The 576,716-nt window shown below is 34.9% G+C and overlaps 1 protein-coding gene and 2 non-coding genes across 3 annotated transcripts; 1 reads left to right on the forward strand and 2 right to left on the reverse strand.

Annotated features, from left to right (window-relative positions):
• Positions 1-129,531: 129,531 nt before the first annotated feature.
• On the reverse strand, positions 129,532-129,642 carry LOC116158393 (U6 spliceosomal RNA). Its single transcript, XR_004142698.1, has one exon. It is a non-coding gene; the product is annotated as a U6 spliceosomal RNA (small nuclear RNA).
• A 93,893-nt stretch (positions 129,643-223,535) lies between these two features.
• Positions 223,536-479,311, reverse strand: LOC105095302 (contactin-6). Its single transcript, XM_010987428.3, has 23 exons — positions 478,876-479,311; positions 428,578-428,712; positions 375,194-375,320; positions 369,613-369,788; positions 326,934-327,029; positions 313,572-313,775; positions 311,219-311,321; positions 293,293-293,477; positions 289,494-289,630; positions 287,802-287,931; positions 285,377-285,527; positions 263,782-263,909; positions 246,018-246,193; positions 245,546-245,663; positions 244,746-244,904; positions 244,476-244,625; positions 241,742-241,812; positions 236,541-236,775; positions 236,312-236,427; positions 234,749-234,935; positions 225,480-225,592; positions 224,552-224,720; positions 223,536-223,696 (listed from the first exon to the last, which is right to left on the reverse strand). Exons 2-23 carry the CDS (start codon positions 428,630-428,632, stop codon positions 223,596-223,598), a joined length of 3,087 nt encoding a protein of 1,028 aa, XP_010985730.2. The 5' UTR covers positions 428,633-428,712; positions 478,876-479,311; the 3' UTR covers positions 223,536-223,595.
• LOC116158404 (U6 spliceosomal RNA) lies at positions 395,127-395,231 on the forward strand. Its single transcript, XR_004142706.1, has one exon. It is a non-coding gene; the product is annotated as a U6 spliceosomal RNA (small nuclear RNA).
• Positions 479,312-576,716: the final 97,405 nt, after the last annotated feature.

The following is a 576,716-nucleotide window of genomic DNA, read 5'->3' on the forward strand; positions in this document are numbered from 1 at the left end:
GGACCTTGATCTCAGAATTAGTCTCATATTTGCATTCAGGGAGCCACTACTAACCAATTCACTGGAGGTAGCATGCTGAATAAAATCTACTTTCCACCCTTGGCTACACAGAGGAATGGAGAAAAACATTTACCAAGAAAGATGTTTAAACATCTTATATGTTTCATTCTAAAGTTACACTAAATATTAGATGCATGATTCTGCTCTAACCATCACTGGAAGTTCTAAATAAATATAACCTTTATTTTTGAAGGGGAAAAGGATTCTATAAAGTCAACAAAACTGATGCTTCCTCTCCTTTTTGCATTGCTGTAACCAATCAAATTAACATTCACATGCATACATCGTATGAACTAATTTCAAAGTAAATGCTTACACATTTTATATCTGCTTAAACACATTGAGAAGCTGACTAAAATCACTCAATATGAGGAGTTAATTTTAGTGCTTCAAAATGCCCAATCCCTAGGTAAATAACAATTCTTAAAGATAGTTAAAAATGGCAAAAATCTTATACCTTTGGAATTAAAAAACAGAAAACATGGATAAATGCCAACAGTGCCAGGCCAGATGCAACTGACAAAACAAGGTGTGTGCTACATGGTAAGTGTAGTACACAATTGAAACAATGTAAATGAGGAAATAATAATAGTTATGAAGGAGAATTATGAGCCTGCCAAGAGTGTGGCCCTCAAATATCAAAAGATACAGTCAGGTTTTTATTCTTGATGCTTGAGCAATTTAGAGTAATTAGGGGATGAGCACTATGTATAAAATTGAATGCATGATTATCTTCTTCACTTGACAAAAACAATTTATTAATGACTTCCAGATATCTCTCTGTTTTGGGATTGCTGACCTCTTATGACTGGGAAATGTTCTTCTGTCCAGCGGACCTCAAGAGCATGACATAACCTTTGCTAAAATATACATAACCTCCAAAGATAACAATAAAATTTTTAACTGGATGAGAATACTAATAAAAAAAAACAAACCCTTTTAAACATTGATCCCTCTATAGAAGAGTTCTAATTAATGATTAAAAGGACCACTCTATTTAATTCCCTGAAGACCACTCAACCAGGAAACTCTAACCTTTTCTAGAAGGACAAGTACAGTAAAAGGCAATTCAAATGAACATTGCCTTCTGTTTGTACCACTTAATAGCAGTTTGATGTTGGGTAGATTACTTAACCCTTCTCAGGGTTATGTATCATTTCCTCATGTAACATGGACAACCTTACATTCTGGGGGCCAAATGGCTTATTTTATGGAAAGTGACTTGCACAAAGTAGTTTAGCAAATGCTGGTTCCATAATCACCCCAGTCATGGTTTACAGATGAAATTAAACCTATTTCTTGCTAGAAGTAGTTAACTTCAGCCCCGTAGCTTCTTTGTATATTATATTCTTCACTATCTTTCAGTGCAGGTCAAGAATCCAGAGCTGAAAACTACAGGGAGATAGATGTCAACTCTCTCTAAGAAAGAAATCTGTAGTTGCATCATCTTAAAATTGATGAGCTTTAGTTTGTAGTGAGTTTCCAAAAATGAAGCAAAAACTTTAAGACATTTTGGTGGGGATCTTTTTGAGGGCTACTGCTGTAAAGCAATTCCTAATACATCCCAGCACATCAATTCTTTAGGTTAGTTACCTGTGATTCCCTTCCTTCCCCAATTACCTACTGTATTACTTTTCAATTGTTGCATAACAAATAACCATAAGCTTAAGTGGCTTAAAACAAAAGACATTTATTATCTCAAAGCTTTCATAGGTTAGAAGTCCAGCTTGGTTTAACTGGATTCTCTGCTTAGGGCCTAATAAGGCCGAAATCAAGGTGTCATCTCGCTGGGCTCTTACCTGGAGGCTCTGTGGAAGAAGCCACTTCCAGGCTTACTCATGTTATCAGTAGGACTCAGCTCCTAGAGGTTGCAGGACTGAAGACCCCATTTATTGGGTCTTGGCCTGCAGCTGCTTTCATCTTTTAGAAATTGCTGGATTTCTCATCACACAGGCTTCTCCATCTTCAAAGCCAGTAACGGTGTGCAAATCCTTCAAGTGCTCCCAGTCTCTTTGATTTCCTTCTCTGGTGCTAGTCAGAGACAACTCCCTGCTTCTAAAGGGCTGACCTGACTGGGTCAGGACTGTTCTGATAATCTTAAAATCAGCGCACTTGGATTAATATTTAAAATCCCTCACAGCAATATTAGGTTACTAGTGTTTTTCTGAATAGTTACTGGGTGGGAGTCGAGGAAAACCATCTCTAGAATTCTGCCTACCATAAGTGCAAAATCCTACATCAAACTTTGTTGTTCAATATTTCATTTAAGACAATGCCACCAAGCACACAGAGTAATCTATTTGCATTTTGTATTTGCTTATAAGTATCCTATACCATTTCTTCATGGTTCTTGTCTCTGTTTGTAATTATGTGTTTAATTTTGTAATTACTTAACTTAGAAAATTATATACTCATTTGACTAAGACCATGTCCATTTTTTTTCTCACCAGTATATCCTCAATGCCTAGCATATTGATTGACCTGTGATAGGTGTTTAGTATACTTTCTCTAAAAAGGAGACTAAATAAATAAGCATATAAATAAAGATAGGATATTTCTGTTACTATATCTGGACAGAAAAGTCCTTCTTTGTAGCCAACTGGCTTTAGGAAGGCAGATGCATCTCTGCATCTCTTAAAGAGTTAGGCTATCTTTCATCTCAAGGGTTTTTGGACAGGCTGTTTACTTAGTGTCTGGTAGTTGTATGGGAATGCTTTGTGATACCTTGTCCTTATTCTGGGTTCTGTGTGACAGCCAGCATCTTTCAGAGGCCCTTAGTAAAGGATACCTCCACTCTGTAGACCTACCTGGCTCTTTCTCTGCAGTGTCTCCATGTATCTGCTCAGATGCTTCAATGATCCCCGCATTTCTAGGCTGAAGGAAGAAGGGAGATAGTGGGTAAATTTTCTTGTACCACCTTTGCCTCTTTTACTGAAAACTCTAGCCAAATGTGTCTTGGGAGAGAGCAGGTGATTTCTGCACATGAGCATATGACACTTATGTGATAAAATTTCAGAATAACAGTTGAATACCAAATCAAAGGCATCAAGTACATCTCTGTGAATCTCCTTTATTAGTAAAAGTGAGTTTTTGAGGCAACCACTTAGGCATTTTTCCTGCTTACTGCCTGTTTTATTGTTCTTGGTGTTAAATAAACACTGAGCTATTAGAATCTACCAGGAAAGACCACATGCACTTTGGGAGTTGGCTTCTAACATAAGGAATATTTTCTAATTTCCCCTACCTTCTTGCTGACTTCTCTCCACTCAAGTTTGGACATAGTTACCAATTCCTGGAGAAAGCTGTCCCTGATATCCCAAGACTGGGCTACTTACTTTGCTCTCATGCATCCCTAATATAAGGATTTTTTCCAATAAAGGCAACTTTAATGGCTTATTTAATTATATATCTTCTCTAACATACTGTAAGCACCCTTCCTGGGGACTGGAATACTGATAAAAAAAATAGTAAACACTAAACACAACTTGTTGTAAGGATAAAGAACTAGTCTGAGGTTCAGAATAATGGAAGAATGCCTTTGGCATTCCTATTTGTTATTTTCTATGCTACACATAACAGGATCTGGATAAACTGTTATTTATAGTGCTAATGCTGATTGAGTGTTTTTCAACTGTAGCTTCTCCAGATGTCTGTCTTTAAAATGACAATAATACCACTTCACACCCACTAGTATTGCTATTATAAAAACAACAACAACAACAAATCCCCCTCAAAATGCAAAATAACAAGTGTTGGAAAGGATGTGACGAAACTGGGAACCGTGTATATTTCTTGTGGGAATATAAAATGGCATACACTCTGTGTAGTGGGATAGTTTCCCAAAAAATTAAAAATAACGTTACCATATGACCCAGCAAATCACTTCTGTGTATACAACCAAAATAATGGAAAGCAGGGACTCAAATGGATATTTGTACACCCATGTTCACTGGAGCATTATTCAAAAAAGCAAAAAGGTAGAAGCTATCCAAGTGCCCACTGATGGGTGAATGGATAAACAAAATGTGCATACACACAATAGAATATTATTTAGCCTTAAAAAGAAAGGAAATTCTGATATACGGCACAACATGGATGTACCTTGAGGACATTATGGTAAACAAAATCAGCCACTTACTAAAGGACAAGTAATGTATGATTCTACTCATATGAAGTACCTAGAGTAGTCACATTCATAGCGACAGAAATTAGAATGGTGGTTGCCAAAGGTGAGAGGAGAGGAGAAATGGGAAGTTATTGATTAATGGGTACAGAATTTCAGTTTGGAAACATGAATAAGCTCTGGAGTTGAATGCCAGTCATGATCACCCAACAATTTCAATGTAGTTAGTGGTGCTGAAGGGTACACTTAAAATTTGTTAAAATGGTAAAATGTATGTTATGTATATTTCTCCACAATTAAAAAGTTTTAAAAATGTATCACAAAAAGGACAATAATAATGAATAGAATGTCACTAAAATTTCAGCTCTTTCAAGTGACTCAGGCTATTTGAAGGAAGGTACTACCTATAGGTATCCATTCCTAGCACTGAACTTGGCTGGATTCTCTGTATGTTTATAACATAATAAATAACAATAATATGATCAATTTATTAGTAAAATTGACGCAAGATACTGAGATGACTTGAACTCATCTTTGATGAGGTTATTGTACAAATAGGCATTGCAGAAATTGTTGTGGAATGAAATTACAGAGAAGCAGATCAGGAAAGTCACAGAGTTTCTAAATCAGCTCTCTCATCACTACCCTGCATATTCATATATTCATTAAGTGTTCTCCACATTGTTGGTAATATCTCAGTGCTGACATCCTATCATTAGATTGCTCAAGATGAAAAGCTTAATAACACTGAAATGTGAAGTTTAAGTTTCTTGATTTTCCACATGAAATAATTCCCTGAGTTATTTAAACATAAGCCAAGACAGTCTAGGGAATTATTTGAAATAAATATTGAGAAAGAGAATTCATTTAAATGGAATTAATCCTCCCAGCAATGGATAGCAACAAGATATTTAATCACCGCATATCCAGTTAAATCACATTCAGAAACTGCTGGAAATGGAGACTAGACAACTTCCTTAATTTAGAGGACAGTGTAATACTTAAGGCTTTAATCCCCTTATGATAGATACTTGTCTTAGGACTTTGGCACAGTTTTCATGATAAAACTCTTGCTCTTATTAATATACTTTACACACGAGTCAGTAAATGTCATCTGTAAATCAACTAAATTCACTACAAACTGTCCTCTAGTCTTCTATTCTTGAGGAAACATGAGTACTGACATTTTTATACCTGACATGACTATTTTTTGGTTTATCTGTTGCTTAGAAACCTATTTTCTAAGATACTTAAAAAAAAAAAAAACTAGGAGTAGGCCCTTTATCATTCAAGATCAGAGATGCTCTTAGTGTAATTTCTGTATGTTTGTTTTGAGCGCTGAAGAAGAAGAAAAAAGCATATCATACGGCAGTCAGACTAGCATACAGAAACCATATGGCTTCGGCTCTTAAACTAAATGAAATGGGAATAGTAAATTTTTATCTGACATATGTCATGTAAAAGTCACAAAGCATTCTCCATCAATAGCTCAGAAAATTAAATTAAAATCATGTATTTTATCCCCATTTCAGGAGAAAATAATAGCCTCAGTAGTGAAACAAAGTCCACAAACAGATTTTCATTTAAATACCTCGGTGTATAAAAATAAAAATCAGGGAAATAATACAATTTATTATATGATTTGTCATCAAAAATGCTATAGTAAAGCTTATATACATTCCCATGACTTAATAAATCTTTACTGTAAGCAACTTATAGAATTAAAACTCCTCTGTGAAAAGAGTACAGTAATTTATTGCATCCTGTAATACCCACATATGCTGAATATAAGTTACCTTTAAATAATCTATAGTCTCTAATGCATTTTAGAAAAGCAAAAAGGAAAAACTACTTATTCCTAGAGATCAAGTTGGCAAATATAACTGTAAATACATTTTATTCCTTGGGAACATATCTTTAAAGAAAATATAAACAAAGCTACAGCCTGACAAAGTGCATACTGGGTTATTTAACTAAGTAACCCACATACTTTTCAATAAACATAGCAGGATTTGCCAGACTACTTCAGAGACTCTTGCTTGTAGTCACCTTTGCATTTGGCTACTGACTACCCTTCAAGAGCACATAAAGAAGAGCTTTTATTTTAGTTTTAATTTATGAAACTGTAGACACCCAAGAGTATTTATGGAATAGTTGTTTTCTTTGGGCTGTGATTCATAAAAGTCACTTTACCTAGTGATTTATTTTCAAAATAAAATCAGTATTATTGTTTTAGTTTTATTGTAAAACACAATATGCTTATAGAAGTTAGAACAAATCAGAAGTATAAGGGAAAATGTGAAAATCATTTGTATTCACAATTCAGAGATCACCACTAGTATTAACATTATGGGGCATATCCTTCCAATCTTACTTCTATGCATAACTGCAAAAATATATGTGCATATAACACACATTTACTTCAACAAGGATGGGATTGTATAACAGCCGTGGCTTTGTACTTTATTTTTCTAACCTTTATATTTTTGGCATAATCCATGTCAATAAAAGACCTATGTCAAATTGTCAATTAGCTGCTTAATATTCCATTATAGGAATTATATTATTATTCAATGATTAATTATATAATTATTTCAATGATTAAAATATATGCTATCCATGATATATTTTATAGCAATACATAATATGTTATTTATTATGATCTATAATTATTTAATCATGATTTATTTAAGCAATAACCCACTGATAGATATTTATTTTGTTTTTCATTTAATAAAATACAATTGTAGAGGAAATATTTTTATCCATGTCTTTTAGAAACTGAAAGAGCAAGTAAAATAAAAAGAACACACACATAAGATTGTATATATAATATATGTATGAGATTATATAATGATTTAGATAATAGAATCAATCTTGGTATTTTACATCCATGAACACACACACAAATACATGCTCAAGTTGTTATTCCTTATAGGCAATGCATATTCCTAGTTTATGCCCATCAAACAATAGAAAATAAGTTAATAATGAAAATAAGTCATGTATTTGGCCACAAAGAAAACTCCTCAAAATAGAAATTTTGTAAGAATTATTTTGCTCATACATCTTCTACAAAATTAGCAATCTAAAACAGAATTAAATAACCCTCATTTCAAAGAACAAACAAAAATGCAAGTAGTGCTCTGTGCACACTCAGAATCAAAATACTCATATCAAAATCTATACAGGCAGAAATAGCTGTCCTTTGAGAAAAATATATAGTTCTAAAATGCTTTTATCATTAAAAAAGATAATTAAATAGTTATCTAAAAGAACTGATTTTTCGTGATTTCTTCTTAGATAACAAAATGCAAACTTAACTTTTCAGATACAACATTGTACCTTCACACATCCTACATAGAACTTTATACTTTCTTTGTATTTTTCCCTTTCCCCGTCTCTTTTCACACATCTCAGTTTCCGCTTCCTGTCTCAGTACTTACCAGGAAAATCAATTTCCAGCACTAATATTACATTTCTGATTTCCATACTCTAGCATTCTTTGTGGGATTGTTGTCATATCTTACATCTAAATACATTATAAACCTCATTTGTAGTGTTATTTTTATGAGAAACTTTTAGAAACTTGAATTTAAGTTTTATTTAAATTTCAAAGCTTATTTTTTAAAGATAAATTACGAGATAAAAAATATAACCTATAATATTTACCCACTTATTTATATTTATGATCCTTGTCATTCCTTGTTTACATATGGTCTATCCTATTTCTTTGAGTATTTATATTACACTTTTTTTCCTTGTTGCTTTTTCAGTTTAGGGAAGACCATGGATTATTGAGTAAAACAATTGTCAGAAAACAATAACTACAACTTAGAGGCACATGCTAGATTACTTCATTTCTCTGACTGGAGAAGCCATTTTTGAGATAATATAGAGGGAGGGTTTTAAGCATAGACAAAGCTGGGTTTGATTCCTGGCATGACCATTTACTTGCAGTTGGCTTTCAAGCTAATTATGATTCCTTTTAGGACTCATTTCTTGTATCTGCTCTGGTAGCCAGAATAACTGCTTCTCTAAGATGTCTGTGTACTAATCTTCAGAGCCTGTGCACCTTAGGTTCCCTGGCTGAGGGGAATTAAGGTGGCAGATGGAATTAAGATTGCTAATCTGTTGATGATGACATAAAGAGACTATCCTGGATCAACTGGGCAGACCAAATGTAAGCACAAGGATCCTTAAAAAAGTTAAGTTATAGGAAGATGTGACTTTGGGGAACCAAAGAGTTAGCAGCTTGAGAAGGACTCAGACTGATGCTACTAGCTTTGAAACGGAGGAAGAGGTGCCAGAAGCCAAGAAGTGCAGGCAACCTCTAAAAGCTGGAAAGGCAAGAAACAGATTTTCCTCAAGAATCTCCAAAAAAGGAACACAGCCCTACTGATGCCTTGATTTTAAGTGATGCTCATTTCAGATTTCTGACCTTCAAAACTGTAAGATAAATATGTCTTGTTTTAAGCCATTAAGTTTGTAGTAACTTATTACAGCAGCAGTATGTAACCAATGTGTCAGCTAATTCAGCATATTAAGAGTATGTTTGTAATGTTCACAGCAGCATCATTTACAACTGCCAAGATATGGAAGCAACCTAAGTGTCCATCAACAAATGGATACATTAAGAAGATGTGATATATATATATAGATAGATAGATATAGATAGATATAGATAGATAGATAGATATAGAATGGGACACTACTAAGCCATCAAAAGTAATGACATTTTGCCATTTGTCTCAATATGAATGGATTTGGAGGGTATTATGCTAAGTGAAATAAGTCAGACAGAGAAAGACAAATACTGTATGATATCACTTATATGTGGAATCTAAAACAAGACAACAAACTAGTAAATATAACAAAAAAGAAACAGACTCAAAGGTATAGAGAACAAACTAGTGCTTACCAGTAGGGGGAGGGGCATTATAGGGGTAGAAGATTAAGAGGTACAAATTATTATGTATAGAATAAGCTACAAGGATATATTATACAACACAGAGAATATAGACAAAATTTTGTAATAACTATAAATGGAGTATATAACTTTTAAATGTTTTTAATTATTATCTGTATAATACTGTACATCAACTATACTTCAAAAAAAAAAAAAAAAACCTGGCAAAGAAAAGAAGAGTATGGCTCTTATGAGGATTAAGTGACATGATGTGTGTGAAATGCTTAGCCCAATGTCTTACACAGGGCAAGAAATCAATAAATTTTAGTTGTTATTAATCTAATTATTCTGTAACTAGTAATACATTTTTATTATAATACTGACAAAACACTGGCTGAACTACATTCCACTAAAGACAGTTAAGAATGCTTGAATCCACTGGTATGTGATATTCCAGGGAATGATTGAAAATCTTAATATTTATGGTAGGCAGGATATAAACTGTGATAAGTATTAACATTTAGAGAAAACAGAAACCACAGGAGAGTCCCAGTATCCTTTTTATCCTACTGAGCACTTTAATGAATATATTTAAATACTTGGAATAAATCTCTATGTTTATTTCAACAAAACTTGATAGCATCAAAATTCCTAAGGGTTTAAGATACTTAGAATTTCCATTTTCATGAATAGCCTCACTTTACAGACAAGTGAATATCTCTAATCTCCACAGGTTGAATTTTGATGGAAATCATTTTCGATAGCTCCTTTTCCCCCAATTCTAAAGATGAGTGAAATCAATTTTAACAAAGAATTTTATTCCAAATGATCTCTTTCGTCTACAGTTTCAAAAGTCATTATTCCTTGATACAGATAAGGTTCTAAATTGTTCTGAAGTAGAACATCTTTAATGATATTTATTGTATTCATTTATACAAAAGAGTATTAATATACTCAGATTCCATCCTTAGCTTTTCGTTTCTGCTTTCTTAGATGCATGAGTCAATATTTTAAGCTTAAAATAGTGCTTTGTTCTGGTTTTAGAATCAGGCAAGAGTTCTGACCCCTAAGCTTATATTTTACATTTCTTCAATAACTCTCCTCCTTAGAAACACTTTTTAAGATATTTTTATGCTCCTGTTGCTGGGTGATAGCTTCTCTATTGCTCTTCTCCATTAAAAACCTGCATTAAGCACCACTCTGAAAGCCCCACAACTGAACTGAAACAACATGAGTAATATAAACAATATCTTACCTAAAACAGAGTTTTAATGGTCAATTAGATTTTAGTCAACACTTTACACAGAATATAATAGAAACTTAAGGACTTACATTGGGTTAAATTAATTCATTTATTTACATAAAATATCTATTTATAGTACATAAAAATATGTGTTTTAAGTATCACAGTAATATGGAGTTAATAAAAAGATAAATAAGGAGAGTCAGTAACTCAATGAGTCTGCCAGCAATAAGGCAGGATGAAAGAACTGATGCACAAAATCTACACTGTGAGCAAGACATGAAATAACTGAAGTACAAACTACAAAGTTAGAAGACTGTTAGGCAGGTAATGAGAAAGCTCAATTAACAGCTGAAGTTTCAAAAGATTTTGTTTGTGCCATATTTTCAGGTACTCAAGTTATTACTAATCATGTGAAGTCAGTAAAAGATTCAAAACAACACTTTGTAAAGTGATACATAAATACAACCATGACTACGGTGTGAAGGTGGTTTATAGAGTATTCATGAGCATTCACAATTTTTTTTTTTTTTTACTATTCTTGGTGGCCTCTCAGCAATGCAAATTTTCTGAAATAACTGTTTATGCCACAATTCCCTTGTTTACCTGTAAGAACAAATTCTTAACTATGTCAATAGTTATGTCTTTTTTGGGACTTCCTTGATGTCATATTCTGTTTACACTTCACTGTGTCATACACCCTGCTCAGCTATGGTCTCTGCTCTTGAATATGTTTTTTATTATATACTTTTTTCTTCCTAGTTTCAGTTATCTGCTTATCTATTTAGTCTTTCAATGTTAGTGGTTTTCCTCAGGTATCTGACAATTCTTACTTGTCTAGTCATACTTGAAATGAGGCACTTACAAGTTTTTTGGAAACTCTGCAGGGAATTTATGTAGGGCATCTATATAGGATGATGATCTGGCTGAGCTATTTTGTTGGAGATCTCAAAATGCATATTACCTTAGGCCTACGCTTTGGATTTTTCAGGTTCCCAAGAGAACAATCTTCCAGTCTCCTGCCTGATTTACAGCATTCTAGGAACTGAAGGTGCCGTTTCTAAATACTTATGACACAAACATACTCTTAGACACCTCTAAGTTACAGGACAGAAAGAGTAGAAAACGGGTGTTGCAAATTACTGAATGTGTTTGAGGATCTGTGTTCTTACCCTGTTCCTACCACTAATTTGAAATTATTTTTCCTCCTGCCCTCCCTTTTTTCTTCTTTCCTTCTTTCCTTCCTTCCTACCCACCTTCCTTCCTCGCTTCCTCCCTCACTTCCTTCCACAACACAGAACCATTGATTACTCCTTCAAATTACAAATCCATTCATTCATTCATTACCATTCTCTTTCTCATTTCCTTTGTTTCTATAATTCTATGCCTTATGACCTAGTGACAATAAAGGGATACACACATGCATGTATACACATATGCACTCAGTCACTTTAGTGGATTTTTTGGAGGCAAGAGAAATAAAAATAAATATTTAAGTACATTTTTAAGCTGGAAGTCTCCTGCAGTTTTTTTCATTAGATACTGATTTCACAGGCAGTACAAGAATGTGACTTTCCACATGTGGAATGGTGCAGTCCAGGGGTTCTAGCTTTTCATGGGTGCCTCTTTCCATTCATAAACTGAGGATCATTTTTAGAAAACACAGTTCTCTGTTTTCCTCTGATTGTAAGATGCAAGGACTTATTTCCCAGGTTTATATAGGTAGACCTTAACAATATAGCACAGTGTCACCCAACTCATTCAGTTTCTCTTGCTATGGAAGGAACTCACTTTTTTCTCCCTAGCGTTTAGATATTCTGTATTATAGTTCTGAATTTAGATCTATATTTACATATTTTGAAAAAAGATATACTTTATCAATCATTTATGTTTGTAGCGGCAGTAGAGGATTTTATGTCAGATCAATTCTCTATCTTGATTCCAGTCTTCTTGTTACCAAAATACATTAAATATTGATGCAACTTCTAATGCTATCTCAAGTATTTGGCAGAAAATAAATTAGGAATGAGGCAAGTTTGCCATATGTGAATAGATGGCACTTACATGTTCAACTTATACTTATATAATTGATGTTGCTCCTGGTAGCGAGGAGGTGCCCTGATTGCTAACAGACTGTGAAGTGTAATCAATTAAATCTTTCTAATACTTTCTTTTCCACTCTGCTAATAAGATTCATACCATTTTCTGCCTTGTATCTCGGGTTGTCTGTTTTTCATCTTAAATTATCATTCTAATCGGTATTTTTAAGCATCTTTACCCTTGTCTCTCTAATAAATACTTCCATCATTTGTTTCTGGATTATCTCCAATATTTCTACAGTTCTATTAATCAGCTGCCAAAACCAGAGTCAGACACATGGGTACACATTAACTAGAATGACAAGAGAAAATGGAAAGAGGGATTATCATATCCTTGTTTTTCCCCAGCAGCCTTTAAAAGTGTCTTTGTTTTTACTGACATACTTTAATGTTCAGCCAACAATGTTTATAGCTTTCATTATGACTGATTTTGCTTAATCCACTTAATCATGATGTATTAACTTTTTGTACTTATAAAAAATGTTAAAGATTTTTGCATATATGTATACAAGAGGTATTGGGCCATAGTTTTCATTTTTTATAATAACTGATGTTAGAATTCTGCTAGCCTACTAAAGTGAATTGAGAAAGTTAAATTTTTCCACTATTTTCTGAAAGAGATTGTGTAAGAATTATTTATTAAGTGTTTGGTAGAATTCACTGGTGAAGTTTTTGCAAGAATTTCCCTTAGGTGAAAGTTTTTGTAAAGAAATAATTTTCCTTTTTATAATTGGAAATACTCAGATTTTTATTTGTTCTTCTGTTATTTTTTGGAATTTGTGTTTTTCAAGGATTTGTGTATTTCATCAAAGTTATAATTATTGTCATAAAGATGTTCATTACTTCCCAACTCTTTTAGTGTCTAGAGGCTATGAAATGATGCTCTTTTATTTCTTTCCTGATATTTGTAATTTGTGTTCACACTCTTGTTCTCTTCATGAGTCTTGCTATGCTTTTATAATTTTTTTTGTCTTTCCCAAAGAACTAACATTTAACTTTGACTTTTAAAATATTTACCTTTGTTCTACTTTATTGGTTTTTGTTTTTATTTTTAGTATTTCTTTTCTTCTTGTGTTGTTTCCATCCCTCTGATGAAATTCTTCACCTAGGTACACAGTTGAGACTTTCTTTCCACTAGATCCTTTATTATACATATTATATTTATTTTAACATCCTTCTATGATAATTCCAATTTAAATGCCATTTCTCAGTCTGTTTCAATAGTTTTCTCTTAACCTCATGTCATGTATTTTTTTTTCTTTTCTTGTGCGTAATGTAATTTTTCTTGCATACTAGATATTTCATGTAAAAGAATATGGACTAAATGAATCATCCTTATTTCCCCCAATGGTAACCTCTTCTTCTCTCAGAACGCCAATGTGGAGAGCTATAATCTAGCCTATAGTGGAATTTGGTCTGGTCTTTGTTGCAGTTTTAACTATTTTCTGTTCATCACTTGCTTCAAATATTTTGAGGTGAGGAGAAGAAATTTTCCTTCAGTTGAGCCTGGGATACAATCATTTGCAAGATTCCAGAACCCTATTGTTTACAGTCGAACTGACACTTCTCTGAACTGTGGGATACATCTCACATCTTTCCAGCCAGTATCCCAGATTTGGGGTCACTGGGGATTTCGTCTTGCTCTTCAGCCCGGCTCCTAATTTCTGTGCCTTGGGAGATTTCCTGTTACTCTGCTGCCCTGCACCTCAGCTTTTAGAGAATCTCCGCATCATTCCTAGTGGAGACACAGACAGCCCTGAAGCAACTTCTCTTAGCTATTATGCCCTGAGCTCAGTCTTTGCAGGGTGACTGTAGGGCACAAAACCAAGGTCCAGAATGCCATAGAAGGATATTTCTCTCCTCTGCTGCCTTATGCTCAGCCTTTGATACCTGACTTCACACTCATTAAGGTTCTGTTTGCCTTGGTGAAATTTCTCTGGCTGCCTTACCCTTGGTGAAGACACTATGTCTCTCTCAGCAATTCCTTGAGCCAGCCCAGGCAGAGTACCCCTGGGTACTTTCTCAAGGTCAATGGGAAGAAATTCTCCAGATGGCAGATTGGGTTTATTTAGGCTTCTTTGTATTCTTAGCCTTTAGATTTTTTTAAAAAACTACAATTTTAGAGCTTTTACAGGTTGTCATTGTTATGGTGGATGCTGGTCAATGCAATTTTCTGCTTTCTAATCAGAAGGAGCAGTCTAATATAAATTTGCCCCAAAATTACATTTTTAGATTATTTTATAGCTTTCTTAGCTCACCTACTTTTTTTATTTTACCCTTTGCTTGTTATAATCTCAGCCGACTCTTAACTAATTGCTTCATACTTTTATTTCAAAGCAGCAATGTTTTCTGCAACTTATAAAGATGCAAGATAGTTTTATAAAAATTTAAAACAAAAATATTAAAGACTATTTATCAAGTATTTAGGTTTTATGTAAGGCACTTTACATGAATTACTTTTAATTCTAATAATAATTTTGGAGTGCTTATTATTGTTCTTGCTTTTCAAAAATGTGAACTGAGGCACAGAAACATTTAAGTAACATATGTAAGGTCATATCATTAAGCTAGTATATAATATAATTAGGGTCCTAACAGAGGTCTGTCCAATTCTAAATCTTGTGTCCTTAAACAGCATACTATATTTTCTCTTCGGATTCTTAATTCAGAGGTCTCCTTCAATATTTGAATACTTAGAATGGCATTCCATTTTCTATCTTATTTTTTCTCAAGTGATACATTAATTTTACTATTGTTATTGTTGTTTGTAGGGTTGTAAGGAATAATTATGGCACTTAAACCATACATTTAAGGGTTATTTTTTGACCATCAGTTGGGCCCAGACGGAATAACAGAATAACTGCGGGGTGGGTGGGGAGGGAAGTGGGGAGGCATGAATGAAAATGAAAGGGAGGCAAGACAACTGTGTAAGAGGCTCTATGGGAGAGGCACTGATGGAGTTAGTTGGATCAGGCTAGTGGGGAGATAAGAGAGAGATTGAGAGCGAGCAAGAGAGTCTGTGGGTATGTTTGTTGCGAGGGAGGGGGGTCAGTGTGGAGTACACAAGCAAAAGGCGTGAGGGGATTCCAGTGACTTATTTGAATGTCACTAGGGCACAGTCAGGGGAGGATCAGTAGGGGAACTTGAGGCAGTAACTAGCCTTATTGCACTGGTGCACCTGCTTGCCTGGGCTGGGTTCTCACAGTCTGCAGGGATGTTGCAGCATCAGGAAAAGAAGAAACTTACAGTACATTTGCTCACGTGTAATGCAGAAAAATGGATCCAAACTTGGTGTTTGCCAAAGATATTGAGAATGGATTTACCTCACTCTAACAAATTTTGTTTGAACCTCTTTCCCAGAGACTTCCTTGCTTGGCTCCGGGTCCACTTCTGATCTGATGGCTCTTTTTCCACTTGCTCTGCTTCACTCTCTCTTCCTCTGCACAGATGGAACACCAGAATATATTAATATCAAGGCTCTTCAGTCTCCACTTCTGCATACACAGCTTGACTTGCAGGATTTATACCCTGGCAGATGTACAAAGCCAGTCAGCCGCCTTTATCCCAATACGGTTCTTTTTGGTAGAGCAGTCTCTAACCACATCCAGACAGCCTATGGATTTCCTCAAAGCCCAGTGACCACTCACTAGAGTAAAAATGCTTAGGTATTTTAGTAGATACAGATGTACTGCTTCTTTTTTTTCAATTGAAGTATAATTGATTTACAATGTTGTGTTAGTTTCTGGTAGGTATACAGCAAAGTGATTCAGTTATACACACACATACATATATATGTGTGTATATGTGTGTGTGTGTGTGTATATATATACACATACATATATATCTATATATATATATTTATTTTTCATATTCTTTTCCATTACAGTTTATTATAAGATCTTGAATAAGGTTCCCTGTGCTATACAGTAGAAACTTTTTGCTTATCTACTTTATATAGAGTACTTTGTATCTGCTAATTCCAAATTTCTAATTTATCCCTTCACTTCCTATCCCTTTTGGTAACCATAGGTTTGCTTTCTGTCTGTGAGTCTGTTTCTGTTTTGTAAATAAGTTCATTTCTATTATATTTTAGATTCCACACTTAAGTGATATTATGATATTTTTTATGTTTAAAAATTTTTTTTCCTTTTTCAGTTTTATTAGGTAGACTTATTACAGTTTGGCTGCACATATACATTATATTACATGAAAATACATATAAACAATATATTGCATTTTTTTTTAGTTTACATGTAGGTACTGATCATTGTTTCTAAGAACAGATTAGAGCTTTAGCTTCTTAAACTTACATAGTTATTAAAGGAATAAAGCCAACTACAAGATAACAATCAACAGAATGTGGGCAATCCAATCATAAAAGACAGTGAAATGTGCTTATGCATATTCAAGCAATCAATCATCTAAGTTATAAATAATAAGTAATTCATTTGTGTCTTTATTATTTTTTATTCAGATTCCTCATATAAATGATGTCATATGGCATTTTTCTTTTCTCCTTCCAGCCCACTTCACTTAGAATGATGATCTTCAGGTCCATCCATATTGCTGCAAATGGCATTATTTTATATTTTTTTTATGGCTGAGTAGTGTTCCATTGTACATATGTACCACATCTTTATCCAGTCATCTGTTGATGGACATTTGGGTTGTTTCCATGTCTTGGCTTTGTAAATAGTGCTGCTATGAACATTGGGGTGCATGTGTCTTTTGAATTTTATTTTTCTCTGGATATATGCCCAGGAATGGGATTGCTGGATCACATGGTAAGTCTATTTTCAGTTTTTTAAGGAACCTCCATACTGTTCTCCATAGTGGCTGCACCCATCTACCTTCCCACCAACAGTGTAGGAGGGTTCCCTTTTCTCCACATCCTCTCCAGCATTTATCATTTGTAGACTTCTCAATGATGGCCATTCTGGCTGGTTTGAGGTGATATTTCATTCTAGTTTTGATCTGCATTTGTCTGACAATTAGTGATGCTGAGCATTTTTTCATGTGTCTATTGGCCATTTATATGGCTTCATTGGAGAACTTCTTGTTTAGGTCTTCTGCCCATTTTTGGATTGGGTTGCTTGTTTCTTTGGTATTAAGGTGTATGAGCTGTTTGTCTATTTTGGAAACTAGCCCCTTGTCAATTGCATCATTTGCAAATATTTTCTCCCATTCTGTAAGTTGTCTTTTAGTTTTATTGATGGTATCCTTAGCTGTGCAAAAGCTTTTAAATTTAATTAGATCCCATTTGTTTATTTTTGCTTTTATTTCCATTACTCCAGCAGCTGGTTAAAAAAAAATATTGCTGTAATGTGTTTTTCTTTCTCTGATTTACTGCACTTAGTATAATAATCTCTAGGTCCATCTTTGTTGCTGCAAATGGCATTATTTCATTCTTTTTCTATGGCTGAGTAGTATCCCATTGTATATATACACCGTATCTTCTTAATCCATTCATCTGTCAATGGACATTTAGGTTGCTTCCTTGTCTTGGCTATTGTAAATAGTGCTGCTATGAACTTTGGCGTGCATGTATCTTTTCGAATTAGAGTTCCCTCTGGATATATGCCCAGGAGTGAGAGTGCTATATCATACAGTAATTCTAGTTTTTAAAGAAACTTCCATACTGTTTTCCATAGTGGCTGCACCAATTTACGTTCCTACCAACTGTGTCGGAGAGTTCCCTTTTCTCCACACTCTCTTCAGCATTTATTATTTGTAGAATTTTGAATGATTGCCATTCTGACTGGTGTGGGATGATATCTCATTGTAGTTTTGATTTGCACTTCTCTAATAATTAGAGATGTTGAGCACATTTTCACGTGCCTAGTGGCCATCTGCATGTCTTCTATGAAGAAATGTCTATTTAGGTCTTCTGTCCATTTTTTGATTGAGTTGTTTTCTGTTATTGACTTGTTTGAGCTGTTTGCATATTTTGAAAAGTAAGCTCTTATTGGTCGCATTGTTTGCAAATTTTATCTCCCAGTTGTAGGTTTTTTTCTCATTTTGTTTGTGGCTCCCTTTGCTGTACAAAAGCTTGTAAGTTTGCTTAGATCCCATTTGCTTAGTTTTGCTTTTATTTCTATTGCTCTTGGAGTCTGAGCTTAGAAAATCTTGCTCTGATACATGTCAGAGAATGTTTTGCCTATGTTCTTTTCTGGGAGTTTTATGGTGTACTGTCTTATCTTTAACCCATTTTGAGTTTATTTGTGTGTATGGTGTGAGGGAGTGTTCTAACTTCATTGACTTACATGCAGCTCTCCAGCAAATATACTGCTTCTGAATGGCTTAACTACCATTTTTGGGAATGAGCAAATAGCTTTTGGATATCAACAATTCAGGTGAAGCAACAACTGCAATGTTGAATTAAGTTCTACTATGAGAAGTGGAAAATTTCCCATAATATTATTTAATAATCATGTTTTCTGTGTAGATCTAAGGTTTTATATTTTCAAGCATTATTATAAGTATTTTAGCAAAATGTATAGAGAGGCTGAATTCATAATTGCTAACCAGATGTTGTTTTAAACCAGAAGCTCTGATTTAATAACTATATGCTATTTTTCTAACCAAGGCTGAGAGTTCATTGAGGATCTCTGAGTGAGACATTTTAGCAATTCATCTTAGCAATAAACCTTATATTTGAATAACATCGTTAAAAAAGCACTTCTGAAAACTCATGGCTTATATCTAGAAGTCATACTCAAATTCTCAATTTTATTTAGTAATATGTAGCCTCATTCCAGAAATAAAATATGAGCCAACTTACAAAATATTTACAAATTCAGTAGAATTAGAAATATAAAACAACTGATGAGCTATTATAGCAAAATAAAAAGAGCATTAAACCCTGGGTAAGGTACACAGAAATTTACTTTAAATATCCTACACATAATATTGTTGACAAGCTGTGAATGTTAGTTGTTGTGACTACTGTGACAGTCAGAGTGTCCTTACAACAAATATAAACCATTTTCTAAGGAGAAGATTAGCTTTCCTTGCTACAGGAAAAAAATGAAATTTCTTTCCTGAGTTTCCACAGAGAAGACCTTGTATGATGTAGCGAACATCATCACATATTATCCTTCATGACAGGCAAATGTCATAATATCAGACCTGATTCAGTAAAGCAGATCCACAAGAAATGCAAAACAAACAGCTAAGTTTGAGTGTGCATCTTTATGAAGATACGGTTTAATGTAGGAACAACAGTTGTTAAAATACAGAGTAAGTTCAAGGCAGCAGATCCTTTAGGCTCCTGTTTCCCATATCCAAGATTTGGAGAGGAGTTATGAGAGTAAGATCACAATCTCTGGCAAAAACATGGAGTGCACATATTTTATGGGGATAAAGTCAGAGCTATAGATTTTTACCCCCAATAGTGAAATGGAGAGGGCTAAATAGAACCACTCCATAATAGAAACATGGTGTCCTAGAAGTTTGCCTAGGAAGTGGCTAGGATGTTTTCTTCCCTGAAAATTCTTCTGGGTAATCTACACACTGAAATGTGTTCATTTGCAGTTATTTAGACTTATTAATAAAGCAATATGCAACATGACTAGGGAAAAAGGCAGCCAACAACATCACCCACTAAAAACTGTACAATAAAATAAAAATCTCAGAAATATTTTAAAATCTTTTTTGGGCCACCTAAAATAATGTCAGCTTTTTTTTTTTTTTTTTACTAATTTTTAAATTTAATATATGTTAAATTTAAATATTATTTATAAAGAAATAATTTCTTTATTTATATTCTAGCTATAACCTGGCTTCTGTGTGCTTTACAGAGTCTTTAATCTTTAGTAATAGACCCGTACATAACATGTGCATTATTAATGTATTTTTATCTCTTCCCAAAATTCATATTGATTATGCCATATGTTGCAGAGAATCACCGATCACTTATCAATTCTTTATGCATAGAGATGAAGTCCAGTCTATAATTCCATGGCAGTAAATTTGTTAGTCCAATTTTTCATAGGAACTTTCTAGCATTCAAGTTAAATGAGGAACTTTACTGTGCCCATTTCCAAACACAGTACCATTTACTGACAGCCAGACATTGATTGGGTGTGTGTCCCTTTAAATCTTTGGATTGCCTGGAGTTGAACAATTTATGCATCAGCAGAGTGCACTTTAATTAGCCCTGAGAAAATCACAGTGGGAATGAAACAAGTTGGCTTGTTATTTTTCTGTTTGTACTAACGGCAAATAAAAGTATGCGATTGGATTTTTTAGAAGCATTGTCAGTCCTCTTCTAGAGTATACCCTGTTTACAGCCATGATAGCCTTATCTAATATGAGTGTCACAACTCCCTGTAAAGGGCCTTTTTCAGAGTCTGAAAGTTGTTGCTCCGGGAAGACTGTATTTAAATCGTGCCCCTGCTGTTTAGACCTGCACTTTTTGGACTTAAAAGGAGGGCCTGTCAGAGGACTCGGTATCCTGTAAGCTGACTGTCGCAGCTGTGCTGCCCAGCACTGGTATACCAGTGGTTTCCCACTTGGAGCTGCAATAACAGAGAAGGGGAAATCGATGATGGATAAAAGTTACAGGGGTCTATTTGAGAGAGTAAGTAATTTAGAGGCTTCTCTGTACTTCATACAAGTCACAAGGGTCTAGGAAAGAAAGCTAACTCTCTTATATCCTCTTGAGCACAATAGCTAGTATTATTTTCTTTTATAGACTATCAGTCTCAGCTCTGTAAGATTGAAGAGAATATATATATTAAACATATCTTAAGCACTTGGGGGAAAAATCATTCAAATTAGGAAAGAGTATTTTCCCCATTTCTGATCTCCCATTTCTAAATTAAAAACATAAACTACAGGTATATTTTAAAATCTTAATTTCTTGGCACAAAATATTTAGGCTAATATTTCTGTGAATGATTTCTTTTGGATTTGCTCTCATGAGTAAAAAAAAAAAAAGGACTTTTTTTTTTTTAAGACTCTTTGAATTTAATGATGGAAAAAGATCTTTGGGGGATTATTTTTATATATACAAAAACAAGACATAAAAGGACAAGAAAACTGCAGACCAATACCTCTTAAGAATAAACATGCAAAAATCCTTAACAAAATATTAGAAGGCAACATCCAGAAATATGTAAAACAGAAAATACTAAGTGATGGCCAAGTAGAGTTTACCCCAGGATTGCAAGTGTTTTTAACATTTGAGTATCAATCAGTATAATTCATGATATTTACAGAATAAAGCACAACGTTATATGATCAATAGGCACAATTTATTTGGCAAAATTCAAAATCTATTCATGATAGAAATGTTCAATAAGCTAGATGTAGAAGAAAATTCTAAAGTTGATAAAAGCTAATGTCATACTTTAATCCTGAAAGAATAAGACTGGGAATAAGAAAAGGATGTACATTTCCATCACTTATTATTTTACTGAATGACTTAGTGTATAAGGAAAAAGAGTAAGGGTTGAGGGAGTCATGGGCAAACAAACTGGAAAGAAAGAACTAAAACTTTCTTTATTCATAGACAGCATGACTGAGTATGAACAAAAGGAATCTATACAATAAACTATTAAAACTAAAACGAGTTTGGAAAAGTTTCAGGATACATGCATAATCAATATATAAAAATGATTGTATTTTTATATACTAGAAACATATTTAGGAAATAAAGTTTAAAAGCAGTGCCACTTATAATGGCACCAAAAAATGAAACATTTAGGAAAAAATTTCTAAGGCTTATATACTGAAAACTCCAAATGTTGCTGAGGAAATGAAACCTAAAAACGAGTAAAGAAATATGCCATGATGACAGATTGGAAGTTGCAATATAATTAAGACATCAGTTCTCCTCAAATAGATCTATACTTTGAATCCAATATTCTAGCAGATCTTTGTATTTTTTTTTAGAAACTGAGAAGCTAATTCTAAAATTTATTGAGGAATGCAAAGAATCTATACTGGCCTATTTTTCTTTTTTTGAAAAAAAAAACAAAGCTGATCAAAATATCAAATCACTACTTGATTTCAAGACTCTATTCTGCTATCGAAAATGTTATAGAAAACAAGATGTAAAGGGAGACATGTAGATTAGGGAACAGAATAGCGTACAAAATTAGACTACAAAGATATAGTCAATTGGTTTTCTAAAAAGTATACATGGTAATTCAATGGGATGAAGGTTAGATTTCCTAACTAATGGAGCTAGGACAACTGCGTATTGATACAGAAAAAATGAGCTTCAAGACATATCCCAGAAAATGAACAAAAATGAACTCAAAATGAATTATAGACCTGAATTTAAAAGCTAAAACTTTAAAACTTCAAGATAATCATAATAAACAATCTTTGTGACTTTAGGTTAGGTGACATTTTCTTAGAAAGGACACAAACCAGAAAAGAAGAAGATAAATTGATAAAATACACATCCTCAAAATTAATGACTGCTGCTCTTTAAATAATTAGGTACATATACATACCTCAAAGTTCTTGTATTTGTAATATATAAATAATCCCTACAACTCAATAAAAAGACATCCTCCTCACCACAATTAGCAAAAGATTTCAACAAACATTTCACAAAGGAAGATATACATATGGCCAATAAGCTCATGAAGCAATGATCAATATCATTATTTATCAAGGAAATTTGTGTTAAAATCACAGTGAGGTGTACCACATACCTCATTAAAATAACTAAAATTAAAAAGACATTTCCAGCGGGGAGGGCATGGCTCAAGTGGTAGAGCACATGCTTAGCATGCACAAGGCCCTGGTTTCAATCCCTGGTATATCCATTTAAAAAAAAAAAAACTAATAATAAATAGACCTAATAATGACCTTTCCCCCCAAAAAATTTAAAAAATGAATATATAAATAATTTTTAAAAAGACAGTTCCTAGTTTTGGTGAGAATATGGAGTAACTGGAATACTCATACATTGCTGCTGGGAATATATAATAGTAAAATAATTTGCCAGTTTTACAAAAAGTAAAATATATACTAACTACCACATAAACCAGCAAATACACTCCCTGATGTTTCCTTAGGAGAAATGAAAACATATGTCTACACAAAAGATTTCTATAGGAATATTCATAGCCACTGAGTCATAATACTCTTAAACCGGAAATAATCCATCAATTGATACAAAAGTCAATAGATAAACAAATCATGGTGTATACACAGAATTGAATCCTAATCAAGAATTTTTTTAAAAAAAGAAGGAAATAAGGAATGCAACAAAATAGATGAGTCTCAAAAGCATGTCAAACAAAAGAATCTAACCCCAAAGGAATTCAGGCCCTTTAGACATTGTTTACTAAAGTGACAATGAAGCCATAAAATTATTACAAATAAGATAAGGGATACATTGCTTATGGGGCACCACTATCAGTAAAAAGCTCAGATGGAGATGGAAATGTCTTCTCTAGGCCATAGATAGCCATAGGAGACACTGTTTTGGAACGGTTTAACCTACTAGCTATTAGGCGGATAGAAACTCAAACTAGTAGTTTTCAGGTGTAAATAAGATGTGTGCAATCATCTTAGTGAGTGGTAAGATCAGATGGGGTCACAGTGGCTGCCTGGCATGGAAAGAGCTATGGAGATGGCTAACAGAATATGGTGTCTTTAGGATGTCAGATCAAAGATGTATAGTTAACGGGTCAAGTTAACTAATCTAATAGAGGTTCCCAATCCTGAGTCACTTCTCAGATTAAGAACCCATTGATTGAAGGAGACGCCCAGTTCCTGGTGGAGGAACCATTCAACACCATACAAAGTATATACACTAATGATTCTTCTATATCTTCCCCTAATAAACCGCAGTCATTTCCTGGAAAAATACATATACTGAAGGAAAAAAAAAACATCTAGGCATTTTATTGGACACAAAATCCAAGCTGTCATTGATATTCAGGGCCTGAATGTATCCTCATAACCCCCTGGTTAGGGTAGTGTTATATGAGGACTATGTAAGAAATTGAGTCCTGACTTAGATCCAGCTCATTTTGGGGCCCATGGACCTAATCAGTGACCTTTCTCCAGTCTCAGTATAATTGAAATGGACATATTTAGTAGTGGGAAAAACTCATATTGGTTTTTTGGCTTTTAGGGTGTCTGACTGCACTATGGTCAGAAAGATGATAGTGAGAGAAAGGTTTCAAGCAGATTGAGCTTTGGGCTGGTCACTCAGTTTATTTTGATCAACCATTTGATCTGGAAAAAGATGTGGGCTAAAATAAGAATACACAGAGATTCATGGACTGTGGTAAGTACCTTGGTCTATGAGATAGGAGCTATTAGAGTGGGGAAGGCTACCCTTAAGATCGTAGATCAGAGTATCACATTCCAGGGGAATGTCTGATATCACAGATTAATGTGTTTAAAGGAGTGAGAGGATAGCTTTCATCACATCCCAATTCAGCCTTTAAGAAGCCTAAAAAAGCTGCAGCAGTGAGAGCTGTGATTCACCCCACACACTTTCCTCTGCTGTGTTTCCCTAGGAAAGGAGACTATACTGAAAACTGAAAAAGCAGCTCCCAAGGAAACTGAGCTTACTCTAAGAAGCAAGTTCATCCTAGAAGCACAAAGGGTAAACTGCAGTGGATGCTGTGGTGTGCTGACCAGGTTCCTTCCAAGGACTGAGGTCTTCATTTGCCCTGCTATTGGGAGTGTTGGCTGCTGCTGGCTCACAGACGTGTTTCTTTGAAAGCATTATCCCTAGCCTAAAGGAGCTGCTTACAAAGGTTATGACCTTTCTCCAGGGTTAGTCTGCATCCAATATGTGATTGGCATGGGGATACAAAGACTTGATACCCTTGCTTAATTTGGAACAACTCTGAAAGGCTATTCTAGCTCCAGAACTCTCTTCTTGGATGAACTGAAACCTCCACTGTAGGTGAACTGTTGTTCAACTTGTCTCACTGCCTGAACCTGTTTCCCTCATTTACTTACATATGCTGTTGCTGAATGGATGCAATATGTCTCCTGCACACGAATCTCCATCTTAGGGTCTTTTTTAGAGACCTGACCAGAGAAATAGAACACATTGGAGATAGCACTTCCCAGACCCTTGCAATTAAGCAGGGGGCATGTAATTAATTTAGCTCAATAAAAATAAGATTGGATGAAGTGTGTCATTTCCTTGCTGAGGCAACAAAGCCCAGGGTATGGGTCTTAGGTCCTTTGGGAGTTTGGTACTATTTGTATCTTTGGTACCATTAAGTTTTACCTGAGTATTTATGATACAATTCTTTTTCTATTTAAATTTATTTAGCTGGATTACTTTGTGACCAAAAGTGTGCAATCTGATAGCTGCCTCTTATTTTGAGGCTTCACTCAGTACCAGGAGATCATTTGTTCTGAAAAAGAAATGAAAATACTTATTTTCTTGTATTTTACTTTCTTGGATCACTGTATGAGGCAGACTGTCTTTTGGTCAGAGACCAATAGTTTGCTATTGACCAGATCGTTAAGGTCAACCTCTCCCATCTAGGCATTCCTTGTGGTCCTGAAGTAGACTGTCCAAGATAAATAATGAGAACACTTAGCCCCACTTAAGCTTGGTTTTACTTTGACCGAAGTTACTACATGAACTTAATGCCTTTTTTATTCTGTTACACAGAGGTCACCACTGTGAGATTTATTTGATTTCACAGTCTGGCTAATTAATTTGTTAATTCTGTGCACTTAACATCAGCACTGTTTTTTGGAACAGTGCTACCACAGCAATAGATTAATTTACATGGTACAATGCATCTAGAATAATCATTACCCCATAGAATTGTCATTGCTTGAATTCTAAAGAGATAGAAGATGTTTCCCCACTGAGATAAAAAGTTTCTATTGCAGTTTTCAGGGGGATAAAAAAAAGAATAGAAAAAAATGTGTACAAAATTTTTGAATAGCAGAGCTTTCTGAAACTTTTAACTTAATAATACTAGGTTCTAATGTGCTATTTCACTGACCATTCTGGACAAATATCACTCAGTTGCAAGGAGTAGAAACCCACCTAGAGGTGTCTTAAATAAAGGATACAGAGGACTCATCTTGAAATTTATGGAGGGAGATCAGTTTAGGTAACTTTGTTGGGAAACAAAGGACTGGACATTTCTGTTTACCAGTTCTCAAAGCAGCTTAGCTCTTTTCCATGCTATTCAGACCTCTCTATCACCTGTTTCATTTTTATCTCTGTGGGAATTGCTTCTTACTCTTCCTCATCTATTTGGACGTGTCCCATTATGGCTTACCATAAAATGGTAGCCTAAGCCCCTTAATCTTCAGTGTTATTAGCTCAGCTACCCATTGTCCTCAGATCAATCTGACTGGCTTAACTTGGATCCAGCGAATACTGCAGCTCCGCTGGCTGTAGGTAGGCAGGGCTGTGGAACTGGATTTCAGCAGACTCTAAGGACACTCCTTCAGCAGTGACATTTTGAAGGCAGGCATGCCCAAAATATATCTATAAAACTGATCCACAAGTTGTCAAATTTTCTGCTCTTTAGCTAGAAAAATAAAACTGCTTTTATAACCAAGTTTACAGCTGGATTCAATGACACTAATTAATTAAATTTATAGGGCCAAGTGAGAGTCCATGGTGTAGCACACACTAGACTAAGGAATTACATGCACTTCTAAAGCAAGTCAGGATAACAATATCAGCTGATGTACAATAAGTGACTGAATGATAAAAAAAAATGTAAGAGAAGTTGGAACAATGGCAGCCATCAGCTGCATGCAGATACACTAAGCTTTGGTCTTTGCAGTAGATATGCACAAAAAATAAAATATCTCTTTGGCAAATTTGACTTTTTTCATTCTAAGTAAATGTATACTTTGTCACCTAAATGTTAATTTGTAAAGAAAAATTCAGAATATAATTCAATTAGAAAGTTTGATGGGTATTTCTTTTTCACCCACTAGCACATTATTGGCCCAATATTTAACTATGGTATGAAAAATCTTTCCAGAATTTATTGTACTTTGAACTTCTGTAACTGTAAAAAGTGGTAATTGACACAGCTGAAGCAAGTCAACTCTTCCTGTCACCTGATGACAAATTGAAATGATAACTGAGTGATCCTAGTTTCCTCATACAAAAATGGAGTTGGGTGGCCATAGAGAATCTGGTTTCAGACACATCCCTGCACCAGTGAGAACTCGAGCCTTCTTTGAAATGTACCAAGCCCAAGGACACCATCAACTGTATTTAGAACAATATCACCAACTGCAACCTTATGATCTTAAAGATCCCCTCCTTGTAACCGTGCAACAATTTCAGACCCCAACCAATCCTTTTTTTAACCAGCACCTTTGCTTCTTGCCAGCTCCAATTACAATTCTTGACAAACAACTTACATAACTAACTGTGGCCTTGTAGTTTTGCCTTTATAAGCTTCCTCCATTGTGTAGTTGAACGGAAAGCAATCCAGGTGCTTCTGGAATCTGTGTCTCCTGGGCTACAGTCCTAATAAACCCCAAATAAGTGCCTCTTTGTTTCAATCAGGTCTCCGTTTCCGAAATTTTGGTTACCACACCAATACATGGTGTTAGCAGTTTGTATAGTCATTCTAATCGTGGCTTTTCCCTTCCTCATCACTATGTGAGTATGTTTATTGCATTTGTACTAAATTTATAATATTTTATGACCACTTACTGCTTAATAAGAACAAAAGCAGTAAAAGTGCCAAAGCTGCTGCTAAGCCATTGTTTATAATTAAAATAAAAAAATAAAAGAAGAAAACAGAACCAAATCTAATGCCACCAAAGTCTATACAACTTTTAGAAATTTAACTTTTCATTGGTTTGCATATATCTGTTAACTTCTCTACTAGGTTAATGAGATTAGAGACAACACATACTCACATACTTTGAGAACTTGTATGTTCCTAGAGGAATTTCCTCATGTGTATGATGCATGCATATCTCTGAATGAATTAAAATGTTAAATCTGAGAAAAAGAGCTTTTCCCTTTTGTCAAAATCATGTCTTGTCATCTTACTTAATTCCTCAATTTACAGCATTTTATTTAAAAATGCATTAAATACAGATGTAAGATTAAGTAGAAAAATAAAATCATAATTTTTATATTTATGGAAAAATATGCTTCAATTATCTGGCCATTTGTAGTAAAAGCTATTTTTGCATTATAGTATAAAGATAATTGCTAGATAATTTCCTAGCTTGGTTTATGCTATAAAGCAGACTAAATCAACCAGTAGAACATGAGAAATGTTACAGATGTTTGTTGTATGTGTAAATAGTGTAGAGAATGAAGAAAAGACTGAAAACCATTGGACAAAATAAAAACATATGGTTATTGAAAATATACTTTCCCATGCAAATTTGTTCAACTGAGCTATTTGTTATTACTTCATTTATTTAATAACAGCTTTACTGAGATATAATTTGTATAGAAATGCACACTTTTAAAGGGTACAAGTCAGTTTTCTTCAATGAATTCAGAGTGTGCAATTATCACTAAGATCAATTTTAGAGTATTTTTCGCTCTCTGGAAAGAAGAAAAACGACAACAACTATACCTGTTAGCAGTAATTCACCATTCTGCTCACTTCCCAACTCCTGGCAATCACTAATCTCCTTTTCTGTTACTTTGCCTATTTTGGTATTTCATATGAAGGTAATCTATTATACAATATGTGGCTTTTTATATCTGAATTCCATCACTTAGCATGTCTTGAGATTTTGCTGTGGTTTGGAATGTATTAGCACTTGATTTTTTTTTACGGCTGATGGGGTATACGTGGATATACCACACTTTGTTTACCTAATCATCAGTTGATGGATATTTGCTTTTTTTTTTTTTTTTCTACTTTTACTATTTAGAAAAATGTTGCTAGAAACATTCATGTAGAAGTGTTTGTATGGCACACATTTTCAATTCTTTTTGGTATCTATTTCGAGTAGAATTTCTGGGTCATATGATAAGTTCATGTTTAGCCTTTGAGGAACTGCCAAACTTTTCTCCAAATTAATTGTTCTATTTTATATTTCACCAGCAGTGTACTGGGTTTCCAATTTCCCCACATCCTCATCTTTGATTATTTTCCATATTTTCGATCACAGTCATCCTAGTGGGTGTGAAGTAGTATCTTTTTGTTGCTTTACTTTATATTTCCCTAATTACTAATGACTTTGAGAATGACTTTGACTTTGTGTTTGTTATCACATCTTCTTTGGAGAAATGTCTATTCAACTTATATTCCTATTTTATAATTGGATCATAAGTCTTTTATGGTTGACTTGCAAGAGTTCTTTATATACTCTGTATACAAGTCCTGTATCAGAGATGTGATTTGCAAGTATTTTTTTTCCCGCTGTGTGGATTGTTCTTTTAGTTTCTTGATGGAATAAAAAAATTTGTAGTGAACAAAAGTATTTAATTTTGATGTTGTCTAATTTACTTTTGGTCACATGTGTCTTTGTTACTGTAGCAAAAAAAACATTAATTAATCCAAAATCACAAAGATTTATGCCCTTTTTTTCTTCTAAGTATTTTATACGTTAAGCTGTTACATTCAGAGTTTTAATCCATTTCAAGTTTATGTTGTATATGGTGGGAGTTAAGCATCCAACTTCACTTTTTTACAGGTGACTATCCAGTTGTCCCAGCACCACTTATTGAAAAGACTACTTTTTCCCTATTTGATGATCTTGGCATCCAGGTTGAACACCAGGTGACCACAGATGTGTGGGTTTGTTTCTGGACTGTCAGTTATATTCTACTGATATGTATATCTGTCCTTGTGCCAGTACCACACTATTTTGATTGATGTTGCTTTGTAGTTGGTTTTGAAATCAGGATGTTTGAGTCTTATTTTGTTCTTAGTTTTCAATATGGTTTTGGCTATTCTGGATCCCTTGCATACCCCTTGCTATATTAATTTAGAGTCAGCTTGTCAATTTCTATAAGGAAATCAGCTGGGATTCTGATGGGAATTGCACTGCATTGATAAATAAGTTTCAGGAGTACTACCATTTTAACAACTTTAAGTTTTCTGATCCATGAACATGAATGTTTTTTAGAATTATTTAGATCTTTCATTTCCTTCAATAATGTTTGTAGTTTTCAGAGTAAAAGTTTTACACTCCTTTTGTCAAATTTATTCCTAAGTGTTCTTTTTGATAGTCTTTTGAAAGGAATTGTTTTCTTAATTTCATTTTCAGATTATTCACTGTTAGTGTAGAATTACAAATGATTTTTACAGGTTGATCTCGAATCTTGCAATCTTGCTATTCTCCTGTATTGGTTCTGTTTTTGTGCTTGCTTGTGTATATTCCTAAGTATTTCTTATATACAAAATCAAGTTATCTGCTAGTAGAAAAAGTATTACTTCTTTTCCAATCTGGATCCATTTTATTTCTATTTATAGCCTTATTCCAGTATTATCTTGAATAACAATGGTGACAGCACAAACCCTTGTCTTAATCTCGATCTAATGAGGAAGCATTTGGTCTTCCATCATCAAGTATGATGTTAGCTGGTGTCTGAGATGGCTTTTATCACATTTGGGAGTTTCCCTTCTATTTCTATTTTGTTGAGTGTTGTTATCATAGTAGTAGGTACTTGGGATCACTTTATATTATCTCTTACAACTGCATATTAATCTATAATAATCTTCTAAAGGTTTTAATTAAAATAGTAATTCTTTAAGTAATAGTTCCAAATATCACCTCCCTATGCATTTTATGGATATTACTATGGGTTACAATTAATCATAAGAATGTTTCTACTCTATTAAAAATCAATATGAACTCTTCACATTAAGTATTTATGCCAGATTCTCCCAAATTTAGTACCATGAAAGTTTGGCCAGAGCATTCTTTTTATAGGAATACTGATTATTAATTAAAGGGCATTTTCTGTTATGACAAACCCTAACTATTTAGAGGGCTTGGACAAGATACTTTCACTGAGAAGCAAGCAACAGTCCAGTATTTTGCCTCCATCGAAACTTATGACAATTCCCATAGTTGTGAATTCATGAATCATCTTTCTCTCTATTATTCAGTCCTGAAGCCTTCCCTCCTTGTCAGGAAAAAAGAAAATCATATAGGCCTCCATTATGCTCAGATTTCAAAATCACTCACATTAGGTTCCTTGTAAAATTTTCTGCAGCCTCTACCATTCTGATTTTCCCATGTTTTTCAGTCCATCTTCAGATGAGAAAAAGAACACAACCCTTCTCTATGTGCTATGATCAGACAAGAGGGAACTCAGAGTAGTTGTACCTGGGTCCCAGGGTTTTACAGCTTTTTAAATTCACTTAGCTGACCAACTTGCATTCACTCCACCCTGAGGCACTTGCACTTCCAGGGTAGCTATCTCAGGATAGTTTCCAGTACCAGCTACAGGCTTTCTATTTCTACACACAACATAGAAACCTGAGGTCTAGAGCACCACTAACAGAATCTGGAAGAATGTATTATAATCTTTTTTCCTTGTAACTCACCCTTGGTCATTTGACATGACCCTGTCCTTAAAGACTGAAAATTTTGCAAATGGATCCGCATTCTCTAATTATCATGTCTAAGGATATCTCTGTTGTCTTTTGTCCACATCCAGCTGCAGTAGATTCAAGCACACATACACCAGAATTACATCAGCCATCCTTATTAGCCATGGTCAAGGCAAAAGCCATACAATTTAAGAACAGAGAAAATGTAGATTTCCATTGATAGTTTCTTTAAATATGTAAGGAAACTGTGGGTGGGATCAGTACCTAATCTTGATGAAAATCACATATTAGCCATAGCAAAAGGGCTTCTTTATTAGAATCCCAAAAGTCCATAAGCCTAATTGAGAAAGTATACTTAATGAGTAATTGTCTCCACATTAGCCATTTTAAATAATCTTCCACATAACCCTAGGAAAAAGGAATTATCTATATTTTATAATTAAAGAAACTGAGGTTAAGGGTTATTATATAAATAATGCCCAGACATGTAGTCAATGGCAGAGTGGGAATGTGAACATAATTCTTTCTGATTTCAGTGTGCATACTCCCCATTACATCTCACTGACAGCCTATGAATTACCACCAAATGTAAAAATAGTTGTACTAATATAACTGAAAAGACAGTAAGAAAATGTTGAGTTCCTTAAAGAAAAAATGTTTACTTCCATTTTAAAGTCATTCAATTTGCATTTGTTTTCGAATGTTTTGCAAAAATTTACAAAGCTAAAAGAAGAAATTCAAGTGATGAACAGTTTGTTTACTAGAATTTGGGTTCTAGTAAACATTAGGGGGAAACTGTCTTGGAAAATGGTGCTATAATAATTGATAAAAATATGCAAAAAATAAAATAAACCTTAGCCCTTACCTATTACTATATACCAAAAATAACCTGAAAGGTATCAAAGATCTAAACATAAGAGCTAAACTAACAAAATTCTAGAAGAAAACAGAAGAGAAAATCTCCATGACCTTGGGTTAGGCTAAGATTTTTTAATGACACAAAAAGCACAAACCAAACAAAATTTGACAAATTGGACATCAAAATTTAAATCTATGAGTGAATTCTATTATATATATTTATGTTATACCTCAATAAAATTGAATTAAAATATTTACTCTAAATACTGTGTTAGGTTTATAGGTAGTGGGTACTCAAAGAAGGCAAGAAGATCCTTCTCCTCAAATAATGACAACCATCTAGACACATAAGCAATAGCTACACAATAGTATGTTCAGGGTTATAACAGAGATATATAATTGGAGTGAGGAGAGACTCACCATCTGCTTTGCCTTGTGACAAAGTATATAGTATCTCCACTTTATAGATAAGGAAATTGAAACACAGAAATGTGAGGTAATTTGCCCAAGGTTACATATGAAATTATAAAAATAATTAAAAGAAAAAAATGAGAAAATACTACATAAGAATAGAAATATCTTTCTTAGCCATGATAAAAATCTCAGAGGCCATAAGAATTAATGATGAAACTGAATATAAAAATTATCTGCATGATAAAATACTATGTAGAAAGATAATAGACAATTGATGAATTGTGGAAAATATTTTTATAAAATATTATAAGCATAGATAACTAACATTCTTAATCTGTAAGGAATGCCTATATACTGAAAGAGTGTATTCAGTAAACATTGGTAAAGAATATGAACCTCATTCCTTGAATAGGAAATGTAAAGCACCCTTAAATATATATATAGATATATCATATATATCACAGCATTAGCATTAGAATTAACATTAAATATAAAGTGGCATGCATAGTGTCAACAGGGTAAATGATTCACACATGTTTGCATTTGTTAAGAGGTAGAGCACGCTAATATCCTTAGAATATGGTTTCTCAAAAAGAAGGAGAGGAGGGGACACACTCCCTGCCACCAAGTGTCTTTCTGTCTTCTCATTTGAAGATTACTGGTATAAATACTTTTTCACAAAAGAGTGGAATGGAGGTTATGATTTTGTAATACTCTTTATTAATTATCTTAGAAGGAATTTTTTTGTTTGCCCATCTATTATTCTTAGGTATATATCATCTCATCATAGCAATACATAAAACATCACTGATGGGACATATTTGTTCACAAAAATTACTTTTAGCTGCTGAATTGTATTTCAATTAATTTTTTTTCCTGAGTAACTTTTTATTTCATTCAATTCCAGTTCCTGTGAAATTTCTAATTAGCTACCTGGGAAGAGGTCCTGCCTGCCTATCCCATTTTTTGGCCAGCTTATTAATCTTCTGGATTTTTCCCAATGAAGTATGAATTCCCAGTCTTTTCTGGTCTACACTTGGTATTTCAAGAGTTGGCATTTTCCTTGCTTATTTCTGGGCACTAATATTTAATCATAAAATCATGAGAATTGGAGATGGGTGAGACCTAACGGTTCACCCTCCATCTGCCTGCCAAACCTGCTGTTGTTTTCCCTCTCCTTTGGCATCAATTTTTACACAACTGGCAATTATCCACTAACATAGTTTTAAGTGCCATATTCTTACACATATATAAGGAATACCTACTATGCAAAGTTTTATGCTCAGTCCATGGCTGTTTCTTTTAGATGACTTCACTGCTTATGGTAAGTGGGAACCCATGAGAAGATATATATACAATATGCTCATATCACCAGCCACTGTGGTCAGTTTAGTGTACCTGTTATTTCACTGAGCAAAATATAAATCAAACAAATGGCTGAGACAGAGATGAAGAGCCTATTCAGTCAAAATTTCAGATCCAGCTTCCAAGTATCACCATCAGCACTCTGATTTTTTAACAGTAAAATATTTTCTCAACATTTAAAACTTCATTGCAGAGTCTTAGGGTCTTTTACTTCTTCTGAAGAATAAGTTCTTCCTTTTTAAAGCTTCTCATATTCTACAGAGATATGGTTCAGGTAGAAGGCTTATTAAATTTCAGATGCATGGTGGTAAATGGATTTAAAACATCAAAACCAATAAATATTATATTCATCTCCAAATATTTTCTTGCTTGTGACTCACTCCTGCCTCAAGCATTCATTTCATTTCTTAGGCTTCAGGCCACTAAGAAATATCACCACAGGAGTATTTGGAAAATTATCTAAAATATGGCTTTATGAGATTATTCTGATATTAGAATGTGGTTTTTATATGACACTTTCATGTAGCACTTATCATATATTCACACAGGTAGAGAAGATTCTAAATCCAAAGATGTATATTTGCAGACTGAAGCTTTATCCACCCCCACAGTTGTCATCTGCTCTATTCTTAGTCAAGGACTTAGAACGAGGGGTTAAAATGCCTCCTTATTATCTTCCATACAAATCCCTAGTATTCTGATTAGAAAGCCAGAAGATGATGAATCCATACTACTCAGCTATTTGCTGCTTTTGTTATACACACACACACACACACACACAAACACACACACACACACACACATATTACTGAAATTCAGGTTGATCTTATTCATTCTCTTGTTCTATTTGTGCACCAGTATAATTCCTCCACTTTACTGTAAAATGCTTTAAGTGCAGATGCTACAACTTGTACTTCAGCAACCCCTGCATTTTGTACACTGCATGTGCTTTATAAATTCTAAATGAAAATACAGTAAATAAAACACAAACCCAACACTGTCTCTTTATGAATTATAACAGATTATGACAAGATTTCCTGTAGTTCAGTGATACACCAGATCATGATTAACCAGTCTTTGGGAAGTTTTGTGTACTTTTAAGTTAGGCAAGGTAAAACTCACAGCTGATATTAAGATACTGGCAGAGATAACTGTGAACTGACAACTTTTTCACTAGCTTTCTAAGTTTATAATCCCCTCAAACTCCTAACCAACCATAGAATCCCAAACACATGTTCTTCAGACTAACATGTCACAGAATCTGTTTTCCTTTGAGGAATACTATTTCAATCCTATAATAGGGTAATGCACCCAACTTACATAACACAGATTATATTAAGCTTGCCTGAGATTTAGTGTGAGCACTTGGATAACATTTTGATTCTAAATCTTGCAAAGTATAATTCCATGTAAGAATCAGTTAACCTCTCTATACCTCATTTTTCTCATCTACAAAATAGGGATAATAATACTTGGTTATACTTACTTTGAGAGGTTGCTACAAACATAAGATAATAAATGCAACACTTTTATCCCATGTCTGGTACATTGTGACTGATCATTAATTAATAGCCATAATGGTTAATGTCATCCATCAGAAGAAATGCTAAGGTCTGAAAATGTTACCATATGTTCTCTCTGATTACTTCTTCTTAGTCTCCAAATAATTGTTTTACTTGGATGTGTTAGTGAAATTAAAATAAAACTTACTTATTTTTATTTATCTCCTTATTCATTTATGAAAGCAAGAATAAAAGCAATGCTTATTGAAGGACATAATCCAACACTATCCCTTAAAAACTGGTGAATTAAGTAATGAAAAATTAGTTGAAGAGTAAACAAAAAGAGCAATCACCAAACAAGATTTTCCATCTAACTGAGTGCTTTATCTGAGATCACATCAGTGCCTCCGATGAGGCTTTAGACAAAATTCTAGAGGTCATGCAAGAAAGGGATTCTACTATGTAGTTATAACTTTTAAAAAAAGTTTTTAAATTTCTCTAAGAAAACTCAGTAAAAGAAAGGGTGCAGGATATATATGTTGCACTATTCTGAATATCTGGCTTTAAAGACCATCAGCACTTATTGCCAGAGTAAATGCTATGTATTCAATAGCTTTCCCAAGAAACTGAAATATAGAATGCAACACTTTTCCTAAAGCAATACTCTAGATATACCTCTTTTGGAGAATCAACAAAAAATACAAAAGTACATGAAAGCATTTATTCTGGATAGTCAAGGACAAATACAGAGAGAAACAGAAAACCTCCCAGCAAAGGTACATGTGTGGCTTATTTTAGATCAGCAAAATCCACATATATGGGAGTGAGCAAGAAATGTGCAAAATCTTGTCTTGGAATCATATACAATGTGCTAATTCTTTGAATCCTTTTTAGAAACCATTTTTTTTTTTTGCCCCCAATCTGTCCAAAGTTATAACGTCGTTGTCTTTAATATATACTACATTTCTTCTGCAGGGACCAATGACAAATTTGATCTTAATTTGGTATTGACTCTTTCATGTCTGAAAACTTAAAAGAGAATAGCTCTGATAGTATATAGAACAAAATAATTTTGTTACCTTTAATATTTCCATATTTTTTATTTATTAGGGTGAAATTATCACCTTTTTGCTTTTTGATTATTCTAAACATTTGTTTTAGTTCTGTGTTCTTTCCCGAGAGGCTAATTTGAGGGAACAGAGGCACTTACCAGGCATAGAATATGACACATACGTTATTTGTATTCTTTAATACAAATTTCACTGCCCAATGAGTATATGATATATATTCATATATTCTGATCTGTAAACATATGGTAAAGAGTATGGGTATTTGTTGATATCATAGTTATACTGAGCATAACCAATAACATCTTATTACAGTGTCACTAATCCTAATTATCCACCGCTTGTATAATCAATCAATAAATGTCATATAATATTTGCTTATTAGAAAAACACTCAGTGGTCCACTATGAGTCAACTTCTATTCTAGGTACTGAGAGCATAACAGTGATGAAATTCATATGATAACTGCTCTGACCTCATGAAACCTATATTCTGGTCAAAAGAGAGAGTCACTAAATAAGTAACCAAATAAAAAGATAAAATCTCAAAGGAAAATGTGATGAAGAAAGTATTTCAGGCTAAATTGATAAGAATGATAAATAAAGGGTGCTACTTGAGATGGATGTGTGTGTATACGCATTTATCATTTAGTATATATACTCAAGTATATACTATTATTTAGTACTTATACTAAATTATATACTACTATTTAGTATATTATATATACTAAATATAAATGCATATACATACACACATATACATATGGGTGTATTTTTAGAAAAATGAGTGTTCTTCATATATTATTCTATGAACTTAAATTTCTCTATGTTTTTGAAAACTTTCAGTATTTAGAGCTTTTCACTATTTACTTTTTGTTCAACATTTCTCCCTTGCAAACAAGGTTGTCATAAATATGTACATACTCCTTTGTGCCTATGTATAATTGCTTCTCTGCAATACTCTATCAGAAATGGAACTGTAGAGTCCAAAAGGAGCCACAATTTAAATTTTAATAGGTATTGCCAATGGAGGTTCTGTAATAGAACTGTTTTCCTGTTTCCTTGGTAAAATGTGATGTTAAACTTTCAATTTTTGCTCCTTACTTAGGTAAGATAATGGACATAGCATCTCTTTATATTTTAATTTGCATTTTGCTGATTATTAGTGAAGTTAAGCATCCTTTTCTTTACTTTCATCATCATTTAATTTTTTTCTTTTGTGACTCAGGTTGTCTATTTGGATCTTTTGCCCATTACTCTTGGATTTTTATGTAATTTTATATGTGTGTGTTTGTATATGTGTGTGTGTGTATGTGTATATATATACAGATATATAATGCAAATATACAGGGGATTTATAGAAAAATAATCAACACATTTTATACATATACATGATACATATATATGTATTCATAGTACAAATATTTCCTCTACTGTTACCTTTAACATTGTTTCATTTTACCACAGAATAATTAAATCATATAGTTAAATTTATTAATTCCTTATGGCTTTTGTGTTGTTTGTCCATTTGTGAGTATGTGTGTATTTTTGTCTTATTCCTATTATAATATTAAATAATAATGACCTGTATTTTCTTCTAATGTATTTGTAATTTTGTTTCTTACATTTTGAAATTGAAATAACTGGGATTAGTTTTGTGAATTATGGAAGGTAAGATCTAATTTATTTTTCTTCCTATTGATAGACAATTTACCCAACACTGTTTATTGCCAGAGCATTCTTTTCACACCGATTCAAACTACCATGCTTTCATGTACTAAATTCTCATGGGTGTTTCTGGACTGCGATCTCTTTATTTCCATGCCAATATGACATTTTCTTATTCAATTTTTATAATAAGTTTTAAAATATGGTAGGTGAATCTCTCTCTACTTAACCTATTTATCTTTTTAAAATGTTCTGTTGGTTATTCTGGCATATTTTCCTTTCTAAGTGAAACTTATGAGGAGGACTTTGAGTGTCATGAATAATGTTATAGGATTTTTTTATTATACTGCAGTGTATTTACAGATTAATTTGGAGGAGTATTCTTATCTTTATAATATTGAGCCATCCCATTCAGAATATGGCTTAGCTCACCTTTTATTCAAATCTTCTTTTATGTACTTCAGTAAAATTTTATAACTTTCTTCATATAGGTCTTATTTTTATTAGTATTATCTTTATGCAGTGTATAGTTTTGTGGCTACTGTGTGGCAGATCTCATCATCTATTATATGTTCTGTTATTGCTAGCATACAGTAAAGCTATAGAAAATTGCACCTTTGCTTTCTGAAAAGAATGTCATTGTCTTCCTATTTTTGAATATGTATACAATTTATTTCTCATTATTCCTTTCCAATATTTAATCCAACTTAAAAAAAAAATCTTGGATTGGCAGATTGAGTACCACCAGTCTAGTCAATCAAGCACAAAGGTGATTAATAATATAATAGTAAATCTTCTTATAACTGATATTAAAGGGAATGCTTCTAATATTTCACCACTAAAGGTGGTGCTTGCTCTATAATTTTCTGGTAGATAAATTTTAATAAATCAAGGAAGTCCTCTTTTATTTCTAGCTTGCTAAGAATTTTACTTATTAATTTTTTAATCAGAACTTGGGGGGTTATTTTAATAAAACAGCTTTTAGACATGAACCTTTTTTTCTCCCTATAATCGTTTAATGGCATAAATTAGCTTGGTGCATTCTCTAGTGCTAAACAAGCCTTGTATTTCTTGGAGAACACAAACTTGGTGATGGTAATATTATGATTTTCAGGTTCTGCTGGAATTTATTTTCTAATACCTTCGCTAGGTATTTACATTTGTGTTCATTAGTGAGATTGGCCTATACTTTTATTTGTTCTGCTATCCTTGCTCAGTTTTTTCCACTAGTGGATTTTTCCTGTTTTATTTCTCTTAAAATGAACTTAGAAGAACTACATCTTCATCTATGATCTGAGCAGTTTATATAATATGGGGATTATATTTTGTTTTTTAAAATATTTTTTAGATAAATTAGATCTGACACTATTTTCAGGGATAATGGTTAGCACGTCCCTTAAATTTTTATTTTATTTACTATTACTCAATTTGTTTTCTATATTTTGAGCCATTTTTTATAACATAGATTCTCAGATTTTCAAGCATTTCATCTAAGTTTACAGATTTGTTATAAACAAAAAATTGTGTTGTCTTTGTCATCAATTTCTGGATTCCTCCTATAATTACATAAGCCCAGTTTTTCATCTCTTAACATTTTCTGCACCTTGCTTCTTTTTGTTGAAAAAGACACATCAAATTTTTGACTATCTTATAAATCATACCAAGTAACCTTTGGTTTGTTGATATTCTTTCCTTAGTTTGATTATATTCTCCCTATTACCTGTTTCTGTTTGTACCAACCTTCCCTTGGAGTAGACAATTAAAATTCAGTCTTTTTACTCTGTACAACTTCAAATTATTATCTCTTCAGACAATCTTTTTTGAGAAGGGGCAGAGGAAGAAAAATATCACCTTCAACAGGTTCATGATTTGCCCTTTCTGCTTTCAGAAGAGTCATCTTTAGTCCAAGCTCATACCTTTCTTTTAGAGTCTTACTGAACACTCTATTAAGGGCCAACACACCACAACAATGTGACTTTTCCTACCAAAGTTCCCTAATTCTGTAACTTCAGTGGGTAACTCACTGGTGTCCAATATACAAGACATGTGACAATGTAACCAAAATTTTTTCCACCATCTGAAATAATCATTAAAGTGTCAGTGGGTCTTCAATTACCTTGACCCATATAATATTATATTTTAGCATATTTTTTTGCAACCCTCCATTCCTAATACCGTATCTTGTAATTAAAATATTTATTTGCTTATATGACAAAGACCCTACATGTGTGGCAGCTCTGGAGCCATTATTAAGCCAGAGTTCTACTTCATATTCTCCTATTTCCTATTTTCACAGTCATCCATCTGTTGTCTTTATCCTTAGCCTGGTAGTGACATGGTTGCATCAGTTCAGGGTGTCATGTACAGTCACAGTCAACATGTTGGTCCTAGAACAATCTTGATTTTGTGGTACAAAGGATATGTCAACTTCTAAGACATAATGGTGGGGGTTGGAGGTGGAGGTGGAGGTGGTACTATTGGGAAGGGAGTGGGGAGAGAGGAGTCTGCTACTATCATCTGTTGAAATAATTTTATAAAATTAAATGAAAATCCATAGGATATCAAAGAGGACTGTATTTTTGCCTCTCATCAGAAGAATAGCATTATTTATTAACATTTCTATTACTGATTCGATTACTCCCCTATTACCTCCATTTAATAATGCTGATCTCAAAAACTGTCAAATGTGATACCTCCCTCTTAAAGTGTTTCTGGTTCTTTACATCGCCTGTTTTGTATGTGACTATACAATTTTATAACGTTTTTAATACCTTTGGTGACTTTCCATAGTTCTAAGCAGCCATTCATTTACAATCAAACCATAGTTTACATTTCTTGTATATTGCTTGTTGTTGAAAACATCAAGGAACAGATATCCTATTTTTTACTCAGCAATTCCTGAGTGATATAATTGCCTATTTTTCAAGAATCTGCCTTGATATTACTAGGACAGTAGTTGCCATCAGGCTCTCAAATTGCTCAAGTCAAAATTAATTAAGTGCACTGAAAGGTTTACTGTTTACTTAATGCCAAACATTTTGTCAGCCAGTGTATTTAAGCTAAAATATAATCAGTTATGGAGATGTTTTGGCTGTGAAATTATTTAAGAAAACAGATTTAGGAAATTCTTCCTCTAGCCTGCTCCTATCTACAAATTCTTCATTCCTTAAACCCTGAGAGTAAGTGATTCAACAGCACAGTTTCTGCTTCACAATGTTTTTCCCTGGCTCAGAAACCTTTCTGCCTAGATTAGATATGCTTATTATCTTGTCTTTTTTCTCAGTTCCATTGAATTTCCTGATTTCTGTCTGAGATCTCAGTTTTTGGCTGTTTATTGCATCTTGATTTTCATTTTAATGCTCCTGCCTGCCCAGCTCTTCTGACTTTTGTAACTTTTGTCCAAATGAGATGATAGAATGCATCCTCCAAGCCATGTGCTTAATTTCTAATCCCCATGCACTCTTTATTCCTAGCCTCACAACACTAATTTGTGCATGGGCTGCAAGGCACCTCTCTCAGGTCAGGCTGCTTCTATGCCTGAGTTGTATTCTGACAACTCCAGATATGTGTACTTCAACTCTACAAATCATCTGTATCTCCAGAACTGACTACTTCATGGTCCCATTGGACTGAATTGATTGAACACACTGAATGGAACTAATTATTTAGAGCTTTGATTCTAAACCCTGGCTATCAGTTAAAATTATGGGGAGAGCTTTAAAAAATTTTTAAAATAATAAATATACCAGCATCTCAGTCATGGGCATTTTTAGAAGTCTCTGGATGATTATAATGTGCAACCTCTGCTGAGGACCATTCCTTCAGAGTAAAAATGAAACAGGCAGAGTCAGAGACACAGCTGAATTCCCTGTTTATAGGGGCTAGAATAAAACCCTGTGATATCTTCCTCACCTTTCTCTGAGTGTCTATTCCCCCCACCTTTCTTTTTCTCCCTAGACCACTTAAGGACTACATTGGTAGCAGTCACATCAAAAAGAAGTAATGAGTGACAGTAAATGGAGGAGGGAAGAAGCAGAGAGGGTCCCTGTTTTTATTTCCTTCTGCCTTACCTGAAGCCTGGGCTTTACTAGCATGTCAGCTATAAAAGGCAAGCTCCTTAACTACAATATCCTGTATGAATAATATCCAGGAAGGAAATTTTAAATCCATCCCTGAATATAAAAGAGCATTACTAGAGAGAAATAATTTATGAGTAAGACACTGAGGGATACATACCATAATTTATTTTTATATCTTGATCTTTGTTCAGACCACTGCAAACTCCTCTTCAGAAAGAGTGCATCAATTATGAGCAAGAAAGAAAAGGGAGACTTTAATACTAGAAAATATATCTTTCATACTTACTGTATGCTTATGCATACACACTGATAATAGATACTTTGTTGGTTCAAATCATTACAAGCTGTGAACCATGAAGAGAAATGAGCAATAAATAAAGGTCCCTGTTTCTTTTAATAAAATGTCCCCATGTCACAGCCTAGGGAATGCCTTGTAATCACAATGAGCTCAAATATGCTTTACCTATTCTTGAAATGTAAATCCTGAGACTTCTTTAAATTGATTTTTGGAATGCCTTATTTTTTTTTTTTTTTTGTATGAGTGCCTTTAAAGTGCCTTACATATTCCACTGTCAGAAAATTTAGATGGTGACTGTGTATACAAAGTGAAATGATTGAATTGGGGGTGTATAATTAAATCAAACCTCCAGATATTTATGGAAAGGTCCTTTTAGCATGTATTAATAACTGTTAACTGTTAACATTTATTGAGTACTTTCTATTATCAGACACTTCTCTAAATATTTTAGACGGATTAATTTATTCCAAACTAATAATAACACAATAATACCAATTTTAGAAATGAGGAAACTAAGCAGATAGAGGGTGAGTGACTTACACAAAGTCACATAGCTCTAAGTGTTAGAATTTGGATTCTGACCCAGACAACAGGAGTCCAGACTCCTTGCTGTTAAGTACTGTGGTATACTAACTTAGATTCAATGCTACTATAAAAACAATCATTATATTAGGATATTTGGACAGGATTATTATTTAAGTAGTTTCTAACTCTGAGTAAGAGCTGCAAGAATTCCTTAGATATAAGTTCCTTGCATTATGGAAACTCTGATGGTCTTCTCACAGGAGAACAGACGATGACATTAAATAGAGGGTAACGATGTTATAAAGGGCATGAAATTAGTTACAATCATCAACACTCATTAAAAGTGGGTTAGACTTAATAACCAAAGAGGTAGAAGATCCAACAGTGCAAAAGATACCTTGACCTAATGGTTCTTGGAATCTAGTGGTTAGTAGACATTAACCAAAGATCACAAACATGTTAATTATAATAATGATACATGCTGGAGAGTGGGGTGGCTACTAAGTGCTAGAAGAACATACAGTTGGGCATTTAACCTAGTCTGAGAAGGATGGGACAGACTGAGAAAGTCATAGTTAAGCTGAAGGATAAGCAGAAAATAACCCTACTCACAGGGCAAGAGCATTCCAGGTACAAGGGAACAGCATGTAGAATCTTGAGGGAGGAAGGAAGTTGAGTGAAAATGACAAACTTCATTGGGTGGGGAAAGAGAATGTTAAAGCTTTCATTTATATTCACTTATTTCAACCTTTAAGATGTTTATTTTTACATAGTTTTTATAAATGCATACTGTATCAGTTTATTAGTATTTGCATGAATATTATAAATAAACATATATTAGGATGGCATGTTTAAGAAATTTTATTAATGGGCATGTAGAGTAAAAAAATGTTTGAGGACCACTGGTTTGAGCAAGTGCAAAGGGCACATGATGAGTGAACTCAGGGGTTGGTGGTGATGGGGAAATTGAACAGGAATTTATACTGGATGCCCTGGAGATCTTCCACTCTGGGCCTGGTGAGCCAGGTCAAGTATTCAGGGTTTAACAGGAAAGGGAAATAGCTGAAAGGATTTTACTCAGGAAATACACATTTGGCCTTCTGGAAAACAATCTAAGATGGCTACCAATTAAAACCATTTATAAATAGGTTAGATAAGACAAAAAGGTAAGTTTCAGCGTAGATCTGAAATCTTTAGTATTAATTTGTATGTTTATTCTCTCTCTTTCTAGATTGATCCATGTTCTATGGACTGAATATTTATGCTCCCCACAGAAATATATACGCTTAAATCTCTTTCCCCAATGCGATGGTATTAGGAGATGGGGCCTTTGTTAGGTAACTAGGTCTTGAGAGTTGAGCCCCAGTGATGGAATTAGTGCCTTGTAAGAAGAGCTAAGAGAGAACTGGTTAACTAACTCTCTCTGCTCTCTGCCTGAGAGAATACAAGGAGAAGACAGCTATATGCAAACCAGGCTATCACCAGATACCAGATCTGCCTACACCTTGATCTTAGACTCCCCATCATCCAGAAATGTGAGAAGTAAGTGTTTTTTGTCTAAAACATCCAGTCTCTGGTAATTTGTTACAGCAGCCTGAACTAAGACACCATGTGAAACATAGTTATTTTATCCATCACTTACCTCCTCTCCTTGCAAAAGCTGTTATATACCCACTTCCAAGTGCACAGCAGAGTACTTGGCCTATGATAAATGCTCAGTAGGTTTGGCATATGAATTAAAATATTACCTCAAGTTTATCACATCCTAAATGGGTTTAATTTAAATTCTCCAAAATATGTTTGTCCACCTATATTTCCTGCCTGGACAAATGGCACACATCCACTCAGGACTCCTGTGACAGCTTTATATACCATAGCTAGTCAGGCCCTAAATCCCAGCCTCTCCTTGTCATCTCACTGCCTTTGCCATAGCCCTCACAAGTCCTCCTATTTAGTCGTGGAATTCCAGATAGCCCTTTCCTTATACTTATTAACTAAATTTTATTGGATTCCAAGTATGTGCCACACACTATAGTTAAGCCCTTAAATGCATTATCTCCTTTAATCAACATAATCCAATGAGGAAAGTACTATTATTGCAATCAGTTTATTTTTGAAGAAATTAGAGTTTAGGAAGTTTAAGTAATTTTTCCAAGTTTGGCCAGCAACTAAGAGATAGAGTAGCCATTCACACAATCGGTCTTCTCTTGGGCTCTCAGTCTTACTAACAGAGCTGAACTCTATTTCTCTCCTCCCACCTACAGTTTGTTGCAACTGCAGAATATTCATCACAGTTGATTCACTCATTTCATTTGTTTATTCCTCTATTCACTCGTTTCTTCATGTATCCTCTTCTCATTCACTCACATGCACATATGATGAGTGATTGCTCACTTTCACCTATTTTACATGTTGAACAACTCCACCATCTAGTAAGGGACGAACATTAAACCAAAGTTACTTAAATAATTACGTAATGGCAATAAACGCTAAGACAGAATACGGTCCTTTTAAGTATAAATCTGATCATGGTATTCACGCCTCTGCCACTGAAGCAGTGACTTACTTTTCCTGAAATACCCTTCCCTTTTCTCCACTAAACTAACCCTCAGCATTGTTAAATGCTCGGATTTACAACTGTCTGTTAGTTCGTGGTCAGAATTCACAGTTTTCTCCTTTGTGTCGTCAAAGATAATACTTATTGATTCCTCTATTGCAGCAACTATTGTACATTACAATTTCTTAGGTTGACTGCTTGACAGTCTTCAATTTACTTAGGAGTTTTAGTGGTATTTCATATAGTTTTTGGTTAAAAAAAAAGATAATGCCTATATAGCACCTAGCATATTGTAAGTTCTCAACAAATGCTAACTATTATAAATGGTATCTGTTTTACCTATTGACTAAGCTCCCGGGGAAGCAGTTTCAGTGTTCGTTCACTAAAAAAAGAAAAAAATATTCTCTATTTTGCACATGACTCTACAGTGGCAGGTGATGTGGATAAATCTATGTATTCACATCTGGTGACTTATCTGTATTTTATTATCCATTCTTTCACTCCTTTTGTCTTTTCTATTCTCACATTAATGCTGGCGGCTGAAAGAAGACCACAGTTACCATAGAGGTAGAAATCTGATAATCCTTGAGTCCTTAATTTTTCTCTCCAGCCCCTTAAATCCATCAGAAAATCTTGTGACTTCTCAACAATTATATCTCACATCTTCACTCTAGACTGCAGAAAGCATCTGAAACAAACTGTTAAGAAGAATAACATAGATCCTAACAGACAGACATAAAAATAGGTCTAATATACATGATTAAGAAAACATCAATTTCAAAATGTTATGTGAAATATTCAAATTTGAGAGAATGCATGAGGAAACAGTCTCTCTTCTTTGCGTCTTGCTTGTACTCTCTTGGTGCACATAAACCAGTATTTTATTCCATCACTGATTTCTATCTCCTTACTTCTGCTTTGACCTTTCTTCAGTCTGTTCCCCACTCAGTGGTAAGAGTGATTTCAAAATATAAATTAGATTATGTTTCTTCATTGCTGAAAACTATTCTGACTCCCCATTTCATATGGAGAAAAAGGTCTACAAGCCCCTGCCTTGTGTGGCTTCTGCCTAGCCCTACTGCCTTATATGGTGCCCCTTCTCCTAAGTCACATCACTCTCAATTTCTTTCAGCTCCTCAAAGATGCTAAGTTCATTGATGGCTTAAGGGCCTTTGCCCTTGTTGTTACTGTAATTGTTCTGTGAAGTCTTCTGCCCTTCTCTTCATTTGGCTACTTCTCTTCTTCCCATGTGTCTTAAATGTCACCAACTTAGGGCTTCCCTAATCATTCCACCCAAGGAAGGGTAACTCTCACTTTCATTGCTTGTTAAAGGCTGTTAATTTGTTACCTGATAGCACTCAACACAGTTGGAAAATATTTAATTCATTCACTTTTGATCCTTTTAAAATTATTTGCTACTTATCTTAGTTTGGGTATTCCCAGAAGTAGACATACATTTAAGTAGCTTACTTTGGATATTATCCCAGGAAGTACCAGTAAGAAAGTGTAAAAATGAAGGAAGGAAGCTAATTTAAGTGCATCATTGAGCAGGCTACTGTTATGGGCAGCTGAGGCTCAGTCTCAAAAGAGAAGTCTGGGGACAGTTCAGACATGCCTCAGAGCGGTGCAAGGGAGCAGGGGTATTTATGCACCTAATCACATCTCACCGGTTGAGGGCTGATCCCCAGTGACACACGGGCCAAGAAGGCTCCAGCAGTTTTCAGCAGTCAGAGAAATTACTCAAGCAAATCTCTGCAATGCTTGAATCAGTGTGCTCAAGAATGATGTGTGGGGACAATATGGGTGAGGCATGAATGGTGTTCGCTACTACATCTCTCCAAGGTCTACCCTTGTACTTGGCACAGAGCTGATACTCAGCAGATGAAAATGAAGGAAGAGATAACAGGGCTAACAGATAACAGTTATGTTTTATATGATGCACAGTTTAATTGGATTAATAAGTTTATTTGGATTTATAGTTTATCTAGATCCTATTCACCAGAGGAGAATCAGGACGTTCAGCCTTGTGATGTAATAACCAGAGCTAAATCTAGTAATGACTTACTGATGTAACAAATCTGTATTCCTTTCCTAGGGCTTCCATATCAAAGTATGGCAAACTCGGGGGCTTAAAATTACAGAAATCTATATCTTAGAATTCTGGAGGCTAGAAATATGAAATCAAGGGGTCAGCAGGGCAATGCTCCTTCTAAAACCTATGAGGAAATCCTCCCTTGACTCTTGATAGCGTTTAATGATTTGCTGAAAATCTTTAGTGGTCCTTGGTTGGCAGCTGCATAATTCCAGCCCCTGCTTTTGTTGCCAAACAGTGTTCTTCCTATGTGTGCCTGTTTTATAAAAACATCAGTCATACTGAATTAAGAGCCCACCCTACTCCAAATTGACTTCATTTTTACTTAACTAATTACATCTGCAACAACTCTATTTCCAAATAAGATCACATTCAGTGGTACTAGGGTTTAGGACTTCAACATCCCTCTCTTATTTTTTTGGAGGACACAATTTAACCTATAACAGTATCAATGAAGTTAAAGTCTAGGGAAGAGCTTATTACATAGTGAAAAACAATGTTGTGTTCAAGTCTCAAATCAATCTTTACAGTCAACCAAGAAAAATGCATGTTTCAGGAAAGGGAGAAAAAACTTTCAGGATTTTGAAGGTCTGGGCTCACATATAATGTAGCGGTAGGTTGGTCGCATGTCAGCTTGCCAGGAGGCAATCTGGTAGGTACAGCGAGTTTGGTTCCAGAGAGACAATACAGAGTGCATGTGGAAAGAGAGGCAAGATTTGAGGGCAACTCTGGGATACCCTTGTGATCTCATTAAGGAGACAACTCCAGGGCTTTCCCAGAAAAAAAAGTAATAATTTCTTTACTCCTAAATCCCCACATGCTACTCAATAGGTTTTCATGAATCAGACATTCTAGCAATTATTTTCAAAAGCCATTGCTTCTGCTCATGATAATCTGTAGATAATTACTCTATGCTTGTATTTATCAACTGTGTCTGTGAGCCTTATTAGAGAAACAAGTAGAATATTTACCTTTGGACTTACTGCATACATCAGGTGTTTCTCTATCCTCACATGTAATTTCCATAAAATCTGACAATAAAAGACTATTTTGTACTTAGCTGCTAAGAACCATTTTGTCACTTTGTTTAATAGTGAAATGTTTGATCACAGATCTCAACTTCTTTTAGAAATCAGTGTGACACTTCAGATAAGACCCTCAATGTAGAAGAGACAAAACTCTACTTAAAATGCTAAAGTCCATTCTTATTCCGCATAATTGCTGTGATGATTCTAAGTGACCACTTAACCCATGATTTTCAGGCAAATGTCACTGTTTCACTTCTCTAAATTATTAACAGCAATATTAATAAGAATATTAATATGTGATTATATAAGCAGAATGAAATGATGAGTAAAACCGACTATAGCCATGAGCCAGGATTTATTTAGTTTTGTTTTTGTTTTTAAATAAGTGAGACTTGTTTAGGTCACGATGGCTAATAGTGTGAAGGAAAAGCCGGGCTGGTCTAACAAGACAACTCACAAGTCTAGGAATGTGAAGGAGAGGCTGGGCTGGGCTGGCAGGATAACTCACAAATCTAAGTATTGGAATACTGATCTGAGTTCTACTAGACTAACTTGTAAATCTAGGTTAATTAGTGTTGGTTTGCTGTTCATGTTTTTTGCTAGCCAGCTGGGTTTTCAAAGATACATATCTGGCTTTGGAATGTTGGTTTGCTGCCTCCCCGCCTCCACTTTTGTGATGATAATGCTGCTAAAGCTGTTCCATGCCTATTGGCCTAATACCCCAAGCTTGTACTTTACCCTATAAAACCTCATGCGCACATCTTGGAGGTGCTCAGAGCTTCGGAGCAGAAGCCCCTCTGAGCCCGCCGGCGTAATACATCTGAGTACTCCAACCCTCCGAGTGGTGCTTGTTTCTTGATTGGCCTGTCGTTTCCATAACAATAGCTCTTCCCACATATTTATTAATTTAAATTTTATGAATAAAATTATCTTGATTTTGAAAATGAATATAAAATCCTGTAATACTTTACATGTCTTCAACTACTGTAATTGTTTAAAAGTAAAACTTACATGGAAATAATTAATACTGTATTTCAACAAAATTTTGCAAGCAAGCTGAATCAGTTTATTCAAAAGTGAAATATTTTGCTTGTATGCCACTTAGCTTTAAATGTACAAAAGCCACAAAATGTTTATGAAAATTAAATAATTCTAAGAATATGCTGTACCAGTACATCTTATAAGAAGCATATTTTCTCCACTATCTAGAGTAACAAAAATTGGATGTTAGCAGGCAGAGAGAAGGGTGGAAAATCTATGTAATATCTAATGTTCATAAAAAAATTAATATCTCCTCTGCATTTTAAATAGTCCATCTTCCAACCCCATAAAGAATTTATATTTCATAGATAACTATAACATAAAAAGTGAAAAATCTCATTTCATCATTGATCCCATTGATAACCACAGGAATTGTTTGGTATATATTTTCTGGAATATATTTTCTTTCCATGCAGAGACTGAGAGGGATTATTTTGCAATCTTATCTTCCAGTGAAAATATTATATAGCATTCTCTTTATTACATACTAATTCTGACATGTTTAAAAATGTCTGAATTTCCCACAATATGAGGAGGTGAACACATAATTTTTTTTTGGCAATTGCAAATGGGAGTTTTTTTTTTTTTTTCAAATAATAGTTGGTTTGAATCATTTTCAACTTTTGTTAAGGTAGACAGAGTTTGCAGTGATGGCTGTGAATCAGAGTTGCCACTCATGGCTCTATTACTTCACTTGAAACTTATTTTATTTAACTCATTAACGAGAGAAATAGAAGGATGCCAAAGCACATTCAAAGAGAAGAGAATTTGAGAAATACGATTTTTATAGTCTGGGAAGGAGGAGGAGGGAAGAAATAAACATTAATGTCTACAAGGCAAAAACCAACAATAACAAACCATAACCTTTTGGTAAAATCATATCTAATGAGTTTTATAGAACAATACATTATCTGAGTCCTAACTTATTTTACAAACGAAGTTTCATTCCCCTAAATTAACAGATGGACCTTTGTTGTGGGTTTATAAGAAAATGCCCTAATGCCCAGTAGAAATGACTTACTGTCATCCTTTTGCCTTTTTTCCAAGTTTTGGATATTTGTCTTACTATCATTAATGTTTTATTTGTTTTTCTGAGATATGTTGTCTACCTGGCCTGGTAAAATTAATTGAAAACCATGGTTATCCCTTTTTTTGTAAATTTCTCTAAGTTTAAAGCCTACCAAAGGAAATGTGATAAACATTTTCTTGAAACGTAGCTGCATAATATTTCATTTTATGGATGCACTGTATAATAGGAAACTCATGTTTCACTTATGGACATTTAAGTTATTTTCAGTATCTCATCATTTTAACTAATTCTCAATAAATAGTATCATCATTTCCAACTTTGCACAACTATACATATATATTCATAGGCTAAATCCTAGAAGTGAAATTGCTGTTTCATAAGTTACATACATTTAAATATTGAAAACAAAATTGTCAAATTTTATCTGAAAAGGAGGGCATTTTTACACTTACAGTAAATCACAGATCTAATTTAAATAGAGAGTCCTTTGGGCCATCTGTTTTGTTTTTTCATGTATGTCTACATAATTAATCAATTGGCTGTCTTAAGATCTCTGGTCATTATCAAGCTACTTGAGAAAGAAGAGCAATGAGAAATGAAGGTGGTGAGTCCCAGGGAGTTCAGGAAAAACTGGATAGCAAAAAAACCAACAAGTAAACATTGAATTTTGATTGTAACTTTCCAAAGCCACTGCAGAAAAATTTCCCAGGAAATAACAGTGAGTTGTTATTTGAAACTCATGAGAAAATAAAAGGCTAGTAACGTAATTGCCTAAATGATTAAAGATGAGACTTGGGGCTAAGGTCCAAGCTGAAGAAAAAGAAGAGGAAAAATTACAGACTCTTTTTGATTGCTGATTCATTCAACAAGCACTTAGCTGCTAGCCATAATTGAAGGTCTCTGCCAGTAAATGATGAAGTCTGCAGTAGCTAGTTAAAGAAACACTGGACAGAGAAGAGAGGTAGTAGACCTAAATGTTAACTGGAGAAAAATATTCTAACTTTTGGTTCAAGAATTCTTCTAAGATTAGGAACTTACTTTGCTTAGAAAAATAATTGGTGATAGGGAATGGAAGATCATGGATTTAATGTCATAGGCTAAAAATGAACAGTAAAATAAAGAGGTAGATAAACTGATTTCATGTACAAGAAGAGGAATTGAAATATGAAGAGGAGAGAAAAGGATTCACTCTCCAGAGGAGACAAGGAGCCAGACAACATGGAATCTTGATTCTGCAAAAGAAAATGATCAAATCAAGGACGGACATTAAAGTTGTGACTAAAAGACTTTAAGAACTAACAAGTAATACCTATGATCCAATTTTAAGTTTCAGTTGACTAAAATCTTCAGAAAAGATGCTATATACAGAAACTGGCATATCTGGGTTAAAATAAGAGAAAAGCAGGGCTAGGAGATGAAAAGTAAGTGAGTCTAAAAGTTCAGCAAAAGCTTGAGCTCCAAACTGGAGATAAACATGAGGTTTTAAGGGGCTCAGAATTCTCAGAAAACACAGGGAGACCTTTTTCTGACATTTCTACATTCAATATTACTAAAAGTGAGGATGACCTTAGTTAGCACCACGATTACACATTCATCAAGATTTAAAAATGAAACACAAACGCAGGCAATAGTATGTTACAAGAGAGGGTAGTGAACTAAGAATTGGAGTATCTGGTTCCAATGTTTCATTGTCTTCCTCTGATAGCAATGCATTCTTGAGTCAATTTCCTCACCGGTAACAGAGATGTAGTAAGATGTGTCCATCATTGGGTAGTTGTGAGCAACGAATCTAGACGTATTTGTATATAAAGTCTATATAAAACATTAGTTACTTATATTAAAAATGTTACCACCAATAATAACTACATATATACTTGCATATCCTTATTTATAGCAAAATAATTTATATCTTCCACTTTGTCTAGAACTAAACCTTATTTTGACTTCCACTTCTATCAATGGGAGTTTCCAAGTTTCTAGAATAATTAGAAAAGTTTTTCTAATTAATACTTGCTTTTTTTTGCAGAATCACTGCCATGATAATCTGAGCTACTTTTGAAGCCCTTTGGAGAAGGGCATTCTATATTTATCTTCCAAACTCTATCCCAGGGTTAAGAGACATCAAATCACCAAGCCTTCCTCCATTAAACTCTAATCCCTTGGGAATTTTAAGGTCATTATCAATCATACTCTTTCAAAATTAGACTTCAGAACCAAATGCTTCTATTTCCCTTTTAATGCTATTTTACCTCTTCCTTAGTTTGAAAATCACGTGACAATTCTAATTAAGAAGGGGGATTTCTTTGTACAAATTCAATATACAATCCATGTTCCCACGAGGTAGCTTAGAATCCAGTTTTGTTTTCTAGATGTTTATATAATTGTCGCAGCTACACTCTTGAAACTTGTTTTATCCCTGTACAAATTAAACAGAAACTAAATAAGCTCTGTGAGGTAAAAAAATCCTTCAGAAATCTAAACACTTCCTGTGGGAATATTAAAAGATTTCCACTTTTTTCTTCAAAGCAGCATTACTTTAGATTACAATAAAAAATAAATGAGCGATGGGATTTAGTCAACACTATCACTCTTGAAATAAGGAAAGATAAAAAAAAAAAAAAAGGCAACTTGATCTCAAACTCCCCTGTACATTTCTCTCTGTAAGCTTTCTTCACCATTTCAAGAATGATGATAAACTCTCTAAGACTCTTTGGTCACCAAAGAGGGAAGATGATTCACACCTCTTCACAGCCAGAAGGAATTCTGAGGAAGCAGCACAGTTGGGGATTGCTCTTGATAGGTTTTCCACAACCCTGGGAGGCATCAAACCATAAAAAGAATGCTTCAGCCTATAATAGATGTGTCAGAAAGGTTGACTCTGGTTATCAAATGGGATAGGAAAAAAATATACCCACTATTTTTCTGGTACAAAGATTGTTTTCTCCATTACACTGATTTTCTACTTTCTTTGATGTCATTTAAGTTTTCCTCCATTCATTCACTGTTATTAATGAAGGGCAAAGGTGTTATCAAATATGGAACTGTCTGAATGATCTCTGCCTATCTTGTAAAGTCATATTTTCTGGAAGGTGACTTACATTAGTGCACAGTCAGCCTCACTAATAATGATTCCTATCTGTAAGGCATAATTCTTTTATACTACGGGAAATACGTTACATTGATCTTCTTTATCATTGATTGATCATTGATCCTTGCAGCATTTTTGTCAGAGGGGTGAAACATTTCCCTTTGGGCAAAAAATGGTGAAGCTCTGAAATGATAACTATAAAATGATTCATTGTACCTAAACAGTGTGATTTGTGCCCCATCAGTGTTGGTGATAACAAGAAATTCATGTTATTAAGGAGTGCTATTACTCACTGCTTAAGAGCTTTGTGTCAGTGTTGCTTTTTAACAAAGCCTCCTGGTCACCATTGATTTTAAACAGGAAGTTTATTTCTAAAGCAGATGTCTCCAAACAATCTCACCCAACCTCAACTGATCTGTTGTGAATGGAGTCATTTTAACAACTGCAGAAGTTGTCAAAAATTACAAATGCATAAGATCTGCTCTTTGCAGACTGTGATTTCTATTTTACCAGAGCTAGTATCACTATTTCAAGACTTATCTTCATTGTGGGACATTATTATTTCATGAATGAACCATTTCAAATGATAGGTGATAGCCATTTTGTTATGAAGTAAACATAGTGAATTAGGATATCTGGGTCAAAATACAGGGCTGTCTACTTGGCTGGTGTGTGGCTCTGGGCAATTTCAAAAAAGGTATTTTGAGGCCTTGAATACATGATCTCTAAGATTCTGTGCAGGTCTCAAATATCGTGACTGTGAGATTCAACTCACTGGTTCCTGCCATTGAAAACACCACTCTTTGGCATAATGCTTAAGTTTTGTGTGCAATATGTGGAGAAGATATAAGATATTGACACATCCTCAATCCAGTATACTAAAGTAGTCTCTGCCTTTGAATGAAAATTTAAAAAAAATGAAATAAAATAAAACAAACACACTGGGGCAAAGAATAGGTACTTTTTCCAACAAAATTCTTAATTTTTTGCCACATGCTAAATATCTCTCATCACTAACAACAGGGATTTCCATGATTCTTATATCTATTTGGAAAAGACCTTCTTTACTAAAGCAGTCCAGTCAGTAAAAGTGCCACATAAACAAAATGGAAATAATTAAAGAGCTGATAATTACAATAATTACACACTGCCTCTTTTGTTAAGCCAGGAGGGGTAAATTTTTAGACTATGTACTGGGGATTCAGCCATGTGTCACCCATTAAAGTTAATGAAAATCACAATCTAATCTTGCCCATCACATTGAACTTTAGTTCTAAAATTTACTCAGAGGGATTGTGAATGAGTTCCCTTCCTTCTCATCAAAATTTTCTTTAACAATACTAGTATACATTTTTAAACTATAAATATCATTTTGGTCATATTATTGAATATGAATGGTCCTTATTTATTTTTCAGTTACATATCTCAAAAGGTATACGGATAAAAAGAATTTAAATGTATAAAGAGTAAAACTTAAGGTGTTATTTTAGTATTTTAAAGCAAGATACTATAGGAGTTTATAACCCAGAAGCCATAATGAAAATGACTGACAAATCAGAGTATAAAAATTTTAAACTTTGATTATGATCATCATTTTTAATGTTAATAATTTAATCAATTTTAGAAAAGTTTGATGTGACAACTAATTTACTTTTTGTAACATTTCATAAAAATGTGACTTTTAACACTCAACAAAAAATGACTGTAATAATTCTGAGTGTTTAAATTGGAAAAAGCTACTAAGGAAATAAATTTAAAGAGTTTTCTAAGTATCTGTCAGGGTTTTATGCATAAATAATAAGGAATGCATGATATGAATGAGATAAACAAAGAATATAGTAAGTCCTGGAATCTTGGTGGTAAAACTGTCAGAGTTTATGCAAAAAAAGAAACATTAAACATGAAGTAACTTGCTGTATGCTAAAATATTTAGAAAAGAAATATGCACTGGTATAAATTGTTTACTGACATACTAAATTCAGATTTCTCTCCAGAAATTCACTGAAATTTCCTAGTTCCAAAAGTGACTAAAAACCAGGGAGTTACATAAGTACTAAAAGACTGAGTCAATGTGTGTAAGACTGAATCAGAAATTATAGGTTTATGTGGAAGTGGAGTGGTTTTTACTCTTTTGTTTGGAAAACGTATTTATGCATATAATAAAGTATATATATAGGTGAAGTATACATGCATATTATACATATATATGAATATGTTTACATTTATATATTCAAGGCACAACTGTTTTCACCATTGTAAAATCACATACACATGTGATTCTCTGACTCATCTACAAAGGTCATAATTGTGCAAAACACCTAAAGGAGCTTTGATTCTTATTAAAACAGTGCTAAAAGAGGCTGGAAAATTAATTAAAAATATAATGTCTTGAGAGACAGAGCTTGCGCTGCTTTCTCTTTGTTCCTTCTGTTGAAATCCCTACTACAAAATGTAAAAAGAGAAGCCACTCAAATTCCATTTGCATACAGAGTAAATAGAAATCAGCAAACTATAGTGTAGCTTATTAAATTTGCAGTGTCTTTTATGAACCTATCTGCTCATTGTCTGTCGTGAATAGCTTTGCATTTCCTGTAAAGGATGATAAATATAGCAGTAGTTTCCTTTTAAGTGTTTAAGTTCTAGAGACCAATAAATAGCTTATCTGTTTCCTGCTGGAAATTATAAAAGTAATCATCATACAGATATAAAAATGGCTGCATTTATTCCTCTGGATGGGTTTTACTAGATCAGCTCAGGAATTTGAAGACATGGCAGTAATATGGTGATTAATTTTTTTCTCAGTCTAGCTCCACACATTAGAAAATAACCTCAAAATTAAGTCTGTTAGAAAATTTAATATACATTATCAGGAATTCATATATATTTTAGATAAAAATGAAGAAAAGATGATTATTCATCAGTAAAGTTCAATGAGGATTTTCTTGATGGCAAAGATTGAAATTTTGGCAAGAATTCAAGGCCTCTGAACCCATTCATTAGACTTCTGTGGCAGGAGAACAAATGAGACTTTAAAGCAGTGTATCCCAAAGTAGGGACAGCAGCAATCAGGCTCCTACTCGTGGATCCTAAACTGGTATCTACGCCAAGTGAAAACAAAAGGCAATCCACTGATTCACACAGACGCTGTATGCAAAAGAGAGTACTGATTAAGAGGGAAGACTGCCATGAATCAGATTACCAGGTTTGAAAAATAGTACCACCAACACTGTACAAGTTACCTTTGGAAGGGTGTTTAATTTTTTCATATCTTTGTTTCCTCTTCTGCAAAATGGGAAGAAAAATAGTACCCACCTCTCAGAGATTTTATGAGGCTTAAATGAGATAATGAATATATGGTACCAATAGTCCACTGTCCAAAACATAATAATCACTCATTAAATATTGGTTGCTATTGTTATTACTATTATTACTACATAATAACATGTGGCTAATGGTTTCTTTCTAGTAACCTCTGAGTGAAATATGAGAATTATTAAAATATATTCAGGACTCACTACAGTTTATTGGGGACTTTTTTCTGTCTTCTTTCAGCAGTTACATTGTCGCACATTTTTAGCAGTATTGCAAACTGAACACTCACATAGGCAACTGCAATTTTTACAATTGCCAGTAACATTCTTTGTGATCATTGTTTGTTGATCATGGTTTCTAACTGCCATTTATTCATGTATTAATCTTTAGCCATCACTTGCTTTTAATTGTTGTGTTACTTTACCTGAATTGTTATTTCTACCCTCTCTATTCTTTGTGTAATGCTTCTTATTTCCACTAGAAACTGAAATCTTGTGGGACAGTGGTCCCTATTCCACTGTCTGTGTTAGGATTTTTGTTCTATCTAAAAAGATGAAGGTCAGAAAAAATTAAGAACCACTATTCTAGAGGCCTAAGTGAATCAATAGATATTTTCCAGAAGAATTTAATGGATTAACACAATGTGAGCTAATCAAGTACTCCTTGAATAGAGATCTGTTATAATTTATTCAGTTTTTAAAATTAATTTCACCTGCCACTGACTTTATATTTTTCCTCTTTATCTCTCTAAACTGAATTGTTACACAGCCGTATCTTCTTTTTCCATTACTAATCTCTGCCTTCTCCATTCTAGCCATGTTTTGCATTAGTTGTGTTTCCAAAGACCAAACACTAGATATTTCATTAAAAAAAAACAGTAAGTTTGATGGCTACTCCTCCCGTCTCTTCTATATATTCATATATGTGTGTGAGTGTGTATGTATGTATGTGTGTATATAAATACGAATATGGCAAATGTAAGCAGATATAAAGCCGCTGACTAATAGATTTTGCTAATTAATAACAGCAATTTTTACTCCTGAGCCCAGTATACTGGATAGTGCGTTGGATACTCTCAGCCGAGATTATCAGGTAACACTACTAACAAGAGTCTGTAAAGGAGATGAGATCTGCCTGCCATCCTTGGCTTATGGAATCACATTCATTTCTTAGAAGAAATGAATTAGGAGAGCATGAAGATCCTTTGCTTGGTGGTCTCAGACTACCTTTCTAGTCTTACATTAATTTACTCACACTGTACTACTTAACATCACTCTACCACATCACAGCACACTTCCTGTGATTTTAGGTCATCTTTAAAATATTGTAACATTTCTCACCTTTCTGCCTGTATCCTACTTGGGTTATTTATATTCCTACAATAATACAGACTATAGCATAACATCCATTGATCAATGTTTACTCTACTGGATGTCAGGCATCATTGTGCTTTACCTAGGCTTGGATGATCTGGATCGTGACATATAATACAGGAAACAGTACTGCATGTGAACCAATTTAACTCTTAATTTGAGCAAAGTTAACCCATTCACAGCTATGCTAATGACATTAATATATCTGAAAAACACCATATCCTTTTTTCTTCCTCAAGTGAGAGGTTCTGTGGTGACTAAGAGACTTTCTACAAGACGAGCCAGTAAAGGGGAAAATACCATTTTCAGTTCAGTTTCTACTCTTTTGAAAAAGGAATACAGCTATTTGTGACCACTGACATCTAAGTCTAAGTTTTTAAATACTCCCTAGACCAATAAAGTGAGATTCAGTTGATTTATTTTAGGCCAAATGGGTCTTCTTGAGCTGGGTTTCGAAAGTCAAGATACTTATATTCATTTTAGTCTTTATACAGACGTTAAGAACTGCTGAATTTGGCTTTGTTTAATTCTCAAGTTTAATCCTCTAATAATACACTATCCTGCCATTCTTGTTTTATAACATTTGTCAGCTAAATTTTTGAAGACAGTTATCAGAGTATGGCTTAGAAATCACAAGCATCCTATTTCTGCAAGAAGGGCCAATAATATGTGTGTAGAAAGGTAAGTCCCCATGTTCATGGAAGATGTAAGAAGTGAAAAGGAATGTCTGTCGGCTTCAAGATCGTGGCTTTAGTCCTTTATGTTAAAACAAAAAACAAAAAAACTTATCTCTAAGAATTGTCCACCAAAAGCCCCACTTTCTTGAGAAGAAAAATAAAATACAACAAACCAATATCAGGTATTAATGCCTTACTTGAAATTAATTTCATATATTAATCAGTCAAGTAGTAATATTCTGACAAAAGGAGTAGGATGTAGAGAAATATTTGATTCTAGAAAGTTTCATTCTTCCTTCTTTCCTTCCCTACTTCCCTCTTTCACTTCTCCTTTCACTTAAATTTTTATTTACATTTACCTAAAATATATCAGACATTTAATATGTTCTAGGAACAGTAGAGTTTTCATTTTTAAGGAATACCATATCCAAGTTATCGATACCCAAGAATTCTAGTCTCTTTTTCTGAGGCTGAGAAATAAAACAAAGATTACAGATTTTTGGAGGATTTCAGAGGGAAGGTGACATTTTGCAGGAGTCTTGGAAATTGGCAGAGTTGCCAGGTGGCATCAGGGTAATGAATATACCAGATAACTGAAAACGGCTATCAAATCTATAGACAATTCTCAGTCCTTATTGACTGGAACTGTTAGAATTTGACAGTTTATCTGTCCTTCACACTTGAGAGCCTTTGTTGACTTCCTGATTACTGCTCTTTCTTTGTTCTCCTCTTATGTAACTGGTTGCTCCTTAAGGATCTCATTCTCATTATCTGTTTCCTCCTAAATGTGTGCCTGCAGCCCAGACCTCTCCCCTGTACCCCCATCTATTATATCCAAATGCTCATGCAGCATCTCTATATGAATGTGTAATAGGCAACCCGAGCTTTATTTTTCCCAAACTGAATACATGGAAAGTCTCAAAGGAGAGAAAATGATCATTGCATTCAAGTAATAGCAAGAAATCTAGTTTTCTTGGAGCAAAATAAGTAGAGAGAGTGACAGCAGAAAAAGTCTGAGAGTGAGCCTACAGCATGATTCCCCCCCCCCCCCGCCCCCCGCCCCCCGCCACCTCATCCTGCTTAAATCTGTTCTTCGGCACTATCGTATATAGCACTTCCAAATTCAAGATGGTAAACTCTGGTGTCCATTTGTTCTAGGCATTTATTTGGAAATATCTTTGATTCCTTAGTTTCTCTCTCATAATCCTGCTCCTCTCCCTTCCAAAAAACCCCCACAGCATTGGTTCTTCCTTTAAAAGATATGCAAAATCCAAACACCTCTAGCCATCATCACTGTTAACACCTTGATCCAATCCACAGTCATCTCCTGACTGGACCATTGCAGTAGCCTCCTAAATGGTCTCCCTGTTTTACCTGGTTCCCTAGCACTCTATTCACTCTACTCTGATGGGAGAGATCCTTATGTGATCAGATCACGTCAGTATTCTGTCCAAAACCCTTTGGTGACTTTTCTTAAAAAATTCAACCTCCTCATCACAAACTACAATGTTCTGTATAAGATCTAGCCTTAGCTACCTCTCCAATCTCACTTCCTACCCTTCTTGCTTTACCCACTTTGCTCTAGCTTTTCTGGCCTCCTTGCTGTTCCATGACATTCAAAACCTCTAAAATGATCATCCTCTTGGGTATAATTCCTCCTTTTCCACATGTCCCCAGGTTTGCTCCCTCTTTCCATTCATGCCCCCTCTCAAGGGCATACCACCTGATGTTAGAGAACATGACCTCTGCCACTTTACTCTCTACTTCCCTTGTGCTTCTCGTTTCCTCACGCATCACTGCCAGCTGGTATACAGTTATAGTTATTTGAACATTGTCTGTGGTCCTGTAATCTATAAGTTCCTATTGATCTTGTAAAGTTCTTTTGGACATGTACTGTTGCATTCTCTGCTGTATCCAGGTCCTGGCTCTTTGTCCAGCTGATAATAGTTCCTGAAAAAATAGTTTTTGAATGAATCTGGAATAACTTGAGCACTGTTTTGAAGCAGAGGGGGGGTCATACAAAGCATATGGAGCTTCAGATGGGCAAAGGAAGCTATGTAGAGTTTTTGGTAGCTTGAAAATACATGTACAGTGGGAATTAGAAAGAAATAGAGGTGCAAATGTAAGGAAAACAAAAAGGCATTTTTTTTTCAAATTGTGCCCAGTATCAGCTCTAATTTTTCTTACAAATAAAACTGACATATCCATGACCATTTGGAAGGGCAGGCATGTTGTCCCTTTTCTTAATTTCTAGTCACCAAAATTATTCTTTTATACTAATGTGGAAGATGATGAGTAGAAGTATTTCCAAAACATGATTTTCATCTTCCAAACCTTAACTGAAGATTTACAATTGACTTGCCATAAAATTAATAGAGGAGATTTATTGCAAAATCCCTTCTTCTGTATTATGTTAGGCTGGTTATGATGGCTCTAAGGTCTTCGAGCAATTTACTATAAGTACCTCTTATTTTCCTATGGCTCATTTATTTCTACTACATCTTGCTTATGTTAGGAATAATTTGATTTTCTTCCTCCATACCTGCTGATCTTTTCACAATTAAAGCAGTTTCTTTTCTCTGTCACATCCCGCCCTAGGCCCCTTCTCTCCAGTGGTTATGCTGACACTCTTCCAAAATGCCCATAACAAAATTATGATGCTAATATATCCAATGAGTCAATTAATGTCAGAGAATTTTATTGATTTGTTTTTCTTTATCTCCAGATTGACATCAATTCTCATTCTCAAGAACAACGTGTCACTTTGAAAGAGTGACCGTGAAACCATGAGATCTTGTTTTGGTTTTGCATTTTAAAAATACCTGAAAAATTTATGTTTCAGCTGCTAAGAACTGCATACTCACTATGATACTTTGAAATAGTAATCTAAGAGAGTGAGAAAAGATCATTTAGACCAATGCTTCATTTGAGATATGAAGACACTGAGGCGTGAAGTAACTTGACTAGGGCCATATTACTAGAAACCTTGAAGTGAATACAGCAACTTAAGACACGATAGCAGATATGACATCTTTTAGAGAACAAAGTTAGTCACAGTGTTTTCAGATAAGAATTAGATCAGCTTAATTAGAAACATTATGTAATACATACACAAGTTTACATAAGTATACTGAATATTTCCATTACTATATGTATATATGCATATATTACCAGACATGTTGATGTGGGAGACCAGCGCTATATCTCCATAGGCAAGTGAAGAGGGGGTAGTGATCAATATTTAATCAATCATTCATTATGACTAAATCCCAAGTCATTGTTTTCAGACCTCTAGTTCACTCTGCCCCTGTAAATACATTCTGTATCTCATGTGTTGGTCTGCATGAGGGAGGTTCCCTGGGTGAAATCTAATTATACTAATGTTTAAATGTAAGCATTCCATGAAAAGAAAGTGAGTTTACTTTTGTAATTTCATATCTACTCAAGTCTTTTTTACAGCTTATGAAACTGTTAAGCATAAGTCACTAAAAACATGTTTATTCAAACATCCATTTATGAAATGCTTTTATATTCATCTTTTAAAATTTTAACTTTTAGTGCATACGGCTATAAACTTTATTTTAAAATGTATTAAGACTCTTGTGTATTTCAAAATGATAAGACAAAGATATGAAATATACTAAATTTAGCTTATATATACATTTAGAGGCACATTTGTTTGAAGGTAAAAGAATACACTAAATGATCTGTGATTCCTGAGATAGTACAATGTCCTATCTTGGTTCACATTCATGGACCGGTAGACTAGAAAAACAAACAAACAAAGAGCAGATACGGGCTTTGTTAAACTTAAAGACTATTTGAAACTGTTTTAAAGATGATTTTCTAAAACTAAAATGGAACAATACATGCAGGATGACTGCATAACTTGGAATTGACATATATTAATCTCTGCAGAAGTCATGAAAAAGCAGCTCAGCATAACCAAATAAGTAATTAAAAACTTTCCAATACATTCTTCCCTCAGTCCTCATTCATTCTTTTATATATCAACTTATTCTCAATCAATTTCAGTCTTTTTCCTTTCCCACCCACCCTTTCAATACCTGGTTTCCTGGTTTTGCATTATAAAAAATTAAAGGTTGTTTGCAAAGATAAAACCTTCTTATACTGGAGGTGGGATGAGGATATGAGCTGAAGTTATCCTCAACCCACCTCCAGGGTAATAAGGGATCAGGAGACCAGACTCTTTATCCCTTAGTAAATCCTATTCCTCTTTTATCAACTGGGCTTTCAGGTGCTTGAATTATTATGCAAAAGAAATGTTGTTTGTAATGTCACTTACAGATTTGCTAATTTGTTCCAACATAGCAAATACTTTACATGAAAGAATGATATTCCAGGAAAAGATTTCAATTGACCAAATGCAATCATGAAATAGGTAATAGGTAACTGTAAAGTTTGGGGTATAAAATAAAAAAATAGAACACTGCATTTATGGGAATAAGATTTGAGTAGGGGATAACTTAAATGGATAAGAAAGCATAATTCTTTGTTACTGGCCCATGGAACAATGTGATTGGCATTATGCTGCGATGAGGAAAAATAGAAAAAAGCAAGAAGCGATGGCTGCTACATGGGATTCCCTTTCACGAGCTACTCAGGCATTGTGTTCACTCCTGTGAAAACTTGAACACACTCAGTAAAGAGAAACAGAGATGCTGAATTGACTAGAAACCATGTTAAATTAGAAAGCATGTCATACAAAAAAGAGCAGACATGAAAGGGAGAAGAGCTGTAACAGCTGTTTTCAAAATCATATCTAAAGTTTTATCAGATGGAACTCAGAATAAATTCATTTTATATGGCTTTCATGATAGAGCTAGAATCAATTAAGAGAGGCAAGAGAGAGCATGGTTCAAAGAGAAGAGGCATTTTCTATTACCAGATATTTTAAGAAGAAAAGACACATGTCAGGGACCTCTGAGTGAAAATGGATACTTCATAAGAATATTTTGTCAAAATAAATGAGAAATAAGGTTGATAATATGAAGGACTAAAAATCTCTGCCATTTCTTGAGAATTTTAGATTAAACAGGCTAAAACGATCCAAATAAAATAAAGTCTTCTCTCTTTTAAATAGAATTACTCTTGAAATTTATGTGCATTTTCCAAAGACTTCAAAATTTTTAAAATTTTATCTCCATGAGATAAGCATACCCATTTTTATTATGTCATAAGCATCCAAGTGCATCATACTTAAAGGTACAACCATAGCCACAAAAATAATAATCAAAATGTATCCTATATTGAGTATATAAATACACATCAGGCACTATGCATTTTACATACATTTACATACATTCATTTAACCTCCACAACTTGTTGGGTAGATAGGATGGGATTCATGGATTTGACACAGCATACAGCTGGTAAGTAGCAGAGCTAGAATTTCAACTCAGGTTTGTCCGAATTTAATCACTACACCTAACTATTATACTATCATTATTCGTTGTTCCATAATGCTCCTCTAAATGAATCATGAATAAATGGAGCACAGAAGCCCATATTACACAGAATAGAACTTGTTATACCATTCAGATATCCCCAGGTATAGATCTGCAATTCGTAAATTTTCAAAAGGCACTTAGTACCATTGTGGAAACCTGTTTTTAAATAAGCCTTACAAAAGAACCAAATGGGCATTTTGCAATACAAGTCAATTCCTAAGATATTACCTTCTAAGCTCAATGCTGTCAATGCTTATATGAAAGATAAGGAATAATTTATTATAACTACCCAATGAGAGGAACTAGTTCATTATAATTCATAAATATAGAAAGGTTTTCATATCTTCTACACAAAACTAGTTGTTTCCCTGTATACCTGGGAATGAAGCTAGTCATGCAATAAAAATGTCTTTGTGAAACTGTATAGAATAAAGGCAAAGTGAGAGAGCAATGGTTTTGCAGTTTTTTCCTTTTCTTAAGCAGGGTTCTTGCTGAACTTTTAATAAGGTACAAGGGGCAGTGATTATGCCAAAGTAGTTTTTTCTTTTGAATCAAACCTTAACTAAAAGAATAAAAACAGAAATGACAAAAGCATGGAAACCAAACAAAACAACAGCCATTCAATAATACTTCATTCAAAGTAATTCTTCATATGCTGAAAAAAAAATAGTTAACAATCTGAAATGTCAAGAACACAACTGAAAATGATAGAGTAACAAAAAAATTTAAATGCAAAATATAAGCTCAAAATCTACCTACCAAGGTTGAGTCATTCTACCTAAAAATACAAAAACAAACAAACAAACCTGTCAGACTCTCTTTAAAGCTTGGATATTGATGCATATAAATTTGTGACAAAAAAGTAATTGCTATAGGCAGTCAAATCAACAGACTAAAATCAAGAAGGAAGAGAAAAATATGATTAACCAAAATAACTTTCATTTTGTTTGGGATAATGCATTTTTGGAACAGAGTATCTGAACTGGCTGATGTGAGTCTCCTTGGTCTCCTTGTCTCTTAGTAGCAGAGAGAAGTTCAAAACAAAGCTTTGAATTACACTTTCTCCATTCCAGGGCTGGAAGAGAGGTGGTTAAGTTACATCAGCAAGGTTACCTCTTTGCACTGTGAACATTGTCTGTACACCTGCTAGGACACAAATAAGTAGTCAGAAAAAAAAGGCTACCACTTGCCATCTAAGGTAGTCCCTCTTAGCCAGAAATGGGAACAAAAAGCAGCACAAGGAACAAATGCATCACAAAACTGAGCTGTAGGGAGAGATTGATGACAATGAATAATAAAAGTTATGAGGCCAGAGGATGTCTAAGTGTTGCAACAAAGAAAAATCTTAGAAATATATTGTGTGAATTTGAAAAAAGCACTAGTAGGTGAATAGAAAGCCAGCATGATAAGAAATCAGGGGAAACAAGAGCAAAAATAATCACCAAATAAGCTTTCCAAAATTGAAACAATCATAATTGCAAATATGTGGAGATGGAAAGACAGGGCTCTGACAAAGTTATACTAAAAATTAAGTTCAAGGATCAGATATGATAGAAAGACAAGTGGCTTCATTTCCTCATCTGAAAATAGAAACAATATCTATTCAGTCTACACTACAGAGTGATTGGGAGGATCATATGAAGACATCTCAAAGTGCCTTGGGGTGCAAATATTACAAAAATTTTAGATGATGATGATAATGATGTTGATGATAAAGATGATGAAGTAGAAGAAGGAGGAGGAGGAAAGGAAGAAGGGGAGCTGGCAAGGGAAAAGGAAGTGGGAAAGGGAGAGGGAGAGAGGAGGAGAAGGAGGAGAAGGAGAAGAAGACGACAACGACGACAGAGGAGAAGGAGAAGAAATGCCACACTGATGGGCAGGGCTCCCCATAGAATAAAACACTCTCTGGAAAGTTGAGTTATAATTATGGCATAAATGTAAGCCAAATTAATGACTTTATTTATGTATTTACCAGCCATAAATACTCAAACACATTCTACTTAAAAATAAACTATCTTACAAAGCAAGGAGAAATACATTTTAACAGTACTTTTACTAAATTGGGTTTTAATGTTGGTCTAAGAGGCAGGACCAGATGTCAAGAGATGTTTTTGTTTTTTAATCCAATTCAAGAAAATGTTATTTCAGTAAATGGAAGATGAAGACAAGTTTTCCTGAGAAATAAATTTGTTGAAATATGATACTTTTTTTCCCCTGAAGGATATGCTTCTTGGATATGAGAAATCCTGACAGAAAAAAATATACAAATTTGAATTTTCCTAGATGTGGCTTCTGTTTTGAGTCATAAGAAATGAGAAGAGGTCACATGATTATTCCCTATTCCTTTCTTTGTAAATTGCAATTGATTTTTATTAGTAATCATAAGCATTGGAAAGAGATTTTGTCTCTGTTAATGAACTGAGGTGTGCAGGTGCATATATGATATGTTCATAAAAATCAGGGCTTTAAAGTGCACAGATTCTCCCCAATTTCCTACAATATTTTCTGTTTCTTATCATTATGACTAAATAATGATGGCAAAACTAATGATGCCATTACCCTGTAATTGGGAAGTGAGCCTGTTTAGCAATGATAAAAGCATGCACTGAGCAGAGTTAATGGACCAGCCAAGCAGCCCCACTGGGTAGCTAGTCCACAGAGCACAAACACTGAACATTTGCAAGGTAAGGTGTTGTTCATAAAAGGCGATGAACATCGGGAAATGTTCTCTACTAATTATTGTCTACTGCTCTATCAGCCTAGGGAAAGTTGAGAGCTCAAATAAAAATTTGAAGTGATTCTTGATGTAAAGTGTAAAGAACTGTCCTTCTCAAGGATTCAATGTTTTACAGACTTCTCATTGACTTTACTTTCTCAAGATTTCCTTAATTTAATTCTACAGTACTCTATATTTTACCTCCTAATTTAAATGAGGATGATGTTATAGATTTTAGGGGCTATAAGAATAATACGTATATTCATATATGAATGAAAAATTGTGCTGTACACCAGAAATTGATACATTGTAAACTGACTATAACTCAATAAAAAAATGTATTTTTATTTATATTTGTTCCAGTTTGGTGCCTGCAATATAGCAGGTGCTTAGATATTTGTTCAATCAACATGCTTGAACCTCTTATTAAAAATATAAAGTAATATACCCACTCAAGAATATACCATAGCTCAATTCAAGGAAAGAAAACTAAAATTCTCACAGATTTTAACATCAAAAATTTGTTTTCCTCAGACTGGTGAGATCACAATGAAATCAGGATTCTGGCGGTTAAGAAATAAAGATTGGGAGGTATGGAGAAAAAAGCAATTACAAAGTAATATACCCTTGAAACTGTTCCCAGGATTTGGATACAGCAACAGCAGGACTTTTCCCAAAGAACCATTCCCTTTGTACAAACAAGACATATTGTTTTTTTCAAGTAGGTTAGGTAAGAAGTAAAATGTCATTAATGTTAATGAAACAATGCCTCTCATTTAATAATAATGACATTATTTATTCAGGTTTTATGCCAGGCATTATGGTAAATACTTTAGATAGACTATTTCATTAATTCTCACAATAATCCTTTGAGGTGAGTTTAACTTCCCCATTTTCAGAGAGGTAAAGTCAGTGTGCCCACAGTTATACTGTCAGTAAGTAGTAAAGTCAGGATTTAAAAGAAGCCTGATTCAGCTTCATGGTCTTCATTAGACCATACTGCATGCAGTACATCCTACAAACTGCTTTCCATTCATTGCTTTAAGTGAGCCACCCAAGGTTTTTTCAGTTAGGTTGAGCTGGTTTTGAGCTCCACTGTACAGATGGAGGTTTAAAGAAGTAAGTAACTTGCCTAGGATTTACACAGTCATCAGATGACAAAATGAGGTCATAATCCGTCCTTTTTCTCTCTGAAGCCAGTGCTCCCAGATGTGCCTCGCATTAGGTATTTCCTAGTCAATCCTCAAGTCAAGCCTTCAGCACTAAATGTTAGAGGAAATGCCTTATTTTTGGAACGTCTACATCTCTTTCTTCTTCTAAGAAGGGACACCTTCCCTGGATGTCATTCTTTCCTTACAAAAAGAGAGAAGGATGCTCCTGGGCCTAAGGCTACCTCCCTTGTCTCTTTAAATCTCTTCAGTGAAGTTCTTTTCCCACTCTCTGGCCACACACATCTGAATCTATACATTCAATTTTTCAGGCCATTTTAAGGTGGATCTTTTATCCCAGATTTTGATTTTACTGAATACAAAAGGACATTCTGCTCTCAATTATACCCACCAGAATGGTTGCTCTGCACCCTCTAATCCCTAGAAAGCATCTCTCCATGGTTTGGGGCTTTAGATATTAGAGGAAGCAATTGTGAGTACAGTAACATTCATCCAGTTGCCACTGTCAGTCTAATAATTATGCAAAGAAGCTACACCACATACCACAGAGGCAAAGAGTCACAGCACAGATCCTGGGGACCTCTGAAGTACTTGCCGCAGCCCAGGAACAGCTTCATTAACCTTCGCCAAATTTCTGATTTATTTTGTTGCTGCTGATTGCACTTAAGGTTACCTAAATTAAAATATTATGTCACACACTCCTCCAGAAATAATTCTGCTCAGCCAAATGTTACAGATCAGCATAAGTCTTCTGATTAAACATTACTCTATCCAAGTAGATTCAAACACATTTCCCCCTTCTGGATTTTTCAGGATTTAAAAAAAAAAAAAAGACCCTTTTATAGACATGTGTTGACACATTCTGGGCGTGTAGCTGAGGAAACAGTGACAGTTTAATCAAGTACTCACAAATGTGTATGTTTGTAGCTGGGTATACAGATACCACATAGGAGAATTCAATAGCGTGCTCCTAGAAACCTTTACAGATAGAGACCTGGCTGAGATCCCAAGCAAGCATTACAGAGTATGTAGTAGTAAAGCACTGTCATCGGTCCATGTAGACAAAAGCAAATCAAAGTAAAAGGGAAGAGGAAGACTGAAAGCGTTGTGATAGATGCAAGGAGCTGCATAGTTTTTTCACTTAATTTATTTTTTTTCTTCCTTCTTCCCTTCTATTTTTTGAGTTAATGTGGATTAGGAAATTTCTATCTCTTTCAACTCCTTCACTTGATGGAAAAGGTTCATATAAGTAAGACTTAACAAAATAGTTCTTTCTTATAAATAGACATTTTTCCCTATTCCCTTCCACTGAACTACATCAGAGGATCTTGACTCTAGTTTACTGTTTAGAGTACTGTGGAGTTTTGGTTACAACCACTCATGTGTCAAATCAATTTATTTATTACCCACTATCTGCTGAACAATTGCTGAGGACTGAATGATTCCTAAACAGACATCACTGATGATCGACTATCTTATTGGAAACTTGAATTTTTGTGCTTATTTTCACTCATGTGTTCCAGAAGCAACCAATCCTTTATTTACATTCTGACATCACAGTATGAAGATATTCCATTAAAAAAAAAGTAAGTCTTGCCATTAATTTCAGTGATCTGCTTTTCAATTGAAGAAGGAGTACTTTGAGTCTGTCATCATATTATATTTTGCTCAAAGAAAAAGTCTAAATTGCCAGTTTAAAGAGAACACTGCAATTAGGAAGTGTTCAGTTTAGGGCAGATGTTACTGTCTGTGATATTATAATATTTATTCATTGCCTCATCTGTTGAAAGTGGAATTTAATACAAAGTTCAATAATTTTTTTCAATGTTACCACTGGCCCTTGGTATCTGCTGATGTGGAACCAGCAGATACAGAGGGCTGACAGTGGTAAGTCATTTTCAACAAAGGACTTGAGAATCCTCAGAACTGGTATCTTCTGGGACCCTGCAACCATCCCTCAAGGATACCAAGGGACAACTGTAATTCACAATGATAATCTAATTTTTTAAACTATGGAGGGAAATTACCACTAGTCATAGTAATAATGGTGCTAGTAGTGATAGAAAATGGAAGCAAATGGAAGAGAACAAACATTCACCACCATATCTACCAACCTTAGCAACATCTGCACTTACCTTCTCTGCTTTCATTCCTCTAATTATAAGTGCACTGCCCATACTACTATCTAAGACCAATACTCCACATATGTACAAGATACCAGTCTTTTCCAGCTACTCAGAACCACCACTCCAGAAAATCCCTCCCCCTCTCAGATTATCACTGTTTTCCTCTCCCTGCTGAATCATCATCAATGTATAAATATTTTGGTATTTCTGAAATACCTCTCTTGACTATCCTTCCTCTGTTCTAGTTACTGCCATTTTGTTTGTTCCCTTATACAGTAAAGCTCTTTGAAACAGTTTATATTCTTTGGCTCAATGAGGTGTTTAACTCTACTACCATTTTCCTCCCGCAAAGTTGGCTAGTTACGGAAGCTGTGATTTTCATATTACTGAACCCAAAGTCAACGCTAAGGTGTGTTACTGATCCAACAAGAACATTTGCCACAGCAGACGTCCTTCTTCCTGGAAACACTTTCTTCTCTTGGCATCCTAGATCTCTCTCTCTCTCTCTCCCTTTCTGCCTATATCATTCACTCTTTTTCTCCTACCTTACTGGCAGCTTTCTCTAAATCTGTGTCTCTTTCTCCTGAATTGCTGAAATCTAGATTTCTTTGCTTCTCTGCTTACTCGATACCTCTTACATAGATGCTAATATGTATCTCAAGCCAAATATGCCTAAATCTGAGCCTCCAATCTCACTCTTCTTTCACAAGAGGTCTTCAAAGGTCTAGATACAGAGCTAGTTTACTGTCATGTCTGTTTTATTTTATTGATCCAAGCAAGTCACATGACAAAGTCCAACATAAAGGGGCAGGCACAAGTAAACACTACCATCTTTAAGCTGAACAAACTAGTTAGATGTCAGTGTGTTAAAATTTGGAAAAATGATGATCTGGACCAATAAAGCAATCCATCTCTGAGGTGTCCATAGCACACCACCTCCACTATTGATATGGTGGTATGCTGTGATCACCTGCTCCTCAGTGATTCTCTTTTTCATATTTTTTAAAATATATCAAGCCAGGAACAAAAATGGAAGCAGAAAGAAGCAAGAGAAAATTCCAAGCCTGTGTGAGGATGGAGGAATCCAAGTTTCCACCTGACTTGCTAACTCCCTTGAAGCAAACAGTGAGGTTTCTCTGTTTCAGTGATCTTTGCTCATTGCTCCTGCACTGGAAACATCAGGGATTCCCAACAGTGAGCCACTTGATTTCACCTTCTAACTCAAAGATGAAAACTTTCAGACGACATGGATTGTTATTCTACAAAAGCAATCAGTCAATCTAAATGTATTTTCTAATATTTTTTCAATATGTAGTGGCCAACATTGAAGATTCACTATTCCATTAACCTAGCTTTCAAACAAAGCAGCAAATAGTATATTTGCTTTTAATCTGTCTTCTTCAGATCTTAAATCTTAAAAAAAAAGAGAAAAAAGGAAAAGAATAACGAGTACAAACAATAAAAACTATCAGTATGACATTTTCTCTCAAATGAACAGCTCTTGCTAAAAATGCAAAAAGGGAAAATGTAATATTTTCATAAGACATTTGATATAGGACACAGTATCTGTTAAAAAAAAAAAGCAATATGTCTTGGAACTTAAATTCTTTTTCTAAAAAATCATGTAGTTGGATTTCAGCTTGTAGACGATGAAAATGTATGAAGGTTACTTCTGGTAGTCTTACCAAGTTTAAAATATGAATCCCTGAAACATTTAAAACATAAGTCTTAGAGAATCTCATTAAGAGCCCACTGTATACTTCAAATGACACTTTGTGTATTTGAAAGTGAACTGAGGCCCAGGCTACAGAGAAATGCAAAACTACCCATAAATTATGTGCGAATGTAGTTGAGTAAATGAATACTCAGCCTTCGATTATTTCTAGAGTCTTCAACTCTACAGTCTAACATAAAACCATGAAACAAAACACAGGAGCTTCCTAAAATATAACTATGTATAAGGTAGTATTTTAGCTATATTATTTTATGTCTGAGATTTCTCATCCAGATAGAAGATTCTTATCTTAATCTCCATTAACTTTGGTTCTGTATTTTTTTCTTAAAATTTTTACCTATATTAAGACACAGAGATGCCAATATTTTTGCTTAATTATGCAATTTTGATGATTAATGCATGCACACCCACACAAATGTAAGTAAAAATCTCTCCATATACCTATTTTATCATTTAGCTAGTTAAATAAATTAATTTATGGTTTACTAAGCTCTCTAAAATCAATTGGATAGTGTAAATTAAGAACAAAAGCATTTTCAGAGCTGGAAATATCTGTAAAGATTGTAATCTCCAACCCACTCATTTTACGATACAGAAATTGTGCCTACAGAGGGACAGTGATTTAACACAACACTAAGCCAGAACTACAATGGAAATACCCATGTTCCAAATCAGCTTTACTTTCATGGACAAAATTTATTTTTGGGTTAAGATTTTGTTTTTATATATCTTAATGCCTTTGGGGGTAACATTTATTAATGAATAAAATGACTTAAGGGTCATGATTAAAACCATGACTGTGGAAATAAAAACTGAAAGTAAAATTCCCTTCCCCTCCTTTAAAAAGATCGATGACAGTATATAACATTCATAATCCAACACTAGGCATTGGAGTAAGATATTAATTAACCACAAGATACATTCTAGAGCTTCCTTGTTAAAGTGCCATTTTGAACCTCCACTCTCTACAATAATTAGCCAACTCAATTACAAGTGACATTGCACCAAATTAATGATGGTTAGGTATGTAATGTCATTTTACTATTTTTATTATTGCCTACAGTCTATTTTCATTATTTTATCTATTCCCTCCACATACTGTAAATATATTATCAAGTTATTACAAACTTAGAAATTTTCAATTCTCTTTTTAGCTTGTGGCACTGTGTGATGCCATCCATGTTTATAGTTACTTGGTTCCAATCTACTTCAAACCTCAGACGTGAAAAGATGACATTTCTTACACATTAAGATAAACAGTGCATTCCTTCTATCACTTCAGGGAATATGTTAGTCAAAGTGCTATAATTTTTGCATTTTTCTTTTTATAATATTAATAGCTATGCAATACGAAGTGTACTATTGAACTGTCAGGAATGATTTGTTACCAGATGTTAGCATAATTTGCCAGCTGTCAAATTTTAGTAATTTTTATTTGCTTAAAATGTGACACTTAACTTTCATGGTAAATCAAGACATATAGCAGAACTTATTTGATATTACAGAAGCTGAGAGAAAGCGTGTGTGTGGCTAGAATTGAGCATTCACTTCACACATGGTATTCTGAATGCATCTTTTTGTGATAGACAGGGAAGTTTGTACTTTGCAGCATGCTTTTTAGTCACTGTGCTTTGTGCAGAATGAGACAACCTAAAGGTCTTCAATACTTATAAGCTAGATGCCACAATAAGAAATTACTTCTAAAAATGTTAGTTTCCTTATTTAAATGTATTTCACCTTATTTCCATCCCCTGATAATCTCATGCAGGAGCAAAACAGAAAAAATGATCCCTTAAAGTGAACATGTCTTAATGTCTAATTTAAAACTATTTACATTTTCTTCATCCATTATATGCATAAGGCTAAACTATATAAATTCAGTCTACCAGTATTTTTTTCCAGGGTCTATGAGATAGTCATCTTTGATACCATGAGTATTATTACCCTTGGACTATACTACAAACTTGATTTGGTCAGTCCAGTCAAGTGACTTGCAATCTAGTACAGAAACCAATAGTCTCCAATGGTATTGGCTTCACTTCGATTCCTTTGCCGTATTTAAAAATCTTCAGCCAGTTGTGTTTAGGGCAAAGAAAGAGAAAAAAAGTATCTATATCAATCAATTTTCCAAATCTGAAAAATTTTATTTTTCTCAACTTTATAATCTGTGCCTGGGAAACTTTAAAAATCTGCAAAGCAGGTTTCATTGAGTTCACATTCAACAAAATCTTTAATGCTGATTTAGTAAACTTAATGAAATTTATTATCACTAAAATATTCAAAAGGAATTAAATGATGAAGAGCAAATAATATTTGTATCCATACGAAGCATAGGACTGAGCATAACAAAATTATTACTAAGTAATACAAAATAACAAAAATAATCATAATACACAAATAATTCCAATCCACTACTTGTGTTCAATCTCCTTACATATCTCAAATTTGTCCACTTCTTCCATCTCCAACAATGTCATCCTGGATTCAGTCCAAAATTATCTCCCAATTGCACTACTATCAAGCTGCCTGATTTGTTTGCCTACTTCCATCCTATCTCCCCAGTCTGTTTTTCAAAGTGTGGCCACAGCGATCTCTTGGTTCTTTCTCCTGCCAAAGAGAATAAGGTTAGAAAACTAGGCTGTCTTATTCATTGCCTCCCCAGAACACATGACATATAATGAAGTTCAATAAATATTTTTAAATGAAGGTCCTTTGTTTCCTTTTTCCTATTTGATATTCATTAAAAAGAACATGGGGAGGTATGTTGGCTTTATACTAATTTTCTTGAGAGTTTTTATCATAAATGGATGTTGAATTTTGTCAAATGGTTTTCATCATCTATTGAGATGATCATACGATGTTTTGTTAAGGTGGTGAATTGCATTGATTAATTTGTGGACACTGAATCATACTTGCATCCCGGGAATAAATCCTACTTGATCATGGCATATGATCCTTTTAATGTATTGTTGAATTCAGTTTGCTAATATTTTGTTGAGGATTTCGCATTTATGTTCATTAGAGATACTGGCCTGGAATTTGTTGTTGTTGTTATTGTGCCTTTATGTGGTTTGGGTATCATGGTAATGTTGGCCTCCTAGAATGAGTTTGGAAGCATTCCTTCTTTTTCAAGTTTCTGGAATAGTTTGAAAAAGATAGGTGGTAACTCTTTAAATGTTTGGTAGAATTCCCCTGTGAAGCCATCTGTTCCTGGACTTTTGTTTGTTGACAGTTTTTTTTAAGACAGATTCAGCCTAGTTACCAGTGATTGGTATGTTCAGATTTTCTGATTTTTTCCTGATTAAATCTTAAAATGTACATTTCTAGAAATTTATCTACTCTTCTAGGTTGTCCATTTTTTCCCATATATTTATTCGTTCATAGTAATTTCTTATTATTCTTTGTATTCCAGTAATGTCAATCGTTAACTTTTCTTTCATTTCTTTTTTTTAATGCTTTTTTTTTCAAGTATAGTCAGTTCACAATGTTGTGTCAATTTCTGGTGTACAGCATAATGTTTCAGTCATACATGAATATACATGTATTTGTTTTCATATTCTTTTTCACTGTAAGCGACTACAAGATTTTGAACATAGTTCCCTGTGCTATACAGTATAAACTTGTTTATCTATTTTGTATACCAGTCATTATCTGCAAATCTCAAAATCCCAATTTATCCCTTTCCACCCTCTTCCATCCTGGTGACCATAAGTTTGTTTTCTATGTCTGTTAGTCTGTTTCTATTTTATATGTAAGTTCACTTGTCTTTCTTTCTTTTTTTTTTTTTTTTTTTTTTTTTTAGATTCCACATATGAGTACTATATGGTATTTTTCTTTCTCTTTCTGGCTTACTTCACTTAGAATGACATTCTCCAGGGCCATCCATATTGCTATAAATGGCATTATTTTATTATTTTTTATGGCTGAGTAGTATTCAATTGTATAAATACACCACAACTTCTTTATCCAGTCATCTGTTGATGGGTATTTGGGTTGTTTCCATGTCTTGGCTATTATAAATAGTGCTTCTATAAACACTGGGGTGCAAGTATCTTTTTGAATTAAGGATCCCTCTGGATATATGCCCAGGAGTGGAATTGCTGGATTATATTTATGATAAATCTATTTTTAGTTTTTGGCTGAAAAATTAGCTGATGATCTTATGAGGGTTCTCTTGTATGTAACTAGTTTTTTTCTTGTTGCTTTTAAGATTCTTGCTTTATCTTTAAATTTCGTCTATTTAATTACAATGTCTTAGTGTGGGTCCCTTTTGGTTCATCTTGTTTGGAACTCTCTCTGCTTAGTGGACTTGGATGTCTGTTTTCTTTACCAGGTTAGGGAATTTTTTAGCCATTGTATCTTCACGTAGGTTTTCCTTCCATTTCTCTCTCTCTCTTTTCTCTCTAGACCCCTACAATGCAAATGTTAGTATGCTTGATGTTGTCCCAGATGTACCTTAAACTACCCTCATTTTTTAAAATCCTTTTTTCTTTTTGCTCTTCCCATTGGGTGATTTCCACTACACACTGTCTTCCAGATTGCTGATCCATTTTTCTGCATCCTCTAATCTGCTGCAGATTCCCTTGAGTATATTTTTTATTTTAGTTTATGTGTTCTTCAATTATGTTTTGTTATTTTTTATATTTTCAATTTCTTCATTGAAGTTTTCACTGATTTCATCTATTCTTCTCTGTAGGTTAGTGAGCAATCTTTATTACTTTGAACTCTTTATCTGGGAAAATGCTTAACTTTGTTTCATCTAGTTCTTTTTCTAAGGTCTGTTTATTCTTTTATTTGGATCCTATTCCTTTGTCTCTTCATTTTTCCTACTTTCTGTAGTTGTTTCTATGTATTAAGTATATAAGCGATGTCTGACAGTCTTGAAAAAGTGTCTGAATATAGAAGGTGTCCTGTGGGATCCAGTGGCAGAATCTCCCCTGGTCACTAGAGCCAGGTGTTCAAGGGGTTCCCCCCATGTAGGCTATATGTCCCCTCCTGTTGTAGCTGAATTTTGATTGCTCTGCTCATGCTAGTGGTAGGATAGATCCTCAGGCTGGTTTGTTACATTGCATGGCCGTACACTCTGATAAGCAGAACTGGCCCCTGGCCCAGCTGGATAAGAGGTCAGGCAGTCAACGCTGCAAGTGCTTGCTGCTCCCCACCCCAAGTAGGCGCTTCTTTGGAGGGGTTCTGGTGATGGGAATAGTAGTAGCCTGCCAGGTGGAAAAGGGAAGGAGCCACCTTGAAGGGCCAGTGGAGATGGGCAAGTTGTGAGTTGTGTGGGTTGGGTCCTCAGGGGAATATACTCGGGGGTGGGTCACACAATTTTTGCTAGTTTGATAGAGAGTGACAGAAATGGCATCCACCATAGCTGGATCAGTATATTGCAAGGAGAGTACGAAAGTGCCTGAACTTCAAAGCCAGATTTTATGGGGCTCGTCTTTTCAATGAAGGTCCCCCTGATGTGGGGGACCTCTGCAGTGGTGATATCTTTCCTGCCTATGGGTTGCCACACCAGGATGTGAGTCGTCACACAGGGTTGTGCATAATGACTAGACTGCATCTCTGCTGCTCCTACCCATCTTGGTGTGGCTTTCTCTTTATATCCCTAGTTATAGAAAATCTGTTCTGCTAGTCTTTATGTTGTTCTCAGAGACAGCTGTATGATATATAGCTACAGTTTTGGTATGTCCATGGGAGGAACTAAGTTCAGGATCTTCCTACTTTGACACCTTGATCCAGACTGCCTCTCCTTCATTTTTGAAGTTTTTTGTATTTTTGTTTTTTTTGCCAATATTAAATGTTTGTTCACAATCTTTTTCTTTAGCACTTGACAATTTCATCCCAGTGTCTTCTGCCCACTGTGGTTTCTGAGGAGAAATCTGTGGTTAATCTTATAGTCATTTCTTTCTTGCTAATTTCAAGGTTTATCTTTGTCTATGGCTTTTACAGCTTGATTATGATGTTGTTAGGTGTGGATTTCTTTGAGATTATCTGATTTGGAGTTCAATGAGCTGCTGGTTGTACAGATTAAAATTTTTCATCAATTTGGGACCTTTTAAGATATTATTCCTGATTATATTCTTTCTGCCTCTTTCTTTCTCTCATATTTCCATTATTCATATGTTAGTATTCTAGATTGTGTCTTAGAGGTCTCCAAGGTCTTGTTCATTTTCTGCTTTTTTCTGTTCTCCATAATAGATAATATCAATTAACCTCTACTCAAATTTGCTATTATTTCTTTTGTAAGAAACAAAATGTGCTGTTGAGCCCCTCTACTGAAATTTTATCTCACATAATGTATCTTTCAAGTCCATAATTTTTATTTTATTTTTTTTAATAAGTTCTGTCTCTGTTGATACTTTCTATTTGGTGAGGAATTATTCTCATACATACTCTCTTTTAGATCTTTAGACATGATTTTCTTTAGTTTTTTAAACTAGCAGATTTAGTCTTTGTAATAAGTCCAGTAGGTGGGCTCCTCTGGGACAGTTTCTATTGACTACTTTTTTCTTGTGTATCAGCTATACTTTCTCATTCATTTTATGCCTCATGATTTTTAGTTAAAAACTGTATGTTTTAAATAGAATAATGTGCCAAGTCTGAACATCAGAATCTCCATCTTTACCAAGTTTTGTTGTTGCTGCTCATTGCTGTTTCTGTAGTGACTTTCTTGAATGAATTCAGTGAAATCTGTAATCTTTGTCATACATGGGCTCTGAAATCTCTGCTCAGATAGTCTCCTGGTCAACTAATGATAGGACAGGGATTTCCTTAAATGTCTAAGACAGAACTAGTAAGTCTACCATCCTTGTGAGGTACTCTTAGTACTTGTTGGGGGCATGCCATCAATAATAAGGCAGAGTTTACAATTCTGCCTTAGTCCTCAATTTTGCTTTCACAATTTCTCAAGATCAGACAGAGGTAAGAGAGTGGGCATTCTTGGGTCTTTTCTGGGCATGTGCACAGTACTATACATGAGCCTAGTCTACTAGATCTCCAGATATTTTGGAGCTCTTCACAGATCTCTATGGATAGGTCACTCCCCAACTTTTTCCTTTACATATTTGGCCAGCTTTTTGTTTGCTGCAACTGTTGTTACACCTCAGACAGCTGCAGTGCTACTGATTATTTTTAATAAAAGCTCTGTAAAAAGTTGGTTGCAGTCAGTGAGTTCTGAGTCAGGTCAAATTATGACAAATTCTGTGAATGGTAATTTCCAGGAAACTGGCAGACAGGTCAAACCATAAAAATTTTCTGGGAATGGAATGTTGGGGGAACTCAAAACTGTTTACTCTTTCTAGTGGCTGCTGCTATGGTTCTGTTTTCCCTGACTACAGTAATTGCAGGGCTGTTCATTTTCAAGGGAATCATAAAGCAAGTGAGTGGGTAGTAAGAATAGGACAAGCTAAGATGACACAAAGATGACAGTTATTACCAATATTCAACCATTTTTCTTGAGTGATTGCTCCTCATATTGCTGCAAGCCTTTGGTTGATTTCCAGAGTTGATTTTGACAATTTTTGCTAGTTCTCATTGTTTTTATGGATGAGTAGGTTTTTGGAGATCCATACTTTGCCTTTTGTGTTACATCTCTGGGTGGGTCAATTTTAATCCATATAAGCTTAATTTAGAGTGGTTGGGCCTGGAATATTCACTTTCAAGGTGGCTTTTTCACTTATTGGTCTGATACTTGGATGTACCATGACTTCTCTTTCTCTCATTTTCCCCCCAAATCTCTTTTCATGCCCCAGAACCTCTTTACATGGCTTAGGCCCTCCTCACAGCATGATGGTATCACAGTAGTTTATGCATAATGACACACTTTAACAACACCAAGTCAAAGCTGTCAGTCCTATTAAAGGAGATACCATAATTTCTACCATAGCTTATTGGTTAACACAGTTACAGTCTAGCTCAGACCCAAGATAATCTACCTTTTACTGGAAAAAACACTAAATAATTTGTGGTACTTCACAAATTTGCCACATATATGTCATCTATTTTATCTTCACAAAAATTTATGGAATACACATTGTTATTCTCACCTTACAAATGCTAAAACTGAGATTAAGTAAGTAAAATATATATAAAAAGTACAAAGCAGTATTTGAATCTGTTATGTCATACTAACGCTAAACTCATGTCTTTCAGTGATGACAGAGGAGACAAGCATTTTTCCCAAAACTTTTTCACAGAACCCAAGTAACGAAATTTTCTGAAAAAAAAAAAAAAAGGGTTATGAAATAAAATATTTCAAAAGCAAAAATAAAAACCAGTATATTTGAACCCCTTTTTAGACACAATGTATATTTTCATACAAGGTCTTTTCTCTGGAAAATAACTTTTCTGTAAATAACTGCTATTATAGTCAAATGAAAAATTCAAGGAATAATATACCCTTTGGGAAAGACTTAGTAGATGAAATCTCTTAACATTTACTGAATTTACTTTAACAGGGGAAATCATTAGCCAGCATCACTGAAATTTCAAGGATTAAGTAAATTGCTACATTTCTAGGCATAAGTTGAATCATGTTCTTTAAACAAGGAGATGGACAGGGTAGCACACATGCAGTTACTCTTCATTTACCTAGTAAGTATAGCAGAGCTGAATTACTGTGGAAACAGGTTGTTTTATTCGATGTCATGGAACACAGCACTTAGGAATATGAAGTCAAGACCCGAACTGCCAACCTTCAGATCTTGGCTCCTCCTCTGAATATAAATATAGCATTTGCTAAATTGTCTAAACTCTGTGCCTTTGATTCCTCAGTGTAGCATGAGGGCAAAAAATATTACTCAGTTTATAGAGTATTTAAAGTTAAAATGAGGGAATGCTTATAAAAACCCTTGGCACATTGTGGGTAGTCATTAAGTCTCTATGAGAGTAGTAATTACAAATTTGGGGTATTCAAAAGTCTAACAACGTCTATTGTGTTTACAACATGATTAGCCTGATGCATAAAAGTCAATAAACTGAAACCAGGACAATTTTTAAGGCATATCTCAACAAGTACACAGAGAGAAAAGCAAAGTAGTTTCCTTGCTGGGATTACACATTTCAAGATATGTTGAATAGATCAAGAGTTGCTTTCTCCGTGTATCTATAAGGATAAATAGAAGAGTTGAAATTACAGAACAGAGTCGACTTTTTTCATATTTAGAATACCCATGTAAGTCTCAGGCTGTGCTCAGACTAATTGAGTGTTTTTTTAATCCAATATATATTGAATTTATTCATAACTAACCTACAATATTGAATGAAAAGGATAAGTTGCAAACACATCAAAAATGTACATGACATTTTCATTAAAAAAAGAGATACATATAAAATCTGGAGAAATATGCATCAAATTATTCAAAGTGTTGTGTCTTTGAGGGGAATTGCAAAAAAATCCCTCTCTATATATTTCTGAAGTAATTATATTTTTAACAATTACATGAATAATTTACTGCAAGTTCAGGGAAAAACGTTGATTTTAAAAATTAAAATTTGTTCAGGTAAACAATTTAGAAAAAAAATAAAATAGTACTGCATGAATTCAAATATTAGCTAGCTGTACCCTCCAAATGCCCAAATAACTTCTCTGGTTAAATCCAAATGCCTTTTTCTAAGACTTTGAAAATAAAAACATAGCGTTAATGTCCAATTATTAAAGATGAAATTTTAAATTTCATATTTGTTATTATACACAGTTAGAAATATAGATACCCCAAAATTAGCATATTTAAAAATGTGTTATTAAATATTTTGTGAATCATATACCTCTTGGTTATAATTAGGCAATATAAAGTTTCTTCAGTTAGGAAATATGGTACAGTGCCTTCATATAAAAATAATTCAAGTAATTGGCAGAAATAATGTTTATTATTTTAAACATTAAGTTGAGAAACTATTATATTTGCAGATTCCCTACATAAAAATCATTGTGGAATAACAGAAATAAAAGAGAACTATTTAAACAATTGGTTGAGTTCTACCAAATTTATATGAAAATGATCCATTTGCTCCCAAAGATTAAAGGCTTATGAATTCAACAATTTAGCAACTTTGCTTCAATTAAATGAGCTTGGAGATTTGCATGTCATTTTGATTCATGTCTGAAATGCTCATGATAATGAAAGTTAAAAAAAATTCGTGGTGAAATAGTATCAGGAACATCAAACACATTTATTGCTTGCTGTAAAAATATGACATCATATAAAATGCAGTGAATATATTAAAAAGGCATCTTATTTATTGTAACAATTAAAATAGCAAAAGCTTAATAACTAATAAACCCTGAGAGAACTTTGTTTTCCAATAAATTTTTTGGTAAAAGATAAATTGACAAGAATGTTCTCCATGAAATACCTACAACAGTGGTAGCTATTTATTGGATTTAGTAAGTGATGAAAAATATATTTTCTCATATACAAGTAGCTTAAATATGCACTTTGAGAAATTTTAGCCAATTCTCATTAAAGGTTTCTAATTAAACTTGTGCAGATAGGAAGGAGATTAGTGGCTTTATTTGAACTATTTGTTTATTTCATCATCAAGTGTACCACGTATAATTGCAAGGCCAAGAAGAAATCATCAAAATTATTCTTTACCCTGTGGATTTTCTGTTATATCAGTTCCTTTCAGAATCTCCTTTTTTTCCAGCTTTAAAGAAAGCAGAGGTAGCTAAATATAAGACGCTGACCTAGGCGACTAGTAACCCCTGGCACTGTTAGTTAGAGACAACATGTATTGAACAAAATAAAGGTTAAGCTTCAATTAAGCATTCTAAATATATTAAGTGAGATGCTGAAAACTCACAATGCCTCTACCTACACAATTCACCAAAAGCTTTGAATAAAGTAAATTATAACAGAAGTCAAAAGAGTGCTCAGATGGTTACTGCATCGTGTGGCTTTCCGTGGTAAATTACAGTTGCCCTTACATTATATACAGTTATTTCTAGGAGAGGGGGAAAAATTTATATAATCCAAAAATAAATAAATAAATCTGTTTCATAAATGTTGCCGACACTGCAGAATGTCTTTGAGAGAATGACTGAAAGTAAAGTCACACACATACTTATTGTCTCCTCTCTGGATTTAAAGCTCTTTCCAGAGCCTAAAACTTAGGTGGATCTAGGTAGTCATCTTGTTACATTCAAGTCCATCGTTGCAGCTAGGACACTAGAGGTTTATTTGCTGCCAAAACTGGAGGGATTAAACTATGGCTTTAAAATCAGAACAAAATCTCAGCACTAACATACAGACGGGGGAGGACAGTTTTCCAAGGAGGAAGTGGAGATCATTCTGTGGTCCTGGAAGGAACTATGGTTTTTCTCTGCTTCTCTAATTCTGAGAAAGATTCAGTGCAGTGGCTTCAGTGCAATTTTCTGATTCCTAACAGTGAGCTGTCTTGGCATGTCTTTTTTCCCAAATAAAACTCTTCTCTTCATGGTCTGAAACAGGTGTTGGGAGCTCACAGAGTGTAGCACAAGGGCTTCATTAACATAATTGTCTGAAAACCTGGCTGAGCAAAGATCATCACCGAGGTTGCTGTAGGTCTGTCTCTGCCACTTCCAAAACTACACAACTCAGTAATTTTGGTGAAAATACTCAACACTTCAGTGGGGAAAATGATTGTTGGGAAAATGATCCAGAAAAGTTATTTGGCATCATGTATTTGTTCACTCCCTCTCTCATTCCGAGGAAGGTGTTGTGATGATTGTTTTAGGTGTGTGCAAACTGCGTTTGCAGAACTTAAGTCACTTAAATAATGAGAGGGACAGGCAGGAATCTAATAACCTGGCAAGTCTAATTTTATACCTACTCTCTCCTCAATACATTTTATTGACATAATTAAAGGTAGTTTTTGTGTGTGTATGTGTGTGTGTGATAGAGAGAAACAGGGAGACAGACAAAGGGAAGAGATTTTTTGTTTTACTAATGTTTGGAATGATTTTCTTTACTTTTTATAACAACATCTATCTTTATGATTTATGGAATTTAATTTTTAGAAAATGTGTTTATACTTTGGATCTTTGAGTTATCAGCTTTCAGGGATATCTACTTAGATGTGGCAATTAATAATACGCTAACACACTGTGGTGGATTTACATTGTGTCAATTTAGCCAAACTGGAACAATGGTTTCCAGATTCTCTCCCTCATATATGTAGTATCTGGTTAACATGGGCCAAAAGTGACAACTCACATGAGATCTGAAAGGCAAAAGTGGATGCATGGGAGAGAAGGAGAAAGAGAAAGAGAGCTCTCCTCCAGTGATTCCACTTCTCTGATTGTTCCCTGAATGATACAATGACAATCCTTCTTCCCCTTCCCCATTCTCATCTCCACCACATTCTTTGGTTGATTTTGTCACTATTCTTGTTTTGTCTATACATATAACTGATTATTTTTATTTAGTTTATTACTCTCAAGGGATTCAATTATTTGTATGTTGACTCTGCTTCATCTTATATTTCCATTATTTTTTCTCTAACACTGGAAGCATGTCTTCTTTTCAGTCTCATTTCATTCATTTTTCTGAAGGTGACTTTACTGATTTTTGCTGTTTTAGAGGGCTTTACATTTTGGTCTTTCCAATGTGACTTTTGCTTTCATGAATTCCTTTCAGCTGACTTTATAGTTTCTAATTCTGTTGCTTTTTCTCTTCTTTGAACACTCTGAGACTTCGACATTCTAATTTTCTTTTTTTTTTCATGTATTTTAAGTCATATTTATTTATAACTCATAATATAAATCTGCTTTGCTACACAGATACCATGATTTGAATTGTTTTTCTCCTTGCTGCTCTTCATGTAAGGAGCCTTACATAGTTTCCTTGTATTTGTCAATCTGGATACTCATTTTTAAATAACCAGATGATTTTTTAAAAAGTGTCAGAAAGTAGGTAAGACTGTGAGTTAGATCAGCATCTTGGATTTTAGTCTATCGTTTCAAAACATTCTCAGAAATAATCTGCTCAATAATGTATCTCCAGTCTGGCCTTGATCACAGTGCAACCTGATTTGTTAAAGGTGTCTATTCTGACTTAGACTGATTGCCATTCACTTTTATTTGGCACTCTGTCACACTGACATTCTGATTCTTGCTATGATGTCTTCTCTACACTTCCTGGCTTGGCCTTTGAGACTCTCATGCTGTGGTGTTTAGGAGGGCAGAGGCTAGGAAGGCTCTAACAGTACAACTAATACTTTGATGTTCAATGAAAGGAATTTCCTTTTCTCTTAAAGTTAAGAAAGATACTTCAGGAAAACTTTGAATAGTTGGTCTGAAATATTCATAATCAAAGTGTTTTCCTTTGTATAGTTGTAACTTTCAAAGCATTTTTAGCTTTTTCTTAATTATGATTCAGCATTATTTTTATTTTTTATTTTATGGAAAATCTCATTTACTTTTTTTTTCTTTTGTCCTTTTTATTATTGGTTGTTTTGACAGGTGAAAGCTAGACAGAGACTCTCTTTACTTCAAAATTTTCAGTAAAGCCTATGTTATTTTTAACCATAAAGTAGAAATAATTATATATGTTATTTAAATAACATAAATATGACAGTGTTTGACTACTTCCTGTCCCTACTAACTAGTAGTTACTTACATCCCTCAAACAGCAGTTTATGCTCCACTGAACCCAATTAGGATAAAAGCTGACAAAAAATGAGGAGCTCTAACTAACAAAAAGTTAGGCTCCTAAATCAAAGTCTATGATATGCCTGGAGATAAACTGCTTGACATGTCTAGGGCCTCTTTTCATATTTCTGATTGATGGCTGGGATTCTGTTTTCATCCAAACCAAACATGACTGCTAAACTGGTCCATCACAGAGTAGTTAAAGGGCATCTGAGCCAAATTAAGATGTTGCCATCAACCTGAGGAGTATCATCAATGTCTGGAATCTTCTGTTGATAAGTATTGCCAATCTCATCATTATGTCTTGAAGATCTACAATGGTTCAAACTGGACAGAAGTTTGCCAATTTGGAATTGTGACTTAGCGTGCTTGTCAACATCTTTGGAAATTCTAGTTCTATAGCCATGTTGTGTCTCTTAGTTCTGGCCTATTCACTCCTCCCTTTTCTCACCAGATATTTTCTGAGGTTCCTGGAATGTCCTACATTAAATATGAGCAAGCTATATCCACCCTATTGTAATGGGAAAAAAATCAATATCAGAGTTACAATCTTACATACAATGATAGATGCCAGAGGAAGAACAAATTCTCCACGGCAAGTGTCACTCCTGATGAGAAGAAAAATGAAAATGAGGAGTCTAGTCTGAGGTCCTTCTGTACACGTCAGGAGTTCAGCTACATCATTTCTCATGAAACGCTAAGGCGTCTAAATCAGTTCCCCTACTCTGCCAATGGTTAATTCAATCATTTGTAACTCCAATATGCAATTTCCTTTTTTTCCCCTAGATATAAGGAAAAGATGACAGAGGACTTTAAGCAGTGAATCTCATTTGCTTATGAAAGCATTTGAAACAGTATTAATTACACTGTTTGTATACATTCACATATATTATCCCATTTAATCTGATTTAATGGAGACTGAAGTGGGCATTGCTTACACATTCACCATAAGCCTTGTAGGAAGCTCAAAGAGGATTTCCATCAGCTACTTTAGTGTATAACTACTTCAGTAAGAAAGAATGCTGTGACAATATATATCTTCATCCCTTATTAATGATTTATGAATAACTGTTATTATTTACTAGGATAAATGATAAACCTGATATTCAAGGGTTGTTTCCACCATAAACATGTGACTGCATAATTCATCTAATTTCTCATCTGAAGTTTCCTTCATAATTGTACTGCCCAGGGCTATATCAACCATTAAATGAAAATGTCTTGTTTAAAGAATAACCAAGTATCATTAAGTATATATAAGTCACACATCTTGAGGGGTTAGAGGGGTTAGAGATCAAAATAGTAGAGGGTCATAATGATGCCTTATCCCATGCCTATTATTTTAGGCTATTTTTACAAACTATACTCAAATATTACTCTCTTTTTAATTTATTAGTTTTATATTGAACCACTTGCATAATACCAGTCTGGTGATTTGTATGTGTTTTCATGTGTGCGTGTTTCATTGTTCTACAGTTAGTACTTTTGTTTGTTCCAATTTAAAGATGTAAAAGGAATACTGTAGCTAAGTAGCTCTAGGCACTTCAAGGACCTTGTTTTCTCATTTAAAAAAATTCAGTTTAATGGTCTCTGTATTTTAACTGGGATGTTTTGACTATTTATATTTACTGTGATTATTGACAAGATTTCTTTTCAACATACCATTTTGCTATTTGTTTACTTTTTGTGACACCTGTTATTAATCCACTTTTTTTTCTCTCATTGATTCTTTGGGGTTAAGCATAGTTTTTATAATTCAATTTAATTTCTTTTAGTGGATGAACAATAATTTTTCAATGATTGTTTTGTAGCGTACAGTATACACTTTTAGTATCATAACACTTCAGTGTATTATTAAAAAATACAATGGTATAATTGCTTTACCATCCTTTGTGCTATTGTTTTTATATTTTACTTTTATATGTGTAAAAAACACACTATATATTGTTATAATTTTTTGCTTTAAACAGTCATCTTTTAAATACTTTTTAAAAATCAGAAAAGTATTATATATTTACATACAGATTACCATTTCCATTGCTTTTTACTCCACTGTGAAGATCTGGTTTGCTATATGGCATTATTTCTCTTCTGCCTCTAGGTTTTACTTTAACATTTCTTTTACTACAGGTATGCTGGTGATGAATGCTTTCTGCAGATTCATGCCTGAGGAATCTTTATTTTGTCTTCATCATTGAAAGCTATTCCTGCTCCGTTTAGAATTCTACATTGATAGACTTCTCTTTCAGTATATACTTGGAAGATGTTGCTCCACTATCTTCTGGTTTACTTTGTTTCCGGTGAGAATTTTTCTGCAGTCCTTATCTTTGTTTCTCTGTATGTTCTGGGTCTTTTTATTGTTGTCGTTGTTCTCTCTCTCTCTCAGACTGCCAATAATATATTCTCTTTATCATTAGCTTACAGAAATTTGATTTTGATGTGCCTTGCTGTAATCTTCTTTATATATTCTGTGCTTGGGGATGGTTGTGATTTTTAGATCTATTTATAGTGTTTATCAAATTTTGAAAAACATTCAGCAATTAATCTTCCAAAGTTTTTTTTTGTTTGTTTTTGTTTTTGTTTTTTTCCTCTTGCTCTTTCTCCCCATTCTATTTCAGGACCACAAATATACACGCATTAAGCCATCTGATGTTCTCACACAGCTTAATGATGGTCCATTTATTTTAATTTTTTTTCCATTTCATTTTAAATAGTGTCTGTTTCTATGTCTACATCTTCACCAATCTATTAATCTCTTACTTGGCCTTTTTGGAATCCTAGGTACATTTCCTAAACTCAGGACATCCACTGCCTTAGGTCTCTTCTCCTCTACAGCTCCCTGGAAACATTCTCCACATAGTAAACTGCTACAATGTAGGACCCACTTCACTTGTTTCCACTTTCTCAGGGGTTGCTCCCTTGCACTGCATAAAATTCAGCGCTGGAAACTGTTTCACATTTTTTCCAGTTTTCTAGTTGCTTGTAGTAAGGTAAATACCTTGCCTAGAAGTGGAAGTACTATTTTAAACCCAATTAAATATAAATACAATGGTTGGTTAATGGTAAAAAAAAAAAAAATGGAAAAACTGACACCATTCCTACATTCATCAACGTGAAACTGGAGGACCTATGTTGATGTTAGACCAAACAGATTTCAGAACAAATAATACTACCTGGGATAAAGAGGGTTATTGTTTAAAGATGAAAAAAAATCAATTCAATACAATGATGGAGCAACCCAAACATTTATTTATTTGGGTTGGAAACAACCCAAATTTCCATCAACAGTGAATGGATAAACAAATTGTGGTATGGGATACTACTTAGCAACAAATGTAAATGAACTATTGATAGACACAACAACACGGATGGATTTCAGAATAATTATGTTAAGTGTAAAAAGTCAGGCTGAAAACCCCTATCTACTCTGTGGTCTTATTTATATGAAATTCTAGAAATGAAAATTAATCTTTAGTAACAGGAAAAGCTACCAGGGTTTGTCTGATGATGTATGGGGAGGGAAAGGGAGAGGGAATGACAAAGATACTCTCATGTTCATTATCTTGATCACAGTGATGATTATGTCTGTATACATATAACAAAACTCATCAAATGTTACACTTTATGTTAGAACTATTTATTGTTAAATATACCTCAATAAACCTGAACAAACATTTAACACATATATGGGAACAGCTTCAGGATTCCACATCTCCGTGTATTCCCCCATCTCAGTGCCCTACCAGTAATGCCAACAATTCAGAATCATTGTGAGAAAATACTTCACTCATTCATCAAATATTTATTGTTCCTTCAGTGTGCCAGTCCCCACTTTATTGCTAGAAATAAAATGGAAACAAGATTAACAAGGTCTCTAAACTCATAAAGACTATGTTTGTTGGTGAAGGAAGACAAAATCAAGTGAAAATAAGAAACATAACTTAATGACACACAGAGAACAGTATTAGGGAGTAACAGAGGGATCTACATTAGAGTGATTGGGGGAGGGTCATCTGAGTAGACGATGTCTGAGTTGAGCCTGAGGTTCGAGAAGGAATCATTCAGACAAAGATACTAGAAAAGACAATTTCAGGTATAATGCTAGGATGTATTAAGGCTTGCCAATGAGAATAAGCTAGGTTTGTTCTAGAAATTGAGAGAAAGTAACAATTATGACTACATCTCTAGAAACAACACATACAGGACACTGATTCTATGCTCATTATTTCACTTTAATTTTGAAGACTCAGGCCCTCCTCTCAGAGCAGTCAGTTTCTCTAGCAACCTTTTATAATTTTTTCCAAAGCATGCATTCCAAGGTTAAGAAAAAAATCACTGTGAAAAACTAGAAAAATAAAGAAGATTCTAAAACTCTGAAATATGAATAAAGCCATATATTGGAATAGGGATGTTCTTGTTTTTAATCATTTTTGCCACACCTTGGTTTACAATCTTAAACTGGGAACAAGGATTATTTAATTGAAGCAAGACTCCTCTGGAATCAGTGCCACTCTTCTTAGATTTCTGTACAGCATCAGAGCCAACACCAGAAAGAATAAAACAGAGAAAGAAAGAAGGTAGAAAGGAAGGGGAAGAGTGAGGGATGGAGGAGAAGGAACATCAAGGATAGGATCAAAGATTTAAATTTGTTTAAAAATATATCTTTAAATATTGCCTATAATCCTTACCTTTCCATTACGTTTTCAAGAAGTGCTAGAAGGTGACAACAGTGTAAATACAGCAGTTTCTCTATTCTCTTATCAGAATGAAGGAAGCATCACAAGTACTAAAAATATCAGTACTCCTACCCTCACTGGAATAGCTACACATTCTTCATTTGTGAGTGTGTTCTGTGAAAGACGAGGATGCTAAGATTGTTTGCCGACACTGTGAGGTACCACTCAAGGATGCCAGGGAGTACTAGCTAATGTAAAGCAATCAGTAAAGTCCAAAGGTTGCCTTCAAGGAGCAGAAGTAATGATTATAAATATGTGTCCCAGCTGCCAGGAAGCAGAATCTGCAAAACCAGCAGGTTTGACATGAAAAGCAACACAAAGATTAATAAAACCAAGGAACTTTCCTGCAGAGGAATGAAACTACAAGATACATAATTTCTAAAAAGCTCCTAGATGTGCTTTCATTTGGTAAAACCTGGTCTTGAATATTGCCAAAATCTAAAGCAGCTGAACTGCAGTGAGAAGGCAGTTACTGAGGGAGAAATTTCTAAAACAGCCATATTGCCTTGTTTCAAAGTTTCTCTTAGGGATTAGTGCCATAAGAGCCTTCTTTTCCTGATAGCTCAAGAGGGACAACAGTTTGGAATTAGCCAATTAACTTGGACTGACCCAAAGGTCAACGGTCATCGGACCAATGGTCCCCAGTCAAAAGTGGTTGGAGGGAGAGTGCTGATTGATGTTATTCAAATGACTCCTACCACAGGTAAAAATAATAACCCCAGACTTCTCATATCAGAGAATATGAAGAATAAGTTAGAGTTTCCACAGGTATCAAAATAAGCACAGATGATGATGACAATTATGGAGAACCAAAGAGAAGCCAGAGGGTTCTGGCTCCACTCCTGCACTTTGAACAAATCACAGAGAGCCACATGTATCTGTTTCACCTCTAAAACAAGGCCATATTTTCCTACTTTACAGTTACATTGTAAAGATTAAATAAGATAAATAATATAAAAGGACATTGCAAATTGTAAAGCCCACACAGATGTTACCCATTGCTATGGCAATAAAGCCAGGATGACACAGTGTTCTGTTTCCCATTGCATTACTGTGAAGAAAAGGTTTTGGCTGAAAATACATTTGGATGACAACATAATTTAAGTCAACCAGTACAGTGGCAGAAAAACAACAGCTGGTTGTCTATATTAGTCTCTTTCATTGTTTTCTTCAGTACTGGGTTTCTATCACAGATAAGATAGCCCCTAATTATCAAACAGCGTGTGGCTTGGAAGGGCTCACTGGTTTGTGAAATGAAAACCTTCCTGAACACTCACCATGGTCATAAGCTCAAATGGACCCAGAGGGGCTTATCAAGAGGCGATACATGCTTTAATAACATTTTAATTTGCTTTTTTCTTGAAAGAACTGGATTCTTGTGTCTCATTGAGCAAATAAGACTCTGAAAGGGAATTGTGCCCACAAAAAAAAATGCATGTTAAGAGAGAGAGTAAAGGAACATGACAGGGTGAGTTATAAGAGGTTAACATGGCAAGAAAACTTGGATTGAACTCTTGGGATTAAGACTTAAAAGAAATCATGCTGTGGGCAATTATGCATTTTTATATATAATTGGGAGCCCAACATTTTACCACAGTAACATTTCTGAAGCTACAAAAGACGTGCCTTAACTGTAATTCCTGTGTTATTGGCAGATACAAGGTAAGAATAGATAGAAAGGCTAGGTTAGTACCCACCACAACCCACTATCTATTGTTTGCCCCTCTGTATTTTCTCTAGGAAACTTGTATTACTAAATACTAACGTCAATGAAAGAAGACTTAGGTGATTTTCACCTATCACATTTCATTAATTTAAACATATTTTGAGCACCTACTATACTGGGCCATGCATGCTTTATTCAGGGGTTAAATTTTTCAAATAGTTTCCAACAATAAAAACAGACAAAAGATATCACTGTAGGCTTTAGAGAAAGAGCTGATTTTAAACATTTTCTACTGTCACCTTGTCTTGGACTTACAGCTAACAAATGTGGAGCCAGGATGTGAACTCAACATTCTGACTCAAGTCTGTCCACATAACCACTAAGTTATACTGTTTCTCCACATATTCTGAAGAATACTACAGACTGTCTTCATGTGTGAAGTAATCATAGGATTATCCCCTTAGGAAAGCCATGGCCAAGGACAGCTATAAGTCATGAAGTCACCAACTGGCAAACATCACATAAACATAGCTTTCTGGTAGGAAGGCTACTTGTGAAAGAGGAACCCATGAAAACATGACACTGTTAAAAACCACCAGCATCTGGTGAATTATGCAAGAGAAGCTATACCTCAAGGACACAATGAGCTTAAAATCCGCATTGCCCCTTTCTAACTGTGTGCCTTCAGACAGGGCACTGCTTTAAGCTTCGGTTTGTTCTTGTTTAACATGTGGAGAACACCACCTCAGTTAATCATGAAGAATAATATCTTTGCAGTTATAAGTAAACAATTTCAATACAAAATAATAGGGATAAACACATAAAGGTACAAAGTGATACAGTAGCCTAATATCAGTTGTCATGGGTTTGTCTCAAGTCTGAAAATACCTAGATAAAAGTGACTTTAAAATAAAGATTTATTTTTCCTAAGTAACAAGAAGTCTGGAGGCAGGTGGCACTTGGATTGGTTGAGCAGTGCAATAATGACAGGGCTATGAATGGACTTCTCTGAGATTGTTTCAATTTCCCCATCAGAGTGGTGAATTGGTGACAGCTGATCTATATCACCACATATCTCGTTCTACAGCTAAAGCTAGAAGGGAGGGGAAGGGACTTTCCTTATGTATATTGATATTAATGAAGGGAATTCTTCCCTAGCAGATTTTTCCCTGTAGCCTGTTGGACAGGAGATGGTCACTTAGGCACATACCCTAGTGATAAAGAAGGTAAGGCAAGCATATATCTGGAATATTCAGTGTGTTTACACTGGCCCTACTCTCAATGAACAAAGATGGAATGACTGCTGTTGGAGAGGCTATGAAAGCTCAGAGAGAGGGAGGAGATACTCTTCATTCATTGTATAGCAGAGGCAAAGGCACAGATAGAAGGAAATGTGAAGGCAGGTGGAATACAGTGGCGGAATACAGGAAGATAAACATTTTGATTTGCTCAGAGTGTGTGAAATTTTAAGGGAAACAGCAGAATAAGATTTGTTTTCTTTCAGTTACCAATTGCTGAGTTCTTTTTATACATAAGAGGTATGTATGTACCTGGAGCCAGACTGTGGAAGACCTTAAATGCAAGGTAAAGGAGTTGAAACGACTGTGCTTGCAAATGTAGCATTTCAAGTTTTAAAACATTAAGAGTCCTAAATACTACGGCACAAATGTTGGGTGACTGAGGCCAGGAGGTCTACAGAAATTAGTGACAGATTCATGACAAAAACAAAATTTTTTTTAAAGGGGCAAGAAGGCTAGTATATATTTACAACCACTATTTTCTCCAAGGAGTTAGGATTCCCTAAACTTTCACAGTGTGCTGACATGTTAGACAGGACTGAGCCATGGGGCACACACTGGGTAAATTCGCTCTCCAACGCCTTATGTTGTATTTCCCTTTCCTGTTGTTTCCTGAGGATGAGCTGGCTTCTCTACATTCTGTGGGGACCAAACTGTACCTGTGGCTGCAGCCAGCTATTTTGCATATTCATGAACTTTATCTCAGGGAGGACCAGCAAGAGATGTGTTTGTACAAATCTACCCATACTACCAGAAAAATGCAAAGGATCCTGACTATACTAATGATAGAGTGTAATTTTTATAAGTGTGATGAGAACAGACTTTATTTGTCTTGTCCAATGCTACATCCCTAGAGCGCAGAATGTAAACGACACATAGTAGACAGCCAGTCGGTGAATAATTATTCTACTAACAGATATATTTACCATTTATTAGCTTCCAAATCAGCTACTTTCAGAGACAGAGAACTGCACTGGATTGTTATCTCAAAATAAAACATTACCTGGGAATTTGTTCTTTTCCTAGTTCTAATACAAATTCTTTGTAAACTTGGATCCATGATTTAACTTCCATGGACCTCAATATCCTCATCTATAAATAAAGGGGATTTGATCAAATAATTTCAACATTAGCTTAATTTCATCAAGCAGGTAAAATTTATAAGGACATAGAAAAATCTCACAACACTCAAGAGCAAAATTGCAACAGGGCTTCCAAAAGAAACCAAACCAGGGTTTGAGAACCTCAGCAAGAAATCTCTCATATTTGAACTTTGTTTCCCTTTTCTCTTGTTGATCTGCCATATTTCCTTCCCAGTCCATGTAAGCCAGAAAACATTCTGAAGAAACATAATAAGATCCAAGAACCTATAAAGGTGGGTTCATTCACTTAGTCCAAATTCCAGACTCTTACAAATGGGGTTATAGTCATATATAATTTGAATTAATTGTCCATAAGAGTAGCAGGAATGAAGGCTTGGAAGATAGAAGATAATATTGCATAAAATGGCAGCTTGGATTCCACTTGTGCCTCAGGAATAAGTAGTCACCAAAGAGGCACATATTGTTAAGAGCTGAGAGTGGAACACAGTAAGGTATCTTAACATTAGCAATTAAGACTGGAGGACAGAATTCTTCCTTTTGTGACAACCTACATCAGCTGGCACTGGAATGCTGTCCTTAACACTACAGAAAATTGAAAAGAAAACCATCTGATTGATGATTAGGAATTTATAACTTAAAGTTATGACAGTGTTAAGCATAGAGATTAGTATAGTCTTGATTATTGAGGAAATGAGCCTTGGGATTAAATAATCTAAAATATCTGTTAATACAGATAGGATACATTATTTATCTTTGAGAATGTATTAATTTATTTTAGAAAACATTCAGCCTTTTATGTGTTAGTTAAGACTAATAATAAAATTAGCATGTATTCCCTAATCACATATTAACTATGGGAACAGAGAGTGATATCAGATGTGTGCTGGAAGGAAAAAAGAAGTCAGCCTGAGATTAACCAGCTCTGAATAATTCATACATGGATAATTGAGAGATGATTGATAACTGGCAATTGACTGACAAAAAACTTTTGCAGGTATTTATAAAACTTTTCTTATGAACATAAAATATATTTGAAATGGCAAAGTGCATGGTGACACTTTCCCCATTTATCACCCATTGTTATCAGTCAGGATCTGACTGGTCCCTCAGGCATACAGTGTCTCCAAAGAAACAGAACCAATAGGATAGGTAAATGGATAATTGTTCTTCTGTCTTTTGTTCTACTCAGGCTGTAAATAGGTTGAATGATGGATCACCCACATAGGGGAGGACAATCTACAGAGTCTACTGATTCAAATATCTGGAAATACCCTCAGAGACACCCCCAGAAATAATGTTTAATCTGGGCATCCTGTGGCCAGCCAAGTTGACATATATAATTAACTTTCACACTCATGGTCCAGGTCTTCCAACACTGACTGAAGCAGAGGTTGAGTAATTTTCTATGTGCTCAGGAATCTAGGGCATAAAATAAACTTTAAACCTTACGAGACTTAATTTTGTTTTGTGTAGGTAAAACATTTTGGCAGGACTGTAAAGCCATTTTAGAGGTTGTATTAGTTCACTAGGGCTGCTGTAATAAAGTACCACAAACTGGGGTGCCTTAAAGAATAGAAATGTATTATCTTACAGCGCTGGAGGCTAGAAATCTGAAATCAAGATGTTGCCAGTGTTGGTTCCTTCTGAGGTCTATGAGGAAGAATCTGTTCTGTAATTCTCTCCTTGGTATGTAGATGGCTGTGTTCTCCTTGTGTCTCCTTACTCTGTCTTATTTTATGTGTTTCTGGGTTTCCAAATTCCCCCATTAAAAGGAAACCAGTTGCATTGGATTAGGACCATTCTCATAACCTTCAAAGACCTGATCTTCATGTAAGATCACATTCAGAAGCACTAGGGGTTAAGATTCCAACATATCTTCATCGGAGGGACATAAGTCAGTCTATAACAGAGGTGACGACTTGGGAATAATAATCAAAACAAATATTAACGCAAAGTATGTAGTTTAATGGCAAAATACTATCAAATATCAGCTGTTAGTGAAGCATGTATGCAATGCAGGGCACACATGATATTGTTATATTTAAACTTTGCCCATAAAGAGTTTATATATGTGAAAAATAAAGCAATAAGATTTAGTTTGTTGTTTAAGAAAAATCAAAGGAATTTCAGAAATAGATCAGGGAAGTTCATGTATAATTGACAAATTATTTAAATATGTAGTAGTGGCTGCCAAAGTTCAGAAAAGGAGAACTCCTCTGTAGATTGGGTGGTGAGATGTTCAAATACTTTCAAGTAGGTTACAAGCTTTGTCTACATATGTCTAACACCCACAGGAAAATTATCCAGATATTCCATAATTTATGTTTCTGCTATGCTAACCTGCTTTAGTTTGCTAGCCACTGTCCCACAAATTCACTCTAATTCTTATTTTCCTGCTTTGCTTCTATCTATATAGACTTAAGATGTCCTTTCCACCCTGTATCATCCCTTTTTAATTCTCTCTCAACTCTCTGTCTTCAAATTCAACCTCATTCTTTAAATTTAAACCTGTAAAACCCCAACTAATTTCCTAGTTTATGATATGAGGCCCTGTACCATGTATACCTCCCATAGGACTTATCAAATTATTAGATGAATAATATGATACTATATACTAAATAATATAAATAGTTATGTGTCTGTATCTCTTCTCAGTTTTTATTGCTATTTGACATGGGAAGTAAAAGTTCACTCAATACAAACTCAGAATAAAATTCTACTCACGATGTCCTGTAGTGGGAATGGAATCATCTACAGATTGCCTGAAGGAATCTGAGTATCTAACTGCCACGCACATGAGAGAGCTCAAATGGGAAAAACTCAAAAGTGCTGGTCACTGATCTCACAGCTATGCACATGCACAAAAACATCTTCCCTGAGGAAAAGTGATCAACTGGTTTGCTTTGTGACAATAATTGTTTGCACTTCCAAAAACTTAAAAAAAAAAAAGAATCTTCGAAAAATTAAAATTTCCCAGTGAGAGTATCGCATGTCTTAGCTACAATCAGATACATAGTGTGAAATATATTAAGCAAAGACTTCATAAAAGAAGAATAAATTTAGCCTATTGGGACATGTTATGTGGATCTAGTTCAGCTCCCCTATTTCACAGATAATAATGACAGGAATACACTGAACACTTTCAGTGAATGGAGAAAATGCTCAGATTTCATAAAGTGATTTGCAAGCATGTGATCATAAACTCAAACTGCAATTTAAAAACATTTTCCAATTATAAAATTTTCAAACTGCACTATCTTTTGTATATCCATTAATCACATGTGTAAAAGATGTAATAAACTAGATAAAATGCTGCCTGGTTTTTATGTATCATGAGATTCTATTAACAGAGTCTTTCCTGTGTTTTCCAAGGCTTAGATGACGTTTTCAATGGAATAGAAACAGTACTAAAAAGCCTAAATAAATGAAATATTTTTCCCAATATGCAAGTTACAGCACATTCTATCTATATTACTTTTCAATATTAGCAACAATGAACTGGTAAAACAGATCGATACATTATAATTGTACTGTAAATCTTTTCTCTGATGTTTTTGTTCTATTAAAATTACATAATGTTGTCCTCCCTATGTTTAGAATAATACGACATAATTAATTTCTCCAAATCAGGGATTTTATGATCAAAATATTTTAATGGTGAGACTGTAGAGAAAAAGGAATATTTACAATTTAGCAGACTCAGTAACCTCAGTGAAGATAACCCAAGAAATACCAGAGAAAATCATGAAATTCCATGTTTCCAAAGCAGATTTTTTAAACAAATTAACCTGACCCATGCTAAGGTATATATTGACAGAGACAAATTGAGAAACCAAGTCATCAGTAACTGAGTGACTCTACAGTTATTCTAATATTTTGATCTTTCACACAGCTAGTTTGTGTATTAAGTCTTACTGAACTAAAGATAGTTCAATTCTTTGATGACCATACCAGATTCAACTTAAACTAGAAAACACACTGAACTTGAGCACCAAATAAAATAGTCACTGAATGATTTCTCTCTTTTAAAAAAAATGGTTGACGTCATCAGGATATTCATAGACGTATTACATAGACATTTGGAGTGTGGAAGAATTTTCTTATATGAAGTCAGGAGCATTTGCTGGTCACAACATGCAAGAAAACAACAACCAAAATAAGTTGACTGAAAGAGCTAAAGGAAGTCCAGATAGAACAAAGGCCAAAACCTACGTGATTCCAGAGTGTGCTGCCATTAGAGTAAGTGTGCTGTATGTGGGTCATGTAATTACATTTGTGTAAGGGACTTCACCTCTTTCCTTTCCTCATTTGCAAAACACAGAGGCTCCGTTGAATAAAATCAGATTATCTCACAGTTTGAGGAGGCCCTTGAAGGTACTCAACCAATCTTGCAGCTAATATAGAAGACCCACTGTGCAAAACCATCATGGCTCAAGTTAAAGAGAACATATTACTTGGTGAGATGCCTTGTTTCATGAAGAGAAAGTTCTAATAAGTATAATGCATTTGAGCAGAACACTGAAATTTAGAAGAGGCTCTCATCGATATTTTTTTAATGTTCATATAAATTTTATGTAAAAGGACAAAGCTATTCTAGTTTTGCACGTCAAGAAATTAAGATTTAGAGAGAGTTAAGTGACCTTTCTGAAATCACAGGGCCATTAAGTGGTATTGTAGGCTCAAACCAAGTATCTCGATTCCAAGTACAGTGTACTTTCTACTATACTCTATTGCCTCTCCAAAAGTATCTGCTCATATTGAACTAAAATCTACCTCTCCAATCTCCACACACTGATCTCAGTATTGTCATTTGAACCAATAAAAATTTAATATATTTGAACATAGTCAATCTTTCAAATATGGGCTTAACTCACTGAAAGAGCTGTTTGAGAAGCAATTTTCCCACAACATGTAGATATTTGTTGATATGCTTATAAATATATTTGATGGAGGGAATTTGGTGGGGAAAGAATTAGAATGGAAATAAAACTTTTAAGTGTAATTCAGGCAGAGCCACTGCTAACTATAAATTAATGAGAAATTAAGAAGATGCCATCTTGAATGAGACAGTTAGGAAAAGAGAAGGTAACATTAGAAGAGTATTGGTTTCAGTTATCTTACAAAAACTTCATGGAATGGATGAGAATTTTGAGGGTTTTGAAACTAAAAGTATTCCATGCAGTTGCATGTTATATGGACTTTGTAGTCCTGTTGTTAGATTTCACAAAGAATTTGTCAGGCAGGGAGCAGAGCAGAAGAGGGACTTACAGTGTGATGAAGCTGGAAGGCATCTGACACCTTGCTCCTACCTACTGTCATTTGCAGAAGAGAGAAAACGTCGTAATTCGCATGGATGACCCTTCACCTTGATGAGTACTTTTCCTTCCAGAAAGCAGTCCAAATAAATGTCAACCTCATTCATTTATTCCATAAATATGAATGAAATACCTTCTATGAGACAGCTGTGTCAAACAGTTAACCATTCACCAACATTTATGCTGCTTCTCCACAGAATAGGTATTGGCCAGGAACCAGCTGCCCAGATAGAAAGTACATCTCCCAGACCCTTGTATTTAAGTGTAGTCATAAGACTATTTCTTGTCAATGGAATGTGAGTGAAGGGGGCATATGTCACTTCTGTAGTGACAAGACTAGAAAGTGTGGATGCCTTCTCCACCTTCTTTTTTTCTTTTATCCTAACTGGGCATAGTAACTCTAGAATACTAGAGAATAAGAGAGGCAGTTCTAAGATGGAAAAAATCTGATTCATAAATCTTCAGATTGAGTAGAGTCACATTCCAACTGGGAACATCTGCATCAGAACTGTTATCCAAGCAAGAAATTAGCTTCAATTGTGTTAAGTCAATGAAATTTTGAGGTTTATGTGTCACATTATCTTGCCTTTTTCTTGTTAATATAGGAATGTACTTATAAGACAGATACAAGCTGAGGTGAAGGAAAGTGGGATATAAGTTTTGTTGTTAATTTCTTACCCAACATTCATCCTAATTTCTAAGTATTAGCTTTCCAGTATTCAGGCCATTTCACATTACATTTTCTAAATTTTTGTTTTTAATTTTCCAAATCAGCAATTTTTTGAAAGTTAAACTCTTTTCAAGTTTTAAAGGTGGAAATAATTAAACATGTTCCATTATTTTATCTTGCTCAGGCCCTACTGAAATTTCATGAGCAAAAAAGCACTGGAAAAAGAGCATGAATTCACGCTTTTCTCACATTTCATTATTTCATTCAAAAAACATGTGTACAATGGACTATTCCACTAACTTTGGATTCTTTCCCAGGTTTGCTTTCCTACTGTTATAACACTGATTACTAGAACACTCTTCTAATACACTCATTATCAGAGAAGAGCAAAAGATTCTGAAACAACCCTTAATTGTGTGAGCATTTAAGGTTAATTTGGTCTTCATTACTCTATTTTAAATGAGACTGCATTTTCATACCTTCAATAAATTATTCATACCTTGATTTTACAACATAACTCATTCATCCCCTTAAAGGAAGAATGTTTCTTAATTTTTAAGTTTTTAAATGTATGATCTATCAGGAGATCAAAATGGTATAACAAATGCTATTTAACATCTTATTGGCCATCTGTCATTGTGTGAATGGTAGTCAATAATAATTTGTCAAACAATTAACAGAGTTAATAAATAGTCACAGAGTAACCTGATCTGCCTGCCACCAGTAGTAACTAGTGAGAATTAATGTACTGAAACTATTCAACATCACACCTGATACCCAACCAGATGGAAAGCAAACATGACATAACAGATGATGATTAATGATAAGGATGATATAATTCACTAGTAACATTTTAGGGCCTGGAAATCCTTCCTCTTCTCTCTCCTTGTTAAGTTTGCAAACATATATCATATACTAAAGACTCCTTTAGGCAGGACTGTATCAACTTTTGGCAGTTTTGGCAAAAACACATATATTAATACAAACATGAAACTGAGGTTGAAATTATTTGATTATATCAACTCTCCACTTGAGCTGTTCCATGGTAGGAAAAATTTTAATGTGTGTTGTTATAAAAATTAAAATGTTAACATTTATCAAAGTCACCAAGAGGCTGAGTATTCATGTTTATAAAACTAAGACTGCTTGCAAAAGCAAATAGTCAAAGGAGCCAATTCTGAGAACAGAAAACAGAATAAAATGAAATAATTAGTTAAGTCAGCTATTTCCTTCATAGTATAGAATTAGAATTGAAAAATACTTTTAACATTATCTAATCCAAATCATTCCCAATAAAATAATTTCTCTACTAGCATCTTTGATATAACTTATATACATAATATATATAAGCCTAATATTACATATATGATCTATATATATAGGCAGTATTGACAATTACTCAGAAATAGAGGCTTTCAGCCAACTATCTCAGGGCAAATCCAAGTTCTATCAGCTCTGCTGTGACCTTGGTCAAATTATGTGTACTCTTTACCTCCCATAAAATAAAAGACTAAGTTGGTAAATATATTTAAGTGTTAATAAGATTGTCTGACACATGGAAAATTTTCACTGTATTATTATTCAAACTTATCTTAAACATTTGTAATGGAGAGAACTTCACTTCTGCACAAGGCAGATTGTTCATTCCTAAAAATTCCAAGTTGCTAGACACGTCTATTTTGTTTTGGATTTAATATTTTCTCTTCATTATTTTAAATGAACTGGCCCATGTTTCATCTTTTAGTATAGTGGTTCTTAAAGTGTGATTCCCTGACCAGCAGTATGAGTCTCACTTGAAGACTTGTCAGAGATAAAAATTCTTGGGCCCCACCCCAAACTACTGTATCAGTCAGGGATCAACCGGAGAAGCAGGGTATATATGAGATATATCTCATATATATATATATATATAATAGAGAGATGAATTTAGTATAATAAGTTGGCTTACACAATTGTAGGTTCGCTAAGCCAGATCAAAGTCCTTGAGGCAGGCAGTTAGTTAGGAAGGAAAGATACCAAAGAGACTGGTATCCTGTGGACATGGGCTGAAGCTGATTTCTACAGGGGGATTCCCTATCTTTCTCTTTCCTCTTCTTCTTCTTTCTCTCTCTCTCTCTCTCTCTCCCTCTCTCTCTCTCTCTCTCTCTCTCTCAGGTCTAAGTGCTCTTTTAAGTCCTTGCAATGGATTAGTTCAGGTTCATCTGAGATAATCTCCCTAATTTAAAGTCAACTAATTAGGATTTTAATTACATCTACAAAACCCCTTCACAGCAGCACCAAGCTTTGTGTTGGATGCGATCACTGGGAAAGGTGTTTGTATTTGGTACAAAGTGGCTGCAGCTTCCCTCCTGTCCTCCAACTCTCGCGAGACTATCTCTTGTAACTCATCTATCCAGAAACTTCTGAGAAAGGGATTCTGTGGGGTGTAGTTTAGCATAGTCACTTTGACACACCTGTACAGATTCAGAAACTCGGGGGGTGGAGTCTAGCAGTTTTAACAGGCCCTGCAGGTAATTCTGATACCTGTTAAAATTTGAGAACAACTGCTCTAGAGCAACATAGAAATATTTTATTTTTATTTTCTATGACAACTACTACATCATTTGAATGTGGTTAGTGTGTATTCTTAAAATGTGTGCTTTGACATTCTGTGAATAAACCTTTGTGAGCTAGTCAAAAAAAGTACATTTTACTCTTACTGTTCCAAAAGCACAGTTTATCTTTTTAAATATGCTTTCTTTTTTTTTTTTTCATATTCCTCTCCCTGGTTCATTCTGTACTCCCTACATATTACCTATAGTATTTTAAATTTGGTCAAAATAAGTGTGTCTAAAAATTCATGATAGTAAAACTATTTTCTGTAATAAACCCATTATTTGAATGAATGAAATTTCACTCACTTTTCTATAATCAATGCTCCTATAGTCATGAATCCCCAAATACCAATCTCAAAAACAAAGATATATCAGTATATTCTTTCAAACTTTCAGCAATGACTGTGTGTGTTCCTATTATGTGCTAGTATACAGAGGTAGAGCTATATATTTAAAATTAGAATCATAGAGTCTGTTGAAAAGAAGGAGTAGCCTATAGCCTTATGGTCTATTAGCAAGGCTAATCTTATTTTAGAGATGGTTACATTAGGTTGAATTAGTTTTATGCTTTTAAGCATTAAATTCATATAACGGATGCCCTTTGCTTTATTTCTGTGTTCACCAAATAGTTCTGTGGTTATAATTTGTCATATTTTATAGCACTGCCTATGGAAAACATCATTTTGCCTACTAATGTAAGACTGTCGCCCACATGATAGTTATATTTAAATTTAACAATTTTTGTAAAGTAATGAACCAAAAGTTTGGTAAAAATCTTACAAGTGGGAAGTGACCTCAAATCTGTGGAGTTTATCAGTGCATTATTTGTAAAATCAATGGAAAATATTCATGAGCAAGTACATGTGTGGGCATTTCAGCATTGCTTGTGACATTGGCAATGGAATGATACCTAAATAGCTATCAAGACATACATGGTTTACATAGCAGTAATCCATACTATGCAATATTATCTTTCAGCTAAAAAGAACAAGATAAATTCATGAATAGATCTCCAAGACATGTTTTTACATATACATAAAGATATTTTTGCAAAACAGTTAATTTTATATCAAGGATTGGTAAGTCTTTTCTTAAAGAGTCAGGTAGCAAATATTTAAGCCTTTGCAGACCAAGAGACAAAATTGAAGCTGTCACATGAGTTCTTATATAACCATTTAAAATATAACAATTAAAAAAATGTGAAACCCATCCTTAGCTCACAGACAGTAAACGAACAGGTAGTTGACAAGTTTTGACCACCAGGATATGGTTTTCTGATCCTATTTTATATGATCCCATTTCTATACATACTTATATGATGACATAAATGTCTATGTACAGGTCTGGAAGAATACATACCAAACTGATAGTATGTGTATCTGGGGACAGAAACAATGTTGGAATGGGGATATGGTAGTCAAAGGGTTGTTGCTCTACCTATATTATTTAAATTTTACATGGATTTTACACACACACACATGCACACGAGAGGGACCAACATTCAACACTGAAGGGGATGATTCAAACAAGAAGAGCATTCTAAAGAGTAAGTTACCTGGACTTCTGAACTAGTCCTAGTCCACTTTATGTAGAGCACTAAACTTAAGATTTTCAGCTTTTCCTCATATATGGGGTATCATATGGCATCAAAAAGCAGAGGAGAAATTATGTGAAGAATCAAATTCCTTCTTTATTATCTACTCTGATTTGACAGTGTCAAGGGAGAAATCAACAGTTCTATAATCACCAAAATCTCTCTGGGGTACATAGCTTTAAATTCATCCCTGAGTACCTAACTCAAATTCTTCTCTTTTAAGATATCATTGTTTCTCTGGAGCATAACTTCCTTTCAAACTCTTCTCCAGACTTTCACTCAAGATGGAGCTAATTAGACTACATACAGCAGGGCTTCTAATTTCTGTTTATTTCACTTGTATGGCATTTTCCTCAATATATTTCCATTCTTATGACTTGGAGTCTTCACAGTGTAGCTTTAACGTAGATTTAACTCTACTAGGTCAGATTTCTACTATATTTTTAGTCTTTCTCACTTTTGTGGTTAAAAATATGCAAACTATCCCACAGTTTTGCTTGTTTTCTTGTTGTATTTTTCACTTCTCCATAAATTTGGCCTATATGTTTCCTCCTAAATTAACTGACTTGATCCCTCTTACTTCTAGAAGTTAGACACAATATCTTTTTCTCCTCTTAAACAGCAGATTTTCCCACTTCTTACCTTTCTAATCAGTATTTCACACTCAGCACTGTAAAAGTGGTCTCTTCTATGAAATGAGCCAAAAAAAAAAAAAATTAAGAGGTAATATTTCTTGGTTCTTCTAAGGTGTGAACATATACCATGGCACAATTCCACCAGAACATGACTTCAAGGGCTTTTTGTTCTTTTCTAATCTGTAATTTTCTCAAAGAAATATCAAGATAATTTAGTTGCAGTTAATTCTGATAAGCAGGCTTATCTTTATCCCCATTCAGCTGAGGTTACTCTAGTTCTTTTTCTAGTTTCAGCAGGATCCATGCTATGCATTCTTCCCTCAAACTACAATATGTAGAAAAGAATGAGACATACTCAAAGCAAAGGATTCTTTTCTACTACTCTCTTTTAAAATTACCAATCCCTATAATGATTTCAGAGGCACCAACCACCACAGGCCCTTGGAACCATAAAGAATAGAAGCTGAAAACCTCTAGATTATAACATCCATGTGCAAACAATCATCTAGATCAGTTCTTCTCGAACTGCTTATAGTAAAGAACCAGTATGTTGAGAAACAATTATCTGTGAGATTATCATGTCTGTATGTCTTATGGGTGAAATAGACACTCACTAACCTTTATTCCCAACTGTCTTTTCAAGTATGTTTGCACAGTTAACAGCCCTGGAGGATAAAGATAAGTTTCCTCTGGAACAAAGCACAAGTTTGCTTACAACCTGGAATTTATAGATAGCATCTGCCTTTGGAGCAAAGAGCAGGTATTCTTACTGTCCAGTGTAAGATACGTAGGTTTGCTAACTTCAGGGTTCCTCTCCTGTAATGCAATCCACTGCATGTACTAGAGTAACCTGGCACTCTCTGCATCATTTGGCAAGAACTGAATCAGTGAAACAATATTGTAAAAATACTGATGCTCTGGCTACTCTCACTATTACAAGCAATAAACTGTCCTTGGTCTCTGAGCCCAGAGTCTCTTGTCTTCCTACCAGATCCATGATATTCTGGCAGGCTAATTTGGCACACAGTACAAAGTAAAACAACAATCCCTTCACAAGTTTTAATACAGTATTATTTTCTATTCTAAAATTTCCATTTGGTCACATCCTGATAGGTTTATAAAATATAAGCCTGTGGTTAAGTAGCTTCTAAGATAACTCCTAGTGATACTGAACTCCTGCTTTTAATGCCCTTGTGTAATTTTCCTAAAAGGGTGAGCTAGATGCTGTGACTTACATCTAATGACCAGACTATCGCAAAAAGGATAGGGTGTGACTTTCCAGATTCGGTTACAGATAGACTCTGGTGTCTATTTTGATCTCCTCTTTCTCTCTTGCTTTCTCAGTATGATGGAAGCCAGATGCCATGCTATGATGTTCCCTATGGACAGTTTCACCCCATTAGGTACTCATGGTATCCTCTATCTCACAGCCAGTGATGAACTAAAGTCCTTAGTCCACCAACCCACAAGGAAATGAATCTTGCTTTGAACCATATGAATGAGACCAGAAGCAGATATCCCCTAGTTTAGCCTTCAGATGAGACAACAACCCTGGCTGACATTTTGATCACAGCCTGATCAGAGACTCTGAGACAGAAGACCCAGCTAATCTATGCCTAAATTCCTGAACCCACAGACATGAAGACATAATAAATATTTGTTGTTTTAGGTTGCTACATCTGGGGGGTCATCTGTTAAGCAGCATAGGCAGTTCAAGGGCTAGCATCAGCTTATGAAGCACCCATGCCCTACTCTAGATGGTAAGCTCTGTGAGGGAAGGAATCCAATCCCCCTTGTTAATCAGTGTATCCCTACATAGTATATGGTATAGGTTACTAATAAATTATTTTTGAAAAGATTAATGAGCCATTGGTCAAACCCAATGATGGCCAGAATATCTTTTAATAAGATACAAATTGAGAATTGAGAAGGATGAAGGTAAGTAAAAGTCATGTGGGACAGCTACTGTATTACTAAGAAGATGGCAGGTGACATGTTAATAGATGTAAGAAGAGTTTGGAAATAATAATTTAAATAATAATGTATGGGATCTACTCTTGACATATACATGAACAAAATCAACCTAAATACATATAAAAGAAATTTTGTACAACTAAATATTTGTATACTTATACAAACCCCTTATACTTTTCCTTATTATTCTATTATCTTTAGCTCTAATTCTTACATATAACTTAAAAAGGTTACCCTTTGGCTGTCATTTTGGTAACAAATTAGTGCTTAAAGACAACTAGAGTGCCAGACTATTGCTTTTGATTTAGTGACTGAAGTCATTTAAACTGCGTGGTCCACACTGACTGCAACTGTAAAAAGATCATTCAGTTAAATGGTCTCTAAGATCTCTTCTAAAAAGTAAAAATTATATGAATCCTGATTCTTCCTGCAAAAGTTAAAATGTCAGCATACACTGATCTGAAAGAAACATTTTATGAGATTCTTTAAAAAACAGGTCTAGTTCTAATTAAGGCTATCTCATAAATTTAATAAACCAGCATTAAAAAAATTAAATACCAAAATTATTTCTCAAGACTAAGTAAATAACTTTTCAAAGAGAAAAATAATTATTTGGGGTCACTACAATTTCATTTATTTTATGGAAAGATTTATAAGGGACAGCTTGCTAAACACGATACTTTTAAAAATACTATTAATAATTTCTAAAATTTAATTCATAATCTATTTTTGAATATTATAACTTTGAGGTGCTTTATATTTACTTTCAATTAAATTTTAGCTGACATAGGAGCTATCATTCTAGCTTGCAGTTTCTTTATTGCCTGATATCTCTTCAACTGAATTTATGGCATGTAAGTAATAAATCAAAGAAATTCCATTATGTATTATTATATTTATAGAGAAATTCATTTTTCATATTAATAAAATTATACCTTATTTTCAATTTCCTCTAATGGATTTTTTTATTTTATATATTCAAGTTTTCCCCAGTGGATTTCCTTAATGTAAAGTATAACAATACTTTACCATACCTGCTCAACCTGAAAGTTTTCAAAAAAAATTATAAAGTAATAAGACAGATAATTACTACACAGGGAATCAAACCTACTTAGACAATAGGCTTAATAACTGGCTGAAATTGACCAGCACATTCTAATTCAATAAGAAGAAACAGATATAATACTTATGCTTTAAGAAGTACATGGATGATTGCACATTAAGAAATATTTCAAATTACCAGTGAACCAAAATGTACAAATAAAGACAACAGCAATTTTTTACAAAATATAATTCACAATAGAAAAGAAAAATAACACACATAAAATAGACACATAAAAGTCTAAGAAAAAATGTGTTCCATTAGTAAAAGCTTATACATTTTTAAGACTTAATAAATCATAGAATAAAAAATGCTGATTTAGGAGTGATAAAGGGACTAGAGAATAAATTAAAGAAGTTTTTATGACTTCTACTTTTTTGAAAATACAGTTTCTTTGCTGATAAAAAGTAAATAAGCATTGAAAGTGCTTATCTGCATAAAATCGCAGATATTAATTGACCCTGTCCATAAGAGTCCTCAATATGTTGGCTAGGATTTACACAGGATGCTTTCATTTGGTCTCCTTACCTTTTACGGCAATGTAGTTATTTCTAACGTTCAATAAAATAACATTCTCATACCGGGATATAATTGGACAAACTGAATTTGTAACTGTGAACACAATCAGAAATGTCACATTTTAATTTAAAACTCAGCTAATCTGGTATGACAAGCTCACTATTAAGGAACCTTGTCTTAAAAGGCCCCTTAGGAAACTCTCATGTATTAAGTATTACTTCCTAGTAGACCAGGGTCATTGGCAAATTTGAGAGAACTTGAAGGAAGAGGGGAAACTCCTCTTGTAAATACTGAAGACCAAAACTGGTTGAGACAACCAGTTTTCTGTTCTTGGAGAAGATGACTTTAGAAAACTTACAAAAACAAAGCAAAGATAAGAACTTTCACAATGCTTATAGACTCACCATATGGCTATTTTCTAAACGGCTTCAGATTTTCTGACCATAGAACAAGGGGACTTCTGCGTGTCAATTAATGATGCAACATTAATATATTTTGTACCCATATAGATGAAATGGATAAAATACACACCACATAATTACACAATCCCACAGACTATAAAACAGCCAATGGGATTATTTTGGTAAGTATTTCCAAATGTGAAGATGTCTTTCAGAGGAATGATATCAGTATGCCTATGAAAATGTATTTTGTATTTTCAAAATCAGATATAAAATACAAGAAATGCTTTAAAAAGTTCTTTAACTTAGAGCAGACAGCAAAGAAAGAAATGCCCTGAAGAAATAAATTTATAGAAAAATCTAATCACTATCATTGAGTTGCTTCCAAAGCTTGGATTTTAACATTTCCAGATGGTTGAAGAGCAAATTCTGCAGTAGTTAGAGAAAAAAAATCTCCCTATTCGAAAAAAAATTAAATGCCATTCTGTGGATAGGCTGGCTTGTGTGAAAGAATTTGAAAAAGAAATTAAGACAGTGAAAAAAACATCTTCTTAGTTACATTATAGTTTAAGATACTACAAATGGTAAAAACTTCAGTTTTTAGATACTGCATTAGTTTATTAGACACTGTGAAAGTAGGGCTTGCTTTTACTTATTAAACTATAAAATGATCATAACATTATTGACTCAATGTTGAAATGTGTTAAGAATTGTACAGTTTATTAATTTAAAATTTAGCAGTAAAACTGTTTTAAAAATATGAGTAGCTCTAAAAATTAAGTTTATTACTAAACAGAACACAAGAAGTGTTTCCTGAGCCCCAGTCATGCCACCAACCCTGAAATGGATTCTTTGCTTGACACAAAAGAAAAATAAACAATTCTTCCTTTGGGGAACTCAAAATCTTGCTAAGTCTAGATGTACAGTTATAAAATAACAAAACACATAACAGAGCATTATTAACATAACACTGAAAATAAAATTATGATCATATTTTGTGGTATACTTCATATATCTGTCAATAAAAAACAAGGAAAAAATATAACTGTGAACTTGAGGATTACAATAATGGCTATTTGCCTCCACAAAACATTCTTTTATGAAGCCATTAAAACAGACTCAGTATCTGCAGGAGACACTATGGCTATAGTGTGCTTTGAGATATTTGAACGAAATACATTAAATCATCACCACTAATGGCCATTGTTACTATCTGTCCTTATTAAAAGTCTAGTACTAACCATGTGAGGGTCTAATAGAAAAAGAGAATTATAATGAACTATAGTGACCACTAGAATATGTGAAATCTCCCCACTTGTCTCTTCTGCATATTCAAACTAGGAATTGATATGAAGCTGAATGGGCTAATATTTACATGAGGAATGAAAATTTTTTAAAATCTTAATATCTTATCACAGCGGTTTCAAAGTCATGTTTCATAAGTTAATAAAATGATATTTTAAATGGGTTTTCTATAGGCTGAATGTTTTGCCCCTCAAAAATTCATATGTTGAAACCCAATATCCATGTGATGGTATTAGGAGGTAGGGCCTTTGGGAGATGGAGGCTTCATGGATGAGATTAATGCACTTATAAAAGAGAAAACCCAGTTCTTTTCTCCATGTGGCATGAGAATGGACCTCCATGAGCCAGAAACAGGGCTTCATAAGTTGTCAGATTTGCTTGCAACTTAATCTTGGATTTCCCAGACAACAAGACTATGAGAAATACATGTCTGTTGTTTATAAGCCACCTAGTCTATGGTATGCTATTAAAGCAGCCTAAACTGATCAAGACAGGGTCCACTGCAGGTATAAAAAAAAAAAAAAAGTCAAGTCAAAGACATACTCTGAGAATTAAAGGCATTTTTTTTTTTTAAATTTAACAAATTTAGCTCTATGGGTAAATTTCCACTGAAGTGTCCTTACTTTTCTGTTGGTCACAAATCTCTGACTCCACTGGGGCTGGATTTAGGGATTCTATTGTTTAAGAGTTCTTTCTCCTGTATTGCACATTTTAATTTCCATCTTGATCAGGTCCAGGCTCATTGCTTCCTAATTTTTGACATATAATAAACCACGTACTTACGAATGTGAGACAATGTGAGAATGTACCTAGACCTTAAAAATCAGCACCACTAAAAGAAACAACTCTAGGAGTCATCTTCATATTGTCCTCTATGGGAATACTTCCCCCATCCTGGAGAAGCTTGGAGAACACAATGTTAGTGATAACTCTGAATCTGAACAATTCGATTTGCCCCCTTGAAATATAGAGCGCTCTGGAATCTAGACAATATCACCTAATTGGCAGCGCGGTAGACAATGAATTGTTAAGAAAATAATACATTGCCTTAAAAGTACTAGAAATGTTCCTATTGTCTACCCACCCCCCCCCCCAGCTTCTTAAAAACGATATAATGGGACAAATGTTATAGGGAAACAAGAGAAATGCAACCAGGAGGACATTGTCGAAAATATTCTACAACTGGAATAATTTAAGATGTTAATTTTTATATTCTTTCTATCAGTCTGTGAAAGGGATATACTCTGTACTCATGATGTGCTCCTGTGTGTCATGACATTAGGGAATTCTCTAAGATTCTATGAACCAGAAAAGGTTTTATCACCTCAGTGTTATGTCAGTTGTCTAAAGACTCTGGTGAGGGCCAGAATAAATTCATCAGTATGGTCACTATTTACATATCTAGCCAGATAAGTATCATAACATGTCATACTACTAAGGGAGAGGGGTTTTGATGGCATCAAAATTGTCTGAAATAGAATTGTCAAAATTCTTATACCTAAAACCAAATAGTGTACCTAATCTGAAAACCTAATCTTAGAGTTTATATGTGTAAATGTAACTATTTTAGAAAGCCTAGGTGGCTTGGGAGATTCTCCTGCAATTTTCTAAGAAGTTCTAATTGGAAATTACTACTGGATAAGATTTAGTTATCAAAATTATTTAAATACTTAACTGAATTGTAAGTAAAACTCCAGGAGAGGAAAAGATTTAGGGAAATGGTTTATTTTCATCAAAAATACATAAACCCCTTTGAAATGGTACCAAACAGACTCTGAAACATTAATCTCTGAATGCAGTGATGAACTAGACGTCTGACTTGTTTGGTATACATTGACATTCGCTGTTAAATGAATGTAATTTTACCATCTTGTAATAATAAAGGTATCACTCACTCTATCTATACATCTTTCAATATAAAACTTTACCTGAAATTGGAAAGAATTGTAGGATATCTTGCAGGCAGTAAATTTCGATGCTTGCATGGAAGGCAAGTCTCTGCCTTGTACTCGTGGGTGTTTTTAATTGAAGGCAAAAGCCACCACTGAGGTGTACACAATTTGTAAAGCCTCATAAAATATTCATTTTTCTTTTTGAAGGTAGAGTATTAAGAAGCAGATTCTACAAATATTGCTGCAGTCATATGTAGAGAATTATCCCCCCCAAAATTTAAAAATACAGTTTAACTAATCTACCCCAAGGATGTCCTTGGTCACTTCATTTCATTTCCATTTTTTAACACTGATTTTTTTTTTTTTACACTTGTCCAATGTGATGAAAATGCATTGCTGGCTCGGTTGAAGCTGAGAAATCTCAACAGCATTCATGAATAAAGGGCCAACTTCTTGATCAGGAATAGTGTTTGACAGAAAAGGCTAGCATTTGGCATTAACTCCATAATTTCTCAATGAGAGAAAAGAAATAAAGATAAATAATCTCAGAATGAACCCAAAGAGGATGGAAGCAAATGATGTCAGATGACTTCTGAATGCATGGGAGATAAAAGAAATTGAATCCCATTATCCGATCATTGCTAAAGTACACAAGTGAGAGAAAGAGAATACTCTAGGACAAAGATGCCTCAATGAAGAAAGATGATTTGAGACAAACACTGTTGAATTGAATTGGGAAGAACTAAACCAAACAATGTCATACATCTGCTGCTTAATAAATGAGAAGTGAATGAGGAAGAGCCATGTCAGAAGGCAACTGCTGAGTAAATATGAATCAAACCAAGATAAAGAAGGTTCAAGGATGGTTACTGAGACCAGCAGGGTGAATTAAGATTAATGATATAAACTACCAATCTTAAATGAACTAGTGACAAACCAAGATCAATGCTTTTCCAGATGTAAAAAATTTAATTAATTAAAAGGGGAGTATTCTGCAGTGGAATTTTGAGGGGTACAATTACAAAAGTTGTATCCAGTGTCTACTACTGACTGACTACCCATTGTATACCTTCTACCTCCTTCCTAACATAGCCCCATTAGATTCTTTTAGTTTCTCCACTTCCAGACAGCCCTTCTCAGCCAGACTGGGAAAGAAAATTCCAAGTTTCCAAAAACACCCATACTATGTGATGACTTAATATCTCCTATTCACATACAATGGTACTAGCTACATCATCCTTGGGCAAATTGAGGAAGTTATCACTGAAATTACTTGTAGGATGTATCTGTCTTCCATTGGAATTAAACAAGAAAGCATACTGGTCCAGTAGGTATGGCAGCTGCCTCAAAACCCCAAAGATACCAGCCTTAGGATGAAGCCAAGAGTAATCATGGCAGAGTATTCAGACAGAAAGTATCATTAGCCTTTGAGGCTTTCCTAACTTTTCAGTTTCCTTTTGGGGAAGATAACCTTCCTTACTCTTTAAAGGAGTCTGAGTCTGTATGGGTTTTTGTTGGTGGTGGTGTTGCTTTCAATAGAAAGAATTTTAAATGATAAAATAAGTCTCTCTCCTGAAGTAAAAATGCCATCTTCTCCCAAACTCTCTCTCCATATAATATACATGTCATATATATAATATATATATTAACATGGCAGGCAGGGAACAGTGGCAAGGACACCTCACTGGCGCTGCCCAGTGGCAGGTCCTGCCTGGTGGGACACACAGCGGGTGGAGGCGCTGTAACACGGGGAGGGGAGATGGGGCAGCACCATGGACCCTGGGGGATCACAGAGTCTGGGGTCACCAACCAAAAGGCGGGTGGACAACCTTTCTGATAATGAGGCAGATATTGAAGACTGACAGATGCCAAAGGTTTATTGACTGCCTCCCCACAACTGGGAACCTTCCTTTAAGGAGGTTTTGGGAGCACATCTCCAGAATACACCTGTTGTATCAGTTTGTTGTACCTAATGCTTTTGCTGAAATTCTTCACACAGGTCTCTGCAACTGTTCAGTCTAAGTCTTCTACTTCTCTCATTCTCATGTTTCTTCTTTGAAGATGTCTTATATTTCTCAGGTTGGAATCCTCTACGAAGATAACTCATAATCTACATCTGGCCAATTTCCTGGGCTCTACTTCCATGTTGCACCTTCAATTTGATCCCATTCTGAAAATTAAATCTTTTTAACAATTCCTTCTCAGTCATCTCTTCTGTGTCTACGGGTACCAAATGCCACAGTAAACAGCCAAAAGATCTTCTCACCCCACATTCTTCCTCCTCCATCTACACTTTCTAACATGTTCTTCACTGGATTCCTAAGTGAATTAAGTTTTCCAATTTATTAGATTGACTTAAATGATCTTTTAGATCCTGACCCAAATCTTGACATTCATAATTTTCCTACAAAAATTCTCCCCTCTGATCATCTTTTACACAGTCTCTTGCCCTTCTTTTTATCTGAAATCTCTAGATATTCTTTTCTCCTTTTAGGAAACTTTTTGCCATTTATTACATATCTTAAAAATCACAATTTTGATACCATATGACATCATTTATAGGAGGAATTTTAAAAAAATAATAATAATAATGACACAAATGAACTACTTATTATTTATAACTAAGATGATTGGTTTCTTGAATATGTATAAGCACATTTGACTGTCCTTTATGATTGAATTACCGCATTCTGTTGAATCTTATTTTGTAGTTGGCTTTATTCCTTTGAAAACTATGTAAGTTTAAAAAGCTAAAGCTCTAATCTGTTCCTAGAAACAATAATTAGTACACATAGGTAAAGTAAAAAAAATGTACAGTATATTGTATATATGTATTTACATGCAGTATAATGTGTATGTGCAGTCAAACTGTAATAATTTCACCTAATAAAAGTGAAAAAGGAGAAAAAATAAATAATAAAAAATAAAGATCTGAGCAAATGTTTGTACTTATTAAAGCTATGTGATTGGGTCACAGATATGGCTATACTACTATCAATTATTGTACATGTACAATATTTAACCTTAAAAAATACAGTTTTTAATAAAAGAAAAAAACTGCATTTTTGGTGAGGCCAATCTTTACCCTTTCCATTTGATATTGTTTCTTTTTTTTTTTTAAGATTTAGTAGAATTATTATTCTTAATCATTTTTACTTTTTAAAATTTATTTTGTATTTATTTAAACATTTTTTACCGAGTTATAGTCAATTCACAATGTTGTGTCAAATTCCAGTGTAGAGCACAATTTGATATTGTTCCTTAATCCTCTGAATTTTGATGGTATTATTTTTACTACTCATTTGAAACAAAGTGTTTTGATTTTGAAATCAAACCCATATTTTAATAATGATTCTTTAAAAAAAAAGCCTATAAAATGACAATTACAGACCACATAGAATATTAGGCCTTAGAATGCTGTACACCACAAAATGACAGAACATTGTAGACTATACTTCAGTAAAAATATAAACATACAAGAAGATCAGTGAAAGCTTCCCTTAGGAGTTAACTATTGAGCTTAAATCTACTTGATAAATAGGAGTGAATTAGTTGAAAATGGGGGGAAAGAACAAGGGCAGAGAAAATCACATATGAAAAGATACTGTAACGGGAGATATATGAGACTTAGGAGGAACAGACAAGAGATTGGTATAGGAGAAGTGAAAGAACAATGGATGTGCGATACGAAATGAGTCTGCATGTGTAGGCAGAACTCAGTACAGAGAGTGCTTTGCGGAGGTCTCAAACTAAGGGCATTAGGAAGCCATGGAAGAATTTTAAGTACAGGCATAATAGCATATTTTCAGTGTATAAAACAAAACAAACTCACATCACCTCTGGCTGTGGTGCCCGGAATAGACTGACAGGGTGCAAAGATGGACCTAAGTAAACTACTTAGGAAACTCATACCTTAGGTCTGGTAAGAGATGGTGGTATCATGGCTTAGAGTGGAGGCAGTGGTAAGAGAGGGATACAGGTACATTTATGTCATATTTAGAAGGTAAAAACTCCATGGCTTGGTGTTCAGTTGGCCATGGGAGACGAGGTAGTGGAGATTAATCAAGGTAATGCCTTTGTGTCTGGTTTACCTAACTGAATGTTCCACTGCTATAGAAAACCAACAAAAAATAATCAGATTTATAAAGAAGATCAAGAGATAAGACATGTACTTATTAAATATACCTTTAAAACCTACTAGAAGAGATTTTAAGTAAGGCAGAGGGCATTACCAATATGGAGCTCAGAAGGGAGATACAGCCTAGAGATAAAAATTTGGGAGTTAACTACAAGCAGATACAACTTCAAAATTCAACTCCATTATTGCTGTGAAACAGTGGAAAAGTATGGAAAACTAATGCTCTTTCCAAAATGATTTTTTCCCTTATTCCTGTGCATACAGTCATGCAGCTTGTGATTACACTTCACAGACCCTCTTATATCGAGGGGTGGTGATGTGAATACATCCTCACTAACAGAATGTAACAGGATTGATGGGGCCAACTTCTAGGCTTTCTCCCTAATAATACTTTCCCTGAACTTATTTATTCTTCATATTCAAAGTGGCTTAAATTAGTTACAATGAGAACTAGAGCTGATCTCCTTACACCCAGTTGACTTTCTGGACAAGAGTCTGCTTAACCTGCCTAATACTACCTGCCACTTTAGAGAAATTAACTTTTATCATGTTGGAGCCACTTCATTTTTGAGTCCTTTGGTCACAGCAGATTAGTATTTACTTAAATTTTCAAAAGCTCACCTATAACACAATTAACATCTGGAGAAATTTACAGGTGATGTGAAAAATGCAACTACATTTTTTGGCTTATGGCATCATGCAAATAATTGTTCACATTCATATTTATCCTGCAAGTTAGGTTTCATTATTCCTATTATATAGATAGGAAAGTGAAACTCAGAGTATTTCAGTAAACTGGTCAATTCACTTAGATGATACAGGATCCAGGATTCAAATACAAGCCCAAATTCAAAGATTCCATTGTTTCTAAGATTTCATGTTACAGGTTTATATCTCTAATTGTTTCAGCACCTTGAGCATCAGCACCATGTCTTTTACTTTTTATTTTCCAGAGTGCCTAACATGAAGTCTCCTCACATATGCTTGGAACTTATTAAAGATTCATTTATTTCCTTAGAATACAAGCCTTAACAGTCCAACTAGAGAATTCACTTCCTTCCATAAAATCCAGTAGTGAGAATGAGCCCGAAGAGACTTAATTTCATTTCACAAAAATCTCTATTCGACACCACATCACTATATTTTATAATCATGGCCTATCTGCAAAAGGAAGGCTCTGTTCTAATAGGTCTGAACTCTCAGCTTTTTCCATTCTGCTCAGGCATGTAAATCAGCTTGCAAGCAAACAACAACTTTCAATAACCCACATAGTTGTGCTGTTGGATTATTTGTTTTGTTTTTATTTTAACTAGCCTGCCTTGTTCCCAAGGAGCACATAAACATTGAAATCAGCATTTCTCCAAACCACTCACTCAGTAAAAATAATTAAATAAATGCTCCTCACTTTTGAATAATAGCTATTTTCAAGAGTAAATCATTTACGTACTTAGTATTAACATCCAATCACTGTGTTTACTGGAAATATTATGATTCCATGTGGAACTGCTGAAAACCTCTCAGTATTAGATTCTGCACATTTACCTATCTTGACACTTGTTTCTTTCATTAGTATTCATGCAGTCTTGCAAATGGAGAAATAAGGTAATGAAAACTTAGCCTGAATCAGATCTGTATTCACATGGGCAGGCATGGATGAGGAAGTTCATTTTGGCTGAACCCATGAGCTCTCTGATTTGTTTCCTTATTAATGTTTTCCTTGTAATCATTAATATACTTTTACTGCATCCTGGGAACAGCGTGGGAGTTAAATATGGTCGTTAAATAAATTGAGGCATGTGGTTCAGCTTCCCTGCTACTGTGCATAAGGCAGGAGAAAGCACAGAAATAGATGTATAAATTACTCATGTGCAGTCATACCTACTTCTTTCTGCCAATATCACGACTTATCAACAGTTCATAGTTGGATATGCAGGAGACTTCCTTCAATAATGTACAGTGAATTAGTACATCTTCCACTCCCAATTACTAAAAGCACTAACAAAAAGTGTCCAGTTAACAACACACACAGGAAACAAATGATTGCTCACCGAAGCTTGAACACCAAAGGAGGCTTCCTCTGACATTAATTCTTTCACTTCTCCATTCATAAAAATGGAGTTGCTTTTCCAAATTACATAAAGGGTATCAAATTTTGCCTGACTGCACTGATCAACATGAGAGGTATAAAATATACTATATTTTCAAAGACTAATTATAATTAATTGTTATCTTCTAAATTTGAATTGTAGCATGATACTGTGTTGGTGTTATACTAACACTGATATTTTATCCTCTTAGGCTAAAGATAAGCTCAGAATCATACAGTATAATTATTCTAATAAGAACAGTCACCAAGTGACATAAACCTAGCTTATTTTATTAATGAGATCAAGACCACGCTCTTATGATAAGAACCCAGGAGGCAACAGATTATATAGTTGACTCTAGCAAGCCACCCTCAAAATCCATGAACTTAGTAAGAAATTATCATAATATCTGAAACTGCATAAATCTAAGGAAAATTATCAGTATATCAATTTTAAAACAATAAAATAATAATAATATTATTGAGCACTTTTATGTCAGGTACTTTCACAGTGATTTACATGTACTCAGATGTGGTCATTTGATTTCTAAGTCGACACAAGGGATAAGTATAACTGAGATGCCCATTTCACAGTGATGAAATCAAGGCACAGAGAGCTTCACCAACTTTCCCAGAGCTGCTAAGGGATGGGACCACAATTCAGACCCAAGTAGTCTGGGATTTGTGTTCTCACTCACTCTTTCATTATCTTTCTGGATAGTCTCCATCCTACTAGTGATTATAATGATGGATGCCATCCTCAAATATGACAAAGAACATATGACAATAGTTATTCATAATCTATTACAAATTTCAATTCTGAAGATAATCATTGAGAACATTCTTTTTTTAATATTTTATTTATTTATTATTGAATTAGTTATTTTTTATTTGGGGGTGGTAACTAGGTTTATTGATTTTTTAGAGGAGGTACTGGGGCTTGAACCCAGGACCTCAAGCATGCTAAGCACACATTCTACCACTTAAGCTATACCCTCCTCTCGAGAACATTATTAACTGCACAAAAGAGAGAGATGCTATAAGAGCAAGGACGAAACTTAGGGATGTATTTTTCAGTATAAACTGGTTTTAGTGAATACAGATATCAAACTATTTGGTTAGGACATTGAAGGCGGAATAAACTCTATTAGGAACAGGAAAGTTTTAAATTAAATGCATTTTGGAAGTGTGAAATTTTGACAGCAAGAAGAAGAGGCTTTATCTCCTATTGATAGGGGCAATGATATGAGGTAATCCACAAAGTGCATGAAAAGTAAAACAGGTTACCAAAAAAAAAAAAAGTCTACTTCTATCCTTGCCTCATAATGGCTCTTTCAAAAATATGATAGCAGGAGGCAGGGAGGAAGCAAAAAATGCAAGTTAAGGAGATTATAAAATAAACACCAAACCCAAATGTTGTTTAGTAAAGAAAATACTTACAATTCATTGTCCTGGCTTGAGCTAAATGCAGATGTATTAACACAATAAAGTTTTAAAATATTTACTTAAAGAATCTCTTATAAATTTTTAAAGAAGTATATTTTTCCATGATTTATATTTAACACACACTGATCAATCTATTCTATCCACATACTTAATAGAAGTTATCACAGTGTAACCTACAATCAGAATGGTAAGAGAGAAGTACCTTGCTAGACTATTGTTTTCTGGTACAATTCCACTTTTGTGTTGAATGAAATACTTGAAAGAGTCTGAACAGCAAATTGTTTTTAAAAACCTGTGCTCATATTTGTATACAAAAATATATACATTTATGCATTTAATGTGTGTCTACATGCATATGTAAATATTTATTTGTAGATGATGATATATATTATATATGTTATAAGGGATCTTATTACAATAAAAAAAGCTTACTCTCATTTACTGTTCACTCTAGTTATTGTCTTACCCAGGAAGATGGGCAAAAAGTTTAAATCAGGAACAACTAAACAGAACTGGGTAGATAAAAAATAAATGCTGCATTTATAAATTCTGTTTTGAAATATACTTTTCCTTTCTGAAATCAGAAAATATTTTGTTGACTTTCCTTGTCTGTTTTATGACCACTGCTTATCTTGATTCTTATCTACAAGAGTATTTCTATGAAGCACACAATGGACATCCAGCTATTTTTGGTTTATTTTGACCACTGTAGGTCCAGCAGGGAAAGTTGCATAAAATGGAAAGAACACTGGTTTTGGAATTAGACTATCTGGAAATAAAATTCCAAGTGGAACAATTATTAGCTGTGTAATATTTGCAAGTTATTTAAAATACATGAACTTCAGTTCTCCTTATATGAAATGGTAATACTCTGTACATCCAATTATTATTGTTAGAATTCTCCAAGTACGTGGAAGGAAAAAAAAGGAAAAAAAAACATCATTTTTCAGACAGATGATGTTTAATAAATATCCACTGACCAAAATCCAAACTAAGTAACTATTTGTAAAAGATGTTGAACTTTAACTGCCTAGGTGGCTGTTTCCATTTATCAAAGTGTTAGAAAGCTTTTCATAAGGTCTGTTGTGAAGATCTGATGTACTGTATTCTCTTATTCCCCTTGTAGGTGTCTGTCTCTAGTGGCCTGAATGTAGTGTCAGACACACTGCTCTCTTCATGCCTCATCAATCTCACAATTCTATATTCACCCTAAAACAGGAATTTCATTGGGTTGCTCTTTTCTTTGCTACTTTCCCCTATTGGCAAATTACTTTTAACTCTCACTTTTTATTAAAAATCTTAAATCAGATGCATGATTCCCTATTGCTCTATACCAGGACCTCAGCAGGGCTGCTATCTAGAGTCTAAATGAAGATTGAACAGTTTAACAAACATTATTAAGAACTTCACGTTTAAAACCACTCTTAGGAATACAGTGGCAGAAATGCTTCGGCAACATGATATAAAACAAAAACAATGTTGGAATAAATGTAGAAAAACAAAACTTTAAGATCAAAAGCGCCCCCTTATAACAAACTAGGTAAAAACAAAACTGGAAGAGAATAGAGACTGGGGATAAAAAGGTTTTTTAAAAGGCAAACAGAAATAAAAGAAAATTTGAAACTGCTAAATAGCAAATGGCTTTTTAGAAATGCACTCTCTGAGGATACGTTTATGTGCATTCTCTGCCAAACTTCAGAAGCACAGCATACTTTTTTACGCTTTTGAAGTAAGACCAGTGTTCAGGAATGGTTAGAATGTGGCCACAAGCAAAACTGCCACTTTGTTGTTGGTTAAAAAAAAAACCAAAAAACAAAAAACTGTAGGAGACCACAAAAGTGCATTAAAGTAGTTGGGAAAGTTTTTGTAACTGAAAAATTTTATAGTGGTTCCCTTGGCCCCACTCTACTGTAGCAAAAGGCGTAAGCAATTAAATATGATAACTTGTACTGTAGTCATAGAGGCCAAGGATACAATTTTAAATTATTAAAACAAAACACATATGGGTCAAAATTACACCTTGCTAGCAGTCTTGATGAAACTTCTTCCTACTTTCCGCTAAAATGCCTTTGAGGGTTCTAGAAAAGGTGGACACAAAAGCATCATAGAAATATAAGTATGACAGTCTTCCTAGAAAGAAGTCCCGGAAAGAACACAGGCCTACGAAATTTAATAGGAAAATATCAAAGGTGAGACCTCTGAAATACATATCCAGAAGCAGAGGAACTTTGACCATTGGAAAGTTGCAGGGAAGATTTTTGGATCAGGCACATTTACACAACACATATTGAGGATGTACTATGTGCCAGGCACTGCGTAGACACTGGAATGGAACAGCTGATGTCCCTGTTCTGAGACAGCTGGCATTCTTGTGAAGGGTGGCAGGAAATAAATAGATTGATCTTGAGTCAGTGCCTTGAGGAAACATCAAACAAGAGGAGTAGATACAGCTGGTCCAGTGAGAGTCATTTAATCCCTCAAATATTGCTCCAGAACCCAATTTGCTCCTTGGTCACTGATTCTTAACTTGGAAATCTTTAGTGTTTGTCCATGTAACATCGTCCTTATTTTCGAAGCAGTGCTCTCCTAAGCCTGACTTGCAGAGATCTCTGTCCTCTGTTGTCCATCAAAATCCCATTCTTTTTGTTTTCCATATGTTAATAAAAACTTCATGTCCTCTAACACCCCTGCCCCAGGCAGCAGATGTATTGTTCCTCTAATGGAGAGTGGAGGAGGGGAGAGGCTGGGGAGAGAGGGAGCTTACATGTCCCATTTACTCTCTGATACACAACGAGAGCTGATTGCTATGGTCTTACTCTTTAAGTTTCAATACAAAGTTATAAAAAAAAAAAGCCAAAAACTAAAAAATATATTTCCTCTATAATCAAATTAAACTGCTTGAATATTAAAATTTCATGTCTATTTCACAGACATTTGCTTTTCTTTCTGAAAGTAAAGCAAAAGACAAACATTGGATGTGGTCTCCTACAAGTTTTCCCAAAAAACTACACTTGTAAAATATTTTAAATAAAAAATTAAAGCCCTGCAAAAATCTAAGGCCTTGTAATCTACATATTGACAGATAGAACTATTAAATAAACACATGATATAATACTAAAGCTTGATAAGAGTGAAAATAAATAAAACAAAATGTTTTCATTTTAGAGCTTAAATGCTCAAAATGCATCGTCTAATTTTTAACTTGACTATTCCTATTTTTGACACTTATAAAACCCCATACTGTTGACTGGAAGTGCGATTTAATACAATATTTTGAGAAAGCAAAATCATTCAAATTATTTATGCCTTTGATACTATATTTCTGTTTTTTATTTTTTCTAAAATAAGTATTTTAAAAAGAAAAATAAAAAACAAATATATAAAGATATTTGTCACTATATCTGTAAGAATAACAATTATATAGCTTAAATATTTAATAACAAGAGAATTGTTAGGTAAAACATTCCATGATGTTTCACTTCATTGAATAATAAGTAGCCATTAAAATAATTATTGAGACTATACAGTAAAACATGGAAAATGTTTATAATACATTAACATCCCAAATTAACTATATATGTATGCACATAAATTTTAGGTGAACATGATGCATAAAAACAAAGAGTAAAGGATAAAAATGTAAAATTAATTTGAATTCCAAGAGTAGCAGCGTTATGGGTGACTTTTCATTCAATTATTGCCTGTTATTCCTGTTACTGTATCCTCATAATGTTTGTATAATTATACTTCATTAAAATGATAAAACAAATGTAAATTTATTCTAGCTTCAGGGTCTTTGCTCACTATTTTCTCTCTTGGAATCCTCATTCCCCAGATATCCATATAGCTTTCTTGTTCATTTTTTTCAGATCTTTATTCAAATGCCATCTTCTTATTGGGTCCTACCCAGGCCACCCTGTTTGCAATTGCAAATCTTGCTATCTGCCAACTGTTTTGACGTCCAATTTCCATTCTAAAGTTTCTCCTAAACACTTACTACTATGTAATATATAATCTCTTTCACTTGTTCATCTGATTAATTTTCTATCTTCCACACAAGAATACAAGATAAAATCCATACTTCTTAACCGAGAAAACAGGGCTCTTCATGATTTGATCTGTCTACCCCTCCAGCTACACCCCTCCTTAAAACATTTCTTACATCCTCCACTCTGGTCACATATTATTGGAAAGTTTCAAAAAATGATATAGATTGAATGCAGGGATAGATGGATAGATATTTGATAGAATATGTGTAATAAGATGTTAATGGTTGAATCCACTTGCTAAATATGCATTTGCTCTATTTTTTTATCAGCTTTGTAAGTTTGAAATTTTTCATGTGAAATGCTGGGGAAAATCCTATCAAACAAGTAAATGTCATGTGGGGATTTTTTTTAACCTAATTTGAACACATGAACTATAGTGATACTGTTTGAGATAAACCAGGGAAATATGAACATTGATGTGGTATCAGTTAATATTAAGTAAACAGTGCTATTAGCTTTTTAAGGCATGATAATTTAACAGGTATTGTCATTCTTTTAAGCACTCTTATTTTAGACAAAGATAATGAATTTTTTAATTGGTAACATGCTATTGGGTCTAGGATTTTTCTTGAAATAAAAAAGCAAAGGTTGAGGGAAGAATACAGGTAAAAAATATGAGTATGGAGCTGTATGATGGGTATCTAGGGGTTTAACATGCTATTTTGTGTTCATTTGAAAGTTTCCACAATAAATGTTTAAACAGTACACTGCTTTTCTTTTTCATTTATCATACCATATGGAATCATATTTAATCTCTTTTACCCGATCACACGTACAACAATTATTGCACCTCCCAGTTCCTAGCATAGTGCTCAGAACCATGAAGTAGATATTCAATGAATATTTGTCAATTATTAAATTTGAAATAATGTACAAATATTAAATTTCTAGGAAAATTATTTTAAAAAATTATTACTCTCATTATGTAACACAGATGAAAGTCAACTTTGATAACTAAGACTATCTAGCTATTTACAATCCTTAGAATTGTATGTGAGTGTAAATAGTATGTTAAGAACAATTACATAAGGTTCTTCTAGTCCACTACTTTTTCTAATGGTCCTCACTTTACTTCATAACCACTGTGTTAGCTTTCACAACATCCTTAATTATAACCAATTAAGTAGTTGTCTATAATTCTCTTGATATAATTAATTTTTTCTCATGTTTTGCTCTTCTTCCCACCTGCTAGCTAAGTGGTTAATGCATTGTTGAGGACGTTGCAAAAGTCAGAGTTAACAGAACTGTAGAGTCCTTTGCTCAAAATCTACAAATGAACAACTGTCCCTCTACTTCCTAGATCTTAAGCAGGTGCCAAAGTTCATAGGAAATATAATTATGTTTACTCTTATAACATTGGCTTCCTGATAGAGAGTTGCTGCTACAGGAACAGGTTAAATAGTGTGTCTTTATGATACATCTGATTCTTTATACTCTCTGAGTTTGGATATACCTTCTGCCCAGTACATAACTGAAGCTTGGAAAGAATTCAGGCCTGAATAGCTCTAGGGAAGCAAATATAAAGCAGATTGTGCAACTGTGTCATCTCTAATGCTATTGCACAAGCAAATTACATTAGTAAGCCATAAGCTACCTGAAGTATACAGTTGGTTGGCAGAAGAAACGGACTTTTTTCAGAACCAAAGACAGTGCATAAACCTTGTGTGCCTGTGTGGTTAGAATGAAAAATTCTAATATTAATGTTTTTGGAGAAAATAAATTTGTTTAAATCTCTTGTGTAACAAACAAATTTACAACCTGTAATATTTCCTGCAAAGTATGTCATTTCACTTTTAATTACACATTTCATCATTTGTCTCAGACGTGCAATTTTCTGAGACATATAACTTTAGTCCCTCAAAGTAAATCAGGAATTAACTTCATAGTGCTGCAAACTAGAAATTATTGAACCAGATGATTAATGAACAACAAGTAGTGAAAGTCAACAGAAAACCTTTATGACCTTCCTTATATTCAGAGGAATGATTTTGAAATGAGTTCTACCCTGAGGACCTTTATAAATCTCTAGTGAACAAACAATTGAGATTTTCATTTGATTGCTGGCACTTTTTAGAGACTTATGGAATGAAATGTGTTGTCTGTTCTCTCAACTGAACAATTCATAAAAATGCTCTTTTTACTATGCCCCCTCCAGAAAAAAAAAAAAAAAAACCACCAGAAAGATGAGCTATATGTTTTTAGCAAATTGCAACTGGGAAAAAATCATCTCTGTTCTGAAAATCATAACTCTTTCATCTACACCTTCAAATAACAATATTTAATATCCAGAGTATAAATACATTATTATATGCTATTATATTATTCTCATTCTATGAATGGAACTTGTCATCTATATACCCACAAAATTTAAAAATTTATCCCATTCATCATTTGGCTCTTGTCAAATGCCCAAATATTTTGGATCAAGCAAGAAAATATCAATATGATTAATGAAACTTGTATTTGTAATCAATGTTTGGCATTTTATAAATACAACTATATGTGATATTATCCTTATTGTACATACACATCATGTATAATTCATGTCTTTGTACCATGCATATATGCAAAGACATGAATACTTGCATTTAGGTTAAATACAATTTAAAGAAAAATTATTTTTTCTTACAGAGATAAAGTAATTTAATTTTCATTCAATTTAATATAAGCAAGAACATAAAGGCAATCTGAATGGAAGGAGGAAATTCTGTCACTATGTGTATTTGTGAGAATAAAAAAATATTATAATACATTAAACTTCACGTGCTTAAAGATGACAAACTCTTGATGACTGGCTTTGCAAACTTAGGAATATGACTATGTTAATTTTGACAATAAATACAGGAGATGTGGTTAAGAATTTTTTTGATGGGGAGGAAGAATATTTGCTTTTGTATTATATTATTACATAGATTATTTATTCCCCAGGTTTCAAAGACTTTGAAACCACTGGTAGAAACCATTGATAGATGGACATTAATTCATTCATTAGTTTATCAACAACAACAAAAAAGAATTCACACAAACAAGGCTGTAGCATCTCAGCCTTTAAATCTACAACGAATGCATAAAGGAGATTGTGATCACTAGAGTAAGATTCTTATCTGGAACTGTGACACTGGATGGAGCAAATTTCAAACTTATTTAAGGAGAGTTCAGAAGTATGAGTCCAGTCTGTCACTTTCCTATCATAATTTCAAACTGAGATTAAGGATTCAATTTCCTTTGAAGTAAGAGAAGGCATCAAGTTTGGATCATGTTTTCAAGAAAGCAAAATCAGAAAAGGGAAGGAACATGGCATTACAGAACACACACCAAAAAATGGACAATATTGCTTTCTAACATCTAGAAAGTAATAAATATTATACTTATTTATTAATGAAGTACAGTTAATTTACAATATTATACTAGTTTCTGGTATATAACAGTGATTCAACATTTCTACAGATTATATTCTATTTAAAATTATTACACAATAATGGCTATATTTCCCTGTCCTGTACAATATATCCTTGTTGCTTATTTATTGTATACATAGTAGTTTGTGTCCCTTAATTCCATACACCTATCTCACCTCTCCTCCACTGCCTTCTCCCCACTGGTAACCACTAGTTTGCTCCCGATATCTGTGAGTCTGTTTCTGTTTTGTTATATACATTTATTTTGCTTTATTTTTTAAATCCCACATATAAGTGATAACAAAGAGTATTTGTCTTTCTCTATCTAACTTATTTCACTATACTCTCTAGGTCCATCTATGTTGCAAATGGGAGAACTTCATTCTTTTTTATGGCCGAGTAGTAGCCCACAGTATGTATATACCACATCTTCTTTATCCATTCATCTGTTGATGGACACTTAGGTTGCTTCTATATCTTGGCCATCATAAATAATGCTACTATGAATATTGAGGTTCATGTAGCTTTTCAAATTAGTGTTTTGTTTTCTTCACATATATATATAACAGTGGAATTTTTGGATAATATAGTAGTTCTATTTTAGTTTTTTGAGATCTCCATATTGTTTTCTGTAGTGGCTGCAACAATTTACAATCCCGCCAACAGTGTACGAGGGTTCCCTTTTCTCCACATCTTCTCCAGCACTTGTAATTTGTAGACTTTTTGATGACAGTCATTTTGGTAGGTGTAAGGTGGTATCTCATTGTCTTCTGATTTGCATTTCTCTGATTATTTGTGATGTTGAGCATTTTTTCATGTGCCCATTGGTCATCTGTATATCTTCTTTGGAAAAATGTCTATTCACATTTTCAGCCCATTTAAAAAAATATATGGAATGCTTCATAAATTTGCATGTCATCCTAGGGCGGGGGTCATGCTAATCTTCTCTGTATTTTTCCAAGTTTAGTTAGTATATGTGCTGCCAAAGCAAGCACTCTTCTGCTCATTTTTTAAGTCGGGTGTTTGTCTTTTTGATATTGAGTTGTACAAGCTGTTTACATTTTTTGGATTTTAAACTCTTATTGGTCATATCTTTTGCAAATATTTTCTCCCATTCAGCACGTTGTCTTTTTGTTTAAAATATTGTTTAAATGGATTAATATTATTTTTAAAAGCTATCATTTTATTACAGATATATCTGTAAATATGAGCTATAATATCTATATTGTGACTTGACTAAGAGCAATTTGTAAGTTTTAAGTCTTTCTAAACATGAAATTGTTTAATTTCTGTGATTAATTATATTGACTAAGTCATCATTAAAGTAAATGTGAAAACACTTTAAAGAAGCTTGCAATGTAAAAAAAAAAAGTGCTTTAACCTTGTAACCTAGCAGCTTTTTGCTTTCTGTCTGAGCTGGTATTTTCAAAACTTGAAAAAATGTTGAAAGATGTAAAGGATGACAGAGAGAGAGAGAAAGAGAATGAATTAGTTACAGAAGAATGCAAGAAAGAAGTATAGAGTGCCTGAAGGCAATGTTGTTATATCATTTCTGGTTCGGTATCATACTTTTCAATGCCTTTCCATCTCTAAGGGACCATGACTTTCTCAATTCTTGATGGCACCATTAAACAGCTGTGCAACATTCATTCTAGAACAAAAACGCTCAGGCAGGAACACTGGAATTAACTGTGGAGAATACAAATTAGCTAACAGATTTATTCCTCATACTGACATAATAAACAAATATTGATGGCTTCCTGTGGTGTAATACATTCTTATTCATTGCTTCACAATTCACTCAGAGTTTCTTCATTTTCTCTTCAATGCTTCTAAATGGGTGATTCATCCTATACCTCTTGAAATATCAGTCTGTTTACCCTCTTCATATAGCTAACAGACTGTGTATCATTAAAGTGGCTCTGTGATGGCTTTCACTATAGATTGTTGTTCTCTTTCAACTTATTTGCTTTTTTTTTCTTTTTAAACTTTAAAAAAGAGAGGAAAATAAATGGTATCTTTTTATTTAGGAATAATGTTTTGATTGTACATAGTGGTGTTATGTTTTTAATAAATTCCAGCTTTCCAAATATATTTAGCATAACTAAAATATGAATTATTCAAAGTAAAAATCCATAACCAAAATAAGTACCTCTTCCTCCTTTTTTTACATAACCATTCTCCATCTGTATCATCAATTTGAATGGAAATCTTAAGAACTCTGTCCATCTTTCTATTAAGAGCAATGCTGGGATTGAGAAAATGCTACTATTCTCCTTAGGATATATTTTTTTTAGTATGAATGAAGTTTCCACATTTCTACATTATGTAAAAGACTCAGCACTAGAAATATGTTTCACACTGGTCATACCTGATTCTATTTTATAGTTTACTAAAGTCAAAACTACTCTTTTGAACATTGTTAGGCACAACATATAGGGATAAAAGGACACCAAAAAAGGGATAAAGTTACATATTCCAAATTGTAGAATATACCATAGTAAGCAACAACACAAAACTTAGACTGTACACACATAAATTTTGCTAGGTACATGCTAGCTGTATTTTAGAATCCTGAATACAGGCATCTTGAAATGGAAAACCCAACTCTCATGCCATTCTTTATAGGCTGCTTTTTTGTTGAACATACGTTAATGCCATTGTTTGCTATTAAATTAGTATTCTTTATGGATTCCACACTGGGAATCACAAGCAAATCTGTCCATTAATGATAATGGACACTGAATATAAATAACTGCATTCATAATGTAATGCATCCCTTAGTAGTGTTTATACTACTGTATTATCAAAAAATCACATTCTACAGCATTACTAGGTCTAAATTCTTATTAAAATGTGTTTTTGCCTTGGGGGAAAAATGACAAGATTAGACCTGAGATAGTAAAGGGCATGTCAGTCACAATTTAGTTGGAACTCATAAAGTTCCTATAATTATATAAGCAAGGACTTTACAAAGCACTGTACTTGCTTGCAATACAGTATTCTCCTCACTGCAATACCAGGATTTCAGCTTGATGATGTAGGAACATCCCATTGAGCTCCGTAAATATAGATGTTACATTGGAATGACATATATTATTAACTGTTTATTGATAACATGACACAGAAAAAAATCAATTACAATCTCTTTGGAAGGAAGTTTTCGACATGTCTGAATCCAAATGCCTATATATCCCCTGTCATTTATGCCAAGGAAATAACAATAAATAATAAGATAATTGATATAATATTTACGTAGGTAATAGTTTTGTAATAATCTAAATGTGGCATCTGAAATGATTTAATACCAAATATCCAAGACCAACATTGAGGGGACAACTATGCTCTGAGGATTGATAAGTGGTGTAATGAAAAGAACTAGATTTTGACTCAGATATCCTGGGCATATAAACCAGATCTGCTGCATACTATACTGTTTGAGCTTAGGCAAGTCATACAACCTTTCTGAGCTCTGCAATTTTAACAATTATAAAGTGCAAAATAGAATAATTCACAGGGTCATTATATAAAGAAATATATATGAAGCCCATTGCAAATCATACATACATATGTTGTTAGACAGAATTTTGGCACAGATACATCTAATCTTTGACACCTTTCTCACATTCCCCATTAACATACATTTCTTCCTTTCTATAAAATCAATCCTCCCTTTCATGTCAGTAATAGATTTACGAAAAGCAAATGAGTATGTCATTTTAGCATCACAGAGCATTGTATACCACACAGAAATACTGTTTAACAACATCTTATTGGCTTAATTATTTAACCTCTCTTCACCTCAATTTCCTTGTATATAAATCATGAGAAAAAAATCATCACTTATGGTTGTTGAATAGACTAAAACTAATATGCCATGATTACAAAGTAACTCCCAAATAATTCGTAGTTATCATAATTTTGTGCCATATTCTTGCTGAAAACTGATCGCTGTTAAAATACATTAATGATTTCATGTTTGATGTATCATCCATCATGTTTGCATTCAAGGCATAGCAGCTATCAAGATTAATTTTTTGTATGACCTCATTCTTTTAAATATAATCCTGATCATAGCAACTGATGTTGTCAGATATAGGTTGTGCTTCTAACAATTCCAACCTCATCTCCTATAGTCTAGGTATCCTGTGGGACAGGTACTAGACTATCTAACTGCTACACATTTAAAGGTTGACAGGTTCTACATATCTGCTAAATAATGTGCGGTTTTGCTACTATATTGCATACTGTCATAATTATCCTCTCTAAACACACACACACACACACTTTGTAAGACATGAATAAAGATTACAGCACTTACAAACTGCATTCACATCAATAATTTGATTGCCCTTAAAACAACTCTATTTTACAGATGAAGAAACTAATGCCCAGAGGTATTAACTAATTTGCTTAAGTCACATAACTGGTGAGCAACAGAACAAGATACAGGAACCAAATTATTTATCATTTAATTTTCCTGCAATCTGTTAAATATGTTACTAAAGCTTTTGAAAGATCCTCAAGATTTCAGATAGATAGATAGATAGATAGATAGATAGATAGATAGACAGATAGATAGATAGATAGATAAAGATACTCCTTGAACTTCCCAGGCATACAGCAGCATCAGGACTTCTATACTTGCTGTTTTCTATACTTTGTTCTTTCCCCAGATACCTACATGCCTCACTTCTTCACCTCTTTCCTGTCTTTCTTCCATAATGTTAACACCTTATTAAGGTATTCCATGAACACCCTACTTAAAATTGCATCTCCATTATTGCCTTTCTTCTTCCCTTTTTTATTCCAGCTAAAAGCCTCCTGGTATGTTTTTTGATTATTGTTGTTGTTGTTGTTGTTGTTGTTGTTGTTATTGTTGTTGTTGTTGTTAATTTAGGTTTTTTTTTTTTTTTGGCCTACTTCCATTAGAATGTAAAGAGAACAGAAACTTGTCTGTTATATTCACTTCTGTATCCCCAACAACTAAATCTAGTCCTGATGCATAGTATGCACTCAATTACTTACTGAATAAATGAATGAATGAGTCAATCTGGAATAAATGAGTCAACATCCATTATAAGTAATGGATGGGTCATAATACATTAGAAATAAGATAAGCCCTAATACATTGCTGGAGGGTACTAGCTAGATGAGTCCAGTCCTACATTTTGAGGACAAATTTCTAGCCATTACCATTTATCTAACCCATCCTTACTCTGGCTGCAATTTGGAGACAAACATTCCAACAGCTGTTGTGTAGACTCTGACAAAATACTTTCTAAGCTTCCCGATTATTCACTGGGAAGTTCCACTGTTCAAGTCATTAGATATGGTGGCTGGGAATCCTATTACAGTTGTTAGAATTCCACTGAACTGATTAGGTTTTTCGCCTCTAGAATTATGCTTATACAGCCATTGCTTGACTCAAATATGATCAGAATTTACCTAATGAAAACCCAGTTCATGATAAGCTTCCTCTGTCATTTCAATTTGCATGCTCATCTTCAGAGAAATCTGGAGCACACGTGCTCTAAGGCAATTTCCCTTACAGAGGAAACATCATTCCTTGTGTATCCCTTCAAAATCAAAGTTTGTCTTCAAAATCCTATAAATTATAGATAATATAGCTCTTGTGTTCCCTTGAAAGTTGGTTCAGTCATTGCTGCTCCTCTTTGAACTTCTAGGGTAGGCTCCAAATGCTAAGCCACAGATAATATCTCTGTAGCCCCAGCATCCAATTCTCTGGCAGGCATTTCTGACAATTGCCTTGGCAGTCTGCACACTCACTCCAGTTCTCCTCATAGCCTCAGCGTCAACAGAGGGTTGCTTTCTTGAATTAAATAATGCTTTATACCTTTATAGGCTCTCTAACATGAGGGACATCTTTTTTTCTGAGCCATCTATGAATGAAGCAAGTCCGTCTGCTCTTGCATACCACCCCGGAGTTCCTGTCCCCAGAACTGCCATTTCCTTCATAGGGTTCTGGCCAAAAATCTGCTCTGTGTGGAGAGGCACACATCACATTCTGGGCATGTTACATAAATCTGTCTCCTGGCTTTTGGGTCACTTTCCTGTTTTAGAAGAGGCATGGGGAAGCTTGCTTCTCTATTAAATTTAAGTGGTCCTCATCAAAGTGCAGAACCTCTGCTGTGAGTGAAATTAACAGCACATCTGACACATTGCTGGCACTACACTAATATGGATTTTTGACCACACAGCAGAGTGAATATGACAGAAATGTTCAGAACATAAGCCCTTTATGCAACTTCTGTTCTTGTGGTCAGATGGGATCAATATTCATCCTATAGGTTAAGCAAAACACTTGAGTTTGTGATTGTTATTTGTTTTAATTTAGGAGTATGATTTTTTTCCTCTTATAATAAACAATAATGTGTTCATTAACTGCTTAATATCTAAAACTGTGTCAGTCTCTATTTTTTGACATAATATTAGACCTCAAGGTGCTCTTGAGTTTTTTGGAAGTCACACAATGAACAAAGATGAAACAGTTAGAAATTGAGACAAGACAGATTGACAGATTGCAATTAAGGTGAAAATCTCTGTCGGATAATAAGACTGTCATAGAGCAGAGATATTATTAAGGGTCACAATAAGTGGAAAGCCTTTATTAAAGGTATAGGATTTGAATTGATCCTTGAATTAGTGACATACTGAATGCTATAATACAGGATTTATACTCTTTTGAAGTCAAATTATAATCCTGTCCCAACACTTGCTATGTTCTCAAACTGAACCATATTTTCATCTACACATACCTCTATCCCATGAGACTGCTTGCTGTCTTCCAAAGTGTTCTGTGGTTTCCTACTTTTGCATTTGCTCACAACCCAATGTCCATTCATTAAAGGTTTACTCTTACTTTGTCTCTGTCCAAATTCAAATTATTCGAAAATTATTTCTAGGTAATTTGGATCAGAATTAATTTCTTCTTATGTTTATAACATTCAATAATATTCCTTTAAGCCTCCTTGCATTCCTTTGGTACATACTATTTGATTTGTGTGTGTGCTTCTGTTTAGTGTTTTCATAGAAGATCAAAAATTTCATATATCTCAGTAAAACAAAATATAGTCTAAGTGCAAAGAAAAAGTAGGGATCTCTCATAATTGATAAAAAAGACAGGGGTTTTGTTTTTATTTTTCAATTTCTAACCTTTTGCACACAGAAGAATTACATACCTACTTTCTTGAAGTTGTTTTGGGAAATGGCCAGAGAGGATTGAAAGCAGAGGGAGGTTTACAAATTGTGTTACGATAAGGCTATTTCTCCTGCCTTTTCTAGTTCAGTTCCATTTTGTAGATGGCAAAGAGGAACAATTTTCAATAAAGATGAAATTTTACAGTGCCCACTTCTAATACCATCAAAACTTCTGCAGTCAGTAGCCTTCTTAAGGACCCATTTTCAACAGTAAGCTTCATTTCATCCCACAATAGACACAAGAGAATCTTCCCTTTTGTAGAATTCTCCCTCAAAAAGGCAGTCCCTCATTTTCCTTGTCAGACTCAGCCACTGGCACTGGAATCTAACTTGAAATCCTTGATGGATAGATCCTGTTCTCCCAAATGCTGGGGCAGGTTAAAGTTTATTCAGAAAGTTAGTCACCACTTTGGTGCACTCAGAGTGTATCAGAGGAAAGAAATGAGTCAAGCATGTAAAGACTTAAACATAAGACAAGACACGATAAATCTCTTAGAAGAAAACATAGGCAAAACATTATCTGACATAAATCTCAGCAATATTCTCCTAGGGTAGTCAACCCAGGCAATAGAAATAAAAGCAAAAATAAACCAATGGGACCTAATTAAGATTATATGCTTTTGCACAGCAAAGGAAACCATAAGCAAAACACAAAGACAATCTACAGAATGTGAGAAAATATTTGCAAAAGATGAGACTGACAAGGGCTTAATTTTGGGATATATAAACACCTCATACAACTTAGAAAGAAAAAAACAAACAACCCAATCCAAAAATGGGCAGAAGACCTAAACAAGCAATTCTCCAGTGAAGACATACAGATGACAAATGGGCACATGAAAAAATGCTCAATATCACTAATTATCGGAGAAATGCAAATCAAAACTACAATGAGGTATCAGCTCACACCAGTCAGAATGGTCATCATTCAAAAGTCCACAAACGATAAATGCTGGAGCGGGGGTGGAGAAAAGGGAACCATTCTCCACTGCTGGTGGGAATGCAGTTTGGTGGAGCTGTTATGGAAAACAGTATGGAGATTCCTCAAAAGACTAGGAATAGACTTACTATACGAACTAGAAATCCCAATTCTGGGCATATATCCAGAAGGAACCTTAATTCAAAAAGATACATGCACCTCAGTGTTCATAACAGCACTATTTACAACAGCCAAGACATGGAAACAAGCTAAATGTCCATCAACAGATGACTGGATAAAGCAACTGTGTATTACTCAGCTATAAAAAGTAATAAAACAATGCCATTTGCAGCAGCATGGATGGACTTGGAGATTGTCATTCTAAGTGAAGTAAGCCAGAAAGAGAAAGAAAAATAGCATATGATATCACTTACATGCAAAATAGAAAAAAAAAAAGACAAATGAACTTATTTACAAAACAGAAACAGACTTACAGGCATAGAAAACAAACTTATGGTTATCAGGATCGGGAGGGGATGGGAAGGGATAAATTGGGAGTTCAAGATTTGCAGATACTAATTAATATATAGAAAATAAACATGCAACAAGTTTATACTATATAGCACAGGGAACTATATTCAATATCGTGTAATAACTTATGGTGAAAAAGAATATGAAAATGAATATATGTATGTTTATGTATGACTAAGCATTATGCTAAACACCAGAAATTGACACAACATTGTAAACTGACTATACTTAAATAAAATATATATATATATAGTAAAAGAAAAAAAAAGAGTCGAGCATGTAACTTTTTTCACTTTTTTGTCTTTTTTAGGTCTGCGGTAAAATCTGTAACCCAAACTAAGGTTATAATACCTGCTACAAAGAGACAAAGATTTTGCAGCCCCAGTCCTAGTTGAGATTCTTGGGAGCCTTATCAGTGATACTAAATAAATAAAATTGCCTTTCCTTTTGTTAATTTTCAAAGGAGGCTACATTGACATAATAAAAGATGGAAAAAATACACAGGCACAAAAATAAAAGCACAAATGCACATGAGCTTCATCTTAACATTCCTCATGTATCTACTCCTGATCTTACAAAATAAGGACAGTCCCATAGTGGTTACTATGACATCTATTCTAGTTTGTACCTTGGGAAGGCTGCCTTGGCAATTGATAGACTTTTTCATGGTATCCTCTCCTTACAGATTTTTAAGGAAGGCCTCCAAGGCTCTGTAAACCCTTCACCTGCATTTGAGGAATGCTTGTGTGACAAAATCTATAGGTTCAATAATTGTACAGCAGGAAAGCCCCTGCTTCTCTTAATGTCAACCCCCTTTTTACAGAGATGAAAACCAGAGCTGAGTGATGAAAGGGAATTTTCCCAAGGACACCCAAAAGTTCATGACTGCCTTGGTCTGGTCTAGTGGCTCACAGTATGGTGTTATTCTGTCAACCCTATGGTTGCATCTTTGGAAAATTAATAAGGAAGGTTGGATTAGTCTCTTATTTTTCTCAAGAGCCTAATCGTCATTTACTTTATACTCTTTCCTTGTTGAACAAATCCCCAGGTAAGTAAACCAAGCAGATTCCTATATCTATCTGACATTTCTTTCTCTTACTCTCTTCAAAATTATCTAATTTGGGTTCCATTCCCTCAGGACATAATTAGGCAACCACTTAACTCATCTGGTCCACTATACCACTCATATCTCAGTAGGGTGAAAATGACATCTCTGGAAAAGCATCAAGCTTTTTAAAAAAATTTTTTTTAAGTATCAAGCTTTTAAATAGCTTTCACAGATACAGTGCCTTGATTTCAAGTATTAATATCACTGGGGAAATACTGAGCTGCTAATTTTTCTTTTTTCTACTTGATCATGCTTTGTCTAACACCAGCATGCAGTTATTAAGTTCCTCCTATGAGTTAGGCCTTAGGGATCAAGTAATGAATAAGACAGCTATTAATTCTTGCCTGCTTGGAGTTTATATTCTAGTTGGAGGAAATGGGCAATAAGGTGAGGGTGCAGCACATCAGCCAAGGTTGTTACTAAAACCTCTTGGTTCTGGTGATGTATTTCATTAGATATCTACTACTGCAAAGAAGGCAGCCATACAAAGGTCTGGAGTAAAAACATTCTGGAGAATAAAAATAGTTTTAACACCCTGAGCTAGAATGGAGTTTGATTCCTGATTGACATAAATGAGGTCAATGGAGCAGCAACATAAGAGTAGGATGTGACGAAGGTGCAGTGGGAGGGAAAAGCCAGGTGGAGAAGGGATGTTAAGCATGGTTAAGGGTGTAGAAGATATCCTTATTTTGAGAAGATATTCATTTTAAACATAAGACTGATTGGGTAAATTTTCTCTTAAAAGATCATTTTGATTACTTTGGAGAAAACATCCACTAAGAGGACAAAAGTGGAAAATTTATTTGGAAGCCTGTTTCAGCAATCCATTGAGGGATGACAGTGGCTTAGTGTGAGATTGTATCTGTGGAAATGGCAATATATGGGCAGAGTCATTATCTAGTCTGGACAAAAATCAACTGCAAAATCCCTGTGTTTTGCATGGATAGTGCATTTATGGATACAAGGAAGATAGACGTTATAATAATCCAGATGATAATTTTCTTACCCTACAGCCACTGACACTTAGTCATGTAACAGATTCTTGCTGAATAAGCTACTGTAAAGAGAATCATTCTTTATCTACAATTCACTGGCTCTTCATTAAAATTATATATAAACAGAGATATCACTTTGTAAGCATTTGTTATGTGTAAGCATTGTGCTAAGCACTTGGTGTGGAGTGCATTTGGTAGTTATTGTCTTTTTTCTGCCAACAATCTCTTTCTGGTATTTCTCTGATTATAGTCAGAAGTGAGCACGTGACAGAGAGTGAGACAACCAAAGTCCTTTCCTGGGATTTTTTAGCTAGATCTTGAAGAGAAGATAGAATCTTTTTCTTTGGAGAGCCCTTCTCCTGACATGCAAAGACTGAAGAAATGAAGCAAACATTTTAAAAAATGCCAAAATCACAGCCTGGAGAGACAGACTTGTTGGAGACGAGTTCAGAAATATCTGAAGACTCAGGAGGTTCCTTAAAACCTAGAGTTCTCTCTTTGACCTTTGAGCTTCCCCAGTTACAGTCCTCTCATCAAAGCATACCCTCTCCATATCCACTTATTCTTGCTAAGAGAGTTGAAGTTGTATATCTATCTCAAATAACAAAGGCAAGAAAAACATATCTCATTTCACCCAATAGCAACTGGTTAAATTGGAATAATTATCCCATTTCACAGAACAACAAACAGAATTAAAAAGCCTGAGTCATTGTCTAAGATCAGCCTAGCTCTTATGCGGTGAGTCAGGTTCTAAATTTTGGGTTTCTCTTTGCTTAGAGTCTATGTTACTGATACCTGCATGGTTTTATACTCTGGGTGAAAGAGAAAGATGAATATGTGATTATTTGTGTAGAGATCAGAAGAGAGAAGAAACAACTCATTCAGACCTAGGTCTTGTCATCAAGGACATTAAAATTAAAATGTCATGACATGAACATAGCATGTAAATAATAATAAAGCAAACATGAAATAATTGGTATAACAGAGGGACAATGAGAGTGAAGAGAAAGGATGGTTAATTCCCAGCAGGATATCAGGAGAAGGTCTTTGAACTGGACCTTGAAAGACAAATAGTTTGTTTACTACGCCTCCGCTGTCTATGCAAATCACCTATTATGCAGCTGCTTTGACTTATCTCATCAACTTATCCATCTTTATGGTTCAATTACAGGTTTTCCTACTAATTATTTTATTCTAATATGACCCACTCACTCGAATCTAATTGTTACGTTTGTAGACCCCAAATTGAAACTCTAGAAATTATCCAGTTCATTTGCTCACTGGAAACAAGTGAAAGGAAAACGTACTCTGATTCAAGAACAAATTAAACTGATCATCGTCAAAGCTGTGCTTTCTACTATACTAGAAGTTGAAATCTCAATTCCCTACAGACCTTTACAGATATTTCCCCCAAGTCAATTCCCTTTTTTCCCCTACTAACTGTATTTTTTCTTTGCCTTATTTTGAATCTTATTCTCTATTCCATCTCTTTTCCCAGTTCATGCCAACAATCTTGGCTTATGTGAAAATTGCTTCATGAAGATAGTGCTGCTTCTGCTCTTGAGTATCATTATTTAGTGCTAAGAAGGGAATGAAGAGCTCATGAATGAAATTTATTTGGAAATCTTTTTCTATTCCACATTTGACAGTTTTTGTCTTTTCAAACATTATCATTACACTCACTTTCTTTTGTTTGTTTTTGCATTTGTTAGTGATTGATAATAAATCCCCTTTGAACATCACTGTACATTTCACATTGCCTGTGACCTCCATGGATGATACTGCTTTTTATATATAAGCTTCAGATTGCCCTGAGGGAAAGTAAGGCAGATCAGGATATGAATTGCTTCTGGGACTTTCTGAAAGATTATAATTTGGAGAAAAACACTGTAAATATTCCATACCCTAAATGACCTTCTGTCTATACTCTGAGTTTTTACTATCCTCCTTTTTTCAACCTCTCCAAGGCCTTAAATTCCCTCCATCTTTTCACTCTTATTTCATGTAATATTAGTTCTCATCTTCTTGACATTAAGCCCAACTGAAAAATACTTTGAAGACAGGATCCTAATAAAGGAACAGAATAAGAAAAGGGCATTGAATGACATCGGGTGTATTCCCCAGCATCTTAAATATCACACTTTCATTTTGCTATGAATTTAATACAAAACTCATGCACAACTAGACTGTTCTGAAGCTTCATTAATAATCTTTGGTGGTTGTCTGACGGCATGAAAAAAGTTAACCTACTTTCCAAAATCTCCCAGCTTTCAACTAGCTGAAAGTACCATGTTTTCTCCTCTTTGCTGATTTTTTTTTGATAGTACTACATCATTGCAATGACATAAAAAAGAGTGCAAACTGAATTATTTTGGATTCTTTTTTATACATAATCACAAGCTAACACTTTCAGTATGCATTTCTGAATCCTTCAGAAATTATCATGAATCTTATTATCAACTCATTCAACTGACAAACATTTTCATGAATTTAGCTCTCCTTTGTCATGGTGGCATCAACATAAATGACACTTGTCAGTAGATGGAAAATAAATATTCCCTAAGAAAATTCATTTATAAATCTTTTCTAAAATATTTACTTAGTAATCAAACACAAAGGGAATATTTTAAAAAACATATTGGTCTCAGCCTTGAGTCCTCACTCTTCCTTACTTCAATCTTGTGTTTAACAGAACCTAGTATCAGTCCTCTCAAAAGGACTTTGTGATTATTCTGCCTCACCCAAGTATCTTGTTTCTTAGTATCAGCTGCACCCTGTCAATACTTTAAAATAGCACCCATCACAGAATGATATTCTCTATTTAAATACCTCTATGCTAAAGAGAATATAAGTATTAGAAGGCAGGAATTGGGTTTTATTTATTCACTTCAAAGAAAGTTGCTGACCTTAATTCACCCATTCATTTCTCACATAACATTTGTATTATTAATCCTATTTTAAAGAGAAGGAAGTTAAAAATGTGAGCCTCAACCCAACTAGGGTCTACACAGCTGGTAACAGTAGGGATAAAACATGAACCAGGACTGTCTGACTCCAAAGTCTACACTTTATTTACTACAAGGCATTACAACTTATCAGCAGTCAGGAGGATTAATGCTACTGTGGTCTGCCTCTGATTTGAAGTAATGATATCTGATAAAAGATATCTGATAAAAGATTTGTATCCAGAATTTACAGAACTCTAACAATTCTATAATAAAAAGATAAAAAATTCCAGTTAAATAGTGGACAAAGAATTTGAATAAATTTTCCCTAAAGACAACATATAAGCAGCTCTTAAGCATATAAAATAGCATTCATTGTTTATAGGGAAATACAAATTTAAAAAAAAAAAGGCCATACACTTTTGCATTCTCTAGGATAGTTAAAATAAAAAGAAAATAACGACTGTTGGTGGAGATGTGAAGAAATTGGAACCACAACTCACTTGTGAGAATGTAACATGTTATAGCCACTTTGGAAAACATTTTGGCAATTTCTTAAAAATGTAAGCATAAACTTACCTGATAAGTAATTCCACTCTTAGGAATCTACAAAAGATAAATAAAAATATATGTTGTTAACATAAAGACTTATTAGTGAATGTTCACAGCAGCAGCATTTTTCATAAAAGCCCCAAACTGAAAAAACCCATATGCTCATCACTGGTGAATGGATAAACAAAACATCATATAGCCATAAGATGAAACGTTGTTTAGCAATTGAAAGGAAGAAAAACTGATCATGCTTCTACTTGAGTGGACCTTAAAAAGAGAATCTTAAGTGAAAGAAGCCAGATGTAAAATGTGATATATAATACAATTCCATTTAATGGGAAATGTCTATAAAAGTCAAATTTATAGAGACAGAAAGGAGATAAATAGTTGCTTGAGGCGGCAGGTAAGAGCAGGGACTGACCTCAGACAGGTACAGGGAATTTTTCAGAGTAATAGAAATGTTTGAACACTGGATTTGTGACCACAGCTGTGCAACTCCATATATAATTGTTGGAGTATATTATTGAATCATATGCTTAAAATGGTGACTTTTATGGTATGTAAATTATGCTTCAGTAAAGCTTTAATAAGAATAAGTGAGGACTTTTGGATAATTTACTTTTCATGAACCATTTTCAACATAAATGTCTTTTTTTAAACATTAAATTTGCAGAGGTTCTTTGCAGAGAAACCTATTCCTAGAAATCACTTATCTTTCAAACCTTTCTCTAACTACTGCTATAACAAGGGTTAAGCAAACTCTTTCCGTAAAGGGACACATAATAAATATTTTAGGCTTTGTGGACCAGACTGTCTCTAATGAAACCATTCAACTCTGCTACTGTAGAGCAAAAGCAGAGACAGATAACACGTAAATGAATGGGTGTCACTGTGCTCTAATAAAACTTATTTATGAGAACAAACAGTGGACAGGATTTGTTTTGTGAGTCATATTCAGTTAATAGCTGCTATAGGCTAGGAACTTTTGACCTTGTAAAAACTGAAGTTGCAGTAAACTATATCCTAGAATTTGGAACATAAGGAAACAAAGCCCTCAAAGGATTGTAATTGTGCTTTTTCTACTTCTGACTTTGGCTTTGTTAAAAAAAAAATTACAGGATTTTAAACCTAGAACGATAAGAATTGAATTAATGATTGAATGCTTTCCAGTGGCCAGGTACTATTCTAAAAAAAATTACATTCATTGTCTCTTTTAATCCAATGTGGAAAACATACAGACAAGATGAGCTACTTTGCCCAAGATACAGGTAGAATGTATTAGACTCAGAGACATAATTCCAGAGACCACATTTTCTAAATTCCTATGCTTTACTGCCTCCAAGTATAAATTGGTACCTAACTGCTTTTGAAGAATAAACTGCGGTTTCTGCTTTGTTGGCTAGGGACGAGGTCCTTCATTAAAGAAGAGAAAGACATAGGCGGCTCATTATATCTGGAAATTCAGATTATGTACTATTTCCCCTTGGAACTAATAACATTTAACACAGGTAAGATTTCAGATAGGAGAGCTTTGTCCCTAATAAAGCACCTCTTATTTCTCTGATAAAAGAGAACTTAAGTTCAATTTTTTAAAAGAGATTGGATAGTGATTGCAAGCATTAGTTAGAATTGAACTGTCTCTTCAACAGACTTCTTTGGATTGACCTTTATGACTACTGATGTCATATTGTACCTTAATGACAGCCACTCCTATCTATAAATACATGTTATATACTATATATTCCAAAATAGTGATTCATTTTGCTAGTTCCATATGAATGAAATTCAAGAACATCTACCAAAATGTTGATTTACTCATTATGTTTATCAAATGTAATTGGGGCAACTACTTTGCAAGTCACAGGGGAAGTGAAGCATTTCTAATTCAGCAAGTTAATCCTTTGATTTGAGGGTTTTGAGGAGAAAAGACGCAACTGTTTAGTGCACTGAATTAGTAAGACAAGCATCCATGAAAATAAAAGGCTATTAAATTGTTCAAACTTAATATTAAAATAAAAAGCAGCAAGTTTGAGGATTAGGGAACAGTGATTTCAAAGAGAGCTGTAATGTTTACAAAGTATTACTATAGTGCTAGACGAGAACTAAAGTAGAAGCTCATAGGATATAATTCAAATTCATACATTTTGGAGGTGCTAAAGCTTCCTGTCCCACTATGATTAGCTGAGAAACTGGAGTAGCCTTAACATACATGGAATGCTGATTGGTTAATAATAAATTGTGATAGCATCATAATTCTGGAAATTACAGAGCATTCAGTATGTGTCAACTGGATTTCAGCTGGAGATGTCAAAGGGAAGGTGATAAAACAGGGAGAAATATTTTCAGCCCTGTCTAAGCTTCCATCATTTGACTCAAATGCTTGTTTTAAATTTAAATCAAAATGGAGCATGGTATAATGGAAAGTGTATTGCAATTAGAGCCGGGAGATTTGAGTTCTAATTTTGTAATCTTGAATATGCCAACTATCACTTCTAATGATGATTAGCAATAAAAGTTTTTATGTTTAATGTAAGATTTAGACTGGGTGATCTCCAAGATCCCTCACAGATACGTCATGTCAGAATTTGACTGTGCAGTATCATTTCTAATGCAACATGATTTGACAGACTGTCGTTTTCCCCATAAACACTTGGGACATTCCACATCAGAAGAAAAGGCTCCTTCCATTTTATTTATCATATTGTTTCTCTGTACACTCAGGATCTATAAGGACAACCCACTCTTTATTGGCCATAATTAGATTATTCTTTAAATGTTTAATTTCAGACTTGTCTCTTCCCTAACCTCATTAGAATCGACTGATAAATATTGGGGCAGAAAATCTCATATTTAAATATAACTTTAGACAACAGATTCATCCTGCTAAATAATATCACAATGACTTTGGAAAACAGTTTTTGAATGACTTGTGGAATTATCGATGAGTATTTACAACCATAGGTTGACCTGATATGATTCTTATGCTTAGGAAAGATACATTGTTTTTCAAAATAGATTAATATATAACAGAAAGACCTTTAATGTATTGCCTTAGTGTCCCACAGAACAAACATATTCTTGCATGCATCTAGAATATATAATAAAATAATTATAGTAAATAGTACAAAAAATAACATTTCTTAAGATCTACCTTGAATTCTGAAATAAAGACCTTGCCTATATCCCAAGAGACCCAGTGCTAATTGCATTAAATGATTAATTTTGCAAAATTCAAATACCACAAAGTGCTCTGCTGGCTGAGGAACTGTCAGAGCACTATGAAAAGATAACCTTCAATTACCTTGTACGATATTGTTATAACTAAACACTGGCAAAAAAAAAAAAAAAAAAAAAAAGAACATGTAGATTAAAAAGTATACAGGTTGATCTAGGGATGTGACATTTACCACAGCTTTTCTTATCCATTCTCAAATTACACCTTACTGTTGTTTATTTCAGTCAAAACTGTTACCACATCAACTTCCCACTTACATATTTTTACCAAGAAAATTCTACACTTTATTAATAAAATGTCAACTGCATCCATGCCAACATGACATGAAAAACTTCAGATTTAATGGCTTTAGAATCTTGTGATCGGCATGAACTTCTTTGGAGTCTATGTATCTTTTCTTTCTCATTTCAGAATATTGGGCCCAGGATATGGAAAATGCCTGGGACAAAAGCATGGGGATGTAAAACAAAACAAAACAAAACACAGACATAAATGTGACAGATTTAAAGAGCTGCCTCCAAGTTGCTTCCCTTCCGATTTTCTTTCCTATCTGTTAACCTTTTACTTGAGAACATCAAATAAAAACATTTGCAAACAGCATTTCAGTAAACGTGTTTAAAAAATTATTTCTTTCATTAAACCCCCCAATTGATTGTAGTTTCTATATCTGTTTGATTCTTTTTTGTTCTTATCATATGCTACAAGTCAAGAAGTTCCTAGAATCATGCCCCATATTGAATCTCAGTATCTAAGGCCCTAACATTTAGTCTTCTAGTTGTCCTCTTTTATAAAATGTGAGCTACAGTTCTTCTAATGACACAATACAAAAAAGTTTTTTAAAAAAGTAAAAATTGAGAGTCTCCATAAGACATAATTAGCATATCATAAGGCATTAATTTGGTTCAGTGCTGTGTGGAAAAGGTCAGACCTTCATCTGAACAGAGAAGAGTTCAGGAGACAAGGCACAGTGACAAAATCAAAGTGCTTTGATAGTTTTCATTTAGTAAGAAATGTAATATTTTTTAACTAAATGAAAACATTTTTTAAAAATGTATAATCACTAGGCATCAGTGTACACCTCTTTAGGGCAACTATTGAGCACTTAGAACTTGGTTAACTAAGAAGTTCTAAATATTTTATGATCTGAGTGGGCTTATAAAACTTGTCAGGAGATGCAGGTCACAAGTGGCACCTTTAATTCTGCTATATATCAGGCTTGACATTCCTCAGAAGTTGGAAATTTGGGAGTTCCTTTTCAAATGCTCCTAGGAGATATTTTTCTTAACTGTGACCACATTAATGAATGGGTGTTGCAGCCAAATTATTGCCTTTTCTAATGCAATCTAAATTTTAATTTATTGTATATATCAAATAGTATATTTATATATTACCCTGAGACACCAATCGATATAGGAATTACCGGAAAAAATGTTTCCTTAGACAACAATAATTTACTATTTTTGTTCCAGAGTATTTATTAAGAATGCCTAGTTTCACTCTCAAAAGTGCTTCATCTTAGAAAATAAATTGGTCACTTTTTTTTTTTAGACAATATATATAAGATATGCTTAGTCTTTGGCACTATGCAGGTCATTTGAATGTTTCTGTAGAATGAATCACTGAAACATCACTGTATACCTCCACTATGTTGATGATTTAGTCTATTTTAAACATTATATGATAATTTTAGAAGGGTGGCTACTACTCAAAAATAACAAAAATAAAACGTAAAAGTCACCTGGGATCACATCAACTATAGATAGCAGTTTGATATTATTTTTCAGAAAAGAATTGTTTAAATGTACACATATATATGTCCACATTCAGAATTTTATTTTAAAAATTTTGGATCAGATTGTATTTTCTGTTTTCACTTAATATAAAGTCATGAGCATATTCTCAAGTCACAAACTAGGTTTTAAAAATAAGCAGTGTGATGGCTGCAAAAGTGTTTCATTATCCAAATATATTATTACAGAACCACTCCCCTACTGCTGGAATCCTAGATTATTTGCAATAATTTATTGGAATAAATAATAACCCCAGAATAACATTTTCCCTGCATTTCTAATTTTCTTTCTAACATTTTAGAATTAGAATATGGAGTTATTACTATATAGTATCTGCAACCAAAGAATTTCTAATTCTCCCCAGATCATAAGCTTTATGCCCTAAATTAAGATACTGGAGAGTTGAATAGCATATATGAACAAGTAATAACAAATCTATCATACAACTTCATTAGCAGCTGAGCTATCTGGACTATATTTGAATCATCTGCTTCATATAATGAATTGGATAATTGCCTCATAACCACTCGTTTTCTGCTGTGGAGGCCAAAGAAAATAAACCAGAACTTCATCTAAACTGGAGGTGAGGCAGGTATAAGAAGACTTGACTTGTGGGTGCCAATTGCATTAGTGCCTGTGACAGCTGGAAAAGGGCCAAACTAAGCCAGATGATGCTCATCTCGATTTCAGGTCAACCATCTATTTCTCTCCTTTGGGAACAACTGTCTGTTTGCATCTTTTTCAGAATTATTGACTTAAAATCCCTATTTGTGAGCTTTAGAAGGATTCCTAGAAGGAAGATCACATAAAACCTATTCATTTGTTTCAGCCCTGTTTAATCAACTTCAGACCAAGTGACTAACTCCTAAGATTTTCAACACAGATAGTTTATCTGTTTTCCCATGAAAAATATTTTGGTTTTAAATTTATTATAGGCAGAACAACTACAAACCTAATATAAAAATATCAACTGTAGTCACTATGATGACAATGTAAATCAGTGCCTCTCCAAACCTCTTCTGCAATTTATGTATAAAATGAATAAGGAAACTCTTCAAGTTTCTTTGACCTAAAGAACTAGATGCTTTGCAAATACCAGTTGGAGACGTATAGACAGAAGTCAACGAACAGTCTGTTGTTATTAAAGGACTCTAAGATAAGTTGTTTCCTTAAACTCTCATAACTTTCAGAAACTGGATTCCAGAGATTACCTAATGATATACTCTCCCACAAGGTTCTGCTGTTTTCATTTACATAGGGCAACCAAACACAGGGATATTTTGCCATTTGTGAATAAGACCACAACAGAAAGAAACATTTTATTTTTCCTGGAAAAACATACCTTTAATCTTCTGAAGAAAGTGGTCAATGCTTCAGTAGCGAGCAAATCTCCACTTCAAATAGACTCAAGTTGTCTTATCATTTGAGATCATAAATTAGTTTTGAACTTTTTATCGGGTAAATTATTCATCTCTGTTTCATTAACATTTTGTTTTTCCTCCCTGAGGTTTTCTCTCCTTTCATTTGGGGAGAGAATTCCCTCAGTTCCCTCTAACTCTATGCGCGGGTTTCTGTGCGTCAGACGAACCCGCCCCCTTCCCAGCCCGGAAAGAGAGGCCTCCTGGAGACGAACCTCATCCTTCAGCCCCAGCTGGTGGTTGTCTCTTGGCCTTTGCTACCGTCCCGCAGCCTATTTTATCTTTCTTGCTCCAAGAGTTGAGGCTGCGCGGGACCCTCAGTGTCCAAAGGGGAGGATCTCGGTCAGGCCTGATTCGGGCTGACTGAAAGCCGGAGGCTCAGGCAGCAGCCTGGAAAGAATGTGCGTGTCTACACCGTCCTGTGGGACCTAGCGCAGAAGTCGCCAGAGCCAGGCCATCTGAAGGTGTCCCCCGAGCGGCAGTGGCAGATACTGGGGCTCCAGAGGAGAGTCTAAGCTCCCCCGCGGGGAACACGGGCGAGCAGTCCAGTCAGAGGGGCGCGAAGATGGCGGCGGCCCAGCTCCCTGAGGTGCGTCCGCAGCCTCTGTGAGGGCGCCGGACCTGAGCTGCCCCTCAGGCTGAAAACTCCTGACAAACAAATTGGCCTCTTTTTCAGAAAGACAGGACGCATTTTAGTCAGCTGTCTGGGCCGAGCCCTGTGGCGGGGAGCAGGCTGGAGAGAACTGTGTCTTCCGTGGTTACAGGTTACAGGCCCGTGGACTCACAAACCGCAGCACCCATCCCCGCCCCCATTTCCGGTGCCCGGAGCTCAAGGGGCGTCTCCTTGGCAACTGCTAAGCCTGGGTCAGCGGACGTAAAAACCAGAGCATCAGACGTGTGGCAGCTCCCTTCTGGGAGACACTGGTACACAGCACGTGACAGAGGAGAGCACAAAAAGGAACCCTCTGCGTAAAGAAAGAAAAGAAAAGAAAAACAAAGTGGGGGGAGGGGAGGAAAGGTGGCGCCTGTGGGCTTCGAGGCCTGTGGGCTTCAGCACCGGTAGGCTTCAGCGCTGAAGAGAAAAAGCGGGAAGATGGCGCCCGCAAGCCTCTTCAGCGTGGCGCCCTGGAGCCGGTGAGTCTGAGCGCCAGCCCTGTGAGTGTCATTTCTCAGTTCTCGTTAGCCCCTCAGTTCTTTTATGAGTGGGCCCCCTTGGTCTTCAAAGCCAGGTGTTTTGGGGGCGAGTCTTCCAGGCGCAGGCCTTAATAATTGTGGTGTCCTGTGTGGAGTGTGAACTCCTCAGCGAGAAGCTCCAGGTTTGGAGCCCACTCCCCATTATGGGTCGCAGCGCCGAGGTGGGGTCTATGGAGAGTTGTGTCAGTGTCCTCGTCCTCTTGAGATGTGGCTTGCCTCTCTGTTCCCCACTGTGAAGAGGTTGCTTCTCTGGTTTTTAGGTTTTCTGAGGAAATGATTACACAAATAGCTGTAGATTCCATGTGTCCGTGAGAGGAGGTGAGCTCGAGATTTTCCTATGTCGTCATCTGGACCTGGGGCCTAGAATATAGATTAGAGGTGTAACTGGCAGTACCGTTACCATTTCTGTCTGAGTTCTGGTTTCTTGGTTTGAAACCTCGGCAGTTTCCCCAGTGAAATCTGAAACCGGCCCCCATACATGGAGGGCAAGGAAAGAACAAAGAAAGTGGCAGAATGCTGGAGATTGATAGGCAGCAGTTTTAATAAGCAATGAACTTATATACAAGGTTTGTCTTGGGCGGTAGCAAGATGAGTGGATTTCTGCACCTGCTGGCAAGAATCCTAAAAGTTTATGCAGAGGCCTTGACTGAGTTCGGTCGTATACCTCCGTAGGGTCTCAACAACACATTAATCTCTCAAGGCAGTGTTCTTAGTGCAGCTTCTAGTGCAGGGAATGCAAATAGAATGCACATTCCAAGGACAGGGGAGCGATGAGGAGTCTGTGTCCAGCTTACCTGTCAACAGGTAGTTGCATTCTCTCCATGACCTCCTCCAACATGGTTACACAAAAAGTACAAGTATTTTCTTGTATATTTGTTTTCTCTCTCAAGCTGTAAGGAACTCTGCAAATGGAGAGTGACCTTATTCATATTTTTATGTTTGATTCATTTAACTGCAGGTCCCTTTTCAAGCATGTTTTGTAAAGTTTCCATATTAAAACCTAGTATGGCAGTTGGTACATAGTAAGTACTTATTAACACTTACTGAATGAATGAAATTAGACTTCAAGACAACAGTTACCAAACACTAACTTACGCCCCTCAATGAATGAAAAGTTATGGGATTTAAATAACTTACTCTAGACATTAAAGGGTACATAAGCATTCTAGTAGCCCTCTCACATAAGAGCTAGACTATGAGAATTCCCATTTTGTTAAGACAAACACAGGAAGAAAATGTGACATGAGTGACTCAAGGCATAGAATTTCCTGATAGAAAAATATTTTAAATTATGTTTTATTGAGATAAGACCCTTCTTTAATAGGAACATTCATTCATTGATTAAAAGTAATTCTGTATCAAGCTAGAAACAAGAGCATTGTCTCTCACTGTCCTCTTTATCCTTTGCTTCTATTATTACCACCCGATACTTTTCAACTTGAGGTTTTCACTCCAACAATTTAATGATGAGAAGCACTGATGTTTCCCATGACTAGCAGCGTGGATTGCCTCATTGGGATGTAATCATTTGCAATTATGCAAAAAAATTGAAAAGCAAGATCTACACTCAAATGTACTGTACAAATTCCATTTAATATGTAATTGCTTATATTGGCAATCTCTGTATTGACTTTCCCCAAGCAGGGCTCAAATTAAATGAATCTGTCTTTCTTACAAAATGATCATTCAACTCATTTAAAACAGTTTTATAGTCAACATGCATTTGTATGATACTCATAGCAAATATCTTATTACAGTACAACCATGAGTTTTTATCTGATAGCAATTATTTGTCTATCAGGCACTATGCAAAAAGTCAACATGTTGTAAAAACTGTATCCATCATACAAGTGGAATAGGGGGAATACATTAGTCAAATTTCTCAGCTAAGATTCAATTCAGGTTACCCCAGGTGGTATTTGTAAATTTTCATAAATCTCTCATATAAGATTTCTAACTAGATAAAGGACAACACTTTGCTCGTCATTTTCTGCAGAAGCTCTTTAATAAGAAAAACAACCCTCATTGCTGAAATATAAACAATTTAAAAAACTAAAATGAATTGGGAGAATGCTTCATAACCCCATTTAGAGAACAATTACTTAAGATGTTTTGGTGTTGCAGATTCTCTTTTACTAAGACATCTACTAAAAACTTGATTAAAAAATAATCTTAGGTATTTAACAATGTAAAATCTTAGTAAAATCACGAGAACTATTTTCAAACTACTTACATAATTTCTGCACATTATTCTTTTAAATATTGAGGTTTTCATTTGGAAATACAAATCAAGTTAATAAAGTTTTTATTGAGATTTATTTTTATTATATATTATATTATTTTTATTGCCACGTAACATTGTATTAGATTCAGGTGTACAACATAATGATTTGATATTTGTATATATTATGGAATGATCATGACAGTGAATCTAGTTAACATCTGTCATCATACATAGTTACAAAAGTTATGAAAACTTTTTAAGATCTACTTTTTTAGGAACTTTCAAATATACAATACAGTATTATCAACTGTAGTCATCATGTTGTGCATTACATCCCCATGACATTTATTTTGTAACTGGAAATCTGTACAATAAAGTTTTAATGCCCCTTGCATACTCCTCTAAAGTGAACAAAAAATCTCAAACCCTCTTCCATTCAGTGTAGGTCTTCCTTTAATCATATTGACCTTAGTTGCTTCCATACCTTAAAACAGTATTATTTTCCAATTCTGTGGAGTGCCTTTTCTTGAATTAGAAGCATTGCATAATGCTTTTGTTGCTTGCAGTTATTATAATAAAAGTTCCCCTTCAATTAACTTTTAAAAACCAGAGTATGTTAAATATGGCTAATTATTTCTTGGTTATTTGTAAGTTCTACAAATATTTAATAAATCCTTGACTAGAAAAGCATAAAGCCATGGTTTTCAACTGTCAGGTGATTATGACTCCTAGAGGACACTTAGCCATGTCTGAAGATAGTTTTCAATGATTGTCAGGACTGGGTTGAGGTTGCTACTGGCATCTAGTGGGTGCTAAAACATCTTAAAATGCACAGGACAAACCCCACAACAAAGAACTATTTATACCAAAATGTCAATAGTGTGAAGGTTGGGAAAAATCAGTATAAAAGAATGATCTATAAATCACTGTTAGGAAGCCAGACTTTAGCCCTGACCAGCCAGAGCCACTTCTGATAATTAGCATAACTATCTCATTATTATATTAAAAAAAAAAAAAAACAACCTTCTATCTCCTGTTTTATGAACTGAGAACAGTAACATATACCTCAGTGGTCTACAGTGTGTATTAAACACAACAAAACATACCACAATATTTTTGCAAACGCTAGAGGAGTTTACAAAAATTTTTGTAAATGCTAGAGGACTTTACAAAAAAGAAAAAACAAAACTTTCTAATAATGAGGCCTTTCTGATGCACTCATATCCAATAAAATATCCAGCCCCAAAGGATCATTTAATATAATATATATAATTTAATATTACGCTATATTCTCATATGCTACAATTTTATATTTAGATGTATATAACATATTCTTCCTTTGCCCTAGATAATACCTAGTCTTTCTCCCCAAATACTCAAAGCCTTGTTAACTGTATGTATCATTTTTGTATTGCTGCATAAAAATTACCCTAATACTTAGCAGATTGAAACATTACACTGTTAAAATCTTATTATTTGTAGGCCAATAACTTTCTATTTACTTTTGCTGAAATATAGTTTATGTTCAATATTATATAAGTTGCAGGTGTTCGATATAGAGATTCACATTTTTTAAGGGTTACAGTCCATTTATTGTTATAAAATATTGGCTGTATCTTCTGTGTTGTACAATAAGTACATCCTTGTAGCTTATTTAATTTTTATTGAAGTATAGTTGATTTACAATGATGCATTAATTTCAGTTTTACATTTATTTATATATTTCTTTCCATATTCTTTTTCATTATAACCTATGACAAGGTATTGGATACAGTTTTGTGTGCTATACAGTAGGACTTGGGTTTTTAAAATCTATTTTATATGTAGTAGATATTATCTGCAAATCCAGAACTCCCAATTTATTCCTCTACCCCCTCCTATCTTCCCCCTGGTAACCATAAGTTTGTTTCCTATGTCTGTGAGTCTGTTTCCATTTTGTAAATAAGTTTTCATTTGTGTGATTATTTTAGATTGTGATGCAAGTGATACTATATGGTATTTTTCTTTCTCTTTCTGGTGTATCTATTTCCAGGTCCATCCATGTTGCTATAAATGGCATTATTTGATTCTTTTTTATGGCTGAGTAGTATTCCACTGTGTGTGTGTGTGTGTGTGTGTGTGTGTGTGTGTGTGTGTGTGTGTGTGTGTATCAGTGTATCACATCTTCTTTATCCAGTCATCTGCTGATGGGCATTTAGGTTGCTTCCATGTCTTGGCTATTGTAAACAGTGCTGCAGTGAACACTGTGGTGCATGTATCTTTTCAAATTAAAGTTGCCACTGAATATATGCCCAGGAGTGGGATTGCTAGATTACACGGTAAGTCTGTTTTTAGTTTTTTAAGGAACTTCCGTACTCTTTTCTGTAGTGACTGCACCAAATTACACTCCCACCAACAGTGTAGGAAGGTTCACTTTTCTCCACACCCTCTCCAACATTTATCGTCTGTGGACTTTTTAATAAAGGCCATTCTGCCTGGTGTGAGGTGATATGTGATTGTAGTTTTGATTTGCATTTCTCTGATAATTAGTGATTATGAGCATTTTTTTCATGTGCCTGTTGGCCATTTGTATGTCTTCATTGGAGAAATGCTTGTTTAGGTCCTTTGCCCATTTTTGGATTGGATTGTTTGTTTTTTTATAATTGAGTTGTACAGGCTCTTTGTATATTCTGGAAATTAAGCCCTTGTCGGTTGAATTTTCTCCTATACTGTGGGTTGTCTTTTCTTTTTGTTTACAGTTCCCTTTTCTGTGCATAAGCTTTTAAGTTTAATTAGGACCCATTTGTTTATTTTTGCTTTTATTTCTATTGCCGTGGTAGGCTGCCCTAGGAGACTATTGCTACAATTTATATCAGAGAATGTTTTCCCTATGCTCTCTTCTAGGAGGTTTATGGTATCCTTTCCAGTGTTTAAGTCTTTAAGTCATTTTGAGCTCATTTTTGTGTATAGTGTGAAAGAGTGTTCTAACTTTATTGATTTACATGTGGCTGTCCAGCTTTCCCAACACCACTTGTTGAAGAAACTGTTGTGTGTTTTTTCCCCATTATATATTCTTGCCTACTTTGCCAAAGATTAATTGTGCATGTGGGTTTATTTCTGGCCTCTCTGTTCTGTTCCATCAATCCGTATGTCTGTTTTTATGCCAATATCATGCTGTTTTCATTACTGTAGCTTTGTAATGTTGTCTGAAGTCTGGGTGTGTTATTCCACCAGCTTTGTTCTTTTTCTTCAGTATACTTGACAATTCTGGGTTTATTTTGTGATTCTGTATAAATTTTACGATTACTTGTTTTAGATCTGTGAAAAATTTTCTAGGTAATTTGTTAGGGATCACATTAAATCTGTAGATTGCTTTGAATAGTATGGCCATTTTTAACAATATGAATTCTTCCAATCCAAGTCATGGGATATCTTTCCATTTCTTTAAATCATTTTTAATTTCTTTAATCAGTGTTTTATAGTTCTCTGTGTAAGTCTTTTACCTCCTTGGTCAGGTTTAGGCCTATGTATTTTTTTTTTTTTGATATAATTTCAGAAGGGATTTCCTTGTAGCTTGTTTTATACGTAATAGTGTGCAACTCTTAATCCCCTAACTGTATCTTGCCCTTTCCTCCTCCCCTTCCCCCACTGGTAACCACTGGTTTATTCTCTATATGTGGGACTCTGCTTCTTTTCTGTTATATTTACTAGTTTGTTGGCAAAGAATTTGGGAACATAATTTGAAACCATCATGTTCTCTTTCTGCTCTCTGCTTTCAAGACCTGACTTAAGGTCCATGGTCCACTACCTCTAGAAATACTTTATGTTCCCTTCTGCTCATGATAATTTGTTTAATTTCCCATACTATTTTCATATGTTTACCTTACAGAAGTTATCAACTGTGGTATAACCAAACTGCTTAGCCTACAATCCCAGATAATCCAATTCTGTCTTTCTGGAATATGACTCATTAATTTGTATTATTTTAAAATACTATTTGCTGTGATTTTTATGTATGGCCATATTTGGGAACCACTGATAATTATACATGAGCAAATTTATATAGGTCATATTCAGAGTTCTTTTCTAAAGGAAATTGTTGGAATTTGGACTGTTTGTTTTTCAGATAAGTCATTTAAAAAAACCCAGGAATTAAGTGTGGCTGGAATAATATTCTCATATGATAATTTCATACTATTGAAATATGAATAACTAAGAGAAATTACAGGGTTTTGATAGTACTAACTTTACTGTTGCCACCTCACTCATCATTGCTCTCATTAGCTGAATGATTGTAAGAAAGGGGATTTTTATTCCTCAACTCTCCAAATTAGAATGATATTTTTAGGATTTCAATTATATACATTTTTTTCTTAGCAATTTTTAGAGACAATGGCAAATATCTAACTTTTGCAGCTAAAAATGCTCAATGTTTAATCAGTCTTTAAAAAAATAAATCAAAACACCAAGGAAAGTCATTTTATTCTGCAGGGTAATGACCACATCAGTTGCAACTACTGTTGCTGCTTATTCCCTGAATTCCTCTTACGTGTTCTTTCTTAATTTCTACTCTATTCGTTGTACCCTGGCTGGTCACAGCATGATCATTTACTGCTTTGGAAAATTCATATCATTTTAATTATTACATGAAGAAACAGATAAGGGATCAAGTTTAATCTTACCAGAAATTTAGACTTAGGATTGAGTGGTATAGTTTGTAAATTTCTTGGTGGAATAGGTAAAAAATATGTTTACTTGATGGATAGTTGAATATGTGTGTCTGTGTATGTGAAATGTAGTAAACCGCAAATTCATTTCTAGTTTTATGACCAATTTTACCCATGTTGTGTATTTTTATTTTGTTAACACATTTAAAAGGGATAAACCAATGAATTCTTCCTAACACGTGATATTGACTGCATGTGTAGCAATGGGTTAATTTTTGAGATATTCTGGGCCCTTGGGAATAGTTTTTAAATTAAAATACTACTTTTTAAAATAAAGATTTTCATCAATATAAAAGAATAAATGCAAAAATACAAAACCATGTTCCTCCAAGTTTATTCATTGTAGCATTATTTTTGATAATGGAATACGAGAAATATCTAAATGCCCTTGCACTGGAGACTGGTTGTGTAAACTATTGTATATCCACACAGTAGAGCACTATGCAGTCATAAAAAAACAAAAACAAAAAATGAGTAAGCATGATCTCTGTGATCGGATAAGGGGTAATTTTCATTATATAATATCAAATAGCAAAGCAAGAGTAAGGTGCAAAAGAGTACATAGAGTAAGCCACCTTCTGTGGAAAAAAAGGAGAGTAGGAAGACTGTATAATGTATGTATATATAGATATATATGTATAATGCATATATAAAAATTACTAACTATATTATTAATATAAAATTACATTAATTGTATGTGTGTTTGTGTAGCTATATGTACATATTGCTTATTTTATAAAGAAACAGAAATGATAACGTAAGAACTAATTAAACAAGTTACCTGTAGCTGGTTCAGTGGGAACACTGTAGAAGGGATACGAAAGGACATGAGGCTTTTAGGAGTTTACCTTTTCATGCTGTGTTGACTTTAGAGTTTTACTATTTTTTATTTTTATTTTTAATATATTTTAATTGAAATATAGTCAGTTTACAATGTTGTGTCAATTTCTGGTGTATAGTACAATACTTTAGCCATGTGGGAACATACATATATTCATTTTCATATTCTTTTTAACCATAAGTTACTGTAAGATATTGAATATAGTTCCCTGTGCTATACAGTATAAACTTGTTTATGTGTTGACTTTAGAACCATGTAAATGTTTCACATATTCAAAAATAAAACAAAATCAAGACAAATGCAAAGAAGTACTCCTAAAATTGAATACAAACAAAAGCAAATGAATGTACATGTGTAATCCAAACACACAAGCATAAAGAATAGTTCAAGTTACATTTGATCAGAGTACAGCCTTATGTTCTTTAAAAAGAAATTTTGAACTTTATGTAGGAGGTTTGTTGTCAGCAGAGGGTATGAATACATTAATTTTGAAAGTACTTCATATGACTCAAGTAATAGAACAAAGGAATAAATACACTGTTGTGCTTTGGAAATGATACTTTCAATATTAGGGAAGAGGACAAAAAAACTGTTGAAATTGAATTAGCAGTGATAATATAAATCTGTGATTTTAGAAATATAAACATTTCCTAGCTCTTTGCACTGAGCATCTAGATAGAATTCAATTGCAGAACTTGACTTCTAATGTCATTCCCTGGGGCAGAGGGAGGGGGAGGAAAGGAGAGGCAGACCAGACCTTTTACAGAAAGTATTGGTTTTGGGTCTTGGACACAGAAATAACAAGCTGAGTCTGAATCAGAGACCGATGGGGACATTATCTGAGGACATAAGATCGCATCAAAAGCCACTGTTACAAAAATGAATAGGAAAGCCGTAGACTGGGAAAACGTTTCCTAATACTTACATATGACCAAGCATTCCACTCCAGTCCATCTGTCTGACACAGGAATGTCCATATATACCTGACTAAGAAGCTTCCAGATCTATGCATGGCTAAAGTATCCTTTCTCCTTTATAAATGTAGTAGAATATTTGGAAAGTATGAATTTGGGGTATTATTTTTGTTCTTACTATCATGTATTTTGTCATATGTTGATATAGTTTAATACTTAATATTGGTTGTGTTCAAACACTGGTTCACAAGACTCCTGATGATTAACAACTGGCTCTCATGAAGATGGATGGCGCCAGCACACTACCATGTCTATCTCAGTATGGTCCCAAATAGATAAATTATCAAATTACGTATTTTTATTATATTATAAAATTCTATATATGAGAGAGACAAAATCAGTAATTATAGTTTAGTAGTTATAATAGTGAATCTCACTTAGAATCTGCTATGTTCAAAGAAAAGTATTCACAGATGAAAAGTCTAAATAACATGACTAATTGTGTCATTTAATATGTGGATATCAGTTTTGGTTAGTAGATATACAGACAGAAAGGCAGACTTGGAGAGAATTATGTACAGTGGAGAAAACACAATATGTTTCTAACAAACCCATGGCCCAGTCATAGAAAAGTCATGCCTTTACTAGGCCGCAAATAAATCAGTGAATTCCAAAGACACAAAACAAAACAATACAACAACAAAAAGCTGCTCCATCACCGAATGTCTTCTTTTATCACACTGCAATAAAATTGGAAGCAAACAACAAAAAGATAGCTAAAATCAGATATAAATTTTTTAAATTATATTTTAAAATAATTATTGAGGTAAGAGAGAAAACACAAACTATTTCAGGCTGAATGACAGTGAAAACAGTAGAGACATTACATATGCAATTAAGTTAGTACTTGTGAGTGACAAAAATAGCTTTGAATACCCTAACGAAAAAATGTGAAACTTTTGATTTTCAGTTATGAAATGAATTCAACTTTTAAATTAAAACTGAGAGAAAAAAGAACAGAGAAGGAAACAAACAAAAAAACATATTAAAAAAGCAAAATTAAACTTATATAAGGTATTAAAAACAATAAAAGCAAACACTAATATCATAGCTTGCAATGGCAAAAACAATAGAGATGATTATGAATAATGTATTATAGGCAAACCTTGGACATGACCAAGCATGGAAAAATGAAAAGATGCAAATGTTTTGTAGAATGAAAAAAGAAAAGAAAATCTGTATAGATTAGAATATTACATATTATGAATAATTCCACATCAATAAATCTTAAAACCTAGAATAAATGAATAACTTGCTGGAAAACTATAAAGTAAAATAGTCTAAAATTTATGTCTTGAAAAGAATCATCAAGCTCAGATGGCTTCACAAGTGACTTCTACCAAAATTTCAAAGATCATATCTTATATGAGTTGCTTCCGAATTTAGAGGAATAATGGTTCATTTATCAGTTCATTTTATGAGATCACGTATCTCTGATACCCAGCTGAGATAAAGATAGTCTAATATAATTAAATTAAAAGACAGTTTTATTATAAACATAGATTTTTGAAAATTAAGTACAATATTGGTCAATATATGTCTCTATATCATTGATGTAGGTTACAGCACTGATGTTTCTATTCAGTCCTGCCTCCAGTGGTATTCTAAGTCTGTTAGTATGTTTTTTGTTTCCTTGCAAGTATTTATTACATTGATCTTCCTTTTAATCTCATGCAGTAGTATTTTCATGTCAATATGTTATCTCATTTTGGTTTTCTACTTCTATATTAGAAAGCATGTCTTTTGACTCATATTAAAGCCTGATTTAAATTTTTTCTTTCATTTCCTATAATAACTCCTAATAATTAACTGACAGAAGTTACATTTCTCACCTGAAGAACTAGTTCATGAAAAAATAATATGAAAATGTGATTGGAATTGTTCCAAGGAATTCTTAGTGTTAAACATAAGAATGTTTACACAATATAGCTTTATCTTTGGAAGGCATATATTTCAATAATATTATTAACTAAGTGCTAATGATTATTATTACTAAGATTTAACCCAAAAAACCCTACAAATTTTAGAATGCTTATTATGTTTCAGAAATAACTTTGATATTCATATTATATATGAAGAAAAGCAGAACTTAGTCAAAGATTTTGATCAAGATCAGGCAATTAGTTAGTGGCTGAGCCAAAATTCAAATTCATTCTGATTTTCCTAACATCACACATAAACTTTACTATTAAATATTGGGCTCTATAGTATTATTGGATATTATAAAGTACCTACTGTCTACTTATTATAAAATAATCAACATCAGTTTATATTTCTAACATCACTTCATCTTAATCTATTTTATAAATTTCTGTTTTCTCATTTTTCCCAGAAGCCTCTGACAATTTTGAAAATGAAATCTAAGAATACAACATTTTCCTCCTTAGGTTAAAAATGTATAGACTTTTTGGAGAGTGATTCCATGCATAAGGCTGCGTAATAAAGAAATGAGTGGTTATTTTTTTCAAAGATTATGCTATACAGATATTCATTTAAATATTGTATCTGAAAGCAAAAAATGATACCTACTAAATGTCTTAAAAAGTGGAATGAACTAATTAAGGTATTGGAATGCAGTCAGTAGAATACTTTGAAAGCTTTTTTGAAAAGCACTGATATCGTAAACATAGTCAGCGATGTGTTGTTAAACAATTAAGGATTTTTTGTTTGTTTAAAAATATTTTCACTGAATTATACACTTTCAAAGAGTGATTTTTATGGTATGTGAATTAATTTATATTAAAAATATTCATTCTCCTTTGGCACAAATTAAAACAATGGGGTGATTGGTTAAAGGATTTCTTTTCCTTACCTGTATGACACATATATCCTTCTCTTCATTTGTAAAATTTAAATTAAACAATATCAAACATAATTTTTCCTTTTTTTTATGTATTTCACAGCACATACCCTATCTGCGAAATAATGAAAAACACCAAATATTAACATTGGCTACCTATTTGTACCTCTACTCATGGATGATTTTCATTTTTTACATTTCACTTAAACAAATCTTACAATCTCTTTATATCAAGAAAATTTGAGGAACAGCTTGTTCAGAGACTAAAAAGATTGACCTTGAAGTCAGAGGAACAGAGTGAATGAGACTTTCTCTTGCACTGCTTTGATCCAGTTAATCTCTCTGGGTTTCAGTTTCTTCATCTCTAAAATGAAAACTCAAAAGAAGCTGAATAATTTGGTAACTAGGGGAATGGAATTAATAGATATAAAGTCCTTAAGATAGTACCTGGACAGACTATTTTGAATCAGTCCTTGCTACTACTATTATTGTTATTGTTACTTTTTCAGTGTGTAAAGAAAGATCACTGCCCCATTTTCTCTCCCCCAGTAGGTGTTCAGTATGAACTGTGCCATAATAATGATGGCAATTAAAGTTACCCCATCTGCGGACGTACTTTGATTTAAGATATCTCATGAAATATGTCCAGATGCCTGACTTTCTGCCACAAATTAACTCTTCTATGCTTATATCTTTAAAAGTTCCTGCAATTAATGTTTGCTAGTGGCTGGTCCTTAAATTATATTTTAAGAAGGCTGTATTGTACCTCAACTTCATCTGCAGAATCGTTTAAAACTCACAAAGCCTTGCATTATCACACATCAAATGTCACAGTCTGGCAGTTAATCTTATTGAAAGGTTAGTTATGTGTAGCACCTGCAAAGGTGTCTGAACTGAAGATTCCCAGGGTTTGATGCTAAAATGGGGATAAAGGTAAAATTAAATTGAGGATCAAAAAGGCAGCTGTGTATTAACTGACTTTTGGATATCTCACTGTCTTAAACCTTCCAGCGTATTTTTCACTGGTTATTGATGACAAAACTACAACATACACAACAAATATCAATCATCTCTTTCCGAAAACAAGGTAGTTTTTAGGTTTGCTTCTCTCTGTATAGCAGCAAAATAGGGTTGAAAAATAATTTTAGTGTTTTTGTTAATAGCAAACGCGATTTTTATTCGCTTACTAATCTAAGAACTTTTTTTAAATGTCAGATACCACAAATTCTCAATTAGACATGTGTAAATTATATTCAGTGTGCAGAAAATTTAAATATTAGTCTATTCCCACTAAGCAGAATGTCTATGATCAGTTTTTGCAAGGATGTGTGCACTGGGAATGTAATCTTTAATATTTAACTCAATCCAAATATAATTATAAAGGACAAACTACTGGGAAAAGGAAAGAAAAATGCAGCCCCATTTGGATTACACAGTTTCTGATTACTTCTTAGACATGTCTAGGAGGACAAGGCAGGTAACATAAAGGAGTGTAATGGGCCAGCTCAGGGGTTCGTGTCCCGTTCAGTGGGGCTGGCAGCCCCCTCTGCCACTTCAGTTCACGGCCAACTAGTGGGTATGCTAGGCCAGTATTACTAGTGCTTCTTGAAGTGACTCGTTCCTTAAGAATGTACCATGAAGGCCAAACAAAAGCTGTCTGTAGACAATGCGGCCCAGAGGCCATTAGTTTTTTACTTCTAGCAGAAAATGTGAGGGCAGATGCTTGACTTCAGTGAAAAATGTACTCAGAAGCCATAGGAAACTATTGTTTTATGAACACTACCATAGCGCGGTGTTCTATTTGGGGCTATTTACCATAAAAATTAATTTTATGACTTCATAATAATGCTGGTTCTCTCCTTATGTGATGGTAAGTGGTGTGTAACAGGTATTCAGAAATAGGGGTTTGTCTCACCACCTTGCAAAGGACCCACCATTGAAAGAGAGAGGTATGGAGAGAAATCTGAAGGTGTTACTGTTCAGTTTGACCAAGATAAAGGGTTTATTTGGTGGGTGGTATTTTCCTTCCAGACCAATGATCCTCCCAACCCCACCAGACCTATGAGTCTAAAGCCCTCGGGAGCAAGTTTCCTCAGCTTTCTGAGTAGGGAGGTTGCCTAATATTTAGGTGTTGGTAGACTTTGTAAAGACAGTGTGGGGGCAGCATTTCTATTAAAAGATCAAAATTCAAGCTGCTCTTATAGGGATTCCCTTCCTGGAAACCAAGGTGAGTATGGTTAACATATCTCATCTCTTGAGTGCAGTGTGTTGAATCCATGAAAAATGAGATAGATGAGTTTTTGCAGCAGGCTCAGCTCCAGCTGTCATCCATGATCCCATCTATGGAATCAGTTGCTCTTTTGAGGGACTGTTGGGTGGTTATGACTCAGTTTTTCCAGATCCAGTGTTCTACAAGCCTCTTTATCTTTCTTCTTGTCTCAGTTTGTCCAGCAAGAAACGTTTTCTTCTCTCTGCTTTTCAATGTAGTATTTATGGAATACCTTTGTATCCTGCTATAGCAAGAGTTTTCCGATTTGAACAGAAAGCTCTGGGGGGCTGAGGGAGAGAGAGTATACACCTGTTGAGGAAGCCGTGGAGCTGTGCCACTTAGATCTCTTTTAAGAGAACTTGCTGTGGGGAGCACAGTAGACTAACAGCCTCAAACTGCCACTCTAGAGAATTCAATGGCCTTGTCTACCACAGGTTGCTGCCAGCCAGTGACTAAAGGGGGTGGGGTTCTAGTGTCTCCAGGATTTCTGCTCAATGAAGAATTCTCCTAACAGACAACCTGCTTGAGGACTACCCATTGTTCTGGCAGAGAACTTTTCAGACCTAAGCTGTGGTCTGAGGCTTTTCCTACTCAAATTCTTCCTCCACGTTCTCTTTTCACAGGATTTAGACCTGCCCTGTGTTCTGAAGGCTTTGCCTCAGTTTGTGCTTTCTCCTTTTCTCCTTCACAGGCTTTTCTTCCAATAAATCTCTTTAGCCTGGCATCTGCTTCTCGAAAGACATATGTGACTGACATGTGTAATGTATATGTAGGTTTGTGTGTATGTATATGTATGTTTTTCTATTATAATGTGTGTTTCTATAATGTAAACTAGATCACATACAATTGGCATATAGCAGAAAAATACCAGCAAAATGTGGAAATTGCTTTAGTCTGTACTTGATTTTTCCAAAATGTTGATATTTTGAAGCCATCTGGGACATGCGTTCTCAGAATTAAAAGAGAAACCATCAGAAAGTAGGAAATGACTACAAAAGTGCTTTCTATTAGTGCAAATAGTAGCTGGTTTGGTGGTTTCAGGAACTGCTAAGCTTTCCACAGTGTCTCTGCTGAAACTACAGATGCAAATGAACCTGCAAAGACATTTCCCATGTGTTTAAAAAAAAACAATTGAGACGGAAATTCTCACTTAATTACATTTTAAATTTTGATAAAACTGATCTCTATTTGGAATGTATCCCTCTAAGGAAGTTTGTCTTGGGTGAAGAGGCATGAACCTTGGAAAAAAAAGGAATGATTATCACCTTAGGTACCAGGGCCAATAGAGATTTAACTCTGCTAATATTTATATAAAGATTATTATTGTTTTTATTAGGACTTTGGCTACAAAGTTTCATGGGTTTTAGTGTTCTACTTTATCTTATTTCCCAAAAATATGCTGTTATTTTAGTTTGTAATTTTGTATGTGTTTGTATGCATCAGTATAGCTGTATATTTGTTCATTCTTTTCAGAGAGCCAGGGTTTGGCAAACTAAAAGCTTTGTTTTTCAAACAGTATCCTCAAAATGAGCTTTAAGGGCCTGTTGTGGAACTCAGAAACTAAACACTGAATCTTTCTCATTCATTGGTGCTCAAACAATTCTCTCTTTTCATTCAGGCAATTGAAAATCCAGAATGGATTCAGAGAAGGCACACATTAAAAGTGTAAAGAAGAAACAAATAAATATGGTTGAAGATAAGCCTCTGTTTAGGTCTGTGGCTGATGCTAACTAGACTCTGACTCTTCCACGCTTACCTACCCTGAAGCACGTGGGATTCAGATTCATGCACCAGAAGAAAGAAGAATATTCACGGGTCATGGACCTTCAGGATCACCTGGTAAGTTAAAAAAAAGTAAACTCCAGTGGTTTGCTGTTTTAAGCACATAACAGAAAGGAAAAAAATAACTTAGAAAGGTGAGAATGTATTTTATTAAATGCTGCTCACTACAGTTGTACAGATGCGAAGTATTTTTCTCCTCCAGCTACGTATATAATGATCTTTCACAAGGAAATTTTCATTCTGATTGCCTAAGAGAAGTACCAAAACATAAATGTATTTTCAGGTTTGCATAGAAAAATAAATCTCATATATAGACTCTTTTGTCCTTCTATAAATTGTATGTCTTCTCTAGGAGGGAAGTTTGGAGTGCAACTTTGTAAAAGTAAAATCCAGTACTGAAGAATAGCTTTCCCCCTGCTCTAATGACAATGAGAGACATAAGGGGCATATGACATTAGTGGTTTGAAGAAAATATAAGGAAGCCTTTCCTAATAAGGCAGTCCTGAAATAACTACAATATTAAAAAGGATTACCAAGAACAACATTGAACATTTTAGTCTTTAGAGCAATGTGTCCTAAATGCAGGTGGAAGGAAAAAGAGCATGGTCATGGCTCACATGACCCTAGCATATAATAAATTGTATCTATTTTATTTGACTTTAATGATAGGTTAAGGTTCTTAAAATCTCTGCTGTCCCATTATTTTCAGGAAATATTTGATTCATGATTATATATTTTCCTATTCACACGATTAAGAGAACAGAAATATAAAGATGAAATTTATCTGCAATAATTAGTCTGTAGCACTGGTTCTCAAACAGTGGTAGATAGTAGAAAAAAAAATATGATTGGGCCTTACCCAGAACTTACAGAATCAGATTTCTTAAGGGAGCCCAAACATCTATCTTTACTTCTTTTTACAGTTTAAAATTATGTATTTTTTTCCAAATATTGACTTGAAATGCCTATCAAGAGCAAGATAGTCACTTTAATTTCCTCATGCAAAACTAAACAAAAACTACACCAAGAAAATTCAGGGTCATCTGGAACTTTTAAGTTGCATGATGGTCACCTAAAATCCTTAATGAAAAAGATAGGGCCTGAATCAAACATAGTGAAATTCAAAGTCATTTTGGTCTTTTTAAAAACAGACTTTAGAACAGAAGTGTCAGGAACAGATATTTTGGGGAGAAATACAAGATATTTTTAACCCTGTGATTTATATTGAATTAGGAGTAGGTTTCAGCAAAGGTAGTCACATGTCTTCAGGAAATCGGTGAGATAAAGTGTTACATTACAAAATACCTTGTGATTGGGTAAACTGAGCGTCTCTGGTACACTGATAAGAAATAAAGGTCATTTGGAAGGTGAGGTGGGGCCACTAATGTGAAGTCTCAGGAAATGAGCATTGCCAGTGCCTGCTAGAGTATAACTCCTTTCCCCAACCCCTCAATATAGTTAAGTAACTGTGGATAATAAAGGAAGATTTGAGGATAATAACTATTTAAGTAAACAGTGATCTTTGTATTTTGAATATCAGTTACAAGTGAAATAATTCCCAACATATAATCTGCTGTAAACACTGCCCAATTTGTTTTTACTTTTTCAGGAAAATAATTCTTGCATTCAAAAGCTACAGAGAATGAAAAAATATAAAATGTGAAATTAAAAAAAATCATAAGTTAGTTATACCATCATTTTAACACATATAGATTTTACACATCGTTATAATTATAAAAGGAAAGTTTCTGCCTTGTCTTTGGTTCTGATTATTAGAAGTAACACCCTCCAGCTCAAGCTTGGCATTCTATACCATCACTACACTGAACTTCAAAAGACATTTGTAAGATGGACAGTTGCCAGTAAGTAGCCTGCTTCCATCCTACTTTAATATTCGCTTAACAACTGGAAGGATCTGGCTATTTAAATATTAAACACATGTTCAATTATTAAAGAGTTAACATTCTTTTTCTGATTATTAAACCTGTATGGAAAGAACATTGAAACTAATGTGCAGTCAGTGTTACCAGTTTCACAGACCGCAATGTCACATATGCTAAATTGTTTCTCTACTGTTTTGACCATCAAAACAAAACTCAGCAACACCAAAATCTAATGAAAACACAATTAAAACTACTGTTCAAAGTTTCCAGTGGGCACAGTGGATCATTTCCAAGACGGATGTTCAGATTATTGCTCAAGGCAAGATGAATACAGATTATTATTTTGCCGTTGATCTAACAGGAAAGAATTGCCAGCTAATGAACCTCAGGAAAGAGATTAATTAAAGGAATAAAAGATAGCTCCTACTCCCACCCTTTTTCAAACATGAACAAGTCTAACAATAGGATGTGAGATCCATTAAACTGTGACAATAACAAAGGGAAAATAAATGTGATAAATACTGAATTTCTGGGTAAGTAACAGCATTCCATAAATACTAAGTCAAACAATTAACTAATGAAGTTGAATAGTTTATCACCTTTGGACATGTTACCATGAAGTTTAAATATTTACATATTTTAATTAATGAGTCTTAAAATTACTTTAATAATATAGGCTACCTCATTCCAGTTGCTGGTTTGAATAATTCTAGGGGTCCCCCATCCTCCTGAACAAATGATTTAGATCATTTTCTTTCTTGCTTTACTTTCTTTCTTGCTTTACTCTATTCTTATACAAAATAGGAAGGAAAAATATAAGGAAAATTTAGTAGAACTAGATTTAGGAATAAAATTAATTGATTTTGCTGCCCGGTATCCAGCCAGCATTTCATATAAGCAGGAGCATTCAGTTACCTTGCTTAAATTACTACAGATTTTCCTAAAATTAAGCTTTGTATGAGGTAAGCTCAACAAACATGAGGTCATATGTTTCACGATAAACATTAGGCTGGGCCATAACATGCAAAAAATGACATCCAGCTCTCAAGAGACTCTGCGTCTGGTGGAATATTCATGTTATGGAGTCTGATGTTACTGGTTCCAGTACTTCTACCATTGTGAGGTTATGTGACTCCAGACAAGTCATGTTACCTCATCCACAGAGTGAAGTGCTGGATTAAATGATCTCCAGGGCTCCTATTCACACCACAATTTTATAATCTATAAATTAATAAAGGGGAATGTGGCTGAGATAATGCATCAGCCTAGAAAAGAGGACGTCATTGACATTTAGACTTGAAATTTTTTTACTGTCATATTTATTTTTTGCATAGGCTAGTGTTAAAACTAGTTTCCATTCCCTGATAGCATCACATGATGTTGAAGTCAGATGACTCAGATTCCTGCTGGGAAGAAGGGTGAACTAGCCTAGGAATAATTCACAAGGGAGGTGATACGTATGTTGAAATGGCATTTTATGGGTAAATAAACATGAATTCTCTTGTGGTTAGTGGAGACTAAGACATAATCTATCAAGCAAATGTTTATTTAAAGTGCTTATTTTGTGCCTGCCAATTGTGTTTGAAACTGTGAGACCCAAAACAGGAATTAAAATGTATATTCTTTACCGTAAGCAAACTTGCATGTTAGTTGCAAGCACCTCAAATGACAGAACACCACCTCTTTCAAACTAAACTATAGTTAACTGAGTAAAAGTAAAATTGAGAAGCTGGACATTAAGTTTCTTAATGAACGTATAAAATAAAGTATAAAAGAGAAGATAGGAATCATTCTATCACTATCCAAAAGGGAATACCCTTCTGATACAATGGAAAATTAAGCAATTAACTGAAAATACGAGGAACCTACAAAAATGATTAGGGATTTTCAGATATTAGGATCATAGATCTCTCATAAGGTATGGAATGAAAGTACCTGATTCAATTTGAAACTTGCCTCTTAAAATTGCTTCTTCATGTGACTGTGGTGTGGAATTTGTTAGAAATAGGAAAGGATGTGGTATACCTTATATCAGAAATGGAAATATTACAGTGTCTAGGAAGAACATAACACTGTATGACATGAATTCTGAAACATTATTTGATAGCTTACTTACTTTCACAACATAGTCCAGTCATTGTTATAGTTAATACAGGATAAATTTCTGTTTCACCTCTGCATTGTTCAGAATGAAACAGTCTTTGCTATGGAAACAAAACAGTACACCTGAAATGACAAATATTCACTTACTTGCTACATATCTCCTCACTCTGGAGCCAAAGCTAATGAAGCATTCTCAGTCTCAACACAATGTTACATGCCATGAAAGAGGAGAAAGACAGAATGGAACCACATGTTGGTTCTGCAATGTTTATTACTCAAAGTGAGTCATGTGCTCAAAATTATAGCCAATAGGGGAGTGAGTGGAAGCAAATATTTGTAGAGAGTAATAATTTCTACCACAGTCTTCTGTTCATTTTCTCTTAGGGTCATTTTTTTTAATTAAAATTTTCTTCATGAAAGTAAGGCATGCACATACTTTTTTTCTATTATTGAAATATAGTTAGTTCACAACGTTGCATCAGTTTCTGGTGTTTTAGTCATACATATATATTCCTTTTCATATTCTTTTTCATCGTAGGTTACTACAAGATATTGAAAATCTTTCCCTTTGCTATACAGCAGAAATTTGTTGCTCATGTATTTTATATATAGTAGTTAGTATCTGCAAATCTTGAACTCCCTATTTATCCCTTCCCACCTCCTTTCCCCCCAAGTAAGCATAAGTGTGTTTTCTATGTCTGTGAATCTGTTTCTTTTTTGTAAATAAGTTCATTTGTGTCTTTTTAAAAATTTTTTTGATTCTACATAAGAGTGGTAGATGGTATTTTTCTGTTTCTGGCTTACTTCACTGAGAATGATGATATCCACGTCCATCCATGTTGCTGCAAATGGCATTATTCTTTTTTATGGCTGAGTAGTATTCCATTGTATAAATATACCACAACTGCTTTATTCAGTCATCTGTCGATGGACATTTAGGTTGTTTCCATGTCTTGGCTACTGTAAATAGTGCTGCTGTGAACATTGAGGGGCATGCATGTACTTTGAAAAAAGCAATGTTGTGAAAGATTCTTAGTGGTGAAAATAGAACAAAAACAAAAGACAAGTGTTCCCTGCCCAATTTTTCCTTCACTGAGTCTTTTCTCAGAGGTGACTAGCTTGTACTTTTTATTCACTTATTGTAATATATATCTGTGCTGTGTCTTTCTATCTTCACATTTTAAAATAATGAACAGCATCTTAATATGTTCATTTTGTTATAAATAGATGTATCGATTTTAAATATTGTGCATTTATCTTTTGTTTAATAGTCAGAGATTTATCATTTTTAGACCACCCTGTTCATTTTCTCTCCCTAAGCCTCTTGATATAGTTTTATCACAATTGTCTACTAAGCAGTCAGTGCATTTTTGTATGTATAAAATTACTACTCACTGTTGGATAAAGAAGTGACCTATTATGTTTATTTTCTATTTGATACATTTTTTAAACCTAGAGTTAATATTCACCTCTGTTTTTCACTTGCTTAGAGTACTATGTATGTATTGTATTGATTTCTTCCCAAATTCTCTAACAGATATGTTACCTGATTATAAATAATTCTTTCAAAATATTGAAACTAATCAAATAATATTTTAATTCTTTTTATTTCTTTTCTGGAGACCTTCTTTAAGATCCACTTAGAGCTGCTCTTGTTTGAACAATTTTTACACTGAAGTAAATCTTGCATTGTTACTTTGGGACCTCTCTTTTTTGCTCTCTGATGTTGGATTCTGTTTCCTGCATCCCATGTCATTCCATCTGTTGATTTCTTTTCTTTCTTTCTTTCTTTTTTTTTTTTTTTTAAACTCATCTTTCAGTTGTTTCCTAAAAGGGGGAACTTGGCATATGAGGTTTTCCTGGTTTTCTCTTCTTGCATTTCTGCAAAAAGTATATAATGTATCCTAACAATAATTTAGCTGGTTATATCTCTAAAAATTTGAAGATGCTGACTTACTATATTCTGGTATCCACTGTTACTGTTGGCAAGTCTGATGCTAGTCTGATCCTGATCTGGTATATATGATTTTGACCTCATGAAAGCATATTTTATTTGAGCTGCCATAACAAAATGCTATAAACTGAGTGGCTTAAACAACAGAAATATATTTCTTACAGTTCTGGAAGCTGGAAAGTCTAAGATCAGGGTTCCTGCCAATTTGGTTTCTGGTGAGAATGCTTTTTGTGGCTTGCAGACAGTCCTTGCTGTGTCTGCACATAACAGGGAGGGAGAGGTGGGAAGAGAGAGAGGGGAGGGGAGAGGGAGAAAAAGAGAGAGGAAGAGCGCTTTCTGAAGACACTTCCTATAAGGATACTAATCTTGTAGGATCAGAACCCTAAGTTTATAACCTCATTTAGCCTTAATTACTGCCTTCCTCCAAAGATAGTGACAGTGGGCATTAGAGCTTTAACATAAGCATTTTGAGGGGATGCAATTCAGCCCATAGCATAAAATATTTAGAATCTTTATCCCTGGAATTCTGGAAATTCATGATGTAGGCTCATTTTTGGTTAATCCAATCATTCTTTCACTTCTGGAATGTTTCCACTATTTGAAAAAAATACAATTTCCTTTACTGTAACTTTTATTATTCACATATTACATCTCTTGAAGTCATCTTTCAACTTTTTCATATTGTTCCACTATCTTTAATTTTTTTAGTCTTTTTACTCTACTTTGTAGAATATTCCTCAACTATTACACTATTATTCAACTTTTCTCCTTAATTTTTATATGATTATTCAGTATTTATAAGAGTTCTCTATTATTCCCTTTCTCTCTTTCTCTATCTCATTCTCTCTCATGCTTACCCAACACCTTTTCTTACTTATCTAAAAAAATGTTAATTTTGGTTTTTGTAAACTTTAAATTTCACACAGTTAGGTTTCTTTTTTGCCTTCCCTTTGTTTGTAGTTTGTTCATATCTCTAGTTTTTATAATTGAAGACTTTCACCAACTATCTGGTCATTATTCTATGCCTGTGCATATTTAAGAATGAAAATGAAAAATGATTAATATGTTGGAGGTTGGTGTGGATAGGTGGTTTTGTTGTTCGGTGGACTTCACGATTGAATTATTGCATGATCAGCTAGACCCTCCATGACTATATGGAAAGGTTGTTTCTCTAAGGCTATGCAGTTCTTCCAGAGAAACATTTTCTAATTATCAGTCACTTTAATGATTACACCAAGAGGAGGGCTGATGGGAGTGGTTCTGAAAACCTTTTTCTGGTGTCCCTAGAAACAAGGTTCTGGAGTTTGGCATTGAGACTTTCCTGTATTCTACCTTCCTCCCTTTTTTGAACCGTGCTTCACCCTGGACTTCCACTGCACATGGTGTCTCCAGACCAGAAATCTCTTTTAGTATCTCCAGTAAGTACACCTCCCATCTCCTGCTGGATGGAGATAGGCTGGATCATCATCACCTTGCTGTGTGAGGAGAGGACCATGTGGTCCATCCTTATATAACAATCCTGAAACCAGTTCTCTGTTTTTTAGCACCAAGACTCATCTCAATATCCTGTAGGCTTTGAGTTCTTAATTATTCAAACTTACTAATTCTGTTGCCACTCTTCCATTTATTTTCTTTCTTTCACAAATTTATTTATATTTCTTATCCATTTTTTTTCCTTTCCCCATCCTTTTCGTAGGTCTGTTTGTTATAAAGTACCTATATAGGTTGTGGTCCTTTTGTATGAGTTTTCTGTAGTGACAATAAATGAAGACATTTTCATTGTGTGCACTATCTGAAAATGCAGTGTTAGAAATAATGATTCCAGTGGTTCATAAAGAACCTATCATAAAGCAGTCTTCTACTATTGCAGTAATTTAACTTCTCAGTATACTGATAACTCAGTGTGTGTGTATGTGTGTGTTTGTGTGTGTGTATATATATATTGCTATATATATAACTTATTGGTATCACTCTTGCTCCTTCCTATTCAGTGAGCAATTGACAATCTTAAGAAATAGTTATCTGCTCTCATATAATGTTTGACTCATAATATACCTGACATTTCTTAATTATTTGAATGTCACTGTAGGTATCAGAATTTATAACTATACTAAAGGCATAAGATAAAAAGTAAATGTGTTTTATATTAGCCAATATCTGTGTGGTATTTTACTACACAGTTTTCCAAAGATAAGATTGACATCATATACATTGTTGATATGTTCTTAAATATTAAAACATGAAAACATATATATTTTATAGTTCCAAAAGTAAGTGGGAATAATCTGGTCAGGAGCAGAAGTTTTTGATATTGCACAATCCTGGGCTTGAAGACTTTGAAAGATGCCTGACGTTGGACATGATACTTAAATAGCCTTTCTTTGTCCAAGTTTTCTTACCTCTAAAACGTGGTTAAATATACTAAAATTTTTTTCTTCATAGAATCACTTTGAAAATTACCTGAGATAATTTAATTACACCCCAAAGCACAGTGACTGACATATAATAGTGCCCAATAAATTTTGCTATTTAATTTCTAATTAATATTAATGAGTTATTGATTAGTAGAAGTCTCCTGGGTCATGGAAAGAAGACCTAGAGAAACAGTCAAAGGGTTTTGAGAGTAAAACATGAAATAGAATTTAATACCAGAATGAATGTCTGATTCTTTCTAGAGGTATGTGTACTGAAGAAGTAGTATAGTTAAGATGGGACTCTCAGAACACCAAAGAAAAAGTGGGAAGAAAAAAGCTCCAAAGACAAAGTAACAAATTATCTACATTTTGCAGTTTATTAGAAATTTCTGAGGTCTCAATGATTTGTCATTTCACAGCTAAAATTAGCAGATGGGGAGACTGATTTTAAAAATCAGCTTTTCCAACTATTAAGTTGCTAGTTAAGATAAGCCAGTATTGGGTGTAAAATTCAACTTTGTATTAAAAAAAATGAATACCCACAATTCCACAGGAATACCAGGCTGTGGAACTCATATTATGTGGATAGAGTACCTGCATTCACTATGTAAAGAGAGTCTTTGTATAGTTGACACTTGCATTTATATGGAAAATCCAGTGCTAAAGTTCCATCTATTCATGTTCTGTCACCTTCTGATTTATCTCTTGTAGAAGTCAATATGTCACTATTCACTGTATGTCGGTGGAGACTGAAGTGCTGACTTTAAAGACAGGTCAGAAAGTCATTGCAAAAATAAAGGCAACAACCTTTACTGAGGCAGAATGATGCTAAATGTCAAAGAACAAAAGATTATATGCAATTTAAAGATTGACATGCAAAATGTTTAACTATATTGCCAGAATATTAGGTTCCAAATCATGTAAAACTGACCTAAGCTTATCTGACAGCTCTGCAGAGTCACTTTGGAATATCACTTCCTTCCCAGTTTCTCCTGGAAGGGAAGCGGAAGAAGAAATAGCCAGGTATTATTTTATGGAAGGAATGCCTGTCTACTCTAAGTCATGTGCGAAATCTCAACACAAAAGGGACAAACAATTCCACATTTAAATTCTGGGTTTTCTGCTCTTTCATCATGTTTTAAATGAAAAATGTTTATAACTCGAGGTGTGCAGTCTATTTTTCTTTTTATTGGATACTATACCCATCAGAGATTCATATGAAGAAGACATATTATTTCTAATGTAGATAGAATTATTCTGTAGAATCTATGACACCCTGAGGAAGCCTTCAGCAATTCATTTAACTTTCTTTATTGTTATTCCTAAAAGAGGTATTAATTTTAGATTATCCTTGGACCTCAACCCCTTCTGTAGACTTGCCCCATGTTGAATAGGTAAAAAGATTTGGGAATCATCTCTAAAGTGGAAGTGGATTGCGGATGAAATATGATGTTAGAGGTGAGCCAAGGTTTTGTCAGGACCAGACAAGACCAGCCAAAAGAGGTCAGGGATATCTATTGCTTACATTAATTTAAAATACTGAAGTGGGTATTTTGTTTAACACAGTCAAAAGGATTGCCTTTCCTCTTTACATGATTTATTACATTTTAACCAACATGTATTAGAGTTCTTCCTACATGCCACATGTTGTGCTTGGTGCTGACAGAACAACAAAGAACCAGACCTTTTGAGTTCAGAGTTTACTGTCACATAGAAAGTCAGGCACAAAACAGATAATTTCACCATTGCATGATAAAGTACAAGTAGGCACAGAGTGTCTTGAAAGCACTCAGCTGAACCCCAGAGTTCAGAGTTGCCTTCCTAAAGAAAAGCAACAAATTAGCTGGGTCTTCAAGAATGTACAGTGATTACTATCTAGAGATACGTGAAGAGCATTCCAAGCAGAAGAACTAGAATGAGCAAAGCTACAGAGACATGAGTATGTATGATTCACTCAGATCCTACAAATGGTTCAGCCATATTTTGAAAAAAGTTTGGCTAGTGAATACATATGAGGCCACAGAACAGCAATGTTTTGTTTTATTAGAACTTTCTATAATGATGAAAATGTTCTATATTTGTACTGGTCAATACTTCACCACTCATCACTTGTGGTTTTGAAGCACTTGAAATGTGGTTAGTGAGCTGAAGAAGTGAGTTTTAAATTTTATTTGATTTTAATTAATTTCGGTTTAAATTGTTATGTGTAGCTAGTGACTACCATTTAGTGCAGCACAGTTATAGAAGCGCATGCTATCCATGTTCAGCAGGCTAAGGCCCTTGGATATTATTCTGACAACATTTGAAAACCCTTGATTATTTTAAAACAAGGAAGTATCATGGCAGAATTTGTTTTAAACAGATTACGTTGTTAATAGCAAAGAAAATGGATTTAAGGGGCCATGTCATAAGTCAGAGACTAATAACACCATTGTTATCATCCAAGTGAGAGAACCAGTCATAGGGATAAATGGATTGTTTTGGAAAACCACTTAAGTAAAGGGCTTGGTGAGAATGAGGGATAACGCTAAAGTTCTGGTTTTGGTGACCACATGTATATTAGTGCTAATGGTATAAATAACACCAGGGTGAGAGTTGTAAGATGAAAGAAAGGCATTTATAACATTGAATTTTCCTGGGGAGAGTAGAACTCCAACCCTGATAGCCACTGATCCCCCAAAATAAGACTGTTATCAATCAAGAAATCAGGAAACGTTTGCATCTGCTGTTTCAGCCTGACCCACATCTCTGCCTTATTTTGGTCAAAATATTATTTTATTAGGGTGATGTTATTCCTTGATTCAATGGAGAATGCTCTGAAAATAAAGCTAACACAGACAGAAGTAAGACTGAGGAAGATTTCTAATGACAATTAAAAAAAATTAGACCTAATGTTGCCTAAAATCAGATGCTTCTAGAATTTTTAGTTACATGATGTAATTTTTTTTTGTTTTTGGTTAGATAGTCTGAGTTGGGTTTATGACATCTGTAAATGGAACAGTCCTGTCTAAGTTCTGACCCAGAATCAGTTAGGAGTGACAGTGTTGTTGACCCACTGCCATCAATGCAGGGAATGATGCTTCGGACACCAAAAGGTGTTTTGTGTTATCTTCCCTGTTTCCATTTGGTGTAGGGCATTTGGGAAGCAATTAAAGATGGTCATTAGTGTTGATCAAGGTTAGATGTCCATGGAGAAACTTTAGAGCATGTCTGTTTCACCAAGAATTGCTCAGTAATTGAGGCATTTGCAATTGACAGCAGGTTATTCCTCATCACAATGAAATTCAAGTTTTCCTGTCAAAATAAAAGAGGAGCACGACCAAAATAAAATCTCCTTTTCCTTCCTCTCTTCTACTTCTCAAAAGGCTCTATGGTCATAGGGTGACTTTTTCAAACATGAAAGTTAGACCTGAATAAATAATTTCTTTCAAACAGGAGTATTGATATTGTCTTCATATAAATAGGGTTCTACTCCTGCTTTCAAAATTGTTAACAATATTTAAAAGTTACTAAGTTGTCGAATGCAGGTTTGACATTTGGTAATATTTGAAAATTATAAATGCCACTTTATGATCACTCATCACTGGTTCTGAGGGTCCGATCTGGAAGTCTGTTGTCTAGAGCCACATTTCAGATCCACCACTTACTCTGTGGTCTTGCGCAGATTACTTAACCACTCCATGAATATATTTTAATAAATTGTTTTGAATACTGCCTGACCGATAGAAAATACTCAAGACATGCTAGTTCTTTTACTAGGTACATTCCAGAGGCTTGCCAACTAAAGATGGGTTTTTATAACTATGCAAGTTCGAAGCATGTGGATATTTTTATTTAACTACTTTGGGAGATAAATATAGTTTAACGAAAATAATTCCAGTTCAGATGATAAAATAAGGTGTCTACTGAGTTAAAAATAGAGGGAAAAAAACCCTGCCTTAAAAAAAAAAGAAGAAGCCAGAAGGATAAAAATCTCACATTTTTGCATTAGTGAATTTAAAAATTCCCCCCAGTGAGTTGCAGTTATAACATGACTAATGGACTCCCAAGAGAGAGAAGATTCTAGTACACCAGAGGGTAACAGGTGAACAAAACAAGGCCTTCCACCTTCAGTCATCAGCTCACAGCTGGTCTGGTTTTCTTTTTCTTTTGTCAAGAATCATTATTATCTGATGATCTATGTGATGATTGCTGGCTGCTGATTTCAGTGAAATGTGTTTGCTGGCTTACTCCTGGATTTAATTGATTGATGTTTCCGTTATAGAAATCTCGGCTGCACTCCATTCTAAGTGATGTACTGCTGGCAGTGTTTGTACAAAGGCCAAAGCGTGAGTGGGCCACAGAGATAGCCTTTTAGTCCAGACATTGCTCCATTCTTCCTGGGCAGGGAACAGGCTCGCAGGTGAAGAAACAAAGAACACATCTGGTTGCTGCAGCTGCCTTTGATGTTTATTTAGTATTTGGCAAATTTCAAACACAGTCATAGGTTAAAATACTTGCTAGAGTCTTTTCTCTGTCATTACTTGGCAGGTCCCAATGATTTTTTCCCACTACCTCTTATTCACATTTATACACAGAAAAAGTTGACTCACTGCATCATGTGAAAGTAGTTTGTTTATGATGCTGTACGTAAGTAGTTGGGCTGAGAACATGGGCTTGAAAACTTGGCTCCTATGGTTAGTCTTAGCACACTGGGGAAGTTATTTAACCTCCATAAGCCTCAGCTAGCTCATTTGTAAATGGATTTGTAAATGGATTAGAATTACAATACCTACTTCATAGAGTGATTGCAGAATTAAATTAGATAATGCATGCAGATCACTGGTACAGCTTTACAGATGGAAGGTAACAATTATTATTATTATAATAAATCATAAACAATTTTTATAAAAGTTTGTCAGGGGTTTTAAATAGTCTGGTTTTTAATGACATGGCTCAGAGTTTGCCATTTTCTTTGCCCCATTCCAGACAGTGAGACATAAGAATTAGTTTTTAAAAAATAAGCTATCTTGTTCATTTTTTCCCAATGATTTATTATGAAATATTTCAAATTTCAGTGAGATTGAACTTTACTGTGAACATCATTTGGCCACAAGCTATCCATCTGCCTTGTAGTTTATAAGTATTTTAACATGTATCTGGAATTGGGAGTTTCATTCTAGTTCAAGGAAGAGCTAAGCCTTGCAACTTAGAAAAGTCAGTGGCAAAATTGCCTGGCCTAGTCCAGGCTGAAGAGTGCTGTGGCAGAACCACGGAAGGTCATGTTGTTAAGTGTGGGAGCTTTCTGGGTTAAACCAAGCCGAGATCCACTGGAAGAGGAACTTCTAGCTGTGTGGGTGCAGAGAGGAGTAAGGGTTACTTGCACACACATTAGAATAACACCGTAGTTATTTATCTCCAGGGGAAATATCGCATAACTGAACACTAGAAGGCAAATCACAATCACTTTGAAGAATGAGAGGCAGCAGTCAGTCAACTTTATTTTTAAAAGAAGCATCTTCTCCTAGGTGTTCTCAGCTCCTGGTTACTCTATTCCTGATTACAGTCACTGCTGACTCCAAGTGGACATGCTACTTAACCTTTTTAATTCGGGTCCAGTCCTAAGCAATCCCTGCCTCTTCCTGTTTTCTGAAATAGGCTCACATTTTACTCTGTTGCTGTATCTAAATCTGTATCTATGCATATGTATTTATACATATGTTTTACTATCTGTCTAGACAAACCCACACAGTTGTTGAGTTTTTTTGTTTGTTTGTTTTAATTAAATACTAAGGGAGAAAATGAAGGAAGGAAAGAACTTGTTGTAATAAAATAGTTGCGTTAGTAAATACGACTATTGATCCTGTAATAGTTATCAAACACCCAGATAAATCTCAGGCAATTCCACACTAAATTTCCTGAAACAATTACTCTCCCAGATCAAAAGCCCAGTATGTTTTACTGACACCCTTTGGGCTTTCCTCCATCTTCATTTCTTTCCTGTTCGCCATAAGAGCCACTTTTTTTTTTCCCCTCCTAATGATGGTCAAAATTGTTTAAAGGACATACATCTTTTTTGGACATGTTAGAGGACTATCTTTTTAGAAGATACCACTCACAGATTTTCTTCACTTTTCTATCCAGATTAAAATTTAGCAAATTTCTAACATCGGCAGAGAACAAGTGCAATGATGAGTTATATTTCACCACTTATGTAATTCATTTCATATCCTTTTGGCAATTCTGTGACATTTTTCTGGGCCTGCAAATGTTTCTCTTGGAAGTTGATGGTGAGTGGCACACCAGACCCTATGCAGTCACAAATTATTTGTTCTTTCTCTTAACAACTTCAAAAGACCACTTTTTGCATCTGTCACACATAGTACCCTTTAGCTGAGTGTGGGTTTCTTGGAACCATTAGAATTTGTACAGAAATTGAAGTGGTATTTCAAATTCTATACAATAGTAGCTTTCTTTTTAACATGTCCTAAATCTCTTGTCTCCACCCCAATACATGGATAGTAGGGGATCAGTTTAGGCTTGTTGAGTGGATAAATGTGTGAGTGTTAAAATACCTTCAGTATGACCATTGTAAATCCATAAAGAGAAATTTCGGATATGGTTCACTGGAGGCTTATTCTATCACCAGTCAAAAGGAGGCTATTTACTCAAATGAGAAAAGAAGCTATTTTGGACAACCTAGATTTCTTTATTCTCCTTACTTTCATCTTCTCTGCTCCCCCAACCTTCTTTTTTCTGATATATGGTAAATATACCTAGAGCTTGCTACCTCCTTGATGATTTTGTAGAACTCCATCTCCCTCCTGGATCATATAGCAGCTTCCCACTCAAGTGTTTTCCTACCCTCCACAACTCCGTAAGTAATACCTGTGTTCCTTGTTCCTTTGAGCCTTTCACATTGCCTTACAATGTTAACAGCATTATCTCCACCTTAGTCTTGCATTTGAAAGTGAAAAAACAATACTTGCTGTCATCCCCAGACAGATGATGAACTCTGGGTAAGCAGCAGCCACTTTGTACCCAAAACATGATAAACCTATAATAGTCTCATTGGTCCTTTCCTCTGACCTTAATTTTCATCGATTTTTCTCTTGCTTTTTCAAATACCTGAAGGACTTCAAATTGTCTTGAAGATAAGGAGCATGATCTGGACATGAAGGCTTCTCTTTTCACTTTTTTATCTTTGATCTTTTTCTGAGCCTCACTGAATATCCTGATTTACAATTAAGTGGATTGGAGGAGATTGTCACTATTTTCTACATTGCAAAGTCAAACTTGATGGTGAGCACAGACCTGTTCTGCATGGACTTAGTAGAACAACAGAGGCACAGTTATGTATTTTCTACCCTTTTAAGTGCTTTGTATCCTTATCTCCGGTAAATTTTAGTGTTCTACTGCTGTTAGGCTGAGATAAGAAGCAAAAATTGGCCAAAAATAAAAATTTAGTCAAATTAGACCAGAGGAGTTGGTTAAATGTACTCCTTCAACCCCATTTTCATGGTGTTGAATAAATATTGATGATTGGTTAACAGTTACTGAATGAATTTCTTATATTAGTTATTTCATTTGTTTCAAGGTACAGAAGACCTAACTTGAATTGGCTTACATTATATAACTGAAAGGTCCAGAGATAGGTCTAGCTTCTGGTTAGTCTTGACAAAGAAGTCCCAGATATGTACCTGGTATGCAACATTTCTCCATCTCTTAATCTGGCTTGAAACAGTTTTTTCCCCTCCTGGTTGTAGGATGATTTCCAGTAACTTGCTACATCTATATAGTTACAGGTTTAAATCCTGAGAAAATCCCTAATACTTATCCTATGACCAGTTTAGGTCATGCACCTAGCCTGGGACCAATAACTATGGCTTAGAGAATGGGACACAAGGTGGCTTACAAACCAGAGTCACATGCTCTATCCTTGGAGTTTAGGCTAGGTAAACCCAGGTGGATTGAAATTGGGTGAAGATGGGAGAAAATGAACAAGAAACCTTCGTAACACTATTTACTATATTTTAAAATTCAAAATAATCTTTACTTTTAAATTTAACATAAGTTAAAAAGAGATAAATTTCATCAGAGAGATTAAGAACATATGCAGTGGAGACTTGGAAGGGGAAAGTTGAGAGGAAAATGAGATCAATGAAAGTTTCAAGGGAATAGCATTTCTATGGCCTTGAATGGATTTCTATGTTGAAGAATATACAGCAAAGTTGGGAAAAGCAGAAAACAGCTTAGGCTTAATCACGGAGTAAATGGGACACCACGTATAGGAATGTAAGGCAAGGCATTCTAGGCAGAGGGAACGGCATGAACAGAAGCATGAAAGGTGACAGCACAGTGAATTTCAGAAAGCCTTGGCGTTACAACTCCCATTTAAGCATGTAAAATGAAGGTGGGTTAGTTAGAGATAAGCTTGCAAAGGTCCCTTAAGACTAAATTATATGAGTCTTGGTAGCTCTGGATAAGGGGAGCTTAACCTAGTCTGTAGGCAGGAGGAATCACTGAAGCTCTTCAGTCACTGAAGAATAACATGATCAGAGATGTCAGTAAGACTAATCTAAAAGTAGAACATAATAGGTTAGAAGAGGAGACAAACCAGATAACAAATAAGAAATCAGGTAAGAATTAAAGAGAGCATAAGAGGATTATTTAGTATTTTTTTCATAGCCACTTATACATTTTGGAGACAGAGTGTGCCAAAAAGTATTACAGTGTGGAGATGTGAAGCTGTAATCACTGCTGCATGTGTATTAGGATAGATCTGAGTTTAATTAATTTGGGAACAACCTGGTAATGTGGCTGTTTTGGGGAAATGATCCTCTTTGTTCTGTTTGGGTCAAGATCAGTGGTTCTTGGCATTGGCACCTTAGAATGAAGGAGAAAGAGTTCCAGGTGATTTTTTTTGAAAAATGATTAGTGTGAGGTGAGGCTCCAGGTAAGTGTATTCTTAAGGTGGGCTCAGGTAGAGTTAACGTGCAGTTAGGGTTGAGAATCACTGATCTAGTGGGAAGAACATTTAACTGATCGCTTAGTGACTTTAATTCTAGTCTGGGCTCTGTCTAAATTTGCTATAACCATGCATGAGACATTTAACATGTTTCTCCATTGACCAAAAGTAATATGTAGAGACATGCTACATAAAGCAACTTCTTGATATTGTTGGGGGACAAAAGACCAATTTTAGTTTCTCTGCTTACTAGTCCTGTGACCTTGGATAGATTAATCAGCCTTTTTGAGTCACACAGAAAGATTTAGGAAATGGCTATAAGCTCACACAACAAATGCAAAGTGGAGCTGGAAGTTGAATTGAGGTCTGCCAGAAATGCCTGTACACTCCAGCTTTCTTCAGAGAAGGAGAAAGTAAAGGTAGACTAGGTAGACACTTAGGCTAGTTATTTTACTGCTGAGCCTCAGTTTGCTTATGTGCACAATGGTGAAGTTTTGCTGCATGACCTCATCTAGATTTAATGCAGCAGAAGTAAGCGATCTTTGACTGCTTAGTATTTATAGGACACTGTGCAATGTGTGAAGCATGTATAAAGTTGCATCATTCTCAGACAACTTAGAAGCTTGGTGTTTATTATTGTCTCCATTTTAAACATAGGAAACAGTGGTCAAAAAAGTCACCTAAGTTCACAGAGCATGTAAGTACAGGTTTTGAAGCCAGGTGATCTGTCTCCAGAAACCTCACCTTTAACTGCTACCCTATATTTTTACTGCTTCGGCTGTCACTTATGCTGGATCAGCTGAAGTCCATTTGAACTGGGAAATGGCATTAAGAAAATGTGCTTTTGAAGTGAAATGCTACTGTAGGCAACAAATGCCTCATGAAATAACCCAACACATACTGGCTCCTGACATGACAGAATTTCAGATCATTTTACAAAGTAGCCTATTTCCTCTTCCTGGAAGGCTGCCTCTCACTTTAAGGGGTCATGGAATCAGAGTTTAAACCAATATTAACAGAAGTGTGTAAAGAACAGTAAATCTGCCTCCTGTGCACACATATCACATGAAAAGCTAGTATGCAATGGCAATCTCATAAAAACATTATTAGAAGACACAACATCACTATGAAGTATAGTGAGATTAATGGATGAACAGTAAATCTGACAGATTTTGAGTGAGGAGAATTTGGATTTAATGTAATTTAGAATTTGCCTACATAGAACCAGAGTCCCTCTGAAAAATTACACTGATGTTAAATGAAGTTGATTCTCCTCTTCTCTTTAAAAGGGTCGATCAGAACGTTCCATAGGGAAATTTTTGTTGCTTTTTTGATAGGGGAAAGAAAGTAAACAGGATGTGACAAGAATAGAAAGAATTGCTTGCTCCATCTTTATGCTGCATGGCCCCAAATTGTCTATGGCTGTGGTGATCCTCTGGTTTTACAAAGAAAAACCAGGGGTAGAGGTCAAGACAAAGCATCTTAAAGACCTGTGTAAATTTTCTTCTCTGCTTCCTCAGTTAAAGGCAACTAACTAGGTCATTTAATGAAATGAGAGATATGAAGTAGGTGCCGTACCAAACATTACAGATTTAGAGCAGGGAATTCAATTCTATACTGTTCTTCTAAGAACTAAGTGTTATTTATTAGCAAAATTCACGGGATGAAATATTAATCATTTAACAAGAATGGATTTGGAAATATGTTATTATGCATGCCAAAAACACATACGAAGATGCCTTGCTAAACAGCAGGTATACCTCAGGTTCTTACTAGTTAGTGATACAGAAGAACTCTGCAGAGGTATTAAAATTACAATTATTTTCACCTTATTCCCATCAGTTAATTATATATAAACACTAACATGAATTATACACCATCCCACTTGGAAGACAGGTACAAACACATTGAATTTAAAAGTTTTCTAACAAAAGAAGAAAGGGATATTGATACATAATTCTTTGCAATTATAACCATTTCATGCCAGGGGTGCATGACCTATGCATCCTTATGGCCATATAACAACTTCTTAATGTTTTGTTGGAGTTTTGTTAAGTGGAGGCAGTTCATGTGGAATTAAATCTATAATTCAGTGTTTGTTTGAATATCGTAACTGCGCAGAAAACTCCCAAACTTTATACCATAATCACTGTCAAAGGTAGATGATATTAACCTACATTTAACACATTGGGCCATACAAAATGTAAATCAGTCAGAGAAATTTTTATATACTTTGACTCCTTCTCCTGCTATCAGTGCTAGCCAAGTGCATCTCTACTGAGCAGACTTTATAGCATTTCTACTCTAATTAGGTTCTCTCAATTTCCTCACACAGTGAAATGACCTTGAAACATAGAAAGCTCTTTCATTGCTAGCTTAAAAAATGCTTTCTTGTGAGATTTCAAGTTCTTCTTAATTTCTCAACCTAACATCTCCTCAGCAAGGACATTCTTAAGAATACTCTTTGCATTGAATATGCCACAAATAAACATGTTAAACCTTCACCTAGTAAAAAGTTAGTATTTCTGAGAAAAATGTTATGTTTTTGTTGTGAACACTAGAAATTTTTGAGGAGCCAGAAGGTAGTTATTTTGTCTGATTTGATTGACCTATCTAAATTCTCTTAAAACTGATAAGCACAAATAGGAATCAGACATATTATAAAATGTTGTTTTGAAATGAACTCTGCATTTCATTAAAACCATGATTGAGATGGTATGACTAAGTGAACCTGGACTAAGATCAACTTATTACAGATCTTTTTAGGTGGTTTTATTAATTCAAGGAAGAATACATTTATTTACTCAGAAACATAGTACTATGCTTTGTTGTTTGAGAAACATAGCTTTAAAATTCTACATAATTGTAAATGCCAAATATCCACTTGTCTTCAAAAGAAATCCAAAATAGTTTATTGTCATGGAAGAAAATTGAAGAAAACAGTCAAATAAACCTTTTCTTTTAAAATAGATATATATATTTTGTTGTTGTTTTTGTTCCTCTGTTAAGTCAGAAGAATAAGATGAGACTCACGAATGTTGGATTTATTCATACAAAGTGTAAAGTTGTTTTCTTTTAACTTATCAAAACATAGCTGGTTGAAAGCTCATGAGGCTTTCATTTTATATGATAATACACAGATATAAGGAATCATTCTTTTAAAAAAGAACAAAGGCACCTTGTTTCCTGTCTTTTAAGAAGAGACAATGACATCTTGTTCCCCAAATTGGATGTATACTAAGATGAGAACCCACAGGCCCACTCTTGATCTGCTGGAACAAATCACTGTGAAAGAGTTCTAGTGCTGCTTGAAATAGGCCCTTGAATTTGGGAGACAACACATGGGAACAGAGACTAGTGTCTGCTCTTGGTCAAGAGATTCCTGAAAGCAGGAAGAATGCTGGAGTAATTCATGCCAGTAAGATGTGAAAAGACCCTCTGTGTTTGGGAATGAAAAGGGAATAAGACCCACTACATCACAAATCTAAGTGATCCTTGGAAGATATGGAAGGAATACCTTAATGGCTCCAGTGATTCCATGAAAATTAGATAAGGAGCAAGATCTAGGTACAGCCCTGGTAGACCTTGGGCCAAGTTCCACCCTCATTCAAGAAGACAGGGAGAAAGTAGTTATGTCGAGACCAGAGGAAGACATTGCAGCTCCATCCAGGACATCCTCTACAGTAGATGGAGCCAGGAAAAGCTGAACACTGCCTTCCAAAGCACACACACACACCACATATACATACTCACAACCTATATCTGCAGGGGCTACCATTTCAGATGAATGCAGATCAAACTAGGAAAAAACCTCTTTACACTGGCTAGGAGTTTCCATGCTAGTTGGCAATTCATCAATAAAGGATGTTCAGTGCTCTTAAATACGATTTCTAGTCTAAGAAAGTAAACATATTCTTTAGTATCTTTTTAGGGTAATAGCATACGAGAATTACAAGAAATCTTGGAAACAATTTTACTTACATTTTTCCAGACTGTTTTATGAGAAAAAGTTTTGGGTTATGAGATGTTAGTAACTGTTTCAGAAACAAAATAGCTGTGTTTCTGTGGCCAAATCATTTCATTAAACTATTAATTAAACGAAATAAAAAGATTTTTAAATTATTAGGTTTTTTTTTTCTTTTTTTTGCTAACATGCTAGTATGATTTGGGAATCTCCAAGACAGTGCTTAAAGAGCTGTAAAATACATAGGAATCACTTAAGAATTTTGTTAAAGGGAACATTTTCTTCCACTAGTATGGAGTGGGGTCGCAGATTTCTGCATTTCCTGCATTTCTAACAGGTAATCAGGTTATGCGTATCCAATCTCTGGGAGACACTTTCTGACCACCAAGTTTCAGAGGGGTATGAAGGAAATGGTTATCTATTAATCATCATTTCTCAAATTAATTTTAGTACAAAACTTCTTACTACTACCTCGGTGAACATTAATGTTCCCTAGTACACAATCTGGGAAATATCCAGAAGTCTAATCTCCTGGTTAAAGCGGTGGCTAGTAAATCTCTTTTGTACCATTTATAGTGCAATGCTAAGTTTTGGTTTAATTCTTGTGAACATATTTGAATTCCAAATTTGTAGAATCTGAATGAATGAAGTGGTCTGTACAATTCTCTGAAGACAGGTCAATGAGAAAGAGCATAAGGTTAAAATGAAAATTTTGTATTTTAGTTTTGAAAGTGGGTGTTTTATTTTTTATCAACTAAGAAAGAGTTAATAGAGGGCTGTAGAGGACTTGTTCTTTTCTCTGATGGAAAATAAATAACTAGTATTCCTCAGGGCAGAAACTAAACTCTGAGGAGAAAGAAAGGACACACTCCTACTTCCTCATCTATGTAGGCATTCTGATTGATCCTTGGGGATTTCGCTTCATCTCAGCAACTTTAATTGGCCTCACTCAGAAAGTCTCTTCTTCTCACCTGGAAGAGAAGTGAGATCCCAAAAAAGAGAGAAAAAAATTTAAAAAGGAGAAGGAAACATTTTTAAAAGGAGATTGAGAGAGACAAAGAGGAAGGAGATTGTCCTTTTTCTTAGGGGATGTGTATTGTTTCCTAGTTCCCCATGATTACCCAAAGATCCAAGGCCCAACCTCTTTCATAAAAATTCAGGTGTGATAAGAACAAAAAAGGTCGGGGTAGGGTGGATGAGGGTTGTATATTTGACCTTGTTTAAGGATGGGTACTGTGTTTTGCATTTTATGGTTTTAGCATCTACATCAAAGAATTCCTCTGCTCTTTACTATCAGGTAGAGCATTGCAGGTGCCTTAGGTTCTAAGTCAAAATCACTGGGTCTCATTGACTTTTCATTTGTTATTTTAACTCTAAAAGGGCAAGAAAGATAAAAATAAACGTTCAAGAGAAGTGATCAACTCACTATTCTAGACCATGTCAGATTGCTCAGTAAATTTCTTGCATAATACAAATAAATGTGATTATTCATGAAAAGTTTATTGTCTAAAGCAGTGATTCTCAGTTTTGCCTGAAGAGTTGAATCATGTGAGGAGATTTGAAAGTTCATGATGTTTGGTCCATGACAAAGACTTACTGAATCAGAATCTCTGAGTGTGGATCCCAGGCATCAGTGCTTTTTAAGTCCCCTCAGAAGATGTCAATGTGCAGTCAAGGAGACCCATTGGTAAAGAGAGGTAAAATTGTATCAACAGTTAAATCAGATACATAACGATAGCGTTAGGCACTGTGCTAATAAGCACTTCACGTGAATTATTCAATTTAATCATTCAAAAGAAGCTTATAAGATAAATATTTATTATTATCTCCATTTTAGAGACTACAAAACAGGCTGTAAAAGGTTAAAGAATCCATCTAAGTTTACACATTTAGAGACCTGGTCTTGTCTCTCAACGCTGCATAGTTCATGGGGGCCATTAATTTCAAACAACAATTTGGAGGATGATATACGATAATCATCTTGATCTCCCTCGGTGTGTCTCTAATTAAGCGTGATACCTCTGTCTTCACATTTCAACTTAACAGTTATGCATTTAGATCACAAATCCTTCTAAAATCTCTGATTTTCCTGAAATTCAGTGTCTTATGAGAAGCCTTCAAATACCACTATAACATTGGTCAATGTCCAAAGATTCTAGACGAAAAATTAAGTCTTCTCAAGTGACATTTTAACTGTAATGGTGCCAGGTTTGTAGGATCTTAAAGTTAGTTCAGGTCACTGATGATCTTACCATCTTTCTTCTCCCCAACCCTATGCATTAAATACTTTCTTTAGACTTTGTACAATGTTAAATGAATTTCTTTAGCGTAATGATGATTTGAGAGGAATTCTAGAAGATCGATGTGAACCAACAAAATTGCATCTCCAGTGCTAGCTGGTTGCCCTGAAAATGATGAGCACCAGAGATGAATCTCATATGAGATCCTGAAATGTTGGAGTATTTGAAATACTGTGAAATTTTCAGTTTCTATGCTATTTCTATGATTAAAGAAAAACCATACTACATTTCCAGGATGTTACAGTGTAAATGGCCTCTTCTAAAACTCTGAGCAATTTTAGCCTTTGGCTGTCCACCCTAGTGTCCTCCAATGTTCTGTGTACATTTTAAAGTACACCTTTTCTAGTTAGTTTGGTCATCATTGAGGTTAACTGACTTCTGTTCTAAAACCCTCAATAAATTTCAGCCACCCTTCTATTTAAACACTTTAAAAAGAGAGAGATTTCAGAAGTGGAGACATTGAGCCAGTGATAGTTTCTCCTGCTGTTTAACTTGTGTTAATATTACCTCAGCTCTAGGGCAGCAGCAGTAGTCAGCATGGCAGCTAATCACCTGATTTTAATTTATGCACCTGTTTATTCACCAATTCCATGGTGATGTAGAGGGGGAAGTAAGATATGGTGAATAGAAATGTGCCAGCAGTAAATTTTCCCTTTTGGCTTACTCTACTGTTTTTCTTTCCTGCTGTTAGCTACTTTCATTATCAGCCTGGATTTCAGGCCGTCCTACTTAGCAGGTATTCACTTAACATTTGGCCCTTTGCTTGATTCATAGTTGGCCAGGGGGCTCAATTGTGGGAAATAATGACCGAGACATGAATCAAAGTTGTTTTTCAGCTACTTGAAACAAACTCCCAAGTATGCTACCTGCTGAAATATTCTGACTTTGAGAATAGGGATTCTTTGCCACTACATTGCACACCTTCTGCCATAGGGTTCTGCTGAGTGTCCCAAACTGTTTTCTGGGGATGACTAGTGGCTGTTGAGAGAAGAGAAAGGGAGTGGATTAATCCCACAATCAAGTAATGGATGAATAACTGAAATTCTGGCAAATTTCCTAAGGTTTCTGGGAGTGTGAAAGCAAACCTGCAGGTCCACCTGGGCAGCATTTCCCACAGTCCTGGACTGCAGGTTAGCCAGAGACCTGCCAGGAACATCCACAATGCCAGCTTCATGAATGTATGTGATGTGTGCAGTTGTATGGAACCCACTCTTAGAAGGGCCCTGCATTTGGTTTAGTGTCCTGAAATAAGTGGAATTCTTACTAATTTTTGAACAAGAGGCCTCAACTCTTCAGTTTGCACTGGGCTCCATAAGTGATACAGCTGAATACAAAGGGTGGTAAAATGTCCTAGAATAATTTAAAAATTTGATACCAGTTCATTCAGATTTCCTTATGTAGTGGGTGTAACAGATGGCACCTGGGGTTGGAAAGACAATAAAATAAAAACAGAAACAAATACTTCCTTGCTAGCACTGACCTATCTGATGCTGTGTTTACATTGGAGTTCTGCAAGTTGGATGGTCATATTATTGAATGCAACACCACAAATGTGTTAGTCTTAAAGTCTTATCCATAAAAATTTTGAAACTGAATAATGCTGAACAGGAATCATGCCCCTCATGCTCCCCTAGTCATTTCATTCAGGCCCCATCAGCTCCCCTCTAGGGTCCCCAGAACCCTCAATGGGGTTCTCTTCCAGGACCCTCCCTCCAATGACCCAATGCTTCTGAAGTACTTTCAGGACCTCCAGACACTATTACCTTCCCCATAGATTCCCTCAGGCTCCCTAAGACACACTCAGGACCCTCCAGGCCCCTTAAGCCCCCCTCACAGGCTCTCAACTCCCCACAGGCTACACTAAGATCCCTGAAGGCCTGCAAAATTCCCTTAGTCTTCTCTGGGCCCCTGGCTCCTCTGGTTACTCAGCAGAACCCAACGTGCTCTCTTCCTGGACGTGTCCTGGGTAGATTCACCCCAGGTGAGGTGCAGCCAAATTCTCTAGCTCCTTATCAAGTGGAATTACTGCTGGGGGCCTCCTGATAGCTCTGGAAGATGCTGTGTGGAGTGGAGAGCAGTTAGGGAGAAAGGGTCACTGTTCCTTAGTGCCTATTTGGGAAGGAAAAGTACTGCTGCCGAGTACTTGGGTGTGTGGGTGGGGGGTGGGTCCCAGAGGCTCTGTGGGCTCAATATTGCCTTCATGGGGTATATTTTTCTGAATCTCTGGAAAATTGCTCCCATTAAGGGGTTGGGGCCAGAAGGGGCTTGGGTTGGAAAATCTTCAATATCTATGTTTAGGTTTTTGAGATTTTTTTCCTCCAAATGTTTCGCCAATTATGAGTTTGTTGATACGTTATATGCAGACACTTAAAATACAGCTTATTTTTGTGTGTCCCGATTTTGTCATTTCTTCATTTGTAAACATCTACTGGGAATCTCAAAGCATAGATTTTTGGCCATTCTCCACATCTAAATGACTGACTCCACCAGTAAATTTCAGTGCTTAATTACCACCAATTTACTCTCAAAAGGGCCAGCTTCTATCTACTCACTCATTCATTCTTCCTTTCAACAGATAGGTTCTGAGAGCACAGATGTTAGCAGCAGTAGCAAGGACCAGTAAGGGTGCTGGCATTTTCTTACACAGGGCCTCGTGGTTAAGACTTGCTGTCACAGTGCCCCGTGTAACAAAAGCTGATAAGGGGCACACACTGCTCAGTGGGGACACTTAAAAAGGAAAGTCAACTCAGTTTGGGGACATTCGTCTCATCAGAGAAAGAGAGGTTGGGTCTGAGACTCAAAGGCTGAGTGGAAGTTTTCCAGGGGAATTAAGTGGGACTGTTACAGGAGGGAGAGAAGACTTAACAAGATTGACTCCTTCAGGAACATAGCACCTTCGTAAAACACATTGTTGATTATGTCTAGACCTTGGATACTGGCTGGAGGTTAGAAAAAAATTGGAATGGGGTCTTGTATATCACTCTAAGAGGCCTGGCTTTCTTTGAGGGCGATGGGAAGAATACCAAACATATTTCATTTTAAGCTGGGGATAGAAAATATTCTCAATTCTTTAATGAACAACTCTGAGCTCAGAGTCATAACTGTAAAGATTAACAACTATAAATACAGTGGGCTATTTTACGCCATCATTTTCAAAGTTGTATTGCATGCCTACTCTGGGACAGGGGCCAATGCTCAGTGTTGGGGCTTGCAGTGGTTAGCACCAGTTCTGCCTCCTGCCTTCATGCTGTTGCAGTGCAGGTAGCTTCTGCGCCTAGTTAAAATGAAAGAAAAATGACACCCTCTCAACGTGTCAGTGCTGATTGCCGCAGCTGGCTGTCAGTAGCCAATTTTGCTATTCTGTATTGCACAGATCAGTGGGAACCAGGGGACCCTACGCCTTAGTTACCACAGTCAGAATAAAGCGAAGGACAAATGGCATTCCCTGCTGCCTTTTTCAGTCTGGACGAAAATGTCCAGTGCTGAAGAACAGCTAAATGCTTCCTTTTGTGTATGTCTGATTGTGGACAGCGGTGACCAAAGCTGTGAAATCAAATAGAGAGAAATAGGCAGACTCACCAGTGAACTAACAGAACATTCACAATGGGTGCAGATGACAAAGCACATTTTCAGCACTACATGAAATCTTTACCTTCCACCCAATGGGGAATCTTATCTACTCCCTGAAGTGTTCCGTCACTTATTTCCCTTTGGTCTGACTTTGGAACTCAACTGTATTAGAAGGTTCCATGCTACTTTCTGAATTTTCTCAGAAGATACTTCTCCTGGGGTCACCAGATAAACAGGCCCACCAGATACACAGCAAAACAACTGTTCAACACATGTATGAATTTCCCCTTTTGTTATAATATTCATAGAAATACACCAGCTTTAAGAGAGCTCTGCTTATTTAATGTCGAGAAAAAATTCTAGGCATATACAGTATAATGATACATGAGGTAATATCAGAGCCCTGGATTTCAAAGAAATTATTTCAGACTTTTAAAAGAGAGGAAAATCATTACATGAATATGTAAATAGACCAGTAACTGAATCATAAGTACAAAAGAGTTTCACAATTCTATGTTTCCAAAATGCTACTTTTATTACGATTTTGGTGTTCCTCCAAAGCAGTCTGGTTATATGTATGTGCACGTGTATATGTGAGTGTGTGTGTTCTGAGACAACTGTTTTTCAAATTGTGAAGTACTCAGCCTTTTCACTCTAAGCAGAGGGGAGAATGGGGGAAAACTATCTGACAGATAGAAGGAGAAATATATTTCATCTAAAAATAAAGAGATTACTATCTTTACACGTAGAGTGTATAAACTTGGATTTTAAAAACAGGTTAACCACAATTTGCTTTGCTTGAGTTACCAGGATATTGAGAGAGGAAGAAAAATTAAATTGGATCTTACTGCTATTTATTAGCATTCCAGATATTGAGGGAAAAACATTTTCATTGAAATCTTGCTGGTTTATCTTGATTTTCTAGTGAGTACACTTAATGTTGCATTGATAAAATGTTTAAGTTCCCCATTTATTAAACTGCATTTTTCTATATAGCATATGCATGCATCATTATTTTCAAGGAATGATTATTTTAACAATAAATAACACAGTGATATTAAGAATAACTGATACTGACTTCCATAAATTAACTAATCATTTAAAATTCTAATATATTATCTTAGTTACCCAGAGGACTAAATCTTAGTTTATGTAAAATGGAAACATTATTTTTTGAAAGATCTATTCTGAGAACATTCATAAGCATGCTATAATTCAGAGAAGTAGATTCTTCAAAAGCCATACATAGAAAACTAGTTGTTTATTATTATTAGTTAGCTCTTCCTAACTAAAACTTTCTATCCTTTGTTTTACTATATCTCTTTAATAAAGACATTCATCAAGAAAGCATTTTCATACTGTTTATGGCTTTAACTAAAATTGTTTAATCACCTACAAATATAGATACTTTTATGTCTCTATCTTTATAAATCTGCTCTTTTTTGAATAACATGTTATTTAACACACAAAAGACACACAGATATTAAGATTATATTTAACTGAGTTTTGATAAATGGATATATGGGGCTTTACTATCACTGAAATCAAGATATAGAGCATTTTCATTATCCCACAAAGTTTTTTCATCGTCTTTACTGGTTAGTCCTACTACCTGCTGAGTCAACCTATAACCTTAATTCTGTTACTGCAGATTAATTTTGCTTGTTCTTAAAAGTCATAAATATTGAATTATAGTGTAATTACTAATTTGTGTTTGGCTACTTTTACTTACTATAATATTTTTAAAAAATTAATCCATATCGCATGACTGAGAAATGTGTTCCTTTTTTCCTGAGAAGCATTCTGTTTTATGAATATACAACAATATTTGTCTATTATGTTCATGGAAATTTGGGATGTTTCAAGCTTTGAGCTATTATGAATAAGTCACCTATCAACATTGTTGTATAAAACTTTTATGGACATACACTTTCAATTTTCTTGGTTATTGTTGGATCATAAGGTATTTATTATGTTTTTAACTCTATCAGAAACTCTCAGTTTTCTAGCATGGCTGTATATTTTACATTTTACCTTCCTTATCTAAGTGGTTCAGTTTTCCACATTCTTGTCAGCTTTTGTATTTGTCGAACTTTTTACTGTTAACCATTATAGTGAATGTGAAGCAGCATCTCATTTTAGTTTTAATTTGTATATCTCCATTATAGCTAATAATGCCAAGCATCATATGAAGTGGTCATTGACTTTTCATAATCTTCTGTAAAGTATTTCTTCACAAGTGTTTTGCCTACTTTTTAAATTGGATTGTTTACATACAGTTGGTTTGTATCCTGGATAATAGTCCTTTGTCAGGTGTCTATTACAGACATTTCCCACAGATTGGGGTTTGCTCTTCCATTTTCTTATCTGCAACATGTACAAAGATTGTCATTTTGACAAGGTCTGATTTATCAACTCTTTTTGCATTGTTATTGTTTAAAGAATTTTAAAAATCATCTCTGCCTATGTTACTCTTATAAAGATATTCTTCCATAGCTTTTATGTTTAGTTCTATGCTAAATCTAAAATTAATTTTTCTTCATGGTATGAAGCAAAATTCAGCTTTGGCATCAACTGTTGAAGAACTTTTTATTTATCTATAGAATTGCAGCAACATGTCAAAAATCAATTTACCATACATATATGTCTATTTCAGTACTTTGAATTATGTATCCTTGATTTATGTGTCCTTATATGAACACCATGCTCTCTAATTATTGTGGATTCAAAGTGAGTCATGAAATCAGTTATAATATGCCCTTCAAGTTTGTAATATTTCTTCAAGATTGTCTCAAACATTCTAGGTTCTTTGGATTTTTATATAATTATTACAGTAAGCTCATTCATTTCTTAAGCCTTTTGGGATTTTTATTGTGCCATATTAATAACCAATCAGTCTCTTAATACACAATCTTATAACTAATGTCCCCATCAATTCTCAAATCTGTATTTTGTCTGTCAGTAATATTTTGTCTATTTTCATATAATATTTTCAGTATATTGGTTTTCTTTCATGTGTTTCATTACATTTGCTCCTAGTATTTTTGTTTATTTTTTGATGTTATTGTAAATGGTGTTTTAAAAATTGTACTTTTTAATTGTTTGTTGATTCTGTGTGTATGTATGTGTGTGTATTTCATCGACTGTATTCTGAGCCCATGCCAAAATTACTTGTTAGTTCAGTTAGTTCCTTTGTAAATCCCTTTGGATTTTTTCATGTATGCAATCATGTTATCTTCTTTCTGTTATTTACATTTTTTTACATTTCTTTATCCTTTATATTAAACTAATCAGGACCTCCAACACGATGTTGAACAGAGATATTCTCGGAAAACATCTTTGTTTTGTTGTTGATCTTTTCAAGAAAAGTATTTGATTTTTTAAATTACTTATAATGTTAACTTTAGAATATTTGTAGATGCACTACCTCTTTAAAATTTTTTGTTTGTTTGCTGAACATTTTTATTTAGTATGAATAGGTGTTGAGTTTTGTCAGCTGCTTTTCTGCATCATTGTAATGATATGGTTTTTCTTTCTTCTGTTAATGGGGTGAATTCCACTGACTGATTTTTTAATATGAGTTCAGTCTTACATTCCTCAGTTGTTAGAAGTATGTTGTCCAATGTATATATCTCTAGACTAGATGTGCTTATATTTTTGAAGGAATTTTGTGTCTATGTTCATGAGTTGTATTGGCTTGTAGATTTTTCTTTTAATATCTATATTATATTTTATTATAGTATTATAAATATGTGCATATATATATAAACATTAGGTATTATCTATTTATATTATATTATATAATATAACCAATATTATTATATATAATTTATAATAATATAAATTCATTATTTTATATGTGCATGCCTCCTTTAATTCTTTGTTACTAGGTATAATACTCTTATCAAATGAGTGGGAAATTTTCACTTTTTCTCTATTGTCTGAATAAAATTACAGTTGATACGTCTTCTGTAAGTATTTGATGAATTTACCAATGGATTCATCTGAACTCACAGGAAAAAAAGAAAAGAAAAGAAAAATAAGTAACCAAAGCTATAGGAAGGTAGGTAACCAAAGAAGTTCAGGTGGTCAGAATTAAGGTCTAGTTGCAGAGTCATGGACAGTCTCACATCTCAAAATAACTTTCCACCCATTGAAAAAAAGAATTCTGTGTCACTTTGCTCAAGATCCAACTTCCAGGGAAAGCAAGCATGACTATTCATGTTTAGGGCAAGTGACAACTTTTGGCCAAAGGTTAGGATTGGGAGGTTAGTGACTGAGATGGGTATTCCCAAAACAAATACATTAGAAGTTTCAAGGTCAGTTCCTCTAGAGAAATTAAAGTGCTATCACAGAGAGAAGTGGATGAAGGAGAAAGAGAGTGGATGGATAGAAAAGTTGATGTCTAGTATAATGACCAATTAGATTGTAATTCTTCTATCAGACTATGTAGACTTTTATGATTATTGAATCTGAAAAGAGTGTTGAAATACAGGTTGTCGATAGAAGAGGGAATTCATTTTCTTAAATCCAAGATGTTAATGAATATCTCAGTCTTTTCCAAAAGCAGTTTTTGATGAGAAACAGTTTTGGGTCCCTGAAGAAACTACAATGGCATTACTTGTATATCTTGAATAGGTAAGTTCCTTTTAACAGCTTGTATTTTTTTAAACCTCAAAGGAACCTACAAGCATTTTAATTGCTCAAGTTTCTGGAGTTAATCCTCCAATCACTTTCTGGCCATTGTTACAAATAATAATCTTCATTAATGCAATGACAGCAAACTCTTCTGATTCACAGTAAAGTACAAGGAAAGCATAAAGATAGTTATTCAACAGAAACAAACAAACAAAAAAACAAGGAAAAAAGTCTCCTGACAATTTAATACCTTACAACTAAGGAGACCTTCACATATTATTTAAGATATTTAATTTTCACAACATGCATCAATGATAATCTTTAAAAAATCTATACACTAAATGGAATTTTAAACTCTCTTTCTTAGTTCTTTCTCTCTAGGATTGTAAATTAACTTTTCCACCAAGAAATAGAATAGAGACATTTATTTCCTTAAGCAATTTGGGTTGTTCAGCTTCACATGAAGTGCAAATTAATGGTCCTTGTATGATGAATAAAAAAACCTTAGTGGTAATGAGAAAGGCAGTTGATGATGTCAGCAAAGAGTGTTCTGATGTTTGAATGTAATTATTTGAAGTTCATATGTTACAGAAGTCATGGATTTAACTAGTCCTCAGTCCAGGATTCAGAGAAAATTCCTTCTAGGTGAGATTAAATGCTTATTGTGGGCAAGTACAGTTGAATAAAACATTGGCTTGGTGCTCCAGAATCATAGAATTTACGACTGAAAATGGATTCTCGTGATCCTTCTAGGTTAAACCTCTTGTAATCATCAATGAGAAAATAGGTCCAAAAATAGTAAATGATTTTTCCCTTTTACCTCATTAGCTACTGGGTTGCTTTAGATTCTCTCTACAATATTATTTCCACTCTATCTCTGTATGATTCATTGTTAATAAAGATTATATTTACTGAACTCCACTCCCTTCCAAATGCAATTCTTCCGGGGCCTCTTGTCCCCCACAACGTCTCTCCTTCTCCTCTTAGCTAAAATTTATCTCTTTTTATTCTCACCTCCTATGGATGACCGCTAACAAAGTTTGTTGTCTTTTTATATGATGATGTCATAGGAGAATAGCATGCAATTCTTTCTTTTTGTGGGAGGATTCCTTTTTCCACCACCTACAGTGTAAGCTTCCTGAGGGAGGCTAAGACTGTTGTGTCTGATTAATGATAACGTATTGTGCTCTCTCTGTATGCATCGCAAATGGTTCTTGTGTGGTTGTCTTGGAAGTTAGCACAGATCAGAGTGTCAATGAAATCAATGCCTTTCACTTGTTTTATGTTTGGTTTAGTGTGAGAGAGGTTGCTTTTCAAGGTCAACTTTCCCTTATTCCCTGGCATCCAATCCAAGGAGAAGAAACAGACAGCATCTTGAGGAACTTGAGGTGGTGTCGGGTGGGGAAACGGTTTTCTAGTCAATACCAGTGATAATTAACAAAATAGAAATATAGTTTAAGGGCATGATTTTATAAAAACAAATTCTAGAGGTCTGGGTAACATTGTACAAATCACTTAATACCTATTACATGGACTGGGAAATAATAGATTATTAAGTCTGGGTTTAGTCTTAGCACTAAATTTTTGTCACTTGGGTTTACTTACCTCACTGGATCTTAGTTTCCTCTGCTGTTAGATGAGAAATAAGAACAAGTGGGTCATAGCCTAATAGAGCTCCTTCTAGCCTGCCTCCACAAATCAAACCAGGCACTGCACTGAATGGGAGCCTTGGGATCGTTCTGTGTTTTTAAACCTCTCTCCACATCTTCACATCTGATCCTGTACTGCGTCCAGTCTTACTGGCTAGCATCCCTACTGCTTGTTTTCTCATTGTGCAGCACAAAGTTGAGGCAAGATGAGCGGTAATTGGCACTCAGTTGAAATTTAACAGGGTAGGTGATTACGTTCCAGGATGTTATCTGAACTTGAGACATGAAAGCCAATATTTAAGTAGAATCTCTTTGGCAGCCACATACTCTCATTTCATCAGAAAAGTTCCTTTGAATTGGAGTGTCTTTCAGATAACAACTTTCACATCACCTTGTGACCATCAGCATTTGGTAGGAATAAGTGGCTCACCATGTGAACTAATATGTCATAAAGCTAAGAGGAAAGTAAAATTTGCCTAGTAGACAGGAGTTCTGTTTTCAGTATAATTAGGCCTCCTTTCATTATTATAGCGTATCAGCACACAATCTCAGAACACAGTGCAAATCTGAATCATTCCTCGTGCAGTTATTTGGACTGTGACAGGACAATTATGATAGTATATGAATTTTACTGTCTTTTTTTATTTCTCTGTGATATTTGGAGAAAAAAATGTCATGCTTGGACTTTACTTTTCAAACTTTAAACTCATAAGATAGATGAGCAGTTGAACAATAAGACATCTGGTAAGGAAAGATGCTGCTAGCCAGGGAATCGCCATGGAAACCACCAAAGACATGGATTATGAAGATGAACAACTTTGAGTTAATGTCTTTTCAGGGTTGTGCCATTTTGGTTCATTGATTCATATGTTGAAGTGTCTTTTAGAGGAACTGCTTTCAGAGACACAGAACAGTCTCCCAAGATTCATTATGGAGTAAAATTCAAAACAAGTCAGACTCAAGTTCTTCAAGGAAGAAAAGCTAACAAATAAAATATTTCAAAGAAACATAAATCCTTGCTAAAGTATAATCACATATGACTTGGAAATTGAGCCACTAGATTTACCCCAAGTAGAGTATTATCATAGGACTGCAATAATTGTCTCATTTCAAGTGTTGTATCATGGAATTCCTACATGTAATTAGTCATCAGATAGTGTTCCCTGTTCGACTCTCCCTACTTATTAAATAGCAGTTGATGCTACATATAAGCTCTAGGTTAAATTCAGCTATAGAGCATTGTATCTATTTTGGAATTAAATGGAATATGACCAAGGACAATGTTTTTTAAGTTTAGAAATGATGTATACTTTAAGAAATATAGTGAGACCCTTTTAAAAAATGAAAAGTTGTCAAATGGAATGTAATTGATGAGCAAGAAAATGACTGGTCCAGCTGCAAGTATGTAATTTGCCCTCCAGCAGTTAAATGTCTCAGCCTTCTAAAACAGAGATGCCTCTTCTCTTCTTGAAGTTCTCCAGGGAGGAAATCTCAGCAACTTCATTTGATAATCCTTATCAGGGTTTTATCAATTTGACAGTCCAGAAGTTCTTCTTTATGTCCTACGGAAATCTCTCTTGTAGCCTGTTTTCTCTAGGTGGGTTTTCAGTTAAGCAAAAAGCAGAAAAAGTTCTGTGCTCTTCTCAGAAGCATCACTCACATACCCGAGTTGTTGCATCTTAATAGTATCTTCTCTAGGCTAAATTAAAACTGTCCTCTTATGTTTTGAACGCATAGGAGGCCCTTTGGAGTTGCTTTTTCCCTGACCATGAGTTTTTGAAGTAGGAGGTAGCTTCTCCCTTATGTTTAGCTCCAGGAAAATAGTAACAGCTACCTTTGTACAGTACTGCATAGTACTTTGCAATATAAAAATCATTTCATGTGAATTATTTCGTTAGATCTACAACATCAACCCTGTTAATTAGGCAGAGAATGAAATCTTCATTTATATTTTCAGGATTATGTGAACTAAGTATTCATGTAAATTAAAGTACTGGTAAATAAACCCAGCTGAAAATGTTGGGCCCTTGATGCATACCAGACACAGAGCTGCCTGCTTTGCCATATTACTTTTTTTTGCTGCTACTTCATGTGCTTATCAGAGACTATCACATGAATTTTATAGTTAGGAAAAACATATACAATGAACACAATAAAATAAATTTTGCTAAGGCTGTATAGCTGGTAAACAGAGTTGGGATTTGGACTCGTGTCTCTGCAATTAAGGACAGAAAATTTCCTGCTTGTAAACAGCTACCTCTTTCCTTGCAGCCTTTTTTTGGTAGCCAGGTATAAAATACAGCAAAAGTAACAAATTGCTATGGTGATTACATTAGGTAACGTTTTAATCAGTGCTTAACACGACACGTACATAGTAAGTGCTCAATTAATGTTAGCTCTTGCTATTACTATTATTAGTGTTAAATGCACAATAGAGGAATAAAACAGTTTGGTTCAGATCATTAAAAGCAATAGAAAGTGATTGCATCTAATCTAAGTTCAATAACTCTTTACTAAACTTTGCAAAAAAAAAAAAACTTATAACGCAATTCATGTTACTTAGGAAGAACTTCAGATTGACTTTCAAATCTAAAAGTCAACAGTGTAATACAGGATTTTCCAAGAATGAAAGAAACCTTGATGTGAGGAACAATCAAGAATCTGAGTGTAGTGCTGCAGATAAATTAGATAAATTATTATAGTGGACATTAGATACAAATGTCTACTGCTGTGAAATGTCTAATATTTAAAAATCAGTTCTTTGATTTCCTCTCAGAGAGAAGAATAGTGAATAATTTATCTCTTGACTATGAACATTATTATGTGATGCTTCTGAAATAGACTTCTCACTTTTAAGCTCCTTACTTTTACAAGTACTCAATCTAAGAAATTCTCGTTATCATTAAAGAAGTAAAAGTGCATTTTTCTTTCTAACTTTTCCCCCAAAGTATGATAATGCTTTCTTTCCTAGTATTAAACTATAAGTAGTTTGTTTATAATAAATCTACTCAGGGCAGTGAATCAAAGTTTAAGAGTTCTGGATTCTAGTTCAGCTTTGCCACTTGGTTGTTTCATGATCGAGTCATTTAAATTGTTTCTCAATTCCCTTGGTGTTATAAACTGAGTATTTGTGTCCTCCCAAATTCATATGTTGAAACTTAACACCCAATTTGAAGGTTTTAGGAGGTGAGGCCTTTGGGAGGTGCTTAGATCATGAGGCTGGGGCCTCACAAATGAGATTAGTGCCCTTCCAGAGAGTTCCCTTGGCACCCCACAATGTGAGGACATAGTGAGAAGACAGTGAGGAAGAGGGTTCTCACCAGATACCACAAAGCTGGTACCTGTTCTTTGAAATTCCCAAATTCCAGAACTGTGAGAAATGAATTTCTATTGTTTATAAGCTACTCAAGCTAAGGTATATTTTAGAAGCAGCCCAAATGGACTAAAACACTCACCAAACACCAATTTTTTCTATCGTAGGGTTATGTGAATCAGATGAGATAAAGGAAAGAACTTTAAAAATTAAGGCACTATCCCCACCATATATAGAGTTTTTATAGATATAATGCACTTTCTTATTGTGCCTTTTAATTATAAGATTCTCTGTAGTTTTTAAACATGAACATTTATTTTCTTGATCTATACCCCCTTTCACTATACCCTCTTTCCTTCCTACCTATCTTTTGTTCAACACTTTCTTTTTCTGCAAAACTCTTACACAATTTTCAAGTCCTGTGTCAAATATTTCCTTCTCTGAGAATCCTTGTTTAAGTTTCTAGGACTGAGATGGTCATTTCCCCAATCTGTGATCTCATCTCTGGCATAACAGTTACCCTGCTGGAATTCAAGTCATGTGTTTAAATATCTGTTTCATTTAGTGGACTGAGTTCATCACACAGATCAAATTACACCTCCCTCAAATACACATTAACCACAGAATCCTAATACTAGGATAGCTTCGAAGGAGTCATTATAAACCCTAACTACCATAATGATCTTTAGGAATGCACATTTGTATTATTTACCTCATCCTTACTCTTCTAGGAGAGATTTTGGGAGAAGGGATTGATACTTTCCTGAAATGAGTCCACAACCATGTTATCACAATAAACTTAAGGAGCCAGCAACAATCCCACTGCCCCATTCACCTCACCTCCAAGCCCTGTACCTGCCCAGTGATCTCTCAGAACTTCCCCTAACCCCTCTGAGAGATCCTCCACCCAGTGCTCTTAGTCACTAGGCACCAGGAAGGCTCATGTGGGCTCCAGAGGTCAGCTCACAGCTTTTGTGGTCAGATGGACTTAGATTTGAACCTTAACTCTGCCATATACTTTTGTACTACCTTGAACAAATTACCACTTTGAGTGTCTGTTTCCACATCTAGAATGTGAGGATAAGAACACAAGTATGTTCAAAAAATGTGTGTGTGTGTGTGTGAATGAGCCCTTTACAGAGGGCTCAGCACATAATAATCATTTCAGAGATATGAATGAAATGATTATTATGGGACTTGGAATTGGACAAATATGAAATTGAATCCTCATTCTGACTTGGCCAATAATTAGCTGACTGGATACATTTTAACCTCACTGTATGTGTCTCTCTTAAACACACATGCATAGGCACACACACACTGGTCCCTTCTATGCTGTGATATAAAGAGGAATAATATCACTACACTTAAGGAATGTATTTTCTAGTATATAGGTATAGTGTGCCTCCAAAGGCAGTGGGGTACACCACCCTCAATGTTTGTTCCCTACTAAAAGTAATCAATGGGTTCAGCAACCCATTGAGTCTAGGCCTAATAAATAGATAAGTTTAAATAACAGGAATTAGTTGTTTCATTAATTGTAAATAGAGATACACTTTATTTTTTCCTTCAAATATTCAACTGTATATAAAATATTTATTTTTTAGCCTTAAATGCCTTCCAACTTTGTAAGGTGTTTGCTTATTTATTTTGAGCCTTGTAACCACCAGGAAGGTGAAGTGAAAAAGGCAATAAACTTATGTTCACTTAAATAAAAAAATCCCCTGAGTTCAAGTGGTTTAATAACTTGTTAGAGTCACAGAGCTAATAACAAAGTCATAACAACTTTAGTTATTATTCGTTGAGTTTTTACCATGAGCTGAGCAGCATATTTAGTGTTTTACATATATTATCTCAATGGTAGGAGACAGATATTATCTACATTTTAAAGCTAGAGGAACTGAGGCTCACAGTTGTGAAATGCTTTGTCCAAAGGTCCAGAGGCAAAATTGGAAACAAGAATTAACTCCCAAACCTGTACTCCATTCTGTATCTTCTCAGGCAGTGAAGTCCAGTGGCTGGACGTGGGCTCTGGAGTGGGGCTGCCTTGGTTTGGGTCCTAAGTCCCTCATATTAGCTAAATGATTTGGGGAAAGTTCATCTAATTCTGTAAATATCTTTAAGATAATGATAAGGTAATAGCCTCAATCTTGGGGTCTTGGAATGATTCAGCACTATAATATAGGTAAAACTTTTAGTAAAGTGCATACCGCATTCTGAATAATACCTTTTATTATTAGTTCTGTCTGTTTCCATGTGAGTTCACCTTGTACATTTCTTGTTCATTTTCTCTCTCATAGACAAATGATTTTTCAATTCTTTACTTAAGTAAGACAGTAAGCTTGGAATAAAAGAGACAACAATGATATCATACTTCTCAAGGAGGAGGGGGCGTGTTACTTTTATGCATTGTTCTTCCCAGCCCACCCAAAAGACCATTCCTTCTCCGTAGAATTCCTCCAAGTCTGTGCAGAGTTGATGGTTCATTACAACTACCTGCCTCTGAGAAACCTTGCTTCTCTTGAAATGAAAAAGAGGAAGTCTATGAGAATGATAACAAATATAGAAAAGATTATGGACCGTGTCTCAAAGGAAAATATTCCTTTTATTAGAAACATATTAAAGGGAAGGAAATCAATCTTGTGAGATCATGAAAATCTGGGAGAGTCTAAAGTTGATTTATTTATTTAAGATTTATACCCAGTCTACTTCCATAAAGGATTCAAGGTGGCGGCAGACTAGGCTAAAATCATTTTCTTGTAATATGTCTCAGACTGGAATTAGAAGTTCGTTTTCTAGCAGATGAAGTTAAGCTGATTACAGCAAATGAGGTATTGAAAATCAATACCATAAAACCGTTCCGTTTAGTACCTGTACAATCATTCCAGGATTATAAGTAATATTTATATTCTCAAACATTGACATTTTCAGGAAATGAGATGCAGAACATTTGCACGGGGCATAGCCACCTGTGGTTGCTTGGCTTTGATGATTAAAGCATGTTGCTAATGAGGCCAAGGTCATGGGCTCGCTCCCTACATAGCTCAATTATCTCTCTTCTGTTCTGCAACTATGAATGGAACCGGACTCCTGCAGCAGCTGCTTTACTATGATGTGCAGGGGGTCACTGTAGCTGAGAGACCATTCCTGGGTTATGACATATGCATCCCCACTATTGGAAGAGCACCCCCAAGTGTGTAGCTTGTCAGTTGTGTTTTCTATGGAAGAGATCAAGACTCACACAGACAACACACAACATACACACACACATGCGCCACTCTAGGAGAGGCAGGGTGATGCAGAGGAACGGTACATGGAGGAAAATTTTTCGACTTTGTGCAGTGAGAGGGAGTTCAGATCAAGGTTGTATCAAGTCCCAGCTTTCACATATACTGGCAGCAAGGCCTTGGGTATGTAAATCACCTCATTTTCCAAAAAAAAAAAAAAAAAAAAAAAAAAAGACAATATGTTTACCTTGGAGAAATGGGAGAATGGTAAAGGTACAATACATGTATAGTAATTATAAAAGGCACACCAGTGATTTTAAAAAATCATTATTATTTAACCATTATGTACTAGGAGTTCTAGTAAATTCTTTATAAGCATTATCTCATTTAATCTTCACAGTTCCTTATGAGGTAGGTGTCATTGTTATCCTTTTTATTCATAGTGAAAGCAAGATTTAGGGATTCTAAGTAATTTGCCCAGTTCCAGACAATGAGAAGACATCATAACTAATGCCCAGACCTAAGCCAGGCTCACTCCCAAGGCCACGTGTTCCTGTACTGTATTATATTTATGCTGCTTTTCCTAAAATTGACCTGCTGTTATTGTTCTAGTCTTTATTAACTTGGCCTTTAACAATGTGAGCCATTCTCTGAGGCAAAAATACAATTTCTTCTCCTGTAGGCTGCCTACTACTTTAACACAAATCCTTTGTTTGGTACCCTTGCAGTCATACTTCAGGAACTTGCTGGAGTCACATTAGATGGTGTATTCCCTCAGGGACCTACGTGAACATAAATTCCTTACCTCAGGAGATTCTTACGAGGAACATAATGTTGAATATATAAAGTAAAGCAAATAAGGACCACGGATTACTTTCCTCTCTGTGTATGCATCTGTTTTTACCCCCAGGGGTCCAACAAGATGGATTTCTAAAGCAGATTTGCAAGGAAGCTGCATAAACTCTATGCCCTGGCTCATTATCCAGCTATACCAGTAACTCAGAATCTCCACTGTTGAAGGCCAAATAAGTTAATGCACTTGATAGTGTTGAAATATGCTTCTCTTGTTGTAATCTTCCTCTTTTATTTTCTGTGAGAAGAAATTACAGCTTTAGAAAATCTTTCATAGAATGGGAATCTGGAGATTACCAAATTGGTAGAATCTGTGCTTGAGATCTACTGCTGGTTAGCTTTTAGAACAAAGTTTCAATTTCTGAGACAGTTTGATGAAGTGGAAAGAACATGAGTGTTGGAGGAAGCTGAGACCTGGGTTTGAGTTCTCAACCTACTTCTTACTAGTAATATACAGAAGTGATTAATTTTTGGAACTTCTGCTTTCTTGTCTGTAAAATAAGGCTAAAAATACCTGATTCTTGGTCTACAGTGACAGTGGTTAGAAGTAATGCAAGTAATATTCTTGCCATGAAGTAACTATTACCTATAGCTAGTAGCTATTTTAATGAGGAATTCCTAGAGAAATACTTCTGTTGATTCAGGAGCATGTGGAGATAGAGCCTAGGTTCGTTTTCCAAATTAGTCTTTGATTATGTACTGAATTGTAATGGTAGAGGTATCAGCCAGGGTCCAGATGGCATACTCAAAATCAGTTAATTTGAGGAGGGTGTATATACAAAGAGAATATTCACAAAGGCGTGGGACAACGCAGCTATTGCTACTGCATAATCAAAATACCCCAGAATTTAGTGTTTTAAAACAACTATTTATTTTCTCATAATTCTGTAAGTTAGCTGTTTAGGCTGGGATATGCTGGGCAGTTCTTCTTCCGGTGTTGTCTGAGATTACACATTTAGCTGCTGTGATCTGGCAGAGTGAATGGGTTTGGATGGTCCCAGATGGCCTCATCCACATTTCTGAAGGTCAGTTCTGGTTGTTGGCCGGGCCAGTCTCTCCTTGTGGTCATTCATTGTCAAGGAGCCAAAACAGGCTTCATCATGTGATGATGTCAGGGTTCCAGGAAGGGAAGGGCAGAAGCTGCAAGATCTCTTGAAGCCAATGCTCTGGAACGAAAATAAAATATATCACTTACACTACATTGTCTTGGTCAAAGCAAGGGATTAGTCAGCTCAAATTAACAGGATGGAGAAATAGACTCCACTTTTTCATTGGAGGGGAGACAAAATCATGTTGCAAAGGGGCATTTATAAAAGAACAGGAGGAATAATTGCAACTATCTCTGCAAGCAATCTAACACACCAGCTCTCTTGCCTTAAAGGAAAGAGGGGAGGAAAGGGTTATAATCCTGAGAGAAAAAAAATCACACAGAATCATCTGTCTTCAGAAAAGCAAGGATAGTAGAAGAGAACCAGTCTGAAGGACCTTCCTCCAATTTCATGCCAATGGCCCCTCTTCTCTGAATTTAACTAGAAGACAGAGAAGGAACTCATTAACATAATCCTTGCACATCATCCTCACGGAACAAAGAAAGGGCAGAAAATGGTGGAGAATGGATCTAGAGTAGCAAGTGGAAGACGACCTACACAGGAAGAGAGGCAGAGTACCATAAAGGATATGGAGCACAGGTTTTGTGGTTGGCTAAAACTGTTTTGAGTTTCTAGTCTGACATTTATCTACGTGGTATTTGGGCAGCCATTTCTTCTCTCTCAGCATTAGTTTTTTATTTATAAAACCACTATAAGAAATACATTCCTTTGAAGATTATTGATTATTAGGTTATATATTATAATTATATAATATATAATTAGGTTATATATCTGTTACTTAGCACAGTAAACAGGCAGTCATGTGTCAGTAGTCTTTAGAAAAAGTTGATCTATATTGCTTTTGCTAAAGTCAACTTCTTGTGTCTTCCATAGGTTGCCTAGAGGTTGGGTCTTGATTTCCTGGTTAATTGTTTCATTTCTCTTTTGCATTTTGCCAGAGTAGACACATCCTAACTAGAAGACTCTAGGGCCCATTTCAAGGCTAACAACCTAGAGACCCCTCCTTTTCTGCTCACTGCCAGGGCTCACATCCATAGACTGAGGGAAAAGATGATTCCCCTGCAATGGAGAGAAAAACTGGGAAGCCAGGGCTTTCTGTAATCATATTTCTCCAAAACGCCATGTCTTCCATTTACTAGCAGTTTCTCTTCCCAACCCTTCGCTGCGCATGAAGTTAAGTGCATAATCCCCATGGAGTGGCAAATGCAGACGCAACAGCTGGCTAGAGGAATTGGTGTGTGCTGAGACAGAGAGAGAGGAGGCTCTTTCTTGAGAAAATTGGTCCCTCAGAAGCAGCCTCTTCCCTCTAGTCTATTCAACCTGCATTCTGGTCCCATACACTAATGGTCTAAGCTGTATCTAAGCCACAGATTGACTCTGTGAGGGTTGAACAGTGAATCAGGAAAGAAAGCCTCAGCACTGAGGATGCAGAGGCACCAAGCCATTTTTGCCTCCTCCAGGGGAACCATGTACACTCCAGGAATGACAGAGCTCTTGGGGACTTGGGATATCATCTCATCAAGCATGTCTCCCATGGGTGTGATGGGGTATTATTCAGTACAGGTTTTGTAGGTTTCTTGCATGTAATGTTTATCATGATAAAATAATTTTGGAAATACTGGATTAGACCTATTAATAAGTTTATTTGCTGCAGGACTTCTAAGATTCTTTATATTGATAAAATGCCTTGTGAAACAACAAGGACAGAGTGGTGTTTTTATAATTTACTATGAAAGATTCCTTTTGAGGAAGTGTCTCCTGGATTTAATATTTCACAGATCAAATGTGGGGGAATTTTTAAGTAAAAAAACAACAACCAATCTCTCTGCCTCTGTATATTTTTCCCTCTCTCTCTCTCTCTCCCCCTTTTTTTCAGTATTGAGTCCCAGACGGAAGAATATGAGGTTTCTCAACAAGATGAAGTGAGTTATGGGGCAGATAACCTTGTAATGAATTTTGTGCTATATTGTCATAATGGATTAAAATACAAGAAAATTTAAAAATTTTGTGTCTCTTATGCACCAAACTCTACCAGCTTTCTAAATGTAGGACATTTGTTTTAAATTGGACTATTTCTCACAGGGATAATTGTGTTTATTCATCCATGGTGTCTCACCTTCTGGCCTCTGGGCCCAATGATGTGTACTTTTTTTTTTCTCTTTCACTTTGACCTACTAAGGTCTTTAGGAACCATCATCTTCACATGATGGAACAAATGGCAGGTCAAATGGTGCAACAGTATAATACTAATTAGGCCTGTGTGGCGATTTTAACTCTACCTAGTCCTTGGTGTACTGTGTGCAATTTTATCCTCTCACCTCTCTGTAGAAGGGACAGTGCAGATAAAACAAAGTTCTTCAAATGTTAAATATTTATTTTCAAGTAAATACAACCATGAAACAGCAAAGATATAGCTCTGAGCTCTCATGTCCTGATGATTTATTCCAAGGTTTTCCTCTAAATGTGCACTTTATACAGTATGTTTCATTGAACTTGTCTCATATGATTCTCTATGAAAACGATTTTCTTTGTCAAACAAAATTTGGAAATGATTCATATTATTTAATGTGTGTCCCTCAAAGAATCACAGTACACAGTACAATACTGAAAGCTCTGCAAAGTTTTACAATAAAGGAATATAATTAAATTCATTTAATGCAGCTTATTTCAAAAAGGACATAGAACCCTATGTTGTATATCATTTGAAAGCAGCATTTTTAACAGAGCAGATTTTAAGATATATTGCTATAAAGCATATAGCAAAGTGTCAATGGAGACTGCAGGGAGGAAGAAAGGAAATAACATTTGCTGAACAGCTACCCTCTCCTAAGTGATTTACATGCATTGGTTCAGTTAATCATCATGATAGCCTCTTGTGATAGATACTAGTGTGTTTTTTTTACAAGATGAGAATCGGGTTTTGAGAGGTTAAGTGTATGGTTCAGTATCATCCAGCTGGAAAATGATGGAATTGCAAATTGATCTCTCTTCTTCCTGATTCTAGGAAGTGAATATCCACTCTGATCCTCTCCAAACATTTTTTAAAGATTCTTGCAAATTATTTCAAAGCCTGATTTTCAGGAGAGCTTCCCCATCTCTCCAATTACACTTGCTACCTAAGCTCATTCTTGTATTGACACACACTTCTCTTATTTCTTTACACGTTCCTAAGTACCTGGTTATCCCTTCTTGTCCATTGTGGTTAGTTTTGCTTTCAAGATTTCATATCTAAGTCATAAAGATTTGATGAGCAATCATTAGTAACAATTACAGTTATAAACATTCCCAGTGTTTTAAAAGAAGGTACACACACACACACACACACACACACACACACACACTCACACTCACACTAAAATCCATAATCCACAATCAATTTACAACCTGGGGATAATGCTGGTAGAACTGCAGTTTCTTTTGAATATTACTGTATGCAGTACATCTTCAGTATCTCATGAAACAGGCTAAATACTAAATAAATAATAAATAGTATTTAGAGATACTTTGAAACTGAGTTTATTTCTACTCTTTCATAATCATAAAGATGTGCTATTTTCAAATAATCAAAATGAATGAGGTGATATTGCTTTGGCAATGCATATGTGTATGTTTATATATAAAACATACACGTATGCATATATATAATTATATACTCATTTATACTTATGCTGTGTTTGCATATTCATCTGTGTGTGTGCATTTTTGAGTTGTTTTTACATTGCCAGTTACATAAAATGGGTTTTCTTGTCAGGCTGTCTGTGTTTTATTACTGACTCTATTCACTGAATGAGCTTTTCAAGTTTCTTAACCTCGCTGTATCTGCTTCCTATAACTGCTGTACAACAAACTTAGTGGGTTATAAAAACACAAAATAGATCTCAATGGACTAAAATCAAGGTTTTGGCAGGGCTGCATTCCTTCTGGAGGCTCTGGAGGAAAACCTGTTTTCTAGCCTTCTCAGCTCCTAGAGGCTGCCTGCATTCCTCAGACTGTGTCCCCTTCCATCATCAAAGCCAGAAATGGTCCATCTAATTTTTCTTACATCAGATCACTTTGAATTTGATTCTCTTTGAATAGCTTCCACCTATAAGGATCCTTTTGATTACACCGAGCCCGTCTAGATAATGCAAGATAATCTCCCCACACTTCAAGGTTCTTAATTTAATCACACCTTTAAAGTCCCTTTTGCCATGTAAGGTTCATATTCTTGGGTTCTAGGGATTAACTCTTGGACATCCTTGGAGGGAGGAAGCATTATTCTGTCTACCATGTCTACCATACTGACTGCTCTAAAACACCCTGTCATCCAAGTGATGGAGCGCACATTTCAGGATCTGTGTTTAAGTGATCTGAGATAACTGAGGCCATGTCTGATATATATTATGAGAAGAAAGAGATGAAACTGAATATTTATTTTGTAAAAACATTTTATAACAAAATTATAGAGAAGCAATTAACTGTGTTCTTAATATGTGATTGAACCCAAAGCAACATGGGTAAATTAGAGAGTGTGTTCTCCTCCTCATAATTCACCAGGAAAGGTTTTTATCTTGCTAATAAGGGTAAGAAGGAGAGGTTTTTTTCTTTTCTTCTTTGAGGGATTGCAAGTCAGTTTCATCTCATGATGCCAAAAAAAGTTAGTGATAGTTGCCTGTGGCATTGAGTTTAGAAGAATTCTCAAGTTCAGTAGGAAGGATTGTCTTGGTTATGGGATGATGGAGTTACAGATGTCAGATATTGTCCCTTTTGTTTCACTAAGTTGATTTTAAAAAGTGTAGGTAGATGTGAGATAAAAGAGGCATTATAAATATAATTTAGTGAAAAGTTCTCTGATTTCACATTATTTTCTTTTCCATAAAAATGATGACAAAATCTGAGAACTCTCTGTTGCTTTTAAGGTATAAATAGCATAGCAAAGTTCTAAGTTTTTTTTTTCTTTTTTTTTCTTCATAATCCTGAATGTTTGTTTAAAAAAACAACTTATTATGGTATAATTTCTGTATAGGAAACTACACATATTTCGGATGTATAATTTGATGAATTTTGATAGAGGTATACACCTATGAAACCACTGCCACAGTCAAGATATCTAATACTTCCATCACTCCCAAGAGATACAAATTTCAAACTCCCAATTTATCCCTTCCTAGCCCCTTTAACCTCTGGTAACCATAAGTCTCTTCTATATGTCTGTGAGTCTGTTTCTGTTTTGTAAATAAATTCATTTGAGTCTTTTTTTTTAGGTTCCATATATAAGTTATATCAAATGGTATTTTTCTTTCTCTTTCTGGCTTAATTCAGTTACAGTGATGCTCTCCAGGTCCATCCATGTTGATGCAAATGGCAGTATTTTATTCTATTTTATGGCTGAGTAGTAGTCCATTGTGTGCGTATATATATATATATATATTTCACATCTTAAGTTGAGTTCTGTGATCAGGGCAGTTTTTTATAAAAGTTATCAGTGATGATCATTAAGTCATTGATTAATTCAATATTTTGTAATTAAATAATTTGCATTTATTTTATTAGATATTTATTCAGATGTATTATTTGTTACTTATTTGTTTCTAAATAAATCTCATTTACTGAGAGCTTCCCACGTACCAACCCCGTGTTAGATACTGAGGATACAATGATTAAACAGAAACAACAAGGGCACTATACTCATGGATCTTGCAGTTTTTTGGAAAGTATAGGAATTGACAGAAAAAAAACAAGAATGAAAAAGAACTGTAGCTATGATGAATGTTAGGAAACAATGACATTGGTGCAATGGAGGAACATAAGAGAGTGGGCTTTCCTTATCACAGTTAATAGAATTAATTATTATATCATTTAATTATTTATTTTTTTACTGCAGCAGACTCACAGTTTGACACAGATGATGGCTGAGCCATAAACAAATCAGGAAGTACAGAAATGCCCCACCTGCAATGGCTGCAGAGTATACATAGCAGAGCCTCTGGTCCCACCTGTGTTAGAGGAAAGGAGCAAGAGTAGATTACTGAGGGCAAAAGGAAATTCCAGGACTAGATAACAGGATATACAAAGGTCCTATGGTGAGATGGGGGCACAGCTCATGGGTGAAGGGGAATGAAGTTCTATTGTGCTAGAACACTAAAAATCAAGGCTAGAGTAGTAACAGATGAGTTTAAAGAGGTTATTAAAAGGTGAGGTAAATAGCAGAAGGAGGTAAGGCAGAAAAATTCCTGACAAGAGTGGAAAAACAATATATGGATGAAAAGTATTTATCTAATAAAGGGGATTTCACTGACAGAAAATGCTTTTCTTACAGTGCTTTTAATTCCTCTAAATGGATCTAATGTTTTTGCTTCTCCCTCTTGCTTTACTGGGGCTCCTGTCTAATACCATGAGAAATACCGTCTGTCATGTGGAGGTCATGGAGTTGCTCTTCCCACTGTTAAATTGCACATGTGGGAGAAGGAAGATACATTTTCCATAAGCCACATCAGAATTCTAAAAGTGCTTTCTCAGAGAATCATGGTTTCATTTTAAGTTGGGCTTTTGAGTATCACCAAATGTTATTCTGTCAACCCATCATGAAGAAATAGGCTTTTGTGGGCTGTAGAAGGGACCATCTTCAGCAATATTTCTATGGAAAGACTGAATATTCATGTCTCAACAACCAAATGACAGATTTCCTAGGACAATACAATTTATTCACAAACTGATGAATGTCTGTACCTTGAAAAGTATCCTATTTCATCCTAGTCGGGAGACTATAGTTTGGAAATGGCTAGCATTATTTTTCACCAAGAACTCACACAATTCTTTGATTCTAGAGGTACTGACTACCAAGGCTATAGATGGGTTAAAAGAGTAAAGAGGAATCAATTGAATACAGTAAGTTAAACATTGATCTTGGTAATGAAAATGTCTAAATCATTTTACCTTTGGATATTAACCTGTCTTCTGGACAAAAGAGGCAATAGTGCTGGAATTTTGTTTGCCTTGAAATATAAGTTTACAGAAAAGATCTGCTTCTTTAATTATCACAAATCTAACAAAATTGTCTTAAATACAAATTCCAGAAAAATAATTCATGTACAGTCACTTGCCATGCTATCTTTAAAATGTTTGTTCATCAGCGTGCCTGAGATGAATAGAAGATTCATGTTGACAATAGGCTTTTTTCTTCCTATTCTGAGAAACTCTTTTTGTAAATGTTAGAAAAAAATTATTGCAGGCCAACTAGAGTATTTAATATTACCGTTCCATAGTCTTGCATTTAGATTCTTTTTGTTCTGAAATATATAGCTGGCAAAATACATTCAGACCTGTTTTTTTAAAAAAAAGCAAAACTTTATTGCTTCTCTGCCTCTTTGTCTTCCTTGTGCTCAGCATGGTAAGTGCTGGAGAATTCATAGTCCTCAGTTAGCTTGCTACTATGTGAGGGGAGCAGGAAAGTAAAGCAATGGTTGAAAAACCAAGTGCCAAAAATTGTGATAGAGATGTGTGCAAGGAACTCAGGGGACTGCAGAAGTGCATGCACAGTATGAGGAGGAGGATGGTTCAGGCTGGAAACTTTCTAGGTGGCAGTGGAACTTCCTAGGTGGCACTAGGGCTGGTTACTGAAGATGCTATTTCCCAGGTAGTCAAAGGAAATAAGGTATTCCATGCAGAGAAAGGAACATAAAGAAAGGCTAAAGGAGCAAAAGAAAAATGTCACAGAACAGCAAATCATTTGTTTCCCCTAAGCTTAGTAATTCAGACTTTGGTAATTTTTTTGGGGAATGAAGCCAAAGAAATAAAGAAAAACTAGATGATCTGTTGATTTCTGAGTTTGGATTTTAGCTTAACCTGAAGAATCTTTCAGGTTTCAATTGGTAATCAATCTTAATAGAATAAAGTACTCTGTAAATAGAGTTTTCTGGTTAGTTTTGAATTAGTTAATTTTTCTTACGAGCATCTTGGGGTTAAAAAAACATTTTTAGGCTTAGTAAAGTCAAGTTGGTAATCTGAATTTACCTATTAATCAAGATCTTGTTGTGGTTACGATTCTTCTTAAAAAACAGCAGGTTTGCATCATTTATACCACATATACTAATAAATGATTCAAGAATTTCCTTAGACATGGCAGTAAAGTAGTCTACTTCAGAAGTAACCTCAGAGGTCAAGGCTCACTACTGCCTTTTAATGAAAGAGTTGGAACCCTGAGGAAACCTAGAATTTCAATGAAATGCCCCTTTGACTTCTTCACCCAGATCTCTCATAGGTATTTCTAACTTACCATGCCCAGTAAAGAAATCTCGATTTCTCCCTACCTTTGTATTCCTAGGTGTGCCCCTTCTCTAGTCTTCTACGTCTGATATAATAATAACAGCAGCAACGAATCAAAGGCATCTCTTACCAGGTTATAGCCAACCAATTGGTAGTCCTTGACAAGTCCGTTCTCTGCTACCAACTTTGCCTAAGCCATTATTCATCACAGGGACTGTTAGAACCTCTGGTTCTGTTCTTGACTCCTGGCAATCCATTTATCACGCAGTAGCCAGAGTAATCTTCTTAAAACATACATAATACTTACAACTTAAAACCTAGCTGGAAGGGAAGTATGTCGAAGGGAAGAGCCTGCTTCTCAAAGGGACTGTTCTCTCCATTATCTCACTAAGTTAGCACCATACAGGAAGACAGGCCCAGGATTACCCAAGGAAAGCTGGCTTTACATGACGTTTTCTGACTTTCAAACACTGACAACTATTTCAGTCTTTGAATAAGTAGACACTGATGTCATCTAACCTGTATGTGGCTGGCTTTGACCTTTGCTGAAGGTTTGTAAACTCTTTAATGCCAAAAGATGACTGAATCTTACAATGTGGCCTGAAGAAGCAGCAGCTTAGAAGAGGATGTCATAACTTTGTGTTATATTTGCCAACTAAAAATTGTCTCCTGGCTGAATATATGGATTTAATATTGTAGCATGACAAGATGATTACATTTCATTATAGTGTATGGTCAAGTGTATGGACTTCAGTTAATTTCGCTGCAGGGAAAATAGTTACAACTTAGACCTTGGAATGATCCATATGGCTTCTTCACACCTGGGTGTTACTCCTGAGCTGGACTATACAATTCTGAAAATCATGTTTCTACAGACAAACTTTTAATTATTTTGTCTATTAAAACTCTTACAGGGGAAGTAGAAGAAGCTTTTGTAATACCCCATTGTATTTTCTATGAAGAACATTGCCCTTAAAATTTTATTTTATAATATTTTTAATTAAAATATTTTATATGCAGACAGAGCTACATCAGTTACATCATACTAAAACAATCTACTTCAACGTGGGAGCTTCACTTAAAGACAACATTCTTAGGGTAAACCTTGCCACTTTTGTAGGAGTGATAATGAGATTCTATCAAACCATTTATGTCCAGAATTTATGCACAGCAGTTTATGCTGTTTGGTAGTTTATTTATTCAAAATTGATTTTTTGGAGTAACTACTGGATTTTAGGCATTGCTCCGGGTATGGCTGATACAAGGGGCATAAAAAAATAAAGTCCAGCTCTTCCAGGACACATTTTCTAGAAAAGTGAGACAAGAGGTAACATAACATAATATAGTATATAAATATACAATATGATATATGATGTGATATGCTATACAGTTGGCCCTTCCTATCTGCAGAGTAGGCATTCTCGGATACGGAGGACCAATAGTAAGGAACTTAAGTATCTTGTGCATTTTGGCATCCATGGGGCATCCTGGAACTTCCTTTAATACTGAGACGATTATACTATAATATAGCCTAACATAACACAACATTAGACAGTGTGTTATAATAAAAACCATTGGAAGTTTTCTGATGAAGAATATCAATTTCATATAGACAAATCCAATATCTTAATTCTTATCAAAAGGTATGAATTTTAATTTCTTTCTTCTCTTGTCTGTTGATAACAACAGGTTGTAGTTTCTCTAAACTGTCTTTAACTAGTTACGACTCATACTTCTGTAATCATCTAGCTTGAAATATTAAGTGATTTTAAACTTTGCTCAAAATATCTTGATCCATGTCCTTTTATTTACGAGTCTCCTTTAGAAGCTTCTGAAGACTGCACTCCCTTAAGAATTTAAAAGAATGAAAATAGCTCTATATGAGTTTGTAAGTCTACATATAACAATAATTTAGGATGATAACACTTTCAGTTTTAAATAGATAAGGAAAATGATCTGATTTAGAAAGCTAGCAATATATTCAGTTACTCTTTGCTGTCAACAGGAAATAGGCTGAAATGAATCTACTCAAATTTGGGTTATAACTACTGCACTTAAAAGTAATAAAAGTTCCCTGTACCCATTATTGTTACTATCTGAAGCCCTCGAGAATACTTGAGGTTTGTTGAATAAATATCAGAAACAAATTCTGTAGTTAAGACATTTACTTCACAAGATGGAAAATCAATCAAAAATAGCTGTAGATTGCCTCATGTTTGAAATTAAAATGATTTGGTCCATACAGGCTGTTATGAATTCAGCTAAAATTTCAGTATCTCAAAATTATTACCTTTCAAACTTCCAAATTACTGTTTTCCTCTAGATACAGTACCTGCCCTAGTTACTAATGCATGCTTTTTCAGAGTTCCATTGCAAAAAGTTAATATACTTCTGGGGAAAAAAATCATCATAATAAAAATTATTAAAACTGATGAAGTGCTATTCATCTTCAAAGTGATTTATAAACATTAATTAATTATTGTCCAAGAACAGATACCTATCCAATACAGCATTCAGTATCAAGAACAGCATGGCAGACCTGCAGAGATTTCAGCCTAGCATACTTCCTAGTCTTTCACTGGCAGGAGGAGCAACAAACCATGTTAAAACATCAGGATTCCTTTCTCTCTAATTTAGCTTCAACTTGCTACCTTTATTTAAAGAGTCTCCAAGTTTGCTTCTCTCTTGAGTTTGCCTTGGACAAGATAAGTATTTTTTAAGATATACCCAGCTAGACTATGAAGTATATGGTTTTGAAAATAGGAAAATAATTTAGCATTCTTGATATTTTCTCAAAAACTACTGTAGTTTAAAAATTTTACTTTATTTCTTTTAAGAATAAATTATTTAGTCACCAAAATCTGCAGTTTAGGTTAGCTTACTATTTTAGTCAGGCTTATAAGAGAAAAATACTTATTTTCCTGAGAAAACTAAGGGAACACAAATTGCCTGACAGTTGGCTGTATAAATCAGTCCAGAAAGCAAAATACGTGTTTTAAACATCATTCTCTCTGCCCAGGCCTGTGCCAATCACTGTCAAGAACAGGAATATTGAAAATAATGAGGGAGACAGATAATAATTTGGTGGTAATGAGATAAAAGAAATAAAAGTAATTTTAATGGAAAAGATGAACCAATGATTTTCAGACTTTTGATTTTCTCAGAATAGTCTTAAATAATAATAATCATCATAATTGATTTATATAAAGTAATCTACTCTTGCCATTTATGACATTTTAAAACCAAACACATAAAACAAACTCATATTTACACTCAACTTCATTTCATCATAGTGAACACTTCACCACAAAAAGCTAAAGAAAGTCGTAATGTCCCAAATATCTCATGAATTGTCCATTATTAAAATCTCACTTCACTGTCTGAATTTTTCCCATTTTTTAACTGAACACCCAAACTTTATCACAGCCTTACACTTGGGAACTACTAAAACACTCCAGCAATTCTCAGAACCTCTAAGTTTTCTTTGTTGTTTGGAAAACATATTCAATTTACCTATTGTTTTAGTAATATAAAGTCAAATTTTAAAAGTTCCATGCAGTTATTTAGGCTAATGAAAATATAGAGAAAAACTGTAAAGCTTTGCAGAGTATTGTGTGGGTTTTGAAATATTAGGAAAGCTGTTTCTGTGCAGCTTAATGTAGAGTTACAGGGTTTTAAAGGAACCTGGAGATCTTGTAATCCTAACATTTTCAGATTAACAAGCTGAGGATAGCGTCTCAGTACCTTCATTTAAAAAGTTTTGGGGTTTAGAATTGAATTATTTAAAATCATCAAAAAGAGAACTGTGATGGTCAATTGTATGTGTTGACTTGATTGAGCAAGAGCATGCCAAAATATTCCTGGTGTGTCAGTGAGGGTGTCTGTACATTTGAATCAGTAGACTGAGGGAAGCAGGTTACCTTTTCCATTGTGGATGGGTCTCCTCCAGTTCATTACAAACTTGAATAAAATAAAAGGCTCAGTAGGAAATAATTCTTTCTCTTTGTCTGAAAATCTTCCAAGTGGGACATTGGTATTTCTCCTGCCTTCACATTCAGACCCAGAATGAAAAGTACACCATTGTATCTCTTGGTTTCCAGACTTAAACTGGAACTATACCATTGGCTGTCCTGGGTTTGGAATTCTTAATCTCCATAATTATATGCCAATCCTTGTAATATATCAATCTCTTTTTTTCCTCTGTCTCTGTCTCTCTCTCACTCTCCCTTTCACCTTCTCTCCCCCCCCCCCCCCAACATACCTCACATACTTTTGGTTCTGTGTCCCAGGAGAACTTGACTAATTCAAGAACTGAATTCAACAGAGATATTATCACCAAATTCTTGAATTCTAGGATAAAAAAATTAATTAAATACATTGTTGAATTAAATGCATAGTTTTATAGAAAATGAAATAACTATGGACTATAGGAAATGTATAAAACCTAACATCCCAAGATGGAGTACAAAATGATAACATGTGGAAGCTTAAAAATAGTAGATTTACTTAAGGGAAGTCATGATTATGTTACTGCATTTGGAGTCCAAATAGATTCCAGGTCATCTCTCACTGCATTTGCTATTATAGATAGGTATAACCTCTTGTAAGTCACCTTCTGGTATACAGTTAGAAAAGGGGCACTGGCATGGAAGGATTATAAGGTGAATTGCAAGAGAAGAGAGAAAATGGAGCTGAATTTGAAGTCAACATTATCTGAGAAGCCCATAATTTAATAGTGTCATATTTTCTGTGTCATGTCCTAACCCTTATTCTCTTTTTCTTATGTGGCCATTTCCTGGTGAAATCACATATTTTCTCCACCTTGTAGGAATTAGGGAAATTAGTTATCATGTTCATAACAGTTAATAACAGCAATACACTCAGTACACTCAGTCAGTAAAGGGATCTACTGGAAACCTTTCCTGAATGTCAGAGAAGTATGTATATCACACAGAGTATTTTCCTGAAATGGATTGATGGAACCACCATTGGTTCTGTTCTTTAGTGCCATGTAGTGTTGAATAGGTGGACCACTCATTTTCCTTGAAGCTGTTTTGGATTTTGACATTAACACAAGTTGAATCTGTTTTCATAGTCTGTTGGACACTTAAGTATAGTAACTTTTTTCATTAGGGGCTTGGTTCATAGCAGTAGATGACAGCAGCTCTGTTTGTTGATGACTTCAGATTTTCCATGCACCATACTCAATGCTTGTGTATATTGTGTCTTTTAATCCTAATGATAGTGATTTGGGGGGTGACAAAAGATGTGCCCAAGGCCTCACTAATTGTAAAGACTCAAATCAACTAGGAATCAAAGTACACACTCTTTAATATTAATGCTAAATTATATTCTGAAAATTTTAGTATGGATGGGTGAACATGTAAATAATTTGTTAGATATTGATTGATACAGACATTTAATACTCCAATGATTATGAATTAAAGTATACCTGCAAATATGTAAGAGTTATTGATAAGGACTGACTTAGCGTTTGGATTCATACACAAATGACTATGTATTTAGTTCACTTAGTCAGGAAAAGCACAAATCTCATAGTATATTTAACTCGCAATCTCCATTTTGGAGATGAAGACACAAATCTTGTCTCTTACCAAATTGAGAAAACCAGTAAGACCATTTGCCATCAGTGGTATATCGGATCAATACACATATGTCTTGTTTAGGCAGCTGTTAATAGGAGCATGCCAAGTGGTATTTTCTTTTACTTGTTTATTTTGCTCCATAAAAGCACAGTCAAGTCTTAAGGTGCCAGCATAATAAGGCTCATTGATTTGTACTGCATATTTGACACACTGTCAGGCAAGGAGCAAGTTCTGAACTATGCAAAGTCATTGTCCGTATGCTGTTGACTATGTCAAGTATTTTAAACAGCTGTGAAATACTTAAAGAATGAAAATGACAAAATCCAGTTTTGAGAGTTGTGTGACTTGAGGGTTCTAAGGAGAGTTCAAATATTTTCAACATAATTAAGAGGTTGCACCATGTTACAAAGGCAAAACTAGTGTGACCATTTCTCACTCCCATCTCTCCAGGACATGAAACCTGATTGGCTGGGAGCTAGAGCAGGCTGACATCAGGACAAGCCCCTCAAGGCTGTTTGTGAAGGAAGTGGATGATTACATAAAATGACATGGACCCACTCATTAACCTTTTCTTCCATTCTGCTTGCTCCACTAGTGCAATTCTAAGAAGTGAGACCACTGACTTTAATAGATTCATCCTTGAGAAGAATCAACCTATAAAAATCTTTCTGTATTTTGGACAGTGTAGAATTATTTTTATAGCTGCAGTAAAAATTGGTAAATATATATTATATATATTTATATTTTTATATATTTTATATATAATATATTTGTTGTGTGTATATACTCACACACACACATACACACACACACATATATATATATATAGACCAAAATGTCAAAAACTTGGTTAAGCAGTTCTGTTCCCAGATTTATTTATTGCATTAAAAATAAGGCCACACACATTGGTTACAATTTGTAATAATTACCTGGGACTTTCCATGGAACTTCTTCCTTAGGAGAATTCAGAATTGATAATGAAATTAAACTTTGCTATGAGAAATTGCCTACTGTGTACAAGAGTTGTTAGATTACTTTGGGGGTTGCTTATTTCCCTTTTATTTTTCTTTGCCAGAAAACACTTTTTCTGCCATTATTATTACTGAACCTCCTAGAAAAGTGAGTTGAGAAGAACATCAAGTATATGGATATATTACTGGGCACATACTATTTCTTGTCCCAACTTGATTCAGAGATAAAAGCATCTTATGCTTTGCAATAGCTCATGTTTTTAAAGAACCCCGAGTATACAAATAATTATATTTTATTTCCAAATAGTGTGACAGTTTTTAATACTGAAGAACATTGTCTGGAGCATATTAAAAGTGTGCATCTTAGCTATGGTAACTGCGATTTCTTTCATATTGACCATTGTTATCAAGAGAGTTATTTATATTCCCATATAAGTCACTTAAAAGCCACAGCAGTGACAAATCCGTGGATTAATTTGGCACCTTCTGATTGTACGTAATCATGTGTGAACTTTAAAATTCGAAAGAGTTTAAAATTGTTTTATTACTGTAACATGGATATTTACAAGAACTTAATATACATTTTTTTTTCTTTCCAAACAAATCTGTAATAAGAATGTATCTTATAACAGGGGCTGGATAGTTTATTTACAGAATGATTTGCTTTCAAAAAGCTCTCAGAGATTTATGGTTTTATTTCTCATTTAAGTGCCTGAATAGCAGAGCAGTACAAAATAATTGTAACAACTGACAGGAAATGGACTCTAGCTTCTAATACTGGTGCTCCTCTGGAACTCAAACCTGAAAAGTATAAAAATGAAACAATATCATGAAAAAAGTAAAATTACATGTTAGATTAATTATTCATGTACCAAAACACATACTATTATTTCTATTCTAATAACACATTTTAATACGCTTGTTTCACTTACATTGTATTTAATTTTAGGAAGTGTTTTTAACCCTGTATCTTAGGATGTTGATTTTAAATGTAGAAAAGAAAAAGAAAAATACCAAAATTGGCCAGGTCTGACTTAAGGGCAGAATAGGATTGGCCAACATGTGGCAGCCTGTGACTTAAAACGCTTGTCACAGCTTCAGGTACATAAAGGAGTGATTGTTCTAAAATGGAAATAATAAATTATCATTACATGCTAAATATGGCTGATTGGTGCTACCTGCCTAGAATATCACAATGAGAGGATTTGAAAGTGCTGACTCAGCTCAGTACAAATGCAGTACTAATTGGTTAGTGATGTCTGCCACGAAAACAGGAAGAGAGGTATATGTACGTGTGCTTCATATTTGCTGTCCCTGCTCTCAGAAGCCTGCAAGTACCCATGGAAAAACTTTCTGATTTTTGTTCCAATAGAATGAAGCATTTACCAATGACACACAGTTGTGGGTTTTTTTGTTTTTTTGAGATTCAAATGAAGAAACATAAAACTGTAAAATGTAAGCAGGTTACAAACTTGAGGGATTAGTTAAAGAAAAATGACTTATCACCTCTTGCTCACGATTGAAAATGGAAACACAGACCTTTTATTTTTTTCACCCAACATTTAAACAAGAATTGGAAAGATTCATAGAGCCCAGATTTCATGCTGGCAGCTGCCTGGATTCAAAATCTACAACAGCAATGGTGATTCAACTTACTTGACATTTTTGGAATCCTAATTTCCTCACTGCTGCTTCCATCCCCACCATCACTAACTGTTCTTATTTCAATCAAGTAGTCCTCTTCAAATGGAACTAGAAGCTCAGCAGATGTGTTGTTTGTTTCCAATATATGAGTTTTACTCTGTCTGTTTTGCCGGTATAGAATCTGAATAAAATAATGAACCAAGTTAAATGGACATCTTGCTTATCTAAGGTTCAGAAACTCTTATGGAACATTATAACACTGTGAGCAACATAAATGCTATAGTCCTTGGACAGAAACATCTGATCTATGCCTTTTCTTTAAATTTAGTTGTTAAGAAAAAAATATTTCCTTTTTGGCCAATGCTTCTGAAATGAGAATAGATTTATCTCTTGATTAAATGGCTTGAGGCCATTATCTTTGGAGCTTGCTATGAAAAGTACTGGTTAGTTTGGACCCATTCAAATGTCTGAATACTATATGCATTTGCCATGAGATAATGTTCATTACCACTGATGAAAATGATTTGCTCTGGGTATTTGACTATACTCTTGTTGGATTCCTTTTATGTTGTTTAAAGACGGTATCCAACTGTAGCCTAAGTTCTAGGAATTCTCTTTGAATATACTTTCTGACTTCATTCTCATCTCATATTTACTTCCCACATTTACCATCATCTTTTCATGTTGAGGGGAGTCACTTGAAGAAAAAAATGTTGCATACTATAAAGTTTTATTTCTTAATGTTCAATGACACATTACTGACCTCAGAATATAAAACTTTCAGTGAAGAGTTTAAAAGCAGAAATGCTAAATATTTTCAAAACGTTAGAAAAATATTACTATATTTCCATGTGCATAAACTATGTTCCTATCCGGTTCTGACATTTCTGGTTCCTTAGTAAGTTAATTGATATGATTAAAGAAAAAACAAAATACTCACCTTGTAGCCTAACACTTCAGACTCATTTTCCATGGTTTTTACATGCTCCCAGTTTAAGCATAATTTTGAATTGGTCAGTTTCCAGGCAATGTTAGCTGGTGGTTGGCTTGGAGCTTTAAAAAGAAAATCAAAGGTCCAAATGAATACGAATTAGCTCAAGGTTACTGTATGACCCATCAACATGACAAGAGAAAACAAGTTCTTAATAATTAGCATAGGAGAAGCTAAAATATTTTCAGTGTCATATGAAATATCATATTAATTCTAATCAGAGTAAGCAAATTCATTCAAATTCTGGTCATTTGGAAATATCTTTGTAACAAACTTATGAATTAATAATGGCATGCTGCATGTCCAGTATTAACTTATTAATCACTGCTGTTGAGTTTATTTCCTTTACCATATATACATAGATGGAGGGCTCCTTTATCTAGCATTTCATTTTCCCATTAATCAGTGAGCATCTCAGAAAAACTCAGTCTGCAAACTTTTTCCGTTTTTCAGCACAAAGCTGTTCATTCCTGGTAGCACTTTACTTTTTAATCTTGTGTTAGTTAGTACTCTGACTGTAAATAACACAACCACTTGAGTTTGTTTAAAACTCAAGACATTTTAAATGAAATATTAGTAACAGATTGTGAAGGACATAGGGTTATCTGTTAGAATTCATTGCAGAATGCAGCAGAGGCTCAGAAGGGACAAAAAAATGTTCAAAACCCAGGAAATTCGTCTCTCTATCCCTCACTGTAATGTTTGCTGCATGTCCATCTTGCCATAGACTACCTCTTTATTATTCTCAGTATATGTGGCAGAAGTCATGACTACCCACCACAGCTGAAGTTTCAAACCTCATTTGTTCAGAGATAGTCCAAGCTGGAATTTCCAGGTAAGAACTGATGATTGGCTTAATTTATCTTAGCCCAATCAGCTGGGGCTAGGCAGTGAGAAAGATGCATGTCACTTAATATAAATAGAGTTTGTAGAACCCTGAAAAGGGAAAACCATTACAAACTAGTTGATCATCCTAAAATGTATCTGCTCTAAATCCGAACTGTGACTCTTAGTTCCCTGAAATTAATGTTGTCTGGAAGAAAGGTGATGGGAAGTAAGGGAAAACATATTTAGAATCAGCCTTCCAAAGAAATGGATCTAGTCCAACTGGAAAATTTTACATGCAAGGAAACTGTAGTCATGGTTTGATGTCTACTTATTCAAAAGCATACAGCTAATGAATGACTAAGTCAAGTCAGAATCCTGGTCTCTTGATTTATAATACGGTTTTTCTCATGACAACATGCTGTTTCTCAAAGATTTGAATCCACATGATTATTTTTAAGATTTAAGAAACTGGAGAGATTAAAAATAATTTATCTGGATGGCAGAGGCAAGGATAAAACTACCCATCAAGATGTTTTTGGCACCTGATTTGAATTTGTGAGACTGAAAGACCGTAATATTTAACTCATTACAACACTGATGGAAATGGAAATGATTTGTTTTGGAGTTTTGACTCAGCTGCTATTTAATGTCTTAAGTGTCACTGAAAGAGTCACAGGGTGTCCAACATTTGATTTTCCAACATCTCTTGCCTCCCCAAAGCCACTGAGATATCACTATTGTTTACCCAGTCACTTACACCTCTGTTGGGACGTAGTAGAGAGATAAACGTTTCCTTCTCTGCTCCGATGGGGCTCAGTTCATATTTAATTATGGATTAATCACACTGAATTATATTGTTTTCCTTAAATTGTGTTTCCTTAAATTTATTGAGTGCATATGCCCTGTTCAGTATGTATCACCAACTACTAGCACAGTCCTTGTCACATAGTAGGAGCCATGCATTTTATATATGCTGAATAAATGACTTTCAGTAAGATGGCTAACAAGAAACTGCTCAGGGTCCTGTGTGGTTTTCTCAGGTCATACTCCTTATGTACTGGACTGTGGGCAGCTCCATAGGTGACACAGTGTGGCCCTTCCATTCATTACCCCATCCTATAATCAAGGCCATTTGACATGGCTTAGCCTACAGCAATCCATATAAATTTATAAGACAAACAGTTCAATTGGCTTGACCATGCCCTAGTACATTTCTTGCCAGTATAAACGAAATCATCATTAAAAGCCTCAGAGTTTTGCACATAGTAAAAACACAGTGAATGCTTGTCAACACTTTATTTCTGAAGAACTCATGGCAACAATTACAGTTTTGTGACTATTTTCCCTCAGCTTATCCCAAAGTGCCTTTTCTAATATTTTTCTCTGCTGTAAAAGGGATAATATAAAAATTCTCACAAGAAACCACAGTTTTAGTATCTAGTATACTCTTGTGACACATTTCTTTAATCTCTGTTCTTTAAAACAAAGTGCTTACCATTAACAACATCTACAATCAATACAGCAAATATATAAATTCACTCCTTTGATGTCACTGGTAGTGACAGATTCTGAAGGCTTCATCTGTTGCAGTGCCTGTTCTGTTTGCATGTTTAGATAAAAAGTACTCATTTTAACAATATGAATCCATTGATGAAGCTACTAGCTGGGAGGCAGAGAACTGTCTTCTACTGACTACGTGATAGTGACTATGCCGATGATATTGAAACATTTACATTTGTTTCATCATTTATCAAAGCAGAAGTAAGGCATCTCATGGACATACAGTGAGAAAAGTTCTATCAGGAATGAACTCTTGGTATGAATGGCCAATCATATGGATTATTTGGAATGCTTTGTCTCTTGCTCTCTAGAAGGTAGAAAAAGTTGGGCTTTGATGTCAGAGAGACCTGAATTTATATCCAGGCTCTTTCAGGAGTCCTGGTTTTCTAATCTTTAGAATGAAAGATTTTATATTTTACACACACACACACACACACACACACATAATATATCTATATCCTTGTATACAAGATTTTTAGCTTCCACGGAATAAAATATGAAATGTTCCTTGCTTGCTTAGTGGTAGATACTAAATAGCTCAGTAGCTGTGAGTTCTCTTCTCTGAGTGGAACTGTTCTCCACTGTGGTGTTATGACATAATTAATTTTTTAATTATGTTCAGTGCGGTTTGTTACTAATAATACAGTTCCAAAGTTTGCAAATGATTCACTTCTTAAATAAAATATATTCAAGATTTTCCTTTAATAATTTTGCTCTTATTTGGGTTCTTTATGTGCTTTTTTAAAGGCAGACAAAGCGTTAGAGTCTCAGATAATTGTTACAAAGTTCTCATAGTCTATAGTTCGTCTTATCTTTGTCCATGAGTGTGACTCTAATGCCAGTGCCTTTTGTTGAAGTATTTTTTTTAAGTTTCTAAAAGGTGCTTCAGAAGGCCGTGATCTTATTATGAACTCTGTTAACAGTTCTGTTTCCATGAATTTAATGTACTTGATTAAACTGGATTTCAAATATCTATGATGAAATTAAAATTTCTATTACCTTGAAAAACCAAAACACTGTTACATGGACAGTATAAATCACATGTCACGGATGTTTTTGTACCAAGTTGGTCAATGCTCAACTCGGCAAACAAGCACTTTTCAAATTTTTTGAAAAATTTTTGCAGGCAATTTCTGAAGACTAAATCATTTTCTATTAATCAAATGACAGAGCAACATTAAACTAGCCCTCCACAGCTCTAATGGCTTCCCTGTGATCAATTTTTCTGTAGATGGCATTTATATTCAACTGTAGTTCACACTGTGAACTCAATTCAAAAACAACTTCTTATGTTACACTTCTAAGTAACAGCATGGGGTTGACATTTGGAAAGAGAGAAAGAACATAAGTGCAAGATGAAATAAAAGCTTAATGTTTCCTTTATGTCTAAATATGGATTGATTGCATTATTTACAGCAAGAAAAATCCAGTAGAGTGCTAGTCAGTCAATGTCAGGGGCCAAATTGAACCAAAATTTGCAAACACTTTCTGTTGCTGGGTCTGAATACATCTGTCTACATAAGCAATGCTTTTCCCCTCCTTTCTTCTTGGAATTGATGTAAATATTTTTCTCCCATTAGTTGTAAACCTAAATTCATTTAAATGATGTCTGTGTGGATCACAATATATTTATATTTGCAGTGCTCCTCAGTTGTCTTTTGGAAAGACATCACTTTCACTAAGCTATGTATTTAATGTTAAACCACCGATACTTTTAAAAACCCTGTAAGGCTGTCATGATCGCCAGCAACAATAATAACAAAGACTATAGAAGCTTTGCATATGCTCTTCTTTTGTTTGGAGGTCTCTTTTTCAACTAGTTCCTTCTTATCTTTATGTCATATCAAAATATATAGTCTCCCTATAAAGGTACTCCTTATGTATATCTCAGCCTCTTATTTTATTTGTATTACTTTTCATAATCTATGATTATTTTATTTCTTTTTTTTTTCTCTTGTTTTTAACTTGTCTCCCACTAGAAGAGAAATTACCTGAAGGCAAGGATCTTGCCCATTTTAATCTCCCTTAGGAACCTAACCCTGAGCATGGCTCATGGGAGGCACTATTTTCTTGAGTAATTGTCTGAATCATTGTATTTCCACAAAAAAGTTCTTCCTTCTGTTTAGCTCATCCAATCAGAATAGGCAGACATTTCGGTAATTGTGAGCTCTGCTTTCTCAGAATTTGCAACTGGTCAAATATCAGGTAGAAAATCTAGACGGTGATGGTATGAATGTGTGATGGATGGAGAATTTTTTGCTGTAACCACTATTTAGAGGTAATCTTGATGTCATCTCAAGGACATGGAAAATCAAAGTTAGATCCAAGGTTAGCGCTTAGAATCAGAGCTATCATCAGTGTTTCATTAAAGTCATTTCTCATCTTTGCTTTGGATGTCCTTCCATGACCCTTGAAGAAAATTTCTGCAGCAGAAATTTATGAAGAGAAAGAAAGTAGAAAGTTGCTGTGCTTTCCTGCTTTAAGAAATGCAAAGAAAGTGAGAGCACCTCTAAAGAGGAAATATTATAATACTTGTTACCACCCACCGGACTGTCACTGTATGGCTGCCTCTGGATCACCTTAGTGTACATTATATCCTTTAGTTTTAAAGTCAAACTCTAGAGGAAAGTATAGCATCTCTGCTTTTCAGATAAAAAAATGAGTTCTGAATTATCAAGTAATAAGGCTCATTATGTAACTGAATCACTCAGAAAATGCAAATATATTAAAGGGGAAATTTGGTGCAATTTATAGACCGGTAGAAAAGACATTTGTCTGTTTATAGGCATGGTGAGACCTCTATAAACTGGGAGAATATGTGAAATCAGATAAGTAAATGATAAACTTTAGAAAATTCAGTAAATCTGATGCTGCAAGGACTATATGAAAAATGGAATGGAAAGGAATTGTATACCTTTCTCTAGTCTTTGTTCTCTGGTATAGAGGACACAATTAAATATTGGAATTAGAAGAGGGTATGATTCCATTTTAGGAAGAAAATTCTCAAGGCAGTTTGGACTGAAATTTGGGAATCTGGAGAGAGACTATTTAGATGGTTAGATGAAGGTTATGAACTAGCAAGATGTTCGTGGGATCAGAAGATTCAGAATCCATCTTCATAGTATGTCAGTCTAACAGATGCCACAGAAGAACTTTTCTAAGCATCTATTTTCTCATAACTAGGAAATAAAATACCAAACTTCTTGATATGTTGTAATAATTCAGTGAGATGGTATATGTAGAACATTAATCCTGGGCTTTGGGACATAAAAGTACTCAATATTTTGTAACTGTGGTTGGTAGAATAAGGGCCTCCCAGGCATGTTGAGATCCTAATTCCCAGAACCTATAGATATTTTACTTTATATGGAAAAGAGGACTTTGCAGATGTGATGAAGTTAAGGATCTTGATGTGGGTAAATAATCCTGGATTCTCCAAGTGGGTTGAATGTAATCACAATGATCCTTATGAGGGAAAGGAGGCAAGAGAGTCAGAGTCAGGGAGATTTGAAGCTACCACAGTGCTGGAGAGAAAGGGATCACAAGCCAAAGGGTACAGGTTGTTTCTAAAAGCCAGAAAATGCAAGGAAATGAATGCCCTTCCAGAGCCTCCAAAAGAAGTACAGCCCTCTTTACACCTTGTTTTCCAACCAATGAAACTAATTTCTGACTTCCGACCTCTAGAATTGTGTGATAATAAATTTTTGTTGTTTTAAAACTCTTAAGCTATGGCAATTTGAATATTAACAATAGGAGGCTTTTTTCACAATGTCAGTGTTCAAGAATGTCAAAAGAAAAAATCAGAGGTTTGATTGGTATTCAAATATGAGATGGAGTCTTGTAGGACATTCTTAGATTCTCAAGTCCTGTTGTGTGTTTTGATAAAACACTGAAGCATGCAGGCTGGTGAAAGGCAAATTTAAGAAATATTGAAACAATGTTTTCTTGAAAGAAATTAGAAATTACAAAGATTTTTATTTTGATTTAGTCAAGAAAGAAGATGGATGCTAAAGAAATACCAAACTCGGCTGTCACTTTCTCTCATCTCACTTTTCTCTCAGGAGATATATTCTAGCACTATATTTTGGATAAAAATTCTCCTTGTTAATTAAACTGTTTTCAAAGGATATATCTCCCAACCCTTTGATGAGGCCAATCATTGGAACACTCAGGCAAGCCACCAGTAATGTTCTTTGGCATTTAATACAAATTTCAGTCAGTTCCATTTCTAGGACCAAGTAGGTCAACAGAACACACCTGATTTGCCATGTCAAAAACAAGTTTTCTGCTTAAAAACATAGAATAGGTTAGCAAAAACTATCACATGGTCATATGGTTGATAAAGGAAAAAAAATATTTTTAAGGTTATGTACAATGTGTTTGTGTGTGTATGTTCATTTGTTATGTACAGGTTGTCCTCTATCTGCATATATGAGGGTTCTCCACATAGGCAGATTCAACCAACTTCAGACTGAAAATATTTGAAAAAAAATTTCAGAAAGTTCCAAAAAGCGAAACTTGAATTTGCTGTGTGCTGACAAATATTTACATAGCATTTACACTGTATTTGCAACTATTTACATAACATTTACATTGCACTAGGTATTATAAGTAATCTAGAGATGATTTAAAATATATAGAGGATGTATATAGGTTATATGCAAATACTATGCTATTTTATATAAGGCAGTTAGGCATCTGTGGATGCTCCAGGAGCCAAAACCCTTTGGATAGTGAAGGACAACTGTATATGTGTGTGTATATATAGATGTGTGTACATTGTCTTATGTATATCATATATATATATATATATATATATATACCTATAGAGATATATATTTTTGTCATTAGTTTATTGTTCAGCTCTCAGCCTACTTTAAACTGATCAGTGAAAATACATGTAATATGAGTAAGCTTGAATATTGCCTCACCAAATATACTGAAATATCTGTCACAGATCTGTCAGATCTATGAGGTTTTTAAATACTGCCTTTACATACTTCTGATCACCCTTGATTTTGCCTGAGATAGAAACTGAATTACACGTAGCAGTTTCTGTGAGTTTGGCAACCCCCATCAGCTAGAAGGAAGTGTCTGGGCAAATTTAAAACCACTGATTGATTGGAGATTTCCATCAAGATTTTCAGATTAACTGAAAAAGGCTAGACTCCAGAAGGGCCATGGAAGCCAGTCATTCCTACAGGTGTATGGCAGTGACTTCATTAATTTAGTCAACATGGAATAAAACAGGAAGAGGAATGGAACTACATCTCTGACTGGTCAGTTCTTGAGGATCACTCATGACTTAGTCTATTTCGAGCTAGTGGGTTGAAGGAGAGCTGGTTTAAGAATTGTTGATCCACACATGCTCTTTCCTTGAAATGGACTGATGCTAGAGGTTTTTGTTTGTGTGTTTGTTTCCTCCTTAGCAGTTCCACAGCAGTTTGTGTTTTCCAATGTGCTCCTATAATCAGAACCTCATTTGTTCCTCACTGATAATTTGGGAAAGTAGTAGAGTCAGACATAATTTCATTTAACATGTAAGAAAATTAAAGCATAAAAAGGGAATGTCCTATGTCAGGTTATAAGTCAGTGATGTACCCAGAATTAGAACACAGGTCTCTGCTGGCTGGTGAAATGGACATAGTGGGTAATGCACTCCGTAATCAAAAGCCTATTAATTGACAATTTCTAAGTTCTTTTCGGACATGGCAAATATATGTTTATAGGAAGAAATATATCTTTTGCTTTTCAAATTCTTTTCAACCACCTATTCTTTCCCAATACACAGGAGAAATAAGAATGCAGCATTTAAAGGCAAGCTCTATTTTTTCTGCTTGTTAGTAGCAGTGCATTCATGTCTTAGTCTTTCAAAATTCAGCAACTGTATTTGTTACTCTTTTTCATCAGGGTTCAGAGACCAAAGAATGTGTTTTTAAAAGCCTGTTAATAAAAATATTTTGTTTATCTACAGTATGTAAGAAATATATGACCATTATGCAATCATAAAAAGTACAAATTGCAGCTCTTGCGAAGTCCTATCTGATCAGACCATTCCTTCTTTACTACTGTGCCTCATATTGCAGAATATCTTTGAATACCAGACTCACTCATAGGATAAATGCAGCAACAATCAAATGTTCATCCTTTATTTAGTAGGTCCTATCTGTGTGAAAGACATTTAGCTTATTGTTAAAGGAGATAAAAAGAAGCAAAAGAGTTAATTCTTGGATTTCAGGGGCTTCCAAGTAAACTGCAGCGATAAAAGTACCATGGAAGAAAAGATACAGATATATGACAATGCTAGGATCCCATCAAGACTCAAATGATAAACCAAACCAAACAAAAACTGACAAACAAAACATTCACTAAGCATTTACTAAGGCATGTGCTAGATACTTTACATTAATTTATCTCTTTCAATCTTAAACAAAGCCCTATGAGGAAATAGGTACTACTTTTTCTTCATTTTACAAATGAGCATGTTGAAACTGAAAGATTAAATAACCACCTAACTGTCCAAGGATGGGAGGTCAGGTTCTGAACTCAAGTTGGGAGAGGGCAACAGAGTGTGTCCTTAAATGTGTTCTCTGTCTTTTATCTGTACACTTAATACACATTCTTCTTTTGCAATTCCAGAAAGATCAAAACAGTTCATTTTGATTGTTAACAGAAAGTTGCAACAGTTATCCAGATTTAAGGGACAAACCCACCGAACAAGGAAAGCAATCAGTCAAATGATGAGGTGGGAGGAATAAAATAGAAATTGAGCAAAGGAATGTTTTTAATTATAGGTGAATCTCGGTCCCTGGGATGTAAAGTATACTTACGAGACTTTTTGGTGGTAACATTGACTGGGGGGCTTGAGGGCCCTGTGCCGGCAGTGTTGTAAGCTCTCACAGAAGCAAAGTAGAGAGTGTTAGCTTTCAGTCCTGTGATGTTTTTGGTTGTGACATTTCCACTGACTCTAATTTTACCAATCATAGATTCTTTGAAGTCGTCTGTCCAGTACAAGACCTGGTCATTAAAAACAAAGAGCAAGCAATTTATTGTTTCCTAACAACTGTCAACCACAGTGACATATGGGAAGAAGTCAGGAGCATAAATGAGAGAATATTTTCTGATTAAAATGGTTATACAATAACAACAAAATAATCAAAGTCCAAAATTTATAGGGAAGCAATAAAAGTACAAATTTATAATGGATATTAGAGAACCTAGGTTCCTTTTTTTTTTTTTTAGATTACCACAATAAAATGTTTTGTGAGATATCTAAAGGTTAACACCTTTAACAAAGGGTATATAATAAGTCAGACCAAAACAAGATTTATACTATTAATCAGAGACTGAAGTTATGATGTTTTGCCGTTGACATTTCCTCAAGAGTTCTTTGAATCACAGATGAATTAATAATTCAGCTTATACTGAACTGTTCCTAACCATTAGCACTATTTGAGGCACACTGAGAAAGACAAGAGATAATATTGCTTGATGCCTGCCTTTGAACCCATTATAATCTAGTTAAGATGTTAGAATGCATATGTGAAAAGAAAGTGGAGGATGCATTCCAAAGAAGTGATACAGGGGGAAAATGCTGTAAGAATTTGAAGAAAGATAACATCAGGGAGTGATCAGAGAAGAGTTCAGAGAGCAGAGAAAACTGGAGATGAGCTATGAGAAATAAATAGGGTTCAGATAAGAGGTAAGGGCATTCTAGGAGTGGAGTGGCAGAGACACCTATCATACAGTAGAACTTTCTCTTTAGATAAGAGGGTTCATGTAAAAAGAAAATAAAGAGAACAGTACAAGGCAAAATCGTACTTTTATTCTAACTCCAAAATAAAGTAAACTGTGTTACTCATTTCGTAAATCATTAGATTTACAAGTCACAGGACAATATGTGGTTAATAAGTCTCACTCCTTAAGTTTGTGAGAATGAAGACCCATGAATATGAGGTGATTTGTCTCATTCTATATGGATTATATATGGCAGATTAGGTGAATGTAGAATTTTTCTTGTCACTTAACTGCATTTTTCAAGATGACTAACTTTTTTAATCATGTTCCAGAGTATAGAGTAGGTTTCCCATTGGAATTCTTCTATGGGTTAAGATCTCTGAAGATGAGATGTTTACCTATCCCCAAGAAACAAGTATGACTGCAGTTTGAATAATTAAGTAAGATAATCTCCTGATTACTTTTTAAATGCGACCAATTAGTAATTTGTTTGCTTAAGATTACCCGGAAAGATCCCTGCCATTCATTTCCCTCTATAGTTTTAGACATACACTACTATATACTAAGAACCAGGTTAGTAGTACAGGACTATTTAACAGACTATTGTACGGTAAGCTGGCATATTCATAGTGGAACATGAAATTAATGTGGATTACCTCATAGCCCAGAACTCTTCCAGTGTTTCTGTTCCAGGCAATAGCATTCCATGAAACCTCCATTTCTGAAGCAGAAAAACTTTGGACAGAGGTTCCCCTTGGGGCTAGTTGAGGTTCTACCATCCAGAAAAAAGACATAACCATCTTCAGCAGAGTGGTTCATAGAAAACAAGTGCAAAATATAAATATAGTCTCAAAGAGAACCATTCCAGCGCTGAGCACAACTTACCATCTTCCCCAGAGTATACAATGGACACAGTACTCAGGGATCCTTCTCCTTCGTTATTAAATACACCCACTTTGACTTCAAAAGGAGAAAGAGGGATGATGTTTTCATTTCTGTAAACAAACCTTGACGACTCTACAGACAGTACCCTTTCCTTGGTCCAGGTTGTTGAGCCAACTGGCCGCAGCATGATGATGTATCCAAATCCCTCTCCATTCTGTAGTTCTTCTGGAATTGACTTGGGCAGAAATGATCAATCACTTGAGTATTTACAAAAATATTTTGCATAGCTATTATAATGTTTATTGATTATTTGGCATATCTTTTGTAGAGATCAGCATGGATATTTACCCTAAATAAAGTATTCAAGAAAATAATATTTTTATTTAGAATGCCAATTAGAAAAATGATCCCAATTAAAGATACTCAAATAAATAAATAAACATTTTAAATGGAAATATAAAACAGGTTTTATGTGTTTATATATCCTTCCTTGATTATTCCTAAGTTGTAATAATAAAATGATTTAGAAGATTGCAAGCTTTTATAAGCTAAAGCATAATTTTGATATGAATTTTTAACTCAGCACAGAATTAACTTATTAACTGTTTCAAGGCTAGCCATGTTTTCCTTTCACAGTTTTCAACAAATTCTTGCGAGATACAAGCAGTATAATCACTGTTTAATAACATTTGCTTTAAAACATAGAGCCTATAACTCAAACACAAATATATAAAGGACCTCCAAGTATTTTTAAATAGATATCTCCATTAGTTGTAGCATCAGTGTGCAGTTTTTTTAACATTAAAAAACAAACAACTAAAGAAAACTTTGCCAAGTCCCAAAAAGACCAAATTCTTTGAGTCATTTAAAGCCTAAATTTATTAAAATTACAGAACAAAAATAGGTATAAGTTCCCAGACCTCTACAGGTATTAAACATTATAGTCACACAAACAAATGAAAATGAATTTGTGCTTAAATTTAGACAAATATTCCACCTGTTTATAAGAAAGTTATATTTAAAGAGCAATAGAATTTAATTTTTCTAAAGCAAAATGCTTTTTTATTTCTAAATATTTTCATAGACTAACAAAGGCATACATGATAGGGCATAATGCTTGAGTCTCTCATGCCCACAACTCCATTCCTGAGGTTTCCCTTACCCAAAGGTACCCATTCATTGTATCACATTATCCTGTGACTTGGACCACATGATGATCCAGCAATGGGCACCAGAACAAAAGTCAGTATCTAGTAGGGGTTCTGGTACAGAATCTATTCTGTAGTGACTGGTAGAACCAATTAAGGCCTGTCACTCACGGAGTTTGAATATAACACGTAGATGTGTTGGGGCAATAATAGATAAACTTAGGGCGAGCAGTAAGTAGAGAACATATAGTAGCAGGGACACTGAGACAGTAGAAACTAAGAGAACCTTAAAGCTGTAAATTATACAGAGAAGAGATAGAATTTAGCTGTTAGCCAAGTTGAAAACTGAAGTAATGGAAATAGAAAGAACTGAGGGGCAAGCAGGAGGAAGTGTTGGAGCTGGGGCTGGATTACCAGAGTAGCTGACAGCAAGATAGAGCTGCCGTTCTCGGAACAGTGATGAACGGTGTTCCAGTTCTTCTTTTGACCTGTCTGCTTGGTTACTGAGACCTTTTTACCACCCTCATTACCTTCCACGTAGCTTTAAAATAAATCCCCATTAACCAAGATGACCTAAGCTGGTCTCTACTTCCAGCCATGTGGAACAATCTAACAAATACAGTGAAAAGAGGAAGAAAAATTCAGGTCCTGAAATCTCAGGAAGGAAATTGCTTCCTTGTGTTAGCAGTTCTCTTTTACAGGGAGATCAGAATTAAAACAGTTAACTTAGAGTGTTATGGGAAAGATTTAAGACAATTTAAGCTACCTGCTAGAGCATTTGATTTATTTTTGATGTTTCTCTGAGCTCAGATTTAATCATGATGTTTAGTTCATCTGAGAGAGTGGAGGACTTTTGTTTTTGTTACTCAAATACAATTAATGTTTCACATGGTGCTCCCTCAAGAAAGATCTAAGTCCAACATGTTCCATTTAGAGGGGCGAAGAGACTTATTTAAGTTCTTGCTTTTATTATTCTCATATGGGCAGAGAGCCAAATGATGGAGAAATATATATATATATACTTAAGATGGCCAGAAGAGAATTTTCTTCTCTAAGAAGAGAAATTATTTAGTAGAATACAGAAATTTGGAAATTCCTCTGGTAATGAAGTCTATTAAAGCTGATAAAGAATAATATGATTTTCCCCCACAGTGTCTGTAAGAACTAAATCTTCAGTATATAGACCATGAGTCAGCAAACTATGGCCTTTTAACCAAATAGGGCCAATAGCTGGATTTTGAAAATAAAGGTTTTTGGAAACACAGTCACATGTGTTTATTTGTTTATCATACATGGCTTTTGAGTGACAATGGCAGAGTTGAAAACTTATGAAAGAGACTAGGCTGTGTGGCCTGTAAGGCTGAATAGTTTTACTAGCTTGCCCCCCAGGTAAAAAGTGCATCAGCTGCCAGTTTAGGTGCTTATCTCTGACTCTACAGTATTTTATCCTTTGTGCCTTATTTTATATTCATATTTTATATGAGATATTTACCACAAGCACATCAAACTTGAAAGTATTTTGGAGCATAAATTAAGATAGCATGTGAAAAAAGATACTCTTAAAAAAGGAGTTAGCAGCTACTACATCCCCAAAGTTAGATGCCATGTCTAGGTTGTGGGAAAAAATATACAGAGGGAATGCTTTTAATTTTATATAAAAAAAACTAGATCAGAAAAATATTTCTGTAGAGTGCCAGATACTGAAATATTTTAAGCATTGGGGGACTCATAGTCTCTTGCAATAGTATGAAAGCAGTAATACATAACATATAAGAGAATGGATATGGTGGTAGCTGAATTTGTTTATGAAAACAGATAGCAGACAAGATTTGGCCCATAGGTGATGGTTTGGTTCCCTGGCTTTAATGAAAAACAAATCATTGGAAGATTTTTTTTTTTTGGTGATTCATATCATCTCTATTTAAGAATAGTATACATTAGATTTCCCATTCTCCTCACACACAGAGTAAATACCGTTATTTACCAATCTTTCGTATTTTATGGAGGAGAAAAAATAAGGGATGAAGTCAGTCAAATGATGAAATGTTTATATGGCCTTCGAAGAATATTAAGATCTACATAACTTCCTCACTGTAACACAAAAACAGTTCTGTTTTAGATCACTTGAGAGTCAATGACTTTGCAGGAAATGTGTTCAATAGACAGGAATAACTTGATTACCTTACTATTCAAGGCAGATACACAAGAATTCTTGCCTTCCCTGAACCATGACTTTGCGCAGGGACCACTGGAATACAAATTTAGGACAAAATAAAAGAGCATGGGGTGAGAGAGCCCTGTGGTCAGATGCTTCTCTGCCCATCTCACATTTCTAAGCCTGTTTTCTGGAAGGGGCATTACCTACCTCCTAGCAATGTCATGGGAATTTAATAACCTGAAATGTTCAGCCCAGCACCTAAATCCTGTAGGTTCTCTTGTAAGTGAGCCCCTCTCCTTCAGGCCTCTAAGGGTTCCATCTCTTAGTGCACATCCATTCATCCAGCAGATACTTGAGGAGGTCATACCACATCCCAGGCACTGGGCTTGGCCCGTAAAGTCTACATGAAACTAGATGTCCAGAAGAAAGGACGGCTTTCATATTCGCTATGCCTTGGTTCTGGCTCTGTCATTTCCAACCCTTCCTTAGAAAACATCTGTGTTTCAGTTTTCTCTGTATGTATTCACACCCTTCCACCAAAGGGAAATAAAGGGGCTATTTCTTAACCCTCACCTAACCGAGTGAAGAGGCTTCAGAAAGAAAACATGGCACGTCGTCTCTGAAATTTTGGGGATGCAGATTCTTTTAATTAACAAATGCCTAGGAACCTTCTAAAGGAGAGAGAGACATGGACAGCATTTGGTGTCAGAGTGAAGAGAGGCTAAGTGGGTACACACTGCCCTTCCATGGACCATAGAGCAGAGGTGTGTGTTTGCTGAGGGCAGATGTGGAATCTGTGCAAGGCAGCTGTCCATGAGCAGCCTTGAAAGGGACTCTATCCACAAAAACACCTAGAGGGGGGAGGTAACCTCTACCAGAAGAGGTTGGCTTTGAGCCACCAGACTCTAGGAACTTAGGAGACTTTCCAGCAGCCATTTGGTCCTGCACCAAGGCATTACATCTGGAAGTCTTCAGTGAGGCTCCTCCCAGCACACTCCCCCTTGCTCCACCCTCAAAAAAAAAAAAAAAAAAAAAAAACAAACAAAACAAAGCAAAACAAAGCACCAGTGTATGAAATATTAGCATCTGGTCATTTATCATTCCTAGAGTATACCAAAGTCAAATTACAAGTTTACCAGCAATCAGGACCTTTTCGTCCTTTTTATCTTCTCCCAATACCAACCCACAGAGACAACTCTGGAGGAGCTAATTTGGGGCAGGAGAAATTGAATAGCAGGATGGAGAGAAGGTGGAGAACTGACTATGCATTTCCTTTCACACTGTAGAATTCCTTGGCTGAGGCAGAACTGAGCAACTGGAGAAATGAGAAACTTTGGTTGGTTGAAAGTGTAAAATTTATGATAATAAATCAGGTTGAAAAATTTAAAAAGTACAAGATCATCATACATAAACGTGTTAATACTTAATGGTAATTACTGCAAAAGCTATGCCATATGCTTAGGCGTTCATCCAGATACAGGGAAGAACAAATTGGAAGGATTTAAAGAGCAATGATAGGAAAATCATTCTTTTCTACCTGCACTCTGCTGAGTCTAATGCCTGAGTAGTTCTAGAGGATATAAATAAGGTAATTTCTAGTTTGTCAATTAATAACAAAAGTGCTACTGATTTACCTTCAGTAGACGTGGAAGTTGTTTTTCTTATTTTGGATGAGTATTGTGCAGAGTTAGTCATACTTTTCCACTTCAGTAGAAAAAATTTTTTTAAAGTGTCTAATACCTCCTCTAAATAATGCATCATCAGGAATCTCTCATACCATGATTTGTATATACTCAATAGTGATCAAAGAAATTTTTTTTTGGTTGTTCTTCAATATACTTCTTGGCAGGCCAAATCTTTTTCCTTCAAAATAACTCAGTTGGATAGAAAATTACCTCCCACGTAATGACGAGTTCAGAGCGACTTCCTCCACCTCCATTGATGTTTGTTGGTGCCACGACAGGGACTAAAAGCAACCAAGAGAAACAGGATGGCGATTATTAAAGTACCTCTTCATCAGGAGGAATTTTGTTTTTGGATTTCACCTTTCAGAATCTCACACAGGCACATTTATGAGAGACTCTTGAATTTTTAATGAACATAAATTATGTTTACACATACCCAAATTTCTAAGAGAGAGGACACAGTTGTGTTTGATACATGAGCACCGTGGCTCCAAAATTAATTAAAAATCGAGTAACATCATGTATTTGACATTATTATGCATCATCTACTAATTGGCAAAATGATGTTCCATTCAGATGGTAACAGCGACACTGCTGATTTAGTGCCTAATTATTATACAGTTGTGCTGTAAACAAGTTACTGAGTCAGTCTGTTAATTTTTTTCAATAAACAAACTAAAATAATTTTCCTTTTGTTAGTCATCAGGATATTTTAATATCTAAAAATAAATCCTTAAAGATAATATAAATTTAAAAATTCTTATTTTGTAACTGTGAATCTCAAATATCTCAGTACAGAATGAGACTTTTCTTCTAATTTTTCAGAGTAAGAAGATGATCTCAAGTCAAGGAAGTGATTGGAGGATTCCCTCAGTTTAACTCTAAGATCCTAAGTCTCAGTGGTAGAACATTCCAGACGCTCATCATTTTTGTGAATTAGGAAAAAAATATGCTCTTCCACTATATCCTTGTGAGGTGTAGTATAATGAATAATAAATAGTTCAAAGTAAACTGTAAAATTGATGACAACTGTATGCATGTGTAAGGTTTTGTAGTATATGATCAAAATTAAGTTTTACTTTATACATATGGAAGTGTTAAAAAACATTCTTTTTCCTGAAATAATAGCAAGAATATGCTAAATCTGCAATAATGGATAATGGATAAAATCTACAGGATATACTTTTTAAATGTTGAATTATATGAAATTATGTTTGATCATTTTGAATTTAAATACGTTTTTATTTTCAATGTTTAATTGCTCATTTCAAAATTTTCTCTGACCATGTCTACCATTCAGATAAATCCAGACTGCTTAGTTTTTCTCCTTTCATACACATTTAACTTTATAAATGATACAGTGATACAATAATCTCATTGTTCTTTTAAATAATAACACATGTAAGACACTATCGACTTTAATATTCAGATATACCCTAACTTTGTCTGTTTTGACCTTCATAATTTATTTAAAAGATTGCCTCATACCTGTAACCTATTTTCTGTCTTCCTATGCCTTTATCCAAAAGTAACATGAATCAGAATGGATTCTACAGTTCCAGGGTTTCTGGTACTTGACAGCTTACATACATATTTCAGGATGGTTAAATAGTTTAGATACATAATAATATTATTTAAAATGGTACTTTAATTGACTCTTCACAAAGTTTCCTGTATTCTAGGTAATAAAGTTCCCTCTTTTATTCAATTTTCAAATGAACCATACTAAACCTAAAGCCATATTGAGAAGAAATGCCTTTGATGATGCAGGGGAAAAAAAAAAAGACACACTTCATATGATTTGGAGCCTCAGGGAAATCGTTATGAATACCAGTCTCATTATGCTACTGAAACGAGAGGTTAACAGAAGATGACATTAAAAACATTACTGTAAGAACTTCAGAGTTAGCATCAACCTTGCCCAAAGCCACCATAATATAAATCAACTGTAAACAAATAATCTGAAGCTAAAGCTAATAATACCTAGAGTCATGGATCACACTTGTAGATTCTTACCCAGTTTGTCTACTTAGGGCCTGGAAATTTCTATATTTATGCATTTCCCTACATTAATCTTTATCTCATTTCGGTTAAGGTCCACTGTTACAAAGAATGCTAGTGGTTAAGTCTGAAAGTCTGTGTTAAAATTCAGACTTTGTCCAGTCAGCTTACATCTTGGTCTTCCGTTTCCTCTGCTGTCAAAGTAAAGACTCTCCTCTCAGCTCTAAACTTCTAGAATGATTTAATTTATCACTATCAAATCTGTTGTTTTTCAGCCCCAATACTATGCTAAAATTATTAACATTACCTTTAGTTTAAAAAATGATTTATTGACGTCTGACATTTGTACACACTTTCCTGTAGTAGTTTGTACTGATCTTTCATAGATGACTGAATAACAATGTGAACTTTGTTGCCTACATGCAATGAGCAGATCATATGCCACCCTGGATGTAAAAGTTGAAGAGTGGAACAAAGAGGATCTGTTGAAAAAGTGCTAAAGAAGGTGTGATTTCTGAGGCAGGTTCCACTTGTATTCTGTTCAGTGAACCAATTGATGCTCAATTAGAGCTTCTGTTAAATGAGGTTAAAATTCATCTCATTTGCATGTGGAGAAATTTATACTAGTGCTCAATGAAGCTGCAACTAGGTCAGAGTTGAGAAATAGATGAAAATGTGTGGCTAACTGCACCAGCAGAGTCTCAGTTGATTCTTGGCTACAGCATTTAGTGAAACAAGCAGTAACTCATTTGCATCTACAGATCTACAGCTTCTCTATTGGATTTTGGCTAGAAAATAGATAAGATGAGAGGATGGCTTCTGAAAATGGGAAATAAGAGCCCCTGATTTTAGACTGAAAATACTACAAGACTTCTCACTTGTTTTCTTGAAGAAATTTACCATAAAGAATCTTTCATGTTTTTAGAAGACATTGATATCTTACCTGATGCTTTAGTTCTTAACAGTTCTGATGGTTTACTTGGTTCTCCAATCCCAATGCTGTTCCCAGCAACAACACGAAACTCATATTCCACCCAAGGACTCAAGCCAACCACTGTCGCATTGTATGTCTTACCATTGAGAATTTCTGGAACTGAAAATTAGGGGACATTTCAGGTACCTAAACTAGCACTGGTTAACAACAATCATTTGTTCAATCAAACAAATCACCGTATGTTTTAGAAAATTATCCAAAAACGCTTGTGTCACCTACCTGTGGAAACAGCCTGCCAACCCACAGAAAATGGTGTCCGAGCCTGAATACTAAATATTTGAATGGGGCTGTTATTATCTGAGCCTGGTCTCCAGCTTAGTTGAGAAGTAGTACTGGAAATATGTTCCACTTCTACATCTTCTGGGGGACCTGGGGGACCTTGAAAAATATGTTTTATGGTAACTGTATTGGAAATTATTATATTCATTTACTTGGGACAGGGATAGTCTATCTGTTATGCTTAAAAATAAAATACTGAACATAATATATTTTAGCACATTATTTGAGTGTGTTAAAGCCCTATTAATTCACCTTACATGGTGAGAGATTAATTTAGAAATGTTTCCTTTGAAGATTAGAAAGTGCCAGTCATGGGATGGTTGAATATCATCCGATAGGAAGCTAATCTCAAAAATTGAGAACCACTCTTGTCCATTCCTCTCTCAAAAGCTGACTCAAATAAATGCAACTGATAAAGAGACCTTCAGGAACACGTGAATTTGACCCTACTCTGACAAGAATGGTTTATTATGAATAGAAAGTATAATAACATTTTAGGGACTGACACTGCTTGCTAAGTCTGACCATTCCTTATAAAGAGACAGAACCTACTCAATTCAATATCCATATCCATGCCCACAACCTAGAATCTTGGAGTTTAGAAAATAAAAAAAAAAATCTGCACTATTTACCTCACTTCTTTATTATAATATAGTTACTCAAAGATCTATCATGTACGTATTAACACTTTTGATTGTGAATAAACCATGTACTCATTTATTTTCACCATTTATGCTTACCTCTCACAATGATCTCAGCTATAGCTGATAAACTTTCTAGAGTTGTTTTTACTGTGCATAGATACTTTCCTGAATGATTTAACTGAATATTTCTTATCATCAAATCCCCAACAGATTCCTGCAGATAGAAAGGAAGCAGAGATAAAAACATAATCATACCCAGCAGCACCCCCTCCTTTTTTTTTTTACAGCTGGATAAATACAAAATATGAGGCAGCTCTGAAATTAGGAGATATACTAGTATCATTATAGTTTCTCATATTTGACCCCTTTTATTACCCCCTTTATTATAATTGCCTCTAGAACACAAGCACTTCTGTGAAAGACAAAACAAAAAAAACAGATGCAGCTTCATAAGCAGACAGTGATGATCCATGCAAATAAATATGAGGAGATATAATTATGAAAGATGTTGATTCATGTAAAAGACTTGAGTCATTTTATTAAGCACTTAAAAATTCCAGCAACTTACTCCTCCAATCCTCTCAAAATGAGCCACTCCTTTTTTTAAGTCTATGACATCTCCATTGAAAGACCATATAAACACAACTTGAATGGATGGATCATGGGACACCTGGCATGGTAGGACTATACTCTCGCCAACTGTAACATCCATTTTGGAAGGTGGAACAGTAATAACAGTCCTCTCTGTTGAGAAAAAAAAATTATTATTATAATAGTTTATAAAATGCTAGCATATGGCTATCAAATACATATTTCGAATGTTTTTGCCATTGTTTGAAATTGTATCTATATGACATGAAGTTTTTCTATATTTAATATGGAAAATTTTTTGCACTTTTCAAATATTTCTACATTAGTCAAAATTGCGTATTATTTGTAAGAAGAGTATAGACATATTTTTACTTATACTTTATATAAAATTAAATATTTCATACAAAACTGTGGACCTTCAAAGAGAGCCTTCCATACATAGAGACTGCATCACACTATTTTTATTATTTTTTTATTCTGAAATTCCAGCCAAAACATTCCAATCTGCACACTGAATATAGCTCAAAATAGTCTACATTAATTTCATAATGAATAAGACAAATTATGTCCCTAAAATCATAACTACTATAGTTTATATTAAAAAGAGATTTATAATCATAAGCATGTATATTCAATGTTGTACAACATATTTATTCTATTTCTTACATAGTTGTGGTAATTTTCTATTTTAGCTCAAGGTGTACAACATGAATAAGAAAGAAATGATTCTTTTTTTACCCAGATTTTGCAATGTTAGAGTTACACATCTATCATAAAAACTCTTCCCTCCATAAATATGAGTCACAATGTCAACAGTTGGTCTACTGGTCCTACCGTTTCATTGGCCATTTCCAAAGGACAATTCCAAAAAGTGTTCCAATTGGACTTTTGAGTCCTATGTTTCTGTGGTTAAAAGAGACTCATAGTGATAGATCATTTTTGACTACATATTTTATAACAAAATACATAGTTTTGATTTTAGAGGACTAAAATTTGACTAAAATGGCAACTCAGCAAAGAAAAAAAATGTATTTGGATTTAGATATGCACTATTTTACCAAAGTAAAATATTTTTAAAGAGATTGGCATTTAAAAATTAGGGGTTTTGGCAATTTATAGTGAAAAAATAAGTTTAACCCTCTAGGATATGGAGTAAAACTTTTCCTTCTAGCTTCTTCGTGCTGCTCAAGAAATCAAAGAAGCATTCAGATTTAATTTATATGTTCTTAAAGATGAGTGTGCTATTATACTTTATCAATAGTCTTTAAGTATTATTCCAACATTAAAAAGTTGTGACTGTTTTCTTACTGAAGATTTGGGAGTGAAAAGTAAGAAGTCGTAATCTTGGGCTTTTAAGGTACATGTTGATGAGTCTTTGAAAAATAAAAGTGCATGTAATATTTCTGAATGTAATGGAGAAAATCGAACTTATTCTACATCAAATACTTCATATTTTCACATTTTCAAGATGTGAAAATTTCTTTATTATATTAGACATATATACTTTTTATTCTAGTTATTTCTGAGGAAAAGTTTGAAGAATGATTTTTGTGGACTAAGTCCATACTTAATTCCAAGCCTTCTTCACATGTCTCCCTCAGAGGAAGGATAAGTAATAACCAGGATTTCAATAACACTTTGTAGGACTAGAGAATATTTTCCTTCGTGTAATTTCTCTGGAAAAAATGTATCACAGATATCTTATTTACACTTACAGGAAGATGAGTTAGCTAATTGAATGTGTTGGTAGAGCAAAGCTGCTCTTAAAGTTTTAGATCATGCAATTAAATTAATTTTTAGACATTAAAAATGACAGCCAATCCTTCCATTTATGGCACCACAAAATGGTAATACTAGGCAGATCATTCTCTATACACATAGCTCGTTGGTAGTATAGTAGTAATGCCTGAAATTTCATGAGTAAGTAATATTTGTATTATAATTTATCATAATGTGTACATGTTCTCACTAGTTAACTCATTTATTAACTAATATTGATAGAACACCTACCAAATTCCAGCTGTCTGCTAAGTATTGGAAATATAATGGAAGAAGGAAGAAAGTAGCACCGAATAAAAATGATGGATATGGTGCTTGCCTTCACAGAGATTTAAGTCTTAAAAGGGAGGCTGACATTAATCAAAGCTCAATCAGAAATACATACTTACTACCGTGATCAGTGCCGTATACTAGAAGTAAATTATTGTATTAAAATAAAGATTTTTGAGAGGTCAGTTCATTGAGAAATAGTTTTTTCAGCTGAGGGTAAACGGCAAATAGGAATTACCTAAGTAAACATAATAGGCAGGGAGAAATCATTGCATTTACTATGCAGGCAAGAGCATTTACAAAGAGTCTGTGTGAAGAAGAAAACTGGTGGCAGATGCAAAGCATTCATATTGCTGGAAGTCTAGTATTTGAGAGAAATACAGGAGTGAATTTGAGGAGTATGAAGCTTGATGATAGTCATAGTCAAAATGTAAGCCTTAGGTGTTTTTAGGGCCAACTACATAATTTTCAGGTCATAGTATGAAATAAAAATGTAGGGAGCCTTGTTTGAAAAATAGGGAAAATGTTTCTATTAAGGTTACTAAATATAAAGGAATTTGCTTTAAAAATAACGTATTATAAAATGTAACAGGGTAATAGTGACACGAGTAACAGCATAAACATACAAATTGCAAAAAATACATTTTCTTCAGTTTTATACAATACATCAATTTATAATACTTTATTGAAGTTATATCTTGATAACAAGATTTTTCCCACTTTTCTATAAATTTATGTTTTGAGCAACTTCATTTTCAAGTGATGTAATTGATATCAGTTGCTCATGGCAAATATAAAATCAATTTTTTTCTTTTTTTAAATTGAAGTATAGTTGATTTACAATTCTGTGTTAGTTTCAGGTGTACAGCAAAGTGATTCAGTTATACATATATATTCTTCAAATTCTTTTTTGAAAGATTATTACAAGATATTAAATATAGTTCTCTGCTATAGAGTAGGTGCTTTTTTATCTCTTCTTGATAATTTTTGATTTCTGCAAAGATCTTTCTATTGATGCAACTGTTACGGAACTGTTGAGAGAACTTTATAGGTTGTGACAACTTTGGGATAAGTTACTGGTAAATTATTTTGAAATGTGAATTTTAGATGTAAATTTAAATCGTGGAATTTTATATTCTTTGGACATACCCTGTAACTTGTAGAGGTTGCACAAGAAACTGAAAATGGCTTAATGGTTTGTGTACAATCCAAAATTCCTGTTTATGCATTCTATTGCTGTTATCTTCAGTTATAAGGGAATACTCCTTAATAATTGGTTTACCTGGAGCTTTATATAAAAATACTTTGAGTAGAATAATCTTTAATTTCTGTTTCAAACCTCTGGATATTAGTTTTGCAGTGTTGCACACATTTTCAAAATCATGTACGCTAAACTCTTGAGAATTCAGGTAACTGTGATATGCCTTGTTTCAATGTCCATGTATAGGCTTTTATTTCCTCATACCTTACTGACAAAACTTACTAGCTGGGCAATGATAGTTCCTATCTTGGTGCCCAGGGTGAAGAGTTAATTACATATGTCACCCAGACATCCTCTGGGGACAAATCGGGAAGTTGACCTCTCCCAGTGGATCCTGGCACTGACTGCTTTTAGAGTACCCTGTTCTTACCAAGCCCTTGCTATCATCCATTGAAGTTTCTATGGCTGCTGCCATCATCACCTCTGCTAATCTGGGCCCAGGTCCTGATGTGCCCACCTCCTCTGAGCCTTAGCTCTTTTGGCTGCCATGAGGCATGTGGGTAGACATGGTACAACCAGTTATGCATTAATGCTGCCTGCTTGGTGCACAGACCTGAGCTTGTTTTCACGCAACAGCCAGTGCTGCTGCTGAACCATAAACACTTGTGTATGCTACCGTCCAGCATATCTCCTCTGCTCATGTGCATGTTCCAGTGTCCCAAAAGATTTCACAGAGCACAAGTCCAGAGACAAAATGATCAAGAATTTCAAGATGGTGATAGTAGATCATTAGACCAAACATGGGGCATATGTCAGCATGTGGTCCTTTGTGACTTATTTGCACAATGATGAAACCAACCCTTGATGCCATTTTAAAAAAATTGCAGAAGAAAAGTGAGAAGTCTTAAAAGGGTGAAGCAGAGTTAATAAAGAGTATGAAGACATACTAATATCTTAGGGTAAAAAAATGAATTATATTTAAAAGAAGTAGCTTCTGTGTGGCAGACTTGTTATCCAAAAACATGGAATGTAAGATTACTTGAGCATAGTTCCCCCTGTAAATACCTCCTTTGAGGGTGAGGGGGTGCATGGACAAGGACACTTGTAAAGACTGTATTCTCTCCCCACACCATGCAGACTTGTTCTAATCCTGTGTTGGTTCCTCTGCAACAGCCACATGGCCACCAGCTGCTACCCTAGATGTTTCACTTCTGCAACCACACACAGCTCCAGCTCAGAACTAGAAGTGAATACCCACAGAGACAAAATCACACTTGCACAGAATGGGAGTGTGGTTCTTGAGCGGGAGAAACACACAATTTTTGATGCTTTTTTAGGGAAAGGACAAGGAGTATGCTGTAGTTCATCAACAAGTTCAGACTCCTCCTTTGCATACATTTTAACTTCTTAAGAAAGTCTAACATCAGAGAGATGTTTTTTCAAGCTATTGAGATCACTCTTAAGAAGTGGAGGGATGTATACACACACATCAGTCTACTCCTTACCTGTGGGTGCATATATACCAGTGGAGTAGGTGCGGTAACATGAGGCTCATTATTAACATGGAAATACATGTTGGTATTTATGGATAAGTAAGAACATTCTGGCCTGAATTATAACAAATTAAAAAGAAGGGAAGTCAACTTTACTAGATTATCATTTGTGAAACTTTGAAATTCTTTAAGCCTCTTTCTCTGAAACAAAATAGAGGGATAGTTATTCTTTTTCATTTCATATAATTATATTTGTCTTGCCTATTCCTTAAGTATTTATAAAACTTCTACTCCAATGTTAAAAAATTTAGCATGAATTTCCTGGAGAGTGATTTGAAAATGTGAATTTCTCTACTTGCAACAGAAATACTAATTCAGCATGTCTGCAGAGTGAACTTAATATATGGATTTTTAACAGGTTGCTTCTTCAGTTAATACTGATGTCAGTTTAGGCCCAGGCTTTGAGAAATATTGCCTTAGGTTTTCAAATTTGAGTCTGAAATTTCTGTTTAAGGAAAATCCAAGCTATATAAAATATATTGTCAGAAAGTCAGCAATGCTTTGGATCCAGAAAAAAGTCATATCCAGTAAAATGTTCTTGATTAGTATTGCTTCAGAAATAACATCAGAGATAAAGATGGACTTCCAAGTTATACAATTAATTAATTCTGCATACTGTATTTGCTTTTAGAGTTTCATAGTACATTTTGGCATATTAAAATCTCTGTAAATTCCTGTATTAAAGAAACTTTAAAGTTTATTTAATTCTAGATTTCCTACATTTACTAGATATGGAATATTTTTAATTCATATAATAGCTCTTAATACATCTTGGGATATAAAGAATTTTAAGGAGCAATGTTTAGAAATATGCCTTTCATGATTGAAGAGGGTTAACATACACAAATATATACACATATGTGTGTCTGTATGTATACATAGTACATATATAAATGAACATTTATGAGACAATCATGTAAATTTGAACTCTGAAAAATTTAGAAGTAATTGTTAGTTTTTTTAAGATAAGAAAACTGATTTATTGTTATGATTATCAATCCCAAGTAATGTGTACATGGGTGTTCCTCGTACTATTTTCTCTACTTTTTCTGTGTGTTTGTAATTTTCAATAATAATAAAAGACAGAAAGAAAGGAAATGATAGAGGTAGTCAATATTTATATACAGAATAGGAATCTTTTCCATTCAGCTTCTAAAGGGATGTGGACTGACCACTTTTGAAGATTATCTTCAATATATATGACATGCATACATTAATGAATAGTTCATAAAATTACAGATTTTTAATATTTACTATTTCCATGCTATTTCACTGAGATTCAATTCGTATGAAAACAGCTTTATCTAACAATCTCATCCTTAAGAAGTAGAAGGAAACACTGAGTAAAATAAATTATGCTTTTGATGAATAGCTTTACTCAAATTCACATTGTCACAATAGACAATGATGATCCAGAACACATCTTTTGTTACAAGAGCCTCAGGAGGCATAACAAGTAACATAAAAAATTTCTGTCTGTATTGTTTAGCATGGTTTCTTTACACACAAGTGGGACTTGTCCCCTGTATCCGAACCCAAACATACATTACATATGATGACCCACAGGTACATTTTTACAAGCCAGGGATAGCAATCCATCATGTCATTGGTCTTTCTTGAGCATCCAGAAAAAATTATTTTGGTCACTTTTTGTTTGTTTGTTTCTTCTGTGCTTTTAACTCAGTTGGAATCTCCATCTGTGAGTGATCATTGTTCAGTGTCATTGTTCAGAATAATAAGTGCTCAGGTGGTTCTGAAGTTATCAGCTCATCTCAAAAGATTGACACATGTTACAAAAAAATCACCAAACCTTTCTTTCACTGCATAAGTGATTCTGCCTTCATTTATCTATGTCATTTTAGGAAATATTGCTAAGATATCAATATAAAGTAAATTAGTGTGTAAATAGCACTTCAAACAGGTGACACAATTCTGTGATATTTTATCTCATTAGTTAACTTGCAAAGACTAGAAATAAAAACTTTTAAAAATTTGGTCCACTTTCTAATTCCTCGGAATCTCAAGTTAGCCTCAGATTAACAAATTAACTCTTCCCGTTGCTCTTACTTTCTTCCATTTATGTACTTCAAGCTGCAATCATATTCTTTCTATCTATAGAAACTTCCTTAGCTTTTCTTTTACTGCAGATTTATAGTGATGGGTTCTCTGAAGTTTTGTTTCTGTGAAATCATCTCTATTTTTCTTCATTTGAGAGAATATTTTTGCTGGGAAGAGAATTGGTATTATTTTTCAGTCCATCCAAAGGTCATTCCATTGTCTTCTGGATTCTCTTCATTCTGTTGTTGTATCAACTGCCAGTCTCATTGTTATTCTTTTGAAGATGATGTATTTTTTATCAAATGACTTTTCTTTCCTTTGACTTCACTGCTATGTGCTTATTCAAACTTTCCTTTGTGTTTATCCTAACTAAATGATTTCCTCAATAGATGCCTGCTGTTGTTTTCAGCTTTTTAAAATCCCTGCCAAGTATGTCTTCAAATGACTCATCCCTCATTTTCTTGATTCCCATCTCTGCTCCTTTTGGAACCACAATTCAATGTGTGTTAGAGGTATTCACCATAAACAGTATGTTCCTTATGTTCTTTTTTAGCTTTCTTATTGCATTTTCTCAGCCTATTGAATATTTTATATTCACATGTCCTCCTCTTTACTAATCTTCTTCTCTTCTATATCTAATCTACTGTTTATTCAATCCATTTTGTTCTTAATTTTAGCTTCTGTATTTTTCACTTCTGGAACTTCCAGTTGATTTTTAATATATGCCATTGCCCTTCTGAAATTCTCCTTCTTGTCATCTTTTTTAAAAAGAAATACTAATCACAATTATTTTAAAACCCTTGTGTAACAACTTCCATATTCATGCCAGCTGTGACCTGTTACTACTGTCTGATTTTTCTCTGGGTTCTGGTCATTTGGTCCTGGCTCCAGCTATTCTTTTTATGAAAAGCCAGGCCTGTGGCTCAAAATGTAAATATTTTCATTCTGTTATATTTTTCCCAAGATGATTTACTTTTTTAATCAGGCAATTGAAAAGGAGGAGAATCTAGTCAGGAATTGGTACGAATTGATTCTGAATCTCAGTGATTTTAAGTCCTGGTTAATTTTACTGTTTCTATTACTAGGACATAGTCCCTTAGGTGTCTTCTTTCAAAATTCAGTTGTTTAGCAGGCCTTATTCTACTTGGTTTACTCTGAGCCTTACTTTTTTGTCCATCTAGCACTGTGAGACTACTAAAATTTTTGCTTGAGAAATTTTCTCATTTCTCTTTGGATTCTTGTATTTCTGATTCAAACTGTTTAGAAATTGACAGGAGAAACTCCAATCTGTGCCTTTCCTTTTTCTAGAATATTATCCCACATATTGAAAACACCTTGGTTATTGTCATAATTTCTTTAAACTACTCTTTTTATTTAAAAAAGATTTTTACAATATTTGTGGTTAATATTGGTGTGATGGTGTGATAAAGCTACTTCAACTGGTCAAGAAAGAAGTTTCTCCAATATTATTAATGTTTAATAATAGAGTATGTATAGGATTGAAAATATTCAGTTGTCTGATAGGTTAAGTAAGATGAGAACTGAGAACTGACCACTGGTTTAACAATGTGGAGATTACTAGTTACCTTGTTAGAGTAGTTTTGATGAAATAGTAGGGGAAAAAGGCCTGGTTGCATGGATTCAGAACAGTTGATCAGAAGAATTGGAAAAAGCAACTTCTTATAGACAAATTTTAAAGGAATTCTGCTGTAAAGGAGTATAGTCAAATATGGTAGTAGCTGGACAGAAAGCAAGATCAGAAAAAGACTTTTTTAAAATGATGAAAGTAACAGTATGCAACTATGATGATGAGAATGATGCATTGGAGAGGATAACAGAGATTAAAGAGACAAAGTGAGGGAAAGGGGTGGGGGGAGAGAGAGAAAGTGTTGGAGTGATGTCCTTGAATGTGGGAAAGAATCATATCTAGCATACAAGCAGATTTGAGTTCATGACCTGCTATTTCCCAAATTGTGTTTTCTTGATTACATGATAAATTTTGTTCAAGCTAAAAATAACTGAAGCTTGACTTTTTCTGAGTATTAGTGGCAAAAATAACGTCACAATAAAAAATAGGACATACAGTATCCGGGTGAAGATACTTGATTAAACACAGTATATATTTTCAGTTCTTTATAAATATCTAATAAATGATGCCAAGAAGAATTTCTTTCTAGGAGTTAAATCTACCAAAACAGAGATCAAAAACGTAGAAAATATTTGAGAAACTGGAATGAAGCTGAAAGATTTCTATCTGACCTACCATAAAGCGCAGTCCTAGGCTGGCAGTGGGAAGGCTGAGGAGAAACTCATTTAGCATGTCCCCCTTTTATACTTTATGAATAGGATTCTAGTTGGTCTCTAGAGTGTTTTTCCATCTCAGAAGAAAACGAATTATTCTCCTGAGAGGATATGAAGCAGAGTGTCTCTGAACTGTTGGTCACCACGCAGAGCTGAGGGTGAGAGAATTCTACTGAAAACAGGGCACTTAAGAAACAGGTACATAGTGAATGTTGAGAGTCATATATTGTAACCTTATTCAGCTCTGAGGGTGCTGTCTGCCAGGTCTTTGCTCCCTAGGGAGGAAACCAGGGGTAGGAGGTAAGGGACAGTTGTCCTGGGGATCTGATGAATCTAAGAGAAAAGATCTAAATATGGTGACCTTAAGAGTCTCCCAAGGAAATATCCTGGCCAGATGACCTAAATGTGAAGACCAGTCGTTCAAAAAGCCCCATACTTGATCAGAGCTTTTTATAAGACTTTTAGTGCCCCACTGTTAAATATGAGCAGACAACTAAGATTGACAAAGTATTTTTAGACACTTCTTAATAAAGGATAAGAGTTAAAACAAAGGAGAAGAAAGCAGTATGAAACAACAAAGACTATGCACAAAAAATAAACTAGAAAAGAGGAAAACTATAGCAATATTTTCAGAAGAAGAGGAAAAAAAGCAAGATGATATATGAAAGAACAGCCAAAAAATAAAAGGACACTTAGGAAATTTTTTTTAAATATCAAAAACAAAAATACCATAAAAGATCTGGAAGATAAATTTGGGAAAACCTCCTAGAAGGTAAATAAAAGCCATAAAATGGATATAAGGAGAGAAAAACAAGCAAACAAAAATATATATAATACATATATACATGTAGATGAATTATATCTACTACCTAGCTATATATAATTAAATAAAACATAATAAATTATAGATAGGTACTTACATATACACATAAACTCAAAGTTATCAGTTTAAGAAATGTAAGTATTAAATAATAGGGATTTCAGAAAAAGGAATGGAATAAATTATTATTCAGGAAGGTATTCCCGAACCAAGCAATATGAGTTTCCAGGGTGACAAGGTACACCAAATGCCTGATATAAAGGTAAATGGATTTACACCATTGCACATCATCATGCAATTGTGGAACTCTGGGGAAAACAGACTTCTAGAGAGAGGGAGGAAAGATGTCACAAACAACAGGTCAGAAATCAAAATGGTTTCAGCTTTCAGAACAGGGTAACATGCCCAGGTTTCTGAAGGCATGATTTGCAATGCGAAATTCTATTTCCAACTAAACAATCAAATGTAAACATAGAATAGACATTTTCAAACACGAAAGATCTCAGAAAAATTGCATAACTCTTCATTGTTTTCTTAAAAATCCATTGGAAGATGCGTTCTACCCAAATGAAGGAATATGTCAAGAGAAAGTCATGGTACTTAGGCAACTAGGCTTCCCGCACAACCACAGATAGATATTGAAGGGAGACAGTTGAGATAGAATTGAGAAATGAATTGTTGTCAAATGCATTGAAAACTAAGCAAACAGACAAACAAGAAAATTACTAACCCTAGAGAAAGCAAGCACAGGAAACTCAGAGCTAATACTCTGAAATAAACCCTGCACAGATAAAACAAACCAAGAAGAAAATCAGTGTGGTGACATCTTTAATTCCCCATCTCCAGCAAGCCAGAGATGGAGGAGTTTTTAATGTTTATTTACTATGCTTTTCCTCTTTATACATATACTTGCATTAGGCTGGGCTGTTTTATATTCTCTTAGCCATAACAAGATAATCTGCTCAGACATGTATTTTATAGATTAAAATCTATATGCAGCACTTGGTATTTATATTACATTCCACCACAGACAGAATATAATTTAATTCCAGTGCACAAAGTAACCATGTTCAATATATTACAGTTTCCCTGCAGTTACCATTACCCATTTATCTTCCACTTCAATGTTTAAATGATTTAGAACAAATATTCAAAGGTTACCATGAACTCCAGAATAAAAGAAACAAATGAAGAAACATTTGGAGAAAGTGATTGTCTACAACTTGAGTTGTCTAAGTAAGAAAACAAGTCTAAATATCATGCAAGGTAACACTGAAAAATTCCCTAGCAAGTAATAATGTAAAATGTTAACACAGATCTTCTATATTAGCAAGTAATCAAAACAGGCCCTGACATCTATTTAAAAAGAGCATGCACTGTAGATTCTGCTTAATGAATTAAATATGCCAACTACTCAGTTTCAAGGCGGTTAATATATATTTGGTAATGACTATTTATGGCATCATATTAATATTTCCTATAAATAGATAATGTTCACTCAGTCCTCCAACTATAACTTTATGCTGGGTTGTAGTAAAACATCAGGTTGAAGCAGTCTGTAGTTTTGTAAGAGATGAAAATAGGAAATTTTATTTTGCTTGGCTCCAGGACCTAATGGAAAGAAAATGTTTTCTTCTGAACATTTACATTAGGATAAGGAGAGATGAAATGAAAGGGGGGGAAAAAAGCCAGAAGAGGAGAATCTGTCAATTCATCTGATTATTTTCTCCCGTCTGCACTCCTTTGTCCCTATTCCTATCCCGTTCCTTTTTTTGACTTGAAAGAATTTGCTAACTGCTTCCTTGAATATTCAGGATCCATAGACTAAAAAAACAGAGCTTGCATCTGAGGGTCTTTTATGTTGTAATAACATATATTATTCTTAAAAAAATGGCACTAGATCTTGAATGATCACTGTGTTAGTTCAGAAATAGAATGCCCAGGCAACAGAGGTGTCTAATTTCCTTTAGCCTCAGAGTAGAATCAAGAAAAAATTACCAAACTTCTAGTTTCTAACCAAATACTCAGGGCAGAAGTGTGTACAAGTTTGAGAAGGAAACAGGAGACAAAGGTATTTATAGTTCAAGATATTTTTACTGCACAGACTAAAGCTACTGTTGGCTAAAGTTTTGTTTACCTTTGTTCATTTTTAATAAAAACAGAAGGTTGATAGCTAGCGGTTTAAGCTGAATGATGGAAACCAGATACCAAAGAGTATATACTATATAATTGCATTTGTATGAAATCTGTGGCAGAAAAACAATCATAACAGTAGTTGCTTCTGGGGGAGGGGTGGGTTAAGAAGGAGCATGAGGCAAAGTTCTATAGGATGATGGTAATGTTCTATATCTTGGAGTTTGGGGTTACACAGGTGTATGTATTTGCCGGAATTCAGCAGAAGTCTTCTTTAAATTTATATATTTCATTATATATGTAACATTTACCTCAAATAAAAAGAGTATAAATAAATACTGAACTCTGTTTAATAAATGAAAACTGAAGTTTTAATGGGAAAATACTAATATCTGTAAATTATTTTTATTTTCTCTGAACTTTAAACAATGTCACATAAATGTGTCTTATGGAATTATTATTACATAAAATTACTGGAAGATAAAATAGAAGGAAAAAAGACATCTGCAACTTAATAACACAAGGACCTTGACAAGTACTTTTAGCAACCTATGCCTCAATCTCTCCTTGTATAAAATGAAAATTTTGATCATCTGCTTCAAAGTGTTGCATGAGGTTTCAATGACATGATATACATAAAGTTATCTATCACAGTGCTGGAACAAAGTATGTATTTAATAAAGGATACTTAGTAATGATAATAAACAATACAACATCAATCATAGCAAAAACACATTAAGATCTCATGCTTGTTAGTAATAGAACTAGTTAATCAAATTCCAAAGTCTGTGCATCCTGCTGCTTTGAGAAGTGGTTTGCACGCATCTGTCTGGCCTCTCTAGTTGTCATAAACCATGAGCTGTACACTCCCTGTTTTTATTAAGGATAAATAAAGCAAAACATTAACCAGTTACAGGTTTAATCTCTTCAGTGAACAACTTCTTGAACAATCAAAAAAAAAAAAGGTGCAAACCTATAATTCATTAATACCTGTCCTTTACGTTATATATTGTACAATGTACAGTTTTAAAAAACTGCTTAACATACCTTTAAATATTATGAGTGATATGTGCTACATTTTTAAAAGACTATGAACTAAATTGTTATGAAGACCAAGATAATATTGGCATTATTCTGTTAGCTTACCTGAATGCTTTTTGTTTGTTTTCTCCTTTATACTTGAAGAGATTATGGAATTCACATCTCAAGAACTCACTCAGCATTATGTTAAATATTGGAAGGGAAAGAAAATTTCATTTCAAGCCAGTATAAAAATTTACTATATGTATTTTTCACCTTAAAAATACTTCCATTAATCATTTATAAAGTCTCCTTTCTATTAAAATGCTTTAAATCATTCTTTGCAGAAAATTGGGTGTAGAATTAAATATTTGGAGAAAGATATTAGCAGTATTGGGAGACTTCTCTGTAGCAGTACTTGCCACCACTGCAATATGACAGTTATATTCCTTCGTGTCTTGTCATTTCTATGAAACTGAATTTTTGGTTTACTCAGTAAAGCTAGGCTTCTCAATACACCTGTCCTCAACACCTCAAATCCTTTAAACTGCTGTGTAAAGCCACAGAGTTTCCAATTATCTACCTATCTTGTTATGTCTCTTAGTGAATGTAGAACCATGTTAGCGAACACCGTCATTCTGCTGGAGAAAATGGATAGGCCACTCTCTATGCTGCTATAATAAAGACTTCTATCACAAAGAATAAACAACTAAATGAGCAGCAATAAACTTAATTTGCACATTAGATATGCTTTTCCAAGTTCCGACATTTCAGTTGAAAATAATGCTGAAGCAATGAGGCCTATAATTGAACATCCAAAACTTCTCCAGTGGGGAAACAAAAACAAATGTTGCCTGCAAACAAGATCATTTTTATAGCCTGCTGTTACTCTGCTTTTTAATAATTTTCCAAATGCCAGATCAAATAATTTCCTCTTTTATGCGATTTTCATATACCTCTTAGTGTATGTACACATTGTAATGTTAAGTCCTCCAAAATGAAAACATTTAAACTCTCTTTTCTTTTGATTCCGTGTATGCGCTTATGGAACATGTCCTGAAATTGCACTGGGCATCTTCTGAGGCTCTAGCAAGGCTAGTGCTAATTGCACTCCCAATGTTTGAATGGCAAATTGCTTTATCCTGCTGCATTAGTGAAAGAGAAATTTCTGACATACAGTGAAGATAACCTCAGAATCCTCTTAACACAGATAAGCCATATCAGCTAAAAACTAAGCTAGAAAATATCTTACTCTTGTAACTATTCTCTTTTTACATGTTATCTAACAACAACACTTCTTGCATGACTGGGGCTGATAAGTGAATTCAAGGAAAGATGATTGTTTTATCAGCTTTACTGAAATTTCTCATTTGTTCCTTACCACCCTATTACCAGTAAGGTCACTATAAGCTGATTTTAGTTTGAGAGACAAAATTACATTTGACTCTCTAATGACAATCAGATGATTATTGTAGACAAGAAAATACAGCACACACACACAGGTACCCGTCACACACACACACACATACATATACACAGAAGTATTAAGTCATTTTAACCATATGGTTGCAGTCTTAATAGTCAAGAAAATGGTTGAATCAATGCATTGTATTACGATTTCTTCTTAGACTAAAGCTTCAAATGTTTAGGTAATAAAATAATATTTTTGGCAATGATACATTCAACATTCCCACATGAGGGGGAGTTAGAGATAACAGTCTAGTTAAGAGGATATGCTAATGGTAGACTTATCTTAGAACTATACTTGTATGGAAATCCCCAGTTTAATAAAGATTATACACTTTAGACCAATAATAAAGCAAACTTTCTAAAGATGTTCTTATCCAACTGTACATATTTTATGTTTATGTAGTTTTTACACATGTGTGTGTTATTATGTATGTATGTTTTTATATCGCATGTAATGTTAATTGTCAGTGGCAAAGAAGCAAAAAATCCCCAAATCTCCTTAAAATGGCATGTGGCTATTTAATGAAGGTTAAATATAACAAACATGATTTCCTTCCCATTATTAAATATAAATGACGGAAAAAATAACTTGATATTCATGCACGCTGACATATGGCATTTTTGTGTATGTAAATCATCCTCAGGTATTGTGCTGAAAATAACAGAACAGTGAGCTCTCTCCATGAAGTCTTTAGGATTTTCATGTATCTTCATATTTGTCCCACGTTGTAGAGAATGGACTTCTCTATGTTTATTTGAATTAAATAACTAAAAACCCTGAAATTGGGAAAGTGAGAGCATTTAGAAGTTTGTTACTTTCTTTAGATGCTCTTTGTTGCAAAGTATTCTAAGTGGAAATACTGAAAAATTGAAAACTTTCAGATTTTAGAACAAAAGTCAGGATAGAAATTATCTCTGAGAACTAAGGGGGATAAGAAAAGACTCATTCACTGAATCAATAAATATGTACTGAACACACAGAATTCCCAGGACTGTATTAGGACTTGTGAGTTCCCTGCCTTCTTTATGTTTCTTTTCTAGAAAAAGGGAAAGATAGAAAGAAAATACACGTAATAAGTGAATTATATCATTTATAAAAGATGAAATGTGCTACAGAATAAGAAAAGAGTAGAAAACATGAAGGCGACCAGGAATGCAGATTGAGATAGTTTTGTTTCAGTAGCTCCAGCAAAGAACACTGTAAATAAACAAAAACACACCATTTTTTAAAACTTGAGTAACCTTATTTAGTTATTTTCTTACTCATAGAGAGAGTAGAGTACCTGAAGATGATGGATTCTTTTATGGACTATCCCAAAATGTATCTCAGCTTGTTTCTGTCCTAAGAATTAGCAACCTATCTAGTGAAAAACACAGCTAAGTTTCACTTCTGAAATATCCAACTGCTATCTTTAGAACTAAGTTAGCAGCTACTCCTGAGTTTTTCATATTTATGTGAGTCTTCTCCTTTTATGTTTCTTCCATTAATTACTAATGGACAGACAGCATGATGGTGCCAGAGGCTAAAGAAACATTTGAGGAAGAAAAACTATCCATATAGCTCAATCTACATTTTTTTTCCCTTAATCTCTGGGAATACATTATTGTATTTTAGCAGCAAAATAATTTGTCCCGCTCACCCATCACCAGTTTCTATGTAAACTGTCTTTGAGAAACTTCACTTCTACTGTTGATGCCTTCTATCCTTAGTATTTCATATTTTCATTCCTCTTGGATTTCTCCATACCTGGAAAAATTAACTGCAATGTCTTTTTATCCTTTACTATATTTTTATCTTCTCCTGTAATACAATGAATGCATTCCACCTGCACCTTCTTAATTTGAAATGAGATAATGAATCTCTTTTTTTGTTGCTTTGTTTTCCTTAATGGACATATTATTTCTTTAAACATAAAACATTCACACATTTCAGCATCTGGATATTACCAAAAATTTGCTGGAGAAATTCCCTATCATTAAATATAATGCATTTCCTGAAAGATTAAGTCCATCTCTGTCTTAAAAACCTGATGATAATACAATCTTAAGAAAGTGAGTTTTTCAAAATATGCCACAATAGTTGGATTTTGACACAAGTTCTATCAGTTATATTTCCCCTGGGTGTTTCAGACAATTGTTGACATAATGTAATAGACTTGAGAGAAAGTTGGCAGAAATATCTTCCAGGGATAAAAGGAGGTATTTATTTTCTTTGAGACATTCTAAACGATAGTTGAAGTGTAGTAGCTAACTGCTTTTTATTGAATATATTTATTTCTAATAGAAATGATGATAAAGCACCGATTGCTGAATTTAATCATTTGGGCTTAATTAGCTGCTCCAATTCCTCTATCAAGGCAATCATTTTTATCATCTAGGAGGCAATGAAATGATAAAAGTGACATGGCTTCCCCTAAACATACCAATTTTATGAGCTGAAATTTAATAAAGTGAAATAGCAAAGATGAGGAATAGATACGTCTAATACTAATTATGTCCCTTGGTGATATAAGTAGGTACATTTGGATTGATACTAGTTTAAAAGTTTGAAGAAGAGGATATTCAAGTTTATCATCCCAAACTGTGTGAGCTTATCTATGTTTTGTGATGGGAATATAATGACTTAGATGGACACTAATATTTTAATTTTTTCTCTTTGGAAAGATCTGCTTATTAAGGTGGATGCAAGAGAGTCTGCATTTTAGTAGTCATGCACGCGGAGTTTTATATATAAACTAATTATGTACTTGGCAGCCTTATATCCAAGTAAAATTTCCATACAAAACAAGAGTTTCTGAAGGAAATTTAACCAAGAAAAATACCCACTGATGTCTTCAAAACCATGGTCTCCCCACACTGAGGCATTTGTGAAAATCCAAAGATTTTAGGTGCAGATTTTAATTCTGACTAATTACCCACTGGACAGAATTTCAGCTGGCACGGTATTCACATCTACCATGCTATCCCACTGCCAAAGTGAAGCATGCTATTAATGAATACGGTAACATAACTCTTAAATTGTGAAATCAAATATTTCACATATGCTGTATGATACAGGATTGGCACTGTGATAGAGGTCATGATATGCATACATATCTCCAACATTCATCAAGTACAAATGAGGATAATAAAATACCTTTTACGACTAGGCTGCCCGTGTTCTTTGCAACACCAAACTGATTTGTAGCTATGCAAGTATATGATCCAGCATCCGACCTGGTAACGTTATATATCTTGAGGCTGCCATCCTCTAAGAGAAACACTCTAAAAACAAAATTTATAATTAATGGAAGTAAGGCTCTTTAAATTTGGTAAGTCTTAACTACTTATTTTCATTTTAAAGCATTACTAAATCATGGGTATATTTATTAATATGAATATTCCTTGCCTAATTCTGCTCTTAATTTGAGCAATCTCTGAATTTACATATTAGAATAGATGACATTTGCTTTTATCCTGACACAGTATTGATAATTATAATGCTATAACTCGAATTATCATTGCAGATTTCAATGCACGTTAAAAATGAAATGAGTGCTTGCTGTTACAATGCCCATTTGCTTGATTAATAACAAATGCGACTATTTATTATGCATTTTGAAAAGTCAGCTCTCTGGTGAAAACTGAACTTAACATTAGAGAAATGCCAATTTTCACATTGTGTATTTGTGGATTTATAAACCTGGTCTTACTTTGGACTCTTAGCCACCAAACAACAGGATTCTCAACCATGACAGTATTTGTCTGTGCTAGTGAACTGAAGGAACCCATCCATATGGTTCCATAGCCATAGGGCTAAGACCAATATTGTCACATGGTCTGTCTCATCGAAAAGAGTAAGAGGAGGAATAAAAAGGATGAAGGCCTCAAGAATCAGAGTGATTTAAATATTTCTAAAATACCTGAAGTCATATAGTACACAATGGAGGGATAGCTGTTTAAGAAGTTCCAGTCTTTCATGAAATTATTCTTACTAATTTTTTTCCTGAAGCTCAGAAATAGTTAAAAGCAAACATCAGGACACCATTGCAGTCAGCAGAAACCCTAAGATTGGTTTCTTGAGAAAATCACCATAAAATGTTTTAATCAGGAGAGAAAAAAAAATGCCCAAGTTGATGTCTTATAAATTTAATAATTTTAACAACCCTCTAAAATCACTAGTGAGTGGGTATTCAGGATTCTACAAAAATAAATGATGAAAACTCATTTGTAGCAACAATAGTTTTTAAGGAAAGAAAAGGAAGACAATTGGCATGCATAACACATTCATTAACAATAACAAGACAGTATTTTGTGTCATTACAAACATATCCTTATTTCTCTTGCATGTATCTATCAGCCAATTTTATGAAATTGGCTGAATTTTATGAAACCAGCTTCTGAAGTTGTATTTATTATTAGGGACCATTTCCATATTTGTCATCAAGTGAGTAGAGGGGGTCACAATGTGGGTTTAGAATGTTCCATGGCACATACCAGATTTTTTTTAACTCATTATCTTGGCATAGTCCCCAACAGTAGATGTTTGATATCTTATTTAATTTCTGAAATGTCTAGATTTCTTGATCCCAGTTTACATTAAGAATTGAATCATACTGTTAATGACACAGTGAAAAAGCTGTTCCAGTATGCAGCAAACTTCTGGCCAAAACCAGTTCTTTATCTATTTGAGTTTTGTTTTTTTTTTTAATCTCTATCTTTTGGGTGCATTATTTACCTCTAGAATTTACAAATAACTAAGAATTTTTCAGCAGTACAGAAACATTAAATTTTGCCAAAACATTTTTTTAAATGTTAAAAATATATGCTAAAGGCCATCAGACAAACTTCTCAGCTAGTAAAGCCAGTGTTTATATGTCATGTAATTTTTCACTTAACTTTCAGAAAAGGATGATTTATATAAACAGTGGTTTGATATTACCCTGAGTTCACCACCCTTTTCAGTTTCATTGTATATGTTCAATAATGCTTCTTAAGCTTAATTGAAATTGTCATCGCTGAAACTGATTATTTCTTTTCAAATCCTAATCAGTCATTCGACATTTGTCAGGGTTGAGATACTCAGAAGGCAAACTAAGACTAGGAAAAATTAAAATCTGCCCAAGACTTGGCAGCTAATAAGCATTAAACAGAGAGTGAATTGAAAGTTAAACTGATTATCACTAGCAGGTTTTAGAACCATCACTTTGCCTTACTCGCAGTAAATAATTCTGCACATTGACTATGATCAAGAAGCTTCTGTTGAGTCATCATTAGATGCCCTTAAGATAGTCTTATGTTTGCTTCTCAAAATACGTTGTCATTCCAGACCTACTGAATCAAACTTTGCATTTTAACGTGATTTTCAGTCATTGGTATGCAGAATAACATTTGAGAACTTTGTTCAATTCATTGTAAATCAAACTTTAGCCTGTAAAAATTATCTTCATATCTAAATAAGAATCCATTTTTCATAAGATCAATATGCAAAAATGTGTAAAATAATAAAAAATGAGATTTCAGTATTTTATAAAAATAACCAAACTAGTAACCAAACTGATTTATCATTTATTAAAAATAGATGATTAAAAATAAATTTTCCACAGTGACCTAGGATATAGAAAGCCATAGATTTAACTATAATTAGATATTTTATAACATGATAAATAATATGAATATTTCAATTTATCATTTTTTATTAATAAGAAATATTAAAATATAGTAGGAAAACTTAATCTGTAACACTGTGGATAGACCCAGACTACCTAATCATAGCTCTAAATTTATGAAGAACAATTAAAGAAAAACTATTAAATAAAAGAATTTCCAGTTCTGTCACATATAAAAACATGACTTAGCAGAAACAATTTAAAAAAAGGAAAGAACACCCAACTAACATCAAACCGTATTAAACAAACTGAGCGATTGACATTTTCAGATAAGGAAGTATGCACATGTAAAAATTAGCTGTAACATTTTAATTGATGGTTATGGTAACATTCACAGAGAAAGATAAAGACTGATTTTTTTTTCTATGCTTCTTTTGAAATATTCTAAAAGATACTTTAAAATGGTACCAGGAGAGTTGGAAAGGGCATATTAATAAATTGTATTAATGTATTCTATCTTTATTAAAAAAGAGACCTCTCTGGTATTTAAAAACAAAACATAGCCACAAGTATAGATAAGCTCAGCTATCTGAAAAAAAATAGGGAAACATTCTGGTGATAAAAATGGAGATTTTCATAAATAATTAGCAAAGAGAGTATAAGTTACAGAGAAGAAAGAAAAAGAAGAAAGTAATTGATTACATACTATGTATTTAAATTAAGACAATGCTAAGGTTATACTACTAATGAAAATAGATCATAAAAGCGTATATGAAAATGTCTGAGCACTATTTATATGGTAAGACTTCTAAAAATGTAATAGCAATTTTAATGCCTAATTGGAAATAAAGCAATGCTAAGACTTTTTTTTTCTTCTAAATTTATTCAGCAAATATTTACTAAATACTTGTTGTGTTCAAGGCAATAGGTATGTGAGAAATAGAGAACATTAATGTCAAGGATATTCTTTTCCACAGTTAAACTCATTGGTCGAAATCCAGTCAGATGGTGAACTATTATTGCAAGCTAACTCTGCACAGGTCCTCTATGAAGTGCATAGTAAGTGTCAATTGAATCCTTAAGTAAACCTCTGGGCTCGCTATTGTTATCATCCCCGTTTTCCAAGTCAGGAAAGTGAGACAAAGAAATAAGTAGGTACCTCAGGGTACCTGCTGAGTAATGTAGGGGAAAGATTCCAAACTTGTTTTTCTCTTTAGACCAGGAAGCACTTATTTTAGCAAGTAATCTTTCACTTCAAGTTTACAAAGTATAGTTTAATAATAGTATAGTCACTTAGAGCATAAACTTTGGCATAGTGTATGTATATATACATATATAAATTGTGTTTACATAGAATGATCTTTAAAATTAGAGATTTTTAATCTGACCTTCAGGGAGTCCAATAACTCCCCAGAATGTGCTAGAATATTTGTGTGTGTGCATATATGCACACTTTCTCAGGGTTCTAAGCTTTTGTAAAATCTTTAAGACAAGTTTGATATCCTCTACTATGGGAGAATTTTCACCATAAGCATGAGGTAATAATGATGGTGATACTAAGGATTATTTTTCTTCTCCTCTTACACTGTCCTATTAGTAGTGAGTTATTAGCAAACATGGAATTTGGGGTTAAATGCTTCTAACAATAAAGAAAGAAGGAAGTGTTTTGTCACAGTTCAGTGTGAGCACAGGGACCTGAGAGGTATATACCAGGTTTTTTGAAAGGAGCCTAATGCCTGAAAGATTGTCTCCAGCATTAAGTTTCAAGGCCTAATACCCTTAATTGAATTCATGCCACTTCCTGTCTGTGTACTTGGGAAGTCAATCTTTCCAAGCCATACTGTTCTCATTGTTATTTTGGGAATGGAAATAGAGTTGTTGTAAGAATTGAATTAATTAAATGCTAGCTATTAATCTTATGTTTATTCTTTGCTGATACTAGTATGTGGCCTTTACTCTCCTATGTGACTCAGAAAAGCATTTTTAAATCTTGCTTTGGTCTCTTTACCTGATATCTTAAAAAAAAAAAAAAAAAAGCCCTTTCATCTGACTGGACTCAGCAATACTTTTTGTGACTTTAACTAATACATGGTTATCAGTCCCTGGACTGTCTTGATTTTGGGGTCACCAAGTTCTGATATTTCACTTACAGTCCATGTAGGTTTCCTCCTTAACTCTTCCTTTATAATCATTTCACAGTTCTGTGATAACACTGTTCCTCTCTAGTATCTACTCTCAAATACCTGCTTAGTTAGAATATTTCACCTGTTCATACAATCAAATAGAAAATGTTTCTCCAAATTACCAAAGCTTAGTATTCTATTTAGATGATTAAATCACAAATTAAAGAAGTTGCATTTAAAATGTTCTGTAAAAATTAGAATTTAAAGACATTGACATGTATAGATATATTATGACCACTCAACAATAGAAAAATTACTAGTTAGCATTTGTAATATATCATGCTATTCCTCTAATTGCATTCTGGGCATAAAAAGTGGAAATTCAGACCTACGGGCTGTGTCTGACAGTCAAGTGACATTGGGAGATTTTATAGTGGCATTAGAAAAGTAGAACATGTAGAAAACTGAGCCACCAACACATGTAAACATTTCAAGGTTAACTGATAAGTTGAAGGCAGACTATATAAAGTGAATGTCCAACATTTCAATCTTCTCGCTGTCAGGGAATGTTAGTAGCATAAACGGAAAACAAAAGTAATAGATGGCCTACTTATTTGGCTTCTGCTTTCATACCCTTTGCCTTCTACTTGATGAGCTATTGTGAATAAAATACTAGGAAGACAGACATCACATCAAATGAACTCAGAGGAGTCTTTACCTGGAACGTGTGTGTCAATTATTGTGTCATTCTAAGGAATTAAAGACTAATGTCAGATGTTTTTACCCTTTCTTTCCTAAGTTGCATGTGATACCTGTTCATTATAACCTTTATACACATAATAGAGATTAGCACTCACATCTCATATATCACTACAACTAACCTAATTATATCTGATCTTTGATTTGCCTGCATATAGAAAACAGATCTATATATGTCGTCCCCATGTGCATAGAAAATGAGGGAGGCTCTGATTCTTTTTTTGTTTAGAATTCACCATAGCTTATTACAAAATTTGAAGACAAAGATTAGCAATAGCCGAATTTGTTAAACTCAGAGAAATTAGGACATTGGGCAATTAAAATTTCTTACTGCTGAAACTAGAGCAATACTGCTATTTTTATAGTTAGATTATTAACTGGAGTATTGCTTCCAGTTCTGTGTAAAGATAATACTGTAGACCATGAAATTTTAATTGACTAATTTTACTGATATCTAGAAAATGTAAAATAGATTGGATTAAAATGAATTAGATAAGAAGTAGAAAAGTATGTATAAATTTTGACTCTGCACAATTTAGGTTTTAGGTAAAATGTCTCACTGGAATCCATTTTAGATCAAATATTGATATTACATTTTAATAATTTTAGCACCTGTTTATCATAGTTAAGGTGTAATATCTATGCTAATCTCATTTAATAAGCTATCTTTTAAAAATTCCTTATTTTAACAAGCTACAAAAATGATCTAAAAACAAGTAAATACCAAAACTTCCTCATTTAAGACAAAGTAAAAGTTCTCTTTTCCATCTTTTTATGTCAAAAATTTTCAATAGCTCTAATGGCAGTTCTACACAGAAAATATCTCACACCTCTGACCAGGGCAAATTTAAATAATCAGTAGGTTATGAAACCTTATTTTATCATCCCTTATAAAATCATCAGTGTAGTAAAAAAAAATCAAAACAAACAAAAAACCCAAAGAATTCAAAAAAAGATTAAAAAAAGAAAAAGAGAGACAAAATGAAGTGCCATCTCAAGAGAGAGATGATTGGGCACAGGAAATAAAATCTAGCCTCTCTACTAAATGATACTGATCACCTTCAGGAAAGCACAACACACTTAAAATCTTTAATCAGTTCTAAATGAGAAAAACACATACCAGAAGTTTTATGGAAATAATTCTTAAATGTGTTATTATCTCTTATTTTGTCTGCTTTTTAGGAAAGAGCACAAATATTTTCAGGGAAGAGTTGCTAAGTACCAAAGAGAAAACAAATGCTCAAAATTTGCAGATCTTTCTTAGAGTACATCCTTCACAGACTTGCTAGACGAAAACAGAGTCTCTTCCTCAAGTATCTAGCAGAAGATTTGCACTCCAGTCTGCTTATCTGAATCCCATCCATCCTCTCAAGCCTGCTTTGATTTCCACTGAAACAGACACACCATATTCATGTCCTCAGGTTCTTTTGGCTGTCAAAGATCCAGGTAATGCAACCCTACCAGCAAAGGGGTAGCCAGCAGATAAATCCCATTTTCTTTCCTTGAAGGACTATTTATTCACAAGTAGTTTCTGGCTGGATACAGTCTATGTGGCTGACTGATGCCAGCCAACCAGTTGTGTGTCGCTGTGGCTTAAAGTGAGTTTGTGGCTAGTGTAATATCCTTCATTGCTGCCTGTAGTTACTTGCTTAACTCTTAGCTTTGTTTCCTAGGGAGACTGGGGTAAGATATATAGCTTTCTCTATCAATCACATCCTTCCTCTTAATTACTACAGTTCTTAGTACTCTCTCTCTCTCCAAATATTAAAGATGAGCATTTTTTTTCCACATCTATAAACTTATATGCAAGGAGGTTTAGTAACATCCTTAGCCACAGCCAGGATACAGGTCTTCTGATCATGATTTCTACTGAATCATTGTCAGAATCATTGTTGCCTTCAAAAAGAAAATTCTGATTTTTCTTCCTCTTTTTGAGACTTTTTTTTAGAGCAGATTCAGGTTCACAGGAAAATTGAGAGAAAGGTAGATTTCCTGTATACTCTCACACATGCATAGCCTCTCAGATTACCAACATTCCCTACCAGAGCGATACATTTGTTATATGTTTTTTCATGTCTTGTTAACTCATTTCTGTTAAGCACTGAATAATATTCCATTGCCTGGATGTACCAGTTTATTTATTCATTTGCCTACTAAAGAATACCTTGATTGTTTCCAGTTTTTGGCAATTATGAATAACTATGCTATAAATTTTATTGTATGCAGATTTTTGTGTGGACATAAGTTTTCAAGTCTTTTGGGTAAACATTAAGAAGTGCAATATCTGGAATGTATGATAAAAGTATGTTTAGTTTTTTAAGAAATTGCCAAAGTGTCTTGCAGAGTGACTGTACCACTTTGCATTCCCATCACCAGTGAATGAGAGTTTCTGTTGCTCCATATCCTCGCCGGCACTTGGTGTTACTGTTCCATATTTTGGTCATTCTAATGGGTGGATAGTGATACCTTATTTTAATGTACATTTTCCTGATGACATATGATGTGAAACATCTTTTCACATGTATCCCATCTGTATGTCTTGTTTGGTGAGGTGTGTGTTAAGATCTTTGGCCCATTTTTTACTCAAATTGTTTTCTTATCCTTGACTTTTAAGAGTTTCTGTTTTTCACAGATGTGTATTTTGCAAATATTTTCTCTCAGTCTGTGGCTTAACTTCTCATTCTGTTAACATTGTCTTTCATAGAACAGAAGTTTTTAAAATTTTAATGAAGCCCTGCTTATCATGTCTTTTCTTCATGTGCCTTTCTTCACGTGCCTTTGCATTGTATCTAAAAAGTCATGGCCATACCCAAGATTCCTCCTATGTTATCTTGTAGGAGTCTTACAGTTCCCTGTTGTACATTTAGGACTGTGATCTGTTTTGAGTTAATTTTTGTGAGGCGTGTAAAGTCTGTGTCTAAGTTCTCCTTTTCGCATGTGGCTGTCCAGTTGTATCAGGAACATTTGTTGAAAAGACTATCTATGCTTCATTGTATTGCCTTTGCTCCTTTGTCATAATTTTCTTTTTAGACGAGTTTTTACTCTCTAAATAGACTGAAAGCTACGTTTTTTGAAGCAAATGATATAGGTGTTTTAAGACCAAGGACTCTCAAGTCAGCTTGCTTTTGCTTCGTGTTCTGGTTCTGTCTTGTTGACTGTTAACTTAAGACGCATTTGCTTGATTTCTATGTAAAATTTACATGTAAATGTGGATAACAGTAGTAACAATATCAGTTTGTCTTGAGAATTAATTTTTTTTGATATGACTGTTACTAGTTCTCATTTTTTAATTTATTTTTGCAAGTACTTTTTTTTTTATTTGAAGTATAGTCAGTATAGGGCAAGGAGTGGGAGCAAATATTTGTAAATAATAATTTCTATCACAGCTTTCCACGAATTTTCTCTTAGAGTTATTTTTTTAATTAAAATGTTCTTCATGAAAGTAAGGCATGCACATACTTTTTTTTTATTGAAGTATGATCAGTTTATAATGTGTCAATTTCTGGTGTACAGCATGATATTTCAGTCATACATATACATACATATATTCCTTTTCATATTCTTTTTCATTATGGGTTACCACAAGATACTGAATATAGTTCCTTACGCTACACAGAAGAAACTTGTTTATCTATCTTACATATAGTAGTTAGTATCTACAAATCTTGAAATCCCAGTTTATCCCTTCTCACCCACCTTTCCCCCCTGGTAACTATAAGTTTGTTTCTATGTTTGTTTGAGAATTAGATTTCGAAATGTATTAAAAATGCTTGGATAAGCCTAGAGGATAATGAGTACCCTTCAAATGGTAGCTGTTATTTTTACTTCTTTGTATTTTTCAAGAATACCTGTAATTTGTGGGTACTTAATAAATGCATGTTTTCTGATTGTGTTTACCCCAAAACCTTTATAATCTTTTCTTTCTAGGCTAAGATATGTATTTGTTACTATTACCAATAAATTGGGTAAACTAACAGAAAAGCTCTAAGGCAAGTAATTTCTTTGTTTAAAACTAAAAGCTAGTCATAGATATAAATATGGTAGCACAGGAGTTGAGGTAAAGAAATAACATTCAAATCAGTCTTAATCAAGGATAAATTTTAGGATTTGGAGCAGATCTTAATCATTCATTAATGCCATTCCAATCATGAAACTGAAGTTTTAATAAAGGCTATAATAGCATTTTAAAAATTATTATGTTAATATGGACCCTGTTGAGGGCAGGTCCTAATTATTTAATTGAGTTACAGAAAATATAGTGATTATATCTGTTCTATTTCCTTAGCTTCTGTCTGAACTCCATACAAGTAATAGTGTTCTTTTGGTCTCTTATACTGTGTCATATCAAGCACAGTGTGTTTAAATTTATATGTGTAGTGGGAGGTGGCTGGGGTAGGAAAAGTAAACAAAAATAAAAACCTGCATGAAGTGGCATCGCCAATCGGTAGCACAAATAAATTCAATTTTGTTATGTTTTATCAGAGAGTTTCTCTCAAGTGACTAGAGGAAGAACAAGGAAACATAGATGCATGGATGACTTTAAGATCCCCCTTTTCCACCACTCTTAACAGTCTAGAAGAATATGCATTTTAAACAGATTAAATAGCTGAAGATATGTTTCCCATGAACTGATTAATCAAAGATGATTTGGGGGCCATTAAACACTTAACTGAAGGGGTTTAACTAGCAAAGCATTGTTTAGAAGTGTTATCTGGAGATTAAAAATTGACTCAAACAAATTTTAATTGGCATGGAAATAAAAAATATTACTGCCACCAATGTCTAATTTTTTTTCTATTCCTGCAGTTGCATTTTATTCCTAATTTGTAATTACTGGTGTGAACAGCCAGATGTTCAAAGTTCAGTTTTTTTTGTTCAACTGTCCTAAACTCCAAAGCAGAATTCAAGCATCAGATATTCAGACCTTAGAATTCATCAAAATGTGACTCCTTATTTAATGTACACAAATAATTTAAGCATCAGCTTTGTAGTGGCTAATATACAACACAAACGCAGATTCAGGGTGACTGAATTGTGACATAAATTAGGAAGTGGCAGATTAAAGTCTTTGCTAAATAATACAGTTACTTGGTGTTATGATACATCTTTATTTCGATGGCATGCCAAAAAGTGTGCTGCTAGGCTGATTCCTATAAAATGTTAAGGAAATGTGATTTAACCTTAACACAGAACAGTTTCAGATGGAAAGCTTAGCTAAATTAATCCAGTGAAAGAAGCCTAAGAGGAATATTTAGCTGTTCAGTAGAAGGGAAAGATAAAGAAAAGTGTCTCCATTTGCTGCAGTATTTTAGGATGCCTGAGAAAACACAAATGAGAATTAATACAGATTCAAATGCTAACACGCCGTACAGCCCAAGCAAATCAGAAGATAGGAGATTATAAAGTTGGCAAAGTACAAAAAAGTTTGTGAACACAAGGCTTAAAAGAAATGTTTTAAAAAGTATGCTCCTAGAATAACTAGAACAGAACCAATTGAAAACACAATGGGAGAAAGAGTTGTGCAGAACGGAATGGAGAAGTTTGAACATTGTGAGGACATTCTGGCTCCACTTTCATTACATTTATGATGATGAGCCTATTGTGTGATTTCCTCAAGGCTTTGAAATTTTGCAGATGTAAAGTTGTATCTGCAGCATACTTTGAGATAGAGAGATGAGATTCAAACATAGCCAGGTGAACTTAAACTAGTAAGTTTACCCTTGAAGTCCTTGGTTTCCCTCAACTATAAAAAGTAGGGCACTGGGCTGGAACATTCATGATTATCACCCCTTTCACTGCAGCTCCGTAATTCAGTGATTTCAGAACATGCGTATCTGGGAAATGCTTTACCTGCTATCTTGAACATAGGTGGTGTTTTGAAAGTGATGGATGCTCGTGGAATCTGGATCCCTTTTGGCTACTGAATTATTGTATTCCTGATAGTCTTTACAAAACTAAGCTTACAACCTAGCTGAGAATAGGAGACCAACTTGGATGTGCCTCCTTGTCTGCTAACTCTTATTCTTTCTTCTTAATTTTAATACATAATTCCATACCTAGATCAAGTCCTTTATGGAGCTTAGGGAGTTTATCCCTGTTTATTGAATTTTCATATCTGTGTATCACCAAAAATTATGTCGTATGTTACATTAAAAATCCAATCAGTCATTTGAATATTGTGGACACAGAATGCTAAGCCACTAAGAGGACTGATTTATTTTATTTTATTGACATAAATTAAAATTTCATCTATCAGTATGTTGACAACATATGGACTTATTCTACACCTTTTTTGATACAAACTCTATTTTTATGTATATCTGTTTTCAGAAGAGTTTTTGTCTAATTGTAAAAAATAAGGAACAAACGATCTGTATAGTATGGCAGTCTGCCTTTAGCTCCACAGATGGATACTATACTCCATCAGCAAGCAAATTAAAAACCTACAGTGTGGTGTTTAAGATTACACATGGCTTTGGAATCAGAGTCTCCTAGAATTGAACACTTTTCTACCATTTACTATCTTTGTAACTGTGGATGTGATGCCTTACTTCTCTTAGTTTTAACCATCTAAAAATATAAATAAGTGATAAACCCATAACTTGTAAACATTAAATGAAATGTAAATAACATCTTAACACTGTCTACTCATGATAGATATTCTATAAGTGGATATTATTATTATTATTATTATTATTAGACTCAGGGTCAACTATGAGAAAGGTAGATTTCTGGCTGTATTGGTTAATTTAATATGAGATGGAATTAAAACTGTATGTAATTATGTATATTTAAGTATCCCCTGAGTAGTCAAAGAGTCAACTGTTGGATGACTCACAGAAGATTTTGTTCTCTACTTAGAGAAATCATGGATGAAATATATCCTGAATTGAGGAGGGGAAGTCTATATCGAAACCATCAAACTGGCACCAAGTATGACACTGACTGGGGATTAAGGCAGCCACACAGTAAACCTGCTCCTCCTACCTTCCTCTTCAAGGAAGTTTCCTACCTTCCCTTCAGCTCAGTTACCCCCAGCCTGCTGAAGCCTTTTTCACTTCTGTAAGCTGCATTAGTGACTCTCTTCATCACCTTCTGAATGTGGTAACAAATGCCCCGCTGCACTGGAGCGATTGACCTGCCTGTTTCCTCCATGAGACTCAGAGCTCATTCAGATTTATAAACCTAGAATCTTTCACATGGCCTGTCAAATTGGTCTGCAACTATGCTTATAAATAAATGAATAGTTTGACAAGTCACACTTGAGAATCAGATTTGTCACTCCAAATCAGTGATTCCCCAACTATGCTCTCAGGAGATCCGATCCAGGGGATTCTTAGGGCTGCTTCTGGCAGAGAAGAAATGGTAGGGAGTGGGGAGGGGCTCTGATTCCCCTCCAGGACATTAGCCAGATTGGCTCAGTTTTAACTGTTCTATGAAAGTGGCTCTCGCATAAACTCTATTTGGAAAAAAAAAAAACTACTATGGGAAAAAAGGACAAAGATAAAGGAAATAGGGAAATAATAGCCAGTGACTTAAAAAAAAACATGCTCTGACAGCGTCCCTCTTTTTTGAAGATACTAATAAGACTAAGTGACACACAATTGGTCTGTCTTTTATTTCCTCAACTGGATCATAATTTCTACCAAAATAGCAATTCTATTTTTTTTTCTATTTGTCTCTATTTATTTATTTTCTGTACACCCACCAGTGTCTCTAACAAAGTGTGGGTGTAACAAGTACCTGTCACATAACAGTCTTCTACATAAGGAGCGTTATACTTTAAGCATATCAGGTAATCACTTCTTTCCTCCAAAGTCAAACAAGAACTAAAGGTCATTTGTATAAATTGCACTAATAACTAACCTTTTCTGTCCATAAAATTATTGCCGTTGAATATTTATGTAAACTTTGAAAGATATAAATGTCACTCAGATTAAAAGCCAGCACTTAAGTAAGTAGATGCCATTCCAAGGCCAATTGTATTCATATTTTCAAAAAGTAACTGAACTAAGAACTTTCATATCCTCAGCAATGAGATAAGATGAAGAGCTGAACATGTTGGTATAGGAAGTAGAGTTCTGGGTGGAAAGAAAGTAAAACAAGGGTTCTATTTTTTAAGTAATATGTTTGCACCAAAGCAGTGTTTTTCTAGGTTGTATTGAACTTTCTCAGCTCCTCGTGAGAGCAGAGCAAGTAAACTTATAAAAATTCTGATTCCCCAGCCCTGCTTTGTACCTTCTGACCCAAAATCTAGATCAAAGCTCTGGGATCTACATTTTTCACAAGATTCTTACACAAGCATGTATGATCTTAAAATCTCACACATAATCATCTTATGCATGATAATGAAACCTACCAATCTAGCCTATGAATTCACAGCAATTCTACAATGAAACTTACATATTTCCCGTGATAGGATACAGTACAACAATATGTAAGATTCTATTTACTTCTGGAACTCCTTTGCTTTGTCATGTTTGCCCTTGGCTTAAATCCACAATGTGTTATTACTATCATTAAAATTTTTTGAAGAAGGAACTAAATTTGTAATAGTCTAACTCAAGGCAACAGTGTAAAACAGTGCACACGCAGCTGGGTAGGCTGGGTTTACAGGCAGACTTTACATCTTTAACAGATTGGAGTTTATTCAGACCATGGCAAGTAAGTGGTTCTGCAAGAATTGTGCTAAAGGGTCAGTGCTCCAGGCTAGTGAAGGCCAGTGAGGATAAGAATTGGATGTCCAGAGAAAAAATAGGGCAAGACTGACAGGAGCACACATAGGATTTTAGCTTGTTACATCTTTGTGTGACACAGGCAGGGTAACAGATGACTCTTGACAAGTTTAGCATGTATTCCCTTAGAAAGGCTCACCTTAACAAGGCTCTCAGGATTTGAGTATGAACAATTTAAAATTTTATTACGAAGAGGCAGCGCAGAAGGGACATTGTAATAAACCCGGCATTATGCAGCCTGTCATTCTTCCTTAAACATGGAAACATATGGTTCATTTGCCTATTTGATACTCATGCTACCTGATGTACTAAGCACTATTACATTAAGTGGTGATGATACAAAATAAAATTAGGCCTACTTGCTTGTTCCATTAGGAAGCTCTGCAAGGAGGAAGGGATAGGAATGCCTGCTTACCAGTTGCTACATTCTGGCTAAAGTTGCATTAAAAAGGCATGAATGGAGGGGATATTTTATTAAGACTGAGCACGGGGGGTAAAGATTAAAAAAAAAAAAGAATAGTGATTTAGAAAGTAGTTATTGAAAGATACATAGAGAAGGGTCAAACAGGGAGGGAGTATCATATAATTGGCTTGCTTACATCCAGGCAGCCAGATCCCCATTAGTTGATACCCTGCAAGCTAAGATGACTGTGAAAGGCTCCAAGGAGTAAGTGAAATGGTAACTAAACATAGGGCAGGGGGCTCTGTAAATAAACGGACTTTGTCCAGGTAGCTTAGCAAGGAGGATGAAGACAGGCTCATTTCTTTTCTGTTCCTTTTCTGTGTCAATGTTAAGGGTAGGTTCTTCCAAGTGTACGTCTTTACACATGAGGAGAAGAAAGATCAAGTGACTTGCTCAACAACAACCAATTCTCTCTTGGCACAGAGAATGCCCTGTTCCTTCTTCTCATCCTTCTTTCTCCTCATCTCTTTCTCTCTCATTTCTGCTTGCCCTCTCTACTCTTTCCCTGCCATCTTTCAACTCCCTCCGCCTCCCTGGACCTTTCCCACAAGGTACTATTGTATATAAGAGGGGAGGTCTTGGAGTAGTCAATGCCATGCCAGTGGAAATCAAATGGGCCCACCAAATTGGGGGATTGAAGGCAAAACCATTGAATAAGCATCACTACTAGATTCCATGCCACCTAGTGGGTTCATATATTCCCATAAGGTACATGCATTTTGCCAGGTTCTCAGGGCCATGCAGGGTTTAATGGTGTCATTGTTTTAGGATAAAGCACACAAAATCCATGATTTGATAAGATCTGTTTATAAATAAATACGTATCTGAGTGGAAAGAGGTAATGAAATTGGCTCCACAGAGTCCAGCAGTCCTCTTATTTCAAGTCTGTGAAATATGATCATATCCTGAAACCCACTGCCAGTGGGTAGGGGTAGAATCTATATAACTGAGTGAGTTTGACTGTGAATTTCAAAGTGCCCTTTGTATTAAGCAGTTTGAGATTACCGGGTTAAAGTGGTACAAACATAACCATATTCTCTGTGACTACTTTGTCCTCCAAAAATGAATCAGAATATGAAAAAAGTGTGCTTTAATTTTTTTTCAGTTTTATTATGTAGAATTATTACAGTTTGACTGCACATACACATTATATTGCATGTAAATACATATATACAGTATACTAATTTTTGGGCCATATGAAATGCCTCATATACTGCCTGACATATAGAGATGATTGAAATGGTTATTTTCATTAATAATGATCATTTGTCTGGCATATAGGTGGATTTTATTTTATTTTACTTCATTTAAATGAAGGAGAAATATGGTGGATTTTTTTTTTTTTTTAAGGAAAGTGAAGAAGTAATGTGGTGGGTTACTTATTAATTCAATTATTATCTTTTCAGTAATAGAAAAAAATTGGTCCATTTCTTTGTCTTTGTTGTTCCGAGCTTGTGTGGCCCCTTTGAATGAAACTCAGGTGATTCTGGCATCTTATTAAATGCTGCCTGTCAGAGGACAACTCTGAGCTCTCTGTCCAGCAGGTTCACATTTTCTGCGTTTTCTATTAAATTCATGAGGTGATCCCTGACCAGGTAGCCAGCAGTCACTGGGCATAAGGAGACAAATCTAGGCCTTTGATTTCTGTCAGTTCACTTGCTAAGTGGACCCACAAGGTAAACGAAGCGATGAATCAAATTTAGCAGATGCGGAATTGATTCCCTCAGTTGCCTCAGAATGCCTTGCAGAGATAAGCTTAATCTGTATTCATTTTGACTTCCTATGGTAAAATCTGTGGTTTTCCCTTGGCTGGTGGAGGTAAGAAAGTATAACTTGGATTTGCATAAAGGTTAGTATAACAGCAATAAATGTACCCAGTGGTAACAGAGTGTATACAGATCACCCATCCTTTCCACACATGCTATATCATTTGAGTGTCACACAACTCCATGGGTGAGACAAGGATTATTTTCTCCATTTTTCAAATGAATCGACAAAGGACCAGGAAAGTTAAAGGACTTGCTAGACATTATCATCTAAGTAAGAAGCAGAGTTGAGACTGGAACCCAGATCTTTTGACTCCAAATTACTTAAAAACTTTCTCTTATGAAGGGATATTAGATATCACATAGTTGACTACCTTAACATTTATCCACAGCACCTAGTACAGTATTTGGGGTATAATTGTTGCTCATCAAATATTCACAGTATGGATGAATAAACACATCATGAGTCTATTAATTATTAAATAAGTTTTTAGTTTAACGGCAGAATCTCTTAATTCCAGTGGACATGAAGAAAAACAAATTAAATTTTAACTTTCATTCATTTAGCAAGGTAGAAGATACTTATTGGACAGCTGTTATGTTCCAGGTTTGTGCTGGGTGCTGGGCCTATAATGGTGAATTAATGAGTGGTGCTCAGTACCTTCATCCTGCTTAAGTCTAGATGTAACCTCTAAATCCATCCAACCAGCTCATTTTAGCTTTTTTGACAATTCATAGCAATCACCATTTTGGCTCAATCACTGATTTGCACTGTCACCTGAGCAAATCAGTAAAACCTATATAAAATTATTAGTATGATATAATCTGTAGTTTCACCCTGCCAAGTTAATGTTTTGCATTGATTTCTAACATATAATTTCAATTCTGGCAGTCACTGCATGGGTAGAGTATTTACTACTTTGAAAGTTGTTTTCAGATTATTTCACCTTAAATAAATCTAGGAAACACTTACCTCAACAACAACAAAAAAGAGTAGGCTAGTGATTTTACCCAAGGTTAGGCCACTCATTATCACAGAACTAGGACCAGAATCCCTGTTTCCTAATTCCCAGTGCAGGGGCTCTTCATGATACATCCCATTTTCACCCACAGGAACATATCATTGCTTCTCTTTAGTTTAGGTGCTATTTCTAACTGACTGGTCACTCCAAAAAGAATGTGGTATGGCTGCACATTCTTAGCATGGAAACTAGGCAGCCTCTGGACTCTGTAATGCCATCTGCCTATTTTTAGCTAGAAGAAAACTTTTCTCCTCTGACAGCCAGCCATGAATATAGACACTTGTAAAGATGGAACTCTTAAAATAGTCAAGACTTCAAATGTGACACATAAGCCAAAAAAAAAAAAAGTTAACTATATTCAGAAATGTTGCTTGACCTGAATTATCAACACGTGAAATTAGGTAAAATCATGTGACAACAGCCACGTTGTCAAAAAATAAAGACTTTGAGTATGTTCTCCATTATTTGTCAAGAGGAAAAGATCTGGAGCATAGATTGGAAATTTGGCATCAGTTCTAAGTTTCGTATTTACCAGTTATGTGATATATGCTGTCTCGATTCATGTAATACTGGAGGAAATTGTCAAAATATGTATATTGCCACCACTTTTTATAAGTAGGCCATACAGAAAGGTTATTTTGAATAGGCTTCTTCAGAGTCCTTTCAACCGTCTCTAGGTAGTTACACTTTATTGGAAGCAATTGCAGTGACAGTGAAGTTTCAAACTAGACAGGACCATATAGAAGTTTTATAACAGAGACTAAAAATGTACATTTTCCCACATAGGTATTTCCAAGGTCAAGAACTAAAAGCTTCCTACCTGGAATCAGTTAAGCTGTTTTCTACATCTAACTCTTTTAATCTTCCTATATATACAATTGCATCATGCTTTAACAGATGTATGAAAGAATATGAATTATATCTATTTTACTATTTAAATAAAATAATTAAACTGATGTGGCATTAAAAGCCATGTGCTGAGTCTCAGTGTTCTGTGTTTGAGTTTAAGATCTGACCCTAAACCTTTGGAAAATGGTCTAGATCACCTGTAATGTCCCTTTCAGGGATATCATTGAAGAGTGTATCTACTCATGCAATAAACCTTGCATTTTGTTAGTCAAATATAAAAAGTAATTCCCCACCCAGCCTCTGTGGATAATTAATTTCATTAGCTTTGGAAATTATGGCTACCCCTATGGTACACACACCTATGCACACACAATTGTGCGCACACACACACACACACACACACACACACACACATAAATACATATACAGACTCTAAGTCAAATGACTTTTATTCCTATATTCCAAATGTTAAAATAAATATTTTGTGGCATTACCTACTGTTTTCATATTCTCTTCCCCAAAGTGTCCTTCCAGTGTGGTAGCTATTTATAAGGTAAATGCAATTACTTTGCTAGGATTTGAGATCTGTCCTGGCAACACTGATTTGAGAAGGATTGTTCTGATCATGCAGAAAGGATTCAGTTACCCTCTAATGTCTCCGATCAAAGCTATAGAATAATCAACCTTAGTCCTGAATGGGCTTGAAGAGACCACTTGGCTTTCTGTCCTCCTTTAGGAAGATGAGATGCTTCCATTCCTTTTTGCATATTGTGGCCTATAAAGGACATATGACTTACTTGAAGTTAAGTGTAATCAGGATAGAATAGAGACTGGGCTGTCTCTTCATTATACTATACTGCCTCTGTAGTAAACAGTAATGTCCTTTACCTCCTTCCCTCCTACTTCCCTCCCTCCCTCCCTCCCTTCCTCCCTCCTTGCCTGCCTGCCTTCCTTCCTTTTTTATCACTGCTCTAATTTTTACCTTCAACCTGTTTGGAAATCACCATAATAAGACTACAAAAAAGCCGTGAGGCCCACACAAATAGAAGACTATCAGCTTCATTTCCCAACAAGCAGCTTGAAGTCATGCACTTAATGAAACCAGTCATCTCGGAAGGCAACAGAATAGGGGACAGGATAGGAAGCATGCAGAGACACAAAGTCTTACAGAGCCGGCTGTGTGTGACCTTTGCAAATTACTGCTTAAGGTCATCTATACCTGGCAGAGATATACGTCTGTAATTACTATGCTTCTGCTGGGGCGTGTTTTTTTTTCCCCCTAGCTTTTTAGGATGCATGTTCAGGGGATAATTTTGTTTGCTGTGCTGAAACCTGTAATAAAATTCTAAAGCAATGAGTGAATAGAATTATGAAAGAAGGATCTGTAAATAAAAATCACATGAGCCATTCCTTTAATCACAGTGAAACAATGCTGAATCTGATATAACTATTAGTAATTGTTCTGAGGCCAGTAAGATCCCAGATTCATTCTTTACAAGGCAAAACAAAATAAAACAAAAACCCAAAAACCTGTGCTGAAAAGCAGCTTTCCTTGTACCCTCCAAAACTTATTTTCCTCATTTTCTTATCTTCATCTAAATCCCCTCCCTTCTCTTTCTCCTCCCCACATACCTTGCATTAGGTCTTTAAAGGTTATGGAAGGTAAACAACAGTCATTCTTGCTCCTTAGGTGAAAACCTACAGTCACTTTAGTCAATGAGGCAGAGCTAATCAGTTTATCCCAACCCTCAGTACAGAGCCTCTGTTTGATGCTATGGGATCTCTTGAGTTTTCCTGTTCTACAGCAGTGTATTTAAACCTTGATTAGGATTTAAAGAAAATACACATCCAAGTCTGTTGGGAGTGCTTGCCATAATCTCCCCAGAAGTCTGTACAGAGGAAGGAACCCATGTGGAGCCAGGGAACCAGTTTTCCTATCATCTTTCTTTTTACCTTTGGTTTCCAAGCATCTGTTTTTAAGTCTTAAGGCATTTCTTTCCAGAATAGCCTTTCTCTAAAGCTGATAATGCCTTACATTTTCATCCTTTTTGATAACAGTCCTTCATTCTGCAGATGTTTATTCAGTGTGGGTTCTGTGGCAATGCACAGGGCATACAGGGATAAATTTGACAGAATCCCTGTCCTGGGAAGACTTTCAGTTGGAAACAATAGAGACCCTTGGAGACAGGAGAGAGTAAAGGAAGAGTGCCTTAGAAGGGGCTTTCTCTTATGTATCTCATCATGTCAGGGGAGGGTTTGCCAAGCAGCAGGTAAAACCATGATAATACTCTACACAATCAACAGTTTGTTTGTTTCAACATCTTTTTTTCTCTCATCCTTGATCACAAATGCCATCTGAGATCAGAAAGGACAAAATGGTTTTCCTGCATCTAGCCTGTGGACTTTTTTTCTGGCTCAGAAGATTCATTGCCAAAATTCAGACTTCTAACTTAACTTGAAATGTTTGAGGTTCTATAACCTAGGTAGAACCTTCCACCAGAACAACCATTGTTTGAACTCAGTGATGACTGTCTCATTTAGGTGTAAAACTCACTCTCCAGTCCTTCACTGTCATCCAGGATTGACAGATTGCCATTTTTTCATCACACTTTTGTTGTCTTTTCTTTCATTTGGCCTGTCTGTTACCTGCCTGATAGGTGTGTGAGTTCATGACACATATGATTCTGAAGAAGTGCTCACTGAACCATTTTCATATCTTCAGCACATAGCTAATTCATAATAGTACCCCCACTGTATATCTGATCACACAGTAACATACATGGGTCATTAAAATAGAGTGGCAACTGTAGTCTTGTCAGCTCTGGGTATACAGGGTTTTACAGCCCAATGGAGTGAAATGTATTGCAAGTAGAGAAAAACACCTGTTTTGCTCTGTCAGTAATCCCCTAGAAAGCATGCCAGTGCGACTCCAGGATTTCTCAGCCACATCCATAATCAAAGGAAACCTCTCTTCTTCCTCTACAGGAATCTCTCTACATTTTTTAATGGGGTGAATTCATTTTTTCATAGGGTGAACACGTGTGTGACTATTTAAAAACCACAATAACAGGTGTGTGAGTATGAGTGTCCCTCTCCTTTGTGTAATGCTCTTCTCACTAATTTCTCAGCAGGCTGGTTCAGAAAAAAGGCTTCAAGCTGAATATAGAAAAGAGGTCTTAAAGGATTTTAAAAAATATATCTGTTACAAGTACATGCACTGAAAATACTGCAAATTACAAACAGCTCTTAGCCTTATAAGATCCTTCTATTTTTAGCCATCATAGGAAAATGTTTGGTATCTCTGGATATGCAGTTTTAAGTTTACTATAAGGGAGGGAATTTTGGAAAACCTAGTAAACTCTAAAAATTTGGAAGATACTGTATTACAAAATTTTTCAAAATGTTAAAACAGAAGAGACTTTTTACCTTTTGCTTTGTCTCAGGCTCTCCATTCCTCTTTTCCAGGAAATAGTAGCCCTAGGGAAAGCATTCGGTTTGCATTCAATAGCAATATCTCCACCAACTTGAACAACTGAATTTTTTTTAATAGGATTTTTGGAGAAATCAGGAGCTGAAGCTAAAAACAAAATTACAAAATTGTTAAATGACTCAATTAACATGCAGTAACTTGAGAAGTAATGTGGTATACTAGATAGAATCTAATATCTGTAACCAAAACTCTTATAAGCTACTTTGCTCAAGGAATTGCCAGGCTAGGTATGGACTTGGCATTTTGGAATCACTCTTTCCATTTGTAAAATGAAAGTAACAATAGATATTATCTTAGAAAATTAGTGTAGGGATTAAATGAGGTAATAATCAATAAAGAAGGATAGCTCAGTGCCTGGCACAAAGTATGTGCTCAATAAACATTATTTTTGTTTTGGTGCTAGTTTTTGCAATAACAAGCAAAAAGCAAGCAGGTGTGAGGGAAGAAGTAAATTATATTAAAAAAAAGTCAAATTCTTGATAACATTTATAATAAAGAGGGTGAAGATAGCTCTGTAAGAGACAGAAGATGGAATTTTAACCTTGATTAGGGAAATTAGTAATCTATCCTAACCAAGGTAATGAGCCTAAACATGAATATACATATGACAATGAAATACTTCTGAAATAAATCAGAAATACTGTATTATTACTTCAGATTTCATCAGGCATTCCTTTAACTAGCAAAATGGAAATAGTCTGCCTTCTGTTGAAGCAGGCAAGCTGAATAGAAACTTAAAAAAAAAAAACTGAGTAGAAACTTAAAAAAAAAAATCTTTGTCAGTTTCAACTTTGTCCTCACTAAATAAATGTTGAACAAATACCAGTTCATGAGGGTGATAAGTTATTAGACTGTCTGAGGTGCATCCAAGTCTCTCCAGCTCCATGCATGTGGGAACCAGTAGGTCCAGTTCCCATTCCTAGGCTTAAGTCTATGTGAACTGAAATTCTTTCAGATATTCTATGCTCACTTGCTTCTGGGCATTTCAGGTATAGCTTCTGTGCCCTTTCACTGACCTGTGCATGCTTTTTCTTCTGTTCTCAGCTTGAAGAGAATGTCTTTAATCTAGGTTATGTTCAACTCACTATGAGGTCTGGTAACACTTTCTCAATTCTTGGCCATAATCATGATATTTTAAAGTTTAGCTTTTTTTTTTTTTTTTTTTTTTACCTCTGTGGAACTACAGGTTCTATGAAGGTGAAGGTCACTTTAGTATGTTTTTTTTTTTAACATTTTTTATTGATTTATAATCATTTTACAATGTTGTGTCAAATTCCAGTGTTCACAATTTTTCAGTCATTCATGGACATATACACACTAATTGTCACATTTTTTTCTGTGTGAGTTATCATAACATTTTGTGTATATTTCCCTGTGCTATACAGTGTAATCTTGTTTATCTATTCTACAATTTTGAAATCCCAGTCTATCCCTTCCCACCCTCCACCCCCCTCACTTAAGTGTTGATTATTATGTTTTAGGTGCTTAGTACCTAATAAATATTCAATAAATAGTAGTGATTGAATGAATAAACAAATGAATCAATGTCTGTCACCCATAAGCACATGAATCTTTGTCTTTTTGCTCGGTTCTTCCTATCATCTCTGGTCTTCGTACCACTAAGAAAACCTTAGAATTAAAGATATCAATTAATCATTTATGGTGACAGACACCGCTGGTTGGTTGTCCCAAAATATCATCCTAAAGCTGCTTCTGTCTCAACATTTTCCAACAGAGGCTTGTTTCCCCAGCTGCCTTGAGGTCTGGGTGATCACATGGCAGATTTCTAGCCAATGACCTAAAAGGGTAATTTTGCTTTTCTGTTGAAAGGGATAGATATGATCAATTCTGTCTCCTCCCTCTTCTGCTTTGAGTATGGACTTGATTTCTGTAGCTACAGCAGTCATTTTGGAACCAGGGGGTGACAAGTGTGAGGGAAAAGTTTAAAGAATAACATCAAGTCACGGTTCTGTTGCTTAGCCATCCCCCTTGAAGTTCTTGAGATAAAATAGATTCCTCTCTAAATCACTATAAATTGAGACTTTCTTTTTTTTTATGTTTTTGTTTACAGCTGAAAACATTCCTAGTGGATACGTTTTAAATTGTATCCAAAACTTTATACTGGGATCAACTTTATAGTAGCCTCTTCTGGTTTCAGTGCTCCTAATAGTGGGCTCCGCCAGTGCACTGCCCAAGCAGAATAATAATTCTCACCTTCCAAGTTTTAGCAGCTAATTTAGACATTTCTCATTATTTCAAGGAAAAGCAATCTCTAATTTACAGGAAAATTGGATTCATATTACATATAATCATAGCTTGCTAAAATGTCATTTTGAATTGGGTTATAAATGAATGACTTACCTAATACTTTCAATTCTGCATTTGCATAAATTATCTGATATTTGTTTTCTGCAGTACATTGGTAGATACCAGAATCTGACACATTCAGCATAGTTATGATAAGTGTCCCATTTTCTATTTGAATTCTTTCCTAATAAAAGAAAAGTCATGTAAAGATGCTAGTGTGTTAATATAGGCATTCTCTTAACCAGAATACATCATTAAACATTTTTGCATATCTGTGTGTTAATGATATTTTGGTGTATGAGAACTGTTGCTTGTAAAGATGAGCTTAATATACTTCAAGATCCTGAGCAGCTTTCTGAAGTTTAAAAAAAAAAGGAAATATTCTTTTTATAATTTTACTAGTTAATGTATTTTGTGTTATCCCATTTCTTTGAAAATTTGCATTCTCTGTGTAGAATATATGTTACCTTTCTGTTATATGGTATACAAAATAATTTGGAACACTACTATTCCAATTTTCCAGAAAACATAGTTGATAATAATGTTAGACATAGATATAATGATTAGAAAATTTCCTGGCTTTCTATCACAAGGTCTCAAAAAGACTTAAAATGTGATGACTTGATAATTTTTTAATTGAATAATAAGTTGGAAGAGCTAAATTCTTCTTTTCTGCAGCATACTATATACTTAAACAGCCAAAATCTGTTACAGAGTCCCATTTTGGGTATAGAAGTACAATTCTGAGCATATATAATGAAATAGTTTAATAGTGCAAATACAGTTTTAAATATTTCAGGGTACCTATTACCATCCTCTAAAGATAATAAAAGAAGTCTGGAGGAAACAGGGACTGTAATATGCAAAAGGCATGCAGGAATTAAATTGCAATAAAGCCGAAGCAAAGAATAGCATTCTATTCAGCTTCTAAACAACAGATGTTCTTTGTGTCTCTGCCTGTACCTGTAAGTGCAAAGTAAAGTGGAGAATTAACACAATTTTTTGGATAATTTTATGGAAAAAGTGACTTTGTCTTATTTTCCGTATACTCTAGAATAAAGTGTGCTTTAGCTTAAAAAATGTGGATAACTGCCTCAGTTTTCCACTTTCCTAGGTTTAGAGACAGTCATTAGTTTTCATAAAAGCAAGATACTGGGTAATGATTAAGAGCTTGAGTACAGGAATCAGACAGATTATGTTTAGAATACTAATTCTAATATTTACTAGCTGCTGCATGACCTTGGACAAATTACTTAACCTCTCTGAAACCAATTGTCTTAATCTATGTAAATAGAATATTCATATCTCTCTCATGAAATTGTCAGGAGGATACAGTAAGATAATGCATAGAAAAAATATTTAACACAAGGCCTGACTCATATGAGAGTTCAGTGGATGCTGATGGTGATGCTGATGGTGATGATGATGATGATGGTGATGATGACGACGATAATGATGGTAGTGGTGGTGGTGATGATGATGACATCTGAAAGTGGATCAGTCACTGACTAATGTGTGATCTTATACAAATTGTCTTCTCTATCTCTATCCTTAGTTTTCTCATCTGAAAAGTTAGGATAATGTTAGTGGCCACTTTGTTTAAGGACTAAATAAATTAGTGTAGGTAAAGTTTATACCTCATTTCCTGGCACCTACTGGACACTGCAAAAACCTTAGCTATTGCGGTCAGTAACACAGCTTCCCTAGCAGAGCAGGTGAATGTTCAACATCAGCATAGTTGCTTACCTCTGGATTGAGGCGTTCACCATTCTTTAACCACGTGTACCAAGGGTTAGGCTTTCCACTAGCTTTGCATTCCCAAAACAAGCTGTCATAGATTGACAGGTATGTATTGTGGATTTTTTGTTCCCATTCTGGAGGGGCTGTTTCAAACAGAGATAAGAGCAAACTATTTGGCAAGTGAGTTAACCAAGACATTATGCTACGTTCCGAGGACTGTAAGATATCAGAAGGACAAGGTTCACTGTGTCCACTAGTACTGTATACATGTGATTTGAGGGAAGGGAAATGCAGGACTCCTAATGTGGAGCAACAGACATCCTGGTGTAAATATCAATGGGCCTTTGGCTTTAGATAGATGTTTGCCATTTGTTGTTTTGCTGCACCTATATAACCACTTGGGAGTTGGGGGAACAAGGCCAGAAAATAATTCCATGCTAAATATTAGTACATAGATCACGTTAGAAAATAGGTGTCAAGTATGAACCCCCTATGGGCAAAAGGCCATTCATTATATTTGAATTGAACTAATGAAAATAATTGTATCTATATCCAATATAATTACAATCCAACAGTTTGAAGCATAAATCAATATCAACTTTATCACGTTTTAGTAGAATTATAATCCAGTTTTTTTCCCCCTAGATAAAATTCTTGAAAGGGAATAAGGACTTTTAGTGTTCTATATAGGTTAAGCACCTAACTCTAATCCTGGAAATGCATTTTTCAAAACCTTATTTTCTAATCTGAAAAAGTTTTATGCAGTACTGAAGCAAAAAGTAACTGGTATAAGTGGTGTTAAAATATTATTTAGGTATAAGGTAGTATTAGCCTTACTATCATTCATCGAAACAGGTAGGGCATAAATTCAATGTTTTAAAAATAATATTCCTTCTAAACTTCCTGGGTTAGCCATTTAATTCCTCTCCTTTATTTAGGTTTATTCTAGATAGGCTGGTGTGGATGCATCTTTCTTTAGAATCTCAGCCCATTACAAGCTAGATGCTTCACATGTGTAATTGCACATAATTCTTCCAACCTTTTGGAGAGGATTTTTTTGCACAGGTGTTAGGTTAACTGCTTAAGAAGACATAGTTAGAAAATAGGGAAGCTTAAATTTGAACCCTGAAAGCAGAGCCTAAGTCAAGGGTTTGTGTTTGGGTTGTTTGTTTAGGAATGCTGGCCCAGTATAAGGTGTCAGGAAAAGGGAGAGTTAACAGAAGTCGACGGGGAAGGAAAATGGCAATGCAAGGTTGAGTTACTGAGTTGACCACCAATATGGACCATTATTACTCCATCCACTGTGAGTGTCTAAGAAGTCTCTATAACTGCTTATCCAAGGAAAGGAAGAGGAAGTGTTTATTCACTGGTTCTTGTCCACAGTCATTCAGGGGCAGTAGAGGCATTCACTATTAGCACATAAAGGTTGTGTGTGCTCAAGTGCTTGATTAAGTTCTTGAAGGGGCCAAAAGACTAGAGCATGAAACAAGATTGCCTTAATGTGGTACCTGAGACAAGACTCTCAGGATATACCTGCAAAGCACAGTAATGAACTGGTCACTACAGCAGTGGTTGGAGCAAGAAGTGTTACTGAGAGTCTTTGAAATAGTGTACAAGTGTGTCTGACTTGCAGGATTCTTCCATTGTAGTATCTGTTTCCACAAAGATAGAAGGTCCTTCAGGGAGGTAGTCATTGAAAAGAAGGGATCATGATGCTCCACTGGTGAAAACTAACCCTAGAATTACATCTCCTGTGGAAATCAGGGCAACCTCCAGTTATAGAATATGCTTTTCTCAGCCTTGGGGGATAAGTCAAGGCAACACGTAGAAGCACTGGGCGTACTGATGAAATTGAGTCATGTTTCTATTTATTATTAACATATTTTATAATTTGTAGATAATTATTTAGAAGTTGTCCTAATATATGTTTGACCTGGGAGAAGAAATGCATACTCATAAAAATCACATACCTTAAAGGAGTTTGAGATATATATGGTTTGTTACTTAATGCAGTAAGTATAATGTTAAACCATATTTATGTATTTAATGTGTACATTCTTTGGATGCTTAGGATTCTGAAGAACAAAGTTTTAAATTTTTTGATTGTGTAGGAACCAACTATATGAAGAAAAAAAGGTTAGGATTTTTGCTATATGGGCTTGAGTTTTAGATTTTTCCCCCTATCTTTGGCTATATAACTCACTTAACTCCTCTGAATGAGTTCCATTTTCTATAATGAAAATAATACTTTATAAACTTACTTTGGAGGTTTTAAAGATGCAAAACAGAGGGATAGGGTTCTGAATTATAACACAGCAACAAATGAGACTGAGATTCTTCTCTTCAAGTTTTCAAATATTATTCAACTCTCAAATAATTGAGTCAATTTTCTGCTCCTTTGGGAACACATTGACAACTAAATTAATAGGTGACCAAGAAACATAATTTTGTCTTATTGACCAATTGTCCATTATTTCCCCACAAAGACCATTTTGAGTCATTAGAAGGATAATTTGATTGTGACAAGATGTCATGTGAATGGACTTAGATCACTATGTTGAAGAGCTGTGGTAGACTGGAAAGAGTATATTTTTCAGATGTTTCAAGGTTTTCATCTTGGATCTGACAAACATTATCTGTGAGTTCTTGTTCAACTCATCAAAAGTTACTTACCTATAATATTGCTTATAAAAGTCATATGAATTAATATTTATAAAATCTATGTAAGCTAACAGTTGCTTTATCAATGTGAGAGAAAGTACTTTATTATTGATTTTCAGTTTATAGGTACTTCCATTTTCTGATTTATCTTTTGGCTATATATTTGTCTAATAGAAATTTAAAACTAGCCAAAGCCTGTAGTGTCTTGGTGCCACTAAAAAACTCCCAGTTGCATCTTTACTATTTTTATTTACAAAGGATGCTAAATTCCAGATATTCTTTCAAAAGAATATGTATATAAACTCAATCAGCAGTCTTTCAAGGTAATTACAATACCTTAGACTTTTCTAGCTATCAAAATATTTTTTCCTCCAATTACTTTATCATTGATTATAATGTAAGCATGTCACATATAAACATATCACATGAAAAATGACTTTTGGCCATGTATAAATACAGTTTTAAAAAGTCCCCTATTACAGATGTAATAAATTTAGCAAAGGAGTTAAGACTATTTTAAAAGCACTGACCATTTGGATATTGTGAGGTGTATTTTATGGTTTATTTCATGCAAAAAAAAAAAAAAAAAAAAAGGAACTGTCATGCAAGTGTGTCTTTTTGGCCTGGATGAAAGAAGACATAAAGGCAATTTTTAGAAAATGTTTGCTTTTATCATTTCTCTTCATGAAAGATTCTGGTAATTGAGGCAAATGTATTTTTTAAGGGAAGTGATTACTTTTCTCTTACCTACATATGCGTAGACAAATATGGGAAATATAAACACATACTAAAAACTACCATTTAGCATTCTATTTCTCCTGTCATTTTCTCCTTCTGTTTTACAAAATCTACTTGGGATTATAATTAAGATTGTCATAGGCAGTTTCTGAACGTTTTAAGGGAAATATACTGAATTTCTTCCTACTTTGTGTTACAAACTTTTATGGGTTTTGTGTGACACTGCTGATATTTTCAAGGCAATTATAATAAACAAGAGCATACATAGGCTATACTGAAAAAGCCGTATTTAAAAAATGGTCTCTCTCCTATGCTACTTTTCCACGACATACTAATGACTTTCACTATCTACAGTGAACTATATTACCAAATATTTCAGATACTTTTTGAAATTCTCTTAGCTCACCATAGAAAATGAGTTGACCCTTTGCAAGATTTCGTCCTCGAAGGTTGCCTGCAATGCACTCATAGAAGCCTTCGTCTTCCTGTTGAAAGTTCGGGATTTCAAGGATAGCTTGGGATTTGCTGTACTTGACTTTCCCTGGCAACGGGCTTCCATCCAACCTCCTCCAACTAATATCAGGGACTGGACTAAACAGTTATACCTCATTAGAATAGAAGATGGTTTAGTCTTTATGACAGCAGGATAAAATAAGAATGTCCTTAAGCATAACTCTCAAGAAAAAAATTCAGTCAATCTTTTATATTATGACTAGTTTTCAGATCATGCAGTCTTTCGCCATTCACTCATCCATCGATTTTTAACACTTCATTAACTGCCTGCCACGTACAAGTCACAGTACTCTGATCAGGGAAAAAATTGATGTCTAAACTAAGCATGTTGTCTGCCCTTATGTTCCGTACAGACTAGTGGGGAAACACACAATAAATACATAATAATAAACAAATATATCTGCACATTGTAGTAACTGAATCAAAGGAAATATGGTCTAGTAGAGACAGTAACAAGATTATATCAATTTAAATATGTTGGTCAGGAAATTCTTTGCAAGGATATGACATTTAAGAGGAGGCAAGCTCTCTATATTTATAGATACTGAGATAAAAATACATATCCCTCTATAGCTAAATTAGTACTATTGAGTAACTGAAGACACGTGATGGGTGAGCTAGATTATCAAAGGGTATCAGTACTATATAACAGGTCCACATGAAGTGGGAGTATAGAATCTATCAACCTCAAAAGAATGTACTCGTTTATACCCAATCTTTCAAAACAATGACATACAACTTTACATTGTACTCTTTCTTGTCAGAAAGAATTTGTAAAGAATTACTTTATTTATATGAATTTAGATTAATATCTTAAATTTAGTATCTTTAGTCTAATATAATTATCTTTTAAAAGAACATAAATACGTTTTATAATGTATGAATCTCAGTGTCAAACAATGGGGATAAATTTAGAAATTCATGGTGAGGAAGGCCTCACTTTTACAAGTAGAATATAGATAAATGTGAGCTATAAATAAAGTTTCAACCAGAAAACATTCCCTAATAAACTAATCATTTGTAAAATTAATCAGTTATCTATTTTACATTAACATCTTAATTTTCTTACTGTCAAGTAGTTGTTCATTCCCTTATAGATTTTCAGCTACTTTAAATAGTTCTAATCATATTTCACATTAATAACAATACTAATAATAAAAAATCATTTGGAAAGCCAAATTATTAACTTTTTATAAGATTCAGAATTTGTTAAGTCCACAAAAGTAATATGGGAGAAGCATCTGATCACATACAAAGAGGTTGACAAATAAAGATCTGTAGGGTCTGAGTGTAAACAACTGCAGAAGATTGGTGGTGATGACTCAGAAGAGGCTTCAAATAAAGCAAGAAACTTGATGAAGCCCTAGGAATTTTTATTGGCAAACAATGATGGTCCTCCTGTGCAAATCAAAGATACACACAGTGTAAGAATCATGCATGTGCTCATTTCTCAGAAAACATACTCCACAATCAGTGTTTGATTCGTCTGTTTTTCTGAGAATTGGCATATTGTTACAGATACAACTTGAATTTTGTCAAATACAAAATCATTATTATGATAACTTTTGGGTTTGTCCTTTTAAAAAAGCCTTACCACTTTAGGTTGACATTTTAGTAAAGTGGCAGTCTTGCCAACAATTAACCTTAGATAACTGGTTTTCTTAATCATTCATTTTATGAAACACCAAACTAAAATAAAGTTCTACAAGAAAACATACTCATATAGAAAGATTTTCACCAAGTCTGGGGCAGGATTATCCAAATTTTAAAAATGCATGTGTTGCATATGTGAACATGAAAATTTAGTATCTATGGATTGTGAAGATATGAAGTTTTTATTTTCCTTTTTCTTCTTATTTCTGTTTTCCTTTATTCTCCTACAATGAGCATGCCTTTCTCATGTCATAGAAAAATTCTAAGAAAATTTATTTGCAGAGAGAAAAATAGAGGCTCTGATAATTGTCTGAATCCATGATCCTTTGTTAACTTTTTGTGACAGTGTGTCTCTGAGGTTTATGACAAATACATGCAAAGTATTCAACTAAGAATTTTTTAACCTAAAACATTCAGACAAAAAAAAATTGGTAATGACTGAGTATTTTCCCATTGTTATATTATTCTTTATTTTTAACTATGAAGATAGAAGTTAATTTTTAACCTAACTAAATATATAAATCTCTAAACCAACATTGAACAGTTTGATATTCAATCATAATAACTATAATAATGTCACAGCAAATATATATGGTTTATTAACCACATACTGTGTGCCAAGCACTATGTATGTGTATAACATGCACATATAATTTCATTTTCTTCTTCTTTAATGTGGCACAGCTAGGATTTAGTTCCAGGTTTTCTTTGCCTCAGAATCTATGTGCTTACAAAGCAATAAAGAATCCACAGCTGTTGTAAAATCATCCTCTGATAGCTTTGGCATTTGTGGTTTTACAAAAGTGAATTTCCATTTTTAAGTGCCCCAATTAAGTGGGGGGCAAAAAGAACAAGTCCCACCAGTCCCATCTATTTTGACTTTCCCTTCCAGAAGAACTCAGTGATGACAATTAAGTCTCTCTGGGAAAACACCTTTCCCTGGACTGGAGAAAACAGCACATCCTATATAGATACACCTTTCCAACAGGAGCAGTGTAGCAGGAAGAAGTGTCAGTGCTCCACCCACGTCCCTTCGGATCCTTTATCCACTCCAAATCCTGACGTGCTTTCACTTTCAACACTTACTACATGCATCTTTTTGCTGTCAACTACCCTCAAGGTGCTGTAGCTAACTTTTTGTTCACACAGAAAAGGAATTAAGAGCAGTTAGGAATTACATGCTCCCGGGGGCAGCTCTTAACCAATAACTGACTCAAGGCTGAGGTATAAATACTGCAGCTCCCCTGTCCCTGATGGTGGAATACCTCTAGGTGTGACCTGCACTCCCTCCAGAATATCCCTGTAAGAGTAAGGAAAATGTATCTTCTGTGAAATTTTCTTGATACTGTACTCTGCTTGGCTACTCTTTTCTTCCTGTCCCACTTTTCTATTCTCCTGTGAGTTCTTTGTAAGAACTCTTGTAAAAAGTCACTTAAGTATATATATATATATATCCTTTCAAGATCTAATTCTTGGAAAACCAATTTATTAGAATCCTCAATATGCTTTAATCATGTTCTACTTAAATTACAGTACCAACTGTAGGGAATCTTTAAATACTTCTCCATGTGGTACTTCTATATAGCCGTTTGATATACATGAAAAGGTATTCTGTGGAATTGAACATTAATGGTATGTAAGACCAAAAACTGAGCAGTAGAATCCTTGTGAAAAACCATGGCTGTGAAACGTATTTTGAGAATGGTGTTCCGTAGGGTCAAAATTACATTCGAAGGCAAGAAATGTAAAAGAAACAAGAGGAACAGAGACAGGTAAGTTTCTCACTTAAAGAACCTCCTCTAGATGCTTGTTGTTTTCTTACCTCAGTTATGTTTGGAGTGGTAAGTCTTTTCTCATAAACCACTCAACTGTGGGGAAGGTTGTAAGATTCAGTGTACTGGCTTCTAACATAAGAGCTTTCAATTCTGAAGAAGGATGTAAGGATTAGAGTCTAGTATTCTCAATCTGCAGTGAACACATTTTTGGTTTTTTTGTCTGCTTTTTTGATTTTTCCTTAGGAAATCTAGTGCCTCCTATTTTTAGTCCATCTGATTTGAATTGGGAGGACTATTCCATTGGCTACAGGAGAAAGTACAAGGTTCAGGTCTCAATTTTAGAAGCTGGTGCATCATGACCACCAAGGTTGATCAACTCTGAGAGCTAAGAGAACACAATCAGAGACAACTAGACTCAATTCTGGGACTACTTTTGGAAGAGCTATTAAAAACAGGATCTTTTGTCACTAGGGTTTCCTCAGACAGTGGGATATAAACTTAGAGCTTCTAGACAACAATTTCCCACCAAATGGAGAAAGTATCTTTGAAAGCCAGAAAGGAAAGAAACTTGGAATTCTTTACACGCCTGGATCAAGTCATGCCTGATCCAAAAACCAGAAAGTCCCTTTGAACATTTCTGTTTGTCAGTACAGCCTCTTTTTGGCTTAGGCTTGTTTCAGTAATTTTCCTGTTGCTTTCATCCAAAAAAGACTTGACAAATAGAGTCTGAATGTCTGGGTTCAGATGCTAGCTAGGTTATTTTCTATGTGTGTGATTGAATTATATGATATGGTAGATTCTTCAGGATATTTTATTTTATACTCTAGATATTTTAGAATTATCAGAGCAACTAAACTACCCAAAAATAGTCAATTGAACATTTAAATTTTTTACTTAAAAGTCTTATCAGGTGCATTTTGTGGCTACATTTCATGTTAACAGAATTTCTAATGAGAGAAAAATCAAGCAGTTCTATAAGATTTCACAGTTACTAATTAAATGCTGAGCTTTTTTCAGATTTATTATGTTCCTGCTAAATATGAATGTCATGAACCTCTTGATTACCACTGGTAATGTGAGAAATAGAGTCAGGAAGAATAAATGTAAAACATAGATTACATAAAAATGCACATATCTGGAAACTGCTTATGAAGACATTAAATAAACTGCTTTAGATTTCACACCCTCTCTTTTCTGAAGTCATCCCAAATGGACAGTGGGTGGAAAGAACTAAAATCAACAAAAGATGAAATTATTTTAGTAGTGAGCTTTAGTTTTTAAATGCAAGTTAATTTTTCCAAGATATACCATTGTATCTAAATAATAATGGTAATAATAATAATAATAACAAAGCTATTATAATAGAATGCTACTTACACAATACAGGGTAGGGTGCAGTCCTTACATTTATCAGGTATAATTTGTTGTATTTTTATAATGAATTTTCTCATTTATAGAAAAGGGATCCATACTAGTACATAATTCATAGGATTGTAGTGAAGATTAAATGATGTAATCCATTTCATGTGTTTAACACACTGTCTAGCACACAATAAACAGTATGTTTTCTGTGTTAATGACAAGTTAAAAAATTAAAATCATTATGTTATTGTTATCATTTCAAAAGCAAGAATTCTAGCTTATAATTACTTGTTTTTGATTTTTCTTTAAGGACTCCATATGACTAGGCATTTGACATAAATTGATTTATGAATCATTTGTAAACTAAAATCAGATGTCCACTCTGTGAATGAAATGGGTACACAAGCACGCACATATGTTTCTAGAAACAAATTTCCTGATTCTCACTGTTTAATATACTGGCTGCTAAGGAGATAATTGCCTCTGATCATAGCAGTCATGTTCATCTCCTCATCACAAGAGCAGGGATCTCTCAGGTGAGACACGACCTGATTTGCTGCGAAATACTTTTTTTCCCAACCTGACTAATCATCTAGGACCATTGTGGTAGGGAGGAAAGGAATTAGACAACATTCTCCAAAGAGGAAAAAAAACAGTGCTTTGTAAGAAAGCTGAGCACTTATTTATGAATATTAATAACCATTAATTGAGTGCTTACTATGTACCAGTCTTATGACAGATGGCTTCCATATGTCATCTGAGTTAAATACTCAGGTGGCAGCTGCTAAGAATCCTCAATCACCTTTTTGGAATGGTACTCATGTTTTGACAGGTAATTTTCTGCTAAGTTATTACCTGCCAGTTCTCCTCCATTTAGAATTCCAGTATAGGCTAATTTATTGTGATCCACCTACCAGTTCTTTGAGTTGCCACCCATTCAAGGTATTAGCACTAGTAGATACCTCCTTCTGTGGCTTCAGCATTCTTTGGTGATCTACCTGTTTGTTCACATTGATCATACTAGTTTAGTGATGCAGTATTTTCTGGCAGTTCATTTTGATTTAAATAAGTGGTCTATTTAAAATGCAAAGTTAATATATTAACATATGAAGAATGCTATGGAGCAAGGGGGATCTTTGAGGGGTCATTAGAATGGAGATGATTATTAAATCACTTGAAACTGTGCCATTACATAGGTTAAGTCAAAATAAATGATGCTATCTTCATCCTAACTACAGAGATCAGCCAGTTATGGCGACATTTCCCTTTCATCCTTTCAGCTCCATTTCCTCCCCACTTCATCTTTTTTTTTTTTAATCTTCACAAATACAGTGTCAAAATTGAGCTTAAATAAGGAAGACCAATTTGAAGCAATTCCCTCATCCAAAGTTTCCTCAGACCATAGATGAGACATTCATGAACCTTGTATTTCAAAAAGAGCTTTGCAAAAGCCTTTTCTTATTTTGCTTCTATATTTGCCTGAAATGTGGGTCCTCAACAGGTGTAAAATAATACTAGGTCGTAAAAGCAGAACTTTTTTCCTTTTCTTTCTTTCTTTCCTTCCTTCCTTCTTTCCTTCCCCCTCTCTGGTTTTGTGCTTCTTAAATAAGCATTGCCATAAGTAAGGACTTTTATTCCATCCTTTCCTGTCATTGTGCTTTTATGGAGTGAGCATCCTATTAATTTTATCTGGAGACAGAATGCATTTGTTAACCATCTGGCCTAGTTCAACCTGAATTGAAAGTTAAAGTCCTTCACACACTTGTAGGAACTGTGCTTCAATTCTATACTTTTAGCCCATAAATAGAATTTTTATTACTTGTGCTATTGGAGGAAGCTTATATTTCTCCCCTGGATTTCTTAAGCCTCTTTATCCACAGCTTAAATCCAGGCCACACCAAGTTTTTAACTCGAAACTGGTACAGAGAACCACTTTCCTAAGATGCTTATATTTGGGATTATTCTTAACTTGAACCTCATTTCAGAAAATCCTGTCGGTGGCCATTTTTCATCAGAGAGGGAATCAGAATAACAAAACCAACAAAGAGTGTCTTTTTTAAATTTTCAGACTGTTCAGCTAGCTACTCTCATTTCCTCAACTTGAAATATTCATACAAAGAGCTTGGTATATAAGATTGTCCTATGGGGCTACACTATGGATAAATTCATGAGTTCTGTAGGAAAGCAATCTCACTGTTAAAGAAAAAGGAAAAAAAAATTTTCTGAGTGATCTAAATGTAGTCAGGATCCTGTCCTACTGGTCATTGTCTATATCAGGTTTCCCTTGGGGGAAAAAATGTTACCGTGTGCGTGTATTACTCTGGTATTTGACACTACAGTTACTGTAGCCAATTGAAAAGCCACAAATAGTTCGGTCATACAGCAGTGATAGCAGAATGGTACTTGCATGTAGAGTAAAAGGACACAGACAAGCTGTTTGTAACTGAGTGCAAATTACCTAACATCTGTGAGTCTCAGCTTTCTCTTTATAACTAGAGATAACAATGGGTGCATACAGGGCTTCTTGAAAGGATCAAATGAGAGCATGTCATGAGAATAGTTCCAGAAATATAAACTTTGAACCAATAATACAGCTTACTAAATTGTCTTGTTACCACGATCGTCACATAGGGACAGGAATGTTCTGTTTTCCAAAGCTTCCCTAAGAATTTTATTGCCATTTTCTACTCCATAATATAGACACTAGTTTGCACATGAAACATAAACTGGAGCCCATCATTTCAAGGTGTGCTAGAGCTGAAAATGGCACCATATTTAGCAGTTAATTAACAGCTTCTTCATAATGTTTTATCAATACATAATAATAGCCCTAGATAAATATCTCACCAATCATGTGAGTGCTCTATTGCTCTACAGTAGAGAGAATGATAATTTGGTCGTTAGGTTCTTGAGGCCCATAATCCTTCAGAATTATATTCAGAAGTATAATTCCTTCAGAATTATAGTGCTTGACCTTAGCTTATCTCATAATCATGAACTTCCATATAAAGAAGTAAAGGAAACATTATATATGATTTATTAATAATTAACTATTATATCACTAATATAGCTAACATTTATTGAACACATTATATCCCAGGCACTCTGCTAGGTGCTTCATTTAAACCACATAGTAACACTAGGAGATACAGGACTATTGTTACTAACACTTTGTAGATGAGGACTACAAATTTTTTTGACTGGGACTAAAATAGTTAGGGTAACATGCCCAGTATCACATAGTAAAATTTTTTTTTGAAAAAGGATTTGAACTAAAGTCTGTCTTTTCATAGTGACTGAGCTCTAAATCACCATGTTTTGCTTTTCCTGCATGAACTAACCAGCTACAACATAAGAGTCACCTTATTAGGCTGTATAATATGTGCTTAGAAGTATATTCTTCATCCAGTGAATTGATGTGTTTTATAACCCATGGGTAGAATTCCTTTTGTCCAAGGGCCAGAAGACAAAATCAGAGAGTGTTTTGTAACATATTGAGATACCTCTAAATTTCGGTAAAGGTTCTAGAGATGGGTTCCAACCAAGGTCAGCTGGAAAAAAAAGGAGGTAACTTTTCTTCCTTCAGCTGAGTTCCAGCTTGGATTTGAAATCTTTCTCTCTTGGAATTGCCAGTTACCTAAAAAGTAAGAACTGTGGGTCTCCTGAGAAAGGTGGTGATAGACTGGGAGAGAAAGGATGAAGAGTTACTTGCAGAAGTATATATATATATATATATATATATATATATATATATATACTTCTTGGATGAGTTTTAAAGCCTTTACATTAGTTTAATTTTAGAAATGGCAGTGTAAAAATCCAAATTTGTTTTTTGAAATAGAAAAAAAATGAAAGGAATGTTTGACATTGGATTCAGTGTGTGTATAAGATGAAAGGAGACCCAATTTCTAGGCTGAGGTCCTGTTTTTTGAAAGTACACCCTCTGCAATTTTTCTTGAGGAGAATTTGGCAACACAAATCAGAAATCTTAGCTCTTAAATTCCTTTTATCCAATGATTCTAATTTTCTAGAAATATACTGAGGAAGTTCTCATGGCAATAGGCAAAATATAGCCACAAGGATATTCCTTACGTTATTTTTCATAATAACAAAAAATGAGAAAAAAGGAAAAAAATGTCCACAGTAGGAAACTGGTTGAAAATATACATTTGAATGCCCCACTGTCATTACAATTGAGGGTATAGAAGACTGTTTAATGACCAGGAGATACATTCATAGTATATATTTTTAAAATTACTTTACAAAAGAATATGCTGAACCACTTATAGCAGCCAAATAAATCAGTATTGGATTATAACGCAAAATATAAAACAAATTATCTACTAATCAATACTGATACAAATAAAGGATTGAATAAATTAATAGAGGGGGACGAGTGACAAATCTTATATGCAGAAGAATTCCAAATAAATTACATAGATTCAAAGCTCAGAGGAGGTGAAACATAACTCTGCTCACTGTGGACAGTACATATTGACCTCTTTCCAACAACTCAATGTGCAAAGAGGAAAATGAGGAAGTTTATTGTAGAGAATCCAGACAAAAACTACTTCAGGAGGCCAGTATCAGCAGGTATAGATCATTTTGATGGAACAGTAACCTCGTTAGGATGTGATGATGGCACTTTACCTTTGTGGTCCTCTTGTCCAAGACCCTTAACCTCAGTCTAAATATGAGGAAAATATTACATTCATTCCAGTAGAGGGCCATCCTACAATAAAACTGACCACCACTCCTCAAACTGTCGAGGTCACCAAAAACAAGGAAAGTATGAGATACTGTTAGAGCCAAGAAGAGCCTAAGAAGACAAGAAAACTCAATGTGGTATTTTGGAATTAAAAAAAAAAAAAAGCATTAGGTAAAAACCAAGGAAATTTGAGTTAAGTATGAACTTTAGTTAATTTTAAAAAGTATTCATGTGGGTTCACTCATTTAAAAAAAAGGTACTGTCTTAATGCAAGATGTTCATAACACGGGAAACTGTGTGTGGCATTATATGGAATTTCACTATACTATCTGCTCAATTTTTCTGTTCTAAAACTATTAAGAGTCTATCAATCAAAAAAAAATAGATGAAATGGGAGAAAAAGAAGCAAGAATCTTCTGATTCTCAGAGATAGAAAAAACTTCAATAACAGCCTAACATTAGTTCTACAAAAGAAATTGATAGTTACTCCCTCCAATCTCAATTTAACAAGGGGCAACCTGGGGAAAGGTTAATCAGTAAAGCTCCCAGAGTGATTACCCTTGAATCTTCCTTTTTTGAAAATTTGTAAGGAAAGAACAGATTCTAGGAAAAATGTGTATCACATGTTGCTACGCCAACCTATTTTCAGCAGTCTGCAAACTCCATAGGGCCTTTATGTAGTCATCTGTATTTCCCCAGGACCAAGTCCAGAGTCTGCTGCTTGAAGAATTTCTTGTGACTAAGTGAAGGAATAAAGAAATTAAATTATTGAATGAGGTATCCCATGCATATTTCTTAAGTTAATAAATACTGGAGCTTAATTTGCCAAATCAGTGAATGGGAGGATGTCAGTAATCCTTATAAAGATTAAACACATTATCTAGAAATGGTAAATCCATTATTCTGAGCAAGTCATTGAGAATTGTGTTTGCACCAAAATATAATGCAGAGACCCCTTCTCTCCCTCCTGTGTATTCCTTTTTACCTCCTCAGCCATTAGCAACACTAACAATTGCCATGATTAATAAACTTGTTGCAATTTATTGATTGCCTATTATAAGCCAGGAACTCTAGTAGTTAAATAGGGAAGTTTAATCCTCTTCTTACAATAATCCTCTTCTCTCTATCCTCCACTTATCATCTATCTATCTATCTATCTATCTATCTATCTATCTATCTATCTAATCTATGTTTTATCCTTTGTCTTACAGATAAGAAAACTGATCATAGTGGCCCTGCTATTGACTGGGAAACTAAGAATGTAAACCTTGATATCTTTGAATTCAAAGTCTGTGTTTTTCCCAGAACACTGTTGTCTTGAAATTTTAGTGAATCCAATGATAAAAACTTCAGTCCTGGGGTGAGTGTGTGTATGTGTGTGTTTGTTGAAGGTTAATGTCTTTCAGTTTCTTAAAGATTTCAAGGTTTGTCAGTTCTCAGATTGGCGTAGACTTTACCATATTATTTTATGCCAAGCAATGTAAAATCATGATAAAATGCAAAGCAGTTAACAGGAACCTAAAGAGTAGGTTTCAGTACACATGTGGGGCAATAGGACAGACTATGCCTAAGAAAATATTATTCTCTCTACCCACTCAACTCAATGAGGAAAAAAATATGTTAAACTACTTATTAGACATTCAAATAGGAAAATTTTAAGATATCTCTCTCACTTAAAAAAAAAAAGTGTTAAAAGCTTGAAAAATCACAATGCACCTAGTTTGATTTTAAAATACTGCTATCATCCTGAGGAACCTGAGCAACCTTTCTGTGGTATGATCTGTGATGATGTCCATATGTGTAAAAAGAAAAGCAAACATCAAATAGCTGCTCTGTCATCTGAAAGTTCTGGAATAGATAAAAAAACATCTTGCTGAGACTCCATATTTATTGCTTGACATTAATAGTCAAGCTGGATATCTTTTCCTACATAAACTAGAAAAAATAAATAAGATAGACATGTATACATAAATATAGTATGTATATTTACTATGCATGAAGGCTCCAGAAAAAGTAGGAACATTCAGTGCAGCTACTAATTTTATTTACATTCCAGACCACTGACAGCAAAGCTACTAAATTAAGATTCAAAAAAAAGGAAAAGAAAAGAAAATATGTTTGGTTGTTTATAAAAGCCATAGAAGAGTTATGAAGTTTATCAGTTTAAATTCTTTACTGAGAGTAAAAGCTTATATTTTCTTGAAAGGAGACACACAGATCTATCAGTCAGTCATACTATATTTGCATAGCACCTATCCAAGGAGTTTGTCAGGGTATTTCACAATACAATTAATTTGCAGCTTAGATAATTAAGAGTCTGCCATGTTAAACAAATGAGACAAAGCTGAGAGCTGAATGCTGTGATCATGTCAGCTCTGAAACTCCAACACAGAAAGTTAGTTACATATCCCCAAAGTCATAGCAATTTAAGTTCAAACAGGTATCTGAAATTTTGTCTTAATTGTTCCATACTCGCATTAGCCTATGGTGGTTTGGAGTCTATGAGTAAACACTCTCACCAGCCTTCTGTAGACCTCACTCTCTATACTCCCTGCCTGCATAATTGCAGCAGCCTCTGAGGTTGGTTGGTATGTTTCTTGAGCTCCTCCAAATTATCTATTCCAGATTTTTATAAATGGTATATATATGTCATCATCACATAAAATCCATTGGTGTGTATGCTCCTCAGTGACCCTGATTGATTTTTGGAAACACTTTTTTCTTCTTGATCAAAAACAACTTGAATTTTGAAAAGGTTATCTTTTGAATTATTAAAAATTCTAATATGAAAAATTAAACTTACTTTTTTGCTGAAATACTAGTAATTACAGAGAATCTAAATGGGAACTATATCCATAATTTCATTCCCCAGATAACATCTTTTTACCATTTTGCTGAAATTTTTAAACCTTCTTTTAGGAAGACATTCACAGAATTGAGGGCTAACTATATCTGCACATGGGTAATTAATCCATTTTTAAAATAAGTAACTTGATGTAAATATCAAATGGCTATGAGTATGAGTTTTGAAGTCAGAATCAGTGAGATTTAGATTTGAATCCCAAATCTGAATTTATGTTAGTCAAATTGTTTCATTTGTCTAAACTTCATCTTATATACCCTCAAAATTAGCATTAAAAAATAACCTGAGTTTTAGCTGTATGGGAATAAATGGAGCTACCTTTACCCTCCTGCTGGAAACAATTAGAAAAGTAGACGAATATATGGGCACAAATCTAATTCTAGAGATACAATGGGCAGCGCAAACCTGTGATCCCCAAAGGAGGGGAAATACGTGAAGTAAGCTGTTGGTATCCCTGGTTTTCTATCTATAGGGAATAAGGAGGCAAACATCAATAGGATGTGATTGCATCACTGAATAGAGGAGGCACAGGTGACTGAAGTAGTTGGGATGGCAGAGTAGAGTATGAGAGAGGATAGGAGTAGAAAAAGAAAAGGCCCCTAAAATCTACATAACAGTGACACTTGAGTCTAAGTGAGGAACAATATCCAGAGCTCAAACATGGCCGGGAGACTTTAAAGTTCCACCAAGCTAGAGAAGAGAGACTTAGCAAACATTTGGAGCATACAGTAGAGGGGTGCATCTTAGTAGTAAACTAGCCTTAAACTAACATCTACTCTATATCTACTCTAAGGATGCTTAATAATAAGCTACAGGAAGATCAAGCAGTTTTACAGGAACTTAATTGCTGTCAGTAAAATTCAGTACTTGATTCCACATACAACAAACTAGTGAGTAAAACAAAAAATAAGTAGACTGACAGATACAGAGAACAAACTACTGGTTACCAATGGGGAGAGGGAAGCGGGGGGCAATATAGAGGTCATGGGTAAAAAAAGGTTTATTACAGAATTATATGAAATCATGTGTGTGAAAATTTTGAACATTATAAAGCACTGCAGAATTTAAAGGATCTTTCACTGAATAAATTAATGAATAAATAATAAGCTGTATCAACAATCTTAAAAAAAAAACAGTACTTGAACTAAATACACCATAATCCAGCATTCAACAACATAACACTTATGTCTCGAATTCAATTTAAAGATACTAAATAACCTAAAAAGCATTTAAAAATAGGAATCATGATTAGGAGAAAAAACAGTCAACAGAAACATATAAATTACAGAGATGATAGAATTAGTTAACAGGGACTTTCATGTCATCAATAGGAGCCCTTAATAATGGCAGGGGATTATAGCTAAAGGAACTACAGACCTCAGACTCTAAAAATGAAAGAGTCTCTAGGGAAACCCAAAGACAACAGGGAAAACAAAAACAATAGAGGAAATTTTAGTCTCTGACACCAAGACTACAACAAGCAGTAAACACAGCCTAACCCCTTGCCAGATAAACATAAAAGTTACCACCATAATCTAGTGCAAAATCAATTCCTTGCACCTATTATTGCATCATATATAGGTTTTAACAACAAAATAAAAGTCCCGTTAAAGAGTACTGTCTTTAGAGACAAAGTTAAGTGTTAGAACCAGACTCAAATACGGCAAAATTTTTTAAACCATTAAACTGAGAATTTAAAATTACTAAGATTAATACACTAAAGGCTCTAATGAAAAAAGCAGACAACATGCAAGAACAGATGATTAATGTTGCAGAAAAAGGAAATTCTAAAAAAATCAAAAGAAAATGGTAGACATAAAAACACTGTAATACAATTGAGAGTGCCTCTGATAGACTCAACAGTGGAGTAAACATGACTGAGGAAAGAGCAAGTGAACTAGAAGAAATATCAATAGACACTTGCCAAACTGAAATGCAAAGAGAAAAAAAGAATAAAAACAACAAACAACATCAACAAAAGAAAAGAATATCAAAGAACTGGGGGCAATTATGCATGGTGCACCAAATGTCTAAAGGGAATACCAGGAGAATGAGGAGAGAAATGAATAGAATAAATATTTGAAGTAATAATAACTGGAAATTTTCCAAAATTAATGGCAGCTATCAAACTACAGACCCAGGAAGCTCAGAGAAGAACAAGCAAGATAAATGCCAAAATAATCTACACATTTAAGAGAAGGAGTATTCCCAGAGATAAAGGGCATTATTTCCTAATTACTCAGGAAATATTTCCACAAGTATTTAGTGAAAACCAGTCAGTATTTCAGGAACTGTCTGAGGTCCTAAAAATGAAAAACTAAATCAAAATAAGATGTGGCATTTATCTGTGTAATTTTTTCTCTTTATATAACTTCTTCTTATTAACCTGTTCACCTACTTATTTTCTTTCCTCTGTCCCTCCTGCCTTTCCTTTCTTTCTCTCATTTACCAAAATACATAAATCTTAGTTTCATGAATGTATAGTTTAAAGCATAAATACTAGTCAGTAGTTGGTTAGCAAAAGAGTTTATAAACATTGCTAATAAGAGAAAAAACAAACTTTGTATTCTCCTCTGAATCAGTTAGCTTTTTTCAGTTTTTGGTGTATGAAACGTATTACAGAGAAGTGCAGGACCTCAGAAAGTGAATGAGATTTAAATGGATTTGTACAAAGCAGTCTCCACATTTGGAAAAAAAAAAAAAACCCAAATGCTGTACAGCAACATTTTTATGAAGAGATGTCAGAGAACACTATTTATAATTATTGTTCAATAGTTTATAAAAACACTTGCAAATAAACCTACTAGTAGCGATTTATAACTTAAAAAGCAAGAAGTTTGATTTTTTTATTTTCAGATTGCTAATTATAACCTACCATATAATTAATTTTCTAGGGAATATGTTGTTTTTTATGTTTGTTAATGTTGCAAATTTAGAAAAATCAGAATAGTCTTTGGTAGATACCAAAGTTTATAATGAACTAAAAACACCCTTTAGTGTGTTTGCAATGTTACACAATGCAGCTTGTTTTCTGAAAACTGTTGGTGAGTGTATATAAAAGCTATTTGTTAGTAGCTCACATTTGTGTAATATTTTCCAGAGTATACAAAACATTTTCATATACATTCTGTCCATTTGAAGAAATAAATCTATATTTTAGTTACACAAAATATACTTTTCTTACACAAGGCATTTTAACATTATCACTTTGACCCCATGGATGCTTTGGACTTCCCATTTTAACCTGCAGGAATTTCAATTTTTATATTAATGGCTTAATACAATTTATTAATATAAATTGATTAATATAATTAATACAATGGATTAAATACATAATTTAATTGTAATTAATTTAATAAATATAATCTCAACATTTATTAATTTTTTCCAATAAAATCTTACAAAGTATACTCCAGTAAATCACTTATTTCCTTGACAGTTTTCTATGAAATTCAGTTCAGTAATTCTCACCGTTTTCCCATTCTTCCTTAATTTTATTTTATATGCAGTAAATATTTATGTATAAACTTTACAATGAGCCTATACTTTATCAGTTTTTTTCTGGTACATACACATGAGGTTTGCCATATTTTTACATGTATTATCCATTCTAATCTTGAAAAAAAACACAGGAGGCAGGTATCACAACCTTTTTGGATGAGAATATGGAAATTCATTGAGGTTAAGAAGCATGTTTGCTAATGGTCAGACAGCTTTTGAGAAAATGGGGAATTCAATCTGCCTCCTCTGGCTTTGAGAGCAATTATCTTAGCCATTTACTGAAAAATGTCCAAGTTCAGAACTTAAAATCATGTGGGAGTAAGTTTGAAGTGCCCTTTTCTCAAAAACATGAAATTGAACACATTACTTCTCCAACCTTAGCCTCATTTTCTGCATAATATAATGAAAATACTATATTTGCACAATTATGAAGATTATGTATATCACATAAATTCTTAGTTATAAATGATTAACAAGTGAAATTTATTTATATGAGATTCTTGGAACTAGCCTTAATCATTTTCAGTTATTTATTATATAAGAGTAAATTTTAAATGACAGGAATCCATATTTTCTAATGCCAAATATCATAGAATAAGCTATCAATATTCTTTTTAGATACTATCTTTGGTATTCTGTTTAAATAAATCAACTAATTCTCAAAGTACTGAGACAAACTTTTTTTTACGCTTTAATTTCTGAGGAAGTTTGAAAATGTTGAAAGTTCATCATATCTTAAAAGTTAGGCAAAGAAATAAAAACTGACAAAGCCTCTCTATGTCACTATCTTAAGAATAATTTGATCAATCAGTAATTATTTATTGGACAAATACCATCCAACCAGTATTGTATAAAAATGAAATGTGGTCCCTTAAATACATGAAAAATGGATAACTTGAGAAATTTAAAGATCTACAAGATTTCATACATAGAAAGGAAGCTAAAAGATTTAGTAACTGCCATTACTTGGATTGCTTAGTATATTTACTTAATAACAAAATGGAGACTTTTAAGGATGTTTTCCATAGTTTGGAATGTAAATCACTATTTCTAAATGTGATGTCCACATTAGGAATACACTCTGGATTTATAGGTAAGCCCTCAAAGGTGGTAATGAGAATCAAGTCTCTTACAAAAAAAAAAAATATGTTTTATAAATAAGAAGAGTCACTGTTACCTGGGAGCTTGTTAGAAGTGGAGAAATTAGACATCACCCCAGATCTGCAGAATCTCAATTTAACCATGCCCCCAGGTAATTCATATATACATCAATATTTAAAATGGCAAATCTGGTCTATCCATCTGTCTCTTCGTTACTTGGTTACTAGTGTTTATGGGAATAAAAATGAAATTTGAATATTGCCAAAAAAGCAGAGAGATGTGGATATTCTATGCAAAAATGCAGGTATTTGACAGCCTTCAAAGCTTTCCAAACCTGTTGCAGATAAACAGTTAGGTTAGTAAAACAAAATGCCTCCCCTACCAGGGCTGGTTTGGCTCAATTCTAATTATTGTCTGTGAACAGTGGCATTTAATTAGCCTTATTTTGGAAACTATCAGTGCAGGTTTTTCATTTACAAGAATGGTTGATTAATTAAGCAAGGAGACACTCCAGGCAACATATTTCTGGATGTAGAACGAGATGAAGTCAAGGACGTGTTGAAAATCTAGTGACCTGCTCACCATCTTGTAGAAGTGCACTTATTTTTTTTGCAATGTGCTGCCTAAATAGGTTTCATTACAGTCAATTGAGAGTAAATGTCAGCACATTTATTGGGGAATTATTGCCCCAATCATTTTCGGAGTATTATACGTGTTTGTTTAAAGTCCAGTCAAAAAGTTCCACTTTTGCCCAGCATTTGAAATCTGTTTGCTAATTTACCATAGAGCAACATTTGAACACCAAAATATTTGTTTGTTTAAATTAAAACAACCAGGAAAAAAAAAACAACCTTACTTTCCAAGGGCAAAGCATTCCAGTTTTACAGATGAATCCTTTGCAGCTTGTATAGTTTCAGGAAAATGCACTTCAATCTTTGGTTCATATTCCCCCATCACACCTGTTAAATACCAAAAGAACTAGCAGCATTTCTAGAGAATAGAAGTTTTCTCTGAAGTAAATGCTTTCTTTACCAAAATCTGATTATTCTGTCCTTCAATTAACAGTATTTTTCTTATACCTTAATGAGTTACAGAGAGCTGAGAAACTTCATGATGCTATATAAGGAATTAGTTTATTTCTCTCTCCCCTAAAAAGGAAATACCTAAGATATATCAAAGTATCAGAGTAGAGACATTCCAAATTTCCTTGTATTCCACAACAGCATCTTAAGAGGAATTAGTGTTTCCAATTAAGAACTGAATATACCAGATTTTAAAATGCTTCTGTATTATCAAGCAAGTTTCTTCTCTAGAGATTTCTTAGGTCTATCATCCCTTCACAGAACTCAAGGACCAGATCTATTTAGGAATAAGGAAGTTTTCAGCTAACACTGTGTAAGAGGTCTGATGCAGCACCTCTTAATTCAAAATATCAGCGCTTTTGCAACAAAACCTATGAGGTAACCAGTTGGGATACATAAGGACATAAATATTCTTATGTTGGTTTATTAAGGTTTTACTGCTAAATGAATTTGCTGTACACTTACAAAAACATTTCTGTTCTTATAATTTTAAACTTTTCAAAAGGTATTGTGGATATGGGCTAAGATAAGAATAAGACAATAGTCTAAGGTATTGTAAGTATGCTATCTACCAGATGAGTTGGAACAAACAGAACTATATCTCTAGGCTATCTTCATTAACATAATTAATTTAATCAATAACAAATTGAGATTCTTTAAATTTTTGAATTTTTTTTTTTAGTTATATACCAAACACTAAGAGTAATACATTCCTATAAATGATTTATTGGTGGCCAGTACAATTGCACAAAGCATGAAATTTATAAAATACATATAAAATAAAAATACATCATTTTTAAGACCTTAATCATTCCAGACATTCAAAGAGGCTATGGTTGAGGAGGTAGAGAGTACTACTTCATTCAACTAAATTAGTAAGTTTTATGTTTTCTATTTCCTTGACATTTGATATTTCTTGAGTGACTACTTTGGAAGATGTTTCTTTTTTTGTTTTTTAAAAATATTGTGTATAATGCTTCTGGTCTATTTTTACCATATTATGTTGAAAAGAATAGAAGGGATAGAAGAATGCAGAAATTGAGAGGAAACAGAAACTAAGTAGACAGGAAGAAAACAAGAGGGAAATAAGGTAGAGTTTCTATGTATATCTTTGGCTTATGAGTTCTTCCAGTCATGAACAGAGTGCTCACTGAAGGGGAGAAATAAGACTTATGAGTAAATCTAGTGGTTTCTGAATTCTAAATTAAGACCATGCAAACATCTTTGAATAGTTAGTGATTATGAAAGCTCTGTATAAGAACTCCCTGTGTGGAGCTAGTTCCATGATTCTGTCAGCCATTGTTAGCATTATATTTCTGCTTTTCTTAAACTCTTTGGAGAGGAGAAAAACACCATGAAGTATTATATTTCAAGTCCAGAATCTGGTCATAAAATGCATCAACAGGTTTTCTAACTTTACATTTCCCTCTGTGAATATTTAATTAAAGAATCAACTAGAGGGTTTTTTCCTACTTCAGTGACTTTCTTAGGTTTTCTAGCTCTTTAAATCTCGTGGCTTGGCTAAACTACAAAACTCATCAGAGACCAGTCTGAATTATGTTCCTTGCAGGAATATAATTAGTATGAATCTTGTATCTCATTTTTCTTTGGAATGCTCATAATTAACATTGATTTGATTTTCTTTCCTTGGATGTGAGTTGTTTACCTGTCTTGCCAACCAGAAAAATAAAGAGTGAACAAAAGAGACAAATATGAAAAAGAAGGCAGCATTAAAGAGAAGCTATATCATATGTTCATTGAAAATGTATTAATTCCATTAGTAAGTTTGGCAGCAACCACACATGTACATATATGCTGCCTATTGCTCCAAACAATCTTCGTTTTTTACAATATACTTCTTAAGCAAAGAAAAGATGATCTGTTCCAATGCCAGAAAAGACAGAGCACAGTATCCCCAGAATCATATATACTCTACCACATGGATAAATTATATAATTTTCTATTATTTTTGATAATACCTGATTTTCATCATATTTGTGAATTAAACCTCAACTAATAGATGATATGTCTCCACTGAGCCAGAGGGAAGCAGAAAGCTCTATTGATCTCCCCCAGGCTTCAAAAGCCATGAACAAAATATATTCTCAAGAAAACTCAGCATCTTACCATCAGTGCGCTGCACTAAAGGAGTAGGTGGCCCTTGAACACTTCTCTGGGCTTCTTTGTTTGTTATGAAGCAAGTGTAGTTGCCAACATCTGATGGTTCCACTTTAGCAATGTACAAGTTTCCTGTCTCTTGAGATACAAACCGCCTTTTGTCCTCTTGGACATATAAGGGGTTATCATTGAAAGTCCATGCATAAGATAAATCTGGAAAACAGAAAAAATAAGTATTAGCCTTACTCCATTCATTGTTATCTGAAAGTTCTGTACCCTACATCTCCATAAATAGATTAAAATTGTGCTCCTGTTTCTACAATTTATACCTGTTGTCCTGGTATAACTGTAATATTCCCTTATAGTCAAATATATCCCAATTTGGATGATATGGTCTCCCTGTCAGTCATAGGCTTTGTGTGAGTAAGGATGTGATGATGGGGTGTCAAAGGAATAAGGAGATGAACTTACTAAGAAAAAACTGTAAGATATGTAAAATACTGTTGGCTCAACACGCACACTTATTTTCTTCAGCAATACTCATGTTAAAGCAGTATTTCTCAATATGCAATCAGGAGGATGCTGACAATAATCATGCTTTGGTGTACTTGTTAACAATTTAACTTCAAGGTGTAAGTTCAAGGACTTTACCACTAATCTTGGAATTTATTCAATCATTACATAATTTCTGAGCGTGCCTATTTTGTGACCATTTTTGGACTTAGAGTACAAGAAAGTAAAGCCTATGCCCTGTAAAGCTCAAGCACTTACAATTCATTATAATTATTGGGAAGATATGTGCTTTGACAGAAATAACACAGGGAGCCTAGAGAAGGAGCCTACAATGAACTGTGGTCAGAAAGTCGTCTTCTGAGAAGAATTTCATGTTCAAACCAACAGAATTGATGAGAGCTATCCAGGCAACAGATGATCAAACAAACATTGCTCAGAGAGTGAAGAGTGTGAACAAAAGCTTAAATATGAAAAAGAGCACGTCCTTTTTTCTAAACAATAAACCTCTGGAAATATTATATATAAATATGATTATAACTATATATAGACACATACAATCAATACAGTGAACATACTATAAAATGCACAGATCCTGAGTATTCAGTTCAGTTAGTAACAGGCTAAATCCTATGTAATCACCACCTCAAAATAAAATATAGAACATTTCCATCTCTTCAGAAATTTTCTTATGCCCTTTTTTGGTCAAATTCTTATCAGTGTAACAACTACCTGATTTCTGTCATCATAGGTATATCTGCCAGTATTTGGATTTCATAAAAATGGAATCAAACAGAATGCACTGTTCTGTGTCTGATTTGTTAAACATATTTTTAATGTTTCCCTATGTTGTTTGGACTATCAGTCAAATTATCAGTTCTTTCCTTTCTATCACTGAGTGATATTCCATTTTGGTGACTTTCTTGTTGATGAGCATTCAGGTTGTTCTCAACTTGGGATCATCATACATTAGGTTGAAATAAACCTTCTTTTCTAAGACGATGGATATTTTTATTTTTCTTGGATAAGTTCCTAGGAGTGAGCCTAGGAGTGAACGTAGATGTATGTTCATAAAAAACTACAAAATTTTTTTCTAAAGCTATTGTACCAGTTGATATCTCCATTAGCAGTACATGAGAGTTAGAGTGGCTCCACATCTTTTCAGAATTTATGTTGTGTCATTTTTTATCCAGAGATCCTTGAGCAAAGGAAAATATCCTAGTGGATTAAGATTTTTTAAGTGTGGTACTATATGGAGGTTAAGAAATTACATGTATTGTGGAAACTAGGTAGAACTGAACTTATGTCCAGGAAAGTGAAAAAACATAACTAGTTCAAAACAGAATCACCACCTTCCCCCAGAATAAGTGGAAGGTGTAGGTGCTGGGGGTGAAGAAGAGGGATATGCTAACTAGGTCAGGACATCACAGACTTGGAGACCACAACTCACAGAAGAGCACCTGAAGCAACTAGGGGCCTATTGTCCAGACAGAGGTGGTAGGTCATATTTATCATCTGCGCTTATATTAAAAATGGGTGCAGAAGCAAGACATGGTAGAGACAGAAAAAAAGGCTATTATTTCTGGTGTGTTCTAGCAGTCTTCTCCAGGTAAAATCAGACTACTTAAAACATTCTTCACTAACTGTACTGACTTTAAATCCTCAAATGATTCAGAACCAGTGAAGATTAACAGTTATTCTGACCTTCAGTCAGATCCGTATCAGAAAACTCACGAGAAATTGAGAGTGTGAGAGTTTTGCCAAAAAAAAAAAAGAAGCATTTACAATACACTTAGGTAACCAGATTTATTAAAGAATGAAGAAAAGAAGACAGGAAGGAGAAACAAGAAAAGAGTGAGTCTACAAAAGACAAACTATTAAGAGGAGCTAAATCAAATCAAATCATATATATTCAATTATATATAAAATTCTGACAATAATTTATAAATGATTTCAGTAAAAATAAATTCATCTGTACAGACAGAACTCTGACATCATTCTCAGGAATGAAAAAGATACGAGGGAAATACATGACAAGGAGGAAAAACAGCAACAAAAGGGCCACTTAAGCATGAATTGTGAAAATGCACAAAATGGTATTAAACCTATAAAAGTATTCAGGAAGAAAACAATCCAAGATGTTATGTGAAAAGCATGCTGTGAATCAAGATGTATAATATGATCCCATTAAAAATTATGTATTTGTGCATGAAAACTTATGTGTATATATGTGTGTGTGTGTGTTCATACAAATTATTAAATTTAGAAACCTAGGAATGTATACGGTGGTTTTCTCAGGGTAAAGGGAAGGAATACTAAAGACTTTTACTCTCTACATAATGTATCTGCCATTTCAGAACCTTTAAATACTGTGTAATATTAGTGTAAATGGGAAAAAGAAACAACAGCATGAAAATATTATCAGGAAAGATAAACACCAGAATTAATTACAACTTACTAAAAAATTAAGATACATACCATTTTTTATTCTTATTCTAAACCATTCAGATTGGCGTATTTTATTCAGAACACATTAGGAAGCTTGTTAAAGTGCATATAACTAATCCTCCTCCTAGCAATTTGTTTCATTAACATCTGAGTGAAGTACCAGGGAATCTATTGTCAACACTACAAATATCTTGTGGTTGAACTATAATACTATGTTCAGAGCACCCTTTATTGATAGGAAATTAAAAATCACAAGTATATCAAGAGATAGATAACCAAATGTAGCAAAGGCCAGAAGTTAAGTCACAAAAGAAAGTGGTAAAAACTTAGCTTTTGACCCTTTGGTTGGGGGAAGGAAATAGGGAAGAATGATTGAGCTGTCTTCATAGGTTGAGTTGCTGTCATCTTCGTAAAGCACTCTCCACTGATGTCCAGAAAGCAAAAGTAGGACTGGTGGCTGTTGAGGGTTACAGCTTGCTGTTTTGACTGTATTAAAATACTGTAAAGTCCAGTTTAAACTTCAGAGTTATACTGGATGATTTATGAGGTAATGAGTCCTCTGTCATTAGAGATGACCAAGCAAAGGAGGGATGAGCATTGCTTGAGGTGTTGCAAAAAAAGATTTATTTTTGCAATGGTTGGGAGGTTAAACCTGTTTCATAAATGGTCTACTCTACCCTCAGCACTGCTTTGGTATTTCTAAGAGTCTGTGCTTTCAGATCAAGTATGCATAAATGCAACTTGCTTTTTATTTTTTAAAATATGCTTTGACATTCTTGTCCTGTTCCCAGGTATTGAATCCTCATTTTCTTTTGCAAGTCTCTACTGGAGTCTTTTATCATTTCGTGTGGTCTCCTGCTTCTAAGTTTCTTTACTGATGTCCTCTGCTGCCTCACTTCTAGCCTGTCTTCACCAAAGAGGTGCTCAAAGGATTTTTGTTTGAAACTGGAGAGCTATCTAGATAGTAAATTTTTCTTCATTATAAAGAAGAGGGGAAAAAATGTAGTTCAGATTTCCCTGTTGTCAGTGACTCCCGATCTTTAGAACCTTCTTTGAAATAAAGACAGATCTTGAGCAAATTCCCAGGTCCATGTCTCAGCTTAGGGATCTTTATTCAGTGCCTATGTGGGGAGCTCTCTGAAATCCAAGGTAAATCCTTTCACTTAACAGAAATTACATATTGCCACTAGTGCCCAGGAAATCTTTGTATTCTTTACGCTATAATCTTGGGACCAGAGATTGTAATTTTCATCTCTCCCTTTGGTGAATTCATCTTTATCTTAGTCTGATCTATTCCTACAGGGGGTGTTTCCTTCTTCCATAGTGGAACATTTAGAAGCTTCTGGAAGAATATGGTTCAGAAATAAGGACAATCACATAAGGAATAATTTTAAAAAACAAAGAAGCACTTTGATTTCATACATGTTTCACCATTCCAACAATTTGTTTGGTGAGGCTAATGGGATATTGCTAATATGCCTGCTTTACAGAGGAAGACACTGGAGTAAGGAGTATAAATGTAATTTCCCAGAATCATGTTGTTAACATGTGAAAGGGGTAGAACTTGAACTTAGATAATTCAGATGTCAAATCCTTTGTTCATTCCCTAACAGCACCTATCTTCTTTTTTGTGTATCTACAGCAGATCCTCTTTTTCTATATCAGTATATTCTTCTTGGATATTCTGCCTCACCTCAGACTTCCAAACCCCAGCTCCCTGCATGTCTGAGCCTACTCACATCAAGGACTATTGTCCCTCACCAGCCACTCCCTCCCCTATCAATACTGCCTGTCCTGTGTTCAGTTTCCTCAGAATCTTGTAGAACACATGATTAACCTGTTACCTGAATTACTCCAGTGTACTTATAGCTACTACTAGCAGGGAGTAGAACACATTTGTCAAACTTCTAAGAAGGAAATCTTCTCTCTGAAAAGGCTTCCGTTTAATTTTAAAATGTCAATGTGCATCAGAATCACCCAGAAGACTTGGTAAATCATAAACTGCTGGGCTCCACCCTCTGAGTTTCTCATTTGGTGGATCTAGGGAGAAGCCAGAGAATTTTCATTGCTAACAAGTTCCCAAGTGGTGCTGATACTGGGGAAACTCTGCTTTGAAAATCACTGCTATTAATGACAGAACTTGGTCTCCTCTGTTGATCATGCTAGAAGGAAATCTGGATTTTGATAAAATGGTGGCCACCTTGTATATTTGCCTTGGAGTGGTATGTGGGAGCCTGAAGAAAAGGATATTCCTCAATTCATAGGTTCTTGGAATGTCTGGGATGGTAGGGACCTGAGATTTCTTCCAGCCCAGCCTCCTCATTTCACAGGCAAATAAGCAAAAAGGAAGACTGCAGTAGCTCTGAGGTTACAATTCAGGTGTCATTTTGTGCCCCTCTGTGAACTAGTGAAAATATAAAGCTGCACGTCCTTCCTGTCACTTATTTTTCCTCCTGCCTCGCTCCCTTCCCCCCACAGGCTACCTCTTCCCATTCATCCAAACAGCCAGCCTGCAGTGGGGGCTTTTATCTATTTTGTTCCATTATCAGCCACTGCCGTGCTTAATTTGTGTATTTTTTAATGGGGAAAGAAGAAAAATACCTTGCAAATTGGAAGTTTAAAATCCTTCCCATTTGGCTTTTCTTAATTAAATGTATAATTCATGAACCACTTAAGTTGAAACCATTGAATTTTTAAATATTTTCTCCACCATCTATGACATTTGTCTGTTATTAATGATTGTGATGTTTTTTCTTTATGATGATTCAGCAGGAACATTAGAACTGAATGCTAATTGGTCCTCCCTGAATCAGTCTGTATTTTCACATTGACACCATCCTCTACAATTTCATTATTATTAGAAATGGCAGATTTGCAGTAAGCAGTTGAAGACTACGTGCTGCTCTTTCAAGCATACAACAAATCCCATTTTCTCCAGAGCGTGATTATGTTTTGACATCTTTTACAGCCCTATATCGTGTACTGCAGTATTTAAAATATAGACACAAAGATACATGCAATTATACCCATTATATGGGATGTAATTTTTATTAGAGGGGAAGCATCTCCTGTGAAAGAGACCAGTACTGATCAACACTGACATTGGGAACTTCTGTTGGCCCTGTAGAAAGGATCTCAAGATTGGTAACATGTTTCTTGAGGTAGAAAATAAATGAGCAGAATAAAGAGTCTGAAGCATAGTGCTCAGATTTAGTGGGTAAATTCCCCCCTTTGGAATATTCCAGTATGTGTGTACTTTACTGCAAACCTTGTGTAGTGCTCCAGGGTTAAATGTGGCTGGCTGTTAGCTGGTAAATCACTGTTATGTTAGCTCAGTGGTGAAAAGCTAATCCAAGAAAAATAATTTCTTTTCTGGGTTGAACTCATTGATATTTGTGGTGAGCAAGTTTATGATGCAAGCCAGAAAACTGCCCCACCTTTATAATCACTCCTATTTCAGTTCACATTTGTTTCACAATTACTGCTTGACCATCTAGTTTTTATTAGGTCCCTTTGATTTATAATACCTCCTGTTTGGAATCATGGAGATGGCTGCTTTTGTGGCCTACAAACAAACAATAAAGGTCCTCTGAGTTCTTGTGGTTGTTGGCTTCCAATGAACTCTAGGTCAGCTTCTGCACTGGCAAATCCTTCTTGGAGAAGCAGTAAAAACTAAGCCAGCTTCTGGGTAAACTTCAGGGAATCCTCCAGTTCTAAGGAAGACTGGGCAAGTCATGGGAGAAAATACACAAGGACAAGACTTCCTCTTTCTTCCTCAGTTTCCGTCCTCCATGGGTGAGCTTAATATAGTGAATGTAAGAGATGGGCTACACCAGTGGTTCTCAACCAAGGATGATTTTGCCCACGTGGGGATATTTGGCAATGTCTGGAGCCATTTTTCATTCTTGCAAGTGGAAGAAAAGTTGCTGCCAGCATCAAGTGGGTATAGTCAAGGATGCTGCTCAACATCTTTGCAATGCACAGGACAAACCCTGTAACAAAGAATTATCTCACTCTATATTGTCAGTCGTGTTGACATTGAGAATCCCTGGGCTATTTAAATGGTAGCAGACTATAAAATGAGAGTTCTGTTTGATGTGCTGAAAAGTAAGGAAAACATTCTTCCTGGGAGTGAACAAGATTCTGAATGTGGAGAGAGGAGATGCAAACCGTGGGATCTAGAAAAATTAACTCTGGGACTCTGGTCCTGCGTGGAGTGGGAGAGCCATAGTCTTTCTGGTTCTAATAATGTGCACTAATTTTAGACAAATCAGTCCACCTCTCTCAGTGGTGTTTACATCTTCTCCAGTAGAGATCAGAACACTTGTTATCTCCTGTTATACTTTCTTTAGTAATTATTAGGTGTCTGTTGTGGCCTGATTATGCCAGACAAAATTAGTCAGTAGACTAGAAGTAGTGGTGGTTAGACAGGCTCCTTTGAACTACAGACACGTGATCTTGTCCAATTTAACATTAACCTCTTTAACATAGTTACTCAGTTTGGAAAATGGAGATGTTTTTCTAGAAAGTATTGTAAGAGTTAAGGTATACCAAATGCTGAACTGAATGCCTGGTGTGTATTAGGCACTCCTTATCTTATCAAACCATCTACTTATGTATGGTAACTTCCAAATTTAGTTCTCCAAACCAGACTTTTCTCCCTAAACACATCAATTCAACTGACAACTCAAGAGTTTTCACTCTGCAAGCTAGACATCTGAAAGTTAACATGTCTTAAAACAAATTCTTGATTTCCCCTATCCCCAAATCTGTTCCTCCTCTATTGGCCTCATCCCAGAATGTGGCACGCCTTTCTTCCAGTTGCTTAACCCACAGGTTAATTATTATAAATTATTTCAGCTATCCCCTGTAAATATATCCTGAATATGGCTACTTATGCACCTGCCCACTGATATCATCCTGGTTCAAGGCACAATTTATCTCTAACCTGAATCGTTGTCATCACCTTTTAACTGCTAATAGCTTTGTCCCTTTATGGTCTATTTTCAAAAATAAAGTATTAAAACTGAAACTCAGAGAAAGCATGTCATTCTTGTGCTCAGTATCATACAGTGTGTTTTCCAGTGTGTCTCACTCACTGGAAAATTCAAAGACTGCAAAATATCTTCAAAGTAGTGCTGACATTTCATCTGCTCTCCTGTTTCCTCATTTTTCTTTGTCCACAAATGCCTCCCTGCTGTTCGTCCAACATGATACAGGCTTACCATGGGTCCTTTGCTCATGTTGTTCCCACTGCCCAAACTGCCTTTTCTCAATGTCTCACTCACTCCTTTAGTTCTCTTCTCAAATGTCTATGAAAGCTTCTTTTACTTTTGAATATATAAGAGCAACATCCATCACTCCTGTTCCCTTTATTTTTCTCCATGGCTTTTATTATCATCTGCTGTATTTTTAAAATCATACTTGTTTACTGTGAGGCTTGTGGAACTAAGGACTTTGTTGCTTTTACTCCGCCATATTCCTAAAACTTAATAAAATGAGCAGCACTTGGTAAGTACACAATAAATATTTGTTGAGTTAATACATAGTACAAATTCAATAATTATGGTTATTATTATTATTATTATTATTATTATTATTATTATTATTATTATTATTATTATTCCAACAGGCAACTATTGGTCCTATCTGCCTTTTACACATTTAAGCGACATTCAAGAGTCACATTGTCACTGCCAATTTGACCTGCCCACTAAGACAACACCACTGTCATTTACTCCAGAAACAGCCCAAAACAACAAACTAATTGGGAGGAAAGGGATATGAAAATTTAGCATGTTTTCTAAATATAATTTTCCTCTTTATTATCTAACACAGTTTTCAGACTTTACTGGGAATGATTTTCAATTTTAAGTTGAATTGTCAACATTTTTATTGACACAAATACAATTGCTACGCTCAAACAACAGTGCTATCTTTCTAGTATGGACATAGATGATCCAAACTACTGGCATAGATTCAGCTGTTCTACAAACCTAAAAGATGTATCTGAGGAGAGAATGGAACATTTCCTTTAAAATGGATTTTAAACCCATGATTTTTATGAGCTCAGGATTGAGAGTTTTATATCCAGACAATAAAGGGAAAGAATGCGCTTTACTTTCCATATGATGAATCTATTATTTCACAGTGAAGGTGATTTTAATTATTTTAGACAACATGTACCATTTATACACTCTGTCTTTTTAAACAAATTTTCATGTGAGGCCAGGCTCGCTCACTGCACTCATGAAGATCGATTGACTGCTTATTTTCATATTCATCCAATAGCTTTGGCTCCAAGGGTTTTATGTTCACTTCAGAAGTTTAGAGGAAACTCTGCCTTCAGTCCTGTTGCAGATGGCTTGTGCAGAATCTTTGTTACAAGTGGCTGAGGCTCTATGCAAAAGCTCACCCTTGCAGTGAGTGAGAGCTCAAGGTGCAGAGATCTCTCTACATCACATTTTGAAGTCCATGTCAAGGCTCAGTGCTCCCTCCCCCATTTGAATTAGTAAAATAAATATTATATTGCTTCTTTTTGTCACATAAACCTGTGTGTGGAGGAATGACCTTAAAACTCTCCAGAAACATATTGGAGGAAAAAAAAGGTCTTCATTTAGCTGACTACTAAATTTTAGTTCTGCCCGACACCAAGAAGCCAATTAGGAGAATTGTATTTTTCTGAGATGGGTATCCAAATTAAAAATAAGAACTATAATAGATAATGGAAGGGATTGTTAAATATAGGGTGAAGATCAGGGAAGTCATAAACTACCAATGAAAAAGTTGAGGAGAAGGAAAAGTGATGTCTAATGGGAAATGAAGTGTTTCAATCCAATGTGCATTTTAGCCTTCTCTGTGTTCCTTCCATAAAACTTGCAGTGAAACTTACATTTCTCTGAAATCTTTTTGAGTTATGTATTTTAGGATGATGAAAAAGAAGGATGAGTCTGGCTCTACTGGCATAGATTCAGTCACATTCACAGAGCTTATCTCTGGTTAGGAAATAGGATTAAGGAAGAAAATATACTTCTCTCCTTAGCATGTAGAGAATGGTTCCTGTTTTGTTTCCAAATATCACATTTCTAAGAGACACAGCAGAACGTGCCAGTTTTGTGTTCTGGCGTTATTGCCCAGGTTCCTTTTCTTCTCCACTGTGGGTACCTTTATCCTAGAATAACCTTTGTCTGTAAACATCCTTCCCAGAAGAGGAGTACATCTGCATCTGCATTTGTGGTTACTCTAAAAATTGTTTAGGAAGCATCTGCAGGAATGTCTGCTCTGGAGTCTGATCTCCTTTGGTTTATTGGAAAGGAAGGCCATCCATATAACAGAGCCTGTTCAGTTTGGTTTATGCTGATTATTCTATTTCACTGAGTTGTGACCAATCATTTGTGCGGGAAGTCCATTTACACATGTTTTTTTCTTTTGTTTTGGTCCTGGAGCTATTCTTTGCAGGGTAAGTGCATAGGATTCCACCTAGTTGATTTTTTTTTTTTCACTCTCTTATAGTTTTTTGTTTTTTAAAATATGAAATACACTGAAATGTATTTGATAGGCCTGCCTTGTTAAGAAAAAAAATTGCAAGTTTTTTGTGAATACACTACAGAGAAAGCATGAAGAATTTAGGATGTTCTGATAATATCAAGTTTAATAAATGATTTCTCCCCTGTTACTGAACTACTTGTGAGACTCATTGCTGCTGACTGGGTATATAGAAAAAGGCAACAGAACCAAACTGTCCAAAAAATGATGGAAGCATTTCAGACTTTCTGGTCTTCTATCACTGTGGAGTCTACAGTACTTTTCTTTATAAGGAGCTGTGTTAATATTTACAGTGAGTGTTTTTCACATATTAGATATAAAAATAGCTAGACCATGCAAACATTTTCTCCATCCTGCCCTGCTAACCCTATCTACACCAATTAATATACTTCTCGGGTGTGTCTTTCTGACTGCCGAGTGCATGAGCAAACATGGAGCCCTTGAAGAGATGGAAATAGAGGAGGGAACAGTTTTTGGAAAGTATACTATGGTTGATAGTATACTAAAATAAACCCCCTTTGACCCCTGCCCACCATCTGAGTGTGGTGTGACTTATGAATATGGTGAGACGTCTCCTTCACAATTACATTAGATTAGATGGCACAGTTAAAGTGACTTTATCTTTGGTGGAGCTGACCAAATCAGGTGAGCCCTTTATGGGATGGGATGCTTCTTGGCTAGAGAGATTTGAAGTATTAGAGGGAATTGATGCAAAGGAAATTCTCCGTTGCTGATTTTAAAGATGGAGGTGCATGTGGCAAGGAGTGTGGGCAGCTTTTATAAGATAAGAATGGCCCTTGACAGCTGGCCAGAAAGGAAATGGGGACCTTGGTCCTAGTACTGTAAGGAACTGAATTTAGCCAACCACCTGAATGCATTTAGAAGTAGATTCTTCCTCAGACTCTCCAGGAAAAAAAAAAATCCCATCTAGTTATGACCTTGATTACATATAATTACAAAGACAAATTACAGACAAATACAGAAAATTTCTGTCTCTAGAGCTGGCCCACTTTAAACCAGTGGTCTACTAATCCAGTTTATAGGTTATCTGACCTATATGTTCCTCTTCTTTCTTGAGGTCTTTCTTCACACAGTTCACCCTCACAAGAAGGTGAAGCAGGAAAAAGAAGAATAAGGAATTGTTTTAATGAGCCAATTAAAGACAATCTAAGGGCTGCCTTTTAAAAATACATAACATTCATTTGCAAATATTTTTACTCTACACTACATTTCTGTTTTTCCTATTTAGAGTAAACAAAGTGGAAAATAATCTTCACTTCTGTCAAGTCTCTTTGACCAATGCCAGAGCATAAAATGACACAGCCTGACAGCAAAAACAAATATGATTTGCATATCTTGTCATCTTAGATTATGGTCCTGAAAAATAATTTTCTTATGGTTAAAAAAACAAGCACCATCAAATTTTTGTGTGCTCTGGAATAATATTTTATCTCAGATAGTGTTGAAAGCATTGTAACTCTTCCCTAATATTTCAAGTGAGCATAATGACATACCACTCTGTAATAATAGTGAATAAAAATATTGTTAACTTCTAATTAGTTTTTTTTCTTTTTGTGTCAGCATTTCACAAGATTGTATAAAAATGAAAGTAATGGAAGAAATATTTTCAAGATTTTGAAGGATCATAAATAAGGTTTGGTTTAATATTAGAAGAAGAGTTGCTTGCATTTTATTTTAAATATTTGTTTTATCTGTTTCCAAAAATTCTCCCATTCCAGAGTGCAAATCAACTGTAGCAGAGGCAGTGGTGATTAAGAGCTTCTTAGGGTCTGGGAGCCAGACTGCCTGGACTTGACCATTGGCTTCCCTGCCTACCAGCTGCATGACCTTGGAGCATTACTTAACCTCTCTGTACCTCAGTGTTCTCATCTGTAAAACAGTAAGCATTATAGTATCTCCCTCATACTGTTGTTGTATAGATTTAAAAAGTTAAGAGTGTTTAGATCTGTACTATGCAAGTACTTGCCATTATTATTAAGCTAGCTGTAATATAGTCAGTATGATATTGGATTGTACTAAATAAAATGACTTTGTGGATATTTTATACTGACTCCTTCAGGTTCACTGTTGGTTGAGAAACTACCAAACTATACCAAACTGTATGGAATTAGAGAAAATGCAACCCCAAGTGGTTAAGAATCAGTGGGTGGTTTAGATCTCTGGCAATAGGCTAATTCACTGGCCCATCTCCAGATTCTACCAAAGTGGAGAATTGCATTTACTGGTTGATTTTCACCATTGCTAGGGGATATTTTGATTCAGTGCCGTCCAAGGTTTTCTTCCAATTAAGGGGTAACTTCCCTCTTCTAATAATTAATATGAAGTTGCCAAACAGAGTGCTGGAATTTACTTCTCCATAGAGCCCGATAATAAAAATAAAATAACAATCTTAGCTTTATTTTTTAAATAAAATATTAGCCATTAGATTAATCAGTTTACATTCATTAGCTCATTTAACATTCACAACAATAGTACGATATAGGTATCAGTGTCTCTATTTTACAGGTGAGGAAACCAAGCTTAAAAGGTTAAAAAAATTGTCCCTTGTATTTCAAGGTGACAAGCACCAGATTATGACTGTTTGACTACAAAGTCCCATTGCTCTCACATGTGTATAGTGTCATGCTGCACCTCTTTAAGGACATATCTGTTGAATGGCTGATTGAAGAAGTATTTTTAAAAGAAAATATTTGGATTAAGACGGTTTGGATACAACAGGATAACCAGAAGAACTTTCATTGTCCCTTAGATTTGAAGAAGGGCTACCATTGGCTTTAAGTCCTGATGTGCCTACTTTATTCTTCCAGTGATCCATTAATGGTGTGACCCAAAGTAGCCCCATCATACCTCCAAAGTGTGGCGGTGGGCCACAAAGAAGCACCACACCTTGACCTTCTCGGACGGACACTGTGCTTCTTGTTTTAGTTTCAAAGTCTTCAATATCTTGAACAACAAAGAAAAGCAGGTTACAAACTAGTTATTTTGCAGGAAAAAAAAATTTTGAGAAGTTTCAACTTACTGTTAACAGTAATGAACTCTCACGCTTGTCTGACCAGAAGATTTAGTTGATTATCAATTGATATACACTGATTATATGTCTCAAGATTTTGTCTTTCTTTCCTTCTGTCAGTTTAATACAATTAAACAGAGTATATGATAAAGACATTTGTTAACATAACTCATTTTCTGTTTACTTTTATTCTCCCAGGCAGCCTGTAGGCCAACAGGAAATTTTTTAAACTCAGCATATATTTACTTTTCCTGCCCAAAGAAGGTGCAATTTTTAAAAGGTATGTAGCAAATTTTCTACAGTCTTTAGTATCTTAGATTAATGGTAACCATTTTGATGTGTGGATGAAGTCTGTGAGAATTTAGCATGGAATATTGTGAGGGAAAGGGCTTTAGGTGGCTGAACCAATGAGAAGAAAGGTATATTTTCTAATTACTCTTGATCTGCTCCTTCACAAAGCAACTTCATGGTCTTATTTGGAATGTTGTCACTTCCCACAATACAAAAGAATCTTAGACATTCAGTGTTGGAAGAGATTTTGCTAGCTATCTTGTTAACCCTTCCATCTGAGCTATAAATCTTTCAACATTCCTGGAAAACAGTCACCCAGCCTCCAGGAAGGGCTAAATTGTGTAACTTCTCTGAACCTTAGTTTCTTCACCCATAAAATTCCTTTATTTATTCTTTCAGTAATTTAACAAATTTATATCGGATCTCTACTAAAAATTAGGAAGGGTATTAAGGGCAGAAGATATATTGGTAAATAAAGCTGTCATGTACTTTGCCCTTATTGTGCTTACAATATATTTAATAGGAAAGGTAGAAGATTAACGGAGGAGAAATGTGTGTGTGTATACACACACATATATAATTTATATATGTATATAAAATATATATATATATATAAAATTTTCACATTGTGCTAAGTGTTGTGGGGTGGAGACTGCTAGTTGTCTTCCAAAATCTACTTTCCTTTCCATAGTAATAGATTTATAAAACAAATACTATATCTTTTCTAACCAGAGGATACATTTCCCAGACATATTTGCAGCTAAATATGGTAAACAGAAACTTCTTACCTATTTTGAAACTTCCACCTATTATGTTTGAGAGGAAATATCCACACAAAAGTTGATGTTCTCCACATACTAACCTACCCTTACCACCATCTAGATTGCCAAGGACATGAGAGGTCTTATTGGAGATAAAAGACCATTAGCCTCAGTATTTGAATGACTGCTGGAGCAGAACCACAGCTGATATTGAACACCCACTTTGGACTACTATATTAGATATAAGTAAATGTCTATGTTGTTTGAGTCATTTTGGGGGTCTCTTTGTTACAAGTTTAACTTTTTACCCTAACTAAGATATCCTGTGAAGGAAAAAAACAGTGCAGATCTGATGGATGAGAGAAAAAGATAGCCATTCAATGATGATATGCAACACGGAAAGAATCCCTTGCAGAAAGAAAAGCAGGACTGAAAACCTAGATGTGAAAAATGGCAGGAGAGTTTCACGATACTGAAAGGAAGCACATATTGGGCAAGGTTTTATGAGACTGCAGTAGTAATGAGGACATTATGAGCTATTATATTACATTCAGATCATAGTAAAAATACAAAGGGAGTACATGGAAACAACTTAATAATATATCAATGCAAAAGTTGACTAATATCTGGAATATTCATAAATGGCATGCCATCAGTGATTACAGAAAATGTACTAAATTAAGGGGAATACAGTATAGCTCAGTGGTGGAGCAGATGCTTAGCATACATAAGGTCCTGGGTTCAATCTCCAGGACCTTCATTTAAAAATAAGTAAATAAATAAGTAAAACTAATTACCTCCTCCTCTAAAAAAAAATAATTAAAAAATATACTAAATCTAAAAAATGGACCTAGAAAGTTATTGGAAAGGAAGTCATACAGTTAAGTTAAAAAAAATGCTTAATATGATAATAACTCATTATGGAAGTAAAAAGTAAAACCTAAATATGAGCATCTCTTTAAATTGGTGTGGAGAAAATTATAGAGTGATTTTTTTTCACATTGGTTATCTCAGTGGACTGAATGGTAGATGTAGAAGTGGAGATTATTACATTTTTTACTGACACCTCTCTTTACCTTTTAAAATACTATAAAAATTATGAATTGGGTGTGCTTTTTTAAGGTTTGCTTAATTTTAATTAGTGTACTGTGCTATAATTGCAGTAAATTATTGGTGTGAATTAGAGGAATTAAAGAGTTATATTTTGGATATCTTAAATATGTATTATCCATGAACTATCTAAGTGGCAGTATCATGTAAGCTATGAAATATCCCTGCACTCAGAGAAGAGGCAAGGTTCAGATTTACAAGAGTAGAATTTGTCACCATACAAATAGAATTCAAAGCCATGGGAATGGATGTAATCCACATAGGATGACTCAAATTTTTGGTATAAGCGATTTGTAAATAGTCATCTAGGATTAAAGCCTGAAAATCGTCAATATTTACAGTTAGAATAGAAGACTATGGGGAAAGAAAGAGAAGGGAGGGAGGGAGGGAGGAAGAGAGACAGAGAAATACAAAGAATGTAGAAAGCAGCATCTAAGACATGGGATAAGATGTGGACAGAGAATTTTACTGGATTAGACAATATGAAAGTCACATGTGATCTTGATAAGAGAAGTTTCACTGGAGTTACAGGTATGAAGCCTAAGTGATCTGAGGAGTAAATAATAGATAGTGGATTAGGTCATGGAGATCACAGGCATGTAAACTCTTTATAGTTGGCTATGAATGGGAGGTAAAATTTAGGGAGAACAGGAGAGGGTTTGGAGAGTGAGGGAACTAAAATGATGTAAATGATCAAGTAAAGAAAGAGGTTGTTGATTTAGGACACAAATTAGGGTGAAGTCTGTGAAAAGCCAGCAGAGTGGTAGCCAGAGCCCTCATAGAAGGACTGACCTCAGTAAGACAGCAAAAGTCAAGACAAAGGTATATGTGCTGATAGACAAAGACTGCAGAGCTGTGAGTTGGTTACATGGCAAAGTTTTTGGTAGTCGTTTCAAATTTCTCAGTGAAACTGATAGGAGAGTGCTGGGTGGATCATTTGTAGAGGTAGAATATGCAATAAACATACCTACTTAGCAGCATTGTCATAGGGGTTCACTAACATAATGAGTTTAAAGTATGTAGCATACAGCCTGGAATACAGTAGGTCCTCTTGTTATGTGGTAATTACTATGATTATGACATACCAAGCAATTAGGGCATACCGTTACATTTTCCTCTGACCAATTCAACGTTCATATACACTAATGTACAAATACAAGTTGAAATAACACACTTCTAATAAAATAATTTCTAGATGGATGATTCAATTTATAGATTCAAAACACCCACATTGTTTATCTCTCCAAATAATAGTATTTCCCTTTCTTTTACACATTGCTTACTGCTCATGAAAAGTAAAAGAGTTCAGTAAAATAAATGCACTAGATCCAACACATAAGTTAAATAACTCAGACACACACACACGTGCACACACACACTCTCTCTCTCTCTACTTTTAATAATGAAAATATTTGTCCAAGATAGACTCTACTTACTCCCAACTAAACCCCTTCCCCTTCCTCTTTAGTGGTCATTAGCTTTATACCTGCTTAGGATCTGGAGCACCTTATGTATTTCTTCTAGAGGATTTTTAACCAAATATGCCCCTTTTCCTCTTTAGCCATAAGGAGAGATCAAATCAGCCTGGCACCATTGATGTAAACTATTGCCGTGTCTTGAGTTTGCACCATTGTACACGTGACTCAATAAGAATCACACTAACAAACTGTATTTAAAACTAAAAATCAATATAGAACTCATTGTTTCTATTTCTAGCAGTAATAACAGGTGAGCAGCTTAAGGGTTTTTTCCCCTTACTATTATTATTGAAAGGTTCCATTAAATTGTCATGACTTTTTAATGGTCACAAAAACAAAAACTGTAGCAAAGGAGTAGTGAGAAATTGAATGATTCTATGAAATTAACAAGCTTTTTATTAAATTCTCTCAGTGTCACATTGTCAGTGTTCCATGCTCACAGTAACATCAATCATGTTTTCAGTATTAATCAGAAGCCATTATAACACACTGTTGATAAGGCCATGGATCCTTTAATATATTCTGTGTTCACTTCCACTTAAATAGCATCTGCCTGTAACGTAATTTCTCCATGCCTTTTATGATTACAATGGGGTTTCTATTAGCTGACATGAAAGGAAATCAACTTTTTTCAAAAGTCGCACAAGCTCTATTAGCAATCAAAACATAGTCATTTGAAAATAGTACTGGCTCACAAGTTTTAATTAATAATTCAGATGTTAAAACTGTTTAATAGCACATAGAAGATAGAGAAGATATAATTTTGCCTTATTTAAATTAGATGCCATCTTTGTGAATCTACTTTGAACAAGATCTGTTTCAAGTATTCAACCTGTATTTGAACAGGTACCTCTCTGCTAGCCAGAAACCTGATATAATGGATTATTTTAAAGCAAAATTCACTGAATTAGGTAGACATACAAGCATCCAATGACATTTTCTTTGCTCTGTAATGCCTTTAAAGACTCTAGATTTATTCTTCTATAAGGAGAGGCCAGAGAGAACCGCTCTTTTCTATTTTTGTCCTATCCATTTTTGCTTAAGAGAAACATAGCTTGGCGTGAGATTGTTCCCTGAGACGGTCTCAAATTCTATAATATTTGGAGAAATTCCCGCAAACCACAAAGGTGACCTGCCCAGGCTGTCCTTGTGCTCAAGGTACAAGTCCTGCTGTGCTGGTTGCTATTAAAGACCCCAATTGTCGAGGTTGCTCTCATTAAGCCATTCTGATGACCAGGAATTATCGGATCCTGTGGTTTTATTGCTGGTTTTGGAGGAAGCATTTGGCAGGAGCATAAGCAAAAATGCAGTCACAAACAAGGCTCTGTTCCAAAGGCCAGCGGGAAATGCCTGAGAATGGCCCATAAAATGAGCTTTAAAGAATTACTGGGCCATATGCTCTCTCCTGGAGCAACCAAGGTACAGTGGAGGGACAAGGGCCACCAAAATGTACTTAAAATTAAGTCCAAGCAATGCTAAGTATTGCAATGCCTAATTGTAAGGAGAATACATCTTTGCAGCTGCCACGTGTAGGAATGAATCTCAGCCCAATTAAAGCGAGAAAACTGTGTAGTTGCTGCCAAGGCCTGAGGATCACAATCAGAGGATGTGCTTGGCGGTGCCAACCCGTCACAGAAGGAGACCAGTGGTTTGCCAACTCTCATAAGCTGGGAAGAAGACTGTGGGTATCCAGAGTTTATTGACCCTGACCAAGAGAACAGCACCTGAAAAGGCAGGGATGGGAAAAAATATTCACCAGGAAAACGTCCATGCTTCAAGTAGGACATAATGTAGTTGAGTTGTTCACATATAAGTCATACTATTAACTGAATCTTTCCTCATTTGCTGGTATGCATTATTTTATTTTAATGTTAAATATTCTTTTTCTTTTTCATATATCAAGAATAACCATTATGTGCCAGACACACAGTGAAGCAGTTTCATTGAATCCTCATCATCAGTGACCCTGGAATGTAGGTATCAACGTCACATTCATTTAACAAAGGAGGGTACTGAGATGCATAGAGGATCAGCAACTGACTGAAGAAGAACTGAAAAGGAGATAGTCTGGTTCCAGGGCTCACACTGTCAAACATGATGCTATTCCAGATGTTAACTGGGATCTCCCTGCCACTTACAACGTATAAAATTGGCATAAACTGCCACTCTATGTTCAAACAAACACATACAAAAGCTCAACGCCTTTCCAAAGAGTTCTACAAATTCCTAAGTTGGTGTGGGAGTGCTGTAGGTTTTAGAAATAGCTTCCTTTCTGATATCGTCACACCTCTGGATCCTTTTTTTCCCCCCTCTCCAGGTGTAGTTCTTGATTTATCTCCACCCTTTTGTCCCTGCAGACAAGGAACTCAGCCACTTATCTTCACCTACATACCCCTCCTACACACACACACAAATATGAAGCACCACCAATACCATACTTTGTGCCTGTAGTCAATCTTAGGGATTTAATAAGATGTGACCCAAATACCTTAAAATCAGATATTAGATATTTAATTCTTAAATGACCTTTAGCCCTTCTCTTCTGTTGCTTTTATCTGTTCTCTCTCTTCTACAACATCCTCACTACAGTCTTCTCTTTGAAGAGTGAGGGAAACCAAAATCTTCCCACTTTCCTCTGCACAGAAGTTTACCGCCCTCCAGCTCCTACTACCACACTAAGAAATTGATGGATCTGCCCTCGTTCACACAGCTTGTAATTAAAGGAAATAAAATATAATTCTTCATATCATAGCTCTACAGGGCATTTGCTTAACCACTAGGCTTAACTGCCTAACTAGTGCTTCACCCAAGATAAAGACCATATGATCTGCCCCCAGACCCAAGATGATGCTCATTTTCTCTTTCCTCACCTCAAAAGCAATTTAATTTATGTGTTTCTTTGAGGACATTAAATCTGATTTTAAATTCTATAAGATTTCTTTCACCCTGCTCCTGGCTTTCCACCAGTCAAATACTATTTTCCCCCTTTGCAGATCCTTTTGAAGAAGTCTCAGCGTTGAAAGCTTTTGCTAGAGTAAACAGGACTGAGGATACTTGCTCACCTTCGTGATGCAGTTCCCACATTGCAGGTACGTGCTTTGTTTTTGGCCTACGGCAAAAACGTCTTGCTGGGTGAGGAGAAGCTGATACCCTGCCCAGTGAAAGGGAAATGGTAAAAGATACAAAGGATAATTCTGTAGTTTTGCATTAGTCTTGCAGAATTCCCAGATAAAGTATATGTAACTTTTGAAATTAAAACACTCTTCATGCATCTCAAGATATTATAGTGAGGTAATTCTGAATTCATATCTCCATCAGTTTTCCCCTTCAAAGAGGATGACTCATGGAGAATGCCAAAATTGTTCATGTTACTGTTCTGTATTTCTTGGGTGGTTTTGAATAAGCTGAAGTTCTTGGTGTTGTAATTAATTTTCCCAGGCCTTTATTAAGTGTCATACAAAAATATCTCTACTTAGACCAGTTTCATTTTCTACCATCATTTTCAAGATGCTATATATTTAGTTACAGAGTTTGTGACATTATTATGCTTCCTGGCACAACTCAATAACATAACATGACATAACCTAATCAAGCACAATGCTATTGTCAAACTCTGTAAAAGAGGCAATAGCTAAGTCTTGATATTAGACATAAATTTGAAGTGGTAATATGCAAGCAGGAAGTAAAGAGGTATTTTTTTTCTTTTTTTTTAACATTTTTTATTGATTTATAATCGTTTTACAATGTTGTGTCAAATTCCAGTGTTCAGCACAATTTTTCAGTTATTCATGGACATATACACACTCATTGTCACATTTTTTTCTCTGTGAGTTATCATAACATTTTGTGTATATTTCCCTGTGCTATACAGTGTAGTCTATTCTACAATTTTGAAATCCCAGTCTGTCCCTTCCCACCCTCCACTCCCCTGGTAACCACAAGTCTGTATTCTCTGTCTGTGAGTCTATTTCTGTCCTTTATTTACGCTTTGTTTTTGTTTGTTTGTTTGTTTTTGTTTTTGTTTTTGTTTTTTAGATTCCACATATGAGCGATCTCATATGGTATTTTTCTTTCTCTTTCTGGCTTACTTCACTTAGAATGACATTCTCCAGGAGCATCCATGTTGCTGCAAACGGCATTATGTTGTCGGTTTTTATGGCTGAGTAGTATTCCATTGTATAAATATACCACCTCTTCTTTATCCAGTCACCTATTGATGGACATTTAGGCTGTTTCCATTTTTTGGCTATTGTAAATAGTGCTGCTATGAACATTGGGGTGCAGGTGTCATCCTGAAGTAGATTTCCTTCTGGATACAAGCCCAGGAGTGGGATTCCTGGGTCATATGGTAAGTCTATTCCTAGTCTTTTGAGGAATCTCCACACTGTTTTCCATAGTGGCTGCACCAAACTGCATTCCCACCAGCAGTGTAGGAGGGTTCCCCTTTCTCCACAGCCTCTCCAGCATTTATCATTTGTGGATTTTTGAATGACAGCCATTCTGACTGGTGTGAGGTGATACCTCATTGTAGTTTTGATTTGCATTTCTCTGATAATTAGTGATATTGAGCATTTTTTCATGTGCTTTTTGATCATCTGTATGTCTTCCTTGGAGAATTGCTTGTTTAGGTCTTCTGCCCATTTTTGGATTGGGTTGTTTATTTTTTTCTGATTGAGCTGCTTATATATTCTGGAGATCAAGCCTTTGTCGGTTTCACTTGCAAAAATTTTCTCCCATTCCGTAGGTTTTCTTCTTGTTTTATTTCTGGTTTCCTTTGCTGTGCAGAAGCTTGTAAGTTTCATTAGGTCCCATTTGTTTATTCTTGCTTTTATTTCTTCTAGGAGAAAATTTTTTAAATGTATATCAGATAATGTTTTGCCTATATTTTCCTCTAGGAGGTTTATTGTATCTTGTCTTATGTTTAAGTCTTTCATCCATTTTGAGTTGATTTTTGTATATGGTGTAAGGGAGTGTTCTAGCTTCATTGTTTTACATGCTGCTGTCCAGTTTTCCCAACACCATTTGCTGAAGAGACTGTCTTTATTCCAATGTATATTCTTGCCTCCTTTGTCAAAGATGAGTTGACCAAAAGTTTGTGGGTTCATTTCTGGGCTCTCTATTCTGTTCCATTGGTCTATATGTCTGTTTTGGTACCAATACCATGCTGTCTTGATGACTGTAGCTCTATAGTATTGTCTGAAGTCTGGGAGAGTTATTCCTCCAGCCTCTTTCTTTCTCTTCAGTAATGCTTTGGCAATTCTAGGTCTTTGATGGTTCCATATGAATTTTATTATGATTTTTTCTAGTTCTGTGAAATATGTCCTGGGTAATTGGATAGGGATTGCATTAAATCTGTAGATTGCCTTGGGCAGTGTGACCATTTTAACAATATTGATTCTTCCAATCCAAGAGCATGGAATATCTTTCCATTTTTTAAAGTCTTCTTTAATTTCCTTCATCAACGGTTTATAGTTTTCTGTGTATAATTCTTTCACCTCCATGGTTAGATTTATTCCCAGATATTTTATTACTTTGGGTGCTATTTTAAAGGGGATTGTTTCTTTACTTTCTTCTTCTGTTGATTTATCGTTAGTGTAAAGAAATGCAACTGATTTTTGAACGTTAATTTTGTAACCTGCTACCTTGCTGAATTCTTCAATCAGCTCTAGTAGCTTTTGTGTGGACCTTTTAGGGTTTTCTACATATAGTAACATGTCATCAGCATATAATGACACTTTTACCTCTTCTTTTCCAATTTGGATCCCTTTTATTTCTTTCTCTTGCCTGACTGCTGTGGCTAGGACTTCTAGGACTATGTTGAATAGGAGTGGTGATAGTGGGCATCCTTGTCTTGTCCCAGATTTTAGTGGGAAGCTTTTGAGTTTTTCACCTTTGAGTACTATGCTGGCTGTAGGTTTGTCATATATAGCTTTTATTATGTTGAGATATTTTCTCTCTATACCCACTTTGGTGAGAGTTTTTATCATAAATGGGTGTTGAATTTTATCAAATGCTTTTTCTGCATCGATGGAGATGATCATGTGGTTTTTGTCCTTTCTCTTGTTGATGTGATGTATTACATTGATTGATTTGCGTATGTTGAACCAGCCTTGTGTCCCTGGGATGAACCCCACTTGGTCATGATGTATAATCTTTTTTATGTGTTGTTGGATTCTATTTGCTAAAATTTTGGTGAGGATTTTGGCGTCTATGTTCATCAGCCTATAATTCTCTTTCTTTGTAGTGTCTTTGCCTGGTTTTGGTATCAGGGTGATGGTGGCTTCATAGAATGAGTTTGGGAGTACTCCCTCCTTTTCAATCGTCTGGAAGAGTTTGAGAAGGACTGGTATGAGTTCTTCTTTGTATGTTTGGTAGAATTCCCCGGTGAAGCCGTCCGGTCCTGGACTTTTATTTGTAGGGAGGTTTTTAATTGCTATATCTATTTCCTTTCTAGTGATCGGATTGTTCAAGTGTTCAGATTCTTCTTGATTCAGTTTTGGTGGACAGTATGTTTCCAGAAACTTGTCCATCTCCTCTAGGTTATCCAGTTTGGTTCCATATAGTTTTTCATAATATTCTCGTATGATATTCTGTATTTCTATTTTGTTTGTTGTAATTTCTCCATTTTCCTTTCTTATTTTGCTAATTTGTGCTCTCTCTTTTTTCTTCTTTGTGAGTTTGGCCAGAGGTTTGTCGATTTTATCTACTTTTTCAAAAAACCAGCTTTTGGTTTGGTTGATTTTTTGTATGGTCTTGTTAATCTCTATTGTATTTAATTCCTCTCTGATCTTTATTATTTCCTTCCTTCTGCTGCTTTTTGGGGCTTTTTGTTCTTCTTTTTCTAATTCATTCAGGTGGTGGGTTAAATTGTTTATTTGAGATTGTTCTTCTTTTTTGAGGAAGGCCTGTATCGCTATAAACTTCCCTCTTAGCACTGCCTTTGCTGTGTCCCATAGGTTTTGAGTGGTTGTGCTTTCATTATCATTTGTCTCAAGGTATTTTTTAATTTCAGCTTTGATTTCCTCATTGATCCATTGTTTTTTCAATAACATATTGTTTAATCTCCATGCTTTCCTTTTTTTCTCCTTTGTTTCTCTGTTGTTGATTTCCAGTTTCATGGCATTGTGGTCAGTAAAGATGCTTGAGATAATTTCTATCTTCTTAAAATTGTTGAGGTTTCTTTTGTGCCCAAGTACATGATCGATCCTGGAAAATGTTCCATGTGCACTTGAAAAGAATGTATATCCTATTTTTGGGGGGTGTAATGCTCTGAAAATATCCACCAAATCTAGTTTTTCTATTGTAGTATTTAATTTATCTGTTGCCTTGCTTATTTTCTGTCTGGAAGATCTGTCTAGTGATGTTAATGCAGTGTTAAAATCTCCAAATATGATTGTATTCCCATCAATATCCCCCTTTATCTCTGTTAGTAATTCTCGTATGTACTTAGGTGCTCCTATATTGGGTGCATATATATTAACGAGTGTAATATCCTCATCTTGTATCACTCCTTTAATCATTATAAAATGTCCTTCTTTATCTTTCTTTATGGCCTTTGTTTTAAAGTCTATTTTGTCTGAAATCAGTACTGCAACACCTGCTTTTTTGGCTTTTCCATTTGCATGGAATATCCTTTTCCATCCTTTCACTCTCAATCTATATGTGTCCTTCTCCCTAAAGTGGGTCTCTTGTATGCAGCATATTGAAGGTTCTTGCTTTATTATCCAGTCTGCCACTCTGTCTTTTGACTGGAGCATTTAGTCCATTAACATTTACAGTAATTAATGATAGATGTGTGTTTATTGCCATTTTGAACTTATCTTTGCAGTTGAATTGGTATATCCTCTTTGTTCCTTTCTTCTTCCTTTTGTGGTTTGGTAATTTTCCTTTGTATTATCATGGATTTTATTTAATTTTTGTGACTCCTTTGTAAATTTCTGGCTTGTGGTTACCCTTTTTTGTAAATCTATCAACCCATTACTATAACTGTTTTTATTAAACTGATAGTAACATGATCTCAAACCCATCCTACTGTTAAAAAAATTTAAAAAAGAAAGAAAAAAATATTCTATATTTCCCTGCCTCCCTCTCCCACTCTCAGTGATTTGTATGTCTTCTTTTATAATTTCATGTTTACTTTATTTGTAATTCATGAGTTATCACCTTTCCAATTGTGTGTTTCTCATTTCTGTAGCATCCTGCTGCTTTTCTATTTAGAATAGCCCTTTCAATATTTCTTTTAGCATGGGTTTAGTGTTGCTAAACTCCTGCAGCTTTTTTTTTTTGTCTGTGAAACTCTTTATTTCTCCTTCTATCCTCAAGGATAGCCTTGCTGGATAAAGGATCCTAGGCTGCATCTTTTTTTCATTCAGGGCTTTGAATATATCTTGCCACTCCCTTCTGGCCTGTAGTGTTTGTGTAGAGAAATCAGCTGAGAGCCTTATGGGGGTTCCCTTGTAACTTACGCTTTGCTTTTCTCTTGCTGCCTTTAGAATCCTTTCTTTATCCTTGACTCTGGCCATCTTGATTATGATATGTCTTGGTGTGGGTCTATTTGGGTTCTTCCTGTTTGGGACCCTCTGAGCTTCCTGTACTTGGATATCTGATTCCTTCTTGAAGTTTGGGAAGTTTTCAGTCATGATTTCTTCAGAAACCTTTTCAATCCCCTTTGATCTTTCTTCTCCTTCTGGGACCCCTATTATGTGAAGATTGGGACACTTTATGTTATCCCATAGGTCCCTTATGCTATTTTCATTATTTTGTATTTGCTTCTCTTGTAGTTCTTCTGAATGGGTGCTTTCTATTGCCCTGTCTTCTAGATCACTAATTCGTTCCTCTGCATTATCTAGTCGGCTTTGCACAGCTATTAGATCATTCCTCATCTCTGTCAATGAGTTTACCCATTCTACTTGGCTCTTCTTTATAGCTTCAATTTCATTTTTGACATATTTTATATCTCTAAACACTATCTCTTTTAATTCCTTCAGCAATTCGATCACTCCTTTTTTGAAATCTTGATCTAGTAGGCTATCGATGTCTGTTTCATTGATCTTTCTTTCAGGGGATTTCTCTTGTTCTTTTAATTGGGAAAGGTTTTTCTGCTTCTTCATCTTGCTCATACCTCTTTGGCACTGTGGTTTATGGAGTATCAGTTGTTTATTTTGGTCCTTAAGGATTTTATCTATCTGATGCCTATTTAGGAATAGAACTTAAGAAAAAAAGAAAAAAAAAAATAAGAGAGAGAAAGAATTTTAAAAGAAGGGAGAAAGAGGGTTTGAAAACAGTGTATAATGAATAATAGAAGAGTGAGTTGAAGCCGACTATTAATCGGGTTGAGACGTCCTTTTAAAACCTTTACCAAAAAAAATGGGGGGGGGGGGAGATGAATAGATGTATTTGAAACCTGTGTCTAATCAATAGCAGGACATCAAAACCCAAGAGAAGTAGAAATGAATTAAGAAGTAAAGATTAAGAGAGTAATAGAAAATAGAACAGGTAAAAACAGATTTAAAAAAAAAGGCGGGGGGGGTTTGTCGGTGTTCTCCTGGAGTCTGTGTGCTTTTAATGTGAAGTCTTTCTGTCTTCGTCCTGTTTTGGAAGCTCAGCTTGCTGTTTTCAGAGGCCCTCCGTTGGCGCCCTCTTCTGTGCTGCTCCCAGCACCTGTCGGCAAGCAGATCGCGCCTCCTCCTAACACTGGGTCAGGTGCAGCTCTCTGCTGTGGGCGGGCGGGTCGCTGCCCCTCCGGATGCCGCAGTCAGATGTTGCAGACTGGCCAGGTAGGAGGGCGGGTCGTGTCCCCTCCCAGCACCTCGGTCAGGGGCTGTGTTCCTGCCCCAAAGGCGGGGGGGGGGGGGGGCGCTGTCGCTCTACCTGCGCCGCCCATAGCTCCGCTGCTCTGTGCGGCTGCGCGATCCGCCCTGGTCGGCGCTCCGCGGGTGGGCTCGGGGAAGACGGAGGGACAGCCCTGTCCCTGCTCCGAGCGAGAACCCAGCTCCTTGTTTGTCTTTGTGGAGCAAGATCTCTGAGGGATCAGGATGGAAGGATCCTATCTGCCCCGGGCTGCAGGCCAGTCTCAGTCTGGCCTTTGAGGCTGCTAAGCCCTTCGGTGCGGATGCAGGTTTCGCCCCCGCCCCCGCCTTGGTGTTCAGCGGGGAGGATATGGCGGCTGTGCCTGAGCCCCGCCTCTCTTCCCCCGAAAACTTTCCGCGGGTTTTCAGAGATGGGGGTGTGCACCCTTCCCCCGAGAGCACATCAACCTTGCTGTTTTATGGAGGGCCCAGGTTGTTCTTCCCTGTGCACCCACAGCCACGGCGCGCAGCCCCTTGCGTTCCCCCGGGGCTGCCTCCGTGCAGCCACTTCCGTCCTCCGCCCGGCTTGGGCAGCCTGGCCCTGCCCGCCGCTGCCGGCCCGCGTCTCAGGCTGGGTGTCGGGGGGACACTCTGTGCCGGTTTAACTTAGTTCTGTTAGTCAAGGGCTGCTCTGTACAGATCCGAGCCTCGGAGGCTCCCCCTCCGTCCCGCTGGCCTCTCAGTTGGAGAGGGGAGACCCAGCGAGCGCGCCCCAGTCCTCCTTTGCCGCTCCCTCCCCGTGGGACCCGTCCGGTGCTGCTTTGTCTTTTGTTCTTTCTTTTTTCCTTTTCTCCTACCAGATTTTTGGCGTCTTTATCTTTTGAAGAGGGCGATGTTCTGTCGGAGTTCCACAGGTGCTCTGGTTGGCTGAGTGGGTCTGTAGATGTGGGTCTTGGTGTATTTCTGGGAGAGGGTGACCTGCGAGCGTCCTTCTACTCCGCCATCTTCTCCGTATTTTTTGTAAAGAGGTATTTTAAGAGATTCTGGTGTCAAATCTATTTACAGTACAAGTTAAAATTCCTTCTTATTTGGTATAAAATGATTGTGATAAAAATTCATAAATTAATAGAGAGCAAATGAATTATTTCTTGTTTTCCTGGGAATAATGAATTCACTGAGAATCATTTTTCTTATGGTGTTTAAGAAAAAACTATATAGGACAGTAATGAAGAGCGGGTGATACATTCTTATCTATCAGCCCAGCATCAAGGTTTTCAGAGAGATGAGCATTTGATGAATAGAACAAGTAAACCAATATGAAATACTTAATTGTTCTTTTATAATATACATGTAAGACTGGATGTAATTTTTCTATAATGGACTCATTTGTCTGACTAATTGTGGTAAGAGTGACACTTAACGACCAAAAAAACAAAACGACAACACAAAAACCCCACAATTTCTAGACATGGCCCATCTTCAATCTTGCTTCTTATTGAGTTTGCATATCCCTACAGTTAAAACTGAGAGAATGAAAAAAATAAAAAAGCGTAAGAGAAGGATGGAATGATGTAACTTTGATAACATAGGGTACACTGATATGTCCAATTACTGAAGGGTGCAGATCCTCGGTGTTTCTGAGAAGAAGCAATTTAAGGAGGAAGGCAGAGATTAAACAGCCCACTAATGAATTCTGTATGAGGTTATTAGTGACAGGACAAAATGATCAAGAGCACAGGTTTAGAATCAGACCGTGTGGGTTCAAGTGCTAGCCTCACCATGCATTAGCTGTTGATACGCGGCAGATTAATGAGTCTCTTTCTACTTCAGTTTTTGCCACTTTAAAATGAAGCTAACGATAGTACCTGTCTCAGAGGAATGATGATGTAATGTCTTTAAAATGCTTGGAAGGTGTTAAGTACTAAATAAGTGATGCTGGGGATTTTAATTATATTATTAATGATCTACATATATATCACTAAAAGGTGGATGTTCAGAATTTTCAAATGGGTTTTATTTTCAGTTCTCATCTCAGTGTCTGATGATGTAACAAAACATATTTTCTAGAGGACTGAGTCTGAACTCCCTTTCCTGCTCACTCAGTGGCCATTGCAAATGCTCAGTGACTAAATGAGGGGGGAAAAAAGGCCAAGTATGTGAAATTTATTTCAAGCACTGCCACATCACATTGTGTTTCACTACAGAGAATGTTCTGCCAACTTGACACAAGTTGTCAGATGAGGGTCTTGAAACTCTCTGCCCAGAAAGATACACAGCCCAGCTGGAGACAGAAGTAACCTCTTGGCTTGGCGTGTGAATAGCCAGAAGAATCCTAGGCTGCCGTCCTTCTTCCTGGTTTTGGGGTTGTACCCATTGGCAAACATTCATTTTCCCATCTTTTGTTCTCTAGGGAGGCCAATGTCAGTACCTTTTTAGTCAAATATCTCTAAAGAGATTTCTTAGGGCTATTTGCACTTCCTGGAATTAATGAATGATGCAAATATTGCTCAAGTGCAAAAAGAGGAGTATCTAGAACAGGTCACATCCTCAGGTGAAAAAAGGATACACCACAGCATGTGGGAAGATAACGGCTCAGGTCTGTACGTGTGTGTCAAAGCAGTCTTTTTTCCAGATGGAACATTTGAGAATTTTGCTGAGGAGCCCTTAGTGGCAGAGGGAACACATATTCCATTGTGAACACCAGAGTAGCTAATCCAAAAGACACTGGGGTTTTATTAGATTTTGGTTAAATATGGTTAAATGCAACAACAAGAGCTATCCATGGGTTCAGTGAAAGGGGCTTTCCAGCACAGGGGAAGGGAATTCTTATTTACTGACACACTTTACAGTTCCTGGAACTTTATTAGCATCATAACATTTAATCTTCACAGTGGCCATGAGAGGTAGGGACTATTACTCTATTTTGTAAATAAACACATCAAAGTTCAGAAAGATTAAATAATTTGCCCAAGACCACACAGCTAGTAGGAGGTCTGAAAGGGACTCCTTCCTAAACCCTGGTTCCAGAAGCATTTTCAGCTGTTCTGGATACCACTCTGGTTTCTTCACAGAGGAAGAGAGGGAAAAAAACAGAGGAAGGAGAGAAGAGCAAAAGAAGAAGGCAAAGCAGAGTATCTTTTTATCCAACAGTAAGTGAGCACAATCTGCCTTGCCTTCTCAGGGAGAAAGTCCTAGCCTCATACTTAAGTCTTTACAAGAGGTAGCAAAAAAGCCAACTGACCGCTGGCCACCAGGGGTCTGAGGGAGTTTGGCCAGAGGCTCAGTTGTAATTAGCGCTTGTGCCAATTCATCACCAAATGAGGCTGGAGGTACTAGTTTTGTTGTCAAATCAGGTGAACCTGTGTCCTTTCAGGAACCATCCTACTCATAGCTCCCTCTCCATCCACTTTAGAGATGCTCTTTAGAGTAAAAGGGAAAGATTTCCTTGGAGCAAGGCTCCAGGTCCCTTGATAAGAGGGGTTAATGCAAACCAACACACCTACCAGGGTCCTTTCTGACAGAGCCCATAAAAAGTCCTTTTATTATTCATTGTGATGGTTTAATCAGAAAGTCTGATTTCAAAATTTGCAACCTACTCAACCTATATTAGAATATAACAGGTAGTTTTCAAGATAATGGGGCAGAGCCCCTGGCTAAATGTGTACTACAAGGAGTGACACATGAGAGCACTTTTAACGAGACCTCCCACACACATTAGCTCTGAGTTTACCAGAGTTTTTATCCTACTGACTTCAATTTGAGAGAACTTGCACAACTGGAATTAGGGAGATTAACTTCATAGTTGTTGCTAAGTACTGGGTTTTTTGTTTTTTGTTTTTTTCTATCAAATTGTTTTACTCTAAGCAAGGTCTTTGGAGTCAGTTGCATCTACATTTCCTTTGCAGCTTTCACCAGCTCAACCTTCAGGGGAACTGAAGTTCACTGATAAGGACCTTTGCACGCATTGTCATTTAGAGACGGAAAGAGAGGGAAAGAAAAAGCAGGAACCAGAGTCGGAGTGGGCACCTAATATAAATAGAATTCCATTCTTTTCCCAAACACTTTTCACTTCTGTCATCTTTGTAACTACTTATATGGGAACGATATTTCCAGTGTGTAGGATAGGTAGAGTTGGTTGTATGGGTGTTTTGCTTAAGCATTATGCAAACAAATATTTTAACATCTTAATAGCTACGCATTGCTTTTTAAAATTCCCTTCTATTTATGATGAATGACACTAATTTTCTAAATACAGAGGTAATAAATACGTTCTTTCAAACAAATGTACTTACTGAAAAATCAAAACAACTTGATTGGAAAAAAATAATAATAGTACATGTGGTACCTGGATATTTCAGATTCCACGAAAGTAATATATAGATGCTTAAAATTTGGGACTGGTTTAAGAAAATGGGCCTTTTGAATTACCGAATATATGGTGGATCAGGAGACAGGACACTTTTGAGAGAACCAGAGTGGTTTGTTAGGAATGAACAGGGATGGGCTTGGGGCATCAGGGGAGTCAAGGAAAAAGAAGCAAAGGGAAATCAACTCACAGAATGCTGAAGGACTTCTTAGAAAGAAATCTATTCAACTTAAAATGATTGTGTTCTTCTTGGGTCAATACTCCTTTCCTTCCCCAGACTTCCACAAGTGTTTTGATATAAACCAAAGACTATGTGAATGTGTTTTAGCCAGTGGAGTGTGTTATATGGGACAGAGTTAAGAGTGCCATCCACTCTTGGATCAAAACCAGTCTGGAGAAAAGAGGAAAAGCTCTAAGAGCCAGGGTGAAGGCAAAGCTGGAGCTAGAAGTGATGGTAGGAATGAATGTCCAGTGGGAGATGCAGAAATCTAGACACTGATTTTCCCATAGAACAGTGACTAGATTTCATCTAGATTTTAAGATGCAGAGAGTGCCAGCTGGTAAGGGTTTCATGTAAATGAAATAGGTGTGAGTTATAGTACTCATTTCTGACAAAGTTGAAATTGGTGCTTTCAGTCTCAGGCTCTTTCTGCCAAGTCTCTCAGGCTCCCTTGAAGTACGTGCATCTCCTAGACAGGTGCTCAAGAAATACTGGTTGATTTAATACATTCAAAAAAGAAGTGAATTGCTTGCATTTCATTATAATTTATCGTAAGAATCTAATGTAGAATTTATTCATTAGTTCCTTTATTCATGGAATTGTTTATAGACCCTACTTAACTGCAATTGTATGGCTTCCTTTCACAAATTGAGTATATGGGCTTGTTTTTGTATTCCCAGTAAATAGCATAGTGCTGGCACACAGTAGTTAGTAAATCTTTGCTTAATGAATGATAAACTCAGAGAAATAAAAGATGACTTCAGATAGCTTCCAAGTTATTTAAACCGCCGTATGATATGGTCCTTACTACCTCTTTTCATCTGTAGTTCAGAAAACTACAGACATATAAGCAGTTTATTTTCATGTTTCTCAGAGCACACTAAGTTTCCTACCGTTTATGGCCCTCAGCCTTTTTGTTTCTTCTATTTGAAAAATCCCTCCCGGATCCCTGCATGGCTGGATTCTTTGATGTTCACATCTCAATCTACACTCTACCTTCTTAGGGAAGGCTCTCCTGACCAACCAATCTAAAGTAGCAGCTCCCTGTCTCTCCCTATTTTTCTGCCGAAGGTCTAATCACTGTCAGAAATGATGATTGATTTAATTTATTTCAGTTTTTCTGAAATAGATTATAATCATTAAGAGAAGAGGGGCCTTGTTTTCCCCATGGTGACTAGGTCAATGCTCATAAAAATAAGGTATTCAACAAATACATGTTTTGTGAATCGAATAATTGTAACTCTAAACTGAATGAGTGAATGCAAAATACTACTTATAAAATCCATGACCTTTTCTTTTTGAATTAAAGAGAGAATAAGGCCAATTTTTGTTGGATCATAGAAGAATTCACAGAGAAGAGGTTAGGGTTTATTCTGAAAAATCACGTTGTAGTCAGACTCCAGGATGGCCCCCAGTGAACCTGCTTGTGGTATGTACTGCCTCCTTCTGGCCACATTGTTCTAAGATCCGTCTGTGTGACCCTCAGGATGGCAGCAATTATGCACATCACTTCTGAAGTTTGGTGTAAAAGATCAAGACCGTGGCCCAGAGGAGAGAGACAAACCTATGAGCAGAAGGGAAGCTTGTTTATTTTATATAAAAAGAAAGAGTGGTCATATAGGTGAAAGAGAGTGTTTGGGCTTTGGATTCAGATAAGCCTGCATTTGAATTTAGTTCTTGGATTTATAAACTGTTCTTAAATATGCTTAATGTCTGATACATAAAGGATATTCATTCAGCAAACATTTGTTGAAAAGAATGGATGAGTGAATCTAATCTATAAAACTTAAAAAAATATATATTATTGGATGATTGTGAGAATTAAATGAAATGCTGCAAGTGACCTGTTTAATACACTATGTTAAATAGACCTTAATAGGTTATACGGTTATCTAATAAGTATGTACTTTTATTATGCATATTTTACATGAGAAATGCTAAACTCCAAAAGCTTAAGAAAACTTGCCCAGAGGTCACTGAACTAGTAATTAATTGGTGGAACTAAAATTCACATCCTGAGGAGTATGACCTTCAGTTTTAACCACAATACCACGATGCCTAAATGACCAACTAGTTGATTTTCTATTACAGTCTAATTTCTGCTACAATCACAATCATGTGTTCACTGTTTGATCTGGGTCTTTTTGCATGGGAGGGATGGAATTTACTTAAAGCATTCTAAACTAAAGGAGCGGTTAGGTTCAAAAGTATCAAGAGACATCTCATGCCAACAAAGTACAAGAAAGTTGTCTGAGAACAAGAAGGCCAGTGGCCAGCTGCTCCCTCCCTCATGCCCTCTTTTCCTTTGTCCGTGGGCGTCATGGTATCTGTCATCTCTGCTTTTCTTTGAGCATCTGCTCCATTCTCTTCTCTGCAGATCAGTCTCCCTGTGTTTACTTTATAGTTCATGCACCTGTAAAACCTCAGACTGCCATCATTTTGGCTTATCTCAGCCACTCTATATGCTTCTCAGCTCCTGAGCTTATCATGAAACTTGCCTGTGTCTCTTACTTGAGATTTTCATGATGTTTAACACCACATGTCTGTGATTATAAAAAAGAGGTTATCCATCTAGCAACCTAGGTCTGCTCTTTTACAAGACAGGGAGACACTGTAATTATCATCTTCACTGTAATGATTAATCAAGGAGATCACTATCCAATTGTCTCAATTAGGTATTTCATTTATTTTTAAGGATAGAATAAGTGCAGTCCAATCACTTATTCAGTATTCAGAAACAACTGAAAATAACCTGTTTACTCACAGAAATACCGGGGACAAGTATATGGAAAACATAAAATTCCTGAGCTGCTGTCTTTGAACTTTTACATATCCGCTTGCCTTATTAGATTAGTCTCGGTGACCTTTTTAATTAAAACTATGCAATAGATGTAAATATCAATTGATTTCTTGAATTTTCTCACATTATGGCTATCACTTAGAAAACCAAAAATGGTGTGCTTCTTTTAAGGTATGATTAGAGCAGCCACTGGAGGTGCCCCATATTCCCTCAACCCAGTTAGGAAGTCACCTGTCACTTTAGGGGACAGTCACAGTTGAGGACTTGCTACCTTTAGCACATGGTTCTCTTTACTTGAAACTGTTCTGAGGACTTTATGCCATGGGCATAGTATGCCTTACATCCTGTGTATGCCTGCTAGGGATTTAATGTCCTCAGGAGTGATCCTCAACCCAGGAGGTAAGGGAGTTGGTAAGTGCCTCAGCTACCTTACTCTGTAGGGGGCAGTCATGAGTTATGTTCTATACAGCCTCCAGGAGGGGCTAATGGTCCAGAGCCAAAGCTGCCCAAGGTGATATAACTCACTGGTTAGCTTCCCTGTCATGGATTTTCTCCCTTTCCTACATACTCCCCACCACCTTCACCATGCCTCCTGAAATTATCTTCCCAATACACTACATAATCCAAATCCTTGTCATGAATTCTGATTTTGAAGAAAGCCAAGCAAACAGGAGTCAATTATGGACACTAAAAAAAGTCTTATGTGCCAGTTTATTAAGGAGCTACTGTTTGCTAAGCACTGCTCTAGAAGCTGAAAATGCAGCAATGAATTGGATAGCCAAAGAGATGCGTCTCTGGTGGGAAATCCATGTTTCTCTCATTTTTTTTCCATGGCACACATAGCGTTTTCTGAAGTTTCACATTAACTTTGAACAGCCAGTTTCCTTATTTCTTTGTAAAGCAGAGAATATGATATTTTATGAAAACACATCAAGTTTTGTTTTTCTTTCTGTGAGTTATTACCTAAAGCTTCAATGATTAGGGGAATTTGGTGGTGGTGTCACTACTACTAAAATGCCAAAGAGAGGCAGATAAACTCACAATGGTATTCAGCAACCCAGACAGGCTGGAACATCAAACATCTGCCCTGAATCCATCTTTGGGACTACACAGTTAATAGTATAAAATATTAAGACTCACCTCTGGACCCTAGGAGGTGCTGTGCTGCATAGTAAGCACGGATGGAGACTCTGGATGCTTTGAGATTGAATCCCCATCAGGAAGCCTCAGGCAGGCAAGGCAATTGGTTCTCCGAAACAAAAATGTTTTTGATATTCCATTTTTGAAAAATTCTCTTGCTTGTCATCATAAAGTCACTTACAATCAGGGTGTCAATTTGTATTCAAGAGGTTCTTTTTCTGTCAGCAAATGGTTTAAAGACACTTTCGCTAAATTGCTTCTCTAAAAGTAATAGTCAGAATCTCATCTGCATTGGCTTAAGGATATCTCTGCAAGACAGAGGAGGGGCCTGGATGACCCTTAAGAACTCCTTATGCCTCAGAACCTATAAAAAAGAGCCTCTGAAATTTTGCTTCACATTCAAAACGTTTTTGGTTGAAATCATTGAAGTACACTTTCTTTACTTACCAAAAGAAAAGATGACTTTGTAACATATACTTTCATTAATATCATATACTTCCATAAGTGTATGCATATGTTTGGGTATGTATATTTGATTATATGCTACATATTGTATGTATTATGCTGTATATTATTTTTTATATTTTAATACACCTGTACAAGAATGTCTCTATCTAGTAATTCAATAGATCCTCAAAATAATTTTTAATATTGCTATAGAGGTAGTACTGCTCTAATTTCAAAAATGAGACAGTTAGTGCTCAAAATGAAACTTGCCTCAAATCATACATCTTGTAAGTGACAGAGCCAGTTCATTTAACTCCAGATTCTTGTCTCCTTCCATAATTTCATGCTGAGTTTATATATCTTGTATTTAGTCTCCTGCATTTTTCCCCTGCCAGTAAATTCATGGTTAATTTTCTCCAGATAAAAATGTAAACACTTAAATTTAAATAATAATAGTCATCTAGGATCCTGTGATAATAAGCTAGAGCATATGTCCCACTTCATTTTTTAAAAATTAAAAAAAAAACTTATTCACATGTGGAAACATCTCACCAAAATGGATTTCGTGGCACATTTATTCCTACTGATTAATTAGAGAAGTGCTATACCATAGTAGTTAGGGTGCTTGGACCCCAGAATGAGCTTGACTTCAAATGCTCCTGTACCATCTCCTAAGAAATTACTTGATCTTTGTCAGTTTCTGCTTATTTATCTGCAAAATGGGTTTACAACAGTTCCAGACTCTTAATTTTGCTAGATGATATGAGATTTTAAGGAGAGGCACAGTAAATGTTAGCCATCACCATTGGCAGAATATATCTTTAAAAAAATTCTGTCTTCTCCAGGACTCAGGAGATTATAAGGACCCATGAGCTAAATCTAGCCTACTGCTTGTTTTTGTAAATAAAGTCTAACGAAACACAGCTATGTCCATTTGTTCATGTATGGTTGCTTTCACCCTGTAACGGCAGACACCTTGGTCTGTAAGTCAAAGATATTTACTACATGGCTCTTTGTAGAAAAGTTGTGCCGTTCCCCTTGGTCTACCCTGTCACCAACACACTTTCAGACTAATATCTCAATCAAGCCTGGCTCATCTATATGTGACACAGCCAAGAAGAGGCTCTGAGAAAGGAAATTGAAGGTACCCTCAGACAAAGGTAACTGCACCATGGAGCAGATAAAATCCAAACCCAAGAAGGTCAAGATGAATTGGAGATACAAATTCTCAGGCATCCAGTGATATTAGGACAGTGGTACTGGGGGAAAAGTTGAGAAAGTTGACTTTTAACAGCTATGATCCCTTGGCACAAATGTAACTTCTTTTATTTGAAAAACTAAGCTGCTTCAACGCACACTTTTTTATTAAAGGTATTTATGAGTACTCTTCCAATCCCTCACACATAAACCATGCAACACCTGAGCCAGGCCACTGCACAGTCAAGCTTTGTGACGCATATGGAGTAAGATTTACCTGCATTACAACAGTGAAAGGGAAATAAATTGGGCGATTTCATTACTTTCTGTTCAGTGAAATCCTTATTTTATTGCTAAGCTTTGACACTTTTTTCCAGAACCTCAACTATCTTTTCTCTCGCCCACTACAAAGTAGCAGCAGCACCAAAAAATCATCCGGACACCTGGATATTGCATTCAGTAATTTATTGGAATCTCAGTCATACTGCTACAATGAAAGCAGAGGAGATAAAAAGAACTTCACCTGCATCACAAATAAAGGAGTTGGAATAATAGTCTTTTTTTCCCCTCCTTTCAAAATATTAAATTTTATCAATCAGAATCTAACAGCTCTGGGTCCAGAACATGCTTTGTTGTTAACAATATCTCAATCACACGTACTGCTTTTCCTATACAACTTGCAGGGGACTGATTTGTCATAAAGCTGATATGGGAAATGCAGAGGGGGACGGACATATAGCCAAATAAATCACGTTAAAATAAAATTGATGGAATGGAGTCAAAGGCAACTCCTCACTCTCTTTCTTCAGTTTAGACGCTGCATTTGGTCTTAATGGCTGCCTTTGAAACCGTTGTATCTGACTTGTTCATAAGAAGAATAAAGCATCAGAAATTGCTAAGATCTAAGCAGTGCTGCCATTTTAAAAGTTTGCCTTTAGTTTGATAAACAGGCTTTCTCCAGAGGAGAAATACCATCTTGTGGTACAGCTTTGGGCTTTGTAGAACAGTCTACCTTGTCACCAGTCACGTGTTACATTCTACCAGGAGGGGCAGGAAAGGGACAGGGGAGAATTATTTAGGATAATTGGAGACTTTACTCTTAACTACTACATTGTACTGCCTCCATAGGAAATAGCTACTTGGATTTTAAGTGGAAAATGGGCTCTGTCAACACTGGACTACTTAATAAACAAAAATAAGAACACATCACAGAATGGAGGTGGGAAAGCAAAACTAGGTGTTTACCTCAAGCTCCTTACAAAAATAAATTCTAGATAATCACAGATCTAGATGTAATAAATGAAATTACAAGATTACTAAAGGAGAATAGTTTTCTAATCCTGGGCATGAGAAAATGTTTTTCCATGTTTCACAAAACAAGTTTAAAGGAAATGAGATAAATTGAATTATTTTTAAAAAATCAATTTTACATGCTAAAATTTCTATAAGATAAAAATACCATAAACAAAGTTAAAATAAAATTTTAAATATTTTAAATAACTTATAATCAGAAAATATTAATATACTTAGAATAAATAATTTCTGAAAATTAGTAAGACAAATCTGAACCCCTCAACATAAAACTAGGCAAAGACCATGTTTAGAAAATTTGCAGAAGAATTTTGAATGTCCAATAAGCATATGAAAGTTAAATTTTATTAATAAGCCATGAAATCCAAATAAAAACAACAAAAATTTATCACTTATCAGATGCTAAGTGAAAAATTAAGGAATATGTAATATCGGGAGGGACTGAGGAAACAGCATACTCAGTGATGCTGCAAATGTAATTTGGTATGACTGTTTTTCAAGGGGTTGTTAATCAAGATGTATTCACATTTAAAATGTAAAACGTATTTTCCTGAGCAATTCAACTTTCTAGTATCTACTCTAAGGATATAATTGGTTGAATGAGTAACAGCGTATATAATAGATAGTCATTATATATCAGTGTCTAATGAGGCCTAACTAAATCCATTAACAGCCAATTATTTAAAATAATATGGTAAAGTTCATATAATCAGATACTATGTAGCCATTTAAAAGTGTGAGTATATCTATCTATATTCCTTGATGCCTAATAATTGGAATTATTTTGGATTTGTATGCGAGGCTTCTTCTTTCTTTTGAAAATTTCTCTCTTGGTGACTTCAAGTATTCTTATAGCTTCAAGCAATATTTATATGCAGACCACTATCAAATTCATAGAGTTAACCCAGATCTTCCTTCTGCAAACAGACCTTCATATCTAACTATAATGAAATCTATGAAATGGAACTCTTAATTCCTTCCTCGAAGTAGTTTTTCAAATTTTCCTCACAAAAACACAACCATCCATTTGACCATGTTTGGTATCCTCTACCTCAAAATCTGTGCCCCTTCTAACAGCAAGTGTTATTAGCATCCCAAATTTCTCAACAATATCTCCACTTTTCTCATTCTCCATTGCTATCCTATCATCCATGTTTTCCTCACCTAACATCTGAATGGCTGCATAGCCTCCCAAACTGTTTCACCACTTACACAATTACAGTCTTTAATATGTTATCACACTTATCAACCAAATAAATTTTATTTAAAATTAAATTATATAATCTATTATGTCATGTAATAGGTTAAATTAGATAATGCAGTCAATTAAACATGAGATCATGCAATTTGTTTCTTAAAATTGTATGAGGTCCTATTGTTCTTCAAACACAATTCAAAATCCAAAACAGGGGCAATGAGGCCAGCATGACCTGGTCGCTGCCAGCCACTTCAACTTTCTCTCATATCATTCTGAATTTTCTTCAGTAAACTCCAAAGTGTCCTTTTATCTAGGTTTTGAATGTCTTAGTTCCTTTCAGACTCTTTAGCCTTTAAATATGTTGTTTCTCCTATATGGAAAGTTCTTCAGCTCCATCCCTTGCATTATTTATAGAAGACAGATTGCAAATTAGCCCGAATTCCCAACCTTTCACTAAATCTATATCCTCCGGTTTAGCAATGTGACTTTGGAACACCTTTTATCACAAGTGTGGTCTGTTTCACCACTGCTTACTCTGGTCAGGCCTTACAACCAAAATGCAGCACAAGTGACAGTCTGCCAATTCTGAGCCTCTGCTTCAAAATAGCTTTGTAATCTTTTGTTCTCTTTCTCTTGGAACCCCACCCATCCACCATGGTAGAAGCTTAGAATAGCCTGCTGGAGCTTAAGAGATTGTGCAGAACTGAGTCAATCTTGTTGCCCCAGGCTGGACTGAAAGAGCCCAGCAAAATCAGCAAAGCTGCTTATTTGACCACCAATATATAAGTGATCACAGATGAGATCAGAAAAACCACCAAGTAACCCAAAAACTTGTGACCAAAAATAAAGATCTGTTACTGTATACCACAGGGGTTTTCTCCTTGTTTGTTTCACAGCATTGTTATGGCATTAGATACAAAAAACAAGACAAAATAAAACAAAAAACACAATAGATAACTGACATTGGATAAACTCTTAATTTTCATCCATTAGAGATTTCATACATCTTGAGTCCTATAACCCCCTACATTTTAGTCTCTCAGAGTTTCTTCAACTATTTTATGGCTTTTAAGCTATATATATTTAGATGATCCCTTCCCTGCTACCTACATACACTCATGATGACTGAGGACATGGCTGTTTTATCAATCACTTGACCTTCAACATATCATAGAATGTCTGACACATGACAGTAGCTCAATAAAAGCAAATGGAATGAATGCATAAATATATGGAAATATCTCTGTAATATATTCCTGAAAAAACAAAATTAAACATTTCCGTTCCTGTATGAAATAGAATAAACTTCATTTTATTCACGGGATGGAATACTACACAATGGTGAAAAGGAAAGAAGTAAGTCAACATGTAGAAATAGGGCTACATTTTAAAAACTTAACAGATTGGGGGAAAAAGTTGCAAAAAGAATTGCACTCTGATACTATTTATATCAAAATTTAAAACAAAGACAATAAAAACACAAAACCATCCTCAAAAATGTTACCACCAATTTTAGGGAAGGAGTAGTACTGCTGGGAAGGAAGAGGGAGAAGAAATGAAGTGAAAAGTGGCAGTGTCTGGAATACTTTATTTCTTTAAAAAAAGATCTGAAGCAGAAGTGGTAAAATGTTAATACACACTTAAATACAAATATGCTTATAATATTTTTCTGGGCATTTCTATATGCTTGAAATTTTTTGTAGTGTAAAATGTTTACAGGAAAAAATAGAGTACTTAGAATGATCCTATTTCTATAAACGTACATGTATGCATCTGGTGAATGTACACAGGTGGATTTTTTTGAAAGATGATGTGTATTGCAATTCTTTTCACAATTTAATTTCTTTAAGTTGTCTTCAATAAGCATGAATTCTTCAAAAATTATAAAAGTTTTATGTTCATTTTGGGGAGAGAGACAGGTTGATTGAAATAAAAATTGTTCCTTAGACCAGGTGGAAGCTCAGTATTTTTGGTAGGTCAAATCAGATGAAAATGGTGTCATGGAAATGCATGACTGCTTAAGTCATTTTTTGAGAATACCTTTGAAGGTCTTTATTTACAGTCTGCAGCTATTATACCATTATTTACCAACATATAATAATTATAGGGAGAATATAAATGCCAGTAATACTACTTATATCAAGAAAAAGTGGAAACCTACTTCAGTATTTATTAAGATCTCAATTTTATACAAAAAAAGACTATTGAGTTAAGAGAATAAATAATACAAACGTAAACATTCAATTCCTTGCTTTCAAAAATACAAGAGTAAAGGGTATGGCATCACAGTGCTGGGCTGGGTTGGGAGAGATGGTGTGAGAACTGACACTGAGGGGTTTTGCCAGCTGACAAAGTGGAACAGAATGTTTGAAATAGATGGATTAGATTAGAACATCCACATAGAATTCATTTCTTTACCTGTCTCTAAGTAAAATCTTAGCAGTCCAGAGGGAGAAAATGCAGAAATTAAGCATCCTGATTTCTCACATTTATCCATGCGATACTTTCTTCCAGCAGGGGATCTTTGTTAAGAAAATGCCCTGAGAAGATTACTTATGTCCTGGGCTGAGTCAGACACTGATAGGATTTAGAATGGCCCAACCTGGAGGTTCTCAGAGAGGCATCTTACCACTATCTTTCAGTCTCCTCAAGTCATTTTGACAAGGAGGCGCCCTCTTTGCATGCAGAGTTTCACCTTTAGTTTGGCATCTCCAAAAATCTTATTCCCCAGAAGTAAAATGCATCTTAGTCAGGAGACTTGAATTTTAAAAGAAAAATCATGACTAGCAAACTTTGGGAATTCTGAAATCTAATCATTTCAGTGAAATAAACTAGTCAGGCCATTCTATTACTGACAACTACTAAAGAGGAAAAAGGAACACAGAAAGAAGTGACACACGCCTCTATGCTTGTCCTTGAAGGGCAGCACACAGTCAGACTCAGAAAGAGTGAATTTCAATATAGTAAGTGGGTGATGATAGCTGTTTAAAGAGAAAGGCAAGCTGAGTGATGTCTAAAAAAGTGCGACTAGATTGTGAAATAAAAGCAAAAAGCCAGGACTTTGAAGACTTTGTGGTGAAAGAGAAGCCCAAAACAGTAACATCTTTGAATTTCATGATTACTTCCCTCCTTTATCTTAATGTTAAGCAACAATAAGTTCCCACCTTGGCATTTTAGATAGTGACAAGGTTTTGGAGTCAGCTTGGCAGGGTGGCATTTTGCTAAGGTAGGATTATAAATAAGGTTGATGGGAGATAAGAAATCAAGGAACCGAGGAATCAGGTTATTGAATACTGAATGCTAAAAGTAGTGAAAGATGAAATTGCCAAGAATATGAGAGGAGTGTTCTTGTGAGATTAACAACAGACTGGGAGATAAAATCTTCACGGAATGATGGAGTGATCTGGGGTGAGAACACAATGGTGACGTGGGTAGCATAGTCTAATGGCATGATCATAGTGACGGAGGCATTTTACCTGAGAGAGAGGAAGATCATCTGGAAGTGGCATTAAGAAGAAAGGAGGAGTCTATCCCTACTGACAGACTGAGTAACAAGAGGGCCTGTGAGAAAAGAGTCACCAGTTCTGAGGATACAAGAGAAGCGGCATCCTCCGATGACAGCCAAATTTCACTTGAAGCAACACAGTAAGGAAGGAATTCAGAGCAAAGGTTAAGTGTGTAAGGATTCGGATGACAACTATCTTTAGGTTTCATGATGTCCAGGGAAGAATTTCAGTAGTTGAGGAGGGTTGGGAGATGGGTTCAGAAATGGGAACAGGCAGAGTTTTGTATAGATGAGGGTTTTGGCAGTGAGAGGTGACCTTGGGACTCTGGGCTTATTACAGTGCCTTATGTGCACCATAGTGAGGGCCTAATATATCAGAGACGGTGATGTCAAGGCAACTACAAGTGCAAAGTGTGTGTTCCAGAGTGCGCTTGTGGGGGTCTTGCCAAGACACTCTTTCCACTTCTGCTGTCAGAATGTAGAGCCAGAGCCAGGTTTAGAATCCTGGCTCTGCCACACGCTTGCCGTGGTATTTTAAGCAAGCCCAGGAACTGCTTTTCCCAATGCTTGGCTTACTGGATAGATATTAACTTTTATTAATATTAATATTTGTATTAATAACAATGGTCAGGGCACTCAATCTGCTTGACTTGTCAAAAAGAAATGTCATAAATTTTGATGTTTGACTCAGCCAGATTTCATACCTTTTTAAATGAAAACACTAGAATTACTTTCTAAATGAATTCTGAGAGCAGTACAAAGACAAAAGCAGCCTTCCAGAAAGCTGAGAGGCAACTGGCAGGGGGCACAGTCCCATGTAATCAAATTACATTGATTACTTTTGCTTGAAGCTGATTAAATAATAAAAATAAACCCTTTGTGCTTGAAGGATAGAATCCTAGTAAGATAAATCCTAGTAGCGCTTATGGAGGGGGTTTCTGGAAGAATTAAACAAGGCTTATATAATCTCCATTCATAAAATAGAATTGACTTATGCAATATAACTCATTAATATGTATGTGAAAGTAGATCTCTTAACTGAAGTTTTCTCAAAAAGAGGGCAAAACACTCTGCAATTGACTTGTTAATTCAGGCCTGTGGATCTAGACTCTTCCTCATTTGCATTTTCTGGTGTCATGACTACAAATTTCTGACAGGGTACTATTATATGGGGTTAATGTGCAGACACATTTTTTTCGTGTTCTTTATTCCAGTGGAATTGAAATACTGTTTTTTAAAGTAAGTCTGTGGTTATATTTGAACAAATGCACAAATACAGAAAGTAGAATTTACTTTGCTCACTACTTCTACTGTGTTTGGCACCCAGTAGGAGCTCGATGAATAAGCATTATTTGAATGTGTAAATAAATATCTTGAATGGCCATCTTAGAGTTTGGAAATACAGGTTAACATTTGCTTTCCCCCTGGATTTGTGTAGACCATAGCAGAGCTTCCTTCTTGTGTCACCTTACGTTGACTCCTTTATGCTGCTGTTGGATTGTCTTTAGACACTAACGTAAGTCTTATTTTGAGACTTTATTTCCTATTCAGTCTGGTATTGAGGCCAGCAACATATGTGTCACCTAGAAGCTTGCTAAAAACATGACTCAGATCTTGTATTTAATAAGATCCCCAAGAGTTTTGTATGCACACTAACATTTGACAAGCACTAGTTGAATAATTAGGGAAGTAGGTTAAAATATCAGAATCTCTGGCATCGAATCTCACCTTCAGTATTTTCTAATATCTCTGGGCATATTTCTTCACTTCTCTGAAGTTAATTTTCCTCATCTATAAAACTGGGGTTGTAATAGTAACTTCTATGATACATGTGGTTTAAAGGATTAAACTAAATTTTTCTCTGTAGCTAGAAAGACCTGTTGAGAAGGTTTGTACTTCCTTTCAGGAACATGTATCGAAAGCATCAATTAAAGAGGATATACTCAGTATCATAAAACTTGAAATGCTTATGTGCCTCATTTCTATAAATTCCCATCACTCCCTTGCTCCTACAGGAATGGAGAAGGAGGTACTATAAATGTAACAAAGCCAGTTCAGGAACCAGAACAGTTTTCTTCCCAAAACGTCCATCTTGGACATATAGAAAGAGACACGGGCTCATGGATGCACACAGAAGAATATTCAAGGAAAACATTCTAACCTAGTTTTCTGAAACAGGTAGGCAGGACCTTTGGAGTAAGTGCTTGGTGAACTTTCCATCAAGAAAAGCCACAAAACATGTGAACAAGCAAGTATTGGATTCACCTGAAGTTTGAAAAAAAATTAGCAAGTCGTTTCTGTTACCTGTGCAGAGGACCTGTTGGTAGTGGTGTAATAGCTATAGCCAGATGCTGGTGAGATTTGCAAAAGCTAGTAGCACTGGCTACAGTAATAGTAAACTGGGTGCATCGCTTGGGAAGCCTCTTATATAATGTTGTGGAGGAGGCTTAAGGAGTACGTAGTAGATGTGAGCTATTATTTTTGAGATATGACATAAGAAGCCAGCATAAGAAATCCAGTGTTGTAAGCATTTGAGCAGGTTCGTGAAGGAGTGTCATCCACTCAGTCACCCACTTTGTTCCTGAGGATTCACAAGAGACACTTCCCTCAGGTTTTAGAGTCAGAGCAATTATGCTTACAGGAACAAATGGCATGTTTTTATGTCCTGAAAAATATGAACCCTTTTTTGTCTTGGCCACTAGAAAGCTCAGGTTTAGTTAATTGGACAGGATTTTATGATATGAATTCTTATTTCCTTTTAATTCTATTTGGGATTTTATTCTCCGTGAGTTTAGCTTACAAATAGAGCCTCATTTTTAATCCATATCATCTATTTTAATAATTCCCAGTTATTAAGACCTATTGTAAGACTGCCGTGATTAATAGAGTATGGCATTTGCACAAGATGGACAAATACACCAATGGAAGAGAGAGAGGGAGACTAAAAGCAGTCCCAAGCAGCGGGTATGCATACTTGATTACATTCAGAGATGGTACTGCAGAGCAGTGAAGCAAGGTCTGCATTTTTAATAAATTGGTTGGGTCACTTGGATCCCTATAGGAAAAAAATGTATACTGAACCCACCTTACATCATGCCAATAAATAAAGAAATAACTTCCAGGTTCATTGCAAATAGGAAAGACAAGACAGTAAATTATAGAAGATAATATAGGAGAATATCTTCATTTAATCAGGACAAGAAGACATTTGTTAAACTTTTTACAAAAAGTGTTATTATGTATAGGAAACAGTTGATAAATTGGACTATAGTAAATTCAAAAATTTCTATTTATCAAGAGACATGATTAAGAAAGTAAAAGGGCAAGTCACAAAGTAGGAAAAGCTATTTCCCTACATAAAAGCAACAGAGTGCTCCTATCTGGAGTCAATCACTAAGGAAAAGAAAGACAGCTCAATAGGAAAATGATGTTAAATGTTTTTTAAAGGAGGGGGGCATTTATAAGTAGCCGAGACACACATGAAAGATGCCCAAGTTCATTAGTTACCACGAAATGTAAATTAAACTCAAATGAGATACCCTTACGTATCCTCCCAAAATGCTTAAATTTTAAAAAGGCTGATAGCAAGTGTTGTCAAAAAAACATCGCTGGTAAGAGGATAAATTAATAACATCACTATAGGCAACAGTTAGTAATATATTTTAAAGTTGTAAATTCATACCCAAATGTCCTATAATTCTACTTCATGGTATATGCGACAGAAAAATGTATACATAAATGCACCAAAGATAGATACAGAAATATTGGTAACAACTATTAATCTCTGCCTCTAGAAGCATCCACATTTCCATTAAGAGCAGAAGTTGTTCATAAATTGTAGTATATTCATACAATAAAATATTATGTAGCAATGGGAATGAATGATCTACAACTACCCACAATGTGGATGAATCTCACAAATACTGTTGGCCAAAAAGCCAGACTCAAAGGAATATATAGTATGGTTTTAATCATGTAATATTCAAGAAAGCAATATTAATTATATATTTACAAGTCAAGATAGTGGAGAGGAAGGAGGAAGTCATAACTTGGTATACTTGGGTGGGAGGCGCTTCTAGGGTGTTGCCAATATTCTGTTTTCTGGACCTGGTTTAGTAATGCTTCACTAATCTATTTATGTTTTGTAATTTTCTGTATGTTTTTCACTTCTTGGAAAAGATTGTATAAATTAATACCTTAAAATATGATGAGTGTTTCCAGAGGTTGCCACCAAAACCTCTTTGTAATTTGAATTTACTTTTTAAACAATTGATTCTAATTTACTATTTTGGTAACATATTAATATATCCCAGAAAATATCTCGTCTAATTCTTCAGGACAAATATAAGAATTTTGCTGTAATTCCCGACCAAATTGATAAATCTCAAAATCATTTGTCAAATAGCATAAGAGTAATAAATAAGCATTTCAGCTTTGGGATTTTTTTCTCAATTTTACAAAACAGAAGTCCTCAGTTTTGATAGGATGAATACCTTACTTTCTTACATTTTCTTCTCTGACCCCAGCTCTTAGCCTGTGCAGCTTGAATGTGCAATTTTATTCAAATGGACCAAAAAGACTAGGTCCTGCTGAATGTGAGTAGACGTGGGGGGGTGAAAGAAGGCCTGCATTTTGAAAAAGTATCATTTCTGATAAGATACATAAATAGATGTCCAGCAGTGATGATGGGGAAAAAATGAGGCTAAAACATTGGATGATCTCCCCTGTTGATTTAAAAAAAATTAAATGTAATAGTGGCTTGCTATAATTCGACCATATAACTGCTCTGAGTCCATTTGTATAAGGCTTGAATCATTTTTTAAAAGCAAAGGTAAACTTTTCTCCTTTTAAAAGATACCCACTGATGGTTAAATTATTACTTTAGGATAAATTCAGAATATTAAATCCATTGCAACATTGTGTTGTGTTATTTCCAAGATGATCATGAAAAAACAATAATAATTTATCAACTTTCTTTTATTTAAGAAATTAAAGAAAAATATTTCTTTACCCAGTTTATTTAGCTACTTTTCTGATGTATGAAAAAAGATTAAAAGCCATCTATCATTTGCATTTATAATTAGATATGCATTACCCACTTAACACACACTTCACAATTATCAGAGCCTTTACAATTTACAAATGCATTTTTAAGTGTTATTTTTAAAACTCCTTCTCCTGAGTCTTAATTTATTTTTCAGATATAAATGCACTTTATCACTGTATCATCAGGATCATTTATACCTATTTTTACATTTCTTATATATGAAAAAAATTTAAAGATATTCTGAACTCATCAGTACCCATTAAGCTTTTTAAAATTTATTTCTAAATGTGAGGGTTTTGGTTTTTTTTTTTTATAATTGCTTGTACAGACCCTGGACAGGAGACAGAAATGAAAATACACACCACCTTCAAATACACAAATATCTTAGAAATCCTTCTCTAAAGAGTTGAAGACCTTTATATCATTTTGTTTACTTGGAGACCTTTTCTGTTGTGCTCTATGGCTTTTGGATTCATGTATATTCTTTTTTACTTCCTCTATCTACAAATAAATAGATATTTACAAATTATTTTGAGGTGGAGATGGAAGAAATTCTAGGTCTGTTGTAGGTTGGTGACCTTGGGCAAGTAATGTAGTTGCCCCAGTTTGAATTTCCTGAATTTCTCCATCTGTAAAACATGGTTTAGAACAGCTTACAGGAAAAGAAAATACAGTGATGTAAATGCCTACATATTTATAGCTCTTTCAAGTGATTTATTATTGCAGTTTAACATTCAGCCACCTAAAATCAACCCTGTGACACGGAGCAAGAATTCTTTAACCCCATTGTATAAGTGTGAGAAGTGAGGTTTGGCGCAGTCCTAAAGATGTGTACTGAGATTTTAATAATACTAGTAATATCCTTAATGTATCAGACTGATATTTTTAAGGGACAAGTATGTGGCATTTTCAATCTGTTCTATAAACAATTCAAAATCCTTAACATCATTGAAATTATTTCCATTAATCTTAAGCACTGAAGTCCCAAAGGTGGCCTATTAATAGTTGCATGACCAGACCTCTGCCACACTCTCCATAAACAACTCACAACAATGTATCAGGTGCCTTCACCCACTGCTCTACATGTAATAGTAAGTATTGGGGCCTTATAATAAACCTATATGAAGTAGGTACTATTGACACCTCCATTTTACACATGAATTCACACCTGTGCACATTGAGTGGGGAGTATTTTTCAAACATAGGCAGTTCATCTCTGGTGCCTCTGCCTACAAGCTTCATGATATGATGGATTTCTGCATGTTTCTTGGGCATCTCATAATTATCACCCAATCATTCCATTGTAGATTAAGCTTGGAAATAAAGAGCCTCCAAAATTTGGGTATACTTGGCTCCAAGTTATTTTTCAGCTGTGTCTGAGAAAACCAGTCATTTCTAAACTGTGGCCTTTCACATTCCATGTACCTCGCCTGGAGACTTGTTTGCATGTCATTTCCACTTGCTCTCCTGTTGACCTGAATGTTTGTCTCCAATCACATTCTGTGCCTGGAACACAGACTAACATTCCAAGGCTCAGTTCAAGCCCCACTACCATGGAAGGCTTCCCTTGACCTTTCTCCAATCCAGGCAAACTTGGCTACTTCCTCCTCTGGTCTCCCTTATAGGTTAAGTCTACCTCACACATCACCTGATGCTCTTTTTGAGAAGGTATAGTGGGCATTTGAATATTGACTCTGTCACTTATTGTATGTGTGAACTTATTGGGTGTGTAATGTTAATTATTTCTTCTCTGCCTTCAGTCTGCCGATCTGAAAACAGGGTAATAGTAATAGTTGGAGTTAATTTACATAAGGAGCCTAGAACAATGCCTGCTAGATAATACGTACCATGCAAATACCACCAACTTTTTTTTCTTCCTTTTTCTTTTAAATTGCATTCAAGGTTTCACCTGTCTGCTCTGAAGACAAGGAGTAGCTATTTCTTATCCATCATTTAATCTTTAGTCCTTAGCCCAGTGCTTGATGCATATAAATAAGGTGTTTTCTGGTTGCTTGGTGGATGAATAAATGAATGGCCATTTATTTATTCATCCAGTCTAGCTTCAGTCTAGCTAGGCTAGGAGGCTCCAGCAATAAAAAAACAAACTTACTTGAAATGGTATCTGTGATTAAATATTAAATAGTGCAGGATCGCCAAAGCCCTATTCGTAAGTAACTTTTATCCCAGTGTTTATCTATGCATTGGTAGAATTGTATATTATGAGTCTTCCAAGAAAATATATGTAGCTCAGTGAAAGCATAAGTTTCTTTCAAAACGACTATCTTTCTTTTCTCAAGGATGACATTTTAAACAGCGATGACAGATGCAGTTTTCTCTCACATAAGTACAGAGTAATTCATTAACATACATATGAAAGGAGGAAGTCTACATTCAACTTTTACCACCAGAGTCCTTGGGAAATAAAAGAAATTCAAAGTAGCTACAAGTGTAGCTTGTAAAAAGTCAAACTGGTTTTATCATTCAAAAATGCCAGAGTGATAACAGGCAGCTTTTGGTGACTGGACACCTGCTGACTTTGCTTTAGGGTTGAGATTGAGTCGGGGAAGAAAGGAAGAGCTCAAATTAGAATCTACCTGAGAATTTAGAATGACAGAATCCTACACAGAAGAACTGAAGGAGACTTTTTCAGTTAAATAATTCAAAACATACTTTTAATAAGTCCACAGAGATGACTGACTTGTCTGGATAGCATAGCTGGATTAAAGACAGATTTGATTTAGGAGGAGATTTTATGAGAGAGAGTTGTTTTCTTGTTTGTTTGTTTGTTTGTTTTGGGGGGGCACATTTCAAGATGGCTTCCTGGTGGGATGATTCAAGATGAGGCAGACTGTATCAGCCTGAGTCTAAAGTAAACTCCAAGGGTGCTTTTGAATTGCTGAACGTAAGGACAAAAGTTACAAACAAAAGCCATCAATTATCTAGAGGTATTTACCTACAGAGCCTCTCCCATGGACAGGTTAGGTTCTGAAAGGCTGTTTATAGTTCATTTGTTCTGAAGGTCAGAGAAGCACCGTACAATTGACTGCCAATCGGTAGGAAGCAGAGTTGTTGACACAATTTTATTTTGATGAATAGCTTGTTCTTACCTATGGAAATTCGTATGATTAGGGCTTCTGGACCTAATTTGTCTGTCAATAAGAAGACCAAATATCTTATATGAAATGTTTAGTGTCTTACTCTGAATTCTTTAGACGCAGAGCCTGATGCAGAGATTCAAGTATGTATGATTTAATGAGGAAGCACTCCTAGGGGGAAATGGGAGGCTGCAAACAGGATGGAGCAGGAGAAGGAGTAAGCAAGAACGGGTCTCAGCTGCTGTCCAGCTTCAGCCTGGTCACATGGGGATCTCTAGGTTATGAATTGAAGAACAGGGCAGCTGTAGTTACTCACAGCTGGGCCCACTGCCCATTAAGGGGGATGTGGAATGGGCACCAACAGAATCTACCATAAGGCTTAATGTAAAGGTTCTTGTCCTGTAAATATGGCTTATTATTTCAACAATTATTATGCCAATAGCAAATAAAAGAAATAAAGAAGATCTGCATGATTTGTGTGGGCAGTGTTTGAAAAGAACTGACTACCTTAACACAAAAGGCATGAATTTAGATACCAATTTTAGATTCTATACTCAAGGTACAACTGGTTCTCTAACGATGTACTTTAAAGAGATCCCAATCTCAGTGAGCCTTGGGCTTCTAATCTGTAAAATGAGAACAGCAATAGCATCTGTTGCCTGTAGTTGTTCGGTCGTTCAAAAAAGGTAATACATGTCAAATGCCTAAAAGTCCTGAACACAGGAAAACAAGGAACTGGTCTGGAGAAAGTTTTAAAATGTAAACTAGATTTTTCTGAGTAACTGCAGCAGTTTGAAATACGTAAATGTTTAGCCAACGTGTGGGAGGAAATGAATATATGAAAAGAAGGATTAGAGTTACCATTTCCCAAGTGCTGTGAGGGACCAGGAGCTTCATGTTTGTTATCTCAGTTAATCCTTGTCACTGTGCTATGATTCTCCCTGTACATGTCAGAGCAGAGGCTTACTGTTGTTAGAGATGGCCTAATTTCATACTACTGGATTGTCAGAGAGATAGAATTTGAGTTTAGATCTGTTCACATCAAAAATCTTAGCATTTAACTACTATTGTTACGATGTTAAGAAAGGTACAAAAGCTTTTCTAACAAAATAGGCAATGTTGAAAACTTATGAAGGTGTTGGTGAGAATTCAAATTAAGTTGAATTTTCTGTACAGAGAAACAGAAGAGATACTTAATAAGGACAACTTGCTCTTCTTTATTTTTAAATAATTATGATGGAGGAAAAAAATCCAACTGAACAATTACTTTTATTCCACTGAATTCTAATAATATCAATTTTTAAAACGTTGTGGTAAAATATGCATAATGTAAAATTTACCATTTAAACCATTTTTAAGTGTACAGTGTGGTAATATTAAGTACATTCCCATTGTTGTGTAGCCAACACCATCATCCATCTCCAGATTTTCTTAATCAACCCAAACTAAAACTCTGTACCCATTAAACAATAACTCCTCATTTTTCCCTCCACTTAGTCCATAGGAGCCACCATTCTACCTTCTATGAATTTGCCTATTCCAGTTAACTCATATGACAATAAGTATCCTTTTGTATGTAGCTTATTTCACTTAGCAAAATGTTTTCAAGTTTCATACATGTTGTAGCATGCATCAGAATTTAAAGTTTTTCCTATTTAAAGTTGAATAATATTCTATTGTATGTATATACTACATTTTGTTAATCCATTTATCTGTTGATAGGCATTTGAGTCCTTTCCAGCTTTTAGCTATTATATATAATGCCACCATTGGCATGGGTCTACAAACATCTGATGTTTGACTCCCTGCCTTTAATCCGCTGGGGCATGTACCTAGGGGTGGCATTGTTGTATCATGTGGTAATTCCACATTAAATTTTTTAAGGAGCTGCCCCGGTGCCTTCCACAGTAGCTGTACCATTTTACATTCCCACCAGCAGTACGCAGGAGTTCCAATTTTTCCACATCCTTGGCAGCACTTGTTATTATCTGCTTTTTATTTGTTTTTAATAATAGCCATCCTAATGAGTGTGAAGCAGGTTTTTGTGGGTTTTGATTTACATTTTCGTATGATTAGTGATGTTCAGAGTGTTTTCATAGGAAAAATCAAATTCTTGAATAGATGTTTCCCTTCTATTATGTTCTTTTTTTTCTTTCTGCCTCTATTCTCTGTCTCTCTGTCTTTCTATCTCTCTGCCTCTCTCCCTCCCTCTCTTTTGGAAGAGAAACTTCATTTCTGAGATAATGCAAAGATTTGCACGTGGATACAAATGTAATTTCTTTAGAAGAAATTTCAGAAAATCTATTTTACAAAATTAATATCCTGTATTCCTTAAATGAAATTGGAAGAAAAAATTTGTAAATGGAAGTGTCTGGACTATAAGTCATCAATACTTTTTGGATTCATCTTTAAGACCCTGTGCTCATTTGTACAAAAAGTAAGCCACTCAGAGTTGTGTAATAGTGGTGGCAAAGCTAGACCTGGTATTTTCAGCTTTTTAAAAGAAATTATTTACTACTTGTAATGAACAACTAACTTAAGATGACAGAAGTACTTATGAGAGACAGGAAATGGAGACCCTTAATAGGTAGTTAAGTGTGCTAGTTATGTTCAGCGTTGATTCAAGTCAACAGAGATAATTATATTCAAGTGAATCTCTCATGGACCCAACAGGAAACATTTCAGACATGATACCACTATAGGTGCTGAACAGAAGAGGCAGAATGATGTGGTTCTTTTTTTTTTTTTTTTTTTAAGTTTCAGACTTGGAAACTAAGATCCTTTAAGTCTACAGGAGAAAGATCAGTTAATGGATGTAGGCTATTCTACTTTCTGCATGAATAGTAATAGAAATGCTTTTAGGGACTCAACAGTCATACACCTTCAACCCCAAAAAAGGAAAATTTTATGAAGAGACAGAAAAGTTAGCAAGGACAGAATAATTGATTTTTCTCATTCATCCAAATGAAAGCATACAATTTCTTCTTCATTTAAGCTTTCCTCTTTTTTTAGCAAAGAGAAAATAAGTTTTAACTCGAACTTCTAGTTACACATATTTTTAAATCAAAAAAAGAAATGAGAAATAATAATGTAGGGAACTGAAAAGTATTTTTTGTTGTTAAATAAAAGGGGGAAACAAACAAGAGGAGGAAATGTATGACCATATAAAGTGCAGTGCATTAATTTTCATTGTAGTATTCAATTATTTTCAAGATTTGATAGAATCCATAGCTCTAGAGAAGCTCAAGGGCATATAGCAAATAAATGCATTGCATAGGTTTTCCTTTACCAGAAAGTCTAATTTATCTTTATGGAATCTGATCCAAATCATGTGTCTCTTTTAGGATCATGCCCTATCTAAGTAGGAGAAATAATTATTTTGGCAGAATCATTCAAAGTCTGTAACAATTGTTCACTTCTGTCACATAAGTTTCTCATCAGTATTTTACTCCCTGTTATTTTTCCAAGTGATGGTCTTAGCTGAAATGCCAAATTAAATATTGTGATTATCTTCAGCTGAGTTTCAAACAGCCATCGGCCTTTGTTCATATTCCATTTAGCTCTGTAAACATTTGCATTATCCTTCGATTTTTGCAGATATAAATACATTCAGATACAATGCTGGGGTGTATGTATACATGTGTGTATGTGTGTGCATACATGTGTATATATATACCTGAAATGTGTGTATATTTATGACAACATACATACACATGTGGTTGTATGTATATATTTCTGAATACGTACTATACACATATTCAGTAACAAGGCCACCCCTACAATGGTCAACTTAGGGGAACTGTGTGTTTCACAGGCCATCTTTGGAACACAAGATTTGCAACGAGAAACAGACCCAATTATTAATTTATATATCTACTGATGACAAAAGTAGTTCTAAAAGGTGGGCTTTGGACATGTATTTTATCTTTTAAATTTCAAAATAATTAGTTTGTCAAAGTAACAAAGCAGAGACCTTTTCAAGTGGGCCCAAAAGAGGAGCAGCTCACTCTTTAGCCCCCAATATGTCCTCTGAAGTGGGCATGGGTGAGGGACAGGGGGAGGAGGAGGTACAAAGGGAGACATTTAATGCTTCTACTTCATCCACATCAACAGATGTAATTACTTTCAAACAAGGCTTTCCCTGGATCCAATATGAAACATTTTAGTCCCTGGAAACACTATATAAAGGACATAAGAAGCAGTATGGCTATTGTTCATCTACTAATGTCCCCAAATGTCACCAAGGTAATTATTTGGATGACATTTATGTGACACAGCTGGACACTGTTCCAGTTAATATAAAGTCTGCCTTTGGCAACCACTTCATTTCCACCTACATCAGACTGCAGATGCATGATCACTTTTCCTGGGAGAATACCTTCCTCCCCAAAAGACATCTCTGCTCTCAGCTTTTTCTTCCTGTGCTCTGCACAGTAATACCCAATGCAAAAGAAAAGGGGCAAAAAAGTAAAAGTATGTATGATCATTATCTTAATGTTTATATCTGGAACTTTCAGAGACATTTCTAAGTATAATTCACAAAATACAATAACATTGATATTTCCTTCTTTTTTTGAAACAGAATTCAACTATCCACAGACTTCTGGATTCACAAAATTCACATTAAAAACTTTCACCTCTATAAATTCTTATTTTCTCTCAAAAAGCATATGATTGGCAAAGCTGAAATTTTTCTACTCTGAATATAGTAAGAATATATTTTCAGAAACAAAAGGATTATAGATTTCTCCCACAAACTCACATGCAAATTGGAGCTTTGCTTTCCGACTCAGAATTGTTCCCAGAGGGTTGGTGGCCAGACACTGGTATGTGCCAATATCTTGCTCTGTGTGAGGGCTACTGATTGCCAGACTGCCTCCGTCCAACCTGTAGTGATAACTCGTGGTAAAATCAATGTCTGTGCCATTTTGCTTCCACCTTCAAGGGAAAAAAAATCAAATTATACTTATAATACACAGAGTTGACCACTACTGTCTTAGACAACATGCACTTGTAATTTCTAACACTGGTAAAAAAAAAATGGGTACATGTGGATACCTTTCCTCCCAGTTTCACTGAAGATAGTTGTCTTCGTGAGCCCAGTGGTATCAATAACTATGTTATTTGAAAGTTCTTCTACTCTTTACAAATTACAAACATTCACCCAAATGTGTACAAAGAGGCAACAGAACTCTTGACATGAGAAATAAGAAGTAGACAAAGTAGTCACAGTCAATAACCCTGGCTGGTCCTATTCCTTTAGCAACTTTTCAAATAATATATACCATAGCTGAACACGCACAACTGATACTGCAAAATTGAATGTCAAAAATGATTTAGACATAGAAATCCAAGAAGAATATATTAGAAATAGCACAAAGAAAGCCAGCAAAGATATTACAGTGCCAATTTGAGGCTGATAACAAAAGAAAAATAACCTGACTACTTTAGAACACGACTGTCTCTGTTAGTCTCTTACTTGGAAAATTAATCACACTGAAAATATTTCAACAGTACTTAGAAATGCCAAACTAAAATTATACTTTAACAAAACAAATGCAGTTTGAGAGGTTTTTATTTTAGACTGCAAAAAGTTTCTTGGCTTACCTATTAGTCAACAACCTTTTAGTTCATAAATTAAATGTCAGAAGAGCCTTATAGTCATATTTATTTTCAAAGAACCATAAAATGTTGTAGAAATTGCATTTGGTCATTTTAAGATGAATGAATACCCAGTAATTATCTTTAACTAGACCCACTTCCCCAACCTTGCAGCCCTAACTTCCATCAAAATATTCAGACATTTTGAAATAAGAATATTGCATATGTAAGGAGATATATTCCTAGGGCATAAGCTGTGTATAGACACATAAGCCATTTAAAAAATACATATTTTAGAATACTGAATTAAAATAATCATTCATTTAGGAAAAATAGTGAATGGGCTTTTCCTATGGAATATGGCCAATTTCTAAATTATGTTTTTTAGGGTCTGTGCCAGCTTTGTTCCAATTCTGCCCTTCATACTAAGATCATATTAAAAATATTGGTAAGGGTGGCAAAATTTAAGAAAGGAATGGCATTTTACAGCATTATTCCAAATGTGGTTGACTTTTTTAAGAAGGATTCTGAAACATCCCATGGATAGAGTCTGGCAAGTGTCTGTCATAGTAGAAAAGATATATGGACTTAGGTAATTGTCTATCCTATTAAAGATGAGAAGTGATTGACTAGATACCAAATCATCCAGAGATCTTGAACCAGCTCTGTCTCTTTTAAATTATGTAGCCAATTCCTGTGTACCTCAACTTCTTTTTTTTAATAAAGGCAAGAATCTAAATTAGTATATTTCAACTGCCTGAACTATCTGCCAATTTTCTTTCTAGAGAAACTTGTACAATTTCTTGTTCTCGATATTAGAAAAGAAAATGTATGAAACTATTATATCTTTAGGCCTATCTCAAGCCTCCTGTGTTCTCCCTGCCAGCACTGTAATACTATCTTTCATAATTTGTTTACAAGGCATGGTCTTTGAACCTTTGTGTTCCCTTTCGTTTTCAAAGCAAAGGATATACCACACTTAGTTTGCCAGCTCTCTTTAATTTTGGAATCAATCCCTGAAATAACTGCTGTCATCATTACATGCTCCTAATTAAGCTCGGTAATTGTTTTTCAACACAAATTCAAAGTTGTTGGCTTAGCTGCAGCAAATGAATTTTTCACAGTATCCCTATAATCATTCTAATCACTATGGTACTATGATTATTAAACTGTGCATATAGATCAGGGGTTCAACTTGTGGTGTGGGCTTTGTCCTAATTAATATGTTTAAATCAATGGAGAAATAGTATTAATGAATTCAAGTGATTGTCATACACATGTTACTGATAGGATTGCATGCCCAGGAGAATTTTCCTGTGATGCAAACTAGGAAATATGCTATAGATGATTATTTTAAGCATCATATTTTATCTATTTTAATGCAGATTAATGTCATATTAATTCCTTGAAATATAATGGATTTGAACTAAAATCTTGACCTTTTGCTGGGGAACATCCTTCACTATTAAGTAGATAAGCCCCATGTCAAGAATATTCGTTCTTATGTGATAATGCATCTTTGTGGGTGTGTGTATGTGAGTATTTCTCAAAAACTGAGCTTTGCTTTAGAATTACATGGAGTCTTATTTCTGAGCCCATCCCTAAACCTTTGAAGAACTCGAAAATCTAAATTTTTAACGGTTTCTCTGGGTAATTGTAATATGCACTGAATTTGACTCCACTGACCCTGTGGAAAGAGTCCTAGGCCTACCTTTGACATTCCCTTGCCGTGTATCCTTGGACAAGTCATGGTTTCTCCAAAAGTCATATCCATCAGTTATAAAATTTGTACAATAAAAGTATCCTGCTTTATCACATGAGGTTGTTAAGATCAACTAAGGAAATGACTGAAAATAATAGAAGGGCAGAGTGCCAACTGCTACAATTTTGACTCAGAGGCCTAGAGCTTTACCAGACACAAGAATGTCTTTCTGGCTAGAGTAGCATAGATTAAATTACAGAAATGAACCACCTCTGACTAGGTCAAGAGGACTTGTGTCGAAAATCCTCTATGACATTCAGAGACCTTTTTCTGATAGAAAGTGTATCATATGTAAAAATAATTGATGTGTGTGCTGCTTTATTTTCCCAAGTAAAATTTATATTCTGAGCTGGATGTAAGCGCATCACTATCTTATTATCTTAAACTTTTTAGATGTAAGTAATTCTACCCAAGTGCTATTTTTTGGGTAACCAATTTTCCCTCCCTTTACAAAGCTTCCTGGGTAGGAAGCTTTTAATTCTTACGTGTTGTCTGGTCTTTAAAAGAAGAAAGAGCGATTCTTCCCGTGGGAAAACTTTTGTCCCAACTTGTCTAACATCTGTATCTTCTTGCTTTCATTGAAATCTTGTTTGTGAGGGTGCTGACTCTACTGGAAGTGACTTTAGACAAGTGACTTTTAAACTATTTCCAAAGTCCTGCTTTAAATATTGCTTATTTTCTCCCATGAGATTTCATTTGCTAAAGGGAATTTACTGAAAGAAATAAAACACATCTTAAAATCAACCACACCCTCACTTTATGGATAAGGAATCCAAGGCCAGGAGAAAGAAATGATTATTCCAGGGTCTACACATGGGATGACAGAGCTATCACTAGAAATAACTCTTGGCTCTTAAGTCAAGGGCTCTTAGAATGACTTTGTGCTGTATCCAAATAATTGACCTCAAAGAATGTTAGACTTTAAATCATATTGTCCCTCTATTTCACACACACATACACACCTACAATCTAAGGTAAATACAGGTATGAGGTTTTTTTAAATAATAAATTTAAGTTAGGAAGGGTCCCGTTAAAACTGAATTTCACATTTTGTTGCTAATGTGCATTGTCTGAAATACCTCTCTGCCCTTTGCTTCATTATCAAGAAAATTGGGTCTGAGTTTGACATTTAAGCATTAAAAACTTAGTTTTTTTCTCACTCTCTTTTCAAAGCCTCTTGCCTATGAGTATTTTATACCATGATATTAGAGATAAACTAAACCAGGTTGTGAGGATTGGAAATGAGAAGCTAAATTATCATTCTTAAGCCTCCTCATTTACAAGTATCTTAGAAACAGAGGTCATTTCACAACATTGGAATTTGCACTCTGTTCATTCAGTGTATTTTTTCATAGATGAAATAAGCAAATTGTTACAAGAACCACTGTTTTACATCTTTCTGCCTCTTACAAGCCAATAAATATTTTTATAAAAGCATATGATAGATTGATGATATATCTTATACTTAGCAAATGTGTCTTATTTTATAGGGATTCATACTTTTTTTTCCTTCTCTAACAAATTCTACCAGCCATTAGTACCAATCAAATAAGCTCTCAAAAATAAAATTGCAACTTAAAGTATTAGGTGATTCTGAAAAATGTGTTAATCAGATTTTTATATGTTTAAACAAATGTTAAGTTGAATAAGACAGCTCATTTTTGAAGGAAAACAAAACACTGACCATGAATTGGTTGAACCAATTTGCAGACTGAGTGATCTTTGTCTACCAGATAGGCTTCATTGGTTTGGGTATCCTAAAGATAGGGGAGCTTTAGAAAGTGTAATAAGACATAGTTTTTCAACTATTTTGTTGTAAAAAAAAAAAAAAAAGCTGAAGTTATTTTGACAAAGCACAAGATAAGGGAGAGTTATCTTTAACTTGGTGAATTTAAGTCATTTAGCTAATTCATCTAGACAATCTTAAGGTTGAAGTAATTATAAATATGGTATTTTTAATGCAACATAAGAATCAGGCAAAGCCAGCTTATTTTGCCTAAATGGACTGAAATAGTTACATTTTGTGTGTGGTAAGTTAACTTCACTACTAAAAATTAAGACTTTTAACAAGTGCTTTTAAACCCCAAAGCCATAATTGTCATTTTAGTATTTATTCTGCATTTCCTATATTCACACCACATATGCAGTTCTTACCAACAAAATCTTTATGATTTAAACCAGCAAAATATATACACACATACATATTTTTAATTCATGAATTCCACCCACAATGTGGATCAGATTCTGCCTTTACTGTAATATTGTAAGAACAGAAACAATACAGACCCTTCCTCCTTACTATTCCAAAGGTAATATGTGAGGAACAAATATATTTTTTTCTACTTGCCCAGAATAAAAAAATATATTTTTTGCCTTAGATAATACACAGCTATCTTGAATATATTTCTAAAATCAGTGCTTTTTGGGTGATGGGACATGCCAGTGGGGTCACAGAAATTGATCTGATAAAATAACGTTTCCATCTTGATTAATTCCTTTTAGGGGAACATTTTCACAGTCCTTGTATCTGGGGCAACTGAGGCAGGAGCCCCAAACTGGGGAAGGAAGTACAAAATAAACTTGTGCTTTACAGTCTTTCAAATTGGGGAAACAAATCCTTTCCTGTACTTTCCCTTTATTTCTCCATCTTCCTTCTTTCTTTTTCTCTTTTAATTCTCACAATATGACACCGTATGGCACCAATCTAAGCGAACCTAATCTATGAGTCATAATAGTGGTTGCCTGGGGATTAGAGTAGGATAGTTAATGCTTGGAAAGTGGCATGAGGGGACACTTCGGGGTACAGGAAATATCTGTATCTTCGTTTGAGTGGTGGGCACAGCAGCTGTTTACCTGTGTAAAAATTCTTTGAGCTGTACACGTCAAATGACGTCACTTTATTGTGTGTATATTTTACTACAAAGACAAAGACAAAAAACAAAAACAAAAAACAGTGTGGTGCTCAGAAGTAGAACTTCACCTGTAATGGGGTGAAGGGTAACCATTAGCAGCACAGGTCAGGATGATTTCAGATTTTGACAAATCCAAAGGAAAAATAACATCTTCTGGTTCCTGGGTAAAAATAGGACGGCTCAAATGAGCATCACCTGGAAAAAGAAAATAATTATACCACATGAAAAAACTTGACCATGTTTGAATGAATGTCCGAATTAGATATAAAGTCAATACATACTTTTTAAAATGTTTTATTTGAAACAATCTCAAACATACGGGGAATGTTTCAAGAATGATATAATTTTTAAGAAAACATTTATACAATGAAGTATACCTATTACTCTTCCACCAATAATCTTGCTACAAACCATTAAAAAACAAACAAACAAACAAGCAAATACAACTTTACACAGAGAAAAGCACCCAGATATTCTAATAAAGCCTGTATTGCCCTCAACCACTCTATTCCCTCAGGGCTGCAGGGTGTGGCTACTCGTGATATGAGGGCTTTTAGCCTCCAAAATGGAGCTAAGAGGAAGAAAACAAACAGGTCCCTGATATGATGAGAAGAAAGTTAAAAAACATCCCTCTCTATAAAGAAACAATTAATTGTCTGTACATAGTTTCTCAAGTATGAGCAAATGAAAAGAAATGAAATAGTAAGTATGAAAATGTATTGCAACAATAAAAGTGAAAAACAGTGCATGCCAAAAATAGACAAAATACCCAGTCTAGAAGAAAATATAATTCAGGGAACTCTAGGAAATTTCTCAAAATTGTTTCGCACTGTAGAGTAAGAACATGAATTAAAAAAAAAAAACAAAACTCAATGGCAAGATGAAGAAAAAAAGTATAGAATCAGATAAATTAGGGTGACTTAAAGAGAAAAATTACAACCAAAACAGCATTATTAAAAAATGAATAAATTAACTAAATTAGGCAAGAAACAAAACAGAAACCTACTAAATCAAATTACTGACATAAGAAGGTTAGAGATAATTGTAATGAATGCAATTGAAAAAGCATAGGTAATGAATAAGAAAGATGGACAAAGATGATACAACATAAAGATCATTGTTGTCACTGAGATTGATAGTCAAATGTATTGAAAGATACATCAAGAAAATTTCCTGTGAATTGAAAGAATGCACTATTTTCCAGAGACATTTGAGAGAGAACACTTAACATCAAAGCATGTGTAGTTAAGTGACTCAACTTCAAACTTAAAAGGAAGACTTTGCAAGAAGACTAGATTGAAACAAAATTATTTGAAAGAGTGAAAGAAAAACTCAGATTAATCTCAGATTTTGTAACATGAGCACTAGCATTCTATACTAGGAAACAGTGAGGGAAAGCCTACAGTATTCTGAATAAAAGAGTGAGATAACTGTTATCTCTGACTGGTGTATCTTTCAAATCTAATGACATTCAAATTCTTCAACATCGAAAATTACACAAATGAACAAACAGAAAACCCTCAGGGAATATAACAAATTACTACTCTTAAAGGAATGACTTAACAATTCAGTCCATCCAATTAAAAATGAACTGATATATAGATCTCAAGAATGAAGGAGGAACAGAATGCACACTGAATACATTTAAATATAAAACTACTATTTAAATGTTGGTTTTAGTTATAGAACAGAATATGAATGCCATAAACTTGAATAATGTAAAAGTAACAATATAAATAGAAAAATGAGGGATGAGTAAATATAGTTTGAAATGTGAGTGCTAATATCTTCTTTCATTGCAAAAATTCAAAAGATAACATACGTGTATGTATGTGTGCATATATATATTTATATTTATAATTTTTAAAAGCATAAGCATATTGACCTTAGCGTTATTCAATGTGTTTTTTACATTTGGAGGAAACTTTTAGAAACAAATCCTATCTTTGTTGATGCAAATCATTTATTAGATGTTCAAAATCTCTCCATTTTTACTTTATTGTACTTTTACATTTATTAAACTAAACAAAATGAATCCTGATGTTAAAAGTAGAATCTATGCTATGATCCCCTTTTTATGAAAGTATTTCCTCTTTCTGTGCATTTCTCTAGCTACACAATAATCTACTTTCTGTATTTATATGTATAGAAAAGTGGCTGCAATTTCACCAAATTTTAATAATTTCTATTTTTGGATCAGTTTAATTAAGGGTAAAGTTTTTCATTTTTTAATTTTTCATAATTTAAATGTTTAAAATAAATATGCATTTATGTTAAAGAAAAGATTGATTTCTTTAAAGAAGGAAATAGGAAATATGTTGAGATCGTAATCTAATTTTTGATGGTGGAATATTAATTCTTTTCTGATTTTTTTTCATAGATCTTTATAATTTAAAAATCTTCTCACCCCAAAAAGAAAATTCGGCTGAAATAATGCGTATTATGCACCGAGCACGATGCCATGCACAGAACAGGCAGACAACAAATGTTATGTAATACCTTCCTATACCTTTACTCAGAGAAAAACTCTCTTCAGTCATCATATACCCTAAATTAGGGATATAATTTGACTTAATAATATTTTATATTTAGGCTAGTAATTTATAGTTTTCCAAGGACTTTTACATACATCAAGTAACAAATTAAATTCCCGTGACACCTTTTGTGAGACATAACATTTCCATTCCCATTTGGTAGGTGAAGAATTTAAGGTTAATAGAACCAGGAATTTTTTAACAAACTTTGGTTCATTTTGAAAGACACAAAATCTTGGTTTTGGTGACTCATTATCAGTTGATATCTTATTTATTCATTTATATTTGTTGTCATCAAATTTCTAGGAGCTTGAATTCATACTAGTAGAAAATCTACCTTTTGTCAAGTAATTGTTTGGTCTCTTTTGGTAAATTCTTAGATTTTTTTTCCCATAGTGTAATGAAATGATTAAGTAATAGCAGAGTTTTGTTGCTTTGTCTACACTGTCAGAAAGCAAGGACAACGTGAGCTTTCTGTACAAGAAGAACTGAAAACATGGGCAATATAATATCAAAAACAAGAAATCCAAATTCGTTTCAAGTCCGTTTATTTTAAGAATGCACTAGAGGTTAGGAATAGTGTTGGTATATTGAAAAGTAAGTGGTTAAATGACGGTATTGACAACAACTACTGCTATAAAATCACCTATGATTATAATGCTATTCTATAGAAAATGTTTTACTTGACAACAAAGCGAAAACTTTGCAATAGACAAACACTGAAAAATAAATTCTTATAAATGGCAATCAAAGGCAAATTATACAATGTTATTGAAAATTCATATAGGGTTCTGCTCCATTTTTCTTCCTCTTTATCTTTATCCTTCCTTCTTTATCTTCCATGAAGTTAATAAAAATTAATTATATGGTCTAACTCCAATATTGGATCAAACTATCAGTCTCTAAAGTTCATTGTCGTGGAGCCTCCCCTCAAACTCTCTGCTTAGCAATGCCTCCAACCTCAGCTCCAGAATGGGGCTCAGGTGCAGCTCAGACAGTGTCAGGGTCTGCTAAAAGTGTGCCACTGTGTCTCAGAGCAGGTCATGGAGGTGGCCATTCCTGCCCCCGGCTAGCAGCACCATAGCTCATTCAGTGGTGGGCTGCTTGTTAGGGATGGGCCTCTTGACCATTCCTGCTCCAGGCACCTGTTGTGTCCTGGCACAGGGACTATAACACCCTTGAGGGTTGTCTGTCTGCGGGGTATGGCCAGGGCACAACGTGTTGGTCAAGCAGCTGGTGAGGGGTGGAACCTGGTGGCCACTGGCAGCAGGTGGGCCATGTCTGCACCAAGTAGTGGGCAGAGGCTCTCTGGGCCTCTAAGGATTTGCCTTACCCAACAATATTTCTGTGCCCAAAGTAGAGTGATGTTAAGTAGCAAATTAAAAACATCATACCAGATCAAGGGAAATGCCATAGAAGAAAAGAAAAGTTTTATTTTTAGTACTTGAAACAGCAATTCTCCCCTGGTATGTGAACAAGGAACCCTACATTTCCATTTTGCACTGGACTCTGCAAATTATGTAGCTGATCCTGACTAAAACTTACAGGAGTTGAATGATTTGATCAAGGTTATGCTGCAAGTGATATTCTAGAGCTGGTACTCAAACTGAAGTGTGACTTCAAGTCCAAGGTTGTACACCCTACAGCATATCCACTGGAGTTCTGTATAGTTCCAGGTCTGAAACAACTGTACTGTCTCTGCTTTATTTAGTTATTTTTTTCTTTTCATAACAGACCTACCCTAGACTAAGCTCAGTTATGTCTTCCTTGGAATTAAAGTTCTATAAAGAAAAATTCTCTCTCCGTCTCTCTCTCTCTCTTTCCTTTCTCATACTGATTTCTCTTGTTCTTTTAATCAAGTCACAAAATTTTAAGATAGAAAAAAAATCAGAGAAATTTCTACCTAATTTACAGGGTGGAGAAGTAATTCCAGGGAGGTCAAGTGCCTTACTTTAGAATTACAGGCAGACCTGAGTCTTAAATCTGACTATAGATCTCTGCATTGGAATTGCCACTATCTCTTGATGCTTGGCTTGTGGTAGGCTTTATACAGGGAAGGCATGTCAGGCTTATGTTTTTAGTAGGGAGAAAAAAAGAGAAAAAAATACTCCATCACCTATGTTGGAGAATAAAGAGGATAAAGCTAGAGTTTAAAAAATAGTTATGAGATTTTTGCAATAATTCAAACAGAGAGACACATCTTAAACCAAGGTGATGAGAGTGAGAATAGAAAGCAAAAATTAAAAAGTTGATTTTTCAAATAATTGAATTTGGGAGGATATTTAAGGGGAAAGAACACATAAAAATTGCACAGAGATTTATTGTTTTTCAAAATAGAGGAAAAAAGGAAATAGTTGGTTTATGTTAAAAAAAAAGTTAGTCAGATTTGCAGGTGTTGATTTTTGTGGCTCTTTGGTGCTCATAGGTTTAACTGTCCAATACACAGTTGGATATACTGATGTAGCTTAGTAGTGAGGCCTGGAGTGGAGAAACTAGTTTTTTGGACTCAATAGCTTTAAATTCTAATGAAGAGAGAATTTTGTTCTAGTAGTGGTTTGATAGCAATACATTCTACAGATATATTTGCAATTGTTTCAAGAATGTAGGTTCCCATGTTGACTGTAACATTATTTATAATACCCAAGACATGGAAACAGCCTAAATAATCCATCGGTGGATGAATGGATAAAGAAAATGTGTGTGTGTGTGTGGAGAGAGAGAGAGAGAGAGAGAGAGAACCATTCAGTCATAAAAAAGAAAAAAATACTGACATTTGTAACAACATGGATAAACCTAGAGGCCACTATGTTAAGTGAAATATGACAGGCAGAAAAACAAGTACTGTATCTTCTTATTTACATGTGGAATCTAAAGAACTGGAACTCATAGAAACAGAACAGATTGGTGGTTGTCAGGAGAAGGGGTGAGGATGAGTGATCAGTGGGGAAATAGGTAAAGTTTTTCAAAGGTACGAATGTCCTGTTACAAGATGAGTAAGTTTGGGGGATATAATGCACAGCATGGTATTGTATATTTGAAATTTGACAAGAGATAAGATCTTAAAAGTAGCACAAAAACATGTTACTACGTAAGGTGATAAATACGTTAACTAACTGTATGTGCTAATCATTTCACAATATATACGTATAACAAATCATTACACGTAGACCTTAAACTTACACAATGCTATTATATTTCAGTTGATTTACACAATGTCAATTATAGCTTAATAAAGTTGGGGGGGTGTAGGTTAAAAATTACACTAAGTTCAGGCATTAATTACATTCAAACCACACTTTGACGTTGGCATTTATTTTATACCTGGTTAGTCAAGTTTACTTATTCAAGTAAACATCAAAGGACTGAAGAGGAGGAGGTCAATAGTTACCTGGGAGTGTCCATGCTTGGTATTTCTTTCATGCAGCAGATATTTGAGAAGACGGTTCTTAATTGAGAATCTATTCTGATCATAATGGAGTCATTCTGGTTATTTTTATGTAAGTTACTCTAGCAGAATGAACTAATAGTATACACATGGTGTAAGACTGGAAACCTGCGTCATTTCAGTCCAGTCAGATGTCTACAGTGACTTACTGACTTGGAAGTTAAGCATTAAACCTGACTGGAAAGTGTATGACATACTTGAAGTGGCACATGGATCATAAAGTAAATCATAATAAGTGTGCCTTACCATATATTTCACATTCTGTTCATCTCTTCAGTTTAAAGCCAAACCAAAATAAAATTCTACATCATTGCTTATTTAGATTTTGCCAGCACATAGTGAAAAAGTCTACCATAAGTAAATTCAACCGTGTTTTGTTGGTTCTGATTATGTGTTGAACCTTCTTTATGCACTGACAGTGCAAAAATAAATAAATGAATTGCACTCAAGAAGGTTATAATCAAATAAGAGCAATCTGGGCATATAATAAGAGGCAAGGACAAAGTTGAACTCGTACAGGAATTATTTTATCCTTACATAAACTCTGTCACGTAAATTCTAATATTCCCATTTTAAGGGTGAAGAAATTGAGTTTGGAGAACTTAAGTAATTTGCTCAATAACAAAACAGTTAGACACTATTGGAATCCAATTTTGATCTAGGCAACCTGATTCCAGAACCCATACTCAATGTCACTATGATATATAATCCAGAAAGGGAAGCTAAAATAAAAGCAATTAACTAATTGCATGTTACATGATGAGTGTTATACCAAAAGCATAACTATAATTTTAAGGAATTCCAGAGAAGGAAGTAATTAATTTTACTTAGAGATTATGGACGGGTGACAAAAGATACAATAATTGAACTACATGTAAAAGAATGAGGAGAATGCCTTTGAAATAAAAGAATATAGTAAGGAAACTCTAGGAAGAATAGTTTGAGTAAAGATATGAAAATACTTGTCATTCAAAAAATGTAACCAGTCTGGAAAGGAGGAGAGTAATGAAATATAAGGATGGAATGGTAGATTTAGAACATTTTGAAGAATTTTCAGTGACATGACAGAGATTTGAACTTGATGTATAAAAGTTAGAAAACCTGGAAGTGTTTTCAGTTTTAAGCAGAAGTATGACACACTTAGATCCATGACTAACTGGAAGAAGAATGGAGAAGAGAAACCACAGATCAGGAAGATTATTTATCAAACATTTGAAAACACTGAGATAATTCGGGCATTGTTGGTATGATTGAAGAGAATTAGGATGGAGTGAGAGCTATTCTGAAGTATGTAGAGGTTCACTCTAATAACAAAATGATATAACTGATTTGATGTGAAAGATGAGGGAAAGAGAGCATTTAAGATTAATCTGAGCTAGCTATTATGGATGAATGCAAGAGAGCACATATGTTGAAGTCCTTAAGTGTTAAAGGGAAAAGAAGAAAGACTGAGGGCAGTGAGGTTGAAAGGAGTTAAGAAAGTAGATACAAGTTTAACTCACTTTTCATTCATTTAATGAACACACATTTATTCAGACCAAACAATTTCCTTATGTGTTATTGCCTGCAAACCCCATGTTTTCTGCAATCATGCAGATGTGCATGGAAGTTTGAGTGATTAACTAAATGAAACGTCCATTCACTGCAGAGAATCACTTTACAAGGCAGGCAAACTGGGTTTAGAGAACAAAATTATTCAAGAAATTTGGCATGTATTTAGGTTCATTTTAGAATCCAGGACCCTTAAGCTGTTCCTCCTTGACAACTGAGTTATGCCCTTGAGAAGGTGAAAGAGGAGAAATCTAGTTCACTGTGTAATAACTGGCCTTAGAAAGAAAGGTCTCTTCCAAAATAACAGGAAGGAAGGGCAGAGTAAGTAGAGACAGAAAATGCACTGATACACATTGGGTTGAAAACCTGTTAAAGTAATCTGAGTTTTTTCTTACTTTTTTAGAAAGGAGAAAGGAATATCATTAGCTAAGACAGATGGTGGGAGACAAAGTATGGAAAGTTTGAAAGAGATGATAATGTGTAAAAGGATCATCGGGAGAATGAAAAGGGGAATTGGCAAGAAATATGTGTTGTGACAGGACATACTTGGTATAATTGTGAAACATTTCAAAATGGACCTGAAAAGATTACTGGGTGTCCTGTCCAGTTCACTTTTTGGGGTTGACTTTGCCTTTCAAAGTCTTTTATCTATTTTACAACATAGTAAGGAAGAGAAAACTGTTAAGGATGAAAATGATTCTAACCACTGAAATGCAAATGAATTGTGTCCAGTGGAATGTCATTGTGCCTCCGCCCCCCTGCTTTTCCCCTTTATGGATAAATCAAGTTTTTGTTTTGGTTTGGTTTGGTTTTTTATAATAGCTTTCTTGTAGTATAATTCAGACGCCATACAATTCAGACATGGTAAACACTTTTGGCATCTATTTATGAGTTAATTTTACCATTTCTTATTGCCTGTGCATGTGTAGTTCTTTGCATTCTACTTAGAACAAGTTGCAACATTTTACTGGTTTCCACATTAATTGATTTGTTAAATGAAAATTTTCAGATGGGTTTATTTATATTTGTTTGAGATTCATGATTTCGTCATTTAAAAAGTGACGCATCAATTAAACATTAATGCATGTTAAATTTGAGTTGCCAGAGGGACTTATATAGATTTAGAACCAGTAGTTAACTATAAGCAAGAATTGGCTGGGGAGAGAGGCAGAGTTAAATGGCATTGCTTTGTAAAAGGTAGTAACAACATGGAATTTTAAAAAAGGAAAACTGAAAGTGGAAGACCAGCGATCATCAACATCTATAGAATTTATAGAATTGACAAAACAGAGAAAACAGCTGAAAAATTCTGTGGGAGATCTATGTGAGAAACACAGACTATTTTACCAAGATCATTGTATAAGTTTTCTATTACTACCGTAACTAATTACCTGAAACTTAGTGGCAAAAACGTACACATATTTATTATCTTACAGTTCTTTAGGTCAGAATTCCAATGTGGGTCTTACTGCTAAAATCAAGATGTTGGTATAGCTGCATCCCCTTCTCAAGACTCTAGAGTAGAATTATTTTTCCTGCCTTTTCCAGCTTCTAAAAGCTGCCTGCATTCCTTGGTTAATGGACCCCTTTCTCCATCTTCAAAGCCAATGACAGTACATTGAGTCCTCCTCACATCAAATTATCTGACTGTTCTTCCATCGTCACATTTCTCTGATTCTCTTGTTCTGTCTCTCTCTTCTACTTTAAGGACCTTTGTGATTACATTGGGCTCATCCAGATAATCCAAGATAATCTCCCTATAAGGATTAGCTAATTGACAACCTTAATTCTGTTCTGCTACCTCACTTCCCCTTTACCTTGTAATCTGATTCCCATGTTCCAGGGATTAGGGCATGAATATCTTTGGAGCCACTATTCTGTCCATCACACCCATCATATGGGAGACCAAGAAAGGAGAGATTTTAATAGAGGACATAGTTAAGATTGTCATATAATTCGAGGGTAATAATGAAAAATAAGAATAACAACCAAAGCATAAGGGTTGGTCAAGAGGAAGTCTCTTGTTTCTTCTTTAAAAGATATTTCATTTTCAAAGTCAAGATGGATTAGGACCTAAAGGCCAAGTTTAAAATAAGTTCAACACTGAAAGAAAACTATGGCATTGTATATATAGTACTCTACAAAGGAATCAGATGGCAAAGAGACAAGAGAGAGGTGAGCAGGAATAACAGCAGGGCCTAGAGCCGTAGGTATGTGTGTGTTTCAGTTTTGATTATTTATATTTTTAGGATGAAAGGGACAAGTATTTGTAGGCTGAGGGGCCAACTGAGAGGCAAACTCAGATTCTCTCTTTTGAACTTCTGGGTCTTTGACCCTATTACTTGCCCAATTTATAGCATTTCAACATTAACCTTTGAAAAATAACAGCATGCTGTCAAGTACACAAAGCACCTGAAAGTACTTTACTAAAATGTCCCAGAGTGAAGATGTTAGAAAACCCCTTGAAACCTATTATTATCATTGAGCTATTACAGTGGCTCCATTGGTTGCTCTCTGAGATAAGACTGCCTGCCTGAAATGGCATTGATTCCATGTGTATACCAACAACAAACAGAAAAAAAGAAAGAACATTTGGAAAAAAGAAAAATAAGGAAGAAAAGCACTCTGAAATCTGCAAATAGTAAGCAGAGTACCCCAAATGTATATTATTTGATGATAACAGATGCAATTTTGGTCACATAGTGTCACAACGAAGCATGCTGATCTATCAATCCTTTGTACTTGTCAGCATGAATATCTTAATGAAATCAATGGGTTGGGGGTTAAATGTCACCCAAGTGGAACCTTTGAAAAGGTAAAACAGTACCTCATCCCCATGTATGTCATCTATGCCTGTCTACTCTCTCACGTTGAATTCTGTCTCTTATTCTAGTCACGTACTTTCCCTGCTCTCCGTGCCACACAAAAATGCCACCAAATTTGTCAGAAAAGATTTGCCCTTTGTGAAACTAGCCTGATTAAGTTTTATCAGCTCATCTCTCTCTAGGTGTTTGGTAACCTCATTCCTTATTACTGTCTCAGAAATTGTGCCCATAGCCAAGGGCAGATCTGCTCATTTATAATTTCCTGGTTCTTTTTCAGCTCTTCTCTCACAGATTGGGCTGAGGTTTTTTGTGTTTTTGTTTTTTCTCTGTCTCCCTGTAATTGTGAAACATTTTTGCTAAGTTTTCCTGATTTTGATTTAAAATTTTTAAATTTAGAAATGAATTTATATTTGTTCCAATGTATCACAATGAAAACATCCCATAAATTTAAAATTATTAGTTGATTAAAAACTCCTTATGTGTTTTCTGTACTTGCCAATGTGATCTTTCTTATCAAGAAATGGTCCTTAGAGTGGATGAACTTTATTTCTCTCTTGCTACATCAGTTTAAACTTCATAAATGCCGTAATTACACTAGACCAAACTCGAATATATATAAGAAAATGAAACAGCATCCCCTGATTCATTATGCTATATTGTCTTCCTCCCAATATAAACATTAAATGACAGGGATAGTCTATAGAAATGACAAACATGAGTTCAATTTTTTTCAAAGTAATAATCAACAAAAGATTTTTTTTCTTTTATGAGTGGGGAAAACTGGTTGATTCCCTGTGTGTGAGAAGCACTTGACATTTTCTGTTTACTATGTCAAGGTTCAGCTAGTTTTGAATTTTGGCTCCTATTTTTTTCACTTCAGTGTTTGAACATAAGCAGTTTCTCTTGTGACACTACCTTGACTTTGTAAACATTTTAGAAAGATGAGTATGCATCAGGCTTTTCCTTCTCCTTACTCATTTTCCTTGCTTTCTTCATGTTCTTTATCAACCTGTTTCCATGTAGGGGAAATGTATCACATATCTCATTGGCAAGGACTGGTATGAACATATAGGATAAAGTTTTATTTACTCAACTAGTATTGTTTTAAGTTTAAAGTTTTAATTTGATGCCGTTATACAAATAATGGATGCTCATTATGGAGTATTTGCAAGACTCAGAAATATGAACAGAAAAAAATACCCAATTTTGCTGCTGCAAAATAACTATTAGGATATTAATAATTCTCAGATTTTTTTTTACTATACTCTGCTGTCAATTTTTAATCTCTGCTATTATTCAGTTAAAAATATATCATAAGCATTTTCCCTGCTAATAGCACTTGTGAAATTTTATTTTTAATGAAACTATATATTTTGCCATTTTCATAATCATCATGTGACTGGTATATATAAGTGAACATGTTTACATTGTTCCATATTTTGGTTTTTTATTATAAGAAATGAAATAATAAATGCCTTTCCTATACTTAGGTTAATTTTCTTAGCATAAATTTTTAGAATTGGAATTAATGAATATAAGAGAATTAATGTTTGGATTTTTCTGATAATCATTGTTAATTTTCATCTAATTTAATCTTGTATAGTCAATGAATGCTTTCCAGTGCAGATTTTATCGCAGCTAGAGTTTGAAAGCTGATGGTGATGAAGACATTTTTGACAGTTTACTTACTGTTACATGTACTAACTTGACATGTATTATCTTATTTATGTTTTAACACAGCTCTGTGAGGAAAATGCTAATTCTCCCCCATTTTACACAGGGTAGAATTTTAGACACTAGTCAATCTAACATCAGAAGCCATGATCTTAACAACTCATGAGTACAGGGCTTAGGGATGGAGAGATTTTTTAGGAGGACAGAGTAAGTAAATGCAATTGCCCTGAGTTGAGAGAAGTCAAGGAACATTTGAAGAACTCAAGTAATCATTTCTAAGGAAAGAGTTGACAAGGGATGGGGCTAGAGAGTTAGATATTCAAAGTGAAATCCAAAAGGACCTTTTAGCCACCTTGAACAATGAGAGACTAATCCTCAGGGCTTTGGGGAACCATAAACATGACTTCAGTTTGTGATCACACTTTAAATTTGAAAAACATGTCCAATTTCTGCATGCAGATGTGCCTAGAAGCAGTAGCTGCCATTGTTGCATTTAAGGAGCTTAACAAGGCGTCCAGATATAAAATAGAAGAACTAATCTTAGGACAAATCTGCTTCTTTCTTTATTTTCCTATCAGACCACAAAGAGTCCAAGTGCCTCTGGCTTCTTCTGATTACATGACCTTGGCTATTTCTTCTGCTTCTTTAGCAGTATCCTGTGTGTCCCATGGCCAGATAAATGTCGCATATACTGTTAGACTCAGTTCACATAGTGATGACTGGATGCTGCTCCACAAAAGGCTGAATTACAAATATGTGCTTTTTTTTCTAGACAAAGAAATAAAAACAAAATTCTATTCAGATCTTTATCAGTGAAAATGCAGACAACTTAATTTTCCAGGCTGATTCCAAAGCAAAGCAGGGAGACCAACTGACATTTAACAAACTTTGCTATAGTATATTGACTGTTACCTGTTTTGTTTTTTCTTTTATTTGTTTCTTTTGGAAGTAGCTTGGGAGAAGCTGTTTTGTGAGCTTTTCACAAACACCAATAATTCACAAGTGCCAAAGACTTTTGTTGACAAGAACACAAGTGATAATAGAAAAAATAATTTCACTTTTGAGCCATGAGTTAGCTTAGCAGCGCTTCTCTCCAGACCCCTTGTGATTTAGGGGTCACCTCATCACCTAAAAATGAAACTAATAAAAATGGGCCGAAGAAGGAAAACATTCTTATAAAGCTGTATTTAGGAACACTACATACATTTTTCTTAGGGCTACCAAAACAAATCACCAAAAACTGAGAAGCTCAATCCAACAAATTTATTCTCTCACGGTTCCAAAAGGCTTGAAGTCTAAAATGAAGGTGTTGTCAAGGTTGATTCATTCTGGAAGGTCTGAGGCTTTTGGAAATCATCCCATGCCTCCATCCTAGCTTCTGTTGGTTGTTGGTCATCTTTGATCCTCCTTGGCCCATCACTTCAAGCTCTGTGTCCATCTTCACATCACCACTTTTTCTGTTTCTCTGTGTGTCTTTTCTTCTTGTGAAGGCTCCAGTTGTTGGATTTAGGGCCCAATCAAAATCCATTGTGATTTCATCTCAATATCCTTAATTAATTGCATTTTAAAAAATTCTATTTCTAAATGTAATCTCATTCTTAGTTTCTGGGTGGACATAAATATTGTGGAAGAAACTATTCAACACACAGCACTTAGCTCAGAATTTTTTCAAAATTTGTTTTGTGTGGTAACAAATGTTATATAGGGTATTTGAGCAAAAACTAAAACAAGTGCTTTTGTTATCCCTTTATTTCTTTTATTACAGCTACTCTAGATTTTTCAGATCCTACAACACTAAAACAAGAATTGTGATTCTTGGAGGAGCAAAGGGCAATCAATCCATAATCAAGTTTTCCAAACTTACTTGAAGGGGCAGATCTTTGTTTTTTTTAAGAGCACCTCATGAAATAAGATGGGGCTTTTTTGTTTGTTTTTTGTGGACGGTTCTTTGGAAACATTGGGAATGACAAGCTTCAAATGTTTCATAAAGCTCATTTCTTTTTCTGCCTTTCAATATCTCTATGAATTCTGCCTTAAACTTAAGTATAAAGAGACTATACATCTCAAGAAGCCCAGTGGAAATAGCAAAACTCGTCTGTCTTTGCCTTTTCCTCTCATTTTCTGCAATCCCTGTAGAATTGAAGTAATTGCTTTTCAATATGAGTTAATTGTTTATTTGCATGAGTTGGGAGGATGGGGTGGTTTCCTAGGATAATAATAGCTATCATATAATCAGCAGACATTATAGAGCAGACACTGTACGAAACATTTTATAAAGTATTATTTAATGCATTTTAATCCTTACAACAGCCTTGTAGGTATTAATATTATGCCATTTGACATGTAAGAAGGATGACATTCAGAGACTGTGTGCCGATGTTAACACAGCTGATAAAATAAGGAACCTGTGCTCTTTGCCACTATGTTTTCTTCCTTTCTATATAAATACACCTTTCTCTATTTTATCACATTGTGTGCGTGTTGGTGAGGGGGGGAGGGGTTGTGCCTTGGCTTGTGTCACTAAGTGCTGTAGATGCTGCTTTTTATTCATTTTTTTAAACTTTATAAGCTCCTTAAGTTTCATTAAATGCACGTAATTGACTTGGAGATAAAAATGTCCACTTAGGTATAATCTCTCACAAAAATTTGGCTTTAACGATTTAAACAGTGGTTCCCCTAGCAAATCGCAGATGCTGATTAGCAAGGTTTCAGGGCTCTGCTTCGAATTGCTGGCACCTTTATCACTATTTCACACAGAAAATAGATGAGGTTAGAGGTAAAATGGTCTCATTAACCAGGAGTTGCTTCAGTATCCTCAGTGACCAGCCAGAGATTAATCAGAAACAGGAAACCTTGCTTTTCAGATGACCTAGAGATGAGATTAGATGTGTATCAAGAACAATGGCACCAAAATAACTAATATCCAATTATGTCTATAACCTGAAAGAACTAGTTGAGAAATTCTCTAGGGCAGACATTGGCAATAAAGAGGGGAGTTTATGAATAATCTCGTCTCAGAGAAAATGCTTTTGTATCTCAAGAATTTAAGAGAATCTGACAGATACAGAAATGCCAAGATATTAATAATAAAGTTAATAATTTGAATGCCATGTTTTCAAAACTGTCCTCTATATTTCTTGTCCCTCAGGGATGGTCATTGATAGACATACGTAAACTGTCCTGGGCTGGGCAGAGCATTTCATGGATAGCCTTTATTTTTGGCTATTTTTGTTTACCTCTGAATTTTCAAGACCTTCAGTAGTGTAAATGATAATTGCTGGATACATATTTGGTGAATAAATAAGGGACAACACAAATAGGAATCTAATATTGTAATTAATTAATTTTCTGTAAACCCATCACTGAACTTTTTATTAAGTATGAAGATTTAATCCATTTTTCTTTTAACTGTATGTTGTTTTAAAAAAATATCTACTGAGAACTTACTATGTGCTAGGTACTGGTCTAATGGCTTTGAAAGCGTGATGTCAGTTTATCCTCATCATAACCCTTTGCTCATTAAACAACAAATATTTTTTGAGTTCTTCCTCTGTGCCAGACACTTTTAGAGGCATAACATACAGCAGAAAACAGAATAGAAAACTAAACAATTAAACAAAAAACTCTTTCTTCTTCTGGATCTAAAAAGAAGAAAGTGATATTACTATTTGAGGTTATAAGTAGACTGGTTCCAGGGTAAACCCATGTACTTAACTACAGAGCCATACTGCTAATCAAAGCCTCTACACCAACCAACGTGCTAAAGGTTTTCTGCACCATATTCCATGTAATATTTCTCTGGTGATCACTATACTAAGGAAAGAAAGAAGATACACGCTCTCTGGATGATTTTTCAACCTGAGCAAATACCAATGCCTATTTCTAAAACAAATTCTTTCGCATTCAGTCACGAAGGTTAAGGGAGATACTTCCATAACCACAAACAAATTAATTTGGAGTTTCGCATCAACAATAATGAGATGAAGAATAAGAACCTAACCTTTCATTGTGTCTTTTTGCTTTATGACAAAGAGAGCACCTTTTCAGGCTGGGGAAAAATAAATTACTTGCTGCTGAGTTGTGTGTGAGCTTTTAATGCTGCTTATGAAAAAAAAAAATCTTTGGCTGCTGAAATTATGGGTATAGGTTCTTGCGTGAAATATAGGAAGTTATAGTGATACATACCCCAACAACATGGATATAAGATTACACTAAAGGTGAGGCTGGTAAGAACCAGTATACAATGAATGAGATCAATCATCTGTCAAATAGCCTCAGGGGTGGTCCATAAATATGTACCTGAAAAGATCTGGGTCATTCAAGGGATAATGTAATAAAACTAGGGTGAGTCTAACCAAAACTGTGAGTTTCAATTGGTTACATGTTACCATGAATAACTAAAAAGCCTGTTAACAACATAGAAGTGCCTTCATAGACCCAGAAAAGCAAAACAGAAAGTAAGAATCTGGACGTGTCTTTATAATACTCTTTAGGCTGGAGATATTCTAGCATGGCCACTAAAATAACAAAATTAATAGTTATGTGCGTTTACTGAATGTGTCAACTAGTATATATGCTTATTCAGTAAAGAATTAGACTTGCCCAGAGGAATGTTTGGCCCTTTGCCCAAGGAGATAATTTCTAAACCCTTGGGATATTCTACCTAATAAGAATGTTTCCCTGGGGCCTAGGTCATGCCAATCTATGCCAATAATGTGATTGATGGTGCAGAGGGTGAGAGTTAAAGAAACACTGGGCCACATGGTATCAGCTTGACCTCTAGTGGGGCTGGAGACCAAGGTGAGCCACGTGGGCAATCAACCAGGTCTACATGACTGAGCCCCAGTAAAAACGCCACATCCAGACTTAAGTGCATTTCCTTCATTTTATCATGCATTTTTCCTAGAAATAAGCACTCTGCCCAGCTCCACTAGGAGAGTATAACGGAAAGCTCTGCACATGGGACTCTTCTGGATGCTTGCCTATGTGTCCCTTCCCTTGGCTAATTTGAATCTGTATGTTTTCATAGTAGTAAACCGTGATGGTGAGTATAGTGGCTTTACAGATTTCTGTAAGTTCTTCCAGGGAATTATCAAGCTGAGGGTGATCTTGGGACCTCCTGAACTTGCAGTTAGTATCAGAAATGAGGGTGATGTTGGCAACACCTGAACTTTGCAGACGTATTATTTAACACTCATAGCAAACTCACGATGTTTAAGATCATGTAGCTGAGAAGAGAACCTAGGCAAAACAGTCTCTGACATAAATTGTAGCAATGTTTTCTTAGATCAGCCTCCCAAGGCAAAATAAACAAAAGCAAAAATAAACATGGGAAGTAATCAAACTTACATGTTTTTGCACAACAAAGAAAACTATAGCAAAACGAAAAGACAGCTTACAGACTGGGAGAAAATATTTGCAAATGATGAAATTGACAAGAGCTTAATTTCTAAAATATGCAAACAGCTCGTACAACTCAATTTCAAAACAGCAAACTACCCAATCAAAAAATGGGTAGATGATCTAAGAAGTCATTTCTACAAACAAAACATGTGAAGGGAGAATAAACACAAAGATGCTCAACATAGCTAATTATTAGAGAACTGCAAATCAAAACTACAGTGAAGCATCACCTCACACTGGTCTGAATGGCCCTTATCAAAAAGTCTACAAATAATAAATGCTGAAGAGGGTATGGAGAAAAAGGAACATCTCCTATATTGTTTGTGGGAATGTAAATTGGTGCAACCACAATTGAAAACACTATGGAAGTTTTGTAAAAAAAACTAAAAATAGAGTTACCATATGATTCAGCAGCCTCACTCCTGGGCACACACCCAGAAAAGACTAATTCAAAAAGATACATATACCTCAATGGTCATAGCAGCACTTTTACAATAGCCAAGACATAGAAGCAACCTAAATGTCCATCAACAGATGAAAGGATAAAGATGTGGTATTTATATACAATGGATTATTACTCAGCCATAAGAAGAATGAAATACTGCCATATGTAGCAACATGAATGGACCTATGGATTATCATACTAAGTGAAGTAAGTCAGACAAAGAAAGACAAATACATGATATCACTTACATGTGGAATCTAAGAAATAATGCAAATAAACTTATTTACAAAACAGAAACAGACTTACAGACATAGGAAACAATCTTATGGTTACCAAAGTGGGAGGGGGAATAAATTAGGAGTGTGGGATTAACAGATACACACTACTATATATAAAATAGATAAACAAAAAGGACCTACTGTATAGCCCAGGGAACTATATTCAATATCTTCTAATAAATTATAATGGAAAAGAATCTGAAAAAGAGTATATATGTGTGTGTGTGTGTGTGTGTGTGTATGTATAAAACACTGTGCTCTACACTTGAAACTAATACAACATTGCACATCAACTGTACGTCAATTAAAACAAGAAGAAAAAAAGATCACATAGCTGAAAAGTACCAAAGCCAAAGATTGAACCCAAAAGTCTAACTGCTAAAATCATAATCACTTTGCAGTTCTCCCACTAGCATAAAGGTCACTAAAGATGGTAGTTTGTAAGGGACTAGGAGAATTTACAAGACTTTACCATAACTCTAACAAATATGTCTCAAGGCTATCCGTATTTTATGCTGGTCAACCAACTTGCGATGTCTAGTTGTTTTAAAGTGTAGGTTTTAATATTATTCAGGTATAGTAAAGTCAACAGACTTCGGAGATGGTTGCCATTAAAAAAATAAATAGTTGTTACAGTTCCCAAGAGGAGAGGACATGCTGTTCCATGCAGGGCCACACAGTCATGCATCAGGGTCAGGAGGCAGAGAAAGTGGAGGAAAATGTAGGCAAGAAGTTTATTGTGATTTCCATAAGAAAAAACAGACGAAGAAGGCTCAGAAGGTTTAGAATTAGCTAGTTTGAATAATTTTAGCAGCCTCCGGGGTGTAGGGACTGTCTCTAGTTGTCTGATAACTGGCCCTGAGGTGATTAGGGCTGGGGGATAGCGGCCCCAGAGTGTAAGATCGCATTAAAGGAGGTAGTTGGGGATATGGACTCTGGATTGGTTTGCATATAAAAGACAGCTCAATGGTGAGTCCTCTACTATCTCTAGAAACTGGAGGGCAGACCCTCCAGGGTTAGCAAGGCCTCAGATGGCAAAGTAGTAGAATACAGAAAATGAGATGACATGATTAATACAATAATCAATACTGACCAAGTAGCAGGAATCAAGGAATAGGGTATACCTTCTCAGTGGGTCAGTATCACCCCCAAGGAGGTAAAACTCAGTTTTAAAGAATGGAAAGGGTGGTGAAATGTTATTTTTTATGTAAAAAGCACAGCAATACATATATTATATAATTGAATATACAGAATATATATGCTATTAGAACTTCATTGGTTGGGGACTAAAAGGGCTCCTTTGTGGCAAAAGGAGGGTGACAATAAAAGTTGAGAAAGACTGAAATAGAGTATTGTGGATAATGAATATAAGTAATCTGATAAATGAGAACAATCCATTATAACAATATGTTATTAATGTCCTGATATATTAATTGATATAAACTTTTTTCTGATTTATATATAATATCTTATAAATTTGCTCAGCAAGTGATTATCCATAAAGACTTGATCAACTCTGTGCTAAGGAAACCCAGTCTGTAGCACCACAGAGCTGAGAATCAGACTCTGAAATGTGACGACTAAAACTTCATGGTGCTCTGCTGGGGCACCACCATTTCTCTAAGAGATTTTCTGTCTTCTCCCTCTAAAATGTCAATAATGTTATAAAGACACCTTATAATATAGAGATTTGTACCTTAAAGTAGTCTGGGGGCGCCATGCTCACCAATAGTTTGCTGACCTTAAATTGGTTAAGAGTATTTCTGGATTAATTTGTTCTTTCTCTTTTTTATAATTTCTGCTGGATCTGAGAGATTAAGGGAGATAATCAGAAATGCAATGCAGAATGCCCACTTTGGCAAAATGAGGTAAAATTGGGCTGATACAGAGAATATTAGCATAGACCTTGCATAAGGATGGCACAAATGTTTTTGAGGCATTCCATTTTCTTTTTTTATTGAAAAAAAGATATGGGAAACTACCTGGGACAATGGAAATGTTTTATATCTTGTCTTGAGTGATGGTTTCATGGTGATTACAAGTATTAAAACTCATTGAACTTAACACTCAAGGTCACTGTATTTTATTGAATATTAATTACACTTTGATTCTTTAAATGAGTGCAGTGAGAAGACTGAATAATGATTTGTATCTGGGGTTTGCAGGGTTGACTGCCTCATATCCAACTAAGGTTGAATAAATAGAGCACTGACCATAGGCTCATTACACTTTGTATAACAGATGAAACTGCGTTAGAAAAATCACTTATTTTGTAAATTAAAGAGTTTTTGTGGTAAAATGGAGGCCCACAGACAAAATTGACTTTACAACTATGGCAACCAGAAGAACAGCACTGGAGAAAAAAATATCCAAGAACGTGCATGGACTACTTACTAAAGTCTAGGTACTGTAGTAGTATTTCAGATTTCTTATTTCATTGGTTGGTTATACCAGTCCTATGAAGAAACTGAAGAAATCACCACTATAATTCCATTTTGCCTTTTTGAACAATGTGAGTCTTGACAAATTAAGTGACCTATCGAAGGTCATATAACTAAAAATGGTAAAGCAAAATCTCAAGACTCTATTTCTGACATCAAAGTCTGTGTTCCTGACAACCAAGATGTATTACTTCCATTCAGCCATTGTAGGTTAGCTTAGGCCAGTTTAATTATGCACGATAGGTTCTTAAATGGCAAGTTGAATCACACTGGCTACTCCATTTAAATATGTGAAAGTTAGTTATACCAATAACACAGCCAAACTTGATTGGCTTCATCTCTTTAATTTGGTTAATGGCAGAATTTTAATGGCTCTATATGGTCAGCAGGTGGCAGTGGTATTCCATTAAGTCAACACAGCAACTTCAGGCAAATTAATGTCCATGTAAAATACAAAGCTGCCCAAAAAAGAAAAAAAGGAAGGGGCTGATTTGGTTTACTGAGGAATTTTTGTGATCTTGACCCTAGATTTTTATGCATTTGGCCTATGGGATTATACCTGATTTGTGAGTTGTTTGCATACCTGGGCTAATTTAATTGCTTTATGGGTGAGCTAAGCAAAGGAAGCAATAACAGGCACTTTGAAGAGTGAATGGTTTCAAGCTGTCTAAGTGAGTGTAGAGATAGAAAAAAAAAATTATTATTTGAGAAAAGTTCTGAAGCTTTCCATACAGTGGTCGTGTATTGGTGTGTATTTATTTGTATTTTTATGTATACATGTCATTGCTGTCGTTGTTGTTAGTGGTGCATAAATGAAACTCAGTGGCATATGCATCTGTGACTAGAAGGAATAATTTTGAACTTAAGCCAAATCTTTTTTACCTCTGGAAAAGTAAAACATATTCTTAAGCTAATACACAGCAAACAAGGGACATTTGCATCTGATGTTTGCAAATGATGTGTGTTATGATCCGTGTAGGCACCAATTTCCTACAAACAATACTGGACAAGGAAAAGCTTCCTGGGCAAAAAAAATATATATATTTATTTTGGGTTTTGAAGGATAGTAGTAATTTTTCAGGGAGACAAGTTAAGTGTAAATATTTTAGGAAGAGTCACTAGAAAGTAAAACGTGGGGAGAAATTAAAAAAACACAATGCCTTTATGAAGTATACACATTTTGATAAAAGCGGGAATTTGTTGCACCTTAAGGGAAAGAATCAGGCAAAGCCTTTTGGTCATAAAAGTATTTCGGATATTATCCTATAAGGCTCTTTTAGATGAGTTTGTCCATTATGAAAATATGAGACTGCTAACCAAAGTTAATGGGGGCCTATCTAAAAGGATCAAAAGAAGGTAGTAGATTGAAGAGTTATTTGGGATGCAGACTCTATACTACTATAGAGTGCCCCAATAAACTAGATTAGAAATCAAAATGATGCTCTGATTGCCTGCTGTTGTGATGAAAATATGAATTCTGAAGAACAGTGCTGCTCCACAAATCATGATTTAGTGGTAACTTCCTTTCCTCACACTGAGAACATATTAATGACCATGCTCTGAGATGGTTGAAAATAATGAAGGGAAAGTAATACCTATTAGTAGAAATAATAAAAGAAAGATAAGAAAAGTGACAGGTAATGACTTTTGGACTTGTATAACATGTACCTACCACCTGGGTAATAAACTGCCTTGGGCAGACTGACCCCAGCGTCTGAGTGGTAGGGCAAGAGAAGGGAGTCCCCAGGTAGTCAATCAAGCACCAAAGGGAAGCTTGATTTATGGTTGAAGGTGGGTTATGGTTGGTCCAGAGCTTATTTTATAGACAGTTCATGCCCTCCCTCCCTCAAGCAGCACTCTCTGAGAAATATTCCTCTTGTCATTATGCTTTTTCTCGTAACTTAGATTTTGCTCTACTAGAGACGTGATCAGGAATTTCCTAAATTTCTAAACTTTGTTTAAACATACCTCTGGAACGCGTTCATTTTGTAAACAGCCACTCTGTACTTGTTCACATTGTGCTTTAGTTGATCACCTGTCAAACAAGTCACCCGTGCATATTCCCTAAAGCCTGTTTGTAATCCTCCAAGGATTATATACCTATGATAGAAAAAGCATGGCAGTCTCAAAGGAAGAGAGTCAGCACAGTGGGAGAAGAGGTATTGTGATATAGATAAGAGTCTTAAGTCAGAGTTTGTACCGTAATTTTGCCACTGATTGTGTGGCATATGATATGTTTTAGCATTCTGAAGCCTGGTTTGTTTACCTGTAAAGCAGGGGTTGGAACACATCCTGGGGATCACTTTATGGCAGAGGTGATGGCTTTCTTTCTATTCTGTTGACTTGTCAGACATTATCATTCAGTCACAGAGTTCTTTCCCCTCGAGTTCAGACATATCCTCAAAAGGCTTCTCATTGCAGTCACTGCTAAATGCAGGTATCCATGGCTAATTGGTTGGAGTTAACATTGAGGAGACAATGTACCACTGGTTCAGGTTTAGATCATCTGAATTTCCTGGCTCTAGCAGTCTGAAATTGTTACAATTGAGTCCTTAAACAAATACTAAGTGTGCCAGAATGTACAAATCAGCATGGTAGTCACTTTTAAGGATACAGAAATGAACTGGTTAAGTGTTGACTTCAAAGGACTTACAGGTTAACAGATGTGGTGCTGTTAGGTGGTGCCTGTACATATATTTATGCAAAACAAGGTAGACAGTGATAACTGCAGTGAGGGATGTTCAGACATGAGACTGTGTGTGTGTGCATGTGTATCTTAGGGGAGGGGGAGAAATGAATTCATAGGAAACTGTAACTTGGGTACAATTTGTTTCTCATGACTCCGAAAATCATAAACATGTGTCACAAGCCTGTTCTGAAATCATTGATGGGAATAATATATCAACTCTAGCTACACTTGGCTAGATGATAGTTAACCCATGCAGAGTCTTGCTGTTTTCAGCAAATGCCTTTTTCAGCTTCTTCCCACATTACCTGTGACATTTATAAGCCAAAGGTAAAGCTCCTGCCAGATCTGTGATATAATGAAATGAGATAACTCAAGACTATTCTAGACAGATAAGCAATCACACATGTACCAAAACAAACAAATAAGCAAACAAGCCTTGCTTTAAGTACCAGGGGATTTGGTCAATAAAGGAAAACTGGATTGGAAGATCTTTAATAGAAAAACAATGGTAACACTTTCACATCATATTTTACAGTGGAGGCTTGGGAGAAAGCCCACTGTACTTTAAGAGATAATTGAATGTTCCATTTTTATGTATTTAAATGGAGAATTTTCACTGTATTTTGAGCCATTATTTATCTTGGTCATTGACAATATTCATTTTTATATAATGTATACTCATTTCTCATTTTTTTATTTTTAAGTTTATTAAAATAGAAAGCATTTGAAAACCTCAAATAATTTTTTTTAACCAAAATGCAGTCCTCAGAGACTATAGAAAAAAACAAATGTACAATGGATGGCTAATTCTGTGTATCTAGTAACCTTTTAAATTTTTTCTAATGTCATTAAAATGTAAACTTTAAAAAATGTTACTATATTATCAACTTCCACAAATTCAAAGGATGAAATTCTTGCTAATTCCATAATCAGCAATAAATGAATGCTCAATGTTTTTGGTATAAAATGTCCCTTTTTGGTGGGTGGGTAGGTTATAAGAAATTGTGCCTTATAAGAAGTCTTTCAGTCCCTGTATGTTGTAGGAGGGAAGACATCATAGGTAAAGAAATGCAAGGCTCTCTTTTCATTCTGAGAGCACAGATGAGCTACTGAGTTTAGGGAGACTGAATCTTTCTCACCCTTGAGGTGGGGAACACTTTTTCAGCTGCTATTGAGCATTGGTTGACTATTCACCTTGGGTTATTGGGTCATTATTAAGTATTTTGTGTGTGTGTGTGTGTGTGTGTGTGTGTGTGTGTGTGTGTGTGTGTGTGGTGTTGGTTGACTGTGGACTACATGCATATAAACAGGAGGATGAGGAAGAGAGGAAGGAAAATTGATGGTGGTGATTCCAAAAGACGTAAGAGTTGTTGAGTCAAGGAAATAGTATAGAGCTGGAACGTGCAGGGAGAACTTTGTTAAGGGCCACCATAGAAGGACACAGGAACCTCTTGGGATCAGACTTTGTGTTCTAAAAATAGCCACACACAGGATCTTTGCCATTCAGCTGCCCAGGGACTGGGACAATAGGGTAGGGTAGGGCCAGCTTCACAGGAGTCTGACTGTGCAGCTGTACAGTGCAACATGCTTATAAGGATGCCGTACCACAATTTATGGACAAGGGGGCCTGCATTTTCACTTTTCCTTTGGCCTTACAAATTATGTGGCCAATCCTGAGTAAGGGCAATGCTGGATCCCTGCTGTGAATCTTCTATCTTCCCATCCTTTCTACCACTGTCCCCATGAAACTACAGGACCAAGGGTAAAACCCAGACACTTTCTGGGCTAGAGGGAAGAAACTATTGGACTTATACTTTGGGGAATAACATATGGACTCCAGACAGTGGGAACTGAAGTCTTCGTAGCCTGTCACCACCAGCCTATAGCTGTGTATGTAAACACACTATACTTTCTGTAAAAGATCAAATGAAAACCGTGCCCATGGAGAAGGACTTTTGTACAGCAGACACACACATTCTAATTATTTCCTCTTCATTAGCTTCTGTATAGCTCAAAGGAATGTAAGGCAGGGGGTGAAGGTGTAGGAAAGGAAAAAAAAAGATATGTATAGATGGACCGGTTGTTGCTTACTAGAAGAGTGCTTTATTACACATCAGGCAGTTTTGTGAGCTTGCTTAGCTCCCTTTGGAAGGTTTTCACTTTAGGGGGCAATCGACCATTGGAATTGATCAGTGGGAAGCCTATGAATTGTAAAACCAATAACAACAAAGCCTTTTGCAAGTCATTCTATGTGGATAAAATAGGTAAAAATTATCACTTTGGGGGCATTTTTAGAACACTCTGGCCTTACCTCCCATTTCCCCTAATTGGCTTCACTCCTCAACTTTTCTTTTCCTCTTAGGCAACATGAAATAGACCTTTATAGATGACAGGGTTTCTTTTATATTGTATTTGGGCAGGGCGAATGGGGAGAAATCACACTGAAAAGGGCAATTTATCATACCTCTTTTTTCTCCCTATTTATTAAAAAAATAATAAGAAGAACACAACCGAGTAACTTCAGAAAGGCTGCCGAGTGTGGCTGACACCTAGCCACTGTAAAAGGGGCTCTGGCTGCAGAAGGTCTCCAGCCAACTAGATTGAGCAGCCCTCCTCACCACAGCAGAGTTCGGGTTGTCTTTTCTACCCAGAAAGCTAAATTAGGAGTCAGACACCAGCGTAGCTTTTCATGCTGCAAATAAAAGATGGAACAGCCCTAACTCGCAGAAAATGTTAAAGAAAAAACAAAACAAAACAAAAAATAGCTAAGTGTAAAGCCGTGTAGCTAAGTGACTTGCATTTGGATTTTATTTCGCCAGACAGTCCATAGGACTTGATATTTTTGGTTATTCTAAATTTATTCGAAATTAAAGATTTGTTTGTAAACGTTTCCCAAAATGGTCAAAATGAAACAGGTCATTTTTTCTCCTAGGTAATTTTGGGAGAGTAGTTAGAATTTGTGAAGCCATCTGTGAAACTTGGGTTTATAGTCACACAAATGTCTGAAGTGATGTTTTCATATATGAATGTAGGTCTACAAATCTCTTTTCAAAGTATAGGCAACACTTTAGTAACATCAGCCATCTCTGTAGTTCAATGCTGACACCATTCTCAGTATGGCTCAAAATGACTTCTTCCACAAATTCATAGAAATAACTCTTTTTTTTTTTTTTGAGGTTTTAGGATCTTGTACTATCCTTCATTGTCTTCAATATACTACTAACATACATGCAGAATCTTATCTTCTATGTTTAACAGTAAACATTTTCATCACATCTTCTTCCCTTTTATAGATTTCATATTATTTGGTGCAGTATCTTGAACTTGGTACATGAATCAATTAATATTTATTAAATGAATGAAAATAACAAAGGCCTAAAATTTACCGATAAGATTACATCTGTCTCTAAGAACTAAAAAAAAGCAAAAATTAACAAAAAGCATTACATAGTTCACAGTCTATTTGAGGCACTGTTTTATTAATTTATATAGTCCTCATAAAACTTCATGAGATGTCATTATTAATTTCTCAATGTTATACATAGGGACACTGAGGTACAGATATTAAGTCATTTATTCAAGGTGACAGAGTAGCAGGGCAAGGATTTGAACCAATGCAGCCTTCAGGCTGTGCTCTTAATTACTATGCTATATACAGCTTTCCTAACATTATATTTATTGTGTCTGTTGTAAGTGCTTTACAGAACTGATTCATTTGTATCATGAATTCTATTTACAGAAGCTGGCTATATGCCAGGATGGGATATATTAGCACTTTCCCTGGCCTTTAGCAATACCATAGACTGAGAAATTCATACTTCTGTGATTTTATTCTAATGCAGTGGCTATCAAAATGTGGATTGGAAAACCAAAGGGTTTCCAATACCCCTTTAGAGTATGTAGTCAAAGCTCTTCTAGATGCCAAAGAAAGTGTTTTGTATGTTTTTGTTCTTTTTCTCTTCACATCTTTTATAAACATTTAAAAAAAAATAAACATTTTTTTAAACACATGATATTCATTGTGGTAGAGATATAAGAATCCTTGAAGGTAAAAACAACAGCAAATAAGTGCAAAATTAAAAAAGAAATCATGAATCAGCTTCTTAAATCCAGTAATTTTAAAGAGAAGGGTTTCTGAATTACCTACATCCCATAGGGCTCATTCTATTAACTACTGAACCATCTGACATTTCTCATTAGATAAAGTTTTAACAAGCAGTGATTATTCTACAAATTTTAGGAATGATTCTTTACTGCATAACATCTCTTAATGGGATGCTGATATTTAAGTGTACATACATTTTATTTTTATCATCTCTAGTAGAGTTGCTCTTTCCTCTAATCCACACCAAAGTGATATCAATGTAATAAGCACTAGTTGTTCCTAATGCTATAAACACAACCAACAATTCTTATGTATTAGTATTAATTTTACATCCCCACGTGATCTCTGCTTTGAACTTCTAGTGAAAAATATCAGGAATGAAAATGTTCTAATAAAAAATATATAATTTTATAAGACTTACCATTCATACACATTCCTAGGCTATATAAGTTTTATTCAGTCTGCAGTTAGCTGTTTAATCATTTCCTAGGACCATTGAAAAAAGCCATTACTTATTTTCAGATGTTCATACAAAGAGCCATCACTATTCTGCAGTGAAATCAGTATATTGTACTAATGTAGTAGGATTAATTCCAAATTTGGGCTTTTTTTTTTGAAATTTTATTATGAATTTGTGTCCTTCAGATACGGTATTACTATTACATAAACTATAACTATGTTATACATACACATTTGACTTCAGAAACAAATGTCCACCATTAAGTTAAAGGCTGACATCTGTATGATACATAGTGATCTCAAATCATATTTTTTCAAAGAAACATCATTAGAATTTTTGTTACCAGCCAAAGCAAATAATTAATGATACAAAATTTTAATCTGCTGTATGAGCATCATCTTCCTTGAAATTTCTGGGTCAGACTTAGATTCAGTGATATATACTATCTCTTCTGTTGCACTTCTGTAATATTCATTTGGCAAAATTGTCAAACTGCCATTTACACAATAGAAAAAGGCCTAAAAATGACTCCCATTGACCCTGTCTCCTGGCACCCTTGTGTTATCCTCTGCCCTTGAGTGTAGGTAGGACCTGTGACTTGCCTCTGACCAGTAGAACAGAGCACAGAGGGTGAAATGTCACTTCCATGATTAGGTACACAAGATTATAACTTCCATCTTGCTAGAAAAGTGTCTCTGTTGCATCCTCAGTTTGCGTACTTTAACAAAGTAAGCAGCTGTGTGGAAATACCTGCGTGGTAATGAGCTGAGGGCATCCTCTGACCAATAGCCAGATAATGAGCTTAAGCTCTCAATCTAAGAGTATGCAATGAACTGAGTTCTGCCAACAACCACATGAGTTTGAAAGCAGATCCTTCCCCAGTTGGGTTTTCAGATAAAAATCTATTCATGGCTGACACCTTGATTGCTGCTTTCAGTTGAGACTTTGAAGCAGAGAACCCAGGTAAGTCAGTAAATAGACTACTAACCCTCAGAAACTGTGATATAGTAAAAATGTGTTGTTTTAAGCATCTAAGTTTATGGTGATATTATAATGCAGCATCAGAAAATTAATATAGTGACTCAAACAATAGTTTTCTTTGAAGCCAGAAACAGAATTAGAGCTTTGATTCCAAGATGTGCTCCTCTTACTAAAAAGCTAAAAAAAAAAAAAAGGAATGTGTCTAAAAATCCCTGGAAAATAAGTGACACTGAGGATTAGAAAAATATGGAACCTAGTTGTATACTGTACAATAAGTAAAATAATTAACTGATGCTAAAGGAAAAATATAATCATGACCAAGCAGCTGGTTGTATCAGCCTCTTATGAACCCACCTCTTTTTAAATTTAAATTTTCATTTATATATTTTTCATACATTTAATATTACCAGTTGACTAATAAATATTAAGCCATGATTTCTCTTTGAATAAGTGAAATTGTATTTTAATAGAAGAATTTGTTATATCTTTAAAATCACAGCTGCCTTTATGTTCTCTTACTCTGATTTTTATTTCATTGTTAACTTTTTTCTGATGATTATCTTGATGTTAGAATAGTTATATTTCTCTGAGAACTATAAGTTTCAATATGAAGTTAGCATTATGTTGCTTTTTAAGTTCTGTGCCTGTGTACATTGAGTATTTCATCTTGGCCTTTTAAAAAAAAAAAATCACACTTTTAGCTTACACATGAAGGAAAAAAAGAGACCATACCATTGAGAATTATACCAATGCTTTTCAGCACATTAAGTCAATAGTACAATTAAAATAAAATAATTATTTGAAACAATACAGTTTATGCATTAAACTTGGACTCCTACAGAGCTGATCTTTAGTTGTATCTTATGAAAAGCTATAGAATGAATTCCTCCAGGATTACTTTTAAAGTAAGAAATTAAATTGTCCATGCAACAACATTATATATGCAAGAAAAAATATTCACAGACGCATGATAAACATTTCATTTGGATTACACTGTTATAGCTAGAACTGAAATATAATTTTATGCCACAAGCATTCAGGCATATTACATCAATTTTCTGTTCTTTTGCCCATATGAAATGTGTGATATGTGATATAAATATATACACACTTCGTATAAGAGTTACATTTTTAAAGGTTAAAAACAAAAAAGCCAGAGAAAATGGCAATAGCAGATGAGCAAATGCTTGCCTTTATCTTAAGGCTGTGTTTTAAACTAAGAGAATATTTGCTATAACTACATATTTGCCATCCTTGCTCAGAATGATGATACTATTTTGAATTAAAAAAAATCAAGAAGACTTGCTCAAAATGAACTACTGAATAGCTATAGTTCTCTAGTGACTTCAGAAAACACTACACTTGTCTTCCATAACTCGCTTCTCAAGGACTGTGAAAACAAATATGGAAAAAGTCCATCCACTGAAGTACCTCTTTGAAAACTGGAGAAGGAAGATGATCATTGTCTGACTCTGGCTCTAATGGGGGAAATGTAATTACTAAAAGTACATACATGCTAAAGAATGCTAATGTTGTTTTGTCTCTCTGGGGTATTAGGATAAAACAATGAGTAGATTCTTCTACCATTCCTGAACAAAAATCTTAGAAGAGTAGCTTGGAATGATTGTTGAGAGATTAGTAGAATGAATGAATATAAAAATGTCTCAGAATCATTCAGTATATAGATTGACAGAATCATCCAGTATAAATTGACTGCCTTGAAAGTATAAAGCTTTGAAAAGCAGTAAGAAGATCTCCTGGGGTGATTACTGTGGTGATGGGCTTGATGTTGGTGGGGCTGTCGGGGTGATGGCTGATGAAGGGCAGAAAGGGTGTTTTGCTATGGAGTGTGTGGAAGGGCACGATTATGTGGAATAAGTACACATTGAATATTCTATTCAGTAGTCTTTTGTAAATGTTATTATTGTTTGGATTCTTTATAAAGAATAAGCCCAACTGAGCAGAATAAAATGCTCTCAAATATCAATTTTCCACACCCATGAATAGCCCAGCTATTTAAGCCATGAATCATTAACATGACACAAACAAATCACAAGGATAGAGTACCCTATGTGCAAGGCACACACCTAGCTAGAAATAAGTCACCTTGCAAACTCAGAACTGCATAAACATAATACCTGGAGATACACATATACACAATGCTTAAAACTTTGTATAAATTAGTGTCTCAGAAAGATGTAGCCTAAAAGTTTAAATGTTTGTATTATCAGAGCACTTAAAACACAAAACAAATATATTTCTTGTTGTAAAGACTTTTGTTTACATTCTTTTTTTTTCTTTTTTTGTAAAACAAGATGAAATCTCAAAAAGCAAAGATTTGGAATGATAAATAAAGCAGCTTGCATTATTTGATAATGCATGTATAATCACAATATTTGAGAACTCATTTCCTCCTAATATGACCTCCATATAGAGACAGCGGCTTCTATTTTTTCTCCCCCTTTGTAGGATAAGGGTAAATGAGTGTGTATGGGAATGTGTTTTATTCATTGTACATCTCTGGAGAAAATCAGGTCACCTTCATTGATCTTATCAGTCAAAGAAAATAGGACTACTTCACAGAACTATTAAAATGAAGAGAATTAAAATGTATAAAAAGCTTTCAGATGCCAGGATCAAAGGGAAAAAGGTCACAGACTAGTCAGGGATTGTTGCCTTTGCTGAAATTCATGGTTTTGATTTACATGAAGTTGTAAATGGCTATAATGTTGTAAGCAGCTGTAATAAAATAAAGTAGGAAACAAAGGCCAAGGACATTACAGAAATGTAGAGGAGAGAGTCAAAAGAATACTTATAACAAGTGGAAAAAAAATAAACTAGAAGAGAATTATAATAATATGCTTTGGGTAATTTATTTATGATTCACAAAATGCTTTAGCATCTACCAGGGAATTTAACCCTCACAAATGAGGTAGATATTGTCATCCATACTTCACAGAGATGTAGACAAAGGTTAAGATAGTATAAATTTGTTCAAGTTCAAACAACTAATAGGCAACAGACTATGGTTTTCCTCCAAGCTTCTAAGACAATCAATAGAATATTGTAAGATCTCCATAAATATTTGTTAAATGAATAAGCTTGCACTTAAGCCTCTTTTTCCTAATTCCAAATCTAATGTTCTTTCCAATTTGCTGACTCCCTCAATAAGTGATTGATCTATGCAAAACCACTTCTATTTTATTTGAAACATTGCTGAGAGAGAAAAAATAAAAGATTTAGTAGAAATCCATCTTTAAAATAGAATAAGTAGGAGTGGTATCTTAGGGTGACAATGTCAAATTAGGAAACAAATTGATTCACCCATTTTGATTGGGGCTGATATAATACTATCATTCCACAGATTATGTCTTAATTACATTTAAAGTAGTTAGTTGAGCACTTACATGTTAACACAGAAATAGAAAGATAAGTATGAATACCCATATTTACTTCCCTTAGATTTACCGATTATTAATATTTTGCCACATTTGTGCTTTCTTGCTCTCTTTTTTTGGTGTACTCTCTCTGTGTCTTTCTTTCCTTTTTTTTTTTTTTTTTTTTTTTTCGCTAAATCATTTAGCAAAGTGGTTTTGGCTAAACCATTTATCAAAGACCCCCAGTTTTTGCCTAGGATGTACAGAGCTAGAAAATATTATGCCAACTTTTAAAATAAAAAATAACTAGACAAATTGCAAATTTACAGCTTTCCTCTGACCAATCAGAGAGCTGAGATCCCAGAAATACCAACCAGCCCAAAATCTAAAAAATAAAAACATTCCTACAAGGAGAGAGGATAAGCTAGCATTTGTTTACTTGGTAACAGATTGGTAAGGAAGAATGTGGGCCTGGTGGCTTCAGAAAGAACAGAAATTCTCTCTCACTTTCTGGCTCTAATGTAGGTCTTCCATAAAATTGAAGTGACATAAGGTGAACTCCTAAAGGTGAAGGCTACCTGTACTACCAAGAGACAAAGTAATCAACAGAACCAGGATCAGATATGACGCAGATATTGGAACTATCACAAATAGAACTTAAAATAACTATGATTGATATATTAAAGCTCTAGTGGAAAACACAGATAATATGCAACATCAGCAGGGTAATTTCAACAGATAGAAGGAGAAAATCAACTGGAGATATTAGAAATGAAAAATACAGTATCAACGATGAAGGAAGAATCTAGACTAGGAGATTATGTGTGCTGGAAATGGAATAAATGAAAGTAAAAATGCAGTTCAAGGATTTTTTTAATTGCTCTGAAAGTTGCAGAATATCATATTTCATCTCTAAATTCCTCAGCATTTAGTTGCTAAGAAAAGGATATTATCCTTCAATGGTTATAACATTATCACTATTGAGAAATTTAATATAGATACATTTCATTACAACCTATATTAAAATTTACCCAGTTGCCCAAAAATGTGTATTTTTTTATATCTGATTTTGTTTTTTAGGATCAAATCAATGTCACATTATCAATACAATCTCTTAGTTCCCTTTAATCTGGAGTAGTTCTCCATCATTTTTTACTTTGATCACATTGATATGTTTGAAGAACTTGGGCCATGGAGAAAGTTCCCCAATCTGAACTGTATAGTAGTTTCTTCAAGATCAGTGTTAGGGGTGGATTGTGCACATTTTGACACTGTGGAAGTCTCTTTCTCTGTTTATAATGAAGAAGTAATCAGTGCAGTGTTAATTTGAGATAATGCATAGTATCTTTTATCCCCTAATAAATTATAAATTTTTTAACCCCCATCAAAGCTAAGCATTTATATGTTGGCTTCTATACTCATTGCTTCTGTTTCTACATTTCTCATACAGTAAATTCAATTTTATTCTCTATCTCTTAAATAAATAGATATAGCTCAATTAAGGTATCACATCACACACTTGTCATCACACCTGTAGGTTTCTGTTTTCTAAATTCTCCATTTACTTGATGAATCAATGGTCATACGTGATTGTCTCCCCTGAAACCACTCTTTTTCTATACTACCTCACCCTTCCATCTAGAAAATCTTGAACCAATATATTCTTTTGGGACAAAGGAAAAAATCCTTAATAATTTATAAAAGGACCTACAAAGTCCTGCTAGGTTTGGTCCTTGACTCTCCCTACTGTCTCTCCTGCTGTTCATCGTATTACTATCTACATTACCTTCTGTTGGCCTTGAGCTACCTGTTTCCTCCCCTGTAGTTTTCTTTGGTTTTATTTTTGCCTACATCACAAATGCCTTTTCTCCACTGTGTCTAATTAATGGTCAGTTTTTATTCAGATTTTAGATAGTGAATTCCTCAAAGTAGTCTTTGAATTTTCCAAAGTGAGATTTCCTGTGATAGGCTCTTAAAGACATGTGTCTCTTAGGGCACTAATCACAGGTGTGTGTGCGTGCTTCTCTGTTTCTGTGTGTGTTTTATAAGAATAAACAATCGTTGGACTACAGGCTTTGTAGGGATTGGGCCATGTCAGTTTTGCTCATACTTTATCAATAGCACAATGCTTGGTATCTTAGTGCAATTTTATTCATCAGGTTCATGCTGTTTACCCCTCACAGATTCAGGCACTGGGGAAATAGAAGTGAACAGCAGAATCCACATGACCAACAGTTGTTAAATGGATGACTGAGATTTCATGAGATTGCCGTGGACTCCAAAGTCCACACAAATACTTACTAATTACACTTCCTACCACAATTATAATCTGGAAAGGAAAAAGGAAAAAAGAGAGAAGGATTTGGTGGTTGTCATTACCATTGCTCAAACTGCTGGGTTGCATTTATGACAGAAAACCTGACAGGGTAATGTTTATGATAGGAAATCTTGAAAGTTCACGAGACATAGCTAAATAATGTAGCTTGGGGTAGAGTCCATTCTGCCGCACGTGAAAAGATTTGATCTGAAAATAGGTCCACTATATCTTTGTATTTAAAGAAATAATTCTTCTCATTACCTCTCAGAGGGTGTTCTGCAGGCTCCCATGCCAATTAAAAGACATTTAGTAAATTGGGTGCCTCGGAAGAGATTACAGATTTGTTAGCTTTTTACCTCTGGCTGTAGCTAAATGAACAGGGAATTCTTAGGAGAAAAAATAAAGCCTTTGCAAAAGCAAATGTATTGTGTGGGCACCAGAGAAATGCCTCAAGCTGAGACTTTCAGAGAAGACCCATTTTATAAAGGGCTATATTAAATTAAGTAAGTGCTTGGAATCTCTGGAGAGAGGCACTGTGGAGATATTTGAATGAGCACAAAGTTAAGTAGCAATGAATGTAGAATTTCCTATTACTAGTATTTCCTCCAGTAGATTTTGTAAGCCCTGTGTGAGGCAGAAATATGCTATGCAACAGAAAATCGTAGAATATCAGAGATAGAAAGGAATCAAGAATTCTTACGTCTAATCCCATCAGTTTACAAATAAAGAAACTGAAGTCTAGAGAAGTAACACAGTTTTTCTGGTGGGAGCAAGTAGTGTCATATCTGAGATTAGAATACTCATCTAGTCCGTTTTTCTAGGTGCCTTCCACAAGAACAATAATGAGAAATGGGCACTTTTAGAGACTATTCTGCTTGTAATCCAATTTCCATGTTTTTGAAGTTTCTGCAGATGTATTCATTTTGTCAACCACAAAGTAAAATGAAGATGGAAATAACATTAGCAGTCAAGCAATAAAAGATAATCCCAACAGAAATTCACAGGAAGGCAGTGTAACAAAGTGGAACAACTTTGGGTTTGGGGATTAGATTGATCTGGGTTCAAATCACACCTGTGTCACAGACTAGCTATGTGAAATTTAAGGGCTGTTGAAGTTCTCTTCATTGATTTCTTCTGTCTAAAATAGGGATAATAATACCTATTTCCCTTTAGAAATTTCTGAGAATTAAATGAAGTCATTCCTGTAAATCAGTTAGCATAATATTCGGCACATGTTGAAAAGGTTAGTAAGGGGAGTTATTTTTACTGGAGTTTTCACAATGAAGTCTATGCAAACTGCCAGATGAGGTAAGAGCATATAGGATAAGGGATGGATTTCTAAACAAGCCAGAGATGCAATAAACAGAACTGGACTGATTAATTCCTACTGCAAAGAAGTATATATAACCACTGCCTATAACTGTGGTGAAGATGTTAAACTCTTTCAGGATGAAACAAATAGAGTGATCCTTAAAAATGTCCTCTCTGTCAGATTTTCCTGGAGAGATGTCACAGCTGGCAGTAAGGCCAGAAGGAAATGAACATCTCCAGATAGGAAGACAAGTAGGTTAAATGAGCAATGGCACTGAGTCAGTTTGAGTGTGATATAAATAGTGCTGAGTTCTGTCTCTGTTTTGCAAGCAGAGACCTTGGCCTGAACTCATCCGCTTCTGGAGAAAGATCTTCCAGAAGGAAGACACGTACCTTATGTGAAATGGGCAGAGATTCCTGCCTCTGATGATGAATAGCCAAGTGAGACATTAACGGACTAGCAGACTGGAGGCCAGATGCCTCTAAATCGTTTTAAAAAAGAGACAGCTTGCCTCATGACAGGTCTGTAGATAGAAACTTGCCTTCTCTCCAAAGTGTGTAAGAGTTGCTTATTGAGAAATCTGACTGTGCTCTGTGATCCTCTGGGACATAGTTGATTCAGGGTTTTAGTGAGATGCTTAACATTTCAAAAGCCTGGGTTAAGTTGTTAGATACACACAACACACACATACACATACAACACATAAATATGGTCACCGCAGGCTGTCCCCACTTTTCACGAGAATTCCTAAACACTGTTAGAAATGGTACACTAAAGTAAACACAGAATATTGAGTCAGGCAGAACAATCTGAAATGGCTGCTTACTTACAGTACATTGTTACAATCCACCTCAGTCTCAGTTTCTTCATCTAAAAGTTTTACTCTAAGGATTAAATGAGATACTAAGTAATCTAGAAGCCAGCACATTGTACACGCTTAATCATTGTTAGTCCCCTTCTTTCTTATCTTTCCCCTTCCAAATACACTGTTTTTGTATTAAAAGCCTGCTTTGTTTTTTATTTGTTTGTAACTAGTAGTATCTGCAGAAGCCAATATAATCCTGCTGTTTTTAGAGGGCCTTAGAGAATTTATGGAAGAGTGAATTAGAATTCAGAGAAGTGAAAAATATTAGGCACCTCTGAGAAAGTAGGTGCATAGTTGGAAGGGAGAGAAGTGCCAAGTTTGTGTGGTTACTCTTCCCAGAGGCAACAAGGGGAGTGGGTTTGATGGGAGAAGTCCTGGAGCAGCTGTCAACCTCCATGGAGAGACAGTCCAATAGGAGGTGGGTAGGAGTTCCTGGATCAGAAGCCTCAACAACTGCAGTAGGTTTGGATGGTGTGAAATCAGAGGCTGAGCCTTTGCTGGAAGACAAAGTATAACTAACGGTTGCTTAACATTAGGAGAGTTCTCAAGTCAAGAGTATACAGAAGTCATCCCTAACTGGGGGCACTTTTGCTCTCCAGTGGGCTTTTTGAGTTTGGAGACGTTTTTTGACTTTCACTACTTTGAAGGGTGTTGTTCCTGGCACCTAGTGTGTAGAAGACAGGGATGGCACTAAATATGCTACAGTGCACAAGACTATTCTAGACAGTCAAGAATCATCTGGCTCAAAATCTGATTAATTAGCTGGTCAGTAGTGTTGAGGTTGAGAAACTCGGGTTTACAAATTGGAGCTTAAATGGTTCTGTAGCCAAAATTTTGAAGAGACATTTTGGGTTACTGTATTTGTATTTTCTCAGTTCCTCCCAAATCTTTCTGGCACCTATAATGGTTCCTTCATTTAAATTTTGTGTTTATTCTGTGGTCATCACAATCTAGTTATTCACTTTTGATAATTAAGATGGAGCTGGATCCCCTTCTCCATTTTAATATGGGATATTTGATTCAGAGCAATGAGGAGTAGCCATGCAAAGCCCAGGGATCAAAGAAAGACATGTGACTGAGTTTTAAGATCTCATCCTTAGAGCTGCAAACACAATCTAGCAGTAAGTGGTGTTGGCTATCGCAGCTACTTCAGCTGTTAGTATTAATACAGCTCTTAGCACTACGTTTACCATGATCCCACTAGCTATCATTTTTTGAGCACTGTGCTAAGCACATTGCATTTCTGCATATCTGTACAAATGAATAGTATTGTGTAAAACTCGCTCTATGAACTGTATGTTAAACCAATTATGAAGTGAAGAGATGGTGCTGAGAAAGGTGTGAAGCTTGTCAGAGGGCAGAGACAGGATTGTTACCCAGGTATGAACTTTTCCAAAGCCCGTGTTTAGAACATGGCATTGTATAGGAGGAAAGAGAAAGGAAAGGAGGAAAACATTGGAAAGGTCATGGGGTATGCAATCTTCGATGCTCTTAATTTGATTCTGTGTTCCCTTGTGTTAGGGCCTGGATAATACAAGTGATATAGAAAGAAAATACTTTCAGTTTTATACAGATGTTTTACGTTTCACTTCGGTTATTATGATCTATGATACGATCTCAATCTGTATCTTCCTAGGATATCAAATTCTTAAAAACAAAGGGCTCTAGAAGTGTTTCTTCTCCCAAGGAAGCTTTCAATCTACATAGATGTTCTGGGTTTTAGAGTCAGTTCTGTTATTGTTAATATTTCTGTTGTTAAGCCTACTTTACTCATTTTTTGTCTATGTAATGTTGAGAGTAACATCTTTCCTTTCTGCTTAACAATTTTTTGATGATTAATTATGATAGTATAATTAAAGAACTTTGAATAGTGTAAGTGAATAAGAATATTAAAAGTATTCTTTTCTAATAAAACTTAAGATGACTTTAACATATGCAATAGATGTAACTTGAGAGTTCTAAGAAAATAACATAAAATAGCTAAGTATTTGATTATTTATCAAAGTCAAAATTCTTGATGGTATCTGAAAATTTAGAGTGGTCAGGGTTTACCAAATAAAGTGGAAGGTATGGTTCAGCTGTCTGATTAGCTTGGTGAGGAAAATGCCTCAGCTTCTCAAGTCATCTATTTAATTAGCACAGCTTTTAAAATTTATCAGTTTTTATTTCAAAGATAATATAAACTCATGTAGAAAATTTAGAAAAGTACAAAGAGGAAAGAAAGTTCACTGAAATCCTGCTACTCAGAATGACTTCCAATTCAGCTCTGAAACTTGACAATAAAGCTTCTTTATATTATTTTTAGCCTTTTGTTAAATACAATTTATGCTAAAGAAATAAAAATAATTCTCATCATTATCTGCAGCATCTCTGAAGAGCTAAATATCCAGTCAAAATCTGAATCATCACAAAGCATTGAGGATTAACGTTGGACGTGGACAGAATCAGTGGTACAGTAAGTTAAGAGTGTCATTTCTAAACTCAATCTATGCTAAAATGCAACTTTTGTTACTTATCTGCTGTGTTTCCTTGAGCAAGTCATTTACCTTCTACAACTTTGATTTCCTCATCTCTAAAATAGGAATAATAACAATACATATCTCATTGTGTGGGGAATAGGTAAAGAACTAGCAGGAACTTGTAAGAACTTATCCCAAGCAGCCTAAGTGAGGGGTAAAGAGAAGAGAAAACAGAGTAATAAGAGTGGGAATGTGAGGAACAAGTGGTCTCATCTCAATAGAGTACCAGCGTGTTTCAGTGGAACAAACACTAGAGTGTGAGCACCTGGTTTGTGTTCATTTCCTTCAGGTTACACAAATAATCACGGGAAGGCACGTAACTCTGCCCTTCAATAACCTTAGGAGACGTCATGAGCAGTGAAGGAGATGATGTGTGAAAATATCCTCTATTCTGTATAGCACTGTATATGTCGCTATTAAAAATAAACATCCCTATAACCTTATTGCAGCTCGATACCCTCCTACACTTATTTGCGTTTTTCTTTCTTCGGGTTAAACCACTAAAAATCATGGTCAAATCAACAGTAAGTCAACCCAGAGGCACAGTGATATAAAGTACTCTCAGCCCTTTGTTCTTAAGTATGAAATAGCACACTCTCTAGTTAAAGCATGCAACTTGGGGAACTTTTGGGGATAGTGAAAGAGGTTAGAGCAGCTAAGTAAGGACTGCTACCTGAGAACTAAATGGCATGGGAAGACTGTAGGCTTCTACACACAGAAGCTGAGACAAAAAAAAAAAAAAATCACTACTCTGAGTATTATACTTTGATAATAGTTGCAAAGGATATATTCACTATACCAGCCACACTATATGTGGAAAATCTAGTTCCCTGAGAACCTCAGCATTCATCAGACATCCCAGGGGAAACCACAGTATAGTGATTTGGATGTTGTTCCCCCACCAAGCATGATGGATTTGAATTGTATTAGTCAGGGTTAAGTCAGGAAAGCAAACTCACTATAATAATATAGTACAGAAGATTTATTTTGGGAAGGAGATCTTGTACAATTGAAAAAGAAACTGGAGTATTAAGGTTCCAAAAGTGGGAGTTGAAGGATTATAGTAAAATCACCAACAAGCCCTCTTGGGCACCAGAGCAAGTGGACAGGTCAGATCTTTCAAGTGGATCTGGAAAGGTCACAAGTCCAGCTGCTGGAGTGGACATGAGGATAACTTTGTGTAGACTGTCTTCTCTGAAGCTAGAAGTGGGCCTGGGGTTGCTGTTCATGATCAGTGCCAGCAGCTGGGAGAAAAGCTCAATATGAAGAAGGAGACGGGCTAACTGTCAGCTTACCAACATGTCTCTCTCAGCACAGTTACTTCCATGTAGCTTTCAGGGAACCTTGTCACTTTCATCTTTGGAATCTCACCCAATTTCCCTTTTGTAATCAACTCCAATCTAGAGCCGTGCAGGGAAGGGAAGTCTCGGAAACGTACTTTTAGCTAAGCCAAGTTTGTTGGTGCTTCTTATCTCCGGATTTAGATTTCCCCTGATCATCACTCAGTTTTCTAATGAAAATAAGCAGTAGTGCACATCAAGAAGAATCAAACAATTATAGATTGGCTAAGTGTTTACATTCTTAACACATCAGCCACTAAACATGTATTTCAGGCTGTCTCCTCACATTAATAGTTTGTTTGGCGTGTCTGGGTGTCTCACTGAATTAACCAATTGACCACATTGACAGACAGGCAGACTAATCAATGAACTTTGAAAACTGGGCTTGGGAATAACACAACCTTAGCCATGGAATTGTAGCATTCAACAACTTGACGACAGCAGTAGAGCTTTTAAAAATTATTACCCATCTGTGACCAAATTCTATCAATGATATTCTTGAAAATAATTTCAAAATAACAATCAGAAAATGTGTGATGAAAGAATAGCACAGAGCAATTCACTCATAATTACCCAAGGGGATAGCATAAGATGAATAAATATAATTCATGGTGAGTCCCAAAGAGCCTTTCAGCTGAAAGAAGTGGTGTTGTCTTCGTATGTTATGTCAAAATATGGTAAAATTGGATAATGCTTTGCATCCTAAAATCATTGAATATCAGGACTGAAAGGGTTGTGGTCCTCTGCTGGTACAGAGATTGCAGACTCCAGTTATATCAAGGGCCAAACCGGAAATAATCTGAGAGGGTAGTCCCCAGGTATAGATTATAGTTCATGGTCTCACTTTTCTTCAGCATCTCATTTCTTTTCTATTCCTACATCCTCATTTGGAGTAATTTTGATGTTATAAAAATATAGGCAATGGGCAGATGCAAAGGAGTAGAATGTCCAGCTTGGAAGTAAACAGAAAAAGCTGGCAGCTGAATAGAAGATGATTTTTCTGGAACCAGTTCTCTGAGCAGCCCATCTGCATCATCAGTCCTCACATGCTTTGGGCTCTGGAAATGTGTTCTCAAACACAAAACATGATCCAGCTTTTACAGATATTTCATCACACAGCAACAAATCATTTGGCAAATAATCAGCTTCTATTTAAGATAGACTGTGAGTCTGGGTAAGAAGCAACATGAGTGCATGGCCATGAACTTAGATATATCAAATTACACCCATGGCCTTGGATTCAGTTTAGTGATGGGAACTGTATGAAGTGCAAGGACAGTTGGCACTTATTAAAAAATGCTGTGGCCATGCAGTTGATTTCAATAATTTGCTCCCAGAAAGTACTCTTCCCTCAATTATCAGTGATTCTGAATAAGACTTAGTGAAGAAGATGAGGGGCTGCACCTCTCTCCCTTTCCAGTTGTACCACTGCGGCTGTGTAAAGCTCTCATCATAGATATAGTACCCCTGTGTCCTTTGATGCAAGTGCTTTCTGTTAATTCTCAAGCATGCAAATACAGGTAAAACACACTATCTAAAACAAATATTCCTGCCCTTTTTTGAAATAGAAATTGTCATTGTTTCCTGGTTGAAAACTGATGCCAGAGCTGGTCAGAGCATTCAGGTAGAGTTTGTTTTTTATGCAAATACTGACTTTAGTTCTGTATATACCATATTTCTTCACTGTGAGTTTCTGGCAAAGTGAACAGACAACACCTGTTGTTAGTTGCAAGTTTTAGGAAATGCAAGTTTGATTTTTTAATTACGAAGATGGAAATAAATTCTGTTCATCTGTTTTTCTTGTGGCCTAATACGTATATTTTCAGATTGAATTTTTTTTTTTAGCAGAATCAAAATCTGATATCTTTGTTCCTGAAATTAGCACTAATTCTGTAGGGTAAACAAAATATCAAAATCTAAATTAATGCTAAAAACCCTCCAAAACAATTACAGTATCATCTCTCTCCGTCTCTGTAGAAAGTTGATATGTAATATATTGATATATAATTTATCTATTATGTATATTCATGAGGTCACCATGATCTGGGTCCCTAATAAATCTGTAAATATTGTATACTTCCACTGAAAAATGGCTAAAACGTTTTTTAAATGGTTCAGTGAAGCAGCATAGTATCAGATGTTTAACAACCACCTCTTTGGAAAACAGTTTTTGTGTATACATATGCATGTGTTTGTGTATCTATATACCTATGCACATGTATATATATACATATATGTTTGTTACCAGTTTTACTAATTCAGTGAGTATGTAGCAGACAATTTAAATAGAATAATACAATATACAAACCTGTTTACTATAAATTCCATAAAGGCAATTTATTCTCACAGAAGGCTTTTGTTAAGTTTTACTAAATGCTTATATCCCTAGCCAATCTCTTGTTGCAGTTCAACAGTGACTTGACAGCTGGAGTTGCATTCCAGTATACCTAAAATTGCATTCCAATACATTAACTCTATTCTAGGTCAATTTATTATCATTAAATCTGATATGTTATATAATCTTAAACTATTTGTTGCCCTCATACAAATTATTTCATTAGTGAAAACTCTTTCAGCATCAGCACTAAATCAAGCCCTGATTTGTAGCATTTGCCAATTTCTATGGTATAAATACTCCCATGGCTGATTTCAAGCTAAAAATGTGACATCACTGTGAATGAGGATTTGGGAAGAGACATATAGTAGTTCTTCTTCATGATAACAGTATTTCCACCATATAGGTATGCTACATATAAACCACTCAAGACCATAAATAATAGTAAAATGTAGTAAAGTAATTAGGAAGTAATGGATTTTGAATATTTATTACCTTTTTAAATATAATTATTTTACTTTTAAGGTAACATAATTTAACTTTGAAGAATGGCTGTGTTTTATAACTTGTTTACAATATTCCTGAGAGTAGCACTCAGGACTCAAGAGCTGCCATAATTCAGGTGAAGTACATCTCTAGCTAAATAAATTATTAGTAAGTATATATGATTATACATAAGTTTTGTATTGCATATAATTTACATATAAAATGAACAACTAATCTATGTGATTAGAAGTCGGATAGTGATTATCCTTCTGTGTCTCAACAGTGATTGGCAGGCCTTCTAGGATAACAGCCACAGTCTGCATCCTGATTGGAGTTCTGGTTACATTGGGTGAGTTCAATTTGTGAAAATTCATTGAACTTACATTTATACTCAATTCCAATAACCAAACTGAACGTGATTAAATCTGAATTGTGGAGTGTGGGACTTTGACACAGTATTTTGAAAGGTCCTCCATGTGAAGCTAAGTTTGAAAACCAGAATGTTTCCATATAGATTAGGAAGGTCTGTCAATTTACACTAGTTTAAAATATACTAAGGCATTTATTTAAAAAAGTAAAAGAGGATGGAATGAATTATAATACAGTTACCAAAAAAATCAGCTATAGGTAACTGGCACATATATCTACAATTTTAAACAATATCTGAGTAACCTATAATGAAAAAGAACATGAAAATGAATATATGTGTGTGTATATTCACATGCACACACATTATATATATTGTAATATATATATTGTAACACTGTGCTATACACTAGAAATTGATACAGCATTGTAAACTGACTATACTTCAATTATTAAAATAAAAAAAAAAGTTATATGCAAGGTGTCAGGGGACCACGGAGGAGGGACACATAGCCAATATGGGGTAAGGTGCAGAATTTGGAAAAAAAAAATATGATTTCAAAGATGTTCTTAAGGTTTGCCTATATTTTCATGAAATAAAATACATTGAATCTGTTTTTCCCAGTTTTACCTACTTTTGCTTGAATCATGGTTTTGCAGTTGTGACTGCATTTCTACCCCAAATTCCTCTGTTAATCTGGTGAGTTGAGAATTTCTGTAAATACAGATGGTTTTCTGTTTCCCTGTCAACTCCTCCACTAAGGAGTTTGTACCTGGAGATTATTCAAGATGAACTATTTATGGTGAGGGAAGAAAATATTAGAAATTCTATACCTGTTTTGTCTAATACTTTGGTTAATTTTTATTTTTTGTGTTTCGTAATGTATATAATATAAATATAGATATGTTGGGTTTGTATGCTTATAATTATTACTTCTTTATTTGTTGGTACTAAAATTTTGGAGACTCTTTAAGTCATATTACACTCTAAGCAGAAGCTAGCCTCTACACACAATGGATACCAACTTGAGTCAACTATTATATAAAATTGAGTTTATGTCAGAAAGCAAAAGTCTTGAATAAATACTGAATAAAGTTTTCATCTAAGTATTGAATTCTTATTATAACCTCTGCCATTTTCTAGTCCTATGGTCTTTGACGAGTCTTGCACCTCAGAATTTCAGATTCTCCAGTTATAGAAGAAAGATAATAATCCTCCCTCCCTGCTTTCAAGCACAGGTGAACTACTACACATAAATCACTTTATAAACTATGGAACACTAGGTATAAGGTATAACTAATCAAATATTAAAGCTTAGTCTGTTTTCCCTTTACAACATGGTATTCCATGATTATAAACTTATTTTCAATAAGAGCTAATACCATATACTTCTCAGAATGAGCATGTATTTGAGAAAAATGACCTCTTCTAAGCAAAGTGTATAGAATGACTCCTCTGAAGAGTTAAGGAGAAAGGGAATTATTGGTTAGTGGGAGGATTATTCAGAGTAGAGCTTACATCTGAACTTGGCTGAGAAGAGTTGGATTTGCCTTCAGGAAGGAGTAAATTGATCTGAAGGAAGACAGTGTACGTGGAGTCATTCATATGAGGAAAGACTTGGAAATTAAAAAAAAAATTCTGCCGAGATCTTACTAGTAGTACAATCTGACTTAAGTGAAGGATACGTGAAGGAGAGTAAGGAAAGACATGGCTCATAACACAGGTGGAATTGAATTAATTGGAGAACTTTCAATATTTGTTGAAGGAAATTGAATTTGAATGCTTGATTAGACAGTTTGAACTTCATAGGAAATGGGATCTGTGAAGGTCTTGACACAGAGTAATGACAAAACCAGCTGTACTTGATGAAGATCTGTCTGCCCAGGAGTCTGTGTCAATAAGCTATGTCTTGGAAAGGATGTAGAGGATGCCTTGAAGTAGGGAGAAGTCTTAGGAGGCTACTATAAAAGACTCGGGCAGAGGTAATGGGGGATTGACTTCACTGATAACCCTAGAACTGGAAATGAATGAACAAATAAATCATGATGTAAAACACAGCGTAGGTTTTCTTTTATTTGGGGGGGGGATTAAGTTTATTTTTATTTATTTACTTTTTTTTTTTTTAAACAGAGATACTGGGGATTGAACTCAGGACCTGATGCATGCTAAGCATGTGCTCTACCAATGAGCTATACCCTCCTCCATCAAACGTTTTAAATGTTTAGATTATTTGTGACACAATATCAATTGGTATTTGCTCCCCAATAATATAAAAATAACATTGGCTGTGTGTTAAATATGCTACTTCCTGCACAAACACTAAAATTATGCCTGCGTAGGTCAAGTGTGTCTGAGCGAAGTGTGTTAGTTCACTTTACAAATTAGAACTAGCTTCATGTGTTCATTTTGTATCATGATTTGTTTTAAAAGCAAAAAAGTACCTGAAACCAAATTACATTTTGTGATTAAAACATTTGTGCCTAAAAATGGATTCTAATAATATGCAGTAAAATTCTAAAAGTTTTTGCGAACATTGAATTAGCCCCAAGTAGTCTTAGTGGCTTACTTGGAGAAGTCAAACATATATTCATTTATTTTAAAATATTTATTGAGTGCTTATTATGTGTGAGGCACTGTTCTAGGCATGAGAAATGCAGTCATATATATGAGTAAAAATAGTGTTACCTACATAGAGCTTGTATTCTACTAGATGTAGAAAGAAAATGGACAAGTAATAAACAAATGTGTAAGTAAGTTAATTTCAGGTAGTGACAAGTGCACTGAAGACAGTGCAAAAGGTTGATGAGAGTGACCGGGGCCAGCGCTGGGACCAGGTGCTGGCTACCTCCAAAGAATTCTAAGTGAAGGCCATTCTGTGGAGGTGACTGATCTGAGGTGAATGTAGTGGAAAGAAATAGTTGTAGAAAGATTTGGAAAAGAGTGTTCTGGGCAGCTGAACAGCAGGTGTAGGGGCCCTGAGCAGAGAACAATCTTAATATTTCTGGGAGCTTAAGAAAGAATTATGGCTCTAGTGCGATGGAAAAAGGGGAGTTCAGTACAAGTTAAGATGGAAGAGGTTGACAAATCAGATTTCTGTCTAGTGTCTTGCTAGCCATGGTAAGGAGTTTGATTTTAAATCTCAGGAGTGTTTTAAGTAGAAGAAAAACTCTTATCAGTCTACCTATGCTATTTCCAACTTGTGGCATAGCTGTTTATGATACCCTTAAAATTAAAAAAAATTGCCTAATGCTATCAGCTCCATAGAAAACTTAGGCCTTTTTGTCAAAGACTTCAAGTTAAAAACACAGTTTCCCACATTCCCTTCTACTAAGGGCCTATATTCCCTATGAAATGTTTTGTCTGCATACCAATCATTTCCTTCCAATGCTGACAAAACAGAAAAAAAATTGTATGTGTTGTTACCAGTCTTAAAAAACAATTTCATTTAGAGTTTAAGAATCAATTACATTGGGGAAAGATTTGATAATCATACAACTACCTATATCAGTAGGCATTGCCTAAAAATGGTATTTTCAGCATTTCTAAATTGGACCATCTCTATTAGAAATTACAAAGGTGTCACTTGACTTAAAAGTATAGCCTGGTGTTCCATTCCTAAAGGCGCTATTATGCTAACAATAAATCTGAACAAGACCGTAGGCAGAGTGTGGGTTGTGATGTACTCAATATTCATCACACTCTGACCCAAAGGAATATCCATTATGTGCTTCTGGAATCCTTGAGCAAAGCAGGTTTATTACATCTGCCAATTTTCATGGGTTTGCTGTGTGATACATCGTCTTCTTTGAAGAAATCTTGGTCACGGTGCATATTTCCATTCTTGTGGCTTTCTTTCTCAGGTAGTTCAGTTACTCTGCTTCTCAATTCAATAGAAGGCTATGTTTCAAATAGAGTAAAATTCAAGCAATCATAAATACTTTTCAGTGTCTCCTTACCACAGGCCCCTGATCATGAGTATTTAGAAGGAAGTAGATTTTCTCCAGTGTCACTTTAAAGCTACTCCATTTGTAAGATGGCAAGCTTTGTAAAAGCACGACAAAAGAGGTTTTTTTTTCCCCCCATTGGTGTAATCCCTGAAAACAGTTTGATTCAAGTTTTAAGAATCAGTTATTTTGGGAGAAGCTTTGACAATAATATAACCACATTTATCAATAGACTTTACATAAAAATAGTGGCAGAAACAACATCTTATAATTTCTAGTCTCAGTTTATTCCTCAAAAGTAATTAATGCAGTGGGAGAAAGCAGCTCATTAGGCCCTGGTGACATAATACAATAGTTAAATGCCTAAAGGAGGCCTTTAATTCTTCTCTGTTAATAAATATGACTAGCTCTGTATTCACTTCCTTGAATTGTTCAGTTTCTCTATGGAAAAATCAAGTCACATTCTCATAAGTAGTACTTTTTCAGTACTAACCAAATAGATGTTCAGATCATAATTTTATAAAATATGGGTAGAAGTGTTCAGCCCATAGCAAAACAAATAGAAATGTCACACAGATAAGCCACTTGCATTTATGAACCACATGGCTTCATAAACCCAATCCAAATGGGTAATAAAACTACCATTTAAATGATAATATTTTTTTAAAAATAACAGACTTAAAGGAGAATCTGTTCGGCAGAAATTCTTAAGATGATGTAAGTACTGAATGTCATAGAAATAAAATTCCTTGTAACTAGTGATATTTGCTATTTCTTATTAGGTTTGAGCCAAAAAAACAGCCATTTGACCTTCATTGACACTATTCTTAAGAACTACAGAGCTTTAATTAGATCCTGGGTTTAAAACTGTGCCATCTCTAAGCCCGAATAACTCATAACATATATAGCACAAGATTTAGCTGATCATCGCTTTTACCCTATTAGTCAAGTGTTTAGTATTTTTTAAATTACCAAATTTTTAAAGATTTAAACTTAAATTTTGAAATCTTCTTAAAATTTACCAAATTTTAAGAATCACAAGTTTTTATCCATTTATTAATGTGGTGTCCAGTTATCCCATTAATGTATATGTTTTTTCCTACCCTGAGTCATATAGATGGTCCAGTAATTTGAGGGCTTAAAATCAACCTTCTGAGTCTGTATTAAACCTCTTGATGCTTTTTATCCTTCCAGAAAGAATTGTGCCTTTTTTTTCATTCCTTTATTTGCTCTGTTCCTCACTTCCAGCAGGGAGTATACATTTCTCCCAAGTGGAATTCTATTTCTAATCTAACTTCTTCACTAATCTTCTCCGATTTACATTAAAACAACTTTTATTTTTAAAATTTTTTATTGAAGTATAGTCTCTTTACAATGTGTCAATTTCTGGTGTACAGCATAATGTTTCAGGCATACATATACATACATTTATTAGTTTTCATATTCTTTTTCATTATATATTACTGCAATGTTGAATATTGTTTCCCTGTGCTAAACTTACTGTTTCTCTGTTTTATATATAGTAGTTAGTATCTGCAGATCTCAAACTTCTAATTTATTCCTTCTCACCCCTTTCCCCTCTGGTAACTACAAGGTTTAAAAACTAATTTTTCACCTGTATGAGACAAAATTCTTTCCACCACAACGATCAGAATTTCAAATTAGACTAAAATAGGAAAAAAGGCACCTTACTGGCTTATATTACTTCAAGTTCCAAAGATAAAGTTAAGAAGCTGTGCCTTTCTTCCCTTAGATATCCTGCCTCTGTGTTACTAAATTTCCAAGTGGACTTTTCCTCCATAGTGACCCCTGGTACATCTTTATACTAACTAGAACAGCAAAAAGAGATTATCTTTCTGTCATTTTATTTTCACAAAAGCCCAGGGATTTGTTCAGATGTAATATATATCCTGAACCAAATAGTATGGTGAGGGAGGATGGAGTATGCCTGTTGACTGATCATGAGATTGTACCAGTCTCACTGAAACCACATGAGTGATAGGAAAGAGTAGCTGCTCAATAAAAATCAAATATTCTTGTCAGAGGAGGCAGAAATGGATTGAGGGCTGACAAAAGCAGCAGGTGTCCTCTTAGAACATTTCTATGTTATGTACTCCCTACTATGTTACTCAAATAGCAACTTGTACTTTATTGAAATTATCGACTTGCTTGCTGGTTTCCATTTTTAGGCTGTTGTCTGAAGAGGGCAGGGACCATTAGCCCTCTTATTGGCTAATCTAGCTCAGTGCCTGGCACATCTCAATCAATTTAACACTTAAACTATCTGTTGAATTGAATGGAACTGCTTTATTTAATTCATTTGATAACTATTTACAGACCATCTGCTAGGTGATGGAGAAACAGGAAAAAAAACAGATGGAAATCTCTGCTCTCATGGAGTTTACATTCAAATAGGGCATAGTTTGAAACTTTTAAATGTTACTGGAGTCCCATATCTAAAATTCTATAATAATAACATCATAATAGAGGGGCAGTGGTATAGGGATAGAATGGACCAGTTGTTCCTTAGAGGAAATTATATGGCTAAATTTTCTCCACTTAATGATGTTACAAATAGTACCAAAAACACCAAATCTAATTCATTCATTTGTTCATTCAACAAATATTTACTGAATCTCTACCAAATGCCAGGAAGATACAGTCCTGGCTCTCCAAAGCTTGAAGGTTAGTGAGGAAGAAACATATTGTATTCATTTCCTATGGCTTCTCTAAAAATTGCTACTTGATGGCTTAGAACAACACACATTCATTTTCTCACAGTTCTGGAAGTTTGAAGTCCAAAATGAGTTTCACAAGATGGAAACCAGGGTATCCATAAGGCTACACTCCTTCCAAAGGATAAAACATCTGTTTCTTTGCCTTTTTTAGCTTCTGGAGCATCAGTCCTCTCATTTCTGGGCCCATGATCCCTTCCTACATACTTAAGGTCAGTAGCATAGCATCTTCAAGTCTCTCTCCTCTTTCTCTCATATAGCCTTCTGCTCTGTGTCAAATCCCCCTCTGGCGTCCTCTTGCAGGGGAACTTGTGATTTCCCACTCAGATATTCTAGGATAATCTATTCATCTCAAGACCTTTAACTTAATTACATCTGCAAAATCCATTTTGCTATTTAATGTAAAATTCACAGGTTCTAGCTATTAGGACCTAGATATATTTGGGGACAGTTATGTAGCCTACCACATACATTAATGCAGTAATTAAAAAGTATAACTAGCAACCATGTTTCTTAATTAAGTGGATCTTGATTTTCTTATAATATTTTAAAAATACTGAAATAGAACAATAGAACTCTTAATACTCATCATTTCAAAAATGTTCCAGAACCTTAATGTTTGTGTAGATAGATTAAAGCTCATGGTAAAGGTTTAAGGGCCAATGTCCATAGCAAAGATGTTAGAAGAAGTAAAGTTAATTAAAAGAAAAAAATACAGGAGAGACTGGGGGCAAAATTTTAAATTTTAATTTAGAATCTGAAGAGATTTAAAATGTCAACATTTTGAAAAGAATGTAACAGTAAAAATGGAAAGGAAAAAACACATAATTGTGAAAGATTTGGTAGTTTTTCAGTACAAAACAAAGCTAAGTCTTGGGAAAACAAAGAAGATTATACCTACACACACACACACACACACACACACAGAGAGAGAGAGACAGAGAGAGAGAGAGAGAGAGAAATAGCACTATATCATTAGGGAATCTAATTTTCTAAACTACCATAGTACCTGCAAGTAGAGAGAGACACCATGAAATCTCTAAAAAACAAACATTTAAAGCAATGCTCTCATGTTTATAATTATCAGCATCTTACCTCTGGGGCAATGTTTAACTCAGATTATGTTATTTAAATAGCTATGGCTTTTAAAAAAAAAGATACAATCTGTTCTTTCACAAAGAAATTGTACACCTGGGATATATGATTATTTTTTCCCTTTAGGATAAAGGAAAAGGACATATTGAATCACATCCAATTTAGATAAATAAAACTTAACAGAAGAACTAGAGACTTTCTCAGATCTGTTACATGCACCGAGAATAATAATTTATTTTAATTTAACATAAAATGTCTTTTAGGGATACTATGCTGATTCAATATAGATATTTAAAGAGCAAAATGTTAAAGTTAAATTTTGATAGGAAGCTGAAATTTGAGGGTTGGGATATAGTTCTTATTCACATATGTATAATTTGGGGGCACCTTGATGACTGCTGTTTTTTCATCTATGAAAAATACATTGTTATTTAACTCTGATTTTTTTGTTACAGAGAGTTAGAAGTGACTCAGATCAAAATAGTGTAATAACTTTGAATAAATATGATTAACACTTCTTGCCAGTGAATTCTCTACAAGTGAAAATACCTTTATTTATATGGTTTTCTGATTCTAATGGTTGATTTCTGCATATTTTAGCCTTCTCATAGCTTTTTAAGATTATTATCTTTCCAATTCTTGGAATTTCTATTAATATATATCTTATAATTACTGTGTTTCTGGCTTGTAAGTTACTATGGTTGTTCCTGTTTCTCCCAATATATTAGGGCTTTGTTATGAATATATGAAACTTCAATACTACTCATTACCTCAGCTGATGGAAAGCAGTATGATGTGGTAGAAGAGCTGCTCTTACAACCACATGACCCAGATGACATCCACAACTGGCAACTCACCAGAGGTAAGCTTTACAATTCAGAATAGAATTCTTCCATGTCCTTAACAGACTATGGTGGATTATTTATAAAAAGATCTGCTATTATTCCCATTTACACTGTAACTTTGTAGCTTTTCTATTAAGAGACTGAGTATATTTTCATATCCATTCAATTTGGATTGATCACGTGACTTGGAATGGGTAAAAGAATGCAGTGCAAATAACACTGTGTCAGTTACAAGCCTTGATATTAAGAAATCTTGCACACTTCTGATTTCTCTTGGAACCCTGATCAGGCACTATGTAAAGGAGCCCAATTCTCAGAGATTGAAAGAATACTTGGCCCAGAGCATAGGTATCCCAGTTATATCACTGAGAACTTCCTAGGCTAGCCTGATCCCATGTGACCCAGTAGCTAACCACAGATCTAATACACTCAGACAAAACCAACGGAATAGCCCAGTTGAGCCAATTTTAAATTGTCAAGCTACAGACTTGTCAACTAAATACAGGGTAATTTATTATTTTAATCCACTCAGATTTGGGATGGTTTGTTACATAGACGAAGCTAACTGATACATAGACATCAATATATTTAGGTTGAATGAATGAATGTATTGTTGAAATGGAAAGGAAAAACATTTCTGAAGTTATTCTAGTTCTGACATAACATTCTATATCACTTTTTCTTCTATATTAATACAGTTTTTCTTCCATACCGAATGCTAAATTTGAGGGAAAATATATATTTCAATTTTAATGTTAAAAATTTCACTGGAAAGGAAATAGAAAAGAAATATTCTTCATTGTTTACTGATGACAAAAATTATTTAATCACTTATTTTAGTGTAGAAATTTCATGTTTAACAATTTATAATCGAAATAATCTTAGTTTTGTTTAAAAATAGTGCTTGATATATTTTTTCAAGAATTAAGCTCCCTGTGTTATCCATAGAGATGACCTTCACAATTTTGTTGATCATTTAGTCATTTAAGTAACGTATTATACATTTGAAAATTGCTTCACCTGTAGAAAAAAAATAAAATGCCAATAGATTATCAATCAAAACTCATAATAAAAAACACTTTACCTGCACAAGCACTTATGAGTGGCAGCAGAATTACCAATTTCCATAGCAACCTCATTTCCACTTCTTAAGGTCAAAATTTCTCCCATACAGTCAGCCAGAAAAAAATGTCTGTCTTCCAGTCAGTATCATAAGAGTCTGAAAAAAACAAAATAGTCATGAAATGAGAAATATACAAGCATGCATATTCTAAACGTATGTGAATTATTGCATATTGGTTCAATTTAATATTAAAATATTAATAATCCAAATAAAGTAACCTAAAGGTCTACTTTTACATATACGTGTATTTTGCAAAGTTTCCATAATTTCAGCTCCTATTTTAATAATTTCAATTTACACCTTAGATATACATGTAATTTGCTGTAAAATTTGCTGTAGTGGTTAATGGATTGGAATGTGATCCAACTGAATCTATTCCATGTGAATTAACACTTTCATGAGTATAATTTTAAATTCATTTGTTTTTTGAAATGTTAGAGAGGTTTAAAAACATAATAACCTAATTCTCACAATTCTATTCTTGGCCTTTATTTTTTATTTTACACCATTAGGAATAAGATGAAATATTGTTCTATCTTATATATATTAACATTGATTTTATACATTTCATAGATTTTTTTTTGTAACTTTGTCAGATTTATTGCAACAAATTTCCTATTTGCCATTGTATCTAGAAGATTTTTTAATGTACAGAAATTAATATATTTTAAAAGTTTGTTCTTTGCTTTTCATGTTCCAGTAGTATTTTACTATTCTTAGGCCATAAAAAGATTCATCTGATTTTTCTTAAGTTTTTTTTATAATTGTGTCCTTCCATTTTACTTTTTAAACTGTGTGAAACTTCCTTCTGATATAAAATTTGAGTGAAGATATTTTCTCTGCTTTATTTGTTGGCTTAAAATTATTATCTTAGCCCTACCTAGTGAATAATCTTTTTTTGTTCTCTCTACTAATTTGGAATACAAATCATATAATATACTAAATTCTTATTAGCTTATGCCTTTAAGCTATCTAATATTTTTAGAATTATAGCTTTTTAATATATTTAATATCTGATAGGAGTTGCCTGTCATTGCACTCTGTTTTCAGATTTTACTTGATACATTTCATACATTTTTTTAAGTGTTTATTATCAATATTGTTGATAATATTCATTAGGAACATTATCTTTTCTAATGTTACTATAACTAAAATTAATATTGTGCTACAAAATTTCTACAGGAAATTAATTTCTCCAAGTCTTATTTTTCAAGTATGAGACATATATTTCCTATGTAATTACATCATAATTTTTTCTAATTTACTTTGACATTTAAGGTTTCCAATCATAAATGAAATCAAGATAAAGTGTTTGTTTGGCTTTTACTCCAAATGAGAAATCTAGTAAAAGGTTCATAAAAGTCATAATCTCAAAAAAAGTATAGAAAAAGTTCACCTTCATCGAATTTGATAAAATTATTGTATATCAAATGATAAGATGCTTTGTGAACTTATAATATAGTGGAGATATATTTTCTTGCAAGTCAAAAATATCTTCCTAAAACAAAGATTCAGTCCAATTATGCAAGTATTTTAAAACCTTTGATCTCTCTCCATTGCATCAACATCTGAAGTCTTCTGAATGGTGTTCAAGGTCATATAGAATGAATTTCTTTCTGTCCTTTTCCAGTCAGATTTCTCAGTAAATACTTCCAGGCTAGTCTCACAGATCTACTCTCTATTCACTTTGCATATGCATCGTACATTATCTCCATATGGATGCTTTTTGACTTGCATAGAATTCCCCCTTAGGATCTACAGCTCTCTGAAAAACCATGTGGTGGTGACATAACCATACATCCTTATTTTCCCTGAAGAGGATCTGTTTACACAAATATAATGCCACAACTAGAAACAGTACCGCTCTTCCCCAAAATTCCTAGTTTACAAGATTAATTATAACTTATAATTATCTACTTATTTGATGGACATTCATTATTTTTTTTTTTTTACAACTGAGCAGTTCTGCCACCCTCTTCTGATAAAAGCCCTGTCTTTTTTTGTTTTTCATTTTTCTTTTTCTTTCTTTTTTTTTTTTTTGAGGAACCATCTCCCTACACACCCTCAGTCCAAAGAAGTAGAGTGATATTTCTTCTCCCTCCTAGTGCCAGGGATGAGGATGTGACCAACAATACTTCAATCAGGAATTCATTCCCCTGGCTGCAATGTTTTTATGGGCATGTGACCTAAGCCAAACCCATGACAACAAAGCCAAGACTTTTGTCAATAATATTAGGATAGTAAAGTTGCTAAGATATAAATCTGTTGATCCAATGTAATATGACATTTCACAGGTACTGTCTTGACCCAATTTTGAAGACATGGCTAAAAACTCCCAATTCCCTTTGGTAGACAGTTTGTTAAGACCCCACCCCAACTACTTCCCTTATAAGGCAGTAACATTTCTGGGTTGTAATCCACAGAAGCCTAATTTCCAGAGGCCTCCAGTTATCTAACAACCAAGAATAGCCCTTTTTCCTAGAGCTGGTAGAATTATTCAAAATACCCAATGTCCTGGAAGTCCTCAAAATCCAGCTAACCCTTCCCTATTTGCCATACACAAGCTGATATTATCCTGTCCTTACATACTTGACATATGTAAGTCCCAGCTTGCTGTTATCCTGTCCCCAGGTGTGCTTCCCTGCATGCCCCATCTCTCAGTTGGCTCTATAGGAAATAGGAGTTTTGCTTCGTGCATCCCAGTTTCACATATCTGAGTGTTATTATGGCATGTTTCTCCATCTAAAGAACCTATACTCATACGTGGCATCATGAAATTATGAAATTCCTCTCCATGTTTAAAACCCGGAAATCCCAGATGTGAGTCAATAAGACAAAACTTTTTCCCAATCCAGTTTGTGTTGTATTTTTGTGTCTTGCAACCAGAATCATCTGACTGTTATATTCATTCTTCATCCTGAATTTATATGAACATTTTCTTAAAGACTCTAGAGCAAACTGGCATGATGTATACCCCATGAGCCTTGTATTTATCAAAGGCTGCATTATATTGCCAACATTTCCATAGCTTACCTTGAAGATAAAACCGTATGTAGCACTTGCTCACAATATATAGAGTGGTATGTAATGTAGAGCTCATAGGTATTCATTGAGTATGTGTTTAGTTTGCATTTGACAATCAAACAATCTAGTATTATGAAGAAAAAGACTAAACTGGGAATCTAGAGACACTGCTTCTACAATTGTCTTTCTCTTAACCAGCTTAGTAATTTTGGGTGTTTCATTTATAATCACACTGATTGTCAGCTTCCTCCCATGAAAATGGAAGGGTTTGACCTAGAAATCACCCTTAAATTTCTTCCAGCTCTAATATTCTAAGATTGTTTGATTCAACCCAGTGTATAATTTCATGGCAAATATTGCCCTTTACCATCTGATTGCTTATCAACATCCTGTAATGAGGGCAAAGCCCAGGAGATATTTTATTTGGCAGTGCTCTATAAAGATAGCCTAAATAGCTAATATTTATGCATCAGTTGCCATTTGTAGAAGTTCCATTTGTGAAAGTTTAAATTGCCTGAGGTAGGAGAATACACTGGCTCAATGAGAACAATCCAAATAAGAAGAGTCTGGTTATTTACTCACAGCAAAATGTGGTAGAAATTTAGTAGGTAAAATTGACATGCAAAATAGCCATGGGAATTATTTCTATTTTCCTAGAATCCTAAAGATTGCTCGAGGCAGAATAAAGGAGGAAAGTATATAAACTTAACTTAAAAGAACTTCCTGAAACTCTAAAAAAGTTTCAGAAATGCACCAGCAGCACTTGATTTTAGATGAAGTTTATAAGCCATGCAATCTTTTAAATTTCATTTTGGCCAAGAGAAGTGGGTGTCTTGGTTCATGACCAAGCTTCTAAGGTCATTGTTCTATAATAACTGGACAGACTTGTCTCCTCCAGACCATATGTGTTCCCTTTTTCTCTCATGGAATTTCTCAGTGCAAAAGTAACAATTTCAAACACTACAACTCAAGAATATGTATAGGTCTTATGATCCCTTCCGTGCAATTCCAAAAAAAATTTTTAAACCTCTGAAAGTTGAAATATTCTCCTAAGTTGTTAGGTGGCAAAATTCATTTTGTGGTAAAACCAGTTCTGAATTAATGTGAGGTTGTTTGGTCTGTTTTATCCAGCTTTGCACGAATACTTAGGTTTTGCTGCTAAACAAAAAATGTCGGTTGATGATAGAACTGTTGCTCACTGAAGGTATTGTCTAAATGCATGTAAATTTGTGCCACATTTCCTTTCTAAAGGCTAAATTAAGGATAAGCAAACTATAGTCTGCTGACCAAAATGAGTCTTCTGCCTGTTTTTGTAAATAAGGTTTCATTGCAACACAACACAACCACCTATTTATCTATGTACTGTCTGTGGCTGCTTTTGTGCTACAAAGGCAGAGTTGAATAATTGTGCCAGAAACCATATGGCCCTCAAAACTGAGAATATATACTATCTGGCTCTTTACAGCTTTAGAGCTTCTGGAAGTTCTGTTGCTGATCTCTGGTCTAATACATTCTAAACTCTAAAAACATTTGTCTCTGATTATTTCAGGTAGAGGAATGTGGAATTGTATTTCTCTAACGCCATGTCAGCAAGAATTGCGCATGTTTAGCAAAAAACAAAAAAGAAAGGAAGAAAGAAATGGTTCTTGATTTTGAGGTAACCTTGGACTATGAGTGGCTGGCCTTAATACAGTCTCTTTTTACCACGGGCCATTGATCAACATCTGACCCCAAAAGGCAGATGAGAGAAGAATTCAGAGATGATTGTCATGACTGTGAGATTACACTGGACACTAATTGTTCTTAACCTACACAGCACAGTTTCTTTCTTTGGTTCGGAATAATCCTTTTTAGAAATAGAAAGGCATCACTCAATCTATTTTCTGGCCATAAAACCATCAATCAGTCTATAAATGTGATACAAATGCTAGTAAACAGGAATGATTAAGGAAGTCAAGTATTGGCTAGACTTCAGGCCACAGAATAATTTTGGGAGGTTGTTGCCCTGTTAAACTGTGGTGTGCCCAGCAGACATGGGAGACAATGGGTGTTACCAAAAGAGAGATGCCATGCATCTCTGCTCTTTACCTTTTACAAAAGAACTTTCCAGTGTCTCTTTGCACTGAGAACTAGCAACATTTGCTTAAATAAAAAGGCAGGTGGATGTGCATGTATAGCTCTGTAGAGCCCTTTGAAAGATGCCCAAGAAGGATTCTAGTTGGAACTCACCAACTACACTTCGAAGTTAGAGAGTGCCTAGATGGCCTAACACATAACATTGCATGACAGAAGGAAAACATGGGGAGTTATTCTTGTCTAGCTCTCTCAACCTGATATATCTATGTGACACCAATTTGGATGCTGAAGAATTAGGTTCGTTAATGCATAACAGTTTATAAAAATCCTCATGTCAATTACAAATAATATCTGTTTCTCTCCCCTTTTGCACTAATTGAAATGATTTTCTCACTTTGGTAGTAGGAAAAAGAAGCTACTACTAATTGGTCTTAGTGATCACTGTAAATACAGGGTAATAGAATGACCAGTGTTGGAATATTACCTCATATTGTGGCCAACTTCTCGCTGTGTGTCTTAATTGTGTTGCTTTAGTATGAAAGGAAATCACTGCTGCAAGTGCATTACCCTTAATGGGCTTTATTCTTCCTGTACTTAACAGCAACATTGCTTTGACATTAAAGAATTCTGTAACAGAAATTAAGATCCATTTTCAGATGGCATGTTCATCATCAGAACAAATGTGCTCAGCACTAATTGCCCTTTTGTTTTTAATTGACCAGTTAATTAACTGCATTAGGTAAATTAAAAATCCCAAACCCATTTTCTTCAGGTAGCCCCAGTGTTTTATTTCAGTATGATAAAAATCCATGGCCAGATATAAGGGAGGATGCTTAATAATTTTACAGCATATTTCCACCCTCAGCATTCATGGAGTTATTTACTATCAAACTAATCAATAATAAATTTAAAAATGAAATATTTATGATCTGAAAATATGATTTAGACTAGGAAATCCCAACTGCCATTAAGTCAGGCAAAGTAGCAAGATAAATCGTGCCATCACAGTCTTTGTTTTCAGAATATAATGCTATCACTTATGATAATTGTTATGCCAGCTCTCAAAATAGGCAGTCATAATAGATGATAGATTAGTAGAGAGATATAACACAGCGTGTTTAATGCAATCACAGAAGAAGCATCACTTCTTTTCTTAGAGGAGGCATGATTACATGTTAAGTTGTTAACAGCATGAAATAAATGCAAATATGTTTGTTATGAAAATAGTTTGAATCATTTCTACATTTTTTTTTATTAGAGCAGCCAAGCTGGAGAAGTTAACTTAGTCATCAATACAGTCTGTCTCATATGCCTTTTGCTTGAGGCAGTGGAGTCTTGCTGAAGGAGACCAGCATGAAGAAATTAGTTTTTTAACTGATAAGAAATCGTACTTTCAATGAATTTCAGAATTGAAAAAAACGACAACCTTGCTTGACTTACGATGGGATTATGTCCCAATAAACCCATCATAACTTAAAATATCTGAAGTCAAAAATGCATTTAATGCACCTAATCAACTGAACAGCATAGCTTAACCTTGCCTGCCTTAAATAAGCTCACAACATTCACATTAGCTTACAATTGGGCAGAATTGTCTAACACAAAACCTCTTTTGTAGTGATGTGTTGAATATCTCTTGCATCATGCGGAATACTGTACTGAAAGTGAAAAACAGAATGGTTGTATCAGTTGTTTATGTACGTGATCGGGTGGCTTACTGGGAGCTGTATCTGCCCAGCATCATGAGAGAGGACCATACAGCATATTGCTAGCCTGGGAGAAGTTCAAAATTCAAAGTAAAATTGAAAAATTGAAAATTGGAAGTTGAACCATCATAAGTAGCAACCAATCAATATATAGATAATATTGCTTTCATAAGTGAGGAAACTGAGGCCTCTTGGAGCTAAATAATTATCCCTATTCAGTTTGTGACCTCGAGTGGGGCCTGAAGGCAGATCCCTGATAGAGAGTTCTCCTTACTAGATGTCTCTCTCGATCTGTGACACTGGACATGTCACCTAAGTATAGCTTCAGCCCCTGTGAGCCTAGTTTCCCAAGTAGAAAATGCAGGTAATTGTATCTCATAAAAATGCTCTCAGCATTTCTTTTAATCAGAATAAGAGAATCAGGGTGAGTGATAATATAATTTGGAAGATTTGTAATATTGACTCTCATCTCTGAAAATGGTGACAAGAAATATTTGTTCTTCAGGCAAATTTAGTTTATTAAACTTACTACAGAAAGGGAGAGAATTAACTTGAGACAGTCTTAGTACTATCTCACAAGGGGAAGTTATGGATAATATTTATAGGTTTTTATGGCCTGAGCTGAGTGATTTTAACGTTATTCTTGCCAGATGAGGAGCTGACTAGAAATGGGCAGAGTTTATGGTATAATAGCTTTAGATTGATGGGCATCACACCATGAGGTAAGACTCTTGATATAGGTCTTGATGTTGGTCTTGAAATGAAAGTTTTATCCTGTAGAAGCAAATACTTCTTAAAGCAGATAGCTAAATTATTTTGCTTTCAGTATTGTTTAACACGAGGATAGGAAATTATGCCAATTTCACTTTTCAATATTCACTCGAATAATAAGATGTGTGAACTACTAACCAACCACTAAAGCAGAAGTTGGGAAACTTTTTTTGTAAAGGACCAGATAGGAAATACTTTCACTTTTGCAGATCATTTGGCCTCTGTTGCCACTACCATACAGGACTGTTGTAGCACAAAAGCAGCTATGGACAAGGCAATAGCAAATGCAAGTGGCTATGTTCTAACAAAACTTTATTTACAAAAAAAAAAAAATCAAGGATAATATTTTATCCAGTGCCGCAGTTTGCCAGCCTCTGGCTAAAGAATGGCGTGGAGAATAGTTTTTAGTGGGCAGTTCTCAGCCCAAGCCTACTTTGTATTTGATTAACCTCTGGAATAATAGACAGTGGGAGGGATAGTGAGTATATCAGATAGCAAAATTCAAAAATACCTAGATTAAAAAGAATAGAGTGTATTTATTTGCTCTATTCTTTTTAATCTAGATATTTATGAATTTTGTTATAGATACATGTATGTCTATGACACATATGTGTGTGTGTATGATCTATATATCATATTTGCATTTATTTCATGCTGTTAACAACTTAACATATATATATATATATATCATACACACATAAGTTTAATAGTAAGGAACAAATTATTTTTCTTTTCATTCTTTTTGCTTCTTCATATATTCCAAATTTTAAAAAAGAACCAAACAAAACAAGAATATTTATAGCAAGAACTTACTGAAACAACCATGTGTGTGAAGCATTGTTTTATTTTGTTTGCAGGAAGTCTAAATAAACTTATTTGAGATCAGTATTAGAGCATCAGAGGAAAAAGTTTTACTTTTTTTAATATGCTTAAGAAAAAGCAGTCAAACTGGGAATTTTTTTTCCTACTTTGTTAAACTTTTCAAATTAAAGAAAAAGAAAGCAAAACAGATTGGTATAGTTCAAAACAGTTTCTAAATCTAGTAAGATGGTATTTAATAAGAATATATATTAAGTGTTAGGTTTGAAATGTTGATCTACTTATTCAGAATAGAAATAGGATATGGAAAAGTGACTACATAATTTCAAGTTAAAAAAAACAAACACAATATGGGGTGATTCTAGGCTAACATTTGATATTTACTTATTTTTGGTATGGTCGCCAAAATCACATGTAACCAAGGTTGCATTAATAAAAGCATAGTGGTCAAAACAAGGAAGGTGCTATTTCTACCTAACCTGCACTTGTGTAACCACATAGCAGGATTGTATTCTCTTCTGAACATCATGGTTTAAGAGAAATTTTGACAAATTGAAAGCCTCTTCTGGGGAGCAGGGTGAAGATGATAAAGTGGCTGGGAGTTTATGAGAGTCAGTGGAAAGGAGTAAGTGTGTTTAACCTGGGGAAGAAAGGATTTAGCAGACAGAGGAAAGCCATCTTCAGATATTTGAAGGGCTGTCTTGTGGAAGAAGGATTAGACTTATTATTTGTGTCTCAGGAGAGCAGAACTGTGACCAAAGGGTAGACATTTGGGGGCAGCAAATTTCAGCTTACTATCAGCCCAGAGCATCTTAACAAGTAGAATTGTTTAGCCAGTGGTTAAACACTAGTGCACTAGCTTTGAAACTTACACAGCCTAGGGTTTTTTTTTTTTAATCCTGTATATACATATTTTTATTGAACTATAGTCAGTTTACAATTATTGTGTCTATTTCTGGTATACAGTATAATGCTTCAGTCATACATGAACATACACATACTTCTTTTCATATTCTTTTCACCATAAGTTACTACAAGATATTGAATATAGTTCCCTGTGCTGTACAGCATGAACTTGTTTTTTATCTATTTTATATATATCTGCAAATCTTGAACCCCCAATTTATCATTTCCCACCCCCTTTCTCCCCTGATAACCCTGTTTGTTTTCTATGTCTGTGAGTCTGTTTCTATTTTGTAAATAAGTTTGTTTGTCTTTTTTTTTTTTTTAATTCCATGTGTAAGTGATATCATATGGTATTTTTCTTTCTCTTTCTGGCTTACTTCACGTAGAATGACAATCTCCAGATCAATCCATGTTGCTGCAAATGGCATTATTTTATTCTTTTTTATGGTTGAGTAGTATTCCATTGTATACATATATCACAACTTCTATATCCAGTCATCTGTTGATGGACAACTAGGTTGTTTCCATGTCTTGGCTATTGTGTATAGTACAGCCTAGGTTTGTATTTCAAAATCTACAGACACATGTAATAGCTTTGTGACTTTAGAGGAAGTAAAATACCTTCTCTGACCCTCAGTTTTATGATAATTACAATGGAAAAAGTGGTATCTACTGCATGGGATTTATAACGGAATCCAATGAGACTGATCCTACAAAGAAGAAAAGTGGTTTCTCCATGAGATACCAAGTTCTTTATGACTAGGCGTATATAAGGGGTAGCTGGATGACAACTTCTCTGAGGTATTAGAGAGGACATTTCTACATTAAATGGAAGGTATAACTACATGCCCTCATAGGCCCTTCTAAACCTGTAGCTCTTTATTTCTATATAAGAGCAGGAAACTGAAGATCCTCTGATGCAGGGATCGTTAGGTGGGAGTCCAAAAATGGGATTTCCCTAGCAGAACATTTGAAAGTTGGGAAACCCAAATAAAAATGAATGTTCTGGTTTCTCTTTAAATATCTGAAGATTTGGCATCACTGGGTTCACATTTCTACACAGTAACAAGACCATAAACCTGGTTCTGGGAAATTTAGTTCAAATTTCTGAGCAAACATATTTCTTCCCATCAGAGTTGCAAAGGGAAGATTTCTCCTTCATTGTGAGTAACCTGAACTGTTAACGAAGCTGTATGGCATTGTGCATGTTTTCCCACAGTGTGCTTTCTGGACTTTAAAAAAGTAGCATACAGTCAAATACTCTGCAAAATGCAAGATTAAATAAGGCGAACAAGTTCTTTCTTGCAGGATTTCTCAGTGTCTCTACTTTTTAACTTACATTATAGAATCTGAGGAGAAGAGCATAGTAATTCTGTTTCCTAGACTTCCATGAGCCTGGACTCCCTTTGCTACAGTGCTTGTCCTAGAGTGAACAAATGCTCTGTAGAAAATACTTTGGGAAAACCTAATTGAGGGGAAAGAGCCCTGGACCACAAATGCAGTGGTGTATCTAAGTCGCAGCTCTGCCAGTAGCTAGTGATGTAATCTGAGTAGAGTCTTGCAACCTGTGTTCTTAGGTTGCTCACAGCAAATATTGGGACAATAATATCTGTCCTACTGTCTGATCCATATTTTTATAAACTAAATAAAGGATTTAAAAGCACTTTCTAAATTGAAAAAAGCCCTATAAATACGTAAGAGATTAAATTGCTAATGTGTCTCTCTCCTGCATAACTCATCAGGAAAAGTGGCTAGATTTTAATCATTTTCATGCCAATCAGTGCTTTTCAGACCACACATAGTGGCATATCTTTTTTTTTTTTTAATGCATAGATCTGTGAGTTTTCTGTCCTACCTGGAAAGAATTATTAAAAGATGATCTATATTTTCATATTACCATGAGTACATTAAATCTGTGTGATTGTAAACTGTCTGCTGACCTACCTGGAAAGAATTTATTAAAAGATGATCTATATATTCATATTACCATGAGTATATTAAATCTGTGTGATTGTAAACTCTCCGCTGAGAAAGAACACTATTCCCAAGCTATCTATTAAGGAAGGAAAGAGTAGAAAAATAGTGAGCACTCATAGCAGGATGTACACTTATTCCATTCTGTTCCCTCTGGCTAAGGTTCACGGTCCCCGGCCCCTGGACAATTGGACCTTTTGCCTTCTCTTCCATCAACCTGTCCCCTGATAATGTGCTCCCGTTGGCAGTCCTGACCTCACCAAAATAAGAGTTATCTTGGGAGGAAAATGCAGTTGTCTGTCAACCCTGTTGCTGTAAAACTCTGGGGAACTCCTCTGATTTTGAGAGGATACAGTTTCTAAAATAATGCAAATAAAAAGGAGATACAGAAAATATAACTCATTTGGGAACAGGGAATGGCACTGCACCTCGGTCTCTTCAGTGTGCCATTCCCTGGCTTTTTGAAGCTGCAGAAATGTGAATTAGGCTTTCCATTCAGAGTGTGTTACTCTCGCTAAATGTTTGGTCCCTGAGAGAGGAGAGATGCTGTGGCCTGGGGGACGGGGACAGACCTCATTCCCTAGCCCTTTGCACATTCTGTATACCTTTAGAGATGACATTTGCAGGCAAAAAATAAATTCACCTGCTGACCTGATGGTATACTTCCCCAAGAGCAGGCTATTAAGATATTATCTCACATCTCCCCCAGTTGATGTCTGCTTCCTGCCTTCTGACTAAAAAGACTTAACTGCCTTCTAATATCTGGATTTCATGTTTATATAAATAGTACCCCACTTTTGTAAATTGATCTATAGTGTGCAAGGTGCTTTTTCAAATAAAATCTCATTTAGATTTTTTAAATTACCAAGAAAAGCAGAAAGTGAGGCTCCAAGAGACTAACTAGATTTCCTGGAGCCACAGAGGGTTAAGTGTGCATACTCTTCTAAAAGCATTGTTTTAAAATTTGTACCTTCTAAATTTGGGTGACTTTTGGCAAAACTGTGATCCTAATTTATATCCAGATCTGATAGAATCAAGAGAATTGTGAGCTGTTAACAGTGGGGAAGAAAAAAGGGAGGATGTGAAAACCACACTTACAGGGAGGAGCAGTGCCTTCTGCAGTGTCCCTAAGGACAGACTGGCCCAGTGAAAACAATACTGGACCAGGAATCCAGAGGGCTCTGAGACAGTCCACCCCAACCCGTAATCAGTTACCAAATTTCAGTAAATCCTGCAACATTTCTGGTCTCAGAATTCTGTATTTGAGATGGGATTACAAGTAATTCAACAGAGACAATTGGGAGACAGGCTTCCAAATAATACAACACTACTTTAAGTATTGGGCCAAAGGCACATAGATAGTATGTGGCCGGGCTGGGCCTTGTACCTAGATCTTTTGATTTCAAGGCTTTCCACATTATATACAGAAAGCACAGGATTGTTGTCATTGATTTGGACATGTATACTTGGAATTACTGTGAGAAAAAAAAAATTAGTTGGCTTCCAAAACGGTAGGCAGATTGAATTTAAAGGTAGTTTTAGGAAAATGTCCAAGGAAGGAGGGGCTATAGTGAGATTAAGGGTAGAAAGGTGTTCTTAAAACCACCTTTGTTCCAGTTTCAAAGGCTGCCTACTAGACCAAGCAGACCTGTGGAAGGAAAAAGAACACCCCCAAATAGTGACGTTTCCACTACAGTGGTTTACTTTCCCTGCATGACATTAAACAGAAGGCCATGTTTCTGGAGTATAGCTCCCATCCCAACCCAGCAGTCCATTTTGCATATAGGTAGATGCCCACCACTGTCCTGAACTCCCAGGTTCCCAGGCATTGGGTCTGTAAGTTCACATGTCTGAAGGGAAATGGAAACTGAAAGAGTCATTGACTCAGTGGCTCTGGGAGCTTCTCAGGAGGAGACGGTGGGAGCTGAAAGTCTGTGCTCTGTAACTGGGCTGCCTCTTTTCTATCCAGACTCGGCTCCCAGTAGGTAAGGAACTCAGCACAGGTTCCCTAAGTCTTCTCTGCCTTAATTTCCTCATCAGCAAAATGGGAATGATAGTAGTGCTACTTCTTCAGGTTGAGGTAAGGGTAAGTTAATTCATATAAACTGCTAGGACAGTGTCTCATATGAGGTCAGAGCTCACAAATACTATTATTATTGCCATCGCTATCATCGTCATCATTAGGTACAAAACAAATGTAAAAGATCAGGTTATTTTCAAAGATGCTTCTGTCTTTGATTATGCTGGACCATCTTTCTTGAATTCTCTAATTTTAGTATTCTGCCAAGATTCAATGACATTTATTCCATGAAGATTTCTGTTACGTCTTCATTTAGAAATACTTTCACTTTCCTTTTAACTTCTAATAAATTTATCTTTAATGAAGGAATTAATAAAATATCTAAGGTATGTCCTCTTTTCCATGACATATTTCACATGGCCTGTTTTTCAGGATTTTGTGTGTGTGTGTCCTTGTACATAGGAGGGATTGTTACATTAATTCACCGAGTGAATGGGTGATTAGTTGCTACTTAGGAGTGACTTAAATGTATTTCAGGAGTGTTACAGAAAAAGCCATCCAGAAGCAATAATAATTTTCAGAGTTACTGTTCTCTTTGTTACCTTATAGAATGCAGTGCAGTCTCCTTTAAAGGTGATACAGGAAACCTTTTAATTAAGGTGCATGAAGAGAAGCAAGTAGGCTTACCCTGGACTAACTCCCTTCAAGTGAATATTATCCAGTCTAAAATGAAAAAATAAGTGAGAAAATAATTCTTTTTGCACTAAAGTGACTCTAGGCAAGGATGATATCATGCTCCCTCCTCTTAACATCTTTTCCAACCTACATGTCTCGTATGTCATCAATGGGACAGCTGATCTTTAGGCTTCCAGAAGAGGTGTTCATCCAGAAAAGGACAATGGCTTTGGATTCTGCATCTGAATCTCCAGTGGCTGAACCTTGGCCTCCCAAGTATAAAGTGGTATCTGGGTACAACACATTGTTGGCTTATTGATTGCAAACAGATTTTAAAATATGCGTTTGAAAATGTATTGATCATCTTGCAAGATGCTATTCAGTGGTTTTAGAGGAAAAGAAATATAAGCAGAGCGGCATATTTTAGAATCTGCTCATCAATTCCCAGAACATACTAGTCTTTTTCAGGGGACGTACATGTATAAATAAACTAAATGCATATAGAAAAGCACATACATCTTTTCTTTCCAAATCGCTTTCCTTCACTCTACCTGACATAAACTCCCCGATGTTCCCCAGACAGAGTGATATTTTTGGCACAATATTGTTCCTGATTTCTATATTGCCTCCTGGGGACCTGCCTTTCAAACATCTAATGTGAGTTTTCTCATGAATGCCAATGATACAAGGCTACATTTTTCCTTCGAAATTTTCATCCCCCAGGCACTCCAAGTACTCAGTGACTACTTCCAAGATATCCATAACTAGATGAATAGCAATTACTTGTAATAGAGGGTGGATAAGGCAAAGGGCATTTTTATTGGTTCTGGGAAGATTTAACTACATTGATACAGCATTTCCTGAAAATCCCCATCACCCCAGAGCATGATGAATGGCCACGTCCATCTCAGCTCTGTCTCAGGAGGATCTGGGGTGCAGAGTGCCCTGAGGTCTTCTTTGCCACATAGAGAAGTTAGTCCCCGTTCATTCTTACGTGTTAACTTCACTTGAATTATGTGTGCAGGCAACACTTAATTCACTCTCAATTTAAATCAAAATAAAGGTTTAATTTGCTTCCCTGTCTTCTGGGGCTAATCTCCCTTCACTGAACACTCATACACCCATTAATTCAAGAAGAACAACCCCCTAAGCAGCCTTTGATTAGGCTCTCACGGGCTAATTGTTCCTTTGGAAGTTTGCTCGCAGCTCCCTTTAGTATCAAGAACCTCCCTTTGTGTACCCCATATCCCAGGGCAGAATTGGGTATGAGACATGACCATCAGAGTTTATGTGACTAGTGGCAGATAATTCACACTCTCCCTGCTTCTGAGCTTAAGTGCTAAATTTCTAGGATGCATACTATAGTGCTCATCTGCCCTGCAGACCTACCATTTGTAGGTAGAATACCATGAAATGAACTCTTGCTAAGTGTCAGGAACTTTTATCACATAGGAGATATCAGAATAGGCTTTAGCAGGAGTTAGCTTTATGGAACATCTCCAGGGTCTGCCTCTATTGTTATTGGTCAACCTCTCTGTTGGGGAAAAGTGTTCTCAGTTCTGTTACTATTCTTTATACTCTATAATTTCAACTTTATTATTTACATTCAAACAATCTATGGAGACAACTTAAAATAATAAGTTCCATCTTAATTCAGAAAGGATTCAGTACCCCCAACTCTAAGCTGAGCTCCATTTGTAACAGCTCTTATAAACCAGCTTAGAAAAGGATGAAATGATTTGTATGTTGACACAGAGAGACAAAGGCTCACCTGTGTATGTGTGTATTTTTTCATAAAAGCGAACTAATTTATTTATCAAACAGTATTTTCATGTTCTGAGTTCCCCAAAAAGTAAACTGTGGGTCAAGGATTTTAATGCCAAAGTTTGATTGGGAAGTGATCCCAAGAAATGTAGGATGGGAAGTGGCTTAACTCAGATAGAGAATGGAACCAATAAAGATTTCTGATCAGGCCAGTTATCAGTGTGGTCTTCTGGACCTCGGTCTCTCTGGGGAGCACTGGGCTCAGAACAATGCTCAGTTATCCAGTTGAGGGGCAGAGAAGATGAGTACTTATTTACCAATTTCTCATCCATTATTAATGGTTATTTCTGGGAGCACTAGCTCTCAGGCACATTTAGTTTGTCCTACAAGGAGAAAAGCATGTTTCCCAGGCCAGGAAACAGTCAAGCAATACTAAGGTTTTCACAATACTACCTAGTCATCAAAGTTGTGGGTGTGAATCCGAGTGGTGGGAACAGGAGTGGGAGACTCACTGAGAGCAGGGACAGCATCTGCTACCAGTTTTAAACCTCTGCCATCTATTACACAATGGGCTAGACACTAACCTTGAAATGGAATCAGTGCCTTTTATAAAGACTGGACTTCAGCAAAGATTTTTATTACTAGAACACCAAGATTATTACTACTAATCAATCTTCTTGTTTTGCAATTGGCTTTTTCATTAAGTAAAGAGAAGACAGAGAAGACAGGACATTTAATGGATAAATCACACTGAAAATTAAGGTTTGGACTTTGAAACCAATTTTTAAACTCCATATTAAGGAAACATCCTTTTTTTTGTTCAAATGGATTCAATATTTATTAAAAGTAATGATAAAAAATTAATGAAAGAAAACAAAAGGTATTTTATACTAATGAACATTGGCTGATGCAAATACTTTTCAAAAGCATGAGCTTGGACTTTAAATCAATAACTATTGATAATTACATAGAAACTCATATCTAAAACCAATTCTTGTGTATTTAAATTTAAGTTTTAGTACATAGGCCTCTAGCAGTTGTCACTTAGAAAGTGTTGTATGTCCCAGCATTGATGCTGCAAACTTGCTGGAATTAACAAAAGCGTCTTATGTTTATATGGCATGTTGAGTATTAAAATGCATCTCATGTTTATATTTTTACTTAACCTTCATAAATATATGTGAAAAAAATACTACTCACATTTTACAAAAACTGGAAAGTGACAGTGCAAAAAGTCAGGTAATTTGCTATCGGTCACAAAACTAGGAAAGACTGAAGCCAAAAATCAGTCCAAACCTTTTCCCAGCTTCTGTCTACATGCATAAAGACAATGCAATTCCATCTACTATTTCATTTGGAACTTTTGGTCAGACCAGCAGGACCAAATATCTTGAGTTGCCTGGGAGTGGAAGGTTTCCTGGGATGAAATACTTTGAGTTCTATTATCAGAACCATCCCAGGCAAACAGGAGAAGTTGGGCCCTCTACCTAGTACTTAAAATATGCTACTTAAAATTTTAGAAACATATGCTGCGGTCTTTGGTGCTCATACTGCTCTGTAGATCTCTAAAATTACAATTCTATAGTAACACACTACAGCTCTCTTAATACTGATAATATTCTGTGACTTTCCATTTTAAATTAATCAACTTTTCCTAAGTGGTTCCCAAGAATAGCATTAGCTGCATTAGTATTCTAATATCCTTCCTGAATTATGTTTTACTCATTTTTCACTTATATTCATTTACATAAATACTAAAAGGAAAACCATACAAATAAAATAAGGCATATACCTAACTGTTCCAATATTGAAATGAAGATTAGATGAATTAAAAAATGAAAAAACTGCCTATCCAAAATACCTTTATGGAACTTAACAATACTTGGAAGGCTTAAATTGTTAAAAGTCCAATACCTTTCATTTTGTAATTTGAATATATTTTGGTTGCTGAAGGGAAAGTCAGAAGTTCTAACGTTGTCATTTATTTGATCAAAAACTTTAGAAACAAACAGCTACTGCAAACTTGTTGCTCTGTAGAAATTTGTGTATCTGTAGGAGTTTGTTGATTTTCAGAAGCAACACAAATTAGGTGGATAGTTAGTGACTTTATTTCCCTGAAATAAGCATAACTAAATTTGTCACTTCTAAATTCAGTGATTCCATCCCTGGAGGCTTCTCCAGGACAATCACTCATACATCTGCTTACACACCTGAGTTTTGGTTGGTACTGTCTCTAATTTTCTGTGAGATTTTAAGAATGTACTGCTTGTTTGAATGTCACATCTTTATCTGCCAAACTGTGGAGCACGAAGGCAGTTGGGCTAGCTGATCTCCAAATTATCCAGAGAATGAATTGTAGAAGTTGGCCTGGTGACAAGAAGAAACATTACAGATGATCCTGAATTAATGTAGACACACATGAATGGAAGTGGTGCCCATTCTGTATCTTGTCCTCACATGTCATCGTGGTCACTTTGGGATGTCATCATGTGGGAATTAATGCAACAAAGTAATCATTATGTAACAAAATGTCAAAAACATTTACGGTGTATAACATTGAAAGTTGTAGTCTGAAAAATTATATTCAGAGATGAAAGTTAGCGATTTTAAGAGGATAAGATAATTGATTCAGATAGGGCTGTGTTTCTAAAATTCAACCAACAAATAGGTTATAAACCAACTCAAGGTAGACATCTAGAAGTAGCTAAAGAGAAGCCAGTTATATAAATCTGGTTGGTACAAACTTAATTTAGAATGTTTCTTATAGACAGCCATTCCCTACTACAAAAGTTGAACACCTAGGTCATGCAGTGGGTACTCACTCAATTTCAAAAAATATCCTTTGCTTTCTATCTCTCATACTCATAGTTTTTTTTTTTTATTTTTAACAATCTATGTTTTCTCTCTTTTCTCTCTCTCTGTATGTATATATACCTACACGAAATTGAATGGCTACATCAAATATTGATGTTTTATATTCTGAGAATATCACTTCAACCATTTCTTTAGCCTAAAAAATTCTGGAAAAATAGAACTTAAAAAATAGAATAGAAATTAGAAATAAAAATAAAATAGAATAAAAAATTATATGTTAGATTGTCTTTTCCTGGTGGATAAAAATTCAGAGAATCGAAGTAACAGATTAAAAACTGAAAACTCAATCAATTACTTTTGTATGTAAGACATCAAACTAGTTCACCGACTTCACAGATTTCTTCTGCTTGAGTCAGCTAAATTATTGGTTTGTATTATTTAGCCATAGCCCTAATTAAATCTCATAACTATAGGAGAATCAAATACTGTCATTCAGAGAGGTCTATGTGTTTACATATATATCTGATGATATGTATCAGTACAGATAAATTTGACTTATAAAGTTCAGAACTTGAAGAATTTATGTATTTGAAAATGGATTTGGCTTACAAAACAAAGTATCAATCTTATGAATTTTCTTTCTGTGTTCATTATATAATAACATTGATGATACATAATAGAAACACTTTTGTAAAGTTACAATATTGAGAGGAATTAAATTCCCTTTTTTGTGGTTGTTGTGTAATCATTACAGAATTGTGCCAGGATATGTCCTTTAAGCAACAGTAGTATACCACTTAGTAGAGGGAAATAGGCATTTTTAACTTTTCCATTTTAATTGCAAATAAACAAATAAATACTTTTACAAAGGTATATGCATATATATAGTATATATAAAATATATGAGAAACATAGAATATTATATAATTTATATTATTTATACATATGTATGTATGTTTGTATATATGTATGCTATAGGATTGTTAAGGTACCAGTGATAGATGATGACCGATAAGATAATTAGGAGGTAAGTGCATTCAGGACCAGTCAGGAAGGTGCTAACTCTGCAGATACTTTTCCTTCTGTCTTTCCTCTGGTCATGTAGGAAGTTCCTAGCTGGTGATGGGAAGAAAAGGCATGTGAAAGAGACACAGGAAGAAGCTCTAAACTTAAAGATTATGCAATCTTTGTGATTGTGAAAGCCTTTCTCATGTCTTCTGTCTCTACCGAGGGCATTGTTTCAGTCCATAGAATGTGATGTCTGCAACCAAAAAAACTTATTTAACAAATATGGATTGATAACCTCCTAAGTGCCCTTCATGCCAGTGATAAAAAATTGATCAAGGCAAACATGGTTTGTGTTCCCTCGAGCTTTTATTCTAAAGGTGATGGTGCCAGAGACAATAGAAAATAGAGCCACAAGAAATAAATATTGTGACAAGTATGAAGAAAGAAATGAATGGAATAATAAGACAGTGACCTGAGGTATAATGAGATGGGGGAGTTATTGCTGCTACTTTAGATAAACTGATTGGGGAAGGTCAAAAGTAGTGAAAATCCTTCCAGCTAAATGAACTCTCACCTTATTACATGATAAGCCAAAAGTGGAGAATGAGACTAAGGATCAGATTTATCTTAACAAGCATCTATAATTAGCATGCATTCATATGCATGTGCTTTTTTTTGTTTTGTTTTGTTTTTTAAATATCAAGTACTGATTTAACTCTACAAGTCTCCATACTGGAGATGAGGAAATGGAAGCTCAGAAAGCCAGCAAGCAAAATAAGCTAATGAAATCTGAAACTTTTCCAAACAATTTTCAATTTAAATATTTAGGCAGGCATACAAGGAAGATGGCAATATACTGAGGGACATAATATTGGTTTGGAAGACTATTAGGCTCTAGAGAATCCTGTGATTCCAGAGGTTATGGAGTGTACCTAATGGTAAATGGAGATATTAGAATTTGAAAAATGCTATGAAATACAAAAGCAAACAAACTGAAAACTACAGTCCTCAAAAGGCAGAACACATCTAGCTCACCATAGAAACATGGTGTTGGCTTTTGTTTCAAATCTTTTCTCTTAAGATGATACTACCTCAGTGTATTGGGGCTTGTCAAACAACCATTAAGATATAGTATCGGTTCCTTGATTAGATTAAGTGAAAAAGTAGGATTTGATTTACAGAAATTCATATCATAGCCAATTCATACTTGAAACACTTCTAGTCCATAAAGCAACACTGAAACTTGAGGCATCTTGCTGACACTATGACTTATTTTTTAATATTTGTAAAGGACAGTAAGTAAGAATGAGTTCTTATATCATTTTACAAGCTGGATGGCTGGTTGGTAGTCATTTTTATTCTGACCCATTTTGAACTTGCACAATACACACATTGCCTCTGGCATTTGACTGTGTGTAGATTACATTTTGTTTCTTTCTCCAGAAATTGGACTCTGCCTGGGAAAACCAGAAATTCCTAGAAAATCATGCTTCAAGCCTATTAATTTAAAACGTGGAAATAAACTGCTTTCTTTTGTCTCAAATTCCACTTTCAAATCTTGCTTGTGTATCTCAAAATTTATTTAAGAACGAATCCTAAAGATCGGTGCTCTAAAACTCTGGATTTGAGCCTCAGTCTTTGTGCAGATATTGAATAAATAATTTGTTAATGTAAAATAATCACATATATTAACAGTCAATTATGGGTAAGGCAGAATAGTAAAGATTTAGGCAATTAAATTAAAAATGTTTTCATTGATTATTATTTTTTCCCAGAGATATCTAAGGTGTATACACACAAAACACTAACTTACATTTCTTGACTGCTACATTTCCTGAATGTTACAGATAAAGAAATAGAAACGTAGGCTGATTCATTCAGTTATTCTTGTGCTCATTCTATAACAAAAAAACACAGGAAGCTATCGCATAAATGGCAATGACCCAAGTCTTGAAGATACAGTATTAAGAAATAGGATTGTGTATAATTCTCCAAGATCTTATAGAAATTAACACATGTGATAAACTCTGATAAATGTCATGATATAAGCAGTGCTTGGTATTGGGGGAAGATATTACAGAAGTACCTCTCTTAGTCTAAGGAGAATCAGAAAACCTTCCTGGAGGAAGTAGCTGAGAACTAAAGAATGAGTAGAAGTAAAACATGTCCATGTGTTGGGGAGTAAGGAAGGGGAAAGGATGTTCTGATCAGAGGGAAGTAAATGTGTGGAAGGTGAAAGCAAAAGATAACTTGGCTGATAAACTAAATGAGGTTCAGTATGACTTGAGCATGGAAAGAAGTTATGAGAGGGTAGGGTGATTTGAGGAGGCTGAGGGGAAAGGGACTAAATGATAAGTTACAGAGATAATGTTAAAGGAATCTTAGCAGATTTGATGAAACTTAGATTTTCTCAATCGGGGCAATATTGACACCTTGGAATGACTAATCCTTTGTTGTTGGGGGGGTGGGGTAGGAGGAGAGATGTCCTGTCCATTGTAGAATATTTAGCAGTATCTTGGCCTCTTCACACCAGATGCCAGTACCACCCTCCTCCAGTGTGATAATCAATAATGTGTTGATATTGTCAAATGTCTATTTAGGGGGCAAAATCATTGCTGGTCCAGCAGCACATTAAACATATTATATATCACTACCAACTGAGAATTATCTCTGAGATGCAAGGATGGTTTGACATAAGAAAAATCAAGCAATGGAATATACCACATTAATAGAATGAAGGTGGGGGGAGGAAAGAAAAAAAATGATTATCTTAAATGGTGCACAAAAAAAGGATTTGATAAAATTCAGCATCCTTTTATGATAAAAATACTCAGAAAATTAAAAATAGAAAGAAGTGTCCTCAAAATGATAAAGAGCATTTAAGAAAAATCACAGCTAACATTATACTCAATAGTGAAAGACTGAAAGCTTTCCCCTGGCTTCAGAAATAAGACATGGTTGTCCTTCTTTATCATTGCTATTTAATATTGTACTGAAAGTTCTAATGAAAGAAATTAGGCAAGAAAATGAAATAAAATAAATACAAATTGAGAAAAAAATACTCTATATGTAGATGGCATGATATATATATATAGAGAGAGAGCATATATATATATATATATATAATTTATACTTATTTTATATATATATATAATCCCAAAGAATCTTTGAGGAAGCTACTAGAGCTAATAAATGAATTCAGCAAAGGTTTAGGGTACAAGATCAAAATACAAAAATCAGTTGTGTTTCTATATACCAGAAAGGAATCATCTGAAAAGCATATTAAGAAAACTATTCCATTTACGATAGCATTCAAAAGAAAACTCTTAAAAATATTATGTTGAGCTAAACATCAAGCATATAAGAGTACAATACTGTATGAGTCTACCAACACAAAGCTCTAAAGTCAGAAAAAAACCTAATCTGTGGTGATCAAAATCAGCTCAGTGGTTGTGGTAAGAGATGTGGTAGGGATGACTCAAAAAAAGCAAAAAGAGCTTTTATCAGTGATAGAAATGTTCTACATCTTGATTGAGGGGTGGGCAGTTACACAAACACAGACATTTTTCAAACTCATTGAACTTAAAATTTGTGTATTTTCATTATATTTAAATTATATCTCAAGAAAGTTGACTAAAAATGTGTTCTGGAGGGAAGTAAGATGGAATGAAAGGAAATGTACAAATAAAAAAATAGGTAGGAGAATAAGGAGAAAAATATGTGTATTTAGTATAAAGTTTGTGTGTTTTTGCACATTTGCAGTTATTTTTTAGACTTTTGTTATTTTGCTACTAGCTTAACATTTTTTCAGTACACTCTGTTCTACTGACAGTGTCTTTCAAAGTTCCTTAGAACCCAGTAATAAGACAACTCAGTTTAACCATTTTTCAGAACTTTTGATAAATAATGTAAAATACCTGAATATGTATAAATACCTCTTGTTATCATGGAGTTTTCAAGTTTTGTTCTAAGAGTTGAACTGGACCAAAGGAGCATTTTCCTTGGACTCTTCAACTTTTAATTATACACAATCACACAAACACACAAGAGTTTTTCTAATGTTACTTTCTCTTTCTCAGATGTGCCTAGACATTAATGTTCTAAGGACTAAAATCAGACCATCAACAAACCAATAAAATGACTTAAAAAGCACTGAGATAATCACTTTACTAATAGTTCAGCTTAAGAACTCATATTACAGTTATTTGGAAAAGGGAATCTGAAAATGCCTGTGACACACTTACCAACAGGTCCCTCCTTCACTTCTGCCACATTGACTGCTTTTCAAAATTCTTCTGAAAATGGGTGGAAAGATTTGAGATGGATCAGTGAATTTGACCCTTTATATATGAGCATATAAAAAGCTAGCCACTCACCATTTCCACCTTATGAATTTATGGATCACAGATTACATTTGTAAATAAAAGGAAAAGGAGAGTGGGAAATGGTATTTTTTATAGAGGAACTGGAAAGCAGCCATTTTATTAACACAGAGGTCATGAATCTGGCAGGAAACATTAACAACACAAATGATGAACTTAACTCTCAGATGTCTCTTGGAGTTGCCAAAATCATTTCCATTAAATTATGAATTAGAGTGACATGAATGTATGAAAGACCAAGTGACCAGTACTTGAATTGAGGAAAACAACATGAATTGAATTGGTTTAGGGAATAAATAAATATTCATTCTTTTAGCATTTGTTACCCATATTTACCACCTATCCACCAACCATAACCTCAAGAAGAGAGAATAATAAATGACAATTTATTTTAAAAAATGATGGGCATTATTAAGGGTGCAGAGACCTTTGGATCAGTGAATTGTAAAACTCTGGGCAAGTCACTTACCCAGAAGGTCTTACTTTCTACATTTACGAAAGCAGGACTTTAAAGTCCCTGCTCTCTTGGTTTTGGAGTCAGCGTTCACTCTGACGTCCAATTTTTGACCAAATCTTCTCACTTTTCTTCACTGAAACCTGTATCAAATAAATATTTTAGTATCTCAAGAATATTCTTCTCAGTAAATTTTACACGTGGGATATTTTTGTGATAATAAGTTTTCCTTTGTTTTCCACACCACTTTTTTTTTTTGTCTATGTTTTAGAAATTCCCTAGGATCTTGTATTTCACAGATTAATTCTCTACCTTCCTTATCTTATTGCTACTACCATCAACTTATCTTTATTTCTGCTTTCCTTCCTGAATAATTCTCTCAACTTTATCTGATAACTCTGTGTTTAATGTAATTATGCTCTGTTGTCATTTTTGTTCTTTTCATTTTAGCTATTATAATGTAAACTTCCAAAAACTATTTCTAATTCCTGTAGTGTTTGCTTCTTTTATTTTTTCAACTTCCTTTTCCTCAACTTCCTTTTCATGGATGAAAAAGGTTTTATGATTTATGTTGAAAAAGTTAGTGATTTCTTTGAAATTTTCTTATTTGTTTCCATATAATGCCATTTTAATAGTTATTATTTAGGTAGAGATCTTATCCTCTTGTACTGAGGGCTTCCTCAAATGACTGGTAACCCTAGCTATTTATTCACTCATACATTTGTATCCATGTGATGTATTGGCTCGTGGTCTTCATTCTTAGGTTATTGAGGCTAATAGCTTTTTTTTTTAATTAAAGTGCATAGCTTAATGAGTTTTTATAAAGGTTTTTACCCATAGAAATAACACAGTGATGAAACTACAGACTGTTTTGGTCACCAAAGATTCCTTTGCCCCATCCTAGGCAACTGCCTTCACACTGTAGGTCTTAAGCAACCTTTGACCTGCCCTCTGTCATTATAGATTAGGTTTGTCTTTTCTAGAGTTTCAAATAAATGTAACATTATATGCTTTTTTGAGCCTGTTTTTTTTTTTTCACTCTACATGGTGATTTTGAGATTTAGTGATGTTGCATGTATTTGTAGGTTGATCCTTCTTACTGCTGAGTATTATACCATTGTATGTAGATAAGGTACCATTTATTTATCCATTTATTTGCTCATAGACTTTTGGGTTGTATCTAGTTTGGAGATATTATGAATAAAGCTGCTAGGAACATTTGTGTGCAAGTCTTTGGACATGTACCTTCATTTCTCTTGGGTGAATACCTAGAAGTGGAATGACTGGATCATATGGGAGGTATATGTGTAACTGTTAAAGAAACTGCTAAACTGTTTTTCATAGTGTTAGGACCATTTCACATTCCTACCAGCACAGCTTAAGGGTTCTGGTTGCTTCACATCCTTGTCAATATGTGGTATGGTCAGTCTTTCTAATTTTAGCTATTTTATAGATATAAAATGAGAGCTTATTATAGTTATTTTGCATTTCCCTGATGAATGATGAGCATCTTTTCATGTCCTTATTGGCTACTCAAATTTCTTACTTTGTGAAATGCCAGTTGGAATCTTTTTGTGCTTTTTCATAAGTTGTCTGCTAATAAAGATGGAAGATTTCTTCACATTAAAATTTTTGTTGTTGTTGAAGCATAATCAGTTTACAATGTTGCATCAATTTCTGATGTACAGCATAATGTTTCAGTCATACATATACATACATATATTCCTCTTCTTATTCTTTTTTATTATAGGTTACTACAAGATATTGAATACAGTTCCCTGTGCTACACAGAAGAAACTTGTTATCTATCTATTTTATATATAGTAGTAAGCATCTGCAAATCTTGAACTCCCAGTTTATCCCTTCCCACTCCTTTTTCCCCTCTGGTAACCATAAGTCTGTTTTCTATGAAGACTGACAGTTTTTTATTGGGAAATTCCTAAACATGAATATTTATGAGTCTATATTTGGGGTCTTTACATTTATACACAGAAAGGTCATCTAAAGTCTGTTTTCTACCTCAAGACTTATGCTATTTTCTTTTCTGTCTTAAGATCTAAAGTATGGAGACCCTGTAGCTCAATTTCTCTGTAAATATTCTCCAATCTCCTATAGGTTGTGTGTGTGAGAGAGAGAAAGAGACAGAGAGAGACAGAGACAGAGACAGAGAGAGAGAGACAGTCCACTTAATCGAGAAGGTGAAAACATGGGAGCCAACCTGAAAGCCTTTCAAATAAGCCTTCTATTTCAGTTTAAGCATCCCTGCCACAGCCTTCCAAGATACAAGGTAGCTTCAGATCTTGGTCCTTTTAGGGAATTTGTAAGGTATTTCATTTACTTCTTGCAGTTATCTTCCTGTGAGAGTATTTTAGTATGCCTCTTTCTGCATTCATCTTTCCATTTTGTGCTCCTGTAGTTCCTGAGGTTAAAACTTGTCTCTGGGTTTTATTGACAGTGGAAATTTGAATTCTGTTTCTTGTTGTACTAGTTATTTGTGAGTTATTTTAGAGAGGGCAGAGGGCAAGAAATGTCTTTTGTCAACATCTTGAGACTAAAAACATCACTTTTGTGAAATCTTCTTTCATGGTCATCAGCAATTATCTTTTACTTCTTCTGAGTTACCATTTTACTTTGTCTATATTTATGTTGTTTTATGTTTTACATTTATTATGAGTCTTTACAGATCCCTGTATTCCTACTGACCTGTGAGACAGGAAATTTGTCTTTTATTCAATTAGTATCTACATAATTTCACATAGGACCTAGCACATAGAAGCCACTTAATGACCAATGGCTGGACTGTGTTAATAATGGAGGAAGTACGAGAATGTTATTCTGTGTCATTACTTCTATTCATTTCTCTCCTCCTTCCTGCCACACACAGAAACTCAGCTTTCACCATTTCCAAGGCATGATCCATTGGATGAATAAAGCTGCAACTAAAAACAACCTAAATTCAAGTTATACAATAGCTAAATGGGAAAGAGGCTCACACCAGTGAATGCAGATAAAGAGCTTGTCAATGGACACTACCAGACATCTTGCCTTTGTAATCATTCTCCTTTTCTGTCTCTCTCTCTTTTTTTTATTCTACCTTCCTGACTTTCCGAAGTCTGTGGCTGGAATTATAGATACTCTTGGAACCGTACATAACTGAAAAGCCTATTCTCTAGGACATGAATTGTATGTCACCACCTTCATGAACACTTCCCTAGTTTCCCAGCTGGAAGTCATCTCTTTCTCTTTTGAATTCTGTAATTCTTTTGCTATCTCAGGGACTGAAATATTTCTCTATTGAAATAACAAATAAATGACTGATGACGATATGTGAGAACAAGATGGGTCTAGCTGTGTGCCCATACCAGAGTCATGGAGAGATATTTTAGAAAAGATGATTCTCTTAACCCATTGGGTAGGTGAAGGCTTTTGACTAATAATAGTTACAGTAACATGATACCATTATGTGTAATTATACATGAATTGCTAAATGCAACCTGAGACAGGCTGCAACTAAACAGAGGTCTCCAGCTAACACTGGAGTGCTGTCTAGGATTAACTTGATGACACAGGAGAGTTATTATCGCATCTTAACCACCTGAGTCAATCCCCTAGGACAGACAGGGCTATACAGATTCATCAGTCTCATTGTGACAGAGTCACTGAATTTGTTTACTGAATTTGAATACTACATCCTGCAAATGTTTTAAATTATCTCTTATAATCCTTAAGATTTTTTTGATGTTATTATCTTTCTTTAGAAATCAAACCCTTGTCCTAGAATTTACAATGAAGTCATTCACGTATTGAGCAATGCATTTTATTGCATTAATTACTACCAGCCTCACATTTTTCATATGATAATTTGGTATTTACACATCTTCTCAACCAATAATTAGACCATAAACTGAATAAGTCATGATTCTGGAAAAATATACATATGCCTCTCATTTATTCACTAGGAGGGTATAAAAATTCAGCATCTTTTTCAGTAAGATGAAGCTAATCTGAATAATATCAATATTTGTGAATGCATATGGCTACTAGTTAATCCAAAGTAATTAGACCATATATTTGATATTGCCGCTTTAGAATTTAAAGACAATATATTATTTCCACTATGTTTTTCCTTTCTAATATCACTTCTTACCACCCTCCTGAACTCAGTTTTCTAGTCAGGAACCCCAAGAGATATCAGAGCCTGAGGAAAGGTACTTTGACTTTCATCTTCACAACCCACTGCCTATTGTATTGCCTAGGACCTAACAAGTACTTAATAAGTGATAACATAATTAGTGAATGTTCCATTATTAGCATACTCATTATTCTATAAATGCTATACATTTTGACCTTATTCATTCTCATTCATTCATCTCATCTTAGAAATTTATTATGATTGCTTTTCCACCCAGTAAAATCCCCTTCCATTTCTCAATGTCATGGTCTTTCTGAATCTTTATGTGACCTGCCTGGGAGGATCTGGTCCCTCCAACACGACACTGCAGTCTCTTATGAATCTTTGTGTCTGTTTTCCCTGTTTTGCTGTGAGCTCTTTGAAAAAGGAATTTCTAAGTACCTGAGACATTGTAGGTGCATTAAGGTTTAATTAAACTGATAAGAGTTTTCCCTGAGGAGCCGAACAATGCAGTATAGAGGTTCTACAATTTTTCTGATCCTACTGTTCTTAATGTCTCAGTAATTTTCTCATGGCTTCCCTAGGCCAAAAGAAACACCTAACAGTTGTATGTATAAAGTACCTTGGTTCAAACTACTTACGTTCTAACAACCTAGGGGCTGTTGGAAAAATAATATACATATACAGGCCGACCTCATTTTATTCTGCTTTGCTTTAGTGTACTTCAAAGATACTATGTCTTTTACAAATTGAAGTTTATGACATCCCTGCCTTAAGTAAGTCTATTGGTGCCATTTTTCCAATAGCATTTGCTTACTTCATGTCTCTGTGTCACATTTTGGTAGTTCTTGCAATATTTCAAACATTTTATTGTTATTAAAGTTGTCATGGTGAGCTGAGATCAGTGATCTTTGATGTTACTACTATGACTCACTGAAGGCTCAGATGATGGTTAGCACTTTTTAACCATTAAATATTTTGTAATAAAGTGTGTAATTTTTTAGCCATAATGCTATTGCACATTTAATAGATTATAGTATAGGGTAGACATCACTTTTACATGTACTGGAAAACCAAAAAGTGCATATGATTCACTTTATTGCAATATATGCTTTGTTGCAGTGGTCTGGAACCAAACCCACAATATCTCTGAGGTATGCCTGTATGGTAAGAAAAATACAATATTCTATTTCATTATTAAATAACCACTTTAGCTTATGGCAAGTATGCTCCTTTCAGCCAGAGCACATTTCAAATAAGTGTGCCTAGCCTTATTTCCTATTCTACGTTGATTTTCATGAAGTATTTGCTTTTTATAAACAGTCACCTCTGGAAACCCAGCTCCAACAATGATATGATACCAAAAGCAAATAGTGCAATTATAATGTTGGAACAAAACTACCTCAAAGTAGTAGTTCATACAGTAGCATTATCTGTCAAGATGTCAGACATCACTGTGTTTCTCTGGAACATTTAATTACATCCTGTGATGCCTGTGTGAATTCATTGTGGTGCTCTGAGGTGCCTTCATAAATTTCAATTTGGAAATGGAGAGTACGGTGTTAAAACACAGTGATTTCAGTGAAAGACTGCCTGGTTTTGAATTCTGGTTCTACCATTGAATGACTGTTTGATTTTGAGCAACTTACCTTTCTGGATATCAATTTACTTATCTGTAAAATGTGGAATGATATCACTCCTCTCTTAGGATATGTAGGAGAATTAAATGTGTTAATCTAAGTAAACAGTTTAGGAAAGTGCCTGGAGCTATATAACATGGGTAGCTATTCTTTCTGTAATTAATACTAATTTGAACTAAATGCCTTGCATTTGTAATAGAGATCAGCCCCAGATGCTATATGGGGTTACTATACGTCCTCAGGGGGCTACCACTTTCCCTGTACCATCTAAAATATTTCTTCATTCAAAATGAATATAATGCATCGAATGATAACTTGAAACTCACTGAGTAATTACTCTGTATCAGGCACTGTGCTAAGACTTTTAGATTCAGTAATATAAATTAATTCTCCAAACAATCATAAGAGATCTTATTTCCCAGTTTTACAAGTGGGAAATCTGAAGCTAGGAAAGTCAGAAAGTATGTCCCTAGTTCAACCAGCTAGTAAGTGGCTCAGCTCACCAGTATTCAAATCCAGCTGTGCCTGACCCCTACTGCCCTTTCTGATAGACCGAAAGGGAAAGGGAGTTTCCACTACTAGACTAAGGATCTCAGGTCTTCTTAGGACAAAGCAGAGGTGGTGAAACCAAGTATACATGGGGTCAGGACCCAGGAGGACTTACAGTGCACATCATTCACAATTCACACTTCATCTCAGTCACAGTCCTGACAACACTGTCAGTCTGCTCTTCATTTTTTCCTGAAGTGCTGATTTAGAGTAGAAGACATAGGGAAATCACCAGGGCTGCTGAATATTAAATGGAAATCTTTACAAAGTCATTATAAGATGCATCACCTTCCTTCAGGATTCATCTATAAAAGGAATTTTTTTTTTCCAAACTTACCAGCTTTGAGAGAGACTGTTTTAGAAATGTTCAGAGACTAGAGTACGTGCATAGTCCACCATCCAAGGAACAATGGATGGTATTGATTTTTTCCAGCCACTCAAACCTCTCTATGAGTTTATGATGTCCTAAATCAAGAAGCAATTTTTGTTTTTTGACAATGGTATAGAAGGTATCCACTTTCCCCATGATGGTATATCTGCTTTATGTGGTTTCTTTGGGAAAAAAAAAGTTTCTTCTCTGTAGTACTATTGTTTAGCAGAATTGGATATGTTTTAAAGTCAATCTTTTAATAAGAGTGAATATTTACATATCTTAAATCAAAAAACAATTCTATTTTTATGACATTAATATTTTAAAAGATGATTTTTCTCTCCCTTTCATAAGACTTGGTTCACAGCTTTTTGAATGTCTGTGATGTAAATGTCAGATTTAGAAAACATAAAGGCCTTTTCCTGAAGAAAGACACTGGTCTTGTACGTTTTTGGGCATTTGAAATATTCAAATGTAACACAATAGCTGATAAATAAGTGCTACAATACCAGATAACAATTTTAAAACACCATCCATAAATAGGTTAGAATTGACCTACCAGTGAAAAGAACCATACAAGCTATTTTTGGAGAAGAAATATATAAAAAGGACTAAACATTTAAAAATTAAAAGAACAGAGTGAGAGAAGGCATTAAAAATCTGAATCTTTTTGTAATACCTTTTTAAAAAGCTGTATACAAATACAAAGCATGTGTGTGCATGTAAATGAAAATATTGGTCTGTTTGCTTTCCATTTAGATTTATCTCAGAGGATCATCATCAAAACTGGTAAAAAACGGAGAATGGAAAAATGATACCTTTTTTTAGATATTACTCAGGTCTTCTTTTCAAATCTGTTCAGAGGCAGTAAATAATGTAAAACAAATTACTACATATTCTAAATAAAAATATGGTGTGAATATGAACTCAAAATAACTATACTGTTCTAAAGAGTCAGCAGCAACAGAATACCTGCTGGCTTTGTTTAGAGTTAAAAATCATAGCCACAGAGATAAACTTATTTTTTAAACTGAGGAGAGAAAAATGATAGCAGATAATATCTTATTTACATTATTTTGACTTTTAAAAAATGTACTATAGGTTTTAATTTCTTTTGGCTTTGGTAGGTTTTAAACCAGAGGAGTGGCAATAGAAGACTACACACTATTTCAGAGCATTATTTTATTCTAAAATTTTGCACAGATCCATCAAAAGGTAACTTTTTTCTTTGATAATGAATATGGAAACCACAGCCACTGGATTTGAATATTAAAATCTGAGTCTTTGTGTTTGCTCTGAAGTCTTGGGCTAGTCTCTTGATCCACATAGAATTCAGGGTCTCAGTTCTCTTCAGGGATCGTAATCTTAATACACAGTTATTAGCGTTTCAAATGTAAATGCTGTTTTTCTCTTAAAATTGTAAACTTAATTTATATGGCTGCTATTCTTTGCATAATGTTAGTAAAATAAGAAAAATCTTCTTCACTTTTGCTATGATTAATGTTCAGTTATTTCAAGTTGAATGGACTAAACACATAGTTAAACAATCAGGGCCATTGACAACTTAGTTTATTACAATGTCCTCAAATATTTTAAATAGCATTTATAAGATTAAAATATTTTCTTCTCTTACATATTTTAAAGGTCTGTCTAATCAACATTAGGGTCCTAACAAGGAAAATCTTTCCAAGTATTTAAATCTTGTATATTACCTTCATAAAATAGTAAATCTTTATTTTAATAATTTCAAAACTTCTTTTATCAGTAAACTTTTGTATACTTTTCAACTTAAACTGTTATGTTGAAAATCATTTATTAGATTACAAAGGTAGAAGTGCAAACACAAGTCTTAATTGTGCAAAGGCTTCTCAGAGTTTTAAGTATTATAAGCACTTTATTCATCAACACACAGAAGTGGTCCTAAGGAGCAAAACTTACCCCAAAATTAACTCAAAGGTATTAATACCATGGGTTTAAGTCATTATCTCTTTAATTTATTCTTAAAACATCTTCATGTTAAAATGAGTTAAAACTTTTGAGGGGCAAAAAAAATGAGGCTAGGATATAGGTTCTAAGAGCTAACTATGCCTCAGGTAATTTTCTGCATAACACACACACAAGAGACACGCTGAACCTTAATTGTAATTATATTTACTATCACAACTGAAAACTCTAAGTTTAAACCCTTCAGATGGAGGTGGATTTTTGCAGTCTTGGTTACACTCTTAAATAGCTTTGCATGATTCATTTTTGCAACCTCTGACCCAGGTTACAGTTAACTGCTTTCAGTAAACTCTTTCCAGTTCAACTAATTCCATATCCATTTCGTACTACTCTCATGTGTCCGGACCACAGCTTGTATAGATATTTGTCTGTCTTGGGATCACAACTCTGAAATCCTGCTAATTATACACATTAGCACCTAACATAAAAACTGAAAGGTGTTAGAACAGAGAAGCACATCATCCAGAAATTTTGCAGCACACCTGGAAGTATGGTCAAACATTGCTAACTTACTCAGCATTTATTGCTCTGAAAAGTTTAAAATTCTAGACCATTTCATTTTGATCTTTTGGATCGAAGTATGATTGATGACACATTTAAAAAGCAATCTAATTTTAAGCAGGAGAGGTTATTTATTTTGCCCTCTCACAATATACACAACAAAAAGTGGCATTTGTGACATATACATGAATGGCAACAGTGAAGGAATGTTCTTGAGTTTGCTATGAATAAATATACAGTCATCTCATAATTACAGAGAGAACTGAATCAATTTAACATTTAGTCCTCAAACAAACAATGGAACTTTTAGGAAAATGGGTATGTAAAAATTATAATTTTAAGACATACAACATACTCGATGGTCATTTTTCTGGCTTTCATGTGAAAAGTTCTTGTTTATTTATCAGACAACTGAGTTTTTTGTTTTTTTTTTTAATCTTCTAATATTACAACACTTGAGAATGTCAATATTGTTTTATTATTATTATCATTGGGACCCAAAAGGATGTATGTTAGCAAAACAAAATAATGATTCTACAAAACAAAAATCCACTGACACTCATTGTAACAATAAAGTTATGCTTAAAATATACAAATTTGGTACAAATTGATCTCAAAATTGTTCTGATTAACCATGAGCCCAGAGAAATGGATGGTATTCATTGGATAGACTTCTAAACAACAATATTTATAACTCGAAATAAAACTAAGTCAAGTCCACAGTGTGTTAAAAAAAATTGCCTAAGGAATTTAAAAAGATTTTCAAGAATGAGAACTCATCTATATTCTTAACTCTAAGTATATGGGTATCTGTGAATTTTTTTTTTTACTCTTTTATTTCATTTTTTCCGTCAAAGGCCAAAATCAACACATCAGTCTTATATTTTGATCTTCGTTCAATTTCTAACCAACTCTTCACAAATAGTCCACACTGAGGTGAAAATTAATCTAACAGAGATTTCCTATCTTTTTTATTTTTAATTTCCTTGGTCTGATTTTACAGTTTATAATTTTAAAGACTTGAAAATCCAAAATTAACTACACACAGCTTTTAGAGACATGTTTATACTATGTGAGCCTTGATGTATTTTTCATAGGGTTGCATAAGTTAGAGGTCTGCAATGTACAAAATGGGACATTTGAAGTCACTTCATAACTTTTGATTTTCCTTGTAAAATCTGACCCAGTGATTGTGATTGTTTCATTTATTCAATGCTCCATTAACACACCACCTCAGAAATTGGTGGTCAAAACATCAACAATTTGTTATTTCTCGAGAGCCCCATAGGTTCACTGGACATTTGTTTGGATCTGTGTAGTGTCACCTGATGTCACTCACACGCACCTGAACTGAAAGATACAAGAAAGGCTCTTTCCTGCCTTGGCACAGACCCTTAGCTGGGAAGCCCATGTTTTCATCCCTGCAGCCTCTCCCTTTGTGCAGTGTCTCTACAGAGACTCCATACACCTCCTCTGTCAGCAGATACCATGACTTACATAAATCATGGGGTTTAGCTTCCAAGAAAATGAAAGTGGAAACTGCCTGGACTCTTAAGGACCAAAAACTGTCATAGTTTCACTTCCACCTTTGGTCAAAACAAGTCATGAGTCCAGAGCAGAGTCAAGAGGAAAGACACAGACACCACTTCTTGAAAGAAGAGTAGGAACATATATGGAAGCAGCAGGTTTATTAGTGACATCTTTGAAGATTATCTACCATAGTGAGAGTCTTACATGTCTGTATATTATTAATAAAATAAATATTTTTAATAAAATTTTAGCCTAAGGTGGAAATATTAGAATTCTTGTTATCCTGGAAACATAAAGATTTAGGGAAATATTTAGGAGAAATGTTAGGAAGAATATACTATTTGTGATTTTGTTTTTCTATTTTGTTATTTTATATTTTTTCAAACTTTCCACTTTGGACTTATACTTTAAAAATTAGTCAACTTTTTTTTTCAAATGTTTCAGATGACTATTCTGTGAAAAATTCACAAAGTGTGGAACAAACAATAAAATTTTAGAATTTGTGAAATTCAAAGCAGGTTTTGCTTTGTTGTCAAATGAGAGGAGACCCTAGATAGGTGGTTATTCTCTCCCTTGCCTATGTCCCTCTTTCTTGATTTCCATGTCTTTGTGATGCTTAATATTTAAATAGTGAAGGATGAAGTTTCCCGCATTGTGGAGAGGATGATTACTTCAGCACCTAAGTCTGATGGTATTATTTTATTCTCAATATCTCCTCTATTAGAAAGAAAATTCAAAGCCCTAACGTGAGATGCAGAACTTCTTGGTCAGGCTGTAGTCTACTTCTCTAAACTCCTCTGGTACCGGGACCTTGATCTTGTTGTCTTCAGTTTCTCATTTTTGCCATGTCCCCTCTGCTCACCTGTGCTTCCTTCTAAATGAACACTTTGTACCTACATCCAACTAGTCAGCACCTAATCAGCACTCCCCCACGGAAGTCTTTACTGGTTTTTCTTATTTTAGCACATGATGTTCTGATGGCATCCTGTAGTTGTTCTTCTGAGCACTTAGCACATGGGCGATTTTATGTGGTAATCTAATTCAAATAAGTCTCCTCAAAATTATCCTAAGATTTCATGAGTACAAGGTATGTTTCTCTAAGCCCTAGCACTCCAAAAGAGTCTTGGACATGGGGAATAGATGATAAATAGCTACTGAATGAATGAATCATTGAAAGAAAACGCAATGAATGAGGTGGCTCCTTAACGCATAGCAGACAAAAAAGTTGATTGTAATGTGTATCACTCCTGACAAACAGTGAAAATGCATCTTAATAAAATAAGAGAAAAGTTATCTGAGGTATTGAGTGAGATAACTTAACACAACTGAAGTAAATGTATATTCACTGGCAAAAGGGCCAAGTAAAATATTTTTTGTTAGCCAACGCAAAGTGGTAGATATTGTTGCCATTCACTGATGTTCTTCATCCCCCTCTATCAAAGTGCACAAGCAGTTTAACTTCTTCACTCCCTTGAGTGATTTGCTTTAGCCAACGAAATGTGAATGCAAATATATGTATCATTTCTGGTGGAAGCATTTAACTGCCACTGCAAGACTCTAGACTTCTCTTTTCTGAAATTGTGGAAGTGCGTGTTCATGTGAAATTGTAACACTGAACTTTCTCATGGAGGGTAGTTTCCCCAGAGATGCACACAGAGAAATCTTTGTTGATTCAAACTCCTGAGACTGAGAGGTTGTTTCCCTCGTATACTGTTGGTAAGATTATATATTGATACAGTCACTATGGAGAACAATATGGTTCTCAAAAACTTAAAAATGGAACTACTAAGTGAAATCACTGTCTTGAAGAGTTGGCTACACCCCCATGTTCACTGCAGGACTGTTTACAATAACCTGTGTCCATTGACAGATGAGTGGATAAATAAAATTTGATTTTTATATATACACATATACGTATATATACTAGAATATGTATGTTAGAATATTTTTTAGCCATAAAAAAAAGAAAGAAATCCTGCCATTTATGACAACATGGAGGAACTTTCAGGGCACTATGCTAAGTGAACTAAGCCAGAGAGAGAAAGACAAATACTGTATCATCTTACTTAACATGTGAAATCTGAAAAAAAAAAAAAAAAAAAAAACCAACATAGAAACAGAGAGCAGATCAGTGGTTGCCAGAGGCGGGGTGATGTAGAGACGGGGGAAATGGGTCAAGGTGGTCAAAGGGTACAGACCTCCAGTTTTGAGATAAATAAGTTCTGGGAATGTAATGCATGCATAGTGACCATAATTAACAATACTATATAGTATATTTGGAAGTTGCTAAGAGGGTAGATCTCAAAAGTTCTCACCATAAAAAAATATAATTGTATGAGTTGATGAATATGTTAACTAACCGTACTATAGTAATCATTTCACAATGTATAGATCTCCTTCAACTTATGATGGGCTTATGTACTGATAAACCAGTCATAAGTTGAAAATATCATAAATAGAAATACATTTAATACACCTAACCTATTACACATCATAGCTTAGCCTAACCTATCTTAAACATGCTCAGAACACTTAGCCTACAGTTGGGCAACATCATCTAACAAAAAGCCTATTTTATAATAAAGTATAGACTATCTCATGTAATTTATTGAATACTGTACTGATGAATAACAGAATGGTTGTAGAAATCCAGAATGGTTGTAAGTGTATCAGCTGTTCACCTCGTGACTTTGTGGCCCAAGAACTGCTGTTGCCCAGCATAATGAGAAATTATCATACCACATATATTAGCTCGGAAAAAGATCAAAATTCAAAATTCCAAGTACAGTTTCTACTAAACACATACCACTTTTGCACCATCATAAAGTTGGAAAATTGTGATTTGAACCATTGTACTTTGGGGACTGTCACTATACATTTATCAAATCCTTATACTGTGTAACTTAAACTTAACGTTACATGTCAGTTATATCTAAAAAAGCTGGAAAACAAAAAACAAAAAAACAAGTAAGGAGAACACTCAGTAACATGCATACAATGATATTTGATGTCTTGCTTGTATCTGTGTTGTCTCTGTTTAAAGTAAATTATATTGACATTTACTTAATATACATCATTGAATGAAATAAGCAAGAGCTCTTTAGGGAAAAAGAAAAGATTTAAGAATTATTAGTTACTGCAGCATAATCTAATTTATGAATGTCATGATTTTAAACTTGAAGCAAAACATGTTTGGTTTGATGGCTTTTACCTTTATCATTAAATATGCCAAAGTATAAATACATTCAGGTCTAAACCAAACCAAAAAAATTTTATAAAATGCTGTTTGGCAAAGCCAAATACCTCATTACTTTTCTCCAAAATAAGATAGCATCACATACGAACACAACAAGTTATACTAAGTTAAATGCAGGTTAACACAAAAATAAGAAGTTTTTCTTCTGAGCATCTGGAGAAGAAATTTATGTATGTTATATCTTTTTGAGATAACTGAAGAAGAAATTATTATATATCTCACATATACTCTTGCTGTGTAATGTATAAATTGTTTATGAATCCAGGGAAGTTTACAAGTTTTACCTTCAAGTCTATTTCCTATTACCTGTATATCCTTCTGAATTGCCCTTTTATCCCAAATCCCTGTAAAGCCCACAATATACATTAACTCCAAAGTCAGACCAAATACAATTTGTAGTGATGTAATAAATAACTACTTAAATTTCCTGATTGCTTCATCATGGAGTGGATTATAGTGGTTGCCAAGGGTAGAGACATAAATTTAAGTTTAACATTAATTATCATTTTAATATGTGCTATTTTTTTACACCTTTCGATTTAGATGACATTCTAACAGTATACTTGGAATGAGCACAGATGTATTTGAATTTATATTTCTCTAGTATATTTAGAATCTACATTCATTAAGCATGCATTTATTGAGCACCTACCACATGGCAGACACTGTGCTAAGTGCTAGAACTAAAAAGTTGAAAACATAAATCCCTATCCTTAGAAGAATTCAAGCTTATTAATTTAGACTTATTTGTGATCTGATGAACAATCTAGGTCAAATAGTAATTTAATCTTAATAAGCCTGAGAACAGTAATTGAATATCACTTATAAATGTACATTTGGAAACATTAACTCATTCATTTTTCATGTATTCCTCTGAATTCATGGAATCCAGGCCAGATATTATTGGCTCCATTGTAAACATATGGAAACTGAGGTTCAGATAGCATTTCAAACATTTTACAAGGTTTCACAGTTAAAATGCAGTAAGTTAAATATATTATAAACTTTGAAAAAAGTTTGAGACGTATGTGAAAATTAAGGGTTATCTCCTTGTATGATTAATTTCTTGAGCATAAGAAAAAAAATCCCAGTGGAAAAATAAAAAAAGAATACAGGCTGACTTTAATAAAAGGCACTGATACAAAATGCTTCAAACACCCATGATATATTCAGTTTATATTTATGGGGGGAAAAAAAGATGAGTTAGAGAAATCTTGAAATCAGTTTTATTTGTGTGTTTGTTTTGCCAATTAAATCAGAGAGCTTTTACAATTAACAACAGGAAACGTTTACAAATATGTGGGCAATGGGAATTCATCCGCCCAGAGAACAAATAGAATTGTCTTCCTAAAGGACAATTTAGTAATAAATACAGTGACATCTTCAAAATAGTGCACTAGGGTGTATAATTTGATTTTGAAATTGTAATACTAGAAACTTATTTTTAAGAAATAATCAGACACACACACACACAAAAAGAAATAATCAGACACATGTAAAAGATTCAGGTACAAGGATATTTACATCATATCATTTTTTAGTGAGTAGTTAATGGTTGGAAAAAGCTAAATATCTGATGACAGTTTAGTGGTTTGAGTAAATTTATGGCATAGCCACCTGGGGAAATATCCTTTAGGTTTAGGAGAATATGAGATTTAAAATACCACAATATGTTAATTAATGAAAATTGGTTATAAAATAGAGCATATAGATTCATCCCAATATTGTATTTTACACACAAACACACACACAAGATGACTTAAAGGATGCCGTTATCTTGAGTGACAGGATAATGAATAATATATATTCTTCTGCATTTCCAATTTGTATAATAAATTATGTGTAATAATTTATGTATAATAAATGTGTATGTTCAGAATCAGTAAGAAGAAATTAAAATTAGTGATATTCTGTTTGTTTTCAATTTCCTTCATTGCTATATAGAGTAATTTGCTGAAGTTATTTAGGAATTTGGTGTAGTTTGCAAATTTTGAAGATATTTCATCATCTTAGTCAGTCCGTAAGTACCATTTACTTGATGAAAATGAGCAACAGTCAGGTAAAGGAGTTGGGACGTGTGATTAGAAAATTATGTGAATATGTAATATGAGATGTTATTTTTTGTTAATCCACTCTTTTTAGTTTATGAGTCCTATGGATAACCTAGAATATATCACTGTCTGTAATAATAAAGGAATAATTATTATTTCAAGCAAATACATATCTCTTTTTAAGTAGCCCTTTCAGTATTTCTCATTCTACAAGATTATTTCATTAAAAATTATTTTGGAATTAAATAATTTATTAGCTTCTAATGCTCATTCCTCAGGTAAGATCTAAAACTAATAATGTTAGCCCCCCAATTGGTAGAAATGAATATTTAATTGAATTCAAGAACACATGTTAGAATTTTGATTTCACAAGAGCAAGACTCTTCTCTGTCCTGTTCATAGTTGCACTTCAGTGCCCAGAATAGCATCAGTAACATAGAAAGTATTCAGTCAATACTTAGGAATTAATATATTAGTGAAAATCATAATCTGTTATGAACCAGGCCCTAATATACAAAGAGGAATCAGTCAGGGCCCAAGCCTTCAGGAACTTAGACTTTGGGGAGAACAAAATCACAGTTAATAATAAAGCAAGTTAAAATATGGCCAAACTTCATGAATACAAAGTATTTTTTTAAAAAAGGCTTAAAACTGTGTTCGTAAGACTATAATAGGAAATAAATGTATCACATTCTTTCAAATATATATAAAGATGATATTGACAAAATTTAGTGTTCTTAAATGTTACTTGATTAAACCTGAAAATTACTTTTATGATTTACTATCAGTACATTTTATTGAATTATAATATTATTGGTGCTATAGTTAAGTATATTATATCATTAACCCAAATTAACCCTAATTTTTGGATAAATTGACATCATCTTACATACAAATAAAAGCATGAAAGAAAATATTACCCAGGGGCTAAAACTCTGAGAATAGTAAAAAAAAAAAAAAAAAATTAACATCCAAAGATATATTTATAAATCTTGAAACTTCAATGGCAAAAAATGTTTTTTTTGTTGTTTCACATTTTGTTGTGAAAAATGACTTTTATCTTTTAAGTAAAGAAGCCCACTAATGGTAAAAGGAATTGTTTCAGGTATTGTGCAGATATTGGATGTGTGTGTGTAAATGTAAAAAAACTTGTATTTGGCATTCTCTGTTGAACCACACAAGGCATATGAATTACTTTTCTTTTAAATTCCCTTCTCTTTTTTTCTATAAAAAAGCTGTTTCTGTCTTTGCATAATCATTCTGAACATCTTACTGCAGTTGATGGATGCAGAGCGAAGTCAGCTAAGACAGAGCTTTCCCCACTAAAGAGCCCTATAGCTGACTTGAAGAAGCAGAGAGAGGCCTCATTCTCTTGTCTACAAACCATACAGACACAGTTGACACAAAATAGCAACTTAATAAAGTTGGCGCCTCTGAAAAATACATATATTATATCACAATGCTAATTTTAAGACAACTCTTTAATATACACTTTTTGTGTTAATTTGTATACAGTAATGTCAGGCTTATCATACCTTGTCAGCACCACAGATTCACAGTTAAGCATGTTTAAGAATTTGTTGATTAACAACATTAAATCCCTAAAAAAATCTTCATGTTACACATTTGAAAAAATAATCACCTTCTTTTAACTCTTGAGTAATTGTAACCTGAATTTTCATCTTGATAAAGTTTTAAGGACTTTCTTTAATTTACTCTTGTAGCAGCTGATAGAAAATTAGCAACATATCTGATTTTGGATCTACTCTTTCATTTGTTGCTCTTTACTGATTGGAGGAATTTGACAGATGCCAGAGAGGAAAATTATGTTCTTTTGCTAAGAGCTCTATTCCAACAAGTGTAATGCACTCCTGTTGTTTACAAAGATACTACAGAAGTCTCTGTACACAACTCCCTACACAGTCTTGTTAATCATGAAAATATAAGAGAAGCCAAATAAATTAAACTTTAAAATAACAAACAAAAGCATTGAAAATAAAACATCCATCTTGGTTTTTACAAGCAATAATGATAAATTTCTAGAAATTTTGCAAAATATATTTGTCTCCCCTTCTTGACTTAAAAGGTGACTTTAAAAAAGCTTTTAAAAAATCCTTCCAATCCAATATTCTCACTTTAAATCAGCAAAAGCCACCTAAAGGAAGAATGGTCTGTTTAGCACTCAGCTTTGTTACGTCATTAGGAATTGCTTTGCAAACAAACATTTTGAATATTGCTTCTACAGTTTAAGAATTTGCTCATCATTAAACTTAAAGAATTAATATAGCTATCATGCCCAAAGATTTTTCTAACTAAATTTTAGAGTGTTATCGAACATGTTTTCTCATTGAATGAACTGTCCTTTTGGACTGAATTAGGCACTTTTGTTTGTGGACAGTGAAAACACAAATACAATTGTCTTTAACCATTTCTTACGAGCTAATGTGAAGATCTAGTGAATTACTGAAATATTAAGGAAAGTAACCTTTAATTTTGGTGAAAAATCTATTTTCAAACCTTTGAATTAGCTTTCAGTTCAGTATTTTGGAATGAGTGTATACCTCCACTCTAAAGCACCACTGAATTGATACCAAAACATACCAAAAGAAACATATGAAATCATGAGTACCAGAAAAAAAAAAAAAATACCAGCAAGCCAGAAAGTTTGATGGCTTTCTGAAAGATAGGAAGCAAATGGGGAAAATCCTGGTCAATGTGAAAGTATATGATTTTATTCAATAGGATAAAAAGGGTATCTTTTCCACCGCAGATACAAAAAATGCTGTATAAGTATAATATACTTTTTAAAAAATATAAAAATATATGTAACCAGGGTTGTAAATGAGAATGATAAATGCTCAGGGGCCCAAAATGAAAAGGAAACTCAAAGGTAGACTGGTGAGGAGGTGGCCTAAGGAAAAGAAGACACTGTATGAAACAGAGGATCTTAAAAATATTCTGCTTATCTGGTAGGAAAAGAGTCTCCCCAAAGTACCCAGAACGCCAAGTTTACTCCAAGCCTTTGGTTGTAGGGCTCAATTTACTCCATCTGCATGGTGAGATAATTTTAGGTCAAAAATTAACATAGAAACTCATCCAAAATGGGGAAATTATAAAGCCATTCTAGAGGCAAAAGTGAAACAATGCTATAGAGAAGCATCTTCTACTCATATAATGCTGATCTCCTCGAATGCAGTATCTGCTGAAGGTAAATTTGTCTTAAAGGAAATCAGGATTATGAAAACAAATATTTGTATGTATATTCATGACTGGGACATTGTGTTGTACATTAGAAATTGACACATTGTAACTGACTGTACTTCAACAACAACAAAAAAGGAAATCATAAACACCAGAAAGAATGAGCCACCATGAGGGAAATCCAGCAGGTACAAGTAATGGAATAATTAGACTCTTAAACATTAAAACTAGCCAAACAATCAAATTTCAACTTTAAAATAAGCTTACTTAAAGTTTTGAAGATGTAAAGGATGGAAGAGACACATTAGGCATATACAGATAGGAAGATAATTTTCTTAAGGAAAAATAGAAAAAATTAAAAATAGTTTCAGAAAAGAAAAATAAATATGTGAAGTATAGATCAGAGAAAATTACACAGAATGCAACACAAAAACAGATGATATAAAATATATAAAATAAGGCAAAGAACAATAGAAGAAACATCAAATACTTAATGAGTATCCTGAAGGAGAAACTAAAAAGATAGAAAAGAAGTAATATTAAATATTTTTTAAAATAGCTGGGAATTGAGGAAAAACAGATTTAGGAGCTTGTGGAGTCTATAAATTGGATACATTTAAAGCAAATCCACACCTAAAATTGTAGAGAACCCAAACATCAATGCAAAGAAAAATTCTTAAAATATACAAGTTTGAAAGACAGATATATCTTCAAACATGTTATAATTAGACTAGAAGCAGTCTTCTCGTGAGCAGAATTATATTCCAGAAGGTCATGAAACAATATGTAAAAAACGTTAAACGAAAAATACGGACTATTGGTCAACATCAAGTTCTGTAAACAACTATACTATTATTTTAGAATGTAAGTAAAATAAGTAATTTTCAGACATAAATTTTTAAAGAGTTTAATACTGTTGCTAGAATTACCTTCAAATGATCTTTAGTATACAGAAAATGAATCCAGGAGATATATGTGTGCAGCAAGAAGAAATCATAAATAAATGACTCAGGAAAAGATATCATAAATGTAAATAAACATTGACAAAAAATATCAGAAGCAATTTAAAAATAAAGTAAAAATAAAATAGTAGAAACATGGACATTGGGTGAAATATCTAGGAGAAAATTTAAACAAGTCATTGTCCTGTTTGTGAAGAGGACAGATTTATTATCTCTAGCTTTACTGAAAAATATAAAATTATATTTTATGTTAGACTATTTATGTTCACTAATATATAATAGAGTGTCTATTTTTTAAGCTAGTAAAAATGTATAAAGAATAATTGATCAATCTAATAAAAGGCACTAAAAATATATGTACAAAGAATAATTGATTGATCCAATAAAAGGCAGTAAAGGATAAGTACAGTGAAATAAACTTGAAAATATCTCTGGAAAGTGAAACTGGAAATGTGTGGGAAGTTTTTTTAAATTATTTTAGCATTTCTCCTGTAGTTTAAAATTTCAATGATGTTTCAGATGGATGTATTACTTTTTTAGGATATTAAAATTTTAATTTAAAAAATAGAAGAAAAGAATAAAACCCAAACCTTAGTAACAACAGGAGAGAAAAGCACAAACATTTTTGTGGTGGCTTTCTTTGATGAAAGGAAATGGCTTTTTTAAAAAAAGTGCTTTTCTGTGCATTGCATTTATAATCAGAAAATTAAACTCTTTTAAAAAAAATCAGATCTGATTGGTGTCTGTACGCAAAAATATCACTTCTCTTTTTAAACCATATGGATCTGAGGGCCAGTGTCTCTAAATCTTCTCATAATGTTGTTCCCTGAGCTCCATTTTCATATCTAATTATGATTTACACCTCCAATTTTAGGTCTCCACTATATACCCAGTATAATTGATTAGATGATGATTGTAATTTTCATTCTTTTCATTGTTTTACATTATTTTTTCCCAATTGATCCCAAAGCTTGTAGGCAAATGTTATAATAGTGATACTAACATAAAAAATATTAAACGTATGCAAAGTGCTTATTAATTTCAAAGCTTTCTTCCAAGGTGTTTTCACATATTAATCTATTTGATCGTCTTGCTAATACTATAAAATCATTACTATTATTATCTCCATTAAGAATGGGGAAATTGAGGTATAGAGAGACTAAGTAACTTGGCTTAAGACCACGAAGCTATTCCGTGCTGGTTATAGAGAAAAGCAGGTATGTAGCTGACAGATCTCTAGGGACCTGCCCCTACAATCCTGTCTACCACATCATACACATGTAGAGAACAGAACTTAATGGACCTTGTTTTACCAGTAAGATCATTCATTTTGTACTGCACAGGATACATGATTCTTTTATTGCCTCTTTCAAAAATACCAATATTTAAGTAATTTCATTCAGTTATTCATCTATTGGGAAACCTGTTATGTGTAAATTTTATACCCACCCTACTGCTATAAAATATTTGAGACTGCTAATTTTGATTAATGTTTCTAGGACCCAAATCCACTGTAAATTACCTTAGGATTCATTGCAAGATAGTTAAGTAGTCCATTGACTTCAACATAGAGATTAATAGGAGATCAAAAGAATGCCCCATGACTCTGATTGTTTGTTTGTTTGTTTTTTGGAGTTTTTTCTCTCTAGTATGTTCTGTGTTATGCCTTCACCATAACAAGTATTTAATACTAGAATACATAGTGCACACAAACTCAATTTTAACTAGAACAGCTCTTGTCAGTATGAATAATGAGAATAATTTAATTTTCTAATGAAATTTCCATTTAAAAGAATTTTCCCAAACAGAAAGATTTTTACTTACAGCTCATTAAAGAGATTTGTATTCCTCTCTTGTTCTGCAGAAACAACAAAGAAGAGAGGAAAAAAACATGCCGGTAGTGAGATGCAAAAACCCCTGTCTTCAGTGAAAAATGTGAGTAGACATTACTCCAAAACACAGACTCTCAAGCACATTTCCATCGCTGTCAATGCTAAAAAAAAATCATGGATCTAAGGTGGGGGAAACTGACAATTACTTTCTCCTTTTCTTACTTTTAGATGAGATCGAGCGCATTCAGGGTGGTATGGCTGTAGACTGCTTGTCTTACTTTTAGGATACTGTTTGCCCCCCAAAACCTGCTAGCTTATACTCCTTGCCTGCATGCATGCACAGATTCCCCCACTATCAACATCCCCTGCTATAGTGGTACATGGTTCTACAGTTTATTACAATCATTGAACCTACATTGATACATCCCTATCACCCCAAATCCATAGTTCATATTAGGGTTCACCTTTGGTGTTGTGTATTCTGTGGGTTATGACAAATTTAGAATGACATGTATCTACCATTAAAGCATTATACAAAATCATTTCAGTGTCCTAAAAATTCTCTGTGCTCTGCCTATTCATCTCTCGTGTACATTTTGAAAGAAAAAGCAGATCAAAGAGGGAAAAAAAGGGAAATGCAGCTGAAAAATGTAAATCTCAAGAAGAATCAGCCACAGTTGAGGGAAAATGCTTACAAAGTTACTCTTACATAGATTGAATGTCTCTAAAACACATTATTCCTACATATATATTTTAAAAAGAAAAAGTGAACTGAAAGAGTATAAAATTAAAAATAAATTTGGATAATATGATAGATATTGAAGACAGACAAATGAGATACAACATGACCATAATTGGTGATCCTGAAGAAAAAGAAGCAGTGTAAAAACAATCTCTCCATTCCCTGAAAAAAAAATTCAAATACATAGTGTAGCAACAAAAATTTTTGAAATTAAAGAATCTCAAATCAATGGGGTACACTCTATTCAAGCAAAGTTCAACAAGACTGACCAACTTCAGAACATAATCTGGCCAAAAAAACCTAAAAACAAAACCAAGATTCACATGGACATGCATCAGAATAAAAACAAGTTATATACAAGGATGAAAATTTCAAATATATCTAAAAACCACTGGACAGCAACATCCAATATGGGAAGTGTCCTCTGCATTGTTCATAAATAGTTACAAATTTCTGAAGGAAAAAATAAGTTTGAATCAAGAAAAATAACTTGTCTTCCATGTATAAGGCAAAAGAAAGAAACGTTCTAGCCAAACACACAGAAAATACAGCATCTATGACTGCTTCTTTGGTGGAGGGGTACGTCTTAACAGTGAACTCCAACAACCCAAGAAGTACTTCAAAATAAAGAATACAGGAATAGTGAGTTGAGTAGCTGGTAAGGACTAAATCCTTTCAAATCTGAAATAAGTCCAAACCAAGACTGTGGGAATTAAGCCAGGATATAAATGCTGTAAATCTCAATCATGTAAAACTGATAACATAATTAAAATTCAGGTGGTATGTGTAAGGGAGATAACCATAAAGTACATGTGCTAATTTCTTTATCACAACAAGGACTTATAGGAGATTATTTAATATTCAAACATACATCCTAAAAATTACTTCAAACTATTAATAGTTTCATAATTGTTATTCTTAACTCTAGGGTAATTTTTCTGGAACTAATCTCTCTCTTGGAAAGAAGCGAATACCAGAAATTTAGCCATTTCTTCAGTTTCATATCAGCTTCTTTTTTCCATTTAATCCAAATCTAAAATTAAATTCAATAACTTTTTTTTAAGAGTCGGGTAAGATCATATTCTTTTAAAAGAATAACTGTCTATGAATCTCTTATCAAACATATTATCTAAATACTTATTTGTAAAATAAAATGAAATAAAATACGTATGGTAGGAAACCATTCTTACCAAAGTCTTTCTCATTTTTTTATTTGAATTTAGGCATTGGCATTGGATGTATCCAATGACAGTTGTTAAATTTCATGGTTATTATTTATCGGTGTTGAGATTTCTTTTTTAAAGTTTTATATTTAGTTATTTTTAATGAGTATACCTTATGCTGCTGCATTCTAATTAATATGATGTTAAAATAAATAATAAGTGAGTAAATAAGCAAATATTTCAAAACCTTCCTCCTTCCACTAAAATAATTTAAAAGGTATGAGTTTTCTTTTGTGTTATTTTTGTCAGAAAAATAAAGCATGCAAACAACTTAATACACTTCACATTATTTTCATAAGATTATTATTTTTTTGTCTAAGCTTGGACCAAATATATAATAGTTTCTAGAAGATAATATAACTTTGTTTTTATTAAGGAAAGTTCATGGAGAATTCTTTTAAAAAAAAAACTGTTCTGGTACTTCACTAGAAATGTTCAAAGGAAGTAATGCTCTGTGGTTTATAAATGATGGGCTTTTTTTTTTTAGCTAAGATGTGATAAGTTATGCATTTATATAACCTCATATAAAGTCTTATATAAAAGTTTGCAGATTTATATGTTTGAAATCTTTGGACTGCATAGCCAAGATGTTGCTTTAAAAAAAATCATTGAAGCATCAAAGATGAAATGACTTTGTATTTCTGTTTGTTATACAAATCATGTCAGTGTTTGTGTGTTTGTGTGAATTTGTGTAGGTTTACACATGTGTGGAAGGAAAGGGCAAAGGAGAATATGCTCAAATATCTCCTTTTTTAATAAAATACAATGCACATAAATTGGTAAAACCTTTAACAACAACAATAAAAAAGATGATAAACAAACCAATCAGACAAATGAAAATTGTTCAAAACAAGCAATTCGATATTCAACATATGGCTTCTTTTTTTTTTTAACAAAGATCTTTGAAAAACATTGCCACTGTAGATAAGATTATGACTACCTTATTTTCCAAATTGATTCTGTGTAATTCTACTGTTCTCTCTGTTTTTTTTTTTTTTTTTTCTCTTAGTATAACTTCTATTTAGTCATTCTCTGCATGTTCCTCAGAGGACATAGTTAGGATGCTGGTTATTTAAACATAAGTAGTTTACAATTAGAGAAGCAAAACTATGAATTCCAATTTCCTCCCAAACCCCCAATGTTGACAGTATTCCATTAACATAATGGGTTATATGTGGCTAATCTCAGAGCTCTTAAAAGTTTTGTTTCCAAGTCATCAACTTTTGAAACTTTTCATAAAGTATTATACATATCTTAACACTTACAAGCCTAACTATCATAAATGCAAACTCCAAAAGCTGTTAACCAGAAGCTAGGTAAGAGGCAAAATGCCAGATAAATTTGGTGAGCTCATGTGACCTCCAGTCTTGCTCTGCTCCCCTAACTAAAACCCTCCCCCAGGAAACTTTTTATAACCATTCCTTTAAATCATCCGTTGGACACTGTAAACCCCACCCCTCCCACCCTTTGATGAAAAAAAAATTTAGCAATCATATTTTCTCATTTGCCGTTACAGAAAGAGCATGAAATCATCTGAAAGTACCAGAATTAGCACTGTCATCCCCTCTTGCCCATTAGTTTTACTGCAGCAAAGACTAGTGAAACACTGAAAAATATACCTGTAGTCTCCTTCCCTGGTTTGATCCTAAGCTCCCCGGAATACAGATTCAATACATTTTCTTTCACAGGAATAAATGTATATTAAGCATCAGCATCATAGAAACACAGCATAAATAAAACAGTGACTTCTCCCCCAACCCCAGCTTTTACCTGTTATGCTAATACAAAGACATTGAAAGGAAGAAAAGCTGCAGCTTGCCCAGCAATATTCTCATTGCAGCAGACAGCACAATTTTGTACTTACAGATCTTACCAGGGAAATGTCTCGGGATCTTTACAATTTTTCTGCAGAACTCTGTTTCAAGCTCTCAGCCAGGCATGCTGTGCATCCAGGCAGAACCAAGCCGTATGGAATGTCTATGCAGCTGGGAGATAATGGGACTCTTTTTCCCAGCTGGGACTGCAAGCCTTTTATCCACTGAGTACTGCGTGGCTCTTCTCTGGTCTTAAGCATAAAATACGCTCCTCTCCTGCTGCATTCCTGACGGAACCCAGACAATTAGTTCTTGAGGCACATGTGCAAATCTCCTGTTTGGAATATTCAAAAGGAAAATTCTCCCTACATTGAAAAGCCAGCTCTATCTTCATCATCCTTCACAGAATCAGGGAGAGCTGAGAGCAGCTGCCATTCCAGTGGCAGGAAAGATTAAATTCACCCTCCCCTTTTTTTGACTGGAGATAGTCACTCCTGTTGGGTCATCAGAAAACCTCTCTTATTGAAAACTGGGTCATGCTAACTACTTATTAGGTTTCCAACAGGAAAGGAAGTAATTTTTTTTCTTCGTCTGGTTTCACTGCATTTTCATTTGCAAGCAAAGATTAAGCTGGTCAAGGGTCTGCCCTGATTTAGACTGTATTCAAATGTGTGTTTTCTGAAGCATGCCTGTAACCCCAGCAACTAGTTAGGGTGAAAAGAAAAGGGAAATAAAATCAAAGGATCTTATGCACTGTCACTAAATCCTTTCTAAATCATATTTTTCAAAACATGTGCATGAGGCTTCTAAAAGACAGGTAAGCACATGTAGAAACTGGAGTCAAGTCCGAAAGAGTCTTCCTGCTCTCCCAGGTAACAGATGTATTATTTCCAGAGACTGAGAACCACTGTGTATGTGCTTGCAAAACAGCTCTGTAAGGAAAAGAATGTTGTTTGTGTTCCCCACCCAGCCCTTCAACGAAGCTTTTTAATATGTTTCGGTCTTGCCATTGGTTTTGAAGGAAGTGACAGCTTCTTGAATAAAAGCTAAGAAGTAGGAAGAACACCTGCATTCAAACAGACACACTAACACATGCACACATGGCTACAATTTGAGAACAGAATAATTGCTTGTACTTATATTCAGGTTGTAATAAAAAGAAATTACATTTTTAGCATCTTAAAATAAATGAATTCTAGGAAAAGCAAAATCCACAAATTAAATACAGATAACTCTCAGATTCAGTTTGCTTTTATCTGATGAGCCAGGTTCCTATGATCTCATGTTATGACTACATTATATGGATTTCTATGATTACATTCTTCTGTAAGTATGTCAGTCACATAACTCATTTCTGCAGAGGGACTAACCACCGTCATAGGAGTCTTTTAGAGTGGAGCCCATGCTTCATAACACTAAGTAAACTCAAAATGGGCTATACTGTTCTTCTTCCAATTCATGGGGAGACAAATTAGAAGAATTATTTTATAGAGATTTGTCTTAATTGAGCCTCCAAAATTGTTTTTAATTTGAAGGTATCTGTCCTTCTTTTGAAATAAAAATACTATTTATTCATAAAAATGTTGACATGCTATATTTTTCTGAGGATGTATGAGAAAAGTAGTCAAAGTGTAGTGGGTTTTTTTCATGAAAAGGAATTCATTTAATTTAAAGGATAGTCCTTTACCCAAATCTTCAATACTTCTGCCCCATGTACAAATAATAGCTGGTTGCTTTGCTTCCTATTTCCCTGAGAAGGGCATAAAATCAGAAGAGAACCCTAGTAGCTCCTACTACTGCATCTAGTCACATAATTACCCTTGTATCCCTAGACCTGCCTTCACTCCTGGTTCTCTGGGTGAACCATGCTCCTTCCTCAGGCCAAGTTCACCACTGTACTCTAGTTACTGTGCTCTTACATACTCAAGACACTCTTCCATCTACTTGTCCTCCTCTTCAGAATCACCAGTTCTTCCTGTCTTCTGTATCATTACAGCATGATTGTTATTTCAGCCATCTTAAAAGTCAACAATCTTTTAGATCCACATTTGCCTCCATCTATCTCTGTCATTTCCCTGCAGCTTTTTTTTTTTTTTTTTTTTTTACAGTAAAGCACCCTGAAATAACTGTCTGTACTCACTGTCTTCAAATCTTCCTTTCTCTTTCTATCTTGAATCCAGTTTAACTGGTCACTTGTCCTTACTGCTCCATCTCAGAAACTTTGGCTGGTATCTTCTTATTTTCTTAATCTTTAATCATTGGTGGCACAAAAGTTCTAAATTAAGGTCAGTACAATAAAAACTACAAAGAAGTGCTGAGAGAAATCAAAGAAGACCTAAATAGGTGAAGAAATATACCATGTTCATGGACCAGAAAACTCAATATTTTTAAGAGGTCAGTTATATACAAATAGGTCTTTAAATTTGAAATAACTGTAACCAAAATCTCACCAGGTTTTCTTTTAGCAGTTGTCAAATGATGCTAAAATTTACATGGAAATGAAAATAACCAAGTAAAATGAAATCAAAATAATAAAGAACGAAGTTAAAGGACTTATATGTTGATTTTACAATTTACTACTACCCTCAATTGATCAAGGCAGTGTAGTATTGGCAGAATAGGTCAATAGAACATAATAGGGCATCTAAAAACAGAACCACACTTATATGATCAGTTGTTTTTAGATTAAGGTGTCAAGATAATTCAATGATAAAAGCATCATATTTTAGGAAATGGTATTTAAACAAATGGGTATTTATTTGGAGTAAATTAACTTTGACCCAACATACACACACACAGAATTAATTTGAAGTAGATTACAAGCCTAAAAGTAAAACTTTAAAACTTATATAAAATAATATACAAGATATTGGGGTGGACAGAGTTTTCTTAGGACAAACACATATACACGTTTATACAGAATAACACAAAACATAGAGAAAAATAGAAATATTGGGCTTCATCAAAATGGAGAATCACTGATCTTTGAAGTACATCATTAAGGAATTTTTACAGCTCAATAACAGGAAGACAACCAACCATTTAAAAATTTTAAATATATATATGTATGTATATATATAAACAGACTTTTCATCAAAATATATGAATAACATATAAGCACATAAAAAAGATGCTCAAATCACTATTCATCAAGAAAATGCAACTTAAAAGTACAATGAAATACCACTGCACACCTATTAGAAAGGCTAAAATAAAGAACACTGAAAATACCAAAGCATGTTGAGGATGTGAGACAACTGGAATTCTTACACCTGACTGCCAAGAGTGTAAAGTGTTAAAACTACTTTGAAAAACAATTCACTGATTTCTTAAAATATTATTACCAAGGAACTCCACTCCTATGTATTTTATTTTCTCAAAAGAAATGAAGTCATATTCCACAGAAAGGTTTGCAAAGAAGAGTCAAAGAAAAATTTTTCATAATGGCCAAAAATTGGAAATGATGCACATTTCCACCAGAAGATTAATGGATTAAAAAATTGTGATACTTTCATAAATGTAATAGTACTTAGCACTAAAAAGACAAAAATTACCAATACTCATCACTTGGATAAATCTAGAAGATAGCACGCTAACAGAAAGAAATTCCAGAGAAGGCACAGCAATTTTATACCGACAGAACACAAAGAATGGTTATTTAAGGCAGAGTTGGGAGGAGATTGATTGCAGTTCAGCATCAGGGGCTATTTTAAAGTGATGAAAATATTGTTTTTGACTGTGAAAGTGGCTACATGAGTATGTGCTAATCTTATCATACTCTACAAATGGGGATATTTTACTTCTTGTAAAGTAGGCCTTATAAAGTTGAGTTTTAATAAATTAAAATGATGATGATGGTAGAAAATAAAGCCTTTGGAAAAATAAAAATTGACAGACCTATCACTCCGACCAAATATTATTATTGTTGCTATTATTGTTACTATTGATTTTAGTGGACAATGAAAATTGTCCTCTCCAATCTCTTTTATGATTGTTAGTCGTTTCAGTCCTTTTTTGATCTTCTTGTATCAATTTGATTCATTTCTATTGTTCTAGGGGACAATGCTGGTATTGGTGATGATGATGATACTGAAAGGCAACTTTTATAGCCCCAGATATGTGCCAGGTAATGTCTTAAGTACTTTATATTAGTTATTTATCTAATCCTCCCAGCAACCTGAGTAGTGTTATTATTTCCCACGTTTAACAAACAAGTGCAACTGAAGCACATAGAGGTAAACTAAATTGTCCAAGAACATCCAGCCAGGAGACAGTAAAAGGAGGGGTCAAACCCAGGCAGTCTGGCTCAGGAATTCATATTAATACTGATTTTATTATTCAAATCTTTATATTCCTTTTTACATTTGTCCACTTGATGTGTCAAATTCTGTGAGAGGCATATTATATATTTCCCACAAAGTTTTTTTTTTTTTAAATCAAGTAATCCTTATTTTTCAGGAAGCTTTTGTAGTATATATTCTGCTGCTACACTGCTTAATGGATAAAGGTTATATATGTGTGTGCATGTATACACATACATCACTATGTGTATCTCACTGTATAGTGATCTATATATTATCTATCCATCTGTACAGTGAATTACATCTTTATGAGTATATATCTATGCATATATAGGTATGATTATATCTTTATGATACTGTAACATCTCTAGGAGTCCTTTAATATTTGTTTAAGTCTCTTAGATTTGAATTCTATTTGGCATCCCTGCTTTCTGGTTTTTATTTTCCTGTACATACTTGCACATTAACAAAATATTTTGCAATTTTGTTTTAGATGTCCTTCTCATAAGCATCATAAAGTTTTTGTTTGTTTGTTCTTAACCCAGTTTGATTCTGCTTTCTGATAGGATAGCTTAGTGCACTTGCATTTAGTGTGGTATCCGGCAGTTGCATTGAAATCTCTTTCTTCCTTCTCAGTTTTGCTGACCCACAGAGCTGGGAGTCTCCCCACGTGTAGGTATTCACCACATGCCCACATGGTGTGGGAGACACTGAGATCGCAGTTCAGGTTCCACCCAGTGCCGTGGGAGAGCATCATCCAGCAGGACCCCTGGCGTTAGACACGGGCTGACAGGCGTGGAGGCTCTTGTAAGGGATTCTGTCACCGAATTCCTTCAGCAGTGACACTAACTTCAGGGAACTAGGAAGCACTGCTTTTTTTCCCTTCAGGGCCTCAAGGAGAATCTCCCTTCATGGCTGCTATTTCCTCTGCTCTCCTGGTACCAAAGAGAAAAAATATCCAGTGTCTGTCTTCTTCCCAGCACTTCCCAGTAGAACACATAGGCTCCAACTTTTGAAGTGGGTGCCCCAAATTTTATAAGCATCAAGCCCCGGAAAATCTTGACCTGTTTCTTCCTCTTGCAGGAAAAATAAAACTATCACTTGTATGTAGTTGCCTTATTTTGAAGAAACCTCTCATGAAATTCTTTCTCTAAAGGAATTAAAAGAAAGATTAACACATAATACCTTACTGAACCCATTTACACCATTATTTAAAGATATCTGATATACCAACATAGAGGTATTGTCTTGCTGATGTTACTGTTATGTCTGTTTCCTTTATTTTTAATTCAAATACTTTGATTGGTATGCACAACTATTCTAAATAACACTTATTTACAAAATATTTTTATGAGATACCTTCCCCCGCCCACCTTAGGCAATTCTCGTATTATTCCCAAAATATAAACAATTTTCTGTCATCTTCTGAGTGCTTCCTGTGGGCCAGACACTAACTCTAAAATCACTGTTAACCCTTACAACAACCCTATGAGGTAGTTACCATCACCTCTGCTTTATTGGCGCCTGAGATTTGTAAAGATTAAACAGTATGCCAAGATCACACAAATAGTAAAAGACCAAACGGATTTGAACGCATTACCCCCAACATCTGTCTCCTGAACCTCTCTGCCAGGAGCTCTTTGCCAAATCCAAAGGCATATCAAATGGAAGGCAAAGATAATGGCTATGATTTTTATGGTTATTTCACTCTTAAAGACATAATAAAAGGCTTCTCTTGAACACAGTTGTTTAAGCTGTAACTGCACAGACTTCGACAATTAACTAGATAGTTTAGCCTTATATTATTTATAGAACTGGTTATTTGTTTGTTTTTTTCCACATAAAGATGGTCTGAATCTAAATACTTGGCTTAACTCTCCACTGTGATTTGAAAAGGATAGAAGTATTCAAGAGTCCCAAGAAATCTCAGCTACTTTTTCCTTTACCTTTTTCTTTTCCTTTTTGGTGAAGGAGAGGTAGAGACTAGTGTGCCATGAAGGAAAATTCAGTCCACATACCACATTTACTTTCCCTCAGGAAAAAGCACATCGAAGGAAGGGTGATAACAGTTTTCTTAGTCTTTTGCCCCAACACAAAATTGTTTTTTCACTTTATACCACATATGTATAACTTCACAGATACTCAAAAATTCACTTTTCTCTGGAAAAAAAGGAACATCATTTTGTCTTGAAATGTATTGCCTTCAAAGTGAAAATAGTCAGAGAAATGCACATATTCTCCTCAATGACATGGTAAGAAAAATTATATTTTAGAAAAAAATATATTCCAGTAATTCAGTCCAAATCCCCTGAATATATTCATGTGAATATAGATCTTTCACACAATGACAACTTACAACAGGGAGTAGGTAAGACCCAGTATCTTATGACATGAATTGTTTTGCCTCGACCATTGAAGGACACTGCAGAATTGTTCCTTGGGACTGCCTGCCACCTGCTGCTTCCAACACTGAATTCTAATGAGCACCAATTGCTCTGCAAGACTCACTATTTTAGGAGTATTATTTACCATGAGGCCCATCGTGATCTTTCTAAATTATAGGGTAAATTGCTTGGGCCCCAGTGAAAATAAATGTATTCCATTAATGCAGCTCCTCTCTTAGTCTAATCTTTTTAACCCTGAAGATTGAGAGATTTTTCCATGCATAATAATTATGATTGTATCCTATTTCCTAGACACATTGAAGAGGTCACAGAACAGCTCTAAAATCTGGAGTTTAGCTACTTAAACGACTATTCTGGCTTCCCACTCTTATCCTTTATTTATGAAATATACACACTATTGTATTGAGTTTAATGGTGGTGAGACATAGAAAACATGAGTTTCATCAGAGTTTCCATTAAACAGAATTTACCTATTGGCCCATGGGCATCATTACCAGAACTACTGCACAGGTTTTCCGTTCACTGACAATACACTGGCATTTCTTTTATAATCATGTGGTAGACTGATTTACTAGCTTAAATCCTTTACCCTTCCCTGTATTTACATAATTGCTATTGCTTCCTTGTAGGTGGAGTATTCTTCCCTGCCCCTGATTTTGGACTTTCTAAAGGAAAACGTGCTTTGGCTAGTCTGCAGTGCAAGGAGAACGAAAGAAACTTGGAGCAGAGCTACTTCAGCTGATTCACAGACTCAAGTAATAAGCAAGCTTCCCAGCTAAGCGCAGCTCAGGTGAGCGGAACCTCAGCTGTCTTGTAAATGAGAGATAAATTCAATTTTTATTATTTTTAGCCACTAAGTTTTGGGGTGATTTATTATGCAACAATAGCTAGCCATCATAGATATTACCACTCCTTGAACCTAAGTCAGCATAGTCTGGATTCTCCTTCGTGCAAAGCCTGGGATAAGGACTGTTTGTCTTTTGTCATGTATGACTAATTTATTTGAAAATATGATCTCAGAGGAGTGAAGGACGGGACGAGGTAAAAAGGGAGCAAGGAAGGCCAATACAGGATATATCACTGAGTTTTCCAAACTAAGTATGAATGCTTGTTCAATAGCATGGGAACATCTAAGAAGTTTATTGTGTCTAATGCCTCTCTGGACCATTCACCTAGGTAGAACATGAGGGAAGCATTTTACTTACTGGCTTCTATACCCAGTGATAAGGTGATTAAATGCTTCATCACGTAAAATAGGACAGTTACAGCAGTGAAAGGAGAAGGTGTCAATAACAGTGCTAGCACAGCCAGTATAACTCAACTCTATTCTGGGCCATGTGATCACCCTACATAATGGTCCAAGGTTGTCCTAGGAGACATTATCTCTCCTACGCATCCAAGGTACAAATACACAATTCCAATCAGGTTTGTGTGTGCACTTAATATTATAGGATCCAAAAACTGCTGAATAGGAAATGAGAGTTGTAAGAGAAGAAAGTTTGTCGGGTAACGTCTGTGTTAGGCTTGATAAAACATTGCCTTGAATATTTGGTCAGACTGAGAAGATTTGAAATTGTGCAGAAAAAGGCATCAAATTTAGTTTCCATTTTGCACCACTCAGATCTATTCAAAGCCTTCATTAAGTCCCAATCAGTAACAGAGTGAACTTCTGGATTAAGCCAGACAAATTCTCTGAAATCACTTAAAAACAAGAGACTTAGAGAAAGATAGCTACAGCCCCACTGAAACTACACTTGGGATGGTAATTAATACCCGTTATCTCATTTCTTTCCCACTAAATCTAGATTCCCCCTACCTTCAGCTAGCAGTTCGGCTGTCCTAGACTGTCTGTTGACCTAAGCCAGACCTACTTCCCTGGAGAGAGTGTACCCTTAGAACCCTTTCCCTAGCAAGACTACGTTGCCGCACTTGACTTTTCACAACTATTATTTTACAGTAAAACCCAGGAGATATTCCAGTGTATAGTCAGCATTACAGATACACTTCTCCAAGACTTCACTGTGTAGCATAAAATTTTGCTCCTAATCCTACTAAGGGTTAAATAGTCCCAGAAATATATTAACTTCTTTCTTTGTCTGTGGATCACTAGAATAGGACAATTAAAGAGATCAGGTGGAAGTCATGGAATATTAATTGAGTCTGCTAGGGAAAGTCTTCTTCCCTTAGGATTTGGAACCTCTAAGCTAAGGGATCTGAAATTGCAGGGATGGGAGCACAAATTCTGCAAATGGATAAGTGAGCAGGATGGTAAGAAAGAGTGACTGTACTACTGTCCTTCATTTCATAGATCTGCATATTCTACTCACTGTGGACACCACTATATATCAAATGCAGGTGCAGTGCATATATCACATCCTAGATGACTGGGCTCTAACTCAACAGGGTGAGTTCCTGGAGTTGTCAACTTAGCTAAGTCTTGAATAGTTCATTCCATCATTATATTTGACTGGCTGTCTCTGAAGGGCACGTAGCACGAATGTTGAAAATCCTATTGTCATTCACCCATTGTCACTCATACTTTGACATAAAATGGATCCCTTGGACTTAGGTGATGATATACCCAATACCACAATGATAGCGTAGGTATTCTGTAAGTTCTCATTGGTGGTGCTGGCAGAGGAATTGCAGGCAGGGAAGGAAAATCTATATCCTGAGTAGCTTTCAATTCTGATAAGAATAAATCAGTTTTCTTCAGGGCGGATAATGTCTATTTTAATCAACTTGCCATCAAGTGGGTGCTTGGATTCCTGACGAATGGTGCAATTTTGGGAGTCATGACTGGTCTCTATTGCCATCAGACTAGTCTATCAATAGTGGCAGTAGCTAGTCATCCACATACTGAAGAAGTATGTGGTGTTGAATTCATATTTCCATTCATGAGGCTGTGGCCACTTAATTCATGGGCTTTTCCACCAACACTTGTATGGCCAAGAAGACAGAATGACTGACATTCAAGAATAAGTTATGCTCTCCAATTTTGTGGTTGAGTGCCTCTTTGCAGCAGATGCCCTCTATTGGGCATGAATATGAAATGCACAAATTATGCTTGCTCCCATGAGTCTATCTCCAATGTCTTTTTGTTCTTACTTCCTGATTTTCTATTCTTGTTCTCTCCAGACTTTTTACTACCTAGGCAAACCATTCACTACTGCTCAAGTGTCCATGTATATTCATAACTCAATTCCCTGCTCCCTCCCTACAAAGAGAATAATAAATGGACTGTTCACAGCTCACTCCTCCGGAAAGATTTCCACTTACCATTTTGTTTAGAGCCACTCCTGAAATGGGATATAATGCCATAGTAGTCCATTTTGGGCTCCACCAATATGTCACACCAGCTGAACTATTATATAGCCTTGATATATTTTCCCTCTTCTTTCAATTGATCACTATTTCCAGGTACAGTAAATTTATGTTCCTGAAAAATGCAGAAAGCCTGCCAAATGATGTGCCTCTTTATTAATGATAGTGAGTTTATGATGAAATAAACTGTCCTATCTTAGAAGGGATATCTCAGGATGCTATAGATATTTGGAAACCTAAAAATGTTAATGCAGCAGTCCCAGATGCTTTGTGAGCTCATCTCCCATCATTAAAATTTAGCATTTCTTTATAAGGAAGATCTGGTTGTGATGAACTCCCTCAGCTTTGTTTATTTAGGGAACTTTTTATCCCTCCTTTGTTTCTGAATGACAGCTTTACTGACTATAAAATGCTTGGTTGACAGTTACTTTCTTTTAATATATTGAATGTGTCACCGTATTCTCTCCTGGCCTGAAAAGTTTCTGTTGAGATATCTGCCTGCAGTCTTACGGTGGTACCTTTGTATGTAACTTCTCTCTTTTCTCTTGCTCCTCATAAAATTCTTTCTTTGTCTTCGACCTTTGACAACTTAATTATAATGCGTTTAGGTGTAACCCCCTTGAAGGCTCAACAATTTGGGATCCTTTGGGCTTCATAGACCTGGACGTCTATTTCTCTCCTCAGGTTTGGGAAATTTTTAGACATTATAGCTTTAAATATACTATCTGTCCCTATCTCTTTCTCTTCTCCTTCTGGAATTCCTGTAATGTGAATATTGTTTTTTACATTGTGTTCCCGAAGTCCTGTAGGCTTTCTCCACTCTTTCATTCTTTTTTATTTTTTTTTTCTTTTTGCTCATCTGGCTGGTAACTTCCAATGTCTTAGCCTCCAGGTCACTGATTCTTTCTTCTGCCTGGTTATGTCTACTTTTGAAACATTCTTTTGAATTTTTTAGTTTAGTTATTGTATTTTTCAACTCTAGGATTTATGTTTGATGATTGCTATTTCCTTGTCAAACTTTCTGTATTGTTTATGAATTGTTTTCCTAATTTGGTATAGTTTTCTGTCTGTGTTTGCTTATAGTTCATTAAACTGCCTTAACAGAATTGTTCTGAATTCTAACAGTTCATAGTTCTCCATTTCTTTAGGGTCAGTTATTGGAGGATAATTACTTTCCTTTGGTGTTACCATATTTACCTGATTTTTCACGATCCTTGATTCCTTACATTGTTATCTCTGCATTTGAGTAATAGGGCTCCTCTTCGAGACTTAAAGATTTGCTTTGGCAAAGAGTGTTTCACCAGTCAGCTCAGTGTGGGTTTCTGGGCATGTCTGATGATGTGTCTTTGGGCAAGTAGGGACTGCTAAAATAGTCTGTTTTTGAGCAAAGCAACTATTCAAGCTTTGGGGATGGGGATGGGGATGATGTCACTGGCTGAGAACTGTTGACTAGGATGGTTGAAGTGGTTCCCTACCCAAATGAAGCTGTAAGAAGGGCTCCAACATTACTTGAAATCTCTGGTCAGCCTTACCAGATGGTCAGGACTGGGTACTATATACAGCAGTATATGGAGTTGTGAATTAGCATCCCTGCCCTGGCAGGGCAGCAGGCCAGAGCGTAGGACCTGCACAGTTCACTCTTTGAGGGTCGAAATCAGACCTGACTGTGCACAGACTTTCCTGATCAGGTGTGGCCACTGGTGTTGCTCTGTATTTGTAGAAAGGCACATGCTGTGTTCTGTGTTCAAGTAGCACCACATGTAGGGTTCTTAAATGGCCTACACACCTGCCCAGGTGCTCTCACTGGGTTCCCTGGTCAAATAAGCTGAAGGCTGTATTTAGCATGATCAGGGCTATGAATGATATTCCCTGCCTGGGCACCATAGGTTAAACAACTATAAAGACAATAAAATTCTTTGTCGTCTTAACTCAAGCCAACCCCCACCCAAATTCCCTGTCCAAACATGGCCACTGGCTTTGCTCTGCAAACTGTTGTCTCTGTCTGCCCTTCTCTTGGCCTGAACACTGCTGGCCCACGCACCTTTCAGGTATTTTCACCAGCCCTTTCGTCACATGGAGTGGGAAGACACTCTCCACAATGACTGAGGCTATGTGTGTGTCCCCTTGCCTGTGTGGAATGGTGGGGCACCCCAGGCTATTATCAATTTCCCAAACAGAATCTCCAGCTGGGAGGAGCTGCAAACTACCCTCAGCCTTGTGTATGAGTTAATCCCCTTCCTGTGCATAGCCTGGCAGCCCAATCCTAGCTGTGCGCTAGGGGTGATCAGTTCTGCCCACCGTTCTGTTGGCTCGAGCACCACTGGGCTACACAGCTTCCAGGGTTTGTCACCAGCCCTTCTGGTCTTGTGTGGCTGGAAGTCATCTTACACAGCAAGTGGGTCTGTGACTCAGCACCTTGCTTGGGTGTGTGCAAACTGGGCTCTACGGCAGGCAGAGCCACTTACTCAAGGATCTGAATCAGGCAGATCTGCACCCTGCCAAGGTCCTTGGTCAGAGTGCTCGCCCAGTGTGGTCCTGTAAATAAGCAAAGCCACTAGTAGGGATTACTTTGGGGACTATAGGTATAAGCTTGGTCACTCTCTCTCTGCCATGAGTGGACACAGCAAGAAAGCAGCTGTCTGCAAGCCAGGAAGAGAATTTCCATCAGAACCTAGCCATGGTGGCACCCTGATCTTGGCCTTCCAGCCTGCAGAACTGTGAGAAAATATATTTCTGTTGCTTAAGTCACCTAGTCTATGGTATTTTGTTATGGCATTCTGAGCTGGCTAATCAATACTTATCTTTTTTCTTCTTTAATCATGATAACAGCAAATACCATTTGATTATTGATTTATAAAACCATACCTTTCCTGCTGAGTCTTTTAGTCCTAAAGAGAAGGGGTACTATTTCTGTCTCTATTTCCAACATGTGATATACTGCTTAGTCAGTGCTCACTAAATATAATTCTGTTGTATTGATTTTGTTGACCAAGCATAATGTGTGATAGTTTGTTTAAGCAAATCCTGAGACACGATGCTATTCAGATGAGGCAAACCTATGCCATGGTAATAAATAAACCTGGAATTTACCTGGTGTAACATAATCCAAGACTAGGGCAGGATAGGTGGCTTGTGGCAACCTTCCAACAAGTAATTCAGAGGCTAGGCTACTTTAAACTCTCAAATTCTCAGAGCCCTTTGCTTATACCTGTGCTGAGGAGAGGAAAAAACTTGGAGAACATACACCCACATTTGTGTGTCAAGACCAGAGGGACACGTCAGTTCTGCTCCTTCTCCACTGGAGGAGTGAGTCATTTGATTCTATGTAGATTAATGGGGCCCTGGAAATGAATGTTAGGTGAACACTAACAGTTTATGCCAGATGCCTTCTGTAATATGCTGAGAGTTTGGTTTTATAGTCTAAAATCATCATGTACACTTTCTGAAGAAACTGCCAACAAAGCTCTTGAGCAGTGGTTCACCAGCAGCAAGAAGAGCTTATGATTTTACTTCCCTTTAAGTCAAACCTTAGATGTGTTTTAATATAATATGTCCCATAAATTCCTGTAAAAATATTTTCTCATTTAATTAATCTAATGTAATCTAACATATCAATTAATTAATCTAAAAATTGGAAGAAATAGAGCAGTGACTCTAAATGTCTATGTGATTGTGCACTAAGAACAAAATAACTTTCAAACATCCCATATAGTTAATATCTTACTTATCTGAAATAAGCATTATTCCTAGAAAAATTCTGTGATATTTGATTGCTCTATAAAACAAACATTATTCTTATTATCTTAGATAGTTTAAGTGAGTAGAGTCATTAGAAGAAATTAAACTTAAATTAAAAGAATTTACTCTAAAGAAAAATAAAAATTACTTCAAGGTAGTTATCTAAATTAGTAATTCACACTGATGGCATTAATTAGACAATTATTCCATGTTTGCTTTCAGTTATAATACTACTTAATTAATGATAAAGCCTGAAATTTTCAAATCAGTCTCTTATCAAATAAAAAACTCCTAAATTCAAATTAAAATAATTAGTAGAAAATAAAGAAACTGATTATTAAAACTGGAATTCAAGGAAAACTCCCTTAAGAATAAAATGTGTGAGACAAGGCATAAAGGATGAGTAAGAATTAATTGCACTGAAGGGAAAGAAAAATATGACTAACAGTGGGAACAGTAGGTACAAAGGTCCTGAATCAGAAAGGAAGCACTGAATATTCAAAACATCAAAGATACGAGTGACTGAGAGGCAGCAGGATGGGCGAGAGGAGGGCAGGCAAGGCTAGAACAGCTTCCCAACATTTGTGACCCTCATACAATGAATGCCAAAGAAATACATAGTAATTACTCTAAATGTACCATTCACTCATTCCCTCACTCACTCATTTATTCATTCAACAAGCATTTTCTAGTGTTTCCTTATGATATAGATTTCTGAGAGTAAGGAGACAAAGATGAGTATTTGTTTATATATTTCTTTGTTTTACCCCAAGGAGCTCACATTAAATCTTTTATACAACAAACTCATTAATTTGCATGACTGTAAATTAGACATTGGGAATTGTCTCGCATAATATTTCCTTCCTACTGACTGCCAGAATGTCAGCGGCACTCTCTGAGGCTGTTTTACAGACACCTTACTTTATAACCAGATTCTGTATGCATTTATTGAACATTTACTGTGTCCCAGAGCTGCCTTCAGTGCTCACACTTCTGTACTTCTGTCTTCTTTGGACCCACATAGGCCTAGCCTACACAATGTGCAGAAGTAGAAACGTAGCAAATGATTTTGTGCCTGTTACCTGAGATCTGTCTTTCTCTGGAGCCATTTCTTTTCTACCATGCAGCAATGGATGTGGATGTTTTCAGCCTTGCCATGATATCTCAGACCAAGGAAATAAAAGGTACAAATCAATATTTGGAGTTTATCTGTAATGGAATTGAAAGCTCTTTAACAGGACAACTCACTGTCAAGACTGATGGGAGATAATTGGATGTTTGGGGAAAAAATGTGGGAAGGGTTAAACTCTGAAGTCATTTCAGCAGGTTACATTTTTCTGACTAGTTTCAAATGAATAATCATTTGTAAATTATAAACTACAATGTAACTGAACCATCTTAAGCTATCCTCAATATCTTTAAAAGTAGAGGCCTTGTAGCTAGTCTGTTCCCAATTTATTCATAGCATGTATTTCACAACTTTTTCTTTTAACAATCTATAGACTAGAACAGGTGGTTGTGTTAAGTCCAGATTTTTTTTTTCTTTTTTGTGGTTACTGTTGTTACTGCAGGTTGACTTAATCCTCTTAAATTGACTTTCTCAACTGCAGAAAAAAACAGAACAAAACAAAACAAAATGACAATGTATTTTCAATGCTGTACTTCATGGGTTTGCTAAATGATCACAAATTTTTCTTTCTGAACACTACAGTGTAGACAGGTCTGTCTAGATATATATTCACCGATAAGCCAATAGTCCTTGGTATCCCTTAATGGTGAATACCATGCATGTAAACATCATTCAGCATTTATTCAATTATCATTAATTATCATTTCCCTGGAAGAAAGCCTGAGATAGGAATTCTTATTCAGGTAATTTGTAGGCTGAGTGCTTTCTGGGTAAAGGCAATGAGGAAAGGAGGATAGGGCAGAGGAAGATGTAAGAGGCTGTAAACTAACCCATCTCAATGGAAAGCTCAGGGGTATGGGCTGCATCGCAGAGTTGATTCCACTCTGCAGAAAGCAATACAGCCTCTGTACCCTCACGGCCGTCAGTCTTGGCTGTGGGCTTTGGAAGAGGGTGGGTGGAGAGCAGTGCATTCTCCCAGGCACAGCAGCTCCTGTTAACTGAGGGTGCTTCTCTGAAAAAAGACACCATAAGCCTTCAGCAACCCACTCTCACCTCAGCTGAGGGCTGCATGCACCGGCCTGGAAGAGTGATCTGAGCAGGGCAGTAACAGCCTCCACTGCACAAGCCCGGCCTTGGGTCACCATTTGACAGCAGACTTTTAACCTAACTGGTTGCACAGAGTGACTACTCAGTCTTAAGAGATTATCAGAGGAGGGGGGAAAAAAGCCTTAATGAGAATACCTTATAAAAGTAAGTAAACAAGTATATATTTAAAGAGAAACCAAAAGTTACCATTAGTATTTTTCAAAGATTCTCAAAATTCTGCTGAACACTGGAATTTGACACAACATTGTAAAATGATTATAAATCAATAAAAAATGTTTAAAAAAAAGAAAAGATTCTCCTAAAAGAAACTCCTTCAGACTCTCACTACCAGTATCAAATTTTGGCACTTAGAATCAGTTTAATTGTTTCATTGTCTAAATTGTTTGTTCTTTGGCTATAGAACAACTTTGAAAACCCATTTCCTCCCTGCACTACCAGGAAAACAGAATGAAACACAAAATACATGTAGAAATATCTATTTGCTTTTCTTTAAAATATGCTAGTAAGTATGTAAATTTTACCAATTTATTCTCTAATTTGCATAATCTGACTTCTATTAATAATTTAGCAAACACAATGGAACTCTAAAACTCCGATTTATTTTAATGCAGAAATCATAAATAGTTTTTCTTCTCATACCACTTTCCAACTTTTTCATGTTTTGCTAGCACATTGGAAATTCCAATATTAAATCATACCATTTTTCATTTTGATACATCTGTACAATTGAGACAGTCACTCCCTAGAAGGAGCAGTGTCTGATTCTTCATGTTTCTCCATGGAGTAGAGCCTTGATATTGGGAGGTGCTCAATGAATGTGCATTGAATCAGTGAATAGAAACTGGAGTTACATTATAGGAGAGAGTCAGGTTCTGAAGACAGCAGCTGAAGCAGGAATTTCATAAAATTGAAACTATCCTTGAAAAGCTTATAAAACTCACTTTAAGTAATATGTGTAGGTCTTGTGTATATATCCCTGTGTCTGTTCTTTTAATTCCTTATTAGTCAATATTTCTTTATGCTTCTCAATTGTTCTTCAATTTCCTTCCCACAGATAGTGACAATTTGTCACTATCTACTTGAAGGTCACTTAAGCAACACATTTAATATTTTCCAGTGATGAGGAAACTCTAAAACAACCTTTACATATACTTCTCCTAGATTTTGATAGTTTGTATTTGTTGTTTTGGGTGATTACATCTATTGCCCATTTAATACGAAAAAAGAGAGGCATATCCTGTGCATAAAATTAAGTTTGCATAAAGTAAGTGCATTAATTATACAATTTCATTGCATTGCTTCTTAAGTGGATATAATTAACTCATTAACTTTTTAAAAAGACTCATTCCCATTGATTTTATTAAAACTTCTAAATTCCTTCCCATCTTCTTTTAGTTCACATATATTCATCATCTTGAAAAATATTGAGTAAATGGTTTCCTTTAGACCTTTACATTGTAGTCATAACCAGTAGCCACTGCATAGTACCCAAATCTCTCCTTTAACAGTGACTTGCTTTACTATGTGCAGATTATCACATTGTTGTGTTTACAGACTTGCTTCCAACAGCTAATTATTGTAAACAACATAATGCTATATGGTACTGACTATAGTAAATATGATAATAACCATGCATACTCATCATAGCTTCATCTTTGGGATACTATTTCTGAAAGGAAGCAATTGATGATCATTGGAATACAAAGTGAAGGAAAGGGGAAATTTTGATTACTAGGTTTTAGAGATTTCAATTTGCTGAAAAAGTAAATCTCTAACATAATGACATGCAACAATGTGAAAGAAAAGGCTCCATCACCACTTGGACAGCTGTTTACATATTCTTCCATCTGGAACTCAAGTGAAAAGAATAAAATTTTGTTTGATTGGAGAGACCCAGGTCAGGGAATTAAAAATGCAGCAAAATTCCCCTAAAGCAGCATGGTCCGCAAACTGATTTCCCCTAAGCCAGCACACATTTATTTCTTCTCCAATATAATCAGCATTCTGGGCATTAAATAAGATGGAGATTTTCCAGCAGTTATTTTCCCCTTCTCCCAGCCGCTGCTGTCATTCAGTGTTTCCTTCTGAGGTACCATTTTAACCAAAAGTCCCATTTCCATGTCGTAGAATCAAACAAGAGGACATTCTTAATCATAGAGAGAGAATAATACAAGGTTTGGGAAATTTTAACAGCTCTTCTTTGTCTGATCATACACAATAAGATACACACAGGTTCCTGGGACATAGCTTAAAACAACATTACATTAGTAGAGAAATATAACCATCTATAGTTCTATAGGTCTGTAGTGAAATCAATTTTACTATCATATGGGAAACAAATTGAATCTTTTCTAAAGCTTACATACCATGCTAACCATAAAGATATTAACATCTACAATTAATTCCAAATTAACAAACATACAGAATAGAGTTAACTTCTGCTTGAGTTGAAGTTTTGATAGATTATGGATCTATTGTTTGAATCTAGATCTTAAATCAAAAGAAGGCTCCATCAGTAGAAATGGCTAAATTTCATTCTGCAGAGTATATCATTGATGTAGTTTTAGGCAGTGGTTATTTTTTAAAAGATGTTCTTGTATATACATATTCTAGTCTGGCTTCTGGGTTCTGTTATGAATGAATACTTTCTCCATAAGTCTACAAACAAGTTTACAAAAACAAGGGAATAATAAATGAAAAGCCTCATAACATGAAGTGGCCTTCAAGTTTCCATAGACCCTTGAGGGGAATTTATCTGCTCCTTTGTCATTCTTTTTTTTCCCTGGGGGTCTTCAAAGTTTGTTTGTCTGTTTTTCATATGTCATTTCCTCTAGAAGAATGTCCCTGACTTCTCATCTTTGAACAAAGTTAGTTGTCATTCCTTCTGTGCAGTTTCGTGGCCCTGCCCTCCATCATCTCCTCACTGAGCAGACAGAATGCCACCCTTCCTCTTTATCCCCCTGCTTTAAGCTCAAGGAAGGAAGGACCTTACCTATCTGGTTTAAAATCTGCATCACCTTAACCTATAGCTTGGATATTAGAAGATATCCCATAGGCACTAAATTCTGGTTGGTCCTATTTATATAATTGATGACAGAATGGATGAATGAATAAATTAATGAAATGTGAGTTCTGTAGAAATTTTTTAAATAATTGCTAGGGCTTCATATTGGATTAATAGTTAATAATGTCCTTCTAATTTTTCTTTTGATTTTCAGTCTATGTTCAGCATACCCTGACATGATGCTGTATTGTGTGTAAAAACCTGTCCAGTTGGGCTAACATGCCTAAAGACTTAGAAAGAAAGAAAATAAACATCCATTCAAAAAAAAAAAAAACAAAAGGAAAGAAAGAAAAGGAAACAAAGTTTTACCTCTAGCAGTATTTCATATAAAACTTTTAGTGATATAGAAAAAAAAAACCCACACCTTTGGGACCTTTTAACAAACATAGCAATTATGTGGAACCTGTATTTTAGCAATTGTATTTACTCTGAGGGAAATAAATAGCCATTTTTATTAGAAAATTATCAGATAGTTTTATTAAAATTCTCAATTGATAAACTGATTTTTTAAAATTCTAAGTTAATATTTATGTGTTCCCCAGAGTATAAACTGGATCACACTATCTAAAGTTCCCACAGTTTGGATTTCTACAGGAATCATTCCTACATTGTCTTTATAAAACTACAAACTCTTATTCTAAAGCAAGTATCTGGCCCAGATTAATCTTTTTTAATAAATCAATGTTTTCATAGATAAAACTTGCTTAAGGCAAGCTACACCTGCATAGGCAAAAGCCATTTAAATTTTACAGCACTTTCTTAATGGAGAAAAATAGCTAAAGGGCATTTCTCAAGGGTTGGCAATTTATAGATTATTCATTATTGAACTACTGCAATGCAAACAACTGACTAAGTTGCTTTCCCCCACCCCAGACAAGATCAGTTAGATTCTTCTTTCAATTGGAAAAAAATCCATTTGTCAGAAAAGAATTAAAACTAACCCTAGTAGAAACTGTGTACCCATGTATTTTTATGTGGCAAAATCTCAGTGTCCTCGAAATAAATTTCCAGTATATTCATTGGTACTTTTCCTTTATCAAGTTGTCATTTCAAGAAGCTTGGTTAAATTTTTATCTGAATCTGTGCTCAACCCAGAGGCTGGCCCAGATTTTTTAACCTCACACTATTGACATTTGGGTGGTGAGGGAAGGTCCTTGGTCTTCACTCACATGATGTCAAGTGTGAGGATCAAAAATGTCTCCAGACATTGCCAGATGTTCCTTGGGGAAGAGGGAGGCAACAAATTCACGTGCACTCAGGGACTACTAGCCTAGCCAAATGAAAGAGCCAAACAAAATCAACGCCGTGTCTATTAACCAGAGAAACATACTCTCTGGTATTTCTGGACAGTACAGAACGAAGCACTTCATTCAGTAATGATCAGGGTCACTGCTTGCGTTCTAAACTGTGGCTTTTGTGCCTGACTTTGAAAACCCAGGAGATACATTATACTTGGAAACTGGGCAGAGGGCATGTACAGACATGCCCTGGAAACAGAACTAACCCATTTGATTATTTCTACTGCTGAGATTTATGACTTTAGAGTCAAAACCTCCACCTCCCATTCCAACCCTTAGTTAGGACAGCTAACCTAGTCACCCAAGTGAAAGCATGAAGTGAATTCAGTCCTTCTGACCCTGTTGCATGGTTCCTGCCTTCTCTCAACAAATTCCAAAGATTGCTGAACTGAAAACTGCTGGAAGTATTAGAAACTTACAGAGTGAAGGAGAAAGAACAACACATACACACACACACACACACACATTTTGAATAAGAAGTTGTATATCATCTGACCTTCTAAAATTTATTGCACACCTACCCACACAGACTGGTTTTAACTTTCTTTCTCTTCATGATAGCATTAAATTGAATGGTTTAGATTTTGGTCTAGTGTCCTTTCTGAATTGGAAAAATAGTTTTCTCCTTGCAGGTCCATTTTTTCTATGTGTGCTGTTCCTGAAATGCTCACAAATATGGTGGCCTTTTCCAATTTGTCTGTCTCCTAGGTGAGGAGCTGCCTGTCTTTCAGTGACCTAATTATTTCCACTAAAAGGGAGAGTTCTGAAAGGACTAGCACTTCAGCGCTTCTTGGTTTTATTTTGTTTATTGAATTTTGTTTTGTTTGTTAGTAAACAGGGAGCTGGGAGGAGATATTTACCTAAGATTTCAAGTAGGATCTCAGGAAATAGTATTTCCTGAATCCTGTTACTTCGTTCAAAATAAGGCAGTAAGCATGTTCACAGAAGATTACCAAAAGCCGTTGGAAGTAAAGAGCCTTCACTGTTAAACTAATTTGATAAAATGCAGAGATAATAATTGGATTATGGATTAATTGTCTATACACACTAAATTATGGGGTTTTGATCTGTTGTAGCTGATTTCTTCGATTGTATAAAGTAAGACATGCCAATTGTTTGTGGTGCCAACTGATGCCTGCTGAGGTCCTGCAACCCCCAAACTTCCAGCCTTTAGGCATCTTCCTACTCATGCTTCCCTGATGTGTGTTTACCGTAGCAAAATGCACTGCCCTGGGTAATGTCTAAACACACAATGAAAAATTCCAAACCAGTTGGCCTGTCTCAACCCTGTGTCTTCATCTTAATCAGTCATAAATCCCACTATCCTCCCATATACCAGAGCCTCACTTATAGCCAATCAAAAATCCCTTTGTGTGCACAGCCCCTTCATCAATATAGCCAGTAGCACCGTATCTCTTAAACTTTCTTTGTGTCGCCCAACTTTGTTCTTTTGCAGTAGACTGGTAGTGAGAATGAGGCCAAAATTCTGCCAAAACACTTCAGAGGATTCACTAAATTCAAACAAACAAAAAATCTGTGTTTAGTCATCTCCTTAAATCACAGATACTTTGCTGTGGAAGGCATATAGTGTCAATTTCTCTTCTGAGGACTTACAAATTCTTGATATTCAACTGGGGACTTTCCAACGCATCTGTTTTTGAGTCAGTGTTGATTCACAACTTGGTTCAAACTCTGAAATGGCTTCATCATCAACGTGTGGGTAATATTGATCCCCTAAATGTCGTGCATGGTAATTATCTGGCACTGTGAGGTTGTCTTGTGAAGCAAAGTGTGTATCCAGTGTTATAAAGGAGTTTTTATAAAGGATGCAAGTTAGAGTATCATTTCAATTAAAAAAAATTGGCTTGCTTACATCATCTCATTTATTCCTTACAGAGGCTAAATGGGGCCCATTAACCCTTACAGAGGCCCATTAACCCTATTAGATGGATGAGCAAACTGAATCTTAGAGACATTTTTATTAATTGCACATTACTTGGAAGCTGGCCCCAGTTTTTATAGCTACAATATGTAAAACTAAGACTTAGAACCATGTTTGTCTGAATTCAAAACCATACTCTTCTCTAAAACTTTCTTCTTTACAAACTATCCACCCATTTCTTCCTTTTGAAAGTAGGTCAAGGTGCTTATCTTTCACAGTCCTTAATAGAATAGAGTTCTATGCTCAACTATTAATTTTTACCTAAGAGAGATTTATAGTCTGTTTAATAAATCTGCACAAGAGAACCTCCTACTTATTATACACATTCCTGTAGAGATTTGAAAAGAACAATGCTTGCAATTCATTTCCATTGAGCAAATATTTATTGAGAGATGGTTAGGGACAAGGTAACAAGGACCACGAGGCTACAAACATGCCGAAGTTTATAATCTATCAAGGAAGCAGAGACAAAGCAGAATGAGATCATTTTAATAGGGTATTCAAAACATTGCTATGTGTTTTCATAAAAGTATTAGACAACATAGGAATTTTTTGTTTTGCTTTGTTCTTTAATAGTGTTAGAGTGGGAAAGACCTTTTTACTTAAGATATCAAATTCAAAATTCATAAACAAAAAATTGGTATATTTATGTACATAAAAATAAATTCTGCATGACCAAGAAAATCAAAATCAAATTACATACTTGGATAAAAATATCTAGAATTTATTGACAAGGATCTAATTTCCTTAATATATAAATTATTCTTAAAACTTAGATGACACATGATACATATATACACTGTTATTTATTGCAGCATTACTGACAATAGCAAAAATGTTGGAAATATATGCTCATCAAAGAGGACTGGTTCTATGTATTATGTGAATGGATACTGTAGCATATTATGCATCCATTTAAAAAATCAAGTTTTTTATTTTAAACTGACTTAAAATATTCTATATATTGAAGAAGATATATTGCAAAGTATTAAAGGTAGGACCCCAAACAAAACTTACCTTAGGCTAAAGTAAGTTTATATTTTTGTATGCATACACAAACACACATATGGTTAACTTACAGGAAATTCATAACAATGTTTGACTACATTGGATCTAGGCAACCAGAAGTTAGAAATGGAAAGGAACCTTTTCACTGTTATAAGTGAATTCAAGCCCTCATCAAAATTTAAACACAAAAAGAATATCTTGTCAAAGACATTTTAGGGAGGCTTCTAAGGGAGGACTTATAAAGAGTTTAATAGAAAGTTAGAAGATAACTGACTTGACAGGAAAGAGAAGCAGTTCAGCCTAGGACACGGTGAATGAGTTTAGCTTTAGAATAATTGAATTCATCATGCTAGGGCTTGTGTAGATAAAGTTGTCTGGTGGCGAGTTGGCAACATGGGGTCTAAAATTTTGATGTTTAGCTTCTCGTTTCTCCAAACCTACCGCACTAAGCTGCCTCCATTCCATATTCCTCTTCCACAGACAGGAAGACCATAAGACAGGTGTTGATGTTATGCTATATAATTTCCCCTTTAATTTCTTTCTCCGCTGTGTTTCTTACCAGCTGTGGACACTGGTTCGATTTGCTTACAGTTTCGCACCCTTCTTCTGAAATCAGCATGCTGACATCTCCTGTGAGCCATCTATCTCTATTCTCATTCTCTGTGGTTTAGGAAAGGCTGACCTCCATCCTTGGAACCAGAGGCAGACCCATGATGTCTGCCAGCCCAGTCCGTCCCCATGAGCCACAGTTAGGGAAAGCAAGTGAGTTAAAAATAAAGTATCTCAATACTAGAACCGTTTGTAATTATTCAAAGCAGAGATGAGCCCTCTTCCACAAGGGATACTTGCTAAGATATAAATGTGTAAGCCTAGAATTTGGGGGTCAGCTACATAAAGTGAGTGAGGTATTGGAGAATAATGTTAACACCAAAGAAGGCAGAAGTGTGTGTGTGCAGGTACGTGTGTGAGAAAGAGAGTAAATCAGATTACGTCATTTGAGTTTCTGGATCAAAGCCAAATTCCTTCTGAAACTTTATTTCCTGAGGCAAAAAACTCTATTTATCTGTCTATCATCATCATCACCACTACTCTACTTCATAATCCTTCCCAACTGAGGTTTTATTATTTAAGAGAAATCTGGCTTACATGCTATAATACTTGCCAGTTTGGTAGATACAATTATAAAACTCCATGATTTGAATTGTTCGTCTATTTAAGACACAGTTTTATAAAATTTGTGAACATGACTGTATAGTTTTTTTACCAGGCACTTCTAAAGGGTTCAGTAAACACTTGACTGATTGCTCTCATGTCTCTTTATTTCAGTACACTGCAACAAATGTTTCGAACAAGTATGATAGTCGAGGCTTTGCTTCACTAAAATAAGCACTCATATTATGCAAAGTATAGAGTCAGTTAACTGACTTTGTAAGGCTGGGTCCAAGACTATAGTGCTTGAATTTTGATATGGGACAGGAAATCTGTTTGAAAAGTAGCCAGATTTCTTGTGAATAACCTTATTTCATTATTAGCATATGTGTTATGCTAATCTTTCTTTCTATAATGTCTGTCTTTCTATAATGCCTATCTCTGAGTTTCTCTTTAGCTTTAAAGGAGGAGAGAAATCTGTAATGTTTTATAAACAGTGTATAAATAACACTTAAATTGCAGTCAAAATAACAGTATATTTTAGGTCGCATGAATCAGAACTATGTACCTCGTAAGTTCACTTTTTACAATGTACACTGGATATATTACAAATAACATACTGTTATGTTTGGCTCTCCCAGAAAGCAATAAATAAAATCCATGTTTAATGGCATTTACATATTAGTAGTAGCTGAAATTTTATAGCCGGAGCTTTACTGCAAAAAAAAAAAAATGCAGTTATTTGGGAATCTGTACAGCTATAAACCTGTACATAGATTTTTACAGTGCTGAGTAAGCTTGTATAAAATTAAAGCATAAAATTTCCCCACATGGCTACTTTGGTTTTCTTTGGGAATATTATTCATTTGAGGATTTTTATTTCAAATAGCAAATGTATGGAAGTCCTTTTTTTTTTTTTTTTTTTTTGCTTTTGCTTGATGCAGACCAAATTAATGAAACTAATATAACAAGCAGACAGAAATCATCTGTCAAAGACACTTACAAGACATTTTGCATAGAAATGTCCTTGTGTTTTGACATTCTGATTTCTTATTTTCTGACAGTGCTATAATTTGCTTTAAGAATTGTTTTAATCAGTTGCCAAATGTTTCTTATGCTGCACTAGATAAAAATAATTGAACTTTGTAAAGATGTAGCAAAGTAGCTGGGGTATGATTCATTTTTTTTTCACTGACCCTTCCTTCTTTCAAATCCAGGGTCTAATTAAAGACAATGCTTCCTAAAAGAGCTGATCACCAAAGATGGTTTTAATAAAGGTTTACAGGTTGGTTTTGATAACACTGTCGTTTTGTTTAGCTAGAGGACTAACATTGTAGCTGCAATGACCAGAGTCAGTAATTAAATGTCTCTCAGTCTCTCAGCTAGCCCATGATAAACCTGCAGCTTCTGAGAGCTTATAAATCCATGAAAATTAATGTCTTTGGAACTATCTCAACTCAAGAAGGATATTTTTTCGATGAGCTATAGAATTGAACCTTGCTCTTTCCCTAAAGGATGTAGTGGATTGCAGAATGGTTATTTATAGAACTACTTTAAATACAATCATGGCCTCTTCTTTTGAAAAAAAAAATATGTCCACTAAATTTTTTTAATTTCACTTTGAGATGAAAGCTGTCTTCCTTTATTTATGAGATTCTATTCACATAAGGCAAGGTTGTGTATTAAAGAAAGTACACCAAAAAAATGGGAAACACCAAATCCTGATCTTATATTTATTTGTAGGATTTTTATAACTCATTAAAGGCTTGGAAATCACCTAAAGAATAAGAGGTACTTGGGGGACAAACATTTCCATTTGCCTGTTCAGTATCCATTATCTTTTCTGTTTGTGATTATTCAATTCTCCTTTGTAAAATCTCTCCTTCCCTGATCCCCACAGCACGCAATCCATTTTCTCCTAGTTCCTGTTATCTACTTTTTGGAACTCTTTGGTCTCTAATCTTTCTGAAACCTGAATTTCCAGCTACCCCTTCAAGTCTGTCAGCCTACCCTGGGTCCTTCTAATTAGGTCATTTTTGGCTGGTGGGAGCTCAGGTTGGTTTTTGTTGCTTGCTCTCAAAGAATCCTTGCTGACTTTAGCTCATTAAATGAAAGCACAATTAGGTCATGAACTATGTCTATCATTGCTTCATGCCCCAGTGTCTGAAGACACAGTACGTACTCAAGCAATGTTTGCAGAATTAATGAATAAAACCTAGAGGAATGGAGTGGCATGTCAGTCCTCACAGCCAGATTGTACCAGTGCCTGAGCTAGAGACTAAGTTCTCCTTGAGTTTTTCTATCATTATTTCTTCCTAACACACAGCCTTCTGTTAAGCTCTACATGCCCTTCTCCAGTTTTTCTGAAGGCAGAGCTTCCTACATTGCTGGTTCTTGACATGTGTACTATTTCTTGAATATTTCTTTCATATGGTCAATTTATACTATCCTGATACTTCTGAGCAAAAACATATTCCAGGAATACCATTAGATGACAGATTTATTAAAGTCATAATCATTCAAACCCTCTTTAAGTCATAAGTCCAAAATTATGATGTAAAATTGAGTACAGATTGTAAACAATTATTTTCTCATTCCTATATATTCAACTACACAGTGAACTGCATAAGGTTTGCATAGGAAAAATAAAAGATCTTGCAGTTTAGGTGAGAATATAGATAGAACATAAATAACTTCTTGACTTAAAAGATTATTTTACAAGGGTAGAGTCAAACTCTTGAACACATCCTGTAAGGCTGCCCACTGTCTGGCCTCATGTTTTTTCACCTCAAATCTCGCCTGCTCTGAACAACCAGAGCCTTCCAACCCCACTCTCATTTTACCTCATTTCCTCCATATACACTGGCATCTCAGAGAAATGTCTTGGACTCTTATTTATACCCATATGCATATTCTTGTTCTACATCTAATGCCATTCCCTGGGCTTCTTATTATCATCCTTTAAGGCCCAGAAAAAAATATTAACTCATTCATTACCTCTTTTCCAGTTAATTCAGTCTGGATGATTCAGATGCCCTCCCATATGTCTTACAACATGTTCTATAAACATTTGTTCTAATATTAAATGCATTCAACCATAATTGTTTTTACACATTTATCTCTCCCAATATTCTACACAGTCTTCAATGGTGAGACATGAATCTTGTCCATTTAATTATTTTCCCCACTTCTATCCATGCTCAGTGGCACATTTTGGACTCAACATATATTTGACAAAGAAAATCATAAATGAAATAAGATACAAAGTAAGAACTCAACCCTCAGGTCAGGATTCTTTCCATCTCATCAAGCTGACTTTATCCATAACAGACAGGACAACAGATATTATATTATGATCTAACTATAAATCCAAATGATTTTCTTTCATTTCAAATATATTTATGAGTAGATTGTGTAAGACTGGAAAGGGGAACATAGACAATTATGATGGTTTAAGCTATACATTTTCTAATTTAAATATCTATAGGTTTTAAAATATATTCTTTTGGTTAGAAAGACCATTTAATTATTTCACTTCTTCACTTTACTTTGTGTGGTGTATGTGTCACCGTTAAGCTCATCATAATATTGTGATTTATATTCACTCAATTCCAATTATAAATGTGACTTAAACTAAATAAATAAATAAGCACGTAATCACATCTCAACCCTCAAGCTTTGCTTTTGTTGAATAATATGACATGAACACAGTTTGTAACCCTGGTTGACTGCGTAATTGGTACTGTGTAGACTTGGTCTGTATTTGCTTCATAGTGTATCTTCATTCTCAAGCCATGGATTCTATTAGACTTAATTATGCTCCCCCGCTACTTTAAATTGAGGGTATCCTCAAAATGAGGGTTGTGTCTATTAAATTTAATTACTTCCCTCTGTGGATCAAGTGCCAAAGATGCCAGTACTAAAAGAAGGTTGTTGTTAAGAGAGGCTGCTTCTAAACTGAAACACACATTTATAAAACAGCTCCCAATTTCTTAGTGTCATGGTTGCAATCAGCTGTGTGCAGTTCTTCCATAAGTTTATTCTTCTTTAGTAATATGCCTTATGGAGTTAAATATCCCAAATGAATATGCATGCATCTTCTCCGCCTCACCCCAACTCCATCCCCAGCATGTCTTCTGAACATTGATTATTTAGTTCTACTTGATTGGTATTTCAATAGGGAAACAGCATATGTACTGTGGCATATTGTGGCTAATGGCTACCAGTACATAAACCTAGAGGCTATATGTGCTTTTGCAATAATTAATTTATTACTAATACTCCTAAGAGTGTTGTAATAGAAACAAAAAGGTGATGGGAAGAGGAAACACACAACAGAGAACTTTGCCAGCTGTATACCAAGATCGGTTATTACAAACACTTTTAACTCAGATAACTGAACTCTAGGGGATACCAGCCCTTGAATGTTCATTTTAGAATTGTCCCGGCATAGTTCTGTTGATCTTTAGATGCATTTATGAGCAACCTAAATACTGATGCTTTGTCTAAATAATCTCAAACAACATGAGACAAATAGAAGGAACACATGACACTATTTTCTACTAATAAGAACCCTTGCTTGGAGTTATAATATTTGTGTGCAAGTCTCTGTCTGACACCTGCTATCTGGGTGACTTTGAGCAAATTACTTTGTTAAAATGAGGGTGATAATTATAATTCCTGCCTTACCTATCTTCTGAGGTTATAAGGATAATTAAATAAGAATTTCCATGTTGAATATCTATGTTAAAATTAATTTAAGATATCAGTATTCATAAAAGTATACAAGTTCAAGAAAGAAGAAAACAGCACAGAAAAAAACAAGCTATTTGGGACAGGCAATGAAAATGCCTGTCTCACAAACAAACTTTATCTACATGATTCTGAACTAGTTTGACTGAATTTTTGATTCATCTGATGGGATGTTTTGGCAATTCAAAGACATCATTTAAAATAGCAATTATTTTTTCACCTTTTATTTCCTTCTCTCAGACAATAGCATATGCCAGAAAACTAATTATCAAAAGCAGTTTTCATCACGCAAAAAAAGGTGATCAAAGTACTTGGGTCAGTTCCCGTAGAAGTACTTTTATGTAATCTAGATATTTAAGTGACCTGTCTGTGCTCAATTATTTGCTTCTACAATCCCTAAATCCATGTTCTCCAGGTGCCTTTCACCACTACTTTTAAAAAAATTTTTTTATGTTATCTGTGGATTATAAATTATTCAAAATACAATTAAAATGACAGAGCAGTTCATCTCTGACCTTGGACAACTGGAAAGGAATGACATCTGTACCCTGTATGGAAGTGTTGAAGAGCCTATTTACCAAAGAATAAAGAGCTATGATAAAGTAGGAAGGACGGGAGACCAAAAAAAAAATCTAGATCGGTCTCATCTAGAGACATTCTTTAATTCTGTATGGCTCGTGAGAGCAGGACTAACATTAGTTGTTGGAATTTTTTTTTTTAATGAGAACAGTAATAATAGTTATAGCAATGAATAATATTTATTCAGTACTTATATGTACTACGCACTTCACCAAATACTTCATATACATTTTCTAACTAAATTCTTTGAACTGCCTTACCAAGTAGTACAGTTATTACCCTAACGTTACAAATGAGGAAACTGATACAGAGACAGATTGAGTAAATTGCTCGGTATCACATACCAGGGTTCAAACTCAAGGCTATGTGACATCAGAATCCACTCTTAATCTCTATACTATATTGTAAGAGCCGCAAAATTCAGATCAATAAAACTTTGAGTCCTCCAACAACAGAATGTGCTTCTCAGGAGTAGTAATTTCTATTTATGGAAATTAAACGTGAGAGAATACCAAGCTTGAAGCTACCCTACGGACGAGGAAAATGAAGTCCAGAAGCTACAAAATGGCCTTTTTATCATCACAAAGTTGTTCAGAAGCAGAGATGAGATGAATCTGGGTCTTCTGTTCCCCAATCTAGTGATTTCTTCAACATACCCAGTGTTTTTCCAATTTGATCCTGGAGGGACCCCTGTAAGGATGTTATACAAGTGTTGCAGCAAGGAATAGTGCCTGTGGCTGTGTTAGCTATTTCTGTTCCTGTCCAGCTAGATTTTCTGTTCTTACTCCTATAATTGACACTAGTTAGTACCCTAGTTATAGGGATCAACAATAGAATTTGGCAACTGTTAGAACTTATATCCCAAACAATGGTGATTGGCCCAAAGGATGGACATATCAGAATCCTTCCTCAGTATTTATCCATGGATTTAGAAACACCATGTGCTTTTTTTTTTTGCACTGGAGTTCCTGATATGTGGTTATGGTTAATTTATGTTTAGTAGAAGGAAATTTGACCAGCACACAAAAATAAATAGAAATGAGAGAAGAAAAATCCTGGAGCCATTATACCCAGGGTTCTAAATTTTGAATCCATCAGTCTTTTGGTTCTTTATTCATTTCTATGAACTATCCTCATATCCCTCCTTGACTATATGAGTCAATTACTTTCTCTTTTCTTTAAGTTAGTTAGGGTTAGATTTAAGTTTCTTGCAACTAAAAGAGGCCTAACTACTCAAGATGAAGAAGGTGAACTCCATTTTCTTTAAGGTGTCTTTCTGCATCAAAGTCACTGGAGTCACTAGTCCCTATGTCTACTATGTTTCAGCACCATTGCCTCTTCACCACTTGTTCATGAACGCATCCAGGAAGTCAAGCTAAGACACTGAGAAGTTAAGTGAAAATCTTTCCAACACATAACCCTGTTTTCAAATGACAGAATGGAAAGAGAGTCTAAAGATGAATCCCAATCTTCATAAAACACTTGACTTTCTTTGGTGGAATTGAAAACTCTGTAGGTAGAAACCTTTCTTTTGCACCACTAGAGTCATTTGAATGGAGCATTCTATTAGAAAAATCTTGTTTTCTTGAAGATAAACTCCTTTGTGATCTTACACAATAGGTTATTTCCTACCAAGCATTTGTTTATTTTCATGTAGACATGGGAGCTGACATGGCTATTTGTTGTGCCTGAAGTGTAGTTATAATTCTCTTGCTGCTTCTCAGGAAGTTTTTGAAATTCAGAAGCCAATGGTTGACACACTCAAAAGGGATAAGCCTTTCAAAATCATTGCAAAATTTCTTATTCAGGACACTTAGTTACTTTGGAGACTAATTTGTAACTATACTGGTTACCAGCAACTTACGTAAAAACAAGAAACAATAACCAGGATTCACAGACAAGGAAGACACAGTTAAAAATATCATTGTGACTTTCTCATTAAGCATAAAATTATTGAACTTTTAGTATTGCCTATGAATTCAAAAATCCCAAATGTATGTTGCTAGTTCTACATTAGTTTTCATATGGAATTGACAAGAGAGATGTTATGGTGTGAAGATTGTCATTAGAGGCAATAAAAACCAGCTAAAATATTAGAATCTTAATAGATATTGTATTATTAGTCTTTACATTGAGTTGAATCACAGTGTCACTTATATACTTAAAAAGAATCCCAAGTCTTTCTACCTCTAATCATTTTTAGAGAGAAGCAAGAGAAACAGACGTTTCAGGAGCTGTCAGATATTAAAGAAGTGACCCTCTTTAGGCCACTGACAAGTTGGTGATTTGGAAATTTTTCAAGGTCAGGTTATTGAAGAAGCGCTTACATGGGTACCTCCGTTACATGCAGTGAGCTTATCCAGCTGTCTGTAACTTTGAATCACTGGCTTTGTACCAAGACCTATCAACAGTGGGGTGACCTTATGAGGTCAAGACATAGAGGGAATTATTGAAAAGATTGATTATGCCTCAGGCTTAGAGTGGGATTATGTCTAAATTTCTTAAGTGCCACTTAGACAATAAACAAGCTCAAAAGAGGCTCACAACATGTTAAATATCTGAAATGTCTCTAAGCAGCCTTCAAAATATATGTAGTCATATCAAAAACATTAAGTTATTTTGAACCGTGACTGAGGGGATAAAATTCTATTTTCAGGTGGTTTACTGCACCAGTGTGACTCTTTCTTCTCTGTAAATGATTAAAAGTTATTATTTTTTTTAAATTTGTAAACTAGAAAGAAAATTAAAAATCACTCTCTGTTCCTCATACCTCCCTTGGCATTCAGTAATTAAAAACAAGATTCAGCAGCAACATGTCTGCTGCACTTTTCCTGTGAATTTACTGCCTTAGAATAGTGGTATCCCTTCAAGAAAACCTTATTTAACATGGCAAGGACAGGGTATCACTAGGCAAAGAACCATTGATGTTCAGCCTTTCCCCTCTTCTAATGTTTTATGGAAAATATGGTAGAAACAGATAATTAATCTGCCTCATTCTGAGCCACTCCTGACCACCTAATCTACCCTTTGGGGGAACCTTTCTTTCCCCAACCTTCACAATTTTGTATATCTCTCATGCATAGAGTCTCTTCTGACTTTAAGTAGAGATTCATATTTTTAGAAATAGAATGGTCAAAGCAAATGAAAAATATGGACTTGGATGGGAACAGAATCTAACAAAAACTTCCATCAAAAATTTTAAAAATGATGAAAATGTACACACCCAAATAACTTCACTTTCAGTTATGAGGATGGTCCAGATGTTTTTATCCTTATAAGATTGGTTGCCAAGTTGTCATTCATTTGGATGACAATGAACATGATATTATTAGTTAAAATGTTATAAAAAAAATTAGGGACAGAGGAGGTTATTATATAGGTTGGGAATGTTGTTCATTTTTGAGGAGGCTTGAGGAGTAATGAATGTTTTCCTTGATACGCAGTTGTATCACCACCATCCCCCCTTTCATTGTTGTCATCATCATCATCCTCATTATCAAGTTCATTAGTAACTATAAAAGTCCAAGTCCTATGCTTAGCACTTTATGTACATTAACTCCTTAACTTGTCAAAGAAGTAGGAAATAGAAATGGTGACAAATCCACAATACAGACAGTAAAAATCACCTGAAATTTGCATATGAAGTACAAAGAAGTTATTAAATGTTCAGACATATAGTGAGATGTGATATAGAATCCAGGATTTGGACCCAAGCAATCTGAGAGTCTTGCTTTTAGCTCTTTAATTCAGTTCCATCAAGTTTTATATGGCGATGTCTTTCTGTAAAAATTCTGCAGTAGTATTTGAATTAAATGCTACCCAAAGAGTAAAGATGACTGAAATTTGAAAGATTTGCAGGACTTTTGGAAAGTGTTCTGAAGACAGGCTTTATTCTTAACATACATCACAGTAGCAAAGTACATATAATGGTGTTAAATAATTTTAATTAAGTAATATTTTATCAGAGTAAAACAAAGTTTTTTACAGAATTAAATAGTGCTACCAAGAGCTTAGAATAAAATCCATAAATTCCTGCAACCCTCACCCCAACCTTGAAAGAAGAAACTTTCTTCTGGATCTTGCTTCTGTATTTCCAAATAACATGCTCGTATTGCTGTCTCTTAGTGGATTATCTGTAGCCTGATATTTGTTCAGTTTTGTACTGTGCCAGGTGAGGATTTTAGCTCTACTATGGTCTACTTTCCCTATCTCTGTTCTCCAAACATGGCTGTATCATAATCTTTAGTTAATGCCATATTTGATATTTTAATAACCATGACCACTTTTGTTCACTATTAAGTCATAGGGTACTGTGATTATACTTACTTTTTGTTACTGCTTCTTTTGTTTTTCCTGGAGTTAAGTGTTCCTCACTTTTATTGCTTAATAGTCTTTGAATCTTTTGCCAAGACTTCCCACGCCCTCCAAAAGATCTGAAAATGCTCTCAATTCAATATTCATATAGTCCAAAAATCTCAATTTGCCTTTTTCATCCTTTGTAGATATCTTCTCTGGAGTCACTTTCTCATTGCTCCAAATTATACTAGTTGTTTTTATTAAGGTCTGTTGTCCAGATATTATCACAGGTTTTCCTTTGACCACGTCTTAGAAATTCTCTTGATGTTGCTCCTGCAGTAGATCTTCTCCTTTCTGGATCTAATGCCTTCACTGTCCTGTTTTTTGTGGGGTTTTGGGTTTTTTTTTTTTTAATTACTTTTTCAGTGCATCTTGCATTCAAATCCAATAACAGGGCATAGAAGGAAAATTTTTGATAACATTGACTATCTCAAAACATTATTCTTGCTCAGTTTATAAATCTATATTCAGTCATATTATTCATTAGGATGAATGAATGAATCAATCAATTAATCTGATTTTTAAGACATTTGATTCAGTTATTGTATAGCTTAAACAGAGTGGATGTTGGGTCTCTTTCCCTGCTGATTTACAATTCTTTGCATGAAATTTTCTTAGTATTTGAAAGATTTTGGCATCTTCTTCTTATAAGCAGTATTTTGGGGAAAAAATCATGACCATATACCACAGAAAGGATTTTTTGAATTCAGTCTTGTGGATACTTGGTGGATCCTTCTAATGTGGAGAATTATTTACTTCAACTCTGGGATTTTTTTCCTATATAATTTCTTTATTAATTTCTTATTCTTTTCTCTTGTCTTTTCTGGAATCTCTCCTACAGTATATTGGACTGCCTGACCCATTCACTCAATGTTCTTATATATTCACCATTATTATATAGATCTATATCCCCATAATTTCCAAAAAATACTACAGACTTATATCTTTAAAAAATAAAAGATACTTTTAATTTTATTTAATCATTTATTTAATTTAAAATATCTTATTTTATTTTCTAATTGCAATTTGTATAGCTTTTGCAAAACTTCCTTGCTCTTATTTTGGGATTTACCTGAGAATATTGATTATACATTTTTTGAAATATTCTACTTTCTATAAAATCTTGTTCATCCTGAGTTAGTTTTTTTTGTTTTTAAGTTTATTCATTTAGTCATCTTCCACCTTGGAGAGGTTCTTAAAATGGCTATTTGTTTATATTTCATTCAGTACTCATCAGTATCAATATTTTGATGTACCTTCTCTGGAGTGGTTCAGTTTAGCCCAAAGAGGATGCTCTTGTATCCTTCATTGAAGATCATAAGCCTCTCTGCTAGTTTATAAAAACTAGGAAGGAAAAAAGAGCTCAAATATCACAATTCTGTAAGCAACATCCTACCATCCTGGGATCCCACAGTTGTGGGGGTAGCTAATTCAATTACTTCAGATATTAGATCTCCCATCTCTTGGAGTATAGATGGTCTGTCTACCTGACTATGAGTAATAGAAATGGTAATCTTGGGTTTGTCTTTTTCTGTATATAAACTGTTTTTTAAAAAGTACCTCTTTGAAGCATATCCACAATCCACCTCAACTACACCTTTATCAGTAATATGTACATTCAGACTTCCAGCTTTCCAGCAGTTGGCGGAGTAAGTTCAAACTAAAATCCTGCTAACTATAAGATGGCTTCTATAAACTAATAAATAGATTAATGGTTACAAATATCAATGGAAGTGTTAGTTTGGTGATCGTTGTAAATATGCCTCAAATCCTTATTGAAAACTGAGGCACAGTAAGATAGTAAAATCAGCCTGATAACATTTTTTCTAATAACAAAGATTTTTTCCTTTATAATTTTGCAGGAGATGCTGAAATTGACCAGTGGGTATGGAAAACTTTAATGGGAAATTTTAAAGAAAGGAAATCAATGGCTAAGTAAACATAGTGCTTAAATTAAAATATATGTAAGAACTCAGCTGTTATTCTTAAGTACCTCAGCCATATCCTCCAAGTCTATCCATCTGGTTATTCAGAATGCAAAAAGATGCCACTTATTCCACTGTCTTCAGTGGATAGATGATTACATCTATAAATACAAAAATGCTGTTATATAACCCACATCACACTCTCTAGGAATTTACTTGGCAAATTTGAATGACTCAAGTGGTGATGCTTGCTAATTGGTCATAATTGCTGATTGGCTGATCCTTCAAAAGAGAATCTTGCATTAGGTTTCTCAAAGATTGAGAATCTGTAAATTTTATGTGGAACAAAGATATTATAAAGACAAGACATGAGTTTTAGAATTGAATATATAAAGCAATATAACGAGCAGGTGAAGACTGTAATATACACACTGTAGTTTAGGAAGTACTCAGATTTAGAGAGTCCAAATTAAGCAGGTGTTAAAACTTACAGGCATATGTCGAGCCCAAACATGTTCTTCGATGTTTCAAAACTTCAATAACATCTATCATAACTACTTCACATTGTAGTATACACACAGTTGGTTAATGTTGAATTCACTAAAATATCACTATGTAACCTATTAATAAGTCAAAACTAACTTTTTAAAGAATACATGATAAATGAGAACACTATCTTAACAGATTCCTACCAGTTTCTCAGAAGGGGAAGATCGTAAGTTGAATATTTACAGAACTTTGTCTGAATTCAGATGTTTTAAAGCAAGTCTTTCAGACAGAAAAATTATTAGGATAGGAAAAAGTTTGTGATAATAATTTAGACTAATGGGTATAGTGAGGTAAGTGTCTTTGAATGGTGCTTGATAAGTAAAGTTGTTTGATAAACAAGCAGTTTGTTCAGGTAAATAAACTCCTACTTCAGATGAACTGATTATCAAGAATTCCCTGTAGAAAATAGTATTTGTACATAGTTTTATCTTTTTGGAGCAAAGGTTTTCCAGAGAACACATCTAAGACATTTTAACTTAAGTGGTCTAAATTCGTTTCATTCCTGGACAAAATTTCCTGCACACAAAACTAAGTAATGGTGATACAGGTGGTCTCTGTTATACTTCTCTTTAAAACAATGTGCTTTTGGGTTGGATGGCCTTATCTCAATCTCTAACAAATAAATTCTGGCTTTTCTCAACCACTCTGATGCACTTTTGGCCAAATAATAGAAAGGGGGAGGGGCATCAACAAAATGGCAGCTCTCTTCTCCAACTGAAACATCGAAATCCAAAAACTTAGCTCCAACTTTGTCAGAACCCTGGAAAAGAGTCAAAAGTTTACACCAAGCAAGCATTGAGTAAAGAAAGACAACTTCAAATTGGTAGGAATATATTGTGGAATTTTTATTTGCATTTGTCCTTCCCAATCCCTGGCATGGCACCACTGCGGAAGAGAGAAGCCTGTGTTCCCAGTGTAGAAACTGTGATCTCTCGTTCTGGCAGGAAGAGAGAAACCCTTAATCACAAATCATTATGTATGTCTGCTCTGAGCTTTGTATGGACTCTCTGAACAGTTAATACAAGGCACCCATCTTTGTTTTACCTAGCTTAGAATTCAGGCTGGGAAAGTGGTGGGCATTGCTTGAAAACATTGCAAAGTGAACTAACAAACCACAGATATCTGGGGCAAAAGATTGTAATCAAAACATACAACATTCTGCCTAAGGCCCAGAAGAAAATGTTGGAGAGAACTTCTTTGAGAAATTAAGAAATTCAAAAGGACTGTACGTGCATGGGGAATTTAGACAGCCAATTTTGAAAGCTTGCCCAAAGCAAGATGCACACTCAGAAAAAATTGGTGAAGACATTAAACGTTTACCTTAAACTAAACCCTAGGCTCAGTGCAAGACTGGCTAAGTGTTAAGGGAGTGCTCTGGCACAGAGCTGAGATATAAAGACTGAAACAGGTGTTTTTTTCTTTTGCATATTTCTTTTTATCTCCTTACATTTAAGAAAATCCCTGTCAAAACACTACATGAACACAAGGTAAGAAACAGAGACTACGTCATCATACACAACAAGAAATACAGTCTTTTAAAAAAAAATTAAAAAGCAAAATAAAACTGCAAGTTGATGAATTAATAGCTAGAGTTTCTTCATTATAATATTCAAATGTCTAGTTTTCAGAAATAAACTGTGGCCAGTTGATTTTAAACAAGGATATCAAAACCAGTAAAGAAAGAGTAGCCTTTTCAAGAAATTGTGCTGGAACAGTTGGATATTTGCATGTAAGAGTGAAGATGCATCTTCTGCTGTATACAAGAATGAACACAAAATGGACCTAAATGTAGGCATTGTAAAACTATAGAAATAGGGTTAAACTTCATGAACCTGTATTTATTAATAGATTCTTAAATATGACACCTAAACCATGAACAACCAAAGGAAAAAAAACAGATAAATAGGAATTTATCCAATTATTTTTCAAATGTTGTGTTTCAAATGACACTACAAAGAAAGTAAAAATAGAACCTATGAAATATAGAAAATATTTGCACATCATTTATCTGATAAGTGTCTAGTGTCTAGAATATACAAAGAAAACTTGCCATTCAACAATAAAAAGGTAACAATTAAAATATAGGCAAATAATTTATATATATTTCTCCAAAGAACATATACAAATGGCCAATAAATACATGAAAAACTGCTCAGTATTATTAGGGATATGCAAATTAAAACAATGTCACTTTTTCCCACCAAAAAAATTAAAAATTAAAAATTGCAAAAAGCAGACACTAACAATAATTGGCAAATACATAGAGAAAATGGAACAGTCATGTATGACAGGGAAAACATCTTGGCAGTTCCTCAAAAAAGTATAGTTACCCTGTGACTAAGAAATTCCAAATCTAGGTCGATACCTAACGGAATTAAAAACTTAAGTTCACCCATAAACTTCTATGCAAATGCTCACAGAAGCATTATTCAGAATAGCTAAGACATGGAAACAGGCCAAATGTTCATCAATAGATGAATGGATAAACACGCATCTGTTGAATGTACTGAATGCTGCTGTTCCTCCCCCTCTTCCTCCTATGACAGCCTTAAAAAATAATGAAGTTCTGGTACATGAATTAACCTTAAATACATTATACTAAGTGAAAGAAGCCAGAAAGAAAAGTCCATGTGTTGTATTATTCCATCTAATGGAATATCAAGAATAGGCAAATCCATAGAGATATAAAGTGGATTAGTTGTGAGTAGGGGATGGGGTTGGAGAGACTGGATGTGAATACTAATGTGTATAGGGTTTCTTTGTAGGGTAATGAAAATGTTCTGGAATTAGATGGCTGCCTAATCTTGTGAATATAATAAAAAAAAATACTGAGTTTTATACTTTCAAATGGTGAATTTTATCATAAATTTTATGAGATGAATTATAGTTCAATAAAAATAAATTTTATAAAAACAAAAAGAGATGGACATTGTGCTGGGTGCTTTGGAACAAGACCTTCATTCTTAGAAAGAGGTGCATATAAAGTGATAAGTCTTTCTTAGACTGGGCATAGTTTCAATTATGAGTTAATACTGTTTGTAATCATTGGATTACTGGACGGAAGGCAAACTCCATCTGCTAAAGAAGCAATAAACCTCAGAAATTTCTGGTGTTTTTAGCTTTTGAATCAACCATTCCTTTATCCTTTATATGAGATAGTGAATCTCCTATTGTTCAAGTTATTTTAGTTGGGGTTTTGATTCCTTGATGCCCCAAAGCATCTTACTACGAATTAAGAAGAATCGATAGTAGAGACAAGATAGGTTGCTCTATTAGATTCTAATATATAGAATTTCAGTATACATTACAGCATTCTTTCAACACCATGCCATTTAAGATATTGCTGATCTGAAAAATATGTATGATTTTTTTTTTAAAGTTTTGCCTTGATTTGAGATCTATGCTGTGTTTTCTTTGGAATTCATCATAGATCAATCATTAAATCGCATTAATTACTCAAATCATTTGTCATTTTCAGCAGATGTTGTCAGTGCCCCACTCATATTCCTCATACCTTACTATTTTGGTGCACTTCCAGCAATTTCCAACTGCCAGTAAATGTATCTCTGAGCCCAAGGCATTTTGCTTAACCATGGAAAGCTGTTCAGCCATGCTTGTGTTGTAGAACATAGTGTCAGAGAATCAACACTGTCTGAGAGCAGTTCTCAACCAGTAAGTCTTAGAAGTTCACATATAAATATCCAGCCCCCATTCCCTTCTGGTGAAATGATTCAAAGGATTGTGTTTTGCACCTTATTTCAGAGTTTTCTTATAGAACTGAACTCCAAAGACTCATTGTGGTTCCTAGCTTGTCACACTCTTTATTTCCTCTGTAATACTTCCCTGTGACCATACCACTATTGCCTGCATCTGCCACATTAACTATTTGCTTTCAGTTTATTAAAAAATAATCTTTAGTCTTTATTATTTCTATACTTTATATAAATGGTGTTATACTCTGTATTCTAAGTTCATTTTATCCAGCAACATTTTTGATACATTGTATTCACATTGATACATATAACAATTGTTCATTCATTCCCAAAGCTACATCAAAATATACTTCAACTTATTATATATTCTTATCTCATTGGACATTTAGTTTGTTTTCAGATTTTGCTGTTATAAACAATGCCGTTACAGACAGTGTTTATCATGTCTTTTGGTACACTGATGCTAGAGTTTCTCCAAAACATAAATACCTCCTTAAATAGAAGATTCTGAAAGAGAACTATCTTTCCATCTGGGTCTCGTGAAAAGGGTAGTAGTCTCGGAGTCTGCTTCCAGGGAAATTCAAACTAAAGTATTAGCATGCTTCAAAAAATTAAGGCAAAATTTTCAATACGAAGTTATATGACTTATTCACAATTACCACTTGGCACTAACATTTTCATCACAGTCTTGACTTTTTTGTCCCTGGAAAGCCCCAGAAATGAATGAAGATTTAAGAGTAGTACTCGGTGAAGCCATTAACAGTATTAACATGGCCTTTCTCCACTTCTGCTTTATGAACAATGTGATTACCAACAGCTGTTATTTCATACTGAAGCCAATTGGACTTCTCATAGAAAAGTTCTTATTAATAGTTTTTGTTTGTTTGTTTGGAGAAAAATCATTTAGTATGTTCACTTGCAGAATTGCATTATTAAGATAACATATGTTGCTGATATATCTGGTCATTTGAAAAACTGAAATTAATCTGTACAAAGCAAGCTTTGTCAGTATTCAGTATATAAAAATGTGAATGGAAAAACTGGAGCCATGCTTCTCATGCTTAAACTACCATGAATGGGGTTGATATGGTCATCTGAAAACAGAGCTATTAATTCATTCAGTTAATTTTAAATCTTTTAAAGTCCTGTGTATTCCCTTTGGACATTCTTTCCCAATATGAATGACAGCAATGAATAGATAAAATACACTTTTTTCCTGAAACTTAAAAAAAATTCTCCACAAACGTGATGTGTTCAGAGAAAAATCAGATCTTACATTGCTTCAAACAGCTTTTGTAGTAAAGTGTTACTGAATAGAATGCTATCATTCTGGTTAGAACTTATATCATAGTAGTCAGTCCCAAAATAATAATAATAACAATAATAAGTATAAAAGTATAAGTATATAAATGAGGGCTTGGCATTAAGACCAAGCTAGAAAAAGAAATCACCTTGTCAATTTACTATTTCATCATTTTTACAACTAAGATCAATATGTCAAGTGTATTGTTCCCACACAGTTATATCCTTTTCATTGGGGACTTTATTTTCAGATACATCTTTTGTAAATTAGATCATTACTTATATTTACTTTTTTATGTTACTTGTTTATGTTATATTATTAATATAATGTTATGTTTTCATTGTATATGTTTTTACATTTACCTTTTATTTATGGCAAGCAGGGATTTTCTATTTGTGTTAGTGATATAAAATCTCCATTTGAAATAAATTTAAGAATACTAATTGTGTCAATTTAGACAGAACTGTTAGATATATTAGTGCATAGAAATGGCAAAATGGATAGGATGTGACTACAGCAAAAGAAAATCTGTCTTAAAATTGGAATCGGATGCTGTTAAAATTGAAAGAACATAGTTTTGGAACTATTCTTTGCTACCTGTATGGACTTACTTCACTTTGTTCTTCTGGGCTACAGCCCCCTCTTCAAAACTATTACCTCTTCTAACCTAACATTTTATTATTTTAATTGCTATTCATAAACCTTCCTATTTTTCAGAAAAATGTAGCATGTATAAAGTATTATTTTAATATTTTTCTACATTTCAGCCTTGGGTTGTGGGGTACCAAACTCCTAGTGTTTGATTCTGCTAATTATGCCTCACAGTGGATCATACTTTTTGGTTATGATTTTTACTGTAAACTCATCTTTAGTGGGTCCTTTTTTCCTACTATGGGAGACTCGGAGCAATGGAAACTTTTTACCACTTGGAATAATTTCTTTGTTACTGGCATCATCTTGAAATTCTCTTTTCTTTCCTTTCCTTTTCCTTTTCCTTTTCCTTTCCTTTCCTTTCTTTTCCTTTCCTTTCCTTTCCTTTTCTGTTCTTTCGTTCTTTCTTCTTTCATTCTTTGTTTTTCTTTCTCCTTTCATCCTCCTTTCCTTCCTCTTTATAGGTAGACAATGCCACTACTCAGTTGTTTTTATCCAGAATTTCTATGAACTGTTAGGGGCGGGGGATATCATTCCACTTCAGCCCACCTGCCGTATTACTAAAAGTTTTTAATATTTATGTAATACAGTGGAGGCCTAGGTTTGTGTTCATATTAGGGAATAGATGTTTTTAGCTGGATCAACTTTTACATTTTTTCCTCATAACTAGATTCTGCTATAAAATCTAATCTACCTATTCACATTAGAAGATGTTAAAACAAGTAGAGAAAGCTGTTTATCATGGAATTCTGTTTTTGGTTACTTACACTTCAGCATTTAATTCTTCTATTAAAATCCAATGTCTCAAAAAAATCTAAATAGTTAAAAAAATTCACACTCCCATTTAAGATTCTTTTAATTCTTTTCATTTCTAAATAATTCTTTTCATTTAGTTATATAATGTGTTTTCTTGTCAAATGTGATTTACTGTGTAATTGAATAGATTTTCATTTCAACATGAAGCACTTCCTAAAAATCACTGACATGTGAAAATGGCAACAGTTCCCCTTAAGCTTTGAAAACAGTTATGTTAAAGGACCAATTTTGATTGGCTTTGAGAAGTTCAAGAGTTCAGTAAATAAAGTAGCTCAAATGTTAGTCATACTCTTATGCTGTAGTAAATGAGTGTGGCACTTAGACACATTAATAGTTCACGGAGTTCAGTGTCCTCAGTCACACTCAATCATTATCTTTTGGTTTCTAACTATAAATATTTGTCCTTCAGAACTTAGCTTAAACATTACTTCTTACAGAAAGACTTCTATGACCACCTAAATTGGGTTATGGCACATATTTATATAATGCCTGATCATAGTGTATATAACACTCTATCAGGGTTATGTGTTTAACATCTGTCTTTTTCCAATCACCCTATAAGCTCTCTGAGGGCAATGACTGTATAACCTGGTTTCCGTTTATATCTCCAGACCTTAGACTCTTTGAGGATGGGAGGTGCTCAAGAAATAGGTATTGAATGCAAGAATGAATAACTCAATATATGTTCAGAACTATTCCTATGCATAATTTCAAACTGTATCATGTTAAAAGGTTTTGAAAAAAACAATATATCATGAAATCAGAATAACTGCTACTTACAAGTACTGTCTGGAACCATGAACTTAACTGATAGTAAAGATCATAAATATCCTTGGACGTTTTTAATTATTCCCATGGTTGAAAAATAGGGGTCTTTGCTAATTCAGACTCACATGCTCAACTTTTTGTACTAACCTTGATGCTTGGGTCTCAATTTGCTTTTGTATAAAATGAGGACCATGCACTGGAATGATCACTACAGAAGAGCTTTCAATTAAGATACTAATCCAGATTTTTCATATTTGATTTGCATATTTTCTACAGTATACCTTGCTATTTTCTTTCTAAACATTCCAGGAAGAACTTAATACTTCTTTAGGAATTCCTGAATTCCAAATAAATACTAAAACACCATAAAAAAAGAATTAGCTATAGGTTTTGATTTTATTTATTTTTTATCTGTTGGCATCTTTATTCCAGGAAAATTGTTTGATTGATCCAGGACTTTTATACATTTTGACCATCCAGCCTACTTGATTACCTCTAAAGCAGCTGCTTATATAATCAATAGAAAAGGAGATCTGAAAACAAGTAAATTGAATGCTTCCATATTCATATTTATTTTATAAGCTAGAACCCCAAAGTTCACTTTTGCTAACAAATCTCACTACTCTGTTGGTGTTTCTCAGAAAGACATTAAATTCTGTTTACTTTTGTAGACTGTTTTTTTCCCCTAGCTTACAACAGTTAGATGGTCCCTAACTCTGTTTTCCATTATTTCCATTGTTGCAAGTTTGCAGCAGACAATTTTCTAGTCTATTTATTTAAAGACCATTTTTGAATACAGCAAAAAGAAATATGATGCAGTAATCTATAAATGATAATTTAGATAGACTATATAACATTTTCCAGGCAAGATTTTACTGATACATTAATTCCTATTGTAGCCTCAGATAATTGGGTTATAAATAGGCACATATCATAAACTATTCAACTCCTGCCAAGTTTAGTAATACTTGAAACAGCTTCTTCAGGGCCTGGTTTATTCTTTTGACTAAATCTGTAAGGTGCAGTTGCAAACTACGAATGAATCTGTGATACTACATTAAAAGAGAAGGAGCTGAAACACTTCTGCTTATGCATTCCTGGGAGCCAGTGTGTTACTTGTGTAATATTCTTTGTAGCTAAAATTATTACATGCATACTTTAGAGTTATTTGTACTATATAAAGCAGAATTTGAATCTTACTAATAATTCTCTCATCCATTTTTTTTCTTCTCTTACTTACAGTTGTTTGAGTCTGGTACAAAACACTTCAAGTTTAATTTGAATATTAAAAGAGTTTTATGGCACCATATTGGCTGCTTCTTGTCATGAGTTCCATTTGGAATCTCAGTCTTAGGTTTCATACGGGTTTTTAAGAAAGTGATTAATTATTTTGTTGTGGTAGTTTATAATGTGTGACTCTGATTACTTTACTGTTACTTGGGCTCTAGTGTTGAATTATTTCTTTTTTATTTAGTTTGAAGGATTTCTCTGCTATATTGTTTCTTAAACTTATAAAAAAAATCAGCCCTGGGGATCATATATGAAATTTGAGACCACGTTTAGATCCCAGAATTGCAAGTGGTAATTTTTAACTCTAAAATCTAGAGAGGTAACTCAGAGGTTTAAATAATCATAATATTTTAAAATTCAAAACAGCTTTAAATATCACCTTGTTCAATCACAATATAATTCCATTATGGAATCCATGCTTTGATATAACCTGTCTACCATATAAACTATAAGTTATGAACTAATTATTAATATATCTTCTATATTTTTCACCAAAGTCATGTATACCTAACATTCAGAAATTCTGACCAATATATAATAATTATTGTAACATCAAATAATTAATTCCACTTCAAAGCACAGAAACTGTATTTTTTGTTACAGTTTGTACTTCATTATTTAACAGTAATTTTTAAAATAAAAAAGCCTATACCTACCCCACTGCCAACTATCAAGAATTTTATTTCATAAGGAACAAAGGGCCAAAGTAAGCAGCCTACATTACTGTGGATTAATCATCCACATGATTAATTGATACCTTAGAAAACTGAGCTCTCAAGTCTGCATGAACAAGGAATGTTACAGAAATTCAGAGCTTGGGCCATTGTTGGTTTTAAGTTTCTTAATACTTTCGACTATTCTTGCATCCCCAGAATTTCACAATGTGCCTGGCATATAATAGGTGCCCAACGCAAGTTCCTTGAATAACTGAGTCAGAAGAACAAGAAAAATAAAACTGTGAGTAACTTTAGTATTGTGAATAGAAATTTGACATATCTCTGTTCCTGTATTGGGGGTATAGAAGGGCAATCTTAGAAACCTAGATGAAAATAAATTTTAAAATAATTTAATGTAATTTCCTCCTTTTGCAGCCCCAAGATACTGACATCATGTGACCAAGTTCATACAGCTGACTGACCAAGGGCCTAGGTAGGTCTTGAACTCAAGACATCCAAGTCTGATAAAAATAATTTTGCTTACTTCATTCTTTACCTACAGCCAAGGAGGATTGCTGTATTTACACAACAAGAAGATGGTATCCTCCACCTGGGAATCAATATCAGGAGACCCCTGTTTTATATATATTCTTCTTCTGTTTGCTTCAGCTGCAAGCTATAGGAAAGGTTGTTGGCAACCCTGATAGAAGACGTTGCAGTTGAATTTCTTGATCATGGTGTTTATAATGCTTCAAGCAGTTTCATTCAGCAGGCAGCTTAGTCGATATTGATTTTACTAAAGAGAAAAATTTATCTATATAACATTCTTGAATCATTTGTTGGCGGACTGGCTGTTAGTTATGATCTGTATCTATTAGATTTAACTCTGGTCAAATGGCAATGTAGGTGCAGCTGTTGAATCCTATCTATCAAGGAATGATGTGGGATATATATTTTTTTAATGTAACAGAACTCCTCTAGTTCGAGCCACAAAATTGAAAATTGGCTATCCATGCACCACATTTAATCTTCTGGTCATGAGGAGGTAACTTTGGTGGGAATTTGAAGTCAATAACATAAAATGCCAGATCGTTCTGCTACCTGCTGCTGAGTACCACTTGTGCCACTGAGGCCATAAGACAAAGGCACAATAAATAGCCATTTTTAACAGCAAGCAGAGAAAGTCCTACTCAATGAGATCGAATCAGTCAGAAACAGAAAACTTTATATCTCATATCTCCATGGCTCATTGCCCCATGTGTCTGGAAACATCTTTTAGATCACATGTTTGCTACAAGAAATGTTTCTCTATAATTGTAATAGTTTTTTCTTCCAATCTCCTTGGTAAAGAAGAATAGTAAAATCCACTTCTAGTCTCAGTTATGCCATGACAAGTGTGATTCTGGGTAAGCCTGTATTTCCTCATTTGTAACATCAGAGAGTTGAAACCTGTGATAGTGTGTACTATACTATTAACACCTATACATCAGATTTCATGAAAAGTGTTTAAGCTAGTTGACCTCACTTAATTATTGTAAAATCCTACATGTAGTTATCTTCATTTTATTGATACGGAAACTGAGTCTCAGGTAGAATTTGTTGCTTATCTGTATTATGACAGAGCTAGGCCCTGAATGCTGGTAGTTGTGGTTCCAAAGACCACACTATTTTTACTCTATCACTTGACATCCTGTTCATTAGAGATGTTTGTCTTTTATTAAGGTCTTGAGTGTATATTGTAGAGTGGTATCCTTGGATATCCATGGCAAAGTAAACTAAGTGACTCAGTAGTTCTGTCTAATTTACAGATGGAAACGGAACTCAAATGTTATATGTCAAGATGATGACAGAAGATGGTGTCTAATACATGTTTTGTACTCTTAGAGTTCTTTCTGAATTGACCATGGTATGTGTATCTGTTTGTGTATGCATGTGTTTAGGGAATCTGAGGGCCTCTGAGGAACAATCCTTGTTTCAAACAAGTTTTTTTCTGATTCTGATTGCAAAAAATATCTTGCTTTGGCAGGCTTCCTCAAGTTGTTTCTATGATCTCCCTCTCACATTGTTCCCCCAAAGAGATGACGTTAGAAAAATCTAGCTCACAATAATAGATGGCATTAGTTAACATCGATAGTTTCATTTTGTTCTTTAATCAGCATCAATTTTCTTTTTATTTAAACTTAAAAGAAAATAATATTTAAGTAGTGTAAGTAGCAAATAAAGCTTCCAAATCCATACTTTAATTATTAATGTCCCAATGGTGCTTTTAATTGACTTGAAGCTGTACAATTATACAAAATTTACTTATGTATAATTAAAATGGTCAATTTTTAGTATATTTTGTAATTAGATGATGTTTGATTTCACATATATATGCACACAGACACACATATATGCATTCATTACTATGGAATCCAAATTAAACAGATCTATAGCTTTAATGGGGTAATTTTAAGTTACACCTAAGTGTTATTGGCCTGAACTTTATGCAGACCAGATCTACAAAACAGTCTTAAGATTAAGTAGATTTTCAGTAATAAAAAGAGTCTCAGAACTAATCTGATTCTTACAGATATATCAATCCTATATATTCCTTTTATATGTCCCATGAAAAATAATGGATTCACTGATTGTTACAATATGACAGATCTTCTGATTGATTCAGCTGAAAGTTATACCTGAAAAGCATTCTCAGAGTCATGCAAATGTTGGCATATCTGGAACTTATATTGCTTTGAAAATTCTCTTTCTAAGCAATATTTCTTACTTTGTTTAGACATACAAGTAAGAACAGATAAAGTGTGATTCCACACCCACACTATCATCCCTGGAAAATTTCCCTTTAAATTCAACTGTCCATGAATGTGCAAAGAGAGTGAAAGTTTTGCCATCATACTATCTTTAGAAACCTGTATATCATTCAGAACTTAGCAAATTGAAAGAAAAATAAGATTGAATTTAAGACAGTATTAAAGGGAACCAGTCACATTGGTGCTTTCTTTCAACAAGGTTACTGGAAACCACAGAAATAAAGGAAAGGAAAAAAATCTCTTAAAGGATACAGCTTTAATCTAAATGAAAAGACTGAAAAGCATGCAATTATAGGTGTGTAAAAAGTCAGGAAGTGCAAAAGCTAAAATAATGAGAGATTCTTGTAATACCTAGTGTCACAAAGTTGCAGTGCTGTCAGAAGTTTTTGTCTCAAGAGGTATCTTGGAAAGGGAAAAAAAAGCCTCAGGAAATAATAACTAGAACTTGGCAAAGAAAGCTCCTTTATGAGAAGTGCCTGCAGGACAGAAATAATTGGAAGCCGAGGCTTCCTTTGCCTTGACAGATGCCCCTTGGTTCCACCAAGAGTGGACTCCCAAAAAGACCTGAAACAGAGTATAATAAAAAATCATCTAGGGATAATCTCAGTGTTGTATTTGGACAAACAGAAGGAAAAGGGAAGAGAGACATTAACTTAAGTGGACATTCAAACCATGTCCACCATGGAGCTAGGAGGCAATTATTGGGGTAGTTCAGGGCAAAACATGCTGTAGCATGAAGTATCAGTGAGTATTTCCTCGGATGACTAGGATAACTGTGTCCATGTCCGCAACCACTTTTTTGAGTGCTGAGCTGGTCTGAGAAACATTAGTGTTTAGTGGAAGGAAACTTTCCTCCTGGTGGCAGTGCAAACAGTGCCTTTTGAGAGTTCATTTCATCTACCAGAAGGTTCAATACTTACAAGAGCATATTGGTGGAGAAGGAAGTGTATCAACAGCTACTCATTTAGCACCAATGCTGGTTTAGCTGCCAAGACAGAACCACAATTTTGACTCAAGTAAAGCAAAAGACTGAAAGCACATAAAATTTACTTTTAAAATATAGTATCAGAAATTTAATATCATTATGAAATTAGACAGTTTAAAATTCTCTATCATCTATCTATCCATCCAAGCTAGCTAGATAAGGAGAGAAAAAGAAAAGAGAGAGACAGAGGGGCAGAGATATCCAAATAGCTGTTTTATGAACATCTTCACAGTAAGAAGCATTGCATATTTTTTAAAGATTTGGTTGATGTGAGATGTTAAAGAAAGGAACTGAGGTTCACTGAGACTCATAATATTATAACACAGAAATTAAACAATACTTAGAAAATGAATTCTAAAAATAATCAATTTAGTAGAATGATAGCTGAAGAATTTTATGCTTAGAGCAGGTCAAAGGATAACACTTGGGGTTGTTTTCCAGTGATGGCATTGTTGAATATATTTCCCAGAATCTCCTTTGCTGTATAGTTACAGGTTGAATTTGGCCAAAAGAGGAACTTGCATGAGCTTTGTAAAGTGTAAGTGAAGCAGTGACTAATACTTTCTGCAAGTTATCTTAGTCAGATGCAGTTTTTTGGTGCCCTCTTTCTCATCCACTCTGTGTCCACTGTTCTTCCTGACTGATGACCTGTTGACCACAGTGGCCCCAGATCTAGGCATGGCTGAAACCACAGAGGAGCCACAACTCCCCATTGACCTCCCTCCCTTCCCTTCATCATGCTGTAGAGAAAAAGTACTGGATAAGGAAGAAAGAAGGTCTCCATTCTTATCTAGTTTTGCCATCACTTCAGGACCTTGAGCAATCACTTACTCTGTGCCTCGGTTTCCTCAATTATAGGATAAACATATTGGACTAGACAAGCTCTGAGATCCTTTACAGGTCTAAAAATTGATCTGTGTCTCTGCTAGGCTTTTATTACCAGTTCTCTTTGTGCCGAAGGTGGATTAAGTGAATGATTTCATCACTTCCTCAGGTGTGCACACATGCTTGACCCCACAAAGACTGCTGCCTCCTGAAATCAATTTTGTGCTCCATGTTTTACTTCTACTCTGGTAGATACATCTCTAGAAGCTCTGCTTTAAAAAACTCACTTTCTGTCCTGAACTAATTTTTTTTAATGTATGAAAAGACAAGTGTAAGTGACTTCTTCCCAGTAGGGATGGAGTAATTACATTATGGGCTTAAGGAAACATAGGTGCAGCTGTTTTCTTTATTTTTAGCTATTTTCAAGCAGAAATAAATTATGCCACAGTTAACTACATATGTCTAGAGTTGGAATAGTAAAAAAGAGTTGTAAGGAGAGATTTAAAATAAGGAAAAATTGGACTATTTTATTGTTTGGAGTAAAGTTTAGATGTGAAAGTAAAGAAGATTCTAGAATGTCCTTAATCATCTGGATTTTTTTTTTCAATTGGAAAGTCATTAAATTACAATAATTTAATTATCATAATATACAAAGTACTGGCATAATCAATCAAAAATACTTCCAAAGAGATCTTACATGTTTTAATTTGTATGGTTGAATAATATCAAGCTCAACGTACAGCAGTTTTGACCCAAAGCCAAGCTCAATAGATGTGCAGTCTAACAACAAGTCAGGTGACTGGTCCTCAGTTCAGCTCAGAGTTTAGTACCCTACTCTTTCATCGTCCTTTAATCATAATATTTAGCTAATCAATTACTTCATATCTTTTAGGGGATACTGAGGTATCTAATCTAATTCATTTGTTCAGTCATTTGATGGCCAGTGTGAAAGTACCTACCACGTGCTAGAAATGTGCAAGAGATTCAATGCAATTTCCCATTTAATCTTTATAAGAACTAAGGTAGATTTTATTAATTACCTTCTTTCTACAAATGAAGAAATTGAGGCTGAGAAAGCTCAGGAATTAGCGAGAGAGCACAGAATAAAGATTTGTAAGTCAATGTGTCTAATTGTAAAATCCACACTTATTTGTAATATACTGGCTTTTAAATATACTCTCTTACGGCATCCAACTTTAACAGTATATAAGCCTCTTGCTCATGGGAGTAGAAAGTGAGTCCAGTAAAGTCATGTGACTTGTCCTTGGGTTATGTAGTCAGTGGCTACAGTGCACTCAAAAGATTGGGGATGCTTGTGTGTAGATACAGACAGAGCTCAATGCAGAGAGATAGTATCAATCTTGTTCACTCAAGGTCTCTTCTTTTAACCTCTATTATTTCAAATGACTAGCCTCTTGCTGCTTTGTGTACACAGTCTAAAAATGCTGCTAAATATGGAACTCTGATGTGAAGAATATTCCATCTCAAGTCAGAAAGATGAACCAGATGACCTTGCACATTTTTTCAAGACAGCCAAATTATCTTTATATTTTTCTAAGGTTATTGAATGATTGTAAGTAAAAGTTCATGATCATTTGTTTTCTCTCTATTTTATTTTATTTCTGTATTGATATAATCAATCATTTGTTGTTTTCTTATATATTAGGATGCTAAAACTCCTATTATATCTAAAAAAATTAGTGTGAAACTTGAGCAGGTGATTACATTGATAATTATCGATTTTTTAAAAAGAGGAATAAATTACAGTTTGATAATATACATCTATGATGTTCCTAACTGTGCTTGTCTGACATATAAAACCTTTCAGATTGAATCCATATTTGAATCCTTTGGATTCAGTTGTAGCTAAATATGGAAATCTTACAAATAGAAGATAAACTATATTAAAATTGCATTTTACATTGAATTAGTTCATAATAAATACAATTTCTTCTTTGCCTCATTTTTCAACCATTAACACTAAATAGAAATCTAAAATCAGAGTATTTTCTTCCTAATATTAATATCAGAAAGCATCAATTGTGTGCATGATTTAGTACTCTACCTCTTTATCTCCACATATGCCAAACCCTTCATTTTTTATTGTTGCCTGTATAACATTTATATAACTCTTGGGCTTAGTTCAACTTTGATCTGTTTTGAGAAATTTTCTGATACTTCTGAAATATTCTGCTCTGGTAGGTTAAAAACATGTCTTCAGTTCACCACACTTTCTATATCAAGCTCTCTGCACTGTGATTTGATAGCCCTTCCTATCATGAGTAGAATAGGTTTCTCTACCCCATGAATCTATGCTGGTTCTATGAATTGTTTTGTCAAATAGAATGCAGTGTATGCAAAACTACACCAATTCCAAGACCCCACACACTACTGCTTGCCCTCTTGATACACTGCTATTAACCACGAAAACAAGCTCAGGATAATCTGCTGGATAAAGAAAGACATAAGGTCTAGTCATTGTGCCAGATGAATGCCAGCCAAGTGCCAGGTGTGAATGAGGTCTATCCTAGGACACCTAGTCCCCAGCTCACATGCCAGATGAGCACAGACGCTTGAGTGAGCCCCACCAATATGGGACAAGCCCCACTCAGATCAGCAGAGCCACCTAGCCTACACACAGATGTAAGAGCAGTGATAAATGCATATTAGTTTAAACTACTATGTTTTGGGGGTGCTTTCTTATCCAATAATATGTGATAGACCTTCCTTGTTGATGCCAAGCACTTACTCCTCTTCCATCACAACTAACTCTTCTTGCACATGGCTTTAATCGTTTCAGCCATGCATATCTGGAATCCTTAAGTATGAAGACCATAGAAGAAGAGCTGTGTGTGGTTCTTATTAACCATTTATATATATGCAATACTCAACAAACCACCTATAATAGTGGGAGGTTTCATAGAGTAAAGGAAAGGATTTTGGAATAAGCATCTGCTAGGCTAACTGCATATACTGCGTCGTTCATGAAAGTGATCTTCGGGAGGCCTCTTAACCTTTCTGAACTCTCCTAGTTTTAAGCCCAGATTGTTAGCCACTACGCCACGCTTTAGAGAGAACAGCATCTAGACACTATCCTCCTACTTTGGTAAAGAAGCCAGAGAATATGCACTTTTAGTTTCCATTTTACATAAAGGCCCAGATTTGAAAGCCTTACTCACTCCAAATTCTCTTGGACATCTCTATCACTTTGTACCACATTAGCATTTCAAATCATCTCTCTTTCCAACAGCGTTTGCCTTTGCCAATATGTTGAACAAGATAAAATGTAAATGAACTGATTTTTTGTTAGGAATGTAAATAATATTAATATATTACTTGCAGACCTCATTAAATGATATACTTAATACTGTCTCCTCTCATGTTAAACATGTGTTTATAAACCTGGGTAATTTCACTCACTGGTTCCATCCAAAGGTGTAAAACCATAGTGGAGTTTAACTGAGAGAAACATACCATTTTGAGGACATTTGAAATAATCCACAAAAATAATATGTGGATATTAAAAGTACTCATATAAAGCAAGCAGAAAAAAATCACCTGATAACTAGCTAATCAGTAGCGATTATACTCGATTTTGAGAGAAATTTGCAGGTGTCACAAATCTCATCATGCTTTTGCTTGGCTGTGTTTAATTATAACTATTTACAGATTGTGAATAATTATATACATATAGATGGATCTCAATAGCGGATTGCAGATACAAATGATATAGTTCATAAATAGTGAGCTATCAGTAGAACTACATTATAAATCTCTTAGCAAGAAAAGTGCTTCCATGCCCTAATATGAGCTAAACAAATTTTTAAAAACAAATGTTTGGCTCTCATAATTCTGGAGCACTTGTTTTTTGGAACACTGCATTTGGTTTGAAATCAGGGTAATTAGCCAGAGTTGGCAGAGTTTCCGTGGATAAAGTACATGTTTGTGGTCGTTTGGAGTGCATAAGACTCTACCATTCAGTCATAGCTCTTGTGCTTATTCTTCAGGAAATTTGGAACTATAGAAACACAAATGAGCTTATAAGAATCTTAGAAAGCTATGCATGGTCCTCTACCTTACCAATTATTAGACTTGCCTGGTACCATCAGATTCAACATGTGGAGCCCAGACACTTATAAAAATTGTATTTATTTCCTTACACTAACTAGATAGCTTTTCAAAGCTGTGTTGAGCTAAAGAGCACTGGCACAGTATAAATTTTTATTAATGCTAGTTAGGGCTTAAGCAATGGAAGTAACTAACCAACTAGCTTGGTTTTTGATTCTCATTGAACTCACTCACTCTAGGAAGGCAGCGTCTAAATCTTTAATTCAGAAGGCTCTAATATGACTTTGGGATTACATTTGTAGGGAATAAAATGGATTCATTTTTAGCCTTCTGGATGTCAATCTTGGATCCATCAAGAAACCAAAGTATGCTTATTAAATTACTCTGGGTCTAGAACAATGTACACTAATTGAGACAACATAATACAATATTTTATTGGTTTTAGTACACTTATTTTTCCACAGTTTAACATCTCTAAAATAAAGATGTGTTACAGTCAGAAACATCTAAAAATTAGTTAGCCATACAGCATATGAGGTCATTGCTCACCTATATGCAAGTTTTATCATTTTTTTTGATATATGTCTAGATATAGCAACACTGTGACATATAAATTAATAAACCATTTGAAAAACACTGGGGAGGACTATGGATTCTAGATATTGTCTGAAAACCTCTAATTATTATCAGCTAGTAAAGTCAGGAAAGCAGGAAACTTGCAGCACTTGTGTCAAAACTTATAAGAGAATCCTGGAGAGAACAGTGAAGTAATCTTTTAAAAATGCACCCCCGCCCCCCCACAACCAGTGCCAACATTATGTTGTGGAAAACCATTGACATCAACAACTGGGGGTTGAAAAGTGATTCAAAAGTTTTGGACTTTAATGTTAAGATATTTGAGGAGTACTTTAACTGTTTTCAAAGTTACTTTCTTTTTTGCATACCCACGGAGTTAATTTTTTAATTGTCTTTACACGATCGTATTTAATGAGTTTAAATACAGATTTTAGTAAGAAGAAGACATAATGAAACATTAAGAGAGCATTGTGTCATAGTTATTCTGGAAGCAATTTTTCTTCTTTGGTTTAACAAAAAATATGATGTCTTCTCAACATCTTAGATTTAATAAGAAGGGAACTATATATTTGAGAAATCATAGTAAGTAATATTTACAGTCTAGGAATATGAGTCTGGCTTTAAACAGGTCATAAAATGGACACTTTCGACCTAACCATACTGTGATAAACCAAATAGGATATTCTATGTAGAGGAAATTATTAGTCTCCTCCACTATTGGACATTGTAAAAATACTGGTTATGACAGTAAAATCATGCCTTGTGTTTATTAACTTTGAGACTTTCTTTTAAAAATATAATATGCCTTTTAAACTCAGTAGAGAAATTTTTGTCTCATTGAACAATTCTCTTAAGGCGCCACCTATATACTTGTGGAACTTTAAGAAGAATATATGACCTTTCTCTGAAACACTTTCTCAATTTGAGAGTCTTGGAGACACTGGGAAGGGAGACAGTTGTGAATCTAGCACATCTTGGGTCTGCCTTATTTAATGTCTTTTTTTTTTTTTTTAGCTTATCCTCTTCTCTAATGTTTTATTATAAGCAGAAAGAACCCAGGAAGCATCTTCCACATCCTATCTAGAAATCTCCTTAGATAAATTATCCACTTCATTAGGTACATTTTATACTTGCTACTTTATCGCGAGTAGTTTTGCAGAAACTTCTGCCAGTACATAGCAATGATTCCCTTCCTTTCCATTTCAAATGTTCTTCCTTCTTTTGTAGGATCTCACTGACAGCCTCCTCAGAGGCCATCAGGCTTCTGCTAAGTTTATTCAAAGCCCTTCCAACTTCTGCTGTCTACCATTCATAGCCACTGTCAGTTTTTAAAGCTTTGTTACACAGGACCCCACCTGTGGTACCAAAAATCTGTTTTAGTCACTGTTCTCAAAATGTAGTGGCTTAAAACAGCAATATCATATATTATCTCTCACAGATCCTGTGGGTGAGGAGTTTGGAAAGGGTGTAGTGGGAATTGTTTATCTTGGCTCCACAAGGTTTGGGGTCTCAAGTAGAAGATTTGAAGACTAGGGGCTGGAAACCTTTGAGAGCTTATTTCCTCATTCAGCTGAAAGTGGATGCTGCCTGTTGACTGGCAGCTTCAGTTTCTCTTTCTGTTGGATTCTCCGTGTGTCTGGTTTGGGCATTCCAATAGCATGGTTGGGTTCCAAAGGCAAAATTCCATAGAGAAGATAGGGTGGGAGAGAGAGTGTCAGGCAGAAGAGAATCATTTTTATGACTTTACCATGAAAGTCTCATATGATCATTCCTGCCATACTTACTTATCAGTAAAGTTACAAAGCCCAAGCAGATTTATGGGAACAGAACATAGACTCTGTCTCTACAGAAGAGTGATGCTTTTACCCTAAGATGAGCATGTTTGGAAAATGCAGCCTGACTCCATGGGGTTCTGTGGGTAAATTCTCTCAATTTTTGTCTTATGAAATACATTTTTATTTCATCTTTGTCATTTAAAAGTATTTTCATTGAGCATTATATAATTCTAGGTTGGGAGTTAATTTTTTTATACATTGCTATTATCATTCCAGTGTTTGTTTAGCATTGTTGCTTTCTGTAAGTCAGTTGTCATTCCAGTTGCTGCTCCTTTGAAGGAACCCTGTTATTTTTCCTTTTTTCCTCCTAGATGTATTTTTAATTTTACATTTGTATCTGCTTTGTCATTTCTGTATAATGTGACTAGGTGTCAGTTTTTATTTATAGTGCTTGATATTTGTTAGGTCTATTCTTTCTGTGGATTCATGATTTTTATTATCTGGGGGCAACTGTCAGCGGTTATCCCAGCAAATACTGTTTGTGCTCCATTCTCTTTCTTTTTCACTCCCATGACTCTCACGTTAGAACTCCTTGCTATGTCTTTTTGTTTCTTACAGTTTTTAAAAATATTTTGTCCCTTTGACTGTATTCAGAAGTTTATTTCAACATTTCTCTCAGTTTATCACTTCTTTTAACTAAGTTCCCTTTAGCCAAATCTAGTTCTTAGCTGAGATATTCATTAAGTTCTTAGTTTAGATTATTTTATTTTTCTACTGTAGAATTTTATTTGGTTATTTTTTAGATATGCTATATTAAATTTTATAGTTTCCTGGTCATTGAAAATTTACTGAATTATGTGTTTTTTTTAATAGACTTTATTTTTTAGATTTGGATTCCCAGCAAAAATGAGAGGAAGGTACAGAGATTTTCCAAATACCACCCTCCTCCCTCCCATACATACATAGCCTTCCCATTATCATTCACCCACTAGAGTGTTACATTTTTTTACAATTAAACCTACATTGACACATCATTGTCACCTAAAATCCATAATTTACAGTAGAATTCATTCTTGGTGTTGTGCATCTGTGGGTTTGGACAAATGTCTAATGATATGTATCCACCATCATTGTATCATTCTGAGTAGCTTTACTGCTCTAAGTATCCTCTGTGCTTATTCATTTCTCCCTCCCCTCCACCCTGGGCCACCACTGATCTTTTCACTTACTTTTGCTTTTACCTTTTCTGGAATATTATATAGTTGAAATTACACAGTGTATTACCTTTCAGGTTGGCTTTTTTTCATTTAGTAATATGCACTTTAAGCTTCCTCCATATCATTTCATAGCTTGAGAGCTTCTTTATTTTTATTTCTGAATTATATTCCATTATCTGAATGTACCATACTTTAGTTATGTATTCATCTACTAAAGGGCATCTTGGTTGCTTCCAAATTTTGTCAACTGTGAATAAAGCTTCTATAAACCTCTGTGCAAAGGGTTTTATATGAGCAAAGTTTTCAACAACCTTGAGTAAATACTAGGGAATGAGACTGCTGAATCATATGGTAAGAGTATGTTTAATTTTGTAAGAAACCATCAAACTGTCTTCTCAACACCAAAGTGGCTGTACCATTTTGCATTGCACCAGCAATGAATGAGAGTTTCTCTTGCTTCACATCCTCACCAGTATTTAAGTGTTGTTAGTGTTCTGGATTTTGGTCATTCTAATAAGTGTGTAGTGGTATTTCATTGTTGTTTTAATTTGCATTCTCTAATGACATAGAGTGTGGAGCATCTCTTAGGCCCAATTTTAATTGAGTTGTTTGTTTTCTTTTTGTTCAGTTTTAAGAATTCTATGTATATTTTGGAAAATAGTCTTTTATCATACATGTGTATTTCAAATATTTTTTCCCAGTCCGTGGCTATCTTTCCATTCTCTTGTCTGCACCTTTGATCTGTCATTATTACTTTCCTTTATTTCCAATATCAGTAGCACCCATGCTTCTGTTTCTTCTATCTGTTGTCTCTGTTACCAGTTCTTTTATCTGCCTGAATATCTTTTATTCTGTGCAGGATATGTATTTGAAATAATATTTGTAGAAATAATTTGAAATCTTGAATGATGTTACTTTCTTTTAGAAATGATTTTTATTTGCTTCTTTTAGGTACCAGGGCACTATTAATCCTGTTTCTTAGTGAAAAAATATCTGTAAAGTACCTAATATATGTCAAGTGTTCTTCTGGATCCTGCAATTGAGTAGTAAACTAAGTAGACAGAGTCCTTGTCCTTGTGGAAATTATATTCTGCTTTGAATTTATCAAACTCTAAATATATGGAAAATTTGTTTCTTTTTATATCAATTCCACACTCCTTTGGCATAAAAAAAACTTCATTTTCCTTTAAGTGACTATTTTTATCTATTAAAAATATTTCTCATGGAACTATAAATTATGAGTCCCTTTTGCAGTTCCCCCATAGTGAAAGTGTTTTGTGGACACGGGAAGGGAAAATTAGAATAAATCAAAATATTAGTTGTTTCAAAAATAACTTTAATTGCTGAGGAATAAATATGATAAATAACCATTTATTTTTCAAATTATCAATACCTTGAATTTATCCTTTTAGATTGAAAATTCAATTATGTAATTTGTCTATTTATAGACAGACTACATTGTCCTTTCTTTGAAATGTAAATTTGATTTTTTACAGTAACTTTTCATAGAAATAAAAAATTAAATGGCTCAGGTACACTTAATATCTACTCAGTATTTCTTTTTGTTATATTTACAATTATATAGAATTTCATAATTTTTCAATTAACTTCTCTATAGGAGAAATAAGTTTATAATAAAAGCTATTAACATCCAAATTCGCTGCTCCCAGAAGTAATTGAAAAAATGCCTATTATAATTGCAAGTTCTTTGAATAAAACTGTGGTTTAACATTTGAGACATAATTGACTAGAAATACTACTGTTTTTATTCTGAAAATGTTAGCTGAATGTATGCTCTTTATGTCTCTATTCAAATTTATCCACTGAAGTTATGATTATAAACTTACAGTATAAAAAGCATACTCTACATTCAAACAGTGCTTAACTTTTTGAAAAATATTTTATAGTCATAATCCCATTTGATACTTAAATAACTCTCATATAGGCAATACTGATGTTATATATGCCATTTTATGGATGAAGAAAATGAGGCTCAGAGAAGTTACTTCTCAAAGCTTACATAGTAGGGTAGTATTTGAGTTCATATCACCAAACTTCTGACTTCTAGACTTGTCCCTTCCTTACACTTTTCTAACTATATTCTGCAGATCAGCACTCTGAGGGATGAAATATTAAACATATTTTTTAAGGCTCTATGGCAAATAAATCTGAACAATTCCAATTATTGCAGATTCCCAATGTATGTTAGCGTATTAAGAACTCTGAGAAGTCCATTGGTACTGTTTAACTTTGTTGACTCCAGCATCTCTCACATTTATTTGTGCATGGAATTCTTATTTTAAGAGACAAGTATTCATATTCTGTGTAAATGTGTTCTATAAAACATATTACCCAAAAAGCAATACTGTAGTATATGCTATTTTTGATCTTTTATCCACTGTCTCTCTTTTTTCAGGCCAAAAGCACTGAATTCCAGAATAGAATTCTGGAATTAGAAATAGAATATAGAATTCCAGAAGACATGCTATATAGTTTTTATTCTCAAATTGTTTTCAATTCTCCTAGGAGGCAGATAACTTCACTAACCTGAAACGTTTCACAAATCGCATTATGTCATGATGGACACAGCCAATAAGTGATATGGTTGCTGAGAAGATGGGAAGATGGAGTGATCAACAAGGGCAAAGATTTCTCAGGTATGTTTCATGGAGAAGGCTGTCCTAAAGAGTACTGAACTGACATCATTTTCTGTAAACTGGTATACTTGGCTAGATCATTACTTTTCAAACTGTGCCTGATAAAGTTCTTGAGACAATATGGCAAGGAGGAAGCTGGGAGCAATTTTGTGGCACTCAATTCCCTTCTGATTCACCCTGAGAAATTCCCCTGATTTCCATATTGCTCTTCTTCATCAGATTTCACGTGAACGATGGATTCTCAGGGTGAAATTGAAACCAGTTCCATTGGAAGACTAGTTCCTTTCTGTTTTAACATTCTGAGAATTTCAATCTATAGAAAACTGAAAGGGGAAAATCTGATCTATTTTAAATTTTATAATATATAATCAATCTGTATACAGTGTTCATACTTTTAAAAATATTTTAAAGGATGATGTTATTAATTAATGAACAAAATTTCTTAAATGATCTGTTTGGGAAACCACTGGGCACTCAATTTGAATCTTGGTAGATATTAATATTTTGCAGTAATATGTGATTACACAAAGCAGAATTGCAGAGTATTCACTTACTGTTCAATATAACATTATATGCTGATTTAGAAAGCAGTCTTTATATAATTTGGTTTCTGGAATTATTGATTAATCACTAGCAGAAATTTTAAACACTAAGGGGAAATTACTTTGACTATTCATAAAGATTAAAGTTCAGAATAAATTCCTCTCATGAACATGGATTTTTAGAAGTGTCAGAAACAAAGACACACACTTGAGCTTTGGAAGAAGAGCTAAGATCTGAGAAAGAATCTCATTTTTCAAAGACTATTTAGATATCCAAAAGTCTCTCTTGGGGTGAGAAAGTTTCCAAAAGGGAACCTTTCAAGATGAAGCAAAATGTGTTCATTTCTTTCTATCTCAACAATGACTCTAACTAAAATTATACCTAAATTGTGTTCCCTGAGATAAACGGAACTCCACCATCACCTTCAGAGGGATTTATCAGGCAGGTCAATAAAGTTAAGTGGGAGTAGATTGCCTCTTTGAGATATATTAATGAGCTTTTACCACATAATGGTTCCCTAATCACCTGCCTTAATGTACCTTCAAAAATTAAGCAATTTATCCCCTATCACCTGAGTGACTTAAATATTGGAAATTTTTCATTCCTATGTCCAACTTGTTTAGGATGACCTTTAAAGGAAGTGGTCAAGTAGGGAAAATGTACAAATTTACTGCTTAAAAATCCCTTTGTAATAAAAAAGTTGAGTCTATAAGGTACTGCCAAGAAGTCATTTAGTCCGTAGATGAAAAAAGCAACAAAAGTAATGATGGCAACTTTTAATTCTAAGGTTTCTTCTATATACGTGGGGAAAAAACTACCTTAAAATACCACATGCATCTTCTCCATTTGATTTCATTAATGTATAGATTTATCAGTTATCAGTGGAAACCCATACTGAAATGGGTTTCATAGGTATACAGTTAAACACAGCCTGATTGTATGCATGTCACCAGGTTTAAAGTGAGCTGTTCCCATTTTACTCAAATAGCAAACGGTCTCATACAGTCTACTGTATGGTATCCAGCAATGAGACCTACAATCTGGGCATCTTTGAGGCAATTCACTTAATTTAGCTGAATTTCTGTTGTTTAGTCTACAGGAAAGTTTTATGTCAGAAAACTCAAGTAAATGAAAGCACCGAGGATAAATATGACCCATATGTAAGCAAAATATTCTTACCCTCAGAAGACTTCACTCCCTGATTTTGGTATTTTTATGGTAAAGCAACAACAAATTTTTTTCTTAATGTAGTACAGCTTTCTAAAAGGGACTTAAGGTGGGGAAGTGGGAAGGAGAAAGAGTGAGATAATGTGTGTGTGTTTGCCTGTGTGTGGCATAGAGTACTGCAATGAAGAGACTGATATCCCCAAGTAATTTAAGTTCAAAATTGAATGAATTTAGTACCTGTGGCCCTATCATCACCTTGCTTCTATAAAATAGCATGAAACTCTCTAAAACACTAGTTTCTATTGCTCTTTTATAAGTTAAGTTTCAGTCTGATACAGTTTTTAAAGAAAATGAAAACTCAATCAGACACCCTGAGTAGATCAAAGAAAATGCAAATCTTTATCTTTTGTGTTTCTCTTCACAATTTAGCAGTGTTTAAGCTTAAAGCCTTCAATGACCATCTCAAGGAAGAATACCTCAATCAAGTGCTACCAGGTATCAATGCATCTTAATAATAATAATAATAATAATAATAATAATAATAATAATAATAATAATAATGAAATAGCCTCCTTTAATCTGGGTAAAGGTCTTCATTTGTTATTCCTTTAAGAGCTAAAATCTACAGTTAAAAAAGAACATGATTTTCTCTGATTGTCAGCCCATTTCAGTAGGTGTAGAGCAGGACAATGTGCCTGGTGAGATTGTAGATGGACTATCTGCTGCTTAAAACCATTTTCATCATTCATTCACTGGTTAAATATTTATTGAGTGTCTGTGAAGTGCTGGGCTATGCTAAGTGCTAAGATAAAAAAAAAGTGATTAGAAAAAGAACTCACTCTTGAGAATGAACCAGTGGAGGAGACAGATATGTATCTATATAGTGACAAGACCATTAATAAGTGTGTATAGAAAATAACCCCAAATAAGGTGATGGATATTCTGACTTAGGGCATTAAGATGGTCTGGGGTTCCAGGGACAGTTTTATACTTAAGGAAAGACTTTTAGGTGAACAAATCAGGCCCTACTTCGTCTGTTCTGTTTCTGGCTCTCTAGTAGGACTGAGATTTAACATTAGCTAAAGATCACACTACAGTATACATAACACTTTTGCAGACATTGTGCTCCAAATAAAGACCCTCTTGAAGTGGTCCTCCCGTTCTTTTACTGTGTGTAAGGGAAGAGTAGTATATCCTTTTTTTTTTTCCCTCCTCTCAAGGTCTGCATGGTTTCATGAGGTGGGAGATTGAGTCAAGTAGTTAGATTTTAGAAGAAATGAGTCTGCCACTCAGTTTTTTCTTTCTCTCCCCACCCCACAAGAATAAACAGTTGTTAAAACATTTTTTTTTTTTGTCTATAAAATAAAAACAAATAGAGCCAACGTACTCTGGTCAGAAGCAAAAGTTTTAGAGCCAGGGTTTGAGATTAAATTTGATAATTGGCTCTAATATTTATTGGCTATATGATCCTAGGAGAACGACTTAGTTCTTTGTGCCTTGGTTTATATCTTTGCAATGGACTAGTAACACTCTCTTCATTGAATTGGGGTGAGGAATAAATGAGCTACCACAGGCAAAGTGCTTAGAATAGTGCTTACTTAGCACATAGTAAGCACAACATAAATGTTAGCTACTATAATCCATACACGTAAATCAGTGTTGGCGGGGCTGAGATCACAAGGCAAATCATTCAAAAAATGAAGTAACTAAAATCTATATTGTTTAAAAAACAAAAAGTAACCACTTATTTGACTAAAGCAATGATTTTCCTATTCATGTAACCCCCAATAAACACGTATTGAGTTCTTACTGTTGGTACTGGAGATATACAAATATATACAAAATGAACAAAATGGGCAAAAATCTTGCCCTCCTAGAACTTAAATTCAAGACACTGAAGTTGCATAGGAAGGAGACTAGATGAAATGACTTTTCAAATCTCGTCCTACCGTAGGACTTTAAGAAAATATTTCAGGATTCTGTTTTTCAACAAAATGAGCATTTACTATATGGCACACTCTGTGCTCAGAACTTTTCCTATATGTTTTTTCCTTAGTGATGGAGTTGTAAGGAACATGTTATTATCAGCTTTTTCCTGATGAGAAAACAATGATATAGGAAAGTTATGACACTCAGCCAGGATAGAACCGTATCCAGTAGTAAAACTAAAATTCAAACTCAGGAGATCTGGTTCCAAGGGCACATGTTCCTCACCAATATCTGGTATTGTCTAATTTTAAAATTGTGTGGCAGGATTATAATAAAAATGGGACATAAAAACCTTTCAATATTTCATTCAGTATAAAAAAGGTATTAAATTTGTTTATTTTGTCAGAAAGATATTACATGTAGCACTTACTACTTTTTGGTGCTGAAAACATGGTTGCTTGTTATATGAATCTTTATAATGTTACTGAATTTTTTTATTGATGTATATAGTCAGCATAATGTCCCAGTCATGCATATATATGCATATATTCATTTTTATATTCTTTTTCATTAAAAGTTATTACAAGATATTGAATATAGTTCCCTATGCTATACAGAAATTAGTTTATTATCTATTTTTATATATGGTGTATAACCTTTGCATATCTCAGACTCCCAAATTTATCCCTTCCCTCCCCTTTTCCCCTTGTAACCATAAAATTGTTTATTATGTCCAGGAGTCTGTCTCTGTTTTGTAGATGAGTTCATTAGTATCCTCTTTTTCTTTTTTTCTTTTTTTTTAGATTCCACATATGAGTGATATCATATGGTATTTTTCTTTCTCTTTCTGGCTTACTTCACTTAGAATGATGATCTCCAAGTCAATCCATGCTGCTGCAAATGGCATTATTTTATTCTTTTCTATCACTGAGTAGTATTCCTTTGTATAAATATACCATAATTTCGATTTTTGAATGTTGAACACACACAGGGAATCAAATCATTTACTATGCACTTACTATGTATCAGACAGTGTTCTAAGCTCATTATATGTATAACCCATTTAATTCTCACAAGTACCTTGTGTGACAGATGCTGTTACTAAACCACAAATTTTAGAGATGAGGAAACTATGGTACAGAGAGATTGAGTAAGTAATAGAGCTGATACTCAGGTCCTGGCAGGAAGGTTCCAGAGCATGTGTTTTCCTTAAACTCTACCTGATACTCTGGCTTCAGATAACAAAATGTAACACTTGTGAAACATTTATAATGTGAAAAGCACTATTTCCCTCATTTTGCATTAATTAACTTGCTTAATTCTTTCAAAAACTTTTATAAAGTTGTAGAGTAATGGAACCTTGTATATTTCCCTTTTAAAGCTGAAAGACGTGGGCCACACAGGTTTAGTAACTCACTTGTCGCAAATGAATGTCATCATCAACAGTAATAGGTACCTTTGAGTATTCGAATGTGTCCAGGATAAGGATACCATTTCTTTTTAATTATTTTACTGATTTATCAGATTAAGTCTGCTAAGCAAGTACTACTCTTATTTTACGTATAAGGCTCAGAAACTCAGATAAATCACCCACACCACAAAGAAAGTAAATGTCTAGACTGCTATTTGAACCAGTATCTTGCTGACTCCAGAGGTCAGAGTTTTATCCAAAGTTGTAGATTGAGATATTTCAAGCAGTTCCATATTTACTCTCTAAAAAAGATAGGAACCCTTAAGGACTATCTTGGGAATAAAATACTATTTCTTTTGACATGTTTTGCATTCAGTACTTCACCAAACCCATCCCCCTAAGTTTTCAGAGAAGATGAAAAAAATTGGTTCAAGGTTGAATACCGTTCTTAATTTTGCCTTTTGAATATACTATGTAGGTCACCTCCTGAGTGTATAACTCTCTCCATAATTTACTTACACAGTGAGATAAAAGTTCCATTACACTACAAGACTGATTACCCAGGTTTTTTCATTAGATGAAGTTAAAAGCCCAGAATCTTTATCTAAAGACCATCTGACGGGAATTGTGCTGACATGATACTTTCATTTCTGGTTGGCACTATATGGTAAATTTTCATTACTTAGCAATTCCTTGCAAATATTGCTCAGGTTATGCTAGCGTGAACTGTTAAGTCCTCTGAAAGGATCTGATAAGATAAAACGGCTGTTTTCCAGCTGTTTCCATTTCAATGTTACCTATAAGCGACCAGAGTTCTGTATAATATCTGTCTGGGGCCGGAAAGACCCCTGATGTCAGCTCTTTCAGTTTCCCCCTAGACCAGTGTGATAGATACGAATGTGTACTATCTCCTTTGTTGTCCTTTTTGAGTAAAGTTTTAAGTTGTCACTGTTTGGGTTGCAACAATGAATTATCCACCTAGAAGTCTGAAAATAGCATTTCATTATCTGCTAATGGATAATTTTTTTTTATTGGTCAAGTACAGCTAAGAATTCTCTTACACTTCAGAGAGAACTATTTCAAAAACAGATTTGTTGGGGAAAAAAAGAAAAGTCCTTTGATAACCCAATCTTCATGTAGCTAATCTGTAGGTTAAAGTCAGACTTCAGTGTGTTTCTTAAAGAGAACTTGAGAACTAGCTAAAAAAAATCACCAAATAATAACTAACATTTACATTGTTATCTTAAAATACGTGTGAGTAATGTCGATATGTGGGTGAAAGCTATCATGAGAATATAATGTCCAGTTATGGGAATGCAGAGTTGGATTTCAGGGCTTATGAACTGTTTTATGTTGTATCTAATGTATATACTGACTCACTATATAACCTCATTCTTCTACATGGATTTTTACAAAGCTTGTAAAAATATATTTGTAGTTTACTAACTGCCTAATCGTAATCAAGCACATAGGATGTCTGAACAATGAGGGAGTGATAATGATAATGTTGTTGCTGATGCTAATGACCGTAACTTGCAGTTATTGAGTTATTAGTACATTCTGTCTTTCAACTTAGTGAAATACCTCATTTAACACTCAAGACAATGAGTCTTGTATGTACATAGGAGATATATATTATTTGTATTATCTCAATTATATAGAGCAATTGGTATTTAAAGAGATAAATATTTATGCAACTCATGAGGCCGAGGTGTGATTCAAATCCAGCTTTGTCTAACTCAAGAGACAGTGATTTTAACTCATCTTAAATTACAGGCAGCTATTAAAAATAAGACACAAGGACATGCCTTCTCATGAATCATGGTACTTTTTGTGGTATCCCCTCACATGGAAAAAAAATTCTTACAATTGTTTGCCGTTACAAATGTATGGTAGTTTCTCTGCATTCCCCAAGTTTGCTGTACTTGTTAATCTTCTTTCTTCTCAAATACAAGTACATTCAGATTGGACTTCCACTTCTGGTCATAATTTAATAATTGTTATGAAACTAGCCCTTCTACCAGATAAAACTTTATAATTTGACAAAATAGATGAAACCACTGGTTTCAAGAGTGGCCAGCAGGCAGCACAAGACTGTGCTGACTGAGAGAAGAAAAACTCATCATGTGAGCATTACAATAATCCAGTTCTCTGCCTGAGTATAATTTCATGACAATATTTCAGAGAGCTGTGATCCAAGCATAGCTTGGGAGTCCAACTGAGCTGAAGAGGCACGCAAGAGTTTAGGCAGCTATATGGTCAGAATCTGCAGGACAGAACAACAGAGAGGAGGTTTCTGAGCAGAACGAGGGCTTTGTAGTTCATAAGAGTATTCTCTGGCTCAGGACTGGGCTCTGCACATGCAGAGCAAAACCTCCCAAAACTTCTCAGATAATGTGAAGAGTGAAGGGGTACTCTAAATAGACTTTCACAAGTTAATGATATGTGTTGTTCCCCATAGCAAACCAGTGAAGACATAAAAGGAGAAATAGCTACAAAATCAGTAAGAGAAATAAAATGGTGTGCTGAAATAAATGATAATTTAAAAGAAAGCAAAAGTACAAAAGAGAAAACACTGAAGAGACAAATAGAAGACGATACATTTAAACCGAAAAGATCAATAATTATGTTAAATGTAAATATACTAAACAGTTCCAATTAATAGGCAGCAGTTTGGTAGGCTGAATGAAAATAAAACAGATCCAATTATGTCTTTTCTACAAGACATGATTTTAAAATATAAAACATTGTCAGACTGGAAATAAAAGAAAGGAAAAAAGCACACAAAGAGTAAAGTAAAAACAGATGACATGGTTATAGTAATACCAGGCAATGTGTGTTTCATGACCAAAAGTATTATAAGAGGTAATGAACAATACATTCCAAGAAAAGCAATTTATCAGGAAGACATAATTATAAATACATATATATATATGTAATAATACAGTATTAAGATGTATGACTCAATAACTGTCAGAAGAGGAAAAATAGACAAACACACAATTATAGTCAGATTCTTAACATCCCCTTCTCAGAAATTGATTGGACAAGCACAGAAAATAACATGTATATAGAAGATCTCAACACAATCAACTCACTTGACCTAATTGACATGTAACTGTGACATATAATATTAAACTCTAGAGTATAACCTATTTTCAAGTAAATAGGAAACACTCACTAAGATGGATCACACACTGGGCCAGAACATGACTCAATAAATGTCAAAAGTTTGAAATCTCACAGAGTGCATTATCTGAACAAAACAGAATTAAATGACAAATCAATAATAATAACATAATGAGAAAGTGCCTCATATATTTGGAAATTAAATTGTACATTTCTAAGTAATCCAAAAGTCAATAAGGAGATTACAAGGGAAATAAGAAAATACTTTGAAAAATAAAAATCAAAAGTATGTATCAGAATACATAAATACCTTCACATATCCTTCCCCTCTGCATGTCTGTGTCTCAAACCTTCTCCTTTCTCTTATAAGGATTCTAGTCCCACCCTGATTCCAGGAAGACCTCATCTCAAGATCCTTAATTATCTATAAAGACTCTACTTCCAAATTAGGTCATATGCAAAGGTACCTGGGGTTCGAACTAGGATATATCTTCTGGGGACCACAATTCAACCCACTACATCCCCTGTCTTACACCATGCAGCAAATGAATTATAGATCTAAAAGCAAAAGCTAAAATTATTAAAAATCCCAGGGGGAAAACCATAGAACATCTTTATGATATTAGGTAAGCAAAGTTTTCATAGATAGTACACAAAAAAGCTTGAAGCATAAATGTAAAAAAAGTTGTGCATTTATGTTATGAGGTTTCATCATTTTTTTTGGTACTAGATTTTGAAAGGATTAGCAAGGAGTTTCACTTATTGCTAAAAAGAAAACTACAGAAATTTTTATTTAAAAAAAAGACAATAAAGACAGAATGCTGTTTTTTTCATTGCACACAGGCTTCTTATTAGCCAATCACTTTTACTCATTTTTGAAAGAATGAAAAATGACTAGCATTACTCAATATTCTTTTGTTTCATCAAGAATGACAAAGGTTTATATGATTTCTGCTTCACACCTGAGTAATAATCACGCATTATATAAATTTTTAACGAACTGAAAGAAAACCATGTCTCTATAAAATATTCTTAAATACCTAGTTAAAATGGAGTGTTTTCCTTTGACTGGCAGCCTTATATGGGCTTTTTCTGAACATGCCCTTTGGAAAGCATATCCTGCTGGTACACACAGCTCCTTTTGGATCCACAGATTACTTAATGCACATCACACCAAGTAACACCACACACCTGTTGCTTTTTTGTGTCTCCTTTTTGTAAATTTAATTCCACAGACTAATTAATGTCTGTATCCAACATGGAGTTACTGGGGGGAGAGAGGAGTTCCATGAAGCATCTGGTTGGTTGTCAATGTACAGTTATGAAAAGAATCATCAGTCTATGTGACTATAGGAACAACCAAAAAGGCAGGAGTGAGATATGCCCAGTAATGCCTAGGTTTCAAGTGTCCAGAGCCAAATATCTCAAATCAAGAATGTGAATGAGTCGTGGAGAGATCTGTCAGAAGAAGAACCATTCACATTCACATTGTTTTCCAGGTTACAGACTCCTGGAAGGCATGACTGCCATGTCGCCTGAAATTCCCATGTCACTGCTGAGGCACTTTGGCCCCAGTGATTGATGACATAACCAGTTTTATTAGGTGACTTGGTTTGACCATTCTTTTAGGCAGTGTCCTGTCTTGCTATGCTGTATCCTTGCTACTCCATTCAGTGCCTTTAATAAAGAGCAGAAAGATGCCTAAGAATATATTCACTCTATTTGATTTTATAGATGAAGGAACAGGCATCCAATTTTTACAATATGAAATATATATCTACATATCCCTTTCATAAAAGTACCTCAGACTTTCTTTTATTTAAGAATTATTGCTGGAACTATGGGTTGGTGAACAGAATTGAGATATTCAGCCATTAGCCGCAAGAACAATCTTTGATTATACTTTTGCAAATACTGTGAAAATAACAATAAAAACAATAAAACTCTATAAAACAATAATTGTAATATACTAACATTTCAGAGTTAATAGTTTCTTTAGCTTGGGCTTTTATCCTCAAAACAGCAGCCTTAAAGAGTTTCCTTGATAAGCTATTAAAAAAAAAAAAAAAAGTTTACAGAATCACTAGTGTCATCTGTTGGTGAAACTGAAAAATACAACATACCTTAGAATTGGATTTCTTAAAAAAAAAAAAAAAACTATCATTCTTATAAGACCCACTGAATAAGCATCTGTGGGATTTTGGGACTATAAAACTCTTTGTGTCTCATTTTATCATTTCTTCTCATTAAAAAATTAGTGCTCTTTTAGCTCATGGTTGAAGAATGGCAAAACTGTTTCACAAAATGAGTTAGACATGTGAGTCTGTTTTAGATAAATGGATATATATTTACCTAGCAAACAGGGATGCTACTGTAGGATAAAATAACAATAATACCTCCCTCCTTTTCTATTACTAGCTGTATTGATATAGTAGGGCTGCTTTGAACTTGGGCAAGGTGACATTACGAATATTAAGTTTGGAGTATGGGAAGATGAAAGCAGCTAATTTAATCATTTCTTTCATTTGAGTCTTAATTCTTATTACCTGAAACAATCTACATCTTGTCTACTTTCTTGTCTTCCCTACTTTCAAAAGCTCATAAATAAGTGAAATGGCAGTGATTTTAAAATATAAAAAGCAATCAAGAAAACCAAGCCATGTCTTCCTGTAGTTTCAAAAAGAGTTAGAACAAGAAAGGAAGACAGGAGTAGAGGAAGGGAGGAGAAGGGAAGGGGATACAACTAGAACCAGCCCCTTCGGATGTGCCAGGGAAATTTCATCTTTGTCATTTAAGGTGGTCTCCAACCAGTATCATTGGCAATTAGTAGAGATTTTGCTTAAAATGCAGAATCTCAAGCGCCATTGAAATCTAATGAATAAGAGTCAACATTTTGATAGTATCTTCAGAGAATTTATGAAAATGTTAATATTTAGAAATCATGGATCACATCACTTGGCTTGTTTAAGTCTCACCATGCTAGGAGGCACATACTTTTTTTCCCATTTTACTGATCAAGAAGTAGATCCTCAGAGAATTTCTCTTTACTTTCCCATGTGTTCCAAATATGGCAAGAATCTCTCAGCAAAGTTTAATTACTGTGCTTATCAGAAATGACATTTTGTAGAAATTTGTTTGCTAAATCAATCGCTTTATCATTTATGTGTGAACAATTTTTTTCTCTTAATAGACAGAATAGAGGCTATTTAAGCATCTGTAATCCTAATGCCATGTTTGTCATGCCAAAAATATTTAACAATTTGAGAGTATGTATGTGTATAATTATATCAATATTCTCTGTACCTTTGGGCAAATTTTTCAACTTCTGTTAGTTTCAGAGTCATTATCCATAAGTAATAATCTGATAGTGAAATGGCGGTTCTCAATTCTAAAGGACCTTCAGCCCTTTTAGAGAACAAATAGTTCATAATGCCTCTTTTATTATCCTGAAATTAAATTCACAGACATTGTTGTCTATAATCTAGGAAAATGGAAAAGTTATATAATGCTCTAAATTGACATAATGGAGAAGCAAAAGGAAATCAACTGATGGAATAATATATTTTTCACTGCGTAATTGCTTTAGTATGACTACACTAGATGATAAAATACAATAGTCACCTGTTGCCCCTATGCTTCTAGAATTGCCATGATTTTTGTGGCCACAAATGCAGACTGATACAAGGAAGTATATTGGCTGTTCATATAGCACAAGTGGTGTGACCACTAGTGATGTGACTTCCCCAAAGAGCAAACAGTTTTTGAGTGCAGTTTTGAGAAAAGAACGTTGATTTGATTTACCCAGTTCATATAATTTGACCAATCTGGACAAAATGCTTGCTGACTTGACTGGGCTAGACTTTAGCCAGGGTTCTCCACACCTCCTCCGCCACCTTCCAGTTTCTTCCAGCTTTGTTCACGTCTACTTAGGAAAGAAGAACCATTCTCACTGACCTTTGAGTCTCTTGCAGATCTTAGAATCAAAGCATTCTCTCTGTTGCATTAGTTCTCCTCTTCCTATTGCAGTGGTCTTTTTAATAAAACATCTCTTTACCTAACTCTGAATTTTTTTTTTTGTCATACTTCTAGAAATTCAGAAAGATAGTTGGCTGATGAAGGTAATGGTCTTTGAGAAGATCTCACATTGTGATCATCTTTCCTAGGCCAGTTTTAATATGGTTAAAGCCAGCCTTTATAACTGAATTTTAATAAATTTTCAGAAAAAAAGGAGTACAATGTATAACAGTCCACAGTCCTTATCCCAGATCTTAGCACTTGCAGCTAGAGTCTATTTGGTAATTTTGAATGCGAAATATTTTGTGTTGAAAAGAAAAGCAGAACTATATTCAGGTGATTATGAACAGTTTTGAAAGTTGTGAGAGATATGAAAAGTTTTCTTCATTGTGGACGACTTTTCCATGCTTAGTAATTTGTAGCAATGCTGGCTACCAAATGCCATTATTATTCCCAATCGTAATAACCAAAACAGTTCATCAAATTCAAAACTGCTATCTACAAAACCATACTACTCCAGTAAAATCCTCTTTTCACTTGGAAAAAAATTCTCCAATTCTAAATCATTATAGAGCAAAGAATAAGTACTAAAAATGGTCTGTTTACAAGAATGTATATCTTTCATTAGTCTGAACTAATAAATCCCTGAAATATAGGAATATATGTGGGTGCGTGCGTGTGTGTGTGTATGTGTTCAGGTGTATTTATACCTCACCTCATCCCAAAAAGATTTAAGGAAGTAGCACTAGTGTTTTTATTTTTGTTTCTATCCTTTGATATATTTCCAAGGCTGGTGGATAAACAGGTCAACATAATCACTTTCTTTAAATAGGAGATTTAATCTTTGTAAAGACTGTGCCCATCTAAATTGTCTAATTAACGTTATTCTAAATATGTTACAGAAGCATATTATAAATAGAAGTTCTATTAGTTAAAATTATGGAAAATCATTTGATTTTGTTCCCATTCATTCATTTAGTCAGTCAAAAGATAATTAGATACTTAAACAGAAGCTATAGTCCTAAGTAATCTAGGAAATACTTGTGAAGCTTAGATTTTATTGGGAGGAGAAAGAAAAGTAAAAGCACACACACAAAACCACTAAATAAACATATAAAAGTATAATAAATGCTAAGGAGATCATTACAATAGAGCTATGATGAAAGACAACCTAGTTGCTACTTCAGACTTGGTAGTTAGAAGAATCATTTCTAATGATAGACCATGCAAGGTGACATCTGCATGTCAGGAGACTACTAGATGTGTGAATATTATGAAGAAAAGCCTGTTAGTCAAGGAGAATAGCTTGTGCAGTGATCCTGACAAAAAGAAGGCCAGTGTAACTAGAATTCAGTGGCTAAGGAGAGGAGGTTACAAGAAGTCAGAGGGTTAGGCAGGGGCCACACTAGAGATTACTTAAAAGTCATGCATTCTTAAAAACCTAACACACTATATTATGCAGAAGGGTCTGAAAATAAGTAGTCTAGTTCATCCAGCCATGATTCGATGCATCAGACTTTTCATCTATGCAGCCAAGCATGCATCCATTCATTTATCCATCCATCCATCCATCCATCCATTTATCCATCCATCCATCCACTTATCCATGCATCTATTTGCTCACAAACATTTATTATCTACTATGTTCTGTTTTTTTTTTTTAAATCATCAAGTGTAATGATAAATCAGTGACCTCAAAGAACTCATGGTCTGATGGAAAACAGTCTATTTTACAATTAAGAGAGAACCAGGACCCTTCCTTCTGTCATTTTTGTTGCTCTGAGTTCTGATGCAGAACCAGCTGAGAGTTTTACCCAGTTGAATTGTCAGCCTCCTTGCAGTCACACAGTAATGACTCTCTGTGGTTTCTGACAACAATCAAGCCCCTTATCTTCAGATAACTCACAAGATAAAGCCTGTGTCTGTGGCATCGAGCCAGACTAATGTGCCTCTCTCGCTATATGAGAACACATGCCTTTGGATATAGCTTTAGACAGATATGCTGGTGGTGACGATAAATAGATGTATTACATTGTCTGCCTAAGTGCAGAGATACACAAATAGATAAATTCAACAGGGAGGCGGGCAGGCCTTGGGATATCAGCCTCATCTCTGGGAAAGCTGATTGCCAGAGCCTTGACAGAAGGAGCCGATTTACTTGTAACAAGGACCATGCCAGGCTGATCTGACAACTTCTGAAGTAAATATTTTAAAACCATAACAGAAGAAGAAATTACTTAACCTCAGGTCCTTGTAAACCAAGGAAAGCTTGTCATATGACATCTTCCCCTCCGTGACTTTATGTTGTAGTTCCCTAAAGGCACAAGTGTTAACCAGATATGATGGCTTTATTATTTAGATTATATTTTGAGGAAGAAAAAGTAGGGGTAGGGGGAAACAGAGAACTACACAGCATGCTCATTAAGAGGTAGATTTGTCTAACTGTTTCCTAAATGGAATTTCTGGCTCATCTGACCTCTATTTTGTTGCCTTCTATATTTGCTAGAAAAAGGTTGAGGGCTTAGCATGATATCTTAACGGTGATGATTCTGCTGTGGAGAAAAAGTTTAAATGTCTTTAGCTGAGGAATGGAGAAGAGATTCACTAAAGATATCTTGCCGTGCAAATATAGAAATGTCTCACCCTAGTCTCCCCAGTCTTCTCTCAGAAAAAAAAGAACAATCTCCTAAAACTTTCACCTCAATCACCACTGTGTTACAAAATCCCACTGAAATGATGTAGTTGACTTTCTCGCCCAGGGTCAGTTAAGAAAGGCTGGCATCTAAATAATAATACAGTTTAGCTCCCTCTACTTAGAAACAAAACACCTAGGATTTACCCTTTCCCCCTACAGTGATCCTGAGATAAATCTTTCCCCCAAAAGTCAAGCTGTTGTTAAAAGCATGTCACCAGTTTGGCTTAAGGGTTTCACAGTCTAGGGTCAGAGTTAAATATTAGGTAGTTTGTAATCAAAGGCAGAGGAAGAGATGAGGTGAGGGAAACTTTCCTGAATCCTGGCCAAGCAAACATCTTAGGGACTGCAGAAACATTTGGGGCTTGACCAAGGAATTGCTACCTCTACCCAGCTACCTTAGCAGTCCTGAATCAATTCTGGAAGCCAGAGCTGTTTGATAGTAGATATTAATTTGTAACCAAGGACGAACCAATCAGATTTTTTTCCCTAGGAATTTGAAACTGGAGCAAGTTAACAATTAACCTTAAGTCTATGCAGGTGACTTTGAGTGGGTGACAAGTAAAATCAGGCATAATGTGACAGCCATTGACACAGAAAACAGCAGAGTTCTGTAGACAGAAAATAATAAAATTCACACTGAGAAAAGCAAAGATCTGTGTTTCTGTCGTCTCTGCCCTTGATGCCGTCCAATTTCCTTTCTTAGGTTAACTGAGTTTAAAAGGCTTTTATCATTGGAAACTAAAACAAGAGACAACTCAAATATTTTGGCCCCAAAGCTTATTTTCTCAGTTGCCAGTACTGCAGTTTACCTTGAGTATATGTGCATCAGAATATTAAATAACTAGTTTAGTATTCTTCAAAGTCAGTAAAACATGCTAGAAAATTTTGTTTAATCACCTAAAATGTACAAGGCTCTGATAGTTTGGAAGGAATAGAGAGATTAATAAGATGTCCCTGACCTTGTGAGTGAGTGGGTGGGGCTCCTTGTCACTACCTTTCTGTAATACTGTTGTGTACAACATACAAATATGTATATGGAATGAGAAGATAATCTAAAGTGAATGTGTAGACCACAATAGTCATGATTTTAACTGGTACATTCAGACAAATTCAGAGTCAGAGAAACATCTGTAGAGTTTTCAAGACTGTAATAAACCAAGTTCTCTAAGAAGAGACTGAAGTGAAATGATGTGATAAGCTCCTCTACTTATATAAACCTGTCCTTGGGGAAATCCAATTTCAAATGCTTGGGGAATCTATCCAAAGAGAACAGTCCAGTAACCTACCAGGAAATCTATAAATCCAAGATGCTAAATGTCAACCTACTTTAGTTGGATAGAAAACCTTGGCAATTAATCTCTAGAGGCAACAGTTGAATGTGTTGGAAAATGATTATGGAGTGAGGTTGTTAATCAGACTTACTTGGCAGGTGATTCATTAGATAAACTAAGAAACCAGTGATGAAAATTATCAGAGGACTGGGCTACACTCAGGTTTATTAACTTTTTCACTGGGGTACAGGGAGTCTAGTCCAAAAATAAAAGGACTTAAAATGTGTGGATATCCAGCATGCCATGGTAGTAACAGAGATTTGATTAGAGAAATGATTAAAGAAAACTAAATTGTAACTTCAGTACTCCTGGAGGTGCATTAGTTTGACACCACCCCGTATCACAGACTGCTCCCAGACTTCAGCAAACAAGTAACTATTCTTGGTTCACAAGACAGAATCCTCAAGCCAGCATTCAAATTCCATCTCCACCACTCAGCACTATGTAGCTTTGGACAAACAGCTTCACGCCTTTGAGCTTGTCTCTTTATCTGTAAAACAAGATTAAAAAATCACAGTAACAACACCAAGAAAGGTAATTGTATTTCTCCGAGATATTTTGGATATCAAACCAAATGAAATGAATGAAAATGTTAACTAAATGCAGAGTGCTCTGCAGGAGGTAGTGAGCATGTTTCCCCTCTGGTGTCCCTCATTTCTTCATCTTTGATCATCACCATTAACACATGCCCATTTATTCATCACTAGTCCAGCGTGTTCTCCATCCTCATGCCCAACCAGCCCTGCCCCCCTACCACACCACATCGTTCCATTCTCTGAACCAAACACCAATACCTTTGATATAAAACCTATCTATAATTTCCTTGATGGCTTCTCCCCTCTTCCTTCATTTGAAAAATGCTTTGTTTTGAGAACAAAATTACTTTTTTCTTTTTTCTTCCCTTGTTAGACCCAGAAGAAAGCTGGGATATTCCATCCTCCCCACTTTTACTTGCTCTTGAAAAAATGGGCCTGTTTTGAACTCCTCTGAGCTTCTAAATTGGTCAAATATATCTCAGGGCTGGGGTGATTACACTAGGTGATGCAGACAAAATAATCTGATTATCCTCCTTTTGCCACTGCCCCTCCGGTTCATTATTTAACTCTTATCTAGGATTGATCCCTGCAGAAGGTGTCAGCTGGGCTCCCTGGCCCTCAGGCTTCTGGGTGGGTTCGGCAGGTCAGGAGGGCCTAAGTTGAGAGCAGCCCTGCCCTCCCACTTGTCTGGCAGTGACAGTATTCCTCTCTGGCCAGAGTCTCTGTCAAGTACCCCTTTTCCACACTCCTCATCTGAACTCTGGTGATACCTTCCCACCCCTTCAGGCCTGGGGTGGTGACAGCTTCTCAGTTTTGCTAGATTTGGGGCACCTCACCAGCCACCAGTGAATCTCTTGACCTTGCCCATACTCTGTAAAAATGTCCTTTCATTAAATTCTGTTCAGTTAAACCCTTTTAATTAAGCCATCTTTTTTCTGCCAGAGTGCTGATTGATGTACAAAGGATTTAGCAGAGTGCATGTAATGTAGCCAGCATTCAAGAAATACTGACTTTTTATGTGTAACAAAATAATATACAGGATGATGAAATAATTATTCATTTATTGTTGTTATTAATCGGTGTCAATACACATCATTCCTGAAAATCAACCCTAAATAAGTAAATGCAGGTCTCTTCCAAGATTTCCATAGACAGAGAACTTTGTAAAACCTCATAAAGGCCTGAGATTTTTAGTTTGTCAGTAAACATAATAGGCAAAATCAAACATCAATTTTTTTTCAAAACTGAATTCATTGTTTTAAATCCTATTTTGATTGATGAATTTTATGTTCTGTTTTATTAAGCTGAATAATCAGTTGTGAGATTATTTTATTTTATTTATTTTTCTGATGGAAACAATTTTAGTTGAAAAGAATCTTCAAGTTGCATGTGGATTAAAGGCAGTGTAAGATTCAAAAGAAATGGACTGAGGTTTTAAACATGGATTGTACAGTATAAAAGCAATTGCATGGAATCCTATCAGTCACCTTTGCAACACTTTGTAACCTTACATGAGAAAGCTGTCATCTTTGAGAATCATTTGTTAAATAAGAATAATAATATGCACGCCCCCCAGATCACTGAGTAGTTGTGATTATCAGCTGAGTTAATATAGGTGCAAGAACTGAATTTTGTGTAAATTCAGTTACAAGTGTTGAGTACCCAGGATAGACCAGACACTGTGGAAGGTTCTGAGAATAAAGAAGAGTCAGCCCAATGCCCACTGGTGGTCAACAGGGTGGCAGTGAGGGTTGGCATAGGGGAAAACTTAAGTAATGTGTATTAGTTTTCCAAAGCTGCCTTAAAAAGCACCACAAACGGGGCAGCTTAAACACAGCTCTGGAGCATAGAAGCCCAAGGTCAAAGTTGGTTCCCTCTGAGGCTGTGAAGGAAGGATATGTTCCTGGCCCTTCTTCTTAGCTGTAGATGGTCATCTTCTCTCTGTCCCTTAACACAATCTTCCCTCTATGTGGGTCTGTGTCCACATTTCCCAACATTTTATAAGGACATCAGTGTCCAGTGACCCGATGACCTCTCTCTAACTTGTTTACTTCTGGAAAGACTCTGTTTGCAAACAAGGTCACATTCTGAGATACTGAGGGTTAGGACATCAATATTTAAAGGGGGCGAGGGGCACAATTCAACCTAGAACATCCTGAAAACAGGGTGACAATATGCTGTGACAGAGAAACGCAAAGGGCACTTCGAGAGCATAAAGATGAGAAGTCTACCTGAAATTATTAGAAAAATCTGTCCTCAGCCTCATTTTCTAATTTCCCTCTGTATTTAATTAGCTCTAAATCATTTTATGTTTTCTCAATATCCAGGGCTTTGCTGCATCAACTGAACGAAAATACTCCTATTCATTAACCTACAAGTCATTAGATTCCTCTCTTTTCAAGTGTTTCAATGGGGCTGAGCCTAGGACCCAAGTCTCAGGTAAGAAACTAACTAGCTAGCTGACCTTGGGCAAACACGTTAACTGCTCTGGACCTCTGTTTTTCTATCAGCAAAGCAAGGGATCAGGTGGTCTGCTTACTAAGATACCTTTTAGCCCCCACATTCTCAGGTTCTAATTACTGTGTGGATGCTGCCACATACTAACAGAAGGCCCTTCCTTTTTAAAGAGTTCAGCGCTGCCTAACAGGATAATAAATTGACCAAATTCTATACAAAAAAGCACAGGTTGTACTGAGTAGTTAATTGATTCATTTTGAGATAAAAAGTTAATATGAAATTTTTAATCTTCTGGGAGGAGACATTCAATTAGAGTGTGCCTGGTTTTGACTTTCAATATAATGCTCTGCTTAAGTGGAAAATAAAGTGGATACTTCATCACATTAACTTAGAGCCTTCAAACACATCCACCATGTTATTTGGATATTCTAGTCAGAAATTTTATCGCCCAGAACTATCTGGTCCTTTGCTTTGATTTTCCACTTTATGGTATGTAGCTGCTCATGAAGGGGTCCAGAAGTGTCATAAGAATAATGTTGAACTGAAGGCATTAGAGATTCAATAGATGGAGGAAGACACTCTCTGTGCACTCCCCTTATCTGCCCAAAAGCAGGGCCTCCCAGAAGAATTCAACTGTCATAAATAAACCCTACTTAAAGGACAGGGGAAAGAGCGACTCCCATCTCTGGGAATAAGAAATTGCATAAACAGACCTTATTGAAACAAACCTTATATTCCATTAGTTTTCCACATAAATTTCCCAGTCATTTTCTGCCATTTACTTTCCCTTAAAACTCTAGCCCTCTCCCCTTGTTAAGCTGATATACAAGTCCCAAATTCTGCTTCTCTGAGTTATATTTGCTTTGTCCTCCCTTACAGGTCTCCGTAAGTGAATAAAGTTTGTCTTTTCTCTTGCTAATATGTTGCAGTTTAATTTGCAGATCCCCAATTACCTAAGAGGGTAGAAGTAAGGTTTTTTTCCCCCCCTTTGGTATTTTCTACATCAAACTGATGATTTAGAAAGTATTTGTCTAGTCAACATATTAGTTAATTTAATAGCTAGAATGGAGATAATTCAAAAGTCATGCTTTTAAAAGTAGAAAGAAGCACTGTCCTCATATTGGTTGTTTGAGAGGCAGTTATAGAGAAAGAAACAATGCCGGTCTTAGTAAAATCAGTGTGGCTTATGAACATCACAGCATGTTCTTGTTTGGGCCTGACTTTAAGATATTCCCTGAGGAGTTGCTGCTGGTGTGGCTCTCACTGATAACAAATCAGCACTTTCAGGGGGATAGGGCAGCACTGCCTTGGGAAGCACTCCCTTCTGGTGATAATCCCACACATAACACTGAAATGTATGTTAGCATTCCTGGTGGTTCAGGGATATAGGTGTCCAAATGCCCCCCTACTGTGAGTCACCATACTATCCATAGGAATACACGTTACAATTCCAGATTGTCTTAACTCACACCAAATGGTACATTTGAAAAATCCAGTTTCTTTCCAAAGTTAAAGAATCAGAGGGAAATAGGACTACCTGATGAAAACTCTGCAGAGCACTAAAATAGCAGCTTCCTCATAGGAAGTTAGTTTGTGGAGTACTTTTGTAAAGCTAACGGTATGATTGGGCTCCTTGAGTGGCCAGATGATAATACAGAGATGGTTACAATGGAGATCATAGAAGGGGGCTGTTTCTAATCCTGCTTCTTCCATTTGCCGTGTACACTTGGTGAGACCTGGGAGATGTCAGTGGGGACCAGGCAGGAGGTATTCTGTCAAGTTTGCCCCAAGGCTCTTTTCAGATGCAAGCTCTTCACGTATCCATTCCTTCCACAGCTATTTCTTTGGACTCTACCGTGTATCAAGCACTGTGCTAGGCACAGAAGATAGAGAAGTGAACAAGAGATCCAGCTTTTCATATGTTGGGGGACTAGTGAAGTATGTCTGAAAAATAGAGTAGAGTGAGGAATAGGTGCAGGCATGTGGAAACCTCATGAATTCAGACCCTAAATGCTACACCCCAAAATTAAATTTCACATGGAAGTCAGTAGGGATTGTTGAAGGAATTTAAATACAAAGAAGACATATCTTGTTTTACATTTCAGAAAAAAACTGTCAACTGAAAAACAATGCACAATCTAAAAGTTAGAATTATGTTTTATTTGGCGGACTTCCTGAGGATTTCAAGCCAAAGAGGCAGCCTCTCATAAAAGCTCTGAGGGACTGCTCCAAAGAGGCAAGGGAGGAGCCAGGATACACAGGAGTTTTTGCAACAAAGACCAGGTAATTAGAACATCAAAAGAATACTGTTAATTAAAGAAAACCAGATATCTCAAGTTAAGGAATTTAGCACTTTACATGGGAAGGTACAAGAGTCTGTTCTCATTGAAATCATTCCTTAGCTATCTAGGGCCAGTATCTTGTTCTTTCCCATCCCGAGTCCCCTTTGGGTGCACCACTGGGCATGGCTGCAGTGACTGAGGGCTGTCTCCATCCTGAGTTCCCTCAGGGCTCACATCAGGGGCAGCAGTAGTGACTTGATGGCTGCAACATCCCTTGTTTACTGATATGGCAGGCAATGTTTTTTCATTCTCAAAACATTCCAGCAAGCCTGTGAAGGGTGGATTCGTGGACAAGGCAAAATAAAAATTTGTAAGCAAAGCTCTTTCTTCCCGTGAAATTCAATTAATAATGGCTAATAATGGCATTTAAATTTTCTATGCCTTAATTTCCTCGCATATGAAATAAGTCAGTTGCACTAGGTCAAAGGTTGGCAAACTATAGCTCTAGGGCCAAATGTGGTAGGCTGCCTCTTTGTGTAATTGAAGTTTTATTGAAAGATGTCATGTTCATTTTGCATTTCTATGGGTGTTTTTGTACTACAATGGAAAAGTTGAGTAGTGGCAACAGAGACTACTTGGCCTAAAGACCTAAAATATTTACTATCTGGCCTTTACAGGAAAAAAAAAAAAAAGCCAACTCTGCCCTAGAGAGCCGGTCAGGTTTTTTCCAGTCATAATATTATTTGAGTCTAATCAAGTACTTGACTAAACACCTATAAACCCCGCCTTTCCCTTTCATATGTGTACTGTTTACAAATTAATAAATACATATAATGATTTGGGGTGTTTTAGATAGTTGAATATATTGATTAACTAAGAGTTACTCATGCTCAAACATGGAAAAATTTAAATACTTAGCTAAAAAAATACATTCCATCTTAAATCTAGACTTAAGTAGATTTAATATCTGAGGATACAAGATAACTTTTGGGTGAGGTAAAATAATGAATAATTGGTATAAAGTACTAGAAAGTAAAGTATCTAAGATAAGGGACTGAACATAACATAACAAGATTGATATCTCAGAGGTGGTTTACTAAAGGTGTCCCTGACGTTGCCTTTTCCAGTTGTCACTCATTTGACTTATAAACATGTTGATCTTTTAATTGTATTATATCAAATGTGATGACAGTCACACGTCTACATAGCCATGGAAAGATGGAATTGCTCAGAGGCCTCATCTTCTCAGGGATGCACAGATTATTGCTATCGATAATGGAAATACATCATACTTGTATATATGAAATATTTCCTAGTTCATCCAGTTCCTTGGAAGAACTTGCCTTGGAAGAAGTCATTAGCCATTTATTCTCTCAGATTTTTATTTAAAATTTCATGGTTAATTCTTATCTTAAACTTTCCTTAGAAATATGGAGGGATAGATAATTTTTATGTATATTTTATCTATGGTGAAATTAAAGTACAGAAATCATTTATTTTCTCTTTCATTTTTTTCCCCTTATTTTTGTCACTTAGTGACAGACTAGTTAAGCATAGTATATCAGAAGTCAGATCATTTAAACTGGAATCTACCTTCTAACCTAGAATTGTTACGATGTTTCTTTGATAGTTCCTTAGTCAGATGGATAAGGCACCAAATGCTCTATGATTACAAAGTTCGTTTCTGAAAATTAAAAAAAAAAAAAAAGGACACCTGAGCTAAAACTAGATCTGGGACTGGTCTGTGAAGGGAGATCTCCAGCGTTATCACTTGCCATCATTTGCATGCACAGACCTTTATTGGCACATGGCACAGGAAGAAGTACACCCTGCACTCCCCAAAAATGGAAGTGCAGCTGCTTTACTATCTGGAAAGAAGAATTTCTCCTTGCTCAGCAATGCCCCAGACAATTAGAAATGCTGAAGCTTAGCCAGCGAGAAGCCCAGAACTCCTACTTAAGGGCAATGGAATTTCATTTAGAATAGCCCTTCTCAGCTTCCCTTTTTTTCCCCCCTCAGTAGAAGTTACTCCCTTCCTTTTTCCTCTGGACTTGTCTGTGATTGGCTACATCCTAAATTGCAGTTCTTTACTGTTCCTGAAAAAATAAATAAATACAAACAAAAATAAAACAACATGTTCTTAATAAAAATAACTTGCTGTTTTAATGTTTTAGGTCAACATTTCCTTTCTGACTTCCATGAATCTCTGAAGTTCTCTGAGTTTACTTTCCACTAAGAGGAAGTTGGATACAATGCCAATGTAAGTAAATCTCAGATCTATTCCAAAAATGAGTTAGACCCTAATAATTCTAAGTAAGAAAATGCCAAAGCTTTATTGTTTGCCAACACTGTACTAGCATATATTGACTATTTACTATGCTCCAGGCACTATACTAATTATTACAGCAATTCTTGGGCACATGCAATTAATTTTATTATCCCCATTTTATAGATGAGAAAATTGAGCTTGTCCAGTGTAGGGAAGAAAAAGAATTTTTCCTCTACCCTTCTGGGTTCTTGGCTGAAATCCCCCTGACAATGGAAAACAAATTAACAGGAAAAAGACAGACAGGAGTTTAATATCATGTATACCTCCTATATTCATGACAGATACCCAGGAAAGCTGAGAAACTCCCCCAAATGGCCCAATCCATCACCTTAAAAACCATCTGCAGCTAAAGACAAAAGAAGATGTTGGTGGGAAGGGAAGCCAGTTCTAGGAAGGTTACCAGGCAAAACAGTAAATAAGAGTATGGTTGCTACACAGATGTAAGTCATAGCCTCTCTATTAATGAGTGTCTAGAGATTTAGTCACCTTGGTACATAGAGGGAGACACCTTTACAAATAGAGATTTCCCTTATAACTGTAAATGCCTCTTATAAAAGGGTAACTTCTATTCAGTTTCCAGAGCTTTCCCTATGTCTCCTGTTTTCTAAAAATAATCAGTCTAAAATAATCCTTATGCCAAAGAGATGTTTTGTGATGGCAAACTCTGCTTCCCTTTGCCAGTAAGTGGTAGATACAGGATTCAAACCCAGGAACCCTGACTCCCAGGTCCTCACTGTTAACAATATTCTGCTTTCTAACTCATCAATCCTTGCATACCCTCTCATTTGAGGTGTTGCTCTTGTATATTTTAGCTAAGCCTTACACTTTTATTTTAATTTAAATAAAGTATCTTTTTCTCTCTTGAAAGTAGTGACTATCTTATTGGTATCTGGAAGCTAGGTAGGTGTTGCCAACTCAAACAAAAATGCACATCATAAGAGCTGTGAGTTTCAGCTTTATTCAGCATCTTCCTGAAAACTGTATTACAGGAGGCAGCCACTCAGCAGCTCTGAGAGAGCTGTTCCACTGAGGGAGGGGAGAAGTCAGTATATACATGGTTTTGCTGAGGGAATATGTACGTCAAACATGCATCTCAGTAAAAGGTCATTGCTAGTCGCAAGGAACAGGTATCTCAGTTAATGATGTAAGTATTTTTCTGTGGATGGGAAGATGCATGAATCTGGGTTTATTAAAATTCTCCCCAATATACATCTGATATGAATCTAACTATAGAAAGAGCCCCCCTTTTTTTATAGCACAGAGTGCCTCACCCTGGTTTTAGTCCCAAATTCCTTTTCTGGGTGTAATATTGATCAGCAACTGCAATAGCTCATGACTTCATCCTTGTAGAACTGGACGGTGGGCAACCTTCTTTGTTTTATAGTGTGCACACCTATCTCTGAGGTGACTGAAATAAATGTGCATGTACCAATGTGTCTGTGTAGAGTGTGTACCTTCAAAGTGTAAAGCAAATGTCAGATGTTGTATGAAAGTACTTACAAGCATTACCATTCCTAAAACCAGGAATTTCTCCTACTTTAAGCAGGTGTCTCATGTTATGTACATCACCCTTTCAGAATTTTTTTCTACCACCATGGATATTTGGGTATGTTTTATTAGCTTCTTGAGTTTAGGACTGAAGTTATGTTTTCCCCTTTATCTCCAGAGTTCTTTACTACTGCCTTGTATATGATCTGCAAAACTATAAATCTCTGCTTAATAACTGAATAAGCATCAGTTGATTTTATTTGTTGATTTGTTATTTTTTTTGATGTGTTGATCCAAAGCACAATCTTTAGTTTTCATATTTAGACCCTGTTCTTAATCTGGAAAGTGTTGCAGACCATATGATATCTCAGAGTCCCAGTAACATTTTAATGGAAGTTCTGGTTTTGAGATTTAGCCTTGGGGCCTATAAGGAGTTTCTCAGATTGGTTAAATTTTTACATCTAAGTTACAAATTTGACTAGTTTGAAGTAGCAAAGCATTACTGGACTGAGGCCACCTTGAGGTCAGGAACGTCATCTTCTTCCTTTGGGAATGAGATTATTTTAAATTGAGCAAATCTGGATTAAAAGAGTAATTGGCCAGGATACACCATATAACAAATTGTATCTGTAAGCTGAAAAAAATTTTGTAAGCCTGTGAGAGGCTACAGAGCCATATGTCTTTTTGCTTTTGTTTAGTTTATTTCCAGACATGTTTTCTTTCTTATTTTGGGTTTATTTATTTTTTAACTCTTTTTTTCCTCCTATTTTTTTCCTGTAGAGTCCTAAAATTTTTTGCTTAACCAAAAATCTGATAATACCAAGTCACAATTTTTATTAACATGTTTTCAGGCAGAGTATAATTTTAATTACTCCTGATACTCTGCTCTAATTTTCCAGTAAAGATAATTTTATAAGGAACACGGATGTGATGCTTCTGTATATTACTATTTTATTAAGTTTTGCAAAGAAGTGTGAAGATTATTAATTATCAGGTTTTAAGGGTGGGAAACACAGAAGTTTTTACGAAGTTCAAAAACATCTACAAACATCTTTACAACTCATAAACTGCACTTTCTCTTCCACTGTTGGTGAAAGAATGAATAATTCTAGGATCAGGCCATGGGCTCTCCTGATCCTTCTATTAATAATAAAAGCTAACATTGATGGTGTACTTATCATGTTCCAGAATCACATTTTACACAGATTATCTCTATTAATCTAGTTTATGTTCTATATCACTTTTAGTTACACTAGAAATACCAGTGAGAGAGGATATAATTCACAAAGTAAATAATGGAGATACCGAGACTTTTTGAATTCATGTTTTCCCCTTCATCAGTAAGAACACTTGCACATGCAAAAATCATGGATGGTCAGAGTTTTGTAGGGAGTGGTCTTTGCAATGAGTTCGTTCAATTATCTCATTTTACAAATTAGAATTGGATCTGTGAGTTGAGGTGACTTGCCTAGACACATTAGAAGGTGTGTCTGTTATCTAATGCTGTGCAAAAATCCACCTCAAAACTTCATGAATCGAATCAACAACACTCTATTATATCTCATAATTGAGCAATCAGTGCTAGCTTAGTGGGACAGTCCTTCTGCTCCGTTTTTATGACTTCTGAGCCTAGAACATTTGAGGTACTTCTACAGTCACATGTGTGGTGCCTCAGCTAGGGTGTCTGGAACCTCTGGAGAATGGCCAGTCATCACTCTTTTCACTTGTCCTTTCCATGTGGCTAGCGTGGTCTTCCTTACTACATGGCATCTGGCTGCCAAGAAGAAGAATACTGTTAAAAACCAAAAATCAGTGGAGTATATTTTCAAGATCGTATTACCTTTGTTCGGTGATTGAGGCAGCATCCCATCTAGCAGATAGAATGGAGCTCCAGGAAGCTGTACAAAATGAGAGACTTTTAAAGTCAAAAGGCAGTGGGAAGAAGGATGTTACACTAGCAAAAAGTGGATTACTTGTGGCAAAATCACCTTCCTTTAGAGGATGGCAGGGGTCTATCAGGCAGATTAACTCACCAGTGCTGGCCAGGTGATTCCTGATTGACTGGGTTAAGATTCCACTCAGGAAGAGGCAGAAACTGTAATCAAGTCTTTTTGGAGACATGGCATTTAGTGTAAGTGACTCCATTTGAGCCTGTTATCTTGTTTTCAACAATTCTTTCCTTTTTGTTAGACTCTCAGCCTGAGAGATGTGATTGAAATATAAGGCATTAGCATTATTCCCAGCTATCACTTTGAAATTCTGGTATTTTTCTGCTGATACTTTTTGTGGTATTCACAGATCACAGCTTTGGGTTCACATTTAAGTCAGTCATTCTTTTCACTTCTTTTCTGATGTTTTACTCTTAGGGAGGTCATTTTCTTGGAGGTTAACAGCTGGGAACATGCATTTAAAGCTTTTGAGAGTATGCATCACATCAGGGAGATTACCGATTATTATAAACAGGGTAACTCCCAATGTCTGGAGTCATAGTCCCCAAGACCCAAACTGATCAGAATCAAATAAATAAAAAAAAGAGTACTCTGTGTTGTGGTTGGCTTTATTCCTTTGATAACTCAGTAAATTTAAAAAGCTAAAGCTCTAAATGTTCTTAGAAACAATGAACAGTACATATATGTTAATTAAAAAATACATGCAGTATATTGTGTATATGTATTTATATGCAATATATTGTGTATGTGGAGTCAACTTGTAACAGTTCTACCTAATAAAACTGAAAAAAAAAAAAAAAGTGCTCTGTTGAAGAAGTCACTTTCTTAAGCCAAGTGGCTTATTCAGTGATCTTAGGTAGCTGAGTGCCAACTTCCCCTGAGGTGACAATCCAAACACAGCAAGTGGTGTTGGTCACAGCACAAACACCTCTTTGCTCAGCTAAAAAAAATAATCAAGCCTATCGTATTATTAAAAGCAACTTCGGCCAGACAGTCTAGGGATTCTTGTTAGGTAGCTGTTGCTTTAGCAGCACATTCTACGATATCTTCAGGAGTTAGAGAGAGATTCCTGATCACAGCCTCATTTGCACTGACTCATAGTGAGGGCAGTAGGAATCTGCCAAAGGAGGGAAATGTTGAATCATGACTGATTCCTTGTAATTCCAGTTTGAGTCTGTGGCTCAGGACTGGAAAGGTGACATTCATTAAGGCCAGTAAAACTTAAGAATCTATAGACCACACAGGAGGTTCTATTCTGGTTCCCCTTGCCTTGTGTCCCTTTCTTTGCAGAAAACCTGCAAGTAAGTTTCCCCAGGTTTGGGGTTGTTAACCAAGAGAGAGAAATGGACCCCCAGGGTAAGGGAATCTGATATAAGATAGAGAGGGTGAGTTTGTCCACAAAAACTGAGCCATTGGGAATCAGGAAAACATTTGTGATGTGAAGAACTTTATGATCACTGGCAGTGTAGCAAATCTAACAGTTGTTTGGAGGTTGTATTACTGATACTTGAAATGAGATATGTGAATAATGACTATCTTTGCAAACCAGAACAAGGCAAAAGGTGGACAAAAGAATCATAAATACCTTCATGGTGTAAGTATGGTTGGAGGGAAAAGAAGGGATTAAAAGAAATGTTCTTGATCCTCTTGATCTGACAAACTGGGGGGGAAGAAGTCTACCCTGATGTTAGCTACTTCTCTTCCTAGTCACTCAGATCTTGAGATCTCCAGCTGGTGAGCAGTTCCTAGGGTCTAAGGGAGTCCTTTTTGACTGGGAGTCAGGGACCCAAGATTCAAGTCTCTGCAGTTTGGTTGCCATCTGGGTAGTGAGGAGAACCTGGTAGAGTCCTTACCAAAAAGATTCAAGAATAGTCTTTGTTGTTAGTGATTCCAAATCAGAGGAGTGGGAGAAAAATGGAAATGTTAGTTTGGAGATTCGTAGCCAGGTATTTGAGGAAACTAGAATTCAGGATGCAGTCTAGTTTATAGGTATATAATAAACCCTCAAAGACAATTAACAGGATTAAAATCTAATATCTATGAAGAGGCAAACATGATTTCCTCTTCAGACACAGAAGTAATAGAAGAAGATAAAGAAAAGCTTTAGGACTTTTGAGGGGGAAGAGTAGGAAAGCTGAGACATTTGAATGATTAGAAACATCACTGAGCACTACTTGGGGAAAATACTCAAATTTTGATTTTAAAAAAAGTTACCAAAAGCAAAGAAAAATTAAATTAAAGATGATGCTTCTGTATTGCTCCTTAAGGAACACTGCCAAATTTCCAGAGAGAGGAGGAAAGCATAACCACAGCACAAGACAACTTGTCTCTTTCTTTTAAGAATTTTTAATTTTTAATTCTGAAATAACCTCTAATATCAGAAAGGAATAAGTAGTTAAATTAGAGCTTAATATTGTTGAGTGCCAAATTCTCCAATTATTTTCTGCCTTTTGAGATTTTGTAAGTAGCAATAAAATTTATTTTGGAGATGATATTTTAACATCCTCTACTTACAGTGTTCTGAACAGGAAGAGGTTAAGTTCAAGAAGAAAAAGACTCCCATTGATCCTCAAGTGTTACCCAAGCAGTCTTTCCAATTTTTATGCAGTGCCTCAGCCTATCTTACAGAAAAATCTATGTAACGGGTTGAACAAGGCTTCCTTTGTTTTTCAAATAAATCTCTTTGTAAAAAGAGCTTAGTGTCTCATCAGGAAGGACCAAAAACTAAGCCTCAGGAAATTAACCATACGGCATTAATGAATTTCTATGAGAGTAGCCTGCAGCAAAGCTTCAGAGACATCATCCACTAATCTTAACATTAGCTGACATTAATTTTGAAGTAGTTATTGCTAATATGAATTATGTATAACTGATTAAACTATACTTATTTGCAATATTTAAAATTCAAGGGGATGTTTTCTCTTTTTGATATATACATTTGAATTCCCATTCATACTAATCATTCATGCTTTCCTAAGAAGCACCTAATCACACATCAGCCACTCTTAGTGGGAAGAGAGAGTCTCATGCCATCTTTATTCCCAATGCCTAACTTATTTCACTGAATTTGACCACCAACATTTTTATTGGAAAAGTAAGAGTTGCCCTCCACCCTCTCTGTCACCCTACACAGTGCAAAATAGGATTAAGACCACTGAGGGTACGTCAAGAATAAGAGCAATGTTTTCTTTGGGAAGAAAGAATTCAAGAGACATGGCTAATGGTTAAGGTCATGGAATCTGGAGTCAGACTACCTGGATATGAATGCCAGTATCGCTTTTACTTGCTAGTAATCCAGGACATATTGATCGTTGTTGGTCTCACTTTCCTCAAGGAGAAATAATGACAGTGTCCACTGCATAGATTTGTCATGAAGGTTAAATGAAATGGTATATGTATATTAAGTCATTACTGGAGCATACAATATTATAATTTTTTATTTTATTATTGTATTATCTCAAGCAAACCAAAGTACTAAAGAGTTTAATCTCCAGTTTACTCTGTGTGAAATAGTACAACTGATTAAAAAATTTTTAAAATGGGGGAAGGGTATAGCTCAGTGGTAGAGTGTGTGCTTAGGTCCTGGCTTCAATCCCAGTACCTCCATTTAAGAAAAGTAAGTATATAAATAAATAAATAAACCTAATTCCCTCCCCTGAAAGAAATTTTTTTTAATTAAGTAAAAACGTAAATAAATATAATACCTTGTAGCTCAAACGTCACTTTCTGAGTGAGGCTTATCTCCTTTAAAATTGATATGTACACTCCTCCATCTTGATCCAATACTTCCAGCCCCCCCATCTCCATATGTTCTTTTCTTTTATTTTTCCGTAACACTGTTTTCCTAACCTGAGCTATGTATTTATTTTATTTAAATTCTTTCTCCATCCAGTAGAATATCAACTGCTCCAGGACAAAGATTTATATTAGTTTTATCCCTTAGTATATCCCAAGTGCCAAGAATGGTGCCTGGAATATAGTAAATACTATATAAATGTTAAGTGAAAGGAGGAAGAAGAGAGGAAAGAATGGAAGCAAGTACAACTGTTCTTATTCAAAAAAAAGGGCGTGAGGAGGGAGGGAAAGGAAAAGCAAGTGTATCAATTACAAGCTTTAAAATAGTTTAAGGAAATAGTAACATTACAAAAATGTTCTTGCTCCATGAGTAGTTCATTTTTCTAGTTTAAACTGAGACAAATTTATAGAGCTTTTAATAGTAAACATTTCCTCCAAAAAGGAAAAAAAAAGTAGCCTTAATTATACCCTCAGAACAAGCATAGCATTGATGACATGAATGGGCCAAGAGTGCTTGTCCTGACACATTTTGCTTTTGTGTTCTTTTGTTTTATAGACAGAATTTTCTATAAATAGGGGCCACAGATATCCAGTAACCACCTTCCTCAGAAGTGAAATCCACAGATCAGAAAGGGCCATCTCTCTCTAGTCCCGTAGCTCACTGGCAGAGTCTACCTAGAACCTGTCACCTCTGATACCTAGTTTAGGGTAAGATAACCATCTTGCTTCATCAGTCTGATCACAAGTTTGCTATCCCTCTGGGAGGAACAAAGGAAGATAGTAAAATTATTGAATTAGCATTTGAATCGGATCCAGAGGTAGAACCACCTTAGGGGTGATGAACACTAAACAACCTCATGTCAAAAACACTATCAAGAATCCCAGTAATCAGGTGGGTCATAGCCAGACCATATTTTTGCCTTATTTCTTCATTTGCAATTTAGGAACAAATTCTTCAGTATCCTGAGAAAATGGTGCACAGAACCAACAAAATTGAGAGAGATGAGTTCTGTATTATGGGTGATAAATTTTACCCAGTTTGAGGAAATTATTAATATATTATCTTCATGGTGATAAAAATCTAGATGACATATTTATGGAAAAGATTTCACATGTTACTTTCTTCACCTTCTATTTTCTCCTGTCTCACCTCTCCTACTTCATCCCGTTTATGCAAACATTCTTTTCACCAACTGCACAATCTCATATTTATGTAGGGATAAGAGGAATTTCCATACCACACCACTGAAGAATCCAGAGTCCAGATGTTGGGGTTAACTATATCTCAGTTTGCCAGAGAACTCCAATTTTGGTCAATGTTCCTAGCAGACTTATTAATAATAACAACCCCTTTCATTCTCAAAAGGCTTTCACTTTGGATTAAGAATGTTATGATCACCCTAAAGATGTTGAAGTCCAGATACCAAGAGAAGAGGAAGGAAGGTGTTTCAAAGAGGACACATCACAGTAAGTATATCTTCCAAGGCCATTACCTAGTACTGTTTACAGTGGAGGATTCAGAGAACTAGAAACCAGCATTCATTCCTGGAGATTCCAGTCACCCAAACCCAGATTTACATCATTGCTACATCTTGAAAATGGCATTCAACTCATGGGCCCCAAGATTTTACTACAGTCTGTTTATATTTAATACCTGTCTTGGTCCAAAAAAACTTGATATTCTAAAACTCTAAAATCTTTCTTTCCAAACTTACTTACAGATTATTAAACAGAAAAGGGAATATCTTAATAGATGTGACTTCAAATACTTAACTCCAAGGCTAATGTCTATTTGTTCCATACTTCTTTAAAAAGTTATTTATCTACCATCAAAAGTGCAAAAATAGTGGGAAGGGTTTCAGTTTTTCACTGTTGAGTAGTATGCTGGCTGTCAGTTTGTCATAAATAGCTTTTATTACGTTGAGATATGTTCCCTCTGTACCCACTTTGGTAAGGTTTTTATCATAAATGGGTATTGAATTTTATCAAATGCTTTTTCTGCATCTTGAGATGACCATGTGGTTTTTGTCCTTTCTTTTGTGGATGTGGTGTATCACACTGATTGATTTGCATATGTTGAACCATCCTTGTGTGCCTGTGATGAATCCAACTCAATCGTGGTGTATTATCTTTTTTATGTGCTGTTGGATTCTGTTTGCTAATATTTTGTTGAGGATTTTTGTATCTATGTTCATCAATGATTTTGTCCAGTAATTTTCTTTTTTGGTAGTGTCTTTGTCTGGTTTTGGTATCAGGGCATATATCCAGAGGGAACTCTTATTTAAACAAGACATATGCACCCCAGTGTTCATAGCAGCACTATATACAATAGCCAAAACATGGAAACAACCTAAATGTCCAGCGACAGATGAGTAGATAAAAAAGTTGTGATATATTTATACAATGGAATACTACTCAGCCATAAAAAGGAATAAAATAATACCATTTCAGCAATATGGATGGACCTAGAGATCGTCATTCTAAATGAAGTAAGCCAGAAAGAGAAAGAAAAATACTATATGATATCAATATGTGGAATCTAAGAACAGCAAAAAAGAGGAGACTAATGAATTAATCTATAAAACAGAAACAGACTTACAGACATAGTAAACAAACTTATGATTACTGGGGGAAAGGGAGTGGGAAGGGATAAATTTGGGAGTTTGAGATTTGCAAATGTTAGCCACAAAATATAAAAATAGATTTAAAAAAATTTCTTCTGTATAGCACAGCAAACTATACTCAATATGTTATAATAACCTTTAATGGAAAAGAGTATGACATTGAATATATATATGTTTATGCATGACTGGGGCATTGTGCTGTACACCAGAAATTGACACATTGTAACTGACTACACTTCAATTAAAAAAAATTCATAGTAAACATGGAATTTTATTTTGACTCAATCTTAAAAATTAAAACTAAAATTAATAAACTTAAGTTTACATAAAAAGTATAAAAATATATTCTTAAGGAGGAGGCCAAGATGGCAGAGTAGAAGGATGCTTGTAGCTCACCCTCCCCAAAAATACACCAAGAATCACATCCACAGACCCACTCAACCAACCAGAGCACCTGCAGCATTCCGACAGAACATCGTCCTCTTCAAAAGACAGAGACACCAAAAATCTGGTAGGAGAAAAGGGAAAAAGAAAGAAGAAAAGGCAAAACGGTGCGGGATGGGTCCCTCAGGGAGGTAGTGGCAAAGGAGGACTGGCACTCGTTTGCTGGATCTCCCCTCTCCAACTGAGAGGCCAGCGGGATGGAGGGGGAGCCTCTGAGGCTTGAATCTGTACAGAGCAGCCCTTGACCGACAGAACTAAGTTAAACGGGCACAGAGGGTCACCGTGACACCCAGCCCCAGACGTGGGCCGGCAGCTGGGGGCTGGGCCAGGCTGCCAGAGCCGGGCAGAGGACGGGGACGGCTGCACTGAGGCAGCCCCCGGGGACTGCAGGGAACTGCGCGCCATGGGTGTGGGTGCACAGGGCAGAACAACCTGGGCCTCCATAAAACAACATGGCTGATGTGCCCTCGGGGGAAGGGTGCATACCCCCATCTCTGAAAACCCACAGGAAGTTTTCGGGTGAAGAGAGGCGGGGCTCAGGCACAGCCGCCACATCCTCGGCACTGAGCACCCAGGCAGGGGCGGGGACGAAACCTGCATCCGCACCTAAGGACTTAGCAGCCTCAAAGGCCAGGTGGAGACTTGTCTACAGCCCGAGGCAGATAGGATCCTTCCGTCCTGATCCCTCAGAGAACTTGCTCCACCAAGACAAACAAGGAGCTGGGTTTTGGCCCGGAGCAGGGACGGGGCTGTTTCTCGGTCTTCCCTGAGCCTGTCAATGGAGGGCGCAGCAGCACAGAGCTGCGGAGTGACCAGCGCCGGGAGAGGGCAGGCAGCCCCTGCCTTTCCGGCAGGAACGCAGCCCCCGACCGCAGTGCTGGGAGGGGGCACGACCCGCCCTACTACCCGGCCAGTCTGCAACATCTGACTGCAGCATCAGGAGGGGCAGTGACCCGCCTGTCCACAGCAAAGGAGAGCTGCACCTGACTCAGTGCTGGGAGGGGATGCGATCCTGCTTGCCAACAGGCACTGGGAGCAGCACAGATGAAAGCGCCAAAGGAGGGCCTCTGGAAACGGCAAGCTGAGCTTCCAAAACAGGGTGAAGACAGAAAGACGTCGCATTAAGAGCACACAGTCTCCAGGAGAACACCACCCCCTTTTTTTTTTCTTTTTTTTTTAAATCTGATTTTTCCTGTCCTATTTTCTATTACCCTTTTAATTTTTACTTCTTAAACAATTATATATACTCCCAGTTTTAATCCCTTTTAAATTTTTAAAAAATATTATTATTATTATTATTAATATTATTATTATTATTTTTTAAAATCCATGCCATTTCATTTTTATTTCTCTTGGTTTTGATGTCCTATTATTGATTATACACAGGTTTCAAATACATTTTTCCCTCTTTTCTCCTTTTTTTAAAGGTTTTTAAAAGACGTCTCAACCCAATTGCTATTCTGCTTCAACTTGCTCTTCTATTATTCATTATACACTGTTTTCAAACCTTTTTTTCTCCCTTCTTTTAAAATTCTCTCTCTCTCTCTCCCCCTCTCCCTGTTTTAAGTGTTATTCCTACATAGGCATTAGATAGACAAATAAACTCTGTAAGGACCACAATAGATAACTGATACTCCATAAACCACAGTGCCATAGAGGTATGAGCAAGATAAAGAAGCAGAGAAACCATTCCCAATTAAAAGAACAAGAGAAATCCCCTGAAAGAACTATCAATGAAATAGACATTGATAGCCTACTAGATCAAGACTTCAAAAAAGGAGTGATCGAAGTACTGAAGGAACTAAAAGAGATAGTGTTTAGAGATATAAAATATGTCAAAACTGAAATTGAAGCTATAAAGAAGAGCCAGGTAGAATTGGTAAACTCATTGGCTGAGATGAGAAATGATCTAAAGGCTGTGCAAAGCAGACTAGATAATGCAGAGGAACAAATTAGTGACCTAGAAGACAGGACAACAGAAAACACCCGATCAGAACAGCTACAAGATAAACAAATAAAAACAAATGAAAATAGCATAAGGGAACTATGGGATAATATAAAGCATGCCAATCTTCACATAATAGGGGCCCCAGAAGGGGAAGAAAGATCAAAGGGGATTAAAAAGGTACTGGAAGAAATCATGACTGAAAACTTCCCAAACTTAAGAAGGAATCAGATATCCAAGTACAGGAAGCTCAGAGGGTCCCAAACAGGAAGAACCCAAATAGACCCACATCAAGACATATTATAATCAAGATGGCCAGAGTCAAGGATAAAGAAATGATCCTAAAGGCAGCAAGAGAAAAGCAAAGAGTGAGTTACAAGGGAACCCCCATAAGGCTCTCAGCTTATTTCTCTACACAAACACTACAGGCCAGAAGGGAATGGCAAGATATATTCAAAGTCCTGAATGAAAAAAAGATGCAGCCTAGGATACTTTATCCAGCAAGGCTATCTTTTAGGATAGAAGGAGACATAAAGAATTTCACAGACAAGAAAAAACTACAAGAGTTTAGCAACACTAAACCCATGCTAAAAGAAATATTGAAAGGTCTACTCTAAACAGAAAAGCAGCAGGATGCTACAGAAATGAGAAACTCACAACTGGAAAGGTGATAACTCATGAATTACAAATAAACATGAAATTGTTAAAGAAGACATCTAAATCATTGGGAGAGGGAGGCAGGAAAATAGAATTTGTTTTCTTTCTTTTTAAAATTTTTTGTTCTTGGTAGGATGGGTTTGAGATCATGTTACTATCAGTTTAATAAAAACAGTTACAGTAATGGGCTAATAGACTTACAAAAAAGGGTAACCACAAGCCAGAAACTTACAAGGGAGTCACAAGAACTAAATAAAATCCATGATAATACAAAGGAAAATTACCAAACCACAAAAGGAAGAAGAAAGGAACAAAGAGGAAATACCAAACCAACTGCAAAGATAAGTTCAAAATGGCAATAAACACACATCTATCATTAATTACTGTAAATGTTAATGGACTAAATGCTCCAGTCAAAAGACATAGAGTGGCAGACTGG

This window comes from Camelus dromedarius, chromosome 17, assembly GCF_036321535.1.
Source record: "Camelus dromedarius isolate mCamDro1 chromosome 17, mCamDro1.pat, whole genome shotgun sequence".
Classification (NCBI taxonomy): domain Eukaryota; kingdom Metazoa; phylum Chordata; class Mammalia; order Artiodactyla; family Camelidae; genus Camelus; species Camelus dromedarius.

What these genes read in the sequence shown, in the direction of transcription:
- LOC105095302 (XM_010987428.3), bottom strand. Translation starts at nt 428,632, where the DNA reads ATGAGGTTGCTATGGAAATTGGTAATTCTGCTGCCACTCATAAGTGCT. An exon ending in GGGTCAACTCATTTTCTATG is followed by an intron (nt 289,631 to 293,292) that starts GTGAGCTAAGAG and finishes TGTTTGAAACAG; the next exon opens with CCCCTCCAGAATGGGAACAA. An exon ending in ATTTTGAGAGGATTGGAGGA is followed by an intron (nt 245,664 to 246,017) that starts GTAAGTTGCTGG and finishes TTCTATCTGCAG; the next exon opens with GAATCTGTTGGGGATTTGAT.